Source organism: Mirounga angustirostris, unplaced genomic scaffold, assembly GCF_029215605.1.
Source record: "Mirounga angustirostris isolate CCGP_5_RB_7025 unplaced genomic scaffold, mMirAng1.0.hap1 SCAF_7, whole genome shotgun sequence".
Taxonomy (NCBI): domain Eukaryota; kingdom Metazoa; phylum Chordata; class Mammalia; order Carnivora; family Phocidae; genus Mirounga; species Mirounga angustirostris.
Window position 1 is genome coordinate 123,344,193 of NW_026991715.1, and position 460,095 is coordinate 123,804,287.

Here is a 460,095-nt window from a genome sequence, read left to right on the forward strand (position 1 = left end):
GAACCCTTTGAACACAAATTGAGAAATACTATTTTTTCAAGAAAGGGAAAGGGAGTAATAAGTATGTGTAGCATGTTTAGATTTTTGAAAGCCATTATAAAATCTGTTTTTGAACTTTAGTCACTGTGGAGTTGGGTGCACTGTTTAGATGTGAATCAGAGACTGAATAAGGCTTAAAAATAGCAAGCTCAACGTGGTTAATAAGTGGGCACTACTATGCAGGAAATAATGTTCCCAGACACTTCAGGAGTCTTTACCCAAACAGGAGTTATCATTTAATATCTGGAGAGATAATAGAGAGGAATGAGCAAGCACTGATGAGTAAGCAATAAATAAATATTCTGGAATAAATTAATAAAAAATCTATGTTTGTGACTGACATTAAACTATGATTCATGAAATGACAGGACTAAGAATAAAAGAAATATTTTAAGGTCTAAAAAGTCTGTATGTGGCAGGTAAATTTTAATGTGAGTATCTAGGTCTAAATATTCAAAATTCATTTAATCAGTACATATTTACTGCATACCTATTATATGCCAGGTAGCATGCTGGGTACTAGAAATAAAACAATGGGGCAAAATCTTTGCTTGCATGGGGCTTATAGTCTATATAGAAAACACACATAAATTAAAAATCATGAAAGTATGAAGTTGTGTCTGCAATAAGTCCTGTGAAAGGAGAGATTCATGCCCTGATTTCTAATTTGGACAAAAGGATGGGGAACCATGTGTGCTTTATGCACTGTTGTGTCTGAGCACAGAGCCTGGCACAGAGGAATTGCTCCATAGATACTTGTTGAATTAGTTGGATGAATGAATAAGTGAATGAATGAAGGGCAGTGTACAGTAGAAGGATATGACATAGAGTTGTCAGAGAAGAGAGTCCCCAAATGAAGCTGACTTCTGAAGGATGCTCATCAAGTAGAGGAGGGAGGGAAGACTACGCCAGGAAATACATGTGCAAGAGAGGAAGCATGGCACGACAGTTGGGAGGAAAGGCAGAATGGTTGACTGCGGTTGTCATTAAGAAGGAATGGAGTCATTTGTGCAAGATGGGACAAGGATCGAAGCAGCAGGAGACAGGTCCTCGAAGACCAATTAGGGAGCTTCTATCTTAAGGTCAAAGGGAAAGTACTGAGTACTTTAAGCCAGAAGGAAGGGTAACGTAATCAGATTTGCACTTAAAATTGTTATTTTGCTTATTGAGTTGGGGTGGGGAGGGAAGAGCAAAAGGAGATGAGAGTACTACCTGGGAAGCCACTGCAATAATGAGATAATGGTGACTTGGATTATTGTAGTCACCGAAGGGTGGGCGCATTCAAGAGAAATCTAGAAGATGACATCATACATAGGACAGAGAGATAGAGGTATCCAGAAAGGCTCTTGGATTCTTGGCTTGCATAACTGATAGTATGTCACTCCCTGAGTTAGAAAGCAGTGTGAGGCCCGGGTGGCACTGGGACTCATGGATTGAGTTGAACATATGGAATGAATGGTTGTGAGTGAATAATTAGGGTTCAGGAAAGAGAATCAGAAAATATTCATTTGCCTCATTCTTCCTCATGTCCTAGTGAGCACCTATTTTCAGTCATTTTTAGTCATTGCTCCCTATGGCTACTGGTCTGTGTGTGTCCCTGAATTAAAAAAAAAAAAAAAAAGGCCACAAGAAAATAAATGTTTGTAACTATGTGTGGCAATGGATATTAACTAAATTTATTTCATTGATCATTTTCCAATATATACATATATCAAATCATTATGTTGTATGCTTTAATACAAAGCTATATGTCAATCCAATCTCAATAAAACTGGGAGTGGGGAAGTCAACACAGTGCTGGGCATGTTGAGAAATGGTTTTAGGAATCATTATTCCTTCCCTGCACAAAGAAAAACTGTATTTCTATCTTGACATAGTATTTTTAGCATCTTTCTCCTTTTAGTGTGTTTAAGAACTCCATAAAGAACTGGAAAATGACCATAGAAATGCAACTGAAATTTGCTGAGAGTTAGAACAAATCTCCTAAAGGTTTACGTAAAATACTGAAAGCTGAGGAAAGAAAAAGTAAAGCCCAAGGAACAATCAAAGATATATTTATAAATTAGTCTGTGACACCCCCTGAAGTCTGGAGAGAGAAATTTACAACACATAAGAGACAACAGTCTATCTTCATAGAGACGGGCAGAGAGGGGGTGGAGAATGGAGGTGTTATAACCAGCTGCATTTGAGCAGTGCTTCTCAAACTTTTTTATTTTTAATTACGGTATAGTTAACATACAGTGTTATATTAGTTTCAGGTGTACAAATAATGATTCGACACTTCTATATATTACTCAATGCTCATCAAGATAAGCGTACTCTTAATCCCCTTCACCTATTTCTCTCATCCCCATTTGACAAAAGAGGCAAGAATAGACAATGGAAAAAAGACATTCCCTTCAACAAATGGTGTTGGGAAAACCAGGTAGCGACACGCAAAAAAAAAAAAGAAACTGACCTCTTACACCATACACAAAACTAAACTCAAAGTGAATTAAGGACCTAAACGTGAGACCTGAAGCCATAAGAACCCTAGAAGACAGCACAGGCAGTAACTTCTCTGACACTGGGCATAGCAGCATTTTTCTAGATAGGTCTCCTGAGGAAAGGGAAACAAAAGCAAAAATATATTAGTGGGCTAATCAAAATAAAGAGCTTCTGCACGGCAAAGAAAACTATCAACAAAACTAAAAGACAACCTACAGAATGAGAGAAGATATTTGCAAATGACATATCCAGTAAAGGGTTAGTATCCAAAATATATAAAAAACTTATACAACTCGACACACACACACACACAAAACCAAATAATCCAGTTAAAAATGGGCAGAAGACATGAACAGACATTTCTCGAACTTTAATGTGCATTGGAATCCGTTGGTAATTGTTACAATTCCAATGAGAGTTCAGTAGGTCTACGTGGAGCCTAACACTGTGCATCCCTAACAAGCTCCCAGGTGATGCTGGTGCTGAGCACAGCAAGGGTTTAGACTAGCAGAGCTTAACGAGTCAGAAGAAGACTGAGTCCTGGTTCCATTAACCGTGTGCCCCTGGTAAAGCAACTCGACCTCACTAAGCCTCAATTTCTTCGTCTCTAGTAGAGAGTAAAAATAGTACCTTTATAACAGGGTTATCGAGAGAATTAATTGTGATAATTGTGAGCCTATAGCAAGTATTTCCTAAATGTTAACTGCTAGTATTACTAGTACTGCTAAAGTCAGAATTCTAGGAGGTGGTTCAGACTGAAAGCACAAATAATGTGAAGTTTTTAGGTAACTTCATATAGCTGATGGATCCCCATGTATTACATTTATCAAGGTGGATTAGAATGTTTGAAACTGAGGCGTATCACTATGGTATATGATTACTGAGTTTAACCTGTCAGGTAAATTTGTATTTTAGGTCCATTGTTTCTCAATAGTCCATTCAACAGCTCCCTGCCCAAATATCAATGCCAATAAAACTGAATTGTACCAGGGGCGCCTGGGTGGCTCAGTTGGTTAAGCGACTGCCTTCGGCTCAGGTCATGATCCTGGAGTCCCTGGATCGAGTCCCGCATCGGGCTCCCTGCTCGGCAGGGAGTCTGCTTCTCCCTCTGACCCTCCTCCCTCTCATGCTGTCTCTCATTCTCTCTGTCTCAAATAAATAAATAAAATCTTTAAAAAAAAAAAAAACTGAATTGTACCAATTTCTGGACATAGAGGACTTAAGCTGACAAAGGCATCAACTCCATTTGAGAAAGTCAACTTGAGGACTATCATAACAATATGTTTGTGCCCAAATAATTGCATGCTTCTATAATAATAGAGCTTTCCCCTCCATTTCTCTTTTAATGAAATGCTTTTGTGTTCAACATTAGAGAAGCATAAATTACCCAAATTAAAAAGCACATGGAGAGGGGTGGCTGGGTGGTTCAGTCAGTTAAGTGTCCAACTCTTGGTTTTGGCTCGGGTCATGATCTTAGGGTTGTGAGATCGAGCCCCACGTCAGGCTCTGCACTCTGTGCGGAGTCTGCTTGTGATTTTCTCTCTCCCTTTGTCCCTCTCCCCTCTTTCTAAAATAAATAAATAAATCTTTTTTAAAAAACACATGGGGAGAAGAGGATATACTCAGTCTATCTCATTGCATATACAATAGATTTAAAGGGAGCTCTGAGTCGTTCTGACAGAGAGTGTCCCACAGGTCCTTCTGGAATCCAAGGGGGATGAAAGGCCTTCAAAAATAATTTACTTATTGACGTCAGTAAGTCTGAAGTAAAACAATTAAGTGCTTTCAATTCGTTTTATCACAAACAATTGTGCATTGAGAATCAGCTATATGCTTGCCATTGTCCTGAGAGTTGTGCAAGGACAAGAAGTTTAAGTCAGGTCCTAACCCCAAGAAGTTTATGATTGATTTTTCGGACAAGTCATACATGCATGAAACACAACACAACATGTGACTGATTACCAAAGAGGCATTCATAAGAGGTACCAAAGGAGAATGAAGATGAGAATGATCAGGGTCAGTAGAAAATATCATCTGAGGAAATAGCACTTGATTTGTGCCTTGAAAAGTAAGTGAATTTGGATAAAGCTAGAAGCTGGAAATTCATTACTGGCAGAAGTAGCAAGAACAAGTTTAGGGTGGGGGTGGTGAAGGGACATGGCATGATTTTGTGTCTGCAGAAAATAATGGAAAATTTAAAAAATATACCCATTCAGTATGGTGGGGCAGTATCATGGGAAGATTTTGACCATCAGTTGAGGAGACTGGAATGGGAGAGGGCAATGCATTAGAGGAATGGATGTGAGTGTGCGGATAGCAATATATGTGCATGTATATGTGTATTTATTTAATAGCTAGAAAAATTATTGAAACTTGCATTTTCAATGTAACACCAGGTAATAATGCTGACACATATACTCTGTATCCATAGCATGTAGCACCTAAACTTTGTCAACACTGAAAGAATTCTGGAGTCAGAGTGGGTGTGCACTCTACCCTTCTATCTAGGAACTCATATATAGAAGGACTCTTTTGACTGGGAACTTTTGTAATATGGTGAAAGGCTTTACTGAGATTTACACTTGGGATTTACATTATCATATAGAAATTTTATGCACTTCAATTTTCTAATTATAAACAATCACCTGTAGAAGACCACCGATGTGTTCTACTAAGCAGCTAGTCGTAAGACCTCATCTGTGTGGCTCAGGGGCTATGAAAACAGATCTGATCCTGTCTGACCTTCTGTGTGTCTGCAGTGTTTGGCCTGGAATGTCCATCTCTTGCTTCCTTGTCCTTATTTCTAAGTCTAGGTCACTGCCCGTGTTGCAGCTGGCTCTAAGTCTCACCTTTATTTCATCTTTATTGATTGAGTTCTTCATAAAGTTCTGCTTCCCTCCAATAGGTTCCTCAAATTCTAACCATGGCTTTGCTGCACCAACTTCTGAGTCTGTCTGCCTTCTCTCGGGCAGCTGTGTTTCCTCTGGGAGAACCGTGGTCTTCAGTCTGCTGTGGCAAGCAACAGTCACTTCTTCTTATAGTGAGAACTGAAACCAGAACAACCATAGGCCATTTCCTGGACACTTCCTATGAAAGTTCCCTTCCCCTCACCCACGGAAGCTGTAGTTTAGTGTTTAGGAGCAATGGTTCTTGGGTTTGAACGTCAGGATTGCAACTTACCAACTGCATACTCTTGGGCATTTAACATTTCTGTACATCAGCTTTCCTTTTTTTAGAATAGGATAGTAATAGTGCCAACCCATAGAGTGATCGTGAAGATTAACTAAGTTAATACATGTAAAGGGATTTAGAAGACTGTCTGGCACATAACAGGTACTCGATAAAGGTTGTCTGCTGATGTTTCGTATTATTCTTATGCTTATTATTAAATCTCTTTTGCCCCAATATCATGTAGATTATATGGCATATCACTCATTTGCTCATTAAATTTCTCCACTTAAAATAAATTCTAAAATTACAATCTTTATCATTATCATTTAACTAGGTATTTGAGTATTTCTATGCATATTTATTTCCTTTTTTTTAAAAGATTGTATTTATTTATTTGACAGAGGGAGACACAGCGAGAGAGGGAACACAAGCAGGGGGAGTGGGAGAGGGAGAAGCAGGCTCCCCACCAATCAGGGAGCCCAATGTGGGGCTCGATCCCAGGACCCCGGGATCATGACCTGAGCCAAAGGCCGGTGCTTAACCGACTGAGCCACTCAGGCAGACCTGCATATTTATTTCTATGTGTCAGTATGAACGACAATACCAAGCCTGAGAGAGTACTACATTACCATTCAGTTTTAACCTTTCTACTGGGGACAAATTTTTACTGAGAATTGAGAAACAATAGAAGTCTTTTAGCACCTGATGCAATTGACAAAAGTGCCTTTTCCAAAATGAATGAAATCTGATATTCTTAAGTGCTTTTGCTGCTATGCCTTTACAAAACTTCTAAATTTACAGAAGGCCCATCAAGGAGTCCATCAGCTAGTTGACACATCCCTGAGCCTAGACTCCAGGGTGAACTGAAACAATGTAAAACAATGTAATTCTTATTGATGATCTTGTTATAGAGATGAGATATTTGTATTTGAAAAAATTAAAAAGCAATACAAAATTGAGGGTATTATGGGAGGTGAGGAAGGAGTGAGATCAAATGATCAAAGAAGCTTAAACTGTAGTGTGAGGGATATAGAATAAATATCAGGAAACATTTATGAACAGTAAATGCTATTAGAATGGGGTCATTACAAACTCCTTCCCCAAGAGCCCTTTAACAAATGTGGATTTAGATGTAATCCTGTTTTAGCTCAATAATTCAGTGCATGCCTTGGCAGCAAGGGGAGTGGATTTGATTATCTTGTTAAGGTTCCTTTGGACCTCTGAAGCTATAATTCTGAGAGGAACTTCTTGTTATTCCTAAATCTCATGTTTCTCAACTAAAAACAGGAGAAAGGCAATGCTAAACTGCGTCTACAGTGTTCTGAGATCTTCATGCTAAAGATGTTATAAACAGCATGGATACAACAGATTTATTACTAATTGGGAAAATTGGTGACTTGAAGAAAAAGGAGGCAGTCTGTAATTTTTAGATATTTAAGTCTTTCTTGGCATTTCTTGATTTTAGAAACATTCACCTGTAAACAAAAACATTCTGTAATATTCTAAAAACATGATATAGCTATTTCAGTAAAGTTTTCCCTAAAGAAGAATGGCTAAGGGAACAAAAACTAAATTCTTAAGACTGAATCAACAGGTATTTATTTTAAAAGGTACATAATCATCTCTTCGGTTAAGTATAACAGTAGAGACACTGCCCTCCCCCAAGGTAAAGAAGCCAGAAGAAATGTGGATCTGCCACTGACTTACTGAATAGCCCAGCTTTGATTCCTAGTTACACTGTGCACAAATGTCGAAAATCATTAAAGTAATCCTTTATGTATCTTTTCTACTATGACCTTACAGAGAAAATAATTTCCCCTTTATATTCATTTGATAATCATTTATTGAGCCCACAAAATATGCCAGATGCTGTGTTGGACATGACCTAGAGAGAGACAATAAAAAGTAAACAGATAAGCAAGTATGTGATAATGTGCTATGGTGAGAACAGAATGATGGGATAGGACTTGTCTGGGGACAAGGGGGACCACTTTAAGTTGGGTAATATGCCCGTCCTCAATCTGATTCCATTCAGATTAATTTCTCCTCAGTGTCCTGCTCTGTTCTATACCACAGTGGGGCTCATCTTGGCAGGTCACAATCCACAGGCTTTTATGTTCGCTAACTTATGGCTGGGCTTAACCAATGAAATCACTGACATGAGACTGGGGCGCTGGAAGAAGGGAGAAATCAGTGTATCTCCCCCACCCCCCACCCCTACCCCGCTTTGGGCAGTGTCTCCGGCAGAGGATACATCTCCTCCCTGGCTCTCTCTAGTCATGCCTGACGTGGTTCTAGCTTCTGCTGTGGTCCCAGACTTCAGGAAACCTACCTTCTCTTTTTGTCACTCCTGCCAAAGGTTGACTGTGGCTTTCTGCTGTTGCTAATCTCTGGGTTGTTTTATTATCTCCTATTTGACTTCTCAGTATTTCCACCACATAGGTAACCAATACTATGTGTTAAATTTCCTATTTTAAATACGTAGGAGTGGTTTCATTTTCCTGGGTAGACTCCGACTCCTCAGTTTAAAACGAAACTGAAGAAGTAAGATTTAAAATAGGAACTAGAGAGCTAAAAGGATCCAGATATCTGATGCTCTAGAAGGAGAAGGTCCAGGTTGATAAACATGAAAATCCACAAAGCATGGATAATCTTGGGCTCTTCAAGGAGCATAAAGCAAACCAGTGTGGCTGTGCCATCATGTGAGAAGGGAAAGTGATCAGTTGAAGCCAGAAAGGTAAATGGATATAGTATCGAATAGTTTCCAGTTCTAAGTATGAGGAAGATAGACAGAGATGCTTTGATTTCAATTTTTGAAAGATTACTCTGCCTACCTTGTGGATAATGCATCCAACGTTAGAAGGGAAGACAGTCCAGAGTAGTAGCTGAGGAGATGGAGAAAAGTTGGCAGGCTCATAAAGAGTTTTATAGACAAGACCCAACTTACTAGTGGTGTCGTCATCAAGGACAAGAGAAAGTGAACCAGGGATGACTTTGTTAAATTTTGAACTGAACAACCAAGTGGACGCTGGTATTCTCAACTAAGAGAAAGAAAGAGGAAGAAGAAGGTTGAAGGAAGGGAAATAGAAGTAAGAGTTCGGTTTGGGTCCTGTTAGATTGAATTGCTTCTTAGACCTCCAAGTAGAGATGTATAAGAGGCAGTGGGTATATGAGTCTAGAGTTAAGGGGAGAGGTTAGAGGTGGAGACAGACATTTAGGAATTGTTGGCATGTGAATGGTTTTTAAAACCACAGATCTGGATAACATTGCCTAAGACGAGAATGAAATTGGAAGCAATTTATTACAAGCCATCAGTGATTATTCTAAACACAGGATTTTGAAGGAAAAAGTCATTAGACATAGCTATTTTAAAAAAAGAGACTTTCTAAAGCACCAGTAGAAACATTTTGTACATGTGTTAAAAAAAATAATCTGAGAATCCAAAGGCTAGCGCTACACAATTAATTTGGTTAATGTAGACAGCTTTTCAAACAATATAGGACCCATGACATTGCCTGAATGGTGTTTGCCATTTACATGGTCTAAGTGAAGCAGATGCTAATTAGGAACTCTTTTCCTTCAAAGACATAAATCTTCCCAGGAAATCAATCATATTTGATGCACTGTCTGAAATGGGTGTATAAATATCAACTGACCCTGAATATTACAAAGTTTTAACAGTTTATCTTTCATTTTCTCCATCCCTACCAGAGCAAGTAATATGTCTTTCGGATTCTCTTGTGGATCTACACTGAGAAATCTTTAGCTTTTTACTGTCTTTGACATTCCATGTGCAGTCAATTGACCAAATATAACACTTACCTCATATAGCTCATCCGCTGTTCTTTAGTCTTACTGCTACACTCCTACTAATCTTGTGGTTCTCATTTGCTTTCACCTGGACCACCTTCCTCCTTCTGGGCAGCCCTTCCCATCACCCCTTCGAGTATGCTCTCACTGCCATTCCCCAAGTAACATGTTGTCCTATTACCTGGAATTCCTAGAATGGCTTCCTACTCGTTCCTAATTACATCTATGTGTCTAGTCCTTCAAAAGAGTGTCTACATGGCCTTGCCTGAAAGCCCTGACATCTTCAAAACATCACTAGCTACTTAATGCCGATAGGGCCCCAGATGATTTAGTATAAAATAGGTTTGCTTCACTTTGTTCAAATGTGTTCTTAAGCATTCGGAGAATGAAAGTTGTAGTCCCCAAATAAAGACTATAGTTTATTTTAAAGATTTAGAATTATAAAAGAGGCTGAATTACAAATTGAGTAGTGGTAGTGTAGAGAAAGGGAAAGTAAACTGTGTCAGTCCTGTGTTTACTGGCTGCTTTCTCCTCATTGGAAAGAAGGCATCTCGGGATTGGAGGATGGCTTTAGCAATATAGAGAGTGGGATTTCTTCCCCCCTATTTTTCTGATCATGAGAAGAAAAAGGAAAAAAAAAAAGAAAGAAAGAAAGACATTCTAAGCGTGGAGAAGCCATAAATATAAGCTTTCCCAAAGATCATAGGAAAATTATTTCTGAGAGAGAAATATAATTGTTGAGAACTGAGAAACAGGAGAAAACCATCAAGAGGTCTCAAATGACAGCAGATAAAAGCAAAGAAATGTTTCCACCTCATACAGTGCAGCTAGGTACACACAGGTGAAAAGAAATGAGAAAGTCCTGGAAAGGAAAGTTAAAGTGCAGCATGATGAAAAAAAAAAATTTTATTATTTTCATATTAATTTTTAAAGTTATATGTACACTTATAATTTTAATTATTACAATTATATACACATATATAATTTTAATAGTGGGCACCTGAATTTCCCTTAAAGAGAAAAACTATCTTTGTCTAGGAAAATACCTTGAGATGTCGCTTTGGGCGGAAAAAATGAGCCCCCTGCAAAAACATGATGTGTAAAATGGCAATTTTTTTAACAGATTGGATAAGCTGTTCTTCACAAAGACCTGACAATGACTGGGGTAAGGAAGAAGAGGAAAGAGGGAAGAAAGTTAAGAGGAAAACAGAGGGGCTAAGAAGCATGACAGCTTGCAGAGCCTGTAGAAGCAGGGCTCCAGGACACAGCCTAGAGAATCTAATCAATGGTATTGTAACCGTGTTGTGTGGCGACAGATGGTAGCTACACTGCTGGTGAGCATAGCATAACTATAGGGTTGTGGAATCACTATGTTTTACACCTGAAACTAATGTAACATTGTGTGTCAACTACACTTCCATTTAAAAAAAGAAAAGGAAGGATGCCTGGGTGGCTCAGTCAGCTGAGCGCCCAAGTCTTGGTTTTGGCTCAGGTCATGATCTCAGGGTCGTGAGCTGGAGCCCTGCATGCGCTCTGTTCAGGGTGGAGTCGGCTTGAGATTCTCTTCCTCTTCCCTCTGTCTCTCCCCCTCTGCCCCTCCGCCTTTGTCCCTCCCCCCACCCCACCCTCGCTCAAGCACACACTCTCTCTCTAAAAATAAATAAATAAGTCTTTAAAAAAATTAAAAAGAAAGAAAACAAAAAAGCAGGGCTCTATGAGAAAGCCCAGGGGTGGGAATGTTGGGGTTCATTTATAAACAGAGTTTTCAATACTCAATTTAAAGTTCTCTGTAGTACTGCAAGAGAAATGCCCTGCGTGGCCCTAAACCTTCCGTAAAGTCAGCCAAGGGTTTTAGAAAAATAACAAAGTAACAGGCTTTATTCAAGTTTAGAATGGCCTGGAGCAGATACAAAACAGGAGCTTTAGTTGATTGGGGGTTGGGGAGCATAAAGCCTGTCTCCCACCACGCTACCGATTTCTAGATATATTGGGAGGAACAATAAGAATGTGGAATGAGAATAGAACTACTTTTTATTTAAATTTTAAAGAGAGGACCCCCTTGACATTCGGATTCCAGAAGCATTGATTAACAATACTTAAATTCTTTGGGAGAAATTATTTAATTCCCAATGCAGGTGTTTCCACATCTGGTATTATATCTGTATATTTATAGCTTGCAAAAACAGTAATTCATAATTATCTCTGTTGAAATCCTTACTTTTTTTTTTTTTTTATTAAAGAGTTGCAATCTCTATAGGGAAAAGAATAAAGCATTGATGGGATTGTGGATGAAATGTTGGGGGAACTCAGCCTTTACATTTTAGAAACAGTTACTTCTTGCTGTCACATTCTTTACCAGGCAGAGAATTTTAGTCAGAGTGCCTAGGAGGAAACAATTACTGATGCCTGTTTCTGGTTGCATGGACTTTTGAAAACCTTTTTTAAACTGTGGATCTTCTCTCCAGATGAAAGATATTCACTCAAATGCAGGAGTCTGCATAAAATCTCAGGGCATTCTTTGCTCCCCTATAACTAAGAATCCTGTATTGTGTGCTACATTGTGTGCAATTTTAAAATCTTGGGAAATGTGGTACCTTGGCCCATTCTCTTTATTTATGCAATAAGGAAATTCAACACAACTTTCAGATTCCTTCTGGTTCTAACATTTTATTCCCCATAATATAAAGTACTATCAGAATAGATGAATATTTCTCCTTCTGATTACAAATTTCTTTTTTTTTTTAAAGATTTTATTTATTTATTTATTTGACAGAGAGAGAGAAACAGCATGAGAGGGTATAGGGTCAGAGGGAGAAGCAGGCTCCCCGCTGAGCCAGGAGCCCGATGTGGGACTCGATCCCAGGACTCCGGGATCATGACCTGAGCCAAAGGCAGTTGCTTAACCAACTGAGCCACCCAGGCGCCCTGATCACAAATTTCTGAAGACAAAAGCTGTGCCTAATGCCTCTGTGGTCCCTATTTTTTAAGTATATATATACACATATATATATATGTGTATATATATATATGTGTATATATATAGTCAAACAGACTCTAGTGACTCTAGTTCCAAAACATCACTTGTGAGAAAAGGATGTTCGAATCTACTCCTTTCCAAATGCTGTATGTTCTTTCATCACAAACATCACACTATGGAGAAGTAGAGCAGATATTGGTAGTGGTGCGATGAATTATCAGGATGACTGCATCAAAACGCATTTCCTACCTTCTCTGTATTATGGCAACAGCATTTCAGATTGTTCCCCAGCAAGCCCAGTATCATGATGTGAGGAGTCAGGGGGATTCAGAGCTGAGCTTGCCAGAAACTACAGCATTAGAGCTAAAAACTAGGTCATCTTCAGCCCTGTGAAATGTGAAGCAGAATCTTAAATACCTTTTAATAAGTGATATAACCCGTCCCCTATTTTTAGTATTAGTCCCCCCATTTCAGTATAAATAATGCTGCCAAGGAAATTTCTGGATAAATATCTTTGTGAACACATTTGAATATGTATATAGGATACATATTATCAATTTGGTGACCATATTATCAAGATGTAGGAGGACTTTTACACAAGTGGATAACCAAAAGTAGTTGCGCTACAGATGAATTGCAACCAATGCCCCGCCATTCTTCTCGTCAATACAGTGTCCTTTGAAGTTGCAGCTGAAAAGTAAGAGAACCATGAGAAAATAAATAGGTTCAGTTGATGCTATTTCAATATCTACAAGAGTTATGTTTGGAAGCATATTTAAAGAATGCAGGTTCCATCAACTTTTACCACCTATGGAGTTAGATCAAAAAATAATAATTTCTATCTTTAAAACTCCCTCCCTTCTCCCCGCCAAAAGGCCAAATCTCTCAGGTAATCAATTAGATGGAAGATAAGAGGTGCTTTGAACAGACCATGGGTCTCCACCTACAAGAGCTGAGAAGACTAAAATACCAGTCTTCAAATGATGAAGTGCCTGTTACAAACTTATAAATTATAGGACTCAGTATGTTCTATCAGAATTCAGTGACTGTCTTGACCTAAATTTCTGTTGTTATGTAACTTCAAGCAAGCTGAGAATATAACCCCTAAAATGATATTAGATGGCATAATTCCTTTAGTTAAGCATTCTTCGACCATAGAAAAATTTTAAATTAAGTATAGAAGTGTGTTTAAGAGAATCAAAACAATCTTACTAATGTTTTTGGTTAGATGATACATCTATATTTGGTATTTCTAAAATATTACTAATGTTTAAGGGAACTTGATGTATTAAAATGAGAGATGAGGTAATTCCAATTTAAAATGCATAATGCAGTAGCTAATTTTTAACTATTGTTTACTCACATACAATGGGTATAAAAGCTTTGAATATGAAAGAGGATTAAACATTGCGATGTTTCTGTGCATTTTTTTTAAGATTTTAAAAAATATTAAGTATTTTGGAAAGTTTTTCAGATAGATAATGAACATGCTTAAAGAGGAAGTCAAGTAGGTTAAATTTACAAAATTAATTTAAATATACATAGAAAGTCCATAAATATGATCATACACATTCAAAATTCCCCAAAAAATGGTTATTAAAATTACCCAAATTTACAAATAGATTAGTAAACCTATAAACTGAACCTAAACTTCAGTAGGCTTTTAGATTTTTAACTTTAATAAATTGAATGCTGAATTTTTAAGTGAAAGTAAACCTCTGAGGGCGCCTGGGTGGCTCAGATGGTTAAGCGTCTGCCTTCGGCTCAGGTCATGATCTCAGGGTCCTGGGATCGAGTCCCGCATCGGGCTCCCTGCTCCTTGGGAGCCTGCTTCTCCCTCCGCCTCTCTCTCTCTCTCTCTCTCTCTGTCTCTCATGAATAAATAAATAAAATTTTTAAAAAAAAAGCCACTTTTAGGACAAAAATATTCACATTTAATAATTGCCACCCGCATGAGCCCCTCCTCACAATAATTCATTAGGGCTAAGAAATAAAATTTTTAAAAGGAGCTCCTACACATAAATAAGAAGAACCCATTAGAAAAATCAGCTAATTTTTAAGGAAATGAAATATAAACAACCAAAACACATATATGAAAACATACTTAACCTCATTCATAGTTAAAGATAGGGGAAAAAAATCAAAAGTGTGGTCCCATACATTGCTGGTAGAAGCACTAAGACATGGGCATTCTCCAAAGTCGGTAAAAAGGTAAACTAGAACTACTGTTTTGAATACAATTTGTCAAAAACTATCATATTTTAAAATGCATATATCTGTGGACTTGATATTTCCACTACCAAGAATTTATCACATATACATATTTGAATGTGTTCAAAAAGGAATTTTTCCAAGAATATCCACTAAGTATTGTTTGCATTTAAAAAATTGGAATGGCCATCAGTAGAGGACAGGTTAAGTATGTTATTAAATCCATGCAGTGGCTTCGCATACATCCATTCAAAAGAACTAAGTAGTCGTTTGTGTATGGATATATAAAAAGCTTCAGTTACAGTAATTAAAAAATAAATAAGCCAAGCACAGAGCAGCTTTATGATATACTCCCAAAATCTACTGGAAAAAAACAAGATATATATATATGTGTGTGCATATGCACAGAAGATTTCTGAAAGAGTATAAGCATACTTTTAAAGGTCTTTGACTATAAGGAAGATGTATTAGTTTCCTAAGGCTGCTATAACAAAGCTCCACAAAACGAGTGGCTTAACGTAACAGAAATTTATTCTCTCACAGTTCTGGAGTCAAGAAATCAGAAATCAAAATGGTGGCCAGCTTATTCCGTCTGAGGGCAGTGAAGGAGAATCGGTTCCATGCTTTTCTCTAGAATCCAGTGAAGGCTGGCAATCAATCCTTGCTGTTCCTTGGCTGGTAGATGCGTCTCTTCCGATCCTGTCTCTAAATCTCATGACACATCTCTAGGTTTTCACATGGCCTGCTTCTTTTAAAGACGATAGTCATATTGGAGTAGGTCCCATGCAACTCCAGTAAGATCTCATCTTAATGAATTTCATCTGCAACAACCTTATTTCCAAATCAGGTCACATTCTGAGGTACTGGGGTTATGACTCCAACATAGCTTTTTGGGGAGACAAATTCAACTCATAACAGAAGGATATGGCCATCAGAGCTTAGAGAAAAACCTAAAAATTGGTTAATAAGACTACTAGTTAAGTGATGCAGGCATGATTAAGTGCTATTATGGTCCTGATCCCTTCTAAGATAAACATTTAGACAACAAATACCATGCTGTATAAACGGATTGTCCAAATCTCAACATTCAGCATTCAGTTAATTTTAATGCTGTTTCTCTCCCTCACTCAGACTTCCTTTAGGTTGAAACAAGTATGAAGTAAAAAACTCAGTTTCTCTCAGGGCGCCTGGGTGACTCAGTCATTAAGCGTCTGCCTTCGGCTCAGGTCATGATTCCAGGGTCCTGGGATTGAGCCCCGCATCGGGCTCCCTGCTCAGCGGGAAGCCTGCTTCCCCCTCTCCTACTCCCCCTGCTTGTGTTCCCGCTCTCGCTGTCTCTCTCTCTGTCAAATAAATAAATAAAATATTTTAAAAAAAAAACTCAATTTCTCTCAAATGGTATTTTTATTTCATGGAGTCCCAGAAACGAAAGGGCCTTTAGAGATCTTTTTGTATATGCCTGCTGTGTTTGACCATATCTTCAGCAAAAGGCCAGTCTCTGCTTGAACGTCTGTAGGAAGGACGAACCCACTGCTCCCCAGAGCAGCCCTTTCTGTGGCAGGATATTCTTGATGGTTAGAAAGCAGACACTGAGCCATATTCTGCCTCCCTAAAATTTTCACCATTACGTCTTTGGTCAGCCATCTGAGCTTTGCAAAATTGCACATATATTTAATATTTTATATTTTAAATTATACATACCATATATATGTGTAAGCATATATTTTATAAAACGTCCTAAAATATATTTTTAAATATATGAAAAATAGATTTATATTCATTTAAGCTACTAAAATATCTGGGGACATCTTTGGGCTCTATTCCATGTCTTACCTGAGTGGCAATTATAGCCTAATGTCTTTGAGGTAAATAGCAAAAATCAAAATTATAGAACCAATAATTAGATAAAGGAAAAGTAGTGCGGCCAGCAGAAGCCGACATGAAAGCAAAGGCATTGAGAAATAGCCATCAGCTATTGAGAAAACAATTAGGTGGCCATATTCTCACTGATATCGATTCTTGCAAATACATCTCCCAGACAAAAATGCCCATCATGTAATTTGATTAACATTTTTATAAGAAAATACCCAATAGAAATATAAATTCAACAAAAATTCAACAGTTTCTTTGAAAACTCAAGTCTTTTTGCCAGGATGTTCCTAAAGAGATATATTCTCCTTGGGAGAATGGGAAAAAACAAGAAAGCAAGTCCATGTACATAAGAAAGAGCTAAAAGCTTTGAAAATAATAGGGGGGATTTTGTGGGAATTTTGCCAAGAAATCTCTTCAAAAACTTAAATGCTTTAGGCAGCTTGGACAAGGCATGGATTCTGCATATGAAGGGATTCCACAAAATTGTGACAAATTGTTCCATTCACAGTTACTCTGCCAGATTTTGTCACACACTCTGAGAGACGTTAATAAATTTATGTCAGCTTGTCATTCCTTCACAAAATACTCCCTTCACCCAAATAAATAGGCTCGTTTGAGGCTACAATGGCCATCTTTGTCTAAGAAATACTCGCTCAATTTGTAGATACACACTGTTTGCTTGGGGTATCAATTCACACAAAAACCCCAATGATGCTTCTTTGGAAATATGAAATATCTCCAGAGTTCCCAGAGGTGCTGCAGGAAAGGGCAATCCTGAGTCACTGGGACTGTCAGCAACTGCCAGAAAATCAAACCTAAGGTACTACTAAGAGGAAGTTCTAATAAGACAAATGGAGCTCAGCATCAAAGTCATCTGGCCACCCAGTTGTGCAGGGAGGTAACCCAGAAAAGTGAGTGTCCAAATGTACCCTCTTTCCTTCATTGATTGTAAAGGATAGCATTTCTTCATTACTTCTTTTTTTTTAAAGATTTTATTTATTGATTTGTCAGAGAGAGAGAGAGAGAGAGAAAACATGAGTAGAGGGAGGGGCAGAAGGAGAAGCAGGCTCCCCGCTGAGCAGGGAGCCCGATGGGGGACTTGATTCCAGGACCCTGGGATCATGACCTGAGCCGAAGGCAGACGCTTAACCGACTGAGTCACTCAGGCGTCCCTCTTCATTACTTCTATAATTTCAAGAATCTCCCCATGATAATTAAGGCCTTGAAGTGATAACCTCCCAGAAAAAAAAAAAAAAAGGATCACTTAAAATATAAAAGTCCTACCTTTCCAATAATATTTGTGGCTGACTTGTGGTAAAAACTAATGGCGAGGCCATCGGTGAGCACATTAATGATGCAGCGGTCTGGATAAGCAACACAGAGTCACGGGTTTCTTCTGCGGTGCTCCAATAGGATGTTCTTACCAGGAAATAGTTGATTCGGTTCCTGGCGGGGTGAGCAGTTTATTGCCAAAGGTAAATTTACTCAGCGTTAAAAAGAGGCACTATTACTTAGCTCTTTCTAGAATTCACATTTCAAAAATGGTTTGTGGGTTACTTCCTTGTTTTTCCCTTAGCAATGATTTTTGTAGCATTACTCATAGCTGTAATGTTTAGAACAAAATAAAACCCAGAAAGAATGTAAAAGATTGGATACCTTAAAGTCGTGGTGAAAAGAGGGAGTTCATGCATCAGGATATCCACTAAATTCTATTTAGAGCCTCCCACAGGACACTACAGTCCGTAGCTGGTGGAAGTCCTATTTATCTGGAGGTATGCACGCTTCATTTGCTCACAAATTGCCAAAACATCTATTTTAGCACAATCGTGTCACCAAGATCATTGTAACCTGCCCTTACTAACTTCACTACTGGCTCAAGGGTTGGGTTTTCTCCTCTTGGACTGAACGTTCTGCTGTTCTTCTAAGAAATACTTCCCAGGGGAAGCCTGGGTGGCTCAGTCAGTTAAGTGTCTGCCTTCGGCTCAGGTCATGATCCCAGGGTCCCGGGATCGAGTCCCGCATCGGGCTCCCTGCTCTGCAGGGAGCCTGCTTCTCCCTCTGCCTCTCTCTCTCTCTCTCATGAATAAATAAATAAGAAATACTTTCCAAATATTGTCTCTCACTCGATTGTACCCAGACAGAGTTGGTTTGAGACTGGGTTTTGCAACATCAGGGGTGTTAGCCAACAATGGCTAATTTGGGGTTTGGTGTTGGCGCCGTGGCCTATAAGAACATGGGGTTGCCACTTTTCCAAGTTTTCCTAACTGACTGGTGACGCCTCCTGAAGCAAGAATCCCTGTTTTTCTTTTCAAGAATCGCCCCGTCCCACCACTACCACCACCTTCCGACAGGGTGGCCTGTGAGACTTAATTAAAACCTGTTATTTCCACACTGCCAAACAAGAAGACTTGAAGACTCACCAGTCACCTTTACCACTTACTCTGTCCAAGACCTGGGCAAGCAGATGGGGGTAAGGAGTTTTATCCACCTGCAGCCTATCTTCTTTATTTGGGGAGGGGGGGAAAGGAGCCACAACGTTCCTACACCACTCTCATTCTTCTTCCATGGCTCTGTTCCCTCTTTTCTCGCCATGCCAAGAAACCTTGTAGCTCGAAGTTCTTTCAGTCCTTGCCCCTCATGCTCTGTAGGTCTAGCTCAAGACTCCAATTCCATTTTATTCCTTCACGGACTTGGTGTACGTGTTGTATCCATGCTTAATTTACATGAGCCATAATTCATTAACTTTACGACTCCTTTGATTGCAAGATGCACCACTATTTTATCTACCACTGAAAAGAATGAAAATGCTGCCAATTTAAAAATCTATGTGCACCATCATGTGTATGATACATTCTAACTTCAGAAATACTGAACTGTGAAAAAAAATATTTATCTTTGAATTGATGAACTATGGTAATTTAAGGCAAAAAGAAAAGAGAAGAGCTTTAAGTATCCTTATAAGGTCATTAATAGAACTGCCAGCTTTCTCCCATTTTGGTTTCCTGATTGTCTATAGTCCTGCCTATCTCTTCCTTCTCTTGATTTCTTTATTAACCAAAAAAAAAAAGCCCTACTATGTGCAGGTCCTGCGGTTGGTGTTAGAGCCATTAAGTAAACAAGAGACGGTATTTGTGCTCAAGATGCTTTTGGTTTGGGGCATGGATACAAAAAGCTGCTAAGAATTATAATAGAGTGACTATCACTCTACTAGACAGAGCACAGAACCCGAAAGGAGCAGCGAAGGGGGACCTGACCCAGTCCAGCGTAGGTGATGGAGAGCACTCCTGAAATGCAGCATCTGAGCCAAGATCTCAAAAACAAACAAGAACATTTGGCCATTCAAAGGGAAAAGGCAGATGAGGAAAGGAGAGATACTCAGGTGAAGAAAGGAGAGATATTCAGGTGAAGAAAACACCCTAGGCAGCAAGAGAGAGGTCAGCATTGTGTTCTGGCAAATGCAAAGTGTTCCAGAAGACTGCAGGACAGGAAGAAGGGAGGTGAGCTAGGAGCAGCCCCCTGAATGGCCTTGTCTACTGTGCAGAGGAGATGGAAAATGGTTCTGAGGACATGGTGAACCAGCAAAAGGCTTGAGTTTAAAGTGGCAAGATCAGTGAAACTTTTTCTTTTAACTTGTCTTACCTTCATTTTGTGAGGATCAAATTAATGAGGAATAATAATCTGGATCTTCCCTCTGCCTTGGCTTCTGAAGTTGCACCATGATTGCACTGGATAACCACTTTTGCCTTTTCCTTCTGGAGATGTCTATCTATCCATTTTGGTTCATTTTCTTTAGTACTTTATAATTTTTTCCCTCTAATATCTCTTTCTGAAAGTTTCACCAGTTAGATATTGGCTTCCTAGACTCATCTTCTATGATTTTTATCTTCTTCAAAATTTCCATCTCCTTGTCTTATGGTTCTACTTCTGGGAACATTCCTAGAATTTATCTTTCAACCCTACTACTCATATTTTTATGGGAGGAACAGCACTATCATATTTTGAATTTCTAAGAACTCTATTGGGTTTTTTTTCTTTACAGCAATCTGTTATTGCTTATGGACTTAATAGCTTCCCAAGAATAGTCCTCCCAAAGAATATTAATAAACAGTTACAGCATTTGCATGATCCCGGCATTATCTCTATTTTCTTCTTTTTCCCTGTTTCCACCTTATTTACCTTGGTTCCTCTCTCCATGATGAGTATTCCCTTAAATTTCTGGTGACCCAAGGTTGTTTTTTTCACAGTTAAGAGTGGAACTTTCATATCTGAGTGGAAGCTCAGTGCACACATGCAAGGTTAGCGGACTCCCCTTTGGGGAGGTCTTGTAGAGAGCTGGCCATTTCGTCAGGGCTTCCCAGCCTCTGGTCTATAGGGGTCTTTCTTCTGGTGACTCAGTTTTTCTAGAAAAGTAACCTTCCAATCTTTTGTCTTTGGGCAGCATCCTAGTCGTATGGGGAAAAAGGGACTGTGGGATCAAACCATTCTAGAAGTTTCTAATAATAACAGACTTTTATTAGTTCCCTTGTGTTGAGCCATCCATCATCACGCCCGGTGTCATCACTTATCCATCACCTTCACTCATCCGTCACTACGCCTGGTGTCTTCAAATCACCAGCCACTCTCATGCAATTTCTCTAGTTAATAAATGATGCTCAGGTCTCTTGCGGTAATAATGGGCAGAGTGGGAGGTGTTGTAGGCATGAATGTTCTGTTCATGGCAGGCCCTGGGGAATTGGAAGAACCTGTTAGGGTTCCATTCCTTGGGGAGAGGACCAACTTAGATAACTTTACCACCCACTCCTCAGTCCATCCCCATTCCTCAACCCTCCATCTACCACAATGGCTACTTCTGGGAGGTAAGCCTCTCCTGGGTTCTCAGTGTGAACTGCTTTTACCACAGTTACTAAGCTACCTCCATGGGCATGAGGTCTGGATTCCTCTGCCTTAATAAGTCAATGTCCACACCTTCATCTACTTTCTATCCCTCGATGATTTGTTCAAATGGCTTGCCTGCTGAAGCCCTCTTCTGTTCTCTTTGTCCTTTTAGGTTTTTAGCCTTTTATTCATGTAAATTTAGTGGGGGCTTGGGAGAGAGGGGGGATAAACATGTGAGTTCAATCTGCCTTCTTTAAGTGAATACTGTATTTGCAATTTAAATTTGCAATGTTTTAGCTCAAATAATTCCTTAGGCTCATGTATGAAATAAACATAGTTTCTGAACCATAAATCAATAAGCGTGATATGAACATTACGCGAGACATTTGAAGTCAGAGCTATCCTGAAAAATTAAAGTCCGTGGTCATAGTTCCTAGCTAACACCTACTCTCTACTCTCTTCTGTTTTTATACTGTTTTTGGCCTCAGTTAAATTTTCTAAAGTCCTAAGCCAAGATGGAATAATAAGATGTCAGGAAAACTTGACCGCAGGCATCTCTCTCTCGTGCTCCCAACTTTCTCACTTATGATCCCTCAGATACTTTCACCAATACTTCAGGGAATTCACACACACAACTGCAAACTTTGGCAGATTTTTAATCTAGATGAAGGTCAACGTTTCCACTCTCAGCTCAGAGGACATATCTTTATTACTTTTGTACATTTGGCACAGCACGACTGAACCAATAACTAAAATTTTTTAAAAATCTGCACTTTGCAGTAGGTTCATTTGGTTAATCGGATACTTATATTCTTCTGCTCGATTGTTTGATTCCTTCCTTTTTCCTTGTAACCTTCTCAACTAATGCATTCTCCACCAGGTAAGACCTGGAGAGATTCTCAAACAGTAAGCATTTAAAAATATATATGTAGGTATCCTCCTGAAGGAGGGAGCTGTTTTATTTAAAATGTCTCGATAAACCTTTGGTGTGGATAAGAACCTGAGGGCATGAAAAAGGCTGGCACCAAAGAAATAAAGATACCTCAGCATGTTGCCAACAAGAATTTAGAAGCTTGCAAAGACGGGAGGGAGCACACAAAAGGGATTTCTAAATCACTCTGCATATGAAAAGAATAGGAATTCGAGGATGGGAAAGAGTATGGCTTCGCAAAGGAACAGAGTAAGACTTTTTTTTTTTTTAAGAATAAGACTTTTAATTATAGGGGTCTCTAATATTCAAATATGTGTATATGTACATGTCACAATAAATATGTATCTTTAATATTTATTAACATATATAATACAATGTGTATTTGATTAATATATATGTCGAAATAAATCCCATTCATTTCCAAACACCTTCAGAAAAGACACGCAAACGCCTTGATTTAGGTGGATTTCCTAAGGGGGTTAGAGTGAACTGAGCAAGAAAGAATGTTGAGTTTGACATGGTACAAAATAGAGGTGGCAGATGAGGAACAGCAGAGTAAACCAGGAACTGAAGAGAAAAAAAAAGTAGCAGACACAAGAGCTCCAAGCGACCAGTGGCCCGGAAAACTGTAAATCATCTCTCCCCGAAAATCCACGGAGAGACAGGAAGGAACTCAAGGTTCCCACTCTAAATTCATAATACATCAGCTGACATCTGGGTTAGTTTTATGCAATGTCTCAGAGCCTAAAAAAAGGTAAGCATGTAGCTTGCTGAAGGAGGCTGCCTGCTTTTGAGGAGGACCAAATGGAAAAAGTATTTAACCTAAGTCAGGTCACAATAGAATGCCTCAGGAAATCCCCTTTGCTGAAAGTGTCCTCGGGGTAAATTGGGGCAGGGAGAAGTGGTAAGGGGGAAGGAATGTAAGTATCAGGTGGGAGATCGGGCTGGATGGCCCCCAAGGTTCTTTAAGATCCTGAGAGTCTATGGTTCTAGGAGCTAAGCAGACTCAGACCATTCCAATTTTCCCCAAATGTAACTAAAGTCAAACTGATGTTATGTATATGCCTTAAAGCTCTTTAGTAAAGTTCAGCCACATCACATGGTAGTCCTTATTCTTGTTCAAGCCGCTGGTGGGGAAATGGAGGTCTTGCAAAAACCATTCCAGTACTTCCTGTTGGATAAGTTCTGTCATTCTCTAAAAACACCAAAAGGAGAAATGAACAGAGTCGAAAGTGGAAAAGCTTCCAAAACCAGGAGGAGGTGGGCCAGCTTGGAAGAGCAGGATCAGCCTCTTACCCAGAGGTCTCCTCCCGGTCTGGACCGTTTTTGTGTCTGAGGAAGGGGTCGGCATGCTAAATTATTATTTGTATATGTGATACTTTCTCATAAGCTCCCTCTGGAGATTTGCATTTTAATTCAAGATGCTGCTTTATTTTAGGGATAAATCAGTAAAAAGGGTCGGCACTAACCTGTCATTTTCCTCTTCTATTTTAAAGCTCTCTGTGCCTGGGAGTTAACTTCTCCCAAAACAAGCATTTGGAAAATTCCTGGTTAGGCCGCTTGCTTGTTTTGTGAATGATGTTTGTGGTCAGCTCTAACATATATAGCTGCCTTCTTCGTATTGCTGTCTTTTTCATGCATGTTTTTCTTATTTTGGCATTTTTTTTATGGAAGTGATTAAATATTATTTGGTTTCAAGCTGGTGTAGAAATTGTAGAGATGTAAAAAATCCTCTCTAGCTGAAATCCAACATATACATACCCTCACAATCATCAACACACACACATTCTTAAAGTATGCTGGATAGCTTTCCTTCCTTCCTTTCCTCCTCCCTTCCTTCCTCCTTTTCCTTCCTTCCTTCTTTCCTTCCTTCCTTCCTTCCTTCTCTTTTCCTCTTTTCTTTCTTTCTTTCTTTCTTTCTTTCTTTCTTTCTTTCTTTCTTTCTTTCTTTCTTTCTTTCTTTCTTCCTTCCTTCCTTCCTTCCTTCCTTCCTTCCTTCCTTCCTTCCTTCCTTCCTTCCTTCCTTCCTTTCTTTCTTTCTTTCTTTCTTTCTTTCTTTCTTTCTTTCTCTCTTTCTTTCTAGTGTTGAGGGAGGGAAATGAAAGAAAATATGATTTCATGTTTGGCTTGCTTTCTGATAGAAGCAGCATTGTTTGGGTGCCCAGGCCTCCAGCTTTTACCTGGAGTTCAATGTAGAAATGTTGTTTCGAGTCTTATTCAGAATGACTGAAATATTTTTGCAGTGTCACCTTCTAAATTTTCATTAACGTTTACAGGTTTCAATAGCAAGTTGGAGTGCTATAGGAACTCTTAAAGGGATATTCTTTCCCCACCTTACCCTCCAAAAAATAAAATTAAATTAAGCTGAAGAGAAAGTAAATCCTGGTATTTTTAGATCAAAAATTCGGGACAGACTGCATAGTATTTAGTAAGTTCCAAAAAGTATCCCCAAGAAGCAGAATGTTTTTTATTCTATTAAATCAGTTGTGTATAATGTTGTATGATAAAATCTAACAATTTTAGGAGAAACTCTGTATTTTGTTATTAGAAAATTCAACTTATTGACACTGAGAGAAGGCGATATGAAAAAGTAAAATCGGGACTCATGCCAGAATAAATTTTTTGTGAGAAATTCTTCAGCTATCAGAAGACTTAAGAAATCTATTCTGTATTCAATATCACCTGTAGATTTAATGAGAGAGAAAAATCTATTCCATTTAATTACTTCTTAGAAGGTTTAATTGGAATATTGGCTTCATTGCTATATAATTCAGTAGTTGGATCTGCATAATATTTATGTTATAACTAAAAGATATATATTTTGATATATTTTTTAAATACTCAATTTATATATGTTATTATAATAATGATTGGAGGCATGTTCAAAAAATTTCTCTACCTATCCATATTATTTAGTTGCTAGGAGACAAATATGAAGCATCTAATATTATTAAATAGGTTATAATCCACTTTTAATTTCACAATAACAATTGCTTTTGGATGTGTATTTATTCAGACTCTGTAGATATATACTCAGTGCAAATAACAACATCTTTCTCTGCCTGGTTTTTATTTGTAATTTGGAGAAGGGTTAATAAACATGAATCTTACTACCTAAGCAGGTTGAGGCTCCCCTAAAAAAGTAAGATGATCTCCAACTCAGAGCAAGGTCAAATTATTTGCAACGTAAAATATATTATGATTTACATAAATCAATTGAAAGCAAAATGTTTATGTTTAATTTTCTTTTTTGTATCAAAAATGCATAATGATAGTATTTTATATAACATTTCTATCATGATCGATTTTATCTCTTTTATCATAATACACAGGGCAGGTAATTTTCAAATTGAAGAATGCTGCACACGGAGAGTAGTTATTTGCCACAAGACAGAAAGTAGTGGCTGTGCCCATATTAGCCACAAGGTCAACTATACCCTGGCCCAGTATACCCTCTGTTGGAGTGGAAAAAGGACCTTTTCTACTAAGGAATCTCAAACTTGAAGCTTCCTTACTTTAAATAAATTATCTTATGATTTCTATGTCCTCACTAACATTTGTATTTGACTATCTTCCATTATATTTTAAGAAGACCCATTCAGATAAATACCTTTACTTACTTCTTTTTTTTTTTTTTTTAAGATTTTATTTATTTATTCATGAGAGACAGAGAGAGAGAGAGAGGCAGAGGGAGAAGCAGGCTCCCAAGAAGCAGAGAGCCCAATGCGGGACTCGATCCCAGGACCCTGAGCCGAAGGCAGATGCTTAACCATCTGAGCCACCCAGGCACCCCCTTTACTTACTTCTTTAACCAACATAATACTTTTATGGTTTTAAAAAAATCTTTTTGTTGAGTCCAGACTTAGTGGCAGTTCAGTGTGGGGACTATTCAGTAACAATGAATAATTTTTGAATAGTGAATAATTCTTCAAGGAGATTATTTCAGCCTCGGACGTTTCCCAATCCAAAGAATGAGTTTTTCACCTGATTCATTTCAGGTTTTAGTTTTTTTTTGTGAGTAGCACTTTGTTGCCAACTCTACCTTTATTCTCCCCCTATTCCCTCACATCGTTTCCTTTGCTTAGATTGAAGGTTCTATCTCTCCCTATGAGCTTTCCTCAGGACTGCCCTAACTGGTGAGCATTCCTCAGCTAAAAAGAACCAGATGGCCAGGAGATGTTAATGTTTCCCTCACAGGTCCTCTGGGCAATCCTTCTTCGCAGGGGACAGGTGTGCTGACTTACGTCTACTCTGAGACTTACACTAATCCAAATAACAAAGGACTGTTGTCCTATCTTGATGGCAGACACAAGGCAGAAGAATCCTACCTTTATGGAGCAAAAAATCAACTGTTTTGGAGAACAACCTGTTTGGAGAAAGCCCTGAGTTGTCTTACATATTATATATATAGTGCCATTTATTATATATACAATAGTACCAGAAGAATTTTCTGATTCAACTAAAATATTTTAAGCAAAAGAGAAGTAAAATGCATTATGATTTTACATTATAGTGCTCAAAGATACTCGGAGATTAAAAAGTGTATGCATCTAGGGCTGTCTGGGTATCTCAGTTGGTTGAGTGTCTGCTTTTGGCTCAGGTCATGATCTCAGGGTCCTGGTATGGAGCCCAGAGTCCAGGCTCCCAGCTCATCGGGAAGTCGGCTTCTCCCTCTCTCTCTGCCCCTCCCCCTGCTCGTGCTTTCCGTCTCTCAGATAAGTAAATAAAATCTTAAAAAAAAAAGTGTATGCATCTAGCAAAATAAAATAAAAACATAGGTAAAGTCATAGTATCTGTGCTAAGAGAGACATTAGGGATAATTTAAAACTTAAATATCTATATCCTTCTTCCTTCTCCTTCATCAAATTAAGAGCTCATTCAGAGTAGGTGAAAGGTCACTGGGCAGGGTAATGAGAAGAATTGGTTTGAATCTTGGCACCTTCACAAGCACTTGAAGGAGATGCCTGATTCTCTGAGACCCATTTTTATCACCCTTAAAGTGGGGACAATTGTACTACTCTAATTTACAACAAGGATATGAGGATCAAATGAGAATATTTTTGCAAGTTTTTTTAAAGTTGCATGCAAAAATGCATAATCAACATCGTCTTCATGAAGGTCAAAGTTCTATCCCATTCCTTTTCCACTCATGCTTGAGCAACAGAAGAATAAGGAAGAGAAGTGATGTCCCCCTTCCCCCCACCCTCAAGAGATCAGCAGTACCTTCACAAGAAAGAATTGCCTCTTGCTGCTATATTCTGACTACCAAAGACACCCCCAAAAGAAAATCTACATAAAACTTTGTAGATTAATTCCCAAACTTTATCAAGCCAGGAAAAAGAAAAAACAAACTCTGGAACATCTCAGCAGACAAGCACATGACAGCAATATAGGCCTCTTTCTAGGGCTCGGAGACCAGACTTTGTACCTATTTGTTCTCCTCGCCCCCGTGGTGTGAAGCAGACAGGAAAGGCAGGTCATTTTGCAAATCATCTGACTCCATCCTGAAATCAGTAACCCAGAGAAAAAGCACTTGGGAGCATAGGGATATCAAAGAGGGGGCCAGGCACGGGCCTTCTGATAAAGCGTAATGTTGAGTGGAGAGTGGCTAATAGGACCGCATTGGCCCTTGATCCCAAAGGCACTCCTTCAGCACCCACAGATGTCTGCGTCTGCTTGGGGTGGGGGGTGGGGGAGGACTAGGGAAACAAAGCCATTCACTTAGTCATGGCGCACCATGATATCCGGAATCTGAATTCTGGGCTTCTCAATGCTGAAAGCATATTGGTTTTCCTATAAAATAGCTCCAGGTAGGAGGCTCTCTGAGCTGAAGCATGGAATCCTAGGGAGTGAAGCCATGGCTTCTTTATCTACAGGACCCAACTGGTGAACCAGCAGTAACTAGCTTATGGAAAATGTTGGGTGAATGAATGAGTGAAGGAATGATGAACAAATGAACTCCATGAAATACCTAATGGTAATGGTGGTCTTTAATTTTTTGTATCGCAGAAATTTTTGAATGTAAACAAAAATATAGAGAATTACGTACCCATCACTCTGCTTCAACAATTGTGTTTTGGGGCACCTGAGTAGCTCAGTCAGTTAAGTGTCCAGCTCTCAATTTCGGCTCTGGTCATGATTTCAGGGTCGGAAGATCCAGCCCCACATTGGGTGCCATGCTGGGCATAGAGCCTGCTTATGATTCTCTCTCCCTCTCCCTTTGCCCCTCCCTGCATCCCACTTGTGCATGCTCTCTCTCTCTAAAAAACAAAAAACAATTTTGTTTTGTCTATCCCCCCTCAATTTGAGGAATGGAGTACGTTATTTTAAAGAAAATCCAAGATATTGTCATTTCATCCATAAGTACTCTACATCTCTAACATATAAGGATAATGCATTTACACACTTGACAAAATTAAGAATAATTTCTTAATATCTTGTAAAAATTCCAATTTCTCTGCCTCAAAAATCTCTTTTAGTGTATTATTTGTTATACTCATAATCCAAACAAGACTCATAAAATTGCATAGTTTGTCTTTTAAAGTCTCTATAATAGCGGTTCTTCCCACTCCACACCACTCTATATTGTTAACACCATTGACTTGTTGGAGAAAGCAGGCCATTTATCCAGTATAATGTACCACATTATGGATTTGGTTGACATGCCTGCTGGTGTCATTTAATTCGATCTTTTATCTATATTTCCCCTAAACTGGTAGATATATCTAGAGGCTTGATTGGATTCAGCCTACTTCATATACACTTCACCGTTAGCTGTGTACTTCCTACAGTGTCTCACGGAAGCGATCCTTAAAAAGCACCAAACAGTGGGACCTGTTTATATGCCAAATATAGAACATAATAGATTCATATTCTGGACCTACTAGAAATCACATCCTCAAATTAAACAATATATACCCTCTCTTTTTGGTTTTACTTCTGTGGATGGATCTGTATCCATGCAGTAATTAACTACGTGCAGCTATTTCCTTGAACCTTGAACAAGAGGAACAGTAGAAGTCAGACCAGTTTAGTGGGCATTCCCCTCACTGAAGAAAGGATGTCCTACAGGTAAGGATAAACATTTCCAGTTTGCAAGGGAAAGTGAGAAGGGAAAGCTAAATCATGCTTGGAGATTACAATGATTTGCTCATAGTTACTATCAATGAAACATATTGCTTAAGGGAAGTTAGAAATCATCAGGCTCCTTTGGGATCGGTGCTACAGGGAAAGTATAAATTTGAGAAGAGGGAATAAGGATAAGGTAGTAGGGCAGCAACTTAAAATTGATTGGTTTCATTAGCTTTCTAAGGCTGCTGTAACAAACTCTCAAGACCTAGGTGGTTTGGGGAGCCTGGGTGGCTCAGTCGGTTAGGTGTCCGACTCTTGATTTCAGCTCAGGTCATGATCTCAGGGTCATGAGATCAAGCCCTGCATTGGGCTCCGTGCTGGGTGTGGAACCTACTTAAGATTTTCTTTCTCTCTCTCTGCCTCTGCCTCTCCTCTTTCACTTGCATGTGTGAGCACTCTCTAGCTCTCTCTGTCTCTCTCAAAAACACCCCCCAAAACAAGAAAACCTAGGTGGTTTAAAACAAGAGAAATTTATTCTCTTACAGTTCTGGAGGTTAGAAGTTTGAAATCAAGGAGGTGTCAGGGCCCTGCTTCTTCCAAAGACTCCAGGGAAGAATCCATTCCATGTTTCTCTCCTCACTTCTGTTAACAACCTCAGTCCTCCGTGTACCTTGGCTAGTAGCTGCATCATTCAGACCTCTGCCTCCATCTTTTTGTCATCTTCTTCCCTGTGTGTCTGTGTCCAATTTCCCTTTTCTTATAAGGACACCAATTGCTGGATTTAGGGCCCATCCTAACCCAATAGGACTTCATCTTAACTTGATTACATCTGTAAAAACCCTATTTCCAAATAAAGTCACATTCACAAGTTCTCAGTGGACATGAATTTTTGAAGGACCCTACCCAACCTGATACAACGGTCAAAAACCTCTCCGTGAGAAGGTGATATTTGAGCAACTAAAGTGGTTAGAGAGCTAAACAGCCATGAATCTGGAGAAAGACAGTCCAGGCAAAGAGTAGCCAAATGTGAAAGTCTGAGATGCAAACGGAGCTGGTGTGTGAAGTGGGTGAGGGGAAGATCAGTAACAGCAACATTGACAAAGGTATTGGGGTGGAGGGCAGAGCAGCACAGCCTTGGAAGCCATTTCTAAGGACGATGGCTTTGACTCTGATGGAGATAGGAATTATCGAAGGCTTCTAAACAAAGGTGTGATATTATTGGACATTTTCATGAGAACCGCTAGCTGCTATATTGACTAGAGTGTGAGAGATAAGGGCAGAAGCACTTAGAGGTTAATTTCAATGACCCATGGGAGAAATTTGATGATGGTTTGGACCACACTATAGCAGTGGAAGTAGTTAGAAGCTATCAGATAATAAGAATAACACATAAAAATGGTCCAGATTTTTCCCTATTAATACTTCTCTCTTTTATTATCAAGTGTTTTGTGACCTGTTCGTATTCATTCCCAGAGGATGAAGGCAAGCACCAAAAGTTTAAGAATTGGTTTTATAAGAAAATCTTAAAATGAGAAGAATTGAGCATTTCCTTTTTCCTGCAGTTCACATCGATAGCTACCATAGGGCCTGCTATGTACCAAGAATTTGTTATTTTACATCCATTCCTGTATCGTTTAATCCTCGAAATAAGCCTGCACTACATGCCTTGTTTTCCATTTCACACGTAAGAAATGGAAAGTTTAGAGGAGTTAAGCAGTTTGTCCAATCATATGAATAGTTAAGGACAGAACCGGGATTCTAATTTATGTTTGCTGAATCTCGATCCCATGTGATTCTCATTGTACTACAGGGTGAATAAGGAAAACAAAGTAATTATTCTATTTAAGTATCTAATCATTGTGGTCCAGATCTTTAAACACCATGTTCCAGAGAGACTTTACTTGGTGTTCTTCATTTGTAGGTAGTTGATTAATCAATTTGACTGATTATTATTGACCAGGATTATTGTGAAAAGAGACCCTTCCATAGTCAATATATTAGGAAAGAACATGGCAGTCTATACCTTATCATGGAGCTGAATGTGCAAATCTCTTTCCATCTCCACATTCAATAACATCACATGATGCCTTGAAATAAGCCATGCCAGGGTAGTTACTCCATGGAAATCAGCAAGCACAGTAAATCAGAGCTTATTTATTCAGAGACCTGGTTTACCAAAAAACTATTGCCTATAACTCAAATTCAATCACAACAAAATATAAAGGTGTGTGTGTGTGAGAGAGAGAGAGAGAGACAGAGACAGAGGTGAGAGAGAGAGAGAGGGAGGGAGAAAGAGAGGGAGAGAGAAGGGAAAGGGAAAGAGAGATGAGACAGTGTTATCAAATTACTGAGTGTAGTTAATGTCTAACATTAGTTTAAAAACTGCCTCAATATAAACCAAAATAACGAATGTGTCCACTGGACAGATAAACACATTTAAAGTTTGTGATTACACATTTCCTGGTTGGCCTCGGCAACAGGATTTTAGGACTTAAGCATTTTCAGCAACAACTGCACAGTTCTGGACCGGTTTTTCATCCATCCAAACCCACACCCAGCCTAGCCTTCCCAGGTGGTGTTTCTTCAGCAAACACACTTTTGGTGAGCTCAGTTCTTCCACAGAAGACTGAAGCGACAGCAATCCGGGGAGAGGCCCGCTGATGGGTTTCAGGAGCTTTGGCTTCTCTCCCAACAGAAGCTGGTGATGAGGTTTCTTTCCCTGAGCTGGCCTGAGAAATGTTCTTTTACCAAAGATAGATTGAGGAGGAGAATCCATCTCAATATTAACCAGAACAACTATGCTTTCCCTGTCATGGGGCGGGGGTGGGGGTGGGGGATCAGGGTAGCTCCATTTAGAGGGAGTGACAATGTCTGAAAGCCAGGTAGAAATTGTTGCAAGGATTATTGGTTATTTGGGATCATCCCCACAATTTGTATCTTTCACCAGTATCTCTTTTAAAAAAATAGTGGCTTATCTATTGAACCAACACACATATGTGCCCACCCCCACACACAAACACATAAACTCACATACATCTGCTACCACCTCTACTTCTACCCAATCTTCCTCTCTTTTTTTTTTAAGATTTATTTATTTATTTGGGAGAGAAAGAGAGTGGGAGGGGCAGAGGGAGAGGGAGAGAGAAACTTTAGTGGACTCTTCACCTGACACGGGACTTGATCTCAAGACCCTGATATCACAACCTGAGTGGAAACCAAGAGTCAGATGCTTAACTGATGGCACCACCCAGGGACCCCTACCCAATCTCTCTTAAAACCTTCCTCAGAGAAAAAAAAAAAAAAAAACCTTCCTCAGAGAAACATTCTTTTTCAGCAGCTCTTCGCTCCTGTGCTCAGCTGTAGTATAGACTTCCCATTTTCTCTCTCTCAGGGCCAGACCCAGGGTCAGGACAGAACTTTCTCCTTATGGTCAAAGTCTAGACACCAGGGACAGACGTCCTGGAAAGGGTGCTGAGGTCATGATCAAAGCCAGGAAAATGAGTCCAAATGAGTCCATTGATCCCGGGAGGGCAGGAGAACATCAGGAGCTGAGGTACAAGGCCAAAGTGGGACAGAGAAGGACAAGGCGTCCGGAGGCAGGGCCGTCACAGGAACAAGCAGGAAGAATACCATCAGCGGGCATTCCAAAGCTGTGTTGGAGAGTTAATGTCACTTACAGCCTTTTTGTTTCTTTATAAAATTCTAATCAGAGTCAGCATTGCATAGGGGTAAAGCCACAAACCCTGGAAACAGACTACCTGGATTTGAAGCCTGGCTCTGCCCTTTACTAATTCTGTGACTTTAATCAGTTTCCATAGTTTCTTCATCTGTAAAATGGAGGTAATAATAGGTTTTAATATATAAAGATGTGCAAGAATGATAAATCACAGGGGCACCTGGGTGGTTTAGTCAACTGAGCATCTGATTCTTGATTTCAGCTCTGGTCATGATCTCAGGGCCCTGGGATTGAGCCCTGTGTCAGGCTCCATGCTCAGCGGGGCGTCTGCTTGAGATTCTGTCTGTCTGTCTCTCTCTCCCTCTGCCCCTCCCCCTGCTCTCTCTCTCTCTCTCAAATAAATAAATAAATCTTTAAGAAAAAAAAAGAATGACAAATCATAGGTTTTAACTCACAGCACTGTTGTGAGGGTTAAATAAATTAATATCTATAAAGTGCTTAGAAGAACATCTGTATAAAAAGATGTTAAACAAAACAATATTTGCCCAAGCCTTAAGAAAAAAATTACCAGTTTTACTGGTAATAAATAAAATAAATGTATTTATTCTTCTTCCTTCTCTCAGAGGAAACCATCATCTTGAATTTGTGATTTGTCATTCTTTTTTTTTCTTAAAGATTTATTTATTTATTTGAGAGAGAGAGAGAGAGCAGGGGGAGGGGCAGAGGGAGAGAGAGAGAGACAGACAGAATCTCAAGCAGACGCCCCGCTGAGCATGGAGCCTGACGCAGGGCTCAATCCCAGGGCCCTGAGATCATGACCAGAGCTGAAATCAAGAATCAGATGCTCAGTTGACTAAACCACCCAGGTGCCCCTGTGATTTATCATTCTTGCACATCTTTATATTCATTTGTATGAATAGCTGTATCTCTCAGTATAATTTTATTTTTCATATTTTAAGCCATATATAAATGGCATCATGCTTGCTGTATTCATCTGTAATTTGTTCTTCTTACTCAATTCATCTGTGTTGATATAAGCAGTTCTGGGTCATACATTCATGTCATTCCTGTTATTGTTAGAGTATTCCCAGTGAATACATGCACCACAATTTATTTGTCTGTTCTCCTGTTGATGGACACTTAAGTTGTTTCTAATTTTTGCTATCGTAAGCATTCTGAGGCATATTTCTTGGGAAATGCATGGAAGTTCCTCTAAGCTGACTTAGAAGTGAAATCTCTGAGGTTTAGGGTAAGCTTATTTTCAAATGTACTTAATATTTTAAAAATTATTCTTTTAAGATATTCAGACAAATTCACATTATCATCAGTGCTCTACCATGTGCTAACTGCTCCTTGAAGTCCTTTAGACAGATGAACTTATTCAATCCTCAGAATGGCACTATGAAGGAAATGCTATTATTTCCCTCACTTTATAGAAGAGAAATTCAGTAGCTTTCCTCAGATCACACAGCTGGTAAGCTGTGGAGCTCGGATTCACACTTGGAGACATACTTGTTCCAGAGTCATGCAAACTGCAAAGTAGGATATAATAAAAAGTCAAAATATTCTGACCAAAAAGCATCACAAGGCAAATAAAAAGACTTCACTGAAGGAGGTAAGGTCTCATTAAATCCAGTATTTCCTCATCTTAACTAATTACATGTGCATAGATAGACCTTATTTCCAAATAAGGCCTAGTCTGAGGTTCCATGCGGACAGGAATCTTGGGGAGGAGAGACACTGTTCAACCCAGCACAGGATCCCCTTCTACATCTGTGGCCCAAGAGAGGAGGCTACTCTACTTCCCACAGGACAAGTCTTTGGATATTTGGAAAGAGCTCTGCTATTCATAGATCTCTCTCCCTATCCCACCTCATATGCCCAAGGAGTCTCTTGCCTTCGCCACACATGCTCAATTCAGTCAGGTCACGCTGGCAGAGCCCCCAGTAGTTCTCAGTTCCCAGGAAATTCCCTCACTGTCCAAGGGACCCTGTTCTGGGTGTCCTTCCATTTGCAGTGTCTCCTGCAGATGAAGGAGTATCCACAACTCAACAATAGATACTCTTTTCCAGGTGTGGACAGATCCAGACAGCATACAGTGAACCCTAAGAGTTGCCAGTAACCCCTATAATACTGTTTGGGCCCTGATTGCATGAGCCATAACTTCTAGATCATTCAGGAGAGCTGAGTAATAGTTCTAGCTCTGTCCCTAGCTCTATAAACAGAAGCAAATCAAAGTTTCTACACTTACATTTCTTAACCTTTAGGAAAAGTAATACTTGCCCTAACCTGTTTGACAATAATGTTGTGAGGATAAATATCAGATTGGTACAAAAGACTCAGATAAAATCCTCAGATAAAAATGGATGGGAAGAATGTGGCTGTGCACCCATAGCACAGTGGAATGTAACCTTGTTTAATGGCACGGGGCCCTTTAATAATCCAGTGAAATCTACAGTTCCCTGCCTCTGAAAAAGCCATAAGCATGGGCACACACACATATAAGCTTCCAAATAACTGGGGAGTTAAATTACCCTGGAGTCCAGACACGGATTCTCCCCCTTCTCTAATTAAGAAGTGATTTTGAGCCTGAGCGTTAAGTGACTACGGAAAATAGTATTCCTTCCTGATTCCCAGATGGCTGTTCTGGTTTAGAACTGAGGCTGTTTGGCCAGCCTCAGCACAGCACGTGGCCATAGTTGGAGCAGAGTAGAAATATTTTTGGATTGAATTCAGTGTCTGTGGACAGCGAGGCACCTTCTCGGTAGAAGCAACAGAGCTCCAAAGTACAAGAGGCTGGGCTTCAGTCCCCCTTTTCCAATTTTCTGTCTTTCCCCCCTTTTAATGTCCCCATTTCAGCAGAAATTGACTCAGCTCTCTTTGAGAGGATGAAATTGATCCATTACAGTGATCCTCACGAATCTGCTAGAAAATCAGCGTCCAGGACTGTTCCACATGAGAAGTCAGCCTTAAGAAAGTCCACCACAGCCATAGGAGCATAGTTACCTAACACATGATTTACTAGACAGTATTTCTTCTCTTGCTGATAGAAATAATTTAGGACAAGAACACCTTTCTAGTAATGTATTTTTTCCATAATTTAAACATAATTTACAGTATTCATATAGTCTCAAATTCTTCAAACTCTTCTCATTGAATATGATTTCCTTTGTTTTCTACCAAAAACCAAAACAAAAATCGAAGACAGGGAATGCCCATTTGATAAATGAGGAAACTGAGCCCTTGAGAAGTTAGGCCACTTGCCCTAAATCTTGCAGTTAGTAAGAGATGGAGCCAGGACTTTCACCCAGATCTGATCCTAAATCCCACTTTCCTTTGCTATATCATAAAAGTAAACATGTACATAATATCCAGTTTCAGTTTTCCAATGGCCCCTTTGAAGCCAAGGTCTAGTATGACTTCAGGGATAGTAGAGGGTCATCCCAGGAGCTGGAAGTCACATAATTCTTCTCTCTTTCTGGGTAACCTTAAGCTGGGTGCATGGTGGAGTTGACAATTGCCTCCAACTGATCACAAATAGGAAAAAGATCTGTCCCTATTCTTACTCATGACTGAGATCTCTTTAACAAAGACGTGTGGCTATTGTGCCTCAGTAAGATACAGGATTGGAAATGCAAATACCTGTGTATAGGTCAGTGCAAATGGCTGATATCAGATCTTTCTCTGAAAACAAGTCTTGACAGGGGAGAGGGTAGGGAGAGAGTCACCATCAAAGCCAGGACACTGCCTGAAGCTGCAGAGAGCCAATGGGAGAGAAAAGCCAATGTCTAAAGACCAATGGCACTTGCCTCCTATCATCCTTGAGCTGCTCCCTCCCCACTGAGCTCTTCTCACTCAGAGAAAAACAGAATAAGTATGCTCTTGACTGCAGGAGAACTCAGTGTTTCCCAAAGTGCGGTCCCCAGGACTACAGCATCTGAATCACCCAGAAGTGCTGGTTAAGCACATAGATTCCCAGGCACTTCATGCCCCTCTCCCCCACCTACACACCTTTCCAGTCCAGGTCTCAGGCTGGGGCCAGGAATTCGCCCTTGTAGCAAGCTCCCAGAATGTCTGCTGTGAGCATGAATGTTTGAGAACTATTGTTCTAGCGGCTGAATTAGATCATGAGAACACTGATGAATACTCACTTTTGAACGATCTTGAGGAAAACACCTCAGTGAAAGCTATTTTATGGATTTCTTTTATAACTCTTCTCTTCCCTTATCTTAAAATCAATTGGTGTATTTTTTAAAAATTATGCAAGCCTGTGCATATACCATTTCAATTAGATACACAAATGCGATCTCTATATATCTGCATACAGAATATTTTAATTTCTTTTCCTTTTTTGTACAGCTCTTACCCCCTTCCCTCTCCTGTCTATTCTCATCTCCATGAGGTTCCCAGTAATCTCTAGTCTCCCTTATAATTATGCACACACACTCATACACACACACACACTCAAACTTATATGGATAGGTGTTGCTTTTCATATTACCAAAACAGAACCATATTTTACATGTTTTTCTGTATCTGGTTTTTCTCAAGAATCTATCCCTAGAAATCCTTCCATATTACAAGGCTTGACTCTAATTTATTCTTTTAAATGATTGCATATGATTTCACAGTGCAGATGAATCATAACTTATTCAATCATTCTCCTATTGACAGACAAAATTTATTCCCAGGTTCCTACTCTATGGACAATGCAGTGATAAGCATCTTTGCTTTATTTCTAGGGATAGATTCTTATTCATAGGCTATAGAACTATGTAAGTGTTGGCTACAATAATAATTAATATTGATATTTTGTAGGTTTATATGTATTTTTATTTTTAACCACTCTTTTCAAATTGCTTTCCAAATAAGATGTTTTAACCAGTAGTTCATATGAGTATTCTTTTTCCCCTTTACAACTTCTCATTATAAAAGTTTGTATTGGTAGCAAAATGCAATTACTTATATAAATTTTCCATATTGAATTTTTAAATGTCCTTCACTTTATCCCAATTTTCGAAGTACCGTTTGAGTTTTACTAATACACATCACTGGCAAATAGTAAGTATTGAGTTCTGAGGTGCTTTGCAGGTGCAACCAACAAAACAAAAGAAAAACAGCCTGCCTTCAATAAGACTACCCTCCAAATATTTTAGATAGATGGATTAGATAGATAGGAAAAACCTCCAACATTTGTCATGCCTTGCCAACAGCCAAATCCGATAGGGTCAGTTTTTCTGTGTCTGTAAATATGGTAAGTCAAGATCAAAGAACATTTTCTGGGAACAAGAGCTATTTTCTTCATTTATTTTTATGACACTGAGGAGGAAGAAGAAAAGCTGCGACCTTGCTAGATCCACAAACGTGAACCAGTCCTTGTTTGATGGGAACATCTGGAAGTGTCCAGCAAGGCATCAAGGTGCACAGAGAGTCCCCTAGGACCACATCCGAAGTGCCCTTTACAGTTCATGGGAAATGGCAGGATTCAGAATGGGATGTTTAAGGGAGACAGGAGCTGTAGGGAGGGGGACAGAAGAAGGGCTGGAGAAGGGAGAGAGAACAATTTAGGTCTGTGAGCTAAAGGGGGGAAAACCAGCTTAATTATGGAAGAAAAGACACACACATAGGATAGCTCGCACAGGCAGAGTTGCTGTGGAAGCACATTCCAGGAAAATCTTAAGAGATTACTTTAATAATAAACCATGCATTCTTCAGCAAACCATCACGGGATTAACTACCCTTTTCCTGGGCTGGGAACACAGTCGTCAGTTTTTTTTTGTTGTTTTTTTGTGTTTTTTTTTTTTCCTTCCTCACAGGCAGGTTTTGTGCAAGAGAAAGTCATGCAAGGACCATAGTTTTTCAAACATTGCATTGAATTTTCCTCACCTTAATGTGCTAAACATTAATTTCAATTGTGATAAGAAAAGACCGCTTAGGCAGGGTTAATGTCTGGGTGGGATTGGGTGTGATTCTCCAACTGCAATGATGTTCACTTTAGACCTCCTGAAAAGTGAATGACTTCTATGGGACAGGAAACTGTGTTCCATCAGAGATAAAAAGAGTTAAATTTCTTTTCATGCTTTTTTTTTTTTTCTTAATGTGAGCAGGACACTGAATTACTGCCAGAAGCAATATCAGCACCCTAGAGATATAAAAACACTCTTCAAATCAGAGTTCTCCGCTGTCGACTCTTAAGATTTCTGTGTAAAATGACAGAGCTGTCTATTTTAAGCTGTATGTGTGAGCCCACTGCTCATAAATGGACTGTTTTCATCAAAGTCTTCCCTTGAAACTCCAGCTCATTGCAGATGAAATCATTTTCTCCCTCTGGCTCCTTAGATATATCCCTTCCATGTGGTAGAGCAAACATATGTTAACATTTCTAGTAACAGTCTTTTGATTAAAAAATAAATAGGTTTGGGTGGTCACTTCTGAGGTGAGAAAATATTACCTATTGAGGTTAAAAGAGAAATCCCCTTTTTTTCCCCCAAATTGCCAATGCCTCTATTTGCCTGAAATCAGCTGTCATTTGTCCAGCTTTTCAGCCTTTGGAAGTGCAACCATCCTTCTGGACTCCTGGGTCTTAGAATTAAAGCAGTATGTCCTAAAATGTACCAGAATTAAAGTTCTCTGCATAAATGTTATAAATACTGTCCTAAGATTAAAGTCTACATACCTCTTATCATTCACAGGAAGTCTTTTTTTTTTTTTTTTTTTTTTTGATAATAGCAAATTACCTCAGAGGAACATTGAAAACTGTCAGCACCACCGTCCCCACCCCAGCACCCTCAGGTGTGAGGGGATGAGACAGGTGGCAGAAATCGGAGAGGCCAGGAGAGGTGGCACTCTCCATCACAGGGTTGTGCTACTCTGCGCCCCCGGCTCCCAGGCAGTCCCAAGCCTGACCTACTTGAGAGCGGGGACTGCCACTCACACTGAGCTGCCCCAAATTACACAGCGGCTTTGCAGTTGGGCTAGGCTTGGGACCACAAAATGCATCCTTGGTGTCCCATGAGCCTGATTTGAACCCTCCGTTTCCAGAGGTAAAATGCAAATCTGCTGTGTGTTGCTTACTCAATAAAATCAATAACCCCTTCTCATCCAAGTCATAATTTGGCATGTTCACATTTAGTACACACTGTCTCCAACTTCAAAAAAATAAAATAAAATAAAAGGAACATAGACATGCTTTTCGCAAAGTAATTTCAAAATTCTTTAAAAGGGACAGAGTTTCTGGGGATATTGTACAATCGTTCATGATTTTAAAATATGGAGAAAATGAATTCCCAGTTTGTGAAGGTTCACGAAGCTGTGCTATGGAGTGCCTTCTGCTGAGCCCTGCGTGTCAATATGTTCAAATATTTTATTTCTCATGTTGCCTATTTCTCCTAGAGGTGGAGGCAACACTGTGGAAATCAGTGTACCTAGTCGTGTTGTGTGTCTACACAGGGATGTACATACCGGAAGGGAAGTCAGTACATAATCTTTGTACCAGAGGCACGGCTTATTTAGATAGGTTATATAGGGGTGAACGTTTTTGTTTACATCGATTTCAGAGTATTGTTTTCTATCTGTCTATCAGGATTTTATTTCTTCCATAAATACAGTATGTTTTACCTGTACACACACAGAGTTCCCACCAAGTTAAGTGCACCCGCATGAGCAACGCCTGCAAAGGGGCAATCCCACTTTCCCCTGGAGAAACAGCAGATCCGAGCTGGGATCCGTTGCCTCTTGCCAGAAAAGTCAGGAGTGAAGGCAGCCCTTTGTTCCGAGGGCCCCAACGGGTTAGGATGACTTTCGTGTGCCACATCACTGAAGTGGCAATCCGGGGAAGGAATTTGTGAAATGAAGGTCGGGTGGATCCCACCCCTTTCCTGCGGAGTTTCCCTTTCCTGTCCTTATTTGCCCCCTCCCCTGCCCCGCGTCCCCAGCTCGCGGCGGCCGGGGCTCCGACCGGCACCGTCCCTCGTCCCTCCTCCGCGGGGCCGGCGGCCGGGGTGGGGGGAACCCGGCCCTGCGATCGCCCCCCGCTGGCGGGGCTCGCGAGCGAGGGGAGCCGGGCGCTCTGCGTGGCTGCGGCCCGGGTTAATAAACAGTTAAGTTTGGAAGACTCGGCAGACACGTTGAGGGGGAGTTACCAAGCCCAGGCAGCAAAAACATCCCGGCGCATTCCTGGGGAGTCCTCGGCTGCCAGCATCTGATTAGAACCATATCTCGCCGGGAGTGGCCGCGCGGCTCCGAGGCTCCCCGGCTCCCCGGCCGGCGGCTATTTAAGCGCGGCCCGCCGTGTCGGCTGCGCGGCAGCCTGGAGGCTCGGCGGCGGGAAGTCATGCTCGCTTCGCGGAGGCGCTAGCTAGCCGTGAGTCGCTTTCCCGTCCTTCCTCCCTTTGGCTCCATTTTTCGCCATCTCCTCCCCTCTTGGCTTTTTCCCCCTTGGGGTGCAGCGCTGGGACCCGGGCGGGGGGCGCGAATCTTAGAAAGGAGACTGTACTTGGGGAAACCGCGGCTTTGTGGCCTGACATCCGAGGAAGGCTTCCAGGGACTGCATTTACCTCTGGGGTCGGCGGCAGATGTCCAGCTTGTGACATTTCACAAGCGCCTCCCTTTGTGTGTGTGTGTGTGTGTGTGTGTGTGCGCGCGCGCGCGCGCGCACGCTTGTTTAAAAGCTCTGCGGGCGACCCTGGTAGGACGCTGGTGTGGCTGCTGACCGCCTAATTAACTCCTCCAGGGGTGTTTATTTTTGCCGTGTGACAAAGGCTGGGGACCCGGTTTGTGCCCCTGAGAAGCCTTGTTCCTGATGACTGACAACATGTGGCATGAAAATGTGAACTTTGTCTTACACCCGCATTCTTAAAAAAGTATCTGCCCAAGAGACTGAACAAACTTGTCTTAAATCCCTGGAGCGTTTAAAAGGTGTTGGCCTGCTCGCCCTAAACTGGGTGGAAAGATTAAGTGAGAATTCTAGAAAAGGGGGGGAAAAATGAATGGGTTAAAACCATGGAGCCCCAGTCAGCATAGCGGTTTTCATAGCATAGAGCTGACTCTGTTATTCGTCTCTGCTTCCTTTCCTCTTGCTTGACTCAATTCCTAGCCTGGAATTCGGTCCCCCGTCAATGTCAGCAGGGAGCTGTTTGAGTCCAAAGGGAAATTTAACTGGATTAAAAGCACTTAAAGAATCTGGATGTTATCTCCACACCCTTAACCACCCTCCCCCCGCCCCACCTTTTCCTCTTTCTTTTTAGTTTGTGTTTGGAAGGAAGACAGGCACTCTTGTAAAATGAGAAGAGCAGCAATAAGCTTCCAGACACATGGAAAGACTTAAAAATTATGGAGGGGAGACTTCATGAATAGTAAATGTTATTACACTCTAAAGTGACTTAATGAAAAAAATTTCTGGCCCTAATCAGGCAAAGCAGGGGAGTGGGGGAGAAGGAGGTAAGACAGAAGTAACTCAAACAGAAGTAATGGTTGAAGAAAGAAGGCAGCTACAAAAATGCCTTCAAAATGTCTGATAAGGGAGCGCCTGGGTGGCTCAGTTGGTTAAGCGACTGCCTTCGGCTCAGGTCATGATCCTGGAGTCCCAGGATTCCAGGATCGAGTCCCGCATCGGGCTCCCTGCTCGGCAGGGAGTCTGCTTCTCCCTCTGACCCTCCTCCCTCTCATGCTCTCTGTCTCTCATTCTCTCTCTCTCAAATAAATAAATAAAATCTTTAAAAAAATGTCTGATAAGGCTCTCGGAATGGCTTTGATGGGATATAGAATTGATCTTCCTTACAGGCTTGAGGTTAGCTCCCCGCACAGGAGCATCTACTGGCTGTTGGGGAGGGAGGAACTAGCTGGGAATGGGGGAGCATTGCAGCTACCAAATGGCTTATCTCCCGGGTCTATAACAACTCCATGCGTGCTTCTTACACCCACAGTCAGACCATGATTAGGCTGCTTTTCCCCTGGCCTGGTGCCCCTCCCACCCCAGGTTCTGTCTCTCTCTCCTTGAAGGGAAACAGGCCTCAATGACACCGTAGGAAAGTTTATTGTCTTGAGAATTCAGAAGCATTTGGGACTGAGCTCTCTTTAACCTTTGGGGGAAGGACCTTTTCGGTGCCACCCTTCATACAACACGGAGTGTGCGATGTGGACAGTCTGCTGGAGAAAGCACGGAGGAGCTCTAGTAGCCTTTTCCAATGTGTATTTCCGGGACTGATTACTTCTAAATTCCTCATCAGTCTGCCCCTGAGGCAGACTGGATTCTTTTCCCTGTTGGTGAATAACTTAACTTCCCCTTTCCCTGCCCACTCTTTGCTCTGTCCCTTCTTATCCAAACAACTGCCCTGGAAACCAGTTCTTCTTTAAGCTATACCCTCCTACACATTTTTACTGGATGACCAGAACCAATTGATCTTAGTGGAATGTCCTCCGCCTTTGAATCATGACACCTATCTTTTTTTTTTTTTTAATTTTGTTTATTCATTTGAGATACAGAGAGAGAGAGAGCATGAGCAGGGAGAGAGGAAGAGGGAGAGGGAGAAGCAGGATCGATCCCAGGACCCTGGGATCATGACCTGAGCCGAAGGCAGACGCTTAACCGACTGAGCCACCCAGGCTCCCCCATGACACCTATCTTGTTGGCATTCTGGTTTTGGACACAATTGGATCTTTACCTGAGGATGTTAGGAGAGGGAAGGGAGCCGTGCATGGCACTTGTTAAAAGCCTTATCTAATCTTTTGAGGGAGAGTCTGCATTTCCACTCAAGACTTTTGACAGTTTTAGATTCAACTAAAAGTCCAAATTCCTGTGCATTAGGTTTTTCTCTTGTCTTACTCAAAAGGTTGACTGGATCTTAGTCACCTTGTTTGGATTGAGGGAATTTCTTTTAAGACACTTGTTGGCATGAAGGTGGTACAGGGACTTCTAGAAACTTCTGACCAGATGGTTGGAGGTGATATTTATTGGCCTGCTTGGCCATGCCTCAATTATCTGAAGATTGAGAGAGCAGGAAGACATATCCCTTGCTGGGTGTCTCCTGGCCAGCAGGAGGCTTTGTGGATACATGGGCTCTCGGTGGCACAGCAAGTATATGCTGCTTCATTTCTAGTTCTACGGTGAGCCTAAGCTTGCTACCATTGATATTTTTTATCTGAATGGTTTTGAAGGCATCATGTGTTTCTGTCCCTCAATCTTTCCTGCCTTGGAGATTTAATTGATGCTTTTCTCAAAGACAAGTGAAGATGCTGAAACGCTCGAGCAGGCTGCTGAAGACTGAGCTCTCCCATGTGTCCACTTGCCCTCATGGGCATCCGAACATGCCTCCCCCCCATGGAAAGGCTTGAGAGCAGATTGGCGGGGGAGTGTCCCTTAACAGACCGAACACGTCAGGTTTTCTGTCCTCCTCAAGGAATCAAAACGAGACATACACTGGCAATAAGAAACACCTGAGTAATAGGGTGTGGCATTTTAAAATTCTCCCCGGTGCTGCGTGTACTTCTAAAGTTGAAGCCATGCCACTGAATTGCACAGAGGTGGGCCAAAGTCCCCTCTAGGTGAGCTAGCTGCGACAGCAGTTCGCTGTGCTTCACAGACACCTCACTCACGGTAACGTAGCCTGACTGCATCGTGTGAATCAGAGAGGGGGCCATCAGTCTCCTCTTCTACAAAAACCATGCTTATTTTTGATGAAGGGAACAGGTGATGCCGAGGATGGACACAAAGGGCTAGAATTCATGCCAGTTCCTGCCTCCCACCTGGGACAACCAGGTAGTGGGGTGAGTCCTACCGCCTTGACTCAAATCCCAGCTAGACCACTGTTGCTTACGTGACCTCGGGCAAATTGCGTAACCCCTCTGTTCTTAAGCTTCCTTATCTGGAGAGAATAAGAGTACCTAGCCCAAGTTTGTTGGGGAGATTGTTAATCTAATATGCTTAGAATACTCTGTTCTCTCTGACCTAGAAATGTAGGTGTTTTGTTTTATTTTTGCCCCCTGAACAACTGAATTATGTGTCTTTGTGAAAACTGAAGGCAGAGTTGAGAATTTCTTCATCAAAATTGGGCACTGCTCATCTACCTGAAAACTGCTAATCATTCAAGCACTTAGTATTAACAACGCCAGGGTGTTTGCTGTGCTCACGCTAGAACAGACAAGGAGTTACTCTGTGTTCTCCTCCTGGAAGCCTGTAGTTTGCTTTGGTCAAGCTGACCTCCTCTGGTCTCACTGAAGTCTCCACCCCCTCTCCTCCGCTCTACGGAGTGGGAGCCATTCTTCCCCAAGTCAGCATTATAGTAGAAGGAAGTGGGAAAGGAGGGACCACCCATACTAAACTGAGTGACTGGGCTAGAAATAAAGTCTTCCAAGTGCGTGCGGCCCCATCCTATGCTTGCCCACGTAGCTGGGCAGGTTGCCATGGTTACTCCCCTTCCCGCATCCTTCTACACTGGAAGGAAGCCTGCCACTCTAGAGTGAGCAAAATCTGAACAAATTGCTTCCTGATCTAAAAATGGAAGTTACTTTTTTATTGAGGTAGAATCTCCTGTCTACCTACCTCATCCTTTTCCTCTTCTCAACTTATTTTAATCTTAACACTCAATTGTCTAACTCTTGCTATTTCTTAGAACATGAAGGCTTATGAAATTTCAGGAACACAGAAGCTATTACCTCAATATTAAAGAAGCCTGGCAGTTTTTCTCTGCTACTGTAACTTATACGAGCTAGCTAGAGGCAAGTGACCTTTAACTGCCTTAAACCAGTAAGAAATCTGAGTGAACCCAGCAGGCTGAGTGTTCAGCTGTAAGGAAGTTACCAGAATGTATGGTGATTAACATAACAATAAAAAATTTAAAAAAAAAAGAATGCAGGAGGGCTGTCACTTAAATTTTCAGGTAACCACAGAGTAAGGGAGCAGGTAGAATAGAACAGTCCTGGAAAAGTGAGATTTAAAACACTGTTCAGGGGCGCCTGGGTGGCGTCTGCCTTCAGCTCAGGTCATGATCCCAGAGTCTTGGGATGGAGCCCCGCATTGGGGTCCCTTGCTTCTCCCTCTCCCCCTTCCCCTGCTTGTGTTTCCTCTCTCGCTGTGTCTCTCTCTGTCAAATAAATAAATAAAATCTTTAAAAAAAAATACTGTTCCACCTGGAATAAATTTGGGGGAGGGATATGTGGTTTCACATTTTCTCTGGGTAAAAAGCTACCCTATTTCTCCCTGATGCACAGTGTTTCTCTGAAATAGACTGAAATCTTTATGTGACAGACGAAACACATAAGCTCTCATTTCACAATCAAATTCATTCAGTCTTTCAAGACTGGACACTTAGTTACTTTCAGGTGTATTTCACAGCTAGAGAGAATTCATCTAAAATAGTGGTTCTCAGAGTGTGGTCCCCAGACTAGCAACACTGGCATCATCTGGGAACTTGTTAGAAATGCAAATTCTTGGTCCCCATCTCAGATCCACTGAGCCAAACTCCAGCAGTGGGGCTCATCCAGCTGTATTTCAACAAGCCCGCCACATGATCTAAGAGTAGCTTTCACAATTCATTTGTTTTATAATTCAGTTGTTCAGTGGAAAGCATAACAAAATACGTACGTTCCTACAGTCATGGAAATAATAAAGCAAAGCATTTAAACATAGCTCAGTTTAACTGGATCTTAGGATGCAAAAGATGAAAAAGCACAGACCTTGACATTTTTCCTACTATCTCAAGTATTGTTTTCTTGATCCAAGGAAAACCGATATACTCCTTATTTTGTATTATCACCTTACTTCCAAATCCTTTCTCCTCTTTTGGGTTTTTTAAGAGCTTAATTAATCTCCATTTATTAGGAGACTGTCCCAGTTACTTCTTTTAAAAAAGATTCTAGTAAACTAGAACCCATGAACCAGATGGTTTTCTCTAACCTATAAAACTTTTTATTTTGTTTTTCATGCAATGCCCAGAGTGCAGTTGAAGCCTTCTCCTTATTGGTAAATGAATCTACTACACTTGGTTCTTATAGAGCTTTATGGTTTATAAAGTACCATTCCATTCTCCCATTTATCTTTCACTTTAAATAACTGAAGATGGAAAAATATCTCCATTTTTTAGCTCAAACATGATCATTACATATCAGCTTGCTCAAGGTCATGTCATTAGATGGGAGAGCCAGGATTCAAGCATGAATCTTTATGATTTGAATCTTGGTGTTTATCTGAGTATTTAGTAAGTACCTATTATGTGGATTATGTAGCTAGCCTGGCAATGGAAGAACGCCTAGTGAGTGGAATCTAGAAGAAAGTCTACATCACGTGAAACAAAGAATGTAGACTCTGGACCTGCATTGGGATGACAGCTCTGCCATTTCTTAGGCATGCTGCTCAATGTCCCTGACCCTTAATTGCCTCACACACCTTGCAAAATATTCCCAAGAATGGCTGATGTTAATCAGAGACTGATGTTTAGCAGAGATCACACCTTAGACTGAAAAATACAAGGGTGTGATCCAGAATTAGAGAATTGGAATTCTGGTTTCGAGGAGGTGACATAGGTTAGTGGTTAAGAGCTTAGACTCTTACCTGCAAATGACTGTGTCCACAACTCACTTTGCCATTTAAGACAAGAGATACCGTGTCTGAGCTTCATTTTCTCCATCAGTAAAATGAGTTGCCTCCAAGTTAAAGTTAAGGGTGAAACCATAAAAAAATGCTTTCTCTTTCTCAGAGCTGCTCCTTCAGAAATGCACCTGCTTTAGAACTACAATTCTCAATGTAACAATTAGTCTGATATTTGGAAAAGGCTCTTGCTTTAATTGTTTGTGAGCTTTCAGCAAGCTGAAATCTAGAGAGGAACACATTTCAGCTGAAAAATTAGAAGACCTTCTTTCTTGCACACCTTGAAACTATTAAATGTGAGGGTCAAGCAGGAGAATGTGGCAATGCTTCATAAACCAGTACAGGCCCACAAATATTAACTCTTAAAGTACCGCTTAAATCTCGTCTGGGCAGGACAATTCAGTCCTCCTAAGATCTAGAGTTAATCCCTACTCAAAGAACTGGAAAGTGATGAAAGCTTCACTAAATGTGTCCATATTGGATATAGCTGCCCTCCTTGTTCTAAACATTTCACACAATTGACCTCACTTATTTTCCATATTTTAAGTGTCCTATTAGGGGTCCAAACCTGTTTTGATCTTCTATGATATGCAATGCAGATGCTAAAGCGCTTTCCATTATCATTTAGTTGTCATATGCTCCAACACCTGTCAGAGGGCTAGCAAGGTTATAAGAAGAATGCTGAGCCAGTCTGGCTTTGGGGCACAATGTTAATCCAGATGGGAAACATACAACTGACCTCTAGATCAGAGGATCAGAAGTGGGAATGGTATGCTTCTGAGTAGTTGCTCAAATATTTGTCCTTTAAAAGAAAGTCTCAGCTGTGCTTTAATTACATTAACACTGGGTGGTAGTGGTGGTATTTTTTGTTTTTGTGTTTGGGTTTTTTTCTTTTAAACCTTTGCTTCTAAAGGTAAACATCGTAAGTGCAATCCCACTTTTGAAGTAGAAAACAAATATATAACTGATCCAATAGGTTCTTCCATCCACAGCTGGTTGATAATAAGGAGATTTAATATTGATTTCTGCTTGGACCAAGGTTCAGCTATAACTGAAGCTTTTCAGAAACATCATATTGGCAATTGACAAACAACTGAAAAGCTGATTTTATTCAATGTTGAAGCTGTCTTTGGAAGGGTCTCTTGTTACATAGATGCTTGTTTAACTGCCTGTTAACTTGTTCTTTGGGATTTCTGATTTATTCAGCTTGTCTAAAATTCTCAATGACGAAAGTTGGCTGTAATGGAAAGTTGGATGATAATATTGACCTGGCACCTGCTAGCAGGCACGTAAATGCCAACCATCACTGCCTATAAGAAATTTAGAGAAAATGGCCTCTACTCAACTAACATAAGGTTTTATTATAATGAAGTGGTGTGGGTAGGGTCCAGAAAAGGACACCAGTGTGATAATGGACTTAGCTTTTAAAAGACTGGTGGAAGTCAGATAGAAGAAAAATGCATCCTTAGGCAGAAACATATAAGCAAATTATGCAGGTGCACGTGCAAAGATACAGACTGGCCAGTTTGACCAAGAGAAAGTACAGATGGCAGAGAGGGCAGACACGGATTTGGAAAGGAGAGATGGATTGCACTGAGACTTGGATATAAGGACAAGAACTTTAATCTGTATTTGTTATGCAGTAGATCTCTTTGTTAAATCAGGAAAACAAAATTCTGACTCAGATAAATTCTCCTAGCTCTATTGGCAGGATGAATTTGAGCAGAGACCGTTTAACAGTTGAAGAAAAACCTGTATTCCATGACAAATCAGCAACGTAGAGAAAAGATTTGCCTAAGCCAATATTACAGAGCAAATGGAAAATATGTGTTACCCCTAATGCTGTAAGTGCACTACTCTTTACCAAACTATGTGGGTATCAAAAAGTAGGACCTGACCTCAAAATTTCATTGAGCTGGGGAAAGAGTTCTATATGAATCAGAGGGCAACAACAGGTCGTGGCAAGAGTAGAAAAATGGTAGGCTGGTGAGAGGTCAGTGAAGACTCCCCTAAGGCAACACACCTTGAGTGGACTTTGAATGACGGGAAGGAATTCACGTAGGCGAAAGCAGTAAGTATTACAGCCTAGGGTCGCGACACAAGAAGGCACAGTGTGTGTGTTTGTGTGTCCAGGGCAAATGGAAAAGATTAGCCTCTCTAGGGAAAGGGTTTCTCTCTCTCTCTCTCTCTCTAAATATACATAGATAGGCAGATAGATAGATAGATAGATAGATAGATAGACCTGATTAATATAAAATCAGGAAGGCCATCAAGTCTGATAGGGCACTCCCACAAGAATTCAACCATAGAAGTAGGTCAGTTACAACTAGTTTCTTACAACTCAGATTCTCATTGGACCTTTTTGAAAAGGTGAAGGAAAAATTCTCCCACAAAGTTTCTTTACTTCAAGTATTCTAAATATCTTAAAAAGTACTTATGTTATGTGTACAGAAAATACCAAAATAACACTGTAATATGAGTTGGTGAATCATGAAGGACAAGATACATGATACAAGAAAGTATCACTTTTTTGAAAACAGGAACTTGGGGTGGCGATGAGGCAAGATTAGGGAGGAATACTAAAAATAATTTTTAAAAATTTTTGGTGGAGAGAGAGGTGTGGACATAAAGGATAGTTCTAGAAAATAGAGGGTCACAGGTTTGCCAGATTCGGTAGACATGTGAACAGTCTATGATAAAATCTTAGTTTTATGCTAAACTACAGACAGTACTGTTATTGATCTTTTAGACATATCCATGTACCAAAAACATTCTGTAGTTCTGTTTCCAGATAGCATATAGAGATACAAATGTGCAGCTTTGTAACAATGGAGGCAACCCTGTTCTGTTTTAGGATCTGGACTCTTTATACTTCATGCAGCCAACACTTTTTTAAAGGCTTCCTATTTGCAGTGATAATAAAGTCCAATTTTTTAAAGACTGACATTAACCAGGTGCTATTGGATACTCCCTTTCTAATGCTCTTGTAAGTAGGCCATGTCACTTAAATACCAATGCCATCTTGAGGAGTGGCCCTGGTTACATTTTCATAATATTGCTTCATTAAAATCTGTGATTCAGTAGTTTTGCCTGATCTGAAAGTGGCACCATTGTACTCAGAAGATCTGATAAGTAAGAGTGCCACAGAACGTGTTTGGTTCTAGAATACCGAGGTTCATGTCATCTCTGAATTGCTTGCCCTTCTGAAGCGATAAAACTGCGAACGCCAAGTGAGCATAGCATTTCTTTCTGGTGTTTATGATATAACGTTGATTCAGAAATTTGGAAAACTTTTCAGGAATCATCATTGACGTTCTTTAATAACCGAATGTATCACAAGATGCTCTTCCAGATCGTACTATGGTTATAGAAGACTCCCAAACATTGAACGTAAATATCCTTCATCTAATTAGTGATTTAAGTAAATGTCATAATTTTAAAACTGTCTGTTGAAGAGGGTAATTAAGGCCTTAAGACAAAATTTGCATCTTTTCATGGTTGATAAAAATAAGAAAGCAATTAATATAGGATTCCTTGAAGTAGTACTAATTTTGCTCTTATTAAACATTATTAATGGCAATGAGGCTTTCTACCCTAATCAGAAACATTTCCTCTAAACAACTTCGCACCGATTGTGACTATTACGTGCTTGTTCTCTCTCCCCTGCCTGTGTCATAAGCCCCTTGAGAACAGAGGCCATCTCTTTCTGCACTGTATATATAGCATAGCACGGCACTTGGCACACCGTAGGTGTTCAAGAACCAGTAACCAGATGGCCCAGTGAATGAGTGACAAGCTGCTCTCGTTTGCAACATTGACTGTAATTTATTATAGAGTGGGCAAAATGGGAAGCTTCAGTTCACCTTATCATCCATTGATATAAGTAAAACAGTTGTGAGTCCTTTTTTTTAAGGTTATTTATAATCAGTAACACCCATATGTTCCTCTAGTTTATATCTGCTCAGGGCCTGAGAAAGGCAGGCAAGCTGTTACTGAAACTCTCCAGATGGTGTGGTCTTTTCAAGTCCTTGGGTTAACTTCTACCAATGGAGTATTCATCATAGCTCATACATCGATCTAACCCGATGGGTATAATCACCTGGCTAGTAATTATCGTAGTGGTGGATAGTTTTCAACCTGATACTTCACCCAAGGACAGCTTCTTATTCTCCTTCTCTTTCTTTTTTTTAAAGTTGCCACTAAACTGTTTCCTTAAAAAAAACTAATAAAAATGGAAGAAATAAATGAAAACTTCGGCTCAAGCTCTGGATAATTAAGGTTATCCCTTTGACTTAACACAATTTCTGCCAAAATCAAAAGAAACCTGTTTTTTTTTAATTAGCATAATGCCACTGTAATATGGGTAAGGATGTGATATCCATTAGGCTTTTTAAATGCCTAAATTGGGTTGCCAATTCATTAGTGTTCCACAGACCCCATTGGGTCCAAGGAAAACAGCCTAAAAACCAACAACAGACCATACACTGACCAAGTTTTAAAAAACCAGCATTAAAGATTTTTTTCAAATCCTAGTGACCATTTGATCTAAACTTACTGTTCATTTTTTAATATATCAGGAGTTTTTCTCAATAACTTTGGAGAGGCAAGTATCAATGAATGATGAATGATGTCCAAGTCAATAGTTCAAAGTTTACAGTGAGCAGCATTCTATATGTTTTAGACGTGTGCGTGTTCACTTTGTGAGTTCTCTTAGCTTTTGAGTTTAATTTCACATGACTGAATTCTAAAGCACCCTCATGATTCTATCTCTAGCCCAAGGTAGACTGTAGATTTACCTACATTTTAAATATTGCTATCTGGCAAATTAGCTTGTCTCTAAGGAACTTAATTTAAAAAATGCAGAAAGGCACATGTCACCCTAATATCACTATTCTAAATGCATAAAAAGCAGAAATCTCTCCCCCTGCTCGTTCCCTTCTTAACCAGCATTTCCTTGGTACTGACCTTCCTAGTCTTTCAAGTTATATGGAGAACGTATATAAAATGGGGAAATGCTATATATCTTGCTTCAAACAAGGAGCTATAATGATGTGGACTATTTTAGTCGGTAGCTGCCTTTTATAAAGGATATTCCTTTAGGTGGTCATATTTCAAAATACCAATTCACTTACATCAGCTTTTAGAAAACTCACATTATGGAAATTCTGTGTTTAGGGTAAAATGGATCTTAGAATGAAGGTTATAAGACATAATGGCCTTTGATTTTTTTTTTTTAAGCCACCTTTGGAACACTTGGTTTTTTGAAGTTTGAGGGTCACCGGGCATCATAGTTTCACAAGATTAGATAACCTTGGATCTGACATTTGAGATTGTTAGACCTTAACCTTTCAATTAAAAGGCTTTGTTTCCAAAAGATTAGCCAAGTATTTAAATGAAAAACCCAGCAGTGTTGAATCACTCCGAGTGGCAAGTTCATGCAATGATCATACTACAAAGCGATGTGACTCTTTGATGCCATGGTCCATACCCAGATTTGTCACCACCCCAGCCTCCACACCATTGCTCAAAACCTCAAAGTCTGCCCAGTACCGTCTAGACAAAATGTACCTCTGAAAATTCACTCTAATCCAGTTTGACCCAACTTTCCACCTTTTCCCCTCGTATCACCCAGCAAGGTCCTGTATTCTAGCCAAGCTGACATAAATATCCTTTACTCACTGCTATCAATTCCTCTTTCCTGAAAGTGTTTTCTGGCTAATTCACATTCGTCCAATCTGAAGAACTGAGTTTAATTCTCTCTTTTTGCTTGTATAATTCTTTAAAAAGGAGTTAAGAGCGTATGTATTAGACCTGTGGGATTTTTAGTGGGTTGGTTGACTTTTGTACTTCACCTTCTCTCCCGTCAGGTAGGGATGATGATACTTCCCCCAGAGAATTAAATGAGAGAGGTTTAGCATCATACATCACACATCACACCTGGCATATAATAAACATCCAATAAATTTAACTCATAAAAATATGGTATTCCTTCTGTGTTCCTAAGAAACCTGTTTAAGCCATCACCAACCCTGTACTTTCAATCCACTCTGCTCTCTTTTTATCCAGGACATATATCACCTTCTGAAAGACTGTAATCCCTTTATGTGTTTCCCTGCTAGAGGGCAAACCCTACATAGGAATAGATCTTTATTTTGCTCACTGACAAGCTCTAGAAGAGTGCCTGGCACATGCTAGGGACATAGATTTGTTACATGAATTAGCTTGCATTCGGGGGTAAACTTCATTTTCAATCTCTAAATTACAGTGGTTTTGAACAGAGATTAATCACCAAACCCCATATGCTCTGAATAAAATAAGAAGAAGAAGAAGGAGAAGAAATTTTCAAAAAAGCTGTCAGTATTCAAAAGCCTTCTTAATCTTCTAATAGCATGATTTCAGGGCAAAATCTAGGGTAGCCAATGACTTCCCCTTTGTGTAGTCACTCTGGCTAGGCACGGTGTGAGATAGATGACAGGCTTTTCAGAGTCAAAAGGAAAGGCATTTGTTTTTACCTTTTTAAAAAAGGGACTTTCTTAGATGAAGGTGCAAATGTAGAATGGAACTTAGGGAAGGGAACCTCAACACTGAAGAGATTGACCCTCAGAAATTTCAATCGCATCCACTTCTGATAGCCCTAAAAGTAGAACTTTACTTATGTTAGTGGGACTAAGAAAATTTAGTCCCTTGGTGTTGTTTCCCTTACTATTTTCTTTGGTGGATTCATTATCTGCATGTTTCTATAGTTCGTTAACGAGTGCATCCTAGTTTAAAAAACAAAACAAAAACGTTACAACTATAAACATTCCTAATTTCAGACTTTGCTGCACTAGAAGGCATCTGTGGGGTGTAGAAGGGCTTGATCATTAGTTTTTTTGAGGATTTGTTTTAACCTCCTTGTCTACAATATTGAGTCTTTTTAATAAAGATTGGATTAGGAACTTAATAGTGGCTTTCAAAGAAGACTTGTCTTTGCACAGGGCTATAGAGTTCAGCTGAGGAAATGAATGATCTAATTACATTCTCTGATGCTAAAAATGCCTACTATTCTAAGACCAGAAAATAGCAGATGCCACCATGAATCTGTCCAAAGCTTCTAGGACCAGCTTGAGTTACATTTATTTAATGACTATAATAGGGATAATAAAGAGAGGCTACACATGGAGCACCAATCTAATCACTTATATCCATCCCACGGTTGCCGTAGTATTTAAGTGTCAATTACTTAGCAGGCACAGAATTTTGCAACAGGTCATTACTAGTTCAGAGACTAGACGAGATTGCTCTAAAAGCTAATGGAACATGTTGCTTAAATACTACATTTCTTATGAACCAGGGAAACTTCCTTTACAGTGAGTCATTGATGTTGACATTCCTGTGTAGGCTAACCAGAAGCCTTTTTGTAGTTCAATAAAAATAGGAATATCTCATAATGGACTGGGAGGTCTCGGTGAAAGCCCAGCAAAGTGGCGTGTGATAAGCAATCGTTGCTGCTAGTTCATCTTATGCTAGAACTATAGACGCAAGTAGCACGCCCATGTTTTATCATCTTAAAAAATGCCAAATACAGATGGTGTGCATTTAAGAGGCCTGGGAGAAGGAAGAATTCTCATTCCATCTGCTCATTCTGGGAAAGTCTCCTGTGGTAAGTCAGATTTTTGTGTGTTTTTTTTTTTTACCAACTTCTTGCTTTAAAAAAAAGGTTTAAAGGATCCTTGGGTCTCTGAGTGCTAGGCAGGTATATGAGTAATAACTTAATGCAAAGGAAAAACACTTGACACAATGTCTAGTCAAAGCTCTGATAAATTGAAAACAGAATATACTTTAGAAGTTTTTAGCATAACTATTAGATAGTAGTAATCTCGCTCTTAACTTAAATCATATTCATTTAACATGGCAGGAGTAGAGGGTTAACCAGCATTAGATTCACACGGAAGCTATCTGCAGCTGGAAATGATTTTGAATAACACATTTTAAAGGACACAGAGATAGATCCAATAAATGAGTCTTTATAGTCTAGAAAACCAGAAAAACTAGATTGTCCTAGTATATAAATTTATCATCTCAAATAAGTTAAGCCCCTTTGGGGAAGTAGCAATTCCTTTGGCACTATATGAATTGATGACTTGTTTAGTTAATTTATTTATTGCCTTTTAAAATATCCAAACTGAGTTGTTTATCAGGCTAGCAGTAGAGGTTTATAAGAAACAGCATATTACATTGACTATTACTTCACATAAATATAAAGTTAAGACACTAATTACTTCTTCAATCTTGTATTTTAATATAATAACTAGATCAATAGTATCTAGAATAGTAACTAGATCAAATAATAACTAGATCAAAAGTGAAACAAACAAAATCATACTGTGTTTGGGGAAAAAATAGCACTTTTCTAAGGTTCCTCGAAGTCAGGGGTTAATGCCACCTCAGGAGCTTATCTTAAAAAGAAAAAAAAAAAGTAAATGAAATATTCAAGACTCAAGCGTTTGGAAATGTTGTCTAATGACATAACCAGGATAACTTTCTTAGGTATCCTGTTTTTATGCAGCAAATCAAAACAACTTGATTTTTTGTCCCTTCCCCCAGCCCTGTAATGATTTAAATGTCAGAAAAGATGATGTAAGAAAGCAACCCAGTAGAATATGTAAGCTAGAAAATCTTCAAAGTCACTTTTTAATTCCTAGAGTAAACTTTTCTTTAAATCTGTAGATTAAGGTGATATTCGAGGTCTTTTCCTTGTGTTCTTTGATTACTATAACTAAGGAAGAAGATGAGTAAGTTGTGTCTTCATTTTGTAAGTACACTTAGTTCTCTGAAACACCACCATCCATTTTAATCTTATTGGTGGAAGTCACTTCAATGACTTGCCAAAGGTAGTATGGAAATTGACTGTCTGAAGCCTTCTTGGATTGGGAACATTGTTTAATGTTTGGGACCACATAGGGGTGGCTTTTTCCCGAAGGTTCTAGTAGATACAAGACTCTGAATTACTTTTCCAAACTTGCTGACTGTGCTTCATGATTCCTAAGGTAGATATCTAGCTGCTTTTGTGGAAGGGAGGTGATGACTTACATGATTCTAACAGGCATAATTTTGGTTACATTTACTTAGATTTATAGAGTTCATGAAACAAAACCTGTCTCACGTGCTTAGACTTTATAAGCAAAAGTCTGACATTAAGCGGTAGGCTTTCTAATTGCAATTGGAACTTCCTATGCTCATCTATCTGTGCTGCGCAAAGACCTTATGCAGATATTTCAATACAGTGGGATCATTTATTGTTTGATGTAGTTCCTTCAACTGTGCAGCAGCTAAAATCCCAAATCTGCCTCCTTTAGCATGGGTTAATGTACTACCTTAAAATGCACTTATTTATTAGCACTACTTACTTGGTCCAATACCATTTCCGAAAAGATGAAAGAATAATGAGAGTGCGAACTTTAGCTCGACGGTACGTGTGCATTTTTGCCGTCTTGTGCTTACTCTTTAGCAGCTTCTTGGAGTATTTGTAGATATACACAGTTTCCAAGCAGGTAGTCTAGCTATTTCAGGACCTTTTTTGGATCCTGCCACCTAAATTTTCCACACTTGGGTAGTTTTAGTATATCACCTCAAGAAGCGAGAAAACAAGTTGGCAGATTCACCTTTCTCCTTGTCTACCAGAAACTGAAGTTACCTAGGGATTTCTTATCTGTTAACCTATCTAATTTGGTCAGCAACCAAGAAATAAGCAAATGAGCCTGTATTCTTATTTCTCCCAGAAGAGTTCCCTGGCCTTTTAGATAGCATTCTGGAACTTTGTAAACTTCAGTGCGGTAGAGCACTGGTATCCAGAGGGGAGAGGGCTGGTTATCAGGTTGCTGGTACTATGCAGACCTGAAATTTGACAAATAAATAGAAAGTCTCTTTTTATTTTGTAATTGACTCTTTTTGTCTTCATCTTATTTAAAAGCAACCAAGTCTTTTCTAAGGGAAATCAGCTAAGTTATGAAGAACCACCCATAAAATGGTAATTGATATATCAAGCACACAGATAACAAAAAGTAGTTTTAAAAACATATATATTCTTAACCATGGAGGTTAGCAAGGCCACCATCATTCTTAACGATGAAGCGCAAATGCCCTGTCAGAGGTGGATATCTGGCCCAACTAGAAAAGATCCTATCAGACGTGGAAATGTGAGCCAATGGCAGGTTTCTCGTGGAAGGTTAATGCCAACTCTAAGGGTGTGTTGGACCCTAAAACAAAGGACATATTCTCCTGGAAAGGCCACCTAGAACCCAGAGATAACATATTAGGGTAAGATAACTTAAACTGATGTTGTGTTGTGTCTACATAGCTATATGAACTTTTTTTCATAGTTTTGTCTATGTACAGACACAGAAAAAGAAGTCCCGCCTGTCCATATACAATTATGACACACACCACGGTTTGACTCTTCTGTGCTGATGGTACAAGGCAGCTGGATTCTCGTTCCTTTAAGCTCTTCAAAACACAGCTTGTCTCTGAAACATGAGTTGTGGAAAGGTACAGAAACACTCAAACACTGGCTTTGAGGATTATATAAATGTGGGCCTCTGCCTGAAAAGGAAAACCACATTGGGATTTAATATAATTCAGCCAGGCTATTAAAGAAGAAACCGAATATCAGGCAATGTTTCTTGCCTTGGAAGAGGAAAAGTTTAAGATTACCTGCTTGCTTTTAAAGTGCTCTGCTGTAGTAGATCATAAAATAATTCTACTAGAGTCCGTGGCTCTTCATTCTTACTGATGTTTAAAATGCAGATGGTTCTAAATAACATGCCTTCTTTAGCTCTTCTAACGTCCACGTAGACTTTCAAGATGACTATTAAAACGGTACTAGAGTAGAAAGTGGACTGTGTTTAACGATTAGGATTTATATGCGTAAGTATCATAGGTGAAGGGCTCAAATGAAAAAAAAAAACTATTGTATCCTGATGTCCACATGCTAGATATGCTGTACACCCATTTTGACTTAATTCAGGATTATTTCATATGGGAACAAGAAAGCACAACTTGATGTGTGTTCTAGGACACAAACTAAGATTCATTTCTATGGTTTATTTTAAAATTGGCTTTCATTTCGGTAGCTAACCTAACTCGGCAAGACTAGACTTGAAAAAAATGAAATACTTGCTGGTCAGTTTGGGTAAGTATACGTATATGTGAGGGAAGACTGTTGAAAAAGGTATGAATAGTGTCAGTGTATTGGCCTAGGAATCAAATGGTACAATGACAGTCCTTTTCCCTCACCCCAGTTCATTAGCTTTTGGGCTACTTTTTTCCTGCAAGGGTCAAGCATAATACCTGTTATACATTTAAATGCCAAATTCAAAGTAAAAATCATATGTTTACTGTGTTTTTGTACCAGTTCCATAATGCTTCTCCTCAAATCACTGCCCCAAAGGCTCTGAAATAGAAAATTTCTAGAGGCTTCCATGTTAGCAGTGGTATTTTTTTTATATTTAAAACCCTAAAATTGTTCATGCAAGTTGTTCGTTCTTTAGAATACCCTCTTCCCTTGGCTTTAGGATGAGAGGAAAGCAGACTGAAATATAGTATCCTACTTTCCCATTTAATAGTACACAACTGAGTTCTTCTAAATTCAAATTTTAAAGCTGATTTATTCCATTTGCCCATTCCAATTATCTATCAACACTTCAGCTTTTAAAAATCTTATTCCTTCCACATGTTTTTTCAGCATACTTTCTGGTTACTATCACTTCATAACTTAAAATAGCAAACTCCACAACGGTCCCTTTCTGTCACTGTCACTTCAGCATGGTGTCCCCAGCCTTATGACAGCCCCTTGGTGCAGGCTACTGTGCCACCACCAAAACATGCCAGGTTTTCTCCACTGAAGCAAGCCCTTGGTGTGGAAGTATCTTCTTGGCTGGGTTAGGTGGGAACCCTGACATTTCAGCCCAGGTCTTTAGTGTAGACTACTCACTGAATACGCATTCCTCAGCCATAAAGAGTTTTCCCTTCATCCCTACCCCCAAACACACACATCTGCCCCATGTTGACCACTTTGGTCCATTGGCCATTTCCCAAAAATGTCTTGGCTTGCTCTACAGATTGGCCCACCATATTGCCAGCTACCTTTGAGCCTAAAGCCCAAGGTGTATGGCCCCCACAAAAAGCCATATTATTCTCTCTCCCAGAACAATGAATTCCAAATAGATTTTCCTCAGAATGAATGGGAATCACTCATGGCTTCTTCCATAGGTGACTTGATAGCTCTCTAATAGAAAAAGCAACAGCTAATAAGGTGGTTCAAGTTGGTACTTAATATTATAAACTTGACTCAAGGATGCAGTCATTACCTTGCCCATCTCTCTCCCCCACATGGCTCCTGAGGTGTAAGTACAAATGAGACAAGAGCAGATAAGGAAACAAATACCATATTGTTAGGGGAACCAGGGCCCAGGCATCCCCAAATGCGGCGCTCTGATAAATGCAGGCTGAGCACAATGTACACTAGACCAGAAATCTCCCATTCTCTTTTCCATGTCAAGTTGTGTCTGCTGCATTGCCCTGCCCAGCTCACTTGAGATATACAGAGCACACGTAACATAGCTAGCTGAGCCATGTCCAGATGGTTACTGGGGCCAAGGGCACCATGGTAGAGTATAACCCAAATGATCCAATGCCAGCAATGTAAAACAATGGCAGAAACATGATTTTCAAATCTCTGAACTTTCAATGTCACTTCCTTCCCTTTGTAGAAGTGAGTTAAAGGATAAAGTCAGATTCCCGTTTTTCCTCTGTGTTCGGTCTAAGCTAGAGGAGGTGATGCTCAAGAACTGGGGTGGAAGGATTGACTGGGATGTTACAGTTGAGATAGGTATACTCTCTAATGTCAATTAACGCAATTCCAAGCCTCGTTTGTCCATGTGCACAAGAATTCCACATGGTCAAAAGACCACAGGGATATTCCAACGCTATAGTCTTTTTTAGAGTTGAAGAAGTGTAAAGAAGGGTCTAGACTCAGCGCTCTGTGCATGTCTTTGTTCATGCCAGCATACTAACTTGTACCCAGCTTTCCCAAGAGGCAAGAGCATACTTTGATTATGAATTCACACTTTCTTCTTTTTCTGACTCTAAAGACTTAAGTACTCTAACTGAATAGTCATTGTACTGAAACAACTGAGTAATATGATTGTAAAATTGAGCGTAAACTTAATACTTCAGTTCAACTTGTGAACAATTTCAGACATTCCTAGTGAACAGCTTGCATTGCCCAGTCTAGAGAATGGACCCTCATCTGGATAGCATTAAGCTCTCTTTTAAAGCTTAAGCTCTCCCAAACGCTATTTATTATGATGACTATTTTTTAGGCTCCAGTAGGAGATATTCCTAATAACTTATTTTAAAAACAAAATGGGTGTGGTGCGTACAAAAATTAAGAGAGGGCATAATGAGTCAAAAATATTGAAAGTTGCCAACGCAAGAAGTCAAACTTCCTGTCATGCTTAAAAAAAAAAAAAAAAAAAAAAAAAAAGGAAAAGAAAAGGCCACACACTGAACAGTAGAGAATGTACTAAAATGAATTTGAATTCTTTGATCTGTGAGCTGCAACTCAAGCCTAGCCAAAAGTTTCTTCCAAGCAGCCAAATCAACATTAATAAGCCAGTTTCACCAAAAAGGACTCCAGCTTCCTAGGTAAAAGAAGAATCCAGTGACAATGTGTGATTAGATCACATAAAGTCCTTTTTCTGTTTTGGTTCAGAAAACATCTATAAAATTAAATTCTGCTAGGCTATCTTCCTGTTCTGTGCTTGCTCTGTCTACTACATGGAACGTACTCTTGGTTCAGTCTGTACATAATGGGTTTAGCACAGTCTTCTTAAAAAATGGTTTTTAAAAAGTGACACATATAATCTCTAGGAAGAGGACAGTAGAGCCTCATGTTAGGATCTAGATTTCTCTTGACACCAGCTCCATCCCAACCAGCTGTTTAATGATAGACAAGTTACACATTCTTTCTTGCCCTCAGTTTCCTAATCTTTAGTAATGAAAGGGTGTGACTGATGATTCCCTAGGTTTCTTCCAGCTCAAAGTCTAACCACTTGGTATTTCTTTAAGGGGACAAAGGGTCATCATGGAAGTAGATGGTTGGAACTCAGACTTGTTGGTACATTAGAATTACCTGGGAATCTTTAAGATATATTGGAGTCTGTGTCTCTTGCTCCAGAGATTGGGATCTAATCGATCTGCGTGTAGCATGGACATCTTTTTAGGAGCTCTCCAGTAAAAAATTCCCCGGGTGATATGAGGTAGACCCTCTAAACTGCCAATGGTAATGATGTAGGCTTGGATTTGACTCAGAGTCTCTGGGTGGCTCGGAGTAGATTCAGAAGCCAGAGTTGAATAGGAGGGGCTCTACCACTGGCAAACACTCTCACTTTTTCACCTGGGCCTTATTGGTTAAAGCACTACATCCTTCTCTGTGTGTCCTTGCTAGCTGTTTACTTGTTGGTCCTCGTTGTTCTGAAATTGTTTAAACAATTGCTGTGGAAAAGCAATGTTGGATGCAACATAAGACCACACAGGACACAGCGTGTGAGACACAGCTTTGATTTCATCACAGCCACCTTTCATTGAGCACTTTCTGTACAGTAGGCTGTGAGGCTTCTGGTAACAACTCTGCAAACTGTATTCCCATTTTACATACGTGACTATTAGATAAGTTGCCTTGAGGTGCAGAGCTAGGAAATGGCAAAAGTGTGTAAGACCCGCCCAAGCCTCAACCCTTAGCAGTTCTGCTGTTCTACGTCTACCTAAAATTAACTGTTTGGGGCACTCTTGGTCTGACTTGGTTCCAAAGACAGGGAAAAGCTTCTCGGTTCAGTCCTTTAGGTCCTAGAGCATGCTTTCCAAGGGTTCATAGCAATGAAGAACGCTCTCTGTCAATGCATAACTGGTGTAGATCTCCTTGACTCAGGCGTGTTTTGTTCCTGAGGCCCCCACCTTTTCTTTTAAGTGCTGACACTTACAAGAAAATCTCCTAAGGATTCCTTTTCAGGATGCATTAACATGGTCTCATTTCCCCAATTAAACAGGTTGCAAAAATCTTCCTGTCTGTTGCACTGGGCCTTTGCTGAATAGAGTAAGCCTTCCCTAAAAGCATAAGATTCCAAACAGTTTAGAGGAGAAAGGCTTTACACCAAGTATCAGAAAGTTTAATTTCGCTGTATCATTTCTGGCAACATCCCTTATTCTCAAAAGGTTACTTGGGAAATAGTGGTGAAGGCAGCTTGCTGCCCTCTTGGACTCCGACATCTGCCTTAGAGGTTAATATTTCACGTGTCCTAATGCAGTACCTCAACTGAGACAGACATAAAGTTCCAAAGGACAAGGGAACATATTTTCTGACAAGTACAAAGTACTGGACACTCTAGCAAAGATGTTTATGTTGCTTTGTTCATGACTCTTCTTATCACTCTTTCCTGTGTCCATTTTATGTGACTCTTTCTGAAAAGTTAACTGGTATGTTCAAGTCAGTGGGATGAGGACTTTAAAAGCAGCTTAGAAAACATAGGTTAGAATCAGTGTGATTTTTTTCAAAAAGATAAGAGCCACCAGCTTCTATAGGAGACAAGGGAACGCAGATCATGTTTAATTTTGAGCCTAACGACTTATTAATGATTGATTTGATTTTGTCTTACTGAGTCCCTTAACTTACTCATAAAATAGACCCATTTTATTTCACAGAGCTGTCAAGGTAAGTGTTTCAAGGGCTTGGTAGGTAAAGTGTTTGTCCCCTCCTCCTTAGCATAATAACAGATTCTCTACCATTTGTGGAATGGGGCTACCATTAAGTAAGTCCTTAAGTTATTCCTTTTACCAGCATTTTGAGACTGACCAAGCAAATTTCTCTCTGCTGTGTATAATAAGGGTAGGAAGATTGCCTGGGAGAGAGGGGGGACACATGTGTCAGGATATTGTTGAGAACCCTGGAATCATTAAATACTAGCACTGCTGATACCCACACAATCCTACTGAAGGAAAGGGTGCCAGCAAGAATAAGGAGGTGCCAGCCAAACTTCTCCCTATACACATTAATCCCTATACTTGGTATATTCCAGGTTCTAAATACTAGATGTCTTGCATGAATCCACTTTAAGGGCTAAACAAACTAGCAGATTTTTTTTTTCTTGTGCAAGGGATATACTTGTCATAAGATGACTCAAGCAGTCTTCTGGTATACATTTCTCAGAACCTTCTCAGAAACTGAAAAAAAGATGTTGCAAGCTCCAAAATCTCTTCTAGTCATCTGATTCTTGTGCCATGGAAAGGGAAAGTTCCTGCATTCTTTCAGGGAGGTTTGTGTTAAGTCCAGAATCCAAGTTATGTATCTGTGCTCAAAGGGGAGCTAATTTTCTTGACTTAGCAAAGTTTCTTTCCCAACTTGTTGTTCTATGTTAGGCCTTAAGAAAGAGTCAAGAATCTACAATAGCTTCAGAGTTTCCTCTCTTTCCAGCTGTGCCTTCTTATTCCTCTCCCTGAGTTTCTGACACAGGAAACAGCCCACCACTAGGAAGAAGAACCAGCTAGGTTTAGATGGGGAGCTGTTTATGTGACCCTTTGAATATGTTTTTGAGCTTTAATTTGTAATCCCTGCTTTATGAAAACACCCCTTTCGTGTGTTTCCTGATTAATTTTGTGGTTTTTGGTCAGGAGAGTTAATGTGACTAAACCCAAGGAATAAGAAGGCTTTCTGGATGTCCTACATCCACTTCTCCCACCTTATGAACACCTTTTACCTTACTAGAACTTTAAAACAGAACACAGAGATTAATGCAATCTAGATAATTTTTTTTTTAAACTGCCCCTAATTTGGGAAAGTAATCAAAGAAAATAATAGGGCACCTTTTGGCCCCCAGATCCCTTTTCCAGGCCCAAACCCTTTCCAAAAACAATTTATTATAAAACCTGCTGAAGGTTTTATGAGAACAATGGATAATTCTGTAACACTGTTAGAAGAATTATGCATTTGAGCTTTTACATGTTTAAGCTGATTATTCTCTACAGAGGAACCTGAGTCTAGAAGCTAGACTTCCTCCATCTACTGTATGTCAGATGGTAGCTTGGACATTTGAAAAGTCTGTGATGGGGAAGATTTGCTCTTTTAACCTTGGGAGAAAGGTAAATGTTTATCAGTCTGGTATATGGGATACTGGAAGAATGCTTTTACTAAAATCTTTCAAAAAACCTCTTTAGCATTTCTTTATAAAGGAGTTTATCTCTGAGTCTTGGGGCTTTTGAGGAGAGTCTACTCTCTGATCATTTCAGAGAACAAGGATACGTTTTAAATGGCATGGCCTGCAGTGCAGACCTACCTTTGGTTGTTGCAACCTGATACAGATGTGCATTTTCTTCAGGGAATTCATGCTAAAGAAACATTTTCTCTCTATTATTTTTTTTTTCTTCCTTGCCCCTTATAACTGCTCATTCCTAAACAGTGGAAGGATATAATTAAGGGATACCAAATACCTTTAAAACAATTCCAATGGCATATTTGAAAAGGTAAAGAGTCCAAAAGCAAATAATGCTCTGAAAGAAATGAAAAACTTGAGGTTGCTATACAAAAGTGAAAGGAAAGAAGATTGAAGATAAGAAGGGGCAGAATATTTAAGAATCTCACAAACAAAACAAAAAACATCTAAATCTTTGTCCTAACTCAAGGGAAACCACCACAAGACCAAGCAGGAAAGCTTCAATGTTATTCTAAAATTTAGAAGAACTTCATCATTAAAAAAAAGAATCCAGATCATTCCAATACAGAAAACGCAAGCCATGGACGGGAGCATCGAGTTTGTTATGGGAGCAAAAGGTAGGGAGGGAAAAGGCTCATGAAAGGGGTAGGTGTCTGATGCATACAGCCAAATAACCCCAAAAGGCTGACCAGTAAAGTAATTGGATTTGGTCAGGACACCCATCAGCAGTTGTAGTTGAGTTTCTGAGAGTAGTGTTGAGATGAACAAGTCCTTTGAGAGGAAGGGAATATGAAAAAGGAGAGGGTAGCAGACTGTCAAGGTTAAATGTTTAATCATGAAATGATCATGAGATGATGATTAGAGGGCTATAGGGAAGTGTTTTCCTTATTTCTGAGATGAGATCTGAGCAACTTATAAAGGAGAGGGCCCAGTGGAGAGAAGGTGAGGATGCAGGAGGATGCATGTCCTTGTATCTCCTTAGGTCAGAGCTTAGTGTCACCTCCTGTTGTTGTTAACATGGGCAAATATCCTCTAAAGTTGGAATAAATTCTCTGAAATTAAGAAAATAATTATTAGCTTACTGAAATTGGAAGTGTGGCTATGACTAGGAGATTTATCGTGTTACCAGGAAACAAATCTTGGGAACCACTGAAATCAATCAAGGCAGGGCGCCTGGGTGGCTCAGTTGGTTAAGCGACTGCCTTCGGCTCAGGTCATGATCCTGGAGTCCCGGGATCGAGTCCCGCATCGGGCTCCCTGCTCGGCGGGGAGTCTGCTTCTCCCTCTGACCCTCCTCCCTCTCATGCTCTCTGTCTCTCATTCTCTCTGTCTCAAATAAATAAATAAAATCTTTAAAAAAAAAATCAATCAAGGCACACAAAATAGAGGTGTTGTATTAGTGTCCGAGGGTGGCCATAACAAATCACCAAAAACTAGTCGACTTCAAACACAGAAACCTATTCTCTCTCAGTCTTGAGGTCAGAAGCCCAAAATCAAGATGTCAATAGTGTTTGTTCCTTCTGGAGGCTCTGAGGGAGAACCTGTTCTGTGCTTCTCTCCCAGCTTCTGGTGGACATTTGCAATCCTTGGCATTCCCGGTTTGTAGATATGTCAAACCAGTTTTCACTTGTGTATTCACATTACCTTCTCCTTTGTGTGGCTCTTTGTCTCAAATCTCCCTTTGCCCTTCTTTTATAAGGACATCTGTTATAGGATTTAGGACCCTCCCAAACCCAGGATGACCCCAACTCAAGATCCTTAATGACAATTACAAAAACCTTTTTCCCAAATAAGGCCACATTCAAAGGTTCAAGGTTTAGAATTTTGGACATATATTTTTAAGGGTGACTATATGTGTGTAATAGAGCATCTCTGTAGCTAGCATGAGGTTTCTCAGAGGAGATCCATCAGTGTAACATGTGAGAAACTCTGGCTTGGGGCCAGACAGCCTGGGTTAGACCAGGTTTTACCACTTAGCAGCTGTATAATTTAAAACCCCTGTGCCTTGGCTTTCCCTCTGAAAAACTGAAATAATACTATATCATAATACTCGTGGGGTTACTCTGAATTTTTTGTAGTTAAAACACATAAAAGGCTACTAGCACCTGGCACCCAACTAAATCTTGAGTAAATAGGGCTTTGAGTCCTCTGCTGCATAAGACTTTCATCTGTAAAGAGACTGTCTCCCTGGCTGTCTACCAGTCAGGTGTCTTTGAGCACAATTAACTACTAAATCTCCAAATTAAATAATTCAAATAATATTAGTCATACATAGATTTCTGTATATATGTGTTTTTCAAGACTATTAAGACTATAAAGACCATTTAAAGACTCACGGGGGGAGATATAAAGTATGCAACTTGAGGAAAGCATGTTGACATTTACGAAGCCAGGAAGGTGCAATGTAAGCTGACAGAAGCAAAAAATGTTAAGACTTACTTTTTACACTTTACATATCTAGATAATAACATACATTTCCATGTGGCAGACTTGATCCTTGGATTTAAAAAGCTCAAATAGGGAGCCTGGGTGGCTCAGTCGATTAAGCATCTGCCTTCAGCTCAGGTCATGATCTCAGGGTCCTAGGATCAAGCCCCATATCGGGCTCCCTGCTCAGTGGGGAGTCTGCTTGTCCCTCTCCCTCTGCCCCCCCACCACCCTTGTGCTCTCTCTCTCTCTCTTAAATAAATAAATAAAATCTTAAAAAAATAAAAAGTTCAAATAAATGGGTGCTTTAAAAAGAGAATTAAGAGAGTTTTTTGGGGTGGAAGGAGTATGCCAGTCCATGGGTGGTCTTAACAGGTTTATAAAACTATGAATGCCTGCTTCCCTCTGGTCTTCAGTCCATGTAGACAGTTAACGCTCTCTCAGAAGCTGTGTAGAAACTTTGACTCCTGGGAGGTGAAAGAACATTTTTGAAACATTAGTTCACTTCTGTGTGCTTACAGTGACTCTAAGTTTTTCCCTTTTTACCTGCCATGATACATAAGGGAGTCTTATGAGAACACATGGCACCACTGCCTTGAGGAGAATAATACTCAATAATAGCCTAAAAGTATTTCCACTCAATGAATTGCACCACAGACATCCCATAAACTCATTTATGAGTTATGATACCTGTAAATGTTAATGTCAAAAATCGTTGTCCTGTATAGGGCTTAGATAGCCCTGGAAATCATATGCAGAATCACAACATGTCAAAAATATATATTTGTCAATGGGAATAAGATAAAATTTTTAACTCTATTCTTGACATTGCCTTTACAATTAAATGAGTTTTTGAAGCAGAATTTATAATGTCCAGTTTCAGATGCCAATCACGATCATCTCAGACTCAGCATCCAATGTATTTGTATTTTGCTAGGAAGTCTTATTTTTGTATCCGTGACATGTTTTGATCCCTACCTTTAACACTAGATTTTTACACCACAATTCCAATACAAACTACTTAGGTAGGTAATCATTAAATGTTACCAGATACCAATTCTTAAAGAAAAACCTCATAAACACCCTCTTTCCCTTTTGGAAACTACAGAGGAAACAGTCCTACCCGCTCCTCTTCAGAGTTCAGTCCAATAGGGGAGAAATAACAAAATTAGTCTGCAAATCACGAGTCGCAAGCCTAGTAGCATACCGTCTGGGTCTGCTGTGTTACGATCTCATGATGCCTCTAAACTCTGCCCACAGGTGTCTGTCGTAGGTTATGTTCATTTGAGACCTCGGGGATCGCCTGGTGTCACTCCGTGTCTGCTGGTGCTGGAGTTCGCTGTCTGCCTTCTTGTCATGTCTAACGAAGTAGAGACAAGCACAACTAACGGGCAGCCTGACCCACAGGCTGCACCGAAAGCACCATCAAAGAAGGAAAAAAAGAAAGGTATGGAGACATCCTCTGGAGGCCACTGAGGGGAGCGAGTGTTGCTTACCTGTGAAGAAATGTGAGGTTTGAGGTGAACGAAGTAAGAGCTGGCCCTTGCCTCACTTCAGCCTCAGCCAACTCTCAAGTTCTCCTCAACAGGGAAGTTGGACTTTGGTAGAGATTAGCTTGCTCCACTTATAATAAGACATGTCTCTGAATCCTGTGATTGCACCAACTGGATCCCACTGGGAAGCGTTCACGGTAGCTTGTTTAGTTGATAAACACCACTCTCAATTATTAGATGATTATCTTTCAGTAAACCTGTTTACCACTTTGCTTTACTGAAGTAGCTGTTTTTCAAAAACTGACCTCTTTATTTTACTAGACCTTGTTCTCCTGACCTGAAGTACCACTAGAAAGTGGCAGAGTCCTTAATCATTCATAGTTGGAGACTATGCCGTGGCTTGCCTGCCTTTTACTATTCTACTTTAGCTATGGAAGGAGATGACTGCAGTCTTTTTAAGGAAAGCAAAAGAGATTATAAAGATGAGATAAGTATCTTAATGATTTTCAAAGGAATTTATTCATAATTTTCTTCTGCCTTATTGGCAGTTTAAAATGTTAGTAAAGAGTGTAGTAGTTTATTTTTCTTTCATCAAAAAAAGCACTATCCTCCTTATTTTCTCTTAAAAATATTTTTTAAATTATGGTGAAGAATATCCCCAAATCCCACCTCACACAGGCCCATAAGTTTCCCATAATTCAGTCCATTTTGCACCTTTAAGAGTTCATTTTCTCTCCACCCCAACACCATATACAGTATTACAGAATACAATTTTACTCAGAGGAAGTAAGAATAAAGATAGAATATTGCATATTTGAGCAACTGTAATATAACCAATATGTATACTACTCAGATTTGGAGATTCTGGAACGTATTTGGTCATACCTGGGGATGATATTTAAAGACATTTATAAATTTTATCCTATTTTTCTTTTTTTTTCCCCCTCAGGCTCTGAAAAGACAGATGAGTATCTTTTGGCCAGATTCAAAGGTGATGGTGTAAAATACAAGGCCAAGCTAATTGGCATTGATGATGTGCCCGACGCAAGAGGGGATAAAATGAGCCAAGATTCTATGATGAAACTAAAGGTCAGAAGGGAAAGCATGCTTTGTCTCTATCTCAAGCAAATATCCAACAGCGGGAATTATATTAGAAGCTTATGTTTACCTTTATCTCCATTATTTGAAAGAAAAACTTTTCTAATCACGTAATTGATCCAGCGATACCTCATTTTCTGAGTCTTGAGTTTGTTTGCACATTGTGAATGCTGTTCTAGAGACTGGGCTTAATCATGTAGTGCAGGACCGTAGATGCCTTTTCTTTTGGGCACATCGAGTTTTAGATCCTGGAAGTATTCAGGTAAAATTCAGGTCTCTATTTGGAACCTGTAGCTCTTTCGTGTTAGCCCTTTGGGCTTTTTAAAAATTTTTAAACTCTAGTACTGTCACTATGTGAAACTAATTAAATAAATAAAAATTGTTAAGTAAGACCAGATCTAGAAGGAACATCTTTGAAGATCTTAACCAGTCTTGTCTCTACCAAGGACTATTCTGACACCAACAGAATTAGAATGACTTGTCCAAGTTCACACAGCTAATTCATGATGTCCTGGCTCGATGTCTTCTATTTCATTCTGCCATCTATTATGAAAGGTGCCTGCCTAATCCTTTCGTAGATGGTAAACCAAGCTGAAAATAAAGCTATCTTTTAAATGTTTTAGTATCAAAAGCATCATAGGATAATTTTAACTGGATTTTTCTTGTTTTCCCAATCTCATCAGGGAATGGCGGCAGCTGGTCGGTCTCAGGGACAACACAAACAAAGGATCTGGGTCAACATTTCCCTTTCTGGGATAAAAATAATTGATGAGAAAACTGGGGTAAGAATTCACTTTCACTGACACCTTTCTGACCACCTGAGTCTAACAAACAATTTGACATAAATCTCAGCTCCTGTTTTCCTTTTCAAAAGTCTATAGGAAAAAAATAGTATATATTACTTCTCCAGAAGTAATAGGCATGAAAACAGATAGGGTAGGAGGTGAGGAGTCAAGATACTTTATTGAAATTTATTTTCTGTAATGGATGTGAACCTCCAGTCTATAAACAGAGATGTGCTATAAATACCACTTCAGTATTTTTTTGGACTCCAGGTAAACAGAACAAGATTAACCCTAACCCCTGGTTTCTGATGCTGCCATAGATCTATGCCTGGATCTCATTAATAGATTAGCTACATGCAAACTTACTGGCTAACCTGAAGCTAGAATATTACCTTTGACACGTCTATCTTTTCTTTCTTCTCTCTTTTCCCTTCCTCTTCACCCTACAGATATAACCTTGCTCATTTTTTATGGTTGCTGTTATTCTGCATAGGAACAGTCTTACTTATTTTGTTTATTTTTTTGTAACCTTATCAAAAGACGATCAGATCATACTTCAGGTTCCTGGAACTTTATTTTCTCTACTCAACATTGTAAGATTCATTTACTTAAGATGTTGTTTGTAGCTCATTTTCACTGCTGTCAAATACTCTGTTGTCTCGAGGTACTGTGGGGAGACCTCCAGTTATTATCCATGCTTTCCTAGAGATGGCCATTATCTATTACGCAAAATCCAGTGGTCACATAGAGAGCCCTGGAACCCTGGCACCTGCTCATTCACCCTGCTGGTCCTCATCCACTGCTGTTTCCATTTTCCCTCATCTCTCAAGTCTTATTTTCCCAAGCCTATCAGAGAATGGTGGCAAGTTTCCTTAAAGCGTTCTCTTGTTCCCCAAATCTTCAAAGATACCCAATATAAACTTTCCAGTGGCATTAGGCATTTGGAAACAAAAACCAAGACACATTATGACCACCTACAAATATCCCTAAAGAGTTGAGCCCTGCCATGTGCTTGAAAGGATCAAGAGAAAGGGGAGAGGGGGAAGAGAGGAGAAGGCACTACTGAAATCCCTGCCCCATGTAACTCCTCAATAGTGGTGTGAACATGGGAAATACTGGATGCCAGCATTTGGTAACTTCCAGAATGTTCTGTGGATAATTGTTCCAATAGTACTTAGGATGGTTTTCTGACCACTCAGAGCCATTGTCAAAGGATCCCCGTGAACACTGTTCTAGCTTAGTTATGCTTTTCACCTGAGTCTGACTTTTAGTTGGGAAAGTCGACCCACTTGGATGGTTTAGCAGTGTAATACCCCATCTTAGCTTTAGAAATTCTTGGTCTCCTGATCCTCAATCCTTTCTTGCTATGTGGTATCACATCTTTGGGATGAAGACAATCAAGTATCAATATTCTAACAAGTATTTTTCGCACTTCTGTTTTCTACTCTTTGTTCCTTTTGGGGCCCTTACTAGCAAGGATAAATGTAGCTCTAAACCAGAGGCAGTAATTTCTTCCTTCAAATGTTTTGGCCTTTTCATATATGCCTAGGTATCTGAGGTTTCCTTGTGCTACCACACAGATTCTAGGTTTTATCAATAAGTCATTTTTTTATGTTTCTTTTTCAGGTAATAGAGCATGAACATCCAGTAAATAAGATTTCTTTCATTGCCCGTGATGTGACAGACAACCGGGCATTTGGCTATGTGTGTGGAGGAGAAGGCCAGCATCAGTTTTTTGCCATAAAAACAGGGCAACAGGTATGCTTCAAGCCTTGAGGTATACCTGGAGGGGGACTTAGGTCAATGTTATTTTAGAACAATAGTGAATTATTCCCCCAAATCCTGAAGGGACTTGGAAAATTATCATGGTCCTTCTTGTTTTGTTAAATACTTATTTACTCTGTTGCCCTTTATGTATCTGGTGGTGGTGGGGGGTGATCCCCCATAAACCAGGGGAGGATAGTAAAGAGCTTTAAGAGAAAGGAGGAAAACAGTACTAATCAGAACTGATGGGGGACAAAAAGAAGAAAACAGTAATATTAAAATACTCATAAAGATGCTTTTTCTTCCTTCAGGCTGAGCCATTAGTCATTGATCTTAAAGACCTCTTTCAAGTTATCTATAATGTAAAGAAAAAGGAAGAAGAAAAGAAAAAGGCAAGTACCACCCAATATTGACTCTATTAAACTTAAGACTATATTCAGGACCATGTTTGAACATTATATAAACATATGGCCTGTCTGGAGAGTTGGCTTCTTTGTGGCTCTTTCAAGTATAGAAATTTTAGAAATATATCGTCTCTTCTTCTCAGTAGAGCAATGGATGGATGTTACAGTTAGATGCATCGGATTTTCAGTCCCTGACTCTTGTCTTCTCTCCCCACAAGCTTCACATTGGTTCCAAAGGATGAGCAAGTTTAAGTTCAGAAACTGTATTCAAATCTAGTATTGATATGAAAAGGGCAGGGGAATGTAGGGCAGAAATAATATGCAAGACTCTCTCTTGCCTTGTGCTCATGAACCCATAGGTATATAGAGAGATATATAGATATACAGATATTTAATTCCCTTTTAACTGTAGTTGTTAAGATCACTGAATTTGTGTCTTTCTTTTTAGATGGAAGAAGCCAACAAAGCAGTAGAGGTAAAACTGCACCTTTACTTCTTATGAATTGCACACGTGATGTGTAGAAGTCCTTGTTTGCTACCTGTCCAGGCATGCTCCCCTCCTAGCTTATGATTATGTGTTCATGATCTCTCTGGCCATAGAAGATGTATGGTTTAATTATCAGTACCAAAATCATAACTGCTTAGCAAGCCAATACACTAGGAAATTACATTCTATAAGAAAACTCACCAGCTAAACCCTTAAATATTTGCCGTCTTTTCAGAATGGGAATGAGACCCTACTGACCCTTGATGACCAAGCTAACAAACTGAAATTGGTATGTATGTGATTTTTTATAATTCTTATTTAACTGAACATGGGTTTACTTCCTATAGATGTTGCTAATACCAAATCTGCATTGAATCTGTATGGAAGTCCAGTTATGACAACTATTGCCCTAAACATTAATATAACATTTATGTCAAGGTAGAAAGTAATCTTTTTAGTAAACACACCCTGACTCTAATCTACAAAAATTTTTTGAGAGTGTGGACTAGATGGATTTGTTTGGGGACATGTCTACGCTTCCAGGCCTAAATAGCCTAATAGTAAATCTGTATTAGTTAAATGAAAATCAGTTGTGACAATATTCCTAAACCTTAGTTTAGGAAACAATTACAACAATATACAAAGTAATACTTTTTAATAGACACATCTGAATCTAATCCAAATACTTTTTTAAGGGTGTTGACCAGATGGATTTGTTTGGGGACATGTCTACACCTCCTGACCTAAATAGTCCAACAGTAAGTGCCTGTTTTTAAATTTGCAATGTAATGAAAATGACATCTATAACTCAAATTGGCAATTAACCAGAAATCTTGAGCATCTCGTTGAAACTTGGAAGGTAACTGCAGATTTTTCCACATAAAGTATAACTGGCTACTAGAATAAATTTGCATCTTAACTTACCATGGGAACCTATCAACACCAATTCAGATACATTAATTTTGCTTGGTGGTTAGATCTGAGCAGAGGACAGGCGGTGCAATCCTTCTTGATATTACTTAGGATCAGAAAAGGGCCTGAATAATAACCCTTGGCATAAGTCCCACCGGAAGGAAGTGTTTGCGAGATGATTAATTGTAAAACCACCTAGCCTCTTCAGTATTTTTCTATTTTTTCTATTGTGACTTAATAGCATAAGCTTGGTGTGAAGTAAGACTTAAAACAAATAAGATGCTCAGTTATGTTTAACCAAGGACCATCCTTGTTTAAAAAAGTTGTTCATTCTTTGAAGGACACTATAGCGTATCAAGTTTTCTAAATACTGATTGATCCGTAACAACTCTGTGAGAATGGAGCAATATTTTCCTTTATAGGTAAGGATGCGGTGATTCAGAAAAAAAAAAAAAAACTCATTCACCCGAGAAAGAGCTTAAGCACACATCTCAGACCTTCCAAAACAGGCCTCTAGTTAAACTACCCATGTAATTTTGAATGACTTCTTTTAACTATTATTTTTTAAACAGTTTCTTGAGTACCTGCCATTCATAGGGCACAGAAGTGAGTGAGAGGTACAGTGTCAATGACATCATGGAGTTTACTTTCAAGCAGGGAGACCAGCATTAAAACTAATCACAAAGCCTATTAATTGATGCTAATTACATGGTATTTGTCTAGTTTAGAGGTTCATGTAATGCCTCAAAGTAAATGAGTTTCTGGACTTGACCATAAAAGATGAGAAGGCAATAACCAGACAAAAAGAGCCATCAGTCTAGAATAATGAGTGGGAATGTCTGTCTAGGAGTCTCTTATATCAGGGAATTATCAAGCAAGTCTACATGACCAAGAAGGTCATAGGACTTAAAGCAGCAGCAGATAAAGGACAGGTTAAGTCTCACCTGCCAGAGTATTGCAGAGAATGGCCGTCCATGAACTTTCACATAAGATGCCCAGGCCCATGAGATGGGAAGCGGCAGGGGCTGCATACTCTCTTCTTTGTCCCCAACCCTATGAGATTCACGATGCATAACAGAATTTCAGAGGCCCTAAAAAGCCTACGATAGAGAAGAAGCCTGTTTAATGTTCTTTTCAGCAGTGAGCCCTGACTCACTTGTCTGTGGAACCTTTTATTCTTCGTAATGTTTGTTACCATCCTAAGGATACACTTGTTAAGAGACAACATTAGATGATCCTGAAATGTCTATCCCAGCCCTGAGGTCCTTTTGATTCCTAGACAACTTTGTCCCCTCCTCCACAGTAACCCCCTTCCCAAAGTGAATTGATATCTGAATGATCTACTTTCCAAGTGTAACTGACATTCAAACATGGATATTGAAAGAGATCAAAGCACTCAAGCTGTGAAATAGAATTCCAGTGGGATAGGCAAGGAAGCACTGACTGTTTAATCTGCTTCTGTAGACTTCTAGAAAGTTCTGAAAGAGGAAATGAAAACAATATGAGTAATCCTGAGTCTTAGTTATATTAGACTTAATACATTCTAAGAATTTTTGGTTTATAGAAATAAAAGTGCGTTTTAAACTAACAGTAAATTAAGGTAATAAATACCATCAAAGTAGATGATATCTGATAAGTAAGAGAATGCTAATGGCACTAATTATGTGCTGGTTGGACTTTGCCCACGTGTTCTTGCATATTGACTCCATATTCATAGGTCACAAAACAAATTTATTTCTACTTGGTAAAACCAGAATGTTTAAAAATATTCACAATCTTAGAACGGTTGCTCTGGAAGAGATGAAGAGAAAAAGAAATCTAAATTACCTGGACTTTATTACTGGTTCCCTGACCCATCTGTCCCTCCCCCAGCCTTCATACAGAACAGTTTTATGCATTTCAAATAAAACTCATGTTACAAACTAAGTGGCATCCCTTAGAACATAATTTTTATTGGAAAATAACTGAATAATATTCTTCCATGCTGCCCCTCAAAAGAAAAAAGAAGGAAAGAAAAAACCCAAAAGACATGTTCTCAGACTTTAAAAATGACCATTTGAAAGCACAGTTATTATGAGAAGAACATAAGGTATGAAGGAGGTTAAGTCTGGTACAGGGATGGGATCAGGGCCCAAAGCACAGTCTCATGCATATATAAGAGGCCATGGGTGGGCACAGGTGATGCTGAAGTAGGAAGATCCATGGGAAAAGGCTTTGTAAAGAATCTGAACTTGAGTTGGGTCTTTGAAGTGTGTAGGAACATAGGGAGCAGTTAGGCTAAAAATAAACTGGGTCCTATTGTAGGTCATTTTGAAAGGCTGGCTAATGAGGCTTATTTTAACATAGGGGATAGCGGGAAGCCCCTGAAAGCTTTGAGCTGGGAAGTTCAGGGATTCAGCAGGCTGAAATGGTTGGGAGAGATCAGCTTCCTGGAGAAAGCTAGGCTGTGGAACTCAGTATATAAGAGCTCACCTTCGTGCAGACACCTCTGTGGCTGCCTGCTTCCTTCTCCTCCTGGAGCTCCTTACGAGCCAGGACTGCATTTCACCTTCATTTATCAGTGCTTATCTCTCAGGTGGTCAGATGATGGCCGAGTGGATGCAGTGTTTGATGATCCAACAAAGAATTAATGAAGTTCTGACCTAGGGGGAAGATGAGGAGTCTCACATCATCCCACTGTAGTCTGAACTAGACTCTTAATCCTGGATTAACAACAAACCCAACCTGAGGAGAGCCTTATACATTTTACTTATAGGGTGACTATTCAGAAGTCTAACATTGTGGCTCCAGTTTGGTGTCCTAAGAACTTCTTCTGAAGTATTTGAAAAGGAGAACTCTACCAGCTGTGAACACCCAACCGTTCTAACCCAGAGGTGGCTCATCATAAATGAATAAATATTGAAATCACAAGCTTTTGTAATACATTTTGTCCTATCTTTTGATTGTTAAAGATCCCTACATTAAGAGATCTTCCAATCCATCTCTTTGATTTAAAAAAATTTTTTTTAATTATAAGCTCTTTCTTCTGACAAATTCTTCTGGTTATAAAAAGAAAAACTGGCTTTTAAAAATTGTGTTTTTATACCTAACAGTAAAGGAAGCCAAAGATAGAAGACCAATTAAGACCTAAACTTTCAAAAAATTTGTTCATTTAAAGCCAAGGAGGCCTATTCAGCCCCCCTTTTTACTTACTAGTTTGAGAATTTCATATTCCCTTGAGGTTGTTTTTGTCCCAGTGATCAAAAATATTTAGTAAGGTGCTCGGGGTAATGCTAGACCTCTAACTTCCATCTCAGCTAGACATTGTTGATTGTTTATATTCTTCTGTGGCTAGCATAGATGAGTAGTTAATGGACCAAAGTCAGTGAGAAGGAAGGTATGTCAGTTTTTGACAGCCCTATCCCAAGGTGAGCCCAAATTAGTTATGTCACTGAACTGAATAAAGACATGTCAGATTTTTCAAATTTGCTGATTTTCTGTTGAGAGGGTATCTTATCTAACAATGGAGAATGCAAGTAATTAAGATAGGGAGGGACTAGACTTTGTAGAGTTAAGTATTTGGTATGTTTTTCAAATTAATTCTAAACCCACATCTCTACTTCATACATGAATTAAAGATTACATTGTACATAAATTAAAGATAAATTAAAGATTACTTGAATTTATCCACCAAATAGATGAGATTACTGTCACGACGCAGGCAACTCTAAGCTGTATTATGAAAAAATGCACAAATACGAGAGGTTAATATGATGTTAGAATGTATCAGGATTTTGAGTATCACTTTGTTCTTTCTAGAAGGACACAGACAAAAGGATGTGTCCAGAGACTAGGATGAGAGATCCAACTTGACTAGCACCTTCAAAAAGATCCTTAAATATTTAAAGGGGCATACCTGACAGGCTGTGTGATGTGGTGGGAAAATCTGTTTTTGCCTCTTAGAGGAAAGACCAATTATAGGGAAATATATTTGACCTTAAACTTTGTCTCAGCCAGAACTATAAAATATTAGCCAATGAATTCGCTCATTTAGAGAGATGCTGTTACATGACTCTGAGGGTACAACGGATGGGACTGTGCCTCAGGTGGGAGGCTGAGTTAGGCTTCAGAGATCTTTTCTTACATTCACGCTCAATATGCTTAGATAATTGCTTAGAGTGACTCACAGTCGATTCCCTTGAGGACTTGCAGAGGCAGGAATGGGAACAAGGAGGATCGTGAATGCAGCCAGTCTACAAGGGTGAGCAGACACATGACTAGAGCAGACAGTACAGTTTCATTTTAATGAAGGGCCAACAAAGTTGAGAACTAAATAAAGGGGCAACAGGGTGGGGAGGGACAGGGAGGACCTATTCAACTGTAGTAAAGAAATGCACTCAGGGAGGCGATGGGAGGAGGTAATGGTCAACCGATCTGTCAAGACCAAACCTTAATGGGAATTTTGATGATCCTGATCATCTTATGTAGCTTTCTCATTTGAAGTCACGAAGACATGGACTAACACTTTCTTTTCTCTCTTTTTTTTTTCTTCCCAAATGTGATAGGAAAGCAAAGATATCCTGTTAGTGGATCTAAACTCTGAAATCGACACCAATCAGAATTCTTTAAGAGAAAATCCATTCTTAACAAATGGCATTACCTCCTGTTCTCTTCCACGACCAAAGCCTCAGGCATCTTTCTTGCCTGAAAATGCCTTTTCTGCCAATCTCAACTTCTTTCCCACCCCTAATCCTGATCCTTTCCGTGATGATCCTTTTGCACAGCCAGATCAATCGACACCCTCTTCGTTTGATTCTCTCAAATCTTCAGATCAGAAGAAAGAGAATTTGAGTAGCTTGCCTACTCCATTGAGTAATGGGCCCCTGAATGGGGATGTTGATTACTTTGGTCAGCAGTTTGACCAAATCTCTAACCGGACTGGCAAACAGGAAGCTCAGGCAGGCCCATGGCCCTTTTCAAGTACGCAAACACAGCCAACAGTGAGAACTCAAAATGGGGTATCTGAAAGAGAACAGAACGGCTTCCATATCAAATCCTCCCCGAACCCTTTTGTGGGAAGCCCTCCCAAAGGACTGTCCGTACCGAATGGCGTAAAGCAGGACTTGGAAAGCTCTGTCCAGTCCTCACCACATGACTCCATAGCCATTATCCCACCTCCACAAAGTACCAAACCAGGAAGAGGCAGAAGGACTGCTAAGGTGAATTGTCTTCTCCACATATCCATTGGCAGAATGCATGTTCGGTACCAAAGGGTGGTGTGATGCAAGCTCTCTTTCCTGCTGCTCTTGTAGCTTCCTGTGTGGCTGTGAAATAGAAGGTGGGATAAGGCACATCTTTCTCCAGGAATACCTTCCTCTGATGGCCGCCCTTTCTAAGCTTCTCACTCAGCAGTGTTTTCACACCCTGCTTTCCGTTTGCATGTCTTGTCACTTATTATTAACTAAACACCAGTTTTTCCATTTTTAATGCTGCTATGCTTCTGTACCTCTGGTAAGTTCGATCGTCATGTTCTGGAAGGGGAGGGCAAGGGTTCTTTGTGATGCCTTGTGTACCTTCCCCACACTAACACATGCCCCCCACACTCCTCCTATTGCATTAATGTCCAAGGTGGTGGTGGAAAATTCTTGAGTTTGCCTCTTCTATTCAATGCTGGCTGAATGATCCATTGCTTTAAAAGACACTTAAATATTTACTAGTACCACTTCATTCAAAAGCAATTTAAAATGTGGTTTCTGTAAATATCTTTTTAAAAATCTCATTAGAATATGCAGGCTGGCCTAATAATTAGACTATAATATCACCTTTAGGCAGACTGATTTAAACCCAGTAGAATAATCAAAAATATGTAGGTTATTTATTTATAGTTGTCCTTTCTTTCCCAGCTTCAAGCTTTTAGCTGACAAGGAGACCTGATGGATACAAATGTGTAAATGAGTAAAATAGATTTCACCTTGAGAGTCCTCTTTACATCAGTTACCAAGACCAAATATTCTGTCCATTGCAGGGATCTGTCTTTTTTTTGGCGCGGGGGGGGGGGGGGGGGGAAGCTTTGGCTTTTTGTAGTTTACCAGTAAGAGGAATAAGTTTTTCTTTTTGTGGTTCCCAAATTTGAGGTACAGAATAGGAGACAGAATAAAGCTGTTTTTCACTATTACTGAGTAACTCTTGTATCTCCCTCTCTGCCCTGTTAGTCTCCAGCAAAAGACTTGCTTGCATCAGACATCTTTACCCCTCCCGCCTCAGAACCTCCAGGCCAGACATCACCTACAGGACAATCTGCAACCCTACAGACCAACCCTCTGGATCTCTTCAAAACAAATGCTTCTGCCCCAGTGGGACCCCTTGCGGGTCTAGGTAGGTGCTTAGAGATTGAGTTAGATTTGCCTCTGTTGCTTTCACTCATAAGATTATAATGCACAGGAGGAAGGCACTTCATATCCATAGAGGTTCCAGGGACATAAGATCTGAGCATCCCAGGGAACCTTTCTCCCACTTTTACTTCCATAGACCCCCACCCTCATTTGGTACTCTTGACTTGCAACTGAAATTTGGCTCCTGAAGTTGGCATGTGGAAAGAAAACCGTTTTCTTTTTTTTTTTTCAATTTTTTAAAAAGATTTTATTTATTTATTTGAGAGAGAGAGAGAGAGAGCATGAGAAGGGGAGGGTCAGAGGGAAAAGCAGACTCCCTGCTCAGCAGGGAGCCCGATGTGGGCCTCTATCCTGGGACTCCAGGATCACGACCTGAGCCGAAGGCAGTCGCTTAACCAACTGAGCCACCCAGACACCAAAGAAAACCATTTTCAATATTGCGCTTACCCAAGCCAACTGGCAATGGCTTACGGAAGACAACTGTAAGGGATTCTGATGCTCAGACTAGATTCATTGGAGAAATGAGGTAGAGCTGAGAGAGTCTTGTCTATCATCTGTATTGGAAAAACTGATGACATGCACGCCTGCCACGTAATGTGCCATTACTAGACGAAGCCCTATCTCCTAGTAAACTGATTTGCTTCTTGGATAGGGTATCCTGTCCTATCCCCGAGAGGGATATAAGTTAAGTCCAAAGCAAGTGTAAGTCATACAATGCAAGTCTTAGGTTCTCAGCCCAGCTCTGTTCCTAGGCATATGATGGGTATGAGACAGGCATATATCCCGATCGGTCTCTGAATACTTAAGCCTTAGCTGCTCCCTGCCAATATTTTGGGTATCTGAGTGTCTTAATAGAGTTAGAAAACAAATGCTAGAAACCTGAAGTCGAAAAGAACACAGAGAAAAGGGAAGAGATGGGATTTTACCAGATGCCCAGGATGTGCCAGTGCTCATTCATAAATGTGTCGAGCTCACATGAGCCACCGAGCCTCTCTCTAGCAGGACACTGCGGAAGGCCACTTGGCTGAGGACTAGCCCTGTTATTGTTTGCCCACAGCCTCCAGTTCCTTTCTGCCTCCACGGGACAGTCTTCAGCAACCCCGACAAAAGTCTTTGCTGTCCTGCTGGGGACTCTCTTTATTTTTCTGCTTCTTGGTACCTCTACAAGTTCCCAACAGACTCTGTCTTGGGAGGCAGTTGGGGGGAGTTATGGATGAAGAGGGACTCTCTTCCCCGTTTTGTAAAGTTTGACCAGGGCTCTTGGTTTTCTCTGCCTCCTGTGGAGTCAGTCATCAGGACCCTATTTTTTGTTTCCCCCGATGCTTTCCTCCAAAGGAAAGCATTTTCATTTTGGCATATTAAATCTGTTTAATCATATCTGGAGTATGGTGGCAAGAGGGGCTTGTCACCCAACCGCTGAGTGGCTGAAATCAATGTGGGTGTGGGAAGCCAACTTGTTCCAGGTCTCTGCTTGCATTTACACCGCCAAGACTCTCCCTGAACACTTCGTGTCCCTGGCGGGCTTCCCCTTTGGTGCATCGCTCCTTTTCCTGCCCCCTTAAGTGGAGCTGGTGGGTGCTTTTCCTTGCAGAAGGCTTGAGAGCTTGCATGCACTGCTTGTGACTAGATCACATCCCAGAGCTTGACAGTCTAATATCATTGCCCCAAAGAATTTTTACAGCCAATATTTAACAAGTCAGCTCGAAAATACAGCTGGACCCTATAACTGTTAATTTATTCAGACGAAGTGAAGCTTTTTGGCTAGGTGCCCCTGTTGAGGCCTTGGGGTATACAACTGCAGAATACTGATGATCCTTCCAAGTTTGGATATGGGACTCAAACTGAGCTCTACAGTATAGTCCCTGTCCACTAGCAGGGATCCTCAGCCAAACCATGGAAGGTTGTAGGTCTGGCTTCCGCTAGACCCAGCTGGGGGACTGTCTCTTCTGGAGAACTGGGGGTGGGGAGAGGTATTGTAGAAAGCTGAGCCTTCAGCTTCGACTGGCTTCCCTGTGTTTTAATCTAGCATCAGAAGGTGATAAAATTAACTTCTTACACCCACACTTTCTTTTTCCTTACCCCTTGCCTCCACTTTCTCCAGCAGAGCCTGAACTATCTTGGAAATGCAATGCATGAAATCCATCAGATGGGAATGAAGGCTGGCATAAGCATATACTGAGAAAGCCTTTAATTCCTGGCAGATAGAATATTTTTTCTTTAACTACCACCACTCCCTCTAATACCATCTATGACTAAAGCCATACATTTTCCTAAGGGAAGGCAAGTCATCCAACATGAAAAATGATAAGATTCTACCCAATTTGCACTCTGAAAAACAAACTGAGGGTTCTAGAGGGGAGGGGGGTGGGAGGATGGGTTAGCCTGGTGGTGGGTATTGAGGAGGGCACATTCTGCATGGAGCACTGGGTGTTATGCACAAACAACGAATCATGGAACACTACATCTAAAACTAATGATGTAATGTAGGGGATTAACATAAGAATAAAAAAAATTAAAAAAAAAAAAAGATTCTACCCAATTTGCACATCCAGTTGGCATAAATTATCAGTGAGTGACTTTGGCTTTGGTTAACAAAATTTAAATAAATTTGTTTTAAAGTGCTGCAATCACTTCACTCAAACCCATTAGTTGTGAAAAGAGTATGTATGCTCTTTAGTGTAAATCAAGTCTAATTTCTGTAACTACAAAATAAGTATGTGAATTAATTTCCATTAAAAAAAATAGTCCTATCCCTTGATGCCAAGGAGGCAGAACAGGAGAATAGGGCACTGGATTTGGAGCTGGTATGCCTGAGTTTTAGTCTCTATTGTCACAGACTGTGAACTTCCCAATTTTAATAATTAATATTCTTGTACCCAGTTCCCTAACCTCCAAAACAAGCATGTTAATTTAGTAAGATGACCTTTTCTGAAACCTACCACTGTCTCTGGCACACCATGCATCTTCATGGCTAGATGGTTAGCCTTCATGAGGATACAGTTGAGTCAAGTAACATCAATCTCCAAGACTAAGAAAATTTAAGATAGAATATCTTGCTACATCAGCCCCTGAACATCACTTTCAAAATATTTCTCACACTGGAAACAAAAACATTCCTAACGCAAGTTAGAAGTTTGGAGGCCTTTTCTTAGTTCAGCTAGAAAACTTTCATAGCTAAAGAATGCTTTTATTCTAAAGCTCAAGGCAAGCAGATTTTGAGAGCAGAACATCATTCATGAATACATATGAGGCTGAATTTAGGTTTTTTGTTTGTGGGGGCAGTTTGACGGGGTCATTAATATATTTGGGAAGAGGCAGGAGAGAAAATGTCCTATGTATGAGAACAAGATGTAGGGAATGAGCTTCTCAAGAAGAGAGGGAAAAACACTGGAGAGACATGTATTTTAGTAATTTCATCAATTCTTAATCAACATGACAAAGATACAGGTGATGGAGCCATTCCTCTACAGAGATCAGATGCCCAGACACAGGCAGTTAGCTACCTCGGAAGGTTTTGTTGTTTTTGTTCGTTCCGTTTGTTTGTTTTGGGGGGCGGGGTTTGCTTCATGCTGTCTTCTCTCCCTCCCTTCCTCTTTTAAATATTGTGCTCTGACTCATGGCAAGGTTTGGTGAGTGACACATGGCAGGAAGCACTTTTATTTGAAACAAGCTCTCCCAGGATAACCAGGCTTTCCTCCATTCACATGTATAAAAGTCTGAAACTATCTTGGCATCAACCAAATTTTATCATCCTCTTATATAGCTGTGTCAACCTTGGCAGCATTTAAAAGCGAGGAAACTGAAATGGTTTCTTCGGGATGCAAGCATGCTGAGGCCTCATATACATGCGTAATAGCTGGTTTCCATAAGACACCAGACAGGAGCCAGCTGCCAACTGAAAAGATCAAATCAGTGAATCAGAGTACCCAATGGATTATCTTAATTAACTACTTCGTAATCAGTATGGTTTGTTTATGTAAATGCATTCACTCAACAAATGCATTCATGCGATCAACAGGCTCTGTCCTAGCTGTTTGAAATGTATCAGTGTGGTAAGCACTCATTTTTTTCATGACTAGGTCCTTATGGAGTGTATTAGCCTTCTAATGAGAAAAGTTTAAAAATCTGTGGTAGAAAGAAAGGCTTTCAAAATGCAACCAACATTTGAATGCCAGCTATTCTGTATTAGCTAGTTAATCTTTAGAGTGATTTAATCTCTCTGGGCCTTTTTTCCATATCAGCCTTAAGGCTTAAGGAAGGTGTGTGCCACGTCCATGCTTGGTAAATACCCTCCCCCTCCCCCTTCCCCACCACTGAGAGTTGTGCTTTTCGAAACTCAAGAATCCTCTTCAAGCTTGTGTCCTGATAAGTCCTTTCTCCTGCTTCCTTCAGGTGGTATACCAGTTAGCCCCGCTCAGGCAGGACCATGGAACCCAGCATCTTTAGTCTTCAATCAGTCCACTTCAGTGGTCCCAGGAGCCATGATGAGTAGTCAGCCTTCAGGATTCCGTCAGCCAGTAGTTTTTACCACAAGCCCAGCTGTTCCAGGTTGGAACCAGCCTTCATCCTTTGCAGTCTCAACTTCCCCTCCAGCCCCTGTTGTTTGGGGCCCATCAGCATCTGTGGCACCCAATACTTGGTCCTCAACAAGCCCTTTAGGGAACCCTTTCCAGAGCACTATTTTTCCAGCTTCTGTGTCTACCCAGTCCCCTTCTATGCTCTCCTCTCTTCTGGTCGCTCCTCCTCAACCACCTCCCAGAACTGGCCCTCTGAAGGACATCTCCAGTGATGCCTTCACTGCCTTGGACCCACTTGGGGATAAAGAAGTCAAAGAAGTGAAAGAAATGTTTAAGGACTTCCAACTGCGGCAACCACCTGCTGTGCCTGCAAGGAAGGGAGAACAGACTTCCTCTGGGACTTCAAGTGCCTTCTCCAGTTATTTCAACAGCAAAGTTGGCATTCCTCAGGAGAATGCAGACCATGATGACTTTGATGCTAATCAACTGTTGAAAAAGATCAATGGTAAGCTACCCACTTCTCTGTCTACCATACCGACGAGTATTTCCCCTGTCGTATGGGCCCACAGAGTCCTTAGAAGAACCCTCTCCCACCCACCAATGGCCTAACTCTTGCTCTCTTTGGTAAGCGGTGGTTATGGAGACAACTTGACTGGTTACCTTATGGAGCAAACGATTTACCTTAGCTGTTTCTAAGGGCTGGCCCAATGCTGCCCTCTTGTGACAATTGCTAAAAGGGCTGCCAAGAGCTATTGACATTCAGTGGGTTGTGGCATGTGGAAGGCTATGTAACAGAGCCTCAACCACACTCCACTGCCTTAGTAAGGGAATTCTGAATGTCTTCCACTTCAGGTATATATGTACAGCCTCCTCGTCTGATGAATTTGCCTGTAGTAATAACTGAGAGTCCTAGTATTTGGTGGTGATTCTTGTTCCATGATGTAAATTCCAAAAGTATGGAACTGAATTTCTGAGATAAGCTTGATCGTGGGACTTTTGCCTATATTTGGGAAAAATTTGTCTGCTGACTTCTTGGTGTTTTTTGCCTTCTAGAACCACCAAAGCCAGCTCCCAGACAAGGTTCCCTGCCAGTTACCAAATCTGCAGACAACGCATTTGAGAACCCTTTCTCTAAAGATTCTTTCAGTTCATCACAAGCCTCTGTAAGTATCAACTACTAGAAGCTGTTGCTCCAAAGTACATGCCACATAGAGCTAGCTGAAGACCCGTGTCTTGAATGAATCTTGTTTGTATAGCTCTGTGTGGCATTTGGTGCTAAAGGATGTTTAAATAAGATTTATCATTGAGAACCATCACAATGAAAACATCAACTCAGACTGGGGAGAGATTATTTTTGCAGGGGCTACTATCCTGAGCTTGAGAAATGAATATCATCTAGGAAAAGTCTTTTGTATCTCACTTTGCCTGGCTCACAAAAGTGTTTTGGGAGAAAATTGAGCCAAAATAATAGTACCTTTAAAAATCTTTCAAGGATTTAGTTTCCTGATTTCCTGCCTTCGATCGTTTAGCTCATAAAAACAGTACCTTTCATTTTGGAGAGGCAAACCTTATTCATGTGAGCCCTGATTTTGATGTAAATAATAAATATGCATCACAAATTATAAGCAGGCAAACACAAATCATTGTAGGCCCATATAATATCTGATTTGTCTGTGACCTAAGTGATTTTTAAAGGAATTTGAGAAGTCTTAATTATGGAATTTTTTTTTCTTCATAACTGTAATTATACGTATTGACTGGATGGTTTTATCTTCATAGATGGCTTCTCAACCCACATCTTCTGATGTATATAGGGATCCTTTTGGAAATCCTTTTGCCTAACTTCTGTAAGTAGAAGATCCTATTAAGCTTAGGTTTGGTAAGAAAAGCATGACACAGGGGGTGAGGGTGAAATTTTAATTTTAGAATTGGTATAAGGTTAAATCTCTGTAACTTAGAAGTAATAGACATGGAAATCTATGCTTAACTAATTCAGTAATGACTCAGATGAGCATTTAAGAATAGAAGTCTTATACACGCTACAAAATAGTAATATACCCATGAGGATATGGATTTCTATCATAGCCTATGGTTTTGATATTTCAAAATAACATTTTTGCATAACAATAAAACTTATATAACACACAATAGGTTTCTAGTTGTTTTGTTTTGTTTTTTTACCTTCATACTGAAGTTGACTGCAAAGCATCCTAGTAGTTACTTGGTTTCCTATAGAAGGTTCGAAAACTGAGGACCTTTTGAAGCTATAGAACAGATAAGCTGAACAGATGCTGCCTCCCAAATCAATTTATTTCTCTGTGAGTGGTCTCAAAGTTAGTCTAAAATAGTCTGAGGGTATCAAATCCAAAAGTGCTGATAGCTGCCCATATCCCCTTCAAAAGCAAAACATGGGCAGATGAGGCAGCAGGTTGATCTCACTAGTGTATTTTATCCTAGGTAGGTTGTTAGGTGTAACTGCCTTAGACTGAGACCCTGGGAGGGCTTAGCGGGACCCTTTCTTTTTCAACAGTGAGTAGAAGCAACTTTGTCTGATTTCAGAAGATTGAAATTAGTGGAAGACAGAAGCCTTGGCTGCATTTTAGAGGAGGAAGGGCATAGCTGGTAGGGGAGAACAATAAAAAGAATGAAAGGAACCAAACCCATTATTTTCAGTCTTGCCCCATCCAGGTGGGACTCCTACTAAACTCTGTCTTGACCCACCTAGAATTTAATTATTTTAAATAGATTAATATCTTAAGTCTGACATGAACAGTAAGAGTGACTTTATTTGCAATTTGGACTGTTGTCCCTCACTTGACTTCTAGAATTACAGTGTTTCTTAAAGTGCTTTTCTGTAAAGTCTGCTTCAGAGAACAGGCTGAGATTATTGAAAAGGCAAGTTCTCGGGCCCGACTCTAGCCCTAAGAAGTCCCCCTCTGGTGCTGAGGAAAAGCTCCAGGTTACAAGCAGCCTGGTGATTTCTAACGCTGATAGAGCAGTGTAATATATTGAAGGGCTAGGAGTCTTAATAGAGACTCATACTCGCCCTTGTCTCCAAGGGAGGCAAACATGGACAAATAGAAAGGAATAAACTGCATCCAGAGTCTTGGAGGATTGTTTGCACTCAACTGAATTGACAAGAGGTCTCCTTGGAGGCCCTTTCTTTCTTAGGTCATGAAGGTAGGATTATTTTGGTGAACTTGCTAAACTTACAGATTGGGGTTGGAGGTGGGGGAGCATGATCATGAGAGAAAATAGCTAACATTGAACATTTGTGTTAATCACTTTATTTCAGGTTCTGTACTTATCTTATTTAGGCCTCTCACATCAGCCCTAGGAGATACTATTATTGAGGTTTTAAATGATGACTTGATATTTAATACACTGATATTTAACCCCAAAATTCTAACCATGGGTTTTGTTTTGTTTTTTTCTCTACACTTCTCTAGGAACTTGATATGCTGACTATCCAGAGGAACAAAAAGGTTGGCCTTAGTTGTCAAGGACAAAGTTAATAGCCAGACACGTCCTGACCTCTGCTCTCATTCCAGCTTTGACATACTATCTGTTACCTTATTGCTTGCTGCCTCTTCCACTTGTAAAATGCCTTTCACTTTTCTGTTTAGATTAAAGCTAAACTGAATTTATGGCTTTAAATAAATTAAGAATCTAAATTCTCTAGCTTAAATGTAAATAAAGTAGTTTCCCTACTTGAACCATTGCCTAGTGTGTTCTAGAACCTTCTAGAACACTACCATGGACCCTCTGGTTGAGAGATGCAGCCACCACAACTCCTCAGATGACACTGTTTTGAATAAATTTTAAAATCCTTACTGTTCAGAGTTGTTGGGGCTTCTATTTTATAGCACAAAACCTAAAGGTTATAGTATAACAAGGCACCTTCTTAAATCTTGCTTCATATCAACATTTATAGAGAATTTTTAAAGTAAAATTGAAGCAAGTCCAACTTCTCCCTAGACAACTGGGAATCTGATACACTTAAGGACCTTTTTAAAAATATAAGTTCTCTTTCTGAAGATTATTTTCTCTCAAGGGCAAGATTGTTGTTGTTGTTGTTTTTCCAATCTCTTGCTAGATAGTGCAAATGAGGGGAAAACATTATTTGTCTCTCCTCTCCTCTTCCCTCTGATTCTTTTTTTCAGTCAGTTTTGCTCCCAGGTTCATATAACATTACTTCCCTTCCACAAGCAACAGAGTTTTATGGGGCAAAAAAAAAAAAATCTAAGGATTCATGGATCTGAAACATCTCTGCCTTCTCAGTAATCGCTAAATCCCGTAACGAATCGCAAATGGACACAACCTTTATCCTTTCTGTGGAATAGGAGGCCATCCTCTTGAGCTGAAGTTCCAGAAGAGCAGTTCATGTTGAAGAAGATGAAAGAAAAACTGAAGAAAAACTGAACTCAACTCAGCAATGAAGGACTGTATTCTGAAGAGCCAACACATCAGAAAGTTCAATGTGATTGTGCCAAATATATTAGGTGCTTATATGGGGTCATACTAGACCTTTATCAAGTAACTGGAAAACTTGCTTGAAGCTACAATCTCATAGTTAGTTGGAAGATAAATGGTGAGGGGGTGGGAGGAGAGAAGCTGTAGAACAAGTATTTGGTGTTACCATTGAAAAATCTAATGTCTGCAGTTTTTTCCTCCTCATAACCTTGGAAACTCTCCCAGTTCATTTCCAGTCATATTGTTAGCACAGTTCTGAAGGATTTGTTCTTGCCAAAATGAGTTTCATTTTGTTATGTTTATGTTGGGTTTTTAAATGTTGTCTCTTGACCCTTAGTGCTCAGGTTCTTGTGGGTGTTAATCAACCATACAAGGTTACCTTTAGGTAGAAGAGGAGGATGACTGCTCAGGATCAAAACAAGATGGTGGCCTCACGAACCTTTATTGATTAGTCCCACGTAGTCCGAGCTAAAGTCTTGTGGTTTTATGTTTAATGGTAATAGCTGATCATGTATGGCATGATTTTCCATCTGGCTTCCTACTCAGTCATTATAAACACAGACTTAAAAATAGTATTTTATATGTCCCAATACCTGAATGTGCTCAACTGGAGGCAATTATTTCTAGATAGTTGAAATTTTGAAAGTAGACAAATTTTGAAAAGGATGATCAGCCACACAACTGTTTTGTACATACTTATTTTCTTGTGCACTTTTCTGTATGCAAATAAAGCTATAAATTTACTCATTTCAATAAACTGGAATGGCAGAATCTCATGTGTTAGCATCAGTTTATTCTTATAGTTGGCCCCCACTTTGAGATTATGTGTCACAGTCAAGGTATAAAATATATCAGTCCAAGGTGAGCAAATATTAGTACATTCTGGATTGTCACAAATTATCTGGCTTATCCAGATGCTCTGAAGTGTGTCTGACCCACTGAGCCTGTATGCTGTTTCCATGTGGCTTAATCTGTAAGATCTTGCCAGAGGTTAACCCTTGCTCATATGTACAAGGGGAGGACATTCATTTCAGTGCAGTAGGAACTACTGTTGGCCAAGCAGGGAGAGGTGCTTCCAGAAGTGTCTCTGCAAAGTAGAAGCAGACCTCTTCTTTATAAGTCTATTTAGTAAGAATACTAGTCACACCCGTATGTTGGAAGTTCAGCTTTTATGGTAACCCTATTATACCTGCAGGCGGGTTTCTTTTGGGCATCAAATAGATCTAAGCTAAAAGTTGAACTTGAAGAGCCAGCATGCCCCCCAAATTCCTCACATAAAGGCAATACAAAGGGAGAAGTTATTGATTTTCTCAAGATAATCTTGCATCTATGAAGCGCTTTCCCATTTACACAACATAACTTCATTCTATAGATACTATAATCCTGTGGGGTGGGATCTGTCACTGTTCCATCTCATCTGACAATGGCATCATGCTTTAAAATCCCTCCAACTCTTCAGTGATTTCTGTGGTATTTTATTGTAAAACTGCATTGCAGTAGGGATATCCTTTCAGCCCGTGATTTCAAACTCCTCCACCAAAATGTTAACCATGGTGTCTAGAGAGAGCCAAACACAGCAAATCCTGTGTCTTTCCTGTGCTGAAAGCAGGGAGGGGAAAGAACAGAGGATGGAGCTAACTCAGAAGTTTGGTTGACCCTGCAATAAACTGATGAGTGAGGACTCTGACCCATGTTCCCGGAATAAGTTCAATACAAAGTCTTCTAGTAAAAGACAGGAGCTCCCTAAAAGTCCCTGGTAAATATTTAAGCTATTACCAGTGGAGGAAATTGCTAAATAGTAAAACATCTAATTCTTGCTGGAAAATGTTGTTTTAACTAACTTTCTTCTATTAAAAATAACTAAGACCCAGTTCTAAATTGATATGTCAAACTTAGACACATACAAGGCTGGGTAACAGCAGCCTTGTTAACATGCCCTAATTACAGCCAGGCTAATGGCCGAGGGCCAGCCATGTGTCATCTCACCTAATGAGGGCCTGAGCCCCTTGTTTTCCCTTGCTTTTCTGGAATTATGTACTTAATTACTAAACCTCTATTGTGTGTTGAAATCATGTGAGTGCCAGGCTCCTAGGAGATGACAGTGTGGGCTACTCGGTGGCAAAGAAACTGGGTTTCTGTCTTGACCAAAATTGAGGTGGTTATAAAAGAAGGAAAAACACCTGACTCTGAAAGTCTCCATGACTAAGTTTTCTTCTGATGTTACTTATGGAGTTTTCTGTCCATTCTCTTTTCATTTGGTTAACTTCAATCACTATTATTTTACCTTAATTGTAAGAAAGTGAAATTATTGCCATTATAAAAGGTACATGATGACCTGACTGGGCTGAGGCTGAGCTGTGGATGGTTCTGGGGTGTGTCTGAAGCTACTTCTACCAGATGCCTACCAACACTGATTGATCATCACAGAGCCTTTTGTGTGGGGGCCACTAAGAGGAGTGTTGGAACACAGGAGCTAATGGAGAGGGAGGGGAGGGGAATGGAAAGCTGATATGATGTTTGCCTCCCCACCTTCCTCACTAGCCTGAGAGACTGGCCTAGAGATTGATGATGGAAATGACAGAGCTAGAAGCAGGAGGAATTGTCCTTTTTTTGATGAAAAACCCTGGGAACAGGCTGGCACGTTATAGCCCACATGTCCACTGGTAATGAATGGATTACATCAATGGAAAGGCTCACAGTGTTTAAAAATAGTAGCGGGTTATTTTTCTCACATAAAAAGTCCAGATTGATGGCTGCTGGTATTGGCTGAGTAGCTCAACGAGGCCCTCAAGGACAAAGACTCTATTTTAGCTTTTCACCCCAACTTTTGTAGCCCTTTGGTGCCCTATTCTCATGTTTATTGCCTAATGGTCACAAGATGGCTGCACAGCCCCAAATATGATGATCGTGTTCAAGGAGGGCAGCATAGGAAAGAGCAGCTCAATCAAGGCCTTCTCCTTGCACTAGGCATTTCAGTTTTCTCCAAGGCTTCCCAATTACTTCACTATGTCTCATTGGCCAGAATTTGGTCACATGGCCACTGCTCAGTGCAAAAGAGGACGGGAAATCAAGCTTTTAGCTTTGTCAACCTCTATAGTGAAAGTAGTTAAGGAAGAGACATGGTTGGCTAAATAATTTCTGGGGCCTAGGGCAAAATAAAAATAGAGGATCCATTATTCATAAACCAGGGGGTAAAGTGCCATTAAAGACATTGATGTGCGAACATATCCTTTCTTCTGCAAACTTTTTCTTATTATGACATATTTTATTTGCTATTTAATGTTGTTCTAAGTAAAAAAGAAATGAAATTTTAAAGTTTTCGTGTGAATTTTATTGCTAATCTTTGGCTGGTAAGTGGAATCACTGAAATTATACAACTTGTATTTCGTAACTCATACATGCATATATATTTAACATATGTATTTCATTCCTACAAGAACAGTAGAAACACAGTACAAAACTAACTCAACTGTTTTTAATTCACTTCTTGATACATGAATATTCTACCAGTACATTCTACCTTTAGTTCACTGATGAGTACAGAAAAATGGTGGAAAGAAGAAATATGGGTGGCTCTATATTTTTGTTTCCTTTTATATTATTATTTTCAGCATAAGTAGATGGCTAATGCAGAGAAGTAATACACTAGTAAGAAAGATCTGATAGTGTTTCTTGGTCATTTGTGTTTCTTCTTGTACTAGAAGTCAGCTCTGGTTCAAATGGAGTGTGACCTCTCAGGGCTGTCACTTACACAGTGCTAGGCATAATACATCAACCGTATACTCACTTTTGCTTTGACTCATTGAACTCCCACACATCATGGGTCCACCTGAATTCCACGTTCATGGGGCAACATATGCATTCTGTGCAAATGTGGTAGGTAGCATGGAGGAAGGGACACAGTGTACATTTCCTCTGCTCATGTGCGTGTTCCATTTTCCAATCAAACTTGCTTTCAAAACAAAATCCAAACACAAAATTAAGAATTTCAAGGTGGTACTAATAGAGCATGAAACCAATCGTGGGGCCTTTCCGAGGGCTTGAGCCCTGTCCAACTCACAGGTCGCATGCCCTAGAAGCCTGCCTTGGCAAGAGGGCCTTGGAAACAGGCGATGGATAAGCCAATATATTTCCCAAATGCCTGGGTGATAGTTTAACCCTAAGTTGGCCTGCCTCCAAGTGCAAAGCACAGCAGTCTTTGATGACATAGGACCCTCAGGGCAGAAGAGAAGCCCACACATGGGAAGCATAGTCAGCAAAGCCAAAGTCAAGGTACCTCAACTAGAAGGTGTAAGCTCAAGAATGCAGAGGACTAGTTTCTGTGTGTTAGTATCATGAGGACTATAAAAGTTAGAAGGGGGTGGTGGGTTAACTAAAAGCTCCGCCCAGGAGGCTTTAATGTTGTCATAACGTAATTTGACCTCAAAGTGATGCACCATCTCAGTTGGAAGGATAGAGGAGGGAGGACTATAGAACTCCTGAGCTCTTACTTGCTGATGTGCTTCGAAATTCTTCATTTCACTTCACTGCAAGCACAATTGCCAAATCTGGAAAGCCAGACTGGATTCAGGGATGGTCCACAGAAGTCACTGAATAATATTAGCAAACACCTACCCAGGATTTGCCAACCACAGACACTATTCTGAGTGTGTTACAATAAACAATTTAATTTCCATGTCAGTTCTACGAGGTGGGCTGCTACCAGCACCACCATTTTATAGAGGAGGACACTGAGGAACTTCCCAAAGTCGGAGCTAGTAAGTGGCTGACGTGTCCGGTGTCCTTGCAGTTAGCCTCAAATTCACCACTTCAGCATTCCACTGCTTCCAAAAACCGGCCCCAGTGCCTTTATGCTGGCCTATCTTCCACCCACCAAGATTGTCTTCTCTTCATAGTACTGTTCTCCTCTTCTACTTCCTATAACCAATATGCCTATCATGACATGCTTATGCTTATGTTTAATTAGGCACGTTGATCCCCCTTTGGGCTTTTCAGGGCACATTTTCAGAATGAATTAAGTGTCACTTAAGAATTTGAATTATCCAGTTGCTATAAATGCAATACATTGATCTAACCTGACACGGCTCATTCTAATTCAGGTATTTTGAATCAGCATACTTAACATAAGCCACGGGCTGCTCATAATGAAAGATGGGTTGTGAGTAATGTTCCCCAAAATCTTCTACATTATAAATAACAAATCATCCCATATCTGCTCACCGGCAGGCTAGGTGGATATTCCCCAGTCAATGAGGAGCCCGATTTTATAACAGTAATACTCTTGTGTATCTGTTTCATAAAATGCAACACCCAATGGTATCATGCTCTTAATGAACTGAATCAAAATTATGTACTCACGACACAGTTTATTTTACACAGTGCTTTTTCATTCTCTCCTTCTCAGTTCTTCAGGTTTTAACAAAATCTATTAGTGGTGATGACTTTCTTCTTCTAATTTGACGAACACAAACCCTTGCACTGTAGAGACTGGAAACTGAACAAGTGAACACGGGGCAGAGAGATGCCTTGCAGCCCATCAACAATACACACACAGCCCCATGGCAGAGAAAAGCACAGATCAGTAAAGAGGGAAAAATGGAGGAGATGATGCCAGACCAGAAATAGGATTAAGTTCCTGACTGAAATCATCTGTAATTACTGACTGGCCCTTCCCCTAGAGAAGAAGGATTAGCAAAACATGTCTGGAGAAGAAAAAAAAAATTTTTTTCTTAAACTGGGTCAAAAATTTGCTTTCATTACATTGGGGTGGAGAGAGAAAAATGTATCCACGTTATGTTTTCTCCCTTTCTTCCTTCCTTCCTCCCTTTCTCTCTCTCTCACCCTCCCTCTCCCTCCCTCCCCCTCTCCCTTTCTTTCTTTCTTTCTTTCTTTCTTTCTTTCTTTCTTTCTTTCTTTCTTTCTTTCTTTCTCTCTCTCTCTCTCTCTCTTTCTTTCTTTCTTTCTTTCTTTCTTTCTTTCTTTCTTTCTTTCTTTCTTTCTTTCCTTCCCCAATGTGCTCTTCCTCACAGGTTTCCACTCTGCTGGATATGAATGACAACATTTATTCAGGTCCTGCCACCCTGACCCAGCCATGGTCACTCCCTCTAAGGGTACTCTCTTTCTCGGCTATGTGCGTAGTGGTTCACATTTCTTCCCCTTTTCCTGCTCTTCTCCATGATGATGGCTGGTTTGATGGGGGAAGAGGAAGGTTGAGAAGGGGCTTAGATCCTAAGACAAGTCCTTGTACTGTCCTCTGATTCTTCCAGTGTCTACAGCATATACCTCATTCTACTTGGCTACTACCTTGTGAGTTCTATAGCTAATACTCTTGGCTAAAGAATGGGGAGTCTGGTCCTCTTCATGCAGCTGAGGGACCTACAAGGCCTGGTGATTCTGCCTGAAGCCTGGGCCCCCACCTTGGCCCTCACTAACTGGGCCTTTGCATCTCTGCCCTCAACTCTAGGGCCACATTGTTCTTGATGGACAGCAAGTTTGCCAGCTACCCTCTCTATCCCTCCTCAGGGCCTGGGAACTTCTTGGTATCCTCTGTGGCCCACAACAGCCAAAGAAATCTATGAGGCCAAATTCAGTCCCTCCTCTGTCCAACCACACACCACAACCACTTTTGTTCTGGTTTGGCTTCCCCCATACTGGGGAAGTCTGGAAGTTGCTCTCCCAGAGTTCCAGATGGCAAGAAACATCTGTCTCTGACCTCAACCTACTTACCATGCTGGCCTCATTCCAAAGTGTGGCCTGAAAGACTACTGCAAACACTCATCTCCAGGCCTCCCCCGCCCCCCCCGCCCCCACCACCACCACCCTGTCCCTCTCACAACTGCTCTGCTCCAGCAGAAGAGGCAGTCTTCTCACATTACTTACATCACAAGCCATGCTACCCCACTACTTTGAGATTCATGGGTGACCAATCGCTGCTTTATTCCACCATCTCCTTCCCTGGTCAGTAAGCCTCACAGTTCAGCCTTGAGGCTGCAGAGTCAAAAAAACAATTTTAAAAGAGAAAATTAAAAAGAATTTAGGATTTGCCAAGCATCATCCCCTATTATATTTAGTTGTGTTTACACGTTGTCAATTGATAAATCTGTATATAGTTGTGTCCTCGAATACTAGTTTCTTTTTGTCAAAGTTCCAAGTTCCAGAAACCAAACATACCTGAGCCAAGGGAAATCTACCAGTGATCCTGTAACTCTGAAATAACTATGGAATAACTATGAAGTACCCATTATGAGCCCACTTACCACTATGCATACTGTCAAAATATTAATGCAATAAAAAGAAAGATGACTTCCAGATATAGAAACCAGAAAGACAGTTAATGGTGACTCATTAATGAAAATAAAGAATATAAGAAGAGCTTCCTTGACAAGGACAGGGCAAGAATTATGTGCATGATTTTAGACAGAGCAAGTTCAAATTACCATAGGGAAATCAAAGTCCACCTTGAGATTTCTTAGAAGTACTTGAAGATTATTAAGCTGGAAAGTAACAGCATAAGTTTGCATTTTTCAGAAAGTTTCACTTCTAGATATCTATACTTCTAAAACAAGAACCCAGAAGATTCTGGTAAGGGAACTTCAACCAACCACTCTTTTGAGACTTCTGGTTCTGAAGAGTAGGCTTAATCTTAAGAGTGGATAAGAAAAGAAGGGATAGACTGAGAAGTGGAGAGGGTAGAGGACAGACCCCTGAGGAATATCAGCATTGTATGATAGACAAGGGAGAGGAGCTGGCAAAAGAGAAGCAGAAGATGAGGAAATGTTGTACCACAAAAGTCAAAGGAACAGAGAGCTTTAAAGCATAAGAATGGACAGTCCAGGTAGATGCCCCTATGGGACAAAGATCAGGGCCAAGAAGTGTCCACCAATTTAGCAATAAGGAGGTCTTCCGTGGAGTAATGAAGGCCAAGGGCAAACTGCAATAGGTTGAGCATAACCATGTAGTAAGGGAAGAAAGTTGATACAGACTGCAAAAAAAGTGTGGCTAACAAAGGCAAGTGCAATAAGAGAAACCCAAAGTGGAGAGATCAAGGAGTTGGATGTTCAATAAAGCAAAGAAAGGGGATATTGAGAGTAAGAGGATGAGGTAACCCGAAGACTTGGAAATCGTGATCAGACAGTAGGATATTGACATTTGCAAAGATGAAGCCATTACATGTGTTAGAATGACACTAGGACAGTGGGCTAGATGGAATTAAGATAAATATTCATAGAACTGATGGAATCAAGAAAGAGTGAGGTGGGGTGGTACTTCAGAGAACACTGAAATCAGTAAAGGAAAGGCTGGAGTTAGTGTGGGGAGAGAGAGAGAAGACAGTGTCTTAAAGTCTTGGGTGAATGCAGACAGTCAACAGTGTCGGTAAACAGAAGGGGCATAGCCAGCTCTTGTCAACTTCAAAAGAACAAGGGATTGTCTTGAGTCTTTCCTTAAACGAAGTGCTGTAATGCAATCAAGGGGGCCCTAAATACTTCCACGTGACTGTAAACAGATCTGAGCCACAGGAATTCTTATTACTGTAAAGGGATCGCCAGACTTACATCACTCCCGTTGAACTTCACACGCAGCCCCAGAACCACTCCGTAGAGAAACTGTTCCTCTTTCTTTATAAAAGAGCTTGTTTGAAAGTGTTGTAATGAAAACGGCATGGAAGCCACAGTGAAGAGAGCTAGAATCTGATGCTGCCCCACCCCTGACTGTGTGACCTTGGGAGTGTCACCTCCCCTTCCTGGACAGCATTTTCCTCATCTATATTTCTTTATTCATCTATTAATGCATAATTCCCACTCTCTGTTGAGGCCTAATAGTGGTGGGCACCATCCTAGACGTTGAGAATATAGCAGCAAGCAGGACACACCCCAAACCCAGGGGCTGCCATTTGACAATTCTAATTCCCTCCAGCGGGTGGGTGGCTGTGTTTTAAGTGAAAGACTACAATTTCAGTGTAGTGGTGTACGATCCGTGGATCTTTCCGGATTCAGTCAGAAACAGATACAGAATGAGATGGCAGCTCCTACGTGGGATCCCTGGACACTGAGGGAGTCCATGAAATTTCTAATAATAAACTTCCAGAAAACTGCTTGCATCACTTTAAGAGATCCAGATGGAAATTATGCCCAACACATTTACATCACTTCAGTAAAAATAAGTGTTTCTGCCTGATGGTCGCACATTCTAATGTACACATGTGCGTGGCTCTGCCTTAAAAACGGGAGAAACTATTATTACTGTGCAATAAATATAATTTAGAGCCACAAAGTTCCCAAGCAAATTGAAACCAAAGGGAAATTTAAAAAAAACAATTTTTTTTAAGGCTCCTGAGCGGAGAAAACTTTGAGAGCCCTCAGCAGAGTGGAAAACTGTGGCATCAGAATTTGAAGACATGTTTGTTCAAATCCCACTTCTGCCGCTTTGTCCGCATAGTCTTGGCTGTATTTCTCTGCACCTCATCTGTAAAGCTAAACTAGAAGCCTACCTTTTACGGAGTTGGGGGGGTTTAGTGAGAAACTTTATAGTTTCATGTTGTTTAACGTGACATAATTAAAACAATAACAGCAACAGACCTGATGCGTGGTGGGAAGAGCCGGAGACGTGGAGGCAGGCACACCAAGTTCAAATGCCAGTTTCTGAGCAACTGCAGATGGGTGATGCTGGGCAAATGATGTAATCTCAGGGCACTTCCGTTTCCTCAACTGTACAATGGATTATTTTGAGGATTAAATGAGACTTTATATATATAAGTGTGTATATGTATATATATATATGTATATATTAGCTACAATATATGTCTATTAGCTTGACACATTATAAAAGTTTGATAAATGTTTATCCTTTCTTTTCTTTGAAAGCCATTACATATTAAATAAAAATGTTATTCTTTTCACTTCTCTAGTCTAGCATGCTTCACTTCCCCTAGATATAACTGAAGTATAAACTTCATTTAAAAACATGTCAGATACATAATAGATGTTAAGGGCAAAGAGGAGTTAAGAGCACTACAAAAATGTAATGTATATTATATTTTACATGTCACTAACATATAATATATAATTAATATATTGTTGTTCTATTCTACTGCTCCCATTCCTTTGCTACATTACATTTAGCCTGAACCATGGGGATAAAATAAATAGAACTTCTACAGAGCAATTCAGCATTTAACCAGCCAGCTAAGGAATTCCCCTTCTCCCCTCTTCCACCCGGGGTGGGGGGGTAAGGGACACTCAGTCAGTCTCCAAGGACAGAGGTGATTTTCAATGTTCATTCACATCTAATTATCAAGTATCGCCAAGTCTAACCAATGAGCATTAAGCCTAACTAGCATAAAGCATCATCTTATCTTGCCTGCTTCCAAGTCCTTTCTGATAAGTACCCTGGCAGGGTCCAGAGAGGCCACGTAAGAGTCCAGCATTGCTCCATCATGCTTGACAAATTCCTACTCTATCTGGGTGCAGCCCACTTGTCATTAGCTAAGACTCGCAAGAAGTGTCTTGGGCATAGATTTCATCATTGGCATAGAGATGAGGGTTGCTGCCCACATTCGAATCACCGCATTACTTGGCAGTTCTGCACTGTCTGCAGGTTGACAACAAACTCAGGTACCAATGAAATTAGCCCCATGAGAGATCTCAAACTCTCCACATGAAAAGGAAAGGAAGGCAAGAAAGCTTGTGGAGAATAAATAACTTTTACTCTAAGGAGGACCATTAGTGGAAAGGTAGGGTGGTGCTGGAAAAACTAGCTGTCTGTTATCCCTCAACCCCACCCTCTGTTTTTTATCAGACTGCGTATGTGCTAATGCTTGAAAATTGCCTCTTTGTAATTAATAAGTATTGATGAAGGCCCCTTAAGTCCTGTGTCCACAGACATTTTTTCAAAAACTTAATGAAATACTGCTTCTCAAGCTGGTCATTCTAAATCCCGACCCTGGCCACGCATTTGAATGACCCAGTAAGCTTTAAAAAAACACGGATGCAGGGTCCCATCCCAGATCAATTAAATTAGAATTCAGTGGGGGGTGGGCCGGCATCAATGGTTTTGCACAGGTTCCGGGTCATTCTATTGAACAACCAGTGTTTTAAGAGCAGCCGTGACACCCACATTCTCTGGCACTTCGAAAACACTTTACCCTTTCCACCAGTCCCAGAGAAAGTAAAAATATGCAGGGAGGGGGTCCTTTAGGATGGACTGGAGCAAATTGCTCCATCTCAGGATCTATCTTGCTGACAGGTGCATTTCTGAGATAAGGAGAACGTATCCTCCTGTGGGATGGTGTACACGCCTTAAGGACTTTACCTAGATTCTTCAGAATGATCCACCGGGTCTATAAAGACAGCCAGCTTTGTAACTGCATTTTGCACTTGGCAGTACCCGTGCATCAATAACCCACACGGCGCAGTCTCAGATGGCCACATCGGTCCCTGCCTCCTTTCCAGTCACCACAGTTCTTTGACTAATTTCTTTTACTAATTTATGCCTCTCTGAGAACCATCCCCAGACCCATTTTCCCCCAAATTGCACACTCTCTCATCCTTCCACCCAGAGTCTCCCCAGATGAGAAACACTGGAGTTCTCTTCTGTTTTTTGTTTGTTTGTTTGTTTTCAACGCTCCCACTAATCTTAGTCAATTCAGCACTCACGGGCTGGATGCCCGAATATGCTCATCAATATGAGAAAACAGTAGGCCAAGAATTACGACATGACTCTCCTTTGATTGGACTTTGGCTCCCAGGAAGCCCAGTTTGACAAAAATCCTGACCGAAAACAAGCAATAATTGTTCCCCCAGTTCTCCGGCCCCTTGCAGATAAACGCCTTGCTGGACCTATCGGCCATACACTGCGGAGCCGTCTTAGCCAGAGCAGATGTCTGCGGGCCAGAGGTTTGCCTTGGCTCTGTGCATTATAGAAATCAGTGTCCTGACCGCTGGGCCCACTGCTAGGTGAGTCGCTTTTCTGTTTGTCTCTGGAATTTCACTGCCGGCTTTGATATTTCAAGGTCTACTTCTTAGCAGGAAAGCAGGTAAAAAAAAAAAAAAAAAAAAAAATGTCAACCCACATTGAGATAGATAGCCTCAAAGTTTGAAAAAAGGGGAGGAAAAGTGCAGGGGTGTGTCTCTGAGAGTTCTCTAAGGAAACCTGTGGCCGTTTCCAGCAATTTCTTTTAAACAAGGCATTCAAATGTTAAGGCCGAGATAGTCTTTCAATACTTGGAATTATGAAACAAAGCTGGTTTTCACCAGGGTATGATTGATAAACCTGAGTATATCAGTATCTCACATCCGAAAAGTTTAAAAGAAAGAAAATTAGCCTCTCCCTCATTCTGCCTCCATTGTCTACCACTCTTGACAATGGGCTACCTCACCTTTGTGCCCCCGTGTCAGGCGAAGGTTAGGCATTTTGCTTCTCCTCCTTGACATCCCAAGTTGTGTCCAGAGGCACACATTTTGACCTCAGGCTTAGGGTTGTAGTTCTTCCTTTCGAGAAGAATCACCAGGGCGCCTGGGTGGCTCAGTTGGTTGAGCGACTGCCTTCGACTCAAGTCATGATCCTGGAGTCCCTGGATCGAGTCCCGCATCCGGATCCCTGCTCAGCGGAGAGCCTGCTTCTCCCTCTGACCCTCCCCCCTCTCATGTGCTCTCTCTCTCTCATTCTCTCTGTCTCAAATAAATAAATAAAATCTTTAAAAACAACAAAAAAAAGAAGAATCACCATCCTGTGGACCTGTCAGCCATGCTTCCTGCAAAGACTGACTTTCTCTCCTTTTGTTCTGACCCTAATTGGGAACAGGAAGCTCATACCAAGCCGAGCCAGGAAACAAATCACGCAGGTACTATGTGCTTACTGAATACCTATGCTGCACCCAGAATTGCTGGAGAACACGTACACCATCCAATACAGAATGATCCAATTTGGGGACAGCATTGAACTATTTCGGGTTTTGACAGTGTAGCTGGGGGACAATATCTGCCCAGACGCTCACCCTCTGCCCAGACATCACTGCAACCTGCAGCCATTTCCACTCGGTCATCTGACTCTTGGTTTAACCAAATTCTGTTTTGGAATCGGATGGCCACGGCAAGCAATCTTCCTTAGCCCCTCGGCTGCAGCGGGGGCCGCCACAGCTCCTGGGCCCCACTGGGCAGGTGGTTCGCTCACAGGGCTGCGCCGTCCAGTAGGGGCTCACGGAGCTGCGGGTTCGGCTAAAGGCTGCACCAGGCTTTCCTTCGTGCCCTCACTTCCTCTACCCCCGTGAGCTAAAAAGCCTTGTTCCATTCAGAAAACATTTTCACTTACCGGGCAATCGGCACAAGGGGGATTTGGGAAGGCAGTTAGTGAAAGTTGCTTTAGCCTTCTGGTACTTACCCTGACCCTTTCTTAAGTTAAAAAAATAATTTAAACAACCCGCATTCCTGGATTGAGACTCCCGCTGATCAAAAATGAGAGGCTGCGGGGAAGGCTGCAACCACTTTGAAGTTTGTGCCCCCGGGTCCCGGCCACACTCAGCTGTTGCAGGGAGGACCACAAAGGCCCCTTGGTCGGCCCCCCAGCTCTAAGCAGCTGCACTGCTGAGCCGGATTTGGGTTGGAGCGCTCTCACCGCCAAGCCCCTTAGGAGTTTGTTAGGGTTACCCTGCTCGAACACTCGGTGCTCTGCCCCTTGATAGAGGGTTGAGATCAAAACAGAGTGTTCATATCCATCATGAAGTGAGACACACAGTTCGACCAGAGACCTGGAGTTTGCAAATGATTTTTTTAAATACAGATTTGATCAGAATGGCACACTCCTCTGGAGCAAGGCTTCCCAAACTCAGCTCCAGGCGCCATTACTAACGAACGAACCATGTAAGTTTGGGCAGGTTACTCAACCTTTCTGTTCCTTGGTTCCCTCATCTGTAGGATGGCAGTTGCATTCATTTCCTAGTACCACAAACCAGGCGGCTTCCAACAACAGAAATCTATTATCTCACGATTCTGGAGGCTGGAGGTCTGAAATCAAGGTGTCCGTGGGGCTGTGCTCCCTCTGAGACCCTGGGTAGGATTCTTCCTAGTTTCTGCTGGTGGCCGGCAAACTTTGGCATCCTGGGCTCATAGCTACCTAATTCCAGTGCCTGGCTCTGGCACCGCAGGGCTATCTTCGATCATCTTTCCTCTGTGCATGTTTGTCAGGTTCCAAATTTTCTCTTTTTATAAGGACACCAATCATATTGGATTAGGGCCCACACTAATGAATTCACTTTAACTTGATTTCCTCTGTAAAGACCCTCTTTCCAAATAAGGTCACATTCTGAGGTACAGGGGTTAGAACTTCAACTTTCTGGGCAGGGGGGTGGGGTGGGGGGACACAATTCACCCCATAACAGTGACAACAACAGCACCTATCTAATAAGGGTCTCTGTGACAGTTAAATTATTATATATATGTTGTATTTACAACATCTGTGCCTGGCACAAAACTCAGTATATTTGAAATATTCTTTAAAATAATAACTTGCTATTGCTTTGATAGGCTCTCTGATTGAGGAAAGGAAGGGATAGAATTATAGCTAGCCTTCAGGGGATATCACCTGGCTGCACATACTTAACCTGGAGCCACAGTGACCATGAGCTATTGCTACCGGAGAATCGTTGGGGATGGATAAACATAAGAGGGCCCATGAAGACAGGTCATAAGCAGGGCATCATCTCTTAGGTCTCTCAATGTGGAGTAGAAATGTTAAAACCGGTGTGTTAGTATAGTCATAGCTCTTAACACAGGCCCTGGAACTGGGTGGCCTGAGTTTGATTCCAGGGTCTATAGTTTATTAGCTTCGTGACCCTAGGCAAAGTCCTTGATTTCTCTAAATCTGTCCCTCACCTGCAAACTGAGAATACAACTGTGACTTGCTATGTGAAATTCCTGATAATTCATGCCATGTCCTTCGCACAGTGAAGGGGCAGCTTTGAGGGCTCCATGGGCACAGCTATCATTATATATTTTTTTAATTTGTAAATAACAACATATTGAACCCACGGTTCAAAGATCAAAAAATATAACAAGGTATACATTGAGAAGTCTTGATTTCCCCACCCATAACTTTTCATGAGATTTACGTTTTTACATATAAAGTACTTAGAATCCTACCCCTCTTGCCCTACCCTATTCCCAGAGGCAGCCACCTTCATTAGCTTTCTGTGCATCCTTCCAGAATGTTTTAGTGCAGATTAAAGCATAGAGTCATATGTAATCTTATACTTCCCCTTTCTTTTACATACTATCTTGTACTTTGTTTTTTCCTTTTTTCTTTACAATATATCCTGGAAACCTTGCTGCATCAGTTTAGAAGAAACTTCCTAATTCTCCTCACAACTGATTAATGTCCCATTGTGTGGATAGGCAGTCCAGTTAATCTATCTTTGATTGATGAAAACTTAGGTTGTTTCCAACCTTTTGTACTATAAACAATGTTGCAATGGATATTTTTAGTCCTATATCATTTTGCAAGTAGATAGTTATACCTGAGGACTAATTCCCAGAAATGATGTAAAGGAGTCAAAAGGAAATCACCTTTGTCACTTTGCTAAAATGGTCCCGTGGCCCCAGGAGGTTTGTACCACTTTGCACTTTGCCCAGCAGAGTGTGAGTGTGCTTATTTAACCCACAGCCTTGCCAACAGCTCTGGGCCAACTTTTTGGTATTTGCCAGTCTCATAGGTAAAAAAATGGTATCTTCAAATAGTTTTAATTTCCCTCTCTCTCTTTTTATTATTTTTTAATTGAAGTATAATTGATATACAACATCCTATTAGTTTCAGGTGTACATCATGATGATTCAATGTTTTTATGCATTATGAAATGATTCCCACAATAATGCTGCATATCTTTTTATCTGTTTAAAGGCCATGTGTATGTTTTCCTTTGTGACAGTCCATGTCCTTTACTCTTTTTCCCGTTGAGCTTCTTGTCTTTCTCTTATGGATTTCTATAACCACTTTATAAACTAGTCCTTTGTCTCTGGTATGAATTACAAACATCTCCCCCAATCTGTCATTCATCTTTTGAATGTATAGGTGGTGTGGTTTTGGTGTAGTTATAATTTTCATATTTATCTCAGTCTTCATTTTTCAAATAGCTAAGAAGGAGCACTAAACTGGGAGTTAGAAGTCCCAAGAGTGGCTAGGTAGGTGGCCCTTGGAGAGAAACTGCCTGGGTTTGAATCCCAACCTGGCCACCAAGTGCCCTCTGCTGTGTAACCTGAGGAAAATTACTCACCATCTCTGTGGCTCAGTTCATTATCTTTAAAGTGTGATAATAGGGGCGCCTGGGTGGCTCAGTTGGTTAAGCGACTGCCTTCGGCTCAGGTCATGATCCTGGAGTCCCAGGATTGAGTCCCGCATCGGGCTCCCTGCTCGGCAGGGAGTCTGCTTCTCCCTCTGACCCTCCTCCCTCTCGTGCTCTCTGTCTCTCATTCTCTCTCTCTCAAATAAATAAATAAAATCTTGAAAAAAAATGATTAAAGTGTGATAATACTAGTCATAGATATCTCATAGAGCTGATGTAAAAATTAAGTAAGGTTATAAGAATAAAGGCTTCGAAGAGTTCCTGATGTAGACTAAACACTCCCAAATGTTAGCAATTATCATTCCATTTATTTGAGTTAAATTTATCTCAACAATCTGGGAAAGTACCCAAACATCTGTTAATGGAAAAGCTAGGCTTAATTATTAAATTGAATATATCCAACATGTCAGTTTTCCCTCCTTCTCTGGTGGTATACACCTGTGTTTTTAATATTCACATTCAATACAAGTTAACAGATAATTTATTTGTCAACTACTATTGGACATGGATGGTCATTTGTTTATTCATCCAGGTAGTACAGCAAATATTTATTGAGTTTGCAACACGGGCCAGACATTGCATCAAGAACTGCAGCTTAATACTGAACGTGTTACACGGGTCTCTGCCCTCACTGGGCTTACAGTCTACTAAGGAGTATAAACAACGGGGCCAGTGGCGCAATGGATAACGCGTCTGACTACGAATCAGAAGATTCTAGGAATATAAACAAATATACAGCGACTGAAACTCAGCCAATGTCTCCGAGTGAAGCCCATGATGCTAAGGGAGATATGTTCCTGTGACTGTCACCATTCCACTCGTGCACTGGCTTCCTCTGTTCCAGCTCTTCAAGGACTTTGCTCCTGTAACTCTGCCCCTCCCTCCTGCATCACCAATAGCTCCCTTTGTATCCAATCATTCCCATCAGCCTACAGACATGTTGTAACATTTCCGTTAAATGTTGGCTCATCCTCAGCCTTACTCCAGACACACACTCACATCTAGCCTCATGGAGCGACATAGCACTTAACATTCTGACAACTCTCAATTTTATATCTATGGTGCACCCTGCTTCCCTGAACACAATGTCTAATTACTTAAGTCAGCAGCTCTTGAAAATCTAACAGGCATCCCAAACTTAACATGTCCAAAACATACCCATTGATTTCTCTACCGACCTCACCCAACCTACACCACTACTCACAGAGTTACTCAGGTAATAACTGGGGAATCACAGGTGACTTCTCTATTTGCATCCTTCCCACGGGCAATCTAACGGCACGTCTGGTGGTATTATCTTTAAAATATATCCCAAATCTGCCCACTGCCTGCTATCTCCACTGTGACTATTCTAGCCGAAATCACTATCATTTCTGGCCTGTATCCATCCTGCCCACACCCCACTAATCAGTTTTCCATCTAACAACGAGAGACATTTTTAAATCTTTTGAAAACATAACTCTGGGTGTTACTCCTGTTCTCATACTCCTCTAAGAATTTCCATCAAGCTCAGAATCAAATCCAAACTCCTCACCACAGCCTACAAAGAAGGAGCTGCACCCTACCTGTTTATCCAGGCATGTCTGCCACCCTCTTTTTGCTCACTCTGCTCTGTCACTGTACTTCTGTGCCTCCGACATACTGTCTCAGGGCCTTTGCACTTACTTTCCCCTAGTATAGAACACTTGTTTTCCAGATACTCACATAGCTTCTCTCTGAATTCATCCAAGTATCTCATCAAGTATCACCTTCTGTTCTGGTCACTTTTGCTATGTAACAAACCATCCCAAGACAGTAGCTTAAAACAATACCAATTATTTTACTGATTCATGAGTCCAAGGGTTGACTGGGCTCAGTGAAGGTGTTCCCATGGGTCTCCCACATGGATGTAGTCAGATGGTGGCTGAGCCCGGGATTCTTATCATGGCTTCTTCACTCGTGCCTGTCATTTGCGCTGGGAAGACCCAAACTGCTAGGGGCTGGAACAATTGATTTTCCTTGAGAATCTGTCTCTCTATCTCTCTCTTTCTCTCTGTCCTCCATGTGGTAGACTCAGGGTAGTCAGTTTCATACATAGTGGGAAAAGGCTCGCAGAGCACATGTCTTGAGATAAGCCAGCAGAATTTGCATGGCCTTCTCGAACCTTAGGCTTTAAGTGATCCGGGCTCACTTCTACTGCATTCTACTCATCAAGGTGTTAAGAAAGACACTAACGGCTTCAGGTGGAGGGCACATAGACCCCGTCTTTGATGGGAAGAATGACCAAAAAAATTGTGAACACATTTTTACATCACCACACCTCCTCTGTGAGGGTTCTTTGACTACCCCATATAAGAAAGCTCCTTCCCCTACCCCAGCCCTAGAGCCCTCTCTATCCTCTTATCCTGCTTTATTTTCCTTTACAGTTCATATGTCTTCACTGATCTTGCATGTTATAGTTGCTGGATACTCGTTTATTGTGTATCTCACCCACTAGAATGTAGGCTCCATGGTGGTAAGGACATTGTTTTGTAGCCCCAGCCACTAGAAGCATTCCTGACACAGAGCAGGCCCTCCATAAAGGTCGTTGAATATTGCCTCATTGGGAGCACATGAAAGAAGCTCCTAAATAATACTTGGAAAATCAGGAAAGGTCCTGAAAAAAATGAGTGTTGGACACTGCTGTTATATTATCTTTTCGTCTTGATGAATTGCATGAACTAAGCCAACTGGCAGATCTGTGGGTTAAGAATGCAGTCCTAATTAGCTTATATTTCTCCACTCACAGGAGCCACATTGTCTTATTTATTGACAAAAAGATTCCTTCCTATGGCAGGTGTTTTTTCGCCTGGGTCTGCCACAATGTGTCCTGGAGAGTGAGCTGCTCCTGAGGTTTCCTTTTACTAAAGCTGGAAGCTTGTCATGGCCGGGAGATGGAAGCAGGCATACATCAAGGGCCCTTCATTTAATGCATTCCTGGCCCAGAGTTAGACCTCCTGTTGTGTTGATATACATCACTTTGATCTGGGAAGTGACTTTCAAGCTGAGATTGAAACACTTAGAGATACGTTTTACTTGATAAACACATTTCATCTAGGAATCCAGAAAGTGCTTTACAAATACTTCTCCACTCAGCCTAATAACTCAGCAGGGTGAACGGCAGGTGGTAAGCATGGTGCATACACAGTCTTTGAGCCACAAAACATTATCTGCCTAGTGAGTCAGAGGAGCTCAGGAAGGAGCAGTGGGCTCAGAAGGAGCTATCCAAGATCACTTATCTTCTTTCTTAATATTTATGTAGTACATTCATTTCAGTTACACATTCCTTTTGCATAATCTACTATTTCCTCCTGATAATTCCCCAGAGTCCTGCTTATTTTGCCTCCAAGTAACCAGGTATCTGGTGCAATGAAGAGAAAACAGCCAGATGCTCACACTTTTCAGTTTATTTTTGCCTAATTTGACATCATTTAGGTTTAAGCTTAAAATAGATCCAGGCAAGAACCAAGTTGTCCAACTGATGTACTTTACCTAGAATGGCTCTATTAAGAAAGAAGGAAAGAAAGAAAGAAGAAAGAAAGAAAGAAAGAAGAAAGAAAGAAAGAAAGAAAGAAAGAAAGAAAGAAAGAAAGAAAGAAAGGAGGGAAGAAGGAAGGAAGGAAAGGAAGAGAGAAAGCAAGGAAGAAAGAAAATTTTTGTTAACTTACTGTATTTCAAAATGTCTAAAAAGTCATAAGACTATTATATCCAAAAAGTGTTGACTATGACCTTTTAGGATTTGATTGGTGATGGGAAAGGGAGGCAGCATAGGGAACAGGGCAAAATTGCAGTGAACTAGGAGTGGAGAGAAGTAGATTCCGAATCCAGTTTTGCCACTAACTGTCCAACTTTGGATAAGTAGTGTAGTTCTGGTTTTAGTTTCTCATCTGTAAAAGAGAACTAATAACGCCTACAAAATGAAGTCTCAGTGGTAGAATAAAAGATTAATGAGAAAATGAGATTTGAAAATTGTCTAGTAAAACTAGTAGACAAATAGAAGAAACTGCTTAATTAAAAAAAATTTATTGAATGTTGTGAGCTGAATTGTGTCCCCTCCCCCCATTCATATGTTGAAGTCCTAACCCCCAATATCTCAGAATATGACTGTATTTGGAGGTAGGGTCTTTAAAGAGGCAATTAAGTTAATATGGGGTCATTATGGTGGGCTCTGACCCAATACGACTTATAAGAAGAGTCCTTATAAGAAGAGTAAATTTGTACAGAGCTGTAGAGAGGAAAGATCATCTGAAGATGGCCATCTACAAGCCAAGGAGAGAAGCCTCACAAGAAACCAACCCTGCAGACACCTTGATCTCAGACTTCAAGCCTTCAGAACTATGAGAAGATAAATTTCTGTTGTTTCAGCCACATGGTCTGTGGGATCTGGTTATGACAGAACTAGTAAGCCAACAAATACACTGCGCCTGATATCTAGAGGGCTGTAAGTCTCACTCCCAGGGCAAAGATGTGATAGAGGACTTTCCTAGAGGGTCATTCCAGGGATGAATCCAAATCGTGGTCTAGGAGGGCAATAAAAGATCAACGCCAGAGCTCTCTACTAAGTCCAGAGTGTGAGTCAAATCTGTAAAAAAGAAAAGGAGTCCTTTAGTTAGAAGCTGACAAAGAAGGGAATCAGTGTGTACATAATTAATGCGGTGTTATTATTTATGTAAAGGATGTTAGAGAACAGTGTATGGGCGATGCCAATATCTTCGGAGCAGGATCCCGGTCCTTGTGTGTGAAAAAGATGAACAGCCTTTCTCATCAGCCCCCATCACTGGCTGGGTTCTAGGCTTGCCCACTCCTCACTCTGGAGTGTTTACAGTGGATTTTACCTTCCATCATGATCCTTCATTCCGTACTTCACCCTCTGAACTAGTTATTCACTGAAGCTGTTCTCAGTGGCAGGTGGGAAGGATAAAAGTATCATGTCACTGATCTATAGGGTGAATTTTTTAGAACCAAGGGAGTAATCTCTTTGGGGGAGATGCTAAAACAAAATGCTAACCTGACCATCTAAGTAAGTGATAAATACAAAAAAGATAGACAGGAGCAGATAATCCAGTTGAAGGCAACAGGACTAATACTGGAGAAACAAAGATATTGAAAAGATCCATAGAGACATTAATAAATAGAGCCTAGAGTAATTCCCAACATTAATGATAAACCAGCTCAGTGATATTTTCAAGTTAGTGGTAGCTTCATGTTTGAGCTATATTGATATAATGAGCACCCCCAACCTACTCGAACTGTACCCTTTCAGATTTCATGAATATGCTCTGATGCGGTGTTTCTCAACAGTGCATGAACATGAGAATCACTTGGGGTACTTTTTAAAAACATTTGGTGCCTGGAGCCCATCCTCAGAAAGCCTGATTTAATTGTTTTGGAGTGACAATCACAATCATACAAATTCCTATTTTTAATATCTGAGGATTATGACATGCAGTGTATGGAGACCCACTGCTATAGATCATAAAGGCGCATCTGCCGTTGCCTCTTGATGAGGCCCAATAGTTCCAGAGGAGATCTTAGTTTTATGGAAAAGCTCTAGCAGAGAATTTCTCAGCCCTGTAGTTTCAGATTCACGCTAATACTCAGGCTTCCAGGAAAGCAGGTTCACCAAAGAGTTTTGGCAGCCTTTTTAATATAGGTGTAACCTGTCCTTTTAAAAGATGGATGCTTATCAGACCCTCTGATTTTCTGGATGGTGTAGGATGTCTCCAGTCTTAAAGTCTGCCTTATTGACAGACAAATCATGCACAAGTAGAATGTGGGTGGTTCACTAGGAGATTGTAGCCTAGAGAAATATAGACCTAGATCTGCCCAAGAAAACATGATCAAGAACTTCCTGCCCCTTCTTGCACGTAGTTATTCATTTGTGTTCAGAAAACATTTACTGAGCACCTACTATGTTCCAAGAACTTGATATGCAAGCTGCACAGGTTTAGAAGTGTCCCAGATCACTGATGTTGTTATTTAGAATATAAGCTCTTTTAGTTTGGGGATCATAGTTTTTGCTTTATTTTGTTTTGTTGTTTTGCACACCATTATATCCCAGGTGCTGGCTACAGGAGCGGCTGGGCTGGCTGGCTTACATTTGCAAGAGAACCAGGCAACTGGAGGCTTTTTCAGACTCTGGGGGACACAAAGTGAAACAAGGTCTCTAGCCTCACTGAGTTCAGAAGGTAGTGGGAAATCTAAGACTAATCAATGTAAAACAGGCAGCAGGATGACTTGCCCGTTTTTCTCATCACCATTACTATCTTTTGGTTAGGTCGAAAGTTAAGTCACAAAGCAGTACGAGAATTCAACAAGAAGACCAGATGAAAACACAGAGCAGCATACGATCAAATGCCAAATGAGAGATCTAGTAAAAGGATTAGTCCTTTGATTTGCGAGGCACCTGGATGGTTCAGTTGGTTAAGCGTCTGCTCAGGTCGTGATCCCAGAGTCCTGGGATCGAGCCCCGAACTGGTCTCCCTGCTCAGGAGGGAGCCTGTTTCTCCCTCTCTCCCCTGCTTGTGCTCTATCTCTTGCTTTCTCTCTCAAATAAATAAATAAAATCTTAAAAAAAAAAAAAAAAGGATAAGTCCTTTGATTTGGAAGGCAGAAAAGTAGTAAATAAATCAGACTGGCTCGGGAAGACTTTGTGGACACAGACACTCATCATGCCATGAAGTTGACGCATTCTGTTATCTTAGTTATGGCCCACAGATAATACAAGAGAACGAGAAGCCATTTCCCATCGACTGCAGAATGAGCTCTTGGAGCGAATGGTCAGAATGTGACCCTTGCCTCAAACAAATGGTAAGTGTTCATTGTCATTCCCCACCCATGACCCCAAATGGAAACTGTGTTCCCAGCATCTCCAGGAAAAGGACTAGGAGGCAGGGAGCCTCCAGCTGAGTTCCAAACTAAGAAGGAAAGATAAATATCTACGTGAATGAGGCTCGATTTGCCTGGAAATCTCAGCGTGGCACACAATGGTAAATGCGTGCCACGAGGACCCGGATGCTATAGGAGAGACGGCCAACCCTGGCATGCAGGGTGTTACTTTAACATTAGTGACTGCTTTTAGGGCTTCCATCTTTTTTTTTTTTATTATGTTATGTTAATCACCATACAGTACATCATTAGTTTTTTATGTAGTGTTCCATGATTCATTGTTTGCATATAACACCCAGTGCTAGGGCTTCCATCTTAAAACCATCGACTCAACTGGGTCTGGAGGACTACAGTGTTGTGGATGCAGTTTTAGATCATTATCCCTTTTGGCCATAGAAATTCTAATATTTCCAGCTGGTTTTACACAGTTCCGCTCAAGGAGCATTGAGATCTTTGGACAATACAACGGGCAGAAGTGCATAGACGCTGTGGGAGACAGACGACAGTGTGAGCCCACTGAGGCCTGTGCAGACATGGAGGAGGACTGTGGCAATTACTTTAAATGCGATACAGGTAATCCCTGCATCCCCCTTGCTCACCACAGAGCGAAAAGAATGAAGCCTGCTTTTACACGCTCGTGTTTCCAAGTGCGAAAGGGGCCGGTCAAAGGGCTGTCTGTAAATGCTGCACAGCACACCCCTCCGTGGGGCAGGTGCAGCCTCAGAGACAATGATTCCTGGTTTCCACAAGTTAGTTAATAAACAAGGCATCTTTAGATTTACCGTAAAAAAAAAAAAAGAATTCAGAAATAACTGTAAAGGGTGCTTCTGAGAATTCAAGTGTGTGCCTGTTCCCTCCCCTCTATCATTAAAGTCCATTTGCTAACTTCAGGAAGAGAAAGGAAATCTGTCGTTAGACACGCAGTGTCTTTCTTGATTTTGATTGCAGGCAGGTGCATCAAAAGGGGGCTTCTGTGTAACGGTGACAATGACTGCGGAGACTTTTCAGATGAGGTTGATTGTGAAGGTGATCTCCGTTCCCCTTGCCGTGAGAGGATCGTGGAAGAATCTGAGCTGGCTCGGACAGCAGGCTATGGGTCCGTATTTGGCTTAAATGTTTCTAAATGAAGATGGGTGGAAGGGGCACCTCAGTCTTGCCTGCCGCGCTAGGGTGGTGGAGGGTCTGCGAGGGCGGGGGGTGGGGGTGGGGAGCAGCTCCCAGGTCTGCCTTCTGCTTGAAACATGCTTGAGCTTAAAAGAAGGTAAGTGTGACATGAGTATCTCGAGATCATTTGGACGAAGCGCCTGGTCTCAGGAGGGGGTCTGTAGAATTTGGAGGATAGGTGATTTTCTCCGAGTCCATCAGGAGATGACACACCTCGGTTATGAACCTCAGGAAGGCCACAACAATGTTCAAGTGACATGTTACCACTTGACATTGAGTTGCCAGTGGTAGGTCTGGCCATTCAAATATTTGAATTGTCAGTAAGGCTGGTCTTCCCTGGGAACTTGTCCTGGATCTACGCCAGGTTATCAGTTCTCAGGAGGTAGAGCATTGTAGAGTCAACCCGAGAGGAAAGGGCAGAAGAAGCAGTTCTGATGTGGATGGTGATGGTGTTGAGACTCTGGTTCTCATTACAAAGTGAAGTTTCACCCACTTTCTGTACAAAACATAGGGGCTCTGGCCAGCTAAGCTCGGATGAGAGGTCTTGGACAGTTTAGAACTCAGAGTGTCACAGAATAAAGACCATCACCCAGAGATCTGCGCTCTGGGAATTAGGAAAATGACGTAGGCCCGAGGTGCTGTTCTGTTCTGTTCCATATGGTCAGAGAAGATTCCAGGGATATCCATGACATAGTTTCCATTTGTTGTTCTGAGCTGTTTTCAGCAAAGGTACTTTGGGTAAATTTCTTGGCAAATTGTACTCAAAAGAGACACAGCTTTTCCCAAGTCCACTGGTCTATTGACAGAGATGGCATGTGGCTCTGTTTCACTGCCTGTCATGCGATGTGTCTTATCAACCTCGTGATCTCAGTGCCTGGTTCATCATAGGTGCTCCATAAACCCTGGGTGGGGGGGGGAGTAGACAAATAGGTGAATCAGTCAATCAGTTCATGAGTTAATGAAAATAAGTGCTTCTAAAATACTGTCAGTTGGCATCAGGTAAGATTGAAACTGGGTCCCTAGAAATAAATTCAGGTTCAGGACTTAAGTCCTGGGAATGGGGATAAGGAGAGGAAAGAAGATGGGGATGATGGTAAAAGCAAAGCTAATAGAGGGACTAAGGTACTGGTTCCCAACCAGGGGTGATTTTTTTCCCCAGAGGACATTTAGCAATGCCTGGAAACTCTTCTAGGGGGGTCACAACTGTGGGGGATGGGATGGAGGACTCAGGGGGTGAGGTAACACGGCTACCTCCAGTGGGTAGAGGCCCTGGATGGTGCCAAACATCCTGCAGTGCACAGAGCAGCCAGACCCACAGCGTCAGTGGTGCTCTGGCTGAGTAACCCTACACCAGGATAGGGGGCAGTTCCTAAGATAAGGCCTCTGGATCGAGGTTGGCTATAAATGGAGATGTCTTCTCTCTCTAAGCCAGATGGAACTTGAACTTTTGAATCTCAATAAAGAGAAAAGTCCAGGGTACCAAGAGTCAGGCACCAGATAAAACATTTCATACACCCTTTATTCACTTTATAAAATCTTGTCCTAGCAACATCCAAGTATTGCCCACGAACTAAGGGTCTTTGGCCCTTAGCCTAAAGGTAGGAGTCTTGAATCCAGTGTACAGTCTTTGTCTCCAAACACAGGAGGTTCTTTTAATAATTGTCAGTAAATGGTATGGAGGTTGTCAGAAACCTTAGAACCAGATCACTGCATGCTCCAATGAGTTCTGACTCATCCTGCTGCTTTCCTTAGGGAGACACTGTGAGTCTGTGGTGAAAGTCCATTATGACTTTGTTTTTGCTTTATTTGGGATCCGAGAAACAGTTTTCTCCTTAATCTAAACAGATGGGCTTGAAGCAGGGCATTGCATATATTATGTATTTTCGCTCAATGCAAATTTGCACCTTGTGAAAGGATACAGAAATTTTAGCCCTCTCAGTTGAAAAATAATCATTCACAATCTATTCATTTTCTTTGTTTAGAGAAAAAAAATTATTATATAACATTTGCTAGAAAGTTTCATAATGAGGCATCCTAGAGAGCTGGCTAAATATATCATGCTTTGCCACGGTAAGGGCTGGTGACAGGGAATGACACAGGGCTGAGTCTTCAGGACCATGCAAGAGGGTGGGATCCCAGTTATGGGGAAGGTTGGCTGAAGAGGTGAAAAATGAGGTAGGTCCTCATAGAATAAATCTACCAGCATTTTTTATTAAATTCCCATTACCATGAACAATTACCTATAACTAGTCTTCCTAAAGCCTATTATTCTCCAACAGCTTTCATTTGCATAATACTTTGAACTTTCTTTTCTACATTTTTTTCTCTATAGAGTTTTCATAATAATCCTGAGGTTGTCAGGGGAGGTATTACATTCACTTTACAGAAAAAAGAAAAATGAGAGAAGCAAGTAAGACCATTTTATCTCTTTAGATTCTAGCAGAACTCTTTAGTTTCCAGTGGAACTAAACCCAAGTTTCTCTGACTTTTATAAAACTATGTTTTTTTCACCATGCCACCTTACCTTGGCCTCTCCCCACATGCTCATCTCCACCCACATCATTTTCCCCATCACTGCAAAACCTGTAAATCAACACCCTAGCTTCAAAGCAAAACTAACCAATGATCTCCTTAAGTTGCTATTAATTATCCGAATTTTTGAATTAAGAGTATAGAAGAGTAGAAATCAGTGATTAATATTTAAGAAGAGTTCTCAAAATGGCATGCTTTATTATATTGGTGATATTCCTCAATCCCATGAACATTATGTATTTATTTACCATGCATCACCATTATTCTTCTAAGGGTTTCTGGGATATATTGAATAGAGGTAATAGGAGTAAACACCCTCGTCATAGCAACAGATTTATAAACTGCTTCTACACAATCCAATCTGGAAAATCTCAACAAGTCTTATGAGCAGTCATATACAATCAGACTCTTTCATACATGAAAGTACAAGTACCCACAGTCATTAATTTGTACCTGTTTTTTTCATTTGAAGGACTCCCCCTTAAATTCTTAATGCCAGCAGAATTCCCTTGTATCACAAATATTTCCGCCTCTTGCCTTGTAGGCATTTGAGATTCTCCAGAAGTGTTTAGGGAAATACCCTAACTTGCACTCATTGAAAAAATATAAATCCAAACCAGCTGTAAATGATGTATGGTAATGAATTACTTTTTTATGTGATCTAAGCATAGCACCCCTTCTGTGGAGGGAGCTTTCTTTTCTGGTCACCTGGTAAATGGGAACTGCCTATGGTTCTAGATGCTGGCATGAAAACAGGCATCTCTAGGTGCTGCCAAAATACACATGATTTTTTTATTTCCCAGGCGATGACATTCCATCCATGAGAAGTTTTCATGTTTCTTGGCCGAAAAAAAAAAATTGGCTCATTCTAGACTAGACTGGCTGTCTCTATAGTAGTGGAACCAAGTCAAAAGTTTTGAAACATTTCTTCCTTAGTTGTGCTTTAGACTGTGGAGCAGTTTCATTGTAACTTTCCAGATGGATCCAGCCAACTAGTCAGTTTGCTGTTCTGTAAAATAAAACCTTCAAAGTGGGGTATGCATACTACTGTGGGGTGCAAAAAGACTTTCTAAGGGGGAGACAGGTAAGTTTTAAGGTAATAGTTTCCTCAACTATTAGTGGCTTAACTAATCTATTGAACCAACAGTAAATCGTTTATTCCATACATACATATTTTTCATAAACTTGAGAAGCTTAACAACCCCGTGGCATCCAAGTTGTGAAGCCCATTCTCCCCTCTGCAGTCCCCTTTTGTAATCACCTAACTTTCACCGTCCAAAAGAAGAGTACCCCCCTCACCCACCTCAATTTTACTCTGTGGTGGGAAAACCAAAAAACATTTCCAAATATTGGTGCTCAGTTGGACTCCAGTGCCTTGTAAGTCAACCCATCTCCAATTCTCTTTGAAAGATATTGTAATCAATTATCAGATAATGGGCTATACAAATAATTTTTAATGAAAGACTAGTCTGTGATCTTTCTTTTTGGCACAAAACTCAGAAGATCAAAGAATCAAGTGACATTGCCATGCCAAAATTCCTTCTATTCTTTTCCACTTATGTACATGAGTAAAGTTTCTCAGGATTTGTGTCTATAAAAATGGAAAGTAAGAATACAGTCGATCCTGAATCTTGTCTTTTTCTAGCAATAAGTAGTATCCATCTATGAAGGCAGGAACTAATCACTTAATTAAAAAAGACGCCCGTTCTTTTCACTGAGACACCTTTCCAAAAAAAAAAAAGAGTTTGTTAACTATTTAAAACATTTTAATATATATACTGCTAATAATTATAACTCAATCCAGAGGAGTTTTTACTTATTTAGACCTGATAGTTAAAGGATACTTAATATTTTTTAAATTTCAGTTAATACCTTTTTGGTACAAAAAAGTATAAAAAAGTGATCCATTAAAACTTCTGAGCTAAAATAACATTACAAGAGGTTAAACTTCTGTGGTGGAAATAGAATAGAAGTATGGATTCAAGAATCAAAAGTGGGTAGGGACATATGGGAAATCTCTGTCTCTTTCACTCATTTTGCAATGAACCTAAAACTGCTCTAAAAAATAAAGTGTCTTTAAAAAGAAATTAGAATAAAAAGGAATATCATAAAATCTCTAGTTGCTAAAGAAAGATAAACATTGCAGCGATTTGATACCCACCATCACTATGGCATTTATATTTCACTGGATTTATTTTAAAAAGAGGCAAAATAACTGTACTTTAAGATGTAAATATTTATAGCCTGCTGAGAAATTATATCCTTTGCAACTACTTAAACTTAAGATGAAAAATCTTAGATGTCACACCAACACTGTGCAGGCAGGCAAAATTTGTCATCATGTTTTCATAGAGTAGACAAGCAGAAAATCTGAAGACTACTACCCGAAACCATGCCATACACATTTCCTCCTCCAGGCTTTTGTGCACACCATTCTTCCTGCCCTCCCATCCCCATCCTGCAGCGCCCAAATCAAATCCTACTTCTTCTAATCTCTATTTATGACCCTGCCATGGGGTTTCTTCCTTTTGGGAACCTGCGCAGCACTTGCCTGTGCTACTTGGCGCACGTGTATTTGACCTTGGACTCTTTTTTGAAATAGGTGGTTATGTGTCCAACTCCATAATTTGAATACAATTTTCATGAGATCAAAGACTGCGTATTAACTCTCTTAATATTACTCACTATTTACTACAAATACTACACTCTGTGTAGATATCATAGTCACCCAAGAGTTAATCATCATTATAACAAAGATTAACGTCATTGTTCCCTGAAAGTGAAGAGGTACAGAGTCTCTGTTAATACAGATTTATGAAGGACAAGTTCACTATAGAACAAAGAAAATGTACTGCAGGGCTTGTTTAAGAAACAAACACAGATAATTTGTTTCCAGTGTTCCATGTCTTTGTATCAAAACCTTAGTCATACCAAAGGGGGGGGCGCGGGGAGGTATTATTCATTTGCTGTAGATGCAGGGATGGGTGAAGAAGTGAAGCTGAAATGTTAACCTACCATGAGGCATTAGATGTTTGAGAAAGTAAACCAGATAATAATGTCTCTTTTTTCTTTCTTACTCAACTAAGCCTAATTTTTGGCCCTATATTAAACTTTAGGGCCATAGCATTTTTCATGAAAGGTTCTCATAGAGCAAAAAATCAGAAGTAGTTAACTATACAGTTAGCTCTGAGAAAGATATTCCTGAATTGGTTCCTTAACTTACCTTCCTTTAAAGTTGAGCTATAATGTCGTTTTCTTTGTAGATTCAACATTTATTAAGAATGTGCCATTTGGAGGCACCTGGGTGGCTCAGTCAGTTAAGCATCTGATTTTGGCTCAGGTCATGATCTCAGGGTCCTGGGATCAAGCCCTGTATCAGGCTCCCCGCTCCGTAGGGAGTCTGCTTGTCCCTCTGCCTATTTCCCCCACTTGAGCTCTCTCTCTCTCAAATAAATAAATAAATAAAATCTTAAAAAAAAAGAATGTGCAGTTTATGTGAAGATGTTGTTTTTAACTAAACCACTGGCAGTAAGATAATCTTTTTTATTTTTTATTTTTCTTTCATTAGCAATGGGTTTTAGAGTAAACCATCTACACCCTTTGACATATTACTCTTGAAACCAACATCTAGATTTATAATCCAGTTCATTGGAGTTTGGGATGTGGTCTAGATCCATGGAAGAATTTCTGCTTTTGTGTCAAACTCAGTTATAGATGTGCAGATCAAACCTCTATTTTGGCCTCCCTGGTCTGGAGCCATATATTCCAGACTAGACAGCAATGACCGTTCTGATTAACAGAAGTGTACTTCACAGAGAAGGAACTGCTCCTTGTTCATACATTGCTTTTAGGTCTACAAATCAAACTTAACTTTTTTAAAGCTAGATAAGATTTCTGTTTCTGAATTAAAGCTTGCCAAATAAAAATATTTTGCTGAGAGGAAAAAGTAGAACTTTTGAGAATGCCTTGTCAGGATGCTGAAATTTTTGTATTTCCCCTTGGAAAGTATAGTAGAAATAATATAAGCCTGGAGGGAATGAGGTTCTTGACAAGCAATGAGACAGCTGGAGGAAAAGGCTTCAGTTTAAAGAGAATGGGGAGAGAAAGAGCCCCAATGTTGATTCATAGATTAAAAATTACATGCATATGTTATACTGCCCCCCCCCCCCCGAGATGCTCTGTTCTCAAATAATTTAAGTAGGGTACTACAGAGTTGGCTCTTAGCTCACTAGGGGAGGTTAGCTAAGAGTTACAGCAGTGGAGTTAAGACTCTAGGAGCCAGATGGTCCCTTGCTCCCTAGTTATTGCATTTCTTTCATTGTGCTCCCAACAATGCCCTAGTTGCCTGGAAGTTTATAAGGCCTTCCTAACGTATGCTTGCTGCCAGAGACATAAAGCAGAAGTGAGCAGACTCTTGCTTCTGTTCCTGATTATATCACGCATATATGGGGTGATGGGGACATGAGCCAAAGCCTTCTCTTTCCCAAGCTACAGAGGACTGCCTTGCATTAGCTCCTGGGATTTCCATATCTGATGCTACTCTGTTCATTTTCAGCATCAACGTCTTAGGGATGGATCCCCTAAGCACACCTTTTGACAATGAGTACTACAATGGACACTGTGACCGCGTTCGGGATGGAAACACCTTGGTCTACTACCGCAGACCCTGGAACGTGGCTTCTCTAGCCTATGAAGTAAGTCTCCTCAGAAGCAAACATATTGCTCAGCTTTAAGCTGAAAAGCCACTTCAATAAATGTAACACTAAATAATGTGAAAAGTTCAGTAGACTAAGAATCTGATGGGCATATAAAATTGACTGAAAGAAGAGGAGGTGTAGCTTCGATCTCTTTAGAAAACATACAGTGGTCTACAGTCAACCCTCAGGAATGGGCACCTAGTAATAGTTTTGGCAAATACTTAGACTCCATTAAAAGAATCATCTAAAAGCCTGATAAAATAAAAATTAAATTAATGCTGATTTAAGTCCTGGGTACACTGCTCATGCTATTTAAGCTCACTTTTTTTTTTTTTAAAGATTTTATTTATTTATTTGAGACAGAGAGAATGAGAGAGACAGAGAGCACATGAGAGGGGGGAGGGTCAGAGGCAGAAGCAGGCTCCCCCCCGAGCAGGGAGCCCGATGTGGGACTCGATCCTGGGACTCCAGGATCATGACCTGAGCCGAAGGCAGTCGCTTAACCAACTGAGCCACCCAGGCGCCCTAAGCTCACTTTTTGCTAGCCTACAAATCAAAACTCTTCTTGACATTGGTTTTTTCCTCAGCATTCCCCTAGGTAAGTCCTGCTTGACTAATGTGAGTGGCTGTTTTCACTCACCTCAAACCCCTCTAGCTCTTGTTAAACCATTTCTTAAAATGATTTTTGCTCTACCCAATGCCTCTCCAAACTTAACCACCTTCCTGAAAGTCACCTAAATTCTCTAGAACCATCCACAAACTGGAACCCTCTGTTTAAAGGATCAATATTTGTCACCATTAGAGAGATTTTTTTGGTCTAAGCAAGATAAAAATAAAGAATAATAATTCACTTATTCTGAATCAGGAGCTACAATAATCTGTTTTTTTTTTTCAATGGTCCCATTGGTGACCCATAAAGTTTACTTTATTCAGTTTTCACAAAGTCCTTTATCACTGTGGTCACTCGCAACGGTTTCCAAAACACATATACTTTTAAATAAATGTAGTTAATATTTCTTTTCTTTTTAATAATGTTGTAAAACAGTCCCTACTCATTGCAGCCTGAAGCGATCCTGCTCTCCCATGAATACTAAATATTTTAAAGTCTGGACTATTTGACTGGCATTTCTTTTACATGTGACCACATTATCCTATTTTTTTTTTTTTTTTTGTACCTGTAAGGCCAGCATAGAATCATTTTGCCACAAATTTCAGGGAACGTGTTGGATTATTGATTTTTCCCCCTCATGCCAGGTTTTTACCCTCTTTAAGCACATTTTTTGAAGGGAAGATGATCATCTTTCTAAAGGTTATTACAAATGTTCCACTTTTTTTTTAATTTTTTAATTTTTTATTAGAGAGAGAGAGAGAGCACAAGCAGGGGGAGTGGCAGGCAGAGGGAGAAGGAGAAGCAGGCTACCCGCTGAGCAGGGAGCCCGATGTGGGGCTCGATCCCAGGACCCTGGGATCATGACCCGAGCTGAAGGCAGACGCTTAACCGTCTGAGCCACCCAGGCGCCCCAAAATGTTCCACTTTCTTAAAAAAGAATACTCCAAAGATAAGGTAACCTTTGTCATTGCTGATGGAAGAAGGGTTGTTGACATCTTACTTTATTTGGTTTTTAGTTCTCAGGTCTGTGTCATACAGTTTTCCTGTCTTCGTCACTGTGACCAGCCTCTTAGCTTCTCTCTAGGGGTAGGAATGGCTGTGAGTGACACAAGATGGTCAGGGCCAGAACCTTGCCCATGACTGATCTTGAAGCTACATTTGGAGAGTAAATACACTGTTTTCTCTATTTACAACCCTGGAAATAGATGGGTTTCTGTAGTCAGTATTTTGGATTTTACAAAGATGATGTGTTGCTTACCCCGTATATTACTTACACCCCCAGGGGAGTTGGGAGCAGCATCTCATAACCAAGCACATTAATATTTCTGTAGCAAAACTAACTGATCTTCACATAAAGTGGGAGAAATGAAGACTCTAGTAAATTTTTATCAGTTCCAATCAGAATAATGCCTCCAAATGGGTGTTGGCATCAAGTTGATAAAAAGCAGACAGGGATTGTGGGCCTGGATGGTGAATTGGTGTCAGCTGAGGAGAAGTGCTGATGGAGTTGGCTGGGGGCTTGCTGAAGTCCCCACATTACTTCCTTAGTGCTCCAGCTGCTGGTGCTCCCCTCACTCTCATCTGTGATGGTCTTGGGAAATAGCCAAATATGTTTCAATTCAATGGAAATCTCTATTTTGACTTCTTAGAAAGAATTTCTTCCTACACCTTCTAATATCCAATGGAATAGTTTGCCTCCTTTTTTGCAGATTTTATTATAGGAACTGAAGGCAAAGAATGCATTTTATACGTCCTTACAGCCTGTTATACTAATACTCTACTCAATATATGTGTATATATGATGCTCAACAAATTTTTATTGGATGAATTAATTTTTAAAATCCTGTCTTAGTTACTCATCAACAGTAATTTACTGTCTTTTATGTTTTGAAAGAATTCTACCGAACTATCAGTGTATGAGGAATATTTCGTACTAATGACATCTGACTCTGACACATTCACCCTCCCTCAGTGCCTCTTCTCTCAAGAGTGGCTCTGGTTCTCTGACTCCCCAGGACATAGTACATAGGTTGGAATCCCAGCTCCACTCCTAAGCAGCAGTGAGATCTCGGGTAAATTATTCTTCCTCATCCTTCCTCAGTTCCCTCATCTGTAAAATAGAAATACCGATGCCTATCTCGTAAAGATAAATGAGTCTAAAACACCCGGGAAGTTATCGGCACATAGCAAACGCTCAATAAATATTTGCTATCATTCTTTTTTTAAAGAATATAATTAGTAAAAGACTTTGCTACGATTCAATGCATAATTAGCATTCATATTACAGGTCAAGGTCTACTGGCTATTTAATAAATCAGAAGTAATACTGAACCTCTGAAGCCTGCAATTATGGGGAAGAAAACAGGGATGGTGTCATGTACAAATCAGTTCCTTTTCCCTTGTCTTTCTTTGGTCCTCTCCACTTTTGTTCTGGAAAGTAACAATTGGTAAATCAGGTTTCAGGTTTTATTACCATTTTCTTTAAACCTGGGTCACCATGAATATGTAAGATTTAAGAGATCAACAAAGAATTGTAAAATGCACCTGGATTCTAGTTGTCCTTTCCCCCCAATCCCTCCCAAATCCTGGGTGACTTTTATATCCTGTGGACTCTGCCAGTAACTTTTTGTTGCCTCTTAACCTCTTGTGTCTGTTCTGCCAGAGCCACTCACATCTGGAACCACATCCTTAGCTGTGTTCACCAGAACTGTGCTGCATGTGGATTCCAAACACTGGGGAATCCAACATTTAACCCTTTGCCTCACTGCAACTGGCCCATTTCTTAGCTCTTACTGTCACTTGTGACCACAAACCTACTCTTGGACCCCATCGAGATCCAGTTCTTTGGCACTGGCTTTCCTCCCATTCCATCTTGCTCCTCCGGTTTTCAATTCCTTCCTAGAATCAATCCAGATCCATTTTGACCACTCTTGATAATATTATCAATGCCCTTGACTTCTATTCCTTCTATAATCCAGAAACACTCCAACTTTTGATGAACCCTATTAGTTTTCTGCCCCTCTTGTAAACTTGTACTGCTTAGAGAAATTCATAATGATATAAGAACTCTTGGCATTATACCCTCACCCAGGACCTCCACACAGCTCAGCTGGTCCACACACCTCCCCCCAGGCTGCACTCCTCCCCAGTCCACACAGGGGTGGTTTAAAATTTCCAGCATCCCCCTCAAGCTCCTCATCTGACCGTGTTGGCCTTAAGCTCGGTAGATGGCATTAGCTTCAACTTGACAGAGAATACCAAAGCCTAGAAAAGAATTTTCTAGTTTTTTCTTCAAGGTTGTCCTTGTGTACAAACTTACTTCTCACTCAGTCCACCCTTAACATCCTTCTATTCTGTCTCAGTAGAAAGTGTGTCTTTCCATATGTTGGATTCCATGTCAAGTGCCTTGTTACTTATCTTCTTAAGCCTTCTGTCAACCCCTCTCTCATCTTCCACCCTGCCCTTAATATATAAATAAATACTTCAAGACTCTCATTAAAAAAAAACACAAACACAAGAAGGAAACACCCATCTCCACATACTCTTCTTATCTACATTTGCTGTCTCAATTTTTGCATTTCCCATTAACTCCCTAACTATATTAGTTCACTAGGGCTGCCATAACAAAGTATCACAGACTGGATGGTTCAAACAACAGAAATTTATTTTCTCACAATTTGAAAGGCTACAAGTCTGAGATCAGGTTTCTTCTGAGGCCTCTCTCCTTGGCTTGTAGATGTCATTTTTCCTGTATCTCCCCAGCCTCTTCCTTCTGTTTGAGTTCTAACCTCCTCCTTTTATAAAGGCACCAGTAATATCGGGTTAGAGCCCATTTTAATGACCTCATTTTAATTTAATTAGCTCTCTAATATTTGTATCTCCAAACACAATCACCTTCTGAGGTACATGGGCTTCGGACTTCCACACATGAATTTGGGGGGAGCATAGTACAGCTCACAACGCCAAATCTCTATTACCTTCTTGCACCAACTGCTTTTGCCAAAGTCCATCTTGAAGATTCTTTTGAGCTCCCTTTACTTAGGACAGCCCCTAAATATAGGTCTTACCAGAGTTCCTACTTCATTCACCTTGTTTCACTAGTCTCTGTCTACATATTCTCCTTGGGTTGATTTCATTCCCTCCTGTGGCTTCAATTTTCACCTCTAACCTGATGGCTTACAGATACTCTATTACCAGCCCATGTCTCTCTCCGAACTGGATACCCACATAGCTAGTTGTGTGCAGTCATCACACAGTTAACATATCCAAAGCTGGTATCCACTCTTTTTTTTTTTATTCTTATGTTAATCCCCATACATTACAACATTAGTTTTAGATGAAGTGTTCCATGATTCTTTGTTTGTGCACAACACTCAGTGCTCCATGCAGAATGTGCCCTCCTCAATACCCACCACCAGGCTAACCCATCCTCCCACCCCCTACCCTCTAGAACCCTCAGTTTGTTTTTCAGAGTCCATCGTCTCTCATGGTTCGTCTACCCCTCCGATTTCCCCCGCTTCATTCTTCCCCTCCCGCTACCTTCTTCTTCTTCTTCTTCTTTTTTTTTCTTAACATATATTGCATTATTTGTTTCAGAGGTACAGATCTGAGATTCAACAGTCTTGCAAAATTCACAGCGCTTACCAGAGCACACACCCTCCCCAGTGTCTATCACCCAGTCACCCATCCCTCCCACCCCACCTCCCATTCCAACAACACTCAGTTTGTTTCCTGCGATTAAGAATTCCTCATATCAGTGAGATCATATGATACATGTCTTTCTCTGTTTGACTTATTTCACTCAACATAATACCCTCCAGTTCCATCCACGTCGTTGCAAATGGCAAGATCTCATTCCTTTTGATGGCTGCATAATATTCCATTGAATATATATACCACATCTTCTTTATCCATTCATCTGTCAATGGACATCTTGGCTCTTTCCACAGTTTGGCTATTGTGGACATTGCTGCAATAAACATCGGGGTGCACATAGCCCTTCAGATCCCTACTTTTGTATCTTTGGGGTAAATACCCAGTAGTGCAATTGCTGGATCATATGGTAGCTCTATTTTCAACTTTTTGAAGAACCTCCATACAGTTTTCCAGAGTGGCTGCACCAGCTTGCATTCCCACCAACAGTGTCAGGGAAATCCAAATCAAAACCTCAGTGAGATACCACCTCACACCAGTCAGAATGGCTAAAATTAACAAGTCAGGAAACGACAGCTGATATACACTCTTAACACCCAGTTCCCTGATTCTTACGTTTGATTTCTTCACTTATTTTTTTTAAAGATTTTATTTATTTATTTATTTGAGAGAGAGAGAGAAACAGCATGAGAGGGGAGAGGGTCAGAGGGAGAAGCAGGCTCCCCGCTGAGCCAGGAGCCCGATGTGGGACTCGATCCCAGGACTTCGGGACCATGACCTGAGCCGAAGGCAGTCGCTTAACCAACTGAGCCACCCAGGCGCCCTGATTTCTTCACTTAAATGGATACAATGAAACAATGAAATAATATCTTCCTAATCACCAAATTCAAAATCTGGGAATCATCCTAAAGACTTCCTCTACAGACGCATCTCCCTCAAAGTCTACAGTATCCAATCAATCTCCAAGTTCCATTATTTCACAATGTCTCCTAAATTTGTCTCCTCTTCTCCATTCTCACTGCCATGGCCATGGCCTTAGGCACCTGTCATTTCTCAGCTAGGCTGCTGTGTCTTCTTATCAGCTTAGGACCTCTAGTTTTGCTCAGTTTCAATTCGTTCCACACACATCAGTATGAAGATAAATGATAAATCTGATCTTATCTCTTAGCTGCTTAAATTTAGTGAGTGTTTCCCTGTAGCCAGCAGGATAATAATCAATCTCTGTGATAGGGAGAAAAAGGTCATTCCTAACCTGGCTTTTGATTACCACTCCTCCCTCAGCTTTCTCCTCTGAATTCTCTGTTTTGGTTAGATGCCCCACCTGTAAATTAATGCAATAGCCTCTGCTTCCCTTTCTGTTCTAGCATTTATTTTGTTGCATCATATATACCCTAAGTCAAGTTTCTAGTTATTTTATTTACTGTGGAATCCTGAGAAACTAACCTTGTATTCCTTGCTAAAAAAAAAATGATCACTGAATTAATAAATAAGTGCATGCAGTATATTAACAATCTTTTCTTTACTTCTTAAAATATATAATTATTTATTTTGGGGGGGAGAGCGAGTGGGGGGGAGGGGAAGAGGGAGAGAGAGAATCCCAAGCTGAGTGTGGAGCTCCACGCAGGGCTCAATCTCATGACCCTGAGATCATGACCTGAGCTGAAATCAGAAGTCAGCTGCTCAACCGGTGGTGCCATCCAGGCACCCCAACAGTCTTTTCCTTAAAAGCTCATGCTTCTAACGAAGGCAAGAGCCCATAATCAAGTAAATATTTCATTGGAATTGCCATTAAGATTGACAACAAAACAGAAAACAGAGGCTTAATAAACATTCCAACTGTACTTTCTGCTGCAACTTGAGTCCATTTAGAAGCCCTGGCAGTGTATAGATCAGGTTTATTATGCACCTGCTGATTTGTTTATTGTATATTGATGTTTCCAAGGAACAAAAGACTGGTCTATTTTGAAAGGAACTATGGTCTATGATAAACTAATATGAGTTCAAATTTGGAGTCACAGACAGGAATCAAATAATGAAGGTTCTCATATGCCATATTAAGTAATTTGGACATGATTGTGAGCATGAGAAGGCAGCCACTGAGGACAGCAACATGGTCAGAGTTTCATTTTAAATCTTTGTGTTTTATGGATATAAATTTCAAAAGGACAAGACCAGAGAGGTAACGACAGAAGGAGGCTATTTCATGGTCCAAGAAGGAAATGATGAAAGACTAAACTGTTTATATAATAGTAGAGACTGAAAGGAAGAAAGGGAATCAGTATTTTTTTTTTAAATCTAGCATATTTAAGAACTAAAGAGTTCACTAATGAATTGGCAACAGGGTAGCATATGGTCAATTGGTCAGTTCTGAATTAAGACTCCCTGGGTTTAAATCCTAAGTTCCTCCACTTATCATCCATGGGACATTAGGTAACTTATTTATCTTCCTGAATCTCAGTTTCTTATCATAGAGTGGAGTGGTAATAATACATATTTCATAAGATTTTGAAAAGGTTAAATGTGTTAATAAGTGCAAAGTGACAATTATTTCTCACAATTCTGGAGATGAGAACATCAGAAGTTCTGGAAGTCCGAGATCAGAGTGCTAGTCTGGTTGAGTTAAGGCCCTCTTATGGGCTACAGACTTCTTGCATCCTTATATGGTGGAAGGGGCTAGAGAGTTCTGTGGGGTCACTTTTATGATAGCACTAATCTCATTCATGAAGACTCTTCCCAAAGGCCCCCCTCCTACCATCGAAATGGGCATTAGGATTTTAACATATGGATTTTGTGGAGGGACATAAACATTCAGACCATAGCATTCCCTGTGCAGAACAGTTCCCCACTGTATGCTACGGCTCCAGTCTGTGCTGACTGAAGAGATGGGTGGCTCCTTCTCAGACAAGAGTTACGACCTATTGCAGAGGACCTCTGGGAGGAGTTTCACCACTGAGATTAACAAACCTCCCACTGATACCTGACAATTGTCAAGTTGGCTAAGAATTCTTTTTTTCTTTTTTAATTTTATTATTATGTTCACCATACATCATTAGTTTTTGATGTAGTGCTCCATGATTCATTGTTTGTGCATAACACCCAGTGCTCCATGCAGTATGTGCCCTCCTTAATACTCATCACCAGGCTAACCCATCCCCTCACCCCCCTCCCCTTTAGAACCCTCAGTTTGTTTTTCAGAGTCCATAGTCTTTCATGGTTTATCTCCCCCTCCAATTTCCCCCCCTTCATTCTTCCCCTCCTGCTATCTTCTTCTTATTTTTTTTTAACATATAATGTATTATTTGTTTCAGAGGTACAGGTTTGTGATTCAACAGTCTTTCACACTTCACAGCACTCACCATAGCACATACCCTCCCCAATGTCTATCACCCAGCCACCCCATCCCTCCCACCCCCCACCACTCCAGCAACCCTCAGTTTGTTTCCTGAGATTAAGAATTCCTCATATCAGTGAGGTCATATGATATATGTCTTTCTCTGATTGACTTCTTTCGCTCAGCATAATACCCTCCAGTTCCATCCACGTCATTGCAAATGGCAAGATTTCATTCCTTTTGATGGCTGCATAATATTCCATTGTATATATAAACCATGTCTTCTTTATCCATTCATCTGTTGATGGATATCTTGGCTCTTTCCATAGTTTGTCTATTGTGGACATTGCTGCTATAAACATCGGGGTGCACGTATCCCTTCGGATCCCTCCATTTGTATCTTTGGGGTAAATACCCAGTAGTGCAATTGCTGGGTTGTAGGCTAGCTCTATTTTCAACTCTTTGAGGAACCTCCATACTGTTTTCCAGAGTGGCTGCACCAGCTTGCATTCCCACTAACAGTGTAGGAGGGTTCCCCTTTCTCCGCATCCCTGCCAACATCTGTCATTTTCTGACTTGTTAATTTTAGCCATTCTGACTGGTGTGAGGTGGTATCTCATTGAGGTTTTGATTTGGATTTCCCTGATGCCGAGCGATGTTGAGCACTTTTTCATGTGTCTGTTGGCCATTTGGATGTCTTCTTTGGAAAAACATCTGTTCGTGTCTTCTGCCCATTTCTTGATTGGATCATTTGTTCTTTGGGTGTTGAGTTTGATAAGTTCTTTATAAATTTTGGATACTAGCCCTTTATCTGATATGTCATTTGCAAATATCTTCTCCCATTCTGTTGGTTGTCTTTTGGTTTTGTGGTTAAGAATTCTTTAATTGAAAGTTTAGTATTTTTAATTTTTAACTAGGTTGTTTAGTTCAGGGTTTTTTTTTCCCCCATGCAAATATGAAAGTGGTAAAAAAAAAAAAAACAGTCAAAAAGTCTGAACATCGCAGAAGATTATTCAAGGAAATATAAGCCAGCTCCCACTCCAGATTTCCATTTCACAGTTCCCCTTCTCAAGGGCAAACACTTTGCTTTGTCGATTTTTCTGGTAATTTTCTGTGCACATAAAAACCTTTCTTCGCTTGCTTGCTTTCCTAGTCTTTTTTTTTAGTTTTTTATTATTTATGTATGTATGTATGTATGTATTAACGGGCAGGAGAGTGTAAAGGTTCAGAGTGCAGACCTTGTCTTAACCTTTCTGCTTAAATTAATTAACATGCGTAAAATATTCAAAGCAGTGCTGGCCCAGAAGCCTTCAGTCAGTGTTGGCTTTATCATTTCTTTCTTCCTTTCTTTTTTTACACAAATGGAAGTATATTGTGCATCTGTTATGCAAATAGCTCTTTAATTATTAACATATTAACACTTGAAAGTTTGCTATGTTCTAAGCCCTTCATATGCATTATCTCATTGCATTATCTCTTAACAGCCTTTGGGCTATGTATGGTGAGCATCTCTTTTTCATAGACTAGGAATCAGACACAGAGAGAGATTACTGTGTCCTGTCCTCAGAGTCATGGAGTCTGTATCAGAGCCCAGCGATGTCACTTCAGTGTTTCACTCTTAACTCCTTCGCTCAAATACCTTTCAAATAAATTGCTTGATTTTTCTTTCATCTGTGTTTATTTGGGGTGGGTTTTTTGCATGTTGTTTTTCATAGTGTTTCATCGTTCTCTTTTAGACAAAAGCCGATAAAAATTTCAGAACTGAACATTATGAAGAACAGATGGAGGCATTCAAAAGAATTGTCCAAGAGAAGACATCAAATTTTAATGCAGATATAACTTTAAAATTCACACCTACTGAAGCAATTGAAAAGTCTAAAAGCACACTTAAAGAAACTCCTGGCAAAAAAAACTTCAGTCTTACAAATGCTGAGGGTAAATTTCGATTTACATATTCCAAAAATGAAACTTACCAACTGTTCTTGTCACATTCTTCTAAAAAGGTAAGACCAAACACTTAATATAGAAGATATAATGGGATATTTTTCAAACTAACCAAACACTTAAACTTAAAAGAGTTTAAAACTCTTTTAAGTTTAAGTGTTTGGAGCAGATAGAGTTCACTGGAGAGAGAGAGAAAAAATAATTCTCAACAAATCCCAAATATGTAGCTAGGAGGTGAGGAAGAAGAATGCTAACTGAAGAAGGGGCCATGGGATCTGCAGTAAATGAGGGGGCGAGATATTTGGTGGTGATAAACAGAGAACAAGCATATTAAGAATTCGGAACATACTTTTAGACTGAGATTGTGGTAATAGACTGTTGAATTTATACCACCTTCAGAATGACAATGAAGCATCAGACTGAGGAATTTGGTAATTCATTGCAATGTCTTACACTGATGACTATTTACTTACTGGAAAGCGTCTCTAAATAGGTGCCATGAAATTGTACACATTGCATATGACATTGGTCTGCTTACTTTGTAATCACACCTTTAATTTAAGGCTTTGAAAATGTGTTTGTTTTTTAATATTTAATCCACATTTAGAATTTTGTTTCATCACCTTTGAAATATAGGAAACACTTTCTGTAATCAGTATGATGCTGGTAAAATGTTCATTCTTCCTTTTCTGATAACACAGTCACCTGTTTAGATACCCTCTCCTCCTTTAAAAATAATAATAATTCACACTTAATACTTATGTTATGCCTAATCATACAATTGTTTTGTATGGCTCTGTACCTTGTCTCTATATTAATATGCATACCCATCCATACGATGCAGTTGGAAAATCCTTTAAATCATACAACAAATATTTAATGTGGATTTCTTATGTGGCCAGGCACTGTTCCAGGGGCTTAGAATACATTTGTGAACCAAACTAAAAAAGATTGCTGCCTCATGGAGCTGAAAGTTCAGCAGGGAGAGATAGAAAAAATAAACGTAATAGCAAAAGAGTGAGATATATAGTATTTAGAAAGTGATAAGTGCATGGAATAAAGCAAAAAGTAGAATAACACAAGAGAAATCAGGAGTGCTGGGCAAGTGGCAATATTAAAAAGAAAGTCCAGGGTAGACTTCATAAAGGAAATGAAATCTGAATGAAGATTTGAAGGAGAAGAAACAGCCAAATAGTCATGGGATGATGTACCTGGCAGAAGGAACTGTTAGAGACAAGTCTCTAAGGTGGGAACATATCTGCCCATTGGGCCAAGTGAACCAGGAGAACGGGTTAGAAAGTTTATCCTGAACCAGATCATGAAGGGCCTCACAGCCTGTCCTGAGTTTAGCTTTTTCTCTGAGTGACATGAGAAGTCAGTAGAACTTTTTGAATAGAAGATTGGCATATGCTAGTATATTTTAAATGAGAAGAAATTATGAGAGTGAAGAGCAAAAGTAAAAAGGTTTGTTGAAAACTATTGCAGGAATCCAGGTGTGTGCAGATGGATGGAGCAGGTATAGAGTCAAGCATGAGTCTAAGGTCTAAACAACTGGAAGGATGGAGTTGCTACTAACTGAGATAGAGAAAACTTTCGGTAGAGCAGGTTGAGAGAATAAAAACAATAGTTCAATTTTAGTCAGATTAAGTTTGAGATGTCTGTTAGACATTCATTTGGAGATGTTAAGTAGGAAGTTGGTGTTATAAGTCTGGAGTTTGACAAAAAGATCTGGGATTGAGCTATAAGTTTGGGAGTTGTTTGTATATAGAACGGTGCTTACAGTCATAGGGTTTCGTGTGACCACCAAGAGTTGATGTAAATAGAAAAGAGAAGATCCAGGACTAAACTCAAGGAACTTCAATAGAAAGAGGTCTGGCAAAAGAGGAAGAACCAGCAGAGGACAGCAAGACGTGGCAAATCTAATGCCCTAGAACCTCACTACTCAAAGTGTGGTCCATGGATCAGCATCATTAGCATCACCGGGAAGCTAACACCTCAGCCTCTAACCCAGACCTATTGAATTAGAATTACATTTTAACAAGACTCTATGGGTGATTTGTCCACACTTTACAGTTTGAGAACTGCCCTAGAAGAAAAGAACCCGTATCAAGGAGAAAGGAGTAATGAACTGTGTCACATGTGCGAATATTTCAAAGAAGGACTAAGAAGTAACAGCTGCTGGCTTTAGCATTGTGAAGGTCATTGGTGACCTTGACAAGAGAAGTTTTGCTGAAGTAGTGAGGAGAGCTGCATGACTGAATTAGATTTAAGAGAAAATAGAAAGACAGGAATTGAAAACAGCCAGTATAGAAATTTTTTTAAAGGAATTTTGCTTCTAATGAAGGCAAAGAAATTGGCAGCAAATGATTAGACAAGTGAGGCCGAGAGATTTTGTTTTTATTATCTAAGATGGAAGGAACAACTTTGTATCTGGATGGAAATGATCTAAGATCTACCTCTGAAATAAGTTGAGCCAAAGAATGTTAACGTCTCTCTGACAAGTTATACCTCTTAATTTTAGCAACAATGAGGAGTCCAAATAAGTTTTGTGCATCCTTGAGACTCCACTGAGAATTATTATGCAAGTCATCAGAAGGCGAATTCATTGTTGAAGACTGAATCACTGACCATCACCTGAAGCCATACAATGTGAACAGTTGTGCTTCTGAAACACAGAAAGTTTGGTGTGATGTTCATATACACCAACATATACTTTTAAAAAATAATAAAATGTTTTCAACTTCTATGCAATCAACGTGTGTTAACCACTACTATAGCAAGAGAAACTTAAACGAACCGTCTACAAATCATAGGTGTCCATTGTAGTTTAGTTTTGACTGGGATAGTCTGTGGCATTGAAACACATAGTTCTTTGTCACTGCCTCAGTTTTCTCCTGGAAATTTGAGACATCATCCCTAGGAATGCTTAACTATTCACTCATTTAGCTTGCATTTCTTAAAATGTTGTTTATCCTATCTTTGTTATAAAAAATTGAAAGGACATAGAGGAAGGAGCAGGGAGACTTGAGACCTAGGATTGTAGTTCCAATCACTGCCAAAGACTATTTTTGTGATTTGGAGCAAATAACTTGATACCTTTGGATCAGAGTGTCCTCGTCTGCAAAATGAGAAGATTGGGCTGCATATGGAATGTCTACATTTCCTTCCATTGTCAACATTTTACAATCAATTTGGTGGAGAATAACTTACAAGTGATAATGCAAATAGCAAATATTTTAAGCCTGTAGTTCCATGAGTTTTGACTTTTGTATCCACCTGTGTGACCACCTTGTCAAACAAGACATAGAACATTTCCATCACCTCAAGAAAATTCCCTCATGCCCTTTTCAGTCAATCCCCTACTGCCTGAGAGGCAACCACTTTTCAGATTTCTCTGACCATAGCTTAATTTCACCTGGTCTAGAACTTCATGTAAATGAAATCATACAGTACATACTCTTTTGTGTCTGACTCTTTTCACTCAGCATAATATTTTTGAGATGTATTTATGTTGTTGCGTGTATTGGTAGTTTATTCCTTTTTATTGCTAACTAGTAGTACTTTTTGTGAACATACCACAATTTGTTGATCAGTTCTTCTATTTCTGGACATTTGAATGGTTTCTAGTTTTAAGCTCTTCTGACTAACGTTGCTCTAAAAGTCTCATATGGATCTTTTTGTGGACTATTTTGTCACTGATCGTAGGTAACTATGTAGAGGTGGAATTGTTGACCACAGGGTAGATGTGGGTTTACTTTTACAAGAAATTGTCAAGCAGTTCTCCACAGTGATTAGGCCATTGTACATTCCCACCAACAGTGCTGAGAGTTCCGATTGCTGCCCATCTTCATCAACAGTTGGGACTAACCACATTTTGAGTTTGCCATCCTACTGGGTTAAAGTGGTCATCTAGGGTCACTGCTAAAACATTTGTTGCCTGGGGAAGTTCTAAATTTTGTGATTTTTTTGTAATTTTTAAATTTTGTGATTTTTAAATTTAAAATAGTGGTTATGAAACTCATATTTTTTTTCTTCTATTCTACAATCAAGGAAAAAGTGTTTCTGCATGTGAAAGGAATAATTCATCTGGGGAGATTTGTGATGAGAAGTCGGGATGTCATGCTGACAACAACTTTCTTGGATGATATAAAAGCTCTGCCGACTACCTATGCAAAGGGGGAATATTTTGCATTTTTGGAAACCTATGGAACCCACTACAGTAGCTCTGGGTCTCTAGGAGGATTCTATGAACTAATATATGTTTTGGATAAAGCATCCATGAAAGAGAAAGGTATACCTGGAAATAGAGTTCTAACTTCTGATGTTGTTTTAGCCGATCATTATTCCTATTGCTGATCTCTTTCAATGGTTAAAGGTTTTAAAATAAAGTCCTGCTTCTTTGAGAGAACTCTCTCCCTGCCCTTTGGCATCTAAAACCCTATCAGACAGCAAATTGACTTCTACCTCAAACAAGATGACTTGGTCATGCATTATTGAGAAATGCACAAAATTGTACTGTAATTTAATATCAATTGGTGATGCTGCTTCTAGTGACATACTATTTAAAAGGTGAAAAAAGTACAAGAGACATAATTTACATAATCTATTTCTTAATCAATAAGTGGTCCAATTATATGTATGACAATTATCTTCCAAAGGATTCTTCAGTATTGGAAGGAAAATATTGTTCTCTATTTTCTTTTAGGGAGGAGGAAGAAAGTAATGTTAAGATTGTATAAGTCTGGTGTCTTAAAGCAAGGGTAGAAAAATCAGTTTTACCTCATCTTATGACAAGTCTAATCATAGGGTGGTAGTTGAATTGGGTCCATGTTGAGTAGATTTCTGACCACACTTGGAACGTGGAAAGAAGGTCATGGTGGATCATCAATGTCTGCCACACGTACAGGAAAAGCCTATGTACTACATGGTTACCATACTGGCCTAACAGCTTTATCTAAGCCTTTTAAGAATCAAGTAGATGCAAAGTGACTGTGTTAATCAGTTTTAATTATTTACTTTGTGAGTCATTATTTCTAGTTATAATATTCCTTAAAGAGGAGATAGGCACCAACATATCTCCTTTCTCTGCCCTCAGCGTTCTTCAGTGTGTCTCTTAGGGAGGGAAGTGTTGGCAAAAACCTTTTCTATGGCTCCTTCCCTGTAGCTTCTATCTGTGTCAAGTGAAGAATGGGATATGGCTATGAACTTGAAGTCTGACATTGCCCCCATAGTTGGTAAGCACTATATAGACAAAACAAATATGACCTGGCCAGAACAAATTGCTCTTGATGCCTCAGTCTTGAGCAGGGAGAAACACTGCCAGGGGAAGAGGAATATGAGGTTATTTGGCTTATACTGCCCTACAGGGCTATGTATAGAATGATGAAGTCTCATGAGTCCTGCCTGGTAGGCTATTTTGATAGATATCATATGGGCGAGGGGCACACGAGGACTATGTCTTGAGTAACCTGAAAATCAGGAGAGAAAGGCTCAACAAGGATGATCAAAACACAAGGAACACTTCAGGCTAAGAGTTGCTTTGGTGAAAAAGCTCCATGGGCTAAAATTTTTAATCTTGGATAACTCAGACCTACCCACTTAAATTTACTTAGCATCTGGCCTTAGTAGACAAGGATCATTAGGTCAGTTCTGGTATCTTTGAGAGGGAAGTCATCTTTCTCACTTCTTCATTGGCAATACCTGAAGACCAAGCCATGTCCTCCTCCTAGATTTGGGATGTCCAGACCCTTTCTGAACATGAAAGGTCCACAGCAGAGGTAGAGAAGCTAAGTTCACTGGGATCACTTAGGTATTTTCATCCCCATCTTCAGAATCAAAGTCTTTATGCTTCTTAGGTTACGGTTGGAAATCTCGTATTCTGGATTTCTAGCATGGTCTTCCATTTTTATCCTCCCTCTCCCTTTCTCATGGGGAAAGCCACCTGATATTTCTCAAGTTCTCACTAGTTGTGGGTACACAAAAAATATTTGTTGAATAAATGAATGCCTGAATACCCCAGATCCCTACTTCTAAATTCCACCATGAAACCCTGGGTTTAACTTAACTTCTCCCTTTCCTTTTTCATAAAGCATTTTGGCATGTGTGTGTGTATGATCTGAAAGAAATAAGAGCAAAAACCGACACAGTCAATGAACTGAGGCAGTTTACCCTTAAAATAAAATTATTATTCTCTCTTCTAAATAGATAATAAATTATATGCTTGAATTAAATATTAGGATTTTTCTTCCTAGGAACTGTGGCATCCACACACCACAGTGAGTCAGCTTCCGAGACTGCTATCTACTAAGTAGCATTCATAGGACCAAAACAAAATTGTCATCTATATAAGCCATCTGCTCAAAGCAATAACTAGCTACCTTAATAATGAACAGAGTCTTCCAAAGAGGATAAAGAGATGTTGATGCATCCCACGACCAAATTATGAAGTCAATACAGAGAAGTGCTTAACAACCAGACAACTCTGGTTCAAATACTAACTTGGCTAATTGCTGAATTCCACTGGCAGATTACTTATCTGCTCTGCCATTCCATATCCTTATCTGTAAAATGAGGACAATAATAGAACCTACCTCAAAAGACCAATGTGAGGATTAAATTAATTAATGCATACAAAATGCTTAGAACGATGTTGTGTATATGATAAGTATTCAATATATGTTAGATGTCAGTGTCTCCCTGCCATGTTATTAGAGGTAAAGGACTTTACTATAACTGCCCTATTCTGACTTATGTCCCTTTCAAACAAGGAGCAAATTTATATGTCCTTGGGTATTAAGTTGACAGGCAAATTCAAAAGGAGGCCACTAGATTCTAACATAAGGACAAATCAGGGCCGATATGACCGTGCATTTGAGCTCAATAATAATGTCTAGGAATCCCAGTAAGTACAGTTCTTACAAAATAGCAAAAATTGGAATTTATTTGTGATGTTGATAAACGTTATTTAACAATTTTCAACTAAATACATTAAACAGGTGTTGAACTAAGGGATGTACAGAGATGCCTCGGGTTTCATCTGGATGTTTCTCTGAAAGCTGGACTTGAAGTCAAGGGAGAAATTAATAAAAATGATTGCTTAAAGAGGGGTGAAGGTGGAACTGGTAAGTATAACCTACTCACTCCTTAAAAAAAAGGAGGGGCGTTGTCAATGAGCAGTGCTCTGTCACTGTAAACTCTCCTTATTGTCTATCTTCTTTATTTAAAAAAAAGCTTAGAGTGCTTCAAAATTATTTTATCTTTATAGTGGTTTCCAAACCATTATAAACACAAGTAACCCATGGACATGTATTCACTGGAATCACTGTTGTACAGGGCACACGGCATGCAGCTCTGGGAAAGGCTTTTAGGCATGGTCATTGTAGATTTCATATTTATCATGGCAATGGTAGAAGGCCAATGGTAGAGAAATGTCTTCAAGAAAGATCTCCTTTTTTCTCCCCAATTTTAACACAGCTTCTGAATAGGCTAGTGGCAGGACCCTGTGTGACCTTTAAGAAAGGAGAAGACCAAAACCATTCCACTAACTCAGCCTTCCACCTGACTCAAAACCCCCAATCCACCTTCATCTAATGAGTCAAAAGGTACAAACTTCCAGTTATGAGATAAATAAATACTGGGGACGTAATATACAACAAGATGACTAGTTAACAGTACCATGTGATATGTTTGAAAGTAATTAAGAGAGTAGATACTAAAATTTTTCATCCCAGGAAAAAATAAAGTTTTTGTAAACTCTATGAGGTGATGCGTGTTTACTAAACTTATTGTGGTAATCATTTTGCAATATATGTGTATGTCAAGTCATTAAGCTGTACACCTTAAACTTTTACAGTGTGTCAATATATCTCAATAAAACTGAGGGGAAAAGAAATCCCAATTTATCCTTAACATTCAATCAGTGCATAACCTTTTTAAGAACATAAATATCTTTGGTAAAAATGTTGCTTGTGTTGGTAATATTTAGCAGATTTACAAGCATGAGGTAGTTCTGGAGTTCTCAATTTTTACTCTAATCTAATCTGAGAGTATTTTCAGACATACAAATGGTTGAGGCTCACCTCTAAAGAATCAAATGATAGTGGGGAGGCAGACAGAAGAAAGCCTGATATTTTTAAAAGCATACCAACCGCTAACGTGTGGCCATGATTGGAAACCATTGATGAAGTGCAAAGAAAACTGAACTTGCCATAAAATGTCCTAATTTCAATATTTACCCCTTAAGCTAGTCTTGGGCTAGTCACTCCACCTGTCTGAGTCTCAGTTTTCTCATTTATAAAAATGAAAAATGATAAACAAAAACTCCTTAAAATTCCTTTCCAGTTTGAAAAATTTACAACTCTGTAAGATTCACAAATTTTGTTAAAGGTGGTTTAGTCTGGAGAGATTGAAGGAGAGAGATAAGTAGGAATGTGGGATGGAAAGAATTTTGCTTTTCACCTGATTCTTTTTTATATGCTTTGATTTTTCATAATATTAAAATAGTTTAAAACAAACCTATATAAAATGTAATTATGAAGGTAAGTCTGAAACAAAAAATGTATAGTGTAGCCCAAAGTCATGTGTGCATGTGCATAAGTGATGAACTTGGAATCATCAATGTATCTCAATTGTCATATTGCTTTTATTTTTTTAAGACAATTAAAGTCTTCCATTGGCTACCCATAAAAATTGGTCTTGGAGATTTGGGGTAAAAAAAATTACATAAATAAAATTCAATAAATATACTAGATGATACTTTATGAAAGGGTTCAATAAATATTAATCAAATGTCACAGAACTATAAATGCTTCACTTATATCCTCTTTCTCTTCTCAGTAAACATCAGTCGTGATGGCATCATAGATGACGTTATTTCACTCGTAAGAGGAGGGACCCAAAAATATACATATGAACTGAAAGAGAAGCTTCTCAAAGGAGCCAAGACGGTTGATACGACTGACTTTGTAAATTGGGCCACTTCCTTAAATGATGCTCCAGTGCTCATAAACCAAAAAGTAAGGAATGTTTATTTTCAAATAGGAGATTTTTACATTTTCTTATTCAATGTAACTGTGGGTTCAGATGAAGTTAACTTCATCTGAAAGAGATGTGAGCATTCCAACGCACCGCTATCTCATCCCCGGAAAGAAGCAGGACAGAGAGGAGAGGCATGACCTGTGGCCTCACACCAACCCAGGCTGAGTGCTGATCTCTGTCCTCTGAACGTGTAAAGTTCTCTGACCTCTGCAACCCTACACTTTCCAGGGCTTCATGTTTATTTTGAGGATTCGGTAGCATTGTTTGCATAGAGCCTCTCGCACAGACTGGCACAAAATTGGTGCCCAAGAATTGTCAGTTTTCTTCCATCTGCCCCTGGTTGTCCCTTGCTTTCAGGGGGCATCATAGCACCACTTCCAACACAGGAGAATCAGAAGGGCCTTCATGAAAGGGAAGTTCATAAGGTCTCAGAAAATAAGACCAAGGGTGAGCAGTTCTTAGGGTCCAGAAATTCTTTCTTTTTTGTATCTTGATTATAGTCTTCAGTTTATAAACCCATTAGTCCTTATTTCCAGGAGAAACAAACTGCATTGTAATTGTAAAGATATAAATGCTAGTCTCATTTAGCCCCATCACTCTCTCCCCAAACTTACTGGAAAGGGTATGTGTTTTCCTTTATTCCTTATTTGTTTTCCTACTTCCTTTTATAGGTTTCAATTTTCCCTGTAGGTTTCACAATTCTCCCTTGGGTCAGATTTATCTTTGATGACCCTCAACTTCAGTTTGATTAACTTGAGTTACAGTCATTTGGGATTTTGATAGGACTATTCTAGTTTGAATAGTCCTATCAAAAGTCCTATCATAGTTTGATAGGACTATCCAATAAAGACTATTGGAAATTTTTATTCCTTCACCCCCTTTTGTTGTCTTTAAAGAGTGAGTGAAGCTACCAAAACCATCACATTTATATGAGGGCAGAACTAAGAAACTGGAAAATTGTAATCTACTTTCCCTTTAAGTCATAGAAACCTAGCCATTTATAGATATGCTAACATATCTATGAAACTTCAAATATTTTGTCCCAAAAGTAGGACAAACAGGGAAAAAAAGTTGGCCAAATTAACGTGTCTATATACGAAATTCAAGTCTTTTTTTTTTTTTAAGATTTTATTTATTTATTTGAGAGAGAGAGAGAGAAAGCATGAGGAGGGGGAGTGGCAGAAGGAGAAGTAGGCTCCACTGAGCAGGGAGTCTGATGTGGGGCTCCATCCCAGGACTCTGGGGTCATGACCTGAGCCAAAGGCAGATGCTTAACCGACTGAGCCACCCAGGTACCCACCCCAAAAAAAGGTACCCTTTTATTTTATTATGTTTAAATCACATTTAAATTCATTATTTTGAACTCAGTAAAAATAAATCTATGTCAGAAAATCTTAAATAAAAAAGAATTCATTTAGAAAGATGTTTATATCCACATGGATACTTAAACTGGCTTGTCTTCTCATCCCGACAAAGGAAGTTCAGCTGTCCTTGTAGAGATCCAAGATTGTTCTCTGAGAAGGTCTTAATCATCATCTACCATAATCTAGAGCCAATTTAAAAAATCTCAAGTAAATAAAACATCTGCCTAAGATTTACTACTAGATTTGCCAGAACTATTCAAAGACTTTAATCAACTCTGTTTGGACAGTCCCACTGGCTGGATGCAAAATATAGTTTATCTTATCTTCAAGGGCAACTATTGATCTCCAGATTTTTAGATTAGTAGGCAGTCCATCTAAACTACCTGTATAAGTTTCTTTCTTTACATATTGGAAGCCTGGGCTTTTCATATGAATGTTCTACCTAAGAAAATGACAACTACAGTAAGTCACCCAGGGACCACTTTTAAAAATGTATCTTCTTATAGAAGTGCAGAAAATAGTAGAATACTATGTGTTTTATTGACTTTGTGTGACTTTTAAATCCCTAAAGAATATGATATATAGTCTGGTTTGACCTCAAAATAGATTGCAACTTATTTTGATTTTATAAATCCAGTAGAAGTGTTTTTCTGGTTTAGAAGCTATTCCATGAGGTAATTAAACAATCTATAATCACCAATTAATTCTTTGGTAAGTTGAAGCATTCTCTTATCTATGGATGACATGTTCAAACACCAGGGATGGTCTTAATATTAAAATAGTTGACGCTTCTATTTAATTATTTAAAGAATTGGTGAAATCTCTCCCCACCTACATGAAACTATTAACTGGTTTATGTTTAATCCTCTGAGCAAATTAAATCCATTATCTAGGTATTTACGTTACAAATAGCTTATCTTGGAGAAAACACTAGGAAGTTATATCACTCTAAAGAATTTTACAGAGATTTTCTAAGTAAGACAGTTATTATATACAACATAACATAGCATAACATATTTTTCCATGCTAAAGTAACTAAGAAAAAATAAAATAAAATAAAAACTATGAAAAATAAAAATAAAAATAACCTTGTGGCTCTGATTCTTGCTTTGCCTGCATGCTTTAGCAGACCCCAAACCTCTTCTTGAGGAATGTGTTAACCCAGCCCAAGAATTTTTCCTCCACCCTTCATGCAGAGATAGGGCCTCTCCTTCAGTATTAACTTTTGTCAGAGCTTCAGTTTTCATGAAAGTATATTAATTCTATTTCCAGCTTGCCTGAATGTTAACACAACATTTCTACATTTCAGCTCAACAGATAGCTGAACTTGGTTTCTTCTTAAGCTTATTGCTACAAACTAGTTATAAAAACGTCAGCTGAGGAAATTACATTTATTAATGATGGCCTGAGATATCTAAAGTGTATTATTTCCTCTAGAGCAAAGCAGCAGAGATCAGTATAGCTAGCGTAGAGCAAGTTGGCTTCCTGTAAAGTTCCATTTTGGCATTTTAAAAACCAAAGTTATGTAACTCACTGATTTATTTACTAAAAGGATGTTACATAATACTAATGTCTCCTTTATGAGAACTCACAGGAGATACTACTCTTTAATCTCAGTTTTAAGGATCATTTTGTGTCTCTTGGGAATCATGTAAATATTTCTTACAGGCATGTGACCATTACAATCAGTTGTCTTACTCAATGCACTAGAAAATATACCCAAATTTGTGACCCAACTCATGCCAGTGGGGGGGGGTCCTCCTGGCATGAATTTTGTGTTGCTTTTTGCCTTCATCTTGCCTTTTCCATCCTCTCTTCTCCCTTTCTCATTTCCCTCAACCAACTTTATGTACCTACGTGTCAAGCTATATTAAGCTCTTTCTGGATCAACTTGAGACATAATGAACTATTTACCTACCATTTTTGTTATATCGTGCAACTCTTAGCAGTGATGCACCGGATGTTAAAGAGCATAAGTATTTTAAAGAGCTGGAGTACCAGTGCTCTGTTCTGTAGTCATTACAGTTATAAAGACATGGCAAAAATCATTCTGAACTCTCTTGTATAGGGATGAAAATAACACTCCTTCTATCAACAAACTGGATTTGGCACATAGTTTAATTAGTTTGGAAGCCTGTGAGAAACCTCAATGTACTTCATATTAAATTATATTTCCATTTATTTGTATGTTGGCAAGTTTCGTGACAGATTACATCCACTGCAAATATATCTACAAATGGTAGAAAGATAGAGTTAGCTAGGATAGGAGAAAAATTAGAGCTGTTTTCTTAATTAGCAAAGAGCTAAAGTTCATCAGAAAAAGATGTGGCTCTTCAGGAACACTTCCCGAAGTACATTTTAATTGTTCTTTGTCTTCTTGTGGGACTTTTGCCTCCAGGGTTTGAGGCTCCTCTCAGACCGCGGTCACTAAATGACCTTCGTCTTTATCTCTTGGAACACTGTTTATGCATTTCGTCCACACTGTAGTTTCTCCATGACCCTCTATTCCTGTATCTTAGATTATCTGGCCTTGACTTTCTTTTGAAGGGTAAAACAAGATGAACTTCTTTTCCTAAAAATCACAATAACTCCATCACATGCTTATGCCGTTCGTGCCAATGTGGCAACGTGGGTAAGAGGCTACTTTCTTCCAAATAAATAGGACATCGTTGAAATCTAAATCTTATATACTAACTCATAAAACAGTGTGTGCTGGTGAACATTTGTGTGGACTGTGGAAGTTTTTGGTATATTTTGGATATGAACCTATTCTCACTTAAAAGTATTATAAATGTTTTCTTTCACCTGAGGATTTTCACCCTTTATGATACTTTTTTTATAACAGATGTTCTCTCATTCAGTTTTTATTTTGAAATAATTTTAGACTTACTGTAAAATTGCATAAATAGTGCAGACAGTAAAACTACAAAAATTGAACAGAGTTCACATACACCCTATAAACCAGCAGCCCCGAATGTTAACAACTTACATAACCATCATACATTTGATCAAAATCAGAAAAGTAACATTGTCTAACCCACAGACCTTATTTAATTTTCACCAGTTTTTCCCCTAATATCCTTTTTCTGTTCCGAGATCCAATCAAAATCCCACAATGCAATTAGTTCTCATGTCCCCTTAGTTTCCTCCATCCTGGGACAGTTTCTCAGACTTTTCTCGTCTTTCATGACCTTGACATGTTTTGATAGGTTTTGGCCATCTATTATGTCAAATGTCTCTCAATTTAGGCTTAGAGAAGACCAAAGTTATGCATTTTGGCGAGAACGCCACGGAAGTGATGTTGTGTCCTTTTCAGTACATCATGTCAGGAATTATAATGTTGATTTTTTTTTTATTTTGATGTATTCAAATATGTATTTCTTTCCATTATAGTTAGTACTGTTGTGTCTTATTTAAAATCTTTCCTTACTTCAAGATTTATTGTTTTGCTTTTACTTTTTGATCTACAATCAATCTAGATTTTTTTTTATGAGTGATAGAAGTTTCGAGGTCATCTTTTAAAAAAATCTCCTATGAATATCTCATTGTTCTAGAACAATTTATATTATTGATTGTATCTATTAAAGTCAAATATCAGTCTACTTTCAAAGTACTATGGCTGTTTACTGAGATGATTTGAAGATTTGGGGCTCCTGGCTAGCTCAGTGGGTAGAGCATGCACACTTGATCTCTGGGTTGTGGGTTTGAACCCCATGTTGGGTGGAGAGATGATTTAAAAATAAAATCTTAAGAAAAAAATGATTTTAAGATTTACTCCATTGCCTTTGTTTTTTGGCAATTTTACTCTGCTAGGCCTAGGTGTGAAACGAAAAAATTGTAACCTCGCTTCTCATTCCCAGGGTACCTTCTTGTCTTTCACAGGCTTGTTTTCTTCTCAGCCACTAGTTCTTCAAATACTGCTTCTTAAATATTCTCTCCTCTGGGACTCAAATTATATGGATCTTTCACTTTCTCACTCTGTCTTTTATGTTTTCCTACCCTCTTTTTGTATTTCCCAATCCTTATCTCTTTATGGCTCCTTGTCAGCGCTTTCTCCTGACCTATATTCCAGTTCATTAACTGCTTCGTTGTATCATAGTTGCTGTGTAACTGGAATATTATAATATCTAGGTATAATAGTTCTATTTGTTTATTTGTTCCAAATCTCCTGTTTTAAAAGATAATTTCCAGTTTCCTGCTAAAATTGTTGATCTCTTCTTTTATCCCCCTGCTCATGTAAACATAGTTCTTTAAAAGTCTGGTCAATCGAATCGTGGCATCCTCCCAGCTCTGCTTCTAGTTTCTAGCATTCCTACTGGTTCTCATTCATGTTGCCTGGTTTCCCTGGGTACCTACTTATTTTTATTGGGGGCTGGATACTATACTTTAAAAATTGTTCTAGGAATAGCTTGAGGCCTGGGATGATTTTATTTTCCTCCAAAGAAAATATGTATTTATATCTGGAATGTTTCTGGGGTTACAATGATTCAAGATTGTTGGGGGCTTTTTCTAACTTATTTTTATTTTTTAAGTAGGCTCCAGGCCCAGCGTGGAGCCCAATGAGGGGCTTGAACTCACAGCCCTGAGATCAAGACCTGAGCCCAAATCAAGAGTCAGATGCTTAACCGACTGAGCCACCCAGGCACCCCCAAGATTATTCTAATGCAAACCAGACTGCAGTCTTTGCCAGAGCTACCCCACTTCCAATTCCCTCTTACTTCTGGGGCTGTAGTCTTTTGTGTCCCAACCCAAAGCATGGCTTGTTTTCCTTTGCTGTCCCTGAATACCAACCTTCTTTTCCCAGCCCAGTAATTTGTGCTCCTTTACCTCAGCCCCTCTGCTGCTTGTTTCCAAATTAGGAAATGTGTCAAGGGGACTGTGGCCCAAAAACACTAGGCTCACCTCACTGCATTTCCACCACCTCCCAGATCTTAGCCTAGTAAGTTTTACCTCGTTAGTTCTCCAGGACCTTCAAGCAGATTTTTTTTTTTTAAAGATTTTATTTATTTATTTGACAGAGAGAGACATAGCGAGAGAGGGAACACAAGCAGGGGGAGTGGGAGAGGGAGAAGAAGGCTTCCCGCTGAGCAGGGAGTCCGATGCGGGGCTCCATCCCAGGACCCTGGGATCATGACCTGAGCCAAAGGCAGATGCTTAACGACTGAGCCACCCAGGTGCCCCTTCAAGCAGATTTTTAATTTTGGTTTATTTGTTCAGCTTTTGTCATTGTCCTCATAGGAAAAAAAAATCAGTTGACATTGTTTAATCCATCATTACTCTTATGCAGGAATTTGTGGTATATTTTTTTTATCTCCTCTTTCTTAAGTCTTTGGATTCCAATTTCTTTTAAATTTTGTGGCCTCCTGTTTCAAAGTGCTCTGCCGCTCAAGGGTCTCAATTTCTAATGACATACTTACTCAAATAGCTCTTATATAGACACATGATACACACTTTCAATATATGTTATGGTTTATACACCATAAGAACTTTTTGAATTCTCTATGGACTGGAATATTCTTCTTTCTGGCCCTCAAATCTCAACTTAAGGGTCATTTTCTCAGGGAAGCCTTTCCAAGCTTCCCTGCATCAGTTGTAACAACTATGTATCTTACTCCAGGAATTTAAGTGTGCAGAATAAATCATTTTACTTCATTTTCTTTAAGTCTAAGTTTGACATTGAGATACCTTCATACTGCTAGAAAATTCATCCTTTATTCATGTGTCAGATGGGTTTCAGGGAGATCTTTCCTTGTTGCCCAACTTAATACAAGAACGTCTGTTGGGAATTGGGAATATGATATGTATAAATACTTAGTCCATGGTGGTGGTAACCTCATTGTTCAAACTCACATGTTCACTGGATCCGTGGTCCTTGATATGGACCTTGATATGGACCTAGCTTCCCTAGGGGCACGCCACAGATCCTGCTACTTCCTAAAATAGCTGCCAGCGATCTAGTTATGATTTCTTGCTACTTAAGAGACGTACTAATTCTGGAAGAAACTCCTCCCTCAGTGGCATTCTTCTTACACTTCTTCTCCCTGCAAAACTTTCTCAGTGAGTTCAGGCTTTTTGGGGGGTGTGGGGGAGAAGGTCAGTAAAGAATTTGCCTTTAGGGGCTTTCTGATCTTGGTCTTGCACACAAACCCCCACTCCAGCAAGAGATATCGAGCACCTGGCTAGCTGCTGGAAGAGAAGAGGAGCGGAAAAGTCAGCAAAAACAATTCGAAAAATAATGTTAATACATGATCCTGAGAAAAGTTTAAATCCATAGTTGTGCATTTTTAAAACATGTGTACCCATCCCATATAGCACCTACCATAGTTTCCATTTTAATTTTATCTGTATGATTATTTTAATATCTGTCTTCTTACTTCCATAATGTGATCTCCATGATCACAGACATCATGCCTAGTTTTGGTCACTACTATAGTCTTTTTTTTTCTTTTAGATTTGTTTATTTATTTGAGAGAGAGAGTGGGGGGAGGGGCAGAGGGAGAGGGAGAATCTCAGACTCTCCACTGAGCATGGAGCCCTACTCCGGGTTCTATCTCATGACACATGAGATCGTGGCCTGAGCCGAAACTGAGTCAGAGGCTCAACCAACTGAGCCACCCAGGCACCCCAATCTGATTATTTTAGTATCAGTCTTCTTATCTCTGTAATGTGATCTCCATGATCACAGAGATCATGCCTTGTTTTGATCACTACTATAGTCTTAAAAGCTAACATCATATCTGCCAATACCAGTCATTAAATAAGCCTTTGTTGAATTAATGAATTCATAAACAACTAATCCAATGAATGGTATTGCACAAGCTCCATCAGTAGAAGAAGTCCTGAAATTAAATGGTTTGCTTTCTTGTAGCTATCTCCTATATATAATCTGGTTCCAGTTAAAATAAAAGACGCACATCTAAAGAAACAAAATTTGGAAAATGCCATTGAAGATTACCTCAATGAATTCAGTGCGAGAAAATGTGACCCATGCCAAAATGGAGGTACCGTGATTCTGCTGGAGGGAGAATGTCTGTGTTCCTGCCCCATCACATTTACGGGGATTGCCTGTGAAACCAGTAAACGAAAAACTTAAGGTGAGAACAACTTATGATATATTATTAGGGACAAAACTGTGCATTTTGAGGTTATTTAATTTGAAAATTATCTCTTGAATTAATTTGTATGAAACTTCTAGATTATCAATGTAAAGAGAGGAGAAAAACTGAATGAATAATGAAAATGGACAAATCAGACTTTATATATCATTGAGCATGCAATTTTATATCTTCTACCTCTGCATTTAAACAGAACTATGAAAAAAAATTTTTAATTGTTAATGATTGACCCCTGAACAACATGGGTTTGAACTGCATGGGTCCACTTAGATGTGAATTTTTTACAGTAGTATTGTAAATGTAGTTTCTCTTCCTTATTATTTTCTTAATAACATTTTCTTTTCTCTAGCTTACTTTATTGTAAGAATACACTATATAACACTTTTAACATACAAAATATGTGTTAATCAACTATATTAGCAGTAAGGCTTCTAGGCAAGAGGAGGCTATTAGTAGTTAAGTTTTAGTGGAGTCAAAAGTTCTACATAGATTTTCAACTCTGCAGGGGTCAGTGCCCCTCACCCCCACGTTGTTCAAGGGTCAACTGTAATTTTTTTAAGCAAGTAAGCAAAATTCCTAATCTCTCTAAAATTTTTATATATTTTCCCGAGAATGTTTTCTTCACATGTTCTTATAAATACCCTTGAATAAGATGCACTTCAAAGTTGAATCCCTAAGACCTATGTCTTTTAGGTTCACTTTTTCAGATTGCAGGAAACAGATAGGGATAATAACAACAGTCTCCACAATTTCAGATGGCATTTATGAAGATCTGAAATATCATTTATCATTGTTAAACATACAAACCCTCTCAAGGTGTTCAAAAACTGTTGTAGCAACCTAATTACCTTGTTGTTAATATCAGAATGACGCTACCACTGTCATGACTCCGTTTATCACGTCCTTTATCCCCTCTGCTTCTACTGCTTCTATCTTTTCCCAATGCCTCCTGCATTCAAAATTCCCTAAGACTCTGTAGGGGATGTCATGGTGTACAGCCCAGATCTCCCTTCAGGACCAAGGACCCATCCCCCCACCTCCTAGGAGTGTTACCTGCTGACATTTCACACAACAATTCTCTTCAGGATCGTCCTGTAACAAGGAAGCGACCACACCCAAGGTTATGCTCCCAGCCTGAGGGAGGCTTGTATCTGATAACTGGTCAGTGTGGTTGGTATTTGATGAACAAGCCCTCTGAAGCACCACCTAGCTTCACAGCTCCCCATGTGATTTGCTGAAGCCTCTGTTGCAAGAACATCACAATTGAGCTTCCCCTTATTCCTAATTTTGCTTTCCACACTCCTCACAGATTTTTTTCCCAAGAACAAACACTAATAAATACGCTGCATACAAACTCAGATCCTCAGAGTCTATATCCAAGGGAATGCTATCTGCTACAGAGTCTGATTGGGTCAATTGAGTCTTATTCCATCATCCAGTACATAGTGTTCCTAAAACAGGAGGAGTTTCTAACGATAGTGTAAACTCCTGGTCTTCCTTATGTCTGTTTTGTATATAGAGGACTTTTGCCAAGGTGCTGACTTTTGTGCCAAATGGATATGGCCACAGTAGCAGGGTCAGTTACCTAAAACATGATTTTTATGTGTTTGCTTTAATTAAAAACAAAAACTAGACCGAAGGTGCTTGGGACTCATGAACCTGCAGTAAGGTAACACATGTAAAAGACTAACTTGAATTTGGGGAAAGAGTTCAAAAACTATTTGGTATTATTATCATTGATGCCTCTTTCCACATCTTCTTTTTTATATGCAGGCAAATAAGAAAAAAACACATATATTTAGATAGATATATGATAGACAGAGAGAAAGAGAGAGAGAGAGAGATCCTTCCTTCCTCATTTTTGTTCTTTACCCAATGGTAGTAAAGTATATACATTGATCCATCTGGCTTTTATCACTTATAATAAATCTTAAAGATCTTTCTTTATTATTTATTTATTATTAATTATTCAATTTATTTAAACTAAACCAAAAACAGTTCACCCATTTCTCCCACCCCACCCCCACCTCTCACAACCACCATCTATTCTCTGTATCTATATGAGTTTTGTGTTTTGTTTGTTTTTCTGTTTTTTTAGATTCCACATATAAGAGAGATCATACAGTATTTCTCTTTCTCTGTATGATTTATTTCATTTAGCACGATGCCCTTAAGGTCCATATATGTCATTCTTTTTTGTGACTGAATATTCCATTGTGTGTATATACCACAGTTTCTTTATCCATTTATCCATTGATGGACTCTTAGGTTGCTTCCTGTCTTGGCTATTGTAAAAAATGCTGCAGTAAACATAGGGTTACATATATCTTTTTGAGTTAGTATTTTCATTTTCTTCAGCTAAATACCCAGAAGTGGAATTGGAGGATCATATAGTAGTTCTATTTTTTTATTTTTTTTAGGAACCTCCATAACATTTTCCATAGCCGCTGCCCCAATTTACATCCCCACCAATAGTGCACATGGGTTCACTAACACTTATTTCTTGTCACATCCTCACTAACACTTGTTATTTCTTGTCTTTTTGATAATAGCTATTCTAACAGGTGTGAGGTGATATCTCATTGTGGTTGTGATTTGCATTTTTCTGATGATTAGTGATGTTGAGCATCTTTCATGTACCTATTGACCATCTGTACATCTTTTTTTGAGAAATGTCTATTCAGATCTTCTGCCCATTCTTTAATCAAATTATTTGTTTGCTATTGAGTTGTATGAGTTCTTTATATATTTTGCATATTAGCCACTTATCAGATCTATGGTTTGCAAATATTTTGTCCCATTCGGTAGGTTGCCTTTTCATTTTTTGATGATTTCCTTTGCTGTGTAGAAGCTTTTGAGTTTGATGTAGTCCCACTTGTTTATTTTTACTTTTTTTGCTTTTGCTTTTGGTGTCAGATTCAAAAAGTCATTGCTAAGACCTGGGTCAAAGAGTTTACTACCTGTTTTCTTCTAAGAGCTTTATGGTTTCAGATCTTACGTTCAAGACCTTAATCTATTTTTAATTAATCCTAGCCTACTGTACTATTTTCCTACTTTTATCTCTTTGAATATATGAAACATGTTCATTTGGGAGTCTCTCTTAATTTGCTCCCCAATATATATTTTCTGCACTGCAATTGTTTTGTCTATTAAGTGTACTAACTCATTCTCATGGCATTTTTTTCTAACTGTGTACTTAGTAATTTCTTATTACAGGCTTAATCCTCAGGGGAAATTGTTTCCTGTGGGAATTCTGTTACTCTGAGTATTCTAAGGGTTAATTTGTTTCTTGAGAGGTCCTGTTGTTTTCATTCATTTTGCAACAGTTTTTTAATGTAAATTTCTTGGTTCAGTTTCCACATTTTGTGTTTCATGGATAATGAAGATCAAGTTCCCTCCACCTATCTACATAGTAACTTTAAGGACGCTAGCATCTTCTGGTTGACTTTTCACACCTGACTCAGGATGGTCCACCAGAAATCTTTCTTTTTTTAAAAGATTTTATTTATTTATTTGACAGAGAGAGACACAGCGAGAGAGGGAACACAAGCAGGGGGAGTGGGAGAGGGAGAAGCAGGCTCCCTGCAGAGCAGGGAGCCCGATGTGGGACTCGATCCCAGGACCCTGGGATCATGACCTGAGCCGAAGGCAGTCGCTCAACCCACTGAGCCACCCAGGCGCCCCGGAAATCTTTCTTGATGAAATCTTTCTTGCTGAATCTTACTCTCAAGGAATCTCTTCCAGACATCCAATTTTCTGCAAAATGTTCAGTTCCAATGTCCCATTTAGGTTGGACATGCCCCCATCATGAGATTGAAAACCTTAAACATCACCTTTTTTAACATACTATTTACTTAAAGTAGAATGCTCTCCAACTTTCTCCTCCTTCAACCAATCCAAGCCCCCTCTCCTTTATTCCCCTTGTGTGTTTCTACTCCTTCCACACCAGTGTTTCTCAACCTAATGCTCTCTAGATTACCTGGTTAGCTTCTTTAAAAAGGCCAAAAAGAAAAATAAAACAGATGTCCATCCATGCCAGTTAAACCAAAACCTTTGTGGTGGATCCTTCCTGGGGCATGATTCTTTTTTTTTTTTTTTTTTTTCTTTTCCTCTTCTCCTCCTCCCCCTCCCCTTTTCTCATTCTTTGGTTACTCTAATCATGGAAAACCTTCCTTCTGGACCCAGAACAATTAACATCTCTTCAGTGAAATCTTCTCCAATTTCTCCATGAATCAGTTCTCTGTCTATGCTTCCTGAGCACTTTTCCCTCTGCTTTTCCAGAACTAATGACATTTCATCTTTCTACACAAGAGAATATCCCTCTAGTTTGGAAATGTGTCTCTTGTATCCTAAACCCCATTCTGTTCCCAGCCCCTAGAGAGTATCTGGTACGTCATGATGCAATAGAATAAGGGGATAAATAAATAGATGGATGGATGGACCCAAAGTTGAAGTCTTATTAAATCATTAAGATTTGATAATCCTTTGTTTTCTCTAGGATTTCCAGCCAAAAAAACAATTAAGCTGTTGACTTCCTTGGGATCAAACAAAACTAAAAACCAAGACTTTCCAATTAAGGATCCTGCCCTTGGAGACAGTTCTTGTTGCCAAATGAAAAGCAACATGAACATCCTATTGGCCTCTGAAATCTCCACTCTCAGATCCACAAGGCTTCTTTTCCTCCTTAAACTCCTATGGTGTTTCCATTTTTTTATTCCTGAATGAGCAGTAGGCAGTACACTATGCTTTCTCCCATAGGCAATGCCAGTCTCTTGTTAACAAAATTAAATTAAAAAGAGAATGTTGGTTTTAAAAGTAATTGCCAAAGTGCTTTGTATGATTAATATATTCCACCAGTTTCATCACCCCAAGTCCATAACATGCAATTTCATTCTTGTGTATGTTGTTGCTTCTTGTTGGGTCATTCATTGGTACCTGCATGCATTCATTCAGCAAATACCTACTGAGTGCCTACTCCATGCATAGCACTCTGCTCTTGTTAGTCTTACCTCTCCAGTTTAACTCTGTTTCCAAAGGAATGAATGTATTGTATTTGTAACAAAAAACAATTAGGTTAAATCATGTGAAATTGCCTCTATTCAGTCATATTTTACAAAAAAAAAAAAAACACACACACAAACACAAAGACAAAAAAAACAAATAACCAGCAATTTCATATGGTCCAGCTTAATACCCAGTCTTATGAGGTAAGGCTACCCACATAAGAAAGTGATTAAAGGGGGTGCCTGGGTGGCTCAGTTGTTTAAGCATCTGCCTTTAGCTCAGGTCATGATCCCAGATCGAGCCCCACATTGGGCTCCCTGCTCAACAGGAAGCCCGCTTCTCCCTCTCCCTTTGCCTGCCACTCCCCCTGTTTGTGCTCTTTCTCTCTCTGTCAAATAAATAAATAAAATCTTAAAAAAAAAAGAAAGTGATTAAGGGAAGTGACTGTATGATTTTATCCATTAAATAGTGTGATACTTAAGGCCTCAAAGCTTTTGAAAAGGTCTGAGACTTCCCCTAAAAAAAAGAGTCAAAATACCAAAGGAAAAAATGTAAAATCAAAATTAATAAATGTTTAATAAACATAAACAATATTATCATGTCAACTCCATTAATTGTTATTGTTAATAAACATTTCCTGCATTTATAAATAAATTTGTTCATTTTTCTCACTTCACACAAATTCAGAATGCACATAATTACTGAAAGATCACAGCAAATTATTTATTTGCAAACAATTTGAAAGCAAAATATTTAACGACAATTTTCAAGTTCTTTTTTAAACAACAAAGAAAAATGTTATTGGACATGGAATGCATTTTAATATGTTAGGTGTGATACGGAGATGGAGCTCTAAACATAGAAGTGCCGGCCTGGTCCTTTAGGATATGAAAGTAGCCCTGGGATATCAAAAGAATTCCTGTTCCCTGCCCCCAGAAACCTGGGTGAATCAAAAAGAATTCAGATCTGTTAAATGCATGCAAATACTGAACTCAGCTCTTAGACAATTCACTGTTGAGAGAGTCTCTGCTGTAGAGCACCTGGACTAAGGGGACTTATCATAGTAAAAACTGAAAATTCCTTGCACTCTTTTGAATTATAACATCAAACAAGAAAAAAGCTGAGCCTCAACCAGACTCCCTATGGTCAGCTTAATGATTTGTCAGAACCCCTTCTACTGGAAATGGAGGGAAAGGTGCAGATTCACTGTTGACGGCCAGATCCTCCAACTTCCCTTCCCAAGTGACATATCTGGTAGAGCATTTCCAGCAGGGTGCACCACTGAGACACCAGAAATTGCCCCACAGGAATCAGCTCCTAGAAGAACATCTCTAAATCTAAACTGAGGAAGAATCAGGAGAAATTGGGGGAGATGAAGACCTCCGGGCTGCCAGGCCTTACCTGGCTCAGCCTGGCCTGTGGTTGTGAGAAAGCAGACTCCTGAGAAGGAAAGGGGTAGCTCGGTCCAGGCAGACGGGGCACGGTATATCCCCACCCCCGCATGCTCTCTGAGGGAGGCACACCACAAACTCAAGGAAAGAAACACGTGGGGAAAACAGTCCTCTGTCTCAGGCCATACATTCTGATGATTACCCTGAACCCTAGCCATTATCAAGAGGACCCCGAAAAGCTGGATGGGCATTCATATTCTCTTGGGCCTAATGGGAAAAGAAGCTTTGGTGAATCGCTAAGGTTTTCCCTTTTTATACTCAAAACTCAAGTAGCTTATTCATTCTACTGATCACCTGGTAGATAGCATTGTATACCTGGCAACTAATAAATGTTTGAGGTGTGGGTTGGCATCCTTACCCTGGCTTTACACCACTGTTTCCCCAGGGCCCTTTGGCTGGTATATGCAAGGGGACGCTGCATACAACAGCCCACAATAGCACTCTTGAGTTCATTTCCCAACAGTTATTTATGAAAATAACCCAAAGTGGTGGATAAGAAACTAGGCTCACCTTAGGTTTATTTAAAAAATAAATAAATAAAAGTATTCTCTCCTCAATCACACACAAGCACACTTACATAACAACTTCACAGGACAAACATCGATCTCTCTGCTCACCTCCAACTCCCCCCAACCGCTCCACCCCCACCTCATATTCATCACCACTACCACGCTAAGAGCAGTGAAATGATTCAAGATAAGGGAGTGATGTGGCTTTTTAACAAGAGACAAGTTACTAAACCCCCAAGCCCTAAGATATGCCCAGGGGTGATAATATTCCCTTCATAGAATTTTTGTGTTGATTTATCGATATAATGTATTTAATGACTTTGGCCTTTGTAGACAAACAATAAACAGTAGCTGTTACTATTGTTATTATGCAAAGCTATTGATATAAATCCTTCTGAATATGACTCTAATATTTGTGACATTTAAAAAAGCCAAAAAGATAAAATCTAAAAACTGAAAATAATGTTTTATGGCAGAATGGCTTAGTACTTTCCTCTAAATAGTGGGTTCAGTGACATTTTTTAGAGGAGTTATTTTTTTTATTGTGACAAAGTACCATTTTAACAATTTTTTTTTTTTTTTTTTGTAGAGAGGGAGCAGGGGAGGGGCAGAGGGAGAGGAAGAGAGAATCTCAAGCAGACTCCCCACTGAGTGTGGAGCCCAATTCAGGGCTTGGTCCCACAACCCTGAGATCATGACCTGAGCCGAAATCAAGAGGCGGATGTTTAATTGTCTGATCCACCCAGGTGCCCTCATCTTAACCATTTTTAAGTGTACAGTTCAGTGGCATTAAGTACATTTATATTGTTGTGCAACCATCACTACTACCCATCACAGAACTTTTTAATCATACCAAACTGAAATTCTGCACCTAGTAAAAAATAACTCTCCATTCCCTACTTCCCCAGCCCTGATAACCACTATTCTACTTTTGTCTCTGAATTTGACTATTTTAGGTTCCTTATATAAATGGAATCATAGAACATTTGTCCTTTTGCATCTATTTCATTTAGTGAATATCTTCCAGCATATATCAGAATTTCCCTATATACAACATACAATGTTATTCAGCCTTAAAAAGCAATGAAATATATATATTGATGTTATGTTTATATATTCAAGATATATATATCACATTTATATATATCACATTTTGTTTGTCCATTTCTCTGTTACTGGACACTTGAGTTGCTTCTACCTTTGGGCTGCAATGAACATGACTGTACAAATATATCTTTGAATCTCTGCTTTCACGTCTTTGGGGTATATACCCAGAAGTGGAGTTACTGGATCATAAGTTCAAATCTATGTTTAATTTTTTGAGGAACACAATACTGTTTTCCACAATAGTTGCACCATTTTACATTCCCATCAGCAATGAGCAAGGGCTCCAATGTCTCCACATCCTGGCCAACACTTGTTATTTTCTAGGTTTTTTAATAATAGCCATCCCAATGGATACAAAAGTGGTATCTCTTTGTGGTTTTGATTTACATTTCCCTAATGATGAGTGATTTTGAGCATCCTTTCATGTTTTTATTGGCCTTTTATATATCTTCTTTGGAGAAATATCTATGTAAGTCCTTTGCCTATTTTTTAATCAGGTTGTTCTTTGTTGTTGAGTTATAGGAATTCTTTATATATTTTGGATATTAATCCCTTATCATATATACAACTTACAAATATTTTCTCTGATTCTGGGGTTGCCTCTTTACTCTATTGATAGCATCCTTTAATGCACAAAAGTTTTTAATGTTGATGAAATCTAATTTACCTATTTTTTTCTTCTGTTTCTTGTGCTTGTGGTGTCCTATCCAAGAAGTCATTTGATCCGATGTCAATTTTGTCATGAAGATTCTCCCCTGTGTGTCCTACTAGAAGTCTTATAGTTTTATTAGCTCTTATGTTTAGGTCTTTGATCATTTTGAGTTAATTTTTGGTATTGTACAAGGTAAGGCTCCAGCTTCATTCTTTTGCATTATGGATATCCAGTTTTCCCAGTATCATGTATAGATCTATAATAATTTTTAATCATGTGCTAGCTTATTAAAGGCTGTCAGCCTAGAAAGGATTAAAAAAAAAAAAAGAGGGTCAGGATGACTTGAATCATCTCATAAATTATGTTATAATAAATTTGTTTCATAGCTACATTATAGATACTCTGAAGACTTCCTATAACATTGCTAAGTAGTAGTATTGAGTTCCAAAAGGTACTATAGAATTTAAAATAGCAACATTTGCATTCTTCTGATCAAAAGAAAAATTGTCACTAGGTTACACCCAGGTATGGCTAATTTTATATTAGGTCATAGATAATTTTATATTTAGGTAGGCTTCTTGCCTGAAAAATCAGGGTATTTAAAAAAAGAAAGAAAAGAATGTAAGTCTTCACCACTATGTATCTTGTACTGAAATGGAAATATTCCTTTTTTAAAATTAAACAGACAACAAACTAGGAAAATGAGTATATTCATACTTGCAATTAGTTGGCAGTGGGAAAGAATAAGAACTCAAGAAATGGCAGAGAGATCCATTTTCCCCTTTGTCATCTTCTCTGAGTCTGTAAAATCCCAAGGCACATCTGTTTATTTTCCAACCTTTCTGGCCTAACCTTACTATTGGGAAGGAAACTGAGAAGGAAGGAAAGAGGAAGGAGGGAAAGAAGGAAGGAAGGAAAGAAGGAAGGAAGGAAGGAAGGAAGGAAGGAAGGAAGGAAGGAAGGAAGGAAGGGGACAAAAGCAGAAATACATTTTTCACATATGACCTTTTCTTTTACTCGTTAAAGTACAAATTATTATTAACAAATTGTCAAGCCCAATGACCAACCCAATGAGAGTGTTTATTTTGATGATGTCAGTTAAACATCCTGGACTTGGAGATCTAGTGAGACAAAAAGATTACAACTTAGATTCTGCCTCTGAGAAGACCATATAAGGACCGAAGAGGTGAGAAGCCATGAAAAGAGAATAGCAAGAGCCATGAGTAGAAAACAGCAAGATTCAAGAGACCTTGCAGAGCCTTACAAGCTCCCCAAACCCCAAGAGATAGTAAGATAGAAATTATAGCCAAAAGAGCAAAAGAAAGTAATAAGTATATTAATAAATAACAGAATTCTATATGCTTTGTTCTTTGTCTCTTTGCTTTTCAAGTTAGTTGGTTTGATAAAAGACCCCTTAAATAAAGTTTAGATTATTTCTCCATTGTCCTGTCTCAGCAGTTCTTTTAGAGATCAGTAAATGCTTGCCTGGGGTTGGGTTTAACTTGTAAAGAAAATCGTTCCCTGCTTTCCATGAATTTAAAAACAATTTACTCATCCTGTTGAAATATAGTGGGAACTCTCCTGTTGGAGGATGAGTTCATTTTTTACTAAAGTTGATTAGTAAGTTATTTCTTCCAGGGGCTCCTGGGTGGCTTAGCCAATTAAGAGTCTGACTCTTGGTTTCAGCTCAGGTCATGATCTCAAGGTCATGGGATGGAGCCCTGCATCAGGCTCCATGCTGGGCATGGAGTCTGCTTGGGATTCTCTCCCTTTCCTTCTCTCTCCTCCACTGGCTCTCTTCCCGCTCACCCCCTCTCTCTCTAAAATAAATAAAATCTTTAAAAAAATAAATAAGTTATTTCTTCCAGAGCACTGATGTTCTGAATGGGTTAAGGCCTGCTTTCATCAAAAATATAAAGTACAAGAGCTAAAATCCACTCTGTTTTCAAAACAAAAAGTGAAAGAGAAATAAGGCAAACCAAGGAACTGCCCATTTCCTCTTGCACACCCTTTTTAAACATGCTTGTTTTTATCCTGCTTTCTTCCTGCTACTTTCCACTTGGCTATTCCATATCTATCCAAACAGGGAGACTAGAATTTCCTTGAATTTCTACGAATCTATTTTGTGAGTTTGAGTTCTTTGCTGGCGCAGTTCAATTGCATGCTGATAGAAAGAGACAAGTTTACCAAATAATGAAGTTTTAGCTGACGCTTTTCCCAGTTTGGAAACTCGAGGGGTCACTCCACATTTCTGTGCTTTAATTTCATCGTCAAAGGGCAGTAATGTAGTGGCCATCTCCTAGTATTTGATAATATTTTAGCCAAGAGTTTTCCTACAGCTTCTCATAAATAGTGGGTCTCAAGGGAGGCCGTACGCCTGCGGGCTCACTGTGCAAAAGGGTGTAATGTTTTTATCAGATTCTGAAAGGAACCCATGAGCCAAAAAAAAAAAGTTTAGAAAAATAAAAGTTGCTCTAGGATCTTAGGATGACAGAAGGAAGTATGCAAATTAATTCGCACTGGAAGAGTTTCAAATCTAGTTAGGGAGCCAAACTTAATGCAGCCGATACAATGGGAGAACCATAAAAGGCAAACATATCAAAGAGCTTCATTTGGTGGTGCAGTCTGCAGGCGTCCAGAAAAAGGGGGAGAAGAGGGAGTGCGCAGAAGAGAAGGCTTCCTGGAAGAGGTGAGACTCAACATCCCTCTGTTCTCCTATCTCTGGGGTCTTGCCCGGGGCATGTTAGCATTGGGCACATAAAGGAGGTGATCATTTGTTTCTTCTCTAAAACGTTAGCCATTTGGGAAATAAAGGTGAAATTATGTAAGAGTTTATAAGTCATTCTAACCCTCTATGCTAACCATTTTAACCAGGCTCCTTTTAAGACCCTGATAGATACAACACTGACAATGCTTTTAAATAATGCTCAGTAAGTAGTGTTACCTAAATTTTTATTAATGCTGTTTCCCTCCATCTTCTTGTCAATTGACTTTGAAAAATGAAGCTGGTTTCTGTGACCCACCCCACATCTTTGGGCCTCACTGTCTCCCCCTAGCGGTCACCGGTGAATACCAACATGGCGGACTCATTTTATCCTTGCCTGAACAAAAGCCGTTCCCTGGAATGCAAATTTAGGAAAAGAGAATGCATGCCCAAGTAGTTAAAGAATTCTAACGACTCTTGCATCCTCTCAGCTACTTCTCCCTTTCACTAGCAGGAATAATTGCAGTGCCCATACCAGGAAAATAGAACTTTATCTTCTTCAGAGGGTATCTCTATATTGTCTGTCATCTTTATTGCATTTCCTGTTTTGCCTTCCTGCTCAGGGGCTTATATACTTAATTGACTTCACAGGAAATATATCACATATGTGATATTTGAAATATATCTTAAGTAAAGTGATTACACTCCAAAAATAAAAACTCATTGGTGGATGATAAATTAGGATTGGGAGCTTGAGTCCTTACCTGTTTTCTCTTAGTCAAATTACTTCTTTTAAATATATATTTTTGACAGACTGCTGAATGTATGTCAGTAACAACTAAAAATTACCTTAAGTTTCATTTGGAAATAAGCACAAGTTGAAATGGAATGCAAATGAACGAATTCGAATGTATTCCGAGTTGTCTTAACCAGAGACTTATCTAGTCAGCTACATTGTTAATGGAAATTGCTAGATTTCTGCTCATGTTGTCATTTTTGTCCAACTTACTGGTACAGAGAGAAAAATCATAGAATGACCAAGAATAAGTAATTATTATGGACTGTCTGGTGAAAATATGTTGTTAAACTCAGTAGTAAACAGGACGCCTGGGTGGCTCAGTTGGTTAAGCGACTGCCTTCGGCTCAGGTCATGATCCTGGAGTCCCGGGATCGAGTCCCGCATCGGGCTCCCTGCTCGATAGGGAGTCTGCTTCTCCCTCTGACCCTCCTCCCTCTCATGCTCTCTGTCTCTCATTCTCTCTGTCTCAAATAAATAAATAAAATCTTAAAAAAAAAAAAAAAAACTCAGTAGTAAACAATGTCAGAGTATCAGGGTTATTTCTACCTGCAAGCCTTGCCTGGTGATCTGTTCACCATCTTGCTGGCAGGAGTCATCTGCTCCTCCTTCTAGAGAGGCTTGCATGCGCCTTGGAATTTCCTGGGAAACTAAAAAATACTGATGACTGTGTCTCAAGCCTAGAGATTTTGATTTGATGGTCTGGGTGAAGCCTGGGAACTGGGATCTTTAAAAGCGTCCCAGGTAATTTTAATGTGCATCCAGGTTGAAAACCACTGCTTTACACTCTGAACTGTACCTGCACTGTGAAAAAACTGTTTCAGCAGATAGTAGATACAAGGCGTTTTGGTTAAGCTAAAGAATGTCTCCATTTCAAGGCCTTCCGCTAACAAACATTTTGTATCCTCCTTTTATTCACTGAGCATTTATTACGTGCCAGAGACGGCAATTTCAATTTCCTGACTACCCACCTAGTTCCTGACCACACCCTCTTTAAAATACCCACAGGTTTTGAGGCAGTATCAGGTTCTTTTCCACCTCTGGAACTTGCCCCCTGCTCCGTCTTCACTCCTTGTTCTGGCAATGATGCTACCCATATTGCTAATCACATCTGCATTTTGAAAAGCATTTTCATTTAAAAAAATAAATAATAGGAAACATCTTTTTTTAATATAGGATTTGGATTGTCATAGCAGTAATTCGTATTAGCTCAGCATCAAGTGAAAAAATCTGGTGCCCCGCTCCTAGGTGGTAGTACTTACAAGAAGATCTAGAAATTTGCAACCCAAAATTAAGGCATCAGTTGCCTTTCCTTTTCAAGAGGCAACACAAATGATCTTCTGCCCTTGAAATTACTTTAGTGTCAGGCTATGTATTCAAAATAAAGGAGATAAATCCTGGTACCAGAATGTGTTCAGACAGGTATTGCAGATAATTGATGGGATTTGAGATCAAACACCATGCTTTAAGAATATAGTTTACCAGCATGAGAGATTGAGATAGATGATGCTAATAAAAATTGCTAAAAACCTAACACATGAAGCTAGATTCACATACAATTTATATTTTTAATGAAACGAATGCCATCCTATGATAAGTTTATGGGTATCGCCACCATTTAAATGTTGGTGAGATAGATTTAAATACATTTGGGATTGTTATCGTGTTCCTTTTATTCTTTTTAGGATCATAGTTACATTTTTAACAAGTATATATACTCAAAACAGAAAAGTCAGAAAGTCAGCAAAGTACAAAACAAAAATTATTTGTAATAAAACGTTAACCTAAGTCAATCACTGTTAACATTTTAGATTGTGTCCTTCATTCATAGATAGATAGATAGATAGATAGATAGATAGATAGATAGATAGATAGATTCACAAATATAGATTTTATATAAAACAGGTTAATCATGGGTGCCCGGGGGACTCAGTCAGTTAAGCTCAGGTCATGATCTCAGCGTCCTGGGATCAAGCCCCACCTCGGGCTCCCTGCTCAACAGGAAGTCTGCTTCTCCCTCTGCACCCCACCCCCTGCTCTGTCTCTCTCTCACAAAAATAAATAAATAAAATCTTTAAAAAAATTTAAAAAAAAAAACAGGTTGTGTTCACAAAATGTAATACCCAGGCATTTCTTCTTTTTTTTTTTTTAAAGATTTTATTTATTTATTTGACAGAGAGAGACACAGCGAGAGAGGGAACACAAGCAGGGGGAGTGGAAGAGGGAGAAGCAGGCTTCCCACGAGCAGGGAGCCCGATGTTGCGCTCGATCCCAGGACCCTGGAACCATGACCTGAGCTGAAGTCAGATGCTTAACGACTAAGCCACCAGGCGCCCCAATACCCAGGCACTTCTTAAAAAATTCCATGTCATCTTTCAGACTTCAAACCTCTCCCAAGTACCTGTCCTCATATTATTAAAGCATAATAACTTGATAAACCTGGTCAGTTATACAAATGCTCTGAGGGCTGAGATAACATGCAAATAAACCCTACATATCAATGTGTGAAGACTGGACAGACCACACAGTTCAAAAAAGGAAGTGCACTCTGCAAAGCTAACTTGCACATTCACTGTCCGCCTTACAGCATCTTCGGGGTCGCCGTGTGCCAGGCACATCAACTCTTTTCAGTAAAATGGTGAGTAAGAGATTTTATGACTCTCCCTGGTCCCCTGGCAAACATCCCATCTTCTCTAGGTAGAGCAGAGCGGGGTGGGGAGGCTTCTTGCCAAGTCCTCCAAGCCTTTGGAATGTTTGCTTGACCCGTTGTTGTTCCATTTGCAAATAAAGTTGCTGAGTGTTACACCAGTTGAGAGTCTGTGGCTTCAGGATTTCCCGTTTCTGATTCTAGCCTTCAGAATAGAGGAAGGGCTATGACTTTCGGAAAGAAAAGTTGCATTCTTTGTCTTTGCCTCTTAAGATAGAGAGGTGCCAGGATCAGTAACGGAGTCGAGTTTCCTATTATAAGGTTTTGGGATCCCGGAGGAGAACTCCAATGATAAATGTTGGGCAGTAAGTACTGCTGATGATGAGTGCCATTTTGACAACACAGTGGATTTTGTAAAGGAGCTCTTTTGTTTAAAAATGCATTTTATTATTTTAGCTAAGAGAAGCAAACAAAACCCAAATAGTCCAAACCTTAGGGGCAGGCTGTGTTCCCAAAGTTCATTGAAAGTCATTATTTGGAGCAAGCTTAAAAGAGTGACTGGTTCCCGATGGTACCATAACAACTCGCTTAACCCATAATACAGCTGAACTGCAGTGTTAGTACATGGTTTCCTATTATTTCTCTGTAAAAATTGCCTGTGTTCTTATACTGGTAGTGTTCTTATGCTCCCAGAGTCTCGAAGAGAGCTAACTTTCTAGTCCATACACCCCCTCCACTACTCCCCAGTCCCCAGAAGGCTGGAAACTTGGTTATCCCTTCTCTTGTGAGGAAGGGGATTGCTTCCTCTGCCAGCCCCTGGTGTAAAGACAGGGATTGAGGTAATGACTGCTGCAGGTACACAGCTAGGGGCGGAATGCACTGCAGGCACTGGAGTAGAGAGCAAGGTCTTCATGGGATGTGTCTGTAAGGCGGGGGCCTCTTGAGCCAGAATTGGGAAGTACAGAGGTGAGAGAGACTAACCTTGCCATAGAGGAGAAAGGGAGGAGAAGAGACGGGGTCAGAGTGCGGAGTCATAGCGGGGAGGAATGCACAGCCATGGAGGAAATGGTGGCATGGGGATCCTACCTGCAGCCACACTCATGTGGAGAAAGGCAGTCACCTGTCAAGATGGGACTTACAAGTCCTGGGAGTGTTTCCAACTGGGTCTTTAGGTCCCAGATTCTTAGAAGAAAGCTTGACCTTAATTACTGATAGCCTTTTCAAAAATAAGTGAGGTTTACTGAGTTATTTGGGTTTTCTTAGGGAAGACGAGATGATAATACCAGAAAAAAAGTTTAACTGGATAGTGGGTATTTGGTGCAATACTTAAGCAATGTTTTCTTAGGGGATTACCATCTCCCTATTACAAAAGTAACACATACTATTAGAGAAAATTTCTTAGAAATATACATATGCAGAAATGAAACAATATATATTTTCTATAGTTTCAACACTTGGGGGCAATCCCTGTGATGTGAGTACATATCTTTCCAGAATTTCATCATTTTAAAACATATTTTAAAAATACGATTTTTCTATAAGTGCTATTATACTTTATAAACCATTTCCTTACCTGCTTTTTTTATTTAAAATATCTTGAATAATATCTGAGTTATGATATCATTTTTCATGATGAATCATTTTTCCATGATTTAGTCATTTCCATATAGTTAAACATTTAGATTGCTTCTTATTTTTCTTTCTTTATGGTAATAGAGGCAATATATTCATTTATACACATTGCTGCTCAGGACAGGTATGGAGTTGGCCTTACGTTGGCCCACATTCTTTATAACATGATTCTACATTTTAGAAGTGGCCCATGTTCTTTATAACGTGGCCTATGTTCTTTATAATATGATTGCACATTTTAGAAGTGGAAGGACATGGCAATAGGATTCTAATTCTCAAACATCTGCCCCTGTGGAAATTGACTTGATCTGTGAACCTAGACAAATTAACTCCCACCTCATGGTCCTAAAGTGAAAAAAAAAAAAATAGAATACTACCCATCTACATGACAAGTAATTTTAGGTACATTTCAAGTTGCTGAATTTTCCAGAAAAAAAAAAGCAGAAGCAGATATCTAATAATGCACCAATTTTTGTATGGTCGTGATGGGTGAGGAAAAAATCTTCTATGAATACACTTAGAAGGTTTTAAGAAATGGAGTGAAAGTTGGTTTTGGAGCTTTTGTTTGTTTTGCTCCTTTCATTGGACTTTCAGTTGACATGTGAGCTACTGACAAAAGAAATGTGCTCTCACTGGCTCATTCAACCAAGGTTTGTTGAGCCTCTACCCCACATTGGGTTTTGGCTAGAGGAGAATGCAGGGCAAACAACGCAGGTGGGGTCCCAGCTCCCTAGAGCTTACACTCAGTGCAGTGGGTCTCCAACGTTAGTATGCCTCTCAGTCAGGGACAGGGCTGAAGATTTTGCATTTCTAGTAAGTTTTCAGATGCTGCTGCTGGTAGGCACTAGAGAACCACTGTTTGGTAGAAGTGATGGATCAAAAGCGAAACAAAGTAAACAAGTCCAATACCTTGTAGTGACTTCAGAAAGAAGCTAAAGAAGGAGCTGAGATAGAACAGAGAAAGGAGATACCCTCTCCAGGGCTCTGGTCCCTGATGAAGTGCTGTCTACACGAAAGCACCAGTTCTCAACTCTGGCTGCCCGTGAGAATCACTTGAGCAGCTTATAAGTCATACCCATTCCCGAGGCCCCCACTGAGACCAGTTCAATCAAAACCTTGAAGTGGGAGGCGCCGCACCGCGAGGGTTGAGAATTGCTGCACCGAACAGCAAGAATGAGCCAGGCACGGGAAACGTGGCCGTAAGAACCGCTTTGAGCAGAGGAAATGGCAGGTGCAAAAGCTGTGAGACGGGGAGGGCTTGGATCTGCAAGAAGACCAGGATGGCTAGAGGATAAGCAAGGGAAGACGAAAATGGCCAGAGGTGATTTTAAGAAATAGGCAATAGTCAAGGGATTCGATCTTATTTTGTTCACTCTAGCAGTCACTGGAGGATCTGAAGCAAAGGAGTGAATGCCATTATCTGGTTTACATTTTGAAAATAGGGCTACTTCTGGGGCGACTGGGTGGCTCAGTCGGTTGAGCGTCAGACTCTTGGTTTCGGCCCATGTCATGATCCCAGGGTTGTGGGATCCAGCCCCATGCGGGGCTCCACACTGGGCATGGAGTCCGCTTGAAATTCTCTCCCTCTGCCCCTCCCCCCAGCTCATGCGTGTGCACTGTGTGTGTGTCTCTCTCTCTCAAATAAAATAAATAAATGAACTCTTTAAAAATAAAAAAGAAAGAAAGAAAGTAGGGCTACTTCTAAAGTGACCTGTGTCCTCTGCAGGCAGTCTTGACCGTGCCTGGGGCTTAAATATTGACTTTTTCTCTCTTGTCTTTTTAAAATTGTGGCCCAAATTTGAACACCATCAAGTTAGAGAATAAATAGTGTAAGGTTTCTGAAAGGAATAGGTTTAGAGACCTTCAAATAACTTGAGTGGCCGCAGTGATAGCCTAGCTGGAAGCTGGTGTCCCAGGGAAGTCAGAGAACATAAAAGGTGAGCTAGAAGGATCACCTTAAGAGCTGGGCTTCCAACCATTTTCTTTCAAGGAGAATTCTTATCACGTAAGCTGGAGGGCTCCTGAATAATATGCTAATATCCCCACATGGAAATCCGCTCACCTCTTCACGCATCCCCACTACCTGGCTTATATCCTCTTCTGCAAAAAGGGACACCTGCCTTTTGCAGCAAGATCTAGCCTGATGTGTTTAAAAAAAAAAAAAAAAAATCCTGGGCTAGGACAAGCCAGTTTTAAGCCAAGGATGAGAGGTTCAAATACTAGGGGACCTCTCTTTCACCCACACGTCAAGACATGTAGGAGGACATGAGAGCCACTTCTTGGGGCACATTTTGGCATATGGTAAACGTGTGACACCCTTGTCCTTAAAGTAAGTGGGTGTGGGACTCTAGCTCTTGATTTGGTAACTTCAGTATCACTTCCCTGATTCTCCAAGTTAGATTCCATCTGCCCTTTCTGTCCTCTCATGTCATTCTCTTTTTAAAAATATTATGGTATGGGGGCACCTGGGTGACTTAGTGGGTTAAGGGTCTGCCTTTGGCTCAGGTTATGATCCCAGGGTCCTGGGAGGGAGCCCTGCATCAGCAGGGAGTCTGCTTCTCCCTCTGCCTCTGCCCCTACCCCACTCCCTTCATGCTCTCTCTCTCTCTCTCTCTCTCTCTCTCTCTCACCTGCTTCTGCTCTCTCTCAAATAAAGAAATAAATTATTTTTAAAATTTTTTAATAAAATAAAATATTATGGTATGTTATGAAACAAATAACAAATTCTCACATACCACCAAGATTTCACACATCCTACCATTTTGTCATAATATTGCCATTTTGCCATCTTTTCCGAAAAATAAAAAAGACAAAGTTGAAGTTCTCTTTTTGCCCTTCCCAGTTCCATGCCCCTCCCTCCAACAGCAGGAGACGCCTGCTCTGAAAGCAGCATCTCGCCTACCCAGTCACGTTTTTATGTTTTTATTTCATTTGCCGGCATCTATAAAATAACATACAGTATTGTTTTGTCTGTTTTTATTTACTTATGATTTCTGCAAATGCCTTTTTTTTACCCTACATTGGTATGTCTTCAAGATATATCCATTTGGACACATGCAGGTCCGGTTCAATTTATTGACTTGCTATGTAATTATATGGCAATTTGTTCACCTATTCTCCCAACATTTAATTTATTGTCAATATTTCCCATTTCAAACAGTCCTAGAATGAATATGTTTCTACACAGAGGGCATGGGCACCTTTAAGTTTACTGAATGTTAGCAAATGGTTCTCCAAAGTCATCATGACAATTTAACCTCTCACCAGCCTGTGTATCAGTTGCCATTTCTCGCCATCATTCTTTTTTTTAAAAAAAAAGATTTTATTTTTATTTATTTGACAGAGAGAGACACAGCCAGAGAGGGAACACAAGCAGGGGGAGTGGGAGAGGGAGAAGCAGGCTTCCCATAGAGCAGGGAGCCTGATGCGGGGCTCGATCCCAGGACCGTGGGACCATGACCTGAGCTGAAGGCAGACGCTTAACGACTGAACCACTCAGGGGCCCTCCTCTCTCCATCATTCATTTTTTTTTTTTTAAAGATTTTATTTATTTTTGACAGAGAGAGAGAGTGTACAAGCAGGGGAAGCAGCAGGCAGAGGGAGAGGGAGAAGCACAAGCAGGCTCCCCGCCCAGCGGGGAGCCCGACACGGGGCTAGATCCCAGGACCGTGGGATCACGACCCGAACCGAAGGCAGATGCTTAACTGTCTGAGCCACCCAGGCGCTCCCTCCATCATTCTTTTTTTTTTTTTAAGATTTTATTTATTTGCGAGAGAGAGAATGAGAGACAGAGAGCATGAGAGGGAGGAGGGTCAGAGGGAGAAGCAGACTCCCTGCTGAGCAGGGAGCCTGATGTGGGACTCGATCCCGGGACTCCAGGATCATGACCTGAGCCGAAGGCAGTCGCTTAACCAACTGAGCCATCCAGGCGCCCTCCCTCCATCATTCTTAAAACAGGTATCATCCAGGTTTACTGAGAGACTTCTGAGAATTTGTTATATGTAAAACCCCACTTCACTGTTGTTTTAATTTTCCTTATTATTACGAAGATGGAACATGTTTTCTTAAGTTTATTGACCATTCAGGCAACCCCTTCTGTAAATCCTTTTCACGTGGTTTGTCCATTTTCTTTAGATCATCTTTTCATGTTGATTTATAGAAAATCATTATCCAATTCTAGGCGTTCTGAGTCGATTACGTGCATTGTGAATTTTATGCTCCCTGGTTTCTTTTTTACTTTATTCTTTTGGTGTCTCTTTTTTATATGGAAGTTTTAAATCTTAATGCCAACAAATTTAAAAACAGGCCTTTTATCATTTTTAATGTCCTTTTAAAGAAGTTATTCCCTACCCCCAGATATTAAAGCTATTTCCTAACCTTTTGCTTTTCACTCAACCTTTTAAAGATTTGATTTTCATGTTTAGGTCTTTAATCATCAAGATTTTATTTATACTTGTGATATGAGGTAGTCACCTAATATATTCCCATGTGGATAACCAATTTAGTACTATTTATTTGCATCTGTTTTTTTTCTCCTACCACTTTCTAATGCCTCCTTGGTCATATGTCTATTTCCCATATATATGTGACTCTGTTTCTAGGCTCCCAATTCTGTCATACTGGACAATACTTTTTATAAGACTCCATGTTTGTTTCTTACGTCTTACTCATCTGCTCTGGATTCATATATCCTTTTGCTCAAGTACATATGCTCTTGCCTACTGTCTAGCAATTTCTACAGTTCTTTAGGATTTCCATTATTACTCTCCTAAACACAACAAGGACCTAAATACAGTGTAATTACCTATAGAACACAACCCTCCAACCCTATTTCTAGTTCTTAAAACTTCTCCTTGGAAGAGATGTATATCATTTTCACTCACATTTAATTGGCCAAAATAAGTCACACATGGTCTTACCTCAGCTAAAAGGACAGACATGTAGGGATGTATAATCGCCATGCATTCGGGGTAATGGCAGAGATGGGTGCCCATTGGAAAAGGAGTAATATATACTAAAATGTATATTGGTCTTTGTGTGACTGAAAACGTCTTCATTTTTACTTAATTCTTAAATGATAGTTTACCTGTGTCTATTTTAAATTGATAGTTACTTTCCTTCAGTGCTTTAAAGACTCACTCCACTGGCTTCTGACTTCAGTTATTGTTGGACGACATGAGCTATCAAATCTGTCATTCTCTGTAAGTGAAATTCTGTCATTCCCTTTAAGATGTTTCTTAATCTTTCTGTTCTGCTGCTTTACTATACTTCATAGAGATGTGAATTTATTTTTATTTATCCTGCTTGGTCCTGAGAGTATCAGTTTAAAGAGGAGCCTACAACATTTTTATAAAGAGCCAAATAGTAAATATTTTAGGCTTTGCAGTCCCTATGATCTCTGTTACAACTATTCAGCTCTACCGCTGTAGCATGAAAGCATCCATAGACAATGCATAAACAAATGGGTATGGCTGTGTTCCAATAAAATTTTATTTATAAAAACATGGCAAGCTGAATTTGGCCCACAGGCCATAGTTGCCTGATTTAAAGATTAATGACATTTTTAATTTTGCAAAATTCTTAGCTATGATTTCCTCAAAACTATTACTCTACCATTTTATCCTTACCATTTTATCCTTCCTAGTTTTTTTGTCTAGAGTCCCTATTAGATAAAAATCCCATGCTGTCCTCCATGATTTTAATTACTCTTCCAAATTTTTTAGCCCTGTGCCTCCCTGTGGTGAATTCTAAATCGGTTTATCAACTTCATCTTTCAATCCACTAAGGTTTACTTCATCTGTGTCCAGGGTGACCAATTTTCTCAGTTTGCCCAGCACTCTCCCAGTTTTAGCACTAAAGTCCTATGTCCCAGAAACTTCTTAGTTCCAGACAGACCAGGATAGTTGTTCACCCTATTCATACCTAATCCAGGTTTTAACCCATATACTGAATTTTTGTTTCAATGATTAAGTTTTTATTTCCAATTTTGAATTGGTTGTTTTCACCTGTTTTTACTTACTATCTGCCTATTTTGTTTCAAATGTTCATATATTCTCCTATGGATGTTATTCATATATTTGTTTCTTGATGACTCCTGAATCTGGAAAGTCATTTTCAGATTGCTCTATTATTTTAATTGAAGGTAAACCCATTTTTTAATTGTTGATTTTGTTAGGTCTTTATTTCTTATTCGTAGTTTTCTTCCCATATTTTGGAATTTTGTGTTGTAGACCCATTTTGAAAGGTTTTTTTGTTGACTGGCTCATCTTTTCATCCTAACTGCCTTCTCTAGTATTGCGCTCCTCTCTACTACTTCTTCCTGAGGACCCCAGCCCAGAACCAGCTCTACATTGACAGCTGCATGACCAGGCTCACAGTAATACTACCCATTTAGCATATTCATTCCTAAGTCAGCTGGCACCTTGGCCCAGGCTCTGGCTCTGGGACTGTGTCTAGCCCAGGCTTTCTCAATTTCAGCACTTTTGGGCCTTGCACAATATTTAGCAGCATCTTTGGTCATTACCTACTGGATGTCAGTAGTACCCCTGTCCCCTTCGTTGTGACAACAGACAAAGCATTTCCAGATATTATCATCCCCAGTTGAGAACTGCTGGTCTATCCTAAGGCAATTCTTAGTGGCAGATCATTTGGTCTCTTTCCGTAAAGCTAGGATTTTTTAAAAAAACCGTATCTGTCCTTGCCCTTGGCTTCAAAGAGTGACCCTAGTTCAGGTTTTCAGGTTACCCTACAGAGGCTGAACTAACAAATGCTTTCATAACCTGAACCAACAGCCCAACTCACCTGCCCACTAGTTTCACTCACAGCCATGTGTTTCTGTTCTGTTTCTGATATAGAAGTTTACCTTTAAATTTTCTTAATTTATATTTTACCTATCTCTACTTGACATACGGTTAGGGCAGTGAGAGAGCCACAAAACTTTATTTTATTGACCAGAAGATGATTCCTCTTCTTTTTCTCTTTTCCATCACTTCCCTTTAACTTCATATCTTTCTTTTTCCCTTTCCCCCTTCATCCTGGATCTGTGGTATAGGACAAATCAACAAAGTGGAGGAAATGTGTCATCAGGGTTGATGAGCTACTGGGAGAATTAGTCCAGTGTCTCCTGGGGCTCCACCACCCCCCTTTACTCCTATCCCAACCTATTAAGACAGTGGTTCTCAAAGTGTGCTTCCTAAACCAGCAGCATCAACATTACCTGGGAACTTAATGGAAATTCTTGGGTTCTACCCAAGTCTGACCAAACAAGTTTTAGGAATGGGACCCAGCCCCTTGTGTGTTAGCAAGCCCTCCAGGTGATTCTGATGCATACTAAAGTTTGAGGTCTCCTGCACCAAGACTTAGCTAAAGAGGTTTGAACCAATGGTTCTCAGCCTGGCTGCACGTTGGAATCGCCTGTTAAACTTTATTTTTTTTTTTTCGCCTGTTAAACTTTAAATTACACTGTTATGTGAGCCACTCCTCCGAAGATTCTGATTCAGCTCAGGTGGGTTGCAGGTCCCTTTACCGTTTAAACTCCCCTAAATGATTCAAATATCCAGTCCAAGTTGATATTACTTATTCATGTCCTGCTCACCCATTTTGATTATCACTTATGCCAACTCTTACCCAGTATTTCAGGAATTCTCCATGAAAATGAGTAAACTTTCAGTGAACAAAATCTAAAATAAATCTTGTCTGGAGGCGGACTTCCTGGGTTTGAATCTCAGTGTTGCCCATTATCAGCCATGTGACTTTGAACAATTTACCTCCTCTGTGCCTCAGTTTCCTCATGTGTAAAAAGGATGAATAACTATACCTACCTACTAGGGTTGTTGCAAGGATTACATTGGTTTATCTATGAATATCTTCAGAATAATGCCTGTCACACAACAAAAGCTATACAAAATTGCTCTGAAATATTTATTTCGTAAGTAAAACATGCAAAACACCTTCAAAATAAACTTAAGTGAAAATAAGTGTTTTGAGAAGGAAAATTTTAAAAAGCATTTATAGAATGTTTCTGGTTTTTTTTTTTCATATTGGAACCTTTGCTTTAGAAGACCCACTTTTTCCCCAAAATGTTATATGCTCTTTAAAAAGATTGATTCAGTAAAAATTAACTTCATTAACATTTTTAGAATTTTACTATGTTTTTTAACATCAGCTAGTGGAATTGTAAAACCTGAGCTCAGAATCACTGTCCTATAGTCAGATTTGAGTTTCACAAACTGATAGGCCAACAATAAATTCAACCCTTATGTAAATCCTGGCAGAGGTTAAAAGTGGAATTGAAATAAACATCTGCCAAATTTGATCTATGACACTGAAAGAATTTGTGTGAAATACAGTGAAAGCGTTTTAATAAGATAGGTATTTGGGAGGTTTAACTTAAATGAATATATTTTGTTATGTGAATGTCTGGACATAGTCCAAAGAACTACCAGCAATTTTATCATTGCAACTTTGAAAGACAAATAGTTGTGTTTACTTTATCACAAGAGGACATTCACCCGAAAAAACTAATTTTATCACATGTACCCACAACAGCATGAGACGGCATTTCAGGGCTGGGTGGAGTTTTTTTAATAGCAGAACACAGCTACCCCAACGCAATAGGGCTGAGATACATACTGTTTAAATTAGCTACCTAGGGTGTGGGGGAGCGAGGGAATTTCCAAACTATCGGTTGTTACTTATCAAGCAAACAAAGAGAAGGTTGTGAGGGTGGAATTTTTGTAGCTTGGGATTTCGAAGCAAAATCCACCTGTAGCTACTGATTATACAGAGCCTAGGTGGTTTCAGCTCTCAGCAAATGTAGAAGCCAGCCAACTTAAGCAAGCATTGATTGACTTTGATAAGCAGGTCATGCAGAGAGGGAGGAAATTCTAGAAAGTAGCCAGAATAACCATGTCTTCAGGATTAATTAGGCAAGAAAACCCAGATATAACTTCTCTAGGTCTTGACACATCTACGTCCTTACTTTTTCACTCTTCTTCCCTTCCACATGGTAAATCCTCCTATTTAACTTGTAAGCCACACACATCAAAGAAAAGAAAAAAGAAAAGAAAGGAAAGGAAAGGAAAGGAAGGAAGGAAGGAAGGAAGGAAGGAAGGAAGGAAGGAAGGAAGGAAGGGAGGGAGGGAGGGAGGGAAGGAGAGAGAGAGAGAGAGAGAGAGAAAGAAAGAAAGAAAGAAAGAAAGAAAGAAAGAAAGAAAGAAAGAAAAAGAAGGAAGGAAGAAGGAAGGAAAGAAGGAAGGAAGGAAAGAAGGAAAGAAGGAAAGAAAGAAAGAAAGAAAGAAAGAAAGAAAGAAAGAAAGAAAGAAAGAAAGAAAGAAAAAGAAGGAAGGAAGAAGGAAGGAAAGAAGGAAGGAAAGAAAGGAAGGAAGGAAGGAAGGAAGGAAGGAAGAAAGAAAGAAAGAAAGAAAGAAAGAAAGAAAGAAAGAAAGAAAGAAGAAAGGAAGGAAGGAAAGAAAGAAAGAAAAAGAAAGAAAGAAAGAAAGAAAGAGGGAAAGAAAGAAAGAGAGAAAGAAAGAAAGAAAGAAAGAGAGAAAAAGGAAGGAAGGGAGAAAGGAAGGAAGGAAGGAAGGAAGAAAGAAAGAAAGAAAGAAAGAAAGAAAGAAAGAAAGAAAGAAAGAAAGGAAGGAAGGGAGAGAGAGAGAGAGAGAAAGAAGGAAGGAAGGAAGGAAGGAAGGAAGGAAGGAAGGAAGGAAGGAAGGAAGGAAGGAAAGAAAGAAAGAAAGAAAGAAAGAAAGAAAGAAAGAAAGAAAGAAAGAAAGAAAGAAAGAAAGAAAGAAAAAGTCCTGCCAGGACATTCCTAAGAAATGATGGTATACCTACTCTTTGATCAGTGAGAACACTGGTTTCTCTCCTCTTTCAGGGTTCATTACAGACAGTAAATCCAGACATGAGGGAATATTGCTTTCTTGGGCAAGTAACTTGCAAAAACTAGACACATAGCACATTTTTGCATTTGTAGTATCTACACTACTGTTTCCATTGTTAAAGTCTGCACTGAACTGAACAGCTATGGACCCTGCAATTATAAATACTTTAAGAGAAGGATTTGATTTAACAGTGTACTATTTTAATTATTCTAGTAAATTTGCCCTAGACCCATGGGGAAGACTAAAGAGAAATGATGGTTACAATAAAGGGCTCTTGGAACCAGTAGGCTGAGACTAGAAGCCTTGCCCCAACTGAAAATTCTGTTTTCTCAAGCTCTCTGGGTAGCTTTGTTTCTCCTTGCTGCGTCCCTACAAGGAGGCTTGGCCAGTCTCCATTACCAGATCCATTTGATTTCTTACATGAGATACCCATTTTTTAATGTTACCTGCTTGGTTCCTGGAAACACTGGAATTGGTGATCCCGGATTAGATAGTTTCCCTTTCTGTCTTTAATATTTTATGAGTTAAACAAATTACACAGTTCTGGATATATAGAAAGAGTCAGGGTAAGGTTTGGTAAACCTTGCCTTCTGGGTAGGCAGCTGATTTTGGACATGTATGGTTTAGAAACAGTGTCTAGGTATAAGAAACATGATCAGATTTAAATGCATAACAGCCTACTGGGGGTTTCTGAACTAGTCTTGAGTTGCATGGGGGTGCAGGGGTGGGGGAAGGTTGTTAAAAATTTAGTATTAAATAGGGTATTGGTTTATGCAATTTACTCTGAAATTCATCAAAAAACAAAGGCTGTGATAAAGCAAAGAATAGCAAAATGCTAACAATTAAAGCATCTAGGTTGAGTATATTGATGTTCACTTTCAACTTCAATTTCAACTTTTGGTTTTTTGGGGTTTTTTTTAAAGATTTATTTATTTATTTGAGAGAGAGAATGAGAGACAGAGAGCATGAGCGTGAGGAGGGTCAGAGGGAGAAGCAGACTCCCCGCTGAGCAGGGAGCCCGATGCGGGACTCGATCTCGGAACTCCAGGATCATGACCTGAGCTGAAGGCAGTCGCTTAACCAACTGAGCCACCCAGGCGCCCAATTTCAACTTTTGGATATGCTTGTAATTTTTCATAATAAAAAGCAGGGGGGAAAGTTTAAGTGTCACATAGACTGGATACACCGAGCTGGAAATTTCACTACAATACTCCATGCTCTATACTCTTGGCCCGTGCATTCATACAGCCTGTTTATCCACTATATATCAGCACATAACCTCTTTCCTCTAAATGTAACTATCTTTATCATTTTCCTCTCTTGTAAATATGAGATGCTCGATGATGATCTTTTTTTTTTTTTCCAAAAAAATACAGGAAAATGTAGAGAGAGTAAAAATCCCACCATGCAAAGAAAACCACTGTTAACATTTTAGGAAACACTTTTCTCGCTGTATCACTAGACAAAGTATGAGACCTTTCTTTGCCCCTGTCATAGCTGTACTTGCGTGACTTCACTTTCAGGTTGGCCACACCGGCTCTGACACTTCCTTTTATCCATGGCTCCAACCTTTTCAAGAAAGTTCTCACTTTTCACTGTCTCCCCACTCTTAATCACCCTTGATTTGCTGTGTCCTGCCTTCAGAATTTCTCTCGTCAATGCCTTGAAATGTTCAGAAAGCCCCTTTGACATTCCAGTGTATCTTCTCCCCAATTATTTTGCTTTCCACCATGCTATCTTGTGTACCCTAAGCTTCATATTTGCTACTGGACTCGCAATTTTGTAGAGTCCGATCTGATTAAGGCAAAACCATCCTTCTGACTTAATAAGTAACGACACAATTGCAAACGAAATTCTCACTCTAGATAGAAATGAGGATATCCAGGCCAATCCACTTCTGTTTAATTATGGAAAACACAGAGATTATAATTGTAACACCCAGAATTCTTAGTTCAGAAAACATAAGCCAACCTCACATCATGCAGTTTGCACTTAGATTTTGTCACTGCTGCTTCCCACAGGTTCACAATGAGTGCTTGGCAGTCTCTAAAGAGGAGGGAACGTTCTGGCTCTCCAGATGAGTTTTGGCAATGTTAATGGACATTTTTATTTTGTGGGAATAAAACTAGGTTTTTGTTCTTTAAAAAGTAAAAAGAGGTATTCATACTAATATCTGAGAGGTATCTTTATTATATATGCTTCAAGGAGTTTTCATAAGTTCACTTTCTTGCATCGTAAATTTTATAAGCCTTTTCCTGATATTTTTTAAAGATTTATTTATTTATTTGAGAGAGAGAGAGAGAGTATGAACGAAAGGGGCAGAGGGAGAGGGAGACATAAAATCTTAAGCAGACTCCAAGCTGAGTGCAGAGCCCTATGCAGGGCTCCATTCCACGACCCTGAGATCACAGCCTGAGCCTCAGGGTCATGAGATCTAGCCCCACGTCAGCCTCCACGCCCAGCACAGAGCCTGCTTAAGATTCTCTCGCTCTCTCCCTCTGCCCCTCCTGTCCCCCTCTAAAAAAACTTTAAAATTTTTTAAAAATTAAAAATAAAAACCAACACCTTTTTGGATAAATACTGTAGTCTGTCCTCTGCTGATTTTCCTTCTTAACTCTACAGTCCCTTTGAAATTTATTCTGACACATGTAAGAAGTAAATGTGAAGTTAAAATAATATCTATTTAATATTTTCTTTCCCTATTTTTGTTATCTTTAGATTAGCATATATTATGGCTCTCTTTTGAGCCATCTATATTTTTTTTGTAGTATCATACATTCACAATTATTATTTTACAATATATTCTAATATTGAATAGGGCTAATCTCCTCCATCCCCTTCCATCATTGCTCTTCTTTTTCACAATATCCATTGATGTCCTTCTCTACATATTTTTTCTAAACAAAGTTTACAAATTTATTAAGTTCTTTAAAAATTCCAGTTGTGATTCTGATCGCCATTCTTTCAGTATCAAAAACTAAAAGTAAAAAAGACTAGTATATAGTATCCAGATTTCCTTTTTAGCACTGCTCTGTATAGAGTTCTATTTACTGCTGCACTGGGGAGATGTCTCTGCCTACTCAAGTAACCTACATGTTCTCGGGGCGACTCTTTACAGCAAGGCATAGTCTGGTTGAGGAGTAGAGAGCAGCTTACACAGAGAAGGAAGTCATCTCCCAGTAAAACTGTGGTGCCACTTAAAGCTGGCTAACCTAGCAAACCAATCAGTCACTGGGGACGAAAGCATTCCTTACTTTATTTTTGTTGTTGTTGCTGTGTTATTGTCATGTAACTTCATTTTTCCCTTAAAGTGGCTATAGAGGTAAAATTAAGGTGCTCAGAAATGTGTGTTCCTCAGACGTTCATTAAGCAATTCCTTTAAGAACAAATTCTAATTCTTAATCTGTCAAGAATTACTCTTGAAAACCATGAGCATGCTTTTGAGTGAGATATATTCATCTATTTGGAATGTAAAAGATTTTCCTAATATAAACTTCTTAAAAGGTGGCTATAAATCATCATTTGAAACTCTTCCATTGAAGGGATGACTAATCCATTAAATTGCAAAATGGAACACTCCCAAATCACATGATTCTATCTTAAAGCGGTTACCACCTAGTTTCTTTATTAAGGTGGCTTAAGGATAAAACTTTTGTATGTTTCAAGACTGCTCATTCCATAAAGCTCTCGGGTCCCTCGTCATAAGTCCACCATTTTTGTTTTCACATACCCTAAAAGCAGAACTCTGTTTCATTTTAAGAGGTTATCTAGCAACTTTCCAACCCTCACAGCATGAAGTTCACCCAAGAAATTTGGGCAGAGATCACCTCACGGGTGACTAGACAGGATCTCACCTGCCCTTCCACCCCCAGATAAAGTGATTGCTGGACTATGTCATTTACAAGGTGAGCTAAGGACCAAATTATCTTCTCACTTATAAGTAATCCTAATACTTAACACCAAAAGAAAAACCAAGACCATGAAAAGTCATAGCTATCACCTCACTTAATCATATTCCAAAAAGGGTAGTTTCAGACACTTAAGGGGTGATTTTTTGTTCTGTTTTAGGAAATCTATTCTGAGCAACTTCCCAAAAATGCCTCCTAATTGCCAAACTCTATGGAATCGTTTTACTGTGCTTAATTACATTTGAAAATCGTCCTTTGATTCTTGCCTGGTTCTCCTCTCTGTGCCTGTAACAATTCCTTCTCAGCTCCCTTTGAACTTACGCCTTTTGTGTGGTGATACGCAAGGTAGCCGTCTTTGCCTTCCTTCCGCTCTCACTCTGCCCGGGTATTCTCTGTCACTCTCAAGGCTTCAGCCACGACCCCCCTTCCGATGACTCACATGACTGGCAGCTCAAATACCACCTGACCCAAACTGAAGTCATCATCCTTCTCCAAATCTGTTCTTCCTTCTATATTCTATAACCCGGTCAATGCAGCCACCCTCTCTCCAGTCACCCAAACCTTATACGTCTACACCATGTAATATTTCCCCACTGCCGCCAGGGCCCTGCCACCCAGCTTAAAAGCACATACACATTCCCTCCTCTCTAACTATATTTAACAGACTACACTCCGAATTCAGACCCTTATCCTCTTTGACTGGAGGATTATACTTTTGCAACTCACATTCCTTAAATTCGTCATGACTTTGCTACTAGAACGGTCTTTCTAAAGCACATATCTAATTAGGCAGCTTTCTGGCCTCAAACCCTTCAGATAGCTCCTAGTGGCCTAGCAGAGGGGTCAGCAAACTATGGTCTGTGGGCCAAATCCAGCCCATTGCCAGTTTCCACAAATAAAATGTTGTTGGAACACAGCCACACTTCTCATTTATGTACCGTCTAATGGTTGATCTCAGGCTACGACAGCAGAGTTGTATAGTTTCAGCCAAGACTATGTGGTCCCCAAAGCCAAAAATATTTACGATCTGACCCTTTACAGAAAACGTTTTCTGAAACCTGGCCTAGTGGATACGGTCTGAACTCTGTGTTACGACACGTTCTTTCAGTGCAACCTCTGTGTCCAGGCTTAGCTCTTGCCACACACACACACCCTTAAACCTTATACTCTAACAGTGCTTGTCTGCTTGCTGTTTCCCAGCATGGTCCAACAGAAATCTCTGTTGAGGATGGAGCCGTCGTATGCCTCCGCTTCTAGCACAATAGCCATGGCCCCATGTGGCTGTTGAGCGATTAAAATATGGCTGAATTTCAAATTTTATTTGATTTTATTTGACATACATTTAATTAACACACATGTTTAATTGTGTTTAAGTTTAAGTAACATAAATTTAAACTTAAAGAGCCACATGTGGGCTACGACATTGGACAATGCAGCACTGGACTGTGTCACCAATGGTCTCTCTGTTCCTTCTAGGGGAGTATTTTAAATATTTAGTATACCCTGTCCATCTGGGAAACATTGATATTTCAACAGTTAACTTAAGGGTCACCCTTGCTAAGGAGGCTTTTCAAACTCCCAAGTCCCTGCCTGCCCCAAAAGAACTGGGCATTCTTCTTTCAGTGTTTTCACTGTGCCATCCTATTACCAGGAAACTTCTGTTTTACCCCAACCAGAATATCAGTTCCTGAATGCAGATCCCTGTTTGATTTGTTTCTGCTTTTTAAAAGCTCCTAATCCAGTGCCTTGTTAATTAATATTGGTCAAATTGATTGATTGGTGTCACATTCAGAGTTTTTTCAACATGCAAATCACTTTCCTTCATTTCTCGTTCTTTGACAAATGAAGAATGACCTCTCACACAAGTGCTGAGATATCCTAGGAACCCCTCGTCCTCTCCCCCTCCCCATTAGATGTTGACTTCTCTCTGGAAAAAAAATAACCGATCCCCTTAGCAACCTGATTTTGTTCACACATTTTTAAAGTTCACTTTAATAATAGCATCTTTGATACTTAGGGTCAAAAATGCCGCATTCTTCTACAAGTTGTAAAGAGGAATCCATGACCATTCTGCCAAACCTACTTGTTTGACCTCTATGAAATTTGTTAAATCTGCTTTTTTTTTTTAGAACACACTGATTTTTTGTGGCTTATGTAAACCCTCAGCTATGGCAGCTAACTTGTTTTTTATTTAGCCTTAACAACGTTTAGTATTATCTATTTAAAGGACAATAGAAAGCTCTATGGTTTAAGTTTTCTACAGATAGGAACCCAGCTTGTTGAACTGTGCATGTGGCATAAACAACAATCAACAGCCTTTGAAAGGAGAAGCCAAAGAATATTGGTATCAGTTCTGAGAAAATTTGAGAAATCTAGCCCCGTCAGGTGGGTTTCAAAGTCAGCCAAGAATCTAAAACTACACATGTTTACAGCGTTCAGAGTATCAAAGCAAAGCTTCCATACACTTCCTTTTTGAAATTCCAACTTAAATATTGACAATTTTTAGTAGCTCTTTTTTGCTTGTGTAGAATCAAGAGCTCTTTAAGCTTGTGTAAAATCAAGAGCTCTTTAAGCTAAATTACTTCAAAATGCTTTATGCTTTCTCAAAACTGACATGTTTTAAATAGTTAAGGTTTAAAATCAGATGATTTTGATCCATTTCAAGTGGTTTTTTTTCATTGCTTTAATATCTTATTTATACTCTTAATACCTTAACCCTGTCGGATCAGGGAATGTGGAAAAGAAGGCTAAGATAATGAATGACGAGGGCTCTATGATGTATCTGATCGCTTCTCTTTCATCTTCCTACCAAGTAGGCAGTGTTGCCCATTCACACCCCTGGGATCATCTGTCTGGCAGATTTGCACAATGGTTGTGAGCAGTCGGCAGAGCTAATCTGTGTGCCTTTCCAAATTCTACTTTTTCCTACCTGCTTTACCCCGGTCAAGCTACTTCACCTCAGTGGCTTAATTTTCCTCTCTGTAAAGTAGGGGGCAATTTTCCTCTCTGTAAAGTAGGGAGCCTCTCCCTTGTGCGTGCTCATGGATGTCAAATGAGCCCGTGTTTTAGGAAAGCATGTGGCGCTGTGCCTACCACAGGAAAGGAGCTCACGGGATGTTTGCTGTTTTATTTGTTATTTAAAATGCTTTGACCCTCAATGAAAATGTTTTTAAACTGTAGTTTAAAACCAAAAGGATCTGAATTCCTTCAAAATGGTTTTGAGGGGCTCAAAAATCTTATTTAAAGGTGAGCAAACACCTACTCTCTAACAATGCTTAGAAACATCTGGATTTCTCTGGGGATATGCAAAAAGGAAAGAACCAAATTTCTTCAGTTAGTGTGAATCAGCCTGGGGCTGGGAAAATGAGGACAGCTGTGGAGTGCTTCCCCCTGACTCCTGAGCCCCCAGACCATGGGCAGAGAGCAGGGACCCCTTTAGTTAGGAGTAATTTTCCTCTTGTTGCATCTGAGCAACCCAAGAAGCTTGCTTTGACTCCATCTAGGCTGTTGGACCAAATTCCCAAAACCTTAGAAGAAAAAATACAGGAAAGCACACTCGGAGCTTACAAACGGAAATCTTGCCAAAGCATCAAACCTTCAGACACTTACGAGTCCCAACTTTTCTAAAAGCACAGTATGGCTCTGGCATATTCTAGATGCTCAACAAATTGTTTGGTGAATGAGGTTTGCTAAAACTCGCTGTAGACAGATTTACTGCCCCATGTGATAGACTGAAAAATGCTGAGGTATCGACATACAAAGAAAAATGCCTCTAAGTGTACTTTTAGGGCAAGAAATGTCCAAAATAAATGATATTTTATACAAGTTATATTTCTATTCCTTTATTTGGAGAGACTTTCTTTTTAAATGGTAGTCCTTACCGTTCCGGCTGCTAATCTGGAGACGGGAGTCCAGTTTATTGAATTGTGCCAAAACTATGAATTTGTATCCTTTTTATATCGAACAGTCTTGGAATAAGAGCCTAAAGGCAAATAGAAAACTGGTCTCCATTTGTAAATACAAACGAAAGGTTTTATCATGTGTCAAAATGAGGTGGAGATAAATTTTTCATGTATATGCTATAGAATGTTGGAAAGTATTATCAGTTGTGCAGAGCCAAATAAAGATATATGGAATGGAAAACCTTTTAAATATTTCAGAAACTAGTATCCGGGAACCATAAACCATTAGGCAAGAGAGTGATCATTTTTGAAAGTCATCCTTTTGAGGAGTATTTAAACTTTAAGACCTATTTTTTGTGTGTGGCATTGTCCCATATCGACACAATTGTATGAGGTAGGTACTATTCCCATCAGTATTCCCACTTCCAGATGGGAAAATTGAGGCACAGAGAAGTCACTTGCCCAAACTCTCACAGCTAACGTTCAAACGTAGGGAGTCTGGCCCCGAGGTCCAGGCTTGAAACCCCTGTGTCATTTGCCTTGAATGGGATGATGTTTCTCCATTCTGTTCCTGGCCATGCCTCTATCACAGGACTCAGTAACATGAACATCTTTCCTTTCAGTTCATATAAATCTATAACATCTTTTTAATAGGTAAATGCTATTCCTTTGTCTAGATATACCACGTGTTGCCTCACCTGTTTCCTACCTATGGACTTTGAATTTTTACTTTTCTACTATAAAAGCCACTTTCTACTCTCAGAACTATTGCTTGTGTGACATCAGAGAGGAACCATGTGAAAGAGTGTGTAAACAGGGCGCCTGGGTGGCTCAGTTGGTTAAGCGACTGCCTTCGGCTCAGGTCATGATCCTGGAGTCCCGGGATCGAGTCCCGCATCGGGCTCCCTGCTCGGCAGGGAGTCTGCTTCTCCCACTGACTCTCCTCCCTCTCATGCTCTCTGTCTCTCATTCTCTCTCTCTCAAATAAATAAATAAAATCTTTAAAAAAAAAAAAAAAAGAGTGTGTAAACAGTATAACTTAGAGCTCCCGTGGGAGGAAATGACATTTTCATTTCTCCTAGGAAGGAGTTGTGTGATAGGAGCTCAGAAGGTTTAGGATATTGTTACGGAAAAATTAGCCAATCGTGCCAACTTACCATTATGCTACAAAATGGAATTGACAGACAAGAGCCCCAAGCTAAATTATTATCACACAGTTCTCTTTATTGGATAACATATGCCCACCTCATTTGCTGGTTTTCATACAAGGGAAAATAGAGTTCTTTTACTTGGGCTTTAAAAATCTCCAACCTCACTGTTGAGGAGACAGAGTGATGAGCTCCTGGGACAACTCTCAGGTGACAGCCTCTCTGCCGCAGGAGCCCCTTTCCATCGGTCTCGAAACTTCACCCCCTATTTTGGAGTTTTCTCATCCTTATTCCCTGGCTCACCCGTCCACCACACAAGGAGGTACATTGCTCTGCTTTTTCTGCATGTATGAGACATGGACAAAACAGAACAGAAGAAAAAAAAAAACAAACTTGTTCTTTCTTCCCTTGGCACACCAGAGTTGCTATGAAATTTCTAAAACAAACAAAAAACAAACAAAAAAACCACAGTAGAACTAAACAAAACACCCCTCTCCAAGTCTTACCACATACTCGTCTTTGAAGGAGGACCTATAATAGCTCTTAAGTCTGTTTACCAAGCCTGTTTGTCCTCATCCCGCCTGCACATCCCGACCCAAAAGCCCCGTCTCTCAGGTGTTCCTTGGAACGGCTCCTTTTTCTACCTTCTTGCGCCAAGGGCCTGTAGGACCACTCGAGACAGCAGAGAATTCCCCCCTAGAACCCATTCAGAATAACCCTTTTAACCAACCATAGCCTCATTCTTGCTTCTCTCTCAGAGAACCCTGACAAGTTATGTTCTCCATCCCCTCTACCTCAGTCTCCTGGAATGCACATGCCACACAAACATTGACAAATATTGATTAACTACCTGCTTAATGCAGAGATTTATGGGGATTATGACCATATGTCTCATTATGGGTTGGGAAAATATAACCGTACAGCTTAGAGGAACCCCCACCCCGTTCATGCACGCACATACACTTTTTAATTGTGGTGGAACAGAAGCAGGCTTTTTATAATGAACTGTGGATTCTAGCCTTGGACAGTTTCAAGAAAATTGTTGAAATAGATTGAAAAGAGAAACTTGGAGGCAACCTAAGAGGGTTGGGATGATTTCAACTGAAGATAAAGTAGTTTTACAGTTTTCGGAATATGAAACAGTGTAAGGAGTTCTGAAGGCTCTCAGAAGCGTATCCTCCGGACGACTGAAAAACCTGTGGAGAATACGGCCAAGAGCAAACCTAATGCAAAATCCTCAGCCTGATAAAACTTCCTTTTGGGCTCTGCTGTCTGTTTACTAGAGACTTGCACTTTAAATAACAAATTCTCTGAACAAAGGTTATCCATAGGGGCCCTCCAGCAAAAAGGAGAGCTTTAACTGAGGCAGGGTGAATTCAGAGGAACCAAAACAATAAGGCCCCTTTCCACCGCACCTGCTTTTCAAATAAGGTAGATCTCTCCCTGGCAAGTGCTCTGGATCACACGCCACACAACCCTCCGGTTGTGTGGTGTGCAACCGACTCAGCTGTCCTTGTTCCTTGGCCTACACGGGGCCACCTTAGAAATGAGGAGGAAAAAGGCAACAGTATGGAACACCACCCCTACTCCCAACCGTGACCTCATTTCCCTCCCTTTTTACTACCTCTCCACCACTTTTGGTTTTGAGAAACAAGAAAAAGGGGGAAGTAGAAGACAAGGAGATGGGAAGGAACAGGAAGGTTGGCGAGGTGGAGGTGGGGCAGTGGATAAGCTGACCTGGGGTCAGAGAGCTCCAAACCCAGGGAACTGAAGTTTATGTCCCTTTCTACTTTGTCCATCTCCCAGAACCCAAAATCAGGGAGACCCTGGGGTGGTGACACTTTCCTTAGAGTGATCCACTTCTGCCCAAGGCTTCCTAAGCAAGAGGGGCTGCCCGAACAGGCACTTGCTGTTCTCCCACACACACCAGAAATCTTCAGCCTTCTCCACACCGTAGAGTGGTTTTCACGTGTTAGGAGGGGAAGTGGTTTGAAAGCTCAGCTGTTGGAGGCAAGAGGTAAATAAAACAAAGCCCCACCCTGATACACTCAGCTTTTCAATGGGTTTATTAAGCCCCTCTAAATGATGTTACTTACTTTGGGTTTGTTTCGTTATTTTGGATAAGCCACTGGACGCGCTTCCTCCTGATTCGGTGGAGCTATTGTAGAAATTACGTACAAATACTTAGAGGGTTTGAGGCTTCCTTTTTGTCTCTCCTGGTAGTTCTGTTTTTGACTACAGAGACTTCATTGTTCTTATCTGGCTTTCTCCTCACACAATAGCTGCTCTTTTTTGCCCGTTCTTCAGTAGACAGGTGGGTTGGCCCACACAAGTATTGCAAACAAATCAATCTTAGCTTAATTAAATATTTGAATCTTTGCCAAGTTACAAGTGACTTCTTTAGGAGAGGCCCAAAGGAAAGAGTGAAAAATTTCCCTAACAAAGGGTAAAGCGTTCCCTTTCTCTTTCTCGGGCTTCCTTGAAGTTTACTCCCACAGTACTCGCACATCTAGCATATAATTTGGTGGCACCAGGTACCTTTGCATTGCTGGATACACTTGTTCATTTTTATCTTCTTGGTTTAGGGTCAACAAATCATTCTGAATCTTGATTGTATCAGCCAATGTATTAGCCTTCCCTCCCATATTTGTATGATTTGTAAATATCACAAAACTTCTCTATGAAGATGAAAATAGTTAACAGAGCAGACTAGAGACAAAGGGGGTACAGACAAGTTGATAGCAAAGCATTAATCCACATCCTCTGGGTGGTGTTTTAGCCCAATGCATTTGACTGTTTTCTGTTATCAACGCAAGCCATCTCCATCTCTAAGAAACCTCTCCTCTTTGTTCTAATCCTGTCTCCCCAACTACCTGTTCACATGAATATTCCATATTCACAGCAACTGAAATATCCAAAACCAAATTGTCCAAACCAGTTCCCTTCTCCACCTACACCATTTCTATCAGAACCACCCACCTTGTCTTGAAGAATTCAAGTGTTGTCCATCATTTGAACTCTTGATTTACTTCTTTCCTTATATCCAGTCTGGAACTAAGCACCTTAGTTCAGTGATTATCAGAATTTTTCACGTCACCTCCCACACAGGAAATGATGATATTGGACGGATTGAGTAAACCGAAAAAGGTTACTTGTGTCTGGAAGTAATTGCCTGGTGAGGGGTAGGGTGATCCCCACAGCCCCCAAGGAACTAATGTATCAGTATCTCAACTCACTTCTAACAGTAGGGCAGCCAGGCTGGGAAGCTCAAATGCAATGCATTCTTTCTTCAAGATGTCTCATATATTTGCCCTTTAATTTCCATTTCTGCAGCTACCATTTCACTCAAGATCATTCTCTCATATTTGAATCATGGTAACATCCTCCTGACTGCCTTCCTTGCCTTTCTTCAGGTTATCTTTGGTGGTGGCACTGCCTAAAACACTTACTCAGTGCTTTTGGCATGAGCTTACAGTTTTTTCTCATTACCTATGACAGTCAAACCCAAATTCTTTTGTCAGAATTTGAAAGAAAAGAAATTATGTGGGCCTATCCTACCCGTTAAACATATTTCCTCCTATTTCCTCCAACAACCTCTATTCAAGTTAAATTCACTTATTCATGGTCTGTCACCTACACCATCGCATTTTCTTATATTTGCTCTGCTTCCAGAAGATCCTGAGGGTAGTAGTGAGTAGTTGTAACTACTTGAGGAGCCTCGCAGTCTTGAGTATGTGACTATGTGTTGGGTCCTGGGCCAGCCTTCACAGCAACCTTGCATGCTCGCTAATAGTATTCCAGTTTTATAGATAAGAAAGTTGAAACTCGGGTTAAGTGATTTGGCCAAGGACAAAAATTGATTCAGTGGTGGAGAGCTAAGACTTCAGATCTCAGCCTGACTTCAAACAACACACTCTTTCCCCTGCCTTCGTCCAATGTGAGCTAAGCTTCCTCTGAACTCACATTTCTTTCCAAACCTCTTGTGTGACAATGAATAATTTGCCATCACCTGAGAATCCTTTGATTGTTCTTTATTGTTCTCTTGCATTGATATGTGGCTGTCTGCGTTTTTATTTTTATTTGTCCAACTGTGCTGAAAACCTTTGACTGCAAAGCCCCCATAATTCTTAGTGTTGCCCTGTCTCTATGGATATATGACATCTCAATTTCTGAATTCTTGTCAAAGCATTAGAGTTCCTCCTCAAGAGATTGGGTTGACGTTAATGGCCCTTATTTACTGTATTTGCTTTTACTCTTTTGCCAAATTTATCTACTACCTTAATTTTTCCATTTATAGATTATTATAATCTCAGAAAGCCCCAATGCCTTCTTGAGTCTATGAAAGTCCAGAATGCCCAGCAGATTTTCCAAGACATATTGTCTCTTTAAATTAGAGATCTAGTCCCATAAATCTTCTAATGGCTGTTTTTAAATCTATTCTTAACTTCAGAGCAAAGTAAGTAGTGTAATCTTCTCATTAACCCAGATTTAAGCCTTAATAGCAATATGAGTAATATCATTTAATATAAAAGTATCATTTAAAATCCTATTACATGCTCAGAATTTATGAGGCTGACAGATTTAGAAAGCAAAGGTTTATTGTACAGTTCTGATCCTCTAGAACTGTGTTGTCTGATACTATAACTACTAGCCTCATGTGGCTGTTTGAATGTTAATTAATTAAAATCAAATAAAATTTAAAATTCAGTTTTTCAGTTGTATTAGCCACATTTCAAGTGTCCAATAACAGAAGATGGTTAATGGCTACCATATTGAACAGCACAGATATAGAAAATTTCTACATCACAAAAAAATCCTATTGGACATCACTTCTCTAGAAGCTCATCAACGGTTTTGTTGAGAAATATGTAACATATTTGATGTAATTGAGAGCAGCTGATAATATATTAGCTACAAGTTCCTGTAAATAAGTAGCTATCTTAAGTTAGGGTTTCATTCATCTTTTATTCACTCAGCATGACACCTGGTGCCTAATCAGTGCTCAGAAATGTTTAACATGTGTTTGTAGACTAAAGATGGCTCTTTACAGACACTCAGTGATCTGGCATCATAACATGCATTTTTGTAAGCAAAGATTTAAGCAGCAGAAAGAGAAACAAACTATTCTACAAACAAGCAGTCTTCGTTTCATGAATTCTGCCAAAATGCTCAATGTCAATCTGTGGCAAATTGGTGACACCCCCTCTGCCCCTGCTTAGACAGCTGGGGCTGACATCTGCATCAAATCAGCCAGGACATTTATTTTCGAAATGTGCACCGACCTGCTTCTAAGCCCAAAGGGTAAAAATGTCACCTTTGTTCATTTCTCAAGAAAAATATTTTTAAGATCTGCGCTGACTGTGAAAGGAAAAGCTGTTCCTTGGGGTGTTATCCGTGATCCCCTCCTCATTTCTGGCTTTCCGGCAGCCGTCATTCCTGCCCCATCCCTCGTTGTCATATGAACAGGAAAGCAGTTCCATTGCCCCACAAGCCACAACGGCGTCTCTTCTTCCAAGGAATTTAAACTGACGGTTGAGTTTTTGTTTATGAACTGTGTGCTTTTGTAATTACCTTAGTATTTCAAGGACTGTGAGCTTCCTGGCACAATGGAACTCTTTGCTTCAGTCTTAAAATTCCGTTACCTAGGACACAGCCCCGTAAGAGACAACCGGTACATATTTTCGCATATATAAATTAACTAAGATTAACAAATATGTAACCTTGCCTGGAGTTGAGTGTGTTAAGTATCAATAATATTTTACTAAAGACACAAATACAATTAAAAACAAAACAATTTTGATGAGTAACCTTTTTCTCAGATTCCTCAAAAGCCCATGCAAAATCAGACTGATATATGTAATGATGGGGCAATTATTATGGAACTAGATAGAAAATTCTGTTAGAGCACCTAGAAATAAGACTGGATATCATACATTTGGAGTCCACAGGTGGTTTACTTGGAGAATCGTCACAAATAGCAGGAAAGCCCATGTCCCCTGGAAACAAATCCGGTGCATATAACCGGGAGAAGGGCTAGAACAGTTGTTCTCAGTGTGGTCTGAAGACCCTGGAGAATCACCGAATCCCTTTAAGGGAATCCACAATGTTAAAACTATCTACATAATAATACTACAATGTTATTTACCCTTTTTATTCTCATTCTCTCATGAATGTTCAGTGGAATATTCCAGAGGCTACATAATTATCTGGAAAGGCTTTTAAGATAGTCTTCCCTTTCCAAATACATATCTGTGTGAGACCATATCTTCATATTCTTCAACCAAAAACAGTGTGTCGCAACAGACCGAAGGCAGACCAAGCATGAGAGTACAGCTGTTTTCTATTATACCATACATTAAAGACATTTGCAAAAATGTAAAACAATGCTATGCCTCTCACTAAATTTTTGTTTTGGAAACCATATTTTTTCATAAAAGTGTTATTCATGTTAATATGTAATGATTTATTATTGTTATTTTAAATGAATTAATAAATAAATGAACATTGTCTCAATACCCACATTAACCCAAGCTCTTTGAGGTCCTCCAATAATTTTTAAGTGTGCAAAGTGGTCTTGAAACCAGAGAGTTTGAGAACTACTGGTCTGGACTATGGTGAGTCCCGATATAAGATAAATGGGCCCCCAGACAATGATTAACTCAAGAAGAGAAAGATCAAATGGAACCCTGTTTCTAAGCTGGCCAGACTCTACTAAAGATGCTGACCGTGGTTCTTCATCCAATCAACTAATTACCCACAGCTTTTTGGAGGCTACATCGAAGTTTTCCTTTACTCTCTTCTCATAAACCAAACCATTCATTTGCCCAGCCAAATATTTGCTAGCTCTTTCCAGTTGCATACCAATTGTTTTGTTTCATAAAATATTTACTCTAAAATGCTGCACTTACATTGGTTTTAAATGAGGATTCAGTTTTACTTTAAGGAGATGGTTGAGTCTGCCGGCAGCCTGGGCTGAGGCTGGATACGTGGTAGCAGGACACGGATACAGTTTCTGAGACCTGCTGCACATCATCTATGGATTATTGCAAAGAGAATGGGTAGACCAGTGTCCAAACTAGCCCTGACTCATCTTCCCAGTGGCTTATTAGTATGTTTAGTGTCATACGATTTATATTTTTAGGTAACATGGCCTAATAATAGGAAAGTTTTTATTTAGTTGGTCCCTTTTGTAAAATAATTCAATGTCCATTTTAATTAAAACTGACTGCTGAAGGGCATTGGGAAACGTGTGTGCATGTGTATGTTCTCAAACAAGCAGCTTTCAGTCTCTTTCTTTCAACCACTCTTATCTTTGGCTCAGAAGAGGGTCATCACTCCTAATTGACGTACCCTGATCCATTCCCCAAAAGCTCAGAGAGAGAGACCAGTTTGATGACATACTTCTGTGTCCCTATAGTTTCTCTCTATCTTGCATCACTTTTTACAATCACTTTTCAAGTCTTACCACCCACGTAAAAATCTATTACTACTTGGGTGACCCAACCTTACGTAGACACCATGTCAACGGCACCCCACTCAAGGATGATGGCGATGTGGTCAGAATGAACAGAGTGCAGCTGGGGATTTCTGATTCTGTGAGAACCTAGACTTCCCTGCCTCAGTTGCTGGCTCTGTGAAAGAGAAACACTTGGTTGTACCTCCGTCCACCTCCCAGCCATGTTAGAAGAATTTTGAGTATTACGGAGCCCTGGAGCAACTCCTGATTAACATTCTTTCTCCCAGTATTTACACTGTTTTCCTGGTCTCGCATCCCCCCCCCCCCCCCCCAGTTCTACCACTGCCTCAAGTAGCATTTCTGAATCACTCTGATGCATAATAATTCCTCACGTCTGGCCTGCTTATTTGGCATTTGGAACATACTGCCCTGTAATAGTCATTGTACTGTGAATTTTCCAGGTATGTCGTTTGTCTTCCAAATAGCCTTGAGTTTCTTGAGAGCAGAGATTTTGTCTTATTCATCTTTGACCACAGCACTGGACAGAATGTCTCGTAGCCTGAAAGGTACTCAGTATATTCAGATGCTGTTGGGCTTTGAGCTAAGTGATTTTTTGTTGTTGTTGTTTCATCACACTGCCTCCCCCTGATGCAGAAATCTTGATCAATAACTCTTACTCCTCATCTTTTTTATCTTCCTCCTCTTCCTAATCAATATCAATCAACATCAGGATATAAAACTTGAATATATTTTCCTTTTAAGATGGAAAGATATTTGTACAAGATTATGCTCCATCCTTACTATGCCTAGCCTAGGACCATCAGTCATCCCACTCTCTCACTAATACTATAGCCTAATAATTTTAAAATGCTGGGATGCTTGGCAATTCCAAGCAGGTATATTAGAGGGTCGTGGCAGGAGAAAAAAGAGGTTCTCACATACACATCCCTGTCTCTACTAGAGTGATTTTTGCTTATATCTATTTTAACACAGGTTTCATTTAGAAGAAAGTCTTCTACAGCTTTTAAACATTTTGAAATCTGCTATAACCCAATCTCAGACCTTGGGTCCTATGTCATTATAGGTACCACTCTCAGCAAAGAGGTCAAAATATGGCCTGACCATTACTAGATATCCTATGCTATAGAGGTTGGAGATTGGAGAAGACTCCAAACACTCATCTGGCAGGGCTGACTCAGCCATACAGCTATGGAGGGCAAACTCACTTCACCAACTTTATGCCTTAAAGAATGTTACCAAATTCTACATGCACTAAAATACTTCCTCTGTTGGTCAGCTATAGCAATATCTGAATCCCTACCCACAGGGCCTGGGATTCTAGTAATTAGAAACTCCAGAGGTAACATGATACAGAAAAAAGAAAAAAAAAAAAAAAAAACCAGCAACAGTGCATTTAGGGATCCAAAGACTGGGAGTCAAATCCTGCCTTAGCTCTTAATTTCTCTGTGTTTGCCCATTAACGAAATGGAGAAGACAATCCATGCTTCATGCCATTAGTAGGTTTTAGCAAGTGTTTTCTGGATAGATGGATAGATGGGTGGGTGGATGGGCAGGCAAGTGGATGGACAGTCGGATAGATGGCCATTGAGCATATGAAAAGTTGCCTGACATATAATTGTATCATTTATAGTATAAGCGAAAGGCCAGATTTCATGTTTTAAAGCAACACAAATCTATTATCTTATAGTTTTGTAGGTCAGAAGTCTAAAATCGGTCTCACCAAGTCAAATCAAGGTTCTGTCTGTGCTGTGATCCTTCTGGAACTCTCAGGGAGAATTCATTTCCTTGCCTCTTCCAGCTTCTAAAGGCTGCCTGTATTCCTTGGCTTATGGCCTCTTTCCATCTTCAAATCTAAAATAGCCGATGGAGTCTTTCTCAGGCTGCATCACTGTGGTATTGATATTCCTGCCTCTGTCTTCCCTGTATAAGACCTTTATAGTACATTGAGCCCACCTGGATAATCCAAAATAGTCTCTTCATCTCAAGATCCTTGACTTAATTGCTTTCCTGCAAATTCCCCTTTGCCATATAAGGTGGCATATTCATGGTCGAGGGATTAGGAGGTGGACATCTTTGGGGGAGGGGTCATTATTCTGCCTACCACACTATAGGATGGTCTAGGTTATATTAGGAGTAGTAAAAGGTGATTCAGAAATTCTTGATCTTGACTGACCATTAGAATCATTTAGGGGTTTTAAAGAAAACAGATGCCCAGGCGCCTCACCCAACTACTGAGTTTTAACTGGACCACACGGGCCTAACCATCAGCATTTGTTAAAAGTACCCCAGATTATTCTATTGCAAAGCCAGGTTTGAAAGTCACTGGCTGTATTTAAGAATGTGGATTTGGACCATCGCACAAACTTAAGTTTAAGGGCCTCTTGAGCCCCTTAGGTTACTCATTTTACATTTCTAAACCTGAGTGTCTTTATCTATAAAATGGGTATAGTAATTATGTGAGGACTAAATTTAGTAATATATATAAAGTCCTGGGTGCTGGGGCGCCTGGGTGGCTCAGCCTTGGGCGTCTGCCTTCAGCTCAGGTCATGATCCCGGGGTCCTGGGATCAAGCCCTGAATTGGGCTCCCCGCTCAGCGGGAAGCCTGCTTCTCCCTTTCCCACTCCCCCTGCTTGTGTTCCCTCTCTCGCTGTCTTTCTCTGTCAAATAAATAAATAAAATCTTTAAAAAAAAAAAAAAAGGCCTGGGTGTCTTGCCTGGAATATGTTAATCACCCAGTAAAAGGTAGCTGTAATTATTAATTTTATAGAGCAGGTCAAATTATATCCCTAGTTATGGCAAACAAATATCAAAAGTGAATATCCAAGGATGTGCCCCAAACTCACCCCTTTTGGTCAGACTTAAAGGAGCTTAGAGCTCTAACTCATTCTGCTTAGATCATTTGCAAACTGACACAGCTCAGGGGAGTTGTTAGTTGCTCATTTGGTTCTGGGCAAAGGCTGAACTCTCCTCGGATTTTCTCCTTTCACAGCCACTCCCTTTGCACTGCGGAGAGTGGGCCTGTGGGACGAATTAGCTTAGCATTATGCACGGACAGCCAGTTGTCTCCATTTGTCAACTTGAGGGATGATATATATACACCGAGTCCCAACCCAGGAAGGTCCTTAGTCCTACTGGTGTCTTAAGTCTTTTCTTTAGTAAGACAGTTTCAGCCCCTGTCCTCCAAAAGACTCAGTTCACCATTCCTGGGATCCCCAGCCCCAGCCCCAGCTCAGCCCATGAGGTGGGACATTCGATCAGGATTGACCCCGGTCCCTGTGTGCTCTGGCCTGTCCACAGAGAAATGAGATGCTCTGCATGATGCTGCCCCAAAAGAAAGCCCCTATACAATCCCATTTTATTTTCATGTGTTGCTGAGGTTAGAATGAACAGAAAGAACCGTTCTAATTTTACAGTAAGAAAAGGCTATATTTAACTAAATCCCAAAGGAGTCATCCATTGTAGTACTGCAGTGTTTTTAGATTTTATTAGCTTCCAAAATTAAAAAGAGAAGATTACATCATAAGTGAGGGATCTTGTTTTATTAGCTTCCACAGTCAAAAAAGAAAGAGAGAGAGAGAGAGAAGGGAAATTATATCATATATATAAAAAAGATCTCACACATTTTTTGTCTTGTATTTTCCTTTGCTAGCCCCTTTTTTTAGCTGCTGGGGGAATTAAGGGGAAATACCACATCAAAAACTGTTGACCCTGGTGATTTAAAATTAAAATCTGCGGCTCTTAGTATTAAGGAAAACTGGAGCCTTATGATTCCACTTCCTGTGCCTTCAGTTCTTGATGGAGGTCGGCAGCGCATTGCAGGAGGTGACAGTATTTCCAAAGTTGGCATGTCCGTGGCATGGAGCACTTGTGGAGATCTTCCTATCCCTTGTGAGGCAAAAACAACCTTTGGATTTGTCATTTTTGAGAAAATTTTTTTTATTCTTATGTTAATCCCCATACATTACATCATTAGTTTTAGATGAAGTGTTCCATGATTCATTGTTTGTGCATAACACCCAGTGCTCCATGCAGAATGTACCCTCCTCAATACCCACCACCAGGCTAACCCATCCTCCCACCCCCCTCCCCAATTTTTGAGAAATTTTTTAAATAAAAAAGGCACAAAGAAATATATAACAATCACCAGTTGGCCCATCACCAAGAATTTTGTCCTGTTTGAAGTGTTTTCTAAATATGAAATGAATAAAGCATAGATACAAAGTTGAAATCTGTCATCATTCCCCCTCTCCTACTGTGGCTTCCCAAAGATAGTCTCTATCCTGATTTTACTGCGACTCTTCTGAGGTTGCTTTTTTGTGTCCCAACAAAGGTCAGCTCTGCTCATCCTGAGTTCGGTGATCAGGACCCCAAACCCTAGAAGGTGGGGATAATGACCGCTCCAGTTAAGAGTCGCCCATTGCTGCTGACTGGATCTTTCACCTCATCTGGATCTGGTTATGGTTGCTGGAAGAGATGCACTGAGCTTGGTGTGTGGGTCAAGAGCAGACGTAGCCTACATGGCTAGCTCAAGACCTGTTTTCTGGTTCCTGTGAGGGCTTCTCAAGGTGAAAGGCCTTCCCCAGAAAAAGGCACTTTAGGTCAGTCTTACTGGATTCAAGAGAAACAATCCTAAAAAAAGAGAGAGAGAGAGAGAAACAATCCTATGAAGAGAATCCAGCAGAATTTCACGGATTCTTGGTTTGCAAATCAAATGCTTCCTGGGGCCAGGCAGGTGATTTCAATGAGCCAAGTAGTTACAGCAAATTATGGAGGCCAGGTGAAGTTCCAGCTAATTGTTGTACTGAGAAATCAGACTTTTCCAAGAAAGCCACAAATCTGAATGTTTACGTGAAATCGCTCTAGTTTTTACAGTTCCCCATTTTTTTATATTTAAAGTTTTAAATCTACAGAAAAGCTTAGCTTGATAGTACAGCAAACAACTATATTCACTTCCAGTTAAATTCACCGAATTGTTAACACCTGGCCACATTATATGTCTATGTATAAATGATTTTCTGAACCATTTGAAAGTAAGTTGTGCAAATTATGACAATCATCCCTAAAAATGTAAGCATATCTCTCCTAAGAACAAGGGCAGTCTCCATTTTAACCATAATACCATTATCACACCTAAGAAGAGTAAAAATTTCTTTATCATTTAATTGACTATATTAAAATTTCTCCAATTGTCCCAAAATTATTCTATAATTTGTTTTTGGTTCAAACCAGGATCCAATCAAGCTGTACCTCTTGCATTTTATTATGTCCCTTTGGCATCTTTTAATCTGGAAGAGTTCCCCTACCTTTTTACGTTTTTCAAAACTATTTTTAATTGTTGCTAATAAATATGATTTATATGAATTTGTGTATATGTGTGTACACATCCTCATACACATAGGCAACAAAAGCAGGTCCACAGGCCAGATTCGTGGTGTGAGGTGTATCTCTGCACCCAGATGTGGTCCATCCAAAGTCCCACTTCCAAAAGCATTATCAATAATCAATATAACCTTTGCCTCAGCTCACATTCATGCATTTGCTTAGTAGGCATGGAAAGACGAGAGAGAAAGAATTCCTTCTTTCATTGCTATTTATTGATAGGCCTTAGCACTGACATTGCTAAACTCCAAGGATGAATTAGATGAGAATCACTTGAGAGAGGAGCAGCTACAAAGCACGATTGCTGGGTTCTACCCTAAATCTCCTCAGTCTGGAATCATGCTTTTAAAAACACCTCCACTTATTCTTCTGAACACAAAACTTTGAGGACTCCTATTCTCAGATAAATTACGAATTGGGACCTACCCCAGGCAAGTTCAAGTGAACCCAGATATTATACATTATCACCTGATGCAGTGGGTACTCTGAACATCTCAAAGGGAGGGTCAGAGAAGGCTTTGGTGGGGAGGTAATCTCTGAGTGGAGTTTAAAGAAGACTGGGTTACCCCAGGTGAAGAAGAAGGAGGGGAAGAAGGTATGGAATGAGAGTAGCAGAAACTATGCCTCGTGCAGCTGGGGATGTGATGTGGCCAGGACTGATGGAGGAAAGCCTCAGGTGCCATGTGAAGGCGTTTTGATTTTTGTTTCCTGAAGGGTTGGAGAGCCACTTGGAGGACTTTCGGGAGACATGATCCAGTTGATCATAGGAAGATCATGCTTGACAGCCCTGGGAAGAAAGGATTAGAGGCAGAACAATTTAATAAGAAGCCATTGCAGTTAAAGAGGCAGGAAATAATAAAGACAGCACTCTGGGGAGGATGGGTAAGTGGGGTTCAAAAGCCCTGTGAGTCACAGAAGGAACGGGACACGTCTTAGCAGATGTGAACGCAGGAGTCAGAGAAGCGAGTCTAAAGCTGATTTTCAGCTCACCATTCAGTCTCGTGTGAATGAGTGTCTGCAATGCCTGTTGGACATTCAGATGAAGATGTCCCATAGGTGGTTACCTGGGCAAGAGAGCAACAGTGAATACCTCGGAACTGAACACACGGGCGGATCCAGTAGAGATGATGTAGCTGGGGCAGATTGGTGCGGGGAGACAGGCTTTAGACCAGACAGAAGGCCTGGGGGCGCTTGATGCAAAAGTAGGAACTTTAAACCCACTTGAATGGGTGGGACCAGTCAGTAGGGAACACCATGGTTTTGTTGACATCCCTAATGCCCTTTGCCGACCTTCTAGTGCGTTGGTTTTCCCTCCCATTCTTTTCAATAGCAGTCTCCAAAGTGGAGTGAATACAACAGAAGGAGGCTCAAGACGGCTTGTTGGACATGAAGGGAAATTGTTAGAAAGATTATATTTTTAAAATCTCACCTTTTCTATTTTTGTTTACATTTTATAATGGATAAAGAATATTTGCAAAGTAATATACGTGTGTGAGGATGGATAGGTAGATAGATAGATAAGGTTCACTAAAAGACATCCCCATATTAAGGGTGCATGTTCAAATATATTTTACTGCTAGCTATACACAGTCAAGAATCTTGAGTGACCGCTCTTCTGCATGACCACAGCTCAAGAAACGAGAGCATCCGAAGGAGAAGGGGAGAAACGAGCGTGGGTCTTGCCTGCCCATTTCTCAAAACTTGCTGGCCTGGCTAACCAGGGCGTGCTGGTTAACAAAACCCCCCATAGCAGAACCACTGGAAGTTGTTCAAGTCCTTGTACCTTTTCTTACTTTGAGTGTGTTTGTAGAATGTAAGAAGCTGAGAGTTGGAGAAATCTTTCATGTCCCTCCGCTAGTTTTCTGCTTTCCCAAGAAGCAAAAAGCAAGAGCAGGTTGGAGGAAGCAGGGTGGGGTCAGGAGGAGATAGGGTGGAGGAAAGTAGAGAAAAACCACCTTTTTTTTTAAACACATGAACCTGGAGCCTGCCCTGCCCCTTGGAGGTTGTAATGTTTCTCTGATTTGTGGGTAGGAATTATGAGGGGAGGAAAGGGGAAGTAGCTGTTTAAAGTGAAAGAAAATAGGCAGAACCTGTTTCTTGGCTTCTCTCTACGTGGTCCATTCTCATGCGAGTTACCAGCGTGCCTGGGCATGACGAGTTTTGACAGCGGAGAGTGAACTCACGCTAGGAACACACACTTCACATAACCTGTGACCAGGCTGTGATGGGCTTAACGACGAAGCTCCCGACAACTGGACATTTGTCAGCAGGGCAATGGCGAGTTTCGGGAGGGTGTGGATTCATTTGGGCTTTATCTGCTGCTCAGGAGTCGGGAGCAGGGGCAAAGCTTGGGCTCTCCTGCCAAATGCGCTCGCTTGCTGAGCAAGCAGAAGGGGGAAGGCTGCCTAATCCGTCTTCACACTACCTCCAGATCTCAAGGAAAGGGAAGCCAGCGGGATGGTGCTAAAACCTAACTTGAGGCCAAATCATTTTCTCTCGCAAACACATTCATGATTTGTTTTCTGAACAAGTCCCAGGGGACTTTGAATGGCACAGTGCTCCTGTCATAGCCACCAGAACCAGATCACCTGTCCTCGAAGGTTGGCTCGACCGGCCTTTGGCTTCATGTCTCTACCTGCGGGACTAGAATATTAACGGTCATTTTTTTTAAAATTAAGAGGAGATAAATGTTATAATTGCTAAAGTACAAGAACAATAGTGCAACATTTTATTTCGAGAACAGAAAAGCGAGCATATGGACAGCCATAAGTATAAACAGGCCCACGGTGCAGGTAGTAATGATACCAGCCAGATAGAAATAGGGTAAGGTTTCTCAACCTGGGATAGAGATGAGGATGGGGTGAGATAGGGATAATAGAAGAATTTGCCTGGACTGTAAAGACAGAAATTCTGATATCCTAAATAGATATGGATGCAGGTAGCAATGAGCTGAGTAAGCTGACTTCCTCCATCCTCACTGCATAACCCCCCAGCTCACTACTTTTCACCCTATGGTATTTTATTCCCTTGCGTTGCACAATAGAGCTGCACATAATGGGGAAGAAAAGCCCGGTATTCAAGGCCACAAAGAATGAGCTATTCATCGAGACGTTCATCATTTTCTTAGAATTGCTCTTGCTGGGGGAAGGGAGAGTCCTCAACATTTCATAAAATATCCAGAAGCATTGAGGTTAGCTGTAATTCTGCAGCAGATGTAATGTAAGAGCTAGTATTTGAGCTAAGAAACCTTTGAATGACTTTATTTTATGTAATTGCTCAGGTTTGCTCGTAATTTATGAAAAGATTTAGTGAGGAGCTGCAAAAATAATGAAAAGTAGATGCCTGAATAATAATCCAATATTACATTGTTGATTTCCTTAAAAAATACAATGCAAGTCATTCTTTCCAACCCCACCTTTGTTAACACCACCTCAAGAGGGATTATATGTGAAGAAAAATATGCCTCTCGTATTTGGTATTCTTTCCTTTAAATGAAGGGGGAAAAAATACTACTGCTATACAGTGACTTTCAAGTCATACATTAATCTGTTGCTTCACAAGAATGGTTACATGATTTCCAGAGCATACAGTAAAATAGGCTTATGCCAGAAACAGTGCTTTTACTTTTGCATTTATTGATTATAAGCCACATAACATAGAGGGGGGCAGGGAGAACCAAATGGGATTTTTATCATCATTATCATGTTGTTATCACATAATAAATTATTGTATATCTCTTCCTTTGTGAAGAATCATAAAAATAGAAAAATTGAGTGTTTGTTATTATATAATAATAAGATCAGCTCAACATAAGATAGATTTCGGTATCTACATTTTCATCTATTTCAGAAATATTTCCTTATATTACCAAACTCATCTCATAGCTTTTTACTTATTTTTGTTAAATTTGCAAACTTTTCAGGTACTATCAAGAAGCATAGCTACCACTCAATTTAAACACTCAAATTTTTAAATATAATCTTTGTAAATGTGTACATTTCTTGTCCCCCATTTTGGATAGCAAAATTTATTTCTATCCCCCAGAGGTGTAAATTGCTGGATTTACCTTTTCCGGGGGGGATAAAAATGTGTAAAAAAAGTAACTATCTCACAAACCAGGAAGCTGCCCTTGGCCTGTAATAAATTAATTCACTCAACAATGTTTATAAAGTGCCATCTGTGTGACAGGCACTGTATTAGGAACTACAGATCCAAGATAGATAACCCATAGTCCCCACCCTTAAAGAGCTCAAGGCCCAGTGGGAGAAACAGACTTGTCTCCAGCAACTAAAAGACACCTCGGAAGCCAGAGCAAAGACATCTTGCCCCATCTCGAAGACTGAGTTCAGAAGGAGATGACATCTACATTGTGCTTTGGGGCTGGAGCAGGAGTTAACCAGGTAAATAAGAAGAGAGGAGATGCATTTCATGAAGGCATGTTCTGGGTTTGGGGAGATTTCGTTTCCTTTGGCATCAGAGGGAGGTTTGTGGGAAAGAGAAGAAACAAACAGAAGACTGGCTTTAAAAAGTTAACATTTCTTCTCTTTCCTCCTTTCCCTCCCTCATACCTATCCAGCAAAATCCAAGGACAGTAGAATTGCTCCCTGGTGCCAGGACCCAGGCTCTTTCTGTCTTCTGGCTCTGCCATCCCTAAGCGTTGCCCTAGTCATCAGTGAACCCCAGTGGCTCAGGCCCAGCCAGCACGGAGGGGAAAGCAGGCTAGGACCCAGGTCCAGGGCACTTCCCAGGAGCTACATAAATCTCTTCTACTTTGATCCCATTGGCCAAATCTTTGCCATATGACCACATCTAGTGGCCAGAGGGGCTAGAAAATGTTCTCTTCTGTGTAGTCGCATGCCTGGCTAAAACACAAGAATTCTCTTACTATAAAACAGGCACTGGCAAACTTTTTCTGCAAAGGACCAGACAGTAAATATTTTAGGCTACATGCAGTCTTTGTCATGTGTTGTTGTTCTTGTTTCTATTTGTGGGGTTTTTTTAGCAACTCTTTAAAAACATAAAAACCATTCTTAGCTTAAAGGCTGTTCCAGACAAGCCATAGGCCAGATGTGGCACATGGGCCATGGTTTACACATTCTTACTGTGGAGGAAGGGAAGAAACACTATCTGGGGAGGAAAGTGGCCGTGTCTAACCACGACCGCTACAAGATTATAAACACTAAGGAGAACCTTGTCTTGTTCACTATTCTAGTTTCAGCACAGTGCTTGGCCCATACAGTAGTGCTTACTGTTTATGACTGATGGATGAATTGATTGATTGATTGACTGACTGACTGATTGATTAAAGGAAGGTAAGGAAGTTTAATTGAACGACAATTTGTTAAAATCCCACTTAATCCCAATGGTAGTCTCTCACCATAGATTATAATTTGAATACTCCCGTTTTTCCAGAGTTTGAAGAAAAGTTTCACCAATGGCAAAAAAGCGTGAAACCACTGGGCTTTCTGCCACCTGCGCCCCCATCGGCTCATATAGTCCAGCACCCATTTCATCTCCCAGCGGCAGATGCAATTAAGTCCCAAATAGCCCACGTCTTGGAGTGACGCTCCCAAATCGACAGCAGGTGGGCAGCCCCAGGTGTGCAGGCAGATTATAGAACCAAAGCCTTCTAGGTCCTCCCCTTGTATGCCAGGGGCAGAGTGGCCGGCAGGAGAACCTCATTTGCGTTTTGCCCTTATAAATGTCAGATACTTGGTGGGAATGTCAGCAGAAGTGTCCACGCTGAACAGACACTTTTTAGTTCCCCTTATTCTCCCCCTTCTTACTCAATATCCTGAGGACTTAACAGAACTTAACTTGTTTCAGTCAGCCCAGTGGGGGGAGGGAGGGGTGGCTCGCTCAACCATTCCCCTGGACATCCCCCTGCCAGGTGTCTGAAAGTGCCACAGCTCTTGGGCTCTACAGGCTGAGCAGACGCAACAGCCAAAAGTGAGGGGGGGGCGCCCAGCCTCCTGGCTCCGGGAAGACTCACTAAATGAGGCCACCCTCCCACCTCATTCTGCAGGAGTCAGGTAACGGCTTCTATCAAATAAATGTGTAACTTTTTACAGCAGGGAAAGGTGCCACCTCCAAATGCTGGCAGCATAGATTATGCTAGCTGAAATAACTACAAGAAAGTTCTGCTGGAAAATGGCAGAAGAGGTGGACATCGGACACTCCAATGCAGCCTCACTGCAGCCAAAAGGGTGATAAGCAGATAACAGTGTTTCTGTCACTCGCTGTTTCATAATAGGGCCTGTCACATGTTCCTGTTCCAGCCTCTGGTGTCGCGGGTATTAAGTGAGGTCCTGCCACAGAACCAGAAACGTGGTCCTATTGGGCACAGATAATTTCCTTCATCCTGGCTCCTGATGAGTGTGTGCTCATCCTTTTGAGGAGGAGAAGCAAATTTCAATTCCCCCTCAAAACCTGAAGATCTGGCAGGGGGTGGGGATCGGTGTGAAATTTCTACACAGGTCAGGGATGGGAAGCCATGCTGCCATCAACCCTGACCTCTCAGAAGGAATCCTGGCGAAAGGGGGCAAATGATGACCAAGGGCTACAAATGATCTGAGGAAATCTTTCACAATCACAGTAACTAGAAACAAAATTCGATTGGAGCCTTTGGCCCTCGCGTATGAATTTCTGCCTCTTCTGAAGAATTCATTAGGCCTCCCCTCCTCCCCCCACCTTTTAATTAAAGTTATAATGAGGTAATTCAGAGAAGAGCATGGGCCTCTTACTCAGCCTCCTAGCAGCTGTGGGACTTTGGGCGAGCCACGAGCCGCTCTGTGCCTCAGTTTCCTTCTCTAAAAAGTAAGGGTAATAGTAGTACTTACCTCAGAGAGCTGGTGTGAGTCTACAGTTATATGAACTTATTGTGTACTAATACAGAATCATAGATCGTTAATATTTGCCACTTGAAATATTTTGGCATTAGGTAGAGACCATTCCATGTAGAAAAAGTGATGGGTTTATGAACACAAGGCAAAGTCATGGCTGTGGACTCTCTGTCTATGTTGCAAGACTGTCAGAAAAGATTTATGTGTAGACAAAACAGACGTGCATACACAAGGCAAGGCACAAACTTGGAATATTGTAATACCCAAGAAAATACTGATAAATGATAGGTGAAGGGCAAGATGAAGACTTTGTTCTTTCCAATAAAACCACATCTTTAAAAATCTTCCATTAAAAGTGATCAAAAAAAAAAAGTGATCACAAATATCAAAGGAGTCGCAGTGAATTCAAGAGACCCCCTGGGAGAAGTCAGCCTTCTGTTTTAAAAAGAAAAGCCTGGGAAGGATTCCATTTCTTTTGAGGAATTATTTTCAAGGCTCATATTCATGCTGCCTGCTTGTCATTTCCATCCATTTAACTACCAGGGGCTTCCTATGCTCCCCAGCTCCTGCCCCAATCCAGAGGGCCCTTCTTTGGACTGGGAGCTCAATAAAGCTGGTTTCCAGGGGGAATTCACTCTTTAAAGTTATGGCAGCCTCATGGAGCGGCCACACTGACACCTAGTGGTCTGAAGGCTAAATGCAAGCAATTGCTTAACCCATTTTAATCTTATTTTTATCAAAGCTCCGGGTCAAATATGTCCCAGGCCTTTATGTCTATCCTTGCTGAGTGCCAAGAGGTGGAGGTTCGAATCATTTCTGTATCCAGCCACTAGGAATAAACCAAATATGTATATGTTTGGGCAGAGATAAAAATCCAATGGGAAGTCTTAGAAACTGAAATGAACCTCATCAGAAGCTGGTGGCTGGTTTCTCTCATAGATTTGGAGAGTTCAGGGCTTGTCCTGTTTTTCTACTTCTGCTAACTGGCCTCCTTACTTGCACAAGAAACAGGCAAACCCATTGTGTATATAAATTCAATATATGCTTTATTAATAATATTGCTGAGTCCGCGCCGAGGATGTCGGTCAGAACAGTGCCTTGACCTTGCTTCCAGGAGCAGGTTAAAAGCCACTCCAGCTCACCTGCTACATGTCACTCATTCCCCGCTCTGTCTTTCCAAGCCAGGGACAATCCCAGCAGGATTGCCTGCTCTGGGGTGATAATAAATGGTGGGGGAGAAAAGGTAATCATGCAACAAGACTTGTTGCCCTTCATCGTGAACCTCTTTTTTTGAGGGGGAGAGCGGGTTATCATTCAACCCACTATAGTGGTTGTAGAAAACAGAGAGAACATTTAGAAAGACAAGAAACCATCATCTGTACCCCAATCCCACTTACCCATGCTGAATCAGGGTATCCCCCAAAAGTTACTTCAACCTTGCCGTTAAATTGCTATAATTCTTTTAGTAGGAATTGATCAATGAAAATGTGAGGATAAGAGCAGAAGAGATCGAGGATCCCAGTGGATTTTTTCTTCAACTTCCTTCCCTTCAGCTTCATTTTACTTTCCATTGGATCATTTGTCTCACAGTTGATTATTTGTATGGGTAGTGAGGATGAGTTTCGAGAGTTCTAGAAGTGATCAAAACACATTCTGTGTGTGGTGGGGGTTGCCTTGTTGGCACAGTGGGAGACCTGTGTATTCACTTGTCTGTGTGTGTTTGGTTTTTTTTTTTTTTAATTTATTTAAACTAAAGAAAACCAAACAGTTCACTCATTTCTCCCAAACCCCCAGCCTTCACCTCTAGCAACCACCAATCTAGTCTCTGTATCGATGAGCTTGGTCTTTTTACTTTATTTATTTTTAGATTCCACATATAAGAGAGATCACATGGTATTTGTCTTTCTCTGACTAACTTATTTGACTTAGCATAATACCTTTGAGGTCCATCTATGCTGTCACAAAGAGCAAAATTTCATTCTTTCTTGTGGCTGAATAATATTTCACTGTTTATATATACTATAGGTTTTTTTTATCTATTCATTCACTGATGAACACTTGAGTTGCTTCCATATCTTGGCTATTATAAATAATGCTGCAATGATCATCGGGGTGCATGTATCTTTTCCAGTTAGTGTTTTCATTTTCTTCAGATAAATACCCAGAAAGAATTGCTGAATTACACAGTAGTTCTGTTTTTAATTTTTTGAGGAAACTTCCTACTATTTTCCACAGTGGCTTAACCAATTTGCATTCCCACCAACAATGGACAAAGGTTCCCTTTTCTCTACATCCATGCCAACACTTGTTACCTCTTGTGGTTTTGGTGTTTTTGTTTGTTTTTTGTTTGTTTGTCTGTTTCCATGTTTTTTGATAATAGACATTCTGACAGGTATGAGGCGATACCTCATTGTACTTTTGATTTGCATTTCCCTGATGATTAGTGATGTTGAGCATCTTTTCATGTGTCTATTGGCCATCTCTATGTCTTCTTTGGAAAAATATCTACTCAGATCTTCTGCCCATTCTTTAAATTGGTTTTTTGTTTGTTTGTTTGTTTATTGCTATTGAGCTGTATGAGTTCTTTATATATTCTGGATATTAGCCTCTTATTAGATGTATGACTTGCAAATATTTTCTGCCATTTAGTAGGTTGCCTTTTTATTTTGTTAATGGTGTCCTTTGTAGAAGCTTTTTTTTTTTATTCTTATGTTAATCCCCATACATTACATCATTAGTTTTAGATGTAGTGTTCCACGATTCATTGTTTGTGCATAACACCCAGTGCTCCATGCAGAATGTGCCCTCCTCAATACCCACCACCAGGCTAACCCATCCTCCCACCCCCCTCCCCTCTAGAACCCTCAGTTTGTTTTTCAGAGTCCATTGTCTCTCATGGTTCGTCTACCCCTCCGATTTCCCCCGCTTCATTCTTCCCCTCCCGCTACCTTCTTCTTCTTCTTTTTTTTTTTTTTTCTTAACATATATTGCATTATTTGTTTCAGAGGTACTGATATGAGGAATTCTTAATCGCAGGAAACAAACTGAGGGTTGCTGGAGTGGGGGGTGGGGTGGGAGAGATGGGGTGACTGGGTGATAGACACTGGGGAGGGTATGTGCTCTGGTAAGTGCTGTGAATTGTGCAAGACTGTTGAATCTCAGATCTGTACCTCTGAAACAAATAATGTAGAAGCTTTTTAATTTGATGAGTCCCACTTGTTTATTTTTGCTTTTGCTTTGGTGTCAGATTGAAAAAGTCATTGCTAAGACCTGTGTCAAGGTCTTACTGCCTGTGTTTTTTTCTAGGAGTTTTATGGTTCCAGGTGCTACATTCAAGTCTTTAATCCATTTTGAGTTAATTTTTATGTATAGTGTAAGATAGTGGTCTAGTTTCATTCTTTTGCATGTGGCTGTCCCAATTTTCCCAACACCATTTATGGGAGAGACCATTCTTTTCTTGTATATTCTTGACTCCTCGGTCATAAATTAACTTACCATATATGCATGGGTTATTTCTGGGCTCTCTATTCTGTTCTATGTGTCTGTTTTTATGCCAATACCAGACTGTTTTCATTATTATAGCTTTATAATACAGTTTAAAGTCAGTCAGCATGATTCCTCCAGCTTTGTTCTTCTTTCTCAAAATAGCTTTGGCTATTTTTTTGTGGTTCCATACAAATTTTAGCGTTGTTTGTTCTATTTCTGTGAAAAAATGCCATTGGAATTTTGGTAGAGATTGTATTGAATCTATATATTGCTTCGAGTAGTATGGACATTTTAACGATATTAATTCTTGCAATTCATGAACATGGACTATCAAAATGACTTTAGTCAGTGAGGTGTGCTTATACCTCTCAAGTAGTTTTTTATTGTTTTTATTTATATTAGAAATTTGACATTGGTCCATTTTTACATTTTTGCCACATTTATATGTAAGTCATTAAAAATATTCTCAAACAGGGCGCCTGGGTGGCTCAGTCGTTAAGCGTCTGCCTTCGGCTCAGGTCATGGTCCCAGGGTCCTGGGATCGAGCTCCGCATCGGGCTCCCTGCTCTGCGGGAAGCCTGCTTCTCCCTCTCCCACTCCCCCTGCTTGTGTTCCTGCTCTCGCTATGTCTCTCTCTGTCAAATAAATAAATAAAATCTTTTAAAATATATATATATATATTCTCAAACACAATTTCATCTGGACCATAGAATGTATACATATAAGCTTGATCTTGTTGAAAGATCATTTTCTCTACCATTTTGAGTCACTTCCATTTTCCTCTTCCAATCACTAAAACTGAGGTAAAAAGAAAGAAAATATCTCACTGTGGTACAATATCAAAGCAATTGTATCATCTACAAAGAGTTTTTGTTTACTAATTGTTCAGATACTGCTTAACTAATTTTACTACTTTTTTGTGGTAAAATATACAGAACATAAAATTTGCCATTTTAACCATTTTTAAATGTACAGTTCTGTGGCCATAAGTACATTCACACTGTTAGACGACCATTAATGCCATCCACCTCCAGAATGTTTTCTTTTTCCCCCAACTAAAATTCTATACCCAGTAAACACTAACTCCCCATGGCCTCCTCCCCTCAGCCCCTGGTCACCACATCCTACTTTCACTCTTTACGAATTTGACTACTCTATGTACCTCAGATAAGTGGAATCACACAATATTTGTCTTTTGTGACACTTAGCTTACTTCACTCAGCATAATGACCTTAAGGCTCATCCATGTAGTAGCATTAATCAGAATTTCCTTCCTTTTCAAGACTGAATAATATTCCATGGTGTGTATATACCACTCTTTCCTCATCCACTCCTCCACTGTTGACACGTGGGTTGCTTCCCCCTTTTGACTACTGGGAATAATGCTACTGTGAACGTGAGTATACAAATATCTATTCAAGTCCCTGCTTTCACTTCTTTTGGGTATATACCCAGAAGTGGAATTGCTGGATTGGTTTTTGAGGAAACACCATACTGTTTTCCATAGTGGCTGCACCATTTTACATTCTCACCAGCAATGCACAAAGGCTCAATTTCTCCACATTTGTCATCAACATTTGTTATTTTCTGGTGGGTTTGTTTTTTGTTTTGGGGGGGTTTTTTTGTTTTGTTTTTTTGTTTTTTAAGATTTTATTTATTTATTTGACAGAGACAGCGAGAGCAGGAACACAAGCAGGGGGAGTGGGAGAGGGAGAAGCAGGCTTCCCGCTGAGCAGGGAGCCCAATGTGGGACTCGATCCCAGGACTCTGGGATCATGACCTGAGCCGAAGGCAGCCGCTTAATGGCTGAGCCACCCAGGCGCCCTGTTTTTTGGTTTTAATAATAGCCATCCTAATGGGTGGTTAAAATTTTAATTAAAGGAAATACTTATTTTAAAATAATAGGTGACTCTCTTTGTAGTATCTTTATTCTTTAGGAAAACCACACTATTTTAAAAATCATAAAATAAGAAGGGATTTTGGTGTGTGTAATTTTTTATTTCTGTTCTTTGAATGAACCATAGATGTTAATGGTATTTTTTTTTCATTATTATTTTATCCAGGCAGAAGGAGTTATTTTATATGAATTCTTTGCTGTAAATCTGATTTTTGCCATGGGCCTTCCCAAATCATAGCCTCCTTCCCTAGCTATATCAGTTCACACCCTTCAACTTCCTGCAGCAGCCAGATAAAAAATAAACACCATCCTAGGGGAACAATGGATGAACTTTAATGGTGCCCCAGACCCCTGAATGGCCAGATGGAGGATTCATCTCACTGACTCTAGGGGGCAGTTGTTTGGAGGGAAAAGAGATCTAATATAGTCCTCTATATAAATGTACCACCCCCAGCCCACACACACAGACCAAACATCAAAAATAAAGCAAGCAGAATTGTTTGTCTTTGTCTTCTCTCACCCTTTTCAGATTGCCTGTGATGTTATAAAGTCAATGGATGTATTGGCCTAGAGCCCTACGTCCCCTGTCTTGCTTTGTCTCTTTGCTCATCTCAGATCTGCTATGATCACAACTGTGGGTAGAACAAGTGTTAACACACCGTCTGCCATGATCAAATCATTAGGGTTAGGTGGAAAACTTTTTGGATCAGAATAAGAAATTTGTCTTGTGTGAGCTGAAGATTTAAATTCAAAATCGTAACCATACAAGAAGGAAAGAAAGTCATGATTCCTATGGTGTATTGTGGCAGACACAGGATTTAGAGTTAGAAAACCTCAGTTTAGTTCTCTTTTCTACCACGTGCTTGAGCTTAGTTTATCCTTCTTTGACAATAGGAATAAACCAGGCTTTGGGAGGATCAAATAAGATATTGTGTGTGAAATTTTGCTTTAAAATGAGATTATTAGGGGACACATGGGTGGCTCAGCTGGTTAAGCATCTGCCTTTGGCTCAGGTCATGATCCCAGGGCCCTGGGGATCGAGCCCTGCATCGGGCTTCTTGCTCAGCGGGAGCCTGCTTCTCCCTCCCCTCTGCCCCTCCCCCCTGCTTGTGCTCTCTCTCTCTCTCTCTCTGCCAAATAAATAAATAAAATCTCTTTAAAAGATGAGATTATTAGTTCTAATAATAGAATTAGTGACAGATATAGAATGCCAAACTCTAGCATTTTTCACTAATTATACAAGTGTACACAGTTGGGGGGGGTATTGAGGTCATTTGTACCCTGAGATGAGTGATCTTAATTAAGCACAGATTTTAAACTAGATATTGGCAAAGTGTCACATACTAGAACCACTGGCACATTAGCAAGGAGTCACCAGTATTCTCAGAAAAAATGAAGCAATGTATGAAGGAAGAGATAAGTGAAAACCCAGAGCAGCTAAAGCCACGAAACACCTTGGAAAGATGAGGGGTCGGGGGGCGGGGGGGGGAAGAGGGTAGCTGGTGTTAAAAGCAGGATCTACACCATGAAAAGCTTGAAACTGAGAGCATCACAATTTTAATGAGAAAGGGTGCAACCTGCCCTAAAGAGCCCCATGGTGACAAAGGTGAGAGAAATTGCTCATCTCATGGCAGAGTCTTGTTACTGTGACTTATAATAGAGAAGTGAGGTAAGAGGTATGAGGTGATTGTACTGTTCACTCCTGATTACTAAATACTGAATGCATTTTCTTCAAAGTTCAAAAGGAGAGATGGAATAGGAATGGGAGGGGGGAATACGAGGAAGGGCTTCACACTGCCATATTCTGTAGAGTGAGGTCTCTGTGGAATCTTCCGTAACCCTTCACTTCTTATGTCTAGTTTTACTTTCTCCATTCACACTCTCGATCCCTTGCTGCAACCTGTCTTGATCAGCTTGCCAACACCTTCCTCTTCTGAGCAGTTCTCTTCTCATAGAACTTACACATGCGGGGAAGGAAGTTTCTAGAAAACCCCACAGATGGCCTCATCTCCCTACCCCAGCCCACTCCATGTTAGCCGTATGCTTTTGGGTTCTAACTTCTAGTCAAGTGTAGAGCGGGAATTCACCGTCCAAGCTCCCATGTCTGTGTGTTTGCGCCTGCGCTGGGGGGGACGTGGAGGCTGAGAAAAAAGGAAGCAGAGCATTTCTGTTTTCTTTTTTCTGTGTCAAACAGCATCCTTCTCAGCCACCAAGAATTTTTACTTCAAATTTCATATATTTTTAACAAAGTAAGTTTGGTTTGGCTGGTTTATACTACTTACATATAAAAATAGAATAACCAGGGGCACCTGGGGGGCTCAGTCAGTTAAGTGTCTGACTCTTGATCTCAGCTCAGGTTTTCATCTCAGGGTCATGAGGTCAAGCCCCCATGTGGAGCCTACTTAAAAAAAAAAATGGAATAACCACTAGAAATAGCAGATGAAATTAAGATCTCTTTGAGATGACAGAGTAGGAGGCCCGGGAAAAATGAGAGGACTTATATTGCATAATTGTCAATACTTAAATATTATCTTAAGATCCAAATAAGCCACTAGTAAGATATCTGTGAAAACACTTTAATTATCTACAAGTTCATTGGTCAAAATGTAAATTCCTGAGAGACTGTTCTCTAATTTGATGTATTTAGTTAACTCAGGCTACATGAATTACACAGTGAGCAAATGTAAGTTAAATCTGCTATAAAAACTTTATAAAACGGAGTAACAAAATAAGTGGTTCTGGGACTGTTTGTGGTTCTCTACTATCTGCATCGGACTCTATATTCTCTGCATCCTGTCACCATGCCATTAGCTTCAAAGAGTCAAAAACTTAGAGCAGAACAAATTTCAGAAACACATAGGAAGCCTTATTGAACTTCCTTATCCATTTTGCGTAAGCCGTCAGAAGCCATGACAAAGTCAAGACTGTGTTGGTGCAGGAGCTATTTAGTAGTGTAACCAGAAAAAGGTTCGAAGGCTCTCATTTGTAGAAAGATGGTGATTTTCAAGCCTGGTCTTTAAAGACAGAAGGTACACAAAAGCCTAAAGGATCAATATATCTTGAGAGTCCAGGGTGACACCGAATTTGGAAAATGGGCCATCACCATCTGAGCTTTACCAGCCACTGAACTATCTTGCTTCCTCTGCTCCAATTCACTCTAAAGAGAGAACACAGTAGGAGCAAGGAGAGGATCCAGCGCAACAGGTGCCTGAGGTAATACAAGAGGGACTAATGATAGAGAGGTTTTCTGCTAAGGTACTTAGGCCAGCCTCCTGCAGGACAATGGCCGAGTTCCCCCCTCCGAGGGGAGCCAAGCAACAGCTCCCAGAGAGACCCCATTCATGCCAGGTGTCTTCTTCTGACTATATTACCCCTCACCACCCAAGGCTGGCTGCTGGGGTTGTCTGCAGTTCCAGCTTTAGCTTTACAAGTCACCGAGAAAAATGGGAGGGCTCGCCCCACTGCTTCCACCACCATCTCCTCCTCCCTGTGCCCTTGCCCAGTCTGCAGCAGTCTCATCTTGCCCCAAGAATTCAATTTGTGGTGAGAAGCACGCTCCCACATCCTGTTGAAGAGGGGCCTGATGCTCCCTCCAACCTCAGAGGCTCAGCCAACTGGAATCCATCACAGCCCATTTGCAATGAGGTAGAGACTCTGTTAGACAGAGAGCTCTTAAAAATAGAGTTGCGACAGGGGTTCAACACTCTAGAAGAAGCTCAGCAAGTCATGTCCCCAGCTACCATCTGTGTGCTTAGTCATGTGGAATTCAAGTAAATTCAGCCCATCAGCCAGTATAGTATGTGTGATAGACATTATGGAAAGAAATGTGCCAGGCATTAAGGACTGCTTGTTTGAATGGGTGGTGGCAGAGGGGTGCTATTTTTGAGGAGGAAAAATAAAACTAGTTTCCTGCTTTTACATCTCCTTGGGGAAACAGTATACACAGTAAGTACTTAAATTATGACCCATTAAGTACCTAAATATTTAGACAGTGTTAATGGGGATGAAAAAAAAGTGTACCACAGTTTCATTATCTCTAGTGTGACCTGCCTTCTACCATCTTGTAAGAAGTTGTCACAAGAACTGTATTTTCAGCCAACTTCTATTGACTCTATCTTTACAACCAATACCAAGGAGAAAGGTTTTATTATGTAATTTCTGACAGCAGTTTTAAGAAAGCTTATTTTCAGATTAAAACAATTCCCTTTTCCAAGTTCACTGAGTAGAGATTAAATCTCTTTAAAAAGAAAAGACAACTTATCACTTCTGCGTGTGTACGTGTGCTCACCCACTCAAAAGGGGTGGAGGACATGGTTGTGGGGAACATATCTGTTATTTTCTTTAATCTAGGCAATAGAAACCAGTGAAGTTGAATACCATTGCCTTGTGAAAGTATGAACTGCTTGAGTATATGACAAATTTTCACCAGCCTGCTTCCTACCTCAAGGATGGCAAGTTTATTTGGCTTAGGAAAGAACTTTCTATCTTCTCAGTCTTTTTATTATACCTTCTTATCAGTCCTTTGCTGAATAGGTTTGAGTAACATGAACCCTCACCCTGGTAGAAGCTGGGCTCTCTCTGCAGCACCCCACCCCCACCTGCTTTCATCCCTCTTCCATTCACTCTGACTACAATCTCTGAAGCCTTGGGCAGGCCTAGGGCTGGCGTACTGGAACGTTTTCCCTTTACATATGCACCTCCTTGCAACCTCCTGTTATCCTCTGATGTCATCATACCTGGAGTCCTGTTCCGGGTAATGGAGACAGTAGTATGAACTAATTTTATTCTATGAGAAGAACCATCAATTCAGACCATAAGTCATGGGGAAAACATGACTTAACAATAAAAAAAAGAAACAATACCATAATAAGAAAGAAAATCCACATATAGTAAAATTCATCCGTGAAGAAAGAAACAAACCAATTTGGGTAAACTATTATTAATTGCTGTCTCCCTCATGATTAAAAGCATTACATGCAATCAAGAGCAAATCACTTTCTTCTCCTTTTCCCTGGGCTATATAGGGAAAAATAACAGCATCCATAAGAGTGGTTTGCTCTCCTCATGCTTTAATTACAAAAGTAACACAAACACATCTTAACAGAGGTAAAATGAAGCTTCAGTTATTTTAATGTTATTAGTTACCCATGATTCATGGCTGTTTTATTTCTTTTGTGCTTTATAAATGAAACTTTGCGAAGATGAGACTTACAAAGACATGGAACTTTGAAAACAATCTCTAATGGTAATTTTTTTTTTTTGTATTATTTAGGGGCTTGGGGGGCTTTGTTTGGTTTTTCTTACACAGTTATTGATAGGTTTTAGATTATATTCTATTACAAAAATTAAAGGGACTTTCTGGTAAGGTGTTTCCAATAATCCAGGAACAATAAGATTAACTCGGGGCTTCTCGACTTCGGGACTATCTGGACTGATAATATTTTGTTGAGGAGCTGCCCTGTGCATTGTAGGCTGTTCAGCAGTATCTCTGGCTTCTTCTCATCGGATGCCAAGAGCATTGCCTCAGTCAGTCGTTTCAATCAAAGATTTCTCCAGACGTTGCCAAAAAGGCTTCTCATTGAGAACCAAGGGATTAATCTAATATTCAATATATATTTAAAAGTAAGAGCAGTGTAGGGGCACCTGGGTGGCTCAGTCATTAAGCACCTGCCTTCGGCTCAGGTCATGATCCCAGGGTCCTGGGATCGAGCCCCGTGTCGGGCTCCCTGCTCAGCGGGAAGCCTGCTTCTCCTTCTCCCTCTGCTCCTCCCCAACCAACTCGTGCTCACTCTCTCTCTCAACTAAATAAATAACATCTTTAAAAAAAAAAGTATGACCACTATAAAAATAAATCCAAAACCAAGCAAAACCCTGTTATCAATGACAGTCATAGGGTGTTTTTAATTTTCCATATGAAAATATGTAGACAAACTGCTACAAAGGGAAACATTTTCTTAAATGTGTACAGTTTCTTGATGTCTGTCCTAAATGTCATCTCAACCTTTGTTTAAGTATGTACTTGATCAATTATCTTCATGTAAGTTGCTAAGAGCAAAGGAAGATTTTCTGGATTCTAGAGTTGTTAACTGGAAACCCAGAGGTTGTAGCAAAACGCTTCTTACTAGCAGCTCTCTTGCTAGGGCCTGTGGCAAATGTGATGTTTATGCCAGGGAAGGCACATAATTCTGGGGAGGGAAAAATACATGGAGGCTAAAGGAAATTCATTTCTATCAAGAGCATTTCTACAATTACATCTGTGCAATTATAGAGCAATGAATAGGAGTAGTTTGGACTAAACACTATATAGGTACATAACAGACAGAAATAATAATGAATTGCTTCAAATGATTTTGGAAAAGAAACAAGTAATTTGAGATGAAATGTTTGATTTACTTAAAGTATCCTGGACTCTGAGGTCTTCCAGATGTAAAATACCTCTTCTTAAGAATAAGTAGAAGCCCAATCTTTAAATTATTAAGAGTTAAAAAGGTCCTGCAAACTAATGTCAAGTTTTACTAAGGGGAAAGTAGATGCAAAGTATACTAGTACTCTCTGTACTATCTTCTCACTAAAACTGTTCTAAAAATAAAAAATAAAATAAAATCTATCTTTAAAAAAAAAAGAAAGGTTGTGCAAATAATATGCACTGATATGGATCAATTATAAGGGAAAATAACAGAGTTAATATTGAAAATATTTAACAACTGGAATCACACGAAGTACCAAGCAATCAGAATGGTTGCTGATGATATATCCAGTTGTGCAGGTGTGTAGCAACTGAATATTAGTTCTGGAAAAAAGCAGGCTGTGAAGCAGAAGTTTCCCCTTGTGCAAAAAGTAGGGACAGGAAGGATGCTTGGGTATGTTTATATATATTTGTATATGCACAGCTTAGAAATATACATAAGAAACTGAGGACAGTAGTTGCCTCTGGTGAGGAACTGGGCAAATTCACCATGTAATTTATTGTTTAAAGCAGGTCAATTTTGAGAGTAAATGTGAATGTTATTAATAGTTCTTCCAGGACAATAGGCATAAACTTGTCCTATACTGGTAAGTCAGGATATATGATACTCCTAGAACTGGGGCAATAGGGCTTAGAGTTTCAAGGCTTAGAGTTGACTGAATTTTCACTCTATCATACAATGATACATGGCTCCTATACTCTTTCTAAGGTTTTTTTTTTTATTTTATTTATTTATTTGAGAAAGAGAGACACACAGGAAGTGCACTATAGGGGGGAGGGGCAGAGGGGGGAGGGACAGAGAGAGAGGGAGAGAGAATCTCAAGCAGGCTCCACGCTGAGCATGGGGCTCAATCCCCACGACCCTGAGATCATGACCTGAGCCAAAACCAAGAGTCAGACGCTTAACTGACTGAGCCACCCAGGCGCCCCTCTTTTTAACTTTCTTTAAAAGTAAAAAGAACCCTGGAAAATGGAATGGCTATTCAATCTACAATGAAATGGGAGAATGTTAAAAAAAATTTTAATCTTTTTTTCCTTTCTATCCTTATCATTATGAAAGAAATTTAGCTATTATTGTTAAGATTAAGGGCAGGGGCGCCTGGGTGGCTCAGTTGTTAAGCATCTGCCTTCGGCTCAGGTCATGATCCCAGGGTCCTGGGATCGAGCCCCGCATCGGGCTCCCTGCTCCACGGGAAGCCTGCTTCTCCCTCTCCCACTCTCCCTGCTTGTGGTTCCCTCTCTCGCTCTCTCTCTCTCTCTGTCAAATAAATAAATAAATAAATCTTTAAAAAAAAAAAAAAGATTAAGGGCAAATCTGGATATTGAAAATTTGGTCCAATAAACTTGTAACAATGAAAATGATGAAACAACTTCTAAAGCTAAGCAGTCAGAATAAGTGGTCACATAGTTGTAGAGTTTGGGCTATTGATTTGCCAGACATATTAGTGTAAGCTCAGGGGCTGCTCCCATTTCTTCAAAGGGTCTTACATAAGAATGTATTACTATTTCTTTCCTGTCTTCCAACATTCAGTGAAAAGTTTTGAAGTGTAGGTAAACCAAACTCAAACATAGTAACTCCATTATGTTTTCTAACAGTATGTTTGTTTCAGTCACATTGATTTAAAATTAGAACATAATGTAGCATAATGTATAAACTTGCCAAATCACTACGTTGTTCACCAAAAACTAATGTAACGTTGCATGTCAACTATACTGAAAAATTCATAAATAAATAAATAAAATTAGAACATAATATTGACAATTATAACTTAAAACTTGGTCACCTGGAGAAAATGATGTTATGTGAATAGTGAATTAGAAAAAATGATGTTGGCAGACAATCTTTGGATATATAGTACATGTAATTCTTAACCTACAAACTTTACATGCATTAACCCATTTAATCCTGATTTAAGAACAAAATCCTGTGGAAAAATAGGTACTGTTATTATTCTCATTTTACAGATGAAGAAAACTGAGTCTCAGAGAGGTTAAAAAACTTGCTAGGATATGTGGCCAGTAAATGGCAAAGTCAAGATTTGAACCCAAGTCAATAATTCTAGAGCCTGGTTTATTAACCATGGCGCTACCTTGCCTCCTGGGTCTGGGTGGGTAGCTAAGAAACTTATGTTGCAATTCCAAATAAACCACTTCCGTATTTTCTAAATTAAAACCAGGATGTGGAGTTTGACAATGGGTTAGTGTGTTTCATGGGTTTTCCCCCATGAAATCCAAGACAAGAAGTTGCTGCAACTACGTAGGTTTTTGCTTTAATCCTTTGGTTACTGTTTCCTTTCCAGTGTAGTGACAGAGGAGGGCCAGATGATTCTTTTTTTTTTTTTTTAATTTATTTTTTATTCTTATGTTAATCCCCATACATTACATCATTAGTTTTAGATGAAGTGTTCCATGATTCATTGTTTGTGCACAACACCCAGTGCTCCATGCAGAATGTGCCCTCCTCAATACCCACCACCAGGCTAACCCATCCTCCCACCCCCCTCCCCTCTAGAACCCTGTTTGTTTTTCAGAGTCCATCGCCTCTCATGGTTCGTCTACCCCTCTGATTTCCCCCACTTCATTCTTCCCCTCCCGCTACCTTCTTCTTCTTCTTTTTTTTCTTAACATATATTGCATTATTTGTTTCAGAGGTACAGATCTGAGATTCAACAGTCTTGCACAATTCACAGCGCTTACCAGAGCACATACCCTCCCCAGTGTCTATCACCCAGTCACCCCATCCCTCCCACCCCACCCCCCACTCCAACAACCCTCAGTTTGTTTCCTGCGATTAAGAATTCCTCATATCAGTGAGATCATATGATACATGTCTTTCTCTTTTTGACTTATTTCACTCAACATAATACCCTCCAGTTCCATCCACGTCGTTGCAAATGGCAAGATCTCATTCCTTTTGATGGCTGCATAATATTCCATTGTATATATATACCACATCTTCTTTATCCAGTCATCTGTCGATGCACATCTTGGGCCAGATGATTCTTAAGGCTTCCCTTGCTGTATAAAATTAGGAAACCCTTTTATATTACAAGCACTTTTGGGAGTGCCTTCCAGAGATTAGCTTCATCATCCTAACAGCCCCATGACACAGCATTTGATCCCTATGATAGAGGTGAGCAAACTAAGGCCCAGAGAATTTGTACACTGCCCTAGGTTAAACAGCTAATAAGACTCAAACCCAGGCAGTCTGACTCCCTAGTCTGCATTATTAACTACTCTGCAATGTAGCCTCTTGTTATAAATCTAGAATAAATTACAGATCTAGAATATAAATTGCAAAATATAGAATAAGTCCAGAATAAAAGAGTTCTTCCCTGGAGACAGATTTTCTTACATGTGGGGAGCAAATTTATTTTTATTTATTTATTTATTTGAGAGCAAGCAAGTGCGTGAGCATGAGCCAGGGGAGGGGCAGAGGGAGAGGGAGAAGCAGACTCCCCACTGAGCAGGGAGCCCGATGCGGGGCTCTATCCCAGGACCCTGGGATCATGACCTGAGCCGAAGGCAGATGCTTAACCGACTGAGTCACCCAGGCACCCCGAGAGCAAATTTTTGTATTAATACTTCTTTATGCATCTTGTGTTAAGCTTTGGAGTTCTCTGCAGCTGTGATCTCCTTGGGAGGGTTCAGGGAAGGACCCATCTTCTCCCATTCCTTCCCCCACCACCCAAACTCTCCCTATTCTGCCATCTTCCTGCCTATTGCCTTCAGGGATTGTTTGAGGATTGGAGGAAATCATGGGGATAAAAACAAAAAAAAGGTGTTCAAGGAAGACAAGGTAGAAAATAAGATGTTTTCAGCAACTTGCAGATAGGGTAGTAAGTTAAAGGAACAAAATTCAAGCTGGAAAATGCTGCTCTCATCTGGTTTTCTCCTTCTAGTGCCTTAAGTCCCTTTCTCCCATCCTGCAAATACACGGGCACTGCAGGTTGGTACAAAGAAAAACTCCAGCTGAGGGCACCATTTCTTTTAAATTGCTATTCACAGTATTCAGCTCAGTGCCAAGTTTTATTTCCCCAAATATGCATTAGAAGCCTGAAGATGCCAGGCCCTGGTCCAGGTGTTGTGGGGGTACAAAAAGGAATGAGACCCTTTCTGGACTTCAGAGCCCTAGGCACACCTGGCTGTGCATCCCTGTGCTCACAGTTCCTGGCTGTGAGCCCTTGAATATGCTACTTAATATTTCTAATAATAATAGTTTCCATATATTGAGCCCATGCTATGGTTTTGGGGTTTTGGGGTCTCAAAAGGTGAAATGTTTTTGGGTGTGTGGCCAGATAGGTGGTGGTGGGAAGAAAGAAAACATTTTCTAGGCAAATTTTAAAGCATGAAAATGGAAATTGTCATGACCACATGTGTATCTTCAGTGATTTTTTTTTTTAATGCTTCCGATTTTCAAATATTTCTAGAAGAACTAGAAAATTTCAAATTCTTGCTTTGGAGAGAAAGAGCAAACACACCAAGAATGTTTCCAGATTAAGTGGAAAGTCACCTTCACAGAGAAGGGTGACTATTTGCCTGCTGTCTTTACTGAGTAACATCCTAATTCTAGTCGAGGACAGAGACTGTGTAGCAGGACTTACAAGAAGGAGTAGTACATGTCCTTATAAAAGAGACGAGACTGGAGAGGCAAGAAGGCTGGACATGAGACTTCCCAGCCAGTCTCTTTGATTTCCCCAGCCTGTGCCCCCAAGACAGAACCAGTCTGGAAGGTGAGCACATTCTGCCTGCTCATCTGGTTCCAGTTGAATCAGTAGCACTCAATATTTATAATTAAGTAGGAAAACTCACATATTACTTACTTATTCAAATGAGTGACTTTTTCTGCCACATCCCCTGTTTAGCAAGCAGACACACCTTAACTGCAGATGGGAACAGGAGAGCTCTTGCAAACCACAGAGCTGTTAAACGTGGCCATGCTGTAGAAAGTGTACAAACTGAATTTACAGAAGAACTTACTTTCATTTTTTCAAGTATAGTTTCTATATAAGAGGCTCAACTGTAAAATATGGAAGAAGTCCCTTATTAGCCACTTCCATATTTTTTTCAAGTAAAACAAAGTCGATAAATGCCAAGTGAAGGGTAAATCCAACAGGAGAGCTGGAGAAACAGTGAGGGAAAGAAAAAAAAAAAGGTAGTGTCACTTAAACAGAAATAAGCAAGTCAGTGTAAGACAAGCAAAAAAAAAAAAAAAAAAAAAAGCCCAAACAATACATGCACAACAGCCCTCCCCCTTCAAGAAACTCTCACAGACTATTTTGCCATAGAGGAAGATAAATGTGACAGTGTCTCCCCAACCAATCAGTGACCAGGCAGGCCTCAAACCAGGAAGCCCTTCAGAGTGTAGTATTTTAAATTGTGCAATTAAGACCTCTGGCTCTCAGCTAGCTTTTGTTCTCTGTGCTTGTAGGATACAAAAGCAGATGTGAAGTCCCTCATGGCAAAGTTTAACACAGGGGGCAACCCCATGGAAGAGGTCTCTGCCAGCAATCGCCCCTTCAAGGTCCCTGGGCAAAACTCGCCTTCAGGAGTACAAGCAAGAAAGAATCTCTTTGACAACCAAGGAAGTGCCAGCACTCCTGCGGGACCTAGCAACGTACCTAAGTTTGGGTCCCCAAAGCCACCTTTGGCGGTGAAACCTACGTCTGAGGAAAAGCCTGACAAGGAGCCCAAGCCCCCGTTTCTAAAGCCGACGGGAGTGGGCCAAAGATTTGGACCGCCGGCACACTCGGCCACCAGAGACCCTGAGGTGAAAGTGGGATTTCCGAAACCTCTAGGCCCTAAGCCCGTCACCGTGCCCAAGGAAGATGCCAAACCTGTGTTTCCCCGGCCCCCTGGGAATAAGCCTTCACCTCACAGTATAAACCAAGACCATGACCTAAAGCCACCCGGCCCCAAGCCAGGGTCTCATCCTCCAGCCCTGGAAGCTGAGCAGAAGCAAGCATTCCCCAAGCTGGCTGGGGTTAAAGGCAAGTTTGCGTCGGCCTCACAGGACCATGAGCCCAAGCCCCTCTTTCCCAAGCCCATCTTTGGCCAGAAGCCATCCCTGAGTCCTGATGACACCCATGAAGACGAGAGCCCCACCAAGAATGCGTCTCTACAGAAAGGACCCCCGCCTCCCTTAGGAGCCAAGGTCAAAACTGGCCCTTTAAAACCAGCAAGAGAAGACCAGGAAACTAAAGACCATGGAGGCGAGACGTCCAGTTCACCCTTTTCTGGGGTGGTTCTGAAACCTGCTGCGAACAGAGGAAGCCCAGGCCTCTCCAGAAATGCTGAAGAGAAAAGAGAAGATAGGAAGATAGATGCTGCTAAGAACATCTTCCTGAACAAAATGAATCAGGAAGAGCCAGGCTCTGGGGCTCCTCCTGCCAAGTTCCCTAAGATGCCTTCTAAGTTGACAGTGACAGGGCCCTGGAGCCAAAGTCAAGACAAGGAAAAGGGAGACAAGAATGCAGCCACCCCCAAGCAGAAGCCCCTGCCTCCGTTGTTTACCTTGGGCCCACCACCACCAAAACCCAGCAGACCCCCGCACGTTGACCTGACGAAATTCCGAAAAGCCGCTTCTGGAAACAGTGAGTTCTTTTCTCATTCATGAGTTAACACGTTCTGTTCTACCACAGAGGGCTGTTTGAACTTCTGGGGGGAAAAATTATACCAAGGAATGAGTCCATCCCTGGTACTCCTGTGTATGTGGCCACTTTCCTTTGGCAATTTTTTTCCTTTGGTGTGGGAGGTCTGAAAGGTAAAAATCCTTAGTTCTGCGAGAAAGTGCCTCGGGGGCTGCCTTTGGGGGTGGAGGGAAATATATCCATTTGATTGATAAATGGTTTTGCTTTCATTTACATCCTTAGCCGGGTTTCATTTCTGTTGAATGAGGCTGAGGTGTGTTACCCTTACTACCACAAAAGAGTTAGAAAGACGAGTAAACCTCTAAGTTGGGAATTCTCAAACTGGGTCAATTTTGATGCCCGGGGACATTTGGCAGCGTCTGGAGGCAGTTTTGACTGTCACGACCGGAGGATGCTGCCGGCATGTGGCAGGCAGAGGCCGATGAGGCTGCTGAAGGTCACGGCTGCAGAGAGCGACCCCTCGCAACAAAGTATCCAGCCCAAAATGTCAAGTGATTTTCAATGTCCAAAAAGTCATCACGTGTTTCCTAAGCCCAATATTCAAACAAGAGATGAGCAGAGCTCGCGAGATGCCACTTTCTGTTTTATATGTTAGCTGTTTTCTATTTCTCGGTATAAAGCTTTCTGAACTTTGCTGATTCCTCAAGCAGCACAGAACTAGGACCATAAGCCAGACAAAGGGGCACATTAGTGTCCTTTGGGGAAAACAGTTTCATTTCCTACCAGAGATGTGGCAATCCTATGGCACATGCTAAAATTTGATGCTGAATGACTTGGTAAAGATTGGTAACCCCACACAGTGATGACAGGAGCTCATTTATGCCTGAAACGATTAATATTTTAGGCCAATAATGTGCAGTTATTGTTTATTCACGGGGAAGGTGGAGAAAGGATGCTTATACATAATGGAATAGGGACCACACCACTTTATTAGACATATTTTTTTTCTTATAAAACTATGGTCTAATTAAAGAAGTTCTAGGTATAAAGGTTGTTTTTCCTTTCCAGCTCTGCAAAAGCAGCTTGCAGTATATCATTTGCAATGCATCATCATGCAATAGATCAATATTCTCGCTGCTGATTAACAGATTAGTGATCCAACCTCCCATTAATCTATCATGTAGAAAGCACATTTGAAGTGATGCCACAATCATCCGTCTTCTAGAAAGATTCAGCCGTTACACTTGTGTCCTCCTCATCTGTCACCTTCTCATGTTAATACTGGTCCATAACTCAGAAATGTTATCTTTGTGAAAACTTCTAAAAGATCCCTTCCCTTAGTTCTTCTGTGCCTCGGATAAAAAATTAGCTATCATAACCTCCATCTTGTGGCTCTAACTTCAGACCAGGGAAATGCTCCATCTTTATTTCCACTCAGCTCCCAGGTTTGGGTGGCGGTCACTAGTTGTCTGGTGTCATGCTTTTGAAATGCTAATGAAGTCCTCTGGCTCCATGGTGCTGGCAAGGTCAGTAGGGAGCTGACTTTCAGTGCGATCGAGTTCCAAGGGACCCAGGCAAAACCACCTAGTAGGCAGGGTGGATCCTTGCCCTCTTTCTCCCTTTTCCCCCCATCTTGACCTGCCTCCCCACTGCTCCAGTACCCCAGGACACAATTTAGACTCTAAATCCTCTCGTAATATACCCCACCTCTAACTCTGATCCTTGGGATATATTATGCTCCAAAAGGGACCCTGTTCCCTCTTCATCCTCTTTCACAAATCAAAACTCAATCCTTCTTAATTTGAACTGACCTCAGGTTAGTGTCAGGCTAAAGCAATCTGATTCCTAACTTTAAATTATGAATAACACCCCTTTAAAGCATTCACATTTTTATAAGCATTTAAATTTTTTTAACTTTTTAAAAAAGATTTTATTTATTTATTTATTTATTTATTTGAGAGAAAGAGAGAGAGAGGGAGAGAGAGACATCCCGCTGACCGCGGAGCAAGGCTCGGTCTCACCACCCTGAGATCCTGACCTGAGCCAAAACCAAGAGTTAGACACTTAACCGACTGAGTCACCAGGCGCCCCCATAATTTTTTTTAAGTTATTTTTTAAATGGAAATTATACCTGGCTCAAAAAAAAAAAAAAGAAAAGAAAAAGCCAGCAAGTATAAAATGGCATACAGTCCTTATCTGTCATTTTCTGGGTCTTCCCAGCCTCTGCCCCACAAAAACCACTTTTCTTAATTTCTATGGTCATCCAGCTTCCTTAGGTTTATGTAAGCAAATATAAATATAGATACTAGGGGCTCCTGGGTGGCTCAGTTGTTAAGCATCTGCCTTCGGCTCAGGTCATGATCCCAGGGTCCTGGGATCGAGCCCCGCATCGGGCTCCATGCTCAGCGGGAAGCCTGCTTCTCCCTCTCCCACTCACCCTGCTTGTGTTGTCTCTCTCTCTGTCAAATAAATAAATAAAATCTTTAAGAAAATAGAGAGAGAGATACTAATTCCCCCAGCTTTATACTCAAGAAGTAAAATATTATATGCAATGCTTTGATCCTTGTTTTTTTTTAATTAAAATCTTGTATATCTTTTCATATTTTAATTAAAAGGTAACTGAATATTCCTTAAAGTTGCATAATATTCTGGTAAATGAATGACCCACCTAATCGATTGAACATTGTGCATTGTTTCCAAACTTTTTCTGTTCGAAACCGTGCTACAAAAAATAACCTTGCATATGTGTCATATGTGTTATTTTCTGAACACTGAGAATTTCTTAAAAGGCAGGTCTGCTGACTCCTGATCCCACCACTGCTACTTTTACCAAACCATACTAAGTAATTTAGCATTCCGCTTAGGAAGATCAAGAATATACCAGATTTAGAAAATATAGGGTGTTCAAATTAACCTATGCTTCATCTAATAACTCTGCAGGTTTTCAAAACTCTTAACACTATTTTCTTAGCCTTCTACCTGATTGCTTCCTTTCCAGGTTCACATCCAATTCCTTAAACCTCTTCCCCATACCTACCCTCCATCTTTTTTCATCTTTGTCCAATATATTGGCCATTAAAATATTTATTATTTATTGAGGACTTGTTGCATACCAGATACACATTACCCTGTTCACTCCTCCCAAGAACCCAATGAAATAAGAATTCTCTGAAGAAACTAAAGCTCAGAGAGGTTGGGTAACTTGCCCAAGGCTATAACATGACTAAGCAGGGGTGGGACTGATCCTTTGGTCTCTCTGATTCCAGCGCCTGTGTCCCCCTCACCATCCTCCCTCCTAGGCTTCCTCTCATGAAACATAGGATATCATGAGATAATAAATCAAGCATAAGGGAAACTCAAAGAATCCTCATCCTTCTCTGTGTGTGTGTGTTCTTTGGTTGAAACATCTGTTTTTTGTTTGTTTGTTTGTTTTTTACTACAAATACCACTATAAGCTACATGGAGACAGACACCAGTCTGCTTAACATTATGTATTTGGAGCATAGAAATAATATATTCTTGTTAGTTGCTCAGGTTTGTCATCCCCCCAAAGTCTATTTAATCAGAATTCAGTATTAATATTCTCTATAGCCTAGCAGTTACTTTAACAAATTAGATAACCCCTGTCAATAGACTTGCACTCAATTGAATAGAGCTTCCATGAGAAATGAATATTCCAGTGTCTGTATTGTAGATCTAGCCAGCTTACTTACTGGTAAACCATAAGCTTGAGTATATCATATTGTTTTTCTGCACATGAAGCTGATAACTTTTTTTTTCTCCCAGAACCACTTGGGGCTACAAAAGCCTAAACTTTCAAAAAAAAAATTCCAAAATATCAAAATGTTCTCTGAACTAACCTTTTCTCTGGTTCCTTTTGATTCCTGGGCCAGTGGTGAGAGGAATTCATCCTAAGCATCAGTGTGTGCCCAACCAGCAAAGTTTCAGTTGTTAAGATCCCTTGGCTTGACTGTTGGTTTGCATGTGGAGTTAGTAATAAATCTGCTTGGAAATATTCCATCCAACCCTTTTTTCTGGTCTTGTTCTTAATCCTGGAGAGAAACTAAGACTTGCCTTTCCATAGGTTAGCTTTAAGAATGATCAGTTAGGGGCGCCTGGGTGGCTCAGTCATTAAGCGTCTGCCTTCGGCTCCGGTCGTGATCCCAGGGTCCTGGGATCGAGCCCTGCATCGGGCTCCCTGCTCGGCAGGAGGCCTGCTTCTCCCTCTCCCACTCCCCCTGCTTGTGTTCCCTCTCTCACTGAGTCTCTCTCTGTCAAATAATAATAAAAAATCTTAAAAAAAAAAAAAGAGTGATCAGTTAAGCATCCTGACAAGTGAAAGGGTAAGGCTAGCATCCCAGCAGGCCCTAGCAAAGGGCCAGTGGCATGACTGACCCCACTCTTTATCTGCTCATGCATCGCTTCAACTAATCCAGCCAATAGCACTTTGGAGCCTAAAGGTGTTTGGGCTATTTTCAGCAGCAAGGATAGGAGGGGGCAGGATTTTCCTTCATACACCCTAAACTGTCTCTTTTCTCTTTCCCTTCACTCTCTTTTTACATGTACTCTCTAAAATTGCCTTATTAGATATTATATATCCCATTACATCAGTGTGTGTTGCTCCTAGCCATTATAAGGGAAAGGGATGCTCAAACACATTTAAGAGATTGGAGGGGGGAGAGGTAAGTAGATTCTTTACAGTAGGGTGTCCACAAGCATCTGATACACTAGTGTGCACTTGGAGTCTAAGAACAACATACGCTAAAAAAACAGATCCCAGAACAAAGCATCTCACAGATTGGGCCATTTCAGAACACTGAAGAGCTAGAGGCAAAGCTCTATGGTACACAGACTGGAAAGGAAGTTTTTTCAAAAGCGTGGGTCGGCTTCAGGGGGCAATGTTGTTCTGCTCTCTCACTGTCCAGGTGCCTGGTGCACCTCGTGGCTGGTATCCACGCTTACTTTCACCTCCCACCTGAGCCCACTCTACTTCATCTGCCCTCCTCGGTCCCTAGGAAAGCAGTTTTCCACAAGACCTGTAAGTCTTTCTTCTCTTCTAGGTTGAAACTTCTGAGGAACCACTATTAATTGGGCAGCTTACCTGAGTTTAACCCTAAAACAGAAATGCCTTGAACGAGCATCCCCTGTCTTAACTACACAAGCCCCTGGGCAAATCTTAAGAGCTTCCTATTCTTCATCTTTCTCCCCAAGTTCTCAGCTTCTGCTCTTCTAAGATAAACCAGCTCCTCAGTCTAAACCCTGTTCTCTCAAACAACCTGTTCCCCACTGTATTATCCCAACAGGATCCTTTGGGCTTTTTTATACATGGTCTTTATTTTTACATTCTGGCATTTAATTTTACTGTGGAGAACTCTGAGACCACCCTGAATTCTCCCCTTTGAAAATGATGATCTTTTCTGTCTGCATTTCCAAAGGAATCTCTTTCTTTAAGGTTTTAAAACCTAGCCAAGATATGTTAGTGTCAATCATCCCATCATCAGTATTTTCTGAGAGAAGATGTGCCTCTTTGCTTTTGGGGATTTTCTCTTCCATATGCAGAGGGGTCACACCCTTTCTTTTTATCTGGCTAACAGATGACAAATGCATTTATGAGCTCAAATCCAGAATAAGTTCACCAGCTCTGACTGTTGCTTTTAATCCACTCTTCTGTGGAGTGAAAGATAGCTGTGGTGATCTTGAGGGCTGGGTGCTGTTCCATTTTCTGAGATTTCATTTGGGGCCCTATACCAGGGCAAGCCCAACCGTGGCAGCTAACCCCCCTTCTGCCTCTGGTGTGATCCTGTCGTGGTATTTAGGGCTTTCATGCTATAGGTTTCTCCTTGACCTTCCCCAGGGGGCTCACTCACCCCTGAGTCCACCTCTCCAACCTGGAGTGTATTAAGGAGAATTCACAGGTTTTTCTAAAATCAGTGTCTTTCCCCGATATTGCTTCTGGTTCTGGGGAACAAATGGGAAGCTTTATTTGCTTCCTAGGGCACCTGAGCCTTCTGTTTCTTCCCCTAGCCACCACTTTGTGAAATTTATCCAACTACGTTATTTTTCCCTTTTTTGCGTGTGGTGGTCACTAGCGACTTTGGGATAATATTTACCTTGCCGTATTTTGTTTTTACTATTTTATTTGGTAATTGGAGGAGAGACATCCTGGAAGTCTTCTCCCTCACTTAATAGCAACTAAATTTCAGTTATAATGTAGGTGTCAGCAATATTTCCAAAGGGACCATCACGTCACCCCCTTCACAAGGTAGAAAGGAGACTCACATGAAGTGAGTGTCCACCGCTTGTGTCATATCCTTTGGACTATGCTTGGTCAAAGATGCTTAGATGATCACTCCAGGAATCTATTCTTAGGAGTCTTCAGGTCACAGTCAGGGTGAAGCAAGGGAGAGATCCAGCTACTTGATGGGTGTTTTACCTCTGGAGTGTGAGTACTGTCTAAGCTCTGAGAACCTGCAAATTCCCTGAGGATGGTCAGATGGTAAGCTTTTAACAGTCAGTTAGCTTATACTTAGACCAGCAGGAGAATAGAATACTGGATAGGAAAAGGAACCAGGAGGAGAGGACCCCTGGAACTGACCTGTGAGGAAGGCAATTTTCTCTCTTCAGGGTTTAAGTCATTTGGCTTTGAAAAATCCCCTCAGCATATTTAAGTTCCTGGTTCCTTGCTCAGTGCTCCATTTGGCTTTAAACTTCTTTTGTAACTGCTCAGATGCTAGCCAGTCTTTTAATATTAATTTTAGCACAACAGTAGTCCATCCTTATTATCTAATTTACAGGGAAAAAATTTCTTTACAGTGAGAGTCACCATGTCTGGAAGAGGGACTATTGCTTCTCTTAGGGGAGAGAAATTTCTGTAAAACCTAGTTTGGACCAACATGCCATGATTTACCCTGTAACTTCCGGTGATCAAGCAGCAGAAGTTGATATATTTTTAAGCTGCTTACAAAAGAAAATACGGGAATATTCCTCGATGCAGTGACATTGTCAACGTAGTAGCATTTGTGTTAGATCAAAGAAGACGTGGCAACTTGTAACATAAATAAAAATTTTGTTTTATAATGACCAACTTACCCTTAAATAAAGTATAAATTGCATATGAAATGATTTAATAGACACCAAATTTGATCAAAATTACTTAATTCTTAAAATAGTCATGTGACCCAGAAAGGGAAAAGCATTAAAATGAAACTGCAATTTACTTGAGAAAAGAAAATTAAAAAGAAAGTCAAATCTAAAAATCAAACACAAATATGTACGACTCTGATAACCAAATACATACAGACGCTTCCTGATTTACTTTCAGTTGTGTTTTCACACATTAAAATTTTTTTAAAAACTAGATAGGAAGATGGGGTAAATGTTATAAGATAATGTTATAATTCAGTCTGCTCACTGGGCAAGAGATATCTTGCTTCATATAATCTGCTAAAATTATTTCCAAGCCAGGCCAATAAACCCTTTTCTAAAGGATTGGATTTCCACAATATTCATTTGCCACTTTGTTTGCCTTGATGAAAATGATTTCTGAATATTATGGATTCATATGCTAATAACGCCTCTTTGTGCATACATTTTTTATTTCCAAAACAAAATGAAATTAACTTATGTAACACAAGAATTAACTCCAATGATTGAAGGACCAAATTATGCCCCAGGAGCAGAAATCCAGCTACTTGTTTTTACAAATATATCTGGAAATGTCCTACTCTTTTAGAGGAAGCACAATCATGATAGTTATGACAAGGCTCTAGAACCATCTAGAGCACTAGATTATTTGTTTTTCCAACATATGAGACACAAGGAAGAGAGAAAAAGTCTAAAAGCTGGAGACTTTAACTGCCACATTAACCACTAGCAAAGAGACAAGAAACATATTTCTCTTCCGTTTAAATTGCCACTAAAGAAAAAAAGATTATATTTTATTCTGTCTGGCATAGCGAAGGTAGAAAAAACATGTAGAACAGCCCATAGCGATAAATAGATGCTATCAGGAGAAAGTTAACTGAAGGTGAGACATCTGGCTACAGAAAAAAAACCTGAGCAGAAAACCATCTGAGGTTTTTCTTTCCCCCAAGTAAGAAGTGGCGTTGTAGAAACAGAGGTTTGTGTTTGTGCCAGCAGTCGGCATCCCTCTGCAGTTGAGGTGCTGCCCACCACAACGGCCAGTTCAGCCCACGGCACATGCCCGGCAAACAGGTGTCTTTCCAGGGGTGGTGGTAGATCTGGTGAGGCACAGGCAAAGGGGCTTGCCCCAGAACCCCACTCTTTTCTTGAGTTTCTTCCAGTTCTCAGATCCCTGACGTAGCTCATCTGATTTCCAAGAGCAACATGTGGAGTGATATCATGAGTACGAGCAGGCAACTAAGAACCTGTCCAAAATCATCGCAAGGCAGATGAATACCACAGGTGTCCAAAGTGTGTTGAGGATTTGTTCCCTTTCTTCTGTAAAAAAAATTTGCTCCCCTCTTTTTTTGTTTTTTTTTGTTTTTTTATTTATTTATTTTTTAAAGATTTTATTTATTTATTTGAGCCAGAGAGAATGAGAGAGAGAGAGAGAGCACATGAGAGGGGGGAGGGTCAGAGGGAGAAGCAGGCTCCCTGCCGAGCAGGGAGCCCGATGCGAGACTCGATCCAGGGACTCCAGGATCATGACCTGAGCCGAAGGCAGTCGCTTAACCAACTGAGCCACCCAGGCGCCCTTTTTTTGTTTTTTTAGATTTTATTTATTTATTTGACAGAGAGAGAGAGAGGGAACACAAGCAGGGGGAGTGGGAGAGGGAGAAGCAGACTTCCCGCTGAGCAGGGAGCCCGATGTGGGGCTGGATCCCAGGATCCTGGAATCATGACCTGAGCCGAAGGCAGACGCTTAACGACTGAGCCACCCAGGTGCCCCGCTCCCCTCTTTTAAGTGGAGAAAGAATCCTAGATTGATACCACAAGAGTCTCTTGGGGTGGTTTGTTTTTAAATCCTACAACATTATCTATTTTTCTGCCAAACTGTCACCTTAAAGAAATTGATGTGCCCATATACGCTCAGTTACTGAGGATTTAGAGTACAGTTTCTCCAGGACCCCCTTTTTCTCCCCTCCAGAACTTTAGCCATAAACACACACACACGTGACTTTCTCCTCCGCCATTTCTTCAAAAGCAGTTTCATGTGGAAGGAGGATAAATCAGGTTTATAAAATAATTTCAGTCATTCACGTTATTCTAAATTAAAGAAGATTTTTCTAGACCCGATAGAGCAGTTTTGTAGGCAGGAAACCTCACTAGGGCTGTCTTTGATTTCTCTGAAACCTTGAGTCCTTAGTCCTCCTGGGGAGAAATTAATTGTGCTCTGGCTGAGTGGCATGCAAGCAGATGAGGTTCCTAGATCTTCTGCTAGATCTCTATCTGCCTGTTGGGAACTTGTGCTTTCTTCACTAACTCTGAGTGATTATCTAATGGACCTACTGGTTGGGTGGACTATTATTATAAGGTGAGGGCATATCTTAGTTCAGACTGCTATTACAAAATTACTGGTGGCTTAGAGACAACAGAAATTTATTTCTCACAGTTCTAGAGGTTCCTGATTCCAAGATCAAGGTGCTCCTGAATTCCAAGATTCGGTTTTTGGTGAGAAGCCACTTCCTGATTGTCTCCTCACTGCATCCTTCCATAGCAGAGCCATGAGGGAGCTCGCTCGGGTCTCTTTTATAAGGGCACTAATCCCAGTCGTGAGGGCTCCACCCTCAGGACCCCAACACCTCCTAAAGACCACTCTCCTAGCACCATCACGCTGGGGATTACCTTTCAACATTTGAATTCGGGGGATAGAAACACTCAGTCTATGGCAGATGGTCTGTACCACTCCCCCAGCCATCTGCCTCCCTCCTATTTTCTTGCTCTCTTCTTCATTCTTATCTTCTAAGCTATTATTATATCTTAAGATTTTATTTATTTATTTGAGAGAGAGAGAGAGCATGAGAGGGGAAGGGGCAGAGAGAGAGAGGGAGAAGCAGACTCCCCACTGAGTAGGGAGCCAACACGGTGCTTGATCCCAGGACCCTGAGATCACGACCTGAGCCGAAGGCAGATGCTCAACCCACCGAGCCACCCAGGCACCCATAAACTATGATTATTTTTTTTAATCCTATTCTTTTCCATTCTTCCATACCATCACTGCAAATCTCCTTTCCTGGGTCCATGAAACCTGTTAGTAAAACCTACAGAAAATGCTGAGCTTTTTGGAGGCATGAGGACCAAAGAGACTGCTGAATTCTGAACTACTAAGAAACCGTGGTTAATTACACGTGCCAACACAGTTTTGAAATGGAAAGCCTAAGGCAAAAAATAGAAAGGCTGCTGGTGTGCTCCTTAAAATCTCAATAGAGGTGATGCCAAATGCCAGCCCATGTTTCATGGAAGAATCGAGTGGTCCCCACAGAAGATCAACGAATGCTCACATGGCTTGAATTCCCGAGGTCCCTAGGGGGTTCCAGCTCCTACGTCCTCTAACTTGCATCAGCGTAGGAATTGCCCCCCTGCCCCTGCATTGTACTGCTGTCACCCAGACAAGACTTGGAGCCTTTCCTTAGATTCCACCGCAAACCCCTCATTGAAGGCATTTGTGTGCGTGACAGACGTCAGTGACGGTGTCAGACCCAGAAGTTTATTTACACTGCGTCGCGGCTAGAGATTTAAAACAAAATATTGGTGACCACCATTCTTCCAAAGCAGAAAGCAGTTCTTTAGCTCAGGCTCCCCTCCCATCCCCTGTCGTTTACCTTCTTGCCTTTCCTGTTTCTCTGACCCATCCTTCATGGCAAAGAAGAAGGAGAACACTTTCTCTTTTCTTATTCAGAATAGTTCAGCTGTCTGTGATCCAAACCCTCACACTCAACTATTACCTTCCTTTGCGTATAAGCAGAAGTTCTTTATTCAAGGGTCACCTTGCCATTTCTTTTGAGGGTGGAAGGTGTTAGTGGGAGGGATACCCAGTGGGGGAGGAAGTGGTTTTATTTTATATTACTATTAATGGCCATTATATTGCCAGAAACAGGCTGCTGATGAATAGAATATGCCCGGGAGAGTTTAGATGATCCCAGTAGAAGTACAGCAACTGAATTTTTCCACGTTGGCGTGATAGCCAGGCTGTTTGATCCCCCTGTCTGTTTTCAGTGACCGATAACCAGAGATCCTTAAAAAACAAGAGTGCTGGAAAGTGGCTTTCTTCTACCAGACCTGGGATTTGAAAGTTTTCAGATTCTTTCCTGAACTAAAGCATTGCAAGGGCATCCATGCAAACCAATGTTCCTTACTTGGTTCCCTGACCATTCTGACACTGTGACACCAAGTGGGTCTCTAAGGAGAAAGATCTGCCAAAACGGATAGACATTCTGATCAACAGTGTATGTGTCATATATTCAGAAGGAGCAAGAAACATCAAAATTGGGCCTTACTCTCTTTAAGATTCCAGACTTTAAGTCGCATAAGAAAACCCCCAAAGTTTCTAGTTCGAGAAGCAGCGTGGGACCCAGGAACTGGGATAGTTATCCACATCACTAAATGGCTCTGAGGCAGGTTGACCTTGGACCATGTTAAGAAACACTGCAGGCTGTGAGAGCTATTACAGTTGGGGGTGGGGTGGAGGAGGATGGTGGGGAGAGGAAGGGTTTCTAAGCCATTGGCGTTTTTCTGAAAACAGAAGAAATGCTATCACACTGAGACAGGACACTGAAAGTTGGTGATTACATCCAAATGTGGAAAGGAGTGAGTGATCTGCTTAAGCAAACAGGTAGTATCCTATGGTTGATCTTAAAGATTTGCTTAGTTAGGGAAAGTGCAAAGGTGCTATTCAAATATCTAACATCTGGATGGCTGGCCCCAGAATCCTGGAGGTTCTTTACTATGTCAGGCATTCACTGGCTAGCTGCTGGATCACAAACACGGCCAGGGCTCACTGAGGGGTACCTGGAACCCTTAGAGGGCTTTAGCTAGTTCACTCTTTTAACAGTGGGTGGTTGAATTGTGCACATCAGCTGACTGGTGGCTGGCCCACCACCAGCTGGCCCAGACTCAGCCTGGAAGAGGGTGGTGCTCCCCGCACAGAACACCTGTAAACAGGGACTCGGTCACTCTCTTCCCCTTTTTCCTTTCTTCCTTTTTTCTGTTCTCTCTTCCCTTTTATTTTCATCTCTTTTCTCCCCTTCTGCCATGTGGCGGCCTTCAGGTTGGCTCAGCACAGGGTTTTTACATGGCACATATGATTACTATTCATCAAATTAAAAACCCGTATCTGGCGCTGCTGACGTTACGCAAGGCAGAGGAAGAGAATGCAAGTGCTCCCTAGGACAGACAGACTTAGGAAGTCTGAATAACTGGGCACCACTATAAGAACCGCCGTTTTGTTGATGGAGGGAGGCCCGAAGGACCAGGGAGCTCAGAGTCCTGCCCCAGGTGACCGCTCTTGGTCCCTTGGGAGGTCTCCATGCTTGGTAGAGCCCTCATGCGCCCCTCTACCCAAACTGACCAGAAGGGCTAGGGGATGAGCAGAATCAAAAGCTCTGGATGATTCTCTGCTCTCAATCTGGTCATTGCTCAAGTTCAACTCTACTGGCCTAGTTTCCCCACCATGGAGATAGCATCACTTGGTAACAACGTTCATCTTTCCCTTCAACAATGTTTTGTGTATTACGTATCTAATCTTTAAAATAGGCCCGTGTTAATATAGCACTTAGAAGAAATTAAGCCAATGAAAAAGAAAGCTAAACTAAAGAAAGCTAAACTTCAGGACTGGTTCTCCTAAACTAAAGGGCACCTCTCCTCTGTACTGCTCTTTGGTTGCTCTTCAAAGGAATACGGGTCTGAAGAAAAGCGCTTTCAAGTTCTGATGCTGCAGACAAATTCCTGCATCTGTGAGTCTAACGATAAAAGGAGAGTGTGACTGTGGCACAGATTAAAAAAAGGTATTTTTTCGAGCTTGTCACTATTTTTGTAAGCTGGAAACTTGTTTTTAATCTTGTTGCAAAGTTGATTGGAGAGCCTACAGGAAGCAACATGAGCACTTAGTGATCTATGAGAAGTGAGACGTATTATAAAGACAGGAGCACCTTTTGGTTTTGAAAAGCACAGTTTACCTGATTGTTTTTCATCAGGGAGCATTCAAAGCAGAGGCTTTGTTACTAGAGAGCCTCACGGTCCTGCACAAGCTCCCACAGTTACCGTGGACCCCAAGGAAGGTTCTTAGCCCCCCTCTACCTCAAGTTTCTCATCTGTTAATAGAGTTAATTGTCCTCTGTTGTTGGGTTATTGTGAGGATTAAACAGAAATGTACGGCATGCTAAAATGTATTTAGCAGGGTTCCTGGTAGATCATAAAGACCCAAGTCACTGGCCACAATTTAATTACATTTATTGAAGGGGAAAGGAGAAATGCTCAAATAAAGACCCCATTGTAAAATAGGTGAGTGGGGCGCCTGGGTGGCTCAGTCGTTTAAGCGTCCGACTCTTGGTTTTGGCTCAGGTCAGGATCTCATGGTCGTGAGATGGAGCCCCAAGTCGGGCTCCGCGCTCAGCATGGAGTCTGCTTGGTATTCTCTCTCTCCCTCTCCCTCTGCCCCTTTCATCACTTGCTCTCTGTCTCTCTCTCGAATAAATAAATAAAATCTTTAAAAAAAGAAAAACAGGTGATTAACAGATGGTGGCCAGCAGCAGCTGCCTCAGGAATCAATCAATACCGGAAAGAACGACGGCCGGTTTTCACAGACGTTAAATCACATTTTAATTTATTTAAATACACATAAAAGATTTTCATTATCACTGAATCAACTTGATCCTTTGAGGTGCAATATCTCCTTGCATCTCTCTTGCCACATCACTCTTTCTTTCTCGATGTGCGTTCTACTTTTTGTTGACTCAAGTCTTCCTTTCTTGGCACCGGCTTTTCCTCAGTGTGAAGCTTCTTCATCTGTGCACGTGTGGTAGTGGAGATTCAGTTAGATGGTTTGCTGTTTCTGCTTGTGCTGCCGGCTTGAGTGAAGAGCCTGAGTTCAGTGGAGTGAGAGAGTGGCTGAGCGAGCGCTTTCCTGGCTAGTCATTGCCAAGGATGGCCCCTCCCTCCTGGACATTGCAGTGGCTGGAGCTCTGTTCAGCTTCGTCATTATTCTCTCAATTCCTGTTGTGCAGAAGTCCAACCACCTGGCTATACGTGCTTTGTTCCCCCAAGTACTCCTGCTGGGCCCCTCCCTGCCCCCAGCATTCTCCATCTCTGGGTAGAGAGCACTCTGGGTGAGCTCTCAGTCTTAATGGCCCTCTCTCTTGTCTTCTCATTGGGCTTCTGTTTCCTCTTTGAGGCAATCTCTCTTTAAGTCTTTTAGGGGGGGCGTCTGGGTGGCTCAGTTGGTTGAATATCTGATTCTTCAGGTCATGATCTCGAGGTCCTGCGATTGAGCCCCATGTGGGCTTGGTGCTCAGCCAGGAGTCTGCTTGAGATTCTCCCTCAGCCCCTCCCCCCACTCACGCTCGCTTGCTCTCTCTCTCTCTCTCTCTCCCCCTCTCTCTCTAAAATAAATAAATAAATCTTTTTTAAAAAATAAAATAAGATAAATTGGTCTTTTAGGATTCCTCATGGCCTGTAGTCCACTGGGGGTTTACTTTCTTGTTTTCCAGTATGTTTATGGTTGCTTGTTTATTTGTTATCATCACCTTTTTTTTTTTCCAGCATTTCTAGAAATTTAGGGTGAGCAGAGCTTACTACAGCATATAGTCAGCCTGCCATCTTGACCGGGAACTTTTAATCATGTATCTAATGGGGAAAACATTAATACTTTCAACAGTTGTAAAGCATCAATACCAGAAAAATACCTAATGGGTCATCTTAAAGGAATCATCTAAGGTTTGGGTTTACACACTGCCAAAAACCTGAAAAATTCAGCCATCCATAAGTACTGTTGATGTGTGTATACCAGTGTCAAGTTTGCACCTAGTAACAATAAATAAGACAAATATCCTAAAGAAGCTAATTGTATAGGGTTTTCCCCTTTTTGAACTATGTTACAAGAAATACAATGTTTATATGTAATGAATACTTTTACCTATCTCTGAGGATTTAAAAGACCTAAAGAAAGAGCTTTGAGAAATATGTTGAGTGCTTTAAATGACATATAATTTATTATTTGGAATTTTAGAAGTTATATACTCTTCAGTCTGGAATCTTACTGTATAAATGCTAACAGAATATAATCTGCAATCAAGTCAACTAAAGCTGGGTCAATATTGTTTTTACTTAAAGTGCTTTCCATTTAGTGAAAAAATATATATAAATTGATGTTAAAAGATGTTCAGGGGATAGAGATTAATTAACTTTTGATAAATGAGATAGTGGTGATTTCTATAAATTTTTATAACTAGGTCACAACAGGTTGTGCATTATCTCTCCCTTTTCGGAGAATGCACTGGTTCAAAACATATACCCAGCAAGTATCTCTCTATAACACCATTAAAATAAATTTGGGGGCAAAGAGTGAACCATCAAGAAATACATACATTTACTGAAGATTTTTTTTGTTACACCAGCAAATTGATGGAAGTTACTTCAGCATCTTGATTCAACAGAGAATATTAAAGGAAAAGCCCAGTTTTCAATGATGGTAGCACATTTAATAGAATATTCTACAAATATGAAATTAGTCTTCCTTTCAAATGGACTAATCATCCAATGTGAAAATTCTTTGGGAATTTTCTTGAAATGGCAAGAAAATTAACCTTTCCCTAGCCTGTGAATGAACAGAAAAAAGAGAAATTTGTATCAATTATACATATTACCCAATAGTTTAGAATTTTCTCATTCAAACTCATCAAAATAACCCATCTAAATTTTGTTTTCAATTTTTCACATTTTAGTAACTTAAAATGATTTAAACAGTCAGCAACATTGATTTTATTAGATAGGTATACTTCTCAGTAGAAGAAAACTCACCTAACTTTCTTTTGGCTAAAATAATTGAACAGTTTATTATTTTAACTTTTTGTTATTCTATTCAAGTACAGCATTGCAAAATGTTTCAGGCATCATTGATCAATTCATTAAATTATAATTCATCTCAAAATTTTGGCAACTGTCTGCTTCAGACAGTTTTGTGAAAAATATAATCACATTTTCTGATATGGTCACAAAATTAGCCTAGAAAGTTAGTTTTTAATATATTACTTTGTTCTTTCTAATAATTAAAAACCTGGCTTTTCTTTTAAGTTGCTAAATAGAACTGGGTTTGCCATTAGATGAAGTAAATTTTCATCACCTCAAAATATCTCACCTGACACCTGTTATAAAATTTTCTTTTTCCCCATAGTTTCTCAAGGCATTGTTTCTCCCACTGTGGCCTGTGGACCATCTACACCAGAATAGGCTCAGGCACTTTTAAAAACTTAAGAATGTTGTTGCCCCCTCCCCCTGCCCAGTTCCATCACCACCATAACCCCCTTGCTAAATCATAACTGCTGGCTTTAGGGCCTGTGTAGCTCCATTTTTAATAACTTGTCCAGGAGATTCTTATGCACTGTGACAATAGAAAAAATTAACTCAGATCAGCCCTTCTTTAAGTGGCTCATACTATTTTATATTTCGTAAAGTCAGGAACAGATTGTTTTGAGCAGTGTTAGTAACTCATTTGCCTTAAGGAAGCCTGCATGGGATAGGGATGGGAGGATGGAGATATCAAGGAAAAGCACATCCTGTACACCAGTTGGTTGCTCTGAACCATTCCAGGCCATCTTGTCCTAGACACCAGGCTGGCCTGACATGCTGCTCAAGCTGGCATTTGACAATGGACTTGTGTAGAATCCTAGAAGCCTCCTGGACAGCACTCGCTCTCCCATCACACTGGGAATCCCAGCCAGTCCTCCTGTGAGAGGCAAGGATCTTAGGACAGGTCCTCACAAATCAAATGCATAGATTAAATTCATGTTCAGCTGTGACTAACGATCTCTTGGATACAATCACTTTCCTTCCTGGACCAGAGTTTGAAAGTACCTACAAAGGGAAACATGCCAAGAGGAGGCATGGGGACCTTTGAAGACAAACTTTTCAGCTTAGTTCAGCTTAGAGCAAAGGTTGCCTACAACATGTCTCCTTTTTCCTAAGAAGACAATTCTGCCTGAACAACATTTGGGGATAATGAAATTTTCCTGAAACACCTTGAAAAATTAATAATAACAATAAAAAAGGAAAAAAAATACCACAAAAGTGAGACCGAAGTGCCAACTTTAATAGGGGGAAATAGTGGCATGAAGAAAGTCTTCTCTTAATCCACTCTTCTTCCTCTGGCCGGACACTGTATTTTACCAAATATTTGACATCACCCACATAACAAGGACTCTGACCGTCAAAGAGCTTAAGTTATAGCTTTTTATCTTCACTCTGATTTGGATCTGTGATGACCTAGTTAAGAAGGGATAAGATAGCGCTAAAATATGTTGTTTTCCCACATTGTACCTGCATCGGTCACACTAACCCAGTTCAAAGGATGTCCATGATCTGAGTCTCTTTGAAAGCCTTCTAGTTAATCAAAACCTATGTTGAACCAAGATAGATCTTAGGCCTAAATAAAAGCAGCTATTTTTATTTCTTAGAGGCACCTGCACAGTGCCTCTGGAAGCTTCCTCAAATTTTAGTGAAACCAAATGACAGTGGCGTATAATATTTGGTCACACCGCACACACACACATGCATGTTAAAGGCATCTGTACATGCCACCTGCTCTCATTCACAACCACATGGTTTAACGAACAAAGGAAGGTGAGTTTGCAGTGGAGATAAAGGGATAAAAGCAGGAAAAGATGGGACGAGGGAGGTAGGCAGGGGCCAAATGTGGTAGGCCACAACCAGGTTTGGGGGCTTTTGCCTAAAGGTGAGGGTGATCTAGTCAGATTTGGTATTTGGGAAGGATTGTTCTAGAGACAGTACAAAGAAATAGGAGACCATTGCAGTAATCCAGGCAGGAGCTTGGACTAGAGAAGTGGCAGGAGAGATGGGACAAGAGGATGGATCTGAGAGATACTTAGATGAGAAAATGATGGATTAGCTATGTGGGAGGACCATGATTTTTATTTTGAACAGCTTCAATTAGAAGAGTCTTTGAGATGTCAAATAGGCAGGTAGTTACAAGGGTCTGGAAATCATAGAGAGCTTCAGTTCTCTCTCTACATTGTTGACACATCAGCCTGCTTCTTGGGACCCAGTGCTTTTCCCAGTTTTTACATTTCTGTCGGATAGACTATTATCTAGATCTGCACTATCCAATACGGTAGCCACTAGCCACAGGGGCTGCTGAAATTGAAATTAATTAAATAAGATGTAAAATTCAGCTCCTCAATTACACCAGTCACATTTTATATGTTCAACAGTCATCTGTATCTAGTGATTATAGCACATGACAGCACGGATACTAAACATTTCCATCATTCTAAGGAACAGTGCTGATCTAATGACCTGCTGGTACCTCAGCTACATCTCCAAAACTGAGTTAACATTTCCTGCAATTTCATAGCAGTTACATTCTATATGTTGTTAGTTATTTCTGCACCTGAACCCTTGTGTATGGTGAGTTCCATGAAAGCAAGGACCCTGCCCTACTCGTTCTCAGGCCCCCTCGCATCCAGCAGAAAACCTTTGTACTATGTGCTTAGCAAGCACTGGTTGAATACATGAGTGAGTGGCTGAGTAAGCCAATATCTAAAATTCTGTTTCAAAAACATATAGAAAAATAGCCACTTATGTAATGTCTTAGATTTTATGCTGATGATATAGCTATAAACATTGAAAATGTAGAGTAATATAACCTGGCTTATAAGATGGCGACAGCATGAGAGTTTCTCACACATAATTATAACGTAATCAGAGCAGAGGCAGGAGAGGTAGAAGGTAGAAGGCGTTCTCTCCCATTGCCTTCTGCCCCTGCTGCACTCAGTATTAGCTGGACCAGCCTTCAGTGGGTAACTCCTACCAGCAGTTGCCACTTCATGGAGACCCCCGCAGCAAAAGCGTCTGTTGTTATAACATCGCTGCTTCTCTCTGTCATGTGTTCTGCCCCTAAAGGGTCAGAACTGCTGGCCAGACAACCATAGTTGTGGTGAGAGTTCTGCCCACATCATCTTCCTGGGACTGGTCAGTGTCACGATAGGGACTTCCCTCAGAGTCTTTGTCGACACCCAACCTCCATATGCTCTTCAGCGTTGCTGCAAAAGATGCCCCCATCACCCATGGGGATGGGAGGATTGAAATAGGAATTAAGTGTTGGTGGAAGGCCTGGGAGGAGTGAAGAGGCACAGGAAAATGGGAGTAGGACAAGAGAGGCAAAGCTTGAGTAGAAACACACCCCTCCTCCTTTCTTCCAGCTGCATGATAGGGCCTGATAGAATGGTCCTATTTATGCACAAGATAGAGGTAACTGTAGGTGGGGAATCATTATTTTGGACATGGTGACCAAAGATAGAGGTAACTGTAGGTGGGGAATCATTATTTTGGACATGGTGACCCGTGGGGAATGGTGCGCTTGTGGATGGTAACAAATCGTCATTAAGCACCAAGCATGTGCTAGGTGCCGGACCAGACCCTAGGGATCCAACAGATGCATCTCTGCTCTCCTGCTCGTCGTGTAAGAGGAGTGAGTCAGCGGGTATCTGTACTGCCCTGGTAAGTGCTAAGGTAGGGTGAGCACAGGTTCTGGGTGCTGCGAGACTTAGGGACTCGTGGAGAGTCTGAGGAGAAGGCTTCCTGTTGGAACTGACCCCTAAGCTGAGCCCCAAGAGTAGGCATCATCCCGGCCAGTGAGGGAAGAGGAGAGAGGCCCAGGAGAGGGGCCCAGGAGCAGGTGCAGAGGTTTCGACAGAAGTGAGAGCTAGACAGTGCCAAAGCACAGTTGTCTGTAACTTGAGAGTATCGGCCAAAAAAGTGTGGGAAGTAAAAAGTGACTGAAAAGACAAACCCCACATACTGTTTCCTGTCCTCTAGAAACAAAAAAAACTCCTCTTTTTTTCCCCCCTTTTTCTTACTCTACCCCATGTTTCTTGCTCTTCCACAGGAATGCAAAGCAATCCTGCTGTCTGTCAGGCTACGACATGGGGGCTGGGGCAGGGTGGTCAGCTGTCTCTGTTCTGGAGCCAGGCTGGCTCCATTTCATTCCCATCTGTAGCCCTCAGTAGCTGACAGATTTTGGGCAAGTTCAGAATTTGCTTGTTTCCTAACCTACAAATGAGAACAATACTGCTACCTACCTTCTGCAGTTCCTGAAGAATTACATGACTACTTCCATAAGCTGAGCTTTTAGTGCCAGGCACCTAGAAAGCACTCTACAAAGGTTATCTGTTATTATTTTGAGCTAAAAAGACTCTTGTTCGCTAATGTGGAAACCAGCGTTTAGCCTACATTTCCATGAGAAACAACTTACAAAGTTTTCTGTGCCCCAACCCACTGAGAGTCAGGGCCAGGAAGATTTTAAAATCCAGCAAGTTTTCTATGTGTTCCACAAGATGACATGTTTCCTACAATAAGGGATTTCCCAAGATTATGAAAAAATTTTCAGGTACCAATCAAAAAACTATTGTATTGTGTTAAAAGATTTAGAGGAAAAGCCTGTTCTGTTACACCCGGTGATGCAATTCTTAGAAGGTTAAAAAAAAATTAGCCTCAACTGTTATCAAAAACACAATGATAGGAATTCTGTTGTTGTGTTTTTTTTTTTAATCTTGATGCAGTTAAAAAACCTAAGGATTGCCGTTCTTCTACTTGGATATCCTACCAGTACTTTTTTTCTCCTCTCCCCACATTATATCGATCTATTCTTATTCTCTCCATTTTGCAATGAAGACACTGAGGCTCAGAGATTATTAGGTAATTTAGCCAACATTATGCAACTATGAAGAGATGTAGCCAAAACTGAACCCTGAGCCTTTTGACTACAGTCTGAATATGTACTCTGATCTTTGAGCCTTAGAAAAATGTCACTCCCGTAAAGTGCTTGGAACCCTGGGAGGTATGCAGAACATGTTCAATAAAAAGGTTAGATGCTATCTCGAATTGCCCATCTACTTTGAGTTCTGCGAGATGTTAATAACGTTTTAGGGGAAAAGTAATTCAAGTATGTTTGGGAAATCCTGGGTTAAGCAAAGTTAAATTCATTATTTCCTGTAAGGTCTCTGATACATTACTGGGCATTAAGAGTATCGAAAATGAGAGTATAGCTGTGGCAATTTCCAAATCATATTTGACCACAGAACTTTTTTTTTTTCTCTCTCAAAGTAGTTCAGCAGGACCAAAGTTCCTGGGAACTAATTTTGGAGAAAATTCTGTATGAGGTAAATGCAGAGTGACAGATAATACAATTCAAATTCACCGGTGGGGGAAAAAAATATTTTGTGTTTGCGAGAAAAGTTATTTTACTGTACTGAGTGGCAACAGCATAAAACGGAACTTGAAGTCATGTTCTAAATCTTAATTTGCTTGAGATGGGGAAGCCGAGTGAGAACAGCTTTGCAAAAAATATGTCACCAGTCAAGTAGGAAGTGGGCATTCTGGCAGCTTCTAACAGCTTCAGCCACTTTGTTATTCAGAGCCAGAGCAGCAAGGCTCCTTATCTCACGCACACACACACACACACACACACACACACGTGCGCGCACGTACAACCCCGAGAACGTGAGAGAGATGATGAAGGGGTGGCACCCTTTTACATATACAGTTTGAGGTTCAAAAGTTTGAAGTGAAGCAATTACAAAGTTTGAAAAACTTGCTGGGGGCGGAAATGGTTTTGCCTTCTAAGTGATTCCCTAAGCCTACACCAGCCAGCCGTTGGAGGACTCTGGAAGTGAATCTAATCAGCCCACGGTTATTAAATGGGACAGTGTAGTTGTGGTAAATGTCGAGAGATTCCATCTGGGGCCCAACTCTATCAGCTTGGGGGGATGTTGGACAGGTCATTTCTTTGACCACTTTCTCATTTGCAAAATGAGAAGGGTGACTTACACCACCCCTAAGGGGCCTTCCAGCTCTACAGATCTGTGAAATTGAAGGTTATAATCCTCTTCTGGCTGTTAATTCCCAAGAAATATAAACTTCTCTGGATAGCAGGGACATCGTAATAAGAAGGCAGCAACAAAACAATTAGCTCTGAAGGTTAGCCAGAGCCCCCAGAAAACCAGATAGGTGTCTAGGCCCTAGCCTTCAGGCCGCTGTGTAGTGTTACTAAATTTAGGATGATGGTTCTGAAGTAGTAAGTATGGGCCCTGAATGCCTAGAAATAATGACAGCTGTCAAAAAGTTCTATTCCTTGAGTGCCTGGGTGGCTCAGTTGTTAAGCACCTGCCTTAGGCTCAGGTCATGGTCCCAGGGTCCTGGGATCGAGCCCCACATAGGGCTCCCTGCTCAGCAGGAAGCCTGTTTCTCCCTCTCCCACTCCCCCTGCTCATGTTCCCTCTCTTGCTGTGTCTCTCTGTCAAATAAATAAATAAAATCTTTAAAAAAAAAAGTTAAATTCCAGGGTTGCCAGGGCAAAATTCCTGAGACAGAGTCCACATGTTTCAATGTCAGAAATACTATACATATGAGAATTAAGGTAACTGCTTTCCTCCATGGATGCCTAATGCCTGATTGAAATTGTAACCACCCAGTCTGCCTACACCATCTTAGTTACAATGGGTTTGGGAGGCCAACCAAAATGACTAGCACGTGAAATGACTTAAATCAGAAAATCAAGAAGTCGTGTTGCTATTTTTATTTTACTTTTAACAACAACAACAACAAAACTCATTTCTGAAAAACTCCAATTTTCTATCTTTGTTTCTCTTCCCACCATTTATGATTGTCTCGAGAGATTAACAGCATTCATCTTTTGAAAGATGGGCACTCTTAAAGTAAAGCCACTCATGATAATTGGTGCCAAAGGAAGACTAAGACATATGATCATCCAAAGCAGCGAGTTATTAAATATTCTGTTGTTTGAAAGTATGGATTTTGTGGATGATGTTGAGTATAATCGAAGCAGCATGACTTTCAAATCATGCTATTCTTAGGTGGATATAAAAATGACTTAGGATTCTGTGCATACAATATGACAGCTATGAGGAGGCCACTATGGGGCAGCAGAATGAGCTCTGATGGAAGGGACACTGCCTTGCTGTATTTAGAGAGAGAGCTGATCTGTGCTCTGCACCTGCCTCTAGAGCATGTAAACTCTGGATCTCACTCATACATAAAACAAGCTTTTTGGTTCTCTGAAAGGCCACTGGCCATCTGGGACACACTATTCCTCATTGAACACAACCATCTTGCTTAGTGCAGGAATTTTTGCCTCTGACTTCTAGCCACTGAAAAGCCAGTGGCACTCACTAGCCATTGTAGCAACCAAAAACATATTCTCCTCCCCCATCCCCACCGCCAATTCCAAATGCTTCCTTGGAAGCTGGTCCAGCTCCACCCGCACTTGGAACCATGAGCAGATGCACCCAAAGATTCCTTTCTGCCCAGCATCCTATAAAGGCTGGCCAGGATGAGCAGTGGGCAGTCATAAGCCTCAGTTTTAAACCTCTTAGAAACATCCTACAGCAAGAAAGCCACACAAAAAGGCTTTCTTTTAGCCCTAACAGTTGAGCTCATTATGAAGTTACGGAGCAGCAATTCCATATACTTTCATGGCAAACTTTTGTCATTCTTCTCTTAATCTCCAGAAGAGGCAGGATTTTTTTTAATCTCACTGAGGTCGAAAGAAGCCCCCAGCAAGTTACAACCATCAGGCACCCCCACATTCCAGCCCTTGTCAGCCATTTTCATCTCCAAACAGTCTTGATTCAATCCAGCCCAGCTACGGCTTCTATCAGGCACATACATTAACTGGAGTCTTCTCAGAACTCTGTCGAGTAGACGGCTAACCCACATGCTGTTGACATACTCCCCGCTCCACCAATGGGGTCCTTTCTTTGATGTTTTCTTGGATTCTCCATAAAGGCTGAACAGTCAATGTAGAGTCTACCTGGGTAAATCTCCTCTCTGTTCTCTTTTCCCACCCCAGGTGCCATTTTTCCTTCCCCCAGCTCAGAGATTTGACTATCAACAATTCTTCTTCTGCCCAAGAAGTTAATGATTAATCTTGCTCACCCCCCATCGTCACCTCAGCACACACATGCACACACATAGCCATGACTTTTGGGAAATACTAAGATACTCCTCTTCACAAAAACAAAACAACACACCTGGGGAAATCTTTCTTTATGGGGGGAAGAGTTCTACCTGTGAATGTGTGCCCTTAGTGTACTGATTGTTGATTTTCTGTTTAGTTTCTCCTTAGCTTCTCCTTTCATCTTAGAGAATAGCATGTATTTTTTTTTTTCAGTTATTTCACCACTGAAATGCTGAAAAAACTCACAAAGGAAGACGTTTAGCTTTTATCTTTTTAGGGTTTTCAAACAAATGAGACTGGGAGATAATAAGAGACAGATGGCACTATTTTTGGTTTCATGGGATGGTAGAAAGAATATAAGGCTTGAATAAGGAAAATAGGATTCTAGCCCCTGAATCTCATGATTTTAAGCTTTGTGTCCTTTAGTGAATCACTCAGCTTATCTGGGCCTCATTTTTCTTATCTTTGATCAAAATGGGGGACATTTTTAAGAGTTATCTTACGCGATGTCATCCTAAGTCAAAGTGATTCTCTTATTCTGTGTTGCTAAGTCCTATGTGGAAGCAGGAAGATGTCCTCATAAAGAATCAACAGGTTTATTTGTGCCAAACTATATGAAGGGCACTGGAACAGTAAAATCATAAGAACTTTCAGTCCTACAGTTTTACGGTTCTGTCCTTAGGAACAGAGATTCTTATTCCTTGGCCATTTGCCCCATAAGTGGTATAGGGTACAAGGTCAAAGGCATTCTACCTTCATGATGAATCCACTTTGCCTGGTTCCATTCCCTTTCTGGATAGAAAACTGGTCATCGGTATTCTGTAAGCAGTATATTAAAGATTTCTCCTGATCACTTTGTCTTCCTTTCCCCAATCTTTTCAATCTGCCACATCTGCTAAAGTCATCTTCTGATTTTCCCTATCGCCTGCATCACCCTCCACTCCTCATTGTCACTTCCCCATTCATCCAATTACCAATGAGGTAGTGCTCTGGCATCTTGAATGAGGCCTTTCCCATCTCATAATCACCGAGTTCTCTTACTTCAACTTTGGTGAGATCGTGCCAGGTTGGTTCTTGTGGAAAGGGCAACTCTCAGAGAATGAAGTACTAACTGGAAGTGTCAGCTAGTAGCTGATGCAGTAACATGGAGGGTCAAAAATAAACAACTTGCATTTTAAGACTGAAGAAAGAGAGGCTGTGATAATATTACATTTCAGGCAACAAGTTGCACACCTTAGTAGTGCAATGACTACTTAAAGTGACCGGTCTCTTCACAGTCTTCTAAGTTTTTATGTTGACCTTTGAATATGACAAGGTATACCACCATTTATTCTAGACCAGTGATTCTCAAACTTTAGTGTGTGTTAGAATGACCTGAATGACTTATTAAAACACAGATAGCTGGGCCCCTGCCCCAGAGTCTCTAATTCAGTAGATCTGGGATGGGGCCTGAGAATTTGAATTTCTAATTTCTCAGGTGATGCCAAAGCTATTGGTACTGGGCCCATAATTAAAAATACAGTCCTGTACTACAGAAGAAAATGGATAAATGCTATCTTCAGGTTCTTTTTTAAAATTCTTTTTTTTTTTAAAGATTTTATTTATTTATTTGAGACAGAGAGAATGAGAGACAGAGAGCATGAGAGGGAGGAGGGTCAGAGGGAGAAGCAGACTCCCTGCCGAGCAGGGAGCCCGATGCGAGACTCGATCCAGGGACTCCAGGATCATGACCTGAGCCGAAGGCAGTCGCTTAACCAACTGAGCCACCCAGGCGCCCCCCTTTTTTAAATTCTTTAAAACAATCTACCTAAAGATCTTTTTATACTTTAAACCTTTACCAGAGCAGTAATTTCAGCATTAGCTGACTTGAGTTTCACAATTTATTTCATTTAAAGGAGAAGAAAAAAACCAGTGTTTCTCAAAATGTGGTCTATAGGCTGCATGCATCAGGACTCCCTGAGATTCTAAGCAAGAAAACCTCTGAGCCCCTTCCAAAAGCACTGAATCAGAATCTCTAAGGATGGGTTTCTAGAATCTATTTGTTAAATAAGCACCCAAGTGATCTTTCTGCACCCTAAATTGTGAAAACTACTGCCATAGATCTAAGTTCAATAGGCAGCCTAATAACAAATGTTTCAACAGTTGAATTCTGACAATTTAATAAGATCCTAAAATATGATTCTTTCCAGGAACTAGGAGTCATATTTCAGTTGAAGATTCTAAAATATCAAATATCACTTTAGCTTTTAAAATAAATATGCTATATAATTTATTGATGTTTCAGCTATGCTACAAGAGTACCCTAAACATTTTTCTATGATTGCTGTACATAGTTGATCTTTCCCCATCACGTACTAATTTTTTGTCACTAAGTAATTAATTTGTACTTCTTTCTGCTTAATGTCATTGTAGTTAGACTTCTCTAACTTACCAGGGTTTCTTTCAATATGGTTCTGGTTTTCTAAAGCAACTGTAGGCCCCTGAACAAGGCGTTATCAGTAATCTGAGTTAAGTGCTCCCCTTTATTGTAGTCCTGCAAAAAACTACATTGGAGGTTTGTTCAAAGTGAACACTATCCCACAATTTGTAGGATTTTTATCATTTTACAGATTAAGCAGAGGATCAGAAAGATGAAGTGATTGTGTTGGCAAAATTGAAAAATGGCTAAAATGTCCAGTGTTAGGGAGGTTATGAGGAGACAGAACTTCAGCTCGTCCACAGTGAGAGAGCCCCACTGAAGGACAATCTGACAGAACCTATGTGAATAGAAAATGCGCAAGTCCTTCTATCTCAGCAACTCTACTTTTAAACATCTATTTTAGAAGACTACCACCACACAGACACAAAGAAACATGTGTGTGGGTGCTCATTGCTGCATTGTTAGTAGTCAAGGGGGAAAAGACTAAACAAACCATGGACTGTCCTGCTCACACAACACACTGCCACAATTACAAAGAATGACACCGGCCCAGTAAATATAATGTGATATTCAGAGTACAGGAATATTTGGGGTCTTAATTTTAGATATTTCTATGCATACATTCATAGGTGCGTAAATGCATAAAAAAAGTTCTGCAAAGATAAACAAAGGTTACCCCTGGGAAGAGGAACAGAATGGGACATGAGAAGTCATGTGAAATTTTACTTAGCCTGTGTCATAAAACTTTTTCCAGAAGTATTTAATATATTATTTGTTTTAAAAAAATGCTTATTTTTTTAAGAAAGAAGAGGGAGAACATGGCATAACATCACACCTCTAGTAGGAGCTTCTCTATGGCTTTTAAAATATTTTTTCTCGGGGCGCCTGGGTGGCTCAGTTGGTTAAGCAACTGCCTTCGGCTCAGGTCATGATCCTGGAGTCCCTGGATCGAGTCCCTGGATCGAGTCCCTGGATCGAGTCCCGCATCGGGCTCCCTGCTCGGCGGGGAGCCTGCTTCTCCCTCTGACCCTCCCCCCTCTCATGAGCTCTCTCTCTCTCTCTCATTCTGCCTCAAATAAATAAATAAAATCTTTAAAAAATATATTTTTTCTCTTCTGGGTCTTTTATGTCGCTCTCTTGTCTGATCATCGGATGCTTTTGTGCTATGTCTGGGCTCAGAGTCCCTCCTTTCTTTTACCTAGGTGATCTTCCAAAAATAGCAATGACAATAATCGTCATTGTCGTGGAAGAGGGAAACACTAATTGAACTGAATACCTTCTCTGTACACCCATCTGTCTACACAGGTGTGCTTCTTGTAGTTACACTGGCTTGCAGTCACTTTTGTCTCTCCAGTGCTTCCTCCTTCCAGGTCTCGCCAGAACACCTGTTCTGTCAGGTGCTACAGGGAAGATTTACCTTCTTTCTTGGCAGTTCTGGTCCTCTTTCCTGGACTCATATGACTCTCTACCTGGTCTGATGGTCTAATTTACCCCTTTCCAAACTGTATAGCTTTAGCGGGAAAAAATTGTCTTCCTGGATGAACCTGTGATCAGGCAATTTCCCTTAATAAAACTTTTCTTTATGGCACTTCCTATTTCTTAACTTATAAAAGGTTACTGTCACAAATTAATATAACTATAAATATGCTTTGTTTGGTGTGCAGAGTTTTTTGGATTTTTGCTTGTTTTATTTATTTTTTTAAAGATTTTATTTGTTGGGAGGGAGGGGCTGTGGGGGAATAAGAGGAAGAGGGAAAGAATCCTGAGGAGACTCCACGTAGAGCATGGAGCCTGAGGTGGTTCAATTCAAGGACCTTAAGATCACAACCCAAGTGGAAACTAAGAGCCAGATGCTTAACCAACTGAGCCACCCAGACACCCCTGTTTTGTTTATTTACTTTTTTTTGCTTACCTAGTTGCCAACATTCAAAAATTGGAAAATTTCATAGAAAGATCTGGATTTGTTCTTCACATATTTACAGCAGGCTAGAACCCCTCAGTAGCCACCCCATTGAGATAGGACACAAGTCTCTTGTTGACCACAGTCACATTTCCAGCTCAGTGTACAAAAGCATTTTCCTGCCTGGCTTCCAATGACAGTTGAATTTGAACCACCTGCTTTAATTAGTCCTCTATTTGCTCTTATTCTGAAGCTGCAATATTGTCTCTGCAGCATCAGTGTTTATTCCTTCCCTGTTCATAAATGTCATATTTCTGGGTTATATTGATTTTATTTTAAAATCATAGTGAAGAACATTCACTATTCCTTCAACATATAAATCAGTTCATATGTGAATATTTCTAAAACTTAAGTTTTAGTACTTTCTTTGCTTCCATATATTAATATACTTTTAAAACAACTTTTAATATTTGAAAAAAAGAAATACAGTTATTGTCTTCTGCCCAAATATGCTCTACCTTAAAGCAAGAGGCACTTGGTAAATTCTGAACATCTGACAAAAAAAAATGTTTCTTGTATACCAACTTTTTTCTTTTAAAATTATATTTTACATTCTTTACAAAAAGGAAAGATTCAAAAGTCAGCAATGTTCTATCAAATTACTGCCTAGTAATTTGAAATTCATGTGATTTTATGAATTGAAAATAAAGTCATTTATAAGAACAATGTATGTTTAATACATTTGACATTTAATATATAATTACATATAATTATATGAATGATTATATAGACAACAAGTGAGTAGTCAACAAAGTGATTAGGGGAAAGAATTTTTAAGAATAAAAAGAATAGGGGCACCTGGGTGGCTCAGTCGTTAAGCATCTGCCTTCGGTTCAGGTCATGATCCCAGGGTCCTGGGATCGAGCCCTGCATTGGGCTCGCAGGAAGCCTGCTTCTCCCTCTCCCACTCCCCCCTACTTGTGTTCCCTTTCTTGCTGTCTCTCTCTCTGTCAAATAAATAAACAAAAACTTTAAAAAGAAAGAATAAAAAAATATTCAGAGATTCTGAATGTTAAAGTTAGGTCTGACATAGAGAAGTTTAAGAGTGAAGCCTTTCTTTACTTATTTTTCTCTAGTTGATCATCATATTGTTTTAATCTCTACCTCTTTACCTTCATCCTAATTTCTGCTTTAATTATCTTTGTAAACCCTGACGTTTCAGTATTACTTTTCTTTCCATTTTGATGGACTATTCTAAGCTGGCCAAAATTTTCTTGGCAGCTTGCTTTCAAAATAGTTTTTCTTACTAATACAGTTACAGTGCTTTGTTTTCAACTACATTGGTTTTCAAAATTTCCCATCCACTACGGGTTTACAAGTCCTTTGAAGATAAGAACAAATGACTTTGAATTAGGGCAAGGAAAAATTCTGTAAAACTAGGCGTTCTAAGACTGTGACCCAGAAGTTTCAAGTCCTACCTTTGAAGGCTGCTGGGGATCTCCTGAAAAATTTTAAGACGTAAATGGCAATATCTCCTTATGTGCCTGTATGGTAAATGATATTCTGTATCAGAGCAAACACCAATCATAAAAGAGACAATGTTCATTTTTTTCAACAATTTGAACAAATAGAATGCTAGACATACCTCTAATATTCTATATATAGGAGACACACACATACATACACACACACAAATAGAATGTCATATAAGCATATGAAAAGATTTTTAGCCTCACTTATAAACATAGAAATGCAAGTTAAAATGTCATATCATTTTTTTACCCACCAGTATTGTTAAAGACTAAAAAAGTATGATAATGCACAATGTTAGTGAGGTTATGGTAAAACAGGTATTCTCCTCTTGAGCTAGAAGACAAATAAATTGGTAATACTTACTAAATAACATTATTTACCAAATTGTTTTAACGTTTCATCTTTTTGACTCACCAATTCCTCTTTCTAAAAATTGATATTACCAATGTATATACACCTGTGGGCAAAGACATAGGTACAAGAATGAGTTTTTAATAGTGACTGTCTAATAATCCAAAATTATCAAAAATAAAAACAACCTAGAGTCCCTCAAATGGTCAAACACTTCTACTCTGGGCATATATCCAAGAGGAATGAAAACATATATCCACAAAAGACTTATACACAAATGTTCATACCAGCATTATTTATAATAGCTAAAAAGTGGAAACAGCTCAAAGATCCACCACCTGGTAAATAGATAAGTAGGTGTGGTATCCATGCAGTGGGTTTTAATTCAGCTATAAAAAAGAAAGTATTGATATCTGCTACAACATGATTGAACTGCAAAAACAATTTAGTGAAAGAAACCAGTCACAAAAGACCACATATTGTATGATTCTATTAAAGCAAAATTGTCGGAATCGACAAATCTACAGAGATCAGAAGAGATTATTGGCTGCCTAAGGCAGGGAGAGGAGGGCAGGAATAGGGGGGAGTGACTGTTAATAGGTACAGTGTTTATTTTGGGGGTGTTTCATATGTTCTAAAATTAGTTATGATGATGCTTGCACAACTGTAAAGTATGAATACCATTGAATTGTACACTTTAAACTAGGATATCTATTGAATTATATCTCAATAAAGTTTTTTTTTTTTTTTTAAAGATTTTATTTATTTATTTGACAGAGAGAGACACAGCGAGAGAGGGAACACAAGCAGGGGGAGTGGGAGAGGGAGAAGCAGGCTTCCTGCAGAGGAGGGAGCCCGATGCGGGGCTCGATCCCAGAATCCTGGGATCATGACCTGAGCCGAAGGCAGACGCTTAACGACTGAGCCACCCAGGCGCCCCTCAATAAAGTTTTTTAAAATAACCTAAATTTCCATCAATAATGAGACTGTCAAGTAAATTATGGTAAATATAATGCATGAAGTGCTCCACAACTTTAAAAAAAAAAGTTTGATTGCCTTACTTGTCCCAATATAGACCAATCTCTTTTTTAAATCAAGAGAGCAAAATACAGAATAATATATGTACCATAGCCCCATTTATGTAAAAAAAAATGGAATATTTCTTGAAAGATGTACAGTTCTTGAAAGGCTGGTAACAGTTGTGTTTGGAGTGGGGACTGAGGGATGGGATCTAGAATGTGAGATTTTCTTTTCAATATTCCTTCTTGTATTTTCTTAAATGATTTACCATGTATATATTTATTTTACAATAAACTGTCTTAAATTAACTTTTTTTTTCCTAAAGGGAAAAGAGTAAAGGAAAAGAAAGTCCAAATCAGTGAAACATTAAATGCCCTACTCTGTACAATAGAGGTGAAGTGTGGGGTCCACACAGATACTGACAGTGGAGACCCACCCTCAGAAGTTTACTGTGTAACCAGGAAAAAAATAAATAGATTAATAGATTGATGAATTACTTAATTTTGCGAATTTTAAAGAAAATAAAATTAGTGTAAGAAACCACCGGTAAATGCTCTGTGTATGAATGGAGAGCTCTCTGAGCAGCATTAGGTCACATGGGTGTTAACATTGTGGATAAGGCAGTGGAACCACACTACATTTAAAAGGGCAGGTGGCCTTTCAGAAGCTTGCTTTCCACAGAATGGTCAGATATATGACAATTAGCATATGGTTTCAGGCACAAATGGCAGTTTAGAAGACTTTTTTTTTTTAAGTTGCTAGAGTATGATTATCCTATTCTCTCTACACAGATGGAAACAAATGTGCCCTCAGAGGTTTACTAAGAGCCTGTCCCATATAGAACAGACACAACAGTTGCAGGCTCTAGGATAATTCATAATTCGTAACACCTGCTCTATGCTGGGCAGGCCCACATACTATTTCTCATTCTCACAGCCATCCTGCAAGTTAGGAATCCGGAGTCGCAGTGCAACAGGCAAGGAACAGAAACCCAAAGAAGCGAAGTAAGTTCCCCGGTGTACCACAGCTAGTGCTGGTTGGGATCAGTGGTCGAACCGAAGTCTGAGTGACCCCAGCGCACCTATTCCTGCTACCAAACCATTCCTCTTCCCATGTTGCAATTGGTTCTGGCGTGTTTAGGAATCAGGAAAGTGAAAGTAATGTTTGTTTGGGTACCTAATGGGATGGTTCCAAGGATTTAAGGTTGAACTTCCTGATTCTTTAGCCGTTCTAAGATATCCTAACAGAACCAGGACTTGGCATGATCGGTTTGGGGGAAAGGTGTTTTGGTTTGTTTACAGTCGAGGTGGGTAGACTGCAGCGTATCGATGATGTAGCCAGCTCAAGCCATAGCTAAGAGGGGTACTGACTGTTACGGTGCGCTCAGGTGGTTTTATAAGGGGGGTGCATGGGACCACTTCACAGATGAGAAAACAAAGACTTGGAGAGATCAAGCAACTTACTCAAGGCCCCAAACAGAGTAATAAGCAAGTGAAGGTTATCATAAGTGTAGTGGAGTCTGAACTCAAACCCACACCTCCCAAAACCTATTCGTTCCTTGCTCTGTGTCATGAAGCCACTCAAGCAAAATAAAGATACAGACGTGGTCAATATAGACTTTTGTTCTAAGAAGTTTGGCTGTAAAGGGAAGGAGGAAAAGCAGCTAGTAATAGAATGGGGGACAAGGGTAAGAAAGGATATTGTTGTGTCTCTTTGGAGTGGAGAAGATTGACCATGTTTAAGGTGAAACATGCTCCTGAAAGATGAAACACACCATCCACAGCACATAATAAGTGCTTAAGAAATAATTTTGCTCGGTGCAAGTAAAGGAGTTAATAGTTAACAGAGCAGGGTTCATAAGGAAGCCGACACTGATAAGAACCAAGAATGCCAGTTAGTACTAAGGAAGATCGACATTTTTCCAGAGAATCAGGGGCAAAGAAAAGGAGGGCGAGCAAGATATAAGGAGGTTTTAATAAGTTAGAATGAAGGGTAAGCAGGGAGGGTCAAGTGGAGTGCTCTCCCTGTTCTTAGTAAAACAGGAGGTAAAGTTATCTGTGGGGAAAGAGGAAGGCATGGGTGAGGTCCAGAAATGTGGGGAGTTTTGAAACAACCAGTATAGTAATCGTGATCAGATCTCAGGGATACTTGGTCCTGAGAGAGTTAGTGTTCGGTTATGTGTAAATGAGTGTGCACGGGTATGCAGCCTCTAGGGGTCCCGTTAAGTGTGCACCTAGATTGTTGTACAAATTACCCTGTGCAGAGTTCACCAGTCAGGGACTCTGGAAATGCCCAACAGCTGCTAGAGCTTCTCCCTTTGGATGGGCAATAGCCGTGTGCCTACCCAGGCCCAAAGAAAAGTCTCTATTCCAAGTTGCCAGTTCAATGGCTAAATCCTGGGGCAGGCATGTAATAATTCCCAAATAAATAAACAGGGACACCTGGGTGGCTCATTCGGTTAAGCGTCTGCCTTTGGCTCAGATCATGATCCCATCGAGTCCCTCATCGGGCTTCTTGCTCCACGAGGAGCCTGCTTCTCGCTCTGCCTGCCACTCCCCCTGCTTGTGCTTTCTCTGTCTCTCTCTGACAAACAAATAAAATCTTAAAAAAAATAAACGACCAACTTTATAAATGATTTCAAAATATCTTAAGTCAAGATAACTTAATAATAATTTTATTTGAGGCACCTCTCATCCTTGGGGGATCATCTATTATGTTTATACAACACTTTGGACTTTTCAAGATGCTTTCATGCGTATCAGTCATCTAATCCTTAAACCTTTGTTGAGTAGTTGAGATCATATTACTACCAGGCGGGACAGACGGAAAAACGAAACCAGGTGGAGGTTAGTTAACTGATTTGCGGAAGACAAAGAACTCTGGTGATAGAGCTGGTGGTAAAATCAAAGTTTTCTAATGCTTGGCCCAATTCAAGACATCCCAAGAAAACCAAAGTTAGCAATCCCCTCATCTTCTCCTCATCCCTTTTTTTTCTTTCCCCTCAATTCTATTTCTTATGTTTGGAGAGTTTTAGATCCTGACAAAATATCACCCCGTTGGGCAGCCTGTGTTTCAATGAATCTGGAGCTGCCCTTTACAGAACCAGAGAGCCCTGCACACCACTGACTCATGGAGAGCCCTTACCTAGTGGTTTCTTCCTAGTAAAATGATGCTGGCATCCCAACCATCAGGCACCCACTCAGGTGTGCCTGAGCAGGGGCACTTGACTTGTGCGGGCCCTCTTCTGAGGTTCCAAAATTAAAGACGATGAAAATTTGTTGGGGCACCTGGGTGGCACAGTTTGTTGAGCATCCGACTCTTGGTTTTGGCTCAGGTCGTGATCTTAGGGTCCTGAGATTAAGCGCTGCGTCAGGCTCCACACTCAGCTAAGATTCTGCTTGAGACTCTCTCTCCCCCTCTCTCTGCCCCTCCCCACTAAAATAAATAAATCCTAAAAAAAAAAAAAAAGAAAGAAAAGATGAAAATTGAATCAGATGTTGGTAACCTCCCAAATTCTTGAGAGCTGTTTCCGTGCTTTTGTGTCTCTCCCTTTCATTCCCAACCTTCCCCATTTTTCCTGTAACCAGTATGAACTGTCGCTTATGCAAAAATAGTCAGTTCTCACTTATTTTTGCCAATAGTCACATTTTTATTATGATTAAGAATTTTATTATTAAAATTATTACATCTCTGGTAGAAGTTCAAAGCTTACAGCAAGATGTAAGTCAAGCTCCCACTTGACTTTTTAGCAAAATGCCCCGTATCTCCTTCTTAAAGCCTTGAACTACTGTCAAAATGTCCAGGAACACAGTTCTAGGATTCTGACTTGGGATGGGAGTGGGTAGTAAGTTGCAAATTCACCTGATTAGTTACCACCACCGAGCTGTCCTGTACCGTCCAAGAGAGCAGCTCCGTGCACTGAGAGGCCCATACCCCTTACACAATCCTACCATTCTTCTAGGAATTCCAAATGGTCTTGTCAGATCCAGTATTTTAAAGCCACAGATCACTTACACAACACCTCCTGAGCTCTGGGGGATAAGACTCATGGTAGATCTGTTTGGGGTGTTGTCTCTCAACTTACATCCTTAATTCTTGATGCCCACTAAACTCCAAACTTGTTTTTTCCTTTATTTAGTTCATATCTTCGGATCCCTTTTATGACTGCATTTCAAATTCCTCAATTCCATTTCCTGAGACTTTTTTTCCTTGCTAGCCTATGTCAGTCACCCACCTTTAAGGGCCCATTTTCCACTAGCTCTTGAATGCCTACTTTCCTGCTACCTGGTTTCCAAAATCAAATTCTGATATAAATTATAAATTTAGCATCTAAAACATCCATAGATGTGAGTATATGCTTCAGAATTACTTTACCGTCTCCAGAGCTAGTTCTGCCCTACGTAAAACTGAAAATAGTCGTACAAAATCACACTAAGAGGAAAGGTATCAATCAGAAAAGCTAGACTTACACTCAGACCTTTGGAAAGTGTGTTAACATTTGCACTGGAACTTACCAATAATGTCCACATCCATTCCTTGAGAAGCAGCAGAACATAGCAGAAAGGGCGTAGACATCAGAAGAAACTGACTAGGGTTCAAACTCAGCCAGAGTTAAGTTTCTATTGCTTACAAACTCTCTGAACATGGGTAGTTTTCTTAACTACCGAATGGAAACTAGATAAGAACATAAACCCCAGAGGGTTGTTATAAAGATTAAATAAGATTAAATATATAAAATGCCTAGAATGATGCCTGGCAGAAAAAAAAAAAAAGATTACTTAACGTTGTTATCATTAATCCCAGAAATTTCCTATAGATTTAGTGTTTCTGTTTCTTCTTTACTTATTTTATTATAATTCAATATACACCCTCTTCTTTCCCTCACAACAGACTAGATTTTTGGTTTTGAGAATTCCAATATTATTATTTATATTTTAGCATACTTTATAAAGTCCAGATTGAGATTTTAAAGCCAATCATATTACATTAAGGTGAGTCTCCTGGATTTTTTTTTCTCAAAAACTGAGATGCTTTTCCTTAGAATGATTTTGTATACATGCAAATATATCCCTTACAGTATTTGAAAGTGACGGCAGATTTTGCAAAGCAAAATGTTTCACTGCTAAATACTAGTGTGACACAGGAACACCTTAGTTTATGTTCTCCAAGCTTGAGGAACACTTGAAAGATTAGTTTAGTACCTCATTATGCCTTTCAAATGACCTCTGACAAGTTTCCAAAGGTAATTATTTTAAAAAATCCAACCAGTCCCCCTCTGTCTCTTAGCTGTGCCTTCCCCCAGCTCTGCCACATCCTCAGGCAGACTCTTCCCTGGCGGTGGTGAGACAGAAGCTGACAATGCCGGGTGGGGGGTGGGGCGGTGGGAATGCTCCTCAGAGGTCCAAGTCCAGTGGGAAAGCAAGCACCCCCCTTTCTGGGTAGCTCAAGTTATTATAACTAAGGAAAGGAGAATGGATACCAGACAAGCAGAACAGCAGGGGCCCAGCACAGATGCCCTGTCAGAAAATCTCATATGCCCATGTAAAGATGAAAGAGTACTACAGGGGTTTGGTGGTGAGTCAGTTTTTAGTGTTTCCAGTTCATCGTTCCCCAAAACATGTCTGTAATTTCTCATCTCCAGGCCTTAGATCACTTTCATATGGTAACACCCCTGGCTTGTCCAAATCTTTTCCATGAAAAGATAATTCACAGGTGGATGATAAACATTTTTCTTCTGTTTAGACAACAGTTTTCCACTCACAGTGGCTTATTCCCTGTGAGTACAGCTTTCAAATCCTTTAGGAATCTATCAGACTGTATTATTTATAAATTAAAATAGGGTGTTATTTTCATTTGTCATATTCACTAGGATTTTTAATGTGTATTCTGGGATAACAGGCATTTCAAGTCAGTAAGCAATAGCTCATTAGATAAATGGTGCAGGGACACTTAATGATCTAAGAACAACAGCAACAGCAACAAAAACCGTAAAACTAGATCACGATCTCACACCTAACTCAAAAATAAATTCTTTAATCATTTCAAAGAGTTAAATGTAAAAAAATGAGTCCAAAAGAAGTAGAAAAAAATGTAAGGTTAATAATTATGTGTTCTCAGGGCGCCTGGCTGGCTCAGTGGGTGGAGCGTGCAACTCTTGATCTTGGGGTTGTGGGCTCGAGCCCCAATTGGGTGTGAAGATTACTTGAAAATAAAATCTTTTAAAAATAATAATAATGGGGGTGCCTGGGTGGCTCAGTCAGTTAAGTATCAGCCTTTGGCTCATGCCCAAGGATCCCAGGGTCCTGGGATCGAGCCCCGCATCAGGGTCTCTGCTCAGCAGGGGAGTCTGCTTCTCCTTCTCCCACTCCCCCTGCTTGTGCTCTCTCTGTATCTCTGTCAAATAAATAAATAAAATATTTAAAAATAATAATAATAATAATAATAATAATAATAATAATACTGATGTGTTCTAAGGGTAGGGAAGGCATTCCCAAACATAACTCTAGTGATAGAAACTATATATAAAAGAATTTACTCACTGAATTAGAGAAAAAGTAGTAAGTCCTAAATATCAAAAAAGCTTAACTTATTGATGACAAAAATGAAATGGGAAAAATATTTCTAACATAAATGTAACAGTTGGGAAATTTTATTTATCAGAATTGTGGGGGAACTAATTCTCCCTACCTCAATCCCTCCCCAAAAATAGCTGCCAAAGAGAAGATGAGCAATTCCTGTGAGCATTGCACCCAGCAGGTGCTTCACGAGTCAGCAGTGCAGGGCCTGAGTACATTTTAAAACTCTGTACTAGTGAGAGGACTGGAATAGTAAGAAAAGAAGATGAAGAGAGAGGGTAATATTTTTGTCATTGTTGTTTCATTTTTTTTATTTAAATTCAATTAATTAACATATAATGTATTACTGGTTTCAGAGGTACAGGTCTGTGATTCATCAGTCTTATATAACATCCAGTGCTCATTACATCACGTGCCCTCCTTAATGTCCATCACCCAGTTACCTCATCCCCCCACCTACCTCCCCTCCAGCAACCCTCAGTTTATTTTCTTTGATTAAGAGTGTTTTATGGTTTGTCTCCCTGAGAGGGGGTAATATTTTTACTAATTACCAAAATGAAAAATTTGAAAAGAGGCAGAACTATCTAGAAGGAATTAAGAAGCTTTTTGTATATATCATTTAAAACCTTGCCACTGACCCTTTAAGATAACTTACAGTAAAGTACTGTATTTCCTTCAAAGGTTCTGAAGATTTTGGGTTTTATTGGTTGAGACATGGTATGGTTTTTGTTTTGTTTTTTGGTTGGTTTGGGGCGGGGGTTCTCGTTTTTGCTGTTGGAGGGTTTTTTGGTATGAACAGCCAGAAGCAGAAGCCAAAGTAGCCCGATTACTACATTCAGTTTGTCCACGTAAGTGGCAAAAAGATGAATACCCTCAATAAAGACGTTCTATTAGTCACTACAAAAAGGCAAATACTATTTTAAAAACAGGCAAAGGATTTGAATAGATAATACAATTAAAACAAAACATGATGAAGATGAAAAAATTGACCTCAGCGGTGCTCAGAAACATGTAAAATTAAGAAGAAATGTTTTTTTCAAGAGTGCACCCCTTTTCCTCTCAAAAAAATTGCCCCCAAATTAGGAGGACAAGAAAAACAAACTTCATATTTAGGGAAACCAGGCGACATACATAAATCCAATGCATCATGTATAAAATCAGAAAGGGTCAAAGCAAAGCCAGGAGATACAGAGACATTCCATTCATGAGATAGCCAAAAGAACCTATGAATTTTTTAGGTATAAGCAATGGTGTGCTGGTAAATTTTGAACTAGTTCTCTAAGACAAACTGTGTATATGTGTGTTATGTATGTATCCATACATGTAATAAATTTTATTGATATAAAAGATGCATAGCATAATATATAAATAAGAATAAGCCAAACAATACTCTTTATTGAAAATTCCTCAGAGCCAGTTGTTGATTTTTGCCAATTTCTTTTACCTGTAGCCAACCTGTGGTTACAATTAAGGAATGAGTGTAGTTCGAACCTGAATGTTGATTGCTATTTTCATTTATGTTAACAAGATGAATGTAAAACAACAAAGATATATGTCAGAACTTCACTCATTTGCCAATGCTGTGAGTGACTATTTTGCTGAGTTGTATAATGCTTTCAAATACTGGAAAATATTTCCCGAATGTTTTATGCCATTCACCATGTAATAGTTACAGAAACAACACACTTTTAAATTTAATCTGTATTATAAGCATTTTCTCCATCACTCTCTTAAATCTAACAATCAAAAAAAGAATAAAGCTGAAATTTGTAGTTCTTGTCTATTTCCAGGATCTAAATAATCCCATTATGCCCACGTTCTAATCTACATAGTGAGGCCACTGAATGCAGAGTAGGGAAGAGATGCCAACAGTATTACCATCACATAGTCTTTCCACCATTTATAGCACTTCTCACAATCTTATATGTATCTTATTATATGTTTTTAGTTTTTATCTATCTCCCCAAATCCATAAGAGCAGAAATTTGTATCTGTTTTTTCTCTTTTGTATCCTAGTGCCTAGAACAGAACTTGACACATATAGTAAGCATTCAATAAACATTTGTTGAATAAAAAATAAAATGTTCAACTTACTATATGCCAGGTACTGTCCTAAATGTTTTACATGTGTTAAGTCTAAAGTCCTCACCGCAATCCTATGAGCTGGCACTATTATGATTTTCATTTTCCAGATGAAACGAGAAGTGACTTATCCAAGTCACCCAGCAGGTAAGTGGTGGAGCCAGGATTTAAACTCAGGCACTTTGGCTCCAGATCTTGGACTCTATCACAATGTGTTCTCTCAATATATCAGAGCCCTGATGCCGGCAAAAAGAAATCTCAGAATGTCAGATGTGTGGCAGACCTTAAAAGCAGCCAGGTCACATTAGAGCAAGTGGACAAGGGTGGTATACTGGAACCGATTCATTATCTGACAGGTTTGGTTTTGTAGAAAATGCTTAAAGACATTTTACAGCACTGTTGGAAATTGTGGGAAGTAAGAGTTCCAAAGAAAAATCTTTGCAAATGACAAAATAAGACAGTTATTAACTCCAGGAAAACAGTAAGTTGAATGAGAAAGGAAATGTAATCATAGTACACTGCTTCATTCAACAAAAAATAGTATTTACCAAGTCATAATAATGAAAACAATGAACATGGACTTAATTCAAAAAAAAAAAAAGTTATGCTTTTGCTACATTGGAAAAGGAAGGGGAATAGGGCAAAAATCTACATCTACCAAACAGAAAATCAATAATTTTTTCAAGCAGTAGCTATATGTATATGTGTGTGTGTGTGTGTGTGTGTGTATAAAGGTAAATGCAAAAGAAACATCTAAAACATTGGAAGTTTTTGGTATTTGATATTGATATTTTGATAAAAATGAAATTAAAACAAAAGGTAGAATTTTTTCCATAATAATGTGAAAAATTCAAAGCATAATAATGCCGATGTTGGCAAAAATATGTGAAAATCACTCTCATATACTAGCTGATGGAGTTGTCAGTTGATGTTTCTCTGGAAGACAATTTGATATTTTGTATCAAAAGTCTTAAAAAATGTTGTTTGACCCAGCATTTCCACTTAATGGAATTCATTCTAAGAAAAAACTTTAAATATGTGGAAAGACTAAGACATTTCTTATTACAGCTAAAAGGAAAGGAATTAATACAAATATCCAATATTAGAGCCTTAGTGGGTTTTTTTTTCATCATGGTAGAGCTGCCTAAGGAAAAATTGTCACGTTACTAAGTATTATAATTAGATTAACCCAGAATGATATTTATGATATTGAAACAAATAAAAATACTGGTAACAAAATAGCAAATGGTTCCATTTTACTCCCCTGCTGTAAAAGTATATGTTTGCACTAAAATGTTTCAAAATACATGTAATTCAGTAGCTATTGCTGGGTGATGGGGTTATGGCTGATTCATATTTATTTAGTTCTGTCTGTCTTTATATTATAATCTCTACTATATCTATGATTTATTTGTGAGGTTGTTTAATACATTTCAATGTTTAGAAATCATACCTGAGGGTGCCTGGGTGGCTCAGTTGGTTAAGCGACTGCCTTCAGCTCAGGTCATGATCCCGGAGTCCCAGGATCAAGTCCCACATCAGGCTCCTGGCTCAGCGGGGAGTCTGCTTCTCCTTCTGACCCTCTCCCCTCTCATGCTTTCTCTCTCTCTCTCAAAAAAATAAATAAAATCTTTAAAAAAAAAAAAGAAATCATACCTGAAACAAAATCTTCTCATTAAAGATTCAAGGAAGTCATTGAAAACAAGAAAAATGTGTTACCTATGAGAGCAGACACAAAAACTACACCTCTTTGGTCTAAAATAATGAGTCCAGGGCACCTGGGTGGCTCAGTTGGTTAAGCGACTGCCTTCGGCTCAGGTCATGATCCTGGAGTCCCTGGATTGAGTCCCACATCGGGCTCCCTGTTTGGCGGGGAGTCTGCTTCTCCCTCTGACCCTCCCCCTCTCATGTGCTCTCTCTCTCTCTCTCTCTCTCATTCTCACTCTCAAATAAATAAATACAATCTTTAAAAAAAAAAACATTGTTTAAAAAAAAATCTCTATAAAATAATGAGTCCAATGAAACATCATCTACCTTTTTAAAATCAAAATGAATGTGGGATTAAAGTTGATGTAGACTTCTTCACAAAATCCGGAATATTAAAACTGTGGTTTACAAAAGCTTACAAAATGTAAGAGAAATTCTTTTTCTTTTTTTAAATTTTTTATTATGCAATTTTTCGCCTGTATACTCTACACCTAGATTTAACAATAGTTAAGGTTGGGTGCCTGGGTGGCTCAGTCGCTAAGCGTCTGCCTTCGGCTCAGGTCGTGATCCAAGGGTCCTGGGATCGAGCCCCATATCGGGCTCCTTGCTCTGCGGGAAGCCTGCTTCTCCCTCTCCCCCTGCTTGTGTTCCCTCTCTCGCTGTCTCTCTCTGTCAAATAAATAAAATAAAATCTTTAAAAAAAAAAACAACCAATAGTTAAGGTTTTTCTTAACAAGGTAAGAGAAATTCCTTTTAATAGTGGGAATTAAAGAACTTATCTATCTCAGAAAAAGGAATGTTTATCAACATCACTAATCATCATGGAAATGCAAATCAAAAGCACAATGAGATATCACCTCACACATGTTAACAAAAAGACAAGAGATAGCAAATGCCAGGAAGTGGAGAAAATGGAACACTTGTATACATTGTTGGGAATGTAAACAGGCACAGCCACTGTGGAAAACAGTATAGACTTTTCTCAATAAATTAAAAGTAGAACTACCATACGATCCAGCAAACCTACTTCTGTGTATATATCAAAAAGCAACAAAGTAATTATTCAAAGAGATACCTCTACTCCGGTATGTATAGCAGTATTAATCACAACAACCAAGGAATGGATATGACCTACAACCTACGTGTCCATCAACAGATGGATAAAGAAAATGTAGTAGATATATAAAATGCAATATTATTCACCCTTAAGAAAAAAAGAAAATCATGTAATATTTGACAATATGGATGAATCTGGAGGGTATTATGCTAGTGAAATAAGCCGGAAAGCCAGACAAAGACAAAAAATGCATGGTTCAATGATATGTGTAATCTAAAAAACAAAACAAAAAAGTCAAACTCATAGAAACAGTAGAAAGATGGTTGTCAGGAGCTAAGGTGAGGAAAATAGGAAGAGGTTGATCAAAGGGTACAAACTTTCAGTTATAAGATGTATAAGGTCTGAGGATCTAAAGTAAAACATGGTGACTATAGTTAATGATATATTATATAACTGAAATTTGTTGAGAGACTAAAACTTAAGTGTCCTCATCCTCCCCCCCTCAAAAAGATAAATACATGAGATGGATGTGTTGATTAACTCAATGGAGGGAAAACCTTTCAAAAAAAAAAACAAACCCATATATAGAGAGAGAGAAAAATCATCATGTTATATAATTTAACTATTTTATAATTTTGTCAATTATACCTCAATAAATCTGAAAAAATAGAACATTTAAAATGCCATGTTCTATGATACTTAGAATATTAGACTCTTTAAAGCATTAATTTAACAGGATGCATTTCTTGCATTTTTATTTTTAAGATCTTCATTTCTGCATATTTGGAATAGCCAGCTCTTGTGTTTTGAAGGTTTATCTTAATTCACAGTATTTTTGGTTCTGCTTCTTAGGTACCAGCAAAGGCCAAACGTCTTACTCAACTACTTCCCTGCCACCACCTCCACCACCCCATCCAGCCAACCAACCGCCAGTCCCAAGTCTACCTCCCAGAAACATTAAACCTCCCTTAGATCTAAAGTAAGTAAAGATTATCTTGCCATTTCTTTGTCAATCTCTTGCCATAGATTTTCAGACTCTGCTTGGCTGAATGCTGGAGTTCCATGGGAAACTGCTGGGGCCACAAATGTCGGCAGATGGAAGGAGGAGGGATGGCTGAGCAGGCTGCTCTCCTACCCCCATATCCTTCAGCCAGTATTGTTTATCTGTCTTTACAGCAGCTTTTCCCTTAGAAGTTCATTTGAAAAAAAATTTCCACTGCCTTTTAAATATTTTGAAGCTTTCTTCAGGTTAGCATTACAATCATCTCTTCCGCCATGACTACCATTATCATAATCGTTACCATCACCACCATCCCCATCGTAATCATCACCACCATCCCCATCGTAATCATCACCACCATCCCCATTATCATAATCACCACCATCATCACCACCGTATTTTACTGACTACTTATGACACGCTAGGAACTTTACATATAAAAGTAGAAAGTGTTTTCATCATTTCACAGATGAAGAAATGGGAATTTACAGAGGCTAAGTAACTTCTCCAAGATTACACAAGAATGTAGAGTAGAAATTTGGGGCAATGTCAGTCTGAGTCCAAAGTAAATGTGTGCTTTTAACCACTCTGCTAAATAACCTCCTTAAGTAAAAAATACAGGTTTTCTCTCAATCTTCAGATTTTTGGCTGTGTGTTAAAAAAAAAACAGGAAACTTTTATTCAAGTCCGCTCTTGTTTTTCTTAGATGGTGCTTTTTAGAAATGTCAAAACTGGATGGGTGCTATGGATGGGATCTTTACCCATGATTTACCAGAATAGCTGGTTAAGGAAAAAGCAGGCACAAGGTTGGGATAGAATGAATGTCATTTTAAAAAGACATTGGATAATGGCAAGTATAGATCCTTATGGCAAGTTAGACTGTTGTCTTCCCTTTCTTCTAGAAAATTGCTTTACATGATTCTCCTTAACTACAAATAAGCAATATCCCAAAATATTTAGCCACATTTTTTTTCCTCCATTTCAATCCCCTACCAGACTGGTGTTCTTTACATTAAAAGTACTTCATATCCATAATCTATATAATAGAATCTATTAATATCAATATCTGATTGACAGCTTTCTTTTATTGATGATGATTACAGTTTAGAGCAGGGGTTGAAAACACATCTGTCATAGGTAGCCAACACTGTGTTTCACTTCATTGCATTTGTTTGAGGTATAAAGGCAGTAACTAGAAAGTATTAGAGCAGCTTAGGGGCAATTACCTTGTTTGTGGCCTGCATCGTGCATTTATGTTAACTGTGTGCCCTTCCAGGCATTTGATTTTATGAATTCTAATTAAAAGACTCTAATACCCCATGATATCTTGCTACCAAGTAAGAGTTTAAGCCATCTGCCTACTAACATGTAAGTGCTAAATAAATATTTGTTTAGTTAAAATAATTAACATGTGTTCTTATATACACCCAACTCCTAGAAGTTATTTTGCTTTCACATGTATTAAATTGTTTTTTTCTTAACCTTTTTTCCTAGTCTGACCAATTTAACTGACTAGATCATGATCTTAGTACTTTTGGATTTTACTATGTGACCCTATCCCAGCTACTGCCTTCAGTCTTGTATAATTCTAGTGAGAAATTTTAATAAATACCCTGAGCATGAATCCCTGAAAATTTATAAGACATGAAGACTGATAATTGTTTGATTGAAAACTGTGGAGAAAGGAATATTTGGCTCTATTTCTGCTTATGAGGCGTCCCCAAGACCACCATATGTTTGAGGATTCATTTAAAGGACTCACAGGATCCAGCATGTAGTGGTACTCACGGCTAAGATTTATCACAGTGACACTGTCCTTCAATGCCTAGGAGGGACACACTGAGAATGCTCCTTTCTCCAGCTTTGGAAATGTGCAATGCTGCTTCCCAGGGAAGCCCGGTAGAGATAAGTTTTTACTGAGAGTTTGTCACATAGGCATCTTCAGCCTAACCACTACCAAAATACCAGACCTCTAGAAGGAAAGGAGGTTTTCACCAAAATTTGCATGGTTTATACAGTCTAGGCACAGCAAGGCACTCTTACCAATTAGGCAACTTTTCATATCAGTGTAGGGAATTTTTTAGAAATGGAGTTCCCAAATGCAAGCCAAGGGCCAATCTTGGTGTCAGATTCTTCTAAAATTAGCACCTTAGGCCTACTATAGTAACCCTTTTCTGCAAGCCTACTCCCCAGAATCCATTATGATATGGTGGGAAATAAAAAGTTTTAGATGGAAGAAAGGATTTTAAGAACAGTCATATAGCCTGTACTACAAATTCATAAGGATGCTAGTCAAAGTCTCAGCTTTTCAGTGAATTCTTGCAAAGTTGAAAAGGGCCTTACAACCAACTAGGCCCACATTCTTACTTGTAACATCATTTTCATCAGAAAGTAGCAAAATCCACCAATTGTAATAAACTTTACCTCATCCCTATTTCCATCTTATTAGGAACTCCTAATTAGAAAATCAGATTCATCTAAGAGTTCCTGACTCCACAAAATTCATACTCTCAGAAGAAAGATGAAAAGAAACAGGAGTCTTTGGGGATGTTATATTGCCTAGACAAACAATAATTGGGGAATCTGAAAGTCAATTGTCTGATGGAGAGAATAGAGGGAATGAAAGCTAAGGGACATCTACAATTTTTTTTTAAGTAAAACTGTGGTGTATAGTGAAAGACTTTCAGGTTCCCATCAGAGAGCTCAAATAAATTCCAAAATCACGAAATAGCTCAATTAGAAACTTTCCCCCAGGTAGGGGAAGCCAGATAAGACACAAAGAAGAAACAAGAGCAAAATGACTCTTGATATTCAGGCTCAAAAATTTATATTTTATATGAGAGGGAAATTTATGGGGTAATCTTTAAGCAAAATTGTGAGATATGGGCGTTCCTGTGCTTTTCCTCATGCCACCACCCTTCAAAACACACGCATGGGTGTTTTCCGCATGCTCCCTCCGCCAGCCTGCAAATGCCATTCCTCCCCTCTCTGGTCAGATGCCACTCTCAGGTCAAGCTCTAACAGATTTTTTTTACATTCACTCAAGAATTGGGGTTTTTTGAGCCACTACTTTGTGCTGTTGTAATAGTAGTTCAGGAAATATCAGTGAACAAAATAAAAATCCCTGCCCGCATAAAACAGGGGGCAAGAGACCCAAAGAATAAAAATAATAAACAGGTAAAGGAAACAGTATGGTAGGAAATACCAAGTAGGAGAAAAGAGAGCAGAGTTAGGTAGTGTAATGGGAGGGTGGGGTTGGGGATAGCATGTCACAACTTTAAGAAAGGGGAGGGTAGGGGCACCTGGGTGGCGTCTGCCTTTGGCTCAGGTCATGATCCCAGGGTCCTAGGATCGAGCCCCACATTGGGCTCTCTGCTCTGCGGGAAGCCTGCTTCTCCCTCTCCCACTCCCCCTGCTTGTGTTCCCTCTCTCGCTGTCTCTCTCTCTGTCAAATAAATAAAATCTTAAAAAAAAAAAAGGGGGGGGGAGTGGCTGCCTTTATAGGCAGTTATATACTTGAGCAAAGACTCACGGAAGTGAGGGAGTTAGGCTTGCAGATGTCCTAAGCAAGACCATTCCGGGCAGAGAGAGCAGACAGAACAAATGCCTAGAATGTTCAAGGACTAGGAAGAGGGTAACTGGTGCTGGAGTAGAGTGAGCAAGGGAAGGAATAGCAGGAAAAGATTCAGCTCACATAGGGCCTTGCCAGTCATAGTCGAGATTGTGTCTCCTCGTGAAGTGGTAACCACTGAAAAAGGTTGAGCACGGCAGTGATGTTTTGACTTATGTTTTATCAAGATCACCTGAACAGCTATATGAAAAGAGACTATAGACAAATATTGAAACAGGGAAAACTAGTCAGGTAGATATTGCAGAAATGCAGGCATGGTATAGAGGTGGCTGTAATCAAGATGGTGGCAGTGGAGGTGGAGAGAGGGGTCCAGAATCTGAATATACTTTGAAGGTAGAGACAACAGAATTTGGATTTGGGGTGTGAAGGGAAACAGGGATCAAAGATGGCTCCAGGGCTTTTGGCTTGAGCAACTATAATATAAGGATGATGTTTCCTTCAACTGAAATGGGAGAGGGTACAGTTGAGCAAACTTGGGAGTGGGGAAGATCAGGAAGGCATGGCTAGGTTAAGCTTGAGGTGTCTTTTAAACATCTAAGTGGAGTTATTGTAGTGGCAATTGGGTATCAGGAGCGAAGAGTTTGGAAGAGAGTTCTGGTTTTAAAATATAAATTTGAGAGTCATAGGCATATATTCTCCACTTAGAATCATGAGATTGTTACAATCACCAAGGAAGAGAGTAGAACTAGAGAGAAGAACCAAGCCCTGGGGCACTCCAACTCTACTAGGCCTGGGAGAAGAAAAATGAACAAGGGACAGTAAAAAGGAACAAACAATAAAATAGGAAGAAAACAAAGGTGTGGTATCCTGGAAGCCAAGTAAATGTAGTATTCCCTAAGACCAAATAAAGGGAAGACTATGGAAGTGGTGGGGGAGAGATATCCTGGACTTGGGATGCAAGCCTGACTGAAATAACATGAGAGGAACAGGAAAGAAGAACTGGAAAGACCAATTATAGATAACACTTTCAAGGAGAAATGGGTAAGTAACTGATGGGAAAAGTGAAGTAGAGTTGTTTTTTCAAGACGGAAGAAATAACAGTATGTTTGTATGCCGATGAGAAAGATCCAATGAAGAAGGGAAAATTCTAATGGTGACGCGGGCAGAATTCCTGAAACAAGGACTAGAGCGAGTGGGAAGTAGTGTTCAGGTGAGGGACTGGCTTGCCAAAGGAATATATAACTGAAAGGTTTACAGTCTTCCCGAGGGTGTAGAGTCTGCATTGCTTACGGCAAGAAAGGAATTTTTAATTGGTATCAGGGAAGGAATTTCAGGAGATAGGGTGGCCTTAATCACCTGCCTCCCCAGAAGTCAGAGGTAATGACATCATTCAGATCAGGATGCCTTAAGAATGTAAAAGATTGGAGGCAGAAGAGAATTAGAAATAATAACCATCTTTTAAAATAAAGTGGGTGAGGCCAAAGTTCTGTTTTATTTTAAATTGTATTGTTTCCCCACCTAGTGGTCAGAAGTCAACTAATTACATTTTATGCTGTGTTACTCAGACATCAGAAGAGAAACTGAAACGCGTCGAAAGAGCTTGTTTATCACTATTAGTGTTCAGATCAACATCTTTTAGTGTAACACGTTTCTTGGCACCACCTTTAAAAATTAATTATAATTTTAACAGTATAACTAATTTTTCATAGGAAAACAGAACCACTGGTTGAATATTTTGGTGTACAAAACAAATTCCATGGTTATTAATAGTAACGAGACAGGAAAAGTGAACTAATAAGAAATAATAAATACTGGGAAGTGACCAAGGTTGAACAGTTCTTACCATGAGGTCATTCATAGTCAGCTTCAGATTTGGGGAGCTCTCAAATCAGACAAAAATAAAGAATTTACCATTATAACCCTCTCATTCATTAGAAATACTTAACATTGTCTGGAATTTGAGACTTGCCCTATCACACATGCACTTCCAAGGGGCCCAACCTAACTCCATTTGGAAACCATTGGCTGAAATGAGTTTTATAGGTTCTCCTGCATTCAATACAGGAACATATGTTCCCGAGAAAAGTTCACAAAGTCGTAAGATTCTATTCTCAGCAACAGCAAGTATAGAACCAAGTTTCATGTGACACTTAGATTTGCCCTTCTTCTTTAAAAAACAAAAACAAAAACAAAAAAACCCCAACAATTAAAGTTATGAATAGCAAAGAAGATATAAAGGTCAATAGCTTTACATCTTTAAAAGCCAGGAAATAGAGCTCTAATAGCTTTCTAAAAATGGCAGTCGTAATATTGAATTGACTTTGTTTTTCCTATGTAATTCTACACACCACCGTGTAAAAACAAAGAACCAGTGAGAGGTCCTCCTGAACAGACACACTGTTCTAACAACTGATAAGCTTCCTTTTCTTCTCCTTGACCTCCCCTTCTGCTGAGGTCTGTGTGACAGGTGGTTGGTTTCATTGTTTGCCTGTATCTTCATGCAGTTTTTCTCAATGCCTGCAACACTTTTTTTTTTTTAATAATTGGCGACAGTTTAATCTCAATTTATTATGACACTCACCTATTTCTCTTCCTCATCTTTTTCCCTTTTATTCTTCACTATCATTCTTACATGATTTCTTATTTATTGAACATTTTCATGTTATATATGGTGAATTCAGAGCTCTAAAAGTAAACTAAGATTTATATGCTATTGTGTTGGGTCCATGAATCAATGTGTGCATGCAAACATTATCTACAAGTAATAAATGATTTCTATAAACGTGCAGCAACATATGCATGAATGTGCTATGCAGATACTCTCCATTCTGCAACTATTTGTTACTCTCTCAAGTGTTTTAGGAAATAAACTGCAAGTCCAGTAGTCTTTTTGACTAATACTCTTTTTCAAAAATGATCATAAACAAGTCACTTTAATAACAAACATTAATTTAGTTTCTTAGTATTGCTGGGACATAATTAATTCATCAAAAAAAAATCAAAGTCCTATACATGACTGGAATTATCCTAATAGCTTTCTAAAAATGACAGTCATAATAATAAATTAACTAACAAAGTGACAGTCTCTTACAGTCTCGTAGTAGAAAGAGAGCCATGCAAGTAATTACTCTATAATTATAGTGATACAGAATAATCACTATAATAGAGCAATGTATGACACATAGAAGCAGCAACTGCGTGGGCCTAGGGCGTTGGAGATGACTTCACAGAGAAAGGAGTGTTTCAGGAGAGGCTAAAAGATTAAGAAGGGCCACAAACAGGGGATGATAAAGAGAAAGATTATTCTAGGAAAGAAAACAGAGTGAGCTAAGAACAGAGGAACAAGAAACAGAGTGTTCAGAGAGTGAGTCAATATTAATATGTGAAAAAAAAGATGATATAAGAGGATATATGAAAAATAAAACTGTAAAAGAACAGGACTGAGGGACACCTGGGTGGCTCAGTCAGTTAAGCGTCTGCCTTCGGCTCAGGTCTTGATCCCAGGGTCCTGAGATTGAGTCCCGCATCGGGCTTCTTGCTCAATGAGGAGCCTGCTTCTACTTCTGCCTGCCACTCCCCCTGCTTGTGTGCTCTCTCTCCCTCTCTCTTTCCCTCCCTCCCTCTCTCTCTCTCTGACAAATAAATAAATAAAATTTAAAAAAAAAAAAAAGAACAGGATTGGTCATAAGAACCTTGTATATCATGAAACAGGCTGTAGATTTTATTCTGTAGGATGTCAGGTTTTTTTGACATCTAAGGTATTTACATCTTGTGCTTTTAATTAATACTCAATTCATTAAAGTTAATAATGCAAAGTTAATAATTTATTTTAAGTACTTAAATTCCCATAACTTTCTATCTTATTTATACATCTAGTAATTTTTATTTAAATAAGAATAGTTGTCAGTGGGATCTTTGACTAATGATTGGACAACTTAGGTTAAATTCTTTCAAATGGATAGTTACATTTAAAAATTTAGTTTTAATTACCCCCTTATATGTTTTACGTTGCATGGATAAATCTATATATTGAACTTTTTAAGCATTTCAAAAACCTAACTGAACAAATTTAATAACTGCACTAAGTAAAATCTTCCCCAAAACTTAAATGACTCTTATAAATCTATCAAAGCATGTCTAGTTCTCTTAAATATTCTAATTGTATTTGCAATGAGATTTTTCTTATACCTTCTAAGAAGCATATTTATTTTGAAAAATTTTATAAAAGGCAGAGAGAATAGGGTGCCTGGGTGGCTCAGATGGTTAAGCGTCCGCCTTCGGCTCAGGTCGTGATCCCAGCATCCTGGGATCAAGTTCCGCATCGGGCTCCTTGCTCCATGGGAGCCTGCTTCTCCCTCTGCCTCTCTCTCTTGCTGTCTCTCATGAATAAATAAATAAAATCTTTAAAATAAATAAATAAATAAATAAATAAAAATAGAAGGCAGAGAGAATAGTATAATGAGCCTCCATGTCCCCTGCACCAACTTCAACAATTATAAATTCATCACCAATCTTGTTTCATCAATACCCCCACTCACTTCCCTCTTTCATATTATTTTGAAACTAACACCAAATACATATAATTCTATTCATGAATATTTTAGTAAGTATCCCTAAAAATTAGGCTCTATATATTAATATAAAAATCAAGTCCATGTTCAAATTTCCAATTGTCTCTTTTTAAGTTTTTTGAATAAGAATCCATATAAAGTCTACACATTTTCATTGACTTATACATTTGCAATTCTCTTTCGAGCTGTAAGTCTACCCTCTATCCCTTTATTTATTTATTACAATTTTTTGTTGAAGAAATCAAGTTGTTTGTGGGCATTATAGTTAACCACAGTCTAGATGTTGCTGAGTGCTTCCGTAGAGGATATCTTTCATGTTCCTCTCTCCTCTGTATTTCCAGTAAGTTGGTAGTTGCAGGTAGAGGTGACTTAACCAAATTTAATTCTAGTTTTTTTGGTAAGACTACTTCTTAGATGGTGGTGTATTCTTTTATCAGAAGTCTGTAATGTCAGGTTGACTCCTTTTTTGATGTGAGCAGCCATTGACACTCAACATTGACACAATCAAAGAACCCATCCCAGCTGGAGACTGAAACATGTATGTCTATGGCAGTTCTTCCTGAGCCACAAGTGTACCCTGAGCTTGTTTTTTGGTCTAAGGGATAGCAAGGCACTTCCGGCCCACATTCTTCAAGTGGGGTTAGTTTTGCAACCAGCATCTGTTGGGTTTAAGTAACACTCTTTCCTAATTCTTTAAGTGGCTTGAGTAATGAACATGAGAGTGATATAATCGTATTTTGCATTAGAGAGATCATTTTAGCAGCAATATGGAAAAGGGACTGTAAGGGTGGAGAAGATGAAGAGCAATGCTCATCACTAGAAGATGAGACAGATGGCTACTGCAAGAGTCCATGCTAGTGATGATATAATTCTGTCCTTGTGTCTAGCAGGAAAGTGGAAAGAGATGGAGGGAGGAAGTGAATTATAGGAGACATTAAATATATGGAACTGACAGAACATGATTAATTTGATATGGAACTGAAGAAGAGTGAGAAACAAGGATGATTTTGAGGCTTAGGTGGATATGTGGAACTTCAGTCCCATTCACTAAGATAAGAAACTTAGTAGGAAAAACAAGTTTATGCTGGGATAAAAGAAGGCAGCCTCAGTTTCTGCAATGTTAATATAGAACTGGCTGTGGGACATTCAAGTAAAGATGTGTATATATGAGTCTGAAACTCAGAAGAGAGGCCTGCACTGGAGATATCAATGGAAGTCACCAACACTAAGAGAACAAATAAAGCTGTAGGCATATATGAGACCTTTCAGGGACAGATGTAGAGTGGGAAAAGAAAGGAAGCCAAGACCAAAACACAAAGGAACATCATCACTTAAAGGGGAAGTGAAAGGGAAATAAGCCCACCAAGGAAATTGTAGGATGGTGGTCACAAAGACAAGAAATGAGCCAGGAGAGATTTCTTACAGAAACAAAGAAGACTCTAGGAAGGCAAACTGGCCAATACTGTTAAGGGCCACAAAACAATCACACAATAATGCAGGCTGAGAGGTGTCCAGTGGATTTGGTAAGTAAGTCCTGTAAGAGTGGTTTCAGCAAAGGATTGGCAATAGAAGCCAGAGTGTAGTCATGAAGAATTGAGCAAGAGGAAAAGAAGTCAAGTCTGTGAGCACAGACAGCCTTCTCCACTTTGGCTGGGAAAAGGAGGACTATCTGTGGTAATGTGGAGGATTTAGAAAGGTAAAGAGAAGAATTTGGCTTTTATGAATGAGAGTAACTTGGGCTAAGGGAGAACACAAGTTATGAGATATTTAGGAATGGGGAGTGAAAGAAGGGGAATAATAATAATATAAATAATATGATGACACACAGAACAGAGAAGAGAAAGGGGGTAAAACGCTGATAATTTAGATAGAATTCAGAACACAGGTGGAAGGAAATTTGACAGAAGGTAAGGATAAGTTTGGGTTAAAGGAATATATTTTCTTTTTTTTTTTTTTAAGATTTTTATTTATTTATTTGAGAGAGAGAGCAAGCACATGAGAGGGGGAGGGTCAGAGGGAGAAGCAGACTCCCTGCCGAGCAGGGACCCCGATGTGGTACTCGATCCAGGGACTCCAGGATCATGACCTGAGCGGAAGGCAGTCGCTTAACCAACTGAGCCACCCAGGCACCCAGGAATATATTTTCTTAAGAGAGTTCACATCCAATAACTGCTATTTTATCAGTGAAATAAGAAACAAGATCATATGATTATAGGGGAGAGGAGAGGGACAAGAGATTTGCAGAAAGTAGTGAAGGTTTTGAATAGCCATTGAGAAGGATGATGGGAGAAAAGATTCACTAGGAAAAGGTATATGAGTATATTATAGAACACTATTATAGAATAGTGCTGAGGGTAACATTGAGACTGAATGCCATTTGTAATATCAAGAATCAGTGAAATAGCAATTTTCTCCAGCTATGTTAATCAACCTGAGGAGAAAAATAGAAAATCTAGATGGTTGCATAAATCATTAGGGATTTGTGGGGCCCAGGTATTGATAACTGTTAAGAGCAGTTGGAGTAAAGTGGTTTGGATTGAAGCACCTTGGAGTCCAAGCCACAAATGACAGAAGTAAAGCCAGGTGGAAAACATCTGGAAAGAAGGAGTCAAGGTTTAGAACTAATTCTCTTTGGTATCTATATGATAAAAACAAACAAATACCTTCAGAATCCCAGAATTGAAGTATTGATATACTGCGATTTTCACAGAAAACATATTACTGCCCTGAAGCAATGGATTAATTTTACATGTCCACTATGAATACACAGAACTGTCTTCAAGGTCCCTGATTCTCCATGTTTTTGCCTCCACAGCAGCATAAATATGAGGCTAAAGCCCATTCTAATAACTTCTGATGTTTTAAATCAGAGCAGAAATTAAAGAAAAAAGAATAATTTAAAAATGATCCTTTTATTCTTTTTCATTTTTCATTGTAAGGTGAGCATCTATTTGCTCCATTTTTACTTTCTCTTCTTTCTTGTTTTTAGAAGCCCTGTAAATGAAGAAAGTCAAGATGGTATGATGCTCTCTGATGGTAAGGGGCAAAAAGATGTTTTATTTATGTGTTTGTTACCTCAGATACAGAAATTTGAGTTAATCATTCTGATAGGGTCACTATTGGGTCATTGTCATCATTGGTCCATGCAAGACCCCTCTCTTGTTTTACTTATGTATGTATTCCCTTTTACCTCCATGACCCATTCCCTTCTCTCTGTTTCCAACCAGAGACAAATATTCTAATATATTTAATGTGTTTGTGTCTGTTTGTACATATTCTTTGCATACTCTTATATGTGTGTATATATTTCAATTTACATAAACATTATGTTATAGCTCACTCTACTCTTTTCTTTTTTACACTCAGCATAATGTGTTTTAGGGGGCCCACACATGTTGCTATATGTATATTTAATTTGTTAACTACTGCACAATACCCCATGGTATGTATCCTATGCATTTGCATTTTACTTCCAATTCACTGATACTTACAAATAATAATTCAGTGTATGTTCTTGTCCATATTCCCATGTGGACCTCTGAGAGACTTTCTTTAAAATATATATCCAGTAGTGGAATGGCTGTTCATAAGCTATGGAATATTCATTTTGACTGATTAGGACTAGAGTGCTCTCCAAGAAAGCTGCATCTGTGTGTACTCCCATCAGCAGGGCATGAAAATTCCAAGATGCTTACCTTTCACCAATGTCTGGTATTATTCAGCTTTCCAATTTCAAGTCTTATATGTATAAAATGATATCTCACTTCATTTTCATATTTCTGCTTCTATTGGGTCTGAGTACTTGGTTTGTGTATTAGCTTTTGTGGTTTCCTCTTCTGTAACTTGCCAGTGCAAAGATGTTAAAAATAGCTCCAAAATGGGTTTCTGGATAGGCCAGACTAACAAATGTCTTGGAAAGTGAGGGAAAGGAGAAATAAATGTTAATTTATTTTTTCTTTTTTCGATTCAAATATCTTTTGATACTTTAGACACTGCAACTATCTTCTCTCACCCAAGCTGTCTTTCACTGAACATAAATGAATTTTGATATAATCAAATTAATTATCACATTGTAACTTGTGTTTTAAAGTTTTAGTTAAGAAGTCCTATCCCTAAAAAATAGAAATATGATCTCCTATTTTCTTCTATGAACTTCATCCCTAATATCTGAGTCTTTGATGTCTTCGCAGTCCACCTTTGAGGAGTTAGCAGAAACCCAGATTTACTGCCTCATTTGTGGAACCAGTTTTCCCATTACCATACTTTGAAATCCATCATTCTCTCAATCTTTTATAATGCCATCTTTATACTACATCAACTGTATAGCTGTGTGTCTATGTATGTATATGTGTGTGTTTGTGTGTGTAATAACTGTGTCTATAAGAGTGTATATAAATTTATTCATCTGTCTCTGAGCTCTCTGCTCTATTCTACTGGTCTATGTGTTTCTTTTTTTTTTTTTAAGATTTTATTTATTTATTCATGAGAGACAGAGAGAGAGAGAGAGAGGCAGAGGGAGAAGCAGGCTCCCAAGGAGCAGGGAGCCTGATGCAGGACTCGATCCCAGGGCCCTGAGATCATGACCTGAGCCGAAGGCAGACGCTTAACCATCTGAGCCACCCAGGCGCCCCTGGTCTATGTGTTTCTATACCAACGCCACATTGTTTTTATTATTATTACTCTAGATTATGTCTTAATATCTAATAATTAGTTGATATCCCTAAACACTTGAACTGCAACTGACATGGGATTAATATCTGAAAAACATAGGAACTCTTGCAAGTCAACCAGAAAAAGATATCAACTCCAAGACAAAAGTGGTCAAAGGATATGAACTGGCAAAGAATCTTTTTCCTTTAGAGAGAGAGAAAGAGAGTGAGCCGGGGGGAGGGACAGAGGGAGAAAGAGAGAGAGAATCTTAAGCAGGGTCCATGCCTAGCTTGGAGCCCAATGCGGGGCTCAATCTCACGATCCTGAGATCACGACCTGAGCCGAAACCAAGAGTAAGCCGCTTAATCAACTGAGCTACCCAGATGCCCCAGTAAAGTATCTTTTTTTAAAAAACCTAATTAACTTGATTTGCTTGATATATAAATCCAAATCGTTGGGAACAAATAAGTCAAAAAGTGCAAACTTGTTGTGATTTTCTGATAATACCTTTGTTCCACACAAGCCCATAAAACCAAATGTGCATGCCTTTCATAAAGAGGATAAAAAGTCTTCATTATTTTTTGGCCTTTGCATTATTTTATGAAAGCCAGTGAGATGATCTTACAGTTAAAGTACAAGTACTGAAAAGGCCATAGTAAAGATCTAAGCCACATATTCTATTTTGTATTTATATATCTTTGATAAAGCGTAAGTTCTGTTACATTATGAACTGTTTTGAATATATTATGTCTAATAATTCTGTACTAAAGTGCTTTCTAATTAAAATATATTAATTTTACTCTTTTTTTAAAATGCTTTAGGTCCTGGAAATCCAGATGAGGTCAGTTTTTTTTTCCCCTTCTGATATTATACAGCTTAACTAAATATTTAACAATTACTGTGATTCATGTTCTATTGACATAAACCAACAAATGAAAACCTTTATGAGTAATAATGATATTTTTTCATTTATAATATTACTTCATCTAAAATGTTTGAGACATTAAACACCAGTCATTAAACTGACTCACAGGAATTTTGTAGCACTGCACATAAACTTGAGTCTGGCTAGACATCTGAATTACATAGCAGAATATAAAAAAAGATCTTTTTGTGCTTACTCTTCCAGTCTATCTCTTGAAAGAAAAAAAAAATATTTTAAACAAGACAAGTTTACATACACTTAAATTTATGCTTGTTTTACTAGGTATTTGATCAAGTAATATGTGTATGTTTCCTTTTTGAGTAATTAATATTAATTATTATTAATGTTTTCCTTGACAGGAACAAGACAGTGAAGGAGAAACATATGAAGACATGTATGAGCTCCATTTTTTTTTTACCATGATTTCATCCCTCTAAAATGAATATTATGATTTCTATGAGGGAGAATGGATGGATATTCAACACTAAGGGGGAAAAGCTTTATTGTTCAAATGACTGACATATAATGATAACCTTTATTTCAATACAAAGGACCAAAGATTCTTTCTTTATTTGTCTAAGAATTTTATGGAGGACTCTTAAAAATGTTCTTCTGTGAGAGGCCAGCGACCCACAGCTACTGCGGCCGGGAATCACTGAGCCAGGAATCTGGACTTCTTGTTCTCATTGTGTCCCTGGGCAAATGAATTTATCTTTATGTTACAAGTTCCCCACCTAGACAGTGATTCCCCTCACAAGGGTACTGTGAGAAATGATTTACCACAGCACCAGATGGCAAAGTTTCAACCTGCTAAGGCAGAAAGATGTTAAAAATAGCTCCAAAATGGGTTTCTGGATAGGCCAGGACTAACAAATTTCTTGGAAAGTGAGGGAAAGGAGAAATACGTGTTAATTTATTTTTTCTTTTTTTGATTCAAATATCTTAATTTTCTCTACCTGCTTTTTGTACAACCAATTCTGACGACAGTTTTTGAGCTAAGGTTTGCATGTATGTTCATGTTCATGCCCTGTACCTGTGAGTGCATGCAAGAGAGAGAGAAAGATTGTATTCATGCCAATATGCAGCAAGAACAGGGCCTTGATAAGCACTGTCTCCCACTGGCTAGCACAGGTTGTGAGGGGAAGCAGAGCCTTTGGAAAGTATCCTCATTTGTATGCCTCCTACTGGATTTAAGAACAATCTCACACACCCAGGAATTTTGACAACCCTTCGTTTTTTACCTTCATCTCTACAGTCAGATACTGTTTTCTGTTGTGGGTAGAAACCTCTGAATATGTGAGCTGTAACACATCAATGCTTGCAAATGCCCAAACAACCTAACAATTTGTATCCACAGAGAAGCATCCAAAGAAAGAGAGAAAAAAAAGGAAAAGGAGGAAAAGAAGAGATTAGAGTTGGAGAAAAAGGAACAGAAAGAGCGAGAAAAGAAAGAACAAGAAATAAAGAAGAAATTTAAAGTAAGAGCTTGCTTACTGATGGGTAAAAAAAAAAAAAAGAATGATCTCTTTTTATAACTTTCACACAAAAGGGGCACCATTCTTGAAAACTTACATGGTGGGAGAATTAGTTAATTGTTATTTCCTAAAAAAGTAACTACCTTCATAACAGTAATTATTTTGCCCAATAAACTACCTTATCCCTGCACTAAAAATGTAATATGATAAAGTCCAAATAAAATATGGCAGCTTAGAATTAGTGAGCCCCTAGGAAATTTTATGGTGACTGAGTGAATGAATACTCAGTTGCTCAAACCCATCTTGTCTCTCATCATTTCACATCTGATCTTAACCGGCTTATACTATGAGCTTAGAGCACACACACAGATATCCCTGTGGCATGTATCACAATGGTGCAAGGGACACAAATGTCTCTGGATGACCCAGACCTGTCTCAGAATAAAGCTGCTATGAACTACTCTAACTGCTGTTGTCTAGACCTGACATATTTTTGCCTTTATTTTTAGCTTATGTACATGTTGACTTCTGAAACCCACTCTTTCTCATCCCTCTTTTTCCACCTGGATTTCTGACCTCTCTCTTCTCTGATCTCTGACTTCTAACTGTATGACTCCTATTACTACCCCCAATGCAGGCTAGCCTTTCTTGATTACACCATCTTTGATGACATCTGGCACAGGTCTGGTGTGTTAGCTATATTCAAGGTGATTATATGAATTACAGAACTATTCTTCACTATAAAAAGGATTCATGTCAAGATTCCTTTAAACATTTAATTCCTCTGGAACATTTAATATATGGTTTGAGTAATAAAAATTTGATTTCTATATAACTCCCCAGTATAGTTATTGTACTAAAACAAAGTTTCAACAGCATGATGCTGGAAAAAACATAAAGCTTTGAGTCAATTGGACAGACGTGGATTTAAATTCCAACTGCCCATATGAGTTATGTGATTGTGGGCATATTATTAAACTTCTCTAAACCTCAGATTCTTATTCTTTTTTTTCTTTTTTGGTTTTTGTTCTCTAAAGTGAGAATAAATGATACCTCTCCTGAAAGTTTGTTGTGGAATTAATTAAAATAATGTACATAAGACACTATATCTGCTAAGGTTCTCGTTAAATTTTGAAAAAGCTTACTATATAATATAGAGAGAGAGTATAAGCTTATATATATATATAAGTATATATATAAGTAAAATTAAGATTAAAGCATGACTATTAAGACATTTTACTCATACAGATGTATGGGTACCAATGTTCATATTTTTCAAGTGGCAAATATGAAAAATTAATTTCTTAAACAAAAGTTTTCATAACACATTTTATGAAGGGACTTTATAATTTTGAGGGAATTAGGTGAAGTTTTTTTCTGTGTTTCTTTTGGAGGAATCAATTTTGCATTGTTTCATTCTTTCATTCAAATAGTATTTTTTAGTAAGAAAAAAATAGGGTATGGAAATCTTACCACTAAATATGAACTCAAAGTTTGTAAAGACTAGGACTTCACAAGCTATATTCCCTCTACAAAAATGTTAAAAGATGTTACAATTAAAGAAATTAAATAAATGTGAGACCTTACAATAGCACCATATTTCATTAAATCTATGACATAAAACATTTCACATTTTCAAATTCTGAAAGTCAGATGCATCTTAACATCATTGGCATATCATAATTTAAATTAAGCTGTTTCTCTCTTAGTGGTACATAATTGATGATATGTCACAATTCACAACATCATGAGTTCAATAAAATGAACTTCAAAAATCACAATGCATATTTGCATATCAAAAGATCCAAGAAATTATGTTGAAAAAGATACAAATTTAGGATTAGGCAATTAGGAGTTCAGGATTCATGTTCTCAACTAGATTACAGCAGTTCCTCTTACTCACAGGTGATACATTCCCAGACCCCCAGTGGATGCCTGAAAACATGGATAATACCGAACGCTATATATACACTGTTTTTTCCTTTACATATATACCTATGATCAAGTTTAATTTATAAGTTAGGCACAGTAAGAGACTAACAATAACTAATAATAAAATAGAACAATTGTAGCACTATATTATAATAAAAGTTATTGAATGTGGTCTGTCACTCTCAAAATATCTTATTGTAGTGCACTCACCCATCTTATGATAATGTGAGATGATAAAATTCCTACATGATGAGATGAAATGAGGTGAATGACTTAGGTTTTGTGACACAGAATTAGGCTACTATTGATCTGACAATAGGTCAGAAGGAGAATCATCTGTTTCTAGACCGCAGTTGACCACAGGTAGCTAAAACCCCAGAAAATGTAACCACAGATAAGGGGGGAGTTCTATATTCTCCTGCTGTGAAGAAACCACTGTACTGTCCAGGATATTTATTTTCAAAACCTCGCATACCATTTGTTCGCTATTTTTTTTATTTACAAAGCTATTTCTAAAATGTTATCTTGGGGCGCCTGGGCTCAGTCATTTAAGTGTCTGCCTTCAGTTCAGGTCATGATCCCAGGGTCCTGGGATCGAGCCCCGCATCAGGCTCCCTGCTCAGCCAGGAGCCTGCTTCTCCCTCTCCCACTCCCCCTGCTTGTGTTCCCTCTCTAGCTGTCTCTCTCACTGTGTCAAATAAATAAATAAAATCTTTAAAAATAAAATAAAATAAAATAAAATGTTATCTTGCTTATAGCAGGTAATGTCTACTCTGAGTTTACAGATAGACAACACCATAAAGTTGGGAAAAAAACAAAGAAAATGCTTTTCCCACAAGTACAACCCACCACCACCTCCTTACCTCCCCTTTGTTGTTCGAAGTCTGAAGAGCACATTCAGAATAACCATACAATTCAAAGATGGAAAAAAACTTCCACCTACCAAGCGGACCACCAGCATATCCCGTAAAAACCATAGCACCCAGCATGTATTGTCGTACATAAGCGGTATTCAGTTATTAGTGGCTTCCTCTGCAAGCCTTTCACAGGCTTCTAAGGTCAACAGATCACTGCTACTCTCTCTTGGACCCCAAGCACATGCTTACCTGTTCCTTGTTGTCCTGCCTCACCTCGGATTTTCCCCTCACCCCTCTTAGAAGAACACGCATTGTGCATGACATTCATCCCCAGTTTCCAGCTCAAACCCATAAATGTTGTAAATAGGCTGGTTGGCAGGTCATGGACCTATCGTCTTTCAAAACTCGGTTCCTAAAAGATTTTCTGAATAGTAAGAAAGCCTGTTGTGATTATTGGCCCTCTTTGCAGCTCACAGGCCCTATTCAAGTCATCCATCAGGCAAAAGCTTGCTGTGATGTCAAAGGAGGAAAGAATGAACTGAGCTTCAAGCAAGGAGAGCAAATTGAAATAATCCGCATCACAGACAACCCTGAAGGAAAATGGCTGGGCAGAACGGCAAAGGGGTCATGTGAGTGCAAATTTTCCTACAACTTCGAAGTGTTGGGGTTTTTTTTAAAGACAATATTAAATATGCAAATTCTCTTAAGTTAGGAGTAGTTAACAGAGAGGACAAAAATAGGAAAATTTAAAATGACAAGGATGGCTCCATCTTTACCTCATCTGCATTATTGTTTTAGTGGGGAGCAATGTAAATATTTATATTATTCCAGGGAGGAACAAAGGACGTTAGTTTCCTCATTGATGTTAAACGGGGTTGGTGGGGGGGATGAATCATGTAAATCACTTTGGAATCCTTGAAGTGGACTCTAAGCTTACTGCAAACCACGACGGCCTAAGACTTCGACGAAGTCCAGTCAAATGTGTCTACGTTGGAAGTCTATAAATCAGAAATGCATGCAAAGAAATGTAGGAAAATTTTAAAGAGCAAATTGCAATTGATATTTTATTTAAAACTTTGAGATATTGAAACTACAGTTATCTGACCATAAATCATTCCTCCTGTTGGTAGATGGCTATATTAGAACAACTGCTGTCGCGATTGACTATGATTCTCTGAAACGAAAGAAAACATCTCTCAGTGCTCTTTCATCAAGAGCTATTGAAGATGACCAGGAGGTATATGATGATGTTGCAGAGCAGGATAATATTAGCAGGTATGTGCAAATGCAAACTGTAAAGCAGATCAGACTGTCGTCTTGTCAGACATTATTTATTTTAAGATCCTAGAATTTTACTTTCCGTGTTTCCGACTGCTCACTATCAGTAAATTACCATTTACAATTACAGATACTTCAGTGTGGGTGAAAGGTCACTTGAAACTCCATAGTCTTTTATTTCACTCTTCAGCTGTGTGTATCAAATACTACTTAAAAAATAATAGGCCATTTGCCAGGTCTTGCCAAATGCGTTGTCATTCTGAAACACAGTTTTCTAATATTCGTTCTGATTTGATCTTAGGGCTATGCCTAAAGTAAATATGACTTTGCAAAATATGGAGCATGAGATATAAAATTCAGCTCTAAAAATATGAAAATTTTTGCTCTAAAATCTCTGAATCTAAATATATTTGTTGTTCTTATTTTTTTTAAGATTTTATTTATTTATTTGATAGAGACACAGCAAGAGAGGGAACACAAGCAGGGGGAGTTGGAGAGGGAGAAGTAGGCTTCCCACTGAGCAGGAAGCCCAATGTGGGGCTCGATCCCAGGACCCTGGGATCATGACCTGAGCCGAAGGCAGACGCTTAATGACTGAGCCACCCAGGCGCCCCTTTGTTGTTCTTATTTGAAAAGATAACAGAAAGAAGATTGCTTTTTTTTTTAAGATTTTATTTATTTATTTGAGAGAGAGATAGTGACAGAGATAGCAGGAGAGAGCACAAGCTGGGAGAAGAGGGAGAAACAGGCTTCCCACTGAGCAGGGAGCCTGATGTGGGGCTCGATCCCCGGACCCTGGGATCATGACCTGAGCTGGAGGCAGATGCTTAGCCGACTGAGCCACCCAGGCGCCCCAGAAGATTGCTTTTTAATAAAACTCTACTTTGCTTTTAAAAGTAAAAAAGTAAAAGCTCATTTCACTATGACCCCTGGGAATCAACGACGGGTCCAATTTTATTTCCATGGCCCATTCATTCTACTAGATTGGAATGATTCCCCCAGTAGGAGTCACAGGAACACCTTCCCGGGGTAGAGGAACAGAACAAGACATCCTTTCTGGGAGGAGGCAGGAGGGGAGAGGCACCATCTTCTCCCATGTACCTTTCCTTCTCCTCTTTCCCTTCTCAGTCTTCTGCTTCCTTTCTCCATCCCTCCTTTTCTATCTCTTTTTTCCAGCTCTGACCTTCCTGGTCCCTTCTGCCCCTTTTGGCTTTTCTATTTTCCTTCTCCTTTTGTTCCTTCCTTCCTCCAATATCTCCCTTTCTGGGTAAAGCCGTACCCCTTCAAGTTGAAGGAAAAGAGGATGAAAATCTCCAGCCCAGTTAGGAATCCTTGTTTTCCTGTGCCGCTGTTGTAGAATTGGGAAACATCCACTATGATCTCAAAACATATAATCTGCACTGGATCTCCACTTGGGTAAAAATGGGGTCTACATCCTTCATAACTCACATTTCAAAGAAAAATATTGCTTCAATTATCAAACATTTTTAAAATGTAAAATGACCAAAATAGTAATATACTTATAAAATGTATGAAGAATGCAGTTTCCTTCCCATAGTTGTTCACTTCATGTCATCAGTTAAACTTGCTGTGTTGCTTTCTGGCAGCTTTGTCTTTCTAAATAGCCTGCAATGCCTTCTTGTCATGTTTTGATATATGTTGCATAATTTATGGTAAATATGCCATAAATTATGCAACATATATCAAAATACGTAATGTATGCACTGGAGTTTACAGATCATAAATCAGCTTTAGTAATCAGAAACACTCTCTGACCTAGTGTGGGAGTCTATAAATGTCAGTTTTGAGGTCAGAGTTTTAAAAGGCCATATTCTGAGATTTACAGAATTTTCTGTACATGACTATGTCATTCTGCCTATCTGCAGCATATATACTTTATGCTTTATGTTTTATTTATTTTAAAAAAATGCTTTTCTCTTATTTTGAGATTAAAGAATCCCAGGAATATTAATACATACATATTTACGATACACACACTCCGGAAAAAATAATAAATCCATGAAAAGGAATGATGTTCTTAAAATGAAGCATTATTTAATCATGATAGGCAACTATTTCCCCAAACTAATACTATTACTTTTTCCATTGTTTGGAGTCCATAGATACTGCAACCCTAGAGGACATGCTCTAATTAGTAAGCATGTAGCAGAAAAAGAACCTATTTAATGAAATGGAGTTAGAGGAGGTGTACGGTTTTAATGCTCAATATCTGAAGCAAATATAGCACCACAATAGTTACTAACATGTATGTCACCCTTAGGCATAGTTAATAAGAAAATGAAAGAAGAGAAAATGAAAACACAAGTCTGATGTTGGGTTTGTTTTGGTTTTGGTTTTTTGGAAGCTACAGCTGCTGCCGGGAGAGATCCCACAACAGAACAGGCTTTGTCCTTAGTAGAACAAGGGAAGATGCTGACTACAGCCGGCAGCTTGCCCTGGCGAGAGTAGGAGAAAGCACTATCCTCTCCTTCCCCTTCTCTAGATGCCTCCTGGGTCCTCACATGCTTCACCTGCTCTTCCCTGATGGCTCCAAGGGTAGGGGGAGCTGACTGTGCACTTCAACTTCTATGAGCAGACAGGAGACTTAAAAGCACAGGTCCTGACAGCTATCCTTCTCCCTTTTTTCTCAACTAAAGCAATTTCTGTAATAAATATGAGACGTTGAAGAAAAGGAAATTATACATGCAAATACTTCATCACATAACAAACTTTGCTTCTCTGCATGGTCCTCAAACTTCTTCCTTCCCTCTTTTCCTTCCTTTCTCTTTTCTGGCACATTCCTCTCCTTACCTCCACTTCATCTGGTCAATGCCTTGTCTTCCAAACAGACTATTTATAAGAAGTTGAAGAATTGCTCTAAAAATAAAATAATGTGTGGCAACTTTGGTCCTGATTATTAAAACTCCATTCTTGGGGAATTGGTATGACAATCTCCAAGATGACATGTATTTGCCAAGAATGGCAGCCAACCAAAATTGCAATTTTTCACATGATTCTAACTGCTTGCTTCACGCTCCAAGGGAAGTGTCAGACAAAATGAATGTGAAAACAGTATGTAAGCAAGTGGAGAATATACTTAAACTTCATCAAAAATCAATTCCTTATTTACATATTAGGACGTTTATAGCTTGTTTTTCTACCAAGTTCCATTAGCAAGGTATGTTTTATTTCTATATTAACTGTAGATCTGTGTCAGACCCATTTCTTTTATTCTGACTTCCAGGTTGAGGAATCAGATGTGAGTGTACACTTAATACTGCATGACTGTAATACCAGACCAATATCTGTTGCTGGCAGATTATCCAAAGGGCAAAAATGATGGTTTCAATGGGTGCAGTGAAGTAAAGACAAAAAAACATTACGGAGGAAGGAGGGACACTGCGGTTCTTATGTCAGCTCTTCTGTTAATTACAAGTGGGTTTGGTCAAGTCACTTCATTTCTCAGAGCCTCCATTTCATTTCTGCAAAATGCAAGGATTAAAACTGACTTCTGAGATTTTCCCAGTTCTCACAATCTACTCTTCTTTTGCTCTAGCAGAACTCACATTTTAGTGAAAGACACAGGCAAGAAACCAGATGATTATAAAATAGGGAAAATAAGGAATGTTAGAGAAATAAATAAGAAATACAAGCAATATGGATTTAGAAAATTGAGGGCCACACTATTTACAATAAAAAGAATAAAATTCGGGGGTGCCTGGTTGGCTCAGTCGGTTAAGCATCCAACTCTTGATTTGGCTCAGGTCCTGATCTCAGGGTCGGAAGATTGAGCCCCGCATCAGGCTCTGTGCTGGGTGTGGAGCCTGCTTAAGTTTCTCTCCCTCTCTCTCCCTGCCCCCCTCCACGCTCTCTCTCTCTGTCTCTCAAATAAAGAAATCTTTTTTTAAAAAAAGAGTAAGATTTCATGAGTAAGATTTCAACTTTTTAGAAATTCTCTCTTTAAAAAAGAATATACTGCTACTGGACTAAGATAAAATGCTGTGGCTATAACATATTACAAGAGAATTGGGGGCATCTGGGCGGCTCAGTCGTTTGAGCATCTGCCTTCGGGTCAGGTCATGATCTCAGGGTCCTGGGATGGGCTCCCCGTTCAGCAGGGAGTCTGCTTCTCCCTCTCCCTCTGCCTCTCCTCCCCCGCTCCTGCTCGCTCTCTCTCTCAAATAAATAAATAAATAAATAAATAAATAAATAAATAAATAAATAAATAAATAAAATCTTTTTTTAAAAAAAGAGAATTGAGTTTAATGTAATAATGGTTCTATATGACTTCGGGAATACTACTGTGGGTTGGTTGGTTGTTTTTCATAAATCTATCTATGGAATGATGCAATGATGTATAATCTAAAAACTACCTCGGGAAATGTTAAAAGCAAACAGTAACGTTGTTTTGAAAACTTTATGTAGTACTGACAATCACTGGATTCTTATTAGGTTTGTTTTGTTTTGTTTCTTGCCTTGTTTCTATTATGATAAGGAACAATGTTTCTTCTTCTTTACATAGAACATCCTGATAACTTTGAACTGCAGTGTTATTTCTCTTTTGCATAACTGTTCAATATATGTACTTCTCTTCGGGATAGCTACATAACTCATACGCTAATTAAATTTGTTTATTTTTTTTTCCTAGCCACAGTCAGAGTGGAAGTGGAGGTAAGCCACACACTTTTATCAGCAGTTTCTTCAAGTCTTCACCATTTTTGTCTATATTAATGACAAAATGCTTTTGTTTGCAAGTAATGAGGAGGATCTTAATGTGGTACCACTGGACTGGGAGCCAATGACCTGGATTCTAGTCCTGCCCACTGAGTGACCCTAAACAAGTCACTTCTTTCTTCCAAGTTTGTTGTGGGTCATAGGGTGACACTATTTCCGGTGTGCTCAGGGCACTCTTGATTTATGCCAGTTGTCTGAGCACAATTATTAATAGCATCCCCCTTCACTTTTAGAAGTATCCTTATTTGGACAATTTATATGGTTACCTTAACTATGACTCCTAAAGACTCCTCATATTCTCATCACCAAAATAAAGGTATTTTACTAATAACTTTCAGTGCTAAAATTCTCATCCTAAAAGTCAGATTTCAAGTTCTTTGTACATATTTCTGCACAGAGGAGGTACTCAATAAACATTTATTAAATAAATATTTGTCAAATAGCAAGGATCCTGAGGGTTTACAACAAAGGGTTTAACTCTTAAAATATCACTTTTTTAAAAAGATTTTATTTATTTATTTGTCAGAGACACAGCAAGAGAGGGAACACAAGCAGGGGGAGTCGGAGAGGGAGAAGCAGGCTTCCCGCTGAGCAGGGAGCCCGATGCGGGGCTCGATCCCAGGACCCTGGGATTGTGACCTGAGCCGAAGGCAGACGCTTAATGACTGAGCCACCCAGGCGCCCCTTAAAATATCACTTTGATTAAATTAATCAGAGCTACTGCCAAAATTCAAAAATTCACCTTTCATTCTGTTTTTCTTTGCTTATATCTTGACCAGTATCTTTTTCTGAATGTCCCCTCACTATTAATTAAATTTTTATCACCTCCTCTTTTCCACAATATTTAACTCTATCCCTATTCGGTTTTATTTTTTCTCATATTTATTCTCCCCTATTCCTTTTATCTCCAATGCACAGTGCCCTTTATCATCCTTCATATATTTATTAAATTTCACCTCTAAGAATTCCTTTATAAATAATCAACAAAGCAATTTACCTACTACCTATGTGAGAGTGGGAAAATAAAGTTATTTTTTAATTAAATGGTTAATAAGGAACAGGGACTTTTCTGGAGTTAAATAAGGCAGATTTATTATCAAATTTTGAGTGACTGTTACATGACCAAATTATAAAATTAACAGAAGATTCTTTCCCCCTCCACCATCCAAATGAAGGGATGTTCCCACCTCCCCCAGATGATGATATTTATGATGGGATTGAAGAGGAAGATGCTGATGATGGGTAAGAATAATCAGTGAACTGTTTTTTTTTTTTTTTTTTTTAGATTTTTTATTTATTTATTTGACAGAGAGAGACACAGTGAGAGAGGGAACACAAGCAGGGGGAGAGGGAGAGGGAGAAGCAGGCTTCCCGCTGAGCAGGGAGCCCGATGCGGGGCTCGATTCCAGGACCCTGGGACCATGACCTGAGCCGAAGGCAGACGCTTAACGACTGAGCCACCCAGGCGCCCCCTAGTGAACTGTTTTCTTGAAAATTTTTTACATACTGAAATTTAGTGTTGATTTTTGGTTAGAATAAAAAGCAAAAAAATAGTGCTCTTTATTACAACACCAATAACGATTTGAATGTTTAATTAATAGCAGAAGTAAGTCAGAAAGTATAATTGTGCCACACTTCAAGTGAAGCGGTATATTATTTGGAAGAACCTCAACAACTTTGTCAAAAGAAGTGAAATGAAAAAGAATTATCTGTTACAGATTTTTTTTTCAAACTTTTCCCAATCATTTATTTATCAATCAATAACCTCTGGAGAGTTTATCAGTTGCATGGCTATCCTCTGTATAATAATCATAGTTTTAGACAATCCAAATAAAATGAAACCATATGCTATTTTTGGCAAAACCAGTATGAGGGAGGCTGGGGTAACTGGGTGACAGGCATTAAGGAGGGCATGTGATGTAATGAGCACTGGCTGTTAATATACAACTCATGAATCACTGAACTCTACCTCTGAAACTAGTAATACACTACTTGTTAATTAATTGAATTTAAATTTAAAAATAAAAATTTTTAAAAAACAGTATTGAATGCTTAATTCTCTGGTTTTTAAACTTTTGTAATGACATATTTTAAAATTTAAGATCTGTCATGTACTTAAGATCTGTCACATATTTTAAACATAAAATAATGCAAAACTGATGTTTAAAACTTAATTTTGACTTAGCTTGCTATTTTAAAACCAAGAGAAATTTCACTAAATAGAAAAAATAACTCACCTACTACTTACCTAGTAGCAGCAGTATTCAAAGACCATGGCCTATAAACATAAAAGCATCATCTCGTTGAATACAATGAGTAACTTGCTGCCTGAATGATCAATGCAGTAAAATTATAAAAAATCTGAATGTCCACCAAACGTCTTCACATTCCACCAATGATTCCATTCTGTTCAATGCCTGCATGCTCCTAAGCTCCACGCTACAGGTTGAAGAGAAGAGTAATTCGTGGTCCTGGGGGATTTTGAAGATGTTAAAGGGAAAAGATGACAAAAGGAAAAGTATACGAGAGAAACCTAAAGTCCCTGAGTCAGACAATAATGAAGGTTCATCGTAAGAGTCAACCAACCAAATTCAGTGCACAATAACTACACTAATAATAATTTAATCAAGTGCTACTAATATTTTATAACCAATAACCAAACTCTGACAGGCTTAAGTCACTTCAACATTATTTTCCATTAGTCATCTTAGCCTCATTTACGGTGTCACCCTTACACTCATGCATTTACATAAGAGGAACACAAAATATTCAAAAATTGTCGTATGGTTCAAAGATATATTTTGCCTTCCCTACAAACATGCACAGAGAACACACACATGCACACACACACACACACACACCTTTACATACTCATACACTCTTCATTTAGTAGAACTTTTTTTCACTGCAACATCATATCTAAAAGCTCACAATTCCAATGCCACATTTTATTATATAATATTTTATAGTGACTACCCTTCAAAATACACATTCTCTTTTAACAAATTAGCTTGCCAGAAATAAAGGACACAATTTGCAATTTCTTTTCTCTAAATACAGTATTTAAAGTCTTTGTAACTCAGTAGATTCTCATCCTTCACTAAAGTCTTTATAAAATGTTAATTCCACATAGAATTCCTCATTTTAAGTCTTTTGTGAGACCTAAAACCAACACTTAGTAAACAAGACACTCAAAATTGTAAGTAAACATAACAAATCCTCTTTTTTCTTAACAAATCCTCTCTTGATGCACCATTATTCAAATGCAGACCTTACTTAGAAATAAAGGCAGAGATTATTTTTCCTGTTCCAATTGCACACATCCTAATTTTGATTTTCAATCATTTGAACTAATGACCTCTCGCACTTTAGCGTAACTGTGCACCATTCTTCTAGTGATGTGTGCTTGTGTGTGTGCTTGAAGTTCAGAAAGTAATAAAAGCAAAGGTCCTTTTCTGTTGCAACTAAATGCCACCCAATCCTGATTTCAGATCACTTCTATTAATAAGCTCTCCCTCCCCAGTTTCAGTGGATATTCCTCTCTTATTCACCATTCTCCTGTTTGGGAAAACATGGTCATACAAAGAATCCTATGACCTTTGTTCATTTCAGCCCTCTATTTCTACTCTTTAAGTCAAATAAAAAGTTTTGACCTGAGCTATGCCAGAATGACTTCAAAACATTGAGTCCATTTAATTTACTCTGATTTGATAATATGCCCAAACCTCATAGAACAAATCTGAAAATATTGGTCCAATGGCTATGGGCAAAATAAACCACTGAATGCCTTGACTTTTGACTTTTTTGGCCACCATTGGAGTTCAAAAAAAAAAAAAAAGTCTTGTGAAATTCCAGATTGATGGGCAGAAACTGAGGTTCAGTGGAGAAATGGAGATGAGAAAGGAATGACCATCAACAGAATTAGCCTTCACAAGGCTCCAGGCTTACTTCTTCATGTCTCTCCTAAATAAAAGGGCTCAATTTCTGTGTTTATATTGGTCTGATTATAATTGTGTTCTCATTTTCTTTCTAGTTTCCCTTCTCCTCCTAAACAATCAGGTAAGTAATAAAAACTGATTATATATTTTATATCTCATTTCTTGCGATGGGGTAGTGGGAAAGCATTGGATATAGTCATGGTATCTGGACTGAAGTCCTGACTCTGAAAATAGTAACTTGTGTAACCTTGTCAAGCAACTTCTCCTTGGGGGGCCACAGCTTCTCAACAGTTAAATAGTGGGAACAGGAAAATTTTTAATATTGATGGTTTTTAAAGATTTTATTTATTCATTTGTCAGAGAGAGAGAGAGCACAAGCAGGGGGAGCTGTAGGCAGAGGGAGAGGGAGAAGAAGGCTTCCCGCGGAGCAGGGAGCCCAATGCCGGACTCGATCCCAGGACCCTGGGATCATGACCTGAGCAGAAAGCAGACGCTTACTGGACTGAGCCACCCAGTGTCCCTAATATTGATGGTTTTTAAAATGTTCACCCCATCATAGGGGTCACTATGGAGAAAGGAAGGAGTGGACAGGGATGGACACCAATATTTCTCATGTCTCCTCTACCCCAATTCAGTCAAGCCTGATATATTGGGCTTATGCATAAGGATTTCTAAAAATGTACCAAATTATATGACACCAAGTCTCTTCTAAATCTAAATTTCTTTGATTTTTTTGAATGTATAATTTATATTGTTTTTGGAAAACTTTCCACTGCTAAATGTGAAACCGTTTCTTCTTCGAACAATTTTGATCAGCTTATTTTTTTTTTATCCCTGCTGAAATAGACCTTTCAAAGATTCTTCTTAAACTGACTTTGAACAAAATAAAATGTCTCACAGGAATATTCAGAGGTTTTCAAAAAGTTTGTCTGGATTTATAAATAAGTTGAAAGAGAAAACTAAACACACAGATCATCTATTCTTCCAGACTGTTTATCTGATCTCGTTTTCAGTTATCAGTTTGAAAATACATAAGGCACTAATTCAAATTAATCAATAACTGATGATGAGTTTATATCTTAATCTATAATTTTCAAAAAGTATTCAAGAAATTTAGCTCCACAGAGGGTAAGTATAAAGTGAAACAAATGTGATCAGTTAAGTAAAAAAAAATTGGGTTTTTTTTGTTTTAATTTTGGTTTGTTCTCAAGTGTGTTTTAAGTACATGTGTATGGAATAGTAATTTTTCCCATTTTGGAAACCAATGATATGTCATATTTTTTATAATATTAATTATGGATTCTTCACATAGCTGTGAAATTAATTACCTGAGTGGGAGGAGAATGCACACACACAGACACGTATGTATGTAATATAAATACAGTATATGTGGGGTGCCTGGGTGGCTCAGTCGTTAAGCATCTGCCTTCGGCTCAGGTCATGATCCCAGGGTCCTGGGATCGAGCCCCGCATCGGGCTCCCTGCTCTGCAGGAAGCCTGCTTCTCGCTCTTCTACTCCCCTTGCTTGTGTTCCCTCTCTCGCTGTGTCTCTCTGTCAAATAAAAATAAAATCTTTAAGAAAATATATAGTATATATATGTACTCTATACATATATACAGAGAGAGAGAGGAATTCTTAAAGGAAATTAAATCCTTGCCGCTAACAGAGAGCATCTAAACTTTCTATGATAATCGTTCCTTAAAACATTTGTACTCTCTTCAGCTCATCTCTTCAGCTTAATTTGCTGTGGAGCAACTTAATAGGTGCAGAGAGGGCGCAATCCTCCTGACTTTATTAACAAGAGGTCTAGATGAAAGAAAAGTATCTACGGATTAGAAAAGCCATTGACCCAGTTAAGGGCATGGCCACTTTCCCACCAACACTGGTTTTCAATACCTGCTGGTATGGACCAGACATGTCTTATTAATAGGAATATTCTTTCCATTTTAAGGTGGTACCACACCTAATACTACTATAAGTTAAAAATCAGTGAGGGACAGATCAGTGACTAAAAGAGAATGATAGATAGGTAGAAAGATAGATAGATAGATAGATAGATAGATAGATAGATAGATAGATAGATAGATAGATAGATAGACAGACATAGACAAAGACACAGACATATAAATAATGTATATTATCATAGCATCCCAAATCCCCTAAGAATCAATCTCTACAGCCTATTGCCAATGGCCAGTAATGTTGATTTGTTTGTCAGCAATCTACTAATCCTGCCATTCATCACATGCGTGGATCTGCAAATAATCTCAGTCACTGTTTGGGGAGATTTATCCTGATAATGCTAGTTACAGTCACGGTCTCTGGTTTTTTGTTTTTGTTTTTGTTTTTTTTTGAGGGAAATTTAGCAGAGATATCCAAGGAGAGAAAAACCTCTCCCCTTCAAGGAACAGACAATGCTTCCAGGAGAAATGTATAGAGACTCCAGGAAAACTGATTTTGTTGTCCTCAAAACAATCTTTATATTAAAAACATCATCGGATGCTCATATCAAAATTCAAACTAAAAGTGTCTCAACATTTGATACTTTGCCTTTTGTTAGACATGGGAGATGAAGTTTATGATGATGTGGATGCCTCTGATTTCCCTGCTCCACCAGCAGAGCTGAGGTAAGTAAAATGTTCTCATTTTGAGATGAAAATCCGACTGCTTAAGAAAATTCAACTAGAATAAAACCCCAAAGGCATGTACATCTACTGTGTTTGATCCTGTTTACTCTGTCCTCTCTCTGATCTCAGCTCTAAAGTTTCTGCTAGGTTTGTGGGTGGAAGACCCTGATCCCCCTCCTCCGCTGCCCCCTCCCCAGGGTATTTTGCTCCTGATTATTCTCTGCCTGGTGACTCACTGATGTCTACATTCATTTATCCCTTCATGTACTCATTCACTGGGAAAATATTTGAGAGTCTGATCACAACTGATCTCACTGATTCATCTCCTCCCTTTATTTTTACCCTTTTCCCAAAAGCTTTTTTGTCTTGAACACACTTCTTAGTTTATATCTCACCCCTCACCTACCTTCTTCAAATCTCTTCTGTCCTCCACAAGATTTTTTCCTTTTATGGGAAAAAAAAAAAGATGATTTGTGTTTTCAAAGGACTTTGCCATATCTCTTTTTCACAAAAGCATCAGATTCTCAAAGGTTCCATTCAAATTAAAAAAAAAAAGTTAGGGGTGAATAGTGACATTCTTCAGCTCACCTAAGGTTTCAATTTAATTTTAGGATAAAACTGTATGAAAAAATGTTAAGATCAGTTAGTACAAAAGGAGTACCATTTGAAACCTCTTTTGAAATAGAAAATAACATGGCAAGATGCTTTTTTATATTCCAATAAACATGTGAGATGAGCTGATACATACGGTGTATAAAAGCAAGAATACCTCTGTAGCTTTCTCAGGAAAAAAGGTGAATAAAAAGATCTTGAGCTTGATTAGTTAAAGGATGAAAGTGACACAAATGGGAGACAATATGCAGCGTCTTCTGAGCAATACTGCAAAAATGCATGAGTGTTTATTTATTTAGTATTTATTTTTTACCAACACTGTTAAGTTAATTTTACTGAACAAGAGAAAGTATCAAGATCAAAGAAACTGAAGAGAGAATATGCTATCATTTCTATGTCAGGATCAAGTTCTATAGGCACAACAAACAAGAAAGATGAAAAGAGAATCCTTCTTTTTTCTGAAAAGAAAATCTAATCTTCAGTAATATGTTAGGTTTGAAAATTCCTCACCACTGGGAAGTCACTTCTATCCCTGACATTTTTTAATGCATTTTTCTGTTTTATATTACTGTAAAAATGTCACCACGTTCCATTAAACAGCTCTCTAGGAACCCAGTTACACACTGGACCTTTTCTTCAAGTAGAATAAACCCCGGCTGATTAAACTTTATGTGATATGTACCATTTTCTTTGCTGCTGCTTATTTTCAGAGTTTAAGACTATTTTATGTTCTCTAACATAATATTCTATTTTAAACTAAAACTAAACTTCAATAAGTTATTTTCAAAGGGAGCTCATGGGCCATTTTTAACATGCATGTATATCCTGATAGTTCCAAAGTGCTAATTTGGGACTGCAAATCCACTACTGACCAGAGCACCGTAACAAAGCAGATACTGAGGCAGGATGCAGAACCCAAGGCAGGACACTGTGCTAATTCATTTCACAGTAAATGAACTAAATTCTGAGATTCAAAGCTTAGGAATCAAACATTTTAAATATATCAGTTACAAACAAAACTTTATTGTAGGTAATCTAGATAAAAATTAAAATCAGTGTTTAGAACTTTTCATTATTCACAAAAAATTCTGATTTTTAAAATTCCCTCCTTCAGAGATTCCCAGCCTTTCCCTAACATCCACAGTGAACCCTAGCAAATGTTCCTCAGCCTTGATTGCAAATTAGTATTACCTGGGGAGCTTTAAAACATATATGTCAGTATCTAGACCCCACTCAGTCTAATTAATTAGAATGTATTTAATTTAATTAGAATTTCTAGAAATTAGACAAAGGCATTGGTACTTTTTTAAAACTTCCCAGATGATCCTGTATGTGGCTGGGCTGAAGAATCACTATCATAGGCTTATTCTTATGACAATTCGCATCAGTCTAGTTGGTATCTATGAGATAAAATGTTACTCTGGCTCCATTTTAAGTAGATATGAAAACCTGACACATAGATAAACTTTTCAAGCCATAAAAATCAATTTTTAAAAAAATGTTCTTTTTCATAAAGCGTTTTCTGTGATATTGGCCAAGCCACTTAATTATCTAGGAAGGTTTGAAAAAATACAGAGAGTTCGACAATAGGTGGGTTGAATCATATGAAACCTCTGATACGTAACCACGTTCACACTATACCTCAGTAATTTTATATGGTTCACCATAATAGATAATCACTTCCATTTTAACCATAATCTGTATTATTTTGAAGAATCTCTTTTGTGTTATGAAATATTATCACTTATTACAATGAATGTACTAGATTTCTAAGAAAAGGAATTAATTAAAAACAAAATTCAACAAAATTGTAATGTTATGGATGAAGTCTCTATTGTATGCTGTTCTTTTTAAACTAAGCTAAATGTTGTTTTATGTGTGTTCTGCCATCTTAGTCAAGGAGCCAAGGCTAAGACAGAAGAAAAAGACCCCAAGAAGCTAAAAAAGCAGGAAAAAGAAGAGAAAGACTTCAGGAAAAAGTTTAAAGTATGTCATATTTAGATATCAAAGTTCAAAGCGTAATGAAAAAACCAATGATTTTTAAGTACCAAAATGCACGTATTAAAAGTGTAATTATCGGGCGCCTGGGTGGCTCAGTTGGTTAAGCGACCGCCTTCGGCTCAGGTCATGATCCTGGAGTCCCGGGATCGAGTCCCACATCGGGCTCCCTGCTCGGCAGGGAGTCTGCTTCTCCCTCTGATCCTCCCCCATCTCATGCTCTCTCTCTCTGTCTCATTCTCTCTCTCAAATAAATAAATAAAATCTTTTAAAAAAAAAGTGTAATTATCAGTATCAGTTATCCATCCTAACTCCTTTATTTTCTATATAATTTTCTTTACATTTGAATTTATTCCTTTAACAAATTAAGCAAACTCTCATACATGCACAATACATATACTGCAATAATCATTTAAATTCAGCTGTTCTTTGAACTTTAATAATAAGATAATATAAAAATAGAATGGATAAAAAAGATTATATGTATATACACACACACACAAATACATATACATACACTGGAATATTATTCAGCCACGAAAAAGAAGGAAATCCTGCCATTTGTGACAACATGGATAGCCCGTAAGGGTCATTGCTGAGTGAAGTAAGTCAAACAGGGGAAGATGAATATTCTATAATATCACTTAAAAAAGCCAAACTCACAGAAACAAAGTAAAATGATAGTTACCAAAGGCTGGGGTGGGGTACATGGAGGAGATGTTAGTCAGAGGTACAAACTTTCAGTTATAAGATGAATAAGCTTTAGGGGTCTAATGTACAGCATGGTCATTATCCTTAAGAATACTGTATTATATACTTGATAGTTGTAAAGAGAGTAAATCTTATATGTTCTCACCACAAAAAAGAAGTGGAAATTATGTGAGGTGTTAGAGGTGTTAGCTAAAGATATGATGGTAATCATTTTGTAATATATGAGTACATCAAATCAACACATGTACACCTTTAACCTAAAAGATGTTTTTAATTTTAAAAATAGTGATTATATTAGGTTGGTGAGATTATGAGTGGTTTTTCCCTCAAAAATTTTTCTTTAATGTTTTTACATTATTTTTTTAAAACAAGGAACTATTTATTTAGCAAAGGCTTTCTTAGTACATCTGTCAATAAATGGATTAGTTTAATAATACACATCAATCAATAATAAAAATGTTTTTCTTTATTTTTTTCCAGTATGATGGTGAAATTAGAGTCCTGTATTCGACCAAAGTTGCACCCTCCTTAACTTCTAAAAGGTGGGGCACCAGAGATCTGCAGGTGAAGCCTGGTGAATCTCTTGAAGTTATACAAAGCACTGATGATACAAAAGTTCTTTGCAGAAATGAGGAAGGAAAATGTAAGTCACTGCTTACTTTCATCGATACAGCACTCCAGGATTTAATAATCAAACATGTTTTTCTGATCATTAACTTCATTTTGTCTGTGCTTTCTGAATTGTGGAATACATTAAGAAACTAGAGATCTTGCTGTGCTGAAATTGATGTATTTTATTTGAATCCTTTTTCATTTCCCACCTGCTGTATTTGGCACTGTGGTGCCAAGGTAATACCAAATCAGTACTTCTCAAATGCGGCCCCACAGACCACCAGCATCAGAAAACCCTTTGTGTATTAAAATCACGGTTGCCTGGATCCGCCCTTGATCCACTATGAGTTCTGGGGAGTCAGATGGAATCTGGGATCGTCACTCCTTCCCTAGCTTATTCTCAGGTACACGAGAGTGAGAAGCGGTGTGCTGAAGGAGTGAGTGGCTCTTGTTCTGGCCTGGTTTTGAAATCATATAGCACATGGCACATCTAGAATTTCCAGTCTTCCTACCTTGCACACTTACTTGTTTTCATTTCCTGTTTGGACACACTTCATACGACATAGTATTCCAAATGAATATAAGAGAGTCCCTTGTCTTCTTTCCACTTTATGGGCTATCGAAACTGATGGAGGGAAATGTTTTTGTGACATTTGAAAAGGAAGCTTATTTCACTTAAAGTCCAGGGAAGAGTAATTCAAGATTATGCTTCCTGTATTTATTTTTTAATTTAATTTAATTTCAATATAATTCCAGTGTAGTTAACGTGCAGTGTTTCATTAGTTCCAGGAGCAAAATATAATGAGTGAGCACTCCCATACATCACCCAGCACTGATCACAAGTGCACGCCTTCATACAGCATCGTATTCCACATGAATACAAGAGAGTCCCTGTCTTCTTTGACTTTATCGGCTATTAAAACCAACAGATGGAAATGTTCTTGTCAAATTTTAACAAGAAGCTTATTTTATTTAAAGTCCAGGGAAGAGCCATTCAAAATTATGTGTCCTATATTTAAAAGCAAAGAGTCAGTGTGGCTGCCCCCATCAGCTTGGTTAGTCTGTGTGGAAAACATGAACTCTGAGTCGAATTTTAATGACAGGAAGGTGACTCAGGGACAGGAAGTGAAATGGGAGTTTTAAGAATAAAACCGGTGACTCAAGGTTGGGGAAATGGATCTAAAGTTATCATGGAGGAGGTGTGGTTGGCTTTTAAAAGGAGAAAATGAAATGTGGGTACAAAGGATAAAAGACACGGGTAGTGTAGTAGTAAGCCTCAAAGGTCACTGGAGATAATGTGTAAACAGTGCTCCAGGAGACGAAGAAAGCCCTCATTCAGACTAGCATTTGTGAGGATGTACCCCAAGGAATAGCTTTACATGCAGAAAAACTCTATGTGTTAAAAGGTCATCAAAAATATTAAAAAGTTTAAAAATTCAGAAAGTGTTAAATAGGTTATGATTATTATACCAGATTGAATATTTACACGATGACTATGATAATAATGTGAGGAAATTCTCACGACACAATAGTAAGAGAAATACGAAGCCTGCTTAATGTGGGATTGGATTTACAGCCAGGTTAAAAAATTATGTAAATAAGAGAAACTAAGCTACGCTGCTAATAGAGGCTGATTGAGGTGAGGAGCTAAATGAACCTGTTTTCTTTCCTCCACGTTCCAAATTATATTACATTTTTTACAAGAGAGAATTGTCCTAGTACCCTTGTCCTGTGGCCCTTTCTCCGGCGCACAAGCTTCAGACCGATCTTGCCCTGCTGTCCTGAGATTCTTGTCTTTCACAACAAAGCCCATCTAAAGCCATGCTCTTCAACTCCAAAGTGCACACCCATCGCATGGGGATCTTGTCAAAAATGTTAATTCTAATTCAGTAGGTCTGAGGTGAGGTGTAACATTCCGCGTTTTACTGAGCCACCAGGGGATGGATGCTGCTGGCCCATGGAACATACTCTCGAGTAACAAGGGTATTAATGGCTTCATCAACAACCTGTATGGAGATAGATGAGCAGGAGGATGCAGCACCAGAAACGGAAATTTGGAGGAGACCCTTATCTTTCTAGGAGCCAGTAGACCTTAAGAATGAGAAAAACAGTAATTACTCAGGGATGATTCTGTAATCTGCTATCATTTCCTATTTGGACATCAACAATTCTGAATACTGTTATGAATACTGGAGGGCTCCTGCCCTCTTAAAATCTATCACCGGTTAAAAATGAGAAGGGCGAACATTATGTAAAATGCTGATAGATCACAAGCAATGGCTCCATGTAACTTTTATCAGTTTTTTCCTGGCACAGTACCAATGCACTTTACAAGTCCCAAGCTCCCTGATAACTAATTCAAGTCTTAGGTGGTTTGGGGTCCATCTCAAACAGAATGGAAACCTGATGATTCTATCAGTAGGGCTTGTATACCTGATGTTGTTTATTTAAAGACTTTCTTTGGACTCTGGACTTCGTCTTAGCTTCTCCATTTAGGGGTGATTCTGGGAATCACTTATGAGCAAGTGGAAAAGGAGACAGGAAAGGAAAGGCAGTCAATAAAACCTTGTAATGGAAAAAGTTGCCACTTAGATAATTGGAGCTTATACCCGTTGAGAACTCAGAGAGGCAGTGTTATCACAGCCAATGGGAAACAAATTGGGGTATTGATACATCAACTCCTGTCCATGTGGAGTTGAAGCCTCCTCCTGGGCAGGTGGCGAGCCATTTGGGATACCAAGCAAGCTGACAAAGAGCTCTGGAAGCCAGAGAAAAGTGATCAGTTAAAAAAAAAAAAATTGCTGGGCGCCTGGGTGGCTCAGTTGGTTAAGCGACTGCCTTCGGCTCAGGTCATGATCCTGGAGTCCCGGGATCAAGTCCCGCATCGGGCTCCCTGCTTGGCAGGGAGTCTGCTTCTCCCTCTGACCCTCCCCCCTCTCATGCTCTCTCTCTCTATCTCATTCTCTCTCTCAAATAAATAAATAAAATCTTTTTAAAAAAATTGCTAGTGCTGTCCTTTGGAAGTTGGGTGAGCCAAAAGGCACTGACATGGTAGCGGGGGAAGGTCTATGGGAAGGCCACCCGGAGCATCTGCTGTTGCCTTTCATGTTAAGCTTTATTCCAAAATATAATGATCCTATCCACTTAATTTCAATTTTATTTTGCCAAATCTCCTGCTTTTCTTAACTTTTCTAAACCTCCTGCTTATTCCTTCCTTGAACTGGATCCTTGGCATTCTTAATTTCCCTAATCTCTGATCCATCACTCATGTAACTTCTATAGGATTTGGGAGAATTGTTGTGTAGATTTAACCCTCTCTCATCAGATTATTGCAATAGCCTTTCAAATGATATGTCTACCTTACCCTTACTCTCAGCCAATCCACCTGCCACACTGTTACTCAAATACCATTTTTTAAAAAAACAAAAGCATCTCTACGCTAGTACATAAAACCCTGTAGATCTAGCCTCAACCTCATCTACTATTTCCCATCTGCAACTGCCACTCCAAAAATATATACTACTGACTTGTCATTCCCTGAATAAATTATGCTATTTCATCCTTCTATGCTGTTTTATTCTACGTCCAGTGCCCATAATTGTCTACTAAAAACAATCCAGTTGTCATCTAAAATTGGAAGCACATCCACTCCTTACTCCTCAGTCACCCATCACAATTTCTCTCTCCCCGGCCCCACCATGCTACTGCTTTTGTCCCTGGAATTGTCCTTCCTATTTTATCAATCTATTACTCGTATTAGACTCTGAGCTTGAGAGTAACTTCACGGAAATGTTCTCAACATTGTGCTGCCGATACATCCTGCGGTGCTTGGCACCTTTTTCGGGGCTTACTGAATTGAATGTAAGAATTTGGAAATTGCAGGGCGCCTGAGTGGCTCAGTTGGTTAAGCGACTGCCTTCAGCTCAGGTCATGATCCTGGAGTCCCTGGATCGAGTCCCGCATCGGGCTCCCTGCTTGGCGGGGAGTCTGCTTCTCCCTCTGACCCTCCTCCCTCTCATGTACTCTCTCTCTCTCATTCTCTCTGTCTCAAATAAATAAATAAAATCTTTAAAAAAAAAAAAGAATTTGGAAATTGCAGTTGGAGAACCAGATGAAAGTCTGACATATAGACACGCACAGGAAGAAGTCTGCAGAATAGTTTAACTTGTTAGAAGACAGAAGTTTTCTTAGTCCTAGTGATGTGGCTTGCTTGTTGTGTATCATTTAGGAGCCTTTAAATGTTTCATTTCCTCATTTCTACATCTGCTTAGCTGTAAAGGCATTTGCAGTCCAAAACCATGGTAACCTTAACATTTTCCTTACTTTCCATTCCTTAATCCATCAAAGAAAAGCAAGCATAGCTTACTTAAACTTAATATGTAATGGTAGGAAATTAGAGGCAAAAGCATTAACAATAATTTCTTCCCATTGTGGAGTTGAGTATAAGCCACCATTACAAGCATTCTCACATTTGATCAATTCACCCCCTGGCTTGTGGAAACACATATCGCAGAGGCGTTGAGATCTTAACTATGTATTTCTGGCACATCCCCAGATGTTTAGAATTTCTTGCTAATATTTGAGCGTATTCCACAACTCGATGTCTCATAAGCTGTGGGTTTCCCCACCTCCTGTCACTGGAGCAAAATTTTCTACAATAAGTGTGGAAGGAAACATGAACTGAATTATTTGTGATTAAAATGTACTCATTTTCTTCAGGCATCAAGGAAAGGGAATTTCAAAGATTGGATTTTCTCAAATCCAATTAATCATTTCTCTGCTTAAATAATTTTGTTTTCAATTTTAAAACAGCATATGCTCACTGAAGAAAATTTTTTAAATTCAGAAACTTTAAAAGTCCTCTGATTTGAAGCCCTAGGAAGGAGAAAGAGACAGAGAGAAAGAAGACAAAGAGAGAGAACATTTCTATAATACTAGGCTAATAATTTATATTTAGTCTTCTACACTGTGTTTTGTTTTTTTCTTTCTGTTATATTATGAGCAGGTTCCCTTGAAGTCAGGCATTGTTCCACTTGTGTGGGTAAATCTGTGCAACATGATTTTATTGTTTTTAACCTGCATGAGGCCAAATTGAGTAAATTGAACTTTATTTCTGGACTTGCTCATGACAGATGAAATAATAAAGAAATAACAAAAGTTGTCATTTTTATTAAGCAAGAAATTTGAAAATATTAGAATGAAGATATTTTCAATTTTTCCAAAGACGATTTTGTGTTTCCTTCATAATTTTGTATTCATGACACCCTTCTTAAAGGTGAATCAGTCCTGAGAACTGGCTCGTATGGGGGATGGGTGTTACTTTCTGAATTAGCTTTATCCCACCACATATTTCAAAACACTTGTTTCAAGCCTCTGTGCCCTGCTGTATGAATATGAAGTTTCCAAATAATAATTTCATATTAGTTTCCAAATAAAACTTTCAATTTCATATTCAATGATAATTCATGTGAGAATCCCTGGTGGGCCAGCACCCACAGTAAACATGGTACCCATTCTACATGGCATGGAGCCACGATGACTTTTTTGCTTCTTTCATTTGTACTTCTCATTAATATGCCTTATGACGGATGTACATGGAACACTGAAGCAAAGAGATCATTTTTCTACTGCAAAAATAATTATTTCTAGGAACTATAATGGGAAGATGATATAAAATATAAAAATTCATGGTGGGTCACTTTTTTCAACACTGTCATGAATCAATCATGCTTTTAATAGAATGAGGTTTTAGAGATTTTTAAAGGCACTAGACAGCGAAATCTATGCTGTATTAAAAAGTCATTAACACTGTAAAAATGCTATAGGATAGTAATTTTATAGCTAATGAGCCCCAAATTATCACATCATTTCAGGAAACTAAAATAGAGCAGTACAGTACCATCCCACACTGCATCTCCTTGATACATTTTCTTAAGCAATATTCATCATCATTCACATTTATGTAGCTCATCCACAAAAGCAACATCTATAGCAGAGCATCCAACAAAAGGAAAAGCCATTCCTTAGAGCTCCGGAATAGGCAAGATACAGGAGGAAATATAATAGGCATTTGAGAATCTAAAATATATTTTTTATAAATAATTTTGTGAAGACAGGCTATTAAGCTGTATATCATGAGTTATTAACCTTGCTCATGTAAAGGACTACTTAATGCTTAATTACTATAGACGGTACTTAATCCAGGTCCACACAATTTTAGCATAGATGAATTTTCTCTTTTTTTTTTAAGATTTTATTTATTTATTTGACAGAGAGAGAGAGCACAAGCAGGGGGACCAGCAGGGAGAGGGAGAGGGAGAAGCAGGCTCCCTGCTGAGCAGGAAGGCCGATGCGGGACTCGATCCCAGGACGCTGGGATCATGACCTGAGCCGAAGGCAAACATTTAACAGGCTGAGCCACCCAGGCGCCTCTAGCATAGATGAGTTTTCAAAAGATTACTTAAAAGCAAAGGAAAATAAACACTGTTGATTGCCAAAAATGATGTTTATATTCTCTTTGTTTTGTTCTTTATTTCTTTAAATCTTCTAAAGATTTTTTAAAAAACAAGAATATACTGATGCTGGAGTTAAGTCCAGTCTCTGGCAATAGCTTTAATTTCTTATATACTTCTCTAATTTTTTATCTTCTAATTTTAATTCAGACACATTACAAAGCCTGAACAGCTCACAGAGATTTCCTTCACTGTCAAAAGCTTCAACTCATCTACGTCATTACTTTTAAATTATTAATTTAAACATGAATATCTCATGGGAACACTTATTATTGTATTCTTTTATTTCCCAGTTTGTTTTAAGAAAAAATATTCAAAAGAAAAGAAGAACCACCAATTTTAACTAATGGAAACAAAAAAAGTTTGGACTATTACTGTCTATAGAGATGTGTTCACATTTTATTTTAGCTCTAAACATCAGCGCAGGTAAAGACAGGCTTCAATTATTGGGACCATGACGAGAAATCCACAGTTTGTTCTAAAAACTTGTTATCTGTATAGATTTTTCTCTTTTGAGAGACACACGTAGAATTGAATTTCTTAGAGACGAGCTTATCCCCTTTTAAAAATTAGGTTAAATTATGATACATACCTTAAATTTTTTAGAACTCTGTTAACATGAAATGAATAAAAGAACTGTGAAATCAAAGGCAACCAAGGGTATTAATTTTTAGATGTTCTTACATTAATAATTTTTGCTACTGCTTTAACTGAAATAAAAAAGGAAGGTATAACAAGGTCTAATTTTTCAGAGTCTGAGAAAAATATTACATTGTTGTGCTTTTATCATTTTGACACATGCTTCATTATTACCATACTACAGGAATTCAAAGATAACTTTGATTCTTCCTTTTCCAAATAGGATTTTAAAAAGTTTTCATTAAAAAATGGTGAATTTCTTGATAAAATATTTCAGTGGAGTTTTTTTTACCCTGGAATATTTCAGGGGAAAGTTTGTTTTCTTAAGTTTCAATCTATAGTTTCATTTGTATGATCCCACTTTTTAAAAAAAATGTTTTTGCATGTTAAATCAATGGCAATATAACATCAGTATGTTTAAGTAAGTTTATTATCATTTGTATTAATCTTTGCCTATGAGCTTCCTGGTTTATAATTTTTTACACATTTAGTCTAATAAAAATTAGATCTAAAGTGGACCAAGACCAATAGATTGGCTCTGAAGGAATTTAGAGGCTGTATTGACAAGGCAATGAATGCTACTAATCTCAAACATACAGTAGTGTTTAGGTACTAACACAAAACTAATGATTCCGAAGATTAGTAATATTCATTAAATGTCAGCAGAAATTTTCTCAAGAAAAATAGTCTGAATTTTTTCTTAGGATTATTGTGCACAATAGAGGCAAAGATAACCTTTACTTTTTTGCATAAAATATGGTCTATTTCCTATTTAATAGGGGAATCCCTAGAATGCCTGGTATGTGTTCTTCTAATAATGACTTGTTTCATGAAAGATGAAAGTGCACATGTTGACACACTGTCAAATGGCAAAAGCAGTATGGAAGACCTTCCACACTGAACGTGAGAATTATTTTGAGACCGTTTAGAATGCATACTCCCCCAAGTAATCACAAGATTGCTGATCTGAAAGGGGAGTTGAAAACAGTTTCGACTCTGTTCAATATAATAGAATTTTAAAAGTTAAGGCTTTGATCTGGTGGTATTTGAAATACCTACCTATGAACTACTTTTGTATTTAGAGAAACTATAAATTCTCCCTAGGACTGGGTCTCATGGATAACACCATGAAGAAATAGAGTAAAATTTGGTAGAGCCTTGTGCTAGGACCTGCAGCAGCTTGGAGAAGGTAATTTGTTTCTCTTTAAGGGGAAAGGTTGTAAATGGAGGAAAAGAGACATGTAGGAGACAGTGAAAAAAATAGAGAGAAAAGGAGAAGAAAAGAAGGGGGAAAAAGTGGACACGAATAAGTAAAATAGGTCCGAGCCCCTGAGTGGTTCATTCGGTTGAGCGTCTGCCTTCGGCTCAGGTCATGATCCCAGGGTCCTGGGATCCAGCCCGGCGTCTGGCTCCCTGCTCAGTGGGGAGTCTGTTTCTCCTTTTCCCTCTGTCCTCTGGCTTGTGCTCTCTCTATCCCAAATAAATAAATAAAATCTTTAAAAAAGAAAAATAGGTCATATTTGGAAATAGAATTATTCAGTATATTATGTCACATTATATCATATCATATTACATTAAATATTCAATTCTATTTCACTTTCTTAAAAGAAACAGTAAAGATTATTAGATTCTGTACTATTAATAAAATTTATTTTCTTTTTTTTCATAGATGGTTATGTCCTTCGGAGTTACTTGGTAGACAAGTAAGTTCATTTTCTTCTACTACTATGCTTGCAAAAAGAATGTTATGCTTTTCTTTAAGAAAGATTGCTAATAACATCTAAATAATATAATCTACTAAACTGTCATAAATAAATTTTAAAACAATATGCTATCCTAATGTCAATACTAATGTCATTATGTACCCATAATAAAGTTAAGGTTTTCCTAAAGTGTCACTCTTTTAAATAGACAAAAACCCTTCTCGTTCATGAATATACAGTTCATAGTTAAAAACATTCATTGAAGACAGATGTGGCAAACATTGGAGACAGGGGAAAACCACTAACACTTTCATTAATATTTTGCCTTTCATTACTCATTATTGCAGTTGGTGGAATTGAATTAATCAGGGGCCAATTAGTGTCTACACAGTAGGTGCTAATGTCACCTGTTAGTAATTTGGCCTCCATTTGAGGGCTTTTCTTTACTAGGCAGAGTAGAGCATTAAGTTGCCTTTTTGGAAGCATGCCAGAAAAAAGAGAGTCGTCAATGATTCTTCTATTTTTATGAATAAGACATTGTCACGGTCTGGTACTAGTGTTCTGTGAGAGTCCCCCTCAAACGCTGTAAGATTCTGTTCCAAGTATATCAGTGCAAGAAGTGAACTCCGTTATCAGGTCATATGCCAACATAAAGATTTACAAAATTCTGCATAATAAAAAAATCAAGGAAGATTCACAAACTGTATCCATAAACAACCTGACACCAATCAGAAAGAGACAACTCAATGCTAGTGCTTTGTCAGCAAACTAGTAAAGAGTCAAATAAAAATAATCATAATACTTTTCTTTTTCTCAGACCATTAATCACAATGGTAGGCAAGGCACTTTTTTATTTTTCTATTTTCTATGAAAGATAAAATTTCAGGGAAAGAATACGTGGCTTCATCAGTGATTATTACAGGGTGATGGAGAGAGAATTTAGAAAGTATACTCTAAGTAATTATTGGTTGACTATCTATTGACGTGAATACTTAATAAATGTGTATTGAATGAATGATAGCAAGATCTATCCTCTTTGCATTTGTACCAGATCTCCAGTAGCCAACCCTCCCTTAATCTCAGAGAAAGGATCCAAACAGAAGACATAGGCAGCTCACAACATCTGCCGTAGTTGGCAGCAACTTGGAGGGCCTGCTGTTGCTTCCATGATGAAAGCAGACATAGTACTGGAACCAAAAGTGGGTCTGGTCAAGGCGACAGTCACCTTACACTAGTCACTGAACTTTGAGACTGTAATCTACATTTCAAGGCCATATTCGCCATTTATAAAATTTCTATTTTAATTACTTGTATGTCATTCTCTCCTCCATTAGATTATAAGCTTCTTAAAATCAAAGCTTGTGTCTTACTCATGATTATATCTCCTCGTACATCGGAGGGACTCGGTGGGTAAGGTGTGGAGAGCAGAATATTTTACAAAGATTCAGGACCAAGTACAACCAAAATGTGTAAAAGTAGCCAGAGCTATTATTATGCATGCAGCCTATAACCATAAACATTTTTAGAATTACATAAGAATCACCACACTAACCATATCTTGGCTACTCATTTTGAAACTAATATTTATGTATTTTATAATTAATATTTAGAAATTTTAATTAGAAACATGTAAAAATAATGCACCCATTTCTTATGCCAAATATTATTCTATTTCTTTTTTAATATTATTCTATTTCATTCAACATTTGAAGTTCAAGTGAAAGTATAAATCTGATTATTAACAAATACAAAGAATCCATTAGGGGAGCACCTGGCTGGCTCAGTCAGAGGACAATGTGACTCTTGATCTCCGGTCCTGAGTTCAAGCCCCATGTGGGGTATAGACATTACTTAAAAAAAAAAAAAAGCCTCCATTAGGGCCCCAAGTGGAGTATTGTGCCATGATTTTTCAGTTTGTTCAGTTCAATAAGCACTTCTTACAACATACAGCTCTGTCCTAGGCTCACGGTTGGATCTAAAGGTGAATAAAGCATGGTGTATGCTCTTGAGGCATGTTTCCACTATTCCATATGTCTATGATATGGAATAAGTTGTGGGTTTTTTGGTTACTTTAGAATAGAACAGAGAATTAGGTTAAACCAATAAAAGATGATGCAGATGAGCATGAAATTTCTTCCCACTTATAAATTCACATTTAACTTCTCACCTTTAAATGCTTAATTGTGTCCCATAAAATCATATTACTAACTTTTTAATCTAAATATTGCCTTAATGTTAAGAAGATATTTTCTTTAAAATAAAAATTTTTTTCTACATTTACAGTGATGGAGAGATCTATGATGATATTGCTGATGGTAAGTCTCACATGGCACCCACCACCGAAAACAATTAACAGTGAATTTACTGCTCTTACAAATACTAAAAATAGCTTGCTGGATTAATTAGAACTTTCCAATCTGATCAGAATTTGAATCACTTGAAAATGTTAGGAAAGGTAAATGCTCTGGTATAATTTAAGAAAATTATTTTTGCACATGACTGGAAATCAAGGAAGAATCTTATTTATTTTCTTTGAAAACAGAAGTATGAAAATAGTGAATTTTTCATTATACCATTAATCTTAATACAAATTACTTTCATCCACAAAAATATGTATACTTGACCAATTAGTAGGTACTTATTTCATAACCTATAATACTCACTAGTATTCTTTCAGCATCACATATTTACAAATTATAATCTAAAAAATTAATCTCATCTGAAATGGCACATAGAGTTACTCATGTGGCCTTTTAGTTTCCTTTTAAAATTATGGTTCTTATTCATATTTAATATCTTCAATCTCATTTAGGATAACTACCAAAAAGTATGTTTAATTAAGTGCCAGATAAAATAATCTTGAGTCTCATTTTGATAAAGAATAAATCTGTCTAGAAACTTCATTAGAATTAAATACTGAGCAATGAAAGTTAAATACATATATGGTCTTCCATGTAACTACTTTTTCACAAAGTGAGCCAATTCTACATTTTTTTTTTAATCCTAAACTGGGAGAGTGTGAATCACCCACGTTTCTAACCTTGGAACACTTAGAAGCTATGTGTTTTGTATAACTCTATTGAAATTTGTATTTTTTTTTTCAGGTTGCATCTATGACAATGACTAGGTCTCGGTCTTGTTCATTCTGTTATGTACATTTGATGCCAAAACGAAGTCTGAGTTTTAATGGACATGTGATTGGATATCATAGAAAATGAATGCACACAACTACTTGTTACCATTTGTTATACAATTCTGATTATCTTTATGAAGTTTTGAAACTTTGGACTTAGAAAGTGATCATAACATCTTGGAAGACTGCATCGAAGAGATGTAAGAATTACTAAATATTCCATTTCTGCCTCAGCTGCAGTTATGAAGGCGCTTCTTTTAGACCATCAGTAGACAGCATCCCCTCCCTAAAAAGAAAAAAAAAAATGAGAAGAAATGACTGTGTTGTCTAAAGAAATATGAGGAGGAAGAATAAAGAAATAAGGGGAGCCTGGGTGGCTCAGTCGTTAAGCGTCTGCCTTCGGCTCGGGTCATGATCCCATAGTCCTGGGATCGAGCCCCACATCGGGCTCCCTGCTTGGCGGGAAGCCTGCTTCTCCCTCTCCACTCCCCCTGCTTGTGTTCCCTCTCTCACTGTCTCTCTCTCTGTCAAAAGATAAATTAAAAAAAATAAAAGGAAGAAAATACTAAAACATTCTATAAGAAGGAAAACTATTTTCTGAACCTCTAATTATGATTGTATCTTATATTCTTTATTCAAATTATCTATCTTTAAAGGGGCACAACTGTCTCCTCTCTTGCTGGTGGGATCAATGTTTTAAAAATTACATTGGTAGCCGAACTTGTGTATAAAGATTGTCCCTGTTTGTTAATTGTGAATATATGTTAAGTATTTGATAAGAATGTATGCATTTGGTGTGCACACTTAAGATTGAAACTGTAGAAGAGTCAAAAATCAGTTTTCTTTTTGCAGATTCTTCCGCTAACAGTTTAATCATGTGCTCTGTTTAAAGTACTGTTGGAACTAGAGTAGATAAGAATGAGGATTACCCTAAAATTATGAAGAATGGAAGATGGACTTTGAAATTAATTAGGCTTTTATGGCACCTCTTTACTATGAAGACTCTTTTGAAGGTTTTTGCTCTTCAGTTACTTCTGTGGAACTTTTTTTTAACCACTTTACTGGAAAGTTGGCCTAATTGTTTGGACTAGAATGTTTCCTACTCATACATACTCTTTCCCAAAGCAACTCCAAACAAAATGTGAAGCATTTGGATTCCAAATGCTAAGAACACTAAAGACCATGATACAAAATGCAAAACCCTAACACCCAAGAAAATGGCATGTTAGGTAATTTTTTCACAACTTCAAGAATAGTCTAATCCTAAAGCCGGCTCTGCTGCTAATGAACCATGATGTGATATTGGGTAACCTCCCAGTTTCCTCATCTGCAAATTACAGGATTAGACAAAATCAGTTTTTCCCAACATTTTTATGACCAGTTACCTCAAACTTCTACAATCCTTCCCCCAACCCCAAATCCCATATTTCAGAAACCTTTGTGTATCTTTAAAACTCATTGATTAAATAATGATTAATGCATTTTCCATATTTTAATATTGCAAAGGCCCATTGGAGCTTCTGAAGAGTGGCCCACGGAATTGAAATCATTTCAAATCATTGTAACCTCAGCCTTCATATGGGTAAAGTGTGATTTCCATTTGGTGTGTTAAAATTTGAAAATAGATCGTCAAAAAAAAAAAAAGAAAGAAAGAAAAGAAACCATCAACCTTTATTGCTCAATTTATAGAGTCTGGAAGTCTAAGCCCCCACATTAGAAACCAATGATGTCAAAGTCCCCCTCCAATTATGAAATACTTTGATGTCTACTTTTTGATAGGCTAAGCCAATAAATGCTAATATGATGAAATTATTTTAATAGATAAATTACATGGTTCAAAAGTATTTTTGATTTTGTTAAACTTGGTAGCAAATATACATAATACACTGACAGTATATCTCCAGTTATTACTTCCTGATTGAGAAAAACATAAATTCAATACACTATCAGTTTTTAAAATTCCAAATTAAACCAAGAGAATATTTTAGAGTTTTGGGCTATACACCAAGAAACAGACACAGACATGCGTACAAAAGATTTATGTAATAGATAATCATCTTAATATAAAAGACATATTTGACATATTAATTTTAATATACTAAATATTATTTCTGTTATAGTTTTATGTATGGAATTTTGTCACATGAGAAGAGCTACAAATAAATAATACCTTCAGCAGATAACTTCGCCTCCTACTTCATCAAGAAATTGAGGTCATCAAACTTTCTCTCCCATAATTTGGTCCCACATCTGCAGAGTCTTTCTCTAAGCCCAATCTTACCTGTTTTTGCTTCAGCCTCAGAGGATGGAATACTTCCTGTTCAAGACTGAACCTTCCATTAGTGTCCCTCATGCTTTTCTTCCTATTTTGAATGAAGTTGAAATAACCAAGCACAATTCCCTTCAACTTCCAACAACGTTTAACCTTAACCCATGTTCAGACATTGTCCCAAGGAATAAGATGTCACTCCTCAAAGCCATTACCTTTATCCAAGTTCTTCTTCTTTCTTTCTCTGAAATCTTCTTCCTTCACAATTAACTAATTCTCTCTCACACACGAACACACACACAAAGTCCCTGCCCAACTTTTCCCCCATTCCCTTCTTCTCTTCCTTTTTTTTTTAACTTCTTCCATTGTGCAGATTCCCTCCTCTAGGCTTACAACATACTGAAGTTCTTCTCATTCAAAAAACAACAGAAAGCCTTGCCTTGAATCCAAACATCCCTCAAACTACAACCCATTTCTATCTTCTATCTTCCTTTTCTCATTCCATTGTCTTAAAACGGTAGGGTGCATTTGGCATGAGGAGAATACTACACCTCACAGACCCCCAACTATGGGAAGCTTAACTCAGCAAAGGTCCTGCCTTCTACACTCTGAATCCTGTTTCCACAGTTATGCCAACACCAGGCTTCCTAGAGACTGCTCCTAGCCAATGACTAAGCACGGCAGTCCTTTTCCTGAAAGATACAGAAGACCTCAGGTGGCAGGCTGTGGTTTGAAGACTCCCCGACTGCCTTGCCAAAACTTCCTTACCCTGCATAGTACTCTGAGATGTTTATTCCCAACATTCCTCGCCACCCCCTCTACATTAGGGTCAGACTCTCTGATGGGCTCCTCCAACCTTCCCTGACTCTCTCCCCATTTCCTCTCACACATACATTCTTCCATTTTTTTGTAATGTCAGCCATTTATCATGGGAAATAAATCAGATGAAGCACAGACCACACTATAGCTCTCCAACTTGCCAATAATGAGGAACCTTTTCATGGGGGTGAGTGATGGACAAACCTCATTTACTATCTAGGACAGCCAGATTGCATTTCTGTTAGAAGTACCAAATGCCCTTGAGAGGTCTAGGAGGAATGTAATCATAAAAAACTAAGGCTGCTTGCTGCACACGAACTCCTCAGCACCTGATGGGATGCAAATGCCATGACCTGGAATAGAAATTTAAAGTCAAATTATGGTTTGGGATTTGCCCAGCTGAGAATAATATTCAATAGCTGATACAGGCTATTTATTGGCAGACAGGTTCTTACTACCAAAGAAGAAGACAGAAATACCGTCTATGACCACCTTCTTATATCAGTTCTTAGAAACAGATCTTTGAAATGATGTAATATTTTTCAAAAACTTCAATTAAGTTCATGAAGAATTTTATTCAGGCATGTAAATTATCTCTTCCTTTTCAAACTCATGATCTTACACAGGCCGTCAGATACGGAAGCTTGACTCTTCATCACCTCTGTAGGAGCGGTATTGAAAGTAAAACTTTTTAAGGTAGGGTGAAATTGAGGTTATTGTTCTTTAGTTAACATGATATGCTTGTTAGAGCTTCACCCTATATGGTAGAAGCTGTGTTAAGAAAAGCACTGAAATGCTGTTGCCACCCACATGCCTCAGGGGACGAGAGGTTTGTGTTTTTTGTGTGTTTTTTGTGGTTTTTTTGTTTTTGTTTGTTTTGTTTTGGTTTTGGTTTCTTGTCTTTAATATGTATAGATCTAAAAGAGGTGCAGTAAGCTATCATGGTTACTAACCTCCAAGATCTAAATAAATATACAGGTCTAGAAAACCAAAACCACAAGGTATTAAAAGTTTTTGTGAATTTGTCTAGAAGAAAAACAATAGAAAAATCTCTCCTAATGGTAACATAACTGCAGAAATAGACATACTCAGAAGGTATCTTAGGTTGGGTCCTCCAGAAGCTGAGCTTGAGACTAGAATTCTTGTGTGAGGGATTTGTTGAGGGGGCTCTGCAGGAAAAAAAAAAAACAAAAACAAAAAACCTGTAAGAATGAGGAAGCGGATAGCACAGGGGTAGAAGTTGGGCAAAGATGTGTATCTAGCTGCAGCCTATGCTTAGCCTGATTTCAGAAGAAAGAATTGGAACAAGAGGGGCTCCATTGAATTACCCCATTCCCCCGAGGGCACATGATGTGATGAGCGCTGGGTGTTATATGCAACTGATGAATTATTGAACTCTTATAACTGGAACTTATGATGTACTATATGTTTGCTAATTGAATTTATATTTTAAAAAAAAAGATTGAATCAGAAAGAAAGGAAATGATCAGTTGAGGACTAAATCTGGTAACTGAAAATTATCCTAAGATTCTGTTGAGACAAAATTTTGGACTAAGGGACAAACATTTCTATTTTAAAATGTTTATAAAACAAGAGTCATCACTATTGGGGCGGGGGGGGGGAAGAAGGGCTCCATTGAGTCAGCTGTCCTGAGGCAAGGGAGCTGGGCTTGTATCTCCCCATCAGCAGTCACTGGTTACCGGAGGCTTCCTCTCCCAACCTCAATCTCCTATGTGTCTGTGTCTGTGGGCAACACTGCCTCTTGGGCTGAGAGACATTCTCTGAAGTAAGGTGCAGCTGTGAGTTTCAGCAACCAATTCTTACAGCAGCTGAGGGTTGGGTGCACCTGCCTGTAAAAGTTACCAGGGGTAGATCAGAAGTAAATTTCCCGCAGAAATAGTGGGCTTTCTCATCAAATAGGAAGGGACATAAAAGCGTGTATTTTATGGACCAAACACTAAAGCTGGCCTTCTCCGCATCATTAAGGGGTTGCCCCGGCTTGTCAAGGTCCTGTCAACGTCCTGAATCATTTCAGTGGCAATGTCACCTAAAGTCACCAATCGTACACTGGTAAGTATGTTGAGAGGCGGTTGAAAGATGAATGTTCATTATAAGTCTATTTATTACTATTCTATGTATCTCACTTGTTTATTCAAAAGGTAAAATCATCCAATCTCAGTATTGGAGTCAATTCCTTATACGTGCTGCATTTTCACTGTCATGCCCACCATCTGTTAGCATTTATTGAGTGCTTACTGTCTTCTAGACACTGTGCTGAGTGCTATGAGCCTTGTCCTATTTAAACCTTATAGCAACCCTATCAAGTCAGGCTCAGAGGAAATGAGACTTAGATGTGACATATGCTTTGCCCAAGTTTCATGAACATGCTCAAGATCTTGTTATTGTGATATCCTGTCTTCCATGTGTATGATACACACTTCTCCCCACTCCTAAATAATGATAATGATAATTGTTAGTGAGATACAAAGAAACCAGGATTTAGGAAAATTGTTGGCTCTTTTTCATTATGATGCAGACGACAAGCAGAAATGTTAGTGTTGAATAAGGTACAGAACCCAGTTTCAAGAGAGAGACTTGTAAGACTAATATATATATTTAATTAATGTTAAATTTAGAGAATATGAGCTGTGAAGTCTATCATAACTTCAGGGAAAAAATGGTAACAACGTATTGTGACTGACCCTTTAACTAACATACCAGAATTTACATATTCAGAGTAGTATCAACCTTCAAACTAGTAAATTATAAGGCTCCACCCTTATTTCATTGGTTTGTATTAGATAAGATTTATTATTATGCCAGAAAAGGAGGAATTCCACTTTCAAATTGCCTTTAGTACTTAGGAAAATTTATTTGTAATATCTTTGTTATCAAAAGATCATAAATGTTTATCCTTTGAAAATGGATTCAATTTTTACAAACAGCCTAAAACCATTTAGAACCTCATCTGGTGTATAAGGTGGGTGAACAAACAGGGCAATGCTCTGTGAAATTGAGTTATGACCATAAGTTAATGACAGTTTTGTGCTCATCATAAATTCCCCCTCACCTTTCTTAGTCTCTAAAGATAAACTTTAGTGAATGTTTTATTTTTCAGTTTATAATATTAACATAAAAGCTTTGTATTTTCCTTCAGTCACCTTTCAAACATTAATTTTCTCATTAAATAAAATACTATGAGTACATTAAAAGATCCCTGTGTATGTCATCACAGTTTTACTCCTTCCTTCCCTCCTCCTCAGAGAAAACCAGTACCTGATTTTGGTGTTTCTCATTCCTTTGTATTTCTTTATATTTCCCTTACATATGTATATATCTTTTAAAATGTTTCAATTACTAAAAAAAAAAAAAATGTTTCAATTACTAATTTTTTATATCTTAGTCGTATGTGCTTTTCTGCAACCTGCTTTTGTCACTTCTCATTATGTTTGGGAAAGGTGTAGCGAGCATTCTATTACTAAAGAAGCCGCAGATATTTCTGTTTTTCTACTAAAGTCATGTTAGGGGGCGCCTGGGTGGCTCAGTTAGTTAAGCAGTTAAGCGGTTAAGCATCTGCCTTGGCTCAGGTCCTGATTCCAGCTCAGCAGGGAGTCTGCTTTTCCCTCTCCCTCTGCTCCTCCTCCCACTCACGTGCTCTCTCTCTCAAGTAAATAAAAAGATAAAATCTTAAAAAAAAAAAAAAAAGTCATGTTAGTTTGCTCCCAACTTCTGCTATCGTAAACAATGTTACTATGGACATTCATGTTGGAATTTCCCCAGGTGTATGAGGGTTTCTCTATGACATATGCCCAGGATTGGAACTGCTAAATGGTAGAATACCCACATCCTCCCCTTGAATAGGTATTGCCCAATGTTTTTTGTGTCTTACTTAAGAAACTCTTAGCTTTACCGGCTCATGAAGATATCCTATATTTCCTTCCAAGAGTTTTAAAGTTTTGCTTTCACTTTATTTATTTTTTTTATTTTATTATGTTGTGTTAATCACCATACATGACATCATTAGTTTTTGATGTAGTGTTCCATGATTCATTGTTTGCGTATAACACCCAGTGCTCCATTCAACACGTGTCCTCCTTAATACCCATCACCGGGCTAACCCATCCCCCACCCCCCTCCCCTCTAGACCTTCAGTTTGTTTCTCAGAGTCCATAGTCTCTCATGGTTCGTCTCCCCCTCCAATTTCCTCCCCTTCATTTTTCCCTTCCTACTATCTTTTTTTTTTAAAACATATAATGTATTCTTTGTTTCAGAGGTACAGGTCTGTGATTCAACAGTCTTATACAATTCACAGCGCTCACCATAGCACATACCCTCCCCAATGTCTATCACCCAGCCACCCCATCCCTCCCACCCCACCCCCCACTCCAGCAACCCTCAGTTTGGTTCCTGAGTTTAAGAGTTCCTCCTATCAGTGAGATCATATGATACATGTCTTTCTCTGATTGACTTATTTCGCTCAGCATATTTAAATTCTTTGAACCCATCTGGAAATAACAGTCTTTTTTTTCTCCTCAGAGAAGCAGTTCCTCCAAGCCATTTTTTTGACAGGGCTAACCCTCTCCACAATATGCAAAGCCAACTGTGTATCAGATCCCGAGGTTCCATTCATGCCTGCAACTGCTGTGAGACTCATTCCTAGGACTGCACCCCTGCGTTTATTTCCACCATATTCCTGCTGAGCATCGCTTGCTACTGGACCAAGTCTTTGAGCACTTTTTACATAAAAGTTTAGACTTCAGTAGCATCAATATAGTACTAAAAGAGAATTCATAATAGTTTTTAAACTCTCACAATTGTGGCAGTAATTTTTAAATTACTATTAGAAGGAGTTAGCAACACATTCTGCATGGAGCACTGGGTGTTATGCACAAACAATGAATCATGGAACACTTCATCTAAAACTAATGATGTAATGTATGGGGATTAACATAAGAATAAAAAAAATTTTTTTAAAAAGGAGTTAGCAAGAGAAAAGTAAAAACATAAGTTAGTTCAGCAAAGTTCATGCAGAATATTAGACATAATTTGTGAAAATGTAAAGTAGCAAAATATTCTTCCAAAAAAAAATCATTTATCTGATTCCATGTTGACCAAGTACCTTCTGGTTACTAACTCAGCTTCCCAGGTATATCTGGAAAGAGGGTGAGCCTGAGTGACTCAGTCGTTGAGAGTCTACCTTCGGCTCAGGTCATGATCCCAGGGTCCTGGGATCGAGTCCCACATTGGGCTCCCTGCTCAGCTCTCCCTCTCCTGCTCCCCCTGCTTGTGCTCTCTCTCTCTGTCAAATAAATAAATAAAATCTAAAAAAAAAAGAAAGAAAGAGTGTACTGTAGTAGAATGGAAACAGATAGTTCCATCTGGGAATGTTATTCCACTTACACACTGCTTCCTTAAAGATTCTCATGAATGTATGTTATAGAGGGACCTTCAAGAAAATTCTAAAATAAGTTATGAAAACCACTGGCGCCAACCATGTAAAGATTTTTCCTTCTTTTGAAAACATGGACTCTCACAGATTGTGACCTTTGTTTTTAACATTGGCTGAGCCATGGTCCTACAGCTCCTCTCTTAATTGACAGATGTATCTCTACACTGACGGTGAGTAAAAACACAAGCAAACTACTTTTTTGATACTCTTTTCTAGGGAATCCTGCTTACTTCCACTTCTGTGCTTGCTCTTTTCAATATGTCTCTTTGCAAGAAAATCAAGTTTGAATAGTATTCATCAAGAGAGGAGTGTGCCTAAACTAATGATAATTAAGGAAGTGTGTTGGAATCTCCCACTGTGATGGCTACAAGTCAATTTCTCTATTTCTATCACTTATTGAGACTATTTTATTAAGTACATATGAATTTGTAATTTGAAGTCTTTATAATTAAGGCTTTTTTCACTATATTGGGACATTTTCAATCACTAACTACGGTTTTTGACTTAGCCTATTTTCTCTGATATTAATACAGCTACTGAGCTGTCTTTCATCTTATATATCATTTCTATCTTTTCATTTTTAACTTTTTTTTATTTTGTGTATCTCTAGGAAACACCATACAGTTGGATTTTTAAAATTAATCTAACAATTTCTGTCTTTTAACTGATAAACTCACAATTAAATATACATATTTAGAATTGTTTCCTATTTTACATTGTCCTTCCTATTTGTTAGGTTTCTTCCTATGTGTCCTTGTTCTCCTTCTTGTCTTTTTTGGAGGCTGATTTGTTTCTTCCTTTCTTGATTTTCTTCGTTCATTCCCATCACCCCACTTCACTCACATGCACGTTCTATACTGTACACTTTGTTGCTCTTCTTTTAGTGGTTCTTCGTATATTTTTTTCTGCATACTTCACAAAATCTAAGATTGATCATTTACTTAACCCCTCCCTCAAACAACATGAGAGCTTTAGAATTATTTAACTAAGATCACTCACTCCTAAATAGCAAGCTAATACTGTCCAATATTTTCTTACCTTTTTAATCCCAATATTTAAATATTATTATTAAATGTAGACTATATTTGCTTAAATGTGTCTACATGATTTACCAATTTCTTTACTCATCACTCTTTCTTATGTTTCAGTCTATCTTTCCAGGGCCATTTTCTTCCTCTTGAAATACATATAATGAAAGCTTCAATAGTCATGTCATTTGGAGGTAAACACTGCCATTTTTTGATTATCTAAAAATGTCTTTATTTTTCATATTATTTAAAGACAGATTTTTTTTTAGGCACAGAAATTTTGGTTGACAGTTTTATTTGTTTACCACTTTAAAGATAATTTTTCTGTCTTCTGGCATCTATTACATCTGCAAAGGAGACTACAATTATTCCAGTTGTGGTTCTTGTAGGTTGTCTTTCTTCTGCAACTGCTTTTAAGATTTCTTTGTCTTTGTCTTCACTATATAGTGTCTAGGTGTGGATTTCCTTTTATTTTTCCTGATTGGCATATATTTTCCCTCCCATAATTGCTAATTTTGTCTTTCACAAGTCCCAGAAAATGTAAGCTATAATCTCTTTAAATATTGCATCTTTTTAGTCTCTCAATTATTTCCTTCTGGGAATCCTATTTTAAAGTATGTTAGACCTTCTCATACTACACTCCATATATTTTCTATCCCTTGGAATAATGGTTTTTGTTATTTTCATTTTTTTACTGATGTAGAAATTATGTACAGGTAAATTTGACCCTTTAAATATACAGTTCTGTAAGTTTAACAAACACACAGTGTCATATAACCACCACTATAAATAAAAAATAGAACCATTTCATCACTTCTAAAAATTTCCCTGTGCCATGTTGTCATCAGTCAAAAGTAAAGGCAATGAAAAGGAAAATAAACAATTAGGACTACATCAAAATTAAAAGCTTCTGCACAGCGAAAGAAACCATCAACAAAATGAAAAGGCAACCTATGAAATGGGAGAAAATATTTGCAAACTACATATCTAATAAGAAGTTAATACCCAAAATGTACAAGGAACTCATACTGCTCACTAGCAAAAAAAGAAATAAAACAAAACAAAATAAACCAAACCCAAAACAGAACAAAAAATAAATAACCCAATTTAAAAATGAGTAAAAGATGTCAGTAGACATTTTTCCTAAGAAGACATACAAATGACCAACAAGTACATGAAAAGATGCTCAACATCACTAATCATCAGGAACATATAAATTAAAACCACAATGGGATATTACCTCATACCTGTTAGGATGTCTCTTATCAAAAGGACAAGAGATAAGAAATACTGGCTAGGATATGAAAAAAAAGGAAATTTGCATACTGTTGATGGGAATGTAAACTGGTACAGCCAAGATGGAAAACAATATGGTAGTTCCTCAAGAAATTAAAAATAAAACTACCATATGATCCAGCAATTCCACTTCTGGGTATATATCCAAAGGAAACAAATCATTATCTTAAAGAGATACCTGTATTCGCATGTTCATGCAGCATTATTCACAATAACCAAGGTATAAAAACAATTTAAGTGTCTTTATACATCTAATAATATTTATTATCCAGCCTTTATTTTTTTAAAAGATTTTATTTATTTATTCCTAAGAGACAGAGAGAGAGAGGGGGAGAAGCAGGCTCCCGCTGAGCAGGGAGCCCAATGCGGGACTCGATCCCAGGACCCTGGGATCATGACCTGAGCTGAAGGCAGACGTTTAACCATCTGAGCCACCCAGGCACCCATTATCCAGCCTTTAAAAGGAAGAAAATCCTATCATTTGCAACAACATGAATGAAATTGGAAGGCATTATGCTAAGTGAAATAACCCAGACAGAGAAAAACAAATACTGTAAGATCCCACTTATATGTGGAATCTAAAAACCAAACCCATAGAGACAGAGAGTAGGTTGGTGATTGCCAAGAACTGGAGGGTGAGAGAAATAGAGAGAGGCTGGTGAAAGGCTACAATCTTTCAGTTATAAGAGGAATAACTTATTCCTGACTGGCTCAGTCCATGGAGCATGTGACTCTTGATCTCATAGTCGTGAGTTTGAGCCCCACGTTGGGTGTAGAGATTACTTAAATTCAATTTTTAAAAAGAGGAACAAGGTCTGAGAAACTAATGTATAATATGATGACTATAGATGATAATACCATATTATGTAATTGAAATTCGCTAAAACAATAGAACTTAAGTATTCTCAACAGCAATAACAACAATTATAACGGTAAATCTGTGAGGTAAGGGAGGTGTTATTAGTCAGCTTGCTGGTAGAAATCCTTTTATTTGTCACTTATACCTCAATTAAAAAAAATTTCTCAGTCTGTAGTTTGTCTTTTTATTCTCTTAAAATTGTCTTTCTGGGGCGCATGTGTGGCTCAGTCATTAAGCGTTGGGCTCCCTGCTCTGCGGGGAGTCTGCTTCTCCCTCTCCCACTCCCCCCTGCTTGTGTTCCCTTCTGGCTGTGTCTCTCTCTGTCAAATAAATAAAGAAAATCTTAAAAAAAAAATTGTCTTTCCAAAAACAAAAATTCTTCCTTTTGATGAAATCCAGTCTATCAATTTTTTCTCATACTGACCATGTTTCTGGTGTCATATCTAAGAAATCTTCACCTCACCCAAGATCACAGATTTTTTTCCTGTTGTCTCATAGAACTTTTGTGGTTCGGGGTTTTATATTTAGGTCTATGATCCATTTTGAGTTAATTTTTATATAGAGTGTGGGGTGTAGATCAAGGCTCATTATTTATTATGTGGCTATCCAAGTGATCCAACACCATTTATTAAAAGACTATCCTTTCGGGACGCCTGGGTGGCTCAGTCGGTTAAGCGGCTGCCTTCGGCCCGGGTCATGATCCCAGGGTCCTAGGATCAAGTCCCACATCGGACTCCTTGCTCAGCGGGGAGCCTGCTTCTCCCTCTCTCTCCCTCTGCTTGTGCTCTCTCTGTCAAATAAATAAAATCTTTAAAAAAAAAAAAAAAAGAAAGAAAGAAAGACTATCCTTTCTACGTTGAATTGCCTTTGTAGCTTTGTCAAAAATTAATTGAAGACATAGCTATAAATAGATACAGAGATAGAGGTAGAGATGATATAGATACAGGTGTGGAGAGATAGATCTGAGCTCGTTATTTCTGTTCAATTAACTTATGTCTAAAATTAGCCTGCCTTCCCCATAGCTTTATAGTAAATCCTGAAAATAAATAATGTGGATCCTCCAACTTTGTTCTTCCTCAGTATTGTGTTGGCTATTCTACACTCTTTATCTTTCCATATAAACTTTAGAATCATTTTGTTAATACCTACAAAATAACTTCTTGAATAAGCTTTGGTATTTTGTATCTTTAAAGGAATTTTCCCCTTTGTCCTTTTAATATCTGTAGGGTTCCATAGTAATATCCTATCTTTCTCTTTTGATATTTGTGATTTGTATCTTCTTTCTTTTCTCTTGATCAGTCTGGCTAGAGATTTATCAATTAGTTATTTCAAAGAAACAGCTTTTGACTTCATTTTTTTTTATTGACTTCCGTTTACTTGCTTTGGATTTTATTGGCTGTTCTTTTCCTAGTTTCTTTTTTTTTTTTTAAAGATTTTATTTATTTATTTGACAGAGAGAGAGATAGCGAGAGCAGGAACACAAGCAGGGGGAGTGGAAGAGGGAGAAGCAGGCTTCCCGCTGAGCAGGGAGCCCGATGCGGGGCTCGATTCCAGGACCCTGGGATCATGACCTGAGCCGAAGGCAGATGCTTAACGACTGAGCCACCCAGGCGCCCCTCTTTTCCTAGTTTCTTAAGGTAGAAATTTAAACCACTGATTTGAGACTTTCTTTTTTTTTTTTTTTTTTTTTAGTATAAGCATTTAATGCTATTCATTTCTGATTTAGCTCCATGCCAAACATTTTGGTATGTTATATTTTCATTTCTATATAATTCAAAATACATTTTCCTTTACCTTTTAATTTCTACTTTATCCTATGGGTTAATTAGGAGTATGCTTTTTGCTGTTCAGTTTCTAAATATTTGGGACTATTCTAGATCTTTTTGTGTTACTGATTTCTAGTTTAATTTTGTTATTGTCCAAAAACATGCTTTATATGATTTCAATTTTTCAAATTTGTTAAAATTTGTTTTATGTCCCAGATTGTGGTCTATCTTGATGAATATTCCATCTGCACTCTAAAAGAATGGGTATTCTGCTGTTGTTGAGTGTCTATAAATGTCAGTTAGGTAAAACGGTTGATAGCATTACTCAGGTCTTCTATCCATCTATCTGCTTCTTGCTTTTGTCTATCCTTATGCCAATACCACACTGTCTTAATTACTATAGTTTTGTAGTAAGTTTTGAAATTAAGAAGTGTATAATTTACTTTTAATATGGTAATTAATGTAGGAATTTCCTAGAAATTTCCTAAGTAGCAATTTATTTGTATATCTTTTTTTTTTTTTAAAGATTTTATTTATTTATTTGACAGAGAGAGAGATAGCGAGAGCAGGAACACAAGCAGGGGGAGTGGAAGAGGGAGAAGCAGGCTTCCCGCTGAGCAGGGAGCCCGATGCGGGGCTCGATCCCAGGACCTTGGGATCATGACCTGAGCTGAAGGCAGACGCTTAACGACTGAACCACCCAGGCGCCCCTATTTGTATATCTTTTTAACCAATCATTGCATACCTTGAACTAATATTGTACTCCTTCATATATAATATGAGAACCTTTTAACACTCTGATTTTGTCATGCATTTCACTTCTACAATTTAAACACACAATACACTGTATTGCCTTTGCTTTAAATGAGAAATTAGCTAATAATTTATTTACCTATATATAAACCATTTTCTGCATTTTTTTTGTCCATTCATGTAGATCTGCATTTCCATCTGCTATTATTTCCCTTTTGGTCTGCAGAACTTGAATATTTATTTTAAAACACATCTGTTTATGACAATTTATTTCAGTTTTTTAAAATCTGAAAATTTATTTTACTTTCATTTTTGAAGATTGATCTTATCAGATATAGAATTCTAGATTATAGGTATTTCTTTCCCTTTTTTTCACTTTAAAATTGTCATTTGATTGAGTTCTGGCTTGCATTGTTTCTGACTAGATGTCATTAGTAATTATTATTATTGCCTGTAGTTTATTTGCCTTTTGTTCTCTGATCACTTTAAAGATGTTTTTCTTTATCTTTGGTATTTGGCAATTTGACTATTATATGCCTGGGAATGGTTTTCTTTGTGTTATTTGTTTGTGACTCATTCAGCTTTTTGGATCTGTGTCTTGAAATTTTTTATCAAATTCGGAACATTTCAGCCATTGTTTCTTCAAGTCTTTTTTTCTGCTGTAATCTCTCTCTCCACTTCACTTAGGAGTCCAATCACACATATTTCAGACTGTTTGATTTTTTTAAATATGGTTCTTTTTTTTTGGTCTTTTTCTTCTGCATTCTCTCTATTGGTCTGTGTTCAATCCAGTAACCACCCCCCCTTTTTTGTGTGTCCAATATGCCACCATCTAGTGGATTTTTACGTTTTTTATATTGTATTTTTTATTTATTTCTAGAATTTTTACATGGTTCTTTTTTACAGTACGCATTTCTCTAGTAAGAGTTCCCATTTGATCACTACTTATGTCCTGCTTTTCTCTTAAATCTCTAACCATATTTATAAAATTCTGCTAATTTTGATGTCTGTGTTATTTCTTGATCTGTATTCAATGACTTTTTTTCTCATGATGATGAATCACATTTTTCTGATTTTTCACATCTAATACAATTTTTATTATATGCTTTACATTGTAAATGCTATGTGTTTGAGAGTTTGGCTATTGCTGTTTGCTTTTTAATGAGTTTTTTGGGGGGTTTTCCCCTCTTCATTAATTTACTGGAAGATCAGCTTGATCTTGTTGAGACTTGATTTTAGGTTTTGTTTGGATATGTCTATAGTAGCATTTATTTTAGGCTAGTGTAGTTTTTCCCCTAAGTTATGACAGTTTGGGGGTCTCCATGCAAACCTTTCTTTAAATTATAGCCTTCTGGGGGTTTTTAACTGAATGCTCAGGGTGTTTACCAAAGTCTCTTTACTCACTGGTTAGAACTCTATTGTCTTTGCAATCTTCCACCAACCTCTGGAACCTTCAGTTAGTTCGGAGCCCCCGAGAGCTGCTCTCTGACAGGCCTTCCAGAATTTCACCCTCTACTTGTGCATCTTAAAATTCAGCTAACTAATCAAGAGGATTCATATACAAATTTCTGGAGCTCCTACTCTGTACAGGTTCCTCCTCTCTAGTATTCTGCCCCTCAAATTTCAATTGCCTCCTTATGTCTGAACTTCAATCTTTCTATCCTCCATCCTACGAGACAGCCGTTCTCTATTTGGTTTCCATAGTTTTGTGTTGTGTTTTGAAAGGTATCCCCAGGCAAAAAGCCAGAAAGATTGCGGAGTTCACCTTGTTTGTTTCTTTTATTTCAAGGTCACAGTGCTGCATTACCTATTGTCCAATGCCTAAAAACAGTTGTTCACATATTTTGTCTAAATGTATAGTTGTTTATTATGGGAAAGTGAATTTAATACCCATTCTTCATCATGGATGAAATCAGAAATTCTTCATTAAAAATAATCATCTCAAATACAGTTCGTTTATATTCGGTTTCTGATCATCAGTATCTGAAGTCCATGAGTTATAGTTTTTATTTCTACTGATTCTTCCTTATGGTGACTTTTTCCTATGAGTTTGATGATCTCTGAGTATGAACTTTTATTTGATCTTAATTTGTGAAGAGCCTAGGAGCTGATGTCCTGCATACTTTTCTCTAGAAAGGATTTGTAATTGCTACTGCTGGGAGCCAGGGGGCACTACAACCTGGGTCCACTTTGGTTCACTTCTAGGATCCTAGGCTTAATGCAGAAGTCTCATGTTTTGTTTTTCTACCTCTGGTAGAGCCTCGGTCTCAGATCATGGGTATGCAATTGGCATTTGCCCTCTAGATAACTCTGCTTTTCCAGCTTTCTATTTTCACACTGTTCCTCTAATTTTAGTATACTGTTTTGTTTTTGTTTTCTGGTGGAGGAATTTTGGAGATTTTCTTCAGCTAAAAAAAGAAAAGAAAAAAAGAAACTTTTGATATATATTATGCAGATTTAACAACAGAGCAGTCATTTGGTCAGCTTTTGTAGGTAAAATTAGCATGAGTCACAGAAGGTATCCTGAGGGAAGATTGGGAGTTCTGCAGCTCAGAGGAGTTACAACACTTTGCTGAAAATTTTTTCCACTTAGATATATAGCCAAGGGGCATATTTTAACTATCCATATTTTAAGGGGCATATTTTAAACTACCCTTTATCAAATGGAAACTTGGCTTGAAAGAATATTGCAAAGAAACTGTGGTATGTAACAAAAGTTACATACTTCTGTAAGTAATAAAAGCACAGTTTTAAAATATGGAAGCTCAGGTATCTTTACTCCTGATATTAACATTTTATCAATATCATTACAAGAAAAAAGCAATGGCAATGAAATCAGATGTCACAATGTCAGCCATAATTTTTTAAAATGGAAATTAAGGTCACGTAAAATATGAATTTATGTAGATTATCCTTTACTATTACTTGAGTCTAGGTGTATATTGTTCTTTGAGATGTTAGCTAATGGTAGTATAAAGCTATGTGATTTGCAAAATATATAAAAATAAACATTCAGAATATGAAGATAATTTTCTCTATTTTTTTCAATGATGTGAGACGTGATGTAGTATTGAATCCAATACTTTGGAAAAAGAGGAACTTATTCTTAGCAACAGACAAAAAGGTACATATCAGTGGGAAATATAGTGGCATTTCCTGCTATGGTAAAAAAATGAATGAAAAAAAAACACACCCGAAGACTTGAAGAAAAAGATATATGAACAAAAACGCATTATGGAAACTTTACTGTGCAATTGGATAGAAGCATAGATGCTTCTACACTTGGCTTAGTTTATGGTATTGGCTGAATTCTGTTCAGTAATGAAAATACACAAATCTCTACGCTTTTTCTGAGCCACTAAAGTAAAGATGTACTAAAGAACATGTATCCTTATCAGTAAACAACTTCCTTAATAAAGGCAATATTTTATGAAAAATCAATGAAGTAGTTTCTATAAATAAAAATTTAAAAGGTATTCACAGAAGAGATAGTACCACATGTGATAATTTTATATAATAAAAATCTTGAAAATAGAATTTAATTTTCGTACACCTTGAAAAGAGAAAGGAAGTGACTATGAAAATCTTTTGTACCATGAAGATGTTTGATATTTATTTAGTGGTAAACCGTTTTTCATAATGATTGGTGGCTTCTAGTACATGTTGTCTATCAGATTTTTTAAAATATTGAATCTAATCTTTCCCTTCGAGGTAAATGTGGTAACAATAACTAAGAATCTTACTACTTTTGTTTTGTTTTGTTTAAAGATTTTATTTATTTGAAAGAGAGAGAGAACGAGCCAGGGGGAGGAGCAGAGGGAGAGGGAGAAGGAGGATCTCCATTGAGCAGTGAGCTCCCACATGGGGCTTGATCCTAGGATCCTGGGATCAAGACCTGGGCCAAATGCAGGTGCTTATCTGACTGAGCCACCCAGACACCCCAGATCTTACTACTTTTCAAAAGAAATTTGTGCGAGGAGGGAACATTTAGAAAATAAGTGTTTGGAAACGTTTCCACAGTTTTGTGATTTTTTTTCCTGAAAAAATTGAAAATATAAATGCATCACTTATATAAATTTTTATATCTACACACTTAAAAACCACGGAAACAGCTTTTTAACCTATTTAAAATCTTTCGGGGGAAGAGTTTTGAAACCATTTTTAAATCATTTGCTAAACATTTCTAAATGTTATGCCTTCCAGTTTGCTATAAAATGAATTGACATTAGGAAAGATGGACATTTATTAGCCGAATTACATAAAAAAAACCTTTGTATAATTGATTGTGGAATTCAAAAACAAGCGTTATGGTTTAGAAACTTCAGCCAGTAGAGTAGTTCTTCCATTTAAAAAAAAAACTTGGTATATTGTGAGATTTCAGCTACTAAAACCCAACATCCAAATAAACTCTTCTTAGAATTGGACTTTTGAATTACTATATCAAAGTATTTAACAAGAAATTTTAAAAATAATAAAGTATATTTAGCCCCATTATTGTTATTAGTGTCATTAGTAAAGTAACATTAAAATTTACTTTTAACCGTTTTTATTTCATCCTTATGTTTTATGTCTTACTTAATTTTAAAAAAAAGTAGGGGCACCTGGCTGGCTCAGTCAGTGGAGCATGGGACACTTGATCTCAAGGTTGTAAGTTAAAGCCCCATGTTGGGTGTAGAGATTACTTTAAAAATAAAATCTTTAAAAAAAAAAATGAGTAAATACATATGTATTGGAGTGTGTGCACAAATGTTCTTTTTTAAATGATGAGATGCACAGACAAATAATTTGGTAGGTCCATTGCTTAGCACATTATTATAATGAGATATTTATCATTGTGATTTAGGATAGCCAGAAAAATTTCTCTAAAGTAATTTTTCTTAAAAAAAAGTATATAAGTAAAAATTTGTTTTAGAAAAGTTAAAATGAAAAGGATAAAAACCATTCAAAATTCTACCAACCAGAGAAAATCACTGTTGAAATTTTAGTGAATACCCTTCCAAATTTTACTTTCTTAATATATGTATCCTTTCACAAACATAGGCTCATACTCTGTTTAAAACTGTTTATAGAGTGCCTTTATACCTTACAGAATTTTTCTAAAATGAAATTTACAAGAGATTTTGGAACAGAAATTAAAATTTAAAGGAACAATACTAAGAGGCTACTTCCTGCTATTTTGAGACAGAGATTAAAATTTAAAGGAACAATGCTAAGAGGCAAACAAGACCAAGGCTGAATCTTCATAATCAACACTGTGCAAGATTACAACATTTGTTTGATTTTAGTCCATTGCCTGTCATTTTAATGTTCTTTATCTAGATTTTAAATGTATGGTTTAACTATGAAGAGAAATTACCAAAAAACAGACCATCAAATGTGGTTTTTTACTTGCTTTATCTTCGTATGGCCTATGTAGTCAGGCAGATAGATAAAGGGAACTAAGATTTTGGCAAGGCTTTGTTTCTGTTCAACATTATCTCTGTACCCAAAACTGATAAAATTTGGTTTATAAACTAGAATTATTAACTTTGTGTAATAGGATAGAGAATAGAACCCAGATAGTGATTATCAGTACAGTCATTTATCTTCAGAATCAAGCAGTTATCTCTCAGAGGTGTGGTCCTGGACCCAATCTCATATAACATTTTTTATCAGTGACTCATACTATGAGAAAAGACATTTCATTCACACAGCAAATGAAACCTAGTTGGGAAATGAAAACTAGGAAGAGGAAGTCACATTGTCAATGACCAGATTAGAATCAAAATGACCCGGAAAATTGGAGAAGTAGTAAGATGTAAACAAAATGAGTAAAACATAGGGGTGGGCTAAAATAAACAAGGAAGACAAACAAGTTTCAAAAGGAGGAATGGCTAGCTGTTGGCAAGTATAGAAGATAACTTAGAGATTCTAACAAATAACAAGCCGACTAGAATCAATAATGTATTGTTTAAAAAGCAAATACAACATTGTGAAATGTGTTCTTTACTAAAATTTACCTAAACTCCTACTTCCCAGTTGAGTGTCAATTGCAAACACTAAGAACTTGTTCTTTTTACCAGAAATCCTATTATTCACCTTAACAACAAATGTGAAGAACACAGCCACTTAAGTGAGATAGTAATAGAAGAAAAACTAGTTTCATTCTAAGATTGGGGAAAGATGATTTTTTTTTTTCTCCTCAAGGAGATGGAATAATTGAATAATGATCTTTAAATAGGAACGTATAGTTACAAAGATGAAAGGTTATTAGATTCAGGCTTTCATGTACCTTAAGTAATTTAAAAAGTGGATCAGTTGTACTCAACTTTCATGAAAGAATGAAAGAGAAGATGAAATTAAATTGTATTAGGAAGGAGTTAATTTAGGATAAATAGGGACAAAAAATAGGATAAAAAGGGTTGGTTGAAAATTGGAACAATTCTAAGAATCTGGTAGAATTTCCACTGATAGATTTCTACTTTTCTAAAATGGTGAAATGTGATACATGAAAGGATGAAATGCAAATTTTTAATGTCCCAACGAGACCTCAAATTTTGTGATTTTTGCCTTAGGTTGTAACTAGAATAAATAAATTTGCACCAAGACCTAAAAGCTACAAGAGCAAGAGCAAAGTTTGTTGTTATCAAAATTACTAGTGGTTATGTCAGGAGACATTTTTAAAAAGTGCTCCAATTGTGTTGCATCACTGAATACAAGGGCAGTATCAGGAACAGATATCTGATTGTAGACCTAATAAGAAAAGGATCTGGAATATATGGACAGAGGATAGTCTCCTAAGGAAACAATGTTCCTCTTTTATTTTCCTGATGATGCTACTGTATACTGCTTTTATTTTTTATAACTTTCACTTATTTTACACTAGATATATATATTAATTGCAGGACATTTAGAGTATAGACAGCAAAGAAGAACAAAAACCGTATATGTAATTCCACAACTGAAGGGAAAAAAATTAGTTAACATTTTGATGTATATCTTCTCAGACTCTTTTCTATGTACACAGATATGTAAAATATTTTATAACGTATAATTTTAATTTATATGTATTTTAAACGTATAAAAAAGGGAATTTTGTAATCTGTTGCTTGATTTAAAATCATGAACCTAATTTTCTATAAATATACTAGACCTACATCGTTTTTAACCGTTGTAATAATTTGCATAACCCCTACCTTTGGTCATCTTTGTTCCCAATTGTTCACTATTATTAACAACGGCAATTTTATCTCCAATACTGCTTTTCTTTTTTTTTTAACAGCAAAAAAGAGCATTGTAACAAAGGAATCCAAGGCACTTACTCGTCGATCCGATTATTTATTGAACATTTATTTATGCTGGACACTGCATTAACTGGGACAAGAGAGATGGTTAAAGCAAGATCTCCACTGTTTAACTTCCAGTCTCACGTAATAAAAAGACCAGTCGAGGAGCAGGAGGCGGCACAACACTCAGCCTCTCTCTAGTCTACTTTAAGAGAAAGTTGCTGGGTCAGAGGCCAGGTGTATATATATTAATTAGGTAAAAACAGTTTCTAGAATTGCAATCTCTACAGTTAATGATTATTAGGTTTATGTATAAAAAGTATTAACCCACAACATCTACATTAGCCAGTGTTCAAGAGCTACACAGACAGAAAACCCGACTCAGCCCTCAGCTCCTCTGCCTGGTCCCAGGCAGAGGAAACCCTCTCCCCGGGCCTCCCGGCGCCCGCGCGTGCGCGGGAACAACCTCACCCACCGCCCGGGAAGACCACCTCGCACTCCCGGCTTCTTAACTCCTTTCTCCCGGCCTGCGCCAGGCGGTCAAAAGCGAAACGCCCCCCCGACCACTTCCTCTTAGAGAAGTTCTCCTGGCCAAGTACGGTTTTGAAGATCAAGTGCAAGGCTGCTTAGCACGGTGGTCAGAACGAGGGTGGAAAACAAACTTTGTTACATGTTAACTTGGTTGGAGCAAAGCGACTCTAGGAAGGGATTTGAGTTACAAGCGCAGCTTGTTTTTTTAATAAACATCGTTTTAACTGATAAGGAAGGGAGGGCTTGAAAGCAAGCAGGAGAATGGGGCAGGATGGTTTCCGCAGGTGGCGTGCGGCCGCATCCCGGCCTCCTCCCGGCTCGCCGCGGCTCTGATTACAGTTTCCGCGGCACTGGAGGGGAAGCATCCTCCACGCTGCAAACTCCCATCAATGGGATTCCCCTCGTGGGAAATGCCGCCTCCCGGCCGACTTGCTCTCGAAGTGTTAGGCGTGTAGCCGCGACCTCGGGCTCCCAGGGAGGCGGACGGGTGCGCACGCCGCGAGCCCCACGGACACCCCGGGTCTGCACCGCATTCCCTCCACGCCCCGGGTACAGCCTGCACCACCCGCCGCCTGCCGCCGCGAAGGGGCGGGGGAGATGCCGCGGGGGGCGGGCGCGGCGCGCGGGGAGGGGAAGGGGTTCTCGCGCGATTGGGCGAGGTTTCCGGTGTTGTGACTGAAACCCGTCAATATGGCGGCGATCGGCCGCGGCCGCTCGCTGAAGAACCTCCGAATACGAGGTAAGCCCGCTGCAACCCTCACTCCCCACCGCCTGGGGCCCGCGACCCCTGGCCCTTGCCTCCCCCTGGCCCTGGGCTGGGGGAGCGATTAGGGGCGCTGGCCCGAGCCAGGGTTGCCGCCGCTGGCCTGCGAGCGAATCCTAATTGGAGCTGTGTGTCTGTTTCGCGCAGGGCGGAATGACAGCGGCGAGGAGAACGTCCCGCTGGATCTGACCCGAGGTAACGCGGGGCGCCGCGGGCGCCGGCGACGGCACGCTGCTGGGGAGGAGCCGGGGGTCGGGGGCCGGGGGCAGGGGCGGGCCCCGCACGGGACTGGCGGGGGTGCGGGAGGCAGAGCCGAGCCCCGCCTGCTGGCCCGCAGGAGCCAAGCCCCGGGCAGCCTCCCGGGACCCATCCCCCTTCCCGGTGCCCGCTTGCCTCGCCCCGCGCCTTTCTCCCGGCCTGTGGGTGCGGCGGGTGCCGGGGAACGCCAAGCAGGACCCAGCGGAGCGGGCTACCCTCTGGGTTCTCTGGGCCCCCGAGGGAGGGCTTAACTCCCATCCTGGAGCTCGTGCAGCCATTCGCCTGGAGGCGGCCGGCGGGAGGTAGAGGCTGTTATTTAGGTTGCCGGAGGATGTCTGAGGGAAGAGCGACCACATCCTGCCCTCCCCGTCCCCCCGAGCAGAAGCCGGACCTGCTGGGTTCTTGCTTGCCTGCGTGACTGCTTTTCTCTTTGCCCACCGCCCTGGGGGACCCGCAGCATTGATAACTCGGTAGTGAAACCTAGAATGGGTGACTATGGCTAAGTGTCTGATTTGCGCTGTAGTTCATTCCCGTTTCCCTTTCCCGGGTGGCTGGGACTGTAGTTGGCAAAGACCGCCCCCTCACCCTCGCTGCAGGTTCATTGTTTACCTTCTGCAGTGGCGACGGGTTTGTTTACACCTTCGGAACTGGGCGAACCCCGCGGTTGTGTTTTTAAGGATCTAATCCGGCTACTGGCCAGTGAATCTTCTCTTAGTCACCGTACTGGAGTTTATTCGACAATATCTCGGAGATACAGTAGTTATATACAAGGTTTTTCTTTTTTCTTCCACGGTAAACAGGATTTGATCTACTGATTCCGAAGAAGTCATATTTCACACCGGCTGTAGCATAGAGTGTAAGCTGGTTCAGCTGTACAGTCAGTTTCCTTTTTGAGATCTGAAAAACACTTCGGGAAGTTAAGAAAAGTCGTAAACATTTCATTAAAACTTTAAAAAATTTAACCTATGTTCTACTTGACGTAATGACTTATCTAAAGTATTTGTCAGACGCGGGCTCATTGTTGAGACTCATCTCTGGTATTTAAAGCATAGTGCATTGTCTAATTTGTTGTATTTTGTATTTCATAGTGTAAGAAAACTGTTATAAACTAAACAGCTACTTTTTGTTTAGCTACAAGAGTACATTTTTGTAAGAATATTTTATTCTGAAAGTTCAGGGACTTTGTTGGGCGAATGAAGTGCTGGTGTTAACAGGCAGAAGGGTTTCTGCACTAAATTGGAACTTTTTTCAGCAGATAGTGTAGAAGATGTAAAGCTTTTGACTTTTGTGTAACAGTTTGGAAACGTGACTATATAAAACACACATGAAAAATCTATATAAGATGTATGTGGGAAAAGATTTTCTAGTAAATTTCCTAACAAAAACAAAATTCCCACAGGGTTCAAAATTAGTATTTGAGTTCTGTAACAGATGTACTTTATTAGGTGATTTAATTTCTGTGTGGGCGTATGTGTTTAGATGGTTTAAAGAGCACTTATTAGATAGATCTTCTGTCTTAATTTTCTCATTAAAAGCTTGTTTGGATGTGGTGCTAGAAATAAGTTATATTTGTGCTTTAGGTTGAGTTTGCTGAGCTCCTATATATATAGTAGTTTCTGTGGTTGGTATCAGAATTTTGGTTTGTTAAAAAATATACAAATTGATACCTTTGATTTACTTCAAACTTATTCAAGTGCACAGATAAGTCTGTATGTTTACTATTTAAAATGTTATATTTTCTGAGCACTTTGTGAACACCATTGTCCATAGGTGTTTTTAGGATAATGCAGCAAGCAGAAAAATGCTATTTCTGCTTGCACTGATAAAATATAGTTTAGTTTGGAATATACACAGCCAAGTGAAATTGATTGCAAAAGGCATATGCAAGTAAGAGAGGCTATATGAGAATAAAAAAGTAATTTATAATATAGGGAAGCTATTATTGTTCAAGGAATTGCTATTCTGACAGACATTTCATTATTAAAAGAAGGTTTGTGGCTCAAAGAAGTCTTGTGGCTCTAACCTGAAGAAAGTTCACAAGGAATTACACTTTAGTAATAGTTTGAGAACTGTAGGGCAGTCTGGGTTGCTGCTGAAGGGCAGCTGGTTGTGGATTGGATTACAGTACATTTTAGATAAAGATTGGGGTAACCAAAACTACAAGTTTTTAATGCGAAGGCAGTGTTTGCTCTCATTTTAATTCTTTTTATGTAACCTTTGAGAAATTCATTGTGTAGCTATCTCACAAAGTTCATTGTTAAGTAGAGGTAATGGTGGTTCTAATTCCTAAAGGAACCATCAATGTATAGTGAAAAGAGATCAGACTGTACAGTCGGATAGTTCTGTGTTGCAATCTCAGCTGGGATACTTAATAGTTAGGTGATGTGGGGCAAGGTATTTGACCTTGCTTAACTCTTAGTTTCTTCATCTCAAAGAGATAACTTCAAAGGGTTATTAAGAATGTGAGAAGTAAATGAACTAATGCTTAAAATACTCAGTACAGGAGCTGATAATTTTGTGAGTGATGTTAACTAAATGTTAGTTGTCATCCCACAGTATGAAATAAAAATTATTTATATCGCATTTAAAATATTTCAGTTGTTTTGAACATTATAAACTTGTTAATGAGGAATTACGGTATTGAGGCTTTCATTTTTTTGAGACATTATTAATTGGGTATAGTCTGTCTGAGGTAGAGTTCTTGAGTATAACAACTGTAAAGAAGTATTCTGTGAGATTACCAGTAAACTAGGTCTAAGCAAAGAGTATTATATGTACTTAAGATATAATGTAGTATTTTATTTTATAGAACCTTAGAATTTTTCTCTGACTCCAGAAAATTTCTTAGTAATAATGATTTGGCTACCCTTGCAAGCTTCTTGAGGCCCAGGAGAGTTCTACGTGCTTTGGTTTTGGTAGTTAGTTCATACATAGTGTACTTCAATTAAAAATTGTTGGTGGACTAATTTTGATCTAGTTTAGGAACTTCATTGCAGTAGATCGCACAGTAAACTTATTGCTGATTGTTGCTTTCAGTTTTGTTCAAACAACTACTCTACTTAATTTGTGAAAGTCCCTGATACTTGCTATTGATATAATTTAAATACTCTCTCTGTTTTGCATGCCAATATCTATTTTGAAATCAAAATGCTTCCCTTAGTCACTTCCACTGCAAGGATAGCCTGTTTTTTAATCAGTCTCATAGTACATTTCTGGTACTGAATAACTTGAAAAGACACAGAGTATTCTTCCTGTGTAAGTCCTTCTTACTGTACAGTAATTTAATGATTGTGTTCAAAGTGAATTTTCAGGACATGGACAAACCTGTATTCAAATCTAACTATTAGAATTTATTTAAAAGTATTGAGTTTTGTATTTTTTTATTATCCAATTCTTTTCCTTTTCCTTTAGAAAGAATACAAAAATTGACTGTCTTAGTTGCTGTTTAATACTTAGAAAAGGAAGGTTATCTGAATGATGCAGATTTGAACACTACTTTTTGTTTTCTGATTTTTATCTAGTGAGCAGATTACTTATGTTGTTTAATCGCTGACTTCAGTTAGACAAAACACACATTGACTGGATGCCTATTATTTACTAAATGCTGAATTAAGTGCTGGAGGAATGAAGATAAGGAAGATGTTATTCCCCTTTTCAGGAATTTACTGGAACAGATATTAATAAAGTGATTGCAATATGGAATGATAAATTAAGTAACCAACTGTACAAGGACCCAGAAGTAGCCTAGAGGAGAAAATGATGAATTGTTTGGTGGGTAGAGGTTTAGAGGCAGCTTCAGAGTGGTTGACTTCTCATGAGAATAGTGGTAGACATAATGAAAGGAAACATGGGCTCGCAAGAGACTGTACCACACCTTGGGAAAGGTAAAAGTCAGCAGGAAAAGGAGCTGCCTTAGGAAGCTGCTGCTGTAATCTAAGAAATGGTGGGGAACTAGACCAGGATGTTGGAGTTAGAAATGAAGGTCCATATATATTGAGATGGAGTAATCAACTAATTTGTTTTCTTCAGATTGTCAAACTGACTTTGGAATACTCCTACACTGTGCAGAGAACTTATATTTATTAAGAAGGTTGAAGCTGTCTAATGTGAATTCCCTTGACTCCTCCCCTTTATTTAATTTTTAAAGTAACCTTTGTGCCCAATGTGGGGCTTGAACTCAGGACCTCAAGATCAAGAGTCACATGCTCTACCTGCTGAGCCAGCCAGGTGTGCCTGTCTTTTCCCCTTTATATTTTATACATACTTATCTTCTGGTTCCCTGAGTCAGGGAATAAACAGAATCTCTGTTCCTTTTCAAGGCTAACCTGGAAAGGAATTTTATGCTCCTAATACTGTTTCTTCTAAGATTCTTTGTAGAACTGAGATCCCTTTCTTCATTTCTTCCTTCCTATTGGAAGTTTTCTCATGTTCAGTAATCATTTGTTGTATCCTTCATATGGATCAGGTACTATCCCAGGCATGGGATGATGGTGGGAGGTGTGGAAAGATAAAAGATGAAGATTACAAAGTAGCTGTTTTTCCATCCGCTCTAAGGAAAGAATAGTTCATCCTCACTCTGTAGCTTTCTTCCTTAACGACTATAGTCTTCTAAGCACAGCTTTCCCCGTGTACTGAAAATAGTTTTTTAAAGGATGCTAGTAATCTCATGCAAAATTCATAGGCATTTTTAAGTTCCCCATTCTGTTTTAGAACTACTACTGTATTAATAGTTTTGTTCCAGGCTCTAAAATATGTTATCTCACTTAATCTTTAATAACTGTTTGAGGTACTCTTTTTATCCCTCTTTTACAGATGAGGATATAGGTTTTAAAATTCCAAAGGTCTGAAATTCAGGTAAGTAATTCAGCCAGGGTCATAGGATTAGTGAGCGACTGACTGCAGATCATGCGTTTGTCGGCACTACGCTTCGCTATTCTTGAAACCACGTCTTTACTCGACTTCTGTGAAATATTCTCCTGCTGCTTTTCCTACCTCTCGTGCTGCTCCTTCTCTGTTCCCGCCTGGTCTTCCAGCTCCTTAAGCGAGGGGACCTTAAGGTTCTGTCCTTGATCTTTTCTTCTCTCCTACGGTGCTATATGCTATGTACCTGAACAGTCTTTTCACTGAGGGCTTCAAAAATCCATGAGTTGAAAAAAAAAAAAAATCCATGTGCTGAAATGGTTATGATAATTACATTTTTATTCAGACTCATTCTTTTAAGCTTGCAAAACATATTAGCATTATGTGTCTGCTACTCATCTGAAAAGGCTGATGTGTAAAACTCTGCACCCCAAAGCATATTCCCTTTTCACCCTTTAGTTACCACCACCATCCTCTGTAATAATCAAGCTAGAGACCTACAGTTTATCTTTGTTCATGTGCCATGTTCCTTCAGTTTGCCTGTGAAATATCTAATGAATCTAGTCTTTCTTATTCCATTGTCATTGGGCTTGTTCACATCTTTATTATCTCATTTGGATGATGTAAAATCTTTTCTTTCACCTTTTTTTCACTTTCTCTGCTATACGATTGCCAGGATTATTTTCCTGAAATGTAGATCTGATCTTACCATTCCCTTAAATAAAAAAAACAAAACACACTCATACTCACACTTCCCTGGCTCGTTTTTGCTCACAGAATAAAGTCCAGATTTCTTAACTTGGCATTGAAGGCCTTTTATGATTTATTCCAAAATTATCTTCTGTACTGTCTTAATCATACTGTTCTGTCAGCCTCTGTGCAGAGTTTACTTGTGTAAGACACTCTCTTCCTTCTTTACACACAGTGCTTTTCAGAGGGCATGGGGAAAGTTCGCAAGTCCAAAGCACCTACCTCCCCATATTTGTTCTTTCCCCTTGGAGATTGTGTTATACCCCTGGTTGAGAATCTGCTCTAGACAAAAATGATTTATTCCTTGCATATGGCGTGCAGTTTCTGTTTACTTGACCTTGTGCAGGTTGTTTCCTCTGCCTAGAATTTCATTTTCAGTACTCTTTATTGAAATCCGAATTCTTTAAGGTCTAGGTCAAATGCAACTTCTAGAAATCATCCCAGTGGGAATTCATTGCTTCTTCCTCTGCTTTTCCACTTTTGTTTGTTCCTTTCTAAATATCACTTCTCATTGCCTTAAGTTCTTTGTCCAGTTGTTTTTCCCTCACTGGATCTTAAGCTTCCCCAGCATCTATCATATAATAATAACTGAAGCACTTATTGAATGTCAGAATGGAGAGAGAGATGGGAAATGGAGGGTACAGCATTAAGGAGAGTAGAAGTAAAAGAACATTTTAGGTTTGCAGTCCTGAGGGACAGTGAGATTGATGGTGCCATGAAATGAAGAGATCCATTTTGGAGGGATGATAATGAGTTTAGCTTTGCACTTTGAATTTCAGGTGATTAAGTCAATCAGAGATGTATAAAAGGTAGCTGCAAATACTTGAATGGGTTCTAAACTTGTGATCTGATTGTTCTCTGCATAGGGCGTTGAGACAGGGAAGAATGTAAATGGAGAAGAGCTAAAGATTTGAGGGCTAGAGGATGAGCTGATGAGAGTGTCATAGCATAAGAATCAAAAAATGAGAAGAAGGTGGCCAAGAGAAGAAAACTAGCAAGACTATGATCTCAGAAGCCAAGAGGGGAGTTTTGGTTGAAGAAACTGTGAGACTGTAGCATTGAAGTTGGTGTCCGGAGAACTCAGTCCTACTCTTCCTTAATCTAAGGATGATGTTGGCATACTGTTTAATCTCTCTGTGCTTCAGTTTCCTGGATCTCTAAAATGCATACTCCGTTACACGTGTAGCACTGTCACCTTCCGTCTCTGTGATCCTCAGCTATCACCATGTTTCTGGGATATTGAAAGGTTAAAAAGAAAGCATTACAGCCTTGTTAAATCACTGTGAGAAGTATTCCCATAAACAGTAATGAATACATGTAGGAGTGATGGTATTTCATAGCACTTTAAATGTAAATTATAGTCAACTCTCAATTTCCTTTTAAGTGATCATCTGCAGTGACTTGCTGCCTCCTCCCCCTCCCAGGTCTCAGGCTACTGAAAATAGGGCTGTGAAAAGCACAGTGGGGTGAGTGAATGGTTTGCATGCCTGTGTATCTGTATCTCTGACTATCACCAAGCTAAATACAGTCCACTCTCATTTACCTGCACTTAATAAAAAGGTGAATAATGATGGAAGAGCGCTAAATTACATAATCTAAATAGCATTATTTATATGTGGCTTGGGAAGATTTTATATTCTTTCCTCCCCTACAATAGATTGATGTGTCTTTTCTTTTAAGTGAATTATTAGCATCAATTTTTATTTCCTGAGCAAATACTGTTAGAGTAGCCAACATAAATAGGTTAAAATATATATTAGGTAATCCACATGCGAATAATTGAGAGTTGACTGTTAATGCTTTTTGGCTCATCCATTGTTTTGTATTATCTGTGCTTTTTTGTTAGTGTGGCCAGGTTAAAGCTGAATAGCTACTTTAAAATTTTATCTCTACAATGAATTTACTTCTAAAATTATACAGATACCAAACTAAATTGAAAATAATTGTGTAAAACTAGATAAACATAACATATATCCCAAGTCAGAGGATTGAAAGAGAATTTAAACTTAAGTACATTCTTAAAATTCCTTTTACAAAGTCTTTGAGCCAGGCAGATTGCATAAACTGAGCAACGTACCTGGTAATGATGAAATTTATATAAAATATAAATTTGAGGATATGCCGAGGCTTTGAACATACCCTATTTATGGAGTCAGTTGAGTTTAGTAAGAAAGACACAAGACAGTTTTTTAATTACCTGGATTTTCAAGAATTTGGCTCTTTTAATTACTTTGCCATTTTTTTACTCCAATATTTTGAAGATTTGGATTTATAGTGGTTTGTTAATGTCAGCATATTTTTGATCCATATATTATATAATTGGGTTATTAAGTATTGTGAATTAGGAAGGCACAATTCTTGGCTTCTGGCATATCTTGGGATATACCTGTATCAGGGCATAATGTAAGATAGCAGTATAAGAAGAACCTGCCAATTGTCCTTATAAAGGAATCAAAAACTGAAGGCATTCAGAAAAAAAAAAAAAGAAGGGAGATAGGTAAGGAATGGCTTAGAGGGAAGACCTCATAGAAGTCTTGACACCTGTCAGACTTTTGCATTAAAGGGTAGCATTTGAATAGATAGAACTCGGGATCAGTGTTTTAAAAAAAAATTGTAACTTAATTTTGTGAACTAACACTTCTGGCATATTATTCAGTACTTGAAGGTAATGTTGAGGAAAATTGGTGATTATATAACTCATAATTATTGAGGATTATTTATATTTCAAAGTAGGGCTCTTCTGGCCTTTAAAGGTAATGCAGGACTGGACTGAGAGCTTTTAGGCATATTGTGAAATAATTGTGTGCTTGTGACTATGAGTATATAAATGCTTGGCTGTTATTCCAAATCCAAGTATAAATGATTTTTTTTCTTCCATTGTTTTGTAATATATGTGTTTCCTTTCCCCTTCATTAATACTGCATGTTCAAAGGGCTCTGTAAATTTGTTATCAAACTTACTTCAAGATGTATGCAGTTTGGAAATAGAGATTATAAATGAGATGGGTAGTGTTTTTGTTATTTTCCACACTAAAATGACCATATTTTCTGAACTCAGAATTTAAACATGTGGCCTCACAGTGAGATAGAATATTTGAAATAAAAATCATTCTGAAAAATATGGAATATTTCATTGCTAAATCCTGACAACCTACCCAGCCCTCTAGTTATTTGGGTAAAGGGTATACTGGGGAAATTATTGCTTATATTAAAGCAGCAAAATGAGAGTTGAATTGCCACTTGCAGGGATTTTAGCGATCTTGTTCAGAATCCACTGTAATTTCATGTGTTTCTTATAATGAATAAAGAGTGAAGAGACACAGAAGCTGTAAACAAAGAAGACTGCCAAGTAATTTACTTTTAGTTACTAAGAAGGAACAGCTTGCCAGATAAAAGCGTATTTAACTCCTTTTAGATGTGTGCACCTATATATATTTATCTGTAGTTTCATACTTCGAGAAATCACATCTTAAGATAGTATTGCTAATTCTTTCCATGCTTAATGTTCATCCCTCATATACTAAAACTTTTAATTGCCCTGTTTTTTCTCCACTCATAATTCCGTATAATATACTCCCTAACCTTCACCACACCACCACCATCACCACCAGCCCCCTCCCCCAAGAAAAAAAAAAGAAAAAAGAAAAACTGAAGGGAATAGAGTTGCAGAAAGAGTGAGAAGACTCCAGTGGTTGGAGGTAGGTGAGCTGTGAACTCTTAACATTTAGCTATATGGCAGTTTGTGTGTGACGAGGTGGCTGGTGGAATACTGTGGAACGTTTTATTCCCATGTGTTGTGGATAAGTTTTTAATCATATCTATCACATGATTAGCATAAAATCATGATAATGGACTATTTGAATACAAATAGCTATTTTCTACTTTATTTAGAATGACTTGTGTTTTAATTTTATTGCTGTAGCTTGTAATTTCTAATGTTACTTTTGAATGGCATAACTTGGTACAAAGCAGGTCAGATTAATTCTTATGTAAGATTTCATATGTAAGAATAATTCTCAACATGTTTTTACAACTTTTTAATGAGTTAAATTTTAGATTAGTATAGTCTTAAAAATGTTTAAATCACTTTGTGTATTTTAATAACCTTAAAATAACCTTTTTCTCCTTTGTCATGGGAGAATTCAGTGTTACGTGTTCATGTTTCAACATTGTTTTGAATACAGAAATATATAGTATTGTTTTACCTAGCGAAATGGAAGACATTTAAAAAGATGCTGATTCTTCTTTTTTTTTTTTTTTAAAGATTTTATTTATTTATTTGACAGAGACACAGCGAGAGAGGGAACATAGGCAGGGGGAGTGGGAGGGGGAGAAGCAGGCTTTCTGCCGAGCAGGGAGCCCCGTGCGGGGCTCGATCCCAGGACTCTGGGACCTCGACCTGAGCCAAAGTCAGACGCTTAACAACTGAGCCACCCACGTGCCCCAATGCTGATTACTCTTTAAAAGGAAATAAAAAAGGAGAAGGTTAAAAAATTTGGATAAACTGTGGTGGCTGCCTTTTGCTATGTTATTGTTTCTTCTGATAGTTATTTTGTTTTATTTAAAAAGTTTAGACTTATTTTTGAGTCCTAGGAAAAATTTTTCACTTACATCAGTAATTGTTTCTGTATTAAAGGTACTGTAAAGAAAAAGTGTAATTATTTTTAAAATGAGTAATTATATTGCAAGTAAATGTTCACTTGGGATACTTGAATATGAATGCATTTGGGGAAGGTATGTGTCTCTACATATTATGTTTATTTTTAAGCATATTTGGAAGCTACTTTAGAAGTTATTTTATTAGCTCTACCATTCAAAACAGGGATCTTCTCTATAGTATCTGACAGATGTCATCCATCATCACTCAAACCTTTCATTGATAGGTAGCTTATTCAAAGTTGTTTCTTTGCTGAGCAGCTAAGTTTGTTAATGAAATTCCTATATCAAAGTAGCCAAAATTTAATAAAAGAATCATTTCTCAGTAATTGATCCTAGTTCTTTCATATTTTTATTTTATAAATATTTACAAATAAAAGTAGTAGGTTTACTCACATTGGGCACTGCCGTGTGTGCTATTAGAAAGTCTTACCCTTTTCTGCTCGTACAGGCCAGTTACCAACTACTTACTGAGTACTGCCTATGTGTCTAGCATTGTTCTGGTTGTTAGATGTTGAAGACATGGTCTTTGATTACAAAAAATAGCAGCTACCATATTTTGAATTTTATTATATGTTGGAAACTGTTAAAAACATTACTTAAATTATCTAATTTAGTCATCCTACATTTCTAGAAAATATGTTTTAATATCCTTATGTAACTGATGAAGAAAGTGGGGCCAGAGGGAGCCTAACTAGCCCAAGGTCATACTGGCAGTAAAAGAGAGAGGTATGATGATTCAGATCCCATTCACTGTTTTTGATTCTAAACCCATGCACTTAACCCTTTGTAATCTTTCTAAAAACAAATACAGTAGAGGATAAGCCATATTGCTGGAATAATTAGTGGTTAAATGAGTATGCTATATATTATAGTAATGTTGATTTGGAGTCCTCAAGAAACAGGTTATTGGCTGAGCTCTGAAATGTACATTTTAGCCATTTTTGATATGATTATTTCTATAACTATTGCTTATTTCTCTCCTTTAATAAGAAGAATATATCAACTACATTTTAACTTTTTCTCTTTGGCTGGGGTCATTATGAATGTCGATTATTTCGTTGGAGGTAGGGGGAGGACAGTTTATTACTACCTTGTGTGACATTGGACTGCTCTTTTTGATCTTAATGTGCTGTTTTCTTATACTCAACTATCACTTTACATTGCAACTATTATTCCTATATTTAGCAGTCCTTTATTTTTTTTACTTTTACTGTGCTATAAAATAGAAACTATATAACTGGACTTGTTAATATTATATGGAAAATAAATATAAATAGGTTGTGATTAGGAAGAATTAAGGACCCCTGCTGTCAATAATATATGTTATCTGTAGTGAATAAACTTGGTGATGATACATACTTTGAGTCTTTATTGCCATTTTTTGGTGTGCTTACTTTTATGTCCTGGTTGCTTTCCAGATAGCATTGCCTCATAGCATAGTTCAAGGTAGGTGAGGTATGACTTGATGGAGTTAGTATATATGTATATAGCAAGGATGGTAGGATTATATAAAGATAGATACTAAGGTATAAAATATGACTAATACGGACAAAATAACATTAAATAATATGCTAATTGCATAAGATAGAGATAGTCTAGCTCTGTAGCTAAGAGCATGGGCCTTAGAGTCAGATCTGGATTTGAATCTTGACCCTGCCTCTTAGAAGTTTTTTGAGTTTGGACAAGTTACTTTTTCTGAGCATGTTTTCTCATCTCAGCTGGAAATAACACTTGAGTGAATAAAATGTTTGTAAAATATTTATTACAATTTTGGCACAATTTGTCACATATCTATACTTAATACCTATAGATATTAGGTGTTCTTTAGTGGTTGTTTAAAACAAGGGAGATGAGAGAAGGGAAAGGTAAGTGTGAGCTGGGAAAAAATAAAAGAAAGTGGGATGTTATAACTTTGAAAGAGCAGGATGTGGTTAAATGAAGAGGAATTGAGCATGAATAAAGGCATTAAACATTTTACTGAGAGAGGAATAATAAGGATATAGATTTCAGTATTCATATTGGATTTGTAAGGTAGGGGTAAGTTACTGAGGGCCTTGAAAACTGTGGAGTTGTTAAACCTTCTCTGTTTACATGTTAAAATGCATAATAAAGTGAGAGCAGTAAATGTTATTAAATTATTTTTTATTTAAAGAAAACAGATCCAAAAAATGTTTGTCATAATTGTATAGTCCTATAAATTTTGACAAATTGAACACATGGATAATCAGAACCCGGAGTATACAATACCTCAGAAGCTCCCATTCTGTCTCCTTCCAGGCACTACTTTCCCACACGAAGGATACCACTATTTTGACTTCTAATACCATAGATTAGTTTAACCTGTTTTTGAACTTTCTATGATACACTCATACAGTATGTACTTACTCTTTTGTATCTAACTTCATATGCCCAATGTTATGTTGTATCACCATGCTGTATGTAGAGTTAAAATTATTTTAATCTAAGTCTGCTTATATATATCAGGTATGTCATGATGTGGATGGATTCTTTCCTTTTGAATGGGCAGTGGATTTATATGAGTGGATAAGTTTTGGAATAATGACATTAATTCCAACTTTATTTAAAAAATTTAAATCAGGGGCACCTGGGTGGCTTAGTCGTAAGCGTCTGTCTTCGACTCTGGTCATGATCCCAGGGTCCTGGGATCGAGCCCCGCATCGGGCTCCCTGCTTGGCGGGAAGCCTGCTTCTCCCTCTCCCACTCCCCCTGCTTGGGTTCCCTCTCTTGCTGTGTCTCTCGCTCTGTCAAATGAATAAATAAAATCCTAAAAAAAAAAAAATTAAATCATTTTCTGAATATCTCAGTCTTTTGCCTCTTAGGCCTGACCTTTTGCTTAAATAGGTTGTAGTCAACATATCTAGATAGGTGAATTTTTTTTCTTAGTGGTTGTTTAAAGGAAAAGTATAATCCGATCACAATAAACTGCTCAAAGCTACAGTATAGAAAGAAAATTGGAAAAATTAGAATTCCAATCCAATAAAAGTTTTGTGTTGACCTAATTAAATTGGTGGAATGATTACTGAAATTGGTTAGTATTTCTACAGAAAAAAAAAGGAGGATGATAAACATTTCTTGGTCCTCAAATAATATGCTCATGTGGAAATACCAATGCGTTAATATTTTAGATTTACAACATACAGTTTTAAGTATTTATCAAAGTTGAAAAGTTGTTAGAGTATAAAATAGAATGCTTCTCCTTGAAGGAGCATAAATGTTTAAATGTCTTTTATGATTCTCTTTCTTAAGAGCTCAAAAGGGACCATTAGAACTCTTGTATAATCCTGCTTTAGGTTTCACAGATGAGGGAGTCATAAAGTAATGTGATTTTTTTAGTAGACATATTAGAACTTTATGAGGTTGAGAGTGTCTAAGACCTCATTGATAGTTATAAAGTGTTTTTGAGTGATTGTTTTTCTCTCTTTCCCTGTATTTCTCAATTTCTCTCATTGGTTTCTGTTTCTTTTTCTATTTCTAGTCTTTCTTCTTGTGACTCTTTAATATAAAAGGACATGCTATAGAAATGGACTACATTTGTCTTTTGCTGTAGTTGATAGTGGTTTATGTTCCCTGATTTAAAATAAAAATTGTTAAAGATTTTTTTGTTTTTGTTTTTACTTAATCATTGGATTTTAGGGCTTTTTTTTCCCCCTGAGAGTTGATGCTTTGATAGAAAAAGATTCCACTGCTCATCTCTTGGTGTTTGTCCCCAAGAAATTAGAACTGAGTATTGCATAGGAAATTGATTAAATACTTGAAAGCAACTTAGCAATATGGGCTTAGCATAGATTAGTAGACTAAAGAACATTTTACTTATTTCAGTATGCAAGAGCAAGAGTAATTGTGAAAGTGAAACAAGTTTTCACTATACTGAAGGTGAAGAAGCTTCTGATGAAGTGCATTTTTTAAATGTTGATAATTTTTAAAATAATCACTTTGTTTTAAATATTCAGAATGTTTTAAATTTTCATGCATCTACTCTGGAAGTATGGAAAACAAGGAGTTTGGAATTCCCTGAAAGTGGGAATGTAGTAATAACTTTGGAAGATCCTTGCTGATTCTGAGTCTAGACTGTTTAGTTCACTGAGTATGGATTATTAGCTATCAAAAAATACTTGGTTTTAATGGTGAATTCTGAGTGAATGCTTGTTTGATACTATTAGTTAGGAATGACAAAAGGCAGTAAATCTATATTTTGAACTATGTTTTTCAGGATTATATTACTTATTGCTCTGTACATATTGGTACATCATTTTTTTTCCCCAACTATTTTAAATGATTTTTCCTAGAATAGCACTGAAGTAGTAAACTGTTGGCTGTCCAACACGATCAGAGGTTGGTCTAAAATGATATTTTGATTATTTTGTGAAGGGTTTATCGAATGATGTGTTGTTTTAGCAGACAATCTAGAAATTATATACTTTGAAGTAGAAGTTTCCTTTAAGCAGTCCCCTTGGAATGATATGTACTTTCTAGTGGTGATGTCACTGTTAAAAAGATTTTAAAAATTCTGCTTCTGAAGATTGCTTAAGCTTATAATACAGTCCTTTAAATTGCTATCTGATTTGTCCTTTGGGGGTCAAATATTAATTGTAGTTATATATAATGGGAATTCATTAATTCATTGATTTATTCACTGTTGATTTGAAAAGAATTCATTGAGCACCTGCTATATTCTCAGCACCGTATTAAATACTGGGATGTGTATGACAAGATAATTTTTCTAAGAAATACGCTGCCACTCACTATACGTGGTGACTCCCATTGTAATCTAATGCCTGGTACCTTCTATAACAATCTCATTTCCTCTTTTCCTCTTACTCACTCTGTTTGGCAAAACAGCCTCCTTGCCATTCATTCCTACTCATACTCTCTTTCCAGAGCCAGAACCTTTGTACCTCTGTTATATTCTGTCTGAATTGTTCTTCCACCAATATTTGGAGGCTTGCTCTCTCAGTTCGTCTAATTCTCTTTATCAGTGATGCCTTCTCTGATCATTCTATCTAAAGTAGCCCCCATCTCCCTCACTTTCCATTCTTTTATATTTTTTCTTCCATAGCCCTTGTCACTATTGCCATTACAGTATTATTTACAGTATTATTTATTATTTGTTTCCATAGAATATAAGTTTTGTGAACACTTTTTTTTGTTCACCATTGTATCCTTAGTGCCTAGAACATCACATTGTATCCTTAGTGCCTAGAACATCACATTGTATGTACTTCATTATGTATTTATTGGTAGAATAAGTGACTGTCAAGTTTTAAAAACCTTTCTATATATTTCATCAGTGCTAAGAGCTGTATTTTAATGGGGCCAAAGCAGATACCCAAGAGACCTCCTGGCCTCATTCCTTGTCCTTATTCTACATATCAGATCTGCTCCCAGTCTGATGATGATTTTATCTCTGAAAACTGTTAGACCTATTATTTTTATTACTATTTTTTAAGATTTTATTTATGTATTTATTTATTTAGAGTGCATAGTGGGGGGAGCAGAAGGGGAGGGAGGGGGAAAGAATCTCCAGTCAGACTCTTCACTGAGTGTGGACCCTGACTGGGGGCTCCATCTCATGACCCTGAGATCATGACCTGAGCCGAAACAAGAGTTAGATGCTCAACCGGCTGAGCCACCCAGGTGTCCCAATTATTTTTATTTCTGCCTTTATTTGGGCTCCCATTTACTTTCCTGGATGAGTGCATTGGCTTCACAACTACTCTCTCCATTCTAGTGCTATCGTCTCCCAATCTTTACTGTAGCTAGCAACAAGTTTTCCACATAAGTTAATCTTAATATCCCCAGTGGGTTCAGCGTCTTCCTTCTTTGGGCTTTTCTATTATATAAAACTTTCTGTGTTACCTTTCTTATAACATTGTGATAATTTGTTCATGTCTGCCTTCCTCAGACACAGTTGAAAAATATTTATTGACCTTTACTATGTGCAGGTTACCATTCTTTCCTGGTGATTCAGTGGTGAAAAAGTTTGTGTCTCTGTCCCTGAGATTATATTCTAGTGGGGGAGAATGCAGACAATAAACATGTGAGGGCGCCTCAGTTGGTTAAGCGACTGCCTTCGGCTCAGGTCATGATCCTGGAGTCCCGGGATCGAGTCCTGCATCGGGCTCCCTGCTCGGCGGGGGGTCTGCTTCTCCCTCTGGCCCTCCTCCCTCTCATGCTCTCTGTCTCTCATTCTCTCTGTCTCAAATAAATAAATAAAATCTTTAAAAAAAAAATAAACATGTGAACACAGAATGTTAAGTACTAATAAATGCTCTGAATAATGTGCAATTAGATATTTGAAAGGGAGTTGAGTGGTGGTTGGGATTGTCAGAGAAAGCTTCTCTGAGGCAATGATACTTAGTTGATTCAGGACTAACGAGATGGCATAAAGTGAAGATATAGGGGGAAGGCCTACTTTCAAGTAGAAGAATATGGTACAAAGGCCCAGAGATAAGGGAAGAACAAATAATGGTTAGTGCTTGATGAATGAGGGGGAGAGGAGAGTATGAGACTAGAGATTGTGGTATGCTTGCAAAGGGAAGCTATTAGAAGGTTAAGCAGGGGAGTGACGTTATCTGATTATTTAGAAAGATAGCTCTTGGTTGTTCTGTGGATAATGGACTGAGGCTCCTGGAGAAGGCTGTGCATGGCACATGTCACTAAATCAATGTTAATTGAATGAATAAGTGAATGAATTAATACTTTCACTTTATATCCATTTTGAATCACATGAGACTTCAGTATTCAGAGGAGAAAGCCACAAAACCAACATTGTAGAAAGGATGGGTGCATTAAAATAGGTCACTTCTTTGTAAGCAATGTGTGTCTAAACCTAATCACTTTAGTATTTTGAGTTAGCAAATAATGTCTGAGTTGTCATTAATGACAGTTCTTTGTGACCGTGAGTTGAAATGCTATATTCATTAATTTATTTATTCATTCAGTTAATTACTGACTATATACAATAGGCACAGTATTCTGCTAAGTTTTCTGAAGTTTCAAGGTTGAGGTTACAAGATCAATCAGACCTTGCTTTTAAAATTAGTTACTTGTCATTCAAAAAATGTAGACTGGTTGGATAGATAAGCTTTCCTGGCAAGTCAGGAGGCTGAGAAGGGAGTTACTAGCCTTCCCTGACCTCTGTAAAATATGAATCTGTTCATTTCACTTTCCTGCTGCTGTTGCTATATGCTTTCATTTAGATGTTGAATCTGTCATAAAAAGTATACAGAAATGGGGAAAATGCAGGAATGGGAGCAGTTAATTTTATTTGTGGGAGAAGTTAATTTTACTTTTATTCTCTTTAATTTTTTTTTTTTTTAAGATTTTATTTATTTATTTGACAGAGAGAGAGTAAGTGTAAGCCAGGCTTTGCACTAAAGAAAGGCTTCATGGGTTATGAACTAGTGTCGTTGAACTTTACTGGTGTGGAAGCTTAATGCTGAAGCTGAATAAGCACCTAGAGTTAGTTGGCAGACACTTTAGAGATGACTTAATGTAGTGAGACTTTTTTAAAAAGAAAAGGGCTCTGTATATACTGAAGGTAGATCAACTGTTACTGTGCTTTGAGGAGACTTACGATAATATTAAGCAGGTTGTTTGAGATAAACCAGTCAGAAACACCCCCCGTTGTTTTTATTATTGTATGTTTACACACATTTATACACATAAAATAGGAATTGCAAATTATTTCCAACCTTATTGGTAATTTGTACAGGTCTGAATTAACTACTGTTTACTTTTATAGTACTGTATATTTTTTATAATACCAATTTAAGTTATTTTGCTTAGATTAGCATATTGTTTCTTTTTTGAAAATATACATTCCTAATTATTACTGTAAAATGAAAACTGTGTTTGTAGCAGGGGAGATCTAGATTCAAATTCTTGCTCCATAATATTGCAGGGAAATACCTGACATACTATTTAATTTTCTGAGCCTAAATTTTCTTATATGTGGGAAGGGATATAATATTGTGCATCTTGCAAGGTTATTTTAGATATTAAATAGTATCTGGCAAGTGCTTAGGTAAAAATCTAGAGGGCAAATGTTTTTATTTATCCATTCTTTTGATCATGGACATTTGGGTTGTTTGCAGTTTCTTGCTATTATAAATAATTATAAACATGGTCTTATACATGAATTATGGTACTCCTATCTAAGTTTCTCTAGGTTATATAACTTGGTGTAATAGAATCACTGCTTATATTATATATATTTATTTATCTGTGTATGTCTATGTATCTTCTGTATTTATATCCTCATAGGAGCAATATCTAAGAGTTGCTCCTGAGTCATACTTTTGTCAACACTTGGGATTATTAGCTTTTTTTTTTTAATGTTATGTTAGTCACCCTATAATACATCATTAGTTTTTGATGTAGTGATCTATGATTCATTGTATACTGTATCATGAAAATTATTAAATATAGACTTAAGTAGAGAAAAAAGTATAGGAACCCTCATGTATTTCTCACCCCACTTCAGCCATTATAAACAATCTTATTTCAGCTGTATATCCTCCTCTCCACCTCATGGATAATTTTAAAACAAATCCCAGGCATATAATGTTTCATTTGTAGATAACATCAGTATGTATCTCTAAGGGCTAAGGACTTTTTTTTTTAAAGATTTTATTTATTTATCTGAGAGAGAGAGAACACAAGAGGAGAGAGGTTCAGAGGCAGAAGCAGACTCCCTGCTGAGCAGGGAGCCTGATGCGGGACTCGATCCCGGGACTCCAGGATCATGACCTGAGCCGAAGGCAGTCGCCCGACCAACTGAGCCACCCAGGCGCCCCCAGGGCTAAGGACTTTTAAAATCTATAACTACAATACCATTAACACAACTAAGTAACAGTAATTTCTTTATCTCATCTAATATTCAGCTAATGTTCAGATTTTCCTGATTGTCTTACAGATACCATTTTTTACAGATATCATTTTGAATAAGGATTCATACAAGATTCATACACTTTTGATTATTTTTATTTATGTTTTTAATGTGTAAAAAAAAAGCAAATTGTCCATCAAATTGCTTTTATTTCTGGATAATTTGTCTTTTCTGTCTGTATTAACAATTTTTTGCTTTAGTTTTAAACATTTTTTTAAAGATTTCATTTATTTATTTGACAGAGACATAGTGAGAGAGGGAACACAAGCAGGGGGAGTGGGAGAGGGAGAAGCAGGCTTCCTGTGGAGCAGGGAGCCCGATGCGGGGCTCGATCCCAGGACCCTGGGATCATGACGTGAGCCGAAGGTAGACGCTTAACGACTAAGCCACCCAGGCGCCCCTTAAACATTTTTAATAAAATAAGTTTACATGTTTATTCGCATCCTACTTTGGGATTTATTGGGCATCCTGATCCTGAGTATTTCATGTCTGAACAATTCCAAAAAATTCTTGGTATTTGACTTTTTGAGTATTCCATCTCCTGCATTTTTCTTTCCTTTAGGAATTCATATTAAATGTATGTTAGGCTTTCTCATTATCTTTCTTGTTTTTTTAAGCTCTTTCATGTATTTCCTCTCCTATTCTCTTGTGGGCCACATTCTGTATAATATTTTCAGAATATGTCTTTCAGTTAATTCTCCCCTCAGCTGTGTTTATTTGGTTTATCCCCCCCATTGAGTTTTTATTTTATTTTATTTATTTATTTATTTATTTAAAGATTTTACTTATTCGACAGAAAGAGAGAGAGCACAAGCAGGGGGAGCGGCAGGCAGAGGGAGAAGCAGGCTCCTTGCTGAGCAGAGAGCCTGATGTGTGACTTGATCCCAGGACCCTGGGATCATGACCTGAGTCGAAGGCAGACGCTTAACCAACTGAGCCACCCAGGCGCCCGAGTTTTTGTTTTAATCATGATAATTATTTCAAAACATTCTGCGTGGATGTTTGTAATTTTTTAAATAAGTGCTCTCTTGAATCTTATATTTTCGTTCCTTCCTTTTCTTAAATTGGAGGTTTGTAAGTTACGGCTTGCAAATCTGGCAGATAGGGCTTTCAAATGCTGCATGACATAGCCATGCTCATCTAAGCATTGTCTATGACAGCTTTGGTGCTGCACCTGCTAAGTTAAGTAGTTGTGACAGAGATCGGATGGTCTTCAAAGCCTAAAATACTTACAGTCTGACCCTTTATGGAACAAGTTTGCCAACTCCCCCCGCCCCACTGCCTTAGATATGTAAAACATTATTTTTTTATTGCTTGTATATATATATATGATAATTCTAATATTTCAAGTCTTTTTAGATTGTTTTGTTTATTGTTTCTGTTTATAATGGCTTATTTTCATGTTTCCTTCTGTGTTTGTGATTTTTGCTTGTGCACTTTAAATTTGTTAGGTTACCCAGGCTAAGGGTGTTATGGGGGCTGGTTGATGGTTGAGTTTGCTTTGTCTACTGCCTGCGGGTATGGTAGGCCAGGGGCTACTTATTTTTTTTTTTTAATTAAAAAATTTTATTTTATTTTATTCATCATGATAAGTGTACTCTTTAATCACCATCATCCCATCCTGCTTCCCCTTTGGCAACCATCAGTTTGTTCTCTGTAATTAAGAGTCTCTTTCTTGGTTTGTCTCTGTCTCTCTTTTTTTTCCTCCTTTTTTTTTTTTTTTTTTTTACTCATTTGTTTTGTTTCTTAAATCCTACATATGAGGGGTGCCTGGGTGGCTCAGTCGGCTGGGCATCTGCCTTCAGCTCAGGTCATGATCCCAGGGTCCTGGGATTGAGCCCCGCATTGGACTCCATGCTCTGCAGGGAACCTGCTTCCCTCTGTCCCTCTGCCTGACACTCCCCCTGCTCGTGCTGCTCGCTCCCTCTCTCTCTCTCTGTCAAACAAATAAAATCTTAAAAATTCTACAAATGAATGAGATCATATGGTATATTTCTTTCTCTTATTTTGCTTAATAATATACTTTCTAGCTCTATCCATGTTGCAAATGGCAAGATTTCATTTTTTATGGCTGAATATTCCATTATATATACATATATATATCCCATTATACACACACACACACACACACCCACACCCACATCTTCTTCTATTCACTTATCGATGGATACTTGGGCTGCTTCCGTAGTTTGGCTATTGTAAATAATGCTGCAGTAAACATAGGGGTGTATGTATCCCTTTGAATTAGTGTTTTTGCATATTCTGAGTAAATAACCAGTAGTGTGGTTACTGGATCATAGGATAGTACTATTTTTAATTTTTTTGAGGAACCTCCATACTATTTTCCTTGGTGGATGCATCAGTTTGCATTCCCACTAACAATGTAAGAGGGTTTCATTTTCTCTCCACCACTTGTTTTTTTCTTGTGTTGTTGATTTTATGCATTTTGACAGATGTAAGGTGATACCTCATTATAGTTTTGATTTGCCTGATGATAAGTGATTTTGAGCATCTTTTCATGTGCATGTCTTTGGAAAAATAAGTTTGTCTCTTCTATTTTTTAATTGGATTATTTGGTTTTTTGATGTTGAGTTGTACCAGTTCTTTATATATTTTGGACACTAACCCTTTATTGGATATGCCATTTGCAAATGTTGCCTTCCAGTTTTGTTGATTATTTCCTTCGCTGTGTAGGAACACTTTATTTTTTTTTTTTTAAGATTTATTTTATTTATTTTATACATATAAAGAGAGAGAATGGGGAGGGGAAGGACAGAGGGAGAGAGAGTCTTAAGCAGATTCCATGCTGAGCGCAGAGCCCAATGTGGGGCTCGATCCCACAACCCCGGGATCATGATCTGAGCTAACCAAGAGTCAGATGCTTAACCAATTGCACCACCCAGACACTCCTAGAAACATTTTATTTTGATGTAGTCCCAATAGTTTATTTTGCTTTTATTTTCCTTGCCTCAGAAGACATATCTAGAAAAATATTGCTATGGCCAGTGTCAGAGACATTACTGCCTGTGCTCTAAACTCCTAAATGAAGGAGTTTTATTATTTCAGGTCTCACATTTAGGTCTTTAATCCATTTTGACTTTATTTTTGTGTATGGTGAAACAAAATGGTTCGTATTCATTCTTCCGCATGTAGCTGTCTAGTCTTCCCAACACCATTTGTTGAAGAGATTTTTTCCCGTTGTATATTCAACAAGGGGCTACTTTAAATTAAAATTCTCATGTTGGATTTTTTTGGACCATGCAAAAGAGTACATACATCTAAGTTCCAAAGCCTTGTACAGTGGCTTCAAAATCTCAGGGAGATCTTTTTTTTTTTTTTTAAGATTTTTATTTATTTATTTATTTGCGAGAGAGAGAGAATGAGAGAGAGCACGAGAGGGAGGAGGGTCAGAGGGAGAAGCAGACTCCCTGCTGAGCAGGGAGCCCGATGTGGGACTCGATCCAGGGACTCCGGGATCATGACCTGAGCCGAAGGCAGTCGCTTAACCGACTGAGCCACCCAGGCGCCCTCAGGGAAATCTTTTTTTATTTGTTTTGTTTTCAGCTTTACCCAGAGGTATTTTTCTTTGCTATCTACTTCTGTCCGATGCATGTTCTTCCAATTCACACTTTTTCCTAGGAGAGTAGTCTTCTCTAAGGTCTGATTTTGTACAAGATGGATTTCTTTTTTTTTTCCCTAGAGATTTTATTTATTTACTTGAGAGAGAGAATGTGTGAGCACGAGCAGAGGGAGGGGCACAGGGAGTAGACTCCCCACTGAGCAGAGAGCCTGACGAGGGGCTCGATCCCAGGACTCTGGATCATGACCTGAGCTGAAGGCAGACGCTTAACCGACTGAGCCACCCAGGCGCCCCGTACAAGATGGATTTCTTATCTTGCACTGGCCCAAGAAATGAGCCATAGTCTTTAAGTCCTACATTTAAGCTCTAGAGCAGTGCTTCTCAAACTTTAATGTTGTATTGGAGGGCCCCAAGATCACCCCAGGTTTGATAATTTGCTAGGGCTCCTTATGGGAAAAGGATACAAAGCAAAATCAGCAAAGGGAAAGGTACATTGGGTAAAGTTAGGGGAAACCAGGTGCAAGCTTCTAGTGTCTTCTCCTGGTGGCCAGCAACAAATTATGAGAACAAGTGAAATATTGTCCAACAGGGAGTTTGTTAGAGGCTCAGTCCCCAGGTTTTTTTTTTTTTAAGACTTTATTTATTTAGTTGACAGAGAGAGACAGCACAAGTAGGCAGAGTGGCAGGCAGAGGGAGAGGGAGAAGCAGGCTCCCCGCCGAGCAGAGAGCCCGATGCGGGGCTTGATCCCAGGACCCTGGGATCATGACCCGAGCCGAAGGCAGACGCTTAAGCAACTGAGCCACATAGGCGCCCTTCCTCAGGTTCTTTAATGAGGACTTGTCAAGTAGGCACCTTTCACCTGGCAGGTAACAAAATTCCAGACTCACAGAAGGAAATCTGGTATTTAGCATAAACCATATTGTTTGTATAAGTAGTTTAGGCCCAGTGAGCTACTCTCATCAGATAGGGTGGTGGAAACCCTCCCCATAATTGTTTCTAGATTCCAGCCAAGGGTCAACGTTGTAAGTTAGGCAGACCTTTTTTTTTTTTTTTTTTTTTAAAGATTTTACTTATTTATTTGAGACAGAGGAAGAGAGAGCATGAGTGGTGTGGAGGGGCAGAGGGAGAGAGAGAAGCAGACTCTCTGCTGAGCATGGACCCCGACGTGGGGCTTGATCCCAAGACCCTGGGATCATGACCTGAGCCAAAGGCAGACACTTAACAGACCGAGCCACCCAGGCACCCCTTAAACGCTTTAAGCAGACCTTTTAAAGGAAAAGCAGTTAGGCCTGCTAGGTTAACTTTTTTCTGCCTAAATGTACAAATGAAGCACCTGAGAATTTTGTTTTAATGAAGAGTCAGATTCAGTAGGTATAGGAGGGCCCAACATTCGGCATCTCTAATAAATAGCATTTGAGTAGTACCCAGGTTGGTAGTTTTCAGATGTACTTTGGTAGCCAGGTAGTTGCTCTGAAAGCTAGAAGTCCTTCTTTCTATTAGTGTTCTTATCCTAAACAAGATGTTTTTATTTTGAATAATGGGAAAATTTTTTTGTTGATGGTTAAATTCCCTGTGCGGACAAACCGTAGTTATTTCTGGAGTGATGTGGTTTATTTCTTATTAAACTTTATCAAGCTTGAATAAAGACATCTAAATTTATACCTCAGTATTGCTACAGTTTTATGTCATTGGGAACATGGAAAAGGTGACAGTTTCAGTGACTGCTGTAGAAAAGATTGCAAGGTTTGGAATATTGGTAGTATTAATTGTACAGTCCTACAGTCTCTTACCAAAAACTTTGAAAACCCCAAAACTCTGAAAATGAAAACTGTTTTGATGAATAACTAGACCTGAGAAAACCTAACCTGATCGAAACTCATTTGGCAACAAAACCTGACCAGAATTTTTATTATCTCAATGTGTCTACTCATATTTTTCACCTAAAAAATATTCCTGTGGATGAGTATGCAGTGCTGCCTCCAACCCTTCTGGGGATGGTGCATCTCTGGTAAATATTACATTTTGAAATAAAAATATTTGAATTCCTAATCCTGTCTGACCCCAGATTTTCACATGAAACATCATGGTCCTTTAGTGGAAATATGGAAACAAATATGTCTCAAAAGCATTCTCAGAATGCATAAATGAATATAAAAATATTAGCAATTAGTGGATCATATTCAAACTTCCTGTTCATGCAAGGTGTAACCTAAGAAATGCATTATATGGGTTTCATTTGTAGTAGTTCAACGCTTTTAAAGGTTAATTCAAAGAGAATTTTAAATTTCCTTTTAGATTTTGATTATTGGTGTTAATGCACGTTCAAGTGAAATGTAGGGAAGAATGACAAGTAGTAAACTTGTAATTAGAGGACCTGTTTACACTTATACAACTCAGTTGTGTATTACTGCTCAATTTCTCATTTGTTCCTTTCATGCATGGGACTCCAGATTAGCCAGTATGTTTTTGTTTTGTTAATTTTAGGTAAGTTGTGTCTTCTTTGGTGTATAGAAATGATTTTACTTAACCATAAAACCTTAAACAATGTTAAATATGGTAATATCTGCAAATCACTGATTCAGAACTTAGTAATATATAAAACATGATGCTATTGTGATAGTCAATATAAGAAGTGCTTAAGAGAATGGCCCAGTTTCATTCTTCTGCATGTGGCCATCCAATTTACCCAGTACCATTTATTGAAGAGACTTTTTTCCATTGGATATTCTTTCCTGATTTGTTGAAGATTAGTTGACCGTAAAGTTGAGGGTCCATTTCTGGGTCTCTATTCTGTTCCATTGATCTATGTGTCTGTTTTTGTGCCAATACCATACTGTCTTGATGATCATAGCTTTGTAATATAGCTTGAAGTCAAGCATTGTGATGTCCCTAGCTTTGGTTTTCTTTTTCAACAATCCTCTGGCGATTCGGGGTCCTTCTGGTTCCATACAAATTTTAGGATTGTTTGTTCCAGCTCTGTGAAAAGTGTCGATGGTCTTTTGTTAGGGATTGCATTGAAAGTATAAATTGCTCTGGCAGCATAGACATTTTCACAATGTTTATTCTTCCAATCCATGAGCATGGAATGTTTTTCCATCTCTTTGTGTCTTCATTTCTTTCATAAGTGTTCTGTAGTTTCTAGAGTATAGATCCTTTACCTCTTTGGTTAGGTTTATTCCTAGGTATCTTATGCTTTTTGGTGCTATTGTAAATGAAATTGATGCCTTAATTTCTCTTTCTTCAGTCACATTGTTAGTGTATAGAAATGCAACTGATTTCTCTGCACTGGTTTTGTGTCCTGCCACGTTGCTGAGTTGCTGTATGAGTTCTAGTAATTTTGGGGTGGAGTCTTTTGAGTTTTCCACATGACGTGTCATGTCATCTGTGAAGAGAGAGTTTGATTTCTTCTTTGCCTATTTGAATGCCTTTTATTTCTTTTTGTTGTCTGATTGAGGCTGGGACTTCTATTGTTCTCTGTTGAACAATAATGGTGAGAATGGGCATCCCTTTCGTGTTCCTGACCTTAAGGGAGAAGCTCTCAGTTTTTTCCCATTGAGAATTCTCTTACACCATACACAAAGATAAACTCAAAATGGTTGAAAGACCTCAATGTGAAACAGGAATCCATCAAAATCCTAGAGGAGAACATAGGCAGTAAACTCTTCCACACCTGCCACAGCAACTTCTTTCAAGACATGTCTGTAAAGGCAAGAGAAACAAAAGCAAAAATGACCTTTGGGGATTTCATTATGATAAAAAGCTTCTGCACAGCAAAGGAAACAGTCAACAAAACTAAGAGGCAGCCCACGGAATGGGAGAACATATATTTGCAAATGACATTACAGATAAAGGGCTGGTATCCAAGATATATTATCACACTCAACACCCAAAAAACAAATAATCCAGTCAAGAAATGGGCAGAGAAGACATGAACAGGCACTTATCTAAAGAAGACATACAAATGGCTAACAGACACATGAAAAAATGTTCAACATCACTAGTCATCAGGGAAATACAAATCAAAAACCACAGTGAGATACATCTTACACCAATTAGAATGGCAAAAATTAACACGACAGGAAACAAATGTTGACGAGGATGTAGAGAAAGGGGAACCTCCTCTTACACGTTGGGAGTGCAAGTTGGTACAGCTACTCTGGAAAATAGTATGGAGGTTCCTCAAGACATTAAAAATAGAGCTACCCTATGATCCAGTAATTGCACTACTAGGTATTTACCCCAAAGATACAGATGTAGTGAAAAGAAGGGGCACATGCACCCCAGTATTCACCAGCAATGTCCACAATAGCCAAACTGTGGAAGGAGCTGAGATGTTCTTCAACAGATGAATGGATAAAGATGATGTGGTTCATAAATACAGTGGAATATTACTCAGCCATCAGGAAGGATGAATACCTACCATTTACACTGACATGGATGCAACTGGAGGGGATTATGCTAAGTGAAAGAAGTCAACCAGAGAAAGACAATTATATGGTTTCACTCATATGTGGAACATAAGGAATAGCATGGAGGGGAAGGGAGGGAAAACTGAATGGGAAGAAATCAGAGAGGGAGACAAACCATGAGAGACTCTGGACTCCAGGAACCAAACTGAGGGTTACAGAAGGGAGGGAGTGGGGGATGGGGTAACTGGGTGGTGGGTATTAAGGAGGGCACCTTTGTTATGAGCACTGGGTGTTATACACAACTAGTGAATCGTTGAAGACTACATCAAAAACTAAAGATGTCCTATATGTTGGCTAATTGAACATAATAATAAAAAAATGGTGAGGATGGTAAAAAAAAAAATGCTTAAGATATATGCACTAAGATGTCTCAGGGATATTTGGTAACTCCCTGGATGTAATTTCCTAGTTCTGACAGTATTACTATTGCCTGAAAAAGGAAATTTGGGAAGTTTTTTTTGTTAAGGATGAATGAGATTATTGGACATGATAAATTTGAGGTAGACCAAACATAAGACTGAGCTGTGGTGCTTTATTTGAAGATAAAGTCCAGAATTGAGATTTTGAGGCATTATTCAATGAAAATTGAATTTGTTAGAGTTATGGAGACAATGAGAAGAGAAATGGGAGGGCAAAAGATAGAACTTCAGGTCGTGTTAAAGGATATGATGAAGCAGGAGGAGGAATACAAACCTTTAAGGGACACAAGGAACAGTGAGAAATAGGAAGGAAGACCAAGGCAGTGTGATTACAGACACCAAGGGAGAGAAGGTGGATTTGGCTATCACTGGCCAGTACTATAATGGAAAAGTCAGGGAGTTTGAAAAGCTGAGAAAAAGCCCTTGCATTGGGCAAGTAGTAAACTTGAGAGCAAGTTTAGTGGAACAGTGGGCTAGATTGGTGAAGTTTAGGAGATGATGAGGTAAGAATTAATTAACTTGAATCTCAGAGAGATTTGGTGAAAGAAAGAAGTAATGTCACTTCAAAAATGGAAAACAGTGGCAGAAGCATTTTTTTTTTTTTTTTTTTAAAGATAGGTGAAAGAGCTAGTGAGGGGCATCTGCGTGGCTCAGTCGTTAAGCGTCTGACTTCGGCTCAGGTCATGGTCCCTGGGTCCTGGGATCGAGCCCCACATTGGGCTCCAGCCCCACATTGGGCTCCCTGCTCCGTGGGAAGCCTGCTTCTCCCTCTCCCACTCCCCCTGCTTGTATTCCTTCCCTCCTTGTGTCTCTCTCTGTCAAATAAATAAAATCTTAAAAAAAAAAAATAGCTAGTGAAAGAGAGATGAATGAGAAACAGTGAATAACTAATGGTAGAAATACTAGAATGAGATAAAAGGTAGAACAGGAATACAAATGGAGATGTTAGATAATAACATTGTAACAGATTTCTAACCCACACTAAATTAAGTGTCCTGCCTCCAAAGTGAATTTGTACTTTTTTGCTTCTTTATTAGTTTCAAAGAGGGAAGCCCTTCATTACATTCATAGAAGCCACCTGTCAGACAAGTCATCTGAACTATAAATAGTCATGTTGCATACAGAAAAACAAACATGAAAGTAGCTGTACGAGCAAAATGTACAACTAACTTCTAAATGATTCTAATAGACTGGGTGTAAATCACAATTGTCTCAGCCTTTAGGCTCAGCTCTTCTATTCTTTTACAGGCTTCATTTATATAATGAATTGTTTCAGAGGCAAACAGGATTTTTCTCATATAATAAAAGATTCCTAGTTAGGGGACTGTGGAAATCTAATAATTTTTACAGGTATCTTTGTAAATATAATAGATTAAGACATAGTAATTGTAGCACAACATCCAGTGATTCTAGTCTCTATACAGGGGGCACCTGGGTGGCTCAGTCGGTTAAGTATCTGCCTTTGGCTCAAGTCATGATCCCAGTACCTTGGGCTCAAGCCCTAAGCCAGGCTCCCTGCTCAGTGGGGAGTCTGCTTCACCCTCTCTCTCTGCCACTCCCCCTACTTGTGTTCTCCCTGTCAAGTAAATAAAATCTTTTTAAAAAAATCTTTATATAGTAATTGCTTTTAGTTAATTTTACTATCTTAGAAAATGCTCTAGTTACAGTATTTTTCATATTTTTCTGCCAAAAAAATGACAGTAAAATGTCATAACAAAGAAATCTTGGAATGACAGCCACTTCCGTAGACTGGTGAATGTCTTCTGTGTACTGTATATACTTGTGTATACTTTGTACTTGTGCACAAAGTAAAAGTGCTTTGTGAATTTGGGTACAGTTCTCTACCACAATTATTTCATAACTGTGGTATAAGCCCAAGTATTCCACTAATGTCTAATTTTTCTAAGAAACCACTTCATACTTTTTTTTTCCTATCAAGCTGCTCTTCATTTTCTTTTCTTTTTTTTTTTAAGATTTTATTTAATAATTTGACAGAGAGAGACATAGCAAGAGAGGGAACACAAGCGGGGGGGGGGAGGTGGGAGAGGGAGAAGCAGGCTTTCCGCCGAGCAGGGAGCCCGATGCGGGGCTCGATCCCAGGACCCAGGGACCATGACCTGAGCCGAAGTCAGATGCTTAACGACTGAGCCACCCAGGTGCCCCTGGTCTTCATTTTCTAACTCAAACCTGAATCATCTTTACCAGAAAATCTTTATAAATTCACAGATCATTTACCATCTAAAAATAGATAATGATGGAATGATTAGAGGATTGTTAGGTAAGGTAAATAGTTAGGCTTTAGTTCTTTATCCAACTATTGCAACCTGGGAACATGGTTTCTAGGACTGCCATGAATATAAATACAGTGCTTGGAAGTGTGGGGAGAGCAGCAGAGAAGGATTATGAAGGTGATTTTCTGAAGGTAAATAATTTGAATTTTTACCATTTTCTTTCTTTTTTATATTTCTAGGTGCTTTCATTTAAAACATTTTATATTTGACAAATTTGAATGGGCAAAAACAGTTACCTTGTTAATTGTATTATAAGTTTGTTCTTAGATTCCTTTTCAAAGCAATAGCAAGATCATTTTGGTTAAGTTGAGGGGAATACTTTTTTTTTGGGTCCTCAAAGTTATAAAATAAATAACATTTTAATGCAACATGATCTTTTTTATTTGCTCCTCTTTTACATATATCTGTACTATAGCTATTATTATCCTAAAATAGTATTTTCTTGTAAATTCTTGTATTTTAATATTCAGAATTCTGAGGTGGGGACTTCTTTTTTATAAATGCCAAATTGTGAAAAGTAAAGTTAAAGTCACAAATTCCTGTAATGTCTGTAATATCTGATAATACAACAAATCTGTTTTTATTTTTTAACTATTTGTTGAATTATACTGAGAGAACTGAATATTTTATATGTATATTCTCAGTGAATTTTCACAGAGTGACACACCTGTGAAATCAGCACCTAGATCAAGAAACAGAGTTTGAGGGGCACCTGGGTGGCTCAGTCGTTTGTTTGACTTCAGGTTATGATCTGAGGTTGTGAGATTGAGCCCTGAGTTGGGGCTCCCTGCTCAGCACAGAGTCTGCTTGAAGATTTTCTCCCTCTGCCCCTCTCCCCACTCACGCACGTGTGCTCACTCTCTCTCTCTCTAAAATAAATAAACACTTAAAAAAATTTTTTTAGTGTGTATGGGGATCATTGGGGTGCTTCCTGTAAATGCACATTACTATGGGTCCCTTTCTAGGCATACTTAGCTCTGGAATCAATATTTCTTATAATAACTCATGTATTTCTTAGGAACACAAGTTTGAAAACCACTGGGCTGTAAGTCTCTTTTGTATGCAGGCGAAATACCCAGTTATTTTGTCTTATCATTTTAATATATAACATTATGAGGTGTTTTTTGCTGTTACGTTTTTGGTGCATATGCTTATTACTACAGATGATAAAAAAATTTCCCTAAATCTATACTTGCTCTAGGATTCTGTATTAATAAATAGTATACATCAGGTTACCCAGTTAAGAAACCTGGATTTATCCTTGATTTCTCCCTCCCTTTCCTCTAATCCTCTACCTTTCTTATTGTCTCTGATTCATTACTGATGAAGTTTCTTGCATGGAAGATTTTGTAACATCTATTTATACCTGCCTTTCTCCTCCCTGCAGTCTATTTTCCAAAGTTGTCTTTCTAAAACACAGAGCTGATTATGCCATCTACTTGCATAAATGTTTTCCTTAGTAATTACCCTTTGCCTAAAGATACCTAAGTTTCTTAGTATATGTTACAAGGCCATTGTAATGCATCTTCCTTTTCCTTTATTCTTCCCTATCACCTTGTTTCTGGGAATATAGAATTTCTTGCTGTTCCTTGAGGAAAATAGCATTTTTTTTCATGTTTGTATGTTCACATACTACTCTTTTCCATCTTACATCTCCCCTTTTCAGTGTTTCTTTCAGTCGGTATTTATTGAGAAACCACCATGTGCCTGGCATTGTGTCAGAGGGCAGGGTTGCATGTGTGAAAAAGACAGGTTTCCTGTTCTCACTTGTCTTATTGTCTAGTGAAGTCTATCAGGCACCCTTCTTTTCTTTTGTTCCCATAATATTTATTACCAACCTTAATAGGATATAAGTGCTCACATGCTTCTCTTTTCTCATTTAATTTTGATCTCCAGGGCTGAGACCATATCTTAAGTTTATCAATATTCCTAGCCTAGCAGTTGGCACAGTACATGGCATATAGTGATCACTGAAATGTGTTTGAGTAAAAGTTAGAAAGCTAAATACAGAACTACTTCCAGGATAGGTCAAAGCTATCCTTTATAGAATACATTTATATTTTTAATTATATAAGTAGTAAAATGGCTATGTTCGATCTAGTGGGGAAACCTGTGCTCTCCTACTATATTCCCATTATATAATCTTAATGTTACAATTTTTTTTTCCTTTGGGAACTTTGGGAAGAATAGTCTGTCATTTAATTTTAAGACATTAATTTTTAAAATTAAAAAAAAATTTTTTAGAGAGCGAGAGAGTGTGAGAAGGGGAGGGGCAGAGTGGGAAAGGAGAGAGAGAGAATCTCAAGCTGGCTTCACACACAGCACAAGAGTCCAACTTGGGGCATGATCTCATGACCTTGAGATCATGACCTGAGCTGAAATCAAGAGTTGGACACTTAACCAACTAAGCTACTCAGATGCCCCAGTTTTTTTTTAAGGATTTATTCAAAATTATGATTTGAAATAAAGATTATAGAATATATAATTCTAGGGGCGCCTGGGTGGCTCAGTTGGTTAAAGAGACTGCCTTCGGCTCAGGTCATGATCCCGGAGTCCCTGGATCGAGTCCGGCATCAGGCTCCCTGTTCAGCAGGGAGTCTCCTTCTCCCTCTGCCCCTCTCCCCTCTCATGCTCTCTCTATCTCATTCTCTCTCTCAAATAAATAAATAAAATCTTTAAAAAAAAAAGAATATATAATTCTAATTATTAAGATTGTATATTTATATATCTTAATTTTTAAAAAAGTTATTTAAATTCAATTAACATATATTGTATTATTAGTTTCAGAGGTATTCATACATCTTTTAATAGAAGTTCTGTTCAAATGAATCATTTACCTATTTCCAGGTGACTCTATGTTTCATATTCTGTACCTTAATCAATCCTGGCCTGTATCTTACAGTTACAGTGTATTATGACATGCTTGTAATAAACCAATTAAAGACATGGTTTTTGTTCCTAGCATTGTGAACCAATCACATCGGTGAACTGGTAGATGTCACTTATTTATCCAGTCAAAGGTACTAAGTGATAGCCTTTAACAAGGACCTCCCCTCCACATTAGTATATAAATCATTTTCCCTTGATACCATTAAAAATAGCAGTTCTTTGGAATTATAGAAAGTTCTTTTTGAATAAATAGTAAGAGAAAAGTGTGAGGTGAGGTAACTCAGACAATCCAAAATTGAAGTGGAAGGGAAGAGATCTGAATCCCTGGGTCATTGGGAAGACAGTCTCAAAATGTTACAGATCAGCAGAAGTCACCTCACCTCTTCCTGCCATCATTATTATGCAAGTAGGACATTTGAACAAGAACCCAGCAAAACTATTCTGTTCTCTGGGAAAAAGAAAGAATGCAGATCTAGTTGTAAAAAAAAAAAATTTTTTTTTTACAATTTATTTGAGAGAGGGAGAGAGAGAGAGTGTGTGTGTGTGTGTGTGTGTACGAGCAGGGGGAGGGGCAGAGGGAGAGAATTCCAAGCAGACTCTCTGCTCAGCAGGGAGCCCAACATGGGGATTGATCTCAAGACTCTGAGATCATGACCTGACCCGAAACCAAGAGTCGGATGCTCAACTGACCAAGCCACCCAGGCACCCCATGTGTAAGAAAATCTTATTAACGATAGCTGGAGTTTAACTATACTTAGAGTAATATCATTTATAATGCAATGTGGGATATTTTGCAGAGTGAAAGGAGGTGGTATTAATAATTACATTGAAACAATAGATGTAAATTTGAAGCCAGGCAGATCAGATAGATATACTGTCATAGCTGCTGCAGTAGTGGTATGAAGAATGTGTCATGGAAACATAAAGAAGGGAGCTTGTAGATTAGGGAAAACCTTTATACATCTGAGCCAGACTCAAGAATGAGAAGGATTTTTCCCTAAGTTGGCTAGACAGAGGGTAGGCCAGGCTAAAGAAACCTAGTGTCATCTTGCTGACGATGTAGCCCTGCCTCTATCCAAATCGTTCCCTCTCAAGAGGTGCTTCATCTTTCTTTTAAAACAGCTCTATGAAAACTTTCAGTTTTTAGTATATAAACCCAACATTTAAGAAGATTATAATTAAACTGATTTGCTGGCAGTAGTAATAGATTTTCCTTGCACATCTCTACTACAGTATTTATATTTAAAATATGTCAGTGGATTAAAAGAAGATTATTACCTGCTACAGAGAGGAAACATGATTATTTTCAGTACGTGAGGAAAGATAATACTTGTTTTGCATTCCATATGGTTACACGAGAACAAATGGATGAGAATTAGAAAGGAGCATATTTTGTCATTGGTATAAGAAAAAGTGTTCTACTGTGCAATCCAAAGGTGAAACAGGCTCTCCTGGAAGTTCTGAATTCCTCTGCATTAGAGGTAAAAGGAAAGTCCTTTTCCCGGGATGCCATCAGTGGGGGGTATATCCTTTCCCTACTAAATTATATCTTTGATATTAATAATTGTTAAAGAGTTTTAGGAAATGTTAGAGCTTGAAGCAGTTCTTCCTCAACTTTTGGATCTGTGATTAAGGGTGAGAAGATGCACTCCCATTGTCTTTGCTAGTGGAGGGGGACAGATTTGCTGCTGGCTTTTGCAAAGGTAATACCAACTATAGTAATTCCCATATACTTTTAATCATTTATGTCTGTTCGCAATCGTAGATAATATTAAAGATAACATTAAGTCATATCAGATTTATGTAGTCATATTTATTTTGTTATATTAAATTTTTATGCACCCTACTTTATAGCTTGTTGCTTACAGCATTTTTTCATGTATATGCACAAATAAATCACAGAAAATATTGTTCAGCTCTGCTCCCACTTCTCATTCCTCTTTGCAATTATCAAGAAGGCAAATAACATGATAACACTTTCTACTTTAACAGTGAGCAAATCTTGGAGCACCTGGGTGGTTCAGTCAGTTAACCGTCTGCCTTCGGCTCAGGCCATGATCCCAGGGTCCTGGGATCAAGTCCTGGATCGAACATGCTTCTCCCTCTCCTTGCTGTTCCCCCTGCTTGTGCTCTCTCTCTGTCAAATAAGTAAAATCCTTTTTTTTTTTTTTAAATGAGCAAATCTAAAAAAAAAAAATTAAAAAATGAGCAAATCTTGGATCATAAAAGTAATGCTCTAAAACATAAAACAAAAATTCATTAATTTAAACACATTAATGGGGATGCCTGGGTGGCTCAGTTGGTTAACCGCCTGCCTTCGGCTCAGGTCATGATCCCCAGGGCCCTGGGGTTGAGTCCTGCATTGCGCTCCTTGCTCAGTGGGGAGCCTGCTTCTCCTCCTGCCTGCGGCTCCCCCTGCTTGTGCTCTGTTTCTCTCTCTCTCTGACAAATAAATAAAATCTTAAGAAAAAATAATAAACACACTAACATAGGCATTAAACATTTGCTTGGACTAAGCACATAATTTTCACATGATTCATAAAAATTGTTTTTACTAAAAAAATAGTGGGGCGCCTGGGTGGCTCAGTTGGTTAAGCGACTGCCTTCGGCTCAGGTCATGATCCTGGAGTCCCTGGATCGAGTCCCGCATCGGGCTCCCTGCTCAGCAGGGAGTCTGCTTCTCCCTCTGACCCTCCCCCCTCTCATGTGCTCTCTCTCTCTCTCAAATAAATAAATAAAATCTTTTAAAAAAATAAATAAATTAAATTAAATTAAAAAATAGTAACTTTTAATTATAGTTGCTGCTATTTATTGGGTGTTTGTTATGGTCTAGGCACTGTGCTAAAAGCACCTCACATCTTGTAACAGTGCTTTCAAGGTAAGTAGTTAGTATTTTTACTGTATATAGGAGAAAATGGATGCCCCCGAGATTGACTTAGCCAGGGCTATATGGTTTATAAGGTGAATAAACTAGATTCGACTCTAGCTTTCATTCCATAATTGTTCTTTACAGTACTTCCAAATAGCTGTATGCTGGTAGTTTTTGGTCATTAATTTACTACGTGTACTTGAACCTAAATTTATTTAAAAGTCACTTTTATGTTTTGTATTTATTGACAGATAAAGGTATTTCTATAGAGTTTATTGCAGCATGTTACAAAGCAGTAAATATTGAAAACATTTTAAAATCATGTTTACTCACAAATATAGACACATACTTGTATGTACCTGTGCATATATGTTTGCATGTGCACCTACATGGAGACTTGAGCTGGAGGGGAAGGAGTGTGTATGTATGTGTCTGTACAGATATAGATCTAGATAAAAGGTCTGCCTACTGTAGTTTTCTCTTGGTGTTTTTCTGCATGTATGTATATGTATATGCATATGTGTTTATATAATATTAAATTGCTAGATATTTAGAGTTGACTGTTTATTTCATTACCCCCAGAGAGAGTCATCAGGAACACTCAGGACTCAAAAGCTACACAATAAGAGGAAAAGAGCCACTGTAATTCTACTAGTTCTTTTGTGTTTTGCTTCCTTGCTTTTGAATGGTTTGCCATCATAGCCAGCTAGCCGCAGTTTTTTTTCCCCTTAGGCAGTTGTGGGTTTCCTAAACATCAAGGCTTCTGGGAATATCCTGATTATCTCATTTGTGCTTTATACTTCTCACATAACACTGTTATCAGTAGATAGTTTTGGAGAAGCTAAATTGGAAACATTAAGTGAGAGTAGGAAGAAATAAAAAGAGGTAAACTTTTTCCTAAATTTCTTTTTGCTTCCCATCTTCCCCAACTCCCAGTAAAAACCACTTTGTGCTCAGTTTCCCCACTACTCATCCTAGTGTAAGTTCTGATTATCTAGTACAGGAGTTGACAGACTACAGAGCCAAAACTATGTGAGCCAAGTCCGCTTTCTTGAAATAAAGCCACGTTCATTCATTTATGTATTTTCTACAATTGCTTTCTTGGTACAACAGCAGTAGTTACAACAGAGTTTAAAGTTTAAAATGCTTACTGCAAAGTTTAAAATACTTACTGTCTGGATCTTTACAGAAAAAGTTTGCAGACTCCTGATTTAGCAGGTAAGGAAGAAACCAGGGATTTCTCATTTCATTTCCAGGGACTTTAACCTGTTATTTCCGTGGGAACATCGTAGCACATGAGCATTACATAGTATTTCATCTAAAATGGCCCTCATTGGTCTGGGAAGTAGCATAGTTTCTGGGAGGAAACAGCTTGTTTTTCAGCAAATATGGTTTGTTTGTTTTTTTAAAGATAAAGATTTTATTTATTTGATAGAGACACAGCAAGAGAGGGAACACAAGCAGGGGGAGTGGGAGAGGGAGAAGCAGGCTTCCTGCTGAGCAGGGAGCCTGATGTGGGACTCGATCCCAGGACCCTGAGATCATGACCTGAGCTGAAGGCAGATGCTTAGCGACTAAGCCACCCAGGCACCCCCAGCAAATGTGTTATGAAGAAACTTTGAAAGTTGTCCAGTAGTTGGGGGTTCCTGGGAATTGATTATATAAAAGAGAAAGGGGGTGAGAAGGGGAAGGAAGGAGAAAGGCTAGTTCATTTTGATTTAGATTGACAACTGTAATACCTGTATTATTAGTGTTAAGTTCATTTTATATCATTATTCATTAGGCAAACATTTGATCCAATGTTGACTTCTCACCACCTGTCAATTTTCAGATTGTGTGCAGGGAAATTTTTTTGTTGCTGTTGTCAGTTTTCTTTCACTTGTATGTAAGGTCTGTTAAAGAAGGATGTCTCTTGCTCACTGATGTATTTCCACCACCTAAAATAGTGCTTAACTGTAATAGATGTTTAAATATTATTTGTTGAGTGAATGAACTCAGATACGAGATTTTTTGTAGCAAGATTGTGGTTTTTCAAAAATGTCTACAGTTTGTACCTAGAAAATAGGCAATAATTAGAAATCCACAAACCTTTGTGAAGAATAAATCTTTTCAGACTAATGATCTTAACTGTTGGTCCTATCAGATCATTACATAATCGTAACTTGTGATCACTTCAGTGAAGCTTTGGTGCTTGAAAACCTAATTATAAGTTGATGTGAACTGGTTAGGTTATACGTTTCCAGTAGGTGAATTTCACACTGGCTTTAATGATCTTAACTCTGATTTTGTAAACTGCTGTAGGTTGTAAATTACCTTGAAGGTTGTTAGAAAATTTGTATGAAGTTCTGAAATACAGTTAAATCATTTTGACACCATTGGCTTACTTATAATTTTTTTCTTTAATCTCTCCAGATACCATTTATAATAGTGAAAAATGTTACTAAATACTAACATTGACTTCTTCATGGTCCCTTGCAGTTCTTTTTAGTGAAATTGGATTCTACCCAGTGATGAGCTGCTTTCATTCCACTTTTTTTTATTTTTTTAAATTATTATGTTGTTGATCACCATACATCATTAGTTTTTGATGTAGTGTTCCATGATTCATTGTTTGCGTATAAAACCCAGTGCTCCATGCAGAACGTGCCTTCCTTAATACACATCACCAGGCTAACCCATCCCCCCACCCCCCTCCCCTCTAGAACCCTCAGTTTGTTTTTCAGAGTCCATAGTCTCTCATGGTTCGTCTCCCCCTCCGATTTCCCCCCCCCATTTTTCTTCCCCCCCGCTATCTTTTTTTTTTTAATTCCACTTTTAAGATAACCTCAGAGTCACTAATTATAAAGACATATACTAAAACATTCAAAATTAGATTGAGTTACGTTGGAATTAAAAAATATATATCCAAAATTTGTAGGAGATGCTCTGAAATCAAATGAATGATCTCAGTATGTAGCAATTTTAAAGTGCTTGGAAATAGCTGGGATATGTAGTGTGCTTAGTGGTTTGGCACTAACCAATTTGTGGTTGTCATGGCTAACACCCAGTCTAACAGAATGGAGGGAAATAGGCAGATGCGAGCTAAATGTAAAATAGGACAATGCAATTTCATTTGCTGAGGACAACAGTAATTCAAAACAAATAGTTCTTTGGTTTTGTGTTAACAGATAAAAATCTCGAAGTCATAATGGCTCTTAGATTAAAATATCAGCAATGTGATACTCTTTTCTTCTTTACCTTGTGCTTTTGTTTTGTTTAAACAAATGGGATGCTGAATATATGAATAGAAAAATAGCTTGTAGCAACCTGAGGAAACTGACACGCTATTCCAGGGGGGTTGGTGGACTACTGACCACAGGGCCATATCTGGCTGTTGCCTGTTTTTGTAAAGCAAGTGAGCTAAGATTGTTTTTCACGTTTTTAAACTTTTTTTTTTCTTTCAGTATTTTGAAGGTATTGCTCCACTGTCTTCTCATTTGCCTTGTTTCCCATGAGAAGTCTACTGTCAACCTTTTCTTCGCTCCTCTCCATATAACTTGTCTTTTTTAGTATGGTTCCTTTTAAGTAAAGTTTTCTCTGCCAGTGGCTTTGAGTAATGTGATTATGATGTGCTGTGGTCTAGTTTTCTTCATGTTTTTGTGCTTGGGGTTGGTTGAACTTCCTGGGTTTATTGGCTTGTTTTCATCAAATTTGAAAAGTTTGTATCCATTACTTCTTCAAGTAATTTTTCTAGCCCCCATTTCTTTCCTTTGAGGACTCCAGTTAAACATTTTGTCTTTGTGTTAGGCTACTTGAAGTCCTTCAGTTCACTGATGTTCTTTTCATTTATTTCTTTTTTCTCTTTGTATTATATTACATTTTGGATAATCTCAATTGCTTTGTCTTCAAGTTTACCTTCTATAAAAGTTGTTACGCATTTATTCCCATCTGGTATATTTTCATTTAGACCTAGTTTTCATCTCCAGAAATTCAATTTGAGTGATTTTTATACCTTTAATGCCTCTCCTGAAGTTTTTGCACATATAAGCTATAGTTATAAAAACTTCTAATGTTCTTATCTAATTCTAACATCGATGTTAGTTCTGGGTCATTTTCTGTTGATTAATTTTTCTGCTTTTTATAGGTCATATTTTCCTGCTTCTTTGACTGGCTGCTAAACATTGTAATTTTTGCCTTGTTAGGTGCTTCATATTTTTTCACTTCTTTAAATCTTGACCTTTGGTCTGAGACACAGTTTAGTTACTTGGAAATACTTTCTTTCAAGTCTTGCTTTGAAGATTTATTAGGTGGGATAAAAGAAGTGTTTAGTCTGTATCTGATTGTTCCCCACTACTTAGCCAAGACTTTTCTGAATACTCTAACCAGTCCACGTGAACTGTACAGATTTTTAATCTGGCTGTTAGGAACAGGCACTGCTCTCTGTCCTGTGTGAACAGAGGGTACTTTCCTTTTAATTCTTTTGAGTAGTTAATTTCTTCACACACGTGCACCAGTCATTGCTCTACCAACTACCTGAGGGGTCCCTTTGCAGATCTTCAGAGTTCTGTGTAATGTTCTCTTTTTGAATTCTTGGTTTTCTTGGACTCAGTTCTGTCTTTAAAACTTGGCCTATTTACCTGGATTTCACCTGTCAGCACCAAGGCCTGGAAACTTTCTTAAGATAGTTAGCTGGGGCAATTGTAGGGAACACTTGTGTGTTTCTCACCTCTCAGGGATCAGTTCTTTACTTCCTGAGGTCCTGTGTTTTTTGAGAACTGTAATTTCATATATTCTGTCCTGTTTTTTTGGTTGATTGGAGTGTATTGGACAGTTTTTTTGGTGCCTGTTGTATATTGTAGCAAGAAGTAATAGTGGGGATATTGAAATTTAAGATTTAGTAGTTAAATAATTCCAGGTGATGATACACAGAGTTGGACCATAGGTATGAGTGGAGTAGAGGTGTGAAGGTCATTTAATGAGTCATCCACATGGACTTTGAAGTCACCTAAGTAGATGGATTTGAGATAGAGAACAAGATTTTAAACCAAGAGCCAAAGTTGTGGAGTTTTAATACTGCATGCTTTATGTGTTTGGTTAGGAAAATACTCTTCTAAAATTATGCTAATTTGTCTTGTCTTTTCTTCTAGAACCTTCTGACAACTTAAGGGAGATTCTCCAAAATGTGGCCAAATTGCAAGGAGTATCAAATATGAGAAAACTAGGCCATCTGAATAACTTTACTAAGGTAAGTAACTCATCTAAAATTCTTTGTTCCTTATTATACTTATCTCAGATGCTTTTTAACTATCATTAACAAGAAATTCTTGAGTAGTCACCTAATATTAGTGCTTTCCTCTGCTACTTCTCATGGATTTTGTCATGTGTTAGTAGTTTCAGTGTATTTGAATAATGGAAGTATTATGTGCTTGTAGAAAATTTGGTAGGTTCAGAAAATAATAGAGAGAAAAAGGTCACTAAAAAGTCCATCATCAGGTCTTCACTGTTTTTAACATGATATATTTCTTTTGCCTTTTTAATATTCATTTTTATGTGATAATAGATGATAAACATTTGTACGTAAGTACATGTGTGTGTTGCATTTCATAGCCATAACCATTATTCCAAGAGAAATATTAAAACTTCCTCTCTCTTTTCCCTGATATTCTAATTCTATTTTTTGGGTCTTGATTAGAGCCCAGGATAAATGCAGGGGCTCTCGTCCCAAATAAATATTGACTTGAATTTTATTAGAAGCCAAGAATTCTTGACTTTGATAGATAGATTGGTATGTTTTTGAACGTGGTAATGCCGGACAGCCAACTCTTGGAAACACTAAAATGCCTGTTATTTGAGGTGATGCCATAAAGAGGAAACAGAATGGCTCCTTTGGGAAATTTTTTTTTTTTAGTTTCCTCAGTATACACTGTTCTGCTACATTTTAAATTTGGGATTAATTATATATTTTAACCCCTTAAAACTGTGACCCATAGACCAACAGCATTACTGTCACATTGGAGCTTGTTTGAAATGTACTGTTTGGCCCTACCCCAGGCCTACTGAATCAGAATCTACATTTTAATTAAGATTCTCAGGTGAATTTGTATGTACATTAAAGTTTGAGTGGCACTCTTTAATCCTTCCAAAATGTTTAATTTTTTGCTGTCTACTAATTAAATTAGACTATGGCCTGGAGTTTATTTTACTTCACAGAAATAAAAGGAGATGAGAATATAGTCACTATGTAACAAAATTTTTTCAATATGGTGATGTACAATAAATATAAATAGATTAGGATTTTTTTTTTCATAGTTAAAGAAGCAAGTACATATTTGTTTATTTTTCTTTAGTGAAGTTTTGGAATAGTCAAAATTTATTTATTTGACAGAGAGAGAGATAGCGAGAGTAGGAACACAAGCAAGGGGAGTGAGAGAGGGAGAAGCAGGCTTCCCGCTGAGGAGGGAGCCCGATGTGGGGCTCGATCCCAGGACTCTGGGATCATGACCTGAGCCGAAGGCAGATGCTTAACGACTGAGCCACCCAGGCGCCCCAGAAAGTGATATTTTTAAAACAACTTTGAAAAACATTGAATAGGTGCTTGCGAAAGAGTTTTCAAAAATATCCCTAGGTATGTTTCCTTTTTTTTTTTTAATTTATTCATTTGACAGAGATAGACACAACGAGAGAGGGAACACAAGCAGGGTGAGTGGGAGAGGGAGAAGCAGGCCTCCCGCAGAGTGAGGAGCCCGATGCGGGGCTTGATCCCAGGACTCTGAGATCATGACCTGAGCCGAAGGCAGATGCTCAACGACTGAGCCACCCAGGCGCCCCTCCTTTTTTTTTTTTTTACAATTCTTTCTTTTTATTTATTTTATTATGTTAAACACCATACATTAAATCATTAGTTTTTGATGTAGTGTTCCATGATTCATTGTTTGTGTATAACACCCAGTGCGCCATTCAATACGTGCCCTCTTTAATACCCATCAGCAGGCTAATCCATCCCCCCAACTCCCCTCTCCCCTCTAGAACCCTCAGTTTGTTTCTCAGAGTCCATAGTCACTCATGGTTCGTCTCCCCCTCCGATTTCCCTCCCTTCATTTTTCCTTTCCTACTATCTTCTTTTTTTTTTTTTAATATATAATGTATTATTTGTTTCAGAGGTACAGGTCTGTGATTCATCAGTCTTACACAATTCACAGCACTCACCATAGCACATACCCTCCCCAATGTCTGTCACCCAGCCACCCCATCTCTCCCACCCCCCACCACTCCAGCAACCCTCAGTTTGTTTCCTGAGTTTAAGAATTCTTCATATCAGTGAGATCATATGATACATGTCTTTCTCTGATTGACTTATTTTCAGTATGTTTCCATTTTTTAATGAATGTAATCAATATCTTAAAATGCATGCTTCAGTGTGCTGGTCAGATAAGGTCAAGTCTTTGAGACCCAAAATTCTTTCAAGATTGTAAATTGTATATCCTCATTTCACTCCCTTCTATTAAACTTCCCAGTTTTATCTTACCATTCTTCACTCAAGTCTAGTAAGTCTTACCACCTGCCTAGATTTAGCCATTAAAAACAATTTAATATAGGTTTATGTCCTGTTTGAACTCATGGTTCCTGTCATAGTCAGGTTGACATCTAGATATGTAGTTGCACATCTTTTACCAGCTGGAATTCTGAAAGTTGGGGATGGATGTAAGGATGGCAGTGATTTTTTTTTTTTTTTTTTTTACTATCACTCTGGCACTAGTGTGGATCCTAAAGCAATATTAAAAATCTAGAGCAGCACCTTCCAGTAGAAATATAATGTGAACCACAAATACAATTTTAAATTTTCTAGTACCACATTAAAGAAGGAAAAGGAAGGAAAAGGAAGCATGTGAAATTATTTTTAATAATACATTTTCTTTAATCCAGTATATTGTAAGTTATTATCATTTGATGTAATTTATATAAAATATTAATGAAATATTTAACATTTTTATACTAAATCCTTGAAATCAAGTGTATATATTATGCTTATAGCACATCTCAATTCAGAGTAGCCACATTTACAGTGCTCATAGCAACCCGTGGCTAGTAGATACCAACCATAATGGACAGTGCATATATAGAGAGAGACTTTTTGGAATAGGAGTAGTTTAAACATTTATTTCTAGGAATCTTTTGGACACTTTTCATTTTCCCTTCTGTCTTCTCCATTTATTTCTGTCTCCATCCCAGGTTCTCTTGGGTTAGGGTCATTTCCTTGTTTCTCTGTCTTTGTTTGAATTTTTCCCACAGTATTTCACTAAGTTGTTTTCTTCACTTGGTCTTTCCTTGATTTGTGTTCTCCCATTCTCTTCTCCAGCTTCTCCTTCCCTTCACTCTCTCCTGCTCTGCTATTTCTTTCTTTCCCCCTTCCTCTTCATCTCCTCTCTCTTCACCTATCTCTAACCCCTTCCCTTTCTCTCCTTCCCTGATTTCTCCTTCCTTCTCTGTTCCCTCTCTCCTTCTCTTCCCCCATTGTAGCCCTGTAGAGTACAGAATGATTTATCTCCTTAATAAAGGCCCTAGGCTTTGGGGCTTTTTGTATTCTTGTTTGTTTTTTGTTTTGCTATATCCTGTCATTATAATTTTCACGTTTCCCTCTGGCCCTTGTACCAGCTTATAGCAGCCCTTTTATTTGCTATTATAAATTATTTTTGGATTTAAAGACCAGAAAACCAGACTTACTGGAATTTATCTACAATATGAGGAACTAAACCTTGAGTCAGGGTCTGAGGGGCTCTCTCATTAGTAAAGTCTGTGAACACTGGACTTGATAAAATCGGTTTGGCTGCCTCGTGATAACAGTGGGAAAAGCATGAGCTTTAGATCAAGTAGATGGAGACTTACAGTCCAGCTCTAACTAGCAAGGCAGTCTTGGCAGATTTCTTTACTCAGGTAATCTTGATGCCTTTAGAGGCAAGGTCTCACTATAGTGCCTGGCATATAATACGTACTTCATAACATATAACATAGCGCCTTTCAACCTGGGGTTTGTTTTTGTTTGCTTAAGTATTTTTTGCCACTTTTCTGGTTTTTTGGCTGACTCTAAGGACATGAGTCTGCTAAATAGTTCGAGTTGCAGATTAGTAAGCTATTACTGTAACAGGGTTTTTCAGCCTCAGTAATTCTGACATAATGGACCAGCTAATTATTTGTCTTAGGAGGCTGTCTTCTCCATTTGTAGGGTATTTAACAGCATCCCTGCTAGAACCCCTAGATGCCAGTAGCACACCTCCACCAGCTGTGATAAGCAAAAATGTCTCCAGACATTGCCAGATGTTTCCTGGGGGCAGAATTGCCCCTGGCTAAGAACCACTCCTGTAAATAAATGTCAGTAGATTTTATTATAAAATTTCTTCAGATACCTAGTGCAAAATAAATGCTCACCAAATTTAATCATAATATAATGTATCTTTGAATTCCATTTTGGTGGAGAGCTAGGTTCATAAACATTTACATAGCTGGTATTTCTATAAAATCTGTAAGTTCATGTCCTTATAGAGTAAAATTAGAAATTCTCAGAAATTTCTATGAATATCTCTATAGAACAAGAAATCTTTATAGAATATATGTATCTCTATAGAATAAGAAAATAAGTAAAATAATTGATACCACTTAGACTAGTTAGGAATTAGTTGGTCACCCTTCTCTGTGTTCCCATAACAGATTATGTGTGTCTACTAAATTTTATCCTTTTGTTGTTACTATTTGTCATGGGTTACTATCTTATTAAACGGAGTTTCTTAAACACAAATCTGTAGTACTTCTTTTTCTACTCTTATATTCCTTTTTACTCCAAAGCCTGGCATATAGCAAGTGTTTAATTAAAGGCTTTATATTACATTGAGAAGATTTTGTATTTTAAATACGAGTTTTTGTTGTACTACTCTTTGTTTTGTTATTTAATATAAGCCTGTTTTTAGGATTAACTTAATTTAGTAGATCAGTGGGGCTAAAATGTTGTATAGAGTAGACCTCATCTGCAGAATTAAAACTTCCTTTTAAAGTATGAAGAGAGGGTGCTAGTGATGTGATCCTATAACCATGTGAATGTCACACACCCATGCTTGCCTTCTGACATCATTTCACTAGATAAAGTAATGTGTATAACAGACTACTGATGAATATAATCATAGTATCCTATTTTTAAAACTGACAACATGCTTGTATTCTAAAGACCTGCTTTTTTTAAAGATGACAGTATTTCAGCTCTTTACATTCTAAAAGTTCTCTTTTCCTACAGTTAATCTCCTATATTCATATTGAAAGCTCCAAAGGAATCTTTATTTTGTTCTGTATTGAAAAAACTTCAAAACTAGCATAAGCTAAATATAAAAAATTAAAATGGCACCAAACAATTTATGGTAAAATGTGAAAGTCCTCTCTCACATACCCTTCCCATCCTCCTCCCCACTGTGACAAAAGTACCATTCTCTAGAGGTAACCACTAGAAAGTATTTATCTTTCTTTGGTATGATTGTGTGTGTGTGTGTGTTTATTTAATTGAGTTGTGAGAATTAAATGAGCTAAACGGAAAGAGTACTGAATTTATTTACCATTTATTACAATTGCACAAAGGTTTTTTTAAAATGAGATCATGACATATATTGACTCATAGTTTGAACTTTTCTGCTTTCCAATATATCATAGAATCCTTTCCTTTTCTATAAATATAGATCTACTACTTTTTTATAGCTGCATGTATGTGTGTACATAGGTATATTTGTATAGATGTATCCACACTTACATTTGTGTATGTTTACAAATATATGCATAGTTGTACATATGCATATGTACATATACTATAATTTAGTCATTCCACCATTAAAAAATGTTTTTCCTACTTCTTTTTGCTATTTTAAATAATGTATAGTAACACTCGTGTACTTTCTTGTGCAGAATAGAATTTAGAAGTATGATTTTTTTTTTTTAAGTATTTTATTTATTTGACAGAGAGAGAGAGACAGCTAGAGAGGGAACACAAGCAGGGGGAGTGGGAGAGGGAGAATCAGGCTCCCAGTTGAGCAAGGAGCCCGATGTGGGGCTTGATCCCAGGACCCTAGGATCATGACCTGAGCCGAAGGCAGATGCTTAACGACTGAGCCACCCAGGTGCCCCTAGAAGTGTGATTTCTTAGCCAAAAGCATTTGTACTTTCTATTTTAAAACCTGCTTCTAAAATGCCCTCTGAAAAGACCATGTTGTGGAATTCTTATCTGTGATAAGATTTTTTTTTTTTAAGTTTGGGTTATTCTATCTATTAGTTATTTGTGAGAACTATTCATTTAACCTTCAGAGCAATATGAATAGAATGGGAATATCATTTAATTGTCCTGTTTTATTTATTATTTATTATAAAATTTACTTATTTTTTAAGATTTTATTTTTTTATTTGACAGAGAGAGACACAGCGAGAGAGGGAACACAAGCAGGGGGAGTGGCAGAGGGAGAAGTAGGCTTTCCACAGAGCAGGGAGCCTGATGCGGGGCTTAATCCCAGAACCCTGAGATCATGACCTGAGCCGAAGGCAGACGCTTAACGACTGAGCCATCCAGGCGCCCCTAATTGTCCTGTTTTAATTGATCATCATATTTTTAAAAAATTAATAATTTTAATAAGCATCTCAGACATTTTATTACCTAGAGGTAGTTTAGACTTCTATTTTACCTTTGTAAGAATATAATATTGTTGATTGCCCCTTTTAAATATTTTAGTTTTTCTAAGAAAGTCTTATAACAAATTCAACAAACTTGATTTAACTGAACTAAAGTAAAAAGAAGTTATTTGCTCTCATGATGAGGGAAACCAAATGTGGCGTCCGAATTTCAGGTAAAACAACCCAAGGGTTGAAAAAAGTTAATTGTATTCTGTCTCTCCATTTCTTAGCTTTATTTTTTCTTTAAGTTAGCTTTATTCTGAAATACTTTCCATTTGGCTAAGATACATCATCCTTTTAGCTTTTAATCATAAAAGGAGAGGGTAGCTCTCTCTTACCATCTTCTACATGAACTGTCATTTTGGTCACATTCAGCTAGGCATTGTGACTGATAGTCATAAAAACACATGGGATGGGAGTAACAGAAACCCAATGAAAAATGTGATATCTAATAATTTTGCATATTAAGTGACTGTTAGGTTGCTAATTCTTATATTTTGAAAGGTCTTTAATGATTTCCAAACATAATCCATGATTTTATTCTAAATATAACATACCTATGTGATAGGGCAGGCAGTGTTACATTTTAATAACTTAAAAGCATTAATTAACCACCACGGAAAGCATAGTCCTAACATCTGTTACTATCCCTGGAAAATAGGCACTGATTGTGACAAATATGCTATGTTTTGTCAAAAATTGGTTGTTGTGACCTTCCAGTTTCTGAGTGGGCATTTTTTTCAGAAATGTTTCTTGCAGTTGAAACATTTATCTTGCACTGTTTTTTCTTTTTGCAAAATGGAGGATGAGGATTTTTTATACATACATATAGATCTAAAATAAAATATAAGTTTTCCTAAGCTTTGAGACAAAAGAAGAAAATGATACTCCTTTCAAAATACTTTTCAAAATGTGAATTTTGGAGATCATAATAATAACTTTGAGGTTTTTTGTTTTCTTTGTTTTTTTTTTTTTAGCTTTTCATCAAAACTGCTAACTCTAACAAATGTTAAATGGTGGACAGTCATATATTTTGTGTCTAGGAGGGTGGGTTACAGTTTCCAAACTGTTTCCCTGAATCTACAGTTTTCTACAAGGACCTGGACATCCATTGCTACTGTAGCAAAAAATGGAAATACTGCCTTTTTTAGAAATTGAGTTGATATGTAAATCATTGTTTCAAGAAGTAACATTTTTCCCATTTTAAAAACACAATATAGGGTGCCTGGGTGGCTCAGTCGTTAAGCGTCTGCCTTCGGCTCAGGTCATGATCCCAGGGTCCTGGGATTGAGTCCCACATCGGGCTCCCTGCTCGGCAGGAAGCCTGCTTCTCCCTCTCCCACTCCCCCTGCTTGTGTTCCTGCTCTCGCTATCTCTCTGTCAAATAAATAAATAAAAATCTTTTAAAAATAAATAAATAAATAAATAAACAATATATATTTTTAAAGATTTTATTTATTAGAGAAAGTGAGCGTGCAGGCAAGTGTGAGTCAGGGGAGGGGCAGAGGGAGAAGGAGAGAGAGAATCTCAAGCAGACTCCATGCTGAGTGTGGAGCCCGATGAGGGGCTCCATCCCACCACCCGGAGATCATGGCCCGAGTTGAAATTAAGAGTTGGTCGCTTAAATGACTGAGCCACCCAGGCATCCCAAAACACAATATTTTATATGTTGATATAAACAAATTCTAAGCTTCATTTTTCTATTAAATTTGAGTTGGAGTGCGTCCAAGGTATAAGTGGTCATGATACATGATAAGCAGTTCTTTTTTTTTTTTTTTTAAATATTGTACCATTGACAATGCTAGTAATCTTAAATACCTGGAAATCTCAAATACTAAATTATGTTTAATAGTTTCAATAGTTAATAGTTTTTATGTGTGTTTTGATCCTTTGAAATGGGCAGTTTTTGTTATGTGTGTTTCTAGTTAACTGTTTGGAAAAAATAATTTCACTTACTCATATATAACCAGAGTGCAGTTCTCCAGACTTTAGAATCATAGAGGCTTTTGAAGCTGGAGAAATAAATAAAGATAGTAATGTTCAGTTATTTTTTTTTTTCCTCAAAGATTTTATTTATTTATTTGAGAGAGAGAGAATGAGAGAGAGCATGAGAGGGAGGAGGGTCAGAGGGAGAAGCAGACTCCCTGCCAAGCAGGGAGCCCGATGCGGGACTCGATCCTGGGACTCCAGGATCATGACCTGAGCCGAAGGCAGTCGCTCAACCAACTGAGCCACCCAGGCGCCCTATTTTTTTTTTTTTTTTTTATATCCTATCTCCCCTCTCCCTTTGCCCCTTTGTAAATAATTTTAATACAGAATTATAATATTTTTCACAGTGGGCTCTGGACTCAGACTAGTTTGGTCTGATTTCTGGCTTTACCACTTACTAGCTTTTGGCATTGGGAAGTCATATTATCTACTATCTCTAAGACTCATTTGTCTTCATTTACAAAAATACTATTTTCTAGGATTAACAAGACTTATAGTGAATAAATGTTACTTCTGTTCCTATTCATGAATTTTAAATATGGATAACCATCCCCAGGTTATGTAATACATACTCATTATAAGCATTTCCAAAATACAGAAAAGCACAGAGAGGAAAATAAATCACCTGTGATTGCACTTTCATTTTTGGTGTTAAAATTTTGATGTATAGATTTTTTAAAAATGTATCTTTAAAAAATATATATATATATGTGTGTGTGTATATATATATCTCTTAGAATTTTTTCCTTCTCTTACCAGCACATTATGCCTGTTTTTCCTCATGTTTAAATATTATATAATATTGATGGCTACACAGTTTGCTCATTTTTGAACATTTTGTTTCCAGTTCCTTACCATTATAAATAATGTACAACCCACTCTACATTTTAGATTATTTTGTTGATATAAATCACCAAAAGTAGATCCCAGCCCTAGGGCATTTTTCCAATTTATTTTACAAAATGTTTTTTCAGTTTATAATCCCACTGACAATATGTTGTCTTATTTGGTATAATCATGTTAAAAAGCAATTTCTTGCCACTTTGGTAAGCTTTATTTCAAATGGTATTTTTCAGTGTATTTGGTTAAGATTTTAGGAAACAGGAAGTATGTTTATTTATCAACTATGTTTCTTCATTAAATTCTTAGTACATTTTCTTGGCCTCTCCTCAGTAACCTTCCCCTAATTTGTTTAGGCCTTTCACATTATAAGTGCCTACTTGTTGTAGGCCCTACTTTGCTATATGAGTGTGTAATGTTAACGGCTGAATTGTGTCCCCCCAATTCATTTGTTGAAGCCTTCGCCTGCGGTACCTCAGAATGTGTATGTATTTTGGAGATATGGCCCTTAAAGAGGCAGTTAAGGTAAAATTGGGTCATTTGGGTGATCCCTAATCCAATGTGACTGGTTTCCTGATAAGAAAAGGAGATTAGTACACAGATACACACAGAGGAACAACCATATAAAGACTTGAGAGAACCCAGGAGACCTCAGAACAAAGGACCTCTGTCAAGCTACATTGATCTTCTAGCTTCCAGAAGCATGAGAAAATAAATTTCTGTGTTTGAGCTACCTGGTCTGTGGTATGTGTTACAGCAGCCCCAGCAAACTAATATAGGGCCATAACCTTTGCTTATCATAATTTTGCGAATATTTTTGACTACTATGTTATTAAACTTTTAATTTTAGGTATGCAGTTGGTTTTTTAGAGATATATAAACTTTCCTCTTTTGTCTCAAATATAGGAAATCTTACATTTTATTTTAAATCTATATGTATGTCTAAAAAATCCTCATCCCCCATTTTTAAGTACTTACATTATGCAACAAAATGCAATAAAAATAACAAAAAATTTTCATACCATTTGAAAGTTTAGTCTAAAGCTTCTTTGTTTATCATATTTCAGAATTTTGAGGATTTTAGAGGAATAGCAGTATAACCATTTTGGATAAAGACTTGTGCACAAAAGCTTTTTAGCTTGTTTTGCTTATTTACACAGCATTTTCTTACCACACAAAGTGATCCTTTGTATAGTCTCCTTTTCTGCTGTCAATTATTGCAGTATCTGAGAGCTACTCTATTCCGATCCCCTTACCTATTCTGTTTGGAACATTTCTTTTTTCTTTTGCTTCTAAAGAAGAAACTGGATAGGGCATTTTACAAGGAACCTACCAGTAGGATAGGATTATCTTTTTTTTCTGCAGTATTGTACCTTTTGAAATACATTCTTGGGTCCATTCTTTTCACAGACAGATGTGATAGCCACTTTGGTTGGTTTATTCTGTCTGGTTAACATGTTCATAACTTCATACTGAGGAATAATAGCACTTAGAATCCCTTCTGATTCGTCAGTGTTAATTAAATGATCAATCTTCTCTTTCATCCATATCAGTTAAGCCCATTAAATAATTTGAGAAACTTTTATATAACTTTTGGGTAAAAGTTATTTTTCAAATAACTTTTCACTTTGGTAAGCTTTGAATCATTTTGACAATATTGTCAAATGACAATATTTTTCAAATCTATAAATCCAGTTATTTTTCAAATAACTTTTCCCTCCAGGTGGGAGAGAAGTAGCTAGCATTAGATCAGTGTTCTTAATGAAAACAAGGGAAGCCTGTTTGAAGGTAGCAGGAAACTAACTGCTCAGTGGACAAGAAATGTAGGAGCCAAAGCTTCGGAGAAGGAAGAATCTTGTGGAGGTGAACTTAACTTCTCCAACAACTTTTGCCAAGGGATACTGGCTAGTGTAGAGTGTGGGCAGAAAACTTAGGGACTCAGATTAGGCCCAGGAGTACTGTTACTAAAAGACAGAAAAAACAGCACAGACCTTTTGGTGGAGACCTAGGGGAAATCTAGTATAAGAAGATTCTTGGCTCCCCACGTTTGTTGAATTCCTGAGACTATCTGAGATGGTTAACTTAAAAATCTAAACAAAAAATATTTGAAAATAAAGGTGGAGCTTGTAGTGTTTTTTAAGACAAAAGTTAGATCTGTCATCCTCTTGGGACTAATCCCCTCTACAACAAACAAGCTTTCAGTTGAAACATGGGGAACAAGGAGGAAAAGGAAAAACTGGAGGTAGACTGAGTCTTATCAGAGCAGCAATTTATCTGTACTTAGTATTGTCCAGTGACCTAACAAAGAGAAGGATAAATCCTCTGTGGAGAAAGATAATATCAGGAATCTCTGCAAGTTTTTATATAGAGAGATTATAGGATCCACCAAAAGGCAGGACTACATGACTACAACAAAAAGAAAAACATAGTAGAAACAGATCCAGAGATGGTCTACATCATTCACATTCATTTAGATAATAGCACTTTAAATATTTAAAGTATGATTTGTATGTCAAGAAAATAGAGGAACTTTGGAGAGAATAGGTAAAAAAGAAGATTTTTTATTATTGGATATGTGTAAAGTGAAATGAAAATTCAAGAAGGGAAAAAACAATGTCTAAAACAAAAAACTACATAGAAGATTAGCTGTACTGGAAGACAAATGAATAGAAAATATCCAACCAGAGATGAAAGAGAATGGAGAAAATACAAAAGAGGTTTTAGAGACTTGCAGTATACACAAAAGGATCTGATATTTGAATTCCAGAAAGAAGAGAGGAAATTGGGCAGAAGTAATTTTGAAGAGAGAATGTACAGAATTTTCTAAAACTAATATATCAACCCAGAGATTCAGGAATTTCTGTTTTTCCTAAGCAGGATAGATAAAAAGAAAACCACACCTGAACTGTAAGATTGCTGAAAACCAAAGATAAAGAAAAAAAATCTTGAAAGGAGTCTGAGAAAAAGGATCTGACCTTCAAAGGAGCTAATAGTAAGACTGATATCAGACTTTTCAATAGAGACAGTGGAAACCATGTTGAAGCTTTTAAGAAAATAGCAGCTAACCTAAAAATCTATAAATCCAGCAAGATATCCTTCAAAAACAGAAGTGAAAAAAAAAATTTCCAGGCAAACAAAAGTCAAAAGAATCTGTTACCAGCAACCTTGGCTAAAAATTAAATAAATGAAAACACCAATAAAATAAATCAACAACAAACTGAGGATTCTTTAGACAGAAGGAAGAATATCCCATTAAGATACCACTAACGTGAAGAATAATGGAAAAGGTGAATTTGTGGATAAATATAAATTGATACTGACTAAATATTAACAAAATAAAAATAACAGTATTATGTTTCATGGGGCTTGAAAGAGAAAAAGACATCAGTAAAGTGAAAGGTGAGGCAAGTAAATGAGGTTCAAGTGTCAAGAGTCTAGCATTGTTGAGGACATGGTAATAGTTTCTCTTTAGACTGTGATTAATTAATAACGTATGTTGTAATTTCAATGGTAACCATTAAAAAATAGTTTTAAAATAGTAAACTTATTGAGGGGGGAGAAATGGAATAATAAGAAGTAATTGGTTGATTCAAATGACAGCAAAAAGGAGGGTTAAAGAAATCTAAAACTGGCAGGTCAAATAAAACAAAAACAATAAGGCGATAGAAATAAATATGCATATTTGAACAGTAGATATATTTTCTGGAATTTTGTTAAAGAAAAATACCTTACTTTTCAGTCTAAAAAAGTAATGTAAATATAAACAGACAAAAATACATAACACATATTCATATACTTTTGTTTTTCTGACAGCTTCTTTGTGATATTGGCCATAGTGAAGAAAAATTGGGTTTTAACTATGAGGATATCATAATTTGGTAAGTATAGTTTAGTTCCCTCCCTCACCCCTCTGGGTTTTAGTAATTTCAGTTCTAGTAATTTTAAACTAAAAGGATAGTATAACACATTATATTTGATTTTGTAGAAACAGCTGTTTGAACATTAGAAAAATTCAAGATGTCCAATATTTTTGGTTATCCTGTTGTTCTTACTGATGCTTTGTAATTATCAAATATAAAGAATCAAAGCTAATGATGGGAAATACTTGGATTTCTATAATTTAAACTTCTAAATTAAACATGAAATTCACAGAACAAAAGTTCTTAAATTTTCCTAAGAACAAGAAGAAGAACCTGTATGATTATCTCTAGACCTCACTTAAAACAAAGTGTGCTTATGGCAAACTTTATTTTCTCAAGTCCACCAACAGAGACATAATGTTATAATTTCATAGCCATCTTTTTGGTGTGCTTGGGAATTAAAATTTATATAGCTGTGCCTACTGTCACAAAATATTTATTGATTTAAACCAGTGATTCATTGAGGAGTGGAAGCAGGTAGGCAGAGGAGAATAGATTGTAGAGGCATATGTGATACACCTTGACAAAGGCATATTTAATTTCCCATTGTTTATATAAAATAAAGTACAGAAGGTAGAATAAAATAACATTTTCTTGATTAGTAAGAATGTGCTAAGGCAGCACAGATTAAAAAATAACAATATTAGTGAAGTTCCATGGCTGTTATAGTGAATGATTTTTATATATAAAATCACTAGTAGTTTTGCTTAATGCAACTGAGGGAGAATTTGGTACCATAATTTTATGTGTATTTGAAACTCATGTAGCAAAACTTTTTTTGTTTCTATGCAGTTTGCGGTTAGCTTTATTGAATGAAGCAAAAGAAGTGCGGGCAGCAGGCCTGCGAGCTCTTCGATATCTCATCCAAGACTCCAGTATTCTGCAGAAGGTGCTAAAATTGAAAGTGGACTATTTAATAGCAAGGTAATTTTCCTAGAGCTGTCTCTGTTGTTAAAATTATGTTTTAAGTTTTAACATACCTATTGTGAAGTGTACATATTTTTAGTGTAAAGCCTGATAATTTTTAGAGATATATACAACCAAGTACTCCATTACCCTGAGTAAGAGTATTTTCTACATCCCAGTCAAGTTCCCCTGTGTCTTCAACCAGTAGGAAACATTACTCTGCCTTTTCTCATTATAAACCAGTTTTTCCTGTTCTTGAGCATCATATATCGGAAAAATACATGGTTATTCTTTTCTTTCCTCAGTGTTATTTGTCAGAGATGTATCCATGTTGTTTTTTTCTTTTAAGGCTGTGTAGTATTTCATGTTATGAACAGACTATAATTTATTCCATTCTGTTTGTGATTTTCTGGGTTGTTTCCAGTTTTTGGCTATTTTGGATAAAGCTGCCCTGAATATTCTTGTAGGTAGACATATGCACTCATTTTTCTTAGGTATATATGTAGGAGTGGAACTGCTGGGTCATAGGTTTATGTCTGTTTAGCTTTACTACATACTGCCAGTTTTCCATAGTGATTGTACCGATTTATATTCCTACCAACAATGTTTGAGAGTTCCAGGCTCTCTACATTCTCATCAGCACTTGTTTTTAGTTTTTAATTGTAGACTTTCTGCTGTAGTGTTCACTGTGAGTTTCATTGTGGTTTTAATTTGCATTTCCCTAATGAGTAGTGATGATGTTAAGCATCTTTCATTTGTTTGTTGGTTATTTGAATATCCTCCTTGTCATTTGCTCATTTGTAAATTGGATTATCTGCCTGTCTCATATAGGAGTTCTTAATGTTCCAGATATGATTCCTTTCAGGTATATGTCTTGACAATATCTTCTCCAAGTCAGTCTGTTTTGCCTTTTCTCTTTTCCTAATTAATAAAATCCAATTTTGTAGTTAATGCTCTTGGACTCTTTGGAAGATACTATTCTGTGTTTTCTTCTAAAAGGTTTTATTCCTCTATATATGTTTAATTAGGTGTTAGGTCATGATAATTTTTATTTTTATGGATATGCAGTACATTTTAGCAGGATTTATTGAAAAGATTATCCTCTGTGTCTAGATTAGTGACACTTCTGTTGTAAACTAGATAACTGATAAGTATGGATCTGTTTTTGTGTTCCCTATTATTTTTAGTTTGTCTATTCTTGCCCGTTTCTCACTGTTTTAATGACTGCAACTTGATAGTAAATGTTAATATCTGTTGGTATAAGTCTTCCAATTTTTCTTCCTTAAGACTGTTGGCTATTTTATGTTCTACATTTTCATATAAATTTTAGAATCAACTTATCCATTTCCTTAAAACATTCTGGGATTTTAGTAGTAATTGCATTGAAGTTCAAGATTAATTTGGGGTGAATTGATATCTTAATAACATTGACTATTCTAAGCCTTTATTTATTTGGAACTTTAATTTCCACAGTATTTTGTAGTTTTCTGTGCAGAGGTCTTGCACATACTTGCTATTGTTCATTCTAAGATATTTTTTATGAGAGTATTAATGTAAGTTAAATTTTTTCTTTTTCATATTTTTTGCTGTTAATATATAGAAAAAGAATTGTGTGTTTTTATTTTTGGTTTTGGGTTTGGATACTAAACTCTTACCTAGTGATCTTGCTAGATTCACTTTTCAATTCTAATTGTTTAAAAATTATTTTAGAGTTTCTGTGTACATAGCATTAATTGCAAATGATGACTTTTATTTCTTCCTTTCCAATCCTTGTATCTTTCTTTTTCTTGCCGTATTGCACTGGTTAGAATATTACACTGACTAGAAATAGTGATAGTGGACAACTTTGTTTTGCTCTTGAACTCGGGTTAAAAGTATTCAGTACTTTGGTGTTATTTATGATACTTGCTGTAGGCTTTTTGTGGATTTATGTTCCTTGTTTGCATTCCTAAAGTAAACACCCCATGTTAACTGTGTGTTTTGTCCTTTTTAAATATTAATTGAATTTGGTTTGTTAATATTTTGTTGAAGATTTTTGTAGCTAAGTTCGTGAGAGGTATTGGCCTATATTTATCCATTCTTCTAATGTCCTTGTTTAGTTGTGGTATCAGGATTTTTTTTGCTTTGTAAAACAACTAGGGAAATGTTGCCCTATTTTTATATTTTCTGGAAGAATTTATGTAAGATGGGTATTGTTTTTTTTTCCTACATGATTAGTAGAATTCACTAGTGAATCTGTCTGAGCATAGGGTTTTCTTTTTTAGGAATTTTTTTTGTTTTGTTTTGTTTTTTAAGATTTTATTTGTTTATTTGTCAGAGAGAGAGAGAGCACAAGCAGGGGGAACAGCAGGCAGAGGGACAGGCTCCCCATTGAGCAAGGAGCCTGATGTGGGACTCAATCCCAGGACCCTGGGATCATGACCTGGGCCGAAGGCAGATGCTTAACCTACTGAGCCACCCAGCCATCCCTTTTTAAGGAAGTTTTAAGATTATGGATTCTATTTCTTCAGCAGATATAGTACTATTCAGATTTTCTCCTTTTAGTCATTATATATTTTGAAGCTTTGTTACTACGTTCATATTTAGAATTGTTAAACCTTCACATTGGGCTAATCTTTTTATAGTTATGAAATGTCCCTTTTTATTCCTAGTAATACTTCTCTTATTATGAGTGTTCATATTATCTTATATTCATATGGCTATACTCACTTTGATTTAGGGCTTGCAGGATAGATCTTTTACCATCCTTTTACTTTCTGTTGTTTTTGTCCTTACGTTAAAGTTTCTGGCCTAAAAACATCATAAGGTTTTTTGTTTGTTTTTAAATCTAGTTTGACTGTCTTTGTCCTCTAAGTAGAATATTTAGACTGTCTAGTGGATTTTTATATGCATGGTCTGTGGGCTTTATGCAGTGTAATGATTTGTATGTTTATGAGTCTGTTCATCTTGTGGTTAATTTTCTCATGTATTTGAGTTTGTATCTTGAGATTTGTCGTATCTGTTCTTTGTTCTTATGTATCTCCTGTTTCTTTTGGAATAGTCAAGAATTTCTTTTCCTCTTCTATTAATATCTTGGTTATAAGGTCTTCTCTTCTTTTAGTAGTTGCCCTAGAGATTACAACTCATATCCTTGATACTAAGGTTTAGTATTTTATTACAACCAGAACAATCTAGGAAAACTCTTATAGTTTATATCATTTTCCCTCTGTTTTTTGTATTATTGCTATAGTTTTTATTTCTACATATATTTGTAGCCCTACAAGATAGTTTTGTTATTGTTTTAAACTGGAACTATTGTTATATATTTTTAAAGCTTTATTTATTTATTTGAGAGAGAGAGAGAGAGAGAGAGAGAGAGAGAGAGAGCATGGGGGGAGGGGCAGAGGGAGAGAATCTTAAGCAGGCACCCTGCTGAGTGTGGAGCCCCATGCAGGACTCCATCTCACAACCCATGAGATCATGACCTGAGCCGAAACCAAGAGTCAGACACTTAACCTGCTGAGGTACCCAGGTACCCCTAAACTGGAACTGTTGATATTTACCTACATTATTTACCCGTTCCAATATCCTTCCTTCTTGCATTTATACATTTTTATTCATCTTGCATCACTTTCTGTTTAATAAATTTCCTTTACTGTTTCTTTTAGTGCTGGTATACTCAAGATGAATTCTATCATCTTTTTTTTTTTGTCTGTAAATGCCTCTGTTTTGCCTTCATATTTGAAGGCTGTTTTTATGACTAGTTCCTATTTTTTAATGCTTTAAATAGGTTATTGTCTTCTGGACTTTTTTTTTTTTAACCTGGTGAACAGTAAGTAGTCTCTTCTTATTGCTTCTTTGAAGTGATGTATCTTTTTCTTTTCTGGCTACTTTAAAGTTTTTCTTCTGTTCTATTCATTCATTCTTCTCTCATATCCTCTCATACTCCAGCTATATAGCTATATAGTGTTGAATCTGTTCACTCTTCCACATGTCTCTGATGTTCTTACTGTATTTTCAGTTTTTGTTGTTAATCTTTGTGCTTTAATGTGTTTACTTTCTACTCACCTGTTTTTTTCTTCCATCCTGCTATTAAATCATTCTCTTCAATTTTTAATTTCAGTTACTGTATTTCTATCATTTGTTTTACTCTTATTTAAAGATTCTAGGTCGCTGCTTTATTTCACCATGTTTCCTTCTATTTACTTGATCATATTTATCATAGTGATTTATAGCCTTCTTAAGACAACACCAATATGTGAATCACCTGTGTTCTATTTCTGTTGTCTTTTTCTTTTCTTGGTTTTTAGTTACTTGACCCTTTGTTTATTTTAAAGCATACCTCATATTATTACATGATTGGATGTGAATATTGCATATTCAAAATCTTTGGCTCTGGATCATGCTGTTTTCCTCTTAAGAGAGTTAAGGTTTATTTATTCTAGAAAGTTGGCTTATCACACTGATTTTGTTAAAAAGTTTAGTTTTAGCTTTTTCTTTGATCTACGGAGTGGTTCTTTGGGATCTCAAATGACAGTTGTAAATGTTTAGCAGAACCTCTTCAGCTTGACGAGCCTTGAGCTATAACATCTATCTAGAGAGTTACGTACCTGCTCAAATTTCTGCTTACTTCCTTAGCTTCTTGGCATTAACTTTTTGTTTGGTTCCTTGGATTTTTACTTTGTTTTTGCACAACATAGAGATTGGCAAGTGCCTTGGAGAGGAGCTTGCATGAAGATTTGCATTCACTTTCCCATGTTTCCTTTTCTCTGGAATTTTTTCCCCTCAAGTCACAGCCACATTGGCTGCACTAAAGTTCAACCTGTCTCTCCAGTCCAGAAAGACTTTTGCTTTCTGTTGGGACTCTGTTCCCCTAAAACTGTTGACAAGTGCCCCTAGGGACAAAGCCTGGTTGGATGTGAAGCTTGTGCATCTCTTTCCAGGGATTATTATCCATTGCCCTTTTAACAGTTTTTAAAAAGTCTTTTGTGGGCCGCCGGGGTGGCTCAGTCGTTAAGTGTCTGCCTTCGGCTCAGGTCATGATCCCGGGGTCCTGGGATCGAGCCCTGAATCAGCCTCCCTGCTCAGTGGGAAGCCTGCTTCTCCCTCTCCCACTCCCCCTGCTTGTGTTCCCTCTCTCATTGGGTCTCGCTCTGTCAAATAAATAAAATCTTAAGAAAAATAAAAATTTAAAAAAATATATTTTGCTTACCCTTTACAGTTGTTTTTGGCTAGAGGGGTGGTGTGATCCAGCCTCTCTGATGTGGCCACAAATTGAATTGTTCATTTCTTAATAAAATTGTTTTAGATTTAATTGTATTCAGATAGAAGAAATGCTTTTTGAGTAGCAAACTATATGAATTGATTAGAATAGTGAACTACCTAAACATAAGTAAAAATTAATTATTCGGCTACATAAACCAAAGACTTAAGAAATTGGTAATTTAATAAGTTTTACAGAAAAATGTCAGTTAAGTGGTATCTGAGCATTAATTTTTGACGTGCATTTACATATTAAATTATATTTCATAAAATAGAATTATTGTGGCTAGTATATGAGACTTTTAACATAGTCATAATATATAAAATGTAGGCCCTGGTTAAAATCACTTTTTTTAAGTAGGCTCCATGCTCAGTGTGAAGCCCAGCACGGGGCTTGAATTCATAACCCTGAGATCAAGACCTGAGCTGATATCAAGAGCCAGTTGCTCAACCGACAGAGACGCCCATATGCCCCTAAAAATCACATTTAAACTAAAATATAAGCTGGAAATGTTTTCTTCACAATTTTTATAAAATTGCAGATTTTTATCAAAGATAGGTGAATTCTTTTTTCAGTAGATTTCTGATACTTGGCTTTATAAATATGTTTATTATTTCTCTATTGATATATATAATTCTGTAAATATATTCTTTTCTGGAGTTTTAAATGAAATAGTTTTGAAATGCTTTATTATAGCAAATATTTATCAGAACTGGATGTAAGTTAATTAAATAAATGTCTGCTGGTGTTAAAATCATGTTAAAATTTTAAAGTACCATATTAACATTATGAAGATAGGTCTGATCTGGTGGTATTATACAAAGAAATTGTTTAATAAGATTTTTATCAATAACTTAATATTTTGTGTATTATTTAGGTGCATTGACATACAGCAGAGCAACGAGGTAGAGAGGACACAAGCACTTCGATTAGTCAGAAAGGTACGATCTATGCCTGAGGGAGAAGGTAGATTTTTGGTTTTTATGTTAAGTATTTTACATTTTTAGATTTAGACTGTTTTGTGAAATCTTTATATTAAAATTTAAAGGCTAAATTTTCGTTAAACATTTTTGTTTGATAAAATTATATGAGGTAAATAGGTCTGTTAAGCTTAGAGGTGAGCATAAATATTTTGTGTAATTATTCTATGCGACTGGGTACAGCTAGGACAATATTTTTTAATAAAATATTCACTGTAAAGAATACAGTAGTTTCCCCCCTCCCCCTTCACCCTCACCTCTTACCCAGAGTTTTGGTTACCATGGTTTTCCTTCTGCCATATGGTTAGAAGATCTGTAATGTTATGTCACAATACCTACATCATCACCTCACTCATCTCATCACATAGGCATTTTATCGTCTCACATCACCACAAGAAGGGTGAGTACAGTACATTAAGCTATTTTGAGAGAGAGAGAGACCCCATTCATATACATTTTATTATAGTATAATTGTTCTATTTTATTATTAATCTCTTGCTGTGCCTAACTTATGAATTAAACTCTATCGTAGATCTGTATGTACAGTAAAAAATAGTATACTTGACCTTTGAACTTGATGGGTCTACTTATATAGATTTTTTTCAGTAAATAGAGTACAGAACTGTAAATGTATTATCTCTTACGATTTTCTTTAGCTTCCTTTATTGTAAGAACATAGTATATAAAACATATACAAAATATATGTTAATTGTTTATGTTCCTGGTAAGACTTTCAGGACTTTTAGTATAGTTTATATATAGAGTTCAGTACTGTCTGTGGTTTCAGTATCCACTGGGGGTCTTGGAACATATCCCCCATGGATAAAGGAGTAGGGAAGAACTACTGTATTTCTTCCCTTAGTAATCATGTAAATGAAATTACTGCTTTTTTGATATATTATTAGAGAAAAAGGATTACTTGTTCCCCACTCTACTTTTCTCTTATTTGCATGCTTGGAGTTAATGCCATTAAATGGACGTGGCAAAGAGTTACAAGCTGGTTGTTTTGAAGACGAATTTAGATATAGTCCATAGGCAGTTTCAATAAGCAGTTCAGACTGTTGTACAGGACAGGTCAGAATCTAAATTCTGCAATAAAGGGTGTTAGGGATAACCCATTAATGCTTCCAATGATAGGTTTTCAGGGAATTTTTTGTTGTTATTTAATGTGATGCCCTAATGGCAAAACAATTAACTAAGAGTTAACTTGGTTAGGACACAGTTATGTAAGAATATTTTCATGTTTCATCCTAACCATTTATGAGACGTATGCAGTATATAGTTGTTTTAATGTAAAAACATCTAAAATTAAAGTATTTAAAAAAAAATTTTAACCCTTCTCCTCTTTACCCATCTTTGAGCTCAGTGCATACTTCAGAATGGTAGAGTGTTGAATTTGTACATTAACTAGATCTCCTCTTTTTCTTTTTTCTTCCAATTGTCCAGCTTGGGGTTAGTAATAATACCCACAGGTGAGCATAGTAAGGAAGAGGTAAATGGATGAGTGTCTTAAAAGAAATCTACAATTCTAGTAAGAGTGATATTGAAGATAGATTACAATATTTTTGTGGTAGGTAAAGTGTCATATTGGGACTGTGATTTGACTCCTCAAATTTAAATTTAAAAATTAGATTTATGGTTTTTACTTATTCATAGTCTCTCCTACTGCCATGATTTTGAGAATTCAAGATAAGAAAATAAAATTTGTTTCTGAAGAACCTAGAATAACTTTCTGGCTATTTGAGGTGTATATATGTCAATATTTATCATACTAGGAATTATAAGTGAGCAATTAAAATATATATTAGCATATTAAAAATAACAACCCATCACATATAAACATATTTTTGTAAAAATATATTTTCCGAAAGAAACTTAACAGAATGGCATTATTTTAGATCTTTGCAAATGTCTTTAGTGTTTGTCTTGATGGAAGGTAGGAGCTGGATTGTCATAGTTGCTTCTTCATTCAATCTGTTGTGATTTCATGTTCAGTAGAGCCTCTGGTATACTTCAGTATATACTTCTGAGAGACTGAGAGTAAAAAAGACAAATAATGTCTTTGTATTTTATTAAAATAATTTTAACTTCACAGAATCTCTGAAAATATCCTAGAGACCCTTGTTTCCTGGACCAAACTTTGAAAATTGCTGCCCTAAAAATTGCATTATTCCAGATAGATTCAAGCAATTAAATTCAGCTTCTTTGAGTTATTCAGTAAATATTTTATTTCAGTTTTGTAAAATGTTTTGGCATGATACAATTTAGTTTATGAAATAGCCCAGTAAAAGTAAACAGACCCTTAACAATTTAGTAATGCTATTACAAAAATATTGTTTTCTTCTGTTATCTTCTAAAATACAGACTAATTTGAGACAGATATCATTTGTGAATCCAAGAGCAGGAAAATTGCTTATACCTGATGGTAGGATGTAGACTCAGAGGAATTGTGGTGCAGGGTTCCTCCTTGGTTTAGCTAAAAGCAGATAGAGTTAAAAGGGAAGCATACTTGCTGAATGAATAGCGGCCTCTATTGGTTAGAGGAACTGTAATTTCAGTAGTATTTTTAACAACCAAAGCACATATTTCTTTTTTTCAGCAACATCTTGGCAACGGAGCTAGTAGAAATTAATGTTAATATTATAATGGCTAGGTCACTGTGTTTTTGTGGGGTTTTTTTGTATGCATTTTAAAAGTTTTAAATTTTTCTATTAAAGTATTAATCTTCTTTATTTTAAAGAAAAGGAAGAAACATTTGTTGCTTTAGGATAACTTACTCGATGAGTAATTAAGGAAATTCATGTTATTTTTCCTTCTCTTTCTCCTGTCTCATTCATTTGGAAGATTTTTTGTTTGTGTGCTCATTTTCAGTGTCTCTGATTTTTTTTTTTCCCTTTCTCTCCAATCCAGGGAATCCTTCTTGGTTTTTGTCTCTCTCGTTTTCTATATAATTTTCCCACTTTTCAGCTGTTACTACTCTATCCAATTGAAATTATACTTACTGCCTGCCTAATTTAACCATCAATTTTCCTCATATATTATTTCTTTATTCATGTAGTAAGAGATTAACATAACACAGATTTTTTATAGTTGAAAGGGATTCATTTAGGGAATCACTTGCCCTTGATACATAGGATTATAAATCCAGTAACATCCAATACAAATTAATTATCCCTACTCGAGAGACCTGTTATTTTGACATTGTTCATCTACCAGTCTTTATTAGTCATTAACTATGTAATTTGTTTTCTTTCTAATTTCCACACTGAAGATATGTTAGCTATTTTCAGTATTCCAAATATATTATTGCCAATTAAACTTTTCATTTAAAGTAAGATTCATCCAAAGTTTTGTCACCAGAAATACACTATTTGCATCATACTTCTTGAAGTATTAAAAATAGATTATGGATTACTAACTTTACCTTTTGGCATAGCAACAAGTGGTGGTAGGAGATAGGGAGATTATTAGGCATCTGTTGCAGTAAAGTGAGAAAGAATGAGGACCCAAGTTAGAGTTTGATGGGAGAGAGAATATGGATAGTGAGGTAAATTGGTAGGACAGGACTTGGTGGCGATTATATGGGTAAGAGTCCGGAATGGAATAGTACAGTAAGCGTGTTGACAGCTGTTTTTACCACTGATTTCCTTTGTCTAGGTACTGAAAAGTTGTATAAAATATAGTTCCTATTTGAGAGGAGCTTAGACTCTCAGAAACATTAAATCTTGTCATTTAATTGATTTATAGTCTGAACTATTAGAAAAAGAAGCCAACATTTTTCCATAGTAACAAGTATTAACATTTATTGCATCAGTTATTCATTATAGTAACCCTTTGAAATGTTCATATGAAGAAGAAGATTAAATTTGATGCCTGGATCTTATAAATGTTCTATGGTTATAAACACCTCAATCTGAACAAAATAGCTTTTAAACATGTATTATGAAGTAAATAACTTCTTTTTCTGATTCCTCCCTGTTACAGATGATTACTGTGAATGCTTCCTTGTTTCCTAGCTCTGTGGCCAACTCATTAATAGCAGTTGGAAATGATGGACTTCAGGAAAGAGACAGAATGGTCCGAGCATGCATTGCCATTATATGTGAACTAGGTCAGAATTTTCTTCAAGTAATAAAAATGAAGCATTTTAGGAAGTGTATATATAAGAATGTAACATTTTTTAATGTGAACTGGGTCAGAATTTTCTCCAAGTAATAAAAATACAATGTTTTAGAAAGAATATAAGAATATGACATTTTAAAATGCCTTTCATGAATGAATTCTTAGTTATTGCTACAAAGATATGAAAAATTTTGTTTATAGGAATATAGAAATTGTCCAAATTCCAGTGTTTAGAATAAAATTGCTTTAAGTCTGGTTCTCAGACATTAGTTAACCACACAATATCTTAATGTCGGTTAAAAAACAATCTATCAGGGCGCCTGGGTGGCTCAGATGGTTAAACGTCTGCCTTCGGCCCAGGTCATGATCCCAGCGTCCTGGGATTGAGTCCCGCATCAGGCTCCCTGTTCCTTGGGAGCCTGCTTCTCCCTCTGCCTCTCTCTCTCTCTCTCTGTCTCTCATGAATTAATAAATAAAATCTTTAAAAAAAAAAAAACAAACTCATACATTAAAAAAAAAATCTAAATGCAAAAGGATTAGAGTTAAATGGGGAAAAACGGAAAAAAATGGATGAGCATTTATCTGATCACTGTAAGAAAAAGGAGTCTTGAATTATCAAAAGAAATAAACAGATTTCAGCAGCTATAGATTCTATTATAAGGAGACAAAAAAACATGCAGTGCTGGAACAAACAAAAAATAAATGTACAAACATGATAGGTAAATAACTTATTTATATACAGATAAATAGGAAAAATAAATAATTCTCAAGAAATATATGGCTAATCAACAAATTTAAAAAGTTCAACCTCACTTAAAACCAAAAAATATAATTTTAAATGACAAGAGAAGATATTTTTTTTCCCATCAAAAGTAGAGCTGATGTAGGTTACATTCACTCTTGATATAATAAACAATAACAAAATCATAAACTAAATTTCAGAGAATCAAACCTTATTATTGAAGATTTAAAGGTACTGTTCACAGTACATATTGATTTATAGACAAAGTCGGAAAGTTAAGAACATTTTGAAAGTAATATAAATTTGACATGTCAGTGTATAGGATGCTTGGAAAGCTATACTCGGAGTTAACTTCTTATCATAAAATGCTTTTATACTTAAGCAAAAAACAGTGAAAATAAGTGTATAAGCCCAAGAAATAGAAAAAGAAGGAAAAAAAATCAATTTTAAGGTAAGCAGGAGGAAAGCAACAATGAAATTAAGTGTCCTAATTAGAGAACAAGATTGATTATTTAAAATAATCTATGTTACTTGGAGAGAAACATACACAGGTACACTACCATACACTAATGTCTGTATTTTAGACATTAGTGATATGGATTAGTGATCCATAGTGATTTAGAGCAAAGACTTTGGGCTATACAGATCTGGTTTTGATTTTTTTGCTCTATGACATACTAGCTTTATGACTTGGACAAGTTAGGAGACTCTCTTGGACCCATTTTTTCCTTAGGTAAAATGAAGGTCATGGTTTTCACCTTAAAGAATTATTGTGAACAATAAGTAATAATAATAATAGTAGTAGTAATACCACCAGCTAACACTCATGTAATGCTTATAATGAGTGAGTATTTCCCGGTTCTTTACATATGTTAATTCTAATCTACATAAATTTCTATATATACCTCAATTTAGAAAAAAACAGAAGAAACCTAATTCTAAAGTTAGGCTAGAATAAACACGAGAGATCCAACCATGAAAACATTTTTGAGAAACAATAATGGAAGGGAAGGGAAAGGGTTTTTTTTTTTAATGTATTTTTACAAAAACTATTAAGCTAGGTTATTAAGAGAGAAAAATGGAAAGGAATTGAGTTGCAGACTCTGGTATATAGAAAACTTTAGTATACCAGAAGGATAAAATCAGTTTGGGAAGCATGCTGGGATAATTGATTAAACATTAAATTAAATTGATTAAACTCACTTTCCCGACAGATTGAAAACTGGAATGTATAATCATGAACTCATTTAAAGCACACAGTTGTATGTGCGGGCATGATCAGAAAATGCCTGATCTTTGAAGTAAGGGAGGAATTTCTGAGTTTAAAATCCGAGATTAAAATCTAAAGTTAAATTGCAAAGCAGATAAAAGATTTGAAATAGACGAACGGCTAATATAGCCACATTAAATGAGCAACTTCTTGCAATTGATAGGAAAGAAGAGCCATTTCAGTAAAATATGGACAAAGGATATAAAAAAGCAATTCAGTGACATTAAAAAAAAAATTTGGGTTTTGGGAAGAGTATATTCAATGACTCTTATTAGATACATTTTATCCACGTTTTAAATGTCTTTGACTAGAAAGTTTTTCAAGTCAGAAAGGAAATTGTTTCAAGATAAAATCCCAGATTTCTGGATTACTTTTTATTATTTATCCCCTATATACTTTATTAAGTTTTTCTTTTTTGTTTTAGCACTTCAGAATCCAGAGGTGGTGGCCCTTCGAGGTGGACTAAACACCATCCTGAAAAATGTGATCGATTGCCAATTAAGTCGAATAAATGAAGCCCTCATTACTACAATTTTGCACCTCCTTAATCATCCAAAGACCCGACAGTATGTGCGAGCTGATGTAGAATTAGAGGTAGGAACTTTAATATCCTTTTCTAGTTTTACAGGATGGCTTTAAATACATACATAGTCTTACTTTGAAATTTTTAAGTTAATAGATGCAGCACAACGTTAATTATCAAACAATTTAATTAAGACTGACTTATCCCCAGCAATATTTTATGGCTTATTCAGTTTGGACTGAATTGAAAATATTATTCTCAAGAATCGTTCATCAACATGTAAAGTGAAGTTTATTTTTTTTATTATCTGTGAAAACTTTATTAAGCCAGTTAAAGTACAAGTGAGGTTGCATATACATTTACCTACTTATTTAAGAGAACCATTTCTTTTTAAGAACTTTAGTACGTTGGGTGAATAGCTCCCGCTCATTATATACTATTTATTTATTAACCCATGCTAAAAGTCTCTGAACCTAGAAGCACTTGTTAGCAACTAATGACCATATATACTTGAAAGAAACAGAATACAGATCTTTCTTTTTAAAATACACTACAGTTTAATTTTTTTTTTTTTTTTTTTTTACTAATTCAGTGTTTTTTTACAGTTAGTCTAAAATAATAAGACTGCTACGTACTCTTTTTTATAATAAAGTGTGTAGTAGAGGTTGGAACAGAATTACCGCAAACTGATCTTACAGTTTTTCTGTGTGAATGTACTACATTGTTGTCCATTGTAGATGCCATTCAGAGTAAGATTAAACCAAGGTTTTGTTTATATTTGGGTATGAAATTATGCAAAGTATAAAGTATAGTATTGTTCTCTAGCGTGTATGTCTAAATCATTTTATGAAATTTGTCTTAAATCTTATAGTTCTGGTTTTATTAGGGCCAGTAGAAGTATTTGAGATTATAAAAGTGACAGCTTTTATCATTAACTAATAAATAAGTACAATTTTCTCCTCAATAAGTGATTTCAAATACAGTCATTATTTATGGGAGTCCATTGGGAATAAACTAGCATTTTTGATATTTTATCATATGTTTAGTGTAAGTTTTTTTTTTCTTTTAATCAAGTAGAACTATAATTTTAGGATTGGTGAGATGACTACAATAAAGGAAGATAATATGTGTAGGCCTGTTTTTTATTCCTATGTAATTATAAAGCAGATTAGCAAAGCCTTTGTTAAGTAAAAAAAAAACTCAAAAGAATATGGTAGGCATTTAAATACAGTAGTGTCTTTGCTTATATCTATTTCTTTAAAACCACAAATGTTTGTTCTTTTCTCCTTTAACAGGATCCCCCCAGAATAGCATAGTGATTTAGAGCAAAGACTTTGGGCTATACAGATCTGGTTTTGATTTTTTTGCGCTATGACATACTAGCTTTATGACTTGGACAAGTTAGGAGACTCTCTTGGACCCATTTTTTCCTTAGGTAAAATGAAGGTCATGGTTTTCACCTTAAAGAATTATTGTGAACAATAAGTAATAATAATAATAGTAGTAGTAATACCACCAGCTAACACTCATGTAATGCTTATAATGAGTGAGTATTTCCAGGTTCTTTACATATGTTAATTCTAATCTACATAAAATTCTAATCTAGGTACTTCAGTACCTAGCACATAGTAAATATTCAGCAAATACTGGTTACCTTGGATATTATTCTTCATCATCAACTTTAATATCATCATCTTTATTATATAGTCTGCTAAGAGAACATTGTCCTCATTTTTATTAATTATATTTTACAAATTTTGATTCCAAATTCATACTATGATTTCCATTTCTCCATACAAAGGAACTATTTTCAGTGCTGCTGTATCTGTTGTTAGGCCCAAATCTTCCTCCTCTTAAAAATCCCTTTTTAAATTTACCCTGGCTTTTATTTCTGCTATCTGTAATATGTTTTGACCTCAGACAGGAAAATGTGTGGATATAATATAATGTTACCAGAATAGACAGTCTGTAAGGGTTGTAAATCAATTGTAATTTTTTATACTAATTTTTAAAAACTATTATCTTTTAAAATTACACTTCAGAGTAGAATAAGGTAGTTCATAGCATCTGCTATGGAAGCTAGAAAAGCAGGATAATTATGAAAGTCATATATTTAAAGCAGTATAGAGCTGTGAAAGCAGTAAGGGCCAGAGAGAGTGAAATTTGTTAGAGGGAAGATTCTTTGAGAGTTGCCCTGAATATCTACAGATGCCCTTGGGGGCATTTGCAGATTTGGGGCACAGGCTAAAGGCTAAGAACATGATGTGGGCCTAGTAGACCAGAGTATTTGGCAGTCATGCAGGTATGGTAAGCCTAGAGATAAGAAAAGTCCCTAGACTAAGTCTGATGTACCCGTTTAGGTATTTGCTGAAACAAGACTGTGCAGGGCAAAAGCCAAGATGTCAAAACCTGAGGAAAGCACAGTGGAATATGCTGTAGTCCCCAGTTCATAGAATGCAAAGGCCTTCTAGGAGGGGCCATGGGCAGCAATTGAAAGGCCCGAAAGAAGTAGTGAATTTACACTGGTTATATGCAATTTCTTTTTTCCTTGGGGCCATTTATTGATCAATATATAATTGGAAAAACTGAAAATCCCGGCAGGCCTTTGCTGGGATCAGAAAAACCAAAGGAGCTTTTGGCATTTGTATGGTACTAAAATGACAAAACTGGGTATTTCATAGCTGATTTCTTGTTCTTGACATATCCCAAATTCTGAAGCTTTTCTGGATGGGTAGCTAAGATTTAAATTCAAAACTTAAGAAATATGTAGAAAAGATTACCAGTTTCTCATTGCTAAGAGAAAAATATTTGCTAAGCTCTCTATTGAAAGCCCTGGAAGACTATACATGAGAACACGGGAAAACCAAAGGTATACTCAGTCTTCTCAAAATTACAATGTAGTCTCAATTTAACACAGTTGGTGATAAGGATAAGATGATCAGCCCCCCCCCCCCCCCCATTCTACCTAACAGAGGAAAGGATAAACCATTTCTGATGGAGGTAACATCATTTGGAACCTTTTATAATATTCACAGTGTCCGACATTCACTTATTAATTTGATTGAATGTCATGCAAAAAGATATGACCATTTGACTAAACACCCAAAAGAAAAACCTTCTATAGAAACATGCCCACAGGTGATCCAGATAGTGCAGTTAGAGGGAAAGACTTTAAAACAACCATGTAGGGTGCCCAGGTGACACAGGCGGTTAAGCATCCCACTCTTGGTTTCAGCTCAGATCATGATCTCAGGGTTGTGGGATCAAGCCCCACAGCACAAAGTCTGCTTAGGACTGTCTCACTCTCTCTCTCTGCCCTTCCCGTCCTGTGCTTGCTCACATACTCTCTTTTTCTCTCACTCTCAAATAAATCTTTAAAAAAAATAAATAAAACAACCATGCTTAATTTGTTTAGGAAAATGAAGAAAAAAAGAAAATAACGGAGAATTTGACTAGATAATTGAAATACACAGATGATGGGGCGCCTGGGTGGCTCAGTCGTTAAGCATCTGCCTTCAGCTCAGGTCATGATCCCAGGGTCCTGGGATCGAGTCCCACATCGGGGTCCCTGCTCTGAGGGAAGCCTGCTTCTCCCTCTCCCACTCCCCCTGCTTGTGTTCCCTCTCTCGCTGTGTCTCTCTCTCTGTCAAATAAATAAATAAATTAATTAAAAAAAAAATACACAGATGATTTCAATGGAAGTTCCAGTACTGAAAAATATAATACATGAAATTCTGAACTCAATGAAAAATTAATCTTGGACAAGAAGATATTAGTACATTAGAGGAAAAGTCAATAATAATATCCAGGGTAAAGCATAGAGAGGAAAAAGAAAGGGATGAATAGAACACAACAAAGGTGATGAAACATAATTTTGTCTTTGGAGAAGAAAGAGAAAATGGTTGCAAATACCCAAAGAGACAATGGCCAGAACTTTTGTTTCTAAAACTGATGAGACTTCATGCTCCCAAAGCTCACAAAACTCCAAATAAGATAATACAAAGAAAACATACAGGCACATCATGGTAAGATTGTTGAAAACCAAGATAAATAAAAACCTTGAAAACAGCTCGGCGGGGGGGGGGGAACCATATTACTTTCAAAGGAACATGTCTGATAGCTGATGCCCAGCAGAAATCATGGAAACTAGAACATAGTAAAGTGGCATCTTTAGAGCACGGAAAGGAAAAAATGCCAGCCTAACCCAGAGAAAATGTCTTTCAAAAACAAAGGTAAAATAAAAGCTTTCTTGAGACTAAGAAAAAAAAAGACCAAACAGAATGTAAAGAAACACTACTCTTGGGAAGCCTGGGTGACTCAGTTGTTAAGCGTCTGCCTTCAGCTCAGGTCATGATCCCAGGGTCCTGGGATTGAGCCCCACATAGGGCTCTCTGCTCTGCGGGAAGCCTCCTTCTGCCTCTCACACTCCCCCTGCTTGTGTTCCCTCTCTCGCTGTATCACTCACTCTCTGTCAAATAAATAAATAAATAATCTTAAAAAACAAACACACACTACTCTTTCCTGGATTACTTGTCCTTATGTCAGGAAGACACTAAAATGGCCCAAGGGGAGGTACCTGTGCGGAGGAGCTAAACTCTTGCTGACAATTAGCACATTGTGAGTGAACCATCTTGAAACAGGTCCTCTAGCTCCAGTCAAGTCTTCAGGTGACTGTAGCCATGACCAGTATTTTGACTGCAATCTTAATGAGGGCCCCTAAACCATAACTGCCTAGCTAAGCCTCACAGGATTCCTGTGAGGGATCTTTTACCTATGCATGATTTTGTAGGATCTTTTACCTATGCATGATTTTGTAATATCTTACATCGGTTACTTAGAAAATATTGTTTCATAGATTCCTGACTCACAGGAACCATATGAGATAATAAATATTTATTGTTGTTTAAAAAATGAGACACACAAAGAAAGAGTAAAGGGAGTCCTCAGTCAGAGGGAAAATGATCTAAGACAGACAAGGAAATGCAGGAAGGAATGAATAATGACAGAAAAGGCAAATATATGATTAAATATAAAAGAATACTGATTGTCAAAAGCAATTTTAATAATGTCTTATGTATTTTAAATTATATTTAATATTAAAAATTAGACCACAGTAATGCAGTAGGCACGGCGGGAGAGTTGGCAAATGAGATTTAGTAGTTAAAAGTTTAAAATGAGTGACTTTATTAGCAAGATTGCTGAATACAAGGACAATACACCAAATAACTTGGATTTTTTTATACTAGCACTGAAAGGAGAAGGTAATTTATAAAATAGAACCACTTAGTAATGTTCAAAAGCAAGCAAAACTGAGTCATAGTTTTAAAAGTCAGGATAATAATCTTGGGGTAGGTAGTGACTGAATCTAAAGAGGGAATAAGGAGGCTTTAAGGATGCTGATGTTTTCTTCATCTGGTGCTAGTTACAGGAATGGGCTTAGTTTGAGAAAATACACCAAACCTTACATTCATGGTTTGTGCACTGTTTTATATGCATGTTATACCTCAATTTAAAAGTTCAGAAATTCAATTTGTACATTAAAAAAATCACTCAAATTGGGCGCCTGGGTGGCTCAGTCTGGTCTGCCTTCAGTTCAGGTCATGATCGGGGGTCCTGGCATTGAGGCTGCATCTGGCTCCCTGCTCAGTGGGGAGCCTGCTTCTCCCTCTCCCCTTGCTCCTCCCCCCTGCTCATGCTCTTTCTCTCTCTCTCTCTCTCTGTGTTAAATAAATAAAATCTTAAAATAAAATAAAAAATCACTCATATATTCCTTGATGAAGAGTTTGAAGAACTAAATTTTCAAACAGCATACCCAATAAAGATATAGAGAAATTAATTTTAGCTTGTTACAGGAAGAATGTGTTTTATAATAAGGACTCTTTTTTTTCCTTCTTCTTTTCCTCCTTTTTTTTATTAGCGAATTTTAGCACCCTATACTGATTTTCACTACAGACACAGTCCAGATACAGCTGAAGGACAACTCAAGTAAGTACCATTTGTTCCTAGTAATTTTATAAGGAGGTGTGTATGTTGCTGTTCAAGCTTTTAGATTTGCCTGATGGCATGTAGAGTCAGAGCAATGTGAGTTTAAGCAAATTTCCTATTTCATAGTTATGTTGTGGTTCTCATAATTAGCTGTGGTTTAAAAAATTAAAAATAAGTTATGAGAAATTGAAAGACTCAGAATTAATCTTATTTAAAATAATGTAAGATAGGCTGCAGCAGAAACCTAGATCTTTAATTATTTTTCTATTGTATGTATTTTTAGCATAATTACATTGAGAGACTAAAAGAATGAAATAACAACAGGGAGTAGAATAAAGAGCTGCCTTAAACTGAGTAAGCAGAAAGATATATTCTGTAGAATTTTGGAGGTTAGTGGGGAAATAAAAGGAGATGGGGTAAAGGTTGTTTTCCAGAAATGAAGCAGGGTAATTTTCAGTATCTTTTTGGAGAGAAAAGCACATGTTCATGAGGTATTCTGGTAACTATAGATTGATTCAGGGATCAATGTATTAATGTAGTATCTGTGAAGATTTTGCAGATGGTGCTATTAAAATAAATGTGCTGTGAAGTGTTTTTCTAGTAGGATTGTTGGATTGCAGACATAAGCACTTATTTGATAGATAGTATATAATTTAAAATTCTTAAGTTTTAGAATATTGTGAAATGGGGATATTTTTGTTGTTTTTCATTTTTATGGAAAATAGTGGTTTTATATCTTTAATCATTTCTATATCACTGTGGACTGATCATACCCTAACATTCCATGACCTGAGCTAAGAAATCAAAATAGATGTTCTTTGTTTTAGACTTCTCAAATCTTACCCCTACTAAGTTGTGATTTGGGATTCTTAGGCCCCTGTCTTGGCTTTCCTGATGACGCTTAACGTTCTCCTTATTGATGGGAGAAATGCACTTTCCACTGTTACATGACAAATTACTATGAATGTAGCAGCTTAAAATAACATCAATTTATTAGCTCACAGTTCAGTAGGTCAGAAGTCTGGCATAGCTCTTATCTGGAAGTTCTGATGAAAAATCCATTTCTAAGCTCATTCAGGTTGTTGGCAGAATTTACTTTATTGCTATTGTAAAACTGAGGTCTCTGTTTCCTTGCTGTCATCTAGGGTCTACTCTCAGCTTCCAGAGGCCACCCTCTTTCCTTGGCACGTGGCTCCCTCTGTCTTCAAACAGAACAGAAATTCCTCAAATCCTTCGCTTTGAATCTCTCTTTCTCTTCTGCCACTAGCTAGTGAAAGCTCCAATTAGATCAAGCCTACCAGATGATCTCCCTTTTAAGGTCTGCCAGGCTATATAACATTAAATTAGTCACAATCATGGCAGTGATACCATATTCACAGGACCCAGGGATTAGGGCATGGAATCTTGAGAGGATGGCGGACATTTTTAGAATTCTGCCTACCAGGATGAGTGAGAGATGAGCCTGGCTATTTTTTAGAGTTGGAGGGGGAAGGTACATTCCACCAAAATCCATCCTTATCTGTTTGGTTCTGTACTTTACTTTCATTTAGTTCCTAGAGTATGGGTAGTTTCTGGAGCATGGGTACATTATGGCCAGGGAACAAGGGAAAATGGAGTGATTTTTTAAAAATACTACAAATTTATTAAATAGGTTAGAGAATGGATTACCAGGCAGTTACTGTAAGTATGTCACTAACACTTTCTTTTCTTTTCTTTTTTTTCCTTTGAGAGAGAGTGAGCATGAGCAGGGGGGAGGAGCAGAGGAAGAGAGAAAGAATCTTAAGCAGGCTCCATGCTCAACCTGGATCCTGTTGCGGGGCTCTATCTCATGACCCTAGATCATGACCTGAGCTGAAATCAAGAGTTGGGCACTTAACCGACTGAGCCACCCAGGCACTCCTGTCACTAACATTTTTTTTTTTTAAGATTTATTCCTTTATTTGAGAGAGAGAGTACAAGCAGGGGGAGAGGCAAAGAGAGAGAGAGGGAGAAGTAGACTCCCTGCTGAGCTGGGAGCCCGATGTGGGGCTCGATCCCAGGACCTGGAGATCATGACCTGCGCCTTAGACACCCAACCATCTGAGCCACCCAGGTGCCCCTGTCACTAATATTTTTAAGAGAAGGAGCACTGAAAGCTTTATCCCATAATTGTCCAATGCTCATTTCTTCTACCACCCCATCTCCTCATTTTAGTTTCTCTTATATTCTCACTTATTTGATGCTGTAGAGCTTAGTGTGGCTTGTTAGTATGTCCTTTTAAGTGTTTAATTTTTCTTTTGCAGACTGATTGCTCACTGTTCTTTAACTTGATTTTCTTTCTTTTTTTTTTTTTTAATCCACCCCCTCTTGTTTTTTCTTTCCCAGTTCTCTGGATTTCTGTATTCTCACAATTGTTAAGGACTTTATTAGAGAAGACAAAAAGCTAGCACAGAAAAAGACAGTTGAGAGAATGGAGGTGGTGGAGGTGGCATAAATAGTATAAGATTGCTATTAAGTATTGATACTGGCCATAAGCCAGTGGAAAATACTTAATGAATATAAATAGTTCTATTGCTTGATTAATGGTCATAAACTATTGCATAAGAAAGAACGGTGAGATATTTGGATACACAATTAGAAAAAAATAGCTGGTGATGATAATATCTAGTTATTTAATAATATCAGTGAATATATGGATTGTTGAGCCTGCGTGTTAGAAATGCTGAAATAAAAAAAGAAAAAAGAAATGCTGAAATAAGTTTGGGGCAAGAATTTTCAAGTCAAGAGAATACATGTGGTAGGGCACCTGGCTGGCTCAGTGAGAAGAGAATGTGACTCTTGATCTTGCGGTCATGAGTTCAAGCCCTACATTGGATGTAGAGATTACATATGTAGATAACAAATAAGCTTAAAAAAAAAAAGAATACATGTGGTAAAAGTGAGAGGTAATTTTCTTTGCTAAGGGGTAGCCTTTTGACAAGGATGCTTATTGATAAATAGGGCGGTGCTGTCTGTAGTGCTCAATTAAAGGTGTTAATGAGGTATCTAAGAATAGTTTTCAGAAAGAGCAGGAAAAGTAGAACTAAATTGAAAAGTGGAATTTATAACTTATTTTAAACTATGTTGGGGATTTTAGATTTTTACTTTCTTTTTCTAAGTAATCTCTACATCCAGTGTGGGGCTCGAACTCAACCCTGAAATCAGGAGGCACATGCTCTACCGACTGAACCAGCCAGGCGCTCCAAACTATGTTGGGAATTTTAAATTGGGGTGGGGGTCAGCATATAATTGGGTAATTTTCTTTGAGGTAGATCTGACCTTTTTTCTTCTTTTAACATGTTTTATTTCCTATGCAAATATTTAAATGTTAACTAATGATAGTTTTTTTTCCTGATACAGTAGAGGAATATCTCACTTTTTATTTTCACATTTAATTTCTTTGATCTCTGCCCCTTGTGCGCGTCCCCCCAGAGAAGACAGAGAAGCGAGGTTTCTAGCTAGTAAAATGGGAATCATAGCAACATTCCGGTCATGGGCAGGTAAGTTATTCTGTGCTGCTTAATAAGAAAAACTTGATTATTTTTTCAAATGTTAAATTACTCTTGCAGCATCTAATTTAGATGTTAACCTAGTTTTAACTTTGTATGTTATTATTAGAGTGAGAGGGATTTGTACAAAATTACTAAAATTTACTATTTGTAAGTCAATGTGCTAATGATTTACCTGGGTGATTAAAAAGTCTTTCTGTGGACATGAGCTTTCCATTTGCCTTGGGTAAATACCCAAATGGAATTGCTGAGTCACAAGGTGGATATATATTTAGTTTTATAAGAAACTGCCAGACTTTTTATCAAAATACCTACATATTTTATTCTCCCATCATCAGTGTATATGAGTTCCAGTTGCTCTGCATCCTTGCCAGCATTTCATGTCCTCTTACATTTTAGCCATACTGGTGGGTGTGTGATGGTATCTGATTGTGAATGTTACTTAGATTTACCCAATGACTAATGATACTGAATATTTTGTATGTGTTTATTGGCTATTCACATATCTTCTTTTGTGACATGATATTAATGTGCTTTAAATTGTTTGACTTAATTCTCCCACTTAAAATTTCAAAAGACAAATGCCAAGCAGATTTTTTCACTTCATTTTAGGTTAAGAAGGTATTAGGTAAGAGAGACAGAACGTTGTCCTACTCTCTCCAGTATTCTGACCCTGAGACATCAGCAAGCAGGAGTAGTAGGCAGTCATATTGATGAACTTTTTTGGGTATGCAACAAGCAGAAGAAGCAATTTAAATGATAAAATTACTGATAATCTCTAGCCAGTAGGGAAATGTTACTTTATAACCAGATAAGAGCATAATTTTGGAGTTATCTGGAGAAATACCACAGATTTTATATTATGAATACATTGCTATAGATTTTTTTTTTGAAATTTAAATCAGTGATTTTTTCTTTTTTATCCTCTTTAGGTATTATTAATTTATGTAAACCTGGCAACTCTGGGATCCAGTCTCTAATTGGAGTACTTTGTATACCAAATATGGAAATAAGGGTAGGCAAAAGTTACTCTAATTGTTTCATTCCCAGACTTTTAAGAGAGGAAATTAATTGTAAAAAAAGTTATTTTAGGTGTTGCTTTTTCCTCATGAATTATTCATCTGTATCATAGAGCATTGAAAAAAATACGTTAATGAATATTTACTACTTAGTTGAACCCTGAGGCTAATAGAAATAATTTGAAATAGTGATGTTGTTAGGAACTATGGCTGAATTAAAAACTGGATTAAAATATGAAATTATGTTTTATTCATTAAAAAATGCAAACAGAAAAGGGCATTCTCATTGTAAAAGGTTGAAGCAATAGAGAAATATATTTAGTAAAAAGTAAATACAGTATTTATGTATCTTATGCTTTCTAACTTATGTTTTTCTAATATGAGTGATGGTTTTCTTTAAAATTGAGTTGGTAATATTTATATGCTTATTTATTAGATATAGTCCTAAATTATTAGTACATAGCAATTTATATTAAATAGCTAAAACAAATTGAAATTGGAGAGAAAAAAATGAACTCTTCAGTGGTTCTTTTCCACTTAAATGTTTTTGTTTTGTGTTCAAAAAAATAGTTTGTACTTTTCTTGTTTTTTTTATTTGAACCAGACCTGGAGTTGAAAAATATTAAGAAAATACTAGCTAGGAGTACCTTGCTTAAAATGTGAACTGAAAAGGCCTTTAGACCATGGAAATGGAAGGACATGATTATAGATGGAAGGATCTATAAGCAGGGAACTAAAGGTTGGGGCAATTCACTTGACTGCTTACTTCACAGATGGTGAAAGAACATGGTTTTTGGAGTCTGGCCCACTGAGCTTTGACTCCTGATTTTAGTCTTCATAGCTCCATGACCTTGGGCAAGTTACGTTTAACCTGTAAATCTATTTCTCCATATGTACTACAATGGGGATAATAAGAGATTAATTGAAAAGATTAAATCATGTATGTAGTAAGCACGCCGTAGTTATCTCTTCTTGAGTGTAGGCCTGAGATGGCAAGTTTCAGAAATACAGAGTTCTGTTTTTATCAGTTTTTCTTCTGTGAATAGGACATTTAAAACATCTGTTTTAAATCTTTAAATTTAAAGGAAGATTCATTCCATAAAAATAAATGAAGTGTATTTATTTGCACTTGCAGCGAGGTCTGCTTGAAGTGCTCTATGATATATTTCGTCTTCCTCTACCTGTTGTGACTGAAGAATTCATAGAAGCACTGCTCAGTGTAGGTAAGTACTGAAGCCCATTTGTATCTACTCATATACTGTGATTTTTAAGATGGTTTAGCTAATACACAGAATCCCTCAAAGGCAAAGTACTAAACTAAATATTAAATACCATTCTCTTTTTTTAAATTTTATTTTATTACGTTATGTTAATCACCATACATTACATCATTAGTTTTTGATACAGTGTTCCATGATTTATTGTTTGCATATAACACCCAGTGCTCCATTCAATATGTGCCCTCTTTAATACCTATCACCAGGCTAACCCATCCCCCACCTCCCTTCCCTCTAGAACCTTCAGTTTGTTTCTCAGAGTCCATAGTCTCTCATGGTTCGTCTCCCCCTCTGATTTCCCCCCCTTCGTTTTTCCCTTCCTACTATCTTCCTTTTTTTTTAACATATAACGTATTATATGTTTCAGAGGTACAGGTCTGTGATTCATCAGTCTTACACAATTCACAGCGCTCATCATAGCACATACCCTCCCCAATGTCTATTACCCAGCCACCCCATCCCTCCTACCTCCTACCTCTCCAGCAGCCCTCAGTTTGTTTCCTGAGATTAAGAATTCCTCATATCAGTGAGATCATATGATACATGTCTTTCTCTGATTGACTTATTTCGCTCAGCATAATACCCTCTAGTTCCATCCACGTCATTGCAAATGGCAAGATTTCGTTTTCTTTGATGGCTGCATACCATTTTCTTACTGCATCATCATAACATTAAATTAATATAAAAGTAAAACCTCATATCATCACCTAGGTATTGCAAATGAGCTGTGAAATTAGTAGAAAAATGGACAAAGACAGAAATTAGATTATCTAATTCTCGCTGTAATTTTATTTTAGCCAATGACTCCTAAGTCCCAAAATGAAAGAAGTTTAGATCTGTGTACATCGGTAAATCATTTATTTTCTGTATGCCTTTTTAGTCTTTTTTGTAAACATTGTTTTAAGATTTATTTATTTTTTTTAGTGGGGGTAGGGGCAGTGCAGAGGGAGAGAGAGAATCTCCAGCAGACGCCCTGCTAAGCCAGGAGCCCTATGTGGGGCTCAGTCCCACAACCCCTAGATCATGACCTGAGCCAAAATCAACAGTCGGACACTTAAACCGACTTAGCCACCTAGGCGCCCCTCAGTCTGTTTTTTTAACCAACATTTTACAACATTATTTATAGCCCGACTAGCTGATGGTAACTGATGTGTTTTAGTGATTTCTCATTTTCTTCTAACTACCTAATTTTAACTATTTTAGATCCAGGCAGATTCCAAGACAGTTGGAGACTTTCAGATGGCTTTGTAGCAGCTGAGGCAAAAACTATTCTTCCTCATCGTGCCAGATCCAGGTAGGATTTAGAGGAATAGTTCAAATTTATTACAATTGCTGTTTTTATGTTAAATTATGTAACATATTGAACACTATCTAAACTTTTTCTGTGCTGTGTTTATTTCTAGGCCAGACCTCATGGATAATTATTTGGCACTGATACTCTCTGCATTTATTCGTAATGGACTTCTAGAGGTAAGACTTATAAACCTTATTTTATTTTTTAAATTTTCTCTGACAAAGTTCTTTCAGAGCAACAAGCATATATGATGCGTAAATGTGTTCCTACTTACTATTTTGCAAGAATAATATTTTCTTTTTATTTTCAAAGGGTTTGGTTGAAGTGATAACAAACAGTGATGACCATATCTCAGTTAGAGCTACCATCCTTTTAGGAGAGCTTTTACATATGGTAAGTTGAGCAACTTGTGATTATGTTTCATACCATTAATGTTTTAATTTATAAAATAATGTTACTTTGTAGTATCTCAAAAAGTAAATTTGCGGGGCGCCTGGGTGGCTCAGTCGTTAAGCGTCTGCCTTCGGCTCAGGTCATGATCCCAGGGTCCTGGGATCGAGCCCCGCATCGGGCTCCCTGCTCCGCGGGAAGCCCGCTTCTCCCTCTCCCACTCCCCCTGCTTGTGTTCCCTCTCTCACTGTGTCTCTCTCTGTCAAATAAATAAATAAAATCTTTAAAAAAAAAAAAGTAAATTTGCTTTTTTTTGAGTGTTTGTATTGCAAAGAGCCCTTGATGCCTTGTATCTATCTATACATATATGTATATATAGTATGTGCGTATATATGGTATAGCTAGTTTTATAAATGGAACATGTAAAAATTAATAAGTACTGAATATTTTTATACTCACTTTTATGTTGACGTTTTGAGTCCTATAAATCTTAATATATCTCAGAAAGACCTGCTGCCTAATAAGCAAGAAATTACAAAACTAGATATTCAGTCAGGTAGCAGTGGAATTGATACGGCAATCAGTGCCTGAATTTTAGAAAACTGAAAAAAATTGGAAGTTTAACTTCCTTGTTTGAAAACATTCTCTGCAAACTTGTGAGTTGAGGTTTAGAAGGTGAGTTCTTTTTGTTTTGTTTTTTTTTCGTTTTTTTGTTTTTGGGGGGTTTGCCTTGATTTTATGACATCAGTAACTTCTGGAAACAAGGAGCTAAGAAAGTGATCCGACCATTCTCTACTCCCAACAAATCAAGCAATGGGAGAACTGATTGCAGGATAGAATTCCTATTTCTAGATCACCCGTTCGTTAATAGAATACTAAAAAAAAAACCATTTTAACTGATTAAGGAAGAAATAACCTTGTGGCAGATCTTTTAAAATTATTTTATGATTTTCTCTTACTGACAGAGTACTTTTTGTTGTTTCAGCCTCCCCACCCCTACTATTTTGTTTTGTTTTGTTTTGTTTTTCCACATAACAGCTGGTCTCAGTGAGGTAAAGAGAATTAAACAGAGTTTAATGATAACTGTCTTGTTTACCATTGAATTATTTAGCCATATCCTCTGTTCTCCTTCAGTCCATCCATGGAAGAATTAAGTAATACTGCAGATTTTCAGATCTGATTTTTTTTTTTTTTAAGATTTTATTTATTTGGTCAGAGAGAGGAAGAGGGCACAAGGAGGGGGAGAGGCACGCAGAGGGAGAAGCAGGCTCCCCACTGAGCAAGGAGCCCGATGCAGGACTTGATCCCAGGACCGTAGTAGGATCATGACCTGAGCCGAAGGCAGACAGATGCTTAACCGACTGAGCCACCCAGACATCCCTTCAGATCTGATTTTTTTTTTAATGAATTAATTTTTTTTAAGATTTTTATTTACTTGTCAGAGCGCATGCGTGTGTGCAAGCACAAGCAGAGGGAGAAGCAGGCTCTTTGCCAAGCAAGGAGCCCGATATGGGACTCAATTCTAGGACCCTGGGATCACGACCTGAGCTGAACGTAGACGTTTAACTGACTGAGCCACCCAAGCGTCCCTTTTATTTTAATTCTTGATATATCATTTCCTGTAGGGTTATCAATATCTAGAATTATTTGCTCTTTATGAAGTAATCTTTTTTATAAATTTCATTTTTCCCTTCCTCCATGACCAGAATTCTTGATTCCCTTGAAATATAAAAGCTGGTCATTTTGAGTATAGTGGTATTAGTTCATTGCTTATTATGCTTTCATTTTCTGGCTTCCACATTTAATTAATTTACTTATCTTCATTGGTAGAAAGCAGATTGAGTGGTGGATTTTGCTTGGAAAGCAGGATTAATGTAACATTATAGCACTGGATCTAAGTTTTGATATGTAATCCTTTGAGATCATTTAAGAATTGAGTTTAATTGTAATTAAATTAATTTTAAGTTACCACTTAAATTATAATTTAATGTTATAATAAAGGATCTGTAAAATTCAGAGTTTTATTAATGTAATATGAGTCTGTATCTTCATTCTGTCTCATCCTTGTTGAAAGTAGGTAAGATAAATTATGATAAATAAGTTTGTATTTGAAAGGGAATCATTTCATGAGTAAAACCTTTAATATTTTATCTATGGATAATCTATAACAAAATATTTCTATTTGTCAACTCTTAAAAAATATTATGTTTCATTTTAGGCAAATACAATTCTTCCTCATTCACATAGCCATCATTTACACTGCCTACCAACCCTAATGAATATGGCTGCATCTTTTGATATCCCCAAGGAAAAGAGACTGTAAGTATCAGAGCTCTAGCAAAGACTGTGCCTGGTATATTTAATACCCATTTTGATGACCTTCTCTTCTTTTTAAAATTCTGTGTGTGTGTGTGTGTGTGTGTGTATAGATTATGCTTGGAAATTCTTTTTTTTTTTGGAAATTCTTTTGGGATGCCTTACAGAGGAGAGGAGAATTTGATAGTATTATTTAATATAGGCTACAGAGTATTATAGCTTAGAAAAATCAAGTTTTTCTAGCATTTTTCTGGATAAGGACATAAACTTTCTACCACATCATTAAAAATGTTGTTTGAGAATTTTTTGGACTATTTTATGTTTTGAGTAGCAACTCAGGCTTTTTAATGTCTAAACTATTTCAAGTTAATAAAGCACAAAGTAGCAATGTATTCTTTTGTATGTGTGATTAAAAATTTTAGAGTTTAGTAACCCATACTATAGGCACTGAAGTAAGCTAACCTCTTAAATCTGAAGGAGATATTGCAAACAGAATTTATAAACAAAGGAATGGTAATACAGCTGTAGGTCTGCTGGAATTTCAGTACTAATAATAAAATATAATTTACAAGGTAAAGATGGAGAAGCTTGATTGGAAAACCCTCATAGGAATCTTTTTCATTTGGTTAAGATTATGTCTAAGCCAGGGTGTTTTTTTCCTTTCCTTCCTTCCTTTTTTTTTTTTTTTTTTTTCTTTTTTTAATTCTAACTATTATAATCAAAGAAATCTATATTTGGACTTCTTTTTGGTAATATTAGTGAAATGTAGTTCATTAGCTATTCAGAACTGTGAATTTTTATTGACAGGTATACATTTCTTAAAAGTTTAGTTAGCTTTATTAATTCAGAAGTACACATATGGGCCTCACTGTAAGTAAATAATATTCTATTAATTCTAACTCTACCATTAAATATACTATTATTTAATAGAATGAAGTTGTATTCGAAACCAAGAGTTACTAGGGATTATCTCAGTTCTAACTCTAGGCTTCCATTAGTAATGATAGCTTTCAGCTTTTTTTTTTTTTTTTTTTTAAGTTTATTTATTTAAGCAACCTATCTCTATATTCAGTGTGCGGCTCAGACTGACAACCCTGAGATCAAGAGCTGCATGCCCTACTGACTAAGCCAGCCAGGTCCCCTTTCAGTTTTTATTTTAGTAGTTTCATGATGGAAAAATGGATTTCCCAAAGCCTGGTAGACCTAACCTCTCTGGGTCAGATTATGGCCGTGAATTTCAGGGTTCATCAAGAATTCAAATTTACCTTCAAAATTTCAGCAATAATAATCTTATAATGGTTTTTTGGTTTTGTTTTTTTAGCTCAGCAAGCTCTCTTTACTTTCAGTACTTGCCAGTATGAGAGCATCTCAAGGTTTTAAAATTTTAAATCTGATTTGTTTTTACTAGAAGTTCTGGAGTTGAGACTTGATTGCTACCAGATTGTTGAAAACTGTGCTTTTATGGACCACGAACAAGGAATTAAAAATAAGTTTTAAAAGGATACCATTAACAGTTGCAGATCAGTGGGGGAAAATAGAGATTGTACAAATTGATACTGGAATCAGTTATCCACATGGTGGGGGGGAAATGAAATATGCCAGCCTTATATCATAAACAAAAATCGGTTTCAGCTGGTTTAAGGATTTAAATGTGAAAAACAAGTTCTATAAGAAAATAGAGAAAACTAGGTTTCTGACTTTCTGGGAGTTCTTAAAACCAGTATACAAAAAGTGCCCACCACACAGAAGACAAGATTAGTAAATACATATTTAGTTGGATCTACATAATTAGTGTTTCTTCATACAAATCAGCAGTGTTCTTGATTTTTTTTCCTTTATGGTTCCAAATTTGATTAAATAATTTACTTTTTAATAACAATCTCTAGCCTTGAATTTATATATTTTACTGGAGTAATTTACCAAAGTGATCTCTTTAAAATTATGCTAGCTTTGCTACAGAATTAATTCAGTTTTTTTTAATTAGGCGAGCCAGTGCAGCCTTGAATTGTTTAAAACGCTTCCATGAAATGAAGAAACGAGGACCTAAACCTTACAGCCTTCATTTAGATCACATTATTCAGAAAGCAATTGCAACCCACCAGAAACGGGATCAGTATCTCCGAGTTCAGAAAGATATATTTGTTCTTAAGGTACTGACATGAAACGTCGCAATTTTTAACTTAGTTTCCTAATTTTTAACTGATGGATTTTAATATGCATCTACATGTTTGAGTTAGCAGTTTTATTATTCATGCTTATGGATTTTCAGATGGCTTTCTAGTTTTATAATGACTAGGCAGTTTAGAGCTATGTTTTTATAACTTGTTAAAGTTAAAAAGCCTTGCTAATTCATCCTTAAATGAAAAATCTTTGTATTTTTAAAATTTGAACTTAGTTTTCTGAATGTGAAGATAATTTGCCTTAATTTTCCTTATTACTTTCTGATGATTTTAGGATACAGAGGAAGCTCTTTTAATGAACCTTAGAGATAGCCAAGTCCTTCAACATAAAGAGAATCTTGAATGGAATTGGAATCTTATAGGGACCATTCTTAAGGTATGAAAAGATACTTCTTGGTTATGGCTTCATTTTATTATTCATTGTAATTCATCATAATTATATTTTGGGAATTGATAAATACATATATGATATAACATATTATGTTTTTCTAGTGGCCAAATGTAAATCTAAGAAACTATAAAGATGAACAGTTGCACAGGTACGTAACAACTGTTTTGCATTTAAATTGAAAGAACTTAGATTTGAATTATATTATGCCTAATACCTGTGAAAAGTAATAATTGGTATTTTAAAGATACATGCATAACATTTTAATAGTATTCAGTAGGTACATGTATACATTTTTGTGTATACTCTTATAACCTAAAAGCATCCACTAATTCTTTTCCTAGTTATCGATATTCTGGTTTTAGTTTGGAACAAATGAAGTAATTCAGATAAAAGTTTCTCAAATTGGGGTAATGTCAACCATGTTGTAATCTTAGCCCTAAGGTATGAGGATGACATAATAAGGTCATAGTGTTTCCCTCCCAAAATGATGGCCATTTTTACTATTCTGCTTCTACTTGCATTTACATCTGACTTTGGAGGGTTAGCCATTTTTCCTCCTCTTTACATTTCCCTTAACCAAGTTGATGTTCTCCATACCTTTCATAAAACATACAAAGGTTCATGGCATACACAGTACTTCAAGGTACTGTGTAGTTCTCTAGTACCCAGTGCATTTTTCCTCATCCTGAGTTTAGACTAATCCACTACCAGTACTGATCTCCTTCAATAAGAGGGCCTTCATGTTTCTGAAAAATTTTATGTCCTTGACATTATTATTTGGTTGTATTCATCTACTCATGGTATTTAACTTAATATCTGTATTAAGTTTATACGGAACATATATAAACTTAAACTGGAATAAAGAAGCATAGCATCAACTTTTCATACTGCTTGAAAACAGATGAAGTCTCATTCAACTTTGTTTCTCCACATCCTAGAATTGGCACCATTATTGGATTGGATTGTAGTGCATGAAATTAAACTGAACTAAGTTAAATGGAAGCTTAGCCCATAATGTTGAAAGCTATAACATTGAAATATAAATTGTGTTCAGTACTCATGAATTCAGTTGCCTAAATTTTACCTGCAGCTTTTGTGCTTGGCTTTTTGCCTAATTGTGAAAAACGGACAGAATTGTAGTATGATTTATTTTGCTTACAATTATCCAGTATAGGATTATTGTATAGAGTCATGGGACAAAGATTATCACAAAATACAGTAAAAGAAAATTTATGTTCAGGTGTCTTCATATTTATCCAAACTTAATTCTGGCTATGTTGTATATCTGCGTTTTTCTAGCTAGTATCTTTGTTCTCTACTATTTCTTTCAGGCATCTCACCATAAAGTTCTTATTTCACAAGCTATTCTTGACAATTAAGGTGTTTTATTGATTTTTGCTATTTTGTTGTTTTTGCATGCGTGTGTGTGTGTGCGTGTGTGTGTGTGTGTAATGTACCAGATGTGTTTATTCCTTGCTATTTACTCCAATGGCTTAAATCCAAAACATTCAAAACCATATTATATATCTTAAGCTATGGTTAAGATTTTAAAGTAATTTTGATTTCTTACTTTGTTGCTAATTTTATTTTGCTCTTAGGTTTGTACGAAGACTACTTTACTTTTACAAGCCCAGCAGTAAATTATATGCCAACCTGGATCTGGATTTTGCCAAGTCCAAGCAGCTCACAGTTGTGGGTTGCCAATTTACAGAATTTCTTCTTGAGTCCGAAGAGGTAATAAGCACTTTGAATATTTTCCAGAGCAAATGTTTCTCATTGAACTTGCCCCCTTCCTTTTATTTCTGAGTATGCATAGTTGTATTTAGAAACATAGGGAGTGAGCCCAGACCTAGATTTGAATCCTAACTCTTGTCACTAGCTAGTTATGTGACTTTGGACAACGTATGTGCCTTATAGAAGACCTGTTTTTCTCTTTGTAAAATGGAAGATAATATAATCTTCATGCAGCATTGTGTTGAATGAGATTTAAAAAAACATACTCAGTGATTGGTATCTGTTATTAGTAACTTCATCATTATCATTACGTTTTTTGGATTTGATTAAAGTTAATTTTCTAATTATAGTCACTAAGTGCTTTTCCAGTAATACTACAATGTATTTGCTTATAGGATGGGCAAGGATACTTAGAAGATCTAGTAAAAGATATTGTTCAGTGGCTCAATGCCTCATCTGGCATGAAACCTGAAAGAAGTCTTCAAAATAATGGTTTATTGACTACCCTTAGTCAACACTACTTTTTATTTATTGGAACACTTTCTTGCCACCCTCATGGAGTCAAAATGCTGGAAAAATGCAGCGTATTTCAATGGTAAGTATCCCTAGGTTGTCTCAGTATATTCCTGAACTTTATTTTTAATGTAGTCTGAAATGGTATGCTTTTTATTCTGTGTACATGTATTTGGTAAATTTTATTAAAATACAAAAAAATTAGTTATCTTGATGGCTTTGTGACTCTTTTTTATGTGATATTTGTCACTAAATGCTTTCTTTCAGAAATGCTTGTTTATATTTCCATCCTTTTTGTTTCTTTTTTCTTTTTTTTCTTTTTAGTCTCCTTAATCTCTGTTCCTTGAAAAACCAAGATCACTTACTGAAACTGACTGTTTCTAGCTTGGACTACAGCAGAGATGGATTGGCAAGAGTCATCCTTTCCAAAATTCTTACAGCAGCCACTGATGTGAGTATAACATCAACAAAACTATATTTTTTATAGCCAGTTAGTTCAATACTTCATAAAATTTAGCCAAGCAAAATTAATTATTAATTCTAAGAATATGGGATGGAATTTGAGTTTACTCTAAAACAGTAGTTATTCCATGGGGCTCCTGGTGGTTCAGTCGGTTAAGCGTCTGCCTTCTGCTCAGGTCAGGATCCCAGGGTCCTGGGATCGAACCCTGCATCAGGCTCCCTGCTCAGCGGGAGGCCTGCTTCTCCCTCTCCCTCTGCTGCTCCCCCTGCCTGTGCTCTCCTGTTCTCTCTCTCTGTCAAATAAAATCTTTAAAAAAAATAAAAATAAAAGTAGTTCCTCCAAGGAACTGTATACAGTACCCATATCTTTCTATGAAGGGGAAGAAGCAGCTAGATTGAAACAGAAATATTTACTAGTACTAAGAAAATGTATCAGGGGCTAGACCCTCAATTCCAATTTTTCTGCCATTTTCAAGTAGCAAAACTGTCCCCCAAAAAAGTCCAAATAGGCTATCCATTAAGTTTGGGGTTTTTTTGTTTGTTTTTATATTTTCCTTTATCTTTGTAGGCCTGCAGGCTGTATGCAACAAAACATTTAAGAGTATTATTGAGAGCTAATGTTGAATTCTTCAATAATTGGGGAATTGAATTACTAGTGACCCAGCTACATGATAAAAACAAAACTATTTCTTCTGAAGCTCTTGATATTCTTGATGAAGCATGTGAAGACAAGGTGAAGGTTTATTATTTTATAATAAAATACTTAGACATGAATTTTTATTTAAGTATTTTAATTATTAAATTAATTTTAATTATTAAAGTACTCAATTTTAATAGAAAATTATGTGAAATTATAATGTACTTAATACAGATGTTTTGGAAACATAATTTACTATCATTTTGCAATTGTTAATTTGCCTAATAATTACCTTTTTTAGGCCAATCTTCATGCTCTTATTCAGATGAAGCCAGCTTTATCCCACCTTGGAGACAAGGGTTTGCTTCTCCTCCTGAGGTAAATGTTAAGTAAATTTTTCTTATAGTTGTGTTTTTTGTTGTGTTCTCTTTAGCAGTGTGTTTTAAAGTTGGATTCAAATCCAAATAGGAAACACTTTAAATTTAGAGTTTAGTGTTAACTTCTGGGTGCCTGGGTGGCTCAGTTGGTTAAGCGACTGCCTTCGGCTCAGGTCATGATCCTGGAGTCCCTGGCAGGGAGCCTGCTTCTCCCTCTGACCCTCCCCCCTCTCATGTGCTCTCTCTCTCTCATTCTCTCTGTCTCAAATAAATAAATAAATAAAATCTTAAAAAAAAAAAAAAGTTTAGTGTTAACTTCTGAAAGAGGTCTATTTTTTAATCTTAGATATCCTTTAATACTGAAACTCATTGTTTTCCTTAATGTTGTTTCATTGTTTTTCATTGTTTTCCTTAATGTTTCCTTTACATTTCTGTGTGTCCTTATGATTTTCATGACATTTTCTTTACTGTGATTGGATTCATGTGTTTTTGCAAGATTATGAAAATTTATTTGTATTTGAAATTACAGTAAATAATAGTTGACCTTTTACTCTCAGGAAGAAGCTATTCCTAAAGTCTTTAAGCTCTTTAAACATAGTATTGCTTAAGATAGTTTAACTCCTTAAACAGTTGTGGTCAGACTCTGTGTTAAACTATTGTTTGTTTTAATTTACAGATTTCTTTCCATTCCAAAAGGATTTTCCTATCTGAATGAAAGGGGTTATGTAGCAAAACAATTGGAAAAATGGCACAAGGTAACTTTCTGTTGAGTAAGCTTCAGTTTATGTTTTTATCTTAGGAAATAGATCTATGAATTTAGAGGATTTTTTATATTGGTGTCTTGAAGCTAAAGAGGTTAAATATTTAAACATTCATATGAAGTCCAGTCTTAAATTCTATGTATTTGTGTTTATATTTATCCATTTTTTAAACCACATTATTTTAGAGCAAACTATTGATTTTGTGTATATTCTATTGAAATTTTGCTTTCAGTTTAATTGATATAATCTACTGGTATAATTTATTAACCGTGTTTACTATCATTTCTTTTATTCTTATTCTTGGGTCCCTTATGATAGCCCTTTTAAGCTGTAACTAAAACAATTTTCCTAAATGAAGGAAGATTGTAAAACAACTGTACCAAGCAGATAAAATATTTTAAACTTTATTTTTAGGATGCTTCTTGACATAAACCTGAGAACAAACTTCTTGTTATTAGTTAACTTCCTAGCTTTTCTTTAGTTGGTCATCACTGTGATTTTATTTTGTTTGAAGCATTATAAATTGTCAAAGCATCTTAGAAACCCATGGGTAATCAATTCTAATGCAAATAATTTTTGGGTTCTTCATCATTTCAATCATGATATTGTCTATACTGAACCATATTTCACAAGAAATTCTCACCTTTTAAAAATACTGTAACTATAAAACATACTTTAGGCAGTGTCTGGGTGGCTCAGTCGGTTAACGTCTGCCTTCAGCTCAGATCCTGCTATCGAGCCCCACGTCCGGCTCCCTGCTCGATGGGGAGCCTGCTTCTCCCTCTGCTGCTCCCCCTGTTTGTGCTTGCTCTCTCTCTCTCTCTGTCAAATAAATAAAATCTTTAAAAACAAAAACATAATTTAGGCATGAAGTCTTTCAATAATTAATGAATTGGGGACTTGAAATAAGATGTAATAGTTTTATTTCATAAATAGAAGTTACTTAAATTACCATGGTAAAATCGGTCACCTTATTATACAAATTATATTAGGAAGTTGCTTAGCATATCTGGTACAGTACTTTCACATAGTAGGTACAAAATGTAACTGCTGTAACAAAGGCATGTGCAGTGTATAAAGAAACACAAAGGAAGGGTTAATGATTCTACCTTAGGGATTAGAATTAGCAAAAGAAATGTTAGGTGTGATCAGGAAAGGATATGATATTTGAAATAGTCTTGAGGAGTAAGTAAATAAATGGGAAGAAGGGTATTTAAGGCTGAGGGTGCAGAATAATAAATCTGTATAGATTATTGGAACTTCAGACTTGTGAAGAAAGCTATATTCCAGTGTAGTTGGGGCTAGGATAAGTGAGGAGTGGCAAGATGGGACTAGAATGGTAAGTTAGAACTAGATTATAGAAGGCGTTATAAACCACATTATGTCATCAAGGGATTTCAATTTTATCGGAAGTGGGGAAATGATAGGTGTTCAAAGACTAGTCATAATCAGAGCTGTGCTTTAGAAACATGACAGATCAGAGTGTAGGAATGGATATTTGGTCATCAAAGGTAAAGCCTAGGAATATTGAGACCAGTTAAGCAAGAATTGATAAGAATGTGAACTTCAATGGTGCTGAGATTGGATAGGCAGGGATACATTTTCTGGGCATCTTTGAAATAAGATGGACAGGAGGTGTGGATAGATTGGATATAATGAATGAAGAGTCCATCTTGACTCTTAAAGTTTCTGATATCATTGACTGAGCATGCAGTGGATCACCATGAAGAGATTGTGATTACAGGGGCGCCTGGGTGGCTCAGGTGGTTAAGCATCTGCCTTCTGTTCGGGTCGTGATCCTGGGGTCCTGGGATTGAGGCCCAGGTCGGGCTCCCTGCTCAGTGGGGAGTCTGCTTCTCCTCTCCCTTTGCCCCTCCCCCAACTGATGTTCATTCACGGGTGCTCACTCTATCTCAAATAAATAAATTTTTAAAAATCTTAAAAAAAAGAGATTGTGATTATAAAAAGTGGTTTGCAGGATGAGGTTAATGAGTTTTGAATATGTTGAATTGTATTGCTCTGTGGGATGACCAAGTGATGGTATCCAGAAAATACTTGGAATTGTGGATCTGGAGCTCAGATATGTGCTGAAGATCGCAGTTTGGGAGTCCTCAGTATATAGTAGTAGCTGAAACCTGAAATGAGTGAGATCACCAGGGAAGATATAAGGAACAAAAAAAGAAAGAAAACTGGAAATTCCTCCCTATAGAACATTCTGGTTTAATGAGGGGAATAGAAGGACAAAGACACTGAGAAAATTGCCAGAGAGAATGGTGTCACTAAAGGATGCTTCAGGAAGGAGAGGCCAGTGATATATATTTGTTAAAGAGGTCACATAAAATGAGCAATAGAAAATAAACTGTTGAATTTGACAGTTTGGTCATTGGTGAATTTTGCTAGAGCATTTTCAGTAGAAAGTTACAAACAGATGCTGAATTGTAGTTACAGTTAGTTAGGCAGTAAATGGAAGGTGTAAAAAAATAAAGACAACATAGTCCTCTCGAATTAGAGAAAAGGAGAAAGGGAAGAGAACTAACTTACTGATTGTCTACCATTTCAAGTCTTACTTCATTGAATCCTCAGGGCAACCCTATGAAATATATTCTGTTATTTCTATTTTGTGAATGAAAATTTTGAGGCTAAGGAGAGTAAGCTTTATCCTAGAGGAGTAATTTATCCTAGGTCACAGAGCTTAAAAATAGAGCAGGGGTGCTTTTTGATTCCAAAGCCCATGCTCACTGTATTCAGTTTCCTCCCACTAGCTTATGGCATGCCAGCATGAACTGAGACTGTCTCTGTTTCAAGGTAATAAAACATCCAGGCCAGTACAATATTAAAAATTCTCACTCATTCAGTTTAAAACTTCACCCGAGCACCCAGGCCTGATACAGACATAGAAACACTACAGTGGAGGGAGGATTCGGTTAATCTCATCACGCTCTGTGCTCATCTCCTCTCCATTTACTAGCTGCCTGCCAGTTTAGGGCTTCTTCAGCTTTGGAGCAGGAAGAGGAAGAGGCATGGGGGGCAAGAACAGACTTACTCAGTTGGTACAGTTGTTACCTGGGCTATTTAGCTTTGAGTGTGGCAGATTTCAAATGTTAATTCTTCTACTTTAGGGTTACTGTCATGGGTTTCTCAAAGACCTCACCACTGTGGATCTCTTTATTTTCAGTTCCTTTGACTAGGGCAGCGGCTCCTCTGCTTGCCTACTTATATTGCCTCCTAGGTAGGCAGAGGGAGGTAGAGGTCCACCCCTCAGTTGGGGTTTTCTTACCCCTCCAGATTGGTCCTTTTGGGCAGAATCCTCAAGATAACCCACATTAGAAACTCAGTGCATTTCACAGCTATAAACCATACCCCTGACCTTTGGCTAGTGTTTTCCAAATGAATGCCCCTGGTCAAAAGATTAGCCACAGGAATATAACTACTCCTGTATAAAGCTCAGAATATATGCCTTTTTTGCACTAAGATTTTCATATAGAGAGGAGAGTTTGGTAGTAGTGTAGTGGTAATAGTAGCAGTAGTAATAATTATGGTACACTGATAATAGTAAAACCTCATATTGCTATTACAAAGTAAATGTGGAACCTAAAGGAAAAAAGGAAAAGTACGTTTTTAGAGGCTTGAAGTAGGGAGTTAAGGTAACTAACCAAATTCAAGTTGTCTAAAATGGTTTTGAATGAAAAATGTCTCCCTGTGCCCTTAATCTGTCTTTTCTGAAGGTAATATCTGTAATAGTTTATTTGTGAGCATTCAGAGATGTTCTATCCATCTATATGTACATACTCTTTTTTTTTTTTTTTTTAAGATTTTATTTATTGATTTGACACAGAGACAGCGAGAGAGGGAACACAAGCAGGGGGAGTGGGAGAGGGAGAAGCAGGCTTCCTGCTGAGCAGGGAGCCCGATGGGGGGCTGGATCCCAGGGCCCTGGGATCATGACCTGAGCGGAAGGCAGACACTTAACGACTGAGTCCCCTATATGTACATACTCTTTATTTAAAAATACAAATGAGTTCTATTTTCAAGTGTAGATAAGTTTTTCATTTAGCAGTATATCTGAGGGATCTTTTCAGAGCTATACATTTAAATCTAACTTGTTCTTTTTGATGGCTGCATAGTACATTATGTGAATGTACCTTAATTTTTATAACCACTCCTGTATTTACATTGTTTCCAACTTTTTTTGTTTAGTAAATAGTGTTTGCTGGATATTCTTCCATATGTCTTTGCATGCTTGTACATATACTTCTATAGAATAAATTTCTAAAAGTGTAGTTGTTGAGCCAAAAAGTATGAGAAGTAACGGGACGCCTGGGTGGCTCAGTCGTTAAGTGTCTGCCTTCAGCTCAGGTCATGGTCCCAGAGTCCTGGGATCGAGCTCCACATTGGGCTCCCTGCTCAGCGGGAAGCCTGCTTCTCCCTCTCTCACTCCCCCTGCTTGTGTTCCCTTCTCACTGTGTCTCTCTCTGTCAAATAAATAAATAAAATCTTCAAAAAAAAAAAAGTATGTGAAGTAACATTTTTGATACATACTGCCAAATTGCTTTCCAAAGAGGTTCTACCAATTCCTTCTAAACAGTTTAAAGTGGAGATCTTTTAGCATTTACCCCAAAGATAGAAATGTGATCTGAAGGGGCACCTGCACCCCAATGTTTATAGCAGCAATGTCCACAATAGCCAAACTATGGAAAGCGCCCAGATGTCCATCGACAGATGAATGGATAAAGAAGATGTGGTATGCACACACACATACACACACACATACACATGAATATTACACAGCCATCAAAAAACGAAATCTTGCCATTTGCAATGATGTGGATGGAATTAGAGGGTATTATGCTAAGCGAAATAAGTCAATCAGAGAAAAGACAATTATCATATGATGTCACTGATATGTGAAATTTAAGAAATAAAACAGAGGATCATAAGGGAAGGGAGGAAAAATTAAAACAAGATGAAACCAGAGAGGGAGACAAACCATAAGAGACTCTTAATCATAGGAACCGAACTGAGGGTTGTTGGAGGGGAAGTGGGTGGAGGGGTGGGGTAACTGGGTGATGGGCGTTAAGGAGGGCATGTGATATAATGAGCACTGGGTAGTATAATTACTGATGAATCACAGGCCTGTACCTCTGAAACCAATAATACGTTATATGTTAATTAATTGAATTTAAATTAAAAAATGTTAAAAAATAAAAGGGAAAAAGTAAAGTGGAGATGTTTTGCAATGAAGATGGCAGTATGACTGACTTTCAGTTTAAAGAATTTAGCTAGTTTTTCAAGTTTTAGTTGGAAACATTTTTTACATTTGAGGTGATTCAAATCAGTGGGGAAAGAGATGTCGGAAGGTGCTAAAATGATACAATTCATTTAATTTTCCTTTTTAAATTTCTAGTGAATATGTTTATGGTTTAATATTAAGAGGCTAGTTTTTGTTCATATTTAATAGGGAAAGGGATTTAATTAAGATGAAAAACAAAACTATTACTTATATGGACTCTAAAATAATAATTGAAAATGGGGATAAGAGTATAAGCAGGCAGCTTTTGGGTATGATAGAGCATTTGCATTCATAATACCTTGTTCTACCATTTTTAAAAATGTTTTAAATTTTCTGTACAGATGTTCATTTTTCTCATATTTATGCTTTTAAGATTTGGTAGGTACCTAATATGTTATGAATTTAATGAACAATATGATACTGTATACAATTAAGACAGTATTATCTTCCAGGAATATAATTCAAAATATGTTGACTTGATTGAGGAACAACTTAATGAAGCACTTACTACTTACCGAAAGCCAATTGATGGTGATAACTATGTTCGTCGGAGTAACCAAAGGTAGAGTCTAGTTAATGGAATAATTTATTAACTTGTTCTCTAATATAAAATTCAAAACCAGTTCATAATCTTTATTTTTTGAAATTTTCTGAGTACTTAGAGATTTTATTCCCTTCACTGACATAAGAAAAAAATCTTAAAGCATATCATTGACCACTCAAGAATTCCAGTGGCACTCATAACATGCTGAATACCCTTACTAATATAATTTATATACCTTCCATGCTTTTACCCTAGTCTCTTTTTCTGGTCTCAGCTCTCTTACTATTACTCACTACTTTGAGGCCAGCTAAACTGTTATTTTTCTAGAGAAATCCTCACGCTTTTCCACTTCCATATTTTTATGTATGCCGAGAGATTACATCTTTACCTAGTACTTTATTAGTAGTCCTTGTTTTAATTAGCATATTGTAAATGAGGCAATAGGTATATCAATCATCTTTATTATACTAGATTACAGCGTCCTCATGTCTACCTGCCTGTACACCTCTATGGACAACTGGTACACCACAAAACAGGCTGTCATTTGTTGGAAGTACAGGTAAAAACATAATTAACTTGTTTTAAATAACTACAATTATAGAAAAAAATCTCAATATTGCTAAAGTATTACCTTTGCAAAAACTACTCAAAAGCCTTAAAGTTAGCAGCATAATTGCTTTTAAAGCCCTCTATCTTATAACTGACTTAGGCATTCTTTGTTCGTAATCCTGATAGATCACTGGTTTGCATGCCTTTCCCTGACTTCCCTGTGTCAACTTTTGCATAGCTAATTTGTTACGTAAAGTAAGCCACTTTAAGTCTGAGTTCTGTCCTTTATAGTTTGTTGGGAAGTTCATCTTGTTAGTAGAAACATACGAAAAACTGAATTTCTTCATTGTTCCTGTTGGGAAGTTAAACTGAACCTGATACAGATTCAGTTATCTTTGGTGAGCAACAAACTGGAAGTGTAGTTGCTGTCTGTACTATTCCCTTAAACCTCATGGAATATAACAGGCTTAGTGTCAAGCAGTTATTCTTTGATTATATGCACACCAAATGTATGGCTGTGAATATGTCTTGCTACTAAGTGTTTTCAATAAATGCGACTTTCTTCTGATTTTAGAAAGGGAAGTATTTGCATGTGTGTCTTTTGAACTCTAGTAATCTGGCAGTTTAGTTCATTTTTGTATCAGTGTTCATCCCAGGAGCCAAAGTTTTGCATAAACGTACTCTATAGTGTCCTATTTTTATATTAAACCTGTGAAGACTTTTGGAGCATATATCTTTCATACTAGTTTTTTTAATTCACTAGTATTATGTTCTATTTAAAAAACTGATAATGTGACTAACATTTTTATAATGTTAGGTACTAAGTACTTTGTTAAGCACTTTGTATGTAATGATTAGATCATTACACCTTATGAAACAGATCCTTATTTTAGAGATTGGAAATCAAGGCATGGGGGATTAACTAACTTGCTCAAAACCACATAGCTAGAAAGTGCTAACTCCAGAATAGGAACTCAGAGCCCCTGCGCTAATGCTGCTTAAGAAAGTTTACATAAAATTATTTTAGAATTTTAAATATGCAAACATTACTAAATGCAAACCTTAAAAATTTGGTTTTAAGATGCATTGAAAGCATATTGTTACTCATGCTTTGTTTTTCTTTCTCCAGAATATTATTACCGAACTCTGTCACAATGTTCGTACACCAGATTTGGATAAATGGGAAGAAATTAAAAAACTGAAAGCATCTCTTTGGGCCTTGGTTTGTAATAAACACTTCTATAAAATCTTCATCATTTTTAGATTTTTTAAAAATTTTCCCATTAATAATAAAAATCATTTTATTTAGAACTTGTTCTCAGATTAATATTCTAAGACCAAGATTGTTTCTGCCCATTTTAAATATATTTTTAGACTGAAAAATAAATGATTAAGCTATTAGTTTTCTTTCTAAGACAAATGGAGCATTAATTTCTAAAGTTCCATATTTAAGGGTTTTTTTCACATTTTTTTCTCTCTCATAGATGGGGTTAAATTTTTTGATAGCTCTCCAAATTTCTTGAAAGAGTTACTCTTATAAATATATTTGATACAAGTTATTTCTTTTCTTTCAGGGAAATATTGGCTCATCAAATTGGGGTCTCAATTTGCTACAGGAAGAAAATGTGATTCCAGATATACTAAAACTTGCAAAGCAGTGTGAGGTTCTTTCAATCAGAGGGTATGTTATTTTACTCACAAATCTTTCTAATGTATATATTCTTGTTCACAAATGGCTGTGAGGGAAGAGTATTTTATGATTCAGTAGTCCAATAGAACTATTAATTCACTGAAAATCCTAATGAGATAAGATTTAAAAAGAAAAGGGTGGGGTGCTCACCTGGCTGGCTCAGTAGAGCATGCGACTCTTGATCTTGGGGCCATGATTTCAAGCCCCACACTGGGAGTAGAGTTTACTTAAAAAAAAAAAAAAAAAAAAAAAATTTTTTTTTTTAGATGCACTAAGGTAAACATCTTAAGGAACTCCTTGCTTAATGTTACTGTTTCATTTTTATCATTATAATGTTGAAGTTTAGTAACTGGTAAACAGTGAAAGTATAGTGTATATGCAGTAGTCCAATAGCCCATATATTCCAGATTTATCCCAGAAAAGTTAATATATGTCATTTTCCCCCTAAGATTGCATTATGTTCTTTTAAACTACTTCTTTGTAATTACTATCTATATTAGGAAGGTGTTCATGTTACTTATGGCTTCTAAGTTACCCCTAACTCATTTTAATACATTTTTCTACAAGCTAAACAATTTTTAATGACTTTTAAAGAAAATTCAAATGTACATATAGCAAACTAATATTTTGGTTGCTTTAAGAAATCTCAGTTTGGAATTATAAACTGTCATTACTACATCTTTTACATATAGGACCTGTGTATATGTGCTTGGGCTCATAGCCAAAACCAAACAGGGCTGTGATATTCTGAAATGTCATAGCTGGGATTCTGTAAGGCACAGTCGCAAACATCTGTGGCCTGTGGTTCCAGATGATGTAGAACAACTCTGTAATGAACTTTCATCTATCCCAAGCACCCTGAGTTTGAACTCAGAGTCAACCAGCTCTAGACATAATAGTGAAAGTGAATCTGCACCATCAAGTGAGTATTGTTGACAAGATCATATAAAGTTAGCTGAAATTAACATTTGTATTTGTAATGTCACAATTTAAATGTATTTGTTACATTCCTAATTTACTTTTTTCTAAGATAATTTGGCAATAATGTGGTCTTGGAGAATGTGTTATCTTTTCACAACAGAGAGTAATAGCCACCAAACTACATTGTTCTCTCTCCTTGCTTTTCTAAATAGCCTTCGGAAAAGTCTTACTGACAGAGTTAAAAAATAAGCCATGTGCCAGAAGAACCTGTTCCCCTTTTTGCTTATCATAAAATCTAAAAGTAAATATTTGCTTACCTTCATTTACATACTTTTTCACTCATTTTTCAGATACAGAGATTGTTGAACCAGAATGTATTTATTAAGAGATACTATATTTACATATTCATTTTTGAGAGAAGAGCTAAATTTTAAAACTAAATATTGAAACTGTTAAAAGATAGAGTATCAAAAATCAATTAAATAAAAAACAGTTTGTGGTTTTAAGCCCTGTGCTAAATATTGTTAGTCGTACAAAACTTAAGACATGGTTCTTTTTAAGAAGATAGTGCAACATTTTTCAAACCATATTTTACCAGGCCTAAGATGCTGTGAATTATAAGATGCACCAGTATTTTATGTATCACTAAAAAAGAAGAAAAAAATACTGCCTATTAAACTAGGACATACCACTGATTACAAGATGCATTCTGATTTTAGAGAATTACTTGTGAAAAACGTGCATCTTAGAATTGACAAAATCTGAAAATACATTATGCAGGTTTATTTGGGATTTTATTTTGCTTTCTTTCAAAATAAATTTGAAGTAGTTTATAACTATTGAACAAAAAGCTAAAAATAAAAATAGGATAAAAGCTCATAGATGTCATTGGACACCCAGATTGAGTCTTTTTTCTTTATTAGAGTTAGACACTGAATTTAGATGAGTTACTTAGTACCTAAAGGAAAATAAATAAGCCTAACTGATTTAAACATGAATTTAAAATGCTCTGACTTGGTTCTTTAAAAGATATTTTAAGACTAAGAATTCATTTCTTATAAGATTAATTTCTCCCACTATTGTGATTTGAAAAATTAACAAGAATCTGTACCAACTGAGTGAACATCCATGGTCAAATCTCCCTTTTCCTTTAATTGTATGCTGAATATTTAGAGGTTTTGGAAACTCCCTGCCATTAAAACAGTCAAGCAAAAAAAAAAAAAACAACACTTCATGTAAACTGTGCCATAATGAATCCTTTAGTTTTTCTTGGGAAATAACAGAAGTTCCTTATAATGACATAATTTCACATTTTATTTAAGTTCAAACACTTGGTCTCAGGAAGTTCTTTTTTTTTTTATGTGGCTTCTCAGCAATTTAACCCTTTATTTTTGAAAAAATTTTTTCCCAGATGACTATTCAACAAAATATTCTTGAAATATGTCACTAACAGTTGCCATGATTTTGTTTCGTCATTTTTTTATGTGCTTTTATTAACAATCCTTTGATCATAGGTATGTTCATAATGGAGGATGACCGGTTCGGCAGCAGCTCTACCAGTACGTTTTTTCTTGACATCAATGAAGATACAGAGCCAGCATTTTATGATCGACCTGGACCTATAAAGGATAAAAATTCATTCCCTTTCTTTGCTTCTAGTAAACTTGTGAAGAATCGTATCTTAAATTCGCTTACTTTGCCTAATAAAAAACATCGTAGTAGCAGTGATCCGAAAGGAGGGAAACTGTCATCCGAAAATAAGACAAACAACAGGCGGATCAGAACACTTACGGAGCCCAGTGTTGACTTTAATCATAGTGATGATTTCACACCCATATCCACAGTACAGAAGACATTACAATTAGAAACTTCATTTGTTGGGAATAAGCACATTGAAGACACTGGTAGTACTCCAAGTATTGGAGAGAATGACTTAAAATTCACGAAGAGTCTTGGTACAGAGAATCACAGAGAAAACACAAGCCGAGAGAGATTAGTCGTAGAAAGTTCAACAAGCTCACATATGAAGATACGTAGCCAAAGTTTTAATACAGACACTACAACAAGTGGCATAAGTTCAATGAGTTCAAGTCCTTCACGAGAAACAGTAGGTATCGATGCTACGACTGTGGACACAGACTGTGGAAGTATGAGTACTGTGGTAAGTACTAAAACTGTTAAGACAAGCCACTATTTGACGCCACAGTCTAACCATCTGTCTCTCTCCAAATCAAACTCCGTGTCCCTGGTGCCTCCAGGTTCTTCTCACACACTTCCTAGAAGAGCACAGTCCCTTAAAGCACCCTCTATTGCTACGATTAAAAGTCTAGCAGATTGTAACTTTAGTTACACGAGTTCTAGAGACGCCTTTGGCTATGCTACGCTGAAAAGATTGCAGCAACAAAGAATGCATCCGTCCTTATCTCATTCTGAGGCTTTGGCATCCCCAGCAAAAGATGTGCTGTTTACCGACACCATCACCATGAAGGCCAGCAGCTTTGAGTCCAGGTTAACACCAAGCAGGTGAGCAAATGAACATTTAAAAATGAACAATAGTGGTTGCATTTTAACAGACTTAACTGGAAAGCACTAGACAGGTTTTACATCTACATAAGCCTCAGAACTGACCAATTGTAATTGTTTACTATGGTAGGCTCTAAGCTCCTAGTTACCCGATATGATTTGAAATGGATTCTTGCAGCTGCGAGGGGGGAAAAGAAATTCTTTTAGGCCCTGAAATAAACATCTATGGTTTGCAAGGACACACAAGTCACAAGTTTTTTTTTATTTCTCGCTTCTGCAAGGATCGATTTTAAAAAGAAGCATGTCGGGGGAATCAGGAGCTTAAGACCTACAATAACAAACAACCTTTTCAGGTAGGTCAATTTAAGGCTCCAAAAGTTGACCTTTATTATTACTATATTTTTTAAGTAACTACAAATTTTAGTAAAATTCTTTTCAGTTTGTCTTAAGTAGCTGTGATTATTTAGTAGGAACCTAATGAACATTAAGTGAATTAATTGGCCTGCAGGATTCAGCAGTAGCAATTTGCCTGTGCTCAAGAACTTTTAGGGAATTTCTATGCCATATCTAAAGATTGTGACCAGGTTGATCAAAATAAACAATTTTGATTTTACCTTTAAAATATATGCAATGTAAAATTTGGTTGTTGCAAAGGTTCTGTACCTGTTTTTTTGTTGTTGTTGTTGTTGTTACTGTTGGGCCAAATACTTCTAAAAATTTACTTAGTTTTTGTTATTAATTCCCATTTATTTAAATGGATTAGTATTTGTCAAATACTGAGAATAGTGCTTGACACATATCATCATCATTAGCATTATGGGTAGTTATTTCCTTATGTAACCCATTTGGCTTTTACAGAACCAAATTCTTAATAACATTAAAAAGTTATTAAGCAGTTTTATTTCAGTAATGCTAATGCATTTAGTAGAAGGGGTTCCTTTGTAGCAGATAATAAATTATATCCCATTTGATAGAATTTTATAAATTATGCAGTGATGTCTCATACAGGAACTCACCCATCTTTGGCAACCTCATCGATTCAGAACAAAGGCAAATCTGTTAATAGCTCACTAGTCTCAATCTATGCAGTAAGGTTCATGAATTGTATTCAGAAGAGATACCTCTGACCCACATTCAAAGTTGATACTTATCCTAACAAGCTTTGATGTCACGTTTTCAGGCCTATGGGAGCAACAATTAGAAGCTTCTGATTGGTAGGAACACTATAACAGGAAAGGACAGCTGATAAAACTGGTAGCAAAGGAGGAAACTTTTGTATTACAACAAAGTATTTGAAAATTCGAGACCACCGCAGCAGCCAGAGCAGTAAGGAATGTAGCTGAGCGAAGTAAGCAGTAGGAGTTGCACCATCGTACAGCTCAGTGCAACGTCACCAGAGAGCTGTTAAGATTTCACACGATTTGGTTGATTATATCCCATCGAAGCAGGCCGTTTCTATCCAAATTGATGAAGGCATAGATTAAAGAGTTGTACTGTTTAAATATTCATAAGAATAGACCAGAAAAGACAGCTACCCCAAATCACTTATTTCCTAACCAATCTGGGTTCTTAGAATCTTATTTCCTATATTCTCTGTTAGACCAGAAGAAAGTTATTTGGAAATTTTACTCCTGGAGTAAAATGCCAAGTTATTGGCATTACATAAAGGATGAATAGATGTTTTAATTTCTGGGAGGGAAAAAAATAAAAACAAGAAATAACAGTCAAGAGACAGGAACAGCTTGTACAAAGGTGTGACGGCATAACAGAACTTTATGTTCATCAAATCTTTCATTTGTTTTTCAAATTGCATTTAGTACTTACTGTGTGTGTACCAGGTTCCATGGAGGAAAAACCGTGTCGGCATTAGTCTTTCTATTCCTACTTCTTACCTTTGGTTAGTTCAGAGAAAATGAAAGTGATGGAAGCTAACTACAAATTTACTTCAAAATAACAGTTTGGAATCCAGTCTGAGAAGGACTATTATTATTATTTGTTTTGTTTTCTTATAAAATTAAAAGGGTAGGCATGCAGATACATACCTATGGTATAATGGATAGCATGAGTCCAGCAGTCTTAAAAATCGTATCTCACTGAGATATTTCCTTGGGACATGGTAGAACAAACACTGAAATAGGAATCCTTAATCCTAAATTCTAATCCTGGCACTGAGTGAATGAACTTGAAGAAGGTTTCATAAATTATGCTGTAATGTCTCATCTGCCTAGACTTCAGTAGCTTTGCAAAACTTCATCAATCCAGGACAAAACCAAGCAGACCTCATTTGCTCACTATTATGAATCTGTGTGGGAAAGTTCATGAATTTTGAAATATCTAGGCCTCAGTTGCCTCATCTAATAGAATTTGGACTAGATCAGTGGTTTTAAGCTTTTTGAATGTTGCTTTTTAAGTAGAGAATCTCTCTTCGCAAAAACATTTCTGTGGAAACCCAGTATGTGGAATAGATTAAAATGGAGCTAGTCAGTTGAAATAGGGATTGGGAAGGCAAGTATCCACCACCTCCTCCACCTCTAATACTCCTTTAAGAGTTTTATGAAATAAGAGAGGCTTAACAATTTAATTTTAAAACCACTGACCTATTTTATCAAATTTGTCAATTTCAGTTAGGAGTCTTTTAAGCAGAAATTAGGAGTGGTTTTTACTATGATAATTTTTTTTTTTTTTTAAGATTTTATTTATTTGTCAGAGAGAGAACACAAGCAGGGGGAGCGGCAGGCAGAGCAGGCAGAGGGAGAAGCAGGCTCTCCGCTGAGCAAGGAGCCGGATGCGGGACCCTGGGATCATGACCTGAGCTGAAAGCAGATGCTTAACCGACTGAGCCACCCAGGCGCCCCAACTATGATAATCTTAATAGCTACAATTTTGAAGGATTTTGTGTGCATTATAAAATAACTCCTTTTTTAAATATCAGGCTACATTGTTACATTTTAAATGACTTGGGTTTCTAAATGCCAGTGTACCTTAACTGTGGAGCCTTGTGTAGTGCCTTGTATATACAAAGCAGGTGCCTAGTCAATATTTTAGCATGTATGTTGCATGAATAAGAAACCTTTATCTTAAGGAAATATCAGTATACCATATTTATTATGGAGTCACTAGTAAGGAGTGTATTGCAGACATATCAGTGCTTTAAATAAAACTGTCTTGTAATATTTACAAATGATAACATTATTGCTGTTTTGTGTCTTCTGTGTTACATAAATCTTGTTGCTAAAGCATTAATTACCACACAAAGGATGATAAGTATTCTTATTTTTCATAAAAATAATGTTAAATGGAGTTAATAGACATGCCCTTAGTTGTATGATAGCAAATTTACTAGTTTGAAATGATGTGAAGATAGTCCTTGGATCATACCTGTGACTTCTGAGGACACTTTTTTTAAATTCTAGGTATTGAAAGTTACCTTAATTGCCCACCTTTTCACTTTTACCTGGGAGGCCATAGTAGTTGTTTTTCCAAACAGTCTCATTATGGATGGTCTTTTGTATATCATTTTATAACAGCTAAATGATTTCAAGTGTTTATATGCTATTAATAAACAAGATGGCACTGTTTAGTACTTGGCTAGCTACTTATCTTTTTGAAGTTAAAAAAATAAATTGTAATTCCTCTATATGATAAATATTACAAATCAAGAAACTAATGCAAGTGGGATTTTTTTTTATGGTTTTATAGGTTCATGAAAGCTTTAAGTTATGCTTCATTAGATAAAGAAGATTTATTAAGTCCTATTAATCAAAATACCCTGCAGCGATCCTCCTCAGTGAGGTCCATGGTGTCCAGTGCAACGTATGGTAGTTCAGATGACTATATTGGTCTTGCTCTTCCAGTAGACATCAATGATATATTCCAGGTATCATAAATTCTATTTTCCTATTATTTCATGTTGTACAACTGCTTACTAGAAATTACAATTTAGAGTGAATACTATTTTGGGAGAAGATAATTTTTTTTTTTTTTTTTTTTTTTTTTAAAGATTTTATTTATTTATTTGAGACAGAATGAGAGAGAGAGAGAGCACATGAGAGGGGGGAAGGTCAGAGGGAGAAGCAGACTCCCTGCCGAGCAGGGAGCCCGATGCGGGACTCGATCCAGGGACTCCAGGATCATGACCTGAGCCGAAGGCAGTCGCTTAACCAACTGAGCCACCCAGGCGCCCCGAAGATAATTTTTTTTAAAGCAGTTTTGTTTAAAAACATTTTATGATGAAAATTATTTCACCTTTCTCACTTTATTCTGTACTTTTTTATTTAGTATTTCCAAGTCCCCAGAACATTATGCTTCCTTCTCTTCCCATACTAAATCAGCATCTTGTTTGATTTCTTATCGGTATATTCTCTCTAGAAGTTTAGTGAATTTTTAACTTTGCTTTTTAATCACATTTGACTTATCCTTGTTTTTTAATATTTATTTTTTGTTTTTTTGACATTGAACACAAAGTTGTGTAAGTTTGAGGTATACAGTATATTCCTTTTTTTTTTAAATAATCCTTGAACCTATTTATCCTGCACAGGACAGCCACATGTGCCCAGTCATATAAGGTGGTCCTAATCCCATGAGATACAAATACCTACATGATAGATAGTACTAAAGAATCCGCATTTGCTCAGGAGTCTAAAGACATTTTAAATAAATTCTAAAAATAATTATTTTAATATTTAAATTACCAAGAGTAGATAAGAACTTAAGGATTATTTGTTATTTTATCAAATTTTGGTAATTTAACCTTCTTTCATGAACTTTTTGTTGTACGTTCATGTGCTGTAGTAATTCTATTTAAATTGCATTTCATTTAATCTTGCTAATATTCATAAAGTGAACTTCTTTGTAATTTATCTGTTTTAGGTAAAGGATATTCCCTATTTTCAGACAAAAAACATACCTCCACACGATGATCGAGGTGCCAGAGTGTTTGCCCATGAGGCAGGAGGTAATGCATGGTTTCTGTTCTCATGAGACTGACTCTTCTTTATATTAAAAAGAAAATTCTTTTTAAAGATTTTATTTATTTTTTTTGACAGAGAGAGAGAGAGAACAAGTAGGCAGAGAGGCAGGCAGAGGGAGAGGGAGAAGCAGGCTCCCTGCCGAGCAGGGAGCCCGACGCGGGGCTCGATCCCAGGACTCTGGGATCATGACCTGAGCTGAAGGCAGCCGCTTAACCAACTGAGCCACCCAGGCGCCCCAGAAAATTCTTTTTAAAACAAAGTTGATTAAAAAATTTTTTTCAGTAGGATGACATTAAAAATTCAGATATACTTACTTTTGGGTCAATTTAAAAATTATGCCAAAATAATTGTTTGAGCCCATTTAAAACTAAACCACAATATATTTTTGTGAGGGTCTTAAGAAAATGTTCTACCCAGCCTCTCAAGAAGACAAAAACTAGATCATTTGATTCTGTTTTTAAAAACTAATGCATGAAAAATTTATAATGCTGATTCTCAAAGGTCTAAGAAACAGATGTGTGGGGAGAGGAGAGAGATAAAAACGTACTTATGCATTACATGATCTCTCTTTGTTATGAACAGTAAGATTTTAATGAATATATGCATGTCAGCCATAGGTTTAAAGCTTCATAATCTTTTTTTTTTTTCTTCTAACAAGTACCTCTTTAGATAGACTCAGAATTATTACGTTTCTTTATGGAAATACTGAGAATAATTGAAATTATGTCTTAATTGTATAATTTTAATTTTCCATTTTGCATTTAAAATTTTATATTGAAGTAATACAAGCTTATCTGCTAACTTTATTTTCCTAATTTTAAGCAAATTACTCTCTTTTCTCCTCAGTTAAGGTTAAGATTTCGAGTCATAAAAAGAGTTCTGGTTTTCTTCCCTAATTTTCCTAATTTAAAAATTCACATAGTTTGAGACATCTTGAAAAGAGGTATCATTGATACTATCTTTATCAGATTTTGTTTCATATTTACTTATGCACAGGTCTTCCATCTGGAACTGGAGGTCTTGTAAAAAACTCTTTTCACTTGCTACGACAGCAGATGAGTCTTACGGAAATAATGAATTCAATCCATTCAGATGCTTCTCTGTTTTTAGAAAGTACAGAAGACACTGGATTACAGGAGCATACAGATGATAACTGCCTTTATTGTGTCTGTATCGAAATTCTGGGTTTCCAGCCCAGTAATCAACTAAGTGCAATATGTAGTCATTCAGGTAAGTGATTATGTCCATCTCCACCTAATTTAAATTGCTCCAGTCACAAATCTTGTCCCACCTCTGTTGACCATCCCTCTTACTCCATTCTCACTACCTCAGCCTTAGTTCGGTCCTTCAGCATTTCCCTATTGGAGGGTTGGAGGTAGTGTTTCGTCTCCAAGTTTGGCCCCTGCCAGTTCATCTTTCATACTATTCCCTGGGATTAGTCTGTTGACAGTTCTTTACTGGCTATTCATGCCTAGCACACAAGATTCTTCGTGTGATCTGTTGTCTTTTTTTTCTTTAATTGCACTATTATTAACATAGAATGTTACATTAGTTTTGGATGTACAATATAATGATACAACAATTCTGTTTTGCTTTTTAAATTATTTTTTAATTCTAACATAGTTAACATACAGTGTTATATTTCAGGTGGACAATATAGTTGTTCAACAATTCTGTATGTTCATCAAGATAAATCTGTTCTTGATCCTCTTTATCTCTTTCATCCTGGCCCCTCCCACCTCTCTTCTGGCAGTTACCGTTTTGTTTGCTGTGTTTTAGAGTCTGTTTTGTTTATTTGTGTCTTTTTTCTTTGTTTGTTTTGTTAAATTCTACATATGAGTGAAATCATATGGTATTTGTTTTTTTCTGATGACTTCAGTTAGCTTTATTGCAAATGGCAAGATCTCATTCTTTTTTATGGCCAAGTAATACTCCGGTGTGTGTGTGTGTGTCTACACACACATCTTTAGCCAGTCACTATGAATACGCACTTGGGTCTTTCCATATCTTGGTTATTATAAATAATGCTGCAATAAACACAGGAGTGCATATATCTTTTCAAATTAGTGTTTTCGTTTTCTTTGGGTAAATACCCAGAAGTGGAATTACTGGATCATATGGTATTTCCGTTTTTAATTTTTTTCAGGAACCTCCATACTGTTTTCGACAATGGCTGTACCAAAGGGCATTCCCATCAATAGTGCATGAGGGTTTCTTTTTCTCCACATCCTCACCAGCACTCGTTAGTTCTTGTGTTTTGATTTTAGCCATTCTGACAGATGTGAGATGGTATCTCAGTGTGGTTTTGATTTGCACTTCCCCGATGATGAATGATGTTTAGCATCTTTTCATGTGTCTGTTGGCCATCTGTATGCCTTCTTTGAAAAAATGTTCAGGTCCTCTGCTCATTTTTAATTGGATTACTTGGTTTTTTGGTGTTTGAGTTGTGTAAGTTCTCTATATATTTTGGATTTTAAGCCATTATTGCATATGTCATTTGCAAATATCTTCTCCCATTCAGGTTATCTTACTATTTTGTTGATGGTTTCCTTTGCTGTGCAAAGTCTTTTTATTTAGTGTAGTCCTAATAATTTTTTAGTTTTGCTTTTGTTTCCCTTGCCTTAGGAGACATCTAGAGAAATGTTCCCATAGTTAATGTCAAAGAAATTAGTACCTATTATTTTCTCTAACAGTTTTATGGTTTCAGGTCTTACCTTTAGGCCTTTAATCCATTTTGAATTTATTTTTGTGTATGGTGCAAGGAAGTGGTCCAGTTTCTTTCTTTTGCATGTAGCTGTCCAGTATTTCCAGTGCCACTTGTTAAAGAAACTGTCTTTCCCCTCTTGTATAATCTTGCCCCCTTGTATAATTTGCCATAGGTTTATTGACCATATAAGTGTGGGTTTATTTCTGGCCTCTCTGTTCTGTTCCAGTGATCTCTGAGTCTGTTTTTGTGCCAGTACCATACTGTTTTGATTACTTCAGCTTTGTACTGTATCTTGAAATTTTTAAGATTACTTGGCTATTTGAGGTCTTTCGCCATTCCATACAAATTTTAGTATTTGTTCTAGTTCTGTAAAAAATATTGTTGCTATTTTGATAGGGATAGCATTAAATCTGTAGATTGTTTTGGGTAGTATGGGTATTTTATCAATAGTGGTTCTTCTAATCCATGAGTATGGATTATCTTTCCATTTGTTTGTGTCATCTTCCGTTTCTTTCATCAGTGTTTTATAGTTTTCAGAATACAGGTCTTTTGCCTCCTTGGTTAAGTTTTTCCCTAGATATTTTATTTTTGGTATAATCGTAAATGGAATTGTTTTCTTAAATTTCTCTTTCTGCTACCTCATTAGTGTATAGGAATGCAACAGATTTCTTTATATTTCATAATTCCAGGCATGAAAAATGAGTTTTCCCTGCTGTTCCCTCTTTCCCTTCCTCCCTCCTCACACACAAATTCACACACAGTCAGTCTCTTTGGCCGGTCCACCTCATCCTAAATGTCAGTATTTTACCTGTGAAGCTGTCCCTCACTAAGTCAGATGTTGACATTCCTTCCTCTTTACTCTCATTGCCTTTTGTAGATCTCTTATAATCATTATTGGTTGGTTATTTTTTTCCCTTCCACTCATTAAGTTCCTTCAGTGTGTGGACTATCATGTCTTTTCATTTTTGTATTTCTAATACCTAGCTGCATACTGCTTTGTGTAGTAGACAATATGTTTTTGGTGAGAGCAGATTCAGATTCAGCTTTCTTGTATGATTCAACAAATGACATATGCAGGTCTTCCCCAACTCATGATGGAGTTATATCCCGATAAACCCATCCTAAGTTGAAAAAAATCTGAAGTCAAAATGCATTTAATATGTAATATATAATATATAATATATATAATATATACATAGATTAGTCTAGCCTATCTTAAACGTGCTCAGAACACTGGGCAAAATCATCAGCACAAAGTCTATTTTATAAGTGTTGATTTTCTCATGTAATTGATTAAATACTGTACTGAAAGTGAAAAACAGAATGGCTCTCTGGGAACAGAATGTGTGTGTATTGGCTGTTTACCCTGATGACCACATGGCTGACTGGGAGCAGTGACAGCTGTCACTGTCCGGTGTCAAAGAGAGGATTGTACTGCAAATCGCTAGCCCAGGGAAATTTCTAGGTTCAAAATTTGAAGCAAGAGAGTTTCTACTGAATGTGTACCATTTTTGCACCATCGTAAAGTCCAAGCATCATAAGTTGGGGACCATGTATATTAGCAACTTCAAACTGATAATGTGTTTGTATATGTGTGTAAAGTGTTTCCGTAGATACTTTTTCTTGGTATCACCTAGCCACACTCAAAAATCTAGTGATATCAAAGTTCTCTGAGTCACTCTTCTAAATTTCTCCTTGGTGTTCTGATTCAGAGCTTTCCAACTGATGAGTTGTAGCATGCTGATACACCACAGATAGGATATGGGTGTGCTGAGATCATTAATTCCTTCAATGTTTCCATGCCTCTGGGGCCTGGGTTTGGACAGACCCTTGGACTAGGCACTTCCCACTGTGAACAGCTCTGTCCAGGGCCCCATCATGTTGTAATTATTGTCATTTCCTGCGAGTGAGAGGTTTGGGCAGTATTGTTCTGATGTATTGCACACAGTAGAGAATATTCTGTTTTAAATCATTTAGCTCTACATCATTTATGATATTTTAGTTTCTGCAAGTTCTGCTTCTTCATTTGTATCCTTATTCATCAAATACTTATGAAGTACTTACTATGGATTTTACTTTACTGTTTTCTACTTATTTTATCAAACAAGAAATAGGGAAACCAGCCCCTCAAGTACCTAGTCACAAGACAGTCACAGCTAATTCTAACCCATCTGTGACCTGTAGCTGGGAGAGTGATCAGGCAGAGCATCAGGAGGTTTGGGACTTGTGAAAGACGTGCTATAGGCAGAAAGGTGCTCACCTTAGCAGAGCCGTCAGAGCCTCTCGGCTGGCTGGCCAGTGATGTGAAGTGTTAGAGTAAGAAGCAGCAGGGAAGAAGAGCTCTGAATTGGGAAATGATTACAGTTTACTACTGATGCCCATCCTAGAAGTGTGAGGGGAGGAAGGCCAAATGGTTAAAAAGTCGCCAAACCTTCATTCATTCATTCATGTCCTCAACATAATATTTATTACGCTGCTACCGTGGGTCAGGCATTAAACTAGATGCCAGAAAAACATTTATGAGAGGGGGAGAAAAAAAAACACTGTTCTTAAACTCTTTGAGCTTCAGTCAGTGGGGAAAGCAATGGAAGAATGGATTGATTGATCACTTGATCAGTTGATTATGTGAATATAATAACCGCATTTGTAACAAGTGCCAGCAAGAATAGGTACATGGTATTAGCAAAGGAATAGAACCAAGTAGGCAGGTCAAAAAAGAGATTTCTAAAGAAGTTACTATTGAGCTATGATCTAAAGAATGACTAGAAGCTAAAAAAGTGAAGATGGAGTATAGAAAATTTGAAGAGAGAGTGAACAGCCTGAGCAAAGGTCTTCTCTCAGGGGAGCATGCATGGGGAGTGATAGGGTCTAAAAAGACACCTGTGTGAGTAGAGCTCAGACAGTAAGAGGGAAGGAGATACATGATCAGCCTAGAGAGATACGCAGAAACCAGATCCTGCAGAACTCTTGCTACCCAAAGTATGGTCAATGGACCAGCAGCATCAGCATCACCTGAGAGCTTGTCAGAAATACAGAATCTCAAACTCCACCCTACACACAGAATCAGAATCTGCGCTTCCATGAGACTCTCAGGTTGTTCATGTGCACAATAAAGTTTGAGAAGCATTCCTGTAGACCATATTGAGGATTTTGTGTATCAGAAAGACTTCCATATTGTTCATGGCAGATGACTAAAAAATAATCCCTGTGCTATTTAATGATCATTTTAAAGGAACATCAACACTTGAACACAAGATGTTTCTTTCTCTAAAACTTCTGGTCTGGTGGTAATGGTTCAAAAATGTAAAGCTCAGAGGAAAGGCTATTGGAATAAGATATCTGGTAACATTTTATTCTGCATCTGCCACCTTCACAGATTTTTATGCATTATATGGTTCTAGTGTGCTTAGAGGAATGATTTTTGTTTTTTTCCCTAATGAGAACGCTTAACATGTTCAGAGATAGGACCTGATTCTAACAGGTTAGAAATGTTAGGAGTCATCATAAGTTAAAGGTGAGGCTGCAGTAGTTTATAACTTTTCAGAAACATGTTGACTGAATGAGGTATAACTTTCTTACTGCTCCTTGTGCTGAAAATACTTTGTCATCATAGTCTCTGGGTAGCTTATCTACTGATTCTAAAATAACATATTCATCTCTTATCTGGTTATTCAGCATTACTGTTTCTTAAGTACATCTTCAGTTCTCAGATCTTTGGCAGTTTTTTTTTTTTTTAAGTCAATGAATGATTAAGTAGCATGTGTTACTTTTAAGTCCCTGAAAGGCACATGATTTCCTTAATAACCAAAATTTTAAAACTATGCCAAATTTATAGATCTTCTTTTCCAAGGAACCAAAGTATTATCTACTTAGTATTTTGAAAATTGTAATCCTAGGAAGTGTTTAGAGATAAGATGAAGGGATCATATCTATTCTGTGGAAAACAACATAGGGAGAGATTGACATTGGTTTGGTTTCCTGGGTTTTAAAAATAGAGCTTTTTTTTTTTCTCTACTGTGACAACGTGCTATAGTAGAGTACTGGACCATCTGTCAAGAGCTCATATCTTCTGGCTGAGTTGTGTCTCCTCTCTCTGAATCTCTTTTCTTTCATGAGATGAAAACTTTAATTAATTTCTAATATTTCTTATAGTACTAAGGTTGTATGATTTTATAGGTTGCCCAGTGTTACTCCCTAAAAGGATAGCCAAAGACTTCCCAGTGATGTCCCATTTGCTGTGATCACTGTAAGTGCTCAAGAAAATTTTAAATCAAAAAAAGTTAATGTCACTTTAGCAACACTGATGTTTGGTTAATTTCAAAATCCCGTCTAGGAGTACCTTAGCAGTGCCTGGGTAGTGTAGTAAATTTAATTCTAAGGAATGAACTGATAAGCTCAGGAAAGTGTAATTCTTATATTGATAATTATTAAATGGGGAGAAAAGCAAGTCATAGAATAATAATATAGCATAATCCCACTTACACACCCAAAGAACTAGAAAAACAAATTTAACGTAGCAGAACATCTTAAAAGATACATATGTCAGGGGCACCTGGGTGGCTCAGTTGGTTAAATGTCTGCCTGCAGCTCAGGTCATGATCTCAGGGTACTGGGATCAAGCCCTGCATTGAGCTCTCTGCTCATCAGGGAATCTGCTTCTCCCTGTCACTCTCCCTCTGTGCTCTCTCTCTGTCAAATAAATAAATAAAATCTTAAAAAAAAAAAAAAAAAGATAAATGTCAAACTTTTAATCGTATTTCCCTTTGGAGAGGTATTTAGTGTGGGGGTGGGAGTAATGGGGCGGGGTAGATACGCTAACTTCCTGTTTTATTCTATATACATCTTTATTTGAATTCTTTAATCATATATTATTTTTGTAATTTAAGAAAATAAAATTTATAAATGTCTCTAGAATTCAACAGATTTCGCTATCTGAGCAGTCCAAATTTAAAGATCATCGTGGAAAATAATTGTTGAAAACTGGAAAGAAATCACAAGAAATCATTTCGTCTATGGTATATAATGAAGCATAGGAATTAAACCATTATGATACTTTAATAGAAATAATTGATTTTTTTCTTCAGACCTTCAAGACATTCCATACTCTGATTGGTGTGAGCAGACTATCCATAACCCCTTAGAAGTGGTTCCTTCTAAGTTTTCGGGGATTTCTGGATGCAGCGATGGAGTGTCTCAAGAAGGCTCAGCCAGCAGCACCAAAAGCACAGAACTGCTGCTAGGTAAGCTTTCAGATTTATATCCAAGCATTGTTAATAAAACTATACTTAGTTTTGTTGTTGTTGATAGATAACGTTAATAGATATTGTCTCAAAACTACAAGTCCGTTTTAGTCAGGTATACTTAGCCAACTCTTGCAACTGTTGTTGTCCTCTTCCATTAGAATTTTGTTCCCAAAATGATTGGCAGATTATGTGCAGATTATGTGAGATCTTTAAGTAAGATTTAAAAACAAATCTCATGAGTTGTAATCATTTCCTATTGTGATAAAGATAAAATATTTTCATCTTTTTTTTAGGTGTTAAAACAATTCCAGATGATACACCAATGTGCCGTATACTCCTTCGCAAAGAAGTTCTGAGATTAGTCATTAATTTGAGTAGTTCAGTTTCAACTAAATGTCATGAAACTGGGCTTTTAACGTAAGTAAACTATAAACGTGAGTATTCTTTGTTCTGCTTTTTAGGGTGAAAAGATCCTTGAAATACTTCAAAAGTTAGACTAGCTTACATCAGTAGTTCTGCATGGTATAGCTGTGTGAGGCTAGATTTTCTTCACGTACTTCAACCAAAATAGCATATGGTCAAAGAGTGAACGCAGAAGTAGGTATGTGAATCCAGCCAATCTTCTATTAAGCTGGACTTTAAAGAGATCTTTAAAAATGTAAAATACCACTCTTCTCGCTTTTTTAGTTTTAGAAAATATTTTTCATTAAAATGCAAATATTTATGGGGTGCCTGGGTGACTCAGGCAATTAGGCATCTGGCTCAGGTCATGATCTCAGGGTCATGAGATCGAGCCCCATGTGTTGGGTTCTGCACTCAGGGCAGAGTGCTTGGGATCCACCTCCCCCCCCCCCCCCACACACACCCCTCCCACCCCCATGCTCAAGCTCTGTCTCTCAGGAAAAAAAAAAGGTATATATTTATGTTAACAAGTACTGGGTTTTGTTTTTTAAATGAAATAAAATATATTCTTAAGTTTTCTCAATTTTAATTTCTAATATGGTAATTATCAATGGCTATAGACCACAAAAAATAAGCTTTTGGGGGTCTTCTATAATTTTTAAGAAAGTATGGGAATCCTGAGACTGAACAGTTTGAGAAAAGCAGGCCTACACAAAAAACAAGTGGTATTTTCTTGGTTTCATTTTTCCCCTGTTTTCCTCTTTCTTGTAATAAAAGTTGCAAAATTTTAATTTTTTTTCTAAATCATAGCAACATGATAAAGGAAAATTCACATTGAACTATGACCATCGTTGATCTGCACTATTAAAAGTAGTGTAGCCCTTAAAAGAAATGCAGCTCAGAGTCTCCTGTGGACCTTTTAAAAAAACAGTGACACAGATGGCAGGGTCCCCCTGCAGACCTCCTGGCCAGATGCTCCAGCAGTAGTGGGTCCTTAGCCTGTGTATTACCCCACTGCACCCCACCCCTGATGCTCTCTTAGCTAAAAGCCACTGTTAGAAGGTGGAAGGGTACAAAGAGCCCAGTCAAGGATATTTCAAACTTAATTTTGAAAATAGTTGAGTCATCCTAGGCTGATAAATAGATTTTGCAATTTCTCATGCTAGTGAAAAAGAATATTTCTGACTCTCTAAGAAGCTTTTGGGCTTTACCCATTTTAAGAGATAACCCCAAACTTTAAAATATCTAGTTTTAAGTGTGAGGTAGGAATATTTAATATTTTATATTCTTATGCCATCATTCCAAATATGCCATCTGATCAGTGTCTGGAGGGAAAAAATATTTTAAAAGTGTATTTTGGATGGAAAAATAGGTGAGTCATTATTAATAGTTGTTAATCACACTATCGTCTTTTCTTTGGTTTTAGAATTAAGGAGAAGTATCCTCAAACGTTCGATGACATCTGCCTTTACTCTGAGGTTTCCCATTTGCTCTCACACTGCACATTTAGACTTCCGTGTCGGAGGTTCATACAAGAATTATTTCAAGACGTACAGTTTTTACAAGTAAGTAAGATTTGTCAAGAGTAATTCTGTGTTTGGTGTTAAGTTAAAAGAGAGATTCTGTCTATGGAGACACTAGAAAGTCGTTCACAGTTTACCACTTCTCTCCTAGATGCATGAAGAAGCAGAGGCTGTGCTGGCGATCCCACCAAAGCAACCTATAGTTGATACGTCTGCTGAATCCTGACCTCATATTTATGATGTCTGTAGATGAATACTATATATATTCATATTTGTGGATTTCCTAAAAGCCTCAGAAAATGCTGACTGACTGAGCAGCAAGGACAGGAGTATCTTCTGTTCCAGCAATTACTGGTACATGCACAGTTGGAGCTGCAGACTTCCCTAACCAAAACAACTTCCTCTTTTCCCTGTTGAGCCCTCTGGGGGTTCATTGCTCATTACCACAGTTCTGAGAGTTTTAGTTACCATTATATGCAAGAGCCAAGCACTGAATACCTACATAGGTTTTCTATTTTTTCATGTTAAGAGCATAATAGCAGTGGAACAATAATAGGATATGCAGAAGCACCCTTCACAGTTATTTCTGAATTCTTTTTTTTAGGGTAAATCTAAAGATGCCTTGTTTGTTAACTAACTTGTGGAAACCAGGAATCAGTGTTTCTGAGGCTGCACCCTGCCCCACAGTGGGGTGTGCTGTAACTGCTGGTATTAGAGGAGGAACTTTGGCCCTTCCACATTTTTCTTAATATTTGTAACACTACTTCAGAGGTTTGTAACCTCAAAGCAAAAGAAGAGCCTCAACAACCCAGGACTTATAAGTTATTTTTATGTTACTAGACTTGCAAACAGTTTGTTTTCTGTCTCTTCAGTTTTGTGGCAATGTGTTCTTAGAGGCTATTTGAACCAGTTAAGGTTTTTCACTACAGTTCTTGACTCAGATCAGAACGTCATTTTATAATTCAGAGTATTTCCCATTTGTAGAATGCACATGTTTTCAGTGGACTTCTCATTTTCATCAACTTCCCATATCACCATTTGAAACAGGAACTTGAACAAGCACTATTAATTGAGACCTAAAGCAAAAGAACGTAAACAACACTTTGGATCTCCTGAGGAAGAGAGAAGTTTGCCTCCGATTTACACATTCCGTGGGAAAAGAAGAGCCATACTTCCTTTTTAAAAAATCATCAATGCAACTTGAATTACGATTAAAAATTGTAGTGAAAAGCCTTAAGTACCAAATTTTAAAGCAGCAGTAATTTAATTTTTTTATATCAGTGTTCTTGTTTTGCACAAACTAAATGCAGTGATAGGTGAGTTTATCAGTACAGTCATTGCCTTTATCATATTTGTGAAGTTGTTAAGTTGATGAGGGCAAGGTTTTGTTTATTTGTGTGTTTAATTTGTATATGTTTAAAGATATTTGGAAATCTTTACAGGAATTAAACATATATGCAAATTTGTATATAAAAATAGCATGGCCATCACCATTAGAATGCTTGTAAATGAAAGGATTATCTTTTTTGAGGTCTATATATAAATAGAAAAAAAATCCAGCTGGACTGATTAGGACCCTTTTTTTAATTCATTTGTTTATACCATTTTTACAGTTGCACATCAGCTTTGACACAGTCCTAGTATCTTGATTAATATTTTCCCATAGTACAGATCCTTTTTATAACGGGCTTGTTCTTTGAGATCTCTGTAAAGAACCCTGTGAACTAGAAAACGTAACTCACAGAGATAGGTTTTTTTTGTTTTTGTTTTGTTTTGTTTTGTTTTTTAATTTACTGGCACTGAAAGTTCCAATTGGGATGAAGCATTTCATCTCACTTCATAACACCTCTTTGACTGCACTTCAGTGAATTGTTCTTACATGCACTGTGTAGCAACTTACATTATAACAAAGCAGATAAGGGCTGTAAGCTGCTGCTTATGTTAAAAAGTGGTTCTTCAGATTTTCTCTCATAAAATCCAAGTGAAAATAAAATATTTTTTTTAACTTTAATTTATCACTGAACCCAAGTGTTTATTTAAATGTTAACAGTACTTTTAAGAACGTTGCCTGTCACCTTGGTCTTTGGTCTTGGATGATTAAAATGCCTTCCAGAGAACCAAATAGTGGTTAAAAACTCCAAAGGAGGTAATTTAGTAATCTTATTCATAATGAGGTTGACATATTTTAGACATTGATTTTAAACACTACCTCAGTTAATATAGAATATAAAATCTGTGGTTTAATCCCTCAAAAGTTAACAGTTCTTTTTTGTCACACACACACACACACACACACACACACACACACACAACTGTCCCCATCCCGGACCCCACTTCACTCATCCATCCTGAAATGAAGTCTTTGTTACTATTAGCCTGAACAATTTTTTTGACTATTACTTTGAAAGACATGTATGTATACATTGTAATAATTGCCTATAGCACTTAGTTTGGAGAGAGAGAGTTTTGTGGTTATCAGTAATCTAAGAAAAATGTCTATACTTAAATGTATAGTGCTATTTGGTTTATCCATGTTTCACTGACAGGTCTAATACGTTTTCAAGTACTCATCTGTATAAAAGTAGACTTTTATGATGAAAAATGCTCACATGCAGTGCCACGTGATTAACTTAGTGTTTAAAAATACTAAATTATAGCAGAAAAGATTAGGAATGGTGTCAGTGGTAATAGAAATAATTGAGAAAGTCATCTATAAATAATAGATACTACAAGACTATAAAATACCAAAATAATGTCAATACTGTAGTTTTTCAAGATTTTAGAATTAATCTTAGTCCTTATAAATTTGTACTATTGGTAATTATTGAATAATTGGAGGAATTTGGGCAGTTTTGCTGGTTGTAAACTGTGAATATCTAATTGTAAAGTGAATTGTCATTTCTAATTGAAATTTTTTTTCAAGAACAGATTTCAGCTTCACGATACTAAGTAAATACTGATAAATAATAAGGAAATTAGAAATTAGTGTTAATAATTAAATATGGTCTAAAATTTCTTATACATTTATTTCCTATTTATGCCTAGGTAGATTTGAAGGGGGGATGTCTCCCTAATAAAAATTTTTCTAATAAAGATTAGTAGCATAAGTCCATTCTGTAAGACAGCAACATTAATAAAAGAGGCTCTTTGGAGGGATATACATTCTTATACTAGTTATTCTAACATCATGTGTACAAGTTCTTTTGAAATGGTAGCTTTAATAGTTTTCAGCTCTTTTATCCAGAGCTTGAGATAATTAAAGCTGAGTTTTTCAGGGCATATTACAGTAGTAAAGTGTTCAACAGTGAGGTGTCAGTGCTTACTTAGATTTGTCTACTGCTCTTTATAAATTTTTTTTTCATTCCATTCAGAGGATGCCTTTTATCCCCACATTAAAGCACAGATCATTGAGCAATAAAAACTAATCAAATTGTCATCCAAATTATAACTGCAATTGTTTTTGCATGGTAAGAGTGAGGTGCTAATTTTGTGTGAGATCAGCTTTGTAAACTACCTTGGGAAAAAGTCCTTTGGAATTAAGGTTTTCCCCTTTTGTTTTATGCTTCCAGTGTCTAAAATTCACAATCCATTAAACATGGGAAAAAAGAAAAGATAGAACTAACAGAGTTTTATGAGAAGAGCTGATGGAATAAAAGAACATTTCAGGTTTTCAAAAATGTACGTTGGGAAAGGTCTCCCTTGCCTCCCCATTCAGGAAATCCATTATCACCAGCTTAATTTCAAGAGTATCACTACAGTGAGAGTTTCATTATAAAAGCGTGCTAGTGAAATGGATAGCAGTGCTTATCAGACAATATTGAAATCTGTTGAGAATCTTTCTAGGAACATTCTTTTTTTCTTTTAGTTCCAGGTTCCCAAAGTATTTTTCATTCATAGTAGGTTTTTATGACTCACACGGAATGTGGATCCCCCCCTTGAGTATTTTTATAATGTAGGTGGATAGCTATGCCACAACATGCATTAATTGCACATCTTGTTTGATTTTCTTTACAAAACATTTAATTTGAAAAATATAATTTATGCCAAAAAAGTATACCTTGTAATTTTGCCACTAAATAGGTTGATTTAGCACAAAATACAAAGTCTTGGGGCAGGGGGGGTGGCGATAAAAATTTTTCATAGATAATAGTTGAAAAATGTTCCATTACCGGCCTGGCAGAAACCCTGAAGCTGCATTGTAAAACAAATGGTGTAAATTAGTTTTGAAAAGTGGTAAGGGATTGTGAAAAAAATCTCAGACTTAATGCTCCCTAGCCACATGATATCCTTCTTTTTTTATTTAGTAATAAGCTGCTACATATTTGGAGGTTCTGGTGTTTGTAGGTCACTGAACAGACATTGAAATCTGATTTATATTGTATAACTGTAACATAGAAAGAAAAAGTATTTATATATTTTCCGTAAGAATATTTCATTGAGTTGTGTATAATTTAAAGAAGGTTTGTCCCCAAATGGTTTTGCTCACCTTGATTTTTTTTGTGTGTGGTTTTCTTGTTTTTGTATAATGTGTACAGTTTATGTCAAGGGCATTAAAAGCCTCCTGAAGCATAATCTTATCAAAGGGATACATTGTTAATAAAATGTACTTAAAATTCTTAAAACTTGTGTTCTGTTTGAAATTTTAAAACAATCAGTGTTGATTTGAATTATGTACCACAGAGATTGATACATGTGACTCCCAGTAAAAATGATTTTTAGGTACCACAGATAAGAGTCTAGTTCGTAATACATTAGTGGCTATTCCAGATGTTTTTTAAATATCCTTAAACATTCTTCATAATCTAATCAAACACATAGCTTTACAGGTTTTATTTTTAACTTCAGATCATTATAAAGTGTTTGAAAAAAATGGATCTGTCTTTAGACAAAATAGTTCTGAATTTTTTGAGGAAATAATATACAATATAAGTGATGATGATATGATGATGATGTTTCTGTGGAAGGTATTTGATTTCTCAGGCAAGAAGCTGTCCTGATCAGATAGGCTATCGTTACAGCCACCTAGTGGCAAAAGAAAATACCACAAGGGAAATTACCAAGGCTGGAGAATAAAATTCAGTGTCAAAGCCAGGTCAAAGCTAGGTTATAGTTGACTAAATGTGGTAAAATATATGTCTCACTTTCAGAAATAGATTTGTTTGGATAGATTTGTCTTTAGGCACAATTCTGTATATCATTTTCCCATTGCCTTCTATATGTTTTTCAACAAAACATAGTTGGCCCCAAAATAAACTAAAAGCACACTTAATCATCATCAGACAGCTGATCTTTGAAAAATGTGGACCTAAACTTCAGCAAGTTTGTTTCATTTGAAAAAACCCGACTCTTTGGTATATAAAAGTTCTCAAAAATAGAGTACTGTCTTAGCCCATTCAGGCTACTATAATAAAACACCCCAGACTGGGTAGCTTACAAACAACAGAAACCTATTTCTTCAGTTCTGGAGGCCAGAAGTCTGAGGCCAGAGGGCTAGCACAGTTGAGAGAGGGCCCTCTCCTCGGTCTCAGAGTCCTCGTTGTGTCCTTACATGGCAGAAGGAATAAGGAGACTTGCAGGGTCTGCCTCCTAAGAGCATTAATCCCAAGTACATGAGGGCTCCAGCCTCGTGACCTAATCACCTCCCAAAGGCCCCATCTCCTAATACCGTCATCTTTGGGGGTTAGGATTTCAACATACAAATTTTGAGGTGGACAATCATTGAGACCATAGCAACTACTTCAGAAAAAAAACAAAATACACTAAAAGTTTGTTTCTTTAATGGCTTATCTTAGAGGATAAAGACAACTGCATTTGCTTGGTACTTTAAATGGAATGTGCTTAGTTACTGTGTTGTAAATCCTTTAACTGCTAATTCTAAAGGCTTTTTCTGTTGTATCTCTTCAAGGGTTTCTAAAGTTCTACTTAATGCAAAATGTTTAATATGTTTTGTAGATTCTTTAAGATGAAAGCCAGCTTTTCCACAGCGATCTTAGAAGAAATACTAGATTTTGACTAATTCAACTTGAGTTTCTCAATAAATACACCTTCTAGTGGAGAATCAGTTTCGCTAGAATCAGCGTTGAGTCAGGTAGGTGCTAGAATGGAAGCAAGCTCCTTTGGCAAGTGCATGGTTCTGCAGTGTGGCTACGTCCCTGCTCCCAGCCTGAGCGATCGCCGTACCCCGCATGCCAAGGACCACTCTCCAGGTTGATGCGGTCTTTGTAGGTCATTAATGCCAGTCCTGCACACCATCAAAATACCCTGATATTTTTAAAGAACTATTACTAATTTAGCTTTAGGGACTTTTTTTTTTTTTTAAGTAGACTTCATGCCCAGCATGGAGCCCAATGTGGGGCTTAAACTCATGACGCTGAGATTGAGACCTGACCTAAAATCAAGAATTAGACATTTAACCAACTGAGCCACCTAGGCGCCCCTAGGTAAAATTCTTTTTAAAGGTATATTATGGTCATATTAGGAAAAGTAGAGCTTAGAGAAACACAAATATTTGCAGGTGAAATCGTAGGATTTGCTTCCAAATAGTATCAGGAGGGAGAGTGGAAAAGGGTATAGATGGGCTGAAACAGCCATGAGTTAGCAGCTGTTGGAGCTGATGATAAACGTAACGGTTTGTTAAACTGTTATACTTTGGTATCATTTGAAATTTTCCAGGAATGTATTTTTAATCCTAATAGTTCTGCTGACATGAATACAAATTCCAAAGTTTCTTTTTTTTTTTTCAAAGATTTTATTTATTTGACAGAGACACAGCGAGAGAGGGAACCCAA

At 38.2% G+C, this 460,095-nt stretch overlaps 4 protein-coding genes and 1 long non-coding RNA gene across 22 annotated transcripts; 4 read left to right on the plus strand and 1 right to left on the minus strand.

Moving 5' to 3' along the window:
- The first annotated feature begins 41,034 nt into the window (after nucleotides 1-41,034).
- Nucleotides 41,035-90,446, plus strand: DAB2 (DAB adaptor protein 2). 9 transcript variants are annotated; one of them, XM_054504348.2, is made up of 16 exons: nucleotides 51,000-51,091; nucleotides 68,632-68,818; nucleotides 69,814-69,953; nucleotides 70,646-70,744; nucleotides 72,374-72,505; nucleotides 72,823-72,903; nucleotides 73,364-73,390; nucleotides 73,638-73,691; nucleotides 74,098-74,160; nucleotides 78,859-79,512; nucleotides 80,506-80,668; nucleotides 85,078-85,707; nucleotides 86,256-86,365; nucleotides 86,982-87,049; nucleotides 88,652-88,687; nucleotides 89,546-90,446. In XM_054504348.2, exons 1-14 carry the CDS (start codon nucleotides 51,062-51,064, stop codon nucleotides 87,042-87,044), a joined length of 2,433 nt encoding a protein of 810 aa, XP_054360323.1. In that variant the 5' UTR covers nucleotides 51,000-51,061; the 3' UTR covers nucleotides 87,045-87,049; nucleotides 88,652-88,687; nucleotides 89,546-90,446. The 9 variants fall into 9 exon arrangements, with proteins under 9 accessions (XP_064452833.1, XP_064452832.1, XP_064452834.1 ...); XM_064596763.1 differs by lacking the exons at nucleotides 51,000-51,091; nucleotides 86,982-87,049 and adding exons at nucleotides 41,035-41,482; nucleotides 55,269-55,343 and having other exon boundaries at nucleotides 88,652-90,446; XM_045861899.2 differs by having other exon boundaries at nucleotides 88,652-90,446.
- Nucleotides 90,447-101,393: 10,947 nt separating this feature from the next.
- C9 (complement C9) lies at nucleotides 101,394-154,498 on the plus strand. The gene is made up of 11 exons (XM_045887970.1): nucleotides 101,394-101,626; nucleotides 112,725-112,830; nucleotides 113,337-113,481; nucleotides 113,857-114,004; nucleotides 121,160-121,298; nucleotides 131,632-131,898; nucleotides 135,890-136,130; nucleotides 138,835-138,960; nucleotides 140,675-140,853; nucleotides 149,108-149,333; nucleotides 153,853-154,498. Exons 1-10 carry the CDS (start codon nucleotides 101,550-101,552, stop codon nucleotides 149,330-149,332), a joined length of 1,653 nt encoding a protein of 550 aa, XP_045743926.1. The 5' UTR covers nucleotides 101,394-101,549; the 3' UTR covers nucleotide 149,333; nucleotides 153,853-154,498.
- Nucleotides 113,106-180,032, minus strand: LOC135365443 (uncharacterized). Of its 2 annotated transcripts, none has more exons than XR_010413307.1 (3): nucleotides 179,970-180,032; nucleotides 149,195-149,304; nucleotides 113,106-114,974 (listed from the first exon to the last, which is right to left on the minus strand). It is a non-coding gene; the product is annotated as an uncharacterized LOC135365443 (long non-coding RNA). The 2 variants fall into 2 exon arrangements; XR_010413308.1 differs by lacking the exon at nucleotides 113,106-114,974 and adding an exon at nucleotides 147,291-148,425.
- Nucleotides 160,145-315,452, plus strand: FYB1 (FYN binding protein 1). The gene is made up of 20 exons (XM_045861955.3): nucleotides 160,145-160,766; nucleotides 164,165-164,215; nucleotides 221,678-222,839; nucleotides 266,499-266,625; nucleotides 277,778-277,824; nucleotides 280,260-280,279; nucleotides 280,723-280,757; nucleotides 281,721-281,841; nucleotides 285,097-285,256; nucleotides 285,758-285,902; nucleotides 290,554-290,576; nucleotides 291,815-291,881; nucleotides 293,072-293,209; nucleotides 294,673-294,698; nucleotides 297,139-297,205; nucleotides 299,713-299,803; nucleotides 301,007-301,169; nucleotides 309,959-309,992; nucleotides 312,276-312,307; nucleotides 313,097-315,452. The coding sequence occupies exons 1-20, from the start codon at nucleotides 160,635-160,637 to the stop codon at nucleotides 313,117-313,119; spliced, it is 2,664 nt and encodes an 887-aa protein (XP_045717911.2). The 5' UTR covers nucleotides 160,145-160,634; the 3' UTR covers nucleotides 313,120-315,452.
- Nucleotides 315,453-335,796: 20,344 nt separating this feature from the next.
- On the plus strand, nucleotides 335,797-457,929 carry RICTOR (RPTOR independent companion of MTOR complex 2). 9 transcript variants are annotated; one of them, XM_064596768.1, is made up of 41 exons: nucleotides 335,842-335,899; nucleotides 336,071-336,118; nucleotides 343,216-343,257; nucleotides 344,724-345,488; nucleotides 377,005-377,102; nucleotides 390,191-390,255; nucleotides 391,090-391,221; nucleotides 397,323-397,386; nucleotides 401,410-401,536; nucleotides 403,984-404,153; nucleotides 410,000-410,067; nucleotides 413,518-413,585; nucleotides 414,527-414,609; nucleotides 415,749-415,836; nucleotides 417,094-417,184; nucleotides 417,294-417,360; nucleotides 417,497-417,577; nucleotides 419,793-419,893; nucleotides 421,875-422,040; nucleotides 422,345-422,446; nucleotides 422,563-422,609; nucleotides 424,060-424,195; nucleotides 424,591-424,790; nucleotides 425,033-425,159; nucleotides 425,739-425,903; nucleotides 426,109-426,185; nucleotides 426,861-426,939; nucleotides 432,688-432,797; nucleotides 433,251-433,338; nucleotides 434,458-434,550; nucleotides 434,903-435,009; nucleotides 435,711-435,940; nucleotides 437,454-438,462; nucleotides 438,744-438,815; nucleotides 442,162-442,339; nucleotides 443,332-443,416; nucleotides 444,429-444,662; nucleotides 451,224-451,379; nucleotides 451,676-451,799; nucleotides 453,211-453,349; nucleotides 453,459-457,929. In XM_064596768.1, the coding sequence occupies exons 5-41, from the start codon at nucleotides 377,067-377,069 to the stop codon at nucleotides 453,531-453,533; spliced, it is 5,040 nt and encodes a 1,679-aa protein (XP_064452838.1). In that variant the 5' UTR covers nucleotides 335,842-335,899; nucleotides 336,071-336,118; nucleotides 343,216-343,257; nucleotides 344,724-345,488; nucleotides 377,005-377,066; the 3' UTR covers nucleotides 453,534-457,929. The 9 variants fall into 9 exon arrangements, with proteins under 9 accessions (XP_045717922.1, XP_045717939.1, XP_045717929.1 ...); XM_064596766.1 differs by having other exon boundaries at nucleotides 343,216-345,488; XM_045861966.2 differs by lacking the exons at nucleotides 343,216-343,257; nucleotides 344,724-345,488 and having other exon boundaries at nucleotides 335,797-335,899.
- Nucleotides 457,930-460,095: the final 2,166 nt, after the last annotated feature.

Bases quoted from the DNA above. Each gene is read 5' to 3' on its own strand.
- DAB2 (XM_064596759.1), top strand. From the start codon at position 51,062: ATGGTTATAGAAGACTCCCAAACATTGAAC. The intron at 68,819-69,813 runs GTATGGAGACAT...TTTCCCCCTCAG, and splicing joins AAAGAAGGAAAAAAAGAAAG to GCTCTGAAAAGACAGATGAG. The intron at 72,904-73,363 runs GCAAGTACCACC...CTTTCTTTTTAG, and splicing joins AGGAAGAAGAAAAGAAAAAG to ATGGAAGAAGCCAACAAAGC.
- C9 (XM_045887970.1), top strand. From the start codon at position 101,550: ATGTCTGCGGGCCAGAGGTTTGCCTTGGCTCTGTGCATTATAGAAATC. The intron at 114,005-121,159 runs GTCCGTATTTGG...GTTCATTTTCAG, and splicing joins GCTCGGACAGCAGGCTATGG to CATCAACGTCTTAGGGATGG. The intron at 140,854-149,107 runs GTAAGGAATGTT...GCTTTCTTGTAG, and splicing joins CAGTGCTCATAAACCAAAAA to CTATCTCCTATATATAATCT.
- FYB1 (XM_045861955.3), top strand. From the start codon at position 160,635: ATGCAGCCGATACAATGGGAGAACCATAAAAGGCAAACATATCAAAGA. The intron at 160,767-164,164 runs GTGAGACTCAAC...TCCGCCTTACAG, and splicing joins GAGAAGGCTTCCTGGAAGAG to CATCTTCGGGGTCGCCGTGT. The intron at 280,758-281,720 runs GTATGAGCTCCA...TTGTATCCACAG, and splicing joins GGAGAAACATATGAAGACAT to AGAAGCATCCAAAGAAAGAG.
- RICTOR (XM_045861966.2), top strand. From the start codon at position 335,851: ATGGCGGCGATCGGCCGCGGCCGCTCGCTGAAGAACCTCCGAATACGA. The intron at 336,119-377,004 runs GTAACGCGGGGC...CTTTTCTTCTAG, and splicing joins CCCGCTGGATCTGACCCGAG to AACCTTCTGACAACTTAAGG. The intron at 426,186-426,860 runs GTAAATGTTAAG...TTTAATTTACAG, and splicing joins GGTTTGCTTCTCCTCCTGAG to ATTTCTTTCCATTCCAAAAG.